This window comes from Leopardus geoffroyi, chromosome A3, assembly GCF_018350155.1.
Source record: "Leopardus geoffroyi isolate Oge1 chromosome A3, O.geoffroyi_Oge1_pat1.0, whole genome shotgun sequence".
In the NCBI taxonomy this organism is placed as follows: Eukaryota; Metazoa; Chordata; class Mammalia; order Carnivora; family Felidae; genus Leopardus; species Leopardus geoffroyi.
Window position 1 is genome coordinate 15,942,895 of NC_059336.1, and position 536,822 is coordinate 16,479,716.

Consider the following 536,822-nt stretch of genomic DNA (forward strand, 5'->3'; position numbering starts at 1 on the left):
GTTCGTTCAGTCAGTCAGTCATCCATCAGATCTTTACTGAGCACCTACTGGTGCAAACAAGCTTCCTGGGGGTAAATAGAGCTGATACTCTAGGAAAGAGGGTTGGCGACAACACAGTCACACGAAGATCATTGAAGACAAGTGTGGGACAGAAGGGAGACAGTTTCGGGAGGTGGGCGCCACCAGCTGAGGTGGCGGGGACAGGCCTCTCTGAGGAGTGACTGGGGAGGGAGCATCTAGGCAGCCAGTGCAAGTCCTTTAAGCAGAGAAGCAGTGTGGCTGGAACCAGGGGGATCGGGGAGCTGGGGGGTGGAGGGGCAGGCAGCAGAAGGAAAACAGGCGATTTCACACAGGGTCTTACAAGTCCTTATGCAGGTCTATTCGTTACAGCTGGAAAGGCTGTAAGCAGGATGCCCACACCAGTGATCTGATAGACATTTGTATGTTTTTAAATAATTTTTAAAATTTTATTTAATTTGAGATAACATGAGCCGGGGGTGGGGGGTCAGAGAGAAAGGGAGAGAGAGAATCTGAAGCTGAAATCAAGAGTCAGATGCTTAACGGACTGAGCCACCCAGGCACCCCTCTGATTAGCATTTTTAAAAAAGAGCATCCTGGGGCGCTTGGGTGGCTCAGTTGGTTGGGTGTCCGTCTTTGGCTCGGGTCATGATCTTGCGGTCTGTGAGTTCGAGCCCCGCGTCAGGCTCTGTGCTGACAGTTTAGAGCCTGGAGCCTGCTTCGGATTCTGTGTCTCCCTCTCTCTGCCCCTCCCCTGCTCAAGCTCTGTCTCTGTCTCTCTCAAAAATAAATAAACATTAAAAAAAAAAAAACAAAAAAGAAAAAGAAGTAAATAAATAAACATTAAAAAGAAAAAAAAGAGGGGCGCCTGGGTGGCACAGTCGGTTAAGCGTCCGACTTCAGCCAGGTCACGATCTCGCGGTCCGTGGGTTCGAGCCCCACGTCAGGCTCTGGGCTGATGGCTCAGAGCCTGGAACCTGTTTCCGATTCTGTGTCTCCCTCTCTCTCTGCCCCTCCCCCGTTCATGCTCTGTCTCTCTCTGTCCCAAAAATAAATAAACGTTGAAAAAAAAAAAAAGAAAAAAAAGAGCATCCTGGCTGTCCTGTGGAAAAGGGGTGGTGACTAAGAGTGGAGGCCAGTTAGGAGAGTTTCGTAGTCCCCACGCGTGGTGGGGGTTGGCCTGGACCAGGGGCAGGGCACTGGAGGTGCAGAGAAGGTGGGGGGCTGGATCTGGGATAGGGTGGTGGGCTGGAGTTGGGCGCACACAGCTATAGCCACATTTCCCAGCCTCCTTTGCACTTAGAACTGCCGCCAATGGAATGTGGGCAGAAGTGACCCCTCCCGGTGCCGCACTCCACCTCTCTTCCCCCACCTGCAGGCTGAATGCAGAGAGGCAAAGGCTTTAGGAGAGAGCACAGCCGCAGGGTGGAAGGGGACTGGGTGCCTGACCACGCAGCCCAAGGCTGCCCCACGCCAGGAGCACCTATTCTGAACTTCTGTTGCATTAAGGCCCTGAGCTGTGGGGCCAGCCTGTTACTGCAGCTGGTGTTACCCTGACGCACGGAACAGCAGCGCCTGCTGACGGGCTGGATATGGAGGGCAAGGGGGCGCTCCGGATGACCCCTGGGTCTTTCACCTGACCGGCTGGGTGCTCGGAGAGCCTTCCGTTGACCTCACTCCCTAGGAATCCACTCCTGCCGCCCAGCGCTGAGGTGAGACCCATTCATTTCACTCTGAAATGGGTGGGTCTTCGTGGAGATTCTGGGCGAGCACAGGCAGCCTCTCTTGCAGGTGTCCAGAGCATCTGCATGGCCTGGTCTCTGCTGCAGCCTTGGCATGCATCCCTTGTCCCGCCCGCCCACCCCCCCCCCCCCCGCCCCCGTCTCTACTCCAGCAGCCCCTTTGCGGTTTTTTTTGTTTGTTTCAGGCACACAGAACTTTCAGTTCCTTGCACAAACTCTTGCTTTGCTTGAAACAGTCTTCTCTCCATTACACTCAGCAGCCCACATGTATCGAATGCCTGCCAGGGGCCAGACCCCGGGTGAAGCGCTTGGCAAGTATTCATGCGTATCGTCATCACGATCTCCTACGCCGTAGGCCTGGATGGCTGATGCCCTGTTCAATCTCGGCTCCCAGCTCATTGGACATCTCCTTCCCTGACCCCTCCGCGGGCGGCCTTCTCTGTGCCGCCAGAGGCCTCGGAGTTCCTGCCGTCTTCCCTTCTTCCCAGTGCATTGGGATCCTCACATTCCATATCTATGCTCCCCCTGAGGACAGGAATCCTACCTTGGTCCCCTCTCTGTCCTCAGCACCCGGATCTGGCACAGCGCACACCTGGTGGCTGCGGACAGAGGAGCCATAGCCGCCTGTAGAAGTTAAGAGCATGCACTCTGCACCGTGACTGCCTGGGTTCATATCCCAGTTCTGCTGCTTACCAGTGTGTGGACCTGGGATGCCTCAGTCTCCCCACCCCCAGTAAAAGGGGTTTGGAAAAGCTCCTATCTCATAAGGTGCTGTGCTCGACAGAATGGCCCCCCAAAGATGCACACGTTCTTTCCCTGGCACCTGTAAATAGGTTAGGGTACGTGGTAGAGAGGAGGGGGCAGTTGCAGGTGGAATGAAGGTTGCTAATCAGCTGACCTGGAGACAGGAGGTGATCCTGGACAGTCTGGGTGAGCCGGGTGTCCTCAAAAGGGTCCCTACACGTGGACATGGGAGGCAGAAGAGGGACAACCGTTAGAAGAAATTGGCCTGACGTCGCTGGCTTTGAAGATGGAGAAAGGGGCCACAAGCCAAAGAGAGCAGGTGGCTTCTAGAATCTGGTAAAGGCAAGGAAGTTCCTCCCTAGAACCTCCGGAAGGGAATGCAGTCCTGCCAGCATCTCAGTTTCAGCGCAGTTCATCTGTGTGACCCGGGTAGCCCTCCACCCTACGGAAGTGGAAGATGGCACGTTGGTGTTGTTCGAGCCGCCACGTCTGTGACCATTTCTGGGAGCAGCAGCAGGGACAGCTTCACTGATGTGAGCATCGAAGGAGCCCATAAGCCGGAGGCACCCAGAGCAGCATCTGCCCCTGTGGACCATCTGGAAATGTTAGGCACGGCCTCGGACGTCACAAGTGAGCGAACACCCAGGCCCATAGAGACGTTGTGGCGTGTGCTCTGACTCACTTCTCTTCCTGAGGAGCCAGACCGCGGCTCAGAGACCCAGAAGCAGGATTCTGGCGCTGCAGCCTTATTTGTAGCTTTTCTATTCTTTTTTTATTTTTTATTCAAAAAAATAAAAAAAAATTTTTTTAGTGTTTATTTATTTTTGAGAGAGAGAGACAGAACATGAGCAGGGGAGGGGCAGAGAGAGGGAGACACAGAATCCCAAGCAGGCTCCAGGCTCTGAGCTGTCAGCCCAGAGCCCAATGCGGGGCTTGAACCCACGAACTACGAGATCATGACCTGAGTCGAGTGGGACGCTTAACTGCCTGAGCCACCCAGGCGCCCCTTAAATTTTTTTAAATGTTTATTTATTTTTGAGAGACAGAGTGCGAGCAGAGGAGGGGCAGAGAGAGAGGGAGACACAGAATCCGAAGCAGGCTCCAGGCTCCGAGCCGTCAGCACGGCTCGAACTCACGAACTGCGAGATCATGACCTGAGTCGAAACCAAGAATTGGATACTTAACCGACTGAGCCACCCAGGCACCCCTGTAACTTTTTTGATTCCTCCCCAGACTTCAGAGGGGCAAGACCCGGGGCCACAGTCTTGGGGGGATGGGGAAGCACCGTGGATTTACAGCCTGAGAAGGGCCTGAGAAGAACTTTCCGGGGACAATTCACGATCCCGGTCATTGACACAGCTGGAGTCAACGAGGCTTGGGTTCAAATTCCAGCTCTTCCACTTTCCCGGTGGGTGAGTGTGGGTAGAACACTTCTCTGGCCTCGCTTCTCCCATGTGAGAAATGAAAGTGATAATAACGCCCCCTTCATGGGACCGCGTTGAGGATTATAGAGGATGTTGTGTGTCACTTTCCAGGTGCCCAGTAGCAGCTCACTGCTTTTCCTCCCTTTTTACAACTGTCTGCCTGCAGATGTCAGGAATTCTTTTTCTGGAAGTGCATGTGTGTGCCAGGCACATTCTCCCACATTACTGATGGGGCCCTCCCTTTCTAGTGCAGGAAACCATGGCACAGAGAAGGTGCCCTGCTTGTCCCATCCTCACAGCCAGGCAGGGGCTGGGCCAGGACTCGAACTCGGGGCTGCGCGGTCCCCAAGGTCATGATCCTTCCAATGCACCATGGTGCTTCGTTAGGCAAGATGCCGCCAGCTTTATCACCCTCCCCCCCCCCCCGCCCCCAGCCCCTATTGCCTCTCTGGATTTCACCTTCCTCTTCTCGAAGATGAAGCTGAGGAGTACTGGCTGGCTGCCTGCCCCCACCTTCATCGTGAGGACCCTGTGACACCCAGCTGGTTTGTCAGATGTGCCCACTGAGGGTGGGTATTATTGGGGCCATGCTGGAGCTGTCTGGCCCCGCCGGGCAGGTGACTGTGCCCTGTGCTTGGCATTTTTGGTTCAGCAGCTCTATTTTAAGCCAGAGGAGGTTAGAGTTTGTGTGTGTGTGTGTGTATTTCTCAGCTTGCAAAACCGTCAGCTGAGCCGTCACCAAAAACAGCAACACTCTGAGGCACCCCCTTCAGCTGCCCCCCCACCTGCTCCCCTTCTTCCCACTCTGGGAACTTGAGGGGACCCAGTGATTTTCCTCTGTCCCTTCATGCCGGAGTCCCACGCATGGCCCCTCAGTGAGGCCACTGATCTTCTTCCAGAGCCCCAGGGTTGCCAGCTCTGAGGACAACAAGAAGGGTGATCCCAGTCCCCAGCTGGACCCTGGGTGCCTTTCAGAGCACTTCACATCCCTTATGAGTCTAGAGCTTTCTGAAAGCTTTGTGAGCCAGGCAGGCCATGCCATTCATGTCAGAGGGAAGACCCAGGATCAGGGAGAGAGAAGGGACTGTCATCCAAGGTGGCACATGGTAGGGCAGTAATCCAGAAAGAACAGGAGTTTCCAAGTGAGTCAGATCTCTGTTCCATCTTGGACAAATGACGTCACTTTTGAGCCTCAGTTTCCTCATCTGTGACATGGGAGTACCAGTAGTTCTGTACTGGTCCCAGCACATGTGAGTACCCCTTACACTCAATTAATGGTGTCTTTTCCTTTTCCACCCCAATTATTCCCCAGGCCTCCTGGGATCTCAAAGGATTGATTTTTATAGTTAGAATATAGTTCAGTAATTTTCCAGAAGCCTGGAGGGCTCAGGCATTTTTCCTGATAAGATCTCTCTTGTCTCCGTCCTTAAAGAATGGATCATTTGGGCCTCAGGGACCAGCTTCTTGGAGGTGGCAGCTGTGACCTTTCTGCAGCTGGAGGATCATTGAGGGATCTGGGCTGCAAGATGTTAAAAGCTGCCTCTCGCTAATTTAAAGAAGGTTATAGGTAGGATTTGGGGATCTTGCAGAATCTTCCAGACACTGGTTCGAGGGGCCCAGAGAGATGGAACCTACCGGAAACACCATAGCTGTACCCAGTGTGTGTTGGGGGGGAGGGCACCATTGTCCCTAGGCTGATGCAGATACTGGTCAGGGGACAAGTGGCAGCTGAGCATGACCCTGTCCCTGACTGTCGGGACCCGCCAGAGCTGCTCAAAGGACTCCTGACACGGAGCCTGCGGCCATTCGGTCGGAGCCATTGGGAGTCTGGGCTAGTGGAGATATTAAAACTTTTGTTCTGGTTATTAATTTTAAAAACCAACTGACGGGGGTGGGACACTGCCTGGCTCAGTCAGTAAAATGCTCGACTCGATGTCAGCTCAAGTCACGATCTCATGACTCGTCAGGTCGAGCCCCACATCGGGCTCTGTGCTGACAGCGCGGAGCCTGCTTGGAATTTTCTGTCTCCATCTCTCTCTGCCCCTCCCCCGCTCTTTCTCTGTCCCTCTCAAAAATAAAAATAAATAAATAAACAGTAAGAAAACTAACTGAAGGGGGAATGGAGAGTTGTGAAACCATTCTGTGTCCTTTAGTGTATGCCTGAGAATTTTCACAATAAAATGGTTTTTCATTTATTATTTTTTTTAAATGTTTATTTATGTTTGAGAGAGAGAGAGAGAGAGAGAGAGAGAGAGAGGGACCGTGAGCGGGGGAGGGGCAGAGAGAGAGGGAGACAGAATCGGAAGCGGGCTCCCGGCTCGGCTCTGAGCTGTCAGCACAGAGCCGGACGCGGGGCTGGAACTCACGGACCGTGAGATCCTGACCTGAAGTCGGCCGCTCAACCGACTGAGCCACCCAGGCGCCCCGCACAGAATTATTTTAAATGATAAACACCTAGAACATTTGCCATTCTTGAGCTGCTGATTGGCTTTTAGCGTTGTCCTCCTTACAGCAGCTACAGGATCTATCTTCTGATTTCTGACCGGGGTTTATTTCAAGCGGAACAAGGATTTGAAGACACTGTGTAGCAACTCGAGTGCAGAATCTCTCTCTCGTGGCAGGTTTTTTCTGGATCTCTTGTCATTGTTTCTTCCATGCCTAAATTGACAGTGTTTTTTAGCAACTCGTCTCTATCGAATTTTCATAAAAACAAATCTCTTCCTTTTTGCACTCGTATTTCATCAGCCTGTGGAATATCGTTACAATAACAAGTGTGGCCGGTGCAAACTGGTTTGGGAACAGGCCCAGCAGATTCTTGGCAAACGTGCCATTTGTCTTAGCTCAGGCTGCCAAAACAGAATCCCAGAGATGAGGTGGCTTAAACAGGAAACTTTTATTTCTCACGGTGACAGAGGCTGGAAGTCTGAGATCAGGGGGCCGGCGCGGCTGGTGAAAGTCCTCTTTCTGGTTTACAGATGGCCGTCTTCTTGTTTTCTCCTCGTATGGCAGAGAGCGGAGAGAGGAAGCAAGTTCTCTCCTATTTCTTCCTGTAAGGGCACTAATCCCATTCATAAGCGCTCCCCACTCTTGACCTTATCTCCCGATACTTTCATACTGAGGATTAGGATTTCAACATATGAATTTGGGGACGGGAGGTACACAGACTTTCAGCCCACAACACCATTCTGTGGGAGGCAGCAGAATGGAATGCCAGGCAGTGGCCCACTAGCTGTGAGCTTTCATTGTGCCTGGGGCAGGAGTGTCGTGTTCCAATGAAATGCAGAGCACTGGTTAACCTAGTGCGCTGATTAAACAGACATTGGTAAAGAAAGCTTCTACCTAGTGTGGAATCATCTCTGAAAGACATCTGCCCAGATGGAGACTACACTTCCCAGCCTCCTTTGCTTCCTAGCGTGACCACATGACTAGCCCGCACCAATGGAATGTGAGTGGGCGTGGTGAGTGTCATCTCTAGGTGGAGCCTTTAAGGAGCAGGTGAACTTCTCCACCCTGAGGGCAATCTAGCTGCAGAAGGCTCCCAAGGTCCCGGAGTTTGGTGGAGCCATAACCTGTAAGCTACCTGGCTCACCACATGAAGGAACTCCAGCTAGGAACGCCTACTTTGGACTATTACGTGAGTAAGAAATAAACTTCTATTGCATTAAGCGGCTGAATTTGGGGGTTTGAATGTTATAGCAACTGCCGTTACCCTAATTAATGAACTTACCTTATAGGGCTGTTGTGAGGGTTAAGTTCGATGACATACATGTAACAGACTCTTAAATGGGGCTTCTGTTGCCTCCTATTTCCACTTAAACCCACAAGGTGCTAGATACTCCCTATTTCCAGAAAGCCACGAGACACATGTCTGTAGGACCTTCTTAGGGACATCATACTAGGTTTTCTCCTACCCCATCCCCACCCTCTCAGCCTCCATAAGCAGATTAGAATTTGAGAATGATTTTCTAGAACAGGGAGAAACGACATGCCTTTTCTTCTCTGCTTTCTTGGGGAAAGAACAAAGGGGTACTCCCCTTGTCCTCATAGATCCTGCTTGTAGAGACTTGGGGTTCCTGCCAGAAGCAGTGAGTGGTTTCTGATTCTCCAACTGCTTGCACATCTGCCCGCAGAGTCTGAGCTGGAAGAAAGTGGTTCAAGAGAGATGGCAGGGCGGAGGGCATCCCGCACCCCCAGTCATTTGGCCATGCAAGGATGGGAGAGCTTCCCGTGAGCTGAGTAGGTGCTGGGCCATCTGCTCAGTATCCTGCCCAAAAGGGATGATTGTTTTGCTTTCCAGGAAAGAGGACTCTGGCAGAAAGAGGCTATGAAGTGTACTTCTGGGGACAGGGTCTCAGAGAGGTCCATGGGTCCTAGATTTCCCTGAATAAGCTACTCACATGGCCCAAGGATATCAGCCTTCGGACACTGGGCACACAGAAGGAATCCATCCCCTTGAGATGATCTCAAGCAACACCAGCTTGATTTTTGCCCCCTTTCCTGTACTGCTCCCTCCAGGCCTCATAACAGGAGAAGCTAGAACTTAGAAGGGGTGGGGGTGGGAAAGGTGTTAAAGGGACCCTCACACTGCTTTCAGTGCTGCAGAGATTAAAAGCAAGATTCTAGAGCCAGACATTCTGGGTTTGAATCCTGTGTCTATAACTTACTAGCTGTGTGGCCTCAGGCAACTTACCTCACCTCTCTGGGCCTTAGTATCTGTCAGATGCTTTTAGTATATGTGCTGCCGAAGCGAGCGCTGTAAGATGCTTTTAATAATAGTACCTATCACCTAGTGTAACAAGGTGCACCTACTTAGGCTACTTAACAGTTTGTTACATTAAATAACAATGCATTCTTGAAGTGAAGGGTCAGTCCTGACTTAGCAGAAGTGTTCAGTAGGATATGATGAGGTATCTCAGCCCGACTAAAAAGCATGGGCAAGGAGAGGTTTGATGCAATGTGTTCAAAGACAACAGCTGAAGAAAAACTAAGCCCCGCTTCTGGGTGTCTCCTCACTAAGTTCGGATTATTCAATAAACCAGTGATGCAGGTCAAATATTTCCGATCACTTGGGGACACGTTGAAACCCTCAGTACATATTAAGTATTATTGTTATTCAGACTTCTGCCAGGTCAGGGATCAAATCGTCTCTAAGCTTTATTAGTTTGGAGTGATAATAAGAATGGCTATTTGTGCGGTCTCCCACTTTTTGGTCTTCATAAACCACCAAATTTCATGAAATTATTTGTGAGTCCGAATAACACCGCCAACTCCATTTGCAAAGTGAGAACAATGGGGGAAATCCACAAGCGTTATTTATAGGCATCCTCATTTTATAAAAGAATCAATTTCATAACCCCTCAAATTAGAGAGGTCATAAGTTCAGGATAAAGGCCAGTCCTACAGATGGTATCCATTTAACTTGATGAAGTTCCACTGCGTTGCCCTTATTTTCAGTACCAGTTCACCGGCTGGTGTCTGAAGACCTCAGACATACATTATATAGAGTTTGCAAACCTCTCGAGCTATTGTCTCCTGTCCTCATGGCCGCCCTGTAAGCCTGGGATCATGGTCTGCATTTTCTCCATGAGGCTATGGAAGTCCAGAAAGGTTGGATGGCCTGTTCAGGTTCACCCAGCTGGCGCAGTAAATCAAGCCTGGCCCCAGAGTCTTGACGTTCCTGGAAAAAATTTGCCTTTTCCTCTGGGTTGCATACGTGTTGCAGGGGTCTCCGCTCTATGTGGTCACCCAAGGACACAGGCCTTTTTTTTGTGGCTCTGTCCTGCCCTAAAGCAGAGACTCTTACCCCGGAGTCGAGGGATCTATGGATGGAATTTAGGGATTTATGGACTTGAGAGGGAAAAGAATTGCATCTTTTTTTATTATTATTATTATTTTTATTTAAAAAAATTTTTTTTAACATTTTATTTATTTTTGAGACAGAGAGAGACAGAGCATGAATGGGGGAGGGGCAGAGAGAGAGGGAGACACAGAATCGGAAGCAGGCTCCAGGCTCTGAGCCATCAGCCCAGAGCCCGACGCGGGGCTCGAACTCACAGACCGCGAGATCGTGACCGGAGCTGAAGTCGGCTGCTTAACTGACTGAGCCACCCAGGTGCCCCAAGAATTGCATCTTTATTTACACTCACCTCAAGCTGACTCTTAGCACGTCCTTCGACTAGGAACATGGACAACAAAGTGGCATTAGCTGTACCTACTTGTTGCCAATAGAAGTCACAGGTATTGTCGCATCACGTTGCAGTTAATTGCAGACAATCACCACATTGAAGTGACGGTAATTAGACTCGATCTTGTTTACTGTGTTAAAATGAAGCATATATGTAACTGTCTCACTTTTTTTTTTAAATTTTAGTGACCATATTTCAGTAATTTGTTTCCTTTGTAACCCCATATATGTTATTTTATGTATTTAATATTACTAATCGGAGAAGGAGATCATAGATTTTACCAGTATAGGCTCACAACCCTCTCTTGAGCTTCCCGGGTATAGTCTGAAACCAGCCCCCACTTGCGGAGCACAGGGAGAGACCCAAGAGAGAGATGGGCCACTCCAGGTTGGTAGGTGGCAGTTTTAATAATGGCAAAGGGGGGGCGCCTGGGTGGCGCAGTCGGTTAAGCGTCCGACTTCAGCCAGGTCACGATCTCGCGGTCCGTGAGTTCGAGCCCCGCATCGGGCTCTGGGCTGATGGCTCAGAGCCTGGAGCCTGTTTCCGATTCTGTGTCTCCCTCTCTCTCTGCCCCTCCCCCGTTCATGCTCTGTCTCTCTCTGTCCCCAAAATAAATAAACGTTGAAAAAAAAATTAAAAAAAAAAATAATGGCAAAGGGAACTCCCATATGAGGCTTGTCCCAGGCAGCAGGAAGACGAATGGATCCCTGCACCTGCCCGCCAAATCTTAAGGGTTCATGAAGGGGGCCCTAACTGGGCTCAGTCACATACACTGTGCGGGTGTTTTCAACACCACATCACCATCTCACGGCTGTGTCCTTGGAGCAGGCTCTGGGAACAGGAAAGGCAAGTGGAACCCACATTCCAAGGGCAGAGGAGAGGCTGAGGAGCCTCTGAGTACTGGGTCCAGCTCAGGGGTCAATCGTTAGTCGTGTCTTTTTGATTGTGGTCCCCAACAAACAGCTATGTGAGGGGACCTAGGCTCACAGAGAACAGTTAAGAACAATGTTCTAGGGGCGCCTGGGTGGCTCAGTCAGTGAGGCTTCTGACTCTTGGTTTTGGCTCAGGTCATGATCTCATGGTTTGTGGGTTCAAGCCCCACACTGGCTCTGTGCTGACGACGCAGAGCCTGCTTGGGATTCTCTTTCTCCCCCTCTCTCTGCCCTTTCCCTGCTTGCTCTCTGTCTCTCAAAATAAATACACATGAAAAAAAAAAAAAAAAAAACCCTTGGAGCCCTCTATCGGGTCCTCTGGATGGGACCAGTGGACAAAGGCAAAGAGTGAGTGTGGAGGAATGTAAGTGGGGTGCTTATGGTTCAGATCTGAAATCCTATCCCACGGCCAGACTTCAGTCCCCTGGCCAGAAGGTGGGGTCTCTCTCTGGGTGCCCAGGAGGAAGAGAGAGACAGTTTGGAGAACAACCAGCCACCCTCTGCCCCATCGTCATAGCACTTATAAGGACTCAGATTTAAGGAGACACTGAGATGCCTGGTCTCACCAATTTCCGTGGGGGGCAGGTGCCGGCCACCAGGGGTCCCTCTTGCTCGTCTCATCTGCAGGGTCATCAGGCTGGTGTTGATGGAGGTGGTGCTGGGGGCAGCTGAGTATGCTCTTCTCAGATACTTCTGTTCTTCCAACATGCTGTCTGCTTTGTGTCCCAAGAACCCACAGTCAGTCGGGGGCTGGTGAAATTAGGACAAAATGTACATCCTTGAAAATATAATTATAGCTCCAATGTATGTAGAGCTTTAGAGTTTGCCAAGCACTTCCACCAGCCTGGACTTCTCTGGTCCTCACCACAGCCCTCAAGCAGGGAAGGGCAAAGATGACCGTGTCATTACAGTTGAAAACTGGGCTCGGAAAGGAGAATTCAATGCTCAAGGTCACGAACCGGAGGTGGAATCAGGGCTAGAACCCAAGTCTGTCACCATTCAGCAGGCATGTGGTAAATACCTACCATGTGCCAGGTCCTGTGCTGGCTTCAGGGACACAAGGATGAATCAGAAATCTACTTGGCTTCTAGGGAGCAGAGCCCAACAGAAAAGCCAAGAATAGACTGGTAATTACACTACCATATACAATTATATTTGTCAAGACTCTTTTAATTCAAGTGATAGAAACCCAACTCAGACTGGTTTAAATAGAAACGGAATTTACAGGTTCACATAACTGAAAGGTTTAGGGAGGTATAACTTCAGGCATGGCTGGACCCAGCAGCTCATACCCTATTGCCTGGCATCTGTCTCCCTTAATTACTTGGCTCTGTGTGACTTCATTTTTCAGGCAGTCTCTTCTCAGGGTGGCAGACGTAGCCTCTGGCAACTGAAAGCTTAGCCAGTGACCGTTTGGCTACTTGAGTCAAAGTGATGGTAATTGTTCGCCACTGATCCCAGTTGTTCCAGAAACATTCTTTTTTTTTTTTTTTTTTTAATGTTTATTTATTTTTGAGACAGAGAGAGACAAAGCATGAACGGGGGAGGGTCAGAGACAGGGAGACACAGAATCTGAAACAGGCTCCAGGCTCTGAGCTGTCAGCACAGAGCCCGACGCAGGGCTCGAACTCACGGACCGTGAGATCTTGACCTGGGCCGAAGTCGGCTGCTTAACCGACTGAGCCACCCAGGCGCCCCTCCAGAAACATTCTTGAGGCGTTGCATGGGATGGCTGGCCTGCCTACCTGACCTGTGTGTGCTATTCTGGATGCCGATAAGGTGGGGATGGGGTGGAGCCATAAGACTGAAGGAGCCCGAGTCTCTTAATCATTTTGTGGAGGAGACTATCACCCAGAAGCACCTGTTAGGAGTGTTATGTAACTGAGAAATAGACTTTGGGGTTTAGTTAGTAAGCAGTGATGTGGCAAGGCGGGGTCATGGTGTTGGAGTGGTGTACCCCCAGAGGCAGGTGATAAAGGGGTGCATTGTTTTTTAAAGACTTTTAAAACTCAAATAAGACTGGCTAAATTTGATCTGCTCTTTATTATCACACATGCCAGTAAATCTACACATGGTCAGTGGTAAAATAGTCCTTCCTGGGGAGCCTGGGTGGCTCAGTTGGTTGGGCAACCAACTTCAGCTCAGGTCATGATCTCACGGTTCGTGGGTTCAAGCCCCGTGTCGGGCTCTGCGCTGACAGCTCGGAGCCTGGAGCCTGCTTCGGATTCTGTGTCTCCCCCTCTCTCTGCCCCTCCCCTGCTCACGCTTTGCATCTCTCTGTCTCTCAGAAATAAATAAATGGCAAAAAAAATTATGATGAAGACCCATATGTACACCACAGTGGTTAAGGACACATTACAAATATGACTGTTGACAGGAGATTTTAAAATACATGTAGATTTCTTTGGGAGATCGAATTGAGATAGCTGAGAAATCTGAGCGAACGGCCTCGGGGGGACTTCCCATTAGGCCCCCAGACTGGCCACCTGGAGTGAGCGGTGACACAGTGTGGATGCCACGGTTCCCAAACCTTGGGCTTTGAGTGGGGTGCGAGTGGGGCACGGAGCAGGGATCAAAGAAGACAGGAGGGCAACAGGATATGAATGGGATGTCTCCAAGCCTGGGGGATGCATGAGGGTTATCAGGACCTGGAGGTCCAGTCCTTGAAGCGAGGAGAGGGTGAAAGTCAAAGTCAACCGCCGGTGCTTGGCTGCCTGCTGGCTTCAGGGCTGGGGAGAAGCTGCTGAGGCACCTCATGTTAATGTCCCCTTCTCACCAAGAGTGGATGAAAAGACCTAGCCCAGCGGTGGGATTCAGAACGCTTTTATGAAAGCCAGTGGTGAGGGGCCAGGAGGCAGTGAATAGGCCACAGGTAAGAACCAGACCAGTATGATGGGACCACTCACAACTATGTTCATTGGCCAACCTCAGGGTGTCCAAGAGGCCCGGCTCCTGCCCTTGGGGTCCCTCTGATGTTATAATTAATCAAAGCAGAAGAGGACAAAGTTCTTGAGAATCAGCTAAATCACGACCCTGTTGCTGAGGATGTGGCTGACATCCTAGACCACGCTGTAGCCACGGAAAGGCATGTGACAGTGAGGCTGCTGGAGCTGCCCCTTGAAGAGGGCACCCAACCTCTTGTTAGAGGAGCAGCCAACACGTGTGTATGTGTGCGGGAATGATCGGGAAGAGAGGGAGAAATGGGAAGACGTGGGAGTGGAAAGGGGGACTTCCCGGTACGTCACCCGAGAAGGTGAGAGTGGTGGGAGCCAGCGCACAAGGGGAAGGTTGACCTCAGGTAGACATGGCAGCTGCGACTAATGGAGAATAATCTGGGGGTCATCTAAGTGAAGACGTGGGGGAAAGAGTGCTCCTGGGGGGGGGTGGGGAGCCCAAGCCATCCAGTGTGGTGGGGCGCAGAGGAGGCGGGGAAGACAAAGCAGGACCCCGTGAGTCATGGACGGAGTCTGGACCCAAGCCAGAGGGCAGCTCTGAGCCTCGGAGGGGTTTAAGCAGAGTGACATAACCATAACTGGGCTCCAGAAGCAGCTCCCCGCTGCATAGTCTGGCCACTGGGAGGAGGGAGCTGGATTGTGGACGAGGGACTCGGAGTCGTGGAGGGGGTGGGCCAGATTAAGGTGGGCACCTCTCGCTCAGGGCGGTGCAGGGGTCCTCAGAGGCATCCGTGTAGTGTTTGGAGTCAAGAAAACTGTGGCGCTGGTGCAAACAGTAAAGGATCCCGCTTCTTCCCTGCCTTTGGGCAAGGCCCTTCCGGGTGGACACGCCCTGCCCGCCCGCCTCCCAGGGCTCCTCCCCGCCGGGCCTCTCGGCCGTTCATGCGCGCGAGTGCCGCAAGGGGGCAGCAGCACACCACCGTCCTCTCCCATTCTCCCCTGGAGCCACACTCCTGATTAACCTTACAGTTTTAATGAGGTGGACGACTTATTAAAACACAGACTTCTGGGCCCCTTCTCAAGAGTTTCTGTGAATCTGGAATGGGACCCAAGATATTTGCATTTCTAACCAGTTCCCAGATGATGCTGATGCTTCTGGTCCCGGGACCCCACTCTGAGAACTACTGAGGTTGAGTGTTGGGTGGGGATGGGGTGAGCTCTGACCCACCCAAACATGGCCACTGGGAAATCACTGCCAACCGGGCAGCCACTCCCATTTGACAACGATGGCGTATTTACTTTTCTAAGCCCCCATTAAATCCCTTTTTCAAAATGCTGAATGAAGGTATATCATTTCATTCATTCAATAAGGACCAAGCCTGGTTCTGTCCTCGGTGTTGTTCTAAGTCCTGGGGATCCAGGAAGCAAAGCAGAAAAAATAGGTCCCAGCCAGCACTTGCGGAGTCAGGCAACAAATAATAAATGTTACAAACAAGTCAGGTAGTGTGTTAAAACATGGTACACGCTACAAGAATCAGAGGGATGGAACAGGGTGGCTTAGGCAGGTTCTCTATGAAGTGTTTACTTTGTGAGTCAAACTTGAAAGAAAGTGAGGGGATTAGCCATGGGGAAACTTGGGGGAAGATTATGCCAGGCATAGGGAACAGCCAGTGCAAAGGTCCTGAGGTGGGAGAATGTCTGGCATGTTCAAGAGACAGCCAGGAGGACCATGAGGTCAGAGCAGCACGAGCAAGGGGGAGAGTAATTGAGGATGAGGGCAGACAGGTGACTGGGGCACAGTGAGGGGCGCCGTAGGTTGTGTGGAGGCCTTTAGATGTTCTCAGGTGCAGGAGCGGCGTGGTCTGGCTTGGGTTGAACAGGATCCCTCTGCACACACTGCAAGGAGCAGGGTGGAAGTCAGGAGAGCAAGAAGAGGGTGTGAGGTCATCGGGGTAGAGATGATGGTAGCCCTGGCTGGGGAGCGGTGGAGAGGACAGGGTGGTAAGAGTTTACACATACCAGCAAACCCCATACTTGTCTGTATTTCCATAACTAAATGGCCGGGTCAATGTGATCATCTACTCCTCTGCGCAGTGACTCAAATTCCCGACCTTAACTCATGTCTCTATGTCAGTCTATGATCTTTGATCGTCTTTGATCTCCAGCTGCCTCTGGCCACACTGTCCTAGGTGACCACTGCATCCTTGAACTCAAGGCATCGAGGACACCCCCTCATCTGCCACCTGTAGAGCCTCCACCACTCTCCCGGGTTTCTTTTGGTGGCCCCTCCACTCTGCCTCCCTCCAGCCCAAAGCCCAGGGCTGTATTGGGTATCTTAGTTCCCGTGCTGCTCACGTGCATCCTTCAAACCAGATCTCACGGGCAATGTCAGGCTCTGCTGATTCTCCATCTGTTCCCTCTTTCCCATGCCCACAGCTACCTGTCCAGGCCCGTGGGCCTCACCCCTGAACACTGCAGCGACTGCTCACAGGGGAGCCTGGTGGCCAGGGGCACGGGCTCTCGAGCAGGATTCTCTGGGTTTGAATCCTGGTTCTGCCCCTGTGAACTTAGGGCTGTTTCCTCAATTTGCCATCTCAGTTTCTCTGTCAGTGAAATGGGCATAATTATACTTCAAATGTTATTATGAGGGTCAAGTGAGACATTACATAGAAAATGCTTGGAGCAGAGTCTTGTATGTGGTTAGAACTCAATAAATACTAGCTCTTTTAGCATTAATTTTTAAAGTTCATTATTTTGAGAGAGAGAGAGAGAGAGAATACAAGCAGGGGAGGAACAGAGAGAGGAGAAGAGAGAGAGAGAATCCCAAGCAGGCTCCACACTGTCAGTGCAGAGCCCGATGCGGGACTCAAACTCACAAACCGTGAGATCATGACCTGAACCAAAATCAAGAGTCCGACACTTAACTGACTGAGCCACCCAGGCGCCCCGGCTCTCTTATTATTTATGCAATAAGTCTTTATTGAGTACTTATTGTATAGAGACCTCCATCTACTGGAAGATAATCGAACCCAGGAAGAAGAGTGCAGACCCCAGCAATTCCACTCTTGAATGTTGATCCAACAGAAGTGTTCATCAATATCCAGCAGAAGACACGGGCTAGAATGACACCCTATTCATAATAGCCCCCATCTGGAAACTACCCATCAGGCATAGAACGGATAGAGAAAACGTAGTATATTCGTGCAAGGGAATAATACCATAGTGATGAGAAGGAATGCACGATTGTTACCTGCAACAACATGGATATTTAACAAGTATAAATGTAACGGGGAATGGCTGGGCCCAGCACCTCCAGCTGTGGGTTTCAGTGGGGGGTAGTCTGATTTTCACCTGACCTGTGCCCGCAAAATGACCTCCTCTTCTTTACAAACAAAATTCCCAGCCTTTGCCTCATATCTTTCCCTGACTTGCCAAAGAACCGTGAAGGCAGGACAATAATAATAGCCTGTATTTCGGGTGAACACAGAGGAATTACCGCGACCTAATATGGGAACTCATCAACACAGTGACCCTTTAGGGTGGGTACTGCTCTTTATGCCCATTTTACAGATGAAAAAACTAAAGCACTAAAAGGTCAAGTCAAGAGGATGATAGCTAAAATTGTTATTTCAGGGGCGCCTGGGTGGCTCAGTCGGTTAAATGTCCGACTTCGGCTCAGGTCGTGATCTCGCGGTCCGTGAGTTCGAGCCCCGCGTCGGGCTCTCTGCTGACAGCTCAGAGCCTGGAGCCTGTTTCAGATTCTGTGTCCCCCTCTCTCTGACCCTCCCCCGTTCATGCTCTGTCTCTGTCTCAAAAATAAATAAACGTTAAAAAAAATTAAAATTGTTATTTCAGTCTCAGAATACTCAACAACCCTCTGTGTAGAGCGCTGCTGTTCAGCCCACTTTAGAGAAAAGGACCCTGAGGCACAAAGAAGTTAGGTACCCACCTAAGATCACACCAGGAAACAGCAGAGCTGGGTTGGGCCAGATGGCCAAGCCCACTCTGTGCAGCTCTGTTCACAGCTGCTTGATAGTGAGGTCACAGGTCTTGTAGCCAGATGGCCCAGGGCCCAGCACCACGATCCTAGGACAACCCGTTACTCTGGGTCTCAGTTTACCCATCTCTAAAATGGGAATATCAATAGCGCTTTCCTTTAGGGATGTCCCAAGGGCAACATGCAATTGTGGGTAAAGTGCCCTGAAGCAAGGGCCCCACATGCAGGAATCATTGGACACAGGTCTGTTGTCCTCATCCTCGATCTCACTGTTTCTAGGGATATTCTCCGAATTTTCCCCGGCAATGTGTTCAGAGTTTACCCCTGTGGAGCCTGACCCACTGAAACTCTCATCCCATAAGAGAGCATCAACTCAGCCTTGAGTCAGGTAAACTGGGCGTCCAAGCAGCTTTCTCATCTGTGAACTAGAGTTTTGTGAGGAATAAGTGGCCCAGACGCTGCCTGTGATTCTCTGTCTGGGGTTTTTGGAGGAGGTGTTACCTGAGTAAAGTGCTGGAGGCAGCTGTCCCCAGGGGCAGGTCATGTGCCTTCTGTGAGCTGGGGCCCGCCCTTCGCCTCCTCTGCAGAGTATCTCAGGGCCCTAGACTCCCAGGCTCCCTTGCCTCTCACCTTCTGGGGGAGGGGGGGACGTGACCAATGGAAGGCACTAACAGAAACCGGGGGTAGGAGAAGCAGAAGCCAGGTCTGCCTCCCCATCTCCATCGCTTTTTGCTAGGTCTGCAAGGCTGCGTGTCCTTGGGGGCTCCTGCTCCCCGCAGCCGGCCCTGCTGTGATTCCACCTTCTGCTGGTTGATCGCGGCTTCTGGGCTCTGCTCTCCCTCAAACCCTGCATCCCAACAGCTGGTGCCAAGTGAAGGAAGCCATTCACAAAACAATACCTCCTGCGTGATGCTCTTTATGTTAAGAACAGGCAGCTAGCTATCCGTCATCTAAGGTGCTGGAACTCAGAACCGTGGTTGCCTTCAGGGATGGAGGGGATGACCGGGAAGGCGCCGTAGGAAACTTCCTGAGAAGATGGAAATGTTTTGTACCTTGATGGGGGTATTGATTACACAGGCGTATACATTTGTAAAGACTCGGTAAACCATATGTTAAGACCTGTGTGTTTCACTGTGTGTAAGCCATGCCTCAATAAAATTAGCTTAATGAATAGAAATCCCTGTTTAAATACTCAGTGTTTTCTAATTTCCTGACTGGAGTGTGATGAGAACACAGTTTTCCTTTTTAAACACACAGATGTAGATCACAGAGGAGGAAAGAAAATTTATATGTAGGTTTAAAAAAAAAAAACAATAAAACATGAGACTTCAAACAATTGCACACTTGGGTGGGTTTATTTCAGGCCGTATTCCCCAGTCGCTGGGGGCAAGCCTTCATTTTCCCCCTGATTTTCTCTGGTCTTAAATGTTGCGAAGCACCAAGCTCTATATAAAGCGTCTAGCTCAGTGCCTGGCACGTTGCAGGTGTGCGCGAAAGGTTCATTTTTATTAACACGAGTTGGTTTTAACGGATCCCTTTCAGGCCTGTTTTCTGACTTTCTTCAAGACAGTGTGATTTCACCTTGTGATTTTCACAAAGGATGCAGCCTCTGCATGCTGCCCTTGGATGGGGAGCGCTTTCTCAGACAGCATAAGCTTGACCTACAAGCTCTTGCCTAGGCATGTACCTGGGACGTCTTTATGTCAACTCCAGGAAAGGGAGCAAGAGATTCAGAATATCTGTGCACCCCTCTTCACCACACCCCCGGGAAAATAGCCAGTCCAGCCCAGCACCTGCCTTGGCCTGATGATTAAGGGACAGCTGGTTGCCTTATCTGCTGGAAAGCTTGCCCATATGTGTGTTTGATAAAGGCTGTGTGGAGGCTGGTAATGGACCAGAAGACCCTGGAAACCTTGGCCAGCCCCCTAGGCTGTGAGGTAGAGGAAGGGAGACTGGGGCACGCAACCCAGCTCTATCTCAGGGTCCAGATGGACCAGACGGCTTGTGAACATTCTTGTTCTCCAGGGCCTGCATGGCGTTGCCCCAGTCAAGGGTGTGGGGAGGGCCCAGGCATGGGGCTGCCTGCTGGATTAGGGTGGACACCAAACCCCCCTTCCCAGCTCTGCTCTAAAAGGCACTGTTCCGTGGGCTGCGGCCCCTGGCAGGTGGACAGGGCCTAGTCAGGCACAGGTGGTGCTGGGTCTCCAGTCGGCAGAGGCGGTTCTGGTTGGACACCCGGGTGGCCACGCCCAGCCCGCAGGTGGTTGAGCAGGGGCCCCAAGCCGTGCTCCATTCTGGGCAGGGGATGCCAGGGGGTGGGGGAGCGACAAGGCCAGAAAACTGGGGTCCTGGGAGGGGGGAAGAAAAAGAGGTCAGCACTGCGAGGTCAGGGCTTGGCGGCTAAGTCAACCCAACTGCTAGCGGTGCCCTCTTGGTCGCGTTGCTTAACCTCTCTGGACCTCGGTGTCTTCCCATGTAAATTTTCTACTGGTCGATTGTTAGGGCTGAATAAAATAATGGAGGGGAGGTGCTTAGCACAGTACTCCTACTTGTAAGCACCTCATATGTGTGGGTTACTAGGCAGCTAGGATGGTGCCGGCTGGGACGGTCCCCCAGGAAGTGGCAGGTTTCTCATTTCTGCACCCCTCCCCCCACGGCCTCTTACAGGAAGGAGGTTGTGTGGGTAGTGGTACCATGACCCGGCCGCAAAGATGCTAAAGGTTCTGAGGCTGTGCCCGGAACAAGACGGGGGGTTCACCACTGTCTAGGTTTTCCTCCTCTGACATCCGATTCTGCTCTGATGTTTTGGTGTCCTTTCTTCTGGTCCTTTTTAACCAACTGGTTCTCAACTGGGGGTGATTTTGCTCCCCGCCCCGGGACATTTGGCAATGTCCAGAGACCTTTTGGTGGTCACACTGGGAGTGGGGGTACTGGAGTCTAGCCGGGATGCTGCTAAGCATCCTATCAGCTCCCACGAGACAGAGGATTACCCGGCCCACGTGTCACTCGTGCCAAAGTTGAGAAACCCCGCGTGATATGACTTGTGTGCGGTCTGTATGCACACGCACATGTACTCACATACCGGAGGCCAAATTGCATAGACAGTGCCCTCTCCTGCTTTTTACACATAAGATGAACTCGCTGGCATCCTGCTGTGCATTGAAGCGGATGTGCCCCCTTCCGTCATGGGGATAACTACAGCCACCACGGATGGAGCGCTATGTTCCAGGCACTGCCTGACTACTTTCCTTGTGTTTACTCGCCCAGTCTCACAACAACTCTGCGAGGTGGATGCCCTTATTCTCATTTTGGAACAGTTGGAGGCACTGAGGCCCGGAAAAATTAAGCAACTTTCTCAGAGTCCCACCGCTAGAAGTAGTGAAGCCGGGCTTAGAACCCCGGGCAGACTCCATGCTCTACTCCCAATATGGTCCATCGCCAATGGACCCATGCCTTCTTTCCAGCTGCCTTTCTCTAGAAAAATCACATTCATATGATAATCATAATAACTCAGTGATGTAGCAAGAACCAAATCTCTAAAGAGTGTATAGCATGAGGTAACTGTCTTTCCTCCACCTCTGCCCCTAAGTCCACATCCCAGAGGCAACCACCTTGCCTGATTCAGTTTTGAGTTCCTCTTTGGGTACATCCAAATAATTACATGTTAATAATAGTATATAATATTTAAATTATATAAATATATTATAATGCGTATTAGTATATTAGAATTATAATAGTAGTATGTCGTAAGAGTACTTCCGCTATGAAATGTGAGCCTTTGGCTCAAGGATCCTAGCCCTCCTTTCCCTTCTCCACTCTGCCACTAATTTTCATTTTTCATGATTTATGACTTAAAATTATATTACTTCTTGTTTTGCCAGTTTCAAAGAGGTCTTGTGACTCCCCACTCTGCTCACCTAGTCTCCTCAGCCCGCACCCCCTCCCCGGTCCTGTCAGGGAAACCTGGGCTTTGACCTGTCCAGTCTCCTGGCTCCCGAGAAGCCCCGCCCTCGCCCCGCCCCCCTCCCCGGTGGCCCTGCCCCTGGCTTTGACCAGTCCAGAGTCCTGGCTCCTGAGAAGCCCCGCCCTCGCCCCGCCCCCAGGCGGCCCTGCCCCTGGCCTGGGCCAATCCTGCACTCACCTTGGGCTGGGAGGGGCTGGGCTCCCAGCCCCCCTCCCTGGTCGCACACCCACTCAGGGCAGCACTTGCCCGGGACCTCAACCCTCCTGGGATACGGGCAGTCCCAGCTGGGCAGCCGGACGTCCTCACTGCACAGTGGCACACAGGTGAAGCCACCATCCTCACAGTGGCAGCGAACCCTGCAGTGGGGCTGGAAGGTCTCCCCATCTCGGTACACGCGGCCGTTCACCTCACAGCTCCCGTCATCCTCTCCCCCTGCAGAGGAGAAACCACACCCCCATCTGTGACCCCCAACTTTTCCCTGGGCAAGCCTGTGCCAGCCACATCCTCCACGTGGTCTCTCTGCAGAGCTGGCCCAGATCCTGCTGGGGAGCGGTGCCCTTACAGGGTCAGGACACTGGGCCAAAGGGCTCCAGCCCATCGTATGCACCCCGTCCCCACTGCCAGCCTGCCCTGGAGCCAACAGGAACACAGCGTGGCACACTGCATCCTGACACAAGGGATGGGGAGACGCTGGCCTGGTCGGAGTCCCACTCTGCTTTATTAGCTCTGGACCTTGGCCAAGCGACTTCACTTCTTGCCTCAGTTTCCTCACCTGCAAAGTGGGTTATAATGATACTTATTTCACAGGGTTGTGGTATAGACAAAATGAAATGATATATGTAATGAATCCAACATAAAAGAGATCTTCGATAGATCCTAGCTGCTCTGTTGTTACTATGAATATAAGTACTATATATTAATAATATATAACATACGTACACAATGAGGGTTTCTGCAACAAAATTTCATTGTACATCTGCTGTGTGGTAGTCGTCTCTATTAGGCCAGGGCTTAACTTGCTGGCTGTGTGACTTTGGATAAGTTACTTGACTTCTCTGAGTCCCCTTAACAATAGCATTGATGAGAACAGCTCAGTACCTTCAGTTACACGAGATAATATGTACAAAACATCTGGCACAGTGCTAGGCATATAGTAGGCGTTCAAGAAACACTCTTTGAAAAGAGCCCTCAAGATGTGGACGCTATCCCCACTTCCTCCACTGGAAAAGCACTGCTTGAGGGCTGGGGCTGGGAGTGCCTCTGCCGGCACACCCCCATCCCCCAGGCCGGCTCAGAGCATGGATGGGACACACAGACCCTGGGGGAAATGCCCTTTGCAATGCCTGGTGCAAGGCCCAGCACGTGAGAGACACTCATAAAAGAGTTCCGACTTCTTATAAATTCCAGAGATATGTAGTGTGCCCCTCCTGCGTGCCATCCACTGGGCTCCTAGACAGGACTAAGACACAGTCCTTGCCGTGAGGGATTGATGCCCAGGCAAGGGACAGATGTCACTGTCTCCAAGACAGAGTGAAGAGCCGTGGAGAGGTGCGTGTGAGCTCCCCGGGAAGTGCAGAGAGCTAGGAGGGGTCAGGAGGTTCTGGGGACGGATTTGCTGGAAGGCAGATTTTCCCAGGATTTCAGAGAGAAACCTCTAGCGAGCCTATACACACGCAGGAATTTGGGAACCACACAGATGTGGAGGGCAGTCCCTGTTCCCGCTTGCTCGCTATGGAAACTGAGCCATGATACCCGCTCACAGGGCCGCCAAGGATTGAAGGAGCCAGTGTACTTAAAGGATGTCGCCCCGAGTCTGGAACATAGCAGGTGAGTGGGAGCGGGTGATGCCTGCTCCTCTGAGAGGCACAGGCGGGCACTAGCGGTCTCCCCACTCCTTCCAGGCCGCAGCCCTTTGGCTCCAAATCCCTGGCCTTCTGGCCTGGATCATGTGGCCGCTGGTTTCCTGGAAACTGTAGGGGGCAGCTGTGCCTTAATCTGCACCCTAAGCCTGGCCGAGCCTGGGTCTCCACCAGACTCCTGATGTCACAGCCCTGGGGCCTCCTGGTCGCTGGGATGACTGGTAAACAGAGGGATTGTTTAGGAAAGTCAGCTGGAGTGGTGATAATTTTAGCAAGGTTTCCTGGCACCCCTCCTGGGTCCTACAGCTCAGGCTGGTTGGGAGTGGGAGCAATGGTCCCTGGGCAGTCACTCCCTACGCTGGGGTCTGCGTGCACCCTTGTGCGTGGTCCCAAACACATGAGGTACCTCCAAACTTACTCATGCTTGGATCCCCACCCCCGACATACACATATAGTTGCCTCTTCCGGGCCCTTCCAATACCTTCTTGTCCAGCAACCTCCCTCAAATAACTTTAGAGCCCAGGGACTCCTGGGTGGCTCAGTCAGTTAAGCAGCCGACTCTTGATTTTGGCTCAGATCATGATCTCATGGTTTGTGAGATGGATTCTCTCCCCCTTGCTCTCTGCCCTTCCCCCCTTCCATCCCCCCACCCCTCTCATGCTCTTTCTCTCTAAGTAAATAAACAAACAAACAACAAGCAAACATTAAAAAATTAAAAACAGAAACTCGAGAGCCCAGTCTTGTTATCTGGTGATTTCTACATTCTTCTTTCCCTCTGAGGGTCCCTTACAGGAGAGGGAACGACAGGGTATTTGTTTTTTGTTTGTTTGTTTGTTTGTTTGTTTACCTTTAGCCACTTGCACACTGTGTGACCATAGGCAGGTGATTTAACCTCTCTGACCCCCACTTCCTTCATCTGCAAAATAAGTTTAATAATAGGACCTTCCTCATTATTAAGGGTAAAGTGAAATCATGTGTGTAAAGGGCTTGCTCACAGGACATGCTCAATAAATGCCTGTTCCTGTGCCTCTTCCTGCTAGCTTCTCTAGAACTCTTACTATCATTCATTCATTCAATGCTTATTTATTGGGTACCTACTATGCATCAGGCACTGTTCTGGGTACTTGTGGTATAGCAATGACTAAAACAGGCAAACATCCTGCCCTCATTGGAGCTTTCGCCCTAGCAGAAATAAGCACAATAAGCAAGTAGAGTTTATGATGTCAGATGGTGATTAGAGCCAGAAAAATAATGGAGGGAAGGGTTTTAAGAGAGGGGTGTTGAAAATGGTGATCGCGGAAGGCCTCACCAAGAGGGTGATATTTGAGTAAAGATGTGAAGGAGGTATCGGAACTTGCCATGCATGTATCTGGGGGAAAGAATGCTGGCAGACAAGCAGCCAGTGCAAAGGCCCTGAGGTAGGAGCCTCCCTGGGATATTTAAGGAACAAAATAGGCCAGTGTGGCTGAAGCAGAGAATGGGAGGGAGAGAGGGGGTTCGATGCAGTCAGAGAGAAAGTAGGAGCAGGACCCTGTGGGGCCTTGTAGCCACCAGAAGGACTTTGGCTTGTATTCGGAGGTGGTAGGAAGCTCTTGGAGGCCTTGAGGCCGAGGATGGATGTGGTCTGATGTATGTATTGAAAGGGTCCTGTGGGGCGCCTGGGTGGCGCAGTCGGTTAAGCGTCCGACTTCAGCCAGGTCACGATCTCGCGGTCCGTGAGTTCGAGCCCCGCGTCGGGCTCTGGGCTGATGGCTCAGAGCCTGGAGCCTGTTTCCGATTCTGTGTCTCCCTCTCTCTCTGCCCCTCCCCTGTTCATGCTCTGTCTCTCTCTGTCCCAAAAATAAATAAACGTTGAAAAAAAAAATTAAAAAAAAAAAAAAAAAAAAAAAGAAAGGGTCCTGTGGCTGCTGTGTTGGAAACAGGCAAAAGGCAAGGATAGAAGCAGGGAGACAGTTATGCAGCCACTGCAACATCCATCATGTGATGATGGGGCTCAGACCAGGCTGGTAGCAGGGGCTGGACTGGGAACGGAAGGTTCTAGAAATATCTTGAAGACTTTGCTTGTGGGAAGTATGTGGGATGTGCAAAAATGAGAGAGGTCGAGAATGACTGTAAAGTTTGAAGCTCAAGCCACAGGAAGGGTGGGGATGCCCTCGGCTGAGTGCGGAGGCTGCACGCTTGGGGTATGAGGGATCAGAGGCTTATGATGGACACGCAGAGACTGGAGTCGGCCGTCAGAGGTCTGTCCAACAGGAACTGACAGGAGAGTTTTTGGGCAGCACATTCCCTCCAGAGCTAAGACCTAGACCCAGCCTCCGTGAGGTCTTAGCTGGCTCTGGCTCATCTGTAGGGTTCATCAGCCTCCAGATTTGGTTCATGAACACCCACTATGTTGCCTGACCAGCACTGGGAGTTGTAGGAAGAAGCAAAGACTAACTACATCTTTGACCTCCAGTTGTTTGAAGTCTGAATCAAGACAGACTAGGAAAAGCCCTTTAATAAACTTAGTGACAATAACAGCCAATGTGCACTAATCATATGCTGAGTGTCAGGCAGAAGAGTGATGGAAAGGAGGATTGTGGAGCCAGCTCCCTGAGTTCAAATCCCAGCCCAGCTCCTTATGAGCTGTGTGACCCTGGGCAAGTTGCCTAACCTCTCTGTGCCTCTTTTTGTTTTTTCCCATTTATAAAATGCGAATGACATCAGGACCAACCTCATAAGGTTGTTTTGTTTTGTTTTGTTTAGTTTTTTTTAACGTTTATTTATTTTTGAGACAGAGAGAGACAGAACATGAACGGGGGAGGGTCAGAGAGAGAGGGAGACACAGAATCAGAAACAGGCTCCAGGCTCTGAGCTGTCAGCACAGAGCCCGACGCGGGGCTCGAACTCACGGACCACGAGATCATGACCTGGGCCGAAGTCGGACGCTTAACCGACTGAGCCACCCAGGTGCCCCACGGTTGTTGTGAGATTAAATGAGATAATATTTGTGAAACCCTTAGCGCCTCGCACGCGGTAAATGCCATGCAAGTGTTCAACAAATAAAGCTTTGCCGTGTGCTTTACATGTGTCCTGGCTAACTAAAACAATGGCCTGGTGAGCTAAATGTTACTTCTCTTATTTTTCCCTTTAGCAACCATCTATCAGTTTATAAAACAAATCACTACTTTCTCAGGATTATACTCCCCTGATCATAAAAAAACATTTAACGAGGATTTAGTGTTGATAACCTTATGTCTGTTAGTCTTGTTGTTATTAGTCTTTAAGCCTTGTTTTTTTCTATAGGTGGATTCATTGTCAATGATTCATGAGCCCCTCTCTTGTTCTTATTTTCTTAAAATGACACATGCAAATAGATGAAAGAGGTAGATTGCTCTACAAGACTCATTAAAAAAAAAAAAAAGAAAAAAGAGAACACTGTCACATTTTGCTGTTTCTCTAAGGCAGCGGTCCTCGCACAGAGATGATTTTGCTCCCCCAGGGCACACGGCAATGTCTGAGACAGATTGTCATGACCTGAGTCATGCTACTGGCATCCAGTGAGTAGAGACCAGGGATGCTGCTAAAAGTCCTACCGTGTGTAGGACAGCCCCCCTACAAAGAATTATAACAATGATCTGGCCCCAAAGAGTAAAGTTGAGAAACCCTGATCTAAAGTGCCAGAAGGCACCAAGGCCTAAAATGCTGAGAGATATAACATGCTCAAGGTCACTAGTAAATGGCAGACTCAGGACTCAAACGATAGCCCAAGGCTCCCAATCCAGGAGGAAGACAGAACAAAACGTTGCTTTAGAATCTGTGTGATCTGGTCCCAAGCTGTGTAAGAGTAATCATGCCCATTACTGTTACTAAGGCTCAGTTTGCTCATCTATAAAGTGGGTCTGAAAGTCCTTACCACATAGGACCGTTGTGAGGATTATGTGGCAAGTTTCAGCACACTGCCTGAGACGTATTATGCCCTAAATAAGCAGCAATGCTTTTATTTTCCCAAAAAGGTGTGAAGGTCCCGAGAAAGGATAGTAAGTAACATCTGGTTTGAATAATCTGGGAGGACTTCCGGGGGAGGAGTGTTTGAGCTCACCTTTGACAGTGGGTTGTGATTTGGACAGGTAGGAATGGGGGGGAGGCTGCTCAGGTGGAGGGCATGGTTGGATCAAAGACAAGGTGGGGGGGGCGGGCAGAGGGAGGGCCCAGGGAACCGCAGGTCACCGGGTTTGGCTGAAATGGATGGTGCACCTGATGTAAGGAGGTAGAGAGAGAAGAGCTTCTCTTTGACTCAGGTCCCTTCAGCCTTGACCCTCCCAAATACATCCACCGTCAGTCCCGCAAACCTGCTTACAGAGGCACACGGCCCCTCGGCCACCAGGGCCCGCCCTGGGCTGGCAGATCAGGCCCTGGCTGGGGTCGCAGACGTGGAGATGGTCGCAGGGCTCCCCCAGCCGCCGTGCACATACCCGGCAACAGTTGCAGCCGTCCAGCACCAGGGGCGCCCCCGGTGGGCATCGGGGTGGCGGCCAGGGGCAGACACATGGTGTTGGGCACAGCTGGGCACATACCTGCAGAGACAGAGACGTCACTCAGCCATGGCCGTTCAAGGGGGGCAGTGAGAGATCCACACTTTGGCCCCAGGGTCACACAGACCTGGCCTTGAACCTCGTGACACTCCTCCCTAAGAGACAGTTGGCATTGTGGTCATGAGCTAGAACTTTGGACGAGAACTCCAGTCCCGACTCTGCCTCTTATTAGCTGAGTGACCTTGGGCAAGTTACTTAAGCTCTCTTAGCCTCAGTTTCCCTATCTGTAAAAAGGGGGCAATAGCAGTGTTTAGCTCAGAGGATTGTTTTGAAGAGTACATAAAGTGATGCATGTTAAACCCTGAGCAGGCAGCCAGGCATGGGGTAGGTGCTCAGTGCATTTAGCAAATGATGACCACTGTTGGGAATGACAAGGAAGGGCTGAGGCCCCGCCCTTTAGACACTATAGTAAGGCAAACGCCACAAAACAAAGGATTAAAATGACAGGGCACTGGGGCGCCTGGGTGGCTTAGTCGGTTGAGAGTCCAACTTCGGCTCAGGTCATGATCGCGCGGTTCATGAGTTCGAGCACCGTGTCTGGCTCTGTGCTGACAGCTCAGAGCCTGGAGCCTGCTTCAGATTCTGTGTCCCCCTCTCTCTCTGCCCCTCCCCTGCTCATGCTCATGCTCTGTCTCTCTCTCTCTCTCTCTCTCTGTTAAAAATAAATAAACATTAAAAAAAAATTTTTTTTAATAAAAAATAAAATAACAGGGCACTATATGTTTTCTACCACATAGATTGCAAATCTTTATCTCGACAGCTGAATAAATCAAACAGTATCATAGATGTTTTTGATTGTTGGAATAACCCAGAATATATTTCTGGATACTTATCAAATCAGCCAGGAAACTTGGGAAAATACTGAACCCCAGACCTCCCCTGGGACTTACCAAATAGAACCTCCAGAGGCAGGGCCCCGGAATCTGTATTTGTACCAGGCTTCCAGGGGCTTCTGATGCACAGCTAGGATTTTGGCACCTCTGCTCCAGTTCTAACCCCCAGCCCCTGGCCATGGAGAGATGGGGACCCTCGGCTCCGGAGAGAACAAGGGTCTTGCCAAAAGTCACAGTGTGTTAGCCACAGAGCTGGGAGCCTGCTTCCTCCTTAAGGATGCTATAGTCGGGAAAAGCCTCAGCCAGGGACCCGCCCCCCAGGTGGGTATTGACCCAAGTGTCCTGGCTGTTTCTTCCCACTCAGGACACAGAAACAACCAAACCAGAAACCGATGCCATGGTCTCCCCATATGTCCATTTGGAGGTGGGGACCAAGAGGCAGGCGTAACTCAAGATGTTCCCAGTGGCCCCCTCCGTGAGGGACCAATCTTTAGTTCAGTAGGATCCTTGGAGGACCAGAGGGTTTTACCTGGAGAATGGAAGACTTACAGTTTACAGAGATAGAACTAATAACCTCCTATCTTTGGTGTGGCCCCAAAGCAGGCAATGACCTCTTTGCCCTAATCCCCACTTTGCCCCAACCCTACCACCCTCCAGTCCTGCAAACCTGCCTTCAGTGGCCTGCAGCTCACACCCTGGCCACCAGGGGCCGCCCCAAACTGGCCAACCAGCCTTGGGTGGGAGGGAGTGTCACAGACCAGGAGGTACTCCCAGGTTCCAGGCTAGGACAGCACTGGTAACAGGTTCAAGCGTGGAGCCTCACAGGGGAGAGAGTTCCCGCCTCTGCAGGAATTCCAAGCAGCAGACTGGGTGATACCAAAGAGATTCTAGAGAAGATGGCCTAGGCTCGCTCCTCAAAGCGTGGTCTGGACCAGCAGCAGGAGCAGCGTCACCCGGAAGTCTGTTGCAGTATCTGGGGCCCCGCTTTATGAGTCTGACTCTGCCTTTTAACAAACCTAGAAATTATTCTCATGGAATTGACCCAGTGAGCAATGCAGCCGGACTCTGGGGTTCCCTTTCAAACCAGAGGGTGGGCTCCCTCGGTGAGTGGGAAGTGGGGACTCTGACCAGAACTGGCTCTCGGGTCCCTCCCACCTGAAAGCCGGGGTGCCAGGCCACAGACCGTCTGGCTTGCACCCAGGTTCCCACTTTGGCTCTCCATGAGCAAGCGTGTCCAGGGCCAGACGTGCAGGTCCTGATACGCAGGAGGGGCCGCTAATAATATCAGTGGTTATGGCTAACAGTTACCACAGGCAGCCATAATGTGTCATCTGATTTAGCCCTGCAAGGTGAGGTGCCAGCACTGTGCCCACTGTAGAAGCTCAAAACAGTGTGGCCACGTCACCAGTAAGAGGCAGAGCCAGGACCGGAATGCGGGTTCACCAGGTCGTAATTATCACACCTACCTTGGGGAGCTGTTTGCCAGCTTAGCCTCTGCCTCAGTTTACCCATTTGTTCAGGACGGTCGGCGACAGGTCAAGGGAGCACACCAAGGGGAGGCAGGCTCTCTCTGGTCTCCCTCTATCTCCATGCCCTTCCCAACCACCCCCTGCACAGACCCTTGCTGCGATCACCAAGGGGGAAGAGCCCCGGACACAGAATATTCTAGGAAGAGTTGAAATCCAAGTTCTACCACTGACTGGCTGTGTGACTTTCAACACCACGCTGCTGAACCGCTTTGTCGGGGAGGGAGCTGTTTCCTTCTCAGTAAAACAGGGTAGAGACCACCTATCTTGAAATTGTGACAGGGATAAAAGGTCACGGCTAGCTCTCGATCACCGTGACTCTGTCTGTTTCCAGGTCTCTGCCACCTGCCCTGTTCACAGGCCTGAGCCCAGGAGCCCACAGCCTGCCGGAAGGCTCGGGATTCTCGTTCTGAGGATTGTTGTAGCTTTCCGTGTTCGTGATGACCAGGTCCCTGAGCCCTGTGCAGGATGCTGCCTGGCTCCCTGGGACCAGGAAGAATGGAGGTGAGGACAGTGGGCCCAGGATGGCTTCATTTTGGTCTTTTATATAAGCCTGGGCCCAGAACCCCGGGCCCCCAGCCACCTACCTAAGCATGAGGTTCTGCTGGGCACCTTCGGGAGAACAAACAGTGGGACTGGGACGCTGGCAGAGTTCTGGGCCTTGCCCCACCGCTGCTCAGGACCCAGGAGAGCAAAACTTCTGCTGTGCTCCTCAGCGGAGCATGAAAGCCCAGTGAGATCATGGCTCGCGGTGGGGCCAATCTCCAAGGCATCGGGAACTCAGCATTTGCTGAGGGAATCACAGGGATCAGCAGCTGTGGCCTCGGTCCAGGTAGGGGAGAGGCCCAGGCAGGAGAGGCACAAGTAGAAGCGCCCCTTCCCCACCCTCCACACACTCAAGCCTTTCCTGGGCTCCACTTCCTCTATTGCTCTGATGTTTCTTTGCTGTGTGATGTTAGTCAAGTTGCTTGCCCTCTCTGAGTCCTGCTTGACTAAAAACAGGGGATAATAAATCCTTACGAGGTTGTTGGATACGTTACGCAAGGTAGACGTTTCACAGACCTTCTGAAAAAATGTCCCATAAGAGAAGATCATCATTCCACAAGGTGTCTCCCTGTCCCCTTTCAGCTAGGTCTGCAGGTCACTAGGTCACTCACTGCCAACAGCATTAACGCCCTTGCAGCGTGAACTTTTCCGATCAGTTAGACACCAACATCCTTTCAAACCCTGGCTCACAATCAGGCAAAGCAGGGTGTATGTGGCATCTCCTTATTTGTAATGAGGACGCTCACTTCAGCTTTGTAGGGCTCTGGGGACTGCTAATAGTCACGACCCTCTGCTTCTGAACACCTGCCACGTTCCAGGTGCTGCACTGAGTACTTTTGATGAATTACCATAAATGATCTTCACAAAAGCCTCATGATCATTATGCCCATTTATCCAAGGAAGCAGCTGAGGCTCGGAGAGGAGAAGGGACTTGCCTGAGATCACACAGCAGAGCTGGCCAGGGGCAACTCTCTGGGCACCAGGGAGGGAAGCCTGGCTGTGCCCAACATAGAAGACCTGCGGGAATTCCTTTAGGGGGTCCTTGGCAGTGATTTCACACCTCCCCAACACACCAAGGAAGTCAGCAGGATGTTTTGGGGCCCAGGGCCCCCTTACCTTTGAGAGGAGGCAGAGGAGGGAGAAGGCCAGAAGGTGGGTCTGTAGTGTGACTCTCATGTCACTGTGTCCCCCACGGAGCCGGCTTTCAGCCTGGGAGGCAGGACCTGTGAGTCTTTATGTTCCGGCAGCTGTGAGGTCACTGCCAGGCACACAGGCTCACACACACACACACACACACACACACACACACACACACAGATGCACACGCATGCTGGTCTCTGCATTCCTGCTCCTCTCCCCATCCTCATGCTCTCACTGATGAGCCCATTTACCTGAAGATGAGATGGCAAGGCCACCAAGAAGGTGCCTACCAGTGTGAGCGTGTGTGTGTGTGTGTGCGTGCGTGCATGCGCACGCCCGTGTGTGAAAGCCAGAGCCAATGCCAGTGCCAGGAGCCTGTGACAGGCTGGCAGGGGCCTCTCTGGCTCCTCCCAGCCCAGGAAGGGGACCTTCCTGGGCTGCTGCTCTTGCTGATGAGCCCTGGCCCGACCCCTGCCCGCCCCCCTGGGGGCTGTGGATCCAGAAAGAGCTCAGCAGATACCCCCTTTGCCGCGCCGACCCAAATCCTCCGAAGCCCCGTGGCCCGGACTCTGGGCAGTTTCAGCTGGGCCTGTGGTTTCTGGCAGGAAGATTGGCGGCCATCCAGAGGCGGGTGTGACCCAGAGCAAAACTTCCCTGGGCGGCCTGTTTGCTTTTGGCAACAAGGGGCCTCCCCAATGCCTGCTTCCCCGGGCTCCGGGAGGTGGCCCACAGTGGGTGAGCCCGTGCAGGCTGGACCTATTGTGTGCCGGTGCTTGACGGGCCTCTGCCAGATGATCTAGAAGAACCAAATCCATTTCGTTTAATTCAGCCATCTCTAAGGCCCCCTCTGTAGGAGCTGGAGACACAAGAGTGACCTTGGGACAAAGCCCAGAGTGGGTGATGACAGAGAGAAAACAGGTGGAATTTCTGGGCATACTGAGGAGGGGTCCTTGTTCAGACGGAAGGGAAGGGGTGGCTGCCTGGGGGAGGCGCCTTCACAGAGAACCACAGGAAAAGGAGGTGTGAGGAGAATGTTGCAGGCAGAGGCAAACACAGCAGGAGTGAGCGTGATAACATGCCTACTCTGGGAGCCAAAGGTGTGGCCGGAGCTGGCGGAGGTGGGGAGGGGTGTTCTACGTGGGGAGCAGGACACCAAATTCATACCGCCGGTGTCTGGGGGCATGTCCAACGATCCAGCCACCGGGGCTGCCGTACGTGGGCAAGTGCTTGGGTTGTGGCATTTGGCAAAGACAATCACTGGTGGTGTCAAGGGGGGGCTGGGGAGGGCTTTGGCCCCCATAATCTCCACCAGTACCCCAAAACTTGAAGTGAAGGCGCTGGGTTCCAGAATGGGTGGTTGGTGAGGAAGAAGGGTCAGCTGATATAGGGGTCAGACTGAGTGGATTTCCTAGGGGGAAACGCCCTCCCAGCTGCGGTCCTGGGGAAGGAGGCGATGGGGAGGGGAGATAAAGGTTGAAATGTATGACCCCGGCTCCGTCTCTGTGGGTTCTGGCTGGAGGGGGAGGGCAGGGGGTCCCTTGGCCTGCAGGGAAGGGGATGCGGTCTTTGTTTATAAATGCTTCTATTTTAGTCAGAGGCATGCCTAGGGGACTCTACACACGGAGCAGATCCTTGCTGAGCACCCCCTCCTTAGCACGACAGAATTATTTTCCATAATAATCATAAAATGAAACAAATACTTTTCATGTATGACCTAAGGTTTGCACTTACCAAACAAAAACACCACCCTCCACAGCTCACACTGTCACAGTTTTAATGTTTATTTATTTTTGAGAGAGAGAGAGAGTGACAGAATGTGGGCAGGGGAGGAGTAGAGAGAGAGGGAGACAGAACCTGAAGCGGGCTCCAGGCTCTGAGCTGTCAGCACAGAGCCCGGCGCAGGGCTCAAACTCATGGACCCTGAGATCATGACATGAGCTGAAGTCAGATGCTTAACCGACTGAGCCACCCAGGCACCTCTCACCGTTTTAAATTTTTAGCACAGACCCAAATTCCAAGGAGTCACATAGAATGAGAGAATTGAAAGACCTCTATCTCCGTCTTCACTGTCACTCAGCATCCACTGATGCTTTTCATCTACTGTCGGGGTGCAGAACTGTCACCCCCAGGGTTAGAGACAGGTGCTGCGCAAGATTCCAAACTGTCAGGCACTTCTGCTCTCGGTGAACATGTGCTCCTGGGCTCATGTACACTGGGCAACTGTCTTCCTAGACTTCTCCAAGTTCACTTCCACATAGGTTTATTAAAGGATAAGAAATTAAAATGTGCTAATTCAAAGCTTACATATGCATTATTAAAATTCAACAGCTACAGCATCAATTGTTTAGAACTTGGACCAAAAAAAAGATATTTTCAAGTCAAAGTACTTTATCATGAATTTATGATTGATGTGATTTATATTTATATACTGGCATGATTTATATTTATATACGGACTTCTCATCAATTTTATCTTTTTTTGATGTTTATTTTATTTATTTTGAGAGACAGAGAGAGCACCCAAGTGTGGGGAGGGGCAGAGAGAGGAAGAGAGAGAATCCCAGGCAGGCTCTGCCCTGTCAGCACAGAGTCCGATTTGGGGCTTGATCTCACGAACCATGAGATCGGGATCTGAGCCGAAATCACGAGTTGAACACAACCACCTGAGCCACCCAGGTGCCCCTCATCAATTTTACCTTTAAATTCTCTCAGACGATGTGCCCCTCTTATTGCCTACACCCAGGGAAGACCACTCCCATGCCCTGTCTTTGCTGAGACCACCGGTTTTAACAACAATGAAAGAAAAGGGCCCTCAGAGGGAGCCAGAACGGTGCTAAGTATTTTTTTTTTTTTTATAAAAAGTAGTGTTTCTAATCCTCACAATGTATGCCTCAGTAAGAAAGGTGAGGTTCAGAGAGGGTAAGTAACTTCTCTAAGGTTACACAGCTAGACACTAGAGCCAGGTTTTCAGTTACTGGTCCGTCTGACTCCAGAACCTTCCGTTGTGGTTTGTGTTATTTATTTTGGCTACGGCTCCTAGAGCTCTCTGTGGCATATGTTTTTTAGATCGAGGGGCAACGTGCTAGTGTGAAGTGTACATCTCGACAACTCTTTGCATGTGTGCACGCCCATGTAACCACCACCCAGAGCAAGATACATTTCCAGAAGGTTCCTCATGCTCCTTCCAGCTACTCGCTATTCTGACCTCTATCAGCATTGATTAGTTTTTCCTGGGAGGAGCGGCGTGGAACCCCTTCTCTCGCTGAGGCAAGGAGGAAGACAGGAGGATTTCCGTGTGGGGAGGAGCTGCTCATGGCAACATCGGAGGGGGAGCCTCCACAGGCAGTGGGGAGGTGAGGCCGCCGTGGAGTCCTGGGGGAGTGAAGAAGGCATGGGCCAGCGCCAGCCAGGTAGGCGACAAGAGATGAGTGGCAATCCTGCCACCCACCCCTCCCCCGGCCGGTTTGCTTGGAACTTGTTCTAATAACTGAGGCTGGCACGTGTGGACAGGGAGGGGAGGCCCTGGGGCCTGGCCAGTTCTGGAAGCACGCAGGCTGGCATCGGGGCATTTGGTGATGAAAGTGTCAGAGACGAGCCTTCCACACGCAGTTCAGAGTGTTGAAAGCCTGCGGCGGGAACCGCCACTTTGCTGACCGGGTGCGAGTGGGCTGGGCTCCAAACCGCTGAGTTTGGTGCTAGAGGGATGGGACAGTCCAGGGAACCCATGAGTCTCTTGGCTGCTGCTGTAGCCACCCCGCTAGATAAGATCCCAGAATGAGCCTGTCTCCCCTTTGCGTTACCGGAAGGAAACATAGCCTCGTAAGTCAAAAGGTCCTGGCTTCAAATCCCGGCTCCCCCATGACTCACAGTGCTGGGATTAGGGTGCACTAAGGGGTGCTCCTAGATGCCCCAAGGGAGCAAACTTTAAGGGACTCTCCCTCTCAGGTGCCCGCCTTGCACTGCGTCACCCGGAGAGTGAGCGCCTCTTGAAGAGGGAGGCCCCTGGGGCACAAAATGAGTTTATGGCAGCAACTCAGTAAATATTGGTGGCCTGACTACATAGGACAGTCCCCTATCCTAATGTGTCACTCGGGGACATTAGGCTATGCTGAGGTCACAAATCCCCAAAGCTCAGTGGCTTGACCAAACAAAGGTTTATCTTTGCTCACGAAGAGTCCGATGGAGTCAGGTAGGTCTTCTCCATCTTGGGCCCGATTGTCTGGCCCTTCCCTCCCCACGTGTGTGCTCCGAGGTCAGCAGCGCCCCGGTGCTTGTTTGAAAGGAGGAATCCCAAGCCCCGCCCAGAATCAACCTGCATTTTAATGAGACCCATAGGTGATTTGTGTGCCAATGGAATTTCTGCCTGGTGCCGGTTCAGCTGATCCGCAAATACCCAGCCCCCAGGCACCTCTCCCGGCCTCTCCTTCCACACATTCCCCGGTCTGGGCGGGAGTTCAGAGGTGTGCTCCTGGCCTGAGATCCCAGGTGCCATGATGAGCTCCTTCTCCCACCCCTTAGGACAGCTGTGGGGCTTGAACAGTTCAACACTTGGCTTCAGTCTGAGCTGGCAAGGTTCTGTGTGCAGGGACACACAGGGTCCAAAGGGGCTGGAATGCGGAGCTCTCAGCCCACGCATGTGACCGCCTCTGCACACGGCCTCGTGCAGCCGTGTGAACTGGGAGGCCTGGCAGTGAACTGGTCCTCACTTGCTGGGTGAGGGGGTTGGCACCCGGGGCTGTGCCAAGGGTGCAGCTGGTGAAGCATTGATAAGCCTGCTGGGGAGCTGGGAGGAAGTCATGATGGGACATGGAAAGGGCTTTGGAAATTGGCATGAGGGTTTATTTACAGACTTAGTCTGCCAGGGAGAAGGCACTGAACCTGGCACATGTTAGGTGCTACTTACATATTTGTTGCAAGCATGAGTGAATTGGGGGACCCAAGCTCTAATGCCAGCTCTATAGCTAGACATTCTCGGGAAAATTCTTTGCCCTTGCTTGGCCTTAGTTTCCTCATTTGTTAAATGGGACTGGGGCAAACTCCATATTTTCTAGGGCCTCTTGGCTCCAGGAATCTGTTTCTGTGTCTGGAAGCATGAGTGTCAGGTCTGATCCAGAGGGAAGCATGGAGGGAGGGACCTCAGGAATATAGAGTTCTAGAATGTCAGGAGGCAGAGGTGGTTCCTGTAGACTCACTGATGTCTGACGAGTCAGAGTTCAGGAGACCACGTTGAGTTGGAACCAGTTGCTGTTCACGAGGGACGGGGTGCCAGGACAGGTGGATTTGCTCTTTGCTAGACATCTCTTGGAGGATGCAGATAATAGGTTAGGTTATTCCCTCCCCATCAAAGAGCCCCTCCATCCTTCAGGACATTCGGTCTCCAGGGACTTACCTCTCACTGAGTCCCTACAGGTGGCATTACATGTTCATATCCATACCTAATCCATCCATCTATTTGTCCATCAGTCCAGCTGTTCATCTGTATATCCATCCATCTATCCATCTGTATATCCATCCACCCATGCATTCATTCAACAAGCACTGAATGTAGTGGGCCATGCCCTATGAGTACATAAAGAATTAAAATAAGGTCAAGGGGCGCCTGGGTGACTCACTCAGTTAAGCGTCAGCTCTTGACTTCGGCTCAGATCGTGATCTCACGGTTTGTGAGTTCAAGCCCCACATCAAGCTGTGTGCTGACAGCAGGCAAAGCCTGCTTCGGGATTCTCTCTCTCCCTCTTGCTCTCTGCCCCTCCCCCACTCATGTGCTCTGTTCTTTGTCAAAATAAATAAATTTAAAAGGAAAACTTTAATTAAGGGGTGCCTGGGTGGCTGAGTCGGCTAAGCGTCCGACTTCAGCTCAGGTTATGATCTCACGACTTGTGAGTTCGAGCCCCACGTCAAGCTCTGTGCTGACAGCACAGAGCCTGGAACCTCTTCAGATTCTGTGTCTTTCTCTTTCTCTCTCTCTCTGCCCCTCCCCCACTCACACTCTCTCTCTCAAAAATAAATAAACATTAAAAAAAATGTTTAAATAAGGTCTCTGTCCAGTGGGCTCACAGATTATAGGGGAAGAGAGAGACAAGCAGAGGTGATTAGAACACAGTAACTGGGAAGGCAATGAGAGAAGAGGACCCAGCCCAGTCTGGGAGGTGGGAGAGGTGGCTTTGGAAGTCTTACTGGAGGAGGTGACATCTGAGCCGAGTCTTGAGGCAAGAGTAGGAGTTGTCCAGGCAAAAAGTCCATTAAAATAGAGGCTGGGAGAGAACAAAGGCCTGGGAGTAGCATGAGAGCAGGAGCTGTGAGTGGCTGAGCCTGGATAAATCCTGGAGGGCTAAGTGAGGGGCAGGCCGAAATGCAGCTGGAGAGGCCTGGTCATGGAGGGCCCTGTGTCAGTTCGGGGGGACATTGTGGGTCATGGTCATGGAGGGCCCTGTGTCAGTTGGCGGGGGACGTTTGTGGCTGGGGCTGGGAAGAGGGATTGCCTTGGGAAACCCAGGGACTGTCGGGAGATGCAGAAAAGCTCTGGATCAGGCATCAGGATGCCAGCTTCCTTCCTCCTCTCTACCCCTAAGTGGCCGTAGGGCAGTCACCTGCCCTCTCTGGGCCTTAGTTCCCCTGCTGTGACATGACAAGGTGGCCCTCTGTGGCCTCTTGGGAGACTTCCAGCTCTGAGGGAGCCCTTGAGTCGCATGTGGTTAGCAAACCCAATACCCATGTGAACATCTGGCCTGGCCTGAGCCATGAGTTAATTGTTCCCAGTCCCTATGTGTGTTGGGGGTGGGGAGGGCATTTGTTAGGGGGACCCTGGTTGGGGGCCGCCCCCACAGGGCTCTCAGTCATGGGACAGGAGGATGTGCTAAGAAGGGAGTGAGTCACCAGCCAGGCATCAGTTTGGGCCCCAGGGTCCCCAGGTAGGGCGAGGGGAGCCCCACTCCTGACTCCTAGTTGCCCCAGAACCCCCTTCTGAAGACAGCAGACCCCTGTTCAGAACAAACTCCCACACAAAACTAACATTTAAAAAAAAAATTTTTTTTTTAACATGTATTTATTTTTGAGACAGAGAGAGACAGAGCATGAACAGGGGAGGGGCAGAGAGAGAGGGAGACACAGAATCTGAAACAGGCTCCAGGCTCTGAGCTGTCAGCACAGAGCCTGATGCAGGGCTCAAACTCACGGATCGTGAGATCATGACCCGAGCCGAAGTCGGACGCTCAACCGACCAAGCCACCCAGGCGCCCCAAAACTAACATTTTTAAAACCGGCCCAGGGAAGATGGTTTGGGATGAAGCAGAGGGAGGGGGCCCTCAGCTGGGGCTCCGGGCCCTCTCCCACCCACCAGCAGTCCCCAAGGCCTGACCACTATGATTTACTTCCTCTTAAAAGATGGCCTGGAAGCATCTCCCAGCTCCTACTGTCTGGGATTCAGACAATAAGATAGAAGTGATTCAGGGGGCAGGGAGAGACCCGATCACGTCCTGGCTCTGTCACTCACTGCGTGACCTTGGGTGAGTCACTTCACCTCTCTGGGCCTCAGTTTCCAAGCAGAGCTGTCATGAGAATTAAAGGGCTGGGCATAGCGGCATTCAGGAGATGACATGCTCCTTGTGACTCGTGCCCCCTCCGTCTCTGCCCCCTGCCCCACAGCCCCTCGCAGCTGCTTGCTCTGGGCGGTGAGGAGGCCGTAGCCACAGCTGAGACTTGCCCTTCCGTCTCCAAGCTGCCTGGCAGTTTCTCTCACCCCGCAGCCCTTCCGAAAGGACCAGCCACACCCTCCCTCTGGGCATAGCCCCCACTCTCAGGAACCCAAGACCTGCCTCCGTAGAGGTGATTTCACCCTCAGACACCAGATGGGCCGTCCGGGCTGCAGCAAGGGGCACCCAGACCGGCTTCCAGGAGCCCAGTGCAGCGCGTGGGACAGAGAGGCCCCCAGTGCCCCATCCAGCCGGCCCCACAGAAAACACTTCATTACTGGAAGCCCAGCCAGGCAGAGGGGCTGGAAGTGGTTGTGCTACAGGAAGCCTCACAGGGTCAGCCAAACCTCGGCCTTCGAGGCCAGCAGCAGCCCACGGACTGGCCACATGGGGCTGGCTCACTGGGGGTGTTTACGGAAACCCTGGCCCTGAGGCCGGCCCAGCTGCTGGGCTGGGATCCCCTGAGGCCCCCCAGGCCTCCAAGTGCCAGCTTGGCAGAGGACATCAAAGCTGCAGCTGAAGCCTTGTTTTCTTCATGGCCCACCTGGGGAGTGGAGAGCTGAGGACCCACCCCCCACCCCACAGAGAACAGGGGGTGATAGAGATGGGTGAGGTCTTCAGGCCGGCTCAGCTTCCTGAGCTGGGTCAGGGGACGAGGCCCTTTCTGGATACCCTGGAAAATGGCATCAACTCACAAGAAACAAGTAGCCAGTGGATTCTGGAGCTAGGCTGCCTGGGTTCAAATCCTGACATCGCCTCTCACTGGCTGTATAACTCTGGATAGTTTGCTCAATTTTTCTGTGCCTTGGTTTCCCTGTCTGTAAAATGAGGGTGATGATAATAGTACCCACTACAAGGAGACATTGATGTAATGAAATGATCTCATTCGTGTAAAATGTACCATAGAGTTGCTCTCACATACTCAGTGCCCTGTTTGCTATGGAAATCTTTTCAACTGAAATATTTGCGGGGCATCCACACCATGACTGAGGAGCTGAGGTTATGCAGATAAATCAGATTTGGTTCCTGCCCCAGGGAGCTTCAAGGTCAAGGTGAGGGTTTGGGGGGTTAGGAGGTCGGGCTGTGATGTACCTGATTACTGTAGTCACAGTCACTGGAAATGAATTGGTGAACATGTGGCTCTCCAGTGTCTCTTTGGGAGCAGGGGCCACACAATCCCAGTCACTCCTCTATCCCAGCACCCAAGGAGACCGCCACCAACTCGGGGTTTATACCTGGGGGTGGGGCGAGCAGAGGAACACCCGATGCTTTCTACACGCAGAGAGGCCATAGGCACTGAGCACAATGCTTCAAGTGCATGACATCCTTCTGATTCCCCAGCATGGAGTCGGTTGTGTCATTCTTTCTGTGTTTAGAGAAGCAAACCGAGGCTCAGAGAGGCCAGCCCGACATCTCCCAGCTGGTGAGTGGCGAAGCCAGGATTGAACCCATGCCTCAGTTCAAAGCCTGCATTTTTAACCACTAAGCTACCCATTGTCCATGTAGGTTTTTTGCCAGCAACCCTGGGAGTTCAGAGTTGTACCCGGCCCGGCTTGAGAAGATCCAGAAGGATCTTGGGGGAGGGAAGACCCTCTAGGCAGAGAGCCTCGCCTGTGGAAAGGCAAAGACGCAGAGCCAGGCCACCGTCCTAGTCTCAGCAGCACGACCTGTTTGTGGAATAGCAAAGGCTGCGGCCTGCAGGGCTGAGGTGCATGAGTGATGAGAGTGACAGGTGGCAAGACTGAGGGACGTCAGCAAACAGTCTTGAATGCCAAGAAAAGGCTTAGACTGTCCTGTGGGGTACAGAAGCCCTGAACAGTCCCGAGCAGTGTTTGTATGAGACCGGACCAATTTGTACAAATGACAAACCCCAGCGTGGCTTCCGGCGCTGAGCTATCTCCCCCAGATCGAAATTTACCTGCCCCAGATTCCACTTCATCCAAAGCAATGTATGTGTGCCTTTGGGGCGCAGGGCGTGGTCATGGAGTGGCCAGGCTTAGAGTCCTTGGAGCCCAGAAATGTGCCTTCTTCCCCAGCCCGGCCTCAGCCCCAGTCCCCTTAGTGACCTACTTTGGGGGTGGATCCCATTTTGACCACAGTGGCTGCCAGCAGCAGGAGGAGACACAAAAGGTAGCAGAGACGGGCGGGGTGGGGGTGGGGAGGTGCCCACAAGGCCCTCAGCAGCTCTCTCTTCACCCCCAGCCCACCTGGCATTCAGACAAATGGGAGTTCAGACGTTGGACCTGTCCTATACTTGGGCCGTGCCCCCCGCTGGGTACCTTGAGGTCTCCCTCATTTATAACGTAGACAATCATGAACGAGAAGAACACTGTGAGGATTGCTTGGGGTTTTGAATGTGGGGCACGGAGCATGGGGCTTGTTCAGGGTGAATGCTCCACAAATAAGAGCTCAATGTCATTACCGCCAGAGCCTGAAAGCAGAAAGCTGTCTGGTCTGGGAAGAACTCAGAAACCACCCGCTGTGGCCTGGAAATGCCCACAGGGCATCTGGGCCATCCCCCTGTCCCCAGGTGCCTGGCACCTGATTTAGCTCAGGGAGGTCAGTCTCCTCCAATTGGCATTGGGGCCCCTGCCGTGAGTCCTGTGTCTGCACCTTGTGGGGCACAGGCTGGTGAAAGGCAGAAGGAGCCATGTCTGGGCTCCATCATGCGGGCTGTGGGGTCAGACCACGTTGGCCTGCCCTGAGCTCTGGCCCTCCCATCATAGGACAAATCACTTACTGTTTCAGTGTCTCAGTTTCCTCATTTGCAAAATGGGCACATCATAGTTCCTACCTCACGGGGTCACGGTAAGGATTAGCTGGGAGGTGGCAGCTACGTGCTTAGCACAGTGCCCGGCACACTCAAAGCCCACGGTCAATATGGGCAATCCCTGTTCATGTGCCGTCAACGTGGAGCAGGAGCCATAGGCCAAGGAAAGTCATGAAATTTGTAGGGGTCAAATCCTGCGAGAAGGGGATAAATCATGAAAAGGGCGCAGTCTACACAGGTGGAAGAGATGCAGGCCACTGAGAGAGACAGGAAACGGGACCGTGGCTGGGCAAGGGCCTGGCCTACTTCTGAAAACCAGTCGGTAAGAATAACAACAACAGCCTTTCCCAAAGAGTGAGGCGTGTGCCAGGCACTGTGTTAATGTGCCCTGCACAGAATATCTCATTTCTTGCCTACGACAACCCTGGGAAGAAGGGCGGGGACCAGGGTTAGCGAGGTGACAGGGGTACATAATTTAAGGGGTACGTACTCTCTCCTGCCTGAGAGCCAGCGCCTCCTTAAATGTTGTGTCCTGGGCACCTGGTCTGCCCCGTCCTAGTCCCAGATCTGCTGTGAGTTGGGACGATAATTGTCCCCATTTGATAGATGTGCAAACCGAGGCTTCGCCAGCCTGGGCACCTGTCCAGCGTCACATGGCTGGGAAGATGCAGACCTCAGGATTCTTCGGTTTTGAAACCTGGACCTCTTTTTATGGAGCTGCCTCCCAGTCCAGGAATAAAAGGTCCCAATCCGCCTCCCCAGAAGGCCCAGCAACCGGGACAGCTGCCTAGAACCGCCCTCCTCTGGCTGGCCCAAGGCGGCCCAGAGAGCTGGCCTGCAGGGCAGAGGCCTGGAGATTCCTCCCCACATTCCTGTGGGTTAAGTCTGGGGACTCGGCCTTCCAGCATCAGCCATCACGTTCCCCAGAAGGAATCTCTACTCATAACAAACCCCAAAGGTCACTCAACTGGAAAGGAGCGTTCTGTCTCCACCCCTGGGCAAGAGAGAGGGCCCCAGCTTTTATAGAGACCACCCAGGTGCCCAGATAGGGCATGGCCTGCTTCTGGCTAGCTTGTGAACCGTCTCCCTGCCCTGGGTCTCCTCTTGGATGGTGGTGGGATGGGACAGGTGGGCAGAGAAGATGAAGGAACATCCCAGTTGAAGAAGCCTCCTAGAGGCCTCTAGTGCAGGAAATGCCTGGGTTCTAGCCTCAGCCTGCCTGAACTCTCGTTCCCCTTTCACCGCCTCCTAGCTGTGTGGCCTTGGACAAGTTATTTGACTTCTCTGTGCCTGTTTCCTCTTCCAAAAATGGAGATAATAATACCTCCTTGCATGAGGATTCAACAGCTATTTACTGAAGGCCTACCAACTTCCAGGCAGTAAATCATAAAGCAATGAATACAAGAGACAAAACCCTCTGGTTTCAAGCTTTTAAAGAGGCAGTATCATGATGAATAGTGTTTACTTTAGAAAACGCTGGTACCAAAACAAAAATGAAGCAAATAGAGTAAAATTTTAACAGTTGTTAAACCTAGGGGATGGGCAAATAGCAAATGAGTGTTCATTATATGTTTTCTATGCTTTTCTGTAGGTTTGAAGTATTTTATAGATACATAGGAAGGAGGAGAGAAAGAAAAAGAGAAAGGAGATAGAAAAAGAACGGAAGGAAGGAAGGAATCTCTCTGCCCTTTTGAAACTTACAATCAATGGGGCGCCTGGGTGGCGCAGTCGGTTAAGCGTCCGACTTCAGCCAGGTCACGATCTCGCGGTCCGTGAGTTCGAGCCCCGCGTCAGGCTCTGGGCCGATGGCTCAGAGCCTGGAGCCTGTTTCCGATTCTGTGTCTCCCTCTCTCTCTGCCCCTCCCCCATTCATGCTCTGTCTCTCTCTGTCCCAAAAGTAAATAAACATTGAAAAAAAAAAAATTAAAAAAAAAAAAAAGAAACTTACAGTCAAGTGGAGGAAATAGACAATAAACGAATAAGTAAAATATACAGTGTGTCAGTTGATGCTAGTGCTTTGGAGAAAAAGGAAGAAGCATGGGGAATGCCCAGGTGGCAGAGAGTTCCGTTTTCAAGCTGGAGGAGGCATCCCTGGGAAGGCGACGTTTGAGAGCAGATCTCAGGTCTTCTGGTTTCCAGACCTGGCTGCTGTCATGTCCATGTACCTACAACCTCCCACCTGGGGAAGCAGTCATGGTAAAAGCCCAGAATCCAAGACTCTGGGGATTATGAAATCTTAGGAGTATGGGTAGCAGGTACAAATCTCAGTTAATTCAGATGAGCAGGAAATTAATCTATCCTGAATGTTTGTTATGACATCCCACTTCACAAGTGGGCAGAAAATCAGTCTTGATCAGTTTGTTTTCTTCCCCAGCTTTTCTCTCTCACGTGCACACACGTGTGTGTGCATTTTCCCTGTGGTTGTGTCTCAGTGTGAGGGTGTCTCAGGCCCCCTTGGCTTACACAGGCCACGTGATCGTTTCATCTTTTGATACCTTCCTCGCTCTACTTTTGGATTCCTCAGAACCGTCTGGGGTCATGTTGACCCACGAAATTAAAAAAATGTTCACTCGTAGCTTTTTCTCTGGCTCCCTTCCCAGCTCTCTTATTTGGGAGGAGGTGAAGGGGGAGGGGAAAGAATGTGCATCGGTCAGGGTCAGCCAGGTCACAGTGCAGTAACAACCACCCCCAAAACCTTGTTTCTCAGGTTTTGTGTGCACTCAGGCCCCCGGCCACTGGCTTCATGTCCCCTCACTCCAGGACCCAGATGGACGGAACAGCCACCATCCCAAAGGTTGGAGAAAGCAGGGAAGCCTGCCCTTCTCTGACTCATGATGTACTCACTATGCCCCAAATCCCTTTAGGAATGGTCTTTTGGGGAGGAAGGGGGGGCTTTTGAAACCTAAAAAGTTATTCTCTGCTTTCACTGGAATATCCCTTCCCTGAGTCACAGTCCAACAGCCTGAAGTGGGGACAGAAAACGCAGGAGGGCAAAGGCACACAATCTTAGATCCCTAGATTCTGAATATTGTGCGGTCTTAGAATCTGGGAGTCTCACGATCACAGATTTTCAAACTGAAAGGTCTTCGAATCAGTATCTTTCCATGCAGGAACTGCTTCTAAAACCTTCACAGGAGAAGACTGACCACCGATCTTTCCTTGTATTCTCCCAGGACCAAGGAGCTCACCCCAAGGCAGCCTACTCCGTTATGGTTCAGCTCCTAAAGTTCTGCTTTACAAAGTGAGCCAAGCATTGCCTCTCTCAGGATTTTCTGCTTCAGGTCCTGGTTTTCCTGGCAGAGCAAGGGTACAGCCATCACTGAGACAACCTTGGAGATAGGCTGAACTGGCAGCCAGCTTTGGGGAATGAGTTCAGGAAACCCTCAACAGCCCTGGGGGCCAAGTGTCTTATTCCTCCGATGCCTGAGGGTCTACTATCATAGTCTGTGGGTCCCTGTGAGGGAGGTTGATAAATGGTAGAGAGAATAAAGGCTTGGACCCAGGCCTAGGTTCAAATGCTGACATCCTGACCCTACTTGGAGGCAACTTTCATTACCTCTGTGGTGGGAATAAATAGTAGGAATAAATAGTAAATAATAACAGCACCACCTCCTATGCAGGCCTGCTGTGCAAATCCGATGGGCTAATGTAACTAAACACCTGCCACAATGCCTGGCACATTGTAGGTGCTCAACTTGACCTGGGTTCAAATCCAGGTTCTGTCTCTCCTTATTTGTATGCTCTTAGACTTCACTTCCTTGAACTTCGGATTCCCCATCTCTTAAATGGGGTTAATATTCCTCATACCCCTCAGGGTCTGGTCAGGATTTTTAAGCTCATGTTTACTGATAATATGCTAGACTGGTTACATGAACTGGACATTTAATCCTCTACCGAGTAGGTGGAATATTTAGAAGCACCCCAATGTTAGGAATGGAGTAACTGTGGCACAGAGAGGTTCAGTGACTTACTCAAGGTCACGGGCTGCTGAGGTGATGGAGCCAAGATTTGAATCCGGGCAGTTTATCCCCACATAGACCCTACATGTGTCAGGGTCCTGGCACATAAGTAGTTGCTCATTTCGTGTTCAAACTGCTGCACCTTCCCCACCCTTTCCCCTAAAATAAGCACAACAGCCTGTGCGACGGGCCGGCTGTTTCCAGCATTCACTCCTGAGTGTCAGTCAGGAGGTTTGACTGCAAATAGTAGAATACCCTGATGCTCCTGACTTCCACAGTAGAGACCTCTGTGGTCAAGCACTCTGCAGGCTGGGTCGTTCCAGGAGTGGTTAGTTCAGAGGCTCAGTGATGTCATCCGGGACCCGTACTTCAGCGCCAGCATCTTCCACGTGTTGGCTTTAGGGCTCAGGCATGGCTCCTCATGGTCTCAACATGGCTGCCAAAGTTTCAGACATCATATCCTCATGCAACCACCTAAAGGGAAGAAGAGAGGAACGTCTCCATACACGGCTTCTTATAATCGAGGCAAGCCCTCCTCAGAACCCCCTGGCAGACTTTGTGTCTCCTCAGTGAGAACGGGGTCATATTCCCATGGAAGTCCGCTAGGGCTGACCGATAGCCATCTTTCTAGGTGCATGGCCAGGCTACAGTTCCCAGCCCCCTGTGCAGTTAGGTGTGGCCATGTGACCGAGTCTGGCCAATGGGATATGAGCAGAAATAAATGCATCGTTTTCAGGTCTGACCTATGATCCTTGCCGTCTTTCCCCATCTGCCTGCTGAATAAGGACGAGGAAGGCCAAATCACAAGCTAGGAAGGGAGGGTCTCTGTCCCTAAATGGCTGTACAGATCAAAATGTTTCTGTTAAGCTTCCCACACGGGCATGTGAGAAAGAACCAAACGTGGTGAAAAGCCACTGAAATCTTGGAGGTATTTGTTATAGCGGCTAGCATGACTTAACCCAGCCGATACACAAGCCTGTCCCTGAAAACGAGCCACGGGGACTGGAGACTCTTGAATGGCTTAGCCCCTGGGGCTGGAGAAGAGACTTCTTGAACACATTGCCCACCCCTATCCCAGAGCAAAGGCAAGGCTCTAGAGAGAAGGCTGGAGGCAGGAAAGAGAATGGGCAGTCGTTTCTGGATCTGAGCTGGATCAAGGGCCCCGAAAGGATGGGGCCTAAGAGATGCTGCCTTCCTCCCTGGCCAGTGCTGAGAGCGGCACATACAGGGAGGGGAAGGCTTCTGTAGGTAGCCAAATTTGCCTGGGCCGACCTGCTGTCACCAGCCCCTCTGTTGGCTCAGCCCTCGGGCCCACACCCCATGGATCCTCTATCCTGTGGACGGCGGAGAATCGGCGGGGAAGGGGGACTGTTGAATCACCATGCATGATAGCTCCGCTTGATGAATATGGTTTCTGAGAACAGCGTACCTGGGGACCCTTGGCAAATGGAATCTCCAGAGCCTCAGCCCTGGCGGGCTGTGCAGGGCTTACTCAGGCTGCTGCTCTCTCCTCTCCTTGGGGAGGGGATCTTGCAGGGTGGGTAAAAGGCCAGACTTTCTCATATCAGTTCCACAACCTTCTAGCCTGGCCAGCTGGACAAGTGAGCTCACCTTCCTGAACCTGAATGTTCCCATCTACAAAGTGAGGAGAGGAAGGTGAGTTCCTTCAACGTGGGTGGAGATGAAATGAAATAATCCAGAGGAAGTGTCAAGCTGAACACCATGAGCCTGGTTAGCGCTCCTTAAGTGCTGGCTGTCATTATTGCCGGGTTGAGGGGGCCCACATAGGTTCCATCGCTACCCCCTCCCCATCCTGCTTAGGTCTGACAGGGGCCGCAGCACTCCTAGAAGAGCTTTGTCCTCCCCGGAGCAGATGTGCTGGACAGAAGCCTGCCCTGACCCAGCCCTGACTCCTCCTCTTGTCCACATGCCACTAATCTGCTCCAAGCCTCAGTTTTCCCGCTTGAGCAATGGGTGAAGTCAGCCCTCCCCCACCCCCACCCCTGACCTCACAACTGTTACAGAATTCAGCCGAAGCAGTAAATCATTGCGCTTCAGTACACAGATACCACAGGCACGCTGCCCTGAGTTCGAAGCCAGCTCTGGGCTTTTCGCACTTTATGACCTGGAAAATGCCATTGAATTCAGGTTTGGGGGCTTTTGGATGGTATAACACTGGTTCCTAGCTCACTGGAGGGATGAAGGAGACCAGCACGTGAAGTACTCAGCTCTAAGCCTGGGACTTAGGAAGGGTTCAATTAATAGTAGCAAGTGTTGTTATCACGAGTGGTCTCAGGATTTTGGAAAAGTACGGAGAGGGCTGTAAGTTGAGAGGTTCTGAGGTCAATCTCCATGATACCAAAGAAGAAAGTTCCCCCTTCCCCGTGAGGCCACTTGGGCCCCCCTTCTCTCCCTGCCCCAACTGCTCTTCCAGAGCCCAGTCCCTATACCCTCTTCCTAGAGTTGGAACCACATGGTAGGCAGGGTGGTGCAGGGCTGGGAGTCTGGAGCTTTGAGTTCTAGTCTGGCTTCCACTGCTCTCTGGCTGTGTGGCCCCAGGCAAGTGTATCACCCTTTCTCGGCCTCCTTAATCATGTGAGGCAATAAGAGCTGCAGGCTCTACCCTAAGGACCAGTGATATGACATTCACTGACTGCTTCCTCACAACAGCCAGTGGCCAAGGAGAGAGGGTGTGGCTCGCTAGCAGGCTCAGGGTCAGGGTCACTGCTCTGTGTGGAATCTGGTCTCTGTTGCCCAGAACTGTGTCTCCTGATGCCTAGAATTCCACCATTAGTGACTCATGCCTTTGGGAAATCATCACCCTCAGCCCACTAAGTAACAGCAATAACAGTCTCTCGTGGCTTCTCTTTGCAGGGAGCGTTCATACGGTGCACGGTCCCACCGGGTCTCCGCACGCTACCGTGAGGTAGGCAGCGAAGCGAGGAGAGTTTGAATCGGATGCACAAAGCCATGCGCCCAAAGCGACACGGCAAGTTAGTGGTGGATCCGGAGGCCTGGAGTCTCCTGGCGTCTTGGTCAGTGCACGTATCTCCCCCGACAACTTTGCTTTATAATGCGGCTCTGGATTTTTGTGCTCCCCTACGTATAACATTATTCCCAGCAGCCAAAAGGTGGAGGTAACCCAGGTGTCCATGGGGGATGGTTGAGTGAATGAATGACAAATGTACGTGCGACGGAATATTACTCAGCCTTAATAAGGAAGGACGTTTTGACCCAGGCTACAACATGGATGAACCATGAGGACGTTCAGGTACCTGGAGTAATCAGGTGCATAGAGACAGAAAGTAGAAGCGTGGTGGCCTGGGGCTGGGGAAGGGGAAGGAGAAGTTCATGTTTGACGGAAACAGAGTTTGAACCTCACAGGACGACAAGAGCTCTGGGGGTGGATGGTGGTGATGGCAGCATAACCATGTGAATGGGCTTAATGCCACAGAGCTGTACATTTTCAAATGTTAAGGTGGCAAATTTTACGTTACATGTACTTTGTCAAAGTTTAAAAATTAGTTGCTGGTTTTTTTTTTTAATTGCTGCTTCTGAGAGGAAGATAGTAAGCCGTAACCTTTTAAAGGACGTGTAACTTTGTTTCTCATGACTTGTATCAGTCAGGATAGGCTAAGTCATACTGCTGTAACAAACAGCCCCCAAAATCTGACTTCTGAGTCAAGCACTTGCTTCCTGCACTGTACCACCTCACACACTAAATCATGTACCCCACGGAGTGCTCTTCCTTGCTGTTCTAAACATCTCCCTACTCTACCTGCACCCTAGTTCCAGGATGGGGCAATGGAATCGGTCAGATTCACCCTTGGCTGGCTATGTGGCTGTGGGTAAGCCAGTTAACTTCTCTAAGCCTCAGTTTACTCATCTGGGAAATGGGGACAACAACAGACCGTATCTTGAGGGGAGAATCAAGGGAGCATTTCACATGGCTTCAGGTATGCCGTCAGGCTGTGGGTCCATTTAAGCCTGGTGTAGAGTTTGGCACCCAGACAGGAATGGGGTAGGCTTTAGCCTCCTGCCGACGAGGCCCTCAGCTTGAACAATCCCAGGAGAAACACCTTCTTCCAGCCAACCTTGCGTCAGGGCCAGGGAATGGGTGGGATGGGAGCCAGAGGCTGCAAAGACAGTTGTCTCGAGCCTGAAATACTTTTCTCCCCAATGATCTGTTTTCAATTTCTCATTCTTCACCCCCCCCCCCCTTTTAGAACCTGCCCTGCCAAGGAACAAGCATGTTAGTGTGCGTCAGCCCCTAGCCCAGCCAGCATCCCACCCTTGGGGAATTTCTGCTTTAAATAGTGAGGCATGGGACCTTTCAATATGCCACGTGTGTTCCAGCCTCCACACCTTTGCATGTGCTGTTCTTTTTCCCTACCGTGCTTTTCCCTGTCTCCTGGGTCTATTCCGATTTTGCTCATCACCTGTCAAAGTTTGGCTGCAGGAACCTCTCCTGCCACAGCTCCTCTGATTGCTCCCCCCACCCCCACTGTTAACACATCTCCCCAGGTCTGCACACATATCTTGATTTCTTGTGTCCTCTAGTGACCTAACACTTTTGAAAGCACAGCGTCAGCCGGTTCTTTGCAAAGTCTGAGGCTTTCATGAATCGAAGAGTGCTTTCATCATCCTCATGTCAATGGGAGGCGATTGTTATTGTCATGTCCCTATTTTCCAGATGAGAAAATGGAGCTCCTGAGAGCAGAAGTGTGTGGTCGCACAAATGGGAAGTCAGGACCTCCGTATCTGAGAACAGAGGCTCTTGCTAAGCCACCCTGCTGGGCTGAGCACGGTAGGCAGGTGCCTAGAAGGGCACCAGCAGAGAGGGGGGGGGGGGGGGGGCGGGTACGGCAGAGCAGGTAACCTGCTTCCTCTTTCTGGACTTGCAGCTGGCCTACATTTCCCAGCTTCCCTTGCAAGGGAAGCAAGGTCTTTTTGAGAGACTGGTTAGGAAAGTGGGCCCAGTTCTCCATCCCTCACTGTTCCCACGCCCCTTTGCGATGTGACTTTGACCTAGCTCCTCCATTCAAAAAGTAGATTTTATTTCCCTCAAAGATGGGTTGGCCTTGGGTGTTGCTTTGGTCAATAGAATGTGGTAGAAGCAACCTCGTGCTAGTTCTGGGCAGGCCCTTAAGAGACCCTGCAGCTTCTCTCTCCCTCCCTCCCTCCTTATCTCTCTCCCTCTGTCTCCCTCTCTCTCCTCTCTCTCCCTCTCTCCCTCCCTCCCCCCCCCTCCTCTGCCAGGGCCCTGGAGAATGGGAGGGAACACGGAATGGAGTCATGTTGTCTCAGCAGCTTTTAGATAGAGACAATTCTGCTGTCACTTTCAGTCCCAAACATGGTCTCCACTCAAATTGTATCCAGTCAGGATACTCAGGGAAATTCCCAATTTGATTTGGGTTTAGACCGTCTCCCCTGCTTCTTTCCCACAGTGGGGAAGGTGGGGTGGGGGCCTTCTCCATCCCTCCTCCTCTCCCTCCCCTGCTTGTGGGGCTGGGTGGAGGTGGTAAGGGGAGAGGAAGGGTCTTAATCGAGCTGCTGCCATCCTGGCTGGCTTCCAGTGTTCTAACCAGCAGACGTTTTGTTTTGTTTTGTTTTATTTTATTATTTTTTTTTAATTTAAATCCAAGTTAGTTAAAATATAGTATGATAGTGATTTCAGGAATAGAATTTAGTGATTCGTCACTTACATATAACACCCAGTGCTCATCCCAACAAGTGTCCTCCTTAATGGCCGTCCCCCATTTAGCCCATCCCCCCCCAGCCAACACCCGGCCAGCAGCGCTCAGTTTGTTCTCTATTTGAGTCTCTTATGGCTTGTCTCCCTCTCTGTCTTTATCTTATTTTTGCTTCCCTTCCCTTATGTTCATCTGTTTTGTTTCTGAAATTCCACATATGAGTGAAATCATATGATATTTGTCTTTCTCTGACTGACTTATTTCTAGCCAGCAGACATTTTAAGCTGTCCCATGTTTCCATCATGGGACACTGTTGTGGACTTCATGAATTTGGCCATTGATGTGGGCTCCTCTTACCCTTGACCTTGGTGGATGCGCCAAGTCCCCTGCCACTCCTTGCTCAGCCCTAGGAATCCCACACCCATCTCCAGCTTCTTGGGATAGGACCCAAGATGACAGAACCCCCCTCCCCCCACCTCAGCCCCCAACTGGTCCAGAAACCCTCCTAGTCTCTAGTCCAACATATGGAGGTGCCGCCTCTGTTTGGCTGTCTCAGGCGGGGATCCCTCAGGCCTGAGCTGCACCCCCTTCCTGCACAGCACCTCACCAAGCCCCGCCCTCGCCTTAACTTTCTCTAAGTCATGAGGGGCGAAGACGGGTCCTTGCCCACTTTCTTTGTTAGTCCTTTGTGCATGGTAATCTGGTCTGGAAGGTCACTTCTATCCTATCTCTGTGTCTTCTGTTTAACAGTTTGATATCTTTTTTTTTTTTTTTTTTTTTTTTAACGTTTATTTATTTTTGGGACAGAGAGAGACAGAGCATGAATGGGGGAGGGGCAGAGAGAGAGGGAGACACAGAATCGGAAACAGGCTCCAGGCTCTGAGCCATCAGCCCAGAGCCTGACGCGGGGCTCGAACTCACGGACCGCGAGATCGTGACCTGGCTGAAGTCGGACGCTTAACCGACTGCGCCATCCAGGCGCCCCAACAGTTTGATATCTTAAACAAATGGAAACATTCCTTACACTCTGTTCTCCCCCTTGACTTTTATTACTCACAGTATCTTGAGTATTTTTCTCACCTTATAGACACCTCCCTTTTTAAAAATTTTAAAATGGTTAAATATGAATAATATCAAATTTGCAATTTTAGCCATTTTTAAAAACATTTTTTAAAAACTTATTTATTTTGAGAGAGAGAGAGAGAGAAAGCATGAGTAGAGGAGGGGCAGAGAGAGAGAGAGAGAGAGAGAGAGAGAGAGAGAGAGAATCCCAAGCAAGCTCCACACCACCAGCGTGGAGCCCGACGTGGGGCTCGAACCCATGAACCGTGAGATCATGACCTGAGCCAAAGCCTAATGTTCAACCGACTGAGCCACCCAGGCGCCCCTCAAGACCCTACTTTCAAATCTTTTGGGTATTCACCTAGACATGGGATTGCTGAGTGATATATGGTAATTCTATTTTTAATTTTTTGAGGGATTGCCATACAGTTTTCCACAGTAGATACACTGTTTTCTATTCCCACCAACAGTGCACAGTCTCCACATCCTTGCCAACGCTTCTTATTTTCATTTTTTTTTTTTAGATTCTATTTATTTTTTAAAGTCATCTCTACACCCAACATGGGGCTTGAACTCACAACCCTGAGATCAAGAGTTGCACGCTCTACTGGCTGAGATAGCCAGGAGCTTCTATTTTTGTTTTTGTTTTGTTTTGTTTGATAATAGCCATCCTAGTGAGTGTGAGCTGAGATGTTCCAGTTTTTCGCTATGATGAGAAAATGCAATGGAGAACCTTGTACTTGCTTTATTTCACACATGTGAAAAATATATCTGTAGTTTAATTCCTAAAACTAGAATCACTAGATCAAAGGGTATATGCATTTTTTTTTTTTTTTAGAACTTCTTACAGAAGCCTGACATATACACAAAACTGAGAGTTTAGCTGGTGAATTTTCACAAAGTAATCAGACTCCTGAAGCCAGTGCCAGATCAACAGGACACTGCCAGCCCCTCAGAAGCCCCTTCACAGCCCACAAAGAGGAGCCATCACCCTGACTTCTAACATCACAGGTTAGCTTTGCCTCTTTTGAACTTTGTGCAAGTGGACTCACAGCACATGTGTTGCTTTGTGCGTGAGCTCCATCCACACTGTGCGTGTGCTTGTTCATTCGTTCTTACTGTGCTGTTCCCGTGTGAATATACCAAAATCTATTTCGCCGTTCCGCTGCAGATGGGCATTTGGGCAGTTCCCAGTCTGGAGGCATTTCAAATAGTGCTGCTATGGAAATTACTAGTATAGTGCTGTCCAGTAAAATCTACTACAGGATATACTCAAGAACAGATATTTGTACAAAAACGTTCATTGCAGCATTTACAACAGGCGAAATGTAGAAACAACCCAAATGTCCATCAGCTGATGAATAGATGTGTACGTAAACACGATGGACTGTTGCTCAGCCTTAAAAAGGAGGGACACTTGGACACCGTGTGAGCCGTGAAGACGTTAGGCTAGGTGAAATGAGCCAGACTCAAAAGAACAAATACAGTAGGATTCCCTTATATGAAGGAGAGACTAGAGCAGTCAAATTTTGAGAGGCAGGGACTCGAATGGTAGTTTCCAGGGCCTGGGAAGAGGGAACGGGGAGCTGTTGTTTAATGGGACAGAGTTTCTATACAGGAAGATGAAAAAGTTCCGGATGTGGCTGGTGGTCACGGGTTTACAGCAACGTGATCATTCTTGGTGCCACTAAGCTGTACAGTTAGAAATGGCCTCGATAATGAATTTGATGTTATGTGTATTTTGCTACGAAAAAAATATGAGCCACAGATGCAAACCACCTATGTAATTTAACATTTTTCTGGCAGCCATGTTTTAAAAGTAAAAAAGAACAAGTAAAACTTGAAAAATGATTTAACTGCATCTATCAAAAATATCATTTCAACACAACATCAATATAAAAAAACTATTAAGGAATTAGTTTACTTTTTTTTTTTTCATACTGACAAAATTTGGTGTGTATTTTATACTTACAGCTCATCTCAGTCGGGACCAGCCACACTTCAAGCGCTCAGTAGCCAGGTGTGGCTGGTGGCCACCATATTGAATAATGCAAGTCTAGTACGAGTCTTTCGATTCATGTATTTTCCATGCCCTTTGGATGCATGCGGATTTGCAGTTTCAATAGCTATTACCAGATCGCCTTCCATAAGCCAAGTTTTAAACCCATCGGCAATGTATGAGGGGGCATGTTTCTCCATACCCTCACCTGCACAGCGGCCAGTTTAACAGATCACAAGTGCCGGCTTGTGGATTTAACACAGATTTCACTTATTAGGAGTGAGCGAAACCTCTTTTTCTACGTTAAAAGCCATTGTGTTTCCTTTTCTGTGAACCATGGGCTCACCTCAGCTGTTTTACACTCCCCTGCACACGTCTCCGTGCTCCTCAGGCCCCACCTGAACCTGGGACTAAGGGGGCGCCCAAGGCCAGGCATTTCAGAATCCTAGAGTAGCCTTAGCCAGGCTGTTCCCCGCAGGGAGAATCCCAGTGGCCAGAGCTCTGGGAAGCCGGGCTTATCTTCTAGGGCGTGTCTCCCTCTGCTGGCAGTGCTGAGTTTCTGCACCTGAGCTCGGACCAGCACAGGAGGCCGGGCAGATGGGGGGGGGGGGGGGGGGGGACTCGGGGGGCTGCCTCTGGAGCCTGGTGTGATCTCGCTTCTACCGCTTATTGCTGTGTGACCTGGGTAAGCAACTTCACCTCTCTGGGATCTCCAGCTCCTATCTGTAAAACGGAAACAGTTAGCCATTCCTCTGAATCTGAGGTTTCCTGGAGGAACAATCAAGTGACAGGACATTAATGGGGTGTGGCACAAAACAAGTTCTAAATACACGGTAGCTGGGGGTTGGGGTTGTTGATTTCTACTCCTGGAGGAGAGGGAAGGGGTAGCGCGGCGCCTAGTAAAGGAGGCAGAGGGACAGCTGGATGTTTATAGGTCCACCCCTGCCTCGCCAGCTCCCGTTTCCTATTCTGTGGAATGGCCGCCTCACCTCAAAACAAGAGGCTGGGACATGCCGTAAGGCCTGGGACCCTCACACCCATTAGACCCCATGCCTGACCTGGGCAGGGCCCCAACCTTCTCCCACACTGGGCTGGGCGCACCAAACTGTTGAACAAATCCAGGCTGAACGCCCACCGAGGTTTTGGTCTCTCCTAGCCTGGGCTCTCTCTCCCAGGGATGCTGTAGAAAGGAGACTGTGATGGACGGGACCCCTGTGATCCCATCACCTGAGCACCCGCTATTTGGTGGTGCTGGCTGAGGGCAGTTTAACCAGAGGCAGTCTGTGCCCCGCCCGCCGCCACCCTGCCATAGGGCTCCGTCCTCTTATCTGACATTCAGCTTCTGCTTAATTGACGATTACACCCAAATCCTTCCTCTGCTCTAAAACCTCCCATAGCGCCCCCACTGCCTGCCAAAGCGGTCCAGATTGAATGTCACTCTGACATTCAAGACCACCATGGCCCAAGTTGGCTCTGTGGAGGGTAACCCTAGACTGCCTGAGAAGTATCCATGAAAATCGCCTCCTTCCTTCAAGAGTGAACTAAATGCTACTTCATTCGTTCATTCCACTGTCATCCGTTCATTCGTTTAACAAAATGTGTCAAACGAATTATTAATGTATATTTATCACCTGTGATTATGAAAACATTCTAGACAGTGGAGTAGAGACAGTAGTCTTAACCAATTACAACTAAAGTGTCTTCATGTTGCAAAATGTATCAAATACGGAATCAGGTGAATGCACTGTAGAGCCCCTCTCCAAGGGTCTTGTGGGGGGTGTGACCCTGCCGTGTGTCCAACCACGCAGGGCTGTCACATGGCGCAGGAAGGCTTCCTTGACGATGCTCTTTCCTATGAGCACCGAGGGCTTACCTCCTGGCCCTGCCACCAACCAGCTACATGCCCCTGGTAAGTCATTTTCCCAAGTCTCAGATTATATATATCAAGTAGTAATTGATGGTCCCCACCTTGAGAGAGCTATTGTGGGAATTACATGAGATTAGGTGTCAAAGTGCCTGCACATGCTCAGCACTTGTGTGGCCACCATCATTAGCAGCAGCAGGAGCAGTTGACTTCCGCAAGGTGGGCTCCCAGGTCCCTGAGGGATCCAGAGGTTTTCATTCCTTGCCCACTAGAGGGCACCAGAAGTCACGGACTTGTCCAGTGCTATGACCCTGGCTAAGCCGGCCCCCAAGCTCCCAAGGGAGTAAGAGTGAGGGCTTTCTGGGCTCAGAAGAGAACCCCAGGACCATCTAAGAGCCTGGCAGTTATCCTGTGTCCCTAGGTCTGGCTCACAAAGACTCCCCAAACCTGAGCTTCAGTAAATGGAAAGGCAGCCCTGTCACCATGCCCAAAGCCCTACTGTCCATCTCTGGCTGCGTCCCACAGTCCGAGACAGTGTGGGCCAAAGAGCTCTGGCTTCTGAAGCTGGCTCTTCACATTTCTGTGTGACCTTTGGCAAGTGACGTGACTTCTCTGAGCCTCAGTTTTGTTTCCTATAACATGGAAATGTTGTAGGTCCCAAAGAAGGGAAAGGCCTCTATGTGCTGAGGGCTGGCCATGACAGCTCGTGTTGCTTTCCATCGAGTAAATATGCTACAGTGTAATTAGCTGTTTTCTGCTGATCACAAATGCAATGTATTGGTTAATCCGAATGCTTTTTTAAAAACTTTTTTTTAATGTTTATTTATTTTTTTGAGAGAGAGAGACAAGAGTGTGGGCAGGGGAGGGACAGAGAGAGGGAGACACAGAATCCAAAGCAGGCTCCAGGCCCCGAGCTGTCAGCACAGAGCCCGACATGGGGCTCGAACTCATGAACCACGAGATCATGACCTGAGCCAAAGCCGGATGCTTAACCGACTGAGCCATCCAGGTGCCCTAATTCCAATGCTTTTTAAAGCGTTTTACCACGAGCCAGGCCCTGTACTGGCTTGACAGGCAAAAATGAAATGACTAGTTTTGTTAGGGGCAGGGAGATTCCGAGTGATCTCCCCCACCTCAGCCCCTCTGCATTCTCCAAACTCTCTACAATGTTGACGTATTGTCTTTACAATGGTAGAAAAGAAGGAACACTGATGGCACACCTACTATGCACCAAATGTTTCACTTCATCCTTCTTCTGAGTCTGTAGGCTCCATGCAGACAGGGACCGTCTGGCTTTCTCACTGTTATTTTCTCTATGCATGGCACATGGTAGGTCCTCCATAAATATGTGTTTAGTGATCAAGAATGTTTGTGCAACGTTTACAAATAAGGAGCTCTAAGGTTCAGAGAGGTTGTGTGACTTGTCCGAGGTTACCCAGCTAGTAGGACACAGGGCCAGGGTCCTGAGGAATTTCTTGCTACTCAGTGCCTGTCCCTCACCCCCAAACCTCCTTTGCCCAGAACAGCTTATTTTGTAAAGATGTATTTATTTAGTACTCGTTAAGCAACAACCCAAGGGGTAGGCACTAGAATTTTCCCCATTTTATAGATGGGGAAACTGAGGCACCGATCAGTTAACTAACTTGCCCAGGTCATACAGCCAGTAAATGGTAGAATCAAGATTCTAATCCAGGAAGTCTGTCGCTAAAATGCTTGCCGTCGACCGCTATGTGAGGCCTCCTCTAGATGTGAATCTTCTCAACTCCTTGGGGACCTTTGGAGGACCTGGATGGTGTCTTCTTTTCTGCAGCCCCTGGAGCTCCTGGCACAGGGTTGGGCTGTATATACGGTCTCAGTTCAGGCCCTCCAGCTGGGGATTTGTCCAGCAGATGAGGCCCTCTAGTTGCTGTCCAGAAGTTAGTGGGTGGCCCTTGGTTTCTAGCACAAGGTCATTGCTGCCCTTTGAGCCTATAGCCACCTGTCCCTGCCTCACCCAGTCCTGTACACACACCTGCCAGCAGCAGACGGTGCTTTGAGGGTAAGTTGGACTTTGGGCCCTTTATCTGCACCCCTTTTCCCACTCTTAGACATGAGTCCAAAAGTGTATGGTCTCTATGCACATGCATATGTGTGTGTGCATAGCTCACACGTACACATGTGCCCATGCGCATACCTGTGGATATGAGCAGTCCTGCACGTAAGTGCCCATGTGAGTCTAGGTGTGGCATGAACGCTTCCGGGTATGTCCAAGGCTGCAGGCGTGGATCTGAGTGTGAACATGAGTTTATGGGCAGCTCTGCACATGTGTGGGTAATGTGGAAAGACAGACCACCATAGTGGAAGGGAACCCCTTGCCAGACATGTGGTAAGTGCCATAATATTAGCTACTGTATTGTTAGCCTCCCAAGTTGCGTGGAGATTCTATAAAATGGTAGCTTTGAAGGATCTGGCTCAAGGAATGTTTCTGTGGGATGCTCGGGTGGGTCAGTCAGTTAAGCATGCAACTCTTGATTTTGGCTCAGGTCATGATCTCACAGTTTGCGGGATCGAGCCCCGAGTTGTGCTCTGTGCAAACAGTGAGGAGCCTGCTTGGGATTCTCTCTCTCCCTCTCTCTCTGCCCGTACCCCACTCACTCTCTCTTTATCTCTCTCAAAAATAAATACTTTTTTTAAAAAAGAAATGGTTCTCCCATCACCCTTAAATCAATAGTTATTTCTTCTTTCCCCTAATTTTATCATTGCAAGGGCATTGTAACAATAGTCCAGGGAGTTTGGGAAATAGAGATGGGGAAGGGTGGGGAATCTATCACCGGGGCCCCCATCACCCCTACCCAGTGGTATTTGCATCTTTGCTGTTCCTTTCCCAGCCTTGTCCATCTGTCAGCTAGCTCGAGGCTTGGAACACAGCACGTTGGTCAAAACGCATTTGAATGAATTAACAAACATACGTTGTTTTCAGATATGATGACTGAACTGGGTATTTTTTCAGCCTGCTTTTGTTTACTTATCGTAAGCATTTTCCATGTGACAACCAGTCTTTATATTGAAGATAATAGAAGAAAATTAGAAACTACCCATGTCCCCAAACAAGGAAACAGTCATTTATGGAAGAGCAAGCTAAGGAGTGTTATGAATTCATCATGGACATTTTTTTTTTTTCATATAAGATTTTTTTTCCCTCTTTTTGGGACATGTTAGTGTTTCCATACTGGGAAAAGGGTGTCCCAGGATTTATCTGTCCCCGGAAACAAAGCAGATTCCATTGAAAAAGATGGAGATGTTAGCCATCAGGGAAAAGCACACCAACACCCCAATGAGATCCGGCTACACACCCACTAGAATGGCTAAAAATAAAAATAAAAAAAGACCGACAGTAACAAGTGTTGGTAAGGATGTGAAGGAATTAGAACCTTCATATACTGCCGGTGGAAATGTAAGGTGGTGTAGCTGCTTTGGAAAATAGTCTGGCAGATCCTCACAAGGTTAAAAATAGAGCTACCCTATGACCCGGCATTTCCACCCTGGGGTATATACCCAAGAGGAATGAAACGTACATCCACACGTAACTGTTCACGGCAGCATTATTCATGAGAGCCGAAAGGTGGAAACAATCCAAGTGTCCTTCAGCTCATGGATGGATCTATGAAATGTGGTCTTTCCACACAGGGGAATATTGGCCAGCAATACCAGGGAATGAAACACTGACTAAACATGGATGAACCACGAAAACATTATGCTAAGTGAAAGAAGGCTGTCACAGAAGCCTTTGCGAGGTTTCCATTTTGTATGATTCCATTTACTTGAAGGGTCCGGAATAGGCAAATACATAGAAAGTTAACTGGGGTTGCCTAGGGCTGGAGGGGGAGGGAAATCAGCAGGAGAGATGGGAAGGACTACAAATGGGTCTGGGGGATGCTGAAGAGGTTGCAAAAGTGATTGTGAGAAATATAGTCAAAAGCCATTGAATTGCACACTTTAAACGAGTTCATTGTCAGGCATGTAGATTTTATCCCCATAAAGCTGTTGTGGGTCTTTCAAAAAAGGCTGGAGACCCACGATGATGATGGAAATATACAGCACCATTTACTGAGAGCTGGACCATGGGCCAGGTACTAGTCAATGTCATTTCACTTCCAAAGTAACCCTGCTAGGTTATTTCCCCTGTTATACAGATGAGGGCACTGAGGTTCTGAGGGTTTGAGTAACTGGCCCAGAGGTCACCCAGTTCTTTAGTGGTACAGCTGTGATTTGAACCCAGATCCATGCTCAATGTGGAAATGCTTTTGCCGTTGTAGTTCTGGCTCAAGATGGTGATGTAGAAGGATCCTGAACTCTCCTCCTCCCAGACACTGGATATACTGGATATGCAGCTACTTACAGAACAATTAGCTGAATGACTCCCACACATTAGGCGAAGGAGAAAAAAACCCACATCAAAGCAGGTAGGAGAGGCTGAGACACATTCTCGCCACAAACCTCCCCCCTAGTGGGGAGACTCACAATTGGGAGGGAACGCAAAAACTCTGAGCTTCTCCCTGAGGAGTGAGGGGTTTGAACTCTGCATCTGGTACCCCAACTTTGAAGACCTGCCCCTGAAGTACCTTTATCGCCTCCTTGAGAGGAGCCGGGAGCTGGGGCACCAGGACAGCTGGACAGATAAACGTACAGCAACAGGACAGGTGGGGCCCAGGGTCGGGGGGGGGGCTCCTCCCTGCCCTTTATCTGGCCTGGGCAGCCAGAGGTCACGGTCAGGGCTTTCTATCGCTCCCTCAGGCCTTCTCCCAGCGTTTCCCTGTCCAGGACCCTTCAAGCAGACACCCAGCAAAGTGCTGTCCAAAAGCACCAGGACTGGTTTGACAAACAGAATCTGCTCCAACCTGTCCACCAGCAAGCCCTCAGGTGTTCCTATCTTTACTGTACGGAGATAATCATACATGTGCACAGAGGTGTGTGGACAGAGATGTTCATCACAGCATTGTTTCTAACAGGGGAAAACTAGAAAGAACCCAAGTGCCCAGCATGGAGGGACTGGTTACCATACAACAGAATGCAGTGGAAGAATCTGACGCAGGCCTTAGAGCTCCCGCACCCCTGCTGGCCACCCTGCTGTCCCCCACCACCCCGACACCCCCTGGTTGCATCTTACCGTCTAAGCGCACTAAACTCCTTATGGTCCCCAAATCCCCCCCGCGTTTCTGTCTTCTCAGAGGTTCCCACTTGCTGTTTCCTCTGCCCGCAATGCCACTTCGTCTTTTTTTAAGATATTTTTTAATCTATGTTTATTTTTTGAGAGAGAGACAGAAAGAGCATAAGTGGGGGGAGGGTAGATTGAGAGGGAGACTCCAGGCTCTGAGCTGTCAGCACAGAGCCCAATGCGGGGCTCGAATCCGTGAACTGTGAGATCATGACCTGAGCTGAAGTCGGATGCTTAACTGACTGAGCCACCCAGGTGCCCCTCTTAAAAAATGTTTTTTAGTGTTTTTTTATTTTTTATTTTTGAAGTATTATTCTCTGGCTCCTGGGCAGGGGGAGGGCCCCCCTGGTCCTTCCACATCAGAACATGGTCACACTCTCTGGGACTGACCAGGTAACGGTCTGCTACCCATGCTGGATGCCAAAACATGAGGCTACTATCTTTCTGGCTATTTGCAGTATCTACTCTCAGAGCAGGCATCTTTCAGTGAATTTCTTGGCAACTAGAATAAAAGCCAGACTTGTTTTCATGGCCTACAAGGCCTCACGTGTTCCAGTCAGAGCTCACTTCTTCAACTCACCTGTAATTTTTCTCACTACTCTGCTCACTGACCAAGATGGTTCTCCAACGTGCATTTCTGCCTCAGGACCTTTGCATTTGCCTATTTCCTCTACCTGGAATGAATGACCCAGTGATCAAGACCTAGTCCTTCACCTCAAGTTGCTCATAGTCTGGTGGAGGAGGCAGACACATAAACTGGCCCTACTCTGAGCCCTGTTCTACTTGACTGTCAAATGAAGGTGGCCATCTGCCAGTCCCTCTCCCCTCCCCCCCCCCTCCCTTGCAGGCCATTAGAGGGTCCTGGGCCAGAGTGGAGCCTGTTCAGCACAGCATGCAGGGCCCAGCAGGTGTGAATGGTGGTCTGGTCATTTTGTAAGGGGGCTCAGCTCCCTGACTCCCTGATGGACTGGGGGTAGGGGCAGGGGAAGAGGGAACACAATGGCAGGCTGTTTCCTATTTTGTCCTCGGCTGTACCCAGCTGGGTTCAGCAGCCCCTGCTCTGAGATCACTGCCACCAGGTGCAGCCTGGCCTTTAGCAGGGCCCAGCTGAGGCTGGGTGGGGCCTCCACAGGGTCAGGTGTCTGGTGAGCAGATCTCCCCTTCCCCAGCCAGGAGGGATTGGGGCAGGCTGCAGGGCACCTGCAGCCCTGGTGCCTTTCCTATTGTGAGTCTCTCTTTGCACAAACTTGACTCCTCTCCTCCCAGGAGGGGCCCCAGAGAGCACAGGATGCCAGAGGCCCCGAATAATCAGTTTTCAGGCACTCCCCTCTGCTCTTTTGGCCCATTCCTGGCCCCCCCTACTGCTTAAGGGAATAGAGTGTGTGTCCTTTACATAGACTCACTCTGCTGCCCTACAGAATCCTTTTATTCCTGTTTCCCTAGTGGAAAAAGACGATTGTGAACCTTTATTTGTCTAGCAGGTAACTTTCAGTAAATTAAAGCAGTATGTGAAGTCACTAGGACAGCACCCAGTAGGGTTCCTTATTCCTTTTTGATGTATGAGGAGGCTAAAGCTTTGAAAGATTGTGAACACAGGGATTCAGGGAGGAAAGAGGCCTAGAAACTCATCAGGTACCTAAGATGTGATGAGCACTTTATAATCAGGATCTAATTTCAGGGGTGCCTGGGTGGCTTAGTCAGTTGAACATACAACTCTTGATTTCGGCTCAGGTCATGATCCCAGGGTCCTGGGTTGGATCCTGACATCCATGCTTAGCGAGGAGCCTGCCCGAGATTCTCTCTCTGCCCCTCCCCCGCTTACATGTGTGTGCGTGCACTCTTTCTCAAAAAAAAAAAAGTATAGTCAGGATCTGATCTCACCTTCAGTCCTTCAAGGTCGGCACGTTAGTCTTTGTTCAGCAGGTGAGGTCACAGGCTGAGAGAGGTGAAGTGAGGTGATTGCTCAAGGAGTCCTCAGAGCCAAGTGGTGGTGGATCTCAGACTCAAAGTCAAGTTTGGCCACCTGCTAAAGCCAGTGCCCTTAATCTCGGTGTTTACTGCACGTTAGCTGCATAGTCACACTAAGAGGTAGGTCATTGGCGATTTCGCTCCAGGAAGAAAACAGAGGGTGAGAGAAACTGACAGATTGTCAGCATCCTGCAGCAGGTAAGACAGAAAGTTCTGGTTATTTGTACCCGCTCAGGATGAGAAGGAGTGGCAGGGTCTTTGAAGGTCATCTATCCCAGCCCTCTCGTTTTACAGAGGAGAAAACTGAGACCCAGAGAAGGGAAGCAACTTACCCAATGTGACACGGTTAGCAGAAGAATACTCAGGGCTCTTCCTCTCCTACCAGAGTGGTTTGAGTTCACGGGCAGGGATGGCAGCTCACCATCACCACCTTCCTTCAGCAGTAGGTCAGTCCCCAGGCTCTGCATGGCTGTCTTGCCATCTCACAGGAATCACGTTGGTCCCATTAATGGATACTATTATGCAGATTGGACTTGGTGATCTTAGATGCCTCATTAAGACACATGCAGTCAGAAGGCAGGGAGACAGGACCTTTGTCAGGCTAGGTTCCACAGAGAAACAGAACCAGTAGAAGATTGTGTGTGTGTGTGTGTGTGTGTGTGTGTGTGTGTGTATACACAGAGTGGAGGGGAAGGTGGGGAAGTTGGATTGATTTATATATTGGCTCACACAATATATGAGGCAAGTCCACCCACAATGTACTGGACAGGTCAGCAGACTAAAAACATAGACAGGATGTCCAGGTTACAGCCCTGAAACAGAATTATTCTCATCTGCACAGACTGGAAGCCCCTAATTCCAGCCATTTATTTTTTTGTTTCTTTTTTTTTAATTTTTAAAAATTATTTTAACATTTATTTGTTTTTGAGAGACAGAGAGGGACAGAGCATGAGCAGGAGAGGGGGAGAGGGAGACACAGCATTTGAAGCAGGCTCCAGGCTCTGAGCTGTCAGCACGGGACTCAAACTCACGCACCGTGAGATGATGACCTGAGCTGAAGTCAGATACTTAACCGACTGAGCCACCCAGGCGCCTCCCCTCCCATTCCAGTCATTTAATGTGGTGATCCAAAGCATGAGCTCTGAAGTCAAAGAATCTGTTTGTACCACCTGTATGGGCTCTGTAACCTAAGCTGGTTATTTAGTCTCTTTGAGCCTTGATTTCCTCCTATGTAAAATGGGCTTTATGACTACCTGTTTTCTAGGATTTGCCTTAAGGATTAGGCATAAGCAACACCCGACACAGAGCCTAGTACATAGTATGCACTCAACTCGTGTTCGCTATCATCATCATCATTGTATATGTGTGAGTGGTTAAGGAATCACTGAGATGATGGATGAGAAAGACTTTGGAAGTCAAGTCTTAGAAGGAACGTTTGAAGGAAGCCAGGTTATACTGGGCAAGAACCGAACCTGAACACTGCCCTCCGGTGTCTGCAGAGCTGTAATGAGATGGGGAAGGGGCACCTGGGTGGCTTAGTAGGTTGAGCGTCCGACTCTTGATTTTGGCTCAGGCCATGATCTTGCGGTCGTGGGATCAAGCCCCACATCGGGCTCTGCACCAACAGCACAGAGCCTGCTTGAGATTCTCTCTCTCCTTCTCTCTCTGCTCCCCACCCCCACTCATGCTCTCTCTCTCTCTCTCTTGAAATAAAAAAAGAAATGGGAAGAAGCTGGCAGTAACCAATGATTTCTGGGTCCCTAGGGAAGATGAGGACCCAAGAGGGAACTGAAGGCAGTTAGTGGTCAGCTAGACAAAAGAACTTCCCACAATCAGAGTTTTGAGTTATGATAGCATAGGATTTTAGTGAGCTTCCCATCCCAGGGGGTATGCAGAGCCAGAGTCAGTGGGAAGCTGTCAGAGAGAGGATTCCTGCACTGGTAGGAGGTTGAAGAAAGACTTATGAGGTCCTTTCTTTGGCCTTGATCTCCCTGGAGATCCCTGTTTGGCCACAGAGCCAGTGAGAGGTCAAGTCAGGGTTATGGGCAATACCCTCCTCTCCTCCTCTGCCTGTCCTCTCTGTGCTTCTATTCCTGAAACATAGCAAAGTTCCCACCCCACTACCACTGGGCCTTTGCACATGCTATATCCTCTCCATAGAATTGCATCAGATTTTGTGGGCCTGACACATATAAAGCTGGAGACTTTCTTTAAGAAAAAAACCCCAAAAATCAGACAAAAATGTGAATAGTTAGAAACAAAACCACAACAAAATTTAAAAAGTTCATAAACGCTACACAATGTCCAGAAAAACAATATAATATTTATGTTAATCACCTGATATGCTGCCATAATACCTTTATTCCTACATTTTGGTTATATACTTTTGGGGAAATCTCTTCATGTGACATTTTCTTTAGAGAGAATAAGAAGATAACTTAGTTTTCTTTAGCACAGGTGACCCAAAGTTTTTTTCCCCCATCGTTAGTAGTTTCAAAAAGTTTCCTTCAACTTCACAAGTCATTATTGGTAATGTCAAAGGTCTTAGGATTATTGTCAAATTTCAAAAAACTTCGAGATCAAGGATCATAGAGGATCTCAGGACTTGCAAGTTTCCTTGATTACCAACCTTAAAAATTATTTGCATCGATGTCACCTCTCAACCAGTTTCTTGCCCACATCCTGTTTGTGTTGGTGTAGTTTGAGTTTTATTATTTTTTATTTTCATCGATGTCAGTATTCTGTGGCAGCTTCCCCTTAGCTAGATACCCAAAATGCTACAGCAGCTCCCCCGATACCCAAAAGGAGGGGAAGTGTGACAGGGAGGAAGTTGGAGAGGGGAGAGGCAGCATTCTTAATTGCAGTGAAAACAGCTTGCTTTGGCAGACTCTACAATAGCATGTGATCCTGAGTGTGCATTGCTGGGGCCCCTCCCAGGTCACTGGAAGTCGCCTGGCAAGTGAGGGGCTCTAGAGCTTAAGCTTTGTGAGTTTCACAGTAAGCCCGAGAAATCCCCTTCCACCTCTCCGCAGCACGAGATCCCCACCATGCCCACCCCGTGAACCTCGAGCATCGCTTCTCCTAGGAGGCCTCCAGAGCCAGTTGGCTGCCCCAGGACGCTGGAGACCAAGTCTGTCTAGCTCACTGTTTGCCCTCGGTATATTTTGAGCAGTACCTGGTATACAGTAGACTCATAGGCTCAGAAGGCTGAAGTGACCTACCAGGGTCACCCAGATAGTAACTGCCAGGGCTGGGAATCCACCTGGAAGGAAGGAAAGAAGGAAGGAAGGAAGGAAGGAACGAACGGATGAAGGAGGGAAGGAGGGAGGGAGAGAAGGAAGGAAGGAAGAAAAGGAAGGAAGAGAGGAGGAAGAAGAGAGGGAGGGAAGGAAGGAAGAAAAAGCAAGAGAGAAGGAAGGAAGGAGGGAAGGAAGGAGGAGGAAGAAGAGAGGGAAGGAAGGAAGAGAGAGGCAAGGAAGGAAGGAGGGAGAGAAGGAAGAAAAGGAAGGAGGAAGAGAGGGAAGGAAGTAGGGAGGGGAGGGAGGGAGAAAGAAAAAAAGAGAAAGGAAGAGAGAGGGAAGGAAGGAGGGGAGGGAGAAAGGGAGGGAGGAAGTAACCCCAGCTTCCCAGATGAACCGCACACCTCGGACAGAGAAATACACTTCTTGCCGGATCCCTCAGAGCCCTAGCTGGCCTGCTTCCCTTCCTCGGTCCTGCACAGCTGACTGGGAACCCAGGGAGGAGGTCCTCTGAGACCCTCAACAGAAATCTCCCTCCCGGGCACCATTGTGAAGCACAGAAGAGAGTGTCGACCCGGGTTTGAATCTCCAGGCCACCCTTTAGCAGCCCTATAGACTTGAGAAAGTTGGCCTCATCGTTATGCACCTCAATGTCCTCATCTATAATATGGGTTTTTTTTTTAATATTAAAAAAAATTTTTTTAACGTTTATTTTTGAGACAGAGACATAGCATGAACAGGGGAGGGTCAGAGAGAGAGGGAGACACAGAATCCGAAGCAGGCTCCAGGCTCTGAGCTGTCAGCACAGAGCCCGACGTGGGGCTCGAACTCACGAACTGTGAGATCATGACTGAGCCGAAGTCGGACACGAGCACACGCAGGGGAGGGACAGAGAGATGGGGAGAGAGGAGCTCAGATACGGGGCTCGAACTCACATCATGACCTGAGCCAAAGTCTAATGCTTAACCGACTGAGCCACCCAGGCGCCCCCTATAAAATGGGTCTTATGGCCGCACCTTGGTGGTGTTCGACCAGCAGAAGTGCTCTGGTCCCAGAGTAAGTGGCAACATTGCCTTTGTGAAGCGAGGCCTGAGCAGAAGGCTTTTCTTCCTCCTTTGCCGTCTCAACGCTCCCCAACCCCCGGCCCAGGGGGCCTCACCCCTGGGCTTCTGACGCTGCCTTGCTGATGTCCACCAAGATGATCAACCTGCTTGTTACAGTCAAGTGACTTGGAATCCGCGTGCATCCCCCCATCCGCCTCTCGCTTTGAGGGCGAGGGCTGGCTCACCCCCGTGAGGGGTCAGGTGAGGGCCAACCTCACACCCACAGAAGTCAGAAGGCAGCTGCCCCAGGACTCTAAGCTCCTGTCATCGGGGCCAGACCTTCTCACTACACGTCCCCAGGGCCTCGCCCAGGGTCACACCCAGAAAATGTTGGTTGGGAATTAAGGTTGACACTGACACGCCGCCTGCCCCAAAACAGCCCTGACTCACTACAGTGGTCGCTGGGGACCGGCGGGGGGGTGGGAGGGGGTGGGGGGAGGGGCGGGGGTTGCATCTCCAGTGTTCTCCGCACCGTGAACAGCTGTGCTACGTGGCTCTCTTATTTCCCTACAGCCTCTAAGATAGATCCCTTTCCCCATTTCACAGAGGTGAAGGCTGAGGCTGGGGCGAAGCACTTGCCTGAACCCTCCCACACACTGAACCCTAGAGCCTGGAGGGGACATTCCCACCCGTGGACTCTGCCCAGGCCCTCCCTAGCAGTCATTAGGCCTAGAATTTCCCCCTCAGGGAGTCCTTCTTTTCGATTAAGGACTGGGCCGCTGCTAAAATGTAACACAGTGACAAATAGCTCTAATATTTAGTTTTAAAAATCCAACACTGTTTTCCACCCAGAGGTCAAAACAGCTGTGAACTCCTCAAGGGAAGGAAGGGTTTCCCGGTGGTTCTCGCGGCCTCCTTCCCTGCAGTGGGGCCTGGCGTGGAGTAGGCGTGCAGTAGATGTTTGTGGAATGAGCTGTGCGAGTGCAAAACGAGGGGGAGGCTGCCGCCTCACCGATAGACTCCTGCGGGAGGCCCCCTGGCACGGAGGCCACGGAATGAACAGCGGGGGTCCAGGGGAGGACCTGGGGAGTGGCCCTAGGCGGTGGCTGAGCCACCAGACAAAAGGAGTGGGGGGGGGGGCGGGGAGGACCCGTGGCTGGCCCACGTTGGACTGTGGTGGGACCAGGATACATGCCTTAGCTATTTTAAAGTCTTGAATGTTGGGGCTGCTTGTTATGGCAACCTATTCTGACTAATACAGCTTCTTCCGAAAAGTCGTAAATCGGGTAGCACTGGGCTCACTTTTCCACGAGGCAACGTTAAGCTGCCCCTTTCAGCCTGGCCGGGATTTTCTAGCTCACCTGATCCCTGACCTCAGTCTTCCTGATTGAGGCACACAGAAGACAAGGCACCAGTTCAAGGTCATAGTGTATTGGTGGGCAGAGCTGAACTTGGACTGAAGTCTCACGGCTCCTGGTCCAAGATTCTTTCTTAAGTTCTTTACTTGCGAGCAGAGAGAAAGTGAGAAAAAGAGGGAGACGTTCAAAGTCTAGGGCCCTTTGGGGGTAAAGGGGGAGCTAAGTGGCAAAGAGGGGAAGGGGGCACCCCATGTAGTGGAGGGTGTGAAAAGATGGGGGAACCATGACTGCTCTGATTCCAGTTTGCAGAAGGCGCAGAAATGCCCTACGGGCAAAATCAGGCGCCTTCCCCAAGGGGCTAGACCTGCGTCTGACGTGGAGGCCTGACCCCAATCCTCCCTTTCTCTCTCCCTCTTGGGAAAGAGCCCACGTCCCTGGTTGCCAAAGCTCCACTGAAAACACGCAGAAGCCAATTTTCCTTCCCAGATAATCACACCCAGAAAGAAACAATCTGCAAAATAATCCCCTGTCGAGGCAGTTGTGCCAGGAATGTGTGCGTCAGGAGGGCGCGGAGGGCACTCTGTGAAGGGTGGAGAGCCGTTGGAGGCGAGCCCTCTCCCAGTGGCTGTGCTGGGGGGCTTCGCCTGCTCCTTGAAGTCACTGTAACTCCCTAGTAACCTGCCAAGCATGCATTTCCCGGAGCGCATTTCCCAGACACGCCCCAACTAGTCGCCTCTGACACTTTTCTGCAAGTAAATCAGTGTCTTTGGTGGTGATTTTGTGGATGCCCAGGGGCTGCTGAGAGGTCGTGACTCCTTCTTTGGCTTTACCATTTCACCTCCCAGACCAGACCCAGGAACCCATGGCCGCTTTGCCAGAAGCTCAGCTTGCTTTTCCACGCTGATGACCACCACCCATGCCCCTGCTCTGGCCACCGGGGCCCAGCGGGCTCCCCAGCTCAGACCCAGGAAGGTGCTTGGGGACTTGAATTTGCATCCAGCTGCCACTTTCGCCAACAACCACCCGCCATCCGCATACTGACAGGAACAGAGAGAAATTACTACACTGAGGGTCTGGGTAGAGAAAGAAGAAAAGAGAATGTCCCTTCACAGCTGCTGGTGCAGAAAGACCCCACTAGGAAGCTTCAGGAACGAGTGGGGACCTTGGGCACAAAAGCCTGAGTTGTCCTTAAGGAGCAATTGTGTGGTAGCTACACCAGATGTCCGTTAAACAATAATACCGGCAGGGGTACCTGGGTGGCTCCGACGGTTAAGCATCTGACTCGTGATTTCAGCTCAGGTCATGATCTCACGGTTGGTGAGTTTGAGCCCGCGTTGGGCTCTGTGCTGACAGCGTGGAGCCTGCTTGGGGTCCTCTCTCTACCTCTCTCTTTGCCCCTCCTCGGCTTGTGCTCTCTCTTTCAAAAATAATAATAATAATAATAATAATAATAATATTAATATTAATAATGATAATAATAACATCAGCAAACTGTGCATGTCTACAACTCCTTTCTGAATCCAAGAAATTCTGAACAAAATAAGGTTAGTACCAAAATTCATTTGGTGCCCCAAATCTAACCTGAGCAAATGTATAAATATTCATAATTCTTTTCTGCAGAAATATTAATGTGTTTAATTATGGGATGCTAACCCAGACCCCACTGGTGTGCTACATAACATATGGTGTGTGCTTTGTCTTTTTTTAAAAAAAGATTTTATCTTATTTTGTTTTTTTAGAGAGAGAGAGTGTGAGCTGCGAAGAGGGACAGAGGGACAGAATCTTAAGCAGGTATCATGCTCAGCGCAGAGCCTGACATGGGGCTCAGTCCCATGACCGGGGGATCATGACCTGAGCCAAAATCAAGAGTTGGATGTTCAACCAACTGAGCCACTGAGGCACCCCTTTAAGGTTTTATTTTTAAGTAATCTCTACACCCAACGTGGGGCTCAAACTTACAACCCTGAGATCAAGAGTCAAACGCTTGACTGACCGAGCCAGCCAGGCGCCCCTGGTGTGTGCTTTCTAAAACCCAAAAGCTTCCAAAATCCCAAAACACACGAGGGCCCTGAGACATCAGGGTTTCAGATAAGAGACGGTGGCCTGTAAACATTCTAAGTGCTTTAGATCTATTAACTCACTTGATCCTTGCAGAAACCTACGGAGTAGACTTGTTCTGACTATGATTCCCATTTTATAGATGAGGAAACTGAGGCAGAGAGAGGTAAAGTGACTTGCTTCAGAGCTGGTGAGTGTTGGAGCTAGGGTTTGGCCCCCGCGTGCTGGTTCCAGAGCGCAGTCTCTGAGCTACTCCACCATCCGCCAGGGTAGGTGGTAACAGCAGGGATGAGCATATTCAGCCACGTGTGCAGCAAGCACACGCCCGGGAGCGCGTGTGAGGAGCAGGTCTGCAGGGCGGCCACCCATCCGGTTTGCCCTGCGACTGTCCTGTGTCCCCAGAAACTCCTCGGTCCCACCAAACTAGGGCAGTCGGTCACCCTAGTTCTTGGGGACCATGCGCCCCTTTTCTTACCAGCATCACGAGCGTCACGGTGCAGTGAGGGGGTCCCAGGGTCTGGAGGTGCGTGTTGTTCATAGAACATGGCTCCTCAACCAAAACCAGGATCTCCTGCAGGCACTTCACCAAGACACCGGGAGAAAACTCTGGAGGAAATGGTGACTGTGTCAGACTCACCGAGAGGCAATGCGTCTGTGTTCAGTCGTTTGTAAGGATAAGCGTGGCTCTACCTGGCTTTCCCCTTGAGCATTGACTTTGGACTCCCTTGTAAACACAGTGGAAATATTGCTCTGGAGGGAGATTTACTCTGATGTTCCAATTCAGAAATGACTCTCATCCCCACCTTCAAGTTTTAACTTGTTAACGTCCACACTTGACTTCACAGAAATGAGCCATATCAGAGATTTCTTTTTCCTAAGAACAAAGAAGAGGGCGGCAAGGCCGTCGCACTTGACAAGCAGGTTTGGGCTATGGAGGCGACAGAGAAGCATTCCCCGGGGTTAAGAGCGAGCGAGAACCCTGTGTGCTGAGGGCGCCCCAAGAGTGCAGGCTGGAGGCTCCTGGTTAAACATGGCAGACTGAACACATTTATTCGCCTCCAATGTTTTTGAAATTCTAATAAAATGACCTAAAAGCGTTTTTAAAAATGCACACCTCTCCACTGGGACAAAGAGACCATGTGAGGAACTCACAGCAGATGAGAACAGTCAACCAAACTCTCGAAGCTGGAAAACAGATGGTAGGCTGACTTGGGAAACCCAGAAAGTTGAACCCTGACTGTTCAGGGGAGCCATCAGGACACAAGACAACTGGAGATCAAAGGCTCAGGGATGAGAGAGACCAAGAACCTCCAAAGACCGAGGTGTAGGGCAGGACTGAAAACAGAAAGGCTGGTGGTTGTCTGTCTGGCAGACGGCGGGCTTCTAAGTCTCCTTCCCCAGCTGGCACAGGCAGGACAGGACCTCCCGCCTCACAGCAGGAGGCTCACCCACGAGAGAGCCTGGGATGCTAATCTGTGATGTTCGCCGGGGCTCAGCGCGGAGCCTGGAATATAGCAGGTCCTCGGTAAGTTGTTGCTCTCATTATTATATTCAGCTACCCTCTTTCTGTCTTATTCTCTGATTTTCTTCTCTTGGTCAGACAGGGCTGTAAAGACACCTGAGGCCTAGAAGGCAGAATCTGGCAGCCTGGCAACACCCCTCCGCCCATCCACACACCCTCCTCACACACCCAGTTCTTTGATGTGGCACAAATGGCTCATTGTCTCCTCTTCTTGAGCAGGTGGACCTCACATTTTAGCTAGCTACCTTGCCTCCCCGGCTATAAGCGTTTCTCAGTCTTCTTTTCAATTAGGTATGGCCATTTGACTATAAGAGTGGAAGTGTCATGAGGAAATCAGGAATTATCTTTAAAAGAGGAGAGCTCTTCCTTCACTCTGCTGTCTTGGGCTGCAGATGTGATGGCCAGTGCTCCAGCAGCCATGCTGGACGAGGATAAAGGCCACATGCTTGGGACGGCAGAGCAGAGAGATGGAAGGAGGCATCTGCACAGAGTTGCCATACTAGCCTGCGTTGCGCATCTTTGTACTTTTTTTTAATGTTTATTTTATTTATATTTGAGAGGGGAGGAGGGGCAGAGAGTGAGGGAGAGAGAGAATCCCAAACAGGTTCCGTGTGTGAGATCTTGACCTGAACTGAAATCAAGAATTGGATGCTTCACCAACTAAACCACCAAGCACCCCTGGACATCTTTTACAAGACAGAGAAATAAACTTCTTTCCTGTTTTGGCTACTATTAGTTTAGAATTTTCTACTGTATGCAACTGATTCCAATTCTGCCTGGTTAAATTTGAGTTGGGGCAATACCTTCCTTGTCCTCTTTCCTATTCAGAGACCAGAATCAGCAGAGACTTTGGCTGTTATGAAGTCCACAGGGCCAGGGACAAAATCTGGCCCACAGAGGTGTTCCTTAGCTCAAAGTTTTTAAGATTCAGGAGGTGTTGAACACTTTTTTTTTTTTTCTTACCAGTGTGACTTTTTTCTTTATTAAAAAAAATTTTTTTATGTTTCTTTATTTTTGTGAGAGAGAGAGAGAGAGAGATTATTTATTTATTATTTATTTAATTTATTCATGAGAGATCATGAGCAAGGGAGGGGAAGAGAGAGAGGGAGACGCAGAATCTGAAGCAGGCTCCAGGCGCTGTCTGAGCACTCTGCATAGCTGGAACTCGAGAATGGGGAGATCATGACCCGAGCGAAAGTTAGCTGCCCAACCAACTGAGCCACCCGGGCGCCCCTCTTTATTTTTTTATTAGTATTCTTAGAGCTTTACTTCTTGGCTTTAATTAAGTTTAAAATGTATTATTGAAGTGTAATTGTGACATTCTAGTAGTCTCAGGTGTACAATGTATCGATCTGACAATTCTAGGAATTAGTCTTGCTCACCATGATAAGTATAGTCACCGTCTGTCTGAACACATTTTAAACATTGGAAGTGTGGTTTCTGGATTTCCTTGAACACTCGGAGGATTCGCGTTTCGGCACAGCAGCATTTCTGTGGGGCATCTGCCGTCTCACTGCACAGTCCTTCCACTGCTCTCCCACGAGTGAGGCATGTCTGTGGACTATCCCACGAGCTAGGTCTGGGCGCGTGTGTCTTAGCCCACAGAATCCTATGAGCTAGATTTGTATATGGGTTACGCTGCGAGTTAGGTATATATGTGGGTTATCCTATGAATCAGGGATGGCTATGTGTTATCCCGTGAGCTCAGTGTGTACATGTGTTATCTCCACTCAACAGATGAGGAAGTTGAGGCCCAGAGAGGACCGGCCCTGAGTCACAGAACTGCCAAGTGGTGGAGCCAGGACTCCAGACTGTCTGCATTCCAAACTTGCTCTGCTGGTCTTTGAGTTTGCAACCCTTGACTTCCCGACCCCTTGCTGAAAGTTTCACAGAGGAAGACAAGAGAGCCGAGGAGGAAGAAATAGTTGATGACCCTTGTCACATTGAATCAAATTGATGATGCTGGTTCCCCTGCTGCCCAGGAGCAAACCATGGAGAGGATGGGTTTTTTTCTGCATATCCTCAGTGCCTGGTGCAGAGCCAACCGAGGGAACTACGTGCCAAACGAATGAGGTGACCTGCCCTCAGTCACACAGAGCCGGATGCGAACCCAGGGCTCCCGCCTGCCTACTCAGGCCTCTTCCCCCAGACCTGGCTGCTGTCCAACCTACCCTGCATCCCCTTGGATACTGGTAGAGGTCAAGAGCACAGGCTCTGAGTCTAGCATATTCACACCCAAATTCCAGCTTCATCTTTCACCACTTCGAGCCTTGATTTCTCCACCAGCAAATGGGGCTAATCATGGAACCTACATCATAGGACTGCTGGGGGTGGGGGGGGGGGGGTGGGGATCTCTAGATGAAATCCTATGCCCGTGAATAACAGCGACCAGCATAAAATAGGTGCTCAATAAATAGTAGCTACTATTGTGACACAAATTTTGCATGAGTGTGTGCAGTAGGGAGGGGTTTACCTTTGTCTTGAAATTCTTTCCTTAGGCATCATCTTGCCCTCCCTTAATCCAAGGCAACCTGAGCCTGCACAGGGCTGGGACACAAGGTCATGCTCATTAAGGGCTTCCCATATACCTCAGAAGCTCGACAACAATGACCTTAATTGCCTACTTACATCCTATCATTCCACCAACGTGTAGCAAGTGCCTGCTTTCCCCCAGGCCCTGGGTCAGGGCTGGGGATCCGGGATAAGTTGACCCTGTCCTGCCTTTATAGACTATCCACCTGGCTGGTAAGGTTAGACAAGGTCACACAATTCTCTGACACACATACAATGACAAGTCTTATGGGAAGGTCACCTTCCCAGGTGCACTGCTGGACTACATTTCCCAGCCTTCCCCACAATTCAGTATGGCCCATGAGGCAGCTGTGGGGATTGAATGTGGGCAGGAGTGATGTGTGCACTTTGGAGCCCTTACACCCCTTAGTACTCTCTTCGCCCTATGAATGGCTGGAATAAAGATGATCCCCAGGGCCACCTGAGACCCACATGTCGTAGGACCAAGTAGAGAGTTGCCACCTGCTCACAACTGTTATATAAGCAAGGACTCTATTTCTAGCCTATTTGCTGGGTATCTATAACATTCTATGTGTAACAGTAGCTAGGGTTACCCCAACTGATAATCTGCCATGAAAGCCTGGTTCTCGTCTCTTTGTAACTTTTCCCCTTCCCAACTCTAACAATCACATCGGGCTCTGTAGTACTAAGTTACCAGCTTAATTTAACTGGACATGATACTCCTGATCAGCATTGTGTCCAATTAGAATATTCTTTGTGGGGGATAAGCTTAGGAATCCCCCGCGTTTACACCAATGGGTTAACAAGGCATAAAGAAATAAAGTCATAATATGCTAGCACCCGAGTTTGGGTAAACCAGATTGGCACCCCGAGAATAGAGAGGCACAAAGGTGCAGAAATAGAGAGGTGCAAAGGCACCCCAAAATAGGGGGTGCAGAGTCCCCCAAATAGGGAGAGGCAAAGGCCTGAAATAGGAACGGCACAAAGGTGCCCAGCACACAGGTGTATGAAATAAACAAGATTAGATGTTCATGGTGGAAGCACCCCAATTCAGTACTCTGGCAGAAAAGCTGCTTTCCCAGGAGGACAGGGCCAGGGTAGATAAGTTGGTGATTTGGACAACGGACTGCCGCTGCAGGCAAAGCAGCCAAGAGTGGAGATGGCTAACAAAAGCCAAGGTGCCTGGTCAGCCCTGAGGTTATTTCCTCTATCTCATCCCCTCGGCAAAGATAAACAGGGGTGCTGCCTCACGTCCACTGTAAACAACCTTCCTCCCGACTGCCCGGCGCCCGGATTTTGTTTTATATTGACCCAGACCCCAAACACTGTATATCTTCAAAACCCCCCTCTTTCCTCACGTTCCCAAGTTAACGTTCCCAGTTTCCTTGTCTCTTTGTACACACCCATCACATTTGTAAGCCTTCCGATACTAATTAAAATGGGGCAAGGATCCTTATTCGGGGCTCTTGTCTTTTCCGGGACATCAGCCATCTCTCGCTTTAATCCTGCGTCGGCTCTTTTCCTGGCCAAAAGAGAACTTTAGACTTAGAGTCTATGACAATTCTTATTCATTAGTTCTCTGTTTTCATTCATTCATTTGTTGTTGTTGGCTGGAATTAGATCCCGAGCTAGATTTTTCTCTCTCCACCCCTCTTCCAACTCTGTAGACATTGGCCTACCCTGTATTTATGTGAAGGTCAAGACCAGACTATATCACCCAGGGTCCCGGCAGAAAGCAGGCAAACACTCAAACTGAATAATTGAGGGGAGTTTAATAAAGGAATTATATTCATTAAGAAGATGAATACATTCTGAGGATATAATGTATAACAGGATGGCTAGCGTGGATAACACTTTTGCATTACTGAAATATTGAAATGTGCTAAGAGTAAAACATAAGTGTCCTCACCAAAACAAACAAAGAGGTAAATATATGATGATGAGTGTGCTAATTAACTTGATGGTGGGGGGAGAATCTTTTCACATGTATGCTTATATCAGATCATCACATTATACACTTTTTTTTTTTTTTTTTTAATTTTTAAAGTTTATTTTGAGAAAGAGCATGCAAGCGGGGGAGGGGCCCAGAGAGGGGGACAGAGGATCCCAAGCAGGCTCGGAGCCCAACGCGAGGCTCGAACCTACAAACCGTGAGATCCTGACATGAGCCAAAGTTGGACGCTTAACTGACTGAGCCACCCAGGCGGCCCATATTGAACACTTTGAATATCTTACAATTTCATTTGTCAATCATACCTCAGTAAAGCTGGGAAAAAACAAGGGATTTACAAAGCTGTGGCTAGGCGTGGCTGTCAGGGCCCAGCCCGAGAGCCCTCAGCATCGCCTCTGCATAGCACTCATGCCGTGTAGTATCAGGGTCAGTCTCCTGCTCGTTCTCTTTCTCCTGGTGTTTTCTAGCCATGGAAACAAGCTGAGCCAGCGGGTTGGGCAAGCCCAGAGTGCCCAGGAGTGAATGTCCTCAAGTCAAAGGGCAGTTGATAGATAAACCTCCCAGCCTCCTCACTCCTGCAGGGTTAACTCTGACACATTCTCTACATGGTCTCCCAGAGTTCACTGCACAACTGAGCTCTAGGCGCCTGGTCCTGTAGCCCGTCCGCATCGGCTCCCTTCCTGTCTTCCTGCGTTTCCTGGGCCTCTTCCCAAATACACTGCCTGGCACTCAAATCTTCACCTCAGGCTCTGCTTCCAGGGAACTCGAACCCAGAGCAGAGCTTCTGGAAAGCAAGAAGGGGTGGAGCAGTAGCCTGAGGCTGGTAACTAAAGGAATCATTGCCTTTGAAGGTGGGCAGTGTGGCTTGGACCGGACCGCCTGCCAGGAGCTGTGGCCTTGGTGGAGAGACACAGCTGACCCGGTGGCTGACTGTGCAAGGGGGGAGAGAAGGACTAAACATCCTGACGTCTCCCTCCTCCCGCTTTCTGACCTCCTGCTGCTGCCCCCTATTGGCCAAACCCAAGTCAGAGGGCAAGAGCAGCTGATGGTGTTTCCGTAGTGGGGGGGCTGCCTGGCAAGGAGCAGTGCGTAAGAGCAAACACAAGCCGGGCAGCACACAGCCTGATTGCTTCTTTTTGTGTTCGACCTGCTTGAGAAGGCAGAATTTTGATAGTTCAGGATCTGCGAAAAGGCTTTTCCGGGTGTCAGAATGGCATAAACTCAGGTGCAGAGACTGGAGGGGCTGGGTGGCCAGGCACTAGCATTCCTGTTATCTCCTTCTGCTGGACCGTCTATCCCCCACGATTTAGTGGCTTCAAATAACCACCATTTTATTACATACCACAACTCTGTAGGTCAGGAGTTTGGGTTGGGGTCAGCTGGGTAATTCTTCGGTTCCACATGGCACGACCGAAGTCACAAATTCAGTTGGCGGCTGCTCTGGTCCGGGGGTCCAACACGGCTTCACTGGTGTGTTTGGTTTCTTGGTGGGAGTGGTAGAAAGGCTGGGCTCAGCTAGACTGCAGTGGCTCTACGTGGGGTCTCCAGAAGGATGGGCTCAAGGTGGCTGGACTTCATACGCAGCAACTCAGGGTTCCCAGACAGAGTGTTCAAGAGGTCCCAGTGGAAGCTGCCAGGCTTTTGATGAGCCAGGCTCAAAGTCCAGGAATGTCATTTCCATCGTGTTCTGTTGAATAAGGCCCTCCATCCAGCCCAGATACAGAAGGAAGGAAAGCCACAAAGGGAGGAACAGCAAAGAACTTGTGATCGATCGCCTTTACTCCACCAGCAAGTCGCCCAGGTTGACTAGTGTCTGGGAAACGCACCAGGAAGTCAAGGGACAGACGTGGGAGAGGGACCAGAAAGTCATGACAGGGGCTGGGGAGAGGGTAACAAGGCAGAGAATGAAGGCTCTAGAGTTGGATTCGGATTCAATTCCATCTCTGCTACTCACAATGTGCGCTAAGCAGGCTGTTCCACTGTCTGAGCCTCAGTGTCCTTATCTGTAAAATGAGGAAGTCTGTTCCCACTGCACAGCATTGCTGCGAAGATTCAACGGGATGGTGCCTATAAAGCACTTCCCAGGGTACCTGGCCCCAAGTGTGTCTCAATAAATGAGAGCCATTCTTTTTTTTTTTTTTTTTTTTTTTTAACATTTATTTATTTTTGAGACAGAGACAGAGCATGAACGGGGGAGGGTCAGAGAGAGGGAGACACAGAATCCGAAACAGGCTCCAGGCTCTGAGCTGTCAGCACAGAGCCCGATGCGGGGCTCGAACCCACGGACCGTGAGATCATGACCCGAGCCGAAGTCGGCCGCTTAACCGACTGAGCCACCCAGGCGCCCCTAAATGAGAGCCAGTCTTATCCTGAGTTACATGAGAGCCAGGAAAGGGTCTTGCAAAAAACTCTGACTCCAACCACGTATTGGAAGGGTCATTTTTGACCTACTCTCTCCCTCACTCCCACATACAACCCAACCCAAGTCCAGCTGATTTTACCCTGTAAGTGTAGCTTGAATCTGATTTTCCCCATCTCTTCCACTGTCACCACACTCTGCCTAGACCACTGCAGCAGCTCCCTTTCTAGTCCCCCAGGGATGTCCTCTGCACCCCACTGACTCCCCACCCCCCCCCCACCCCTGCCAATGTTTTCCCCTCACAGCAGCGAGCCCAGGCTTAACCTGTAACATGCATGTGCACTCAAAGCACCTGGAATCTTGTTAAAACACAGATTCCAGTTCAGCAGGGCTGGGATGGGGGCTGGAAGTGTGCATTCTAATCAGCCCCAGGGAATAGACGCCAATGATCCCCGGACCATACTTTGAGTAGCTGGAGACTATTTTTTTTTTCCCCCAAATAAAAGTTTGATCCTGTTTTGCCTCCATTTACACCCTCCACTGATTTTTCCAGTGCTCTCAGGAGCAAAGACCAATCAATCCCTCACCATGTCCCACACCCCCCCCCCCAAGTGTGATCTAGCTCTCACCTGACTAGCCCCATGCCACCCACTTCCCACCCTGTTTCCCCCTTGTATATCAATTTATTTATAACATTATGAAATGAAATAATGCTACTCAAATACTGGACCACCACCAGTAACCAGAATGTACCTGTGAACTCCTCTTCTTCCCCTTCTTTCCCATTCCCCTGAGACAACATTCTTCAGTTTGTGTTTATCTTTCCCTTTAAAAGTTTTTTCTACATGTGCATGTGCCCACACAAGCATATTTTTGGTGTTGCTTTTACCATACATTCTAAAAGTTGCATCATAGTGTACATAGTTTTTCTGCAACTTATTTCTTCATGCAGAGTGGTTTCCGAGATACGTCTAGCTTCTCTGCAGCTAGAGTCCATTCAATTTCACGGTTGTGTAACATTCTATAGTGAAAATCCCAGTTTTTGCCCACTCCGTGCGGATGGGCATTAGGGGGTGTTTCCAGGGCTGTCTGCTGTGAGGCACAGTGCTGCTGTGAACATCCTCGAAAATGCTCTCTGACTGCACGCAGGCGGGTTTCTCAAGGGTAAATGCCTAGGAGGGGATCTGCTATGCCTCCCTCCTCGCCGTTCATTCCCCAGAGCCCTGGGGTCTCACAGAGAATGTCCTCTCCACGTGGGCTGCCCTCTTCCACTCCACCCCTACTCCCCCCCCCCGCCCCCCCTAGTAAACCCAGAGAAGCCTTCGCCGACCTGCAAGCCACGGCTAGTCCCCATTAAGGCCCCCGACTGTACATTTATGTTGTGGGATTATGTGATGAGCGTGTGTCTCGCCCAGTAGAGTGCAAGCCACACGAGGTCTGTGACTCTCACCGTTCCCAGCTTCCAGGTCGGGCCTGGCACGCTGCAGGCGCCCAGGAGGTAGCTTGAATGCTGCTCGAGGGGCCAGGAGGGAGGCAGAGCCAGCCAGGCGGTTGGAGCCCGAGCCCACAGGTGGCTCCAACACTGCGTCCCGGGGCCGGAGGTTCAGGGCGGGGGGGCGCTCGGATTTGTCCCCGCCGCTCGCTAGGAAGGAATTCCAGGAAATACACTATCCCGGTCTGAGGGGCGGGGCGGGGGCTCCGGCTGGGGGGCGGGGCGGGGCTCCGGCGGGGCGGGAGGGGGCGGGGGCTCCGGCTCGGGGGCGGGGCCGGGCCGCGTTAAGAGGATCGTGGCGGGCCGCGGTCCGGGCAGGTCCCCCGGGTGAGCACCTACCGGCGGAGGGAGCATTGCTGGGGCGGACGCTTGGCACCATGACCCAGACGCCCGCCTTCGACAAGCCCAAAGTGAGCGCGGGGGGGCCTTGGGGTCCGGGGGGTCTGGCTCCTTGTCTGGCTGGAGGGCTTAAGGGCGTCCACACCCCGGGAGCAAACCCGGGCCCCTGCAGCCAGCCGCTTTCTTCCCTCAGCTCAGGCCCCCGGGGTGCCTCCGGGCAGTTTAACGAGAGACAATGAGGCAGGGAGTGTCCTGAATCCCGAGGCGCCCCCGGCTGGCCTCCGAGTTTTGCTTCTGCCCCTGACTTGTCCTCTCTGAGTCTCAGTTTCACTACCTGTTAAATGGGCCTTGTTGGCCCCGCCAGCACCGGGTAGCTGTGTGAACCTAGGCAGGGGGCTTGACCTCTCGAACCTCAGCTGCAAAATGGGGCCCAGTGTCTACACCCATAGGCACCTAAAGTGTTGCGGAAACAGCTTTATACTCCGACGCTGTGATGGGTTTGCGAGCGCTGAGGATCTCGGGTTTATGGATAGGCCAGTCGGAAGAACCGTGCCATAGAACCGAGGGAGGGGAGCAGGGCGCCCCTCTCTCCCCACGAGGGGCTAAGTGGGCTTTAGGCCTTGGGGTCATTCCAGGCCAAGCCACAGCCACTGGCCCCAAGGGATAACTCCGTGGTCCCTCCTCCCACCAGCTGTGGCGTCTTGGGAATGCCTGGGTCAGGGAGGGTCTAGGCCCACTTGGCAGGGTTTTGGAGCACTGAGATTCAGTCCACAGAGGGGAAGGGTCCAGGAGTCTGCCCAGCAGAGTGAATGGGCTAGCAGGGTTTGAGACTGCTGGGGGTGGGGGGAGGGGTCACAGGAAGGAGTGAGCTGTAATCAGACTCCACTTCCCTCTCTGAGAAATGGGTGCGAATGATGACGGCAGATACCATAAAAGACTTGGTGAGTATCCCGTGTGTGTGTGTGTGTGTGTGTGTGTGTGTGTGTGTGTGTGTGAGAGAGAGAGAGCGAGAGAGAGAGCTGGGTGAGAGCTGGAGGAGGTAAGGCCTGCCCCTCACTGCCGATGCCCCCACCACAGGGTAAATGCTCAGCTACTCTGCCACAAGTCAGTGCTGGGGAGCGCTCCTGCGGAACCCTACCCCAGCCTCCCGCCGCACCCTGTCTGGGTGCCCCCATCTTCGGTGCCTCTTTCCTTGTGAGGGCTGTTTTTTTTCCCCCTTTTCTTTTTAAAATGCTTTTGGATTCCCTCTGCCCTTGGGCGGGGGAACCACCTTACCTTGTTATGAATCCTAAGGCAGTAGACAAAGCCCCCTGACTGGAAGCGACATTGGAGCTATGGAGATGATAGGTAACACTTCTGCAGAACTTGCTGTGTGCTCCACATCTGTCCCTGCAATACTCGTAACAGCCCTGTGAGGGAGAGGTCATTGTTACCATTTTTTGGCCTCACCCAATCCTCTCTGATTCCAGCTGGTGGGTTACTTCCCCTCTCTGGGCCTCAGTTTCCACACCTGGGAAATGGGCCCCACCTGCTTGTGGGTGGTGTGGTGGTGGTGGGGGGCGGTCCAGAGTTAAAAGGGGGTGCTTGGGAGGGAAGGTAGAGTGTCCTCCTCTATGTAGGTGAAGATATGATTAAATTGTATATTGCAAGGAGGGAATGTGCCTGCGCTGGCGGGAGAAGCAAAAGGGAGCCTGTCTCAGCCACTGCCGCCGGAGCCAGCTCCCCGCCTCCCTGTGGGGGGAACAGATAATCGTGAGAACTAGAATTAGTACCTGGAGCTAATTGAGTTGTTAGGGCTCTGTGCCGGCTACCGTTCTCAACACATTACCTTTATTAATTCATTTGATTCTCTCAGCGATTCCATGAGACAGCTGGTATCATCCCATTACACAGATGAATAGAGGGAAGATTAACAAGGCGTAAGATCCACGGCACGGAGGTAGCCAAGCTGGGGTTTGAGCCCAGAGTGGGGGGCTGGCTTCAAAAATCCCATGCCCCATCCAGCTTTCCTGATACTGCCTTTGGAGATGCCTCTGAAGTAGAGGTGCCAGTGCCCAGGTGTAGGCCTGTCTGGGACAGGAGTCTTTGCTGGGCTGGTTGGCTTCTTATGCCTACCACCGGGTGAGGCCCAGGGCCCTGGCCAGCTTCAAGAAGGCAGAGAGAGGGTGTGCTTTCCAAACTTAAAATGTTAACTCGAGTCACCTGAGTGCCTCGTTAACATTCAGACGCTGAACTGGTGGGTTTGGGGTGGAACTTGAGAGGGTCCCTTCCAAGCTCTCAGGTGATGCTAATAACACTGCTAGACCACGGACCAACCTCGGTTTGAGGAGCAAGGCCTTATCTGGTCGCCTCCCTGGTCTGATAGTGTTAATCTAACAAATACTGCCTGAGTACCTATTGGGCACTGGAGGAGGTATAGGGAAGGTGGAGTGGTGGCCCTTACCAGTCTCCTTCTACACGAGGCAAGGCTGGAAAATCCTGTGGTGCTCAGGAGTTCTTCGGCATGGAGGACAATGCTGGTCACCTGCCGATTTTTGTAATAACAGCGGCTGCCGGGTACTTTTGGTGATTTACATCGCAGCGTTCTCTGGACAACTGGACGAGGTAGATATCTTCATCTGCCTTTACGTTACGGATGAAGAAACTGAGGCGTGGGGAGGGGAAGTGACTTGCCCAAGGCTACACAAAAGGAGTACCTGAAAGCTGTAGACAGGCAAGCGAGTTGGCCCAGGCCCGGAGCACACTTTCTACACTGTCCCTCCCCGATGCAGAGAACTGGGGCTAAATCTCCCACATCATTTTCTCTTAAGTAAGCTCTATGCCAGGGGCGTCTGGGTGGCTCAGTTGGTTAAGCATCGGACTCTTGGTTTCAGCTCAGGTCTTGATCTCACGGGTTTACGTTGAGCTCTGCACTGACAGTGTGGAGCCTGCTTGGGATCCTCTGTCAAAAAATAAATAAACTTAAAAAAAGTAAGCTCTATGCCCAATGTGGGGCTTGAACTCACAACTCTGAGATCAGAAGTCTCCTGCGTTACTGAGCCAGCCAGGCACCCTGCCCACAAAATTGTTCTTTCTCCTATTTGCATGCTTACTCTGTATCAGGCACCGTTCTAACTGCTTTGCCTATGTTCATCCAATGCTCACAGTAGCCCTTTAAGGTAGGTCTTCTTCATTGACATCTGAAGAAATGGCTCAGAGAGGGGAAGGAACTTTATGCAAAGTCACACAGCCAGAAAGCAGAGCTAAACTTGAACCCAGTTCTACCTAAAACTGCCTAAAATTTGCAAGGCCAACTGCCTTGCAAATTTGCCCTTACCAGTTTGCCAGGAAGGCACTTAGAATCAGAGTAACCTTGGGCTTCAGATGGACTGAGGGTGGATCCCTGCCTCACTGTTCAGCAGCTACAAGAGTTCTGGTGGACATTTCTCTGGACCTCTGCTTTCTTCTCTGTAAAATGGGTTGGTTCAAATCAAAGTCGTGGGATCTTGGGGAAATTGTGCTGAGTGGCACTTGTGAAGCCCCCGGCTGGCACGCAGCAGGCCCTTAAGTGTGTTTTCCCTCCCCCCCCAGGACTGCCGTGGGAGCCCCGGTGCCCTCTGGGAGGCCCCCTCCACCTTCAGAGTCTTTCTCATCTTTTGGACTTCCTGCCACAAAGGCCGTTGTTAGCACTTATTTGGGCTTTCAGTACTTTTTGGTTACTAGAGCCACCTGTGTTTAAAAAGCCCCTCAAAGAGCCCACCCGACCATTATAACTCAGATGGCCCTTGGGAGAGAAGGGAATGAATGAGATTAGATTTCAGGGAAGCCTTTTGTTTGACAGAGGAGGCCAGGACCAGAGAGGGTAAATGTGGTCACACAGCGAGGTGGGGGAGGCTGGCCGCAGTTCTGATTCTACGTCTAATCTTGGGGTTGGCTTGACCTGGGTGGGAAGGGGTCCTGTGAGCTGGGAAGGACTTGTCGACCTACCCAGTTGTCCTAGGAAGGTGCCCCCCTGGGGTGGGGAAGGATAGCACTGTAGCCTGGCTTCGGACAGGGGAGAAGAGGAGGCCAGGGGGTCCAAAGTGAGGTCCAAGCCTATCTGTACCCAGAGTGTTGGGGGGCAGGCTCACCCTCACCCCTTAGGGTTCTGAGCCTCCAGAGCAGCAAGGTGAGGGAAGAAACAAGCTTGGTGTCCTTGTGACCATGGAAGCAGAGGAGGGAGTTTTCCTCTCTGTACAGTGGGAATGAGATGTGTATGAGCCTACATAAAACCTAGTGCAGGCCTGGCTCTGAGCGGGGCACCCAATGCCGGCCGCTCCTGTTCGTTATCCTTGTCCGGGTTCTCAACCATTCTGTTCAGATTTTACCAGTATTGACTCAGCTCTGATCTGCAGGATGAAGGGAGCACACTGTGGCTGTTACAGCCTCTGGCTTTGACTCAAACAGCTTCCGGGGCACTCAGCCGTCTGTGGCTGAGGGCTGGTTCCTTAATCTGTGTCTGTCTCCCCACCTATGAAGTGGGGAATAGCTGTGCCGAGCTCCTAGGCTGTTGCTCCACAGGATGTGCCCCTGGCTAAAGACACGCCCTCCCATCTCTGAACCGTCTGGGGAAGCTCACGGCAGCAACTGAACGCTCTGCTCTGCTCCATCAGGCCCCCAGGAAGCAGGTGGCACAAGGAGACTGCTCGGCCCCTTCAGGTCCACGCCTCTGAGCTGCATGAGCTCAGATGGGGCTGAGCACAGAGGACTTTCTAGAGGAAGTGTGGCCGAAACAGCTTGTCAGCCCAGGGCCGCTCTGCCTCCTGGTTTTCCCCCAAAAGTCAGCTGAGAGGCCATGGTGGCCTGTGGGCACCGGCTCATTGCCAAGACCGGAGCTAGGGAGGGAGAGGGTGTCCGGCTGGTTGTGGGCACCTGTGGCTCATCCAGGTTCTGGGGGCTGGTCAAGGAGTCCTGTCTACGCTGCCCTCTCCCAGCCCAAGGGGGTAGGTCGGCCCCTCCCTTGTTTCAGGGAGAGGACACAGCGTTGCTGACCTAGAACAGAGAGCGGAGGAAACGGTCACTTGGTCACTCGACGTGTGCTGAGTGCTTTTTGCTGTGCTGGGCACTGTCCTAAACACTGAAGATCCAGCATAACGACACAGAGTCCACACTTTCAGGGAACTAATAGGGAGACAGACGTGTTAAGTAAATTTCAAAAGTCAGCAGGATGAAAACAAAACCGAATATTGTGTTGGGGGGCGCCCGGTTCGACTTGGGTGTGCTTTGAAGGCACACTGCCTGCCAGTTAGGAGCCAGAGTCCGATCTGGGAGTGCCTGGCCCAGGAGTCCATGGACCTATGTCCTTGTCCTGGCCCTGCCACGGACACCTCGGGTGAGTGAATGCACCTCCCTGGCCTCCACCTGGCTGGCTGGAGTCCCCTGAGAGCCAGACTCGGCACGTCTGCTCACGCCCCCACTGTGCCCAGCACCTGGGGGGAGCTTTAAGTTTTGGTAACTGAGGATGCTTCCTGCTCCTCTCTGGATTTCGTGCGTGCGTGCTGTGTTTTTCAGATGCTGCTTGTGAGTCGGCCTCCTGGGGAGCAAGTGCAGGGGAGTGGGGGAGGGACTCCCTTGCCTCTAGAGAGGTCAGGTGGCCGGGCACAGGTCCGGTGCGCGCTCCGGGGCGATGGTCTGGCCCGTGGGCGGGACGTGCGCTTGGAGACAGACTTGGGTTCTAACCCAGCTCTGCTGCTATCAGCCTGGGCAATGTCGGGCAGGTCACAGTTCCCTGGAGCTCAGCAAGCCCATCTGGCCTCTGTGGCACCAGGCTGATGTGTATACCTCTGTAAGGTGTACCTTGCCTGGAGGTCAGGATTAACTGAGATAAAGGACCTAATAATAGTAGGCAGCTGGTTATTGCTATTGCTGAATCACTTACTGAATCACTTATGGTAGACTCCCTGAGGCCAGGCCTGCAGGGAAAGTCTAGTAAGAGCTCAATGTGACTCAGACCTGGGTTCAAATCCTGACTCTATCACTGCCTGCCTTTGTGTCCCTGGATACTTTTTGAACTTTCACTTTCCACCTCTGTAAAATGGTAGTGAAGTTCCCGCCTTGCTGTTGTTAAGGATGAAATCAGTTAATGTGTGTGGGTGGTCCAGTACGTCGTAGATACTCAGTAAGTTAGAAGCTGTTCCTGGTTCCTGCTGTTCCTTTTTCCTGAATGGGGACAAGAGAGCAGGGTCCCCACCCCAGTCTTGGAGCTTGCACCCCATTATCCTCTGGGGCATGCTGACATCTTCGTGGGTAGTGGCTCATCGCCAGAAAGTTCCATAAGAGGCCTGCCTGAGGAGCTTGGGCTGCCTGAGGAAGGGGGTTCCTGCCTCTGCTTCTCCCCTGACAGGAGTCAAGGCAGCTTTCCGGGAAGCCCCAGGAGCGGTGGGACCTGTAGGACACAGCGGGGCAGCAGGCCCTGCTTTCTTGCCTCCTGCCTCTTTCCTCCTCCCTCCCTGCACTTCTGCCCCGGTTAGCCCGTGCATTCGCGTGGGGCACTCCCAGCCTGGTCCGTGCCGCGGCAGGTGTCTCCTGTGGGTGCTTATCTCTAGTCCTGACTCCTGGGCAGCTCTGGCTTCTGTTCTGGCTTCCCCCTCAACTCCTTTCCACACGGCAGCCAGAGGCACTTTTAGAGGTGACCTCCTATCCCAAACCCTTCCATGGATCCGGCCTTAACTGTGACCTGTCCCTGCCCTCCACCCCCTTTCTATGGCCGCCTCCTCTCCCCACTATATCGTTCTCTATATCAGGCCAGTTCCCTCCCTGCTGCCTGATCCAGATGTTTGCACCCGGGGCTCCTCTGCCTGAGCCCTTCCCTCTCCCTCCTTTCCCCTGTCCAGCTCTTCCATTTGTCCCTTCTCAGGGGGAGCCCTCGGGCCTTCTCCGCAGCCTCGTAGCCTCGTGCAAATCGTCTTCCCCATCAGCGTTTAAGCCTGCCCCAGTCACTCCCACCCTACAGACCATTCTCTGGACCCACCTCTCCCTCTACTCCTTTCTCCAGCCTTTTCTTCTCCTTCAGGAGTAAAATTCTGGAAAGAAGAATCTAAACTTTCTCTTTTTTTTTTTTTTTTTTAAACCTCTACTTGTTTCTTCCCCTATTCCAGCATGGATTCTGTCCCCCTCAGGCCTCTGGGATATTTCCTGTAGGATAGTGCTTCTCAGTGTTGGCTGTGTGTATTTAAATCTAACGATGATCCCATGTGCAGGCCCGAGGATGTGACTTCACGGACCAGGTTGGGCCTGGGTGTGGGTGACGTCCCAAAGCTTCCCAGGTGCTCTTAATGGGCACCCAGGGCCGAGAACCTCCCCTCCAGGTCCCTGTCCCCTGTGGCCTTAGCCCAAGGGACATGTTTCTGTTCTCCTATTGCTTGATGTCTGGCAGGACCTCACTGTATCAGTTTCCTGTAGCTGCTGTGTAACAAATAACCACACACAGTAATGGGAATTTCAAACAATAGAAATTTTCAGGGCACCTGGATGGCTCAATCGGTTAAGCAGCCAACTTTGGCTCAGGTCGTGATTTCACGGTTCATGGGTTCAAGCCCCCTGTCCGGCTCTGTGCTGACAGCTCAGAGCCTGGAGCTGCTTTGGATTCTGTGTCTCCCTCTCTCTCTCCCCTTTCCCCACTCCTCCCTCTCTCTCTCTCTCTCTCAAAAATGAATAAACATTAAAAAAAAAAAACACCTTTTTTTAAACAATAGACATTTTCTCCCTGTTCTGGAGGTCAGAAGGCCAACACCAAGGTGTCAGTAGGGTCACACACCCTCTGAGAGACGCATCTGTTGGCAGCTTCCGGTGGCTCTAGGCTGTCCTTGGCTTGTGACCACTCAGCTCCCATCTGCCTCAGTGGTCACACTGCTAGGAGTTTTTCTTAAAACCCTGCCTCCCTCATAAGGAGATGGGTAATTGCATTATCTAGATAATCCGGGATAAACTCCTCAGAACTTTAAACCACCTGTTTTGCCAGGTGAGGAAATCTGTATTTCTCAGGATTCAGATCTAGCCATATTTGGAGAGTTACCATTCTGCTGACCTGCTGGGCCACTCCTCCTCAAAATCTTTTTTGTTTTGTTCATTTTGAGAGAGAAGAAAGAGAATCCCAAGCAGGCTCTGCACCCTCAGCGTGAAGCCCTACTCGGGGCTTGAACCCCCGAACTGTGAGATCATAACCTGAGCCGAGATCAAGAGACGTTCGACTGACTGAGCCACCCAGGCGCCCCTCCTCCTTAAAATCTGATTGTCCCTAGGGGCGCCTGGGTAGCTCAGTCGGTTAAGTGTCCGACTTCAGCTCAGGTCATGATCTCATGGTTCGTGGGTTCAAGCCCCGCATCGGGCTCTGTGCTGACAGCTTGGAGCCTGCAGCCTGTTTTGGATTCTGCATCTCCCTCTCTCTCTGCTCCTCCCCTGCTCACACTTTGTCTCTCTGTCTCTCTGTCTCTCTCGAAAATAAATATTGAAAATTAAAAAAAAAATCTGATCGTCCCTTGCCTTCTGCACACCACACTCCTGGTTTCTCTTCTGCCTGACAGCTCTTCTCCAGGTTCAACCTCCCGTGTAAAGCCATTGGGTGCTGGTGCTCATGGAGGCTTCCTCTCTGGCCCCTTTCTTAACACCTTCTCCCTGGTGAGGTCATTCAAGGCCACGGCTTCATCATCCATATTCCTACTTGCATTGCCGGCCTCCATCTCAAAGTACTCTAGAACTTTCCTTCCTGGCTCTGTCCTTTTACATGTGGAGGGCTCAAAGGTATCCTAGCTTAACCAAGATCAAACTGACCATGTCTCTCTCCTCTTACCCCTGCCCTACCTTCCCTCTGAGCGCTGGGGTTTCTTCCTGGGCTGCGCCCAGAGCGTGGGAATCGCTACCCATACCCACCAAGGCCTAACCCGAGGCATCATCCTTGACCCCTTTTTCTGTCCCCCTGCTTTTCCATGCCCTCTTTGCCACCCTGGTTCGAGGCACCATCATCTCTCATAAACTTGACCTTCATAGCCTCCAGCTGGTTTTGCTCTGAGTATCCTCCCCCTCTAGCTGGCTTCAAACCCTGTCATAACTTCTCTGTGCTCTCAAGTTAAAACTTGACTCCCTATGGCCTGAGTGGTCCTGCAGCCCCTCCAGCCCCACCACCCCTCTCTTCTTGGAGCCGTGTTTTAGTTCTTCTCCGCACCACATGTTTTCCTATTGCCTTTGCCTGTGCTGTCCCCCTGCCTAGAATGCTCTTCCTGTTTTCCTCCTCACCCTGCCTTTGCCTCATTGGTTCCTCTCTATCTTTTGGATCTTGGCTCAAGCTCTGCTTTCTCCAGGAAGCCATTGTTGGCCTTCTAGCTGGGTAAGGTCTTTTGTTATCTCTTTTGTAGGACTGTTTATGCCTCTCAAGGACTTGTCTTGGCTTGTGAGTGTACATTTGTCACTGTGACATTTACTTCCACTTCCCTTGCTGGACTGTAAGCATCACAGGAGCGGACTCTGTCCCTTTAGCTTTGCTCTCCATTCCTAGCACCCAGCAGGGCCTCAGCAGTTTGGTGAATGCAGGACTCTTCACTGGCAGCGTTTCAGCATCTGTTACGTGCTGGCCTAGCGCACTACATGTGTGAATGTGGTTAAGCCTCACGAAGCCCCAGGAGAGAGGCATGTTAACCGCCCTATTGGACAGATGAGGACGCCAGGACACTGGAAGTGAAGTAACTTTGTCCAGGCCGCCAGAGACGGAGTGGAGGAGCCTGGATTCCAGATCTGACCACAAAGGACCCTGCCTCTCTGGCGGGATCCTCAGCACAGCCACGTGAGGGTTAAGGATAAAAAACCTCACAGGCTCAGGGAGAGGAGGGCCCCTGTCCAGGGTCACACTACTGCTTGGCAGTTCCCTGGGCTGGAAGCTTCAGTGTTCCCAATGCTGACCGTTTTTCTGTTTTTTGAGAATGCAATGAACAGTTAGCTAAGTGGGCATTGAACTTATTTTGTCAGGGAACCAACAGCTCCTCTGAGCCTGGGGGTGAGTGCCACTGGCTCCTTTGCAGGCTGGATGACTTCTGGAAAGATCTGATTACCCGGACCAAATTCTGGGAGGAGGGCTTGGCAGCTCTGTGCCTCTGAGGCCCGGGGCTGGGTTTCCTCTACAGGAAGCAGCTCAGGTGGGTGTTCCTGGGATTCCCGGGAGCCCGGTGGCTTCCTCCCCAGCCAAGGCAGCTACTTTTGTGTCCAGGTCCCCAAGTTCCAGAGAAGGGCCCAACCTGGAGTTCTCTAGATCTCCCCCTGGCCCAGGAAAAGTCACTTTCCCGCTGTCTCTGAGTACCTGGTATGCTCATCTTTTTTTTTTTTTTTTTTTTAACATTTATTGATTTTTGACAGAGAGAGACAGAGCACGAGTAGGGGAGGGGAGAGAGAGAGGGAGACACAGAATCTGAAGCAGGCTCCAGGCTCCGAGTGTCAGCACAGAGCCTGATGTGGGGCTCGAACTCACAGAGTACGAGATCATGACCTGAGCTGAAGCCCAACACTTAACGGACTGAGCCACGTAGGTGCCCCCTGGTATGCTCATCTTAACCGCTTCTGGAAGATGCCCTGGCCGAGAGCGGTGTCTGCTTCCTGTGGGCCATACACACCCACCTACACTGTCTTTTTTTTTTTTTTTTTAATGTTTATTTTTGAGAGAGAGACACACACACACACACAGAGACAGAGACAGAGTGCTAGCGGGGGAGGGACAGAGAGGGAGGGAGACACAGAAACCAAAGCAGGCTCCAGGCTCTGAGCTGTCAGCACAGAGCCCGATGGGGGAGGGGGGTGAACTCACGAAGTGTGAGATCATGACCTGAGCCAAAGTTGAACACTTGACTGAGCCACCCAACCACCCAACACTGTATGTTTTTTTTCTTTGTTTGTTTTTTGTTTTAAATCCTTAGAGTTGTTCGTGGAGAGGGAGGCAGAAATACCCTGTTTTGTAGCTGAGAAACTGGTTCTGAGAGATCAAGAGTCTTAGATGAGGTCACACAGCCAGCAAAGGGGCAGATCTGGGAGTCCAGTCTGATGGGCGGTCTCCAAAGCCTGTGTCCTTAAACTCCTGGCTTTGTGTGTCCAACATTTGTTGGGGTTTTGTGTGTGTGTGTGTGTGTGTGTGTGTGTGTGTGTGTGTAGAGAAAGATCACCAAAATGGCCAAGTATCTGGTACCCTTTCTGGAATACTGGAAGGATCTTGTGTCGCCTAATATTGATTCCTGATAATTGTGCTTAAGTGACATCTGCTTTTGCTTTTGAAGATGGGGCCTGCGTTTTGAAATCCACTGTGGATATTCACAGGTCCAGGAAGTCTGTGGTCAACACTTTTTAATACTGAATTTTGTTGAGTGAGTTGGTGGAGAGCAGACACTGCCTGGGTGGGGGCAGTGGCTGGGGCTCCATAGCTCCTATGGTACCATGGTTGGCCTCGTGTTTAAGAGCACCGGCTCTGGGATTGAACTTGGGTTACAATTCTGGTTCTGCCATTTACCAGCTGTGGTTGAGAACCAAAGCACTAGGCTGGGTTCCTGCCTCTATGGCTTGCTGTGTGGCCTTGGGCAAGTTATTTAACCTGCTTGAACCTCAGCTGTGGTTGAACCTGTCTGTGGTCTTAACTGTTAAAGAGCTAGAGATGACCATTAAACCCACCCCACAGATGAGGATTAAACAAGGTGGTGTGTGTAAAGAGTTTAGTGGGGCATATGTGGTAAGTGTCCAGTTGATGGGACTAATGGTATCATGGTCATTGTTAATGCAAACCCTCTGGAAGGTACTTCAGGCATTCATGGGTGTCTGTTCCCCTCCCCCCTTGTTTCCTCTCTCTACCCCCTTGTAGGTGGAGCTGCATATCCACCTGGATGGGGCCATCAAGCTTGAAACCATCTTATACTATGGCAAGTAAGTCCTTGGATAAGAGACCTTCCTCCCCAACATTTGGGGATATTTGGGGGCCCACAGTTCAACCCAGAGGACTCTGGAGAATTCCAGGGTTGTTCCTTCCTATATCTCCATGGAATCAAGCTGGCCCCCTGGCCGGAACAAGGTGGTCTGTGGACAAACGAAGGCCCCTCAGCTCTGAGCAGGAGACCCACAGCCCAAGTCTTCTGCTTTCTGTGCTTCTCTTTCTTCCTGCTGCCAGGTGAGCCAGGAAGAGCTTGCCCTGCCTCACACGCAGACAGGTGCACACACACGTGCGCACACACACACGAGGAGGCAGTCCCCAGGACTGAACTGGTCACTGTGTTTTGAATCCGTAGAGTCTATGGCAGGTGATGCACCCACACAGGATGCTGGGACCATTTGCTGAGCATCTCCTCGTGCTGGGCCGCTAGGCTGAGCCCTCTCCTTGAGTCAGTGAATTTAATCCTTCCACACTTGGAGGAGGGAGGGTGTTGCTATCCCCATGTCACTGAGGAGAGCCAGGGGCTCAGAGAAGTGAAGGCAGTAGCCTGAGGCCACATAACCATAAACAGAGTCTAAAACTGACCCAGGGTCATCTGATCCCCAGGGCTTTCCCTATGTGACCCTGGCCATAGCCTGCTGGGGGATGTGGACAGGAGGCCCCTCCTCTGGGGGCCATTCTTCATCTTCCAAGCGAGAATGTGCCTCCTGCCTCGGCTCACAGGCACGTGGGTGGGTTGAAGGTTCCCTAGTGCCCCCCCAGTCAGGGACACCCGCACCTCCCTCCCCACCTCAAGGGCTCATGGTGGCCCTTCTCTTGGGTCTAACACTGAACAGCAGGGACTTTAGAGGCCAGTGGGTCCGGATGCAAATGTGAGCATACCATTTCCTTGCTACAACCTTGGCCTCTTTCCAGAACTGACCTGGGAGATGGGGGCCCCTTCTGCCACCCACCCCTCCTTCCGGGGACTGTGCTCTTCAGCTGTTTGCTGGGCACTCCTTCCCTGTGGAGCTAGGAGGACTCCGCCTCTCTCGTTGCCTGGAGCAGTTCAGCTCAGACCCGAGTGTGAACACTGCTCCGTCAGCCAGAGTCCCCTGGCCTCTCCAGATGCCACCGTTCCAGAGAACTAGCGATGCTGGGGAGTCTGTCCCCCAACTCTCCGGAGCACCTCTTCCACCTCCGAGAGCTGGGGACAGAGGTCTGGCGGGAACACGCTTCTCCACCTTGTCCTACTTACACAGACCTCACTCTGCCCTAGGGAGTTGCTACTGATGTAGTTTTTGACTCCCCTACGTCATTGACCGTGTGCCGAGCGCCATAGAAGCGCTGCACCAGGGCTGACGTACTCCATCCTCACGACAGCTTGTGAGGAGGTACCACTGTTGTCCCCATTTTGCGGAGGAGGACACTGAGCCCTGGCAGGTGAGGGGACTTGTCTAGTAAGCATGGGTGTGGCCCTGAGTCCACACCCTGAACATTAACTTCTGCCAGCGGGAGGCTTAGGGGAAGCCGTGCACAGAAAACCCTTAGCTCGGGGTTAAGCACGGTGTCCATAAAGGGCACTTAATGATGGTGTTATTAATTATAAGTCGTGGCTCCGGCTGAGTGGGGTGAAGCTGCTTGGCTTATCTCGGCCTGTCCTTTGCCCATGCGGAGGGCTGGCCATTCCCCCAGGGCCCCTAATGAGGCCATTAAGGCGGGTTACTGGCACCAGGATGGGATCTCCTGGCAGGTGCTAGTTCAAGGGGTCAGAGGGCACGTGGTGGTGGATGGAACAAGGAGGCCTGAGTCCGGGACGGGGTAGAGAGAGGAGGGAGGGGAACCGCCCCTGTGGGGATGCTGGTCGGATTTGCTGTTCCCACGTCACCTTGGCATCAGGAGCAGGGGAGGGGCTTTGTGGGCCCCGGGGAAGGGGTGTCACAGGTGCCAGCTGGAACTTGAGCTCGAGGCCAGCAGGCGGGGGACCAGGGAGTCGGTCAGACGCAGCTGTGGATGCCCATAAACACACTGGAGGACTTCCTGGGTGTGGTGGGCTGAGGAAGGAAAGAAGGAGGACCCTCCCTCCCTCCCTGTCACCAAATCCAGTGGTGCCTCTTCTGCCTCTGTGATTTGGGCCTCCGTTGACCATGTTCGTGCCCGCTGCGTCCCTCCGCTCCTATGATTCTGTCCTCTCGGGTGCTTCTCCTACCTCTTTCTCCATCTCCTCGTGACCCTGTCAGCCGTTTTGCCAAAGCACGTTCTGAACGTGGGCTCGCTCTCCTCCCTTCGCCGCCCTGGCCTGAGCCACCAGCATCCCCACCTGGACTGTGGCAGTGGCCTCCTGACTGGTCTCCGGGTGGCCGCTCTGGCCTCCCCCGTCTCCTGTCCCCACAGTACTGTGGTCAGAACAACTGCCTTAAAGCAGAGTCTGACCAGCCCCCCTCCCCTGCTCAAGCCCTCCCACACTCCCAGCTTGCTTAGGGGCAAAGCCGAAGTCCACCCATGGCCCTTACAGACCTGCAAAGCTTGTGTGGCCTCTCTGACCTCTTCTGCTACTTAGTCCACACTGGATGTTTCTCAAACCTGCCAGACTTAATAAACAGAGAGGTTGAGTAACTCTCCCAGGGTCACACAGGCTTTAAGGAACCCAGTCCGTCAGGCTTTGGAACTTGCTGTCTTACGCTGGACACGTAAATAGCCTCATTGCTTCTCTGTTCCCTGCAAAGAAAGTACTGTCTGTTTTACTGACAAGGATGTGGAGGTTCCCGGATGGGACAGCTCCTACCCTGGGTGATTTGGCACCTACGGCAGGGGGATGGACTTTGACCTCCAAATCCTGAGCTCCTCTTCCTCACGGGGCCCTCTGGCCAGGCTCCCTGTGGCCGCATCACCCACCACGGCCGGAAGAGGACTGGCCAAGGCAGGGCTGACTGGGGTGTAGGGACCATCTGAGGACCAAGCTTGGTCCCGGGTGGAGCCTTTGCTGCCGAGTGGCTGTGGTGGCAGGAGGACCCGGGGCCCTAAGAGGAACTCCTTCTTGCCTCAGCGTTGGGTCCCAGACTGGAGCTTTACAGCTTGGTCTAAGCAGCTTCTGGAGGCCCAGTCCTGCATGAGATCCTGAAGAGTGTCTGTCCCGTTTGTTTCCTGCTGGGACTGCGACAGTAGCTCTTGGATCTGTTACCCGCACGGCGGCCAGAAGGAGCACTGAAACCTCTTTACGCCGCTTCCCTGCTTGAAATCCTTCAGCGATTTGCTGGTGCTTTGGGGGTAAGGCCCTAACTTAGCCCCATTGGGCTCCTTCTGCCCTCTGGCTTATCACCAACCACTGACCCCACTCTGAGCTCCAGCCTCCCTATGCCTCACCTTCCCTCCTGGCTTCTGCCGGAGCCCCTCTTGTTCCCTCTGTCTCTTTTCTAGTTCTGCTTAAGGGGCGCCTGGGTGGCTCAGTCGGTTAAGTGTCTGACTTCGTGATCTTGCTGTTCGTTAAGTTCGAGCCCCGTGTCGGGCTCTGTGCTGACAGTTCAGAGCCTGAAGCCTGCTTCCGATCCTGTGTCTGCCTCTCTCTCTCTCTCTCTCTCTCTCTCTCTCTCTCTCTCTCTTTCTCTGCCCCTCCCCCACTCATACTCTGTCTCCCTCTCTTTCTCAAAAATAAACATTAAAAAAATTTTTAATTCTGCATAACTGTCCCCTCCTCTAACCAGCCTCCTCTGACCACTCTGTCAAAAGATCTCTTGGTGGCTGATGAGGAGAGAGTCTGGAGAGGGGGGCACTAATGGGACAGACATTTAGGAAGGAAAATAAATGGGACTTGGGGACTGGCTGCTGGTGGGCAAAGCAGATGGAGTCCCAGGGGAGGCCCCCCACCGTGGGTTGGGCAGCTGGGGGGTCGGAGGGGCTGTATTTGGGGATGTGGAGCGTGGGGCAGGGAGGGGAGAGGTGGCAGGAGGTAGGTGGTCTATCTTGGTCACTGCTGTCCCATCCAGTGCCTGGCCCGCCCTAGGCCCTCAAGTGGTGGTGTGTAGAGGCAGAGATTTCTGGATTTTCAGGTGAAAACCTTGAAAGGGGAGGAGTCCATCCGGACAGGTGTGTAAAAGGGACAGTCTGAAAGCATGTCAGGAGGAAGAGCCCCGCCAGGAAGCGGTGGTCGTAGGGGCTGGAGGAAGACCGGTAGGGAAGCCGCACAGAGTGGGTCCAGCAGGGCCTATGCAAGCGTGGCCACTGCCTCTGACCACGTGAGCGCCAAAGCCTTCCTCTGCTGCCATCACCAGCTCCCAAACACAGCACTTTAAGGGTCCTGGCTCGGGGGCGAGGGACTCCGTCCCTGGGGATGACCTTCCGAGGGTGGCCTTGGGGCAGGCTGCCCGGCAACGGAAGGATCAGGGGGCCCACGCTGCCCTCTGTGCCGGGACCACACCGGGGATGCCATCTCCCCCCACGGTGTCCTGTGGGGACACGGGGCTGGGGGGAGGCGGGGGGGTGGGGGCTGGCTGCAGACTGGGGGTCACTCCTGGGCCACCGGGAGGAGAGGAGAGCCTACGTCGGGGCCTTAGGGATTTATGTGGGGAAGCATCATAGTATTTTAGTGACCGAAGTCAGTAAAGAACATAAACACTATTCAAACTTCGGTTTCTCTGGCGATTCCTTCCTTCCTTCCTTCTTTTGTTCTTGCTTTGCGGATAACCGGCTGCTCCAGCCTGATCTAGTCACCTGATTAACCGTTCGCTCCTATTTTTCGTCTCTCGTGGTACTTGCTGGAGGCGATTCGCCGCTTTATTTTCCATTCATTTTATTATATCCTTACGATGATTGGCGCCATATTCTTTTAGGTTTCTGGGAGCCCTTACCCTCTGGTTGTCCCCTTCCTGAAAAGGATGCTGTGTTTCAGGGACGTGACCTCTTCGCCTGTCCCTGAGGCTCTTCGTTGTCAGAGTTTCAGGTTTTCTTCTGTTCTCTGTGTTGTTTCCTCAGAGCCCCTTTGGTCTCCTGTTTTGTCCCCTGATGGTAGAAGCGTGTCTTGAATGTCTGGTGTTCTTAAAAGTGGGGCAACTGAGGCCCAGGGGGACCCGGGAGTCGCAGCAGAGGAGGCCAGCCCACCTGCGCACCCCGCTGCCCGCGGCTGAGAGGAGGCTCCGGTCCAGAAGGGCTATTCTGGGCGAGCCCCACACGGGGTCTGCGGGCAGAGAGGGGAGACCGCGCTGAGGTGGGTGGCCGGCCCCCCATGCCTTCCCATGAGCCTCCACCAGACACTCCCAGCTCAGTGCGCAGGACGGGCCTCTCTGATGCGCCGGCCAGATGGAGGACGGAGGGGGCAGGTCTGGCGCCTGCCCCGGGCATTGTGTTGCTGCAGTTAGTGCCCCGATAACCCCTGACCTGGCAGAAGCCCAGCTGGCTCTCCCCACTCCTGGGGCTGAGGAGGAAACTGTGGGCTTGCCCTGGCAGCTTCTCGGGTCCCAGGCACCAGGGATGTGCATGTGTGTGTGTACAGACTTTAACTCCGGTTATCCCCTCTTACGACTCCCTGGCTGGTTACAGCCTTGGGGACAGGAGCTGCTGGAAGGATTCCAGTCTGGGTTCTAAACGCCCCAGGCCTCAGTTTTCCCATCTGTTTAATGGGAGGAGTTGGGTGGAGAGATCCCCGGGTTTCCTGTTCTGGCTCCTCTGAGGGGTTGGTTGGGTCCCGCTCAGGAGCGGCCCGCTGCCCTCACGGTTCTGTTCCCAGGAAGAGGGGGATTGCCCTCCCCGCTGACACCGTAGAGGAGCTGCGGGACATCATCGGCATGGACAAGCCCACCAGCCTCCCAGATTTCCTGACCAAGTTTGACTACTACATGCCTGTCATCGCGTGAGTCACCCCCCACCCCCGCCCCAGGCTCTGGGTGACTCCCATTCCCTGTGGCCTGTGCCTCCACCTGTGGGGTGAAACCCCAGTTCTGTTTCTCATCCTTGTGTGCATTTGTGTGAATCTCTCCCTACCTTTGGGCCTTGAGTTTTTTTCCTTCTGGAACGTGGGTATAACACACTGATGTTTTTCTTCAACTTCTATGGAAAAGTGACCGGGGGTGAGGTCAGGAGCTCAGATCCTAGTGTCTGATACTGTCACCAGATAACTGTGACATGGGGAAAATGTACCCTCTCTGGGCCTCTGTTCGCTTATCTAGACAGTGGGGCTCGTGATCCCATCTACCTCCTAGGACTGGAGTTTGGAACAGACACAGCACTGTCCTCAGCAAGTCCCCTGTTACGATGAAGATACCTTCATGGACAGCCAGGCACTGGTGTTTTTGTTTTTTAATGTTTACTTAGTTTTGAGAGAGAGAGACAGAGCACGAGCAGGGGAAGGGCAGAGAGAGAAGGAGACACAGGATCCGAAACAGGCTCCAGACTCTGAGCTGTCAGCACAGAGCCCAACGCAGGGCTCGAACTCACAGACCGTGAGATCATGGCCTGAGCCGAAGTCAGACGCTTAACTGACTGAGCCACCCAGGCGCCCAAGGCACTGGTGTTTTCATGTTACCTTTCATTCCTTCCATCTTTTAATAGCAGAGTCTCTTTGATCTAGAAGAATAAGTGTGCAGCTCCCAGAACTGTACTCTTTGTGGTTGTCGACAGTCCTGCCAGGTGGACATGCTCCTTGTTCGCAGAGGAGAAATGAAGGCTCAGGAAGTATAGGAGCACGGCCAGGACCACACAGATTCTTCCCCTGATGCCACCTTGAGCTTCCTGGCACGAGGCAGAGTTTCCCAGGGCCGGTGAGAGTCAAACCTTTGCAGTCTGTGCTTCCGGAGCTCCAGAAGGGGAAGAGGCAAACGGGCTGGAGGCAGTCAGGGAAAGCTGCCTGGAGGAGGAAGTATGGTCCAAGCTTTGGGATAGATAAGGTGTGATGTTGTCCAGAGGGCTGGACCTGAGGAAAGGTTTGGAGCACGTGCCCAGTATGGGTTGTTGGAGGCCCAGTGAAGAAGGTATTGAGGCAGATGGAGGCCGTTGGCTAGATTCACCATCTGACCTACTGTAGGTTTTATTTTTTAAATTTTTTTTTTAAAGTTTTATTTATTTTGAGAGAGAGAGGAAGAGCATGAGCAGGGGAGGGGCAGAGAGGGGGGGAGAGAGAATCCCAAGCAGGCTCCACGCTCAGCCCGGAGCCGGCCATGAGATGAGCAGATATCAAGAGTCAGAGTCAGATGCTTAACTGACCGAGCCACCCAGGCGCCCCCTACTGTAGATTTTACGTTTTGCTTATTTACTTGCCTGCTTTGCTCAACCGTAGGCACTGCAGGGACGGGGATTTTGTCCACCTTGTTTGCTGTATCCCCTGGGCCTAGGACCGTGCTGGTCACGGTGGGGAATGAATGCGTTCCACAGCTGTGGGGGGTGGGGGCAATCTGGCACCCTCTTCCTGGGAGGCCAGCTCCCCTGTGGCAGGTCTGAGGTCCCAGACCCAGGCTCTGCCCCTGCCCCACAGGGAAGGCAGCAGCTGCCCCCCACCTCATCCGCAAAGGCATGGTCCCCTTTTCCTGGGAGTTGGCCTACTTCCCCAAGACACTTCCCTCACACATTCTAGTAACCATTTTCTGTTTTCACTCTTCATGGTGGAAACTTCCAGCTAGGCACAGTTCATTGTCACTTGAGTACTTAGAATGGCCCTGGCAGGTTAAATGTGCCTTGCTTCTAGAGCCAGCACTCCGCTACCAACAAAACCACTTCAAGCATCTGTCTGTTCTGCTCTAAGCACTGGCCTGGGTGAGTTTTATGATGTTTAACGTGTTTGTCCTCACGATCACGTTTGATGTGAGCGGCAGGCTGACTCACCAGAGTCCCGCAACAGGTAAGTGTGGGAGCCGGGATTCAAGTCTGGGTCGCGGGTTTTTCCCCGACCCCAGGGTACCCTCTGGATTTGTCCATTCTCTCTCACCTTAGTTTTATTGGGGTATAATTGATAAATAGAAATTATGTGCCTTTAAGGTGTTTTGATATGTATATCCATTGTGAAACGATCATTGCAGGCAAGCTAACATATCCATCACTGTGGATAGTTACCTTTTGCTTTTTTAAAAAAGTATTTTTTAAATGTTGATTTGAGAGAAAGAGAGCGTGAGTAGAGGAAGGACAGCGAGAGAGAGAGAGAGAGAGAGAGAGAGAGAGAGAGAATGAGAGAATCTAAAGCAGGCTGTGAGCTGTCAGCACAGAGCCTGACATGGGGCTTGAACCCATGAACCATGGGATCACCACCTAAGCCAAAATCAAATGCTTAACCGACTGAGCCACCCAGGCGCCTCCCTTTTTCTTTTTTCTTGCCTCTGTGTGTGTGTGTGTGTGTGTGTGAGTGTGTGATGGGAACACTTAAGCTCTACCCTTCTAGCAAATCTCCAGTATGTGATACAGTATGGTTACCTATGGTCACCATGCTGTACATTAGGTCTCCAGAACTTACTCATCTTGTGGAACTGAAATTTTGTACCTTTTGCCCAACATCTCCCAATTTCCCCTTTCCCTGCTCAACCTGCCCCTGGCAACTACTGTGGTACTTTCTGCTTTTATGAGTTGGACTGTTTTAGATTCCACATGTAAGTGAGATCATGCAGTGTTTGTCTCTCTGCGTCTGGCTTATTTCACTTAGCATAATGTCCTCCAGCTTCATCCATGTTGCAAATGGCAGAATTTCCTTAAGGCTGAATGCTATTTCAGTGTGTGTGTGTGTGTGTGTGTGTGTGTGTGTGTGTGTGTGTGTGAGAGAGAGAGAGAGAGAGAGAGAGATTTATCCATTCATCTGTCAGTGGACCTTGAGGTTGTAACAATGTCTTCACTATCGTAAATAATGCTGCAGTAAACACGGCAGTGCAGATACCTCGGTGAGATCCTGACTTCATTTCCTTTGGACAAATATCCAGAAGGGGATTGCTGGATCATATGACAGCTTAGTCTTAATTTCTCAAGGAACCTCCACACGGTTTTCCACGGTGGCTGCAAAAATTTGCGTTCCTGCCAGCAGTGCACAGGGGCCCCTCTTCTCCACATCCTCACCATCACTTGTCTCTTTGATCGTGGCCATCCTAACAAGGTGTGAGGTGTGAGGTTGTGGTTTTGATTTGCATTTCCCTGATAATTAGTGATGCTGAACACCTTTTCATAAAACCCGGCCATTTGTATGTCTTTTGAGAAATGTTTATTCAGGTATTCAGGTCCTTTGCCCGTTTTTTTTTTTTTTATTAAAAAAAATTTTTTTTTTGACGTTTATTTATTTTTGAGACAGAGACAGAGCATGAATGGGGGAGGGGCAGAGAGAGAGGGAGACACAGAATCGGAAACAGGCTCCAGGCTCTGAGCCATCAGCCCAGAGCCTGACACGGGGCTCAAACTCACGGACTGCGAGATTGTGACCTGAGCTGAAGTCGGACGCTCAACCGACTGAGCCACCCAGGCGCCCCTCTTTGCCCGTTTTTAAAATCAGATTATTGTTCCCAACCCTTCTCTTCCCTGCCCAGGGGCTCCCGGGAGGCCATCAAAAGGATCGCCTATGAGTTTGTTGAGATGAAGGCCAAGGAGGGCGTGGTGTACGTGGAGGTGCGTTACAGCCCGCACCTGCTGGCCAACTCTAAAGTGGAGCCGATCCCCTGGGACCAGACCGAGTGAGTGACCACCTGGAGGGGCCGGTCCCAGGCTATGGTGGGATGGGTCAACCTGAGACTCAGGGGCAGGCTGGTAGGAGCCCCTGACCTAACGTTGCCCCCCCTGGTCCTGTCCATGCCCTCAGAAAGTTAAGGTCCTGTCCTTAACTCTGTCACAAGAGACATTCTCAGCCCTCATCTGGGCTGGCTGGCTGGCCTGCTGGCTGATTTATTTACTTATTTACTTACTTATCTACCTTTGGAAAAAGTGTGTGTCTGTGTCTTGCCTCCTTTGTCCCGGACACAGACCCACAGTCTAGAAACATTAACCCCCTCGTCCAGTGACTTCTAGGTGTCCTGTTCTAACCCTGTGATTGAAGTGAGTGTGGCCCATTCCTGCCTCTCTGCCGGGACCCCAGGGGTCTCTAGGTGGCATTGCCCAACCCCACTGCCCCCTTCTAGCTACAACTCTGATACATGCGGACTAGTGGGAATCTGAGCAGGCGGGCTTATCAGTGCCCGGCACCCACAGGGAGGGTTGTGTCTGACCAGCACCCCCCACCCCCGCCCCACACACCTTCCAGTCTGGAAGTGCCCCAGCAAGCCGGAAGTGGGGTGTGCCAGGGCTGGGGGCCATGTCTTTCTCCCCAGAGGCGGTGGGTTCATGGGGGCTGAAGCCGCTTCAGAAGACTCTTCTCTCTCTCTCCCCTCAATGCCCCCCACATCCCAGTCCTGGGGCTGTGTCCTTTAGACCTTTGCCTCTGCCCTATCCCTACTCTTCTCCCCACACAGAGGGGATCTCACCCCCGATGAGGTGGTGGCTGTGGTGAACCAGGGCCTGCAGGAGGGAGAGCGAGACTTTGGGGTGAAGGTGCGGTCTATCCTGTGCTGCCTGCGCCACCAGCCCAGTGAGTACGCCCTCAGCCCTGCCCCGGGCCGCCCCTCTGACACCGGCCGATCCCCCAGCCTGGCCCTGGAGCCACATCCGGGCTTCCCCTGCCCCCAGCACCATGGTGTTTGTTGAGCCCCTCAGCAGGACCTTGGGGCTTCGGGCTTGGAACTCCTGGCAGCCGAGAGACACTTCTCCCCGGGGAGATCAGGCCTGACGGCCACGTGACCTGCAGGCAGCACAAATCCAAAGGAACCTGAACAATAGAAAAAAAAATCTAGGCCAGGTTCCGTGTACAGAGACTTGCACGTATTTTCTCTGATCCTTGTAGCAGCCTGTGAGGTAGGATGGCCGTTGTTTCCCCTCTGATAGTTGAGGAGACTGAAGGGCGGGGGAGCCTCTCTCTCCTCAGTCGGGAAGGCAGAAAGCCCACGCGAGAACACGGGGCCATCTGGTGCCAAAGCCTGTGACCGTTCACCTGTTTTTAAACCCTTCATGATGCCTTGATTGGTTAAGAGGATGGAGTATGTTAGCAATACGTCCAGTAGCGCTCGTGTGGGGTCTGTTCTGGGCTTCCGTGTTAAACCGGGGGGGGGGGGGGGGGGGGGTCTCCATCTCCTCATGAGCCAGGTGAGGCTTAGCTCACCCCGCCCCCTCGAGGGCAGAGGTGGGGTCAGGTGAGACACAGCCATTGGTTGTCGACCAAGCCAGGCCCCGCCCTCGGCACTTTCCACACAGGGCCTGGCCAGGGGCCGATGCGGTGGCAGCTGGAGTCCTCTCAGAGGAGAGGAAAGTGAGGCCCTGGATGGAGGGGTTGGCCAAAGGCCACGTGCTTAGGCCATGGCCAGCGGGATCAGAAGACCCGACGTGGGCCCCCTGCCTTGCCGCTGGGCTCAGGTTGGGGGACGGTGAGCGGCAGGGGGGGGGGCCTCTCCTCGGTGATGCCATCAGAGACCCGGTGGGCATCTTGCCCACAGACTGGTCCCTGGAGGTGGTGGAGCTGTGTAAGAAGTACCAGCATCAGACTGTGGTGGCCATTGACCTGGCTGGAGACGAGACCATCCAAGGGAGCAGCCTCTTCCCGGGACACGTGAAGGCCTACGAGGTGGGTCCCGCAGGAAGGTGGGGAGGGCGACACCGGGTGAGCACCAGGAGCTGGCTTCCACCCAGGAGGGAGAGGTCACACGGACTGGGGTGCGTGAGGCCTCCGCGGTCCCCTAGTGCAGCTTAGTTGGGTCTTGGGGGTGCTAGACATTGGGAATTTGGTATAAACAGAAGACTCCCCCTTGGTGTTGGGAGTACTATGTGTGAGCCTGTTTCTTTCTGTCTGTACCTTGCTATGTGAACCTGGGTGAGGCTGCCCCTTCTCTGGGCTTCTGTCGCATCTGTTGGCATGACAGAGTTAGAGCAAACATCTCGAGGCCTGACGATGCACTTCCCGTGGATGCAGCGGGGGCTTTAGAGAAGGGGCTCTGGAGTCTCCCCTCCAAGATTCAGAGCTCGGCTCCCCACCTGTTCGATCATCGTCCTGTTACTTTCCTGGGTCTGTTTCTCTCCTTGTAAAACAGGTATCATAATACTTGTGGATGTTAGGTAACATATACAAACCATTTCATACGGTGACAGACACATAATAACTGTCTAATAAAGGGCAGCTGCCACTTAGATTATGATGACACAAACAAAACTCCCGACTTCCCCATCTTGAAGCAGGCCAGCTGACTGGGCGTAGTTCAAGGCTGCCAAAACTCAGACCCAGAGTGCGGTGAAGGTCGGGCCGCTGGGGCCCCCCAGGCCGCCCGTGACTGGCTCTTGCCTTTCCAGGAGGCCGTGAGGAGCGGCATTCACCGCACTGTCCATGCAGGGGAGGTGGGCTCCTCGGAGGTGGTGAGACAGGTGAGGAGGCGGGGCTGGCGTGGGGCCCTTCTCCCGCTTCCTGCCCACCTGGCACTAGGCTCCACTTGCTTCTCTGCAGGCTGTGGACACGCTTAAGACGGAGAGGGTGGGACATGGCTACCACACGCTGGATGACGAGGCCCTTTACACCCGGCTGCGCCGTGAAAACCTACATTTCGAGGTGAGTGGCCGGGGAGCGAGGGGACCGAGGTGGAAGGCCAGGGGCCGCTGGGGCCGGGCCAGTGTGGCAGGACTGGGCAGTGGGCATCAAAGCTGCCAGGATGGAGCTCACAGGACTCGGCAGCTGGGAGGCCAGCGTGGCTGTGCGGAGAATGGTGTCAGAGCAGGGGGCTCCAGCCTGGGGTCTGGGAACAGTGTGGCCTGGGGGCACGTGTGCTAGCCATCTACCTGCTCTTCCAGGTCTGCCCCTGGTCCAGCTACCTCACAGGCGCCTGGAAGTCGGACACAGAGCATCCGGTGGTTCGGTGAGGCCCAGGCCCTGGGGCCCATTCGGTTTTGTACAGCAAAGTGAAGGGTGGGAGGGAAGTGCAGGGGCTGGGTGCTGGCCCACGCGGGGCCTCTTGATAGGAAATCTCTGTGAGGCCTTGGGGAGCAGGTGCTGCTGTCCTCACCTTACGGACGAGGAGCCCAAACCGCGGGTGTGCTATAACATGCCGAGGAAGCCCCGCTCCCGAACAGTGGACCGGGGGCCCCCTCACTCCTGTGGCCACAGCACAACGTTCCGCTGGCCTTGAGGTGGGACGGGTGCTTCCACGCTCCAGATTTGGCCTCCTAGGCATCAGGAAGAGGAGTCTTTCCAGCTCGTGCGGTCCTGGCATCTCCGGGTGTTACCCCCAAGCACCATCTTGAAGCTTTCCCATGGTGGGGGGTGGTGGGGAGTCTGGCCCATCGCAGCCTGCTTCTAACCCACCACCTAACCAGACACCTTGGCCCTTCTTCCAGCTGTCCTGTGACTGAGCCCCGGGGGTGGCATCAGGCCTCAGGAGGGCAAAGCCACCTTTCCCTGACACAGGAGAAGGCGACAAGAACTTGGGGCGACCGTGGTCAGGCCTGCATTGGTCTGTCTGCTAAGCTTAAGAAGGGAAGAAGCTCGGGCTGTGATCGGATTACAAGGGGGTCCTGAGGTCCGCTTCAGGGTGGTGGAGCGTGTGGTACCTGCTGAGCGTCCGAGCGCAGGTTCTTGGAGGCACACGGGTAACAGCCTGTGGGCTGGAGAAAGGTTCATGGAGAAGTGACAGCCTCGGGAGATGGGGGAGCAAGAGGGCCTAGGAGAGAACGCAGGATAGTGACGTTTAAGGGACAGTCTGGTACGAGGCGAGCCAAAAGTGTGCTCTCCGAGAAATCAAAAGGGTTTTAAGACCAGTCAACAGTGTACAATTGTGCTACACAAGTCAAGTGAGGTAAGAGCCAGGAAAGGCCTGGGTTTACAGAGACGGTGATCTGGGATTGTGCCAGGAACCCTTTCCACGCGGGGCTGGTTGAAGAGTTGATGCCAGTGGGATTGAGGGTGAACAGGGTGGAGTCCAGACAGCTCCCTCAGAGTGCGGGCTGTGAAGACGAAGGCTCCAGAGGGTGCTGCTTGCTGGGCCTCCCCGCTTTCCAGGCCGTTCATAGATCCCAGGCTGAGCCCTTGATTTTAGAGGTTGTGACACCCCAAATCCGTCCCGGCAGGAGTATCTCTCTGGCCCCACACGTATCCCACCCTGTGTCACATTTCTCCAAATTCCTCCTCACATCACTGTGTCCTGTAATGCCACTTCAAGAACATGGAACCTCATGGTCTCTGCTCTGGCACTTGCTGCCATGTGACGTTGGACACGTCCTTCTCCGCTCTGAGCTTAATCGATTGCCTGTGTTCATTGAAGAGGGTGGCCCATCACTAGATTGCCCAGGGCTTCCTTCCTTGCTCTCTGGTTTCATATGATCTGCCATTCTACCTGATCCTCTTCTGCCTTTGCCCAGTTCTGGGCTGGTCAGATGGGTCTGTCTTGAGTTGCTATTTACGTGGCATTACACAAGTCGCCTGAGCTCTCTGAATTTTCTTCCTTTGTACAGCGAGCAGCTCTTCCAGGTCTAAAGGTGCTGCAAGGCTCAAGGGAGGGTGAAAGCCAACGTGCGGTGACTGTTCACCACAGAGTAAAAGGAGGCTCTTCCCTCTCCCCCTCACCCCTGTATCCAGGTTCAAACGTGACCAGGCTAACTACTCACTCAACACGGATGACCCTCTCATCTTCAAGTCCACCCTGGAAACCGATTACCAAATGACCAAACAGAACATGGGCTTTACTGAAGAGGAATTCAAGAGGCTGGTGAGTGGACGTGAGGCCTGGTGGCCTTGACTCTTGGCCCTGGGGGTGTGTGAGGCCTGCAGGTCTTGGCCAGGGCCCGGAACCTCTGGAGATGAGTGACTTTGCCTCAACGGGCCAAGCCAAGCCAGACCTAGAGGTAGGTGCCCTCTATGGATATGACCTCAGGCTGGTGTGCTGACCTAGTACCAGGTTTTTTAGCCTTTGCCTGGATTGAGTGCCTGTAAAGAATCTGATAAAAACTGTCCACTCTCTCTCCAGAAACATGTGCTCAGCTATAATTCTGCACACATTTCAGGCCATCCATAGATCCCAGGCTGAGCCCTTGATTTTAGAGGTTGTGACACCCCAAATCTGTCCCGGCAGGAGTATCTCTCTGGCCCCACACGTATCCCACCCTGTGTCACATTTCTCCAAATTCCTCCTCACATCACTGTGTCCTGTAGTGCCACTTCAAGAACATGGAACCTCATGGTCTCTGCTCTGGCACTTGCTGCCATGTGACCTTGGACACGTCCTTCTCCACTCTGAGCTTAATCGATTGCCCGTGTTCACTGAAGAGGGTGGCCCATCACTAGATTGCCCAGGGCTTCCTTTCATGCTCTCTGGTGTCATATTATCCACCATTTTGGTCCTTCTAGAACATCAATGCGGCAAAGTCCAGTTTCCTCCCGGAAGATGAGAAGAGGAAGCTTCTTGATCTGCTCTATAAAGCCTATGGGATGCCATCGTTGGCTGCTGCAGGTATGTTCCTGGCTGATCTTCTGGGCTGCCGACCTGCCTTGGCTGCAGCCTGGCTTTCTGTGGGATTTCCTGCAAGAAGCACCCCCTTCCCCTCCTGGGCAGTGCCAAGAGTGTGTGGGGACTCCCTGGCCACGTGGTTTTAGGTGACGGCGCCTCTCACTGGATCAGCTTACCTTCTGTGTAATGCTGCCTTGAGGCTGGTCTCAGGGGAGAGTTTCTGAAGTGTAGTCCCAAAGGTCTTGGCAACTTGGGTTGTCACCATGGCCACCTAAAGTGAAGGGCAGGGGAGCTGAGCCTAGGTCCTAGCTCTGTTCTGCTTTCTTACTGTGTGACCTTGGCAAAGCATTCTCTTGCTCTAAGCCTCAGTCTCCCCATCTGCAGCAAGGGTTCCTCTCTGGCTCTTATATTCTGGGATTTTCTTACATCCTGGGTACTAGAAGGTACCTAACCTTTCTGTGTCTCTGACCTGGCAAGCAGGGCAGCGTCTCTGAAGACATCACAGCCACCTCTCCAAGCCCTCACCCTGTGGATGGAGCCTCCCTGACTCTGGGGCCTGGAATGACACTCCTACCTTTACTCCTTCAAGGAAGACCAGGGTTCCCATAGTCAGCTACTGCTGTTCTTGAAGCCTGTGTGCCTGTTTCTGTACACGTGAAAACTTCAGCATGCTGTATCTCTCCTCAGACTGTGGACCAGAGTCTGGTTGAATCTGAAACCTTCCTATGGGGACTCATGCTGAAAATCTGGTGCTCAATAAAGAAGCTAATGACTAGTGTTGTGCAGCGCTGTGGTCTTGGGCAGAGTGAGAACAGGAGGAGGCTGTGGGTTCCCAGACTCAGGCAGTCTGCTCAGCAGCGGGACCCTGGGACCCTGGTGGGGGCTGCAAAGGAGAAGCTAGAGCTTCTGATGCTGGGGGGGGGGGGGCAAAGAGGGAACCATAGCCTGCCTTCCCTCAAGAAGAAACCAGGCTTCTCTTGAAGAGTTATGTGCTTAAATGTTACCTCTGAGCCCCCTCTCACTGTAGGTTTTAAGGGCTGGGCCTGCCCATGGGGGTAAGCTGTGGACTGGGGTAAGCAAAAGGGACAGATGGAAGAAGATTCATCAGGCACCAGGCCAAGGAGGGTGCCAGCCTCTGTGGAATACCAGCATCTTCTCAGGTATGCCCTTCCATGGAAACCCCGGGGCAGTGACAGATCCCAACTAACTTGGGGAAACCTGGCCCACCCCTGCTTTTGCTGCTTAAAGGAGAAATAATCTTAAACCAGTCACACAAATCATCAGCATTTATTTCTTGGGTCCTAGGTGCCACTTATGTTGGTAGAAAGGGCAAAGAGTTGATCAGTTGTGAGCACAAAACCCCTTCCCTAGAAATGGATCTGTGAAGCTCCACGAGGGGACGCAGAGCTGCACAGATGGTCAGTTCCGCTTACAATGCCTTCCAAAAAAAAAAAAAAAAAAGTCAGCTCCCTTCCTCTCTGCTGAAAAGAGGTTTATAGTTTTTAAAAAGTTTAAAAGTGTTTTTTTAAAAAAAGGGATACGAAGGTCTTGACCCAGAAGGTTGGGCTTGGAGAAGGCGGGGCAGAGCTGGGCCGTGGTTGCTGCCCAGACCACCTATGGAGGCGTGTTCTTGGGGTGCTGCTCACCCAGGTGCCCGCTGAATAAATAATGCCCCGCAGCTACAGGGTCTTGAGAGTGTGCCTGGGCACGGTGAGGAGGTGGTGGGCGAGTGGAGCCTGAGGGTGCAGGGGGAGGGTTTTTCCAGGGTAGGGGCCACGGCGGCCTCCGGGGGTGCCTTTTCACTCTGGCCTGGCTTGCCTGGTACAGGGGCTCAGAGAAGGGGCTGCCAGGCCAATGCCAGGGCTCCCTGTCCAGGTGGGGACAGCAGGTCTCTCTTCCACCTTCCATGGGCAAGGTCAGACTCAAGACGAGGTGGTCCCATCGTTGCTCTCAGGCTGCTTGCTAGCTTCCTTGTCTGGGGTGCCCGCCTCTGTCTGTCCTTCTGAGGAGAGAAAAGGAGCATATACACAAACGTAAAGCACAGAAGGCCTGGAAGGATGCAGCTGAAGTCGGAACAGTGGGTGAGCCCTGGGGCGCAGGACAGGAGCTGGATTAAGGGTGGCCATGGCCGAAAATACCTTTAGCTTGGCCTCTAACAACGTTTACGAAGAAAATGCAGGCAGTGTTACTAGTATAATTAAGGTCAATGAAAGGCCAGGCTCATGGATGACTGTTACAAGCCTCAGTTGAGGATCAGGCTGTCTGTGAAGGTTCTCAAAAGGAGGGGGCAAATGTGAAGTCCCGGCATGGAATGGGTGCTCAGTGAGTGGTAGTTGTTCTCATAAGACAGAGAAGGGGCAGGGAACAGGCTAGCTCAGGGGAGTACCAGGGTGTGGCCGTTTCACTGTGCTGTGTCCTTACCAGACCAGTCCCACCTCCCAATAGGGCCTCTGTCTTTGCATCCTTAGACCAATCCCTCCACAGACCAAGGAGAACCACCCCACCCTGTCCTGAGCTCCTGAGGCTGGAGCATCCACACAGCCTGGAGATTATGATTAGAGTCATGATATAGATGGGAAAAGCAGGCTCAAAGACATGAACTGATTTGCTAGAGATAAGCAGTGGAGAGAGCCAATGTCTTTCCCACTGAATTTTTTCGGCCACAAAGCAGCACTCTCCAGGGTTTATGAAGGCTGGCTGTCCTCGGCACTGCTTCACCCCACCTGCGTAGCAGTCTGAGAAGGTGGTGGTAGCCAGTGGTGCAGCCAGAACGTGGATGTCTGGTGCCCATCCCCACCACTACCCCTATCCTGGGTGGTCCTGTAACAAAAGCTTGGGCCCAGAGGGTCCTTCTGGCCCTCCAGAAGCCTGACAGACTAGTCTGCACTTTGGGCAAATTTCCCAGGTTCTGATACCCAATTTGACCCTGAGCTTCCTGCCCTGGCCAGCAGGAACATTCTCGTTGGATTCCCTAGTAATCTCTGCTCTGTTTCCTTGCTGTGGGACCTCAGGCAATTTGTTTAAAGTGAGGACGGGGACACCTTCACCTGTGTGTGACCAAGGCGTAGGGCCAAAGGTGGTCACCTGGCACATGAATGTCTTCGCCAACACTTCCTCTGTGCCAGTCCCAGCTCTCTCTTGGGGAGAAGGTTCTCAAGCACTTTCTTCACCAATCAGTATTCTTGGGACTCCCTTGGGGTCAGTTTCAGGGCACAATTTGAAACTGGTCAGAATTTTTCATGGTCAGAAACTGCTGGGCAGTGTATTCCTTTCTTCATGTCTTGTCTCTTATCATTAGGCAAAGTAGGGAAACATCCTCCCCACATAAGGCAGGAAAGGCAAAGGCTCGTGTACGATATGCTTAGGGAGCGTTAACAAACACCAACAGGCCACAGACTTGGGAAGGCCAGCGGCTGGGCCTCCAGGACAGGCCAAGGCCATACTTCCCCTTCCGTCCAGCTGGGCATCTGTCTCCTGGGCTGTTTTAAGCAAACAGATTCTAAGCCGGGCCTGCTGGTCAGAATCTTTGTAGGCCCACTCCCTCAGTGAGTCTGGGGGACTGAGCACAGCCCCCCAGGCCTGCCTGTGGAAACGGCTCATTGCAGGGCCTACTGGAAGGTTCGTCAGCCAGGCTGGCCTACACTCCAGCATGACTGCTTCATTTCCTTGCATTGAACACTGTTCCTTCCTCAGGTCCCCTTTTCAAATGTCCGTCACCCTGGCAGGCAAATGTCCTAGACCCAGAGGACCCAGACACTTCAAGGATTCCAAATTAGAGAAAACAGGTATGAGAAGGGCCTGTGTCCATGGATGAGTGCTTACTACTACTGAGGTAGGAGACAGAAAACCGTTCACTAGAGCTGAGCATAAGGATGCAGAATCTGTGAGCAATATGCCGATATGCCACCACGTAGCACGTACGCGAGACAAAGATCCAGGTGGGAGAGGAGGGGCGCTGTGCTAAGTGGGGTTATGGAGGTGGCTGGGAGCAGAGGTGTCGCCTCTGGCTTGAGGCTGTCAGGGAAGGCTTCTCAGTAGAGCAGTCTGGGTCTCTAAGAGCAAGCAAGGCGAGGCAGGTGAGGGGAGGGCAGGAAGAACCAGCCCCAGGGAGCAGCATGTTAAGGACGATCAGGGGCTGTTGAGAAATAGATGTGCTTTCCTCTGGCTCTGAGGCAGCAGGCTGAGGTGAGCTGTGAGGAGCATGGCCACAGGAAAGGCGGAGGGGAGGTTGGGGGAGGTATGGGGTGTGCTTCCTTGGGCAGGTTGCCATTCTAACAGTGTTAACTTGCTGGTGACCTTGAGCAAGCCGCCCAGCTTCTTGGGCCTGTAGGGCCATCTGTTACAGGAGAGGGGTGAGTCCATGCGCCCACAGTCTGCTCCATACTCCATGGTCACTTCTGGCCAACAGGCACCAAGGGCTCTGGACTGAAGGCTACCTGGAGGAAAGTAAGATGGTGGCCCTCCAGGACAGCTCTGTGGGAGACCCACGGAGCCCTACAGTTGCAGTTTGCTATAGTAGGTGATGTGGTACAGACACTGCCTCTGTGGGACTCTGGGGACAGGGAGGGGAGGGCGCTACCCAGTGCAGGAGGGTCAGAGAAGGCTGTCTAGAGGAAGGTCCCAGGGCTGAAAGAAGGGTGGCCCCAGGCACTGTGGGGGTTGGCGGCTGGCTTGCTATCTCCCCCATTCATTCATGAAGCCTGTAGTTCCCAGGCACCTGCTATGTGTCAGCAGAAGAGAAGGCCCCTGCTCTCCTGAAGCTCACATTTAAACACATGAAACCTTGTCAGAGTGACGAAGGTCAGTGACTGGGCAGGTGCCTCTGAGTACAGCCTGAGCGGGGAGATGGCAACCCCAGGACTGAATGGGAAGGTTCTAGTAGAGGAAACTGACACAGAAGGCTCTGGACAGGGCAGACCTGCACCCTGACAGAAACAGACTAATGGTGGGTATGGCCGGAGGACAGAAAGTGAAGGGAGAGGGGCCCCCGGTGAGAACCCAGAGGCAGGGCAGGGTAGGGTCTGGCCCCACGGCAGGGCCTTGTGATGATGGGCTTGGCAGAGGCAGGAGGAGACAGGATGGTCTGAGTGAGTCTTGCTGTCTTGCTGGCAACTGGCCGGCAGGGAGTGGTGCAGGGAGGCTGTGGGGCTGGAGGGAAGCCAAAGGACCTGGGCTGAGTCTGGGAGAACTGACAGGCCCTGTGGATGGAGGGCAGCGAGGAAAGGGAGGAGCCCCAGGTTCCTGGCCAGAGAGTCCTCAGGGCCTGAGATGCCACCTGGGACTGATTTGGAGTGGGCGGTCTATGACTTGGAGGACAGCCCTGGAGCCCAGAAGTGTAGGAATGCTAAAGACCCGTGGGTTCTGACCTGCCCCCTCGAGTGTCAGCTCGCCCATGTCTCCAGCCAGCTTCCTCACGCTCACAGCCTCAGAGTCCCCCTGGATGTCAGGGACCGCGTTCCGACGGCCTGTCCGGTCACAGGAGATGAAGTCCGAGTAGGAGGACTCGACCTCCATCACGCCTGTCGCATCGCTCTTCAGGCCTGTGGGCAAAGGGGCAGGAGCACAAAGGTGAGGCCAGGTCCATCCTGCAGGGAAGACTCTGTTCCGGTCCCTAGCACAGATGTCTTTCGACAAAATGACAGTTTCTGCCTTAATCACTGAAAAGTATGAAGAACAAAATAAATCACCCAAAGTTTCACACCCAGAAAACCACTATCGCCAGCTGAAAGAACATCCCTTGTCTTTCCTCTAAAGTTACTGATAAATATCTAGCACTGGCTAGATGCTGCAGATGAAGCCATGAACAAGTCAGCCACAGTCCCTGCCCTCCGGGAGACTACAGCCTGCTGGGGGCCACAGCAAATTGCCTAAAACACCCGAGGAACTGTCTGGGTACTCAGGGCTTCCAGGGAGAAGGCAGGGTGCTGGAGTGACTACCAGGGTCTGACCAAGGCTGGGGATCAGGAAGTGATGTTTTCGATGAGCTCCAGGGAAGAACAGGTGTTATCTAGATAAGGAGTTGAGGGGAAGAGCACGTGTGAAGGCTCAGGGGAGGGACGGGTTTGGTGGAACGGAAGAACCAAAAGAGCCACAGACTCATGTATGCTGGGCGAGGGGCAGTGACACCAAGGATGCCGCTGAGCTGGGCAGGGGCCAGATCACCTCTGCAACCTGACGACTCAAGAGTTTTGGCCAGGTCACAAAAGCTCAGATCTGCATTTTCAAAGATGACTCTGACATCTGGGTTGAGCAGGGCCCAGAAGTGGGCAAGTTGAGGGCTCCTGCAGAAGGTCAGGTGTGAGAGGATGGTCAGTGGAGGCAGGAGGTGGTGGTGCAGATTCTAGATGTAATTTGGAGGCTAAATCAATAGGACCTGGTATCTGAATGGTGGGGAAGTGAGCTTTCTGACATGAGTAAGCAGACGAAAATGTGGTTGACTGAGATGAACAGCACAGAAGGAATATTTTGGGGCATGATGGTGGGGTGAAGGCTGAGTTCTGTTTGACCATACCAAATTGGAGAGGCCTGTGAGCCCTCAAAGGTGAGACATACAGTAGGTCAATGGAGGTACGGGGCTAGAACTCAGAAGAGGGATGGGGGTGGCATGGGGAAGAAAGACAGGAAATTAGGAGTTACTATGATTAAGAGCTCTGCTCGTTGATAATACAGCCTAGAACGAGAAGAGAACCACATACATAAAAAAGAGCCACATATATTTTTAAAAATTGGGAGATCATACCATGTATTGTATTTTATAGCCCACTCTGTAGAACACTCTAGAACATATCATTTAAGGTTCTCTCTAGGTGAGTTTTGTACATGTATACTTGGATGTACCAAGATTTGATCAGTCCTCTAGAAATGAACATGGAGGTATTTCCAATTTTCTGCCATTTACACATAGTATGTGGTCTTTATGTAAATCTGTGTCTAGCTCTAGTTATTTCCTTAGAATGCATTTCTAGAAGTAGAATTGCTGGGTTAAAAGGAAGGGTGAGATGATGTTTAAGCCACATTGTTTAGACACATTTCCAAGTTGCCTTTGTGAATAGCATAGGTATTTAGGACAATAAAAGATGAAGGGAAAAAAAACTTATAAATTCTGTACTACTCCTATTTATATTCCCACGCACAGCACTATAAGATTGTCCATTTATCTGCACCCTTGCCAACAATCAGTATTGCTACTGTATTAAATTGTTCATCTGCTAGGGGGACATGAATATCTCTCACTGAACACCTCTGAGTTTCTGAAGGCAATCAAATCATACCAGATGAACCTGTACTGATATGGCAAGGTTTCTGAGATAAACTGTTAACTGCAAAACAACACCTAACATAGAAACTAGTTTCTGTAGGGAAAGAGCAAATACAAGGAAAAAAACCACCTTATCAAGTGTGGTTCTTTGTAACTAAGGGGAACTTCTAAGACTGTATTTTTGTAATTGCAGAAGTTCTTATCAGCCCAAGTTACCGTGTGATGCTTTCCTTAGGTAACTGACATTGGCAGAAGGTGCCTGGGGTGGGCTTGGGAAGTGCCGAAGGGGAGTGTGCATGTGTGAAAGGGTGGGCTACTGGTGTGGAGGGCTGGCCCCAATGTCTCCCCACAACACCGAGCTCAGAAGAGACCACTAAAGAATACAGCAGGGGCATTCAGAATGCTCAGCTCCTCTCCAGACCTCTGTTCCCCCATCTGTAAAATAAAGGCAGGGCCGGATCCTGTCTAAGGCAATCCCCCCAAGCTCCAGCAGAGGGTGTGCTCAGGCTATTTTTTTTTTTTTTTTTTTTTTTTTGGTTGCCTTGAGAGAAAGAAGTTGCCCCAGTGCTTGGTCTTGTCAGTAAAAAAACAAAACAACACAACGAACTCTCTGAAGCCCTAGAAGTGGTTCCTTCTGCAGGTCACAGAAATTTCACTCCTGCACTCTCTTGGGAAATGGCTCAAAGCTTCAGAACAGGGGAATGGCCTGTTGCAACAACAGTAATAACACGAAAATTTATGACAATTCTAAATAATAATAAAGGTAACACTTGCCAAGTCGTTCTGTGCTTTCCCTACCTCACTTACTAAATTGCCACAATAGCCCTCTGAGGTCAGTGAGGTGAGTTCATAACCATGACTCAGAAATATCTTAGACCCAAAGCCCATCCTCCATGTTACATCCACATCCGAGGGGAAGGGACAGACCCTGGGCAGGCCACACCATCTCCCCAGGCTCTGTCTCCTTAGCTTTTCTCCAACTAGAAAAGCTCCAGGAGATTTCACCACACCAGACCCAAAGGCCTAATCTTGGCAGCTGGGCCAACATGCTCTGTGCTTCATCTTTAGATTCTCAAAGAGTATGTGCTCAATAAATATTTCTCAAGTTTGTATCTACCTGTCTATTGTCCCTCCATCTCTCTTAGCCAATTGGTGGGGATGATAAAGTGACTCCGCAGGGCTGCTGGGAAAGGCCTCAGGCTACTGTAGACTGATGTAACGTTCTTGTCCGGTACCTGTAGAATCTGATACCACTGTGGGATGGAGTTACAAGCTACATCTAAAAGGCCAGCTTCCTGATGGAATAGACACCCTGGGGCTTTGACTCCCGCCCTTGCCTGGCTGACCTTACAAGCTGCCCTGTGCAGGGAGCTGATCCTCCTGGTTTCAGGGAAGTGTGCCAAGTGCACAGCCCAATCCTAGAAAACACCAACCCAGCCAACATGCTCCGGCTGCCCCTGCCCCATCCTCGTTCCCTTGGGTAACAGGGATTCCAAAGCGATTGTAGGGTTTAGTCTGGGGAGCCCCCTGCGCCACAGCACAAGTACACAATTTCATTTTTCTTCAACACTTGAATTCTTGCTCTCTGCTGCTTACAGTCAACAGCAACGGGGAAATGAATCTTTAGAGTTGGGAACTACGTCAGAAAATGGTCATTATCAGACTGCCTATGACAGTATAAACCACCAGAACGTCTCTAGAGAGTGATTTGATAAGATGCATCAAGAAACCTCAACTTTTGGGTGCCTGGGTGGCTCAGTCGGTTAAGTGTCCGACTCTTAATTCGGCTCAGGTCATGATCTCACTGTTCGTGAGACAGAGCCTCGAGAAGGACTCTGCGCTGACAGCGCCTGCTTGGGATTCTCTCTCTCTGCCCTTCTCATGCATGCACGCTCTGTCTCTCTCAAAAATAAGTAAACTTAAAAAAAAAAAAAGAAACCAACTTTTTTTCATATCTTTGAGCAACTAAGCTCATAACTGTTCTAAGAAAAAAATCCAAGTTGTAAATGCAGATATACAAAGATGTTCATTATGGTATTTATAATAGTCAAAAACTAAGACACTAAAATGAGCTCATATATGGACAACAGAGAAATATATACAATTATACAAATGTTTAATTTATAGCCAAATGAAATACACTGCAGGCATTAAAATGTTTGTGAATATTTTTAGAAGACATGGGAAAATGCTCACAACTGTTAAATAAAAAATGATATCACATATTTAAATTACAATTAAAATTTTTGTATTTTTCATAGTGAAAACATTCACTTTATTTTTAAATTATTTCCTTTTTGAATACGTGTGCATGTAGTATAAAACTCAAAAAAAGGACATGCACCAAAAAGAATAAATTACTAGGAATATACTTATTAACCAAGGAGGTGAAAGACCTGTACTCTGAAAATTAGAAAATACTGATGAAAGTAACTGAAGATGACACAAATAGATATTTCATGATCATGAATTGGAAGAACATTGTTAAAATGTCCCAGACCACCTAAAGCCATCTACAGATTCAATGTAATCCCTGTCAAAATACCAATAGCATTTTTCACAGAACTAAAATAATACTGAATACTAAATAATACTAAAATTTATACGAACAAACAAAAGACCCCAAACAGGCAAAGCAATCTTGAGAAAGAAGAATATAGCTGGAGGTATCACAAGCCCAGATTTCAAGATAGACTACAAAGCTGTAGTATCAAAGCAGTATGGTCTTTGTACAAAAACGGATACCTAGAGCAATGGAACACAATGAAGAGCCCAGAAATAAACCCGTGCTTATACGGCCAATTAATCTATGACAAAGGAGGCAAGAATAAACAACGGGGAAAAGACAGTCTCTTCAATAAGTTGCGCTAGGAAAACTGGGCCACTTTCTTATACCATACACCAAAATAAACTCAAAATGGATTAAAGACCTAAATATGTGACATAAAACCATGAACCCCCTACAAGAAAACAGGCAGTAATCTCTTTGGCCTTGCAATATTTTTCTAAACATATCTCCTAAGGCAAGGGAAACAAAAACCAAAAATAAACTATTGGAACTATATCAAAATAAAAATTTTTGTGCACAGTGAAAGAAACCATCAACAAAATGAAAAGACAGACCTGAATGGGAGAAGGTATTTGCAAATGATATATCTGATAAGGGGGTAATATCCACAACACATAAATAACTTCTACAACTCAACACAAAAAAACACAAGTAATCCAATTAAAAATGGGCAGAGGACCTGAAACCACAGCACTGATTACATCAAAAAAACACAAGAGACAAACCCAAAATCTTTATATAGCTAAAACTTTCTTCATTGACAGTATGGTATTCTGTCGTCTCATTGTTGTAGACTGATTACTTCCCTCTTGATGGACTTTGGGTTTTGTTGTTGTTGTTGTTGTTGTTGTTGTTTGTTTTAAAGTAATCTCTACACCCAACTTGGGGCTTGAACCCACAACCCCGAGATCAAGAGTCCCACACGCCACCAACTGAGCCAGCCAGGCGCCCCTGGCTTCCATAAAAGTAGAACTGCCACATTCATTAAAGGATCTGTGATTTGGGTAGGGTAATAGACACTGCCAAATCTGCCTCCACAGAGGTTAACTCTCATTGGGCATGTATGAGGAACACTTTGTTTCAACACATTCCTATCAACACTTGTCTTTTTGTCTTTTTTTCCTCAGTCTGAAAGGTGAAACAGTAGTTGGCTGTTTTAGCTTGTACTGTTCCTGTGAGTGAAGCTGACCATCATTCCATGTCTATTTCCTTTTCTGTACACTGTTTACTTAAATCCTGTGCCCATTTTTCTATTGGATTGTAGCCCTTTTTCTTATTGATTTGCAGGAGTTCATTATACATTAAGGAAATTAATCTTTTTGCCTTAAGAGAAATTATAAGTAATTTTTACTTGTCATTTGTTCTGTGGCTTTGTTTTTGGCATTTCTTCACATGCACACATTTTTCTCTATTCATATAGTCAAACTGATCCATATTTTATTTCATAGTTTCTAGATTCTGCATCACATACAGAAATGTCTTCCCCACTCTGAGATTAGTAAAGAATTCTCCCTTGTTTATTTCTTACACATTCATGACTTTTTCACATTTAAATCTTTGCTTGATCTGGAATTTATTTACTCAAATGTATGAGTTAGAGATCTATCTTAATTATTTTTTCCACTTCTCTCAAAACCATTTGTGGAATAATCAAACTGAAGGGGATCCCAGAGCTCATCTAGACAAGCCTCTCATTAATAGCTGGGGAAACGGAGGTTCAGAAAGAAAAAAATGACTTGCCTAAAGTTCTTGCATCTAGGGGTCCTAACTCCTGGCCCAGAGCTCTTTCTCCCACACCACTCCCCCCTTTCGGGAGCCCTAGCGACACTGCAAATCTCCCAGGGGCATGCGTGGTGTAATAGATGGCATCTAGGACAAACATGCTGCCCGGAGTTCCTATTCACTAGCTCAGAGGCCTTGGACATCTCCCTTCACCTCTCTGGACTCCAGTTTCTTCCTCAGCAGTGTGGGGATAACAGTAACACCCTGCTGATCAGGGGGCTGTTGTGAGGACTGAATGAGATGGCGTGTGTTGGGTCTGATAAGTTATGTGCAATGTAAGAGGCACACAATTAATAAGTCATTAGTATGGCCTGTTTTCACTGGGTGTCTTACCAGTAAAACTGTCTTTTTGACATTTTCATTCAACTCCTTTGTTTTTACTCTCTATGTTTAATGGTGCACAGAAGGCCAAAAACTTACACTTCCTTCTTTTGTTCTTTATGGTGCTGAAGGTGGTGAAGTGAATGTTAGTTCCACACAAGTGGTGGCTCTGGCTGGCATGTATACTGATATATGAATATTTGATGAATGAGTAAATAATAGAAGATGTTCTAGATTCCAAGGCAGAAGGAGCAAAGGGTGTGCAACCCTGCAACAGAACAGTGGCCAAAGGTCTGGCTCAATCTCTGTGCCATAGGGTGACTGACTCTGACTCTCTGACTCTCTCTCTCTCTCTCTCCAACACCCCCATCTTCCTTTCTGCCCATCTGAATATAACAAAGGTTGAAATATGCTCCCTACGTCTCTTTCAGTCCTGACATTTCTCTCTCTCTCTCTCCCTCCCTCCCTTCTCTTTTTCTTTCTCCATTCATTCATTCATTCATTCATTCATTCATTGTTTACTGACCACCTTCTATATGCCGGGCACTGTGTCAGGTATGGGATATATTTTGGAGAATAAAAAGACATTTACAATTTGATAAGAGAAAAAGGCATTGAACAGGTCAATGATTTATCATCACAGATAGTGATAAGTGCATTGAAAGAAGAGAACAGGGTGCTCTGTGTGTGGATGTTTAGTTAAGGGTTATATGGTCAGCGAAGGCCTTCTTAAGCAGGTGACCTTGTGCTGAGGTCTACAGCGAAGCTGGACAGAGTGTGATCCAGGCAGAGAAAACAATCTGCATCTACAGCCGTCTAATATCTCCTCATCTCAGCTCCAGCCCTATGAGGTGCTCAAAAGTGATGCTGCTCCTCCACTCATCCTCGTTTTCAGATTTGGGAGCCGTCTTGGGGTCTGGTCACTTGTAAGGCATCTGACTCCGAATGCTTAGGATGGAAGGGAAGACTCTTGTACTCAGCTTCCCAGGCCCAGACCCTTGGTGGCCTGGGGTCAGGGGCTCTCACAGGTGCTTGCTCTGGGCACTGTCAAGCTCCCCACAGGAAACCGCCTTCTCCCTTTAGTTTTTAACACTGTCCCCAGCCCTGTAAACGGAAGAGGCCCTGGGCTCTGCCAAGAGCTACATGGTCTGTTCCAAGTCCACAGCTATTCGTCCTCATTGCTCAGGCAGATTCCAGTACAACTCCAAATTGTTTTCCAAATATACCAGAAAGGTCATTTCCTGTTTTTTTTTTTTTTTTTTTCTTTTTTAAAAAGTATTTGCAAAGACCATACAAAAAGAAAGCAGACCCTTTTGCAAAGGGCACAGAATGAGACTTGGTCCCATGGGAGAGGCCTCCTCAGAGGTGGGGAAAATGCTCTGGAAGGCTTTTCTGAGGGAAGAAAGGGCTGTGGAAACCTGATGGAAATACCAGGGCCTACTCAGCTGGCATTTCTCAGACTCAGAGGGAAGCAGCTTTTCCCTGTGACAGGCAGCCAAGACCAGAGGGAAGCAAGCAGGAAAGTCAGGGTCCCAAAGTAAGTACATTCCCAGAACCTGAGAAGGGGCAGGCAGCTCAATGTAACCATGTGAGGCCTGCACTAAGGGGGCGGACCGGCACCAAGCTCTATCTAGGTGCCTTAGGGGCACACCCAGAGGGGAGTCACTAGAGAGCAGTCTCCTGCCAGGGCAATGCCTGATGCCCACTCAAAGAGCAGCTTCCAGTGAGGTTTCATTTGGAGGCAGTTAGGCAGAGGCTTGACCTCTGCACCCAGAGGGCCAGAACCATGTAGCCCCAGAAGCAGGTGGTAGAGACACAGGCTTTGGGAGGCCACTCAGTGAGGAGGAAAGGACAGGCGGGGTGCTGAGTCACACAAAGTCCTCACTGACCTCCTGGTTGCTAGTCCCCATGGACTTTTCTCAGATCACCGTCTTCCAGGGGCGTCCCCTAACCTCTCGGGCCATGCCGCAACCTCTTCCACACAGGTGCCTCCTTTGTCAGGGACTTTTATGTTACAGGCCCCCCAGAACAAGAATCAGGATCTGGCTTGGTCCTCCTCTCTCTCCGTTGGGTCCCTGGAAGTTCTCGACCCTTTCCCTTAAGAGTGTGTGTTGACAGGGGCGCCTGGGTGGCTTAGTCGCTGGTTAAGTGTCCGACTTTGGCTCAGGTCATGATCTCAGAGTTTGTGAGTTCGAGCCCCGTGTCAGGCTCTGTGCTGACAGCTCAGAGCCCGGAGCCTGCTTCCAGTTCTGTGTCTCCTCCTCGCTCTCCCTCCCGCTCACACTCTGTCTCCCTCTTAAAAACAAACAAACATAAAAAAAATTTAAAAAAAAAAAAAAAAAAAAGTGTGTGTTGATGACTCCCTATATAGCCAGAGGCCACTCTCCAGAGTTCTAGAGTTGCCAGTCTGCCTACTTAGCATGTCCCTTGGACATCCCACTCCATTTCAAACCTCACATGTGAAGCCACAAGCCTGCCTCATCTAGCCTTCCCCAGCTCAGTGAAGACACCATCTGTCCACGCTGCTCAAGCTGGAGACCTGAAGGCATCCTGGATTCCTCCTCAGCCTCCACTCATGTATAATCTGTCACCAGGTCCCATCATTTCTACTTGGGAAGCTCAGCCTGGATCTGCCTTCCTCCCCTCTCCACGGTCACCACCTGGTCTCCATCTTTCCTCACCTGTACCCCTGGTGGAGCGTCCTCACTGCATCACGGCTCTGCCCTTGGCCCACGGTCTATTTTCTACACAAACAACTGGGGTGATGTTTGCAAATCAGACGTTGGGTCATTCCCCTGCTTCTTTCAACCTCTGATGCTTTTCCATTTCACATCTGGGAAAATCTAAACTCATGCCACCAGTCCCTAAAGTCCTGCGTTGATCTGGCCCTGCCCTCCCCTGTGACCTTTCTTCCCATTTCCACCGTCTTTTGACTCATTTACTCTTCAATTCCGCAAAGCAACTAAGTTCTTCCTGAATTCAGGGCCTTCATGAGACTGTTCTCTCTGCCTGGAATATTCTCTGTTATTCTGCTCTTTACAGAGCCTTGTACATGGATTCCTGGCTCTGTCTTTTCACATTTTCCTGCTCTAGGACCCTGACCAGAGGGCCCTGCAGGGCATGAGGCTTTCAGAGCCTCTGTGGCTCACCACTGCCGCATGTCGTGAAGGCACGGCTGAGCCACCGGGAGTCTTGTGTAGTGTGGTGGACACGGCAAGGGCTGGGGAGTCACCAGCTTCTGCCCCTATAGCTGGGCAACTCACCTGACCAATAGATTCCTCTTCTGGAAGATGGGGCTATAACAATTGCCTTGAAAGGTGGTTGTGAGGAATGATCAGAGCCAGCACTTACACAGTCCTTAGTGCATGCCAGGCTGTGTGCTAAGCACCTTACAGGCATTATGTCATTTAATTTTATAACAGCTCTGTGAAGTGGAAAGTGTTCTTAATCCTATTCTACAGAAGAGAGAGCTGAGATGCAGAGAGGTTAAGAAGCTTCCCCAAAGTTGTATACTCACTGAGTGTGGGGTAGAATTGAGCCTGTGCTATTAGGCTATAAAACACAGAAATTAAAGCACCTGCCTGGCATATAGTAAGCATCGGTTAAATGCTGTCCGTTCCCTTTTCTCCCATCAGTCTCCAACCTCACAGTAAGCATTCCTGAGGGAAGGGCAAGAAAGCAATGAAGTCCCACGAAAATATTCTACAGTGCTGGCTGAAACATATACCCACATGCACTTTTCCCACACTTGAGAAAAGTTCTATTTAGAATTTTCAGGGGCGCCTGGGTGGCTCAGACAGTTAAGTGTCCGACGTCAGCTCAGGTCATGATCTCATGGTTCATGAGCTCAAGCCCCACATCAGACTCTCTGCTGTCAGCACAGAGCCTGCTTTGGATACTTTGTGCCCCAGGCTCTCTACCCTTCCCGGACTTGTGCTCTGTCTCTAAAAAATAAACATTAAAAAAAAGTTTTCATTTGGAGGTAAAAATCTTCAGAATTTTTTCAGTGGTATTAGGTTGATTCTCTGAATTCTGCAGAGAGCTGGGGCTGGGGATTGAGACAGTGATATAAACTCTTCAATCCATGAACATCTGTGTTTCTGTGGAGGTCTCTGGAAAGAGGCAGAACAGTCCAGCTGGATTACCGCTTGGGGACCAGGAAGGCTGGGTCTCTCCGGGCCTCCTGCTGTTTACACACTATCTAAACTTGGTGAGGGCTTAGCTAAAATGGTTCCCAGAGACTGGCAGTCCCCGTCAGACCGTGCAGGGAGGGCAGGAAGGGAAAGTGTACACTTCCAAGCAGGCCGGCCAAAGGTCCAGAGGCTGAGCACCAGCTCTGCTGGGTACCCCTGGGCAAGGTTCTTCCCCCTCACACAGTGGGTGTCTCAAATGTGCAATGAAGGAGTAAGCTGGGATCTTTGTGGTGGTTTTGAAACACATCTGCAAATGCTTTGATGCTCCTCCCATCGAGAGGGGAGTCTAATTTGCATCCCTTGAATGATCTGGCCTTAGTGACTTACTCCTAACTAATGGGATGCAATAGAAGCGATGCTGTGGGACTCCCAAGACGAGGTTAGGAAAGGAGACACAGCCTCCAGCTAGCTCTCTCTTGGGCCACTTGTCTTTGGAGCTCTGAGCTGCATGTAGGGAATTTGAGGCTCCACACTTTGAGGCAGCCCAAACCAACCCAATGAAATGCCCACATGGAGAGATCCTGGGAGGGCATGGAGAGAGATGCAGCCAGCAGCCGCTGGCTATGGCAGCCTCTAGCTATTCCAGCACCATCTGACTGCAAGTGCATGAGATCCAAGCCACAAGAGCCCAGCCAAGCTGTCCCCACATTTCTGACCCACAGAAACCATGAGAGATGATAATAAATTATTACTGTTATTTTGAACCACTAAGTACTGGGGCTGCAGTGTTATTCAGCAGCGGACAGCCAGAGTGGTCTCTAACAGGTTACTGCCATACCAGCTCTCTGGAAGTCTATATGAAAGCACTCCCTAAATCTACTGTGGAGAATGAAAAGCGGCAAGATGTGATTTCTATACTATTAATTTATCCATCCATTCATTCAACAAAATTTTACTCATCACTCATTGTGCACCAGGCTTGGGACCAGATGCCATGGATACAAGAACAGTAAGACATCACTATGCCCTTGAGGGAAGTTCATGGTCTGGGTGGGGAGATGAACTCACGCATGGTCTAGGTGGGGTGACCAGTGTGGAGGGGCATACACCAGGGTTACCAGGATCACCAGGAGACGGTTTCAAGCCACGCCCCTTGCTTCCCACAGGGATTCTAGTAACACTAGGCAGGAGGATGTGGTGTGTGTCTCTACTACTGACGAGAGGGTGTCAGAGCCCCCACAGGTAAGGAGAGAGAAAAGAGTTTAGAGACCACTTCTGTATATAAACCTTTAAAAACTTTAAGAATCTTTAAAGAGCTTGGAAGGTAAGAGCTGTAATAAAAAGACATATAAGGCAGAGTGGGGGCTCAGGAAGCCGGTCGTTTATAGGCACTGATTTTAAGGAAGTTACTCCACCCTTCCTTCCTATTTATCACTCACTGGGCACTGAGGGTTCAGCAGCGAACAAAACAGACCCTCTGCCCTCATGACGCTGACATTCTAGTGGAGTGACTCACACTAACACGCAAACAGAATAAATGTCAGGTGGTGAAAGTACTAAGGAGAGAACTAAAGCGGGGCAAGAGGTGTGGGGTTTTCTACAGAGTGACAGGGAGCCTTGGATGCACAGACACCGGTGCACAGACCCAAAGGAAGGAAGGGAGGCAAATACCTGGGGAAGCTGTGCCAGGCAGAGGGAGGCGTTGCAAGAGGCGGGGCTTGCCTGGTGTCCAGAAAGATGACCAGGAGGCCACAGGGCTGGGGGACGGGGACTGGTGGGGAAAGAAGACCGGATGTGGCTGGTACCCTCTGGGGTCTGAGAGGACAAGGGTGCCTCTGAATTTTGCTCTGATTTTGATGTGACCCTTTCACAGGTGTTTCCAATTGGATACTCTAATGCTTCCCTTCCATGCCTATTTTCAGAGCCTTCTCCCTAGTGTGGGGTGAGTGGAGCCTCGGGGCAGTGAAGGGCACTACTCATCACACAACACTCACAGACATACTGTAGGCCCGAACGCAGTGCCAGCAAGGCCTGGGTCCTCTGGTCTTAAGCTGAAGGGGAAGCAAAGTTCTTGTTCCATTCTTCCTGCCTCTGGATAGAAGTAGAGATCAGGATCCACAAAACACAACATAGGTAAATACTAATTAAAGAGCCTCCCTTGTAACCTGGAAAGGCAACATGCTTACAACTCAGGGACTGTTCTTGAGGAGAGCACATAGATTCACCTGTGCTTTCGGCCCGTGGCAACAGTTTGCCCAAGATTCCCAGTCCCTGGGCTCAGTACTGCAGCCCTCCACTCCCTATATCCAGACACTGAGTCTTCACGGGACGGCCAGCCCCCTGAAGTGTCCTGCGTAACTCCTAGTGGCCCAGGACAGACACCCTTCAGCCAGAGCATCCCCTTCCCTGACCCAGCAGAAAAGATAAGAGCTCCCCGTTTTGCCATGCTGCGAGTGTTGATGTATTTGTTCACTATCTGCCTTCCCAATTGGCTCCACGAGGATAGGTACCCCGACTTTGTTTGCCAATGTATCCCCAGCACACAGCATTGTTCCTGACATACGGAAGAGGCTCAATAAATACAATCGTGCGAATGAATTAGTAAACAAACAAAATAAAACTTAAGAACCTCCATACTCTCAAGCCAGTGATTAAGATAACAATCTGAGCCCTGGCTCCTGACCAAAGAAATAACAGTGACAGTGATAAAATGAAAATGGCTACCATTTATGGGGTATATATACTGTGCATCAGGCATGGTGACACGTGCTTTCCATACACCGTCTTCGTTACTTCACAGTAGCCTAGTATAATTAGATCCCTGTTAGACATAATAGCACGTGCTGGAGCCTGGATTCTCACCCAGGACTGGCTGGCTCTGGGGCCTCAAAGGCAGCGCCTCTCTGGCTCAGAGAAGCAGAGGATGAGAGAGAACCTGAGGAAAAGGTGAGGTTAAAGGGGCTGAAGCGGCAGGAGTGGACTGCCAGGGAAAGGAAAGGGAGGCTCTCCTTTGTCTTCATTTACACTCATCTCTACCCAGTCGCCTGACCTGCTCCAGTTCTACTCTCGCCCTGACAATCACAGAACGTTCCCTTGTTCCTTTAGTTCTTCATTCAACACTTACTACATGCACACTCCTTCCAGCAATGGAGCCGGAAGTATCTCAGAGGCACTGCATTGTTTAACCCTCACAATGGAGACACCATGGCTCAGAGAGGTGGCACAAGTCACCCAAGGTCCTCCAACCAGGACTTGAATCTGTATTTCTTCATTCCCAATTCAGTGCCCATTCTTTTTTTTTTTAATTTTTAAATGTTTATTTATTTATTGAGAGAGAGGGAGACAGAGTGAGGGTGGGAGAGGGGCAGAGAGAAAGGGAGACACAGAATCCAAAGCAGGCTCCAGGCTCCGAGCTGTCGGCACAGAGCCTGATGCGGGGCTCGAACTCACAAACCGTGAGATCATGACCTGAGCTGAAGTTGGACGCTAAACCAACTGAGCCACCCAGGCGCCCTGGTGTACATTCTTGAGGCTGGTGCACTCTGGGGACGGCTTTGTCTTGAGGTGGACAGTACTGCATCTGTGTCGTCCCCCTCAGAGAACTGTTCTATCATCAAACCCCCTGGGCCTCAGTCTTCTCTCAACACAAATGGCTCTCTCCACCTGGTGACACAAGGCCACACACTGTAATGATGGGCACAAGGAGCTTTTGGAGAGTAGATTCACCGAGCACCTACCACCGCACCTGCTGCATAATGCCTAATAAATGGTCTCTAAAAGAGAGAAAGAAAGAATGAATGAATCCAGAGAGAGGTACAGTGGAGCTGCTACCATGAAACAGCTCAAGAGAGCATGCAGTTGGACGTCCTCAAAGGGCCTGACAGGATACTGTACGTGCTGTCTCCTGAATTTTACAGTGACAGGCACCCACATGAGCAGCCTTCACACCGACAACCACAGTAAAGCCGAGAGAGAAGCCACACCAGGGATTCAGATGACAGAAGAAAGATCCTGTGCTGGATTACCGCTGGTTCTGACGCCAGTGGAGAGATGTGGCCCCACGAAGCCAAGTTTTACAGTCACTTACCCAGAGGAGCCTATTTGACAGGTGATGTTGACAAGTGGAAATGATTCAGAAAATACTTGTCTCTTGCCTATGTCAACCCCAAATTCAGGCATATCAAAGACACACTTATAGCTTCTTAGCCAATAAAGTCATTTATAAAATATGTTAGAGTCAAATTTCCCTCAGGGAACAACTCACTCCAGATCACCAAGATTCCCGCACGGTTAATCTTGTAAGTATCAAAACCTCACCTGGAGACAGAAAGTAGATTAGTGGTTGCCTAGGACTGGGGAGGGGTGGGGAGTTGGGAAGGTGATGAGTAATGAAAATGCTCTAAAACTGATTATGGGGACAGATGCACAACTCTAAATACACTAAAGACCAATGAATTGTATACTTTAAATGGGTGAATTGTATGGTATGTGAATTATATCTCAATAAAGCTGTAAAAAAAAATCCTTTATCTGAATTATAATGGATAGAAATTCTTCTCATGTATTGCATTAATGCATTAATGTATTACCAGCCTTTTCTTTTTTGAGAGAGCGTGAGCAGGGGAGGGGCAGAGAGAAAGGGAGACACAGAATCTGAAGCAGGCTCCAGGCTCTGAGCTGTCAGCACAGAGCCTGACACGAGGCTCAAACTCACAAACCTCAAGATCATGACCTGAGCCAAAGTTGATGCTTAACCGACTGAGCCACCCAGGCGTCGCTATTACCAACCTTTTCTTAATGATTTAAGACCACAGCTGTGTATCTGGTGTAACACAGCAATGCTCTCACTATCACAATATACAGGGCAGCTTGCCCTACACTAAACACCCCCATTTACTTTAGCTTTTCTATCAATGCCCTTTACTTTTACCATGAAGCTTGGTGGTTAAGCTCATGTGCACGGGTCATGTATCATTTACTGGCTTATTGGCTCTGTGATCTCTGGTGAGTTACTAGATCTCTCTGTGCCTCCATTTCTCCATTTGTAAAACAGCAGTACCAGCCTCACTGAAGGAGTGTGTGCGTTAAAGAAAATGATGTAGATAAAGCATTTAGTGCTCTTCCTGGCAATCAGGAGCCAAACTGAATTCCAGCCCTCAGCACTATTCTCACCACTGTCAGTAGAGTTGCCTACAGAGCCCCTTCTGAGTTATGGACTCAGAAGCCAGAAACCCCATCCCCTACGAGTGTTCAGCACACCTGGTATGTTCAATGAGATGAAACCAGGGATGGGGGTGCAATTTCATGACTGGACTGTGGGACATCCCATGGGAAGGCTCTCAGCTTCAGTGACACTAAGTAATTTGTCCCAGTTCACCCTCAAACAGAAAAACCTAGAAGCCTGGTAAGGTCCCTCAAGATCCTGGCATCTGTGAGGCTGGTGCTCAGGGGGACACAGTGGCCTACAACACTTTAGGCTTTCTCTAGACAAATGGTTCTTAAAATTCAGAGATCTCAGATCACATTTGAGAACCTGAGGAAAGCTACGGACACTTGGCCCAGAAAAGTGTGTGTGTGTACACACACACACACACACACGCACACTGTACCTGTGAATACAGGGGAATTCTGAATCCCAGAAGCTAACTATAAACCCCTGGTTAAAAACCCCAGCTCTAGACTTCCTATAAACCCAGCGTCCTCAAGGTTTAGTGGCCCTGGAACAGAGAGGTCTTTTGCAGGCTTGCCCTCCTAAATGGGCCTCGGCCAGATAAACAGTCCTGGGGGCTGACCGGCTGCCGCATCTTAGTCACTGCAAACAGCTGCATCCAGGGGGTTCCCAGGGGCACTGAGTCAGAACAGGACACAAGCCCAGTAGCTTGGGAAGCTACTGCAGGGCAAGGCCCCGAAGGCTTGCTGATAAGCAGTTGGGGACTTCCAGCCCCAGGGCAGCTTCCAGACAGACTAGACTCTCACTCTGCCAACAGAGAAGAGGACTCGTAGGTGCTGGAGGCAGGGTAGGCCATGAGACAGAATTAAAAGGAGGTGGAACTCCCCCAAGCTCCTGGGACTACTAGGCCTTGGACAGAGAAATGAAGGCGGACAGAGAAATGAAGGCGGGAGATTCTGCTCTAACTGTAGGGAGGCGGAGCTGAGAGAGGGGTAGACATGTTGTAGGGAGGGGAGGGAGCTGAGCCACAGATCAAAGGCTGTTAAAAATGACTAACCCATGCCAGAACTGTTAAAGTATGAACACCGACCCAAAGTGGCCATACTTCCAAGTAGGCCATTCATGTTTCATGAACTGCAATTTTCTTCCGACTGGAAGGGGCCTGCACCCTCTCTCCTCATCAGACCACTGGGCTGTGCTGGTTTCTCCAGGCTGGGCTTTGCTTGCTTTTGCTCCTCTATCACAGTATTAAAATCCCCATAATGTGCTTTGGTCCTGATGAAATAGCTTTGCACAACAAACAAGAAAGTTGGCATCATGCCCAAATTTGCTGATAGCCCCTGTGTATAATTCCATCAGCTTAAATAGATGGCTGAAGAAACCCATTCTCTTTGAAGCCACTAGAAGTAAATTGTCTTTCTGATGCTATAAAGAAATGGTCTGTAAAATTAGAGTGTGATATTGTATAACTTCTGCAAAGGGCCAACCTTTGGCCATACCTTTCTTCATGGGACCAAAATTCCTTACTAATTTCACTTGAAACCTATTTCTTTTATTTGTTTGAACAGAAGTAAAGGTATTTAGATAAACACTTGGGATGCTGTAGTAGTGGTATGAGCAACGTGACTACCCACCTGTTTTAGTTTCTTTTTCCTACTTGCATCTCTTCGGATTTTCCACTGTTGACTAATCAGTGTGGAAATTCTAAGGGACAAGAAAAACAAGAATTAGAGCCAGACATACTCTAGGGTTGTAAACTAAAACAATCTTTTGGGAAGACAAGTTAAGCATGTCTAGTAACATATTCAATGTGCACACCCTTTGGGTCAAATATATAGGAATTTACAGCAAAGGTACGTTTCCATAAGTAAAAGGATGATCTGTAAAACATATTGTGCAATAGCAAAGGAAAGAAGAAACAAGTTAAATATTTGCTAATAGGAAAAAGAGTTAAATTATGATGTACTAATACCATACTAGATGGCTGCTACAAAGAATGAGAAAGATTTCATTGTACCAACATGGAAAAAAGGGCACGCTCTGTTGTTAAAAAGGAGTGTGACACTGTACAGGTCATAATTTTTAATATAAAGTATGAACATGATTGTTTATGCCTAGGAAAAAGTACAGCATTTGTACACATACACAGTTTTGTTTTGTTTTGTTTTGTTTTGTATCTACATAGAAAAAGGCCATCAGCAAACTGAACAGTGCTTCTCTCTCTGGGACTCAGAGACTAGGAGAAAGGAAGTGAAAGACTTCTACATTTTACATGAATGACTCCTATTTTGGTTGAAAACCTTTAAAAGGACGCACACAACTTTTGTAATCGTTATACATGCAGTCTATCTAGAATTCTAAAATATCAAGAGTGAGGACAAAAGATGTTTCCAGACAAAGACTGAGCAAGTTTGCCATTCAGACTCCAAGAACATTCTCCAACAGAAAGGAAACCAAGCACAGAAAGTAAGTGGGGTTTTAGAGCCAACAGTGAGCAAAACTAGCAAGTACAGTATATTGGTAAATTGAAAACACTGATTAAGTAGGAAGATAAACACAAATCTGACAATATTACACATTTGACAGTAAGAGTGTCAAGGATGGAAGAGATCAGAACTAAAACTTCGCATGGTCCTTATTCAGGACAAATACTGGAATTGACCCAATATATCTATGTTGCATACTGAAAAATTCTAAGGTAAAATGACAAAATATTGAAATAGAACACTTAAGTTTCACACTTAAGTTTAAGTCTAATTATCCAAAAACGTTAATCCTTCCCAAATTACTACATTGTCTTAATTAAGTTTCAATAAGAATACAAATAGTTTTTCTTTGAAAGTGAAATGGGTAAAATTAAAGTTCATATGGAATACTAAACACCCCAAAATTTAGCCAAGAAACAGAAAAGAAAATTATTTTTAAAAATATATAAATAGGGGATTTATCTTAGGAGATAATAAAAATTTACTTTATGAAGACATAAGAAAAAGACATGGTTATAAGAACAAATAGGTCTGTGAACTAACAGAGCAAGTTCAGAAAAGGATACAAGAAAGGAACTTATTTATCACAAAGATGGAATTTCAGGGCAAAACAGAAAAGATGGTTTATTTAATAAATGGTGCTGGCAGACCTAGAATAAAGCCTGATCCCTACCTCTTTGCTATGTATAAACATAATTCCAAAGGGATTAAAGGTTCAGGATTAAATAATTAAAACCCTAAAAGTATTGGAAGAACATTTAGGAAAATATTTATATAACTCTGAGGTGGGGATATTATTCTTTTTTAAAAAAAAATTTTTTTAACGTTTATTTATTTTTGAGACAGGGAGAGACAGCATGAACGGGGGAGGGTCAGAGAGAGGGAGACACAGCATCTGAAACAGGCTCCAGGCTCTGAGCAGTCAGCAGAGCCGACGCGGGGCTCGAACTCACAGACCGCGAGATCGTGACCTGAGCCGAAGTCGGACGCTTAACTGACTGAGCCACCCAGGCGCCCCGGTGGGGATATTACTCTTAAGCAAGGCAAGAAATCTAGACACAATGAAGTAACAAATAGAAAAATTTAATAAACAAATAATAGATTAGGAAAAATATTTGTAATACATTGCAAAAATTCATTTGCAAGAATACTTAACACATAAAGAGCTCCTGTAACTTGTTGAGAAAAAGGCAACTAATTCATAAGGAAAAAGGGTGAAGGAAATTCACAGAGGAAAATAAAATGGCCAATTAACATGAAACAATGTTCAATCTCACAAGTAGTAAAGAAAATACAAAGCAAGCACCTATAAAGACACCATTTTCTGCCATCAGCTTGGTCAAAGAATGAAACCATAAAGAGAGAGGAAGGGATAGAGGGAGGAGGAGGATGGAGAGTGGGAGGAAGAGACAGGATAGGAGGGAGAAAGGGAAAGAATACCTAATATTAAAGATTTAGGGAAATGAAAGTACTCGCACATTTATGGGAAGAATGCAAGTTACTAGAATTCTTTATAAAGTAGGATGGTATTCTCTATTAAAATGTCAAATACATAGACCCCTTGACCCAGCAATATTATTTTTGAAAATGCAACCTATAGAAATGAAAGCACCAGTATAGTCAGTGGTATTATAATAGTGTTGTATGGTGACAGATGGTGGCTACACTTGCGGTGAGCACAGCATACATAACCTACAGACTCGGCAAATCACTGTGTTGTACACCTGAAACTAATGTAACATTGTGTGTCAACTCGACTTCAGTTCAATAAGTAAAAGCACAAGTAAAAAAGGATGTATGTATATATTTAATGCAACAATATTTTTAGAGAAAACAAAACATAACCACTTGAATATCTATGAAAGAACAAATGGCTGAATACATTGTGGTACCTGTAGGTCTATAGTCCTAAAGCTATTTAAAACTTAAAAACAAATTTTTTTTTAGTGTTTTATTATTTATTTTTGAGACACACACACACACACACACACACACACACACACACACACACACACACAGAGTATGAGTGGGGGAGGGGCAGAGAGAGAGGGAGACAGAATCTGAAGCAGGCTCCAAGGCTCTCAGCTGTCAGCAAAGGGCCTGATCTGATGCGGGGCTTGAACTCACAAGCTGTGAGATCATGACCTGAGCCAAAGTCAGGTGCCCAACCAACTGAGCCATCCAGGTGCCCCTTAAAACTTTTAAAAAATGTTTATTTATTTTGAGAGAGAGAAAGAAAGCACGAGTGGGGAGAGGGGCAGAGAGAGAGGAAGAGAGAATCCCAAGCAGGTTCCGCGCTGTCAGTGCAAAGCCCATTGTGGGACTTGATTCCATGAACCTAAGATCATGACCTATGCTGAAACCAAGAGTTGGATGCTTAACCGATTGAGCCATCCAGGCGCCCCACCCCGAAGCTATTTAAAAGGGTGAATTAGATTTATACCTACCCAGGATGTATTATTTAGTGGGAAAAAGGAAGTGCAGAATAAAAGTATGATCCCATTTCTGACAAAACAAATAACCACACATCTACACAAACACTGCATCCACTTCAATAGGAGCTTGGAGCAAGGTATGGAAGTATATATACCAAAACTGATTTCAGGTATATCAAAAGGTATATATACCAAACTGATTTCAGAAGGAAGGAAATGGGAAGAAGGGGGAAAGGAGAGATTATAACTTTTTCTTTATAACATCTTCAAATTGTTTAGTTACAATGAACATATGCATTACTACTTGAGGGAAAATTAATGAAAATAAAAACAATAACAAAGAAGCATATGAGAGCAGAGAAAAACTCCGATAAGCTATGTTACACATTACCTGTTTATCTTTACATGGGATAGTTAACTGTATTTACTTTCTTTTTTGGTCAAAACAGAACATTTTAATGGCTGGAAGACAATTTTTTTTTTAAAAAGCTTCATGGAGGTAAAAAAGGGTACTTCATTTCCTAAACATTTATGCTTTTTATTCAAGAAGGAGAAAAATATGGGTGCCTGGGTGGCTCAGTTGGTTAAGCATCCGACTCTTGGTGTCAGCTCAGGTCATGATCTCACAGTCTGTGGGTTAGAGTCCCACATCAGGCTCTGTGCTGATGGTGCAGAGCCTGATTGGGATTCTCTGTCTCCCTCTCTCTGCCCCTCCCCCATGCATTCTTTCTCTCTCTTTCTCTCTCTCCCTCTCTCTCAAAATAAATAAATAAACTTTAAAAAAAATAGGAAGGGGAAAAAATATTACTTAGAAAAAAAGGAATTTTCCCCTTTTAAAATCCGAAAGAAAGCCTAAAGCTTTGGCTTGAAACTGCCCGGGGGCACCTGGGTGACTCAGTCGGTTGAGTGTCCAACTTCAGCTCAGGTCAGATCACTGTGTGATCTTCTCACAGTTCATGAGTTCAAGCCCCACATCCGGCTCTGCACTGACAAAGTGGAGCTTGCTTTGATCCTCTGTCTCCCTCCCTCTCTGCCCCTCCCCTGCCTGCTCTCTCTCTCCCTCAAAAATAAACATTTTTAAAAAGAAAGAAAGAAAGAAAGAAACTGCCCAGGTCAGGTGGTGTGTGGGCTGGTTCCGTGCTGCTGACTATTCCATGGCTCAGTGCCCTTGACTGCTGTCCTCCCCCTGAGCAAATTAAATCCACTCCTGGGAGTGTACTGGCTGCTGGGAACCAAAGCCCTGCAAATGCTGCATCTCTGCTCACAGGCTCTCCTGGGCTTCAAGCAGATGCTTTGGCTTCTGTATCAAATGGGTTCTGGAATCCAGAGAAACAAAATGGCTTGTTCTGCAAACCATTTTAATGGAAGGAGAAAGGAGAGGAAATGGTTTATCCCAGTGAATGAAATAAAAGAGAACGCTCCTGAAGGACAGCTACTATACTGGATCTGCTATTTCAGAGTTAGGTGCAAGGTACACTCTGGCCTTCCCCAGTGAAATGCTTTGCTTTTAACTTGTGTTCTTTTATTTCATTGAAATAATAATGACACCTCACATTTCTATAGCACTTCATATTTTACAAAGCACTTTAAGATGCCTTATCTTAATTTCATCTTCATAATGACCCAGGTATCAGATCAGTATCATTTTTACTTACAGGTGAATATGACCCAGAGATGTTAAGAATCTTTTTTTTTTTTTTTAATTTATTTATTTTGAGAGGAAGAGAAAGCATGAGCAGGGGGAGAGGGCAGAGAGAGAGAGAGAGAGAGAGAGAGAGAGAGAGAGAGCGAATCCCAAGAAGGCTCCACACTGTCAGTATAGAGCCCATCATGGGGCTCGATCCCACAAACTGTGATACCATGACCTGAGCTGAAACCAAGAGTCAGACGCTTAACCAACCGAGCCACCCAGGTGTCCCAAGCCAAGTTAAGAATCTTTGTAAATCACATGGCAGGTTGGTAACAAAGCTGCAATACAAATTCAGGTCTCCAAACCCCAAGTCCAGTAGGACTCCAGTAGGGAGCTCAGGTATGAAATCACAAGGAGAAAGGCAGGCAAGCCAATGAATAAAGGAAGGCTCTTGGGAATAACAGCTCTCCTTGCCTTTTAGGAAAAGAATTATAGTCCAGGAGTAATATTCTATGCCATCTCAGAGAGAAACGTTCTCATGTACTGGAATACAGCTGCTGACTATGAGAAGGAAATCCCATGCTCCTGTGTCTGCCTACCCACATCCTACCCAACCTTCAATGCTGCTAGGCCTCTAAAAGCCCAGGGCACAGGAGATGTATCTCTTTCATCTCTATGCCCTCAGGGCCCAGCCCTGAGTCTGGCACAGACTAAAAGCCTCTAAGTTTCTACCTCTAGTGGTTTCAAATCCATCTACTACCTCTTCTGTCTCCCCACTCTTACCTTCTTGTCCTACCCAACGCCAATCCTCTTTCTCCACGACTACTGCGACTGCCCCTCAATCCATTCTCCACACAGCAAACACCACCCACAAAGGCTTACATCATCAGGCCCCTGCCTAACTCTCTGAACCCTAACCTCTGCCCCCTTCTCAGTTCTCTTCCCCTCTATGCTTCAGCCATACTGGCTTCCCTTCAGTCTCTCCAACATCCCACATGCTCTCCTGCCTCGGGCCCTTGCACACATGTACCTTTCCCTATCTGGATTCTTTCCCACAACACCCTTCCTCCCCACCTCCTGCCTTAGCTCTTGGCCTAACGGACACCTCATCTCAGCACTGGCTCTTCAAGCAAACCTGCCCTGACTGCACCCCTGTTTATTCATTTCATAACACCACTACACGTCCTTGTAAGCTTCATGTGAAGAAGGACCATGCCTGTTCCATGAAACACTGTCCACCTATCACCTTGCCCAGTGCCTGGAAGATAACTAGGTGCTCAATAAATACTAACTAGCTGAACACAGGAAAAGAGTATTGAAGTGAACTGAAGGCTCGACTCAAATGCCACTGTCCCTCCTCTTTCTCAGGCTTTCCATGGCACTGTCCCTCTCTGGGGGTACACAATGACCTGTTAGAGTTATTGGAGTCTTTTTTTTCCTATCAGACTGCAAGCTTCTTAGAGGTCTCATTTACCTTGGCATTCCCCATAGCGCCTCGCATAACGCCTGACACACAGAGGGTTCTGAACAGGGGACGAATTCTTGCACACGCACGGGAAAGTACAAGGGAAGGCTGCAGTCTCCAACCACAGACAATGGTTTCTCCTACCCAGGGGAACGCAGCACATGGCATGAACACCTTTGAGATATGCAAACAGAGACTTTGCCCAGAAAATGACAAGTGAAACCTGAAAAGCAGTGGTAGTGTGTGGGTGAGCGGATGGGGGGGTGAGGACAGGACAAGCGCGTACTGTTAAAGGGGAGTTTCTTACACTGGCAGAAACTTTCTAGTGCCAAACTGGAATGTGGATAAGAGACCTAACAAAGCTCATACCTTTTGACCTGGCCAAGCCTTATTAAAAAATCAAAGATGTGAAACCACTGGGTGAGGATTTAAGTGTTTTTCTGTACTGTCTAGCTTTCCTTCCATGAATATGTTCTAATTTCATAATCTGAAAAAGGAAATGCTCTACAATAAATGTTATAAAAACAAACCAGCAAGATCCAGTGGTGATCTTAGACTGCAAAATCACCTGTCCTTATGTCTCCTTAAACTTGGGAATGAAGATTTAGGATCCTCCAAGGCGGGGACCCCTGCAGTTTGTGAGGAAGAGTTCCTGTCTTTCATCTGAAGCCTTGGACAGGAAGGTTCCAGGAGTGAAAGCTTCAGCAGCACGCAGCTCTCATTTCTCCCTAAAGCTGGCAAAGCTCTGGGGGTAATCAACCAGCTGGAGATCAGGACCCCTATCTGCCAGATGCTGGTCCACTCCAACTGTTCATCTGTCTGTCTTCCGTGACGCTCTGAGAACTTCACAAGCCACAGGCTATCTCTCCTCCAGGCCCTGTTCCTCCACCCTCATGCTTGGTCCTAGGTCTGCCCTCAGTGTAATTTACTGAATGGCAGAGACCACACCTATAAAGTACTAAACATAATGACTGACCTAAGTCCCTGGGACATAATAAGAACGCATCAGCTAACAATACCTTCATTTCTTTAGTGACCTGAAGGTCCATTATTCATTTCAGAAAAGCCAAGTTGAAGAGTAGTAATTTCTTGGAAGATTTAAAGTTAGGAAACACTGGCTTCCTCTAATAAGACAGATGCATTTTAATTTGCAATTTAGAATCACTCAGCATCAGAGCTGACGGCAGCTTCCAAAGGAACCACTCTTTGAAGAAGCAGTGCACAAAGTTTTCATAAAGCATTTCTGAAAGATTTCCAGGAGGTAGTGAGCTCAGCCTTGGGCCATGATTAATGACTTGTTTCCAAGAACTTTAGATTTTCCACGTCTGTCTCCACTTAGGAATCACTTCTGGCCCCTTGTGAAAACACTCAGCAGAGTTAATTGGGTGAACTCAGCTTCTTGTCACACTCAGAAAGTAACACCTGCCACCAGCTTCTTCCTTAAGTGGCTGGGCCAGCATCCTCTGGTCCCAGGAGAACAGCACCTGACTGGGTGATAGGAAACAGTGCTAAGGCTTTGTTGAAAGAGCCAGGATGGGCTTCAACACTGATAAGTTCAGAGATGACCTCACATCCCTCAAACAAATGCCATCCGATGACTCAGGGGGCCAGGGCCTGTGTACCTTGGCTAACATTGTTTCTGGAAACCATAAAGTAGCTAATCCCAAGCATTTTTGTGCCAACTAAGTAGGCTATGAGCTTTATCCTGTTTCATCCCCATGGTATCCCTGGAGGTAGGTATAACTGTGATCCCCCTCACTTCACAGAAGAGAAGCAGGCTCTATGAGGTCATCTAAGATGTCTCCACTAGGAGGTGGGGAGTACCTGCTCCCCTCCCCAACTTCTCACTGAACCCTAGATAGTCTGAAGTGACAAGGACTGCAGATACCAACCAGCCCAGAGGTCGAAAATACAAATGCCCACAGGGGACAAGGGGCAGGCAGGAGACTAGAGATGGTGACAGGCAAGCAAATAACACAGATGGTAAGCAACTGGGGAGCACACCTGCTAAAGGCATTAAAATTCAAACAAAAATAAAAACCTAAACCAGGTACTTTCCTTCCAGAAATATCACCTCCTCACCACCATCTTAGGAGGAAGGACCAGTTTTTAAATCAGCCAAAGTCTGGAGATCTTGGGCAGCTGGGTAGAGGCAGAGGCCCACTGCCCACGGCCATGGTGGTTCCATGGCAGCAACAGTGCACTTTCAAGGGTTGAGCTGCTGGAGGAGACTGAAGCTCTCAGATACTCCAAGGGGCTTTGAGAACTCTCCTGGTAACCATGGTCTTAATTCAAGCGACTGTTTGTTTTTGAGAGAGAGAGAGCACGTGAGTAGGGGAGAGAGGCAGAGGGACAGAGAATCTTAAGCAGGCTCCATCCATGCTCAGCACGAGCCCCAAGCAGGGCTTGATCACAAGACCCTGGAATCACGATCTGAACTGAAATCAAGAGTCAGATGCCCAAAAGACTGAGCCACGCAGGCGCCCCTCAAGCAGTTTTTAAATACTGCATCTTCTTGAGGGTTAGAGTCTCTAACAGGCTTAAAGATAAAAATCCCTTAAATTGACAATACCTGGAACCCTAGAAACTCAAAATTCAAGATTTGACATCTTCTGCTTTTCTTTGCGCTTTGGCTCTGGCCATCCTTTCCCGCAGCAGGAGAGGCCGTGTCTCGGTAAGATGAAGGTAGAAGGGCAGCAGAGAGATTTTTCCTTCCTTTTCTCCCTCTCTTGTGCCAAGCCAGGGACTAGGATGGTGGTCTCTACGTTAAAATCGAGTATGCTGTGTCTCCTCTGGAACTGTGCCAGGCTTTCTACCTGGTAATGGGGTTATGGTAACGTCCGACACAGACTCACGAGAGAGGGCACATGGTCCAGAGGAGACACGGTGAATGGAAGTTATGCCAGTAATTGGGAGCACAGTTCAGGTGAACACGAGGAAGGAGTTCAGGATAATATGGAACATACGATGGAGATCGGGGAGTAATGACACTGACCACCTCGGGTTTTGCAAAAGGGTGAGCATAACATGGGGTTGGGCACTTATGAGACGCTCGTTAGTGTTAATTCTTGTTTCTCCTCCCTCCCTATTGTGTGTGTGCCCACACGTACACCACACTGAGACTTTCTTCATCACACCTTACAAAACTATAAAAACTCAGAAGTAACTTACTGTTTACTGTGTTATGTCCTCTTTTAATTGTCCTCACAGGTGCCCGTTTTTAGCCACTCTGGGATACTGAAAACCACGGGCACTTTGCTCCTCAAGCCCTAAGGATTCTCCTCAAAAGCAAGAAAGATATGGATGGTTCACGTCAAGCTGAATTCTGAAATATAGCGACCATCTAGTTTTGTCCCTTTATTTAGGAACAAAAGAGGAAACTGGGGCCCAGAAAGTGTAGAACGCTTGCTCAGGGCCACAAAGTTTCACTGGGTGGCCCTTTGTTTCTTAAAGCCGAAGTCTTTCCCCTTTAACTTTCCCAACTGCTTCTACCTGCTGGCAGGGGAGGTGGGTTGCTCGCAGTGGCTGCAAGCCACGTACCTCAAACCAGCGCAGAAGCCTCAGCTCCGGCGCCCACTGGTGAGCCTCCTCCCTTCCCCTCTGTACATAGTGGCTCACCCGTTTTTTGTTTTTGTTTTTTAATGTTTATTTATTTGAGAGAGAGAGAGAGAGACAGAGAGACAGAGAGAGAGCAAGCGGGGAAGGGGCAGAGAGGGAGACACAGAATCAGGAGCAGGCTCCAGGCTCTGAGCTGTCAGCATAGAACCCAATGAGGGGCTCGAACTTGTGAACCGCGAGCTCATGACCTGACCTGAAGTTGGACGCTTAACTGACTGAGCCACCTCGGCGCCCCTCGCCCGGTTTAAAATCCTAAAAACAAACCCCAACAAATAAAATGCCCAAGTGCTTACTTACACTTGTTCTGTTTATTTTCTAGTCATCAACAGCAAATTTTAAAAAGGAAGCAATAAAAATACCACGAAGCTAAAGTTTTCCGACGCTTCTTTCCATCCTGGAGTCTATGAAGCTACTGCGGCATTAGGTGTATGTGATAAGCTAACTTCATGAAACCTAATCATCTAGCTTACATTTAGGATACCCATCTTATATTTGTGAGGAAAGGACTACGGGGAATTTTCACTTGCAGGGACATTTCTCTCTGGAATGTGTAAAATTGGTTGTACCACCTTCTTAATCAGAGAAAAAAAACGAAAGGTTTTTACAAACACCGATGCCTAAGGGAACACTTATTTCTTTACCTATCTTTAGGGCAAGCAGCTGCTTTTAAAGCTGTAGCCAATCTGTCAGCCTTCCTGGGGTAAAAAAGTCAAACAGCGTTTGAATGGAGCCCATCTGTGAAGCTTGAGTTCAGACTCTAGCCTCAGGCAGTTTCAGACAAAGTCATAATTTTCAGAGCAATAATATATCATAATATAAAAATAGACACTTTGTGGCCAACAGGCTATAAAGCCAGCGGAGCTCTCCAGAGGGCTCTGCCTCCAAGCTCTGCTTTCCCTTGGGGTGGGAGCGGCGGAGAATAAAGTTCTACTCACAAGAGCGAAGAGTTTCTCCAAAGTCCAGGGCTCTTCAGTCACAAGTGAGGGGAGGATTTAAGAAACCAGGATTCAAAATGCTTCCCTTCTGAGGGTTAGCAAGATTAGCAGACCAGGCCGGCAGAGCAGTCTGGATTCTTTCTTGCTCTCTCTCTCTCTCTCTCCCTCCCTCTTTCAGAGTCTCTAAATGAAATGCACTTCGAGGGTTTTAGTGGGTGTTTCCCACGTCTCTGGCCAAGTAAGTCCCCATTTGTTGTAACCCAATGCTCAGCCTGATGATGTCAACCACTCAGCTGCCTTGCTTGGTTTCCACCTCTCCGTCCACGGGGGAGATCCATTTCCTCTGGACAATGAGCTGGGGGGCGGGGGCTGTAACTGCATCCCAGGCCGTCACACTTGCCTAACATCCTTCCTTCAATTTTAAACAGTGCAGCCTTAGTGACAAAAGGCTTCCTATCCAGTCACTGGGCCAGGGATCCTGGCCTAAGTCCCTTTGCCTCATAGTCACTGATGATCGAAGGTGATCTGGTTTGCTTTGCTGTGTTTTCATTCACTTTGGTGTGTAATATGCTACCTAGGGTGGAGATCCCCACTCGACCCCACCCCCATTTCCTCCTGCTCAATTTTCTCAGTTGTTTAATTTCTCCTCCCAGTTTTCTGGGTGCATGCTGGGCACAGTGCATGTTTGTCCCTCACTTAGGGGAGAGGACACGTGCCCAAGTGTGAGGTTCGGAAGGCGCACTGGTCTGTTGCCTGGAGAACTGGCTTCTGGTCTCAATCACACTCCTAACTGAATGGCCTCGTCACCTCTCTTCCTGCACCTCAGTTTCCCCATCAATGAAGATGGCTTTGGGGCCTCCCACTTTTGAAGGTCAGTGACTGAGGAGCTTATCAACAGTCTCAACATAAAGAATTTTACTGCAAGCTGGCTGACGACATGCTTAAGGGAGGGGAGAAGCCTTGACAGGTCAGAGGCTGATGCCCGAGATGCCAGGCTCAGCCTGGCTCCTTTAGCCTCCTTTGTGGTGCAGCTGAACTGTTTCTCTGGGAGAAAACACCAAAGAATTCACTGAACAAGGCCTGGGGGACATGGGAAGAGGCAGCATACACTACTGGATAAGATAAAGAAGTATGAGAACTGTCCTTAGGGATTAATGTGGAACAGCAGGGGTTAGGAGAGAGAGTAGCAATCTCTTGCATTTGCAGAGCTCTTGAAGGGGAAGACACACGAAAGCCCTGTACTTCTGGGTACAAAGGGAAGCAGCGTGACATGTATATTGCTTATGGGCATCAGTGTGGGAGCCAGAGATGTGGATCTGAGTCCTGTGTGACTTAACTGCTCTGAACTTTTTTTTTTTTTAACTATAAAATGGAACACTAGGGCCTGCCTGTTACGGCAGTGAGAAAGAACACGTGCAAGGGAAATGAAAGCATCTGCACATACTACGAGCTGATAGACGGCAGCTCTGTTGTTGTATGTAATCTCGCCTGATTCTCATTTTAGGAGAATTAGTACCCGGGGGCTAAATTCTTAGTCTGCTTTTCCTGGGTAGGAAAAATGAAACAAAGAGAAGTGACATGCTCATGGTCATACAGCTCAAGATTAAAGGGTGAGATTTGGAAACTGAGTCTTTTAACTCCTACTTAGGCCAGCATGCATGCCATACACATGCCAAGGCTACTTCTCAGAATGGTAACTTCTCTGAACATGGCCCTTGTCTCTAAATGGGATCATCTCTACTTAGAAAAATGAGCTAACTTATTAAAACAAATAGGGAAGGGGTGGGAGGGAGGATTTTCAGCCAGGCCAGGGGAGGGGGAGGTAGTCCATCTACTGCCTAACGGAAACACGACAGGCCATTCATTAGGTAAGAGGCGGTACTACTTACTTGCTTTGCTACCAAAATACCTCGCGACCTGAAGGAGTCTGGGCTTCCGCCGCCCTTCCCCACAAAAGGCAGATCTGATCTGTCTTAAACTGACTTGGATGGGAAGATGGGATTGGAGCTCTTTTAGGAAAGAAGCTATTTATAGGTGGGGGTAAGGCTGTGGGAGTTTGTGACTTAACAAAAATTTTAATTAGTTCTCAGAAATCTTTGATGCTGTAATCAGGAAGGACTAAGCAAACAGACTATATGTCAGGAGGGAGTGTAATCTAAGGCCTTCCCAAAGCTGGTGTGGGGCTACAGTAGAAGGAAAAGCACTCCAGCCTCTTAACTCATGGAGAACAGTAGTTACCATCTCAGAGAGATCTGGGTTTTTCCTTCCTGTCCTTGGATGGTCCAGCAATGTATAACCTTGGGAAAGTCAACTTCTGTGTAAAGTGAGAATAATAACACTTACCCTACAAGGTTATTGTGTGGATTAAGTGCCTGGCACATACCACATGTTCAAAAATACTTGGAAAAAAAACTTGCAAAAATAAGCTGCGACATCCTAAAGTAAAGGCATTATTTTCTAATTCTGATTCAGTGTCACCATCCTCTACTCTGAAGATGATGTAACGGTGAATGAATAAAGTCAAGGATGTTGGGAAGCCAGAGGACCCATTATTTCTCTAGAATTCTCTAGAATTCATTCTCAGGATGAATAAGGAACAAAAGCCCACCTAGAGCTGTGTTCTCAGCAGGAACACTCAGTTTGGAGGGACTGGAGGTGGAGACTGGGACTATTGTCTGGCCAGGCCTTTATTCCAGAAGCCCAAGGGGGCATCAGAAAATGAGCTGGGCCCTGGACAGATCAGTTTACTGAAATCACTCCCAATTCTTTGAATCATGCTTTGTTATTTGAACAATAGTAAGGAGCATGTTCATAAAAACAAAGATATTGTTTTCTTCGACCACATATATTTTACTTTTTTAAATTATTTTTTTAAATTTATTTTTGAGAGAGAGAGAGCACAATGGGGGAGGGCAGAGAGAGAGGGAGACACAGAATCTGAAGCAGGCTCCAGGCTCTGAGCTGTCAGCACAGAGCCCGACGCAGGGCTTGAACTCTCACGAACCATGAGATCATGACCTGAGCCGAAGTTGGACGCTTAACCGACTAAGCCACCCAGGCGCCCCATCGACCACATACATTTTATAACACTTGCCTGGCAGACTGAATACTTGTACATCTGTGACAGAGTCCACGAAGAGAAAACAGGACAACACCAGCACGCTCATTCTGTCTTCTGACTGACAACGGCGGATTTACCGTGTGGACTGGGGCCACGCTCTGTGCCTAGCGCTCTACAGACACCACCTTATGTTACCCTGACAATTATCAGGGGCAGGAGGTATTTGGTATCCTCTCATCTTACAGCTGCGGAGACTGATGCTGCAGAGGCTGACCAACCTGTGCCAGGTTCACTGGAATACGGGCAGGAGCCTGGGCTCCTCGCCAGGGCTGCCTGGGGCCAGGCCTGTATTCTGAAGTCCCTCACTCTACTGACTCTGATAGGGTTTCCCTGCAGGAAAACTCCCAACTCTACACAGCCCGCGGTATTGGCTCCACCTGAGGAAACGCTGGCTGCTTCTGAGCGCAGAGCTGGTCTGAAGGGCTCAGGCAGCCCCTTTGCACAAAGCTGCCCTTAATTCCCACCCTTCACCCCCCAGTCTGGAAGGGGTCTCTCCCTGTGAATTTCCTTAGTACTTTATCTGTTTTTCTCTTACAAAACTTATGCTTTTCTCCTCTCTGAGACATATTTATTCCTGGGCAGATCTTATGTTGCTAGAATCTGAGTTCCTTATGGAAAAGATCTGTGTTTAATTTATGAGCATTTTGTACATATGATGAGATACTTGTTAAAATAAGAAAATCTATAAATCATAAAAACTTACAATGGATGTTTACCATACACCAGATAATATTCCAATTGCTCTATATAAATTATCTCATTTAATCCCTGTGAGGTCCTATGAAGTAGGTATTATTTCCATTTGACACATGAGGAAATTCTAGACACAGATCAATAGGTAATTTGTTGAACTGGTAACTGACTGACATCTGTTGAAAGGAGCATATGATGAATAAGTTCTGGCCATGGCTACTGACCTAGTCCAAACAGCTGCTGCAAAATGCAATTAGCTTTCACCCTATCAAAGGCAGGTTTCACGGGCACCTGAGTGGCTGAGTAGGTTAAACGTCTGACTTTGGCTCAGGTCATGATCTCATGGTTTGTGGGTTCGAGCCCCACATCGGGCTATGTGCTGACAGCTTGCTCAGAGCCTGCAGCATGCTTTGGATTCTGTGTCTCCTTCTCTCTCTGCCCCTCCCCCACTCACACTCTGTCTCTCTCTGCCTCTCAAAAATAAATAAATGTAAAAAAAAATTTTTTTTTAAAAGGCAGGTTTCAGTTGTCATGCCATTTCAAACTCTTATTCACTATGGCACACAGCTAGAAGGTCCCCATTTTCTCTAGACATTATTAAGAAGCATATTGACTGAGACAATTATAAAAAAATAGATTTGTTTTTCTTTCCAATTATAATTGCTTACTGTAAAAAAGAGGAAATATAGAAGAGCAGGAAAAAAGGGAGGAAAATCATCCATCTTCCTACCACACAGAAATAACCAGTTAACCTCCTGGCATATGGACCCAAAAAGAACCATACCTACACTCAAATAATGTTTTAAAATCAGACACTTAAGGGCACCTGGTGGCTAAGTCAATTAAGTGTCTGACTCTTGATTTCGGCTCAGTGCATGATCTCAAGGTTCGTGAGTTCAAGCCCCATGTTGGGCTCTGGGTGCTGATAGAGCAGAGCCTGCTTGGGATTCTCTCTTTCTGCCCTTCCCCTGTGCACACTCATGCTCTCTCTCTCTCTCTTTCTCTCTCTCAAAATAAATAAGTAAACTTAAAAATAAAAAATAAAATAAAATCAGACACTTAAGTCATTTGGGGGCAGAGAGAAGTCAGTCCCACAAAAGATGACAAAGAAATGTTTGTTTTTTTTTTTTATTTTGGAATATACCTGGCTGTATTCTTTATAGGGTTTGATGTTCTGAGGGTCCACCTCCTGGGCCCCCTTAGACTGCTGGTGATGCAAGCCAGTGTGCCCGATGGAGGGATGGCAAGAGAAGGGAAGCCTGATCCCAGATAGCATGCACTTAAAAAAATAGGTAGGTTCACAGGATACCTCCTGTCTCATAGGAGATTGGGCATCCTTATCCTGACCTTTGAGGGCCCCTCAGTCTAACTGCTGGTCAGGTGCCCTAAAGCAAAGTGTACCCTTCGGTGTGGTACACAGAGCTTCTGGCAGCTTCCCAGGCAGGGGTGAGGTCCATGTGGCAGACAGACAACCAGTTCCAGAGGAAACGAAGGCCTAACTCCTAAAAGGAGGCTTTTATTATTGCTTACAATTGGCAAAAAAAAGGAAAAAAAGGAAAAAAAAAAGGCATCACAGGGCATTTGAGGAAAACCAACAGCAGGACAGAAACTAAAATATAGAGAAAATGGACTCTTTTATGGGAAAGAAATTCAGACAAGTGAAAACCTTTCAAAAAATTTTCTTATGTCTTCAGAGAGATTCTGAAGATACTATCTATGTCCATAAAATAAGCTGACAACACTGGACTCTTGGAAATTAATAATATGGATATTGAAATTAACAATTCAGTAGAAAACCTGGAAAACACGAAAAGGAAATCTTTCAAAATACAGTATAGGGGGGAAAAGTTTACAGGATAAAAAAGGATTTTGATCTAGAACAACAATCCAGGAAGTTCAACATTAGACTAAATAGGAATTCCAGAGAAAGAATACAAAGAAAAGTACAATGGGAAATCATCTAAGAAATCATGAGGAAACGTTCCCAGGGCTGAAAGGAAGGCTGCATCCTTAAAAAGGAGGAGAGTCTCCCATGCCTATATGCATTCTCCTAACCTTGCAGAATCCAAAAGGAAAAAAATCCTCCACGTTTCTAGGGAGACTGTTTCAAAAGAAAAGAATCAGAATGGCATCAGACTTCTTCCGAGCAATACTGGCTGCCGGAAGACAACGGAGCAACGCTTTCAAAGGGAAAAGTTCTAAAGGAAAATGATTTGGAACCTAGAATTTATCCTCAGCGAGGCAAAATGCAGATGATTTTGATACATGGAAGGACTCAGAACAGTTTCTCTCGTGTACGGTTTTCTCACTCAACTCCTGGAGAATATCCTTCACCTAAAGGAGGGTTTAAGCTGTAAGGTAGGAGTTGGAAGCAGGGATCTAACAAGAGAGGTGGAAGGAACGTCCAGGATGAGGCTGAGGGTAGCTCAGGACTTCAGCTGACCCGCAGGCCTAGAGAGCGCCAGTCTGACTGGGGACTCCCCGACAGGTGTGCTGAAAATCGTACTGAGAGTCCACGGAAGAGCATGGGAAGACTTTGCAGTAAGAAACAAAGAGAACTGAGCATAGTAAAGACACAGCTGTTATTACATCCAGGAAAAGCCATACAGAAAGGAAAAATAACCAGAACATCACTGGCTCAGCAGTAAATATTTACGATGCCATAATGCTACAAAACACTGGATACTGACTTAACCCAAAACCTGTGATACTGGGTGAAAAAGGTAAAGGAGAAGCGTGAGGGGGGCTGCGGTGCTTATAAAAAAAGCTAAAGCCTAATGTGCCATTGGAGGAGGTCAATAGGTAACACCTAAGTTGATGAACAAAGAAAAACTAAATAAATAAAATAAAGCTGATGAACAAAGAAAAAGTTGTATGGTAGTGTGTGGTCCTTGCTTGCATCTGATTTGAATAAAAAAAATACTTAGGAGTTAATCAGAGATCTTTGCTAGTAATAAGGGATTATTAATTATTTTATATGTGATAAGGGTAGCATAGTTACATTTTTAACAAAGCAATCCTTGTTTTCTTAGAGATACATGTTGAAATTGCTACTGATGAAATGACACGATGCCTAAAATTTATTCCAAAATTATCCAGTGGCAAGGGGAAAAGTGGCTATAGGCACAGATGAAACAAGATGGGTCATGATTCTTGAAGCTGGATAATGGCTGGTACATGACCACTCATTATATTATTCTAGTATTGAATATGTTTGAAATTTTCCAAATAAGAGAATGTTTACACAGAGAGGCAGCTGTATAAGCATATTATTTGGATATATGGAAGTAACACTAGAACAAACAACTAATGGGATCCAAAATGGATGCTCTTGGAAGCAGGGCAGGAGGCAGGGGATAGAGGGGTGAGGGCAGAAGACAGCCATTTTCAGTAACAATTTATTGAAACATTATTTGTTTAATGAAACATTATTTGTTATTTCAGTAACAAGTAATGATATTGATCTTAAAAAGAATCTATGTGCATATGCCATTTTGACAAAAACAAAAATTAGTTTTATTTATTTTTTTTTTTAATTTTTTTTTTTTCAACGTTTATTTATTTTTGGAACAGAGAGAGACAGAGCATGAACGGGGGAGGGGCAGAGAGAGAGGGAGACACAGAATCGGAAACAGGCTCCAGGCTCTGAGCCATCAGCCCAGAGCCCGACGCGGGGCTCGAACTCACGGACGGTGAGATCGTGACCTGGCTGAAGTCGGACGCTTAACCGACTGCGCCACCCAGGCGCCCCAAAAATTAGTTTTAAAAAAGAAGTGGAGGGGCACCTGGGTGGCTCAGTCAGTTAAGTGTCCGACTTCAGCTCAGGTCATGATCTTGCCACTCGTGGGTTCGAGCCCTGCACTGGGCTCTGTGCTGACAGCTCAGAACCACTTTTTGGATCCTCTGTCCCCCTCTCTCTCTGTCTCAAAAATAAATACACATTAAAAATTAAAAAAAAAAAAAAGTGGAGGTAGTGTAATGTTACTTAGAGAAACAGAGGGAACCACTGGAAGAGCTAAAGGCAGAAGATGTTGCCTCGGGGGAGGGGCAAGCAGGAAACGGGTATCTTTCCAGACCTACAGATTTTTTAAAAAAATTATGTTTGTGTATTATTTTGACTTTTTAAAAATGTTATCTATTTTTTATCAGTTACTGCCATCAGCTTTTAGCTGGGCCTTTTGCTAATCTCAACATCTACAAACTGAATCTGTTTCTCTAGGCAAAGAATCCCGAATAACCAGAGTGAATGCCTCCACATTAAATATAATGATAATTATTACTGCAGTTTAATAATTATCTACCATTTGTCAGTGCTTTATATAGGTTATTTCTAATCTTTATAACACTCTTGCAAAGCAGATATCAATATTCCCATTTTACAAATGATAAGATTAAGGTTGAGAGACCTTAGCCATTTGCTTGACATTACAAAGTAGAAGGCCAGGCCTGTGAGACTCTTTCTAACTAACCTACCTCTCCTTTACGGTCCACTAGTTTGATATAGTCCAGAAAGTATTATTACATCCATTTTGTCATCCAACCCATGAAGCAGGAGAGACAGAATTACCTATACTTGACAGATGAAAGAATTAAAGCTAAGAAAAGTTAGGTAACTTGCCCCAGAATCCAGGTTCCCTGATCCTGATTCACTACTTTTCTATCATTCCTATCATCTGTTCCCCTCAACAACAAAATGTTGTTATTCATAACCTCCTCAGAGGCATCTGACATAGAGTCAGAGTAAATGAATGCAGCTGAAGCAGGAATTTTAAAAAGAGACTTATTTTTTCCAAAGGAAATATAGTAATAAACCATGGAATGTCCTCAGTTGCTCTAATGTCAGCATTTTACTTGAGTCCTCAAAGGGGTTCTTAAAATGTCAACAGCCTGTCTTCCTGGCACATGGCACGTCAGCTGCTGGCATGGGCAGCCTGCAGCGGTTCTGACAGCCAGTGCCACTCTTCTTGGCTCCAAAAGAAAGGAATGAGCCATGCATGCTTCAGCCCTGAAAAAGAAAATGTCTGTGTCTCCTACATGTACTCATCGGCCATGTGGTTCCAGGGCTTTTTATAGTTGCCAGGAGCCTTAGCTTGTTGCTACTCTAGAGCAGAGGCAAGTTTATAAAGCTGTAACGATAGGCTGGGTCAGGGTGGAAGTCAAAAGTGGGCAACTAAAGGGCGTGAATGTCTGCCTTCTGGTCATCTCAAACCCTGGGTGGCTGCTGGCTCTACCTGGCAAAGAAGCAGACTAAGAGTTGGGCACAAGTGCCATAAGCTTGGTCTGAGATGCTATTCCCTGGCTGTTCTGGCATCTGAACAATGGCCAAGCAGTAGCTAGGGGGAAGAAGCTGTTTACTCGAGTTCAAACTATTTATAGTACCAGCAATCTGCACATATTTGGATGACAAATCTCTGGGCTTCAAGTGAGTGGTGCTTTGCTCCTGGACAATTTCATCAAACACATTCCCTCCCTACGCCACCCCCGGACCCCTTCGCTCACACATTTTGCCCTCAGGATGTTTTATTTAGGTTGCTGAGTTTAAAAAGATCAAGATCATAAAAAGAAATCACATTTTAAGAACACGTAACTTGTAGTCCGTTTGCCTGTGAGCTTAAACTACATAATGTCATTTTCTTTAAGGCTTGAATCAGAGATTAAAGTCTAATACATGTGTATTCTATAAAAAATACGACCGAAATTAAAACAGTATCTGAATAAGCTCTGTAACTGAACATGTACTATATCACTGTAATGATGCTGAGCCCCACTCAAGACCTGCAAAGAGAATGTTTCTTATGACACAGTTTTAGGATGATAAAAGGTTTTACAGAACAGATCCACAAACAATATGTAATCATACACACATTCCAAACAAACCAAAGAGACACTATGCACCGCTTCTGGGGTAGCCGCAGTGGCAGTGACTGCTCACAAGACCCCTGCCCCCAGCGCATGCCACACGGAGAGGGGTGTGACTGGAACAGAAAGATGTGCAGAGCCTTCTGCGCAGTTGTAACGCACAGGTTATTATACCCTTGCCAACACATTTGTTTGGAAAGACCAGCCCCACCTCTAAAAGCTGCCTTGTTTTTATAGCAAAGGCAATGCTTGATCAGCACCTCCCCTGAGCCAGGCACTGCCTGATTCCCAAGGGGAAACGTGGTTGTTGACATGTATGCTGGTTAATGTGCTGGTGGCTTCCAGTCCTGTCACACAATGCGTGCAGGAACTGGCATAGAGAAAAAGGGCAGAGTGAGTGAGCAGAAAGGTTTATAGTAGGGGTGATGTTGGACAATTAAGGGATCCCTCCAAGGGACTAACTTGTTTTCTTATTTTTGACCCCTGCTAATGAAGCACATTAGAAGACAAACAGGAAGGTCTCCAAGATAATCTTTATATTAACCCCACTTTTTAAAATCAAAAGAAAAGTGCTGGTAAGGGTGAAGGAAAGAATCATGTTTATATGCAGAGGGAATGTAAATTATTAAAAAAATTTTTTGTTGGTCAGCTGGTAATATTTGGTCAATATATTAACAAAAGGCTTTAATGCATGTAATTTTGATACCACAATTCTACTTCTAGGAATTTAAAGAATATCCTCATTATTCAGACTTTAGCTAAAATGTCACCTCTTGAGGACTTCCCCAACCATTCAACCTAAGGTAACCACCCATCTACCTATCACATCACTTACTTTTAAATGTCTGCATGGCATGCTATTTTTCTTGCTCATTAATTTGTGTACTGTTCGTCTTCACTGCGACTCCCCACCTTCCACGCTGAAATGTTGGCTTTATATGAGCAATGACCCAGTGTGTCTAACGCACCGCTCTTCCTATGTGTTGAATACTAGTCAGGGATGTTACATGCGTCATCTCATTTAATCCTCACAAGCCATGTGAGGTTTCTGGTATTACCCCATTTTACAGATGAGCAAACTGAGGCACAGTTTAAGTCTAGCAAGTGGCCAGCAAGTGGCAGTGAAGATATGAACACTGGTATGTATGACCACGAAGCCCATGCTCTTTACCACCGCTCTCAAAATGCACCAAAAGTTTCAATGTGCACCCTTTTTGACTAAGCAATTATAGTTCTGGAAATTTATCATGTGGACATAAACAGACAAGAGCAACAGCTAGTTACGTCTTCATTTACTGTAGACTGTTTACAGAAGCAAATATTGGAAATACGTTTAGGAAAGTCATCAGTTAGCTATAAGCCTCCAGTTTACTGTTTGGTAAAGGGGGGGCCCCATCTCAGAGACACTGAAGATTTAATGAGACAAAGCACCGTACCCGGCTCATAGTCAGTGTTTTATTGTTGCTATATGCATTTAAATCTCTACAAGGATATGTATCAAAATGTTACCAGAGGCCATCTCTGGACAGGATTATGGTGGGGGAGGGGTTTCATTAATTGTGTACTTCCACACTGTTCTAATTTTTGAAAAATTCATACTGATGTCATAGTCATCAAAAATAAATATATTACTACCTTTTTAAAAAAAGAAGATTAATAAAAAGTTATAGAAACTTGGAGAAGGAAATTCAGTTTACGGCACAGTGAGGGAAACTAGTTTTGCAGATCTCAAGATAAAAATGTTCGTCCTCTTTCGTTTCTATGTAAGAACAAGATTTTCGGCGTGCTTATAGGTCCTACCCCATTTATAAAGGCCTATGTTTGCAGTGAAGTCAGGGAGATTCTTCATAAGAACAAAGACCTACAGAATTTAGTAAGATGGATTCAAGGAAGTTGAAAAGATGTTAAAATATATATACAAGAAAAAAAAAATCGTTACAGCCACATCTGCCTTCCAAAGAGAAAGGCTGTCAAATGGGAGGCCCTTTTGGCTCCTGGTCACCTTTTTGAGTTCAGCCATGCAAAAATAACAGAAATAAAAGCTGAAGGTTGCCAAGTAGCTCTACACAATAAAGAAGAACTAAATTCCAAGGGGAAATCTGTGATGAATAAAAGAAAGGGAAGGAACAGGGAGCCAGGAAGATGCCAGAGGTCTGGATTTTCTGCCATGCGACCCTTTTCTGGGGCTCCCAAATCACCAGCAAAGCTGGTAACAACACTTACAAATGCTTTTTGTGAGTGTATTCTGCGTTCCTGACAGAAACCAGGAAGGGATTGACTTTCAATTCTGAAACGGACAGGTTGAGAAAACAGAGAAAGAGGAGGCGGAGATGACCCAGAGAACAGAAGCCACACCTTCACCCCCAAGGAATCTGCAGATTCCTGGGGAAACTTTGGACTTTTACCGGGCAAGTAACAAGGAATCAAGCTGATCTTATCTAGATCTTAAAGTACTAACACATCAGGCTTACTTACATATAGTTTATTTATCAAGAGGGTCAAGCAACAAACTGATATGCGTGTGGGCACAAAAATAAATTAATGGCTCTTCCACACCACTGAAAAGCTTTTCACAATTTGTGTGGTGTTGCCAACTCATTTTAGGTCACATATTTCTTTGAGAATGTGATGAAAAGATGCTGCTCTTTGGAAAACGCATTACCTTTGGATGTATATAATTTCAAGAGGTCCGTGGAACCTGTCCGAGGCCATCTCGGGGACTCTCACTGTAGGGAAACTGCACCAGATGTAGTTTGTCGTCGACAATGGGTATCACAAGCCACCTTGCAGTTTATGCAGAAGTCAGAAAAACACTGCTGGCATTCATTCATTTATAAACATTTGTTGGAGACCTAATACACCAAATGCTGAAGGCATAAACAAATGCAACGTGATCCCTGTACTCACTGAGTTATTGTCAACTGAGGGAAGGAAAGAAAACAGACCACTACAATAGGGTGGGATAAGTCAGGCGGTGCTTCAGAGTAACCTCGATCCTCAACTTCCTTTTTGGCCCCAGGTCTAACTAACTACAAATGGAACAACAGGTGGAAATGAGTGATGAGAATATGAAGCACGAGTGGAGGAAAGCAACAAGAGGCCAAAACATTGGAGCCACTTTAAATAGCCAGCCTGCTTTTCTGTGGACTTTGATTTCCCTCTGTCTGCATAAAAACATCGCCAAAAGAACAGAGCTCTTTTCTTTAATAAACAGTAAGTAACCATGGATTTTTAAATGCCACTTCAAGAAAAAGGAATTAACAAACTAAATGATTGTTCCAAAGGACTCATCTATGCTAACAGAAGTCCACAATCTACATTGCTGGTTTGCATTGTTACATCAACAAATATTTACTGAGCTCTGAAATTAATCACGTCTGATGTTTGCATTGCACAGGAACTTTCAAGTAGATTGTCTAATTTCTTCTGCAAAACATCTTGTAAATGCTTATATTCAAGGGCACAGTGATTTGGTAATTTACAGCTTGTAAGTCTTTCAGCCAAAGTCAAAATACAGATCTACCTACCTTTCCCTAAACTCACAGGGGAAAAAAAACAATAGCAGCAGCAGAAACAGGATGGGGAGTGGAGGTAATAACAGCCTTGAGGGACAGAGCGGAGAGGCTATGTTAACGAGGCACCAGTATAAGCAGATGCACCTGAGAAAAAATCCTGGCTCCCTCTCCCATTTATGAGCTATGTGACTTCAGGCAAATCCCTTAACCTCTCTTAATTCTGCTGTCTCATCTGTAAAACGAAGAAAATAATAGCGTCTCATCTGAATGTAGAAGGAAGAAGGAAGAACAGAAGGTAGAGTGTAGTGCCGGGGTGCTGATTTCTTCATCTTTTACAGAGGAGAGTCAAGAGATACAAAGTGAGTGGATTAAGACTGCCATTTTAACTAACGTGATGGATTACATATATTAAATAATTATTAGATATAATTAATGGATTAAATATATTTAATAAATAACTTGCCTCCCCAAACACCTCAAATGATTGGTGCCACCACTCTAGCAAATATGCAAATACATGCCTGAATTAAAAGCAAGCCAGCATGGGAAGTTTTCTGAGGTCAAATAAGAAGCACAAGTCAAGTGAGAGGAGATAAGCACCAGAACTTTTCAAGACATCTGTCATTTAGGAATACGGAGCTACGTGTCAAAGTTAACACTCTAAAAACACAAATAAAGAAGACAAAATAGCTATGTGTGTGTATAGATCTTATTTACAATTTTGGAAGTAACCACAATTGCTAAAAACCATTAAAGTAAAAGCCAAGTAACTTTCAGGAGAAAGCCTGGGTGAGGAGGGAGACTTTTTTTTCTTTGTATCTTTCTGGTCTACGTGCTTATTTTTGTGTACAATTATTACTTTTCGGGGACACCTGGGTGGCTCAGTCTGTTGAGTGTCTGACTCTTGATTTTGGCTCAGGTCATGATCCCAGGGTTGTAGGATCCAGCCCTGCATTGGGCTCCATGCTGAGCGTGGAGCCTGCTTAAGATTCTAAGATTCTCTTTCTCACTCTCTGCCCTTCTCCCCTGCTCATATTCTCTCTCTCCCTCTCTCTCTCTCTCAAAAAAAAAAAATAATAATATGGGGCATATGGGTGGCTCAGTTGGTTGGACATCTGACTTTGCTCCAGGTCATGATCTTGGGGTTTGTGAGTTCAAGCTGCATATGGGGCTCACTGCTATCAGCACAGAGCCTACTTTGGATCCTCTGTCCCCTTCTCTCTGCCCCTCCCATGCCTGACTGCACTCTGTCTCTCTCAAAAATAAACAAACATCAAATAATAATAACAATATCAATAAATAAAAGGTATTACTTTTCTAATTTCTGTTAAATTGGCAAAGGAAGGAAGATTGGTGGCACTCTGCCACCACCAACCATAAAAAATAGTAATGGGATGAGTAACATAAATATGAATTTCAGAAGAAAATAAATCAGTCTTAAGATGACTGGAGTAGGGGCGCCTGGGTGGCTCAGTCGGTTGAGTGGCCGACTTCGGCTCAGGTCATGATCTCGCGCTCCGTGAGTTCGAGCCCCGCGTCGGGCTCTGTGCTGACAGCTCAGAGCCTGGAGCCCGTTTTGGATTCTGTGTCTCCCTCTCTCTGACCCTCCCCTGTTCATGCTCTGTCTCTCCCTGTCTCAAAATAAAAATAAAAAAAAAATTAAAAAACAGATGACTGGAGTAGGTATTGTTTCAAATGTACCTTATCAAAGACTTCTTTTGAATGATAACACATGGTGTTGTGGAAAAAAAGGGAAAATGTAAGTTAAGAATAGAAAGTGGTACAACGGTCTTAAAAGGCAACTTGGTAACACACACTGAAGTCCTTAAAATCCTACATGCACAGGGGGTGCATGGGAACTCTCTTTCTGTTCAATTTTGCTTGAACCTAAAACTGGCCTAAAAAATAAAGTTTACTGGGGCGCCTGGGTGGCTGTTCGTTAAGCCTCCGACTCTTGATTTCGGCTCAGGTCATGATCTCACAGTTCTTGAGTTCAAGCCCTGCACAGGGCTCCACGCTGAACGTGCAGAGCCTGCTTGGATTCTCTCTCCCTCTCTCTCTGCCCTTCCCTGCTCTCTCTCATTCTCTCAAAATAAATAAATAAACTTAAAAAATAAAGTTTACCTGATTAAAAATACATATATACAGGGATGCCTAGTGGCTCAGTTAGTTAAGTGTCCAACGTCGGCTCAGGTCAGGATCTCATGGTTCATGGGTTCGAGCCCTGAATCAGGCTCTGCGCTGACAGTGCAGTGCAGAGCCTGCTTGGGATTTTCTCTGTCTCCCTCTCTCCCTGCCCCTCCCCAAGTCATGCTTTTTCTCTCTTGCAAAATAAACTTAAACAAAGACATTAAAAAATATATATACATACACGCATATGCACACACACACACACATACACGTATATACACATACACACACACACACACACACACACACACACACACACACACACACACACATATACATGTCCTTTGACCAGGTCAACCCACTTCCTGGAGAAATCATTATGGGATGTGTGCAAAGGCTGGACTCAGGCTGCTGATTTACCAGTGTCCTGAAGACTGACAAACTGAAAAGAATCCTAAAAGTTCACAATTAGAGTGGCGAAATACATTTTGGTACATGTATAAGATGGATTATTATGCAATCACAATGTGATGCTACAAAAGACTAATGAACATGAGAAAAATAGTCTCATTTTAATGTTAAGGTGTATATAATAGGGGCTCATGTTTGCAAAAGGGAAAATAGTATTTTGTAGAAAAAAAAGAACTGGTGAATCTATTAGTAACACTACAGGTAATTTTAATTTTTTTCTTTCAGTCTGTTGGCATTTCAAATGTTTTTGGCAAAACATTCTTCTTAAAAATATAATATTCTATAAAAAGAAAACATATAAAAAGTTATTTTTTAAGTTCCTATGGACAATATATACCAAGTAAAGAAAGGGAAAATAAGAGGAGAAAAAGGAGGATCTTTTAAAAGCAAGATGGAGAAGAGAGAGAAGGGGGCAGGATCCTGTGAGAAGTGCCCTGGGAAGTCTCTGAGCTCCTCAGCCAGAGCCCTCCTTCCAAACATTTGGTGAGAAAATCATAGAGAAAGGATCCCAGAGTTTTCTTCTCATTTCCCACCCATGACTGATCACATTGCTCCTGGCAGGTTGATGGTAATTGTGCATCCAGTGGATTTTAGTACAATGAAAGATTAGATCAAGAACAAGGCTATTAGTCCATAGAACTAAAGGTAACTTCAAACTAATATGCACCAATGCCATGATTTATAATAAACAGAGACTATTTATTAAAGAGCAGCAAAGAGGCTATTGTGTCCACAGATGAAAATTCTTAGCCAGGAAAAAATTCCAGGCCTAAAGCAGAGCAGTCTTTAAAAGAGAGCAGACTTGCAAAAGATAAAAGGGATTCTTCCCTCTCCCTCGGAGAAGACTGAGGCTGTCAGCCCAGAGATAAGAAGCCTCTGTAGATACTTATGTTGAAGTTTATTAAAGTCCCAATAAGGAAAACAAAAAGAAAGATGATGTGCTTGAAGATTAATTTAAACAGCAACAAACTGGAAAGCAAACAAAAGTAGACTGGCTGCCTCTGTTAGAGGAAGTGGAGGAAGCAGACAGAAAAGCTCATTAATAATAGTGTGAATTTGAAAGAAGAAAATCAGATGAGGATAGTAACATGGGGGCTTCTCCATCATGTGGATCCCTTCACAGGAAAGCCAGGTTACTAACAGAAGACTTCAGTGTGGACTAAATATACTAAATATACTGCCTGGGCTCAAAGAAGAGAACAAAGTTACACCTGAATTGTGGTCCTATAATTCTTGGGCACCCAACTACTAACTCCATATGTGCAAATATCAACAAGGATAATCCTGATTTAATCTGGCTTAATTTACAGGAAAGACAGATCTTTCAAGCACTCGTCAGCATCCAAAAGTTTCTGGCCATATCCCAAAATTATCTCTATGTTATGGCAGAGAGTTTACTGGACTCCTAACAAGAGAATCCTCTATGAGCTGGAGACACCATCATCTGAAGGACTAAAAGGGGCACCTAACAGAGCAAAAGGCCAAAAAATAAAATAAAATAGAAATTAATTATGTAAGTAGAGCCAATGGGCTTGAAGCAATGAAGATTGGCCTGCAGCACTGAATGCTGCACTTCTTAATAAACGCCTGCACTCCAGCTAAGACTGAAAGGGCTGGAGTGTCTGAAAGGAACCTTAATGAGAACATCATATAACTCAGGGAGCTACACGAGGCCCATTATGAATGTCAGAGCACTGACTGCTGTCCCAGTCCCTCAGGACCCCATCACATAGAGTATCTCTCTGAACAAGTAACTGATAAGGAACTTGCACAGCAAGTAACTCCTGTTGCAACTGCTCAACTCTTTAGCCGTCATAGACAATGTGCAAGCAGGGGAATATAGTGTATTACAATAACACTGCATTTACCAAAACAAGTGGCAGGCCATAATTTGCTGATTCTTGCACTACATGACAGGATGCTGGTCATTGATAGCATGAAATGAAAGAGTTTTTAATGTAATCACCCACAGTCATCTGAAGTGAAGTGCGTATTGAAGGCAAAGCTATTTCAAGCTCAGTAGTTGCTGCTCTAGACCAATGAGGGGCATGAGGAACATAAAGATCATGAACTGGGCTAACTGCATCTAACTGTACTGGAGAACTTAAAGGAAATTATAAGCTCATGTTACAGGACTGTTCTGGAACAGAGTTGCTAACGTCCAATATCTAATGCCATTTGTGCTGAAGACACAAGTCAAGGAAGCAGTAGTGTTTTCCCTAAAACAATCCCCTTTAGTGTGCTTGGGCATTTCTTATGGAAACACTGTCCCTGGTTGCTTTGTTTCCAGTTGTGTAACATTCAAACCCAGATCTATCAACTTCCTGGGGACTGTGTAAACTATCTTTCTGCTTAAACCAGCTTGAGTGGATTTCATCCTTTGCTACTAAAAACTCTGATCAATAATACATGCTCCCAATAAACACCTCTACTATAGATGGGGCACCTGGGTGGCTTAGTCGGTTAAGCGTCTGACTTCGGCTCAGGTCATGATCTCACAGTTCGTGAGATGGAGCCCTACATCAGGCTCTGCACTGACAGCATGGAGCCTGCTTGGGATCCTCTCTCTCTCCTTCTTTTTCTGCCCCTCCCCCCAGCTCATGATCACTCTCTCTCTCCTCTCAAAATAAATGAATAAACATTAAAAAGCACCTCTATTATAGAACCCAGCACAGTACATTATGATTATTTGTGGTATCTGTGCCTCCCTTAGTTGATGGATAAAATATTTTACTCATCTCCACAGCCCCAACCACCCTAGCACAATGCCTGGCAAAACAAAAGGCATCTGATAAATGAATGTAGATAAATAGAAAAAAACCCACAAGAAACATGAAAACTGTGGCTTTAGAGTGATGAGACATTTCATTTTTAAATGATGTTGTAATATATTTTCCTAAGTGCCTCAAAGTTAATATCATCCACTGAAGACCAAGCAGCACAGTAGTATTTATATTAAGGACCACAAGACCTAATGAAGAAAAATGATTTCTAATTTTCTTTATTTCCATTGAGAAGTTTGAACTGAATTTCAAAGGTTTGGAAGGTTTGTGCATTTATATTGGAACAATGACAGGAATATGAAATCATGATCAAGGTGTGTTTCCTCCTGTGCTCACAATCTGCCTTATAAAGTAATACATGGATGGAGAGTTACAGAAAGTTTAAAAAAAAAAAAAAAAAAAAAAAGATCACTGGATGAGATGGGTTTGGGACCAGGCAAACACAATCAGAAAAGAAAGCCCTTGGAAACAATGATCATAAAAATAATGACTAGAACTCACTATATTTCATGCCACATCATAATTTAGAGAACTTATAAGTGAAATGAAGCTGTGCCTTTTCATGACATCAGAAAACAGCCACTTAAAATGGAACAAAAAGGAGATCAAAATTGTAACATGTCAGGTTGTGCAGTAATAGAAAGTTTTGGGAAATGAAATGGGATACTGAAAAAGGATTCAGTTTAAAACTACTTTTCCCACCTGCTGTGGGGAAGAGGGAGCGCTAACTTCAGATGCTCATTCCAATTCCTCTGAGTGAAACGAATTCCATACCCTAAAAGATATCAAGACTCTTTATCAGATCTCTCTCCCCTAGAGTCCAAATTCATCTCTCCATCTGCCTGAGAAAGGTAGGTTAATAAGCAGAGTTTTATAACTCACACAAAAAATAACTTCTGATGGATCTACAGATTTAAATGCAAAAATATCAAACCATGTAAGTACTAGAAAAATACATGGCACATTTTATAGCCTCAAAATTGGGAAGGCCTTTCCAAATATGGAATAAAACCCAGAAGTCATTTAAAAAATACTGATAAATTCTGTGTATAAATAAAAATATTCTGTGTGGCAAAAAATCATGATCAACAAAGTAAAAATCATAAGTCAAACTGGGAAAAATTATATTTCATAGCATGAATAGCCTATTCCCTTAATCTATAAAGAATTTCTAGAAACTGATAAGACAAAGACCAACAATCTAAGGGGCAAATAAGCTCAGAATATGAACAGGGAATTTACTGAAATGTAAATACATATGGCTCTGAATATATGAAAAGTATTCAACCTCAGTTGATATTCTATTTTTCATCTACCATTGGAGAGTATCAAAAAGTCTAACACACTGGTGTTCAAAAACAGGAATTCTCATCCACTGCTAATATAGTCATACACTGATATAGTATCATTTGTCAATCAATTTAAAAAGTCACACATCCTCTGCCTGGGCAAATTCACTTTTGGGAATTTATCATAAAGGCATACTTTCAAAAATATGAAATATGTATTCATTGCAGCAAAAGATTAGAAATAATCTAAATATCCATCCATGAGAGACAGGTTAAATAAATCAAGGTACTTCCAAACAGAAGCCTATGCAACCATAATCATTTAAAAAAAATTTTTTTTTAATGTTTATTTATTTTTGAGACAGAGAGACAGAGCATGAGCAGAGGAGGGTAGAGAGAGACACACAGAATCCAAAGCAGGCTCCAGGCTCTGAGCTGTCGCACAGAACCCGACACGGGACTTGAACTCATGAGCTGTGAGATCATGACCTGAGCTGAAGTCGGATACCCAATCAACTGAGCCACCCAGGCGCCCCAACCATAATCATTTAGATAGACAAAAAATGATAGCTATTTAGTGATACAAAAAATATTTCCAAAATATATATATTTTACAAAGCCGGATGCAGAACAATATGAACAGTATACTTACCTACTTTGTAATAAGGAAAGAAATAAATATGCATATTTACTTTTATATGCATGGGCTATCTCTAGGATGCATGAGAAACTGGAAATGGTGGGTCTCTCCAGGGTAGCTGAAGGATAAGGATAAAAGGAAGATTTTTCTTTTTTCATCTTAGGATCCAATCTAGAACCCCACTTGGAATCTGATTGTTTTCTTTCTTAAATCCCATCTAATCTAGAATAACGCACATGTCTTATGAAGAACCGGTTATTTCTATAGCAGCGAGTTTTCTAATATCTGCAACAAGATCTCTCTTTTTATGTGGGTGCTCTTTAATGTCTCCCAATAAAATTTCATAGTTTTCTCTATAGGGACCTGCTGTTTTTGATGCTGCTGTAGGGAGTTTTGTTTTGTTGTTGTTGTTGTTTTACTCTTTATTTTTGAGAGAGTGCAAGCAGAGGAGGAACAGAGAGAGAGAGGGAGATACAGAATCTGAAGCAGGCTCCAGGCTCTGAACTGTGAGTACAGAGCCTGACGTGGGGCTTGAACTCACGAACCGTGAGATCATGACCTGAGCCAAAGTCAGATGCTCAACTGACTGAGCCACCCAGGCACCCCAAGAGTATCTTTTAAAATTTAATTTTTCTATTTGTAGCTGGTATATAGAAATAGAACTGATTTTGAATATTAATTTTGTATCCAATAAACTTGCAAAACTGTTATTAACTTTAATAATTTATTTGTAGAATTATTTTATAATTTCTATATAAACAATCATGTCATCATGTAAATAAATCATTAATTTGTCCTTTCCAATACTTTTATTTTTCTTGCTTCAGTGCAATTGCTAGAACTTCCAACAAGCGTTGAATAGATGTAATAATAGGGCAACTCTGGTGAAAACTTCCTCAAAGTGAAAATTCACCATTATGTATGATGTTTACTGTACATGTTTTATAGTTCTCTTTACCAGATTAAGGAAGCTCCCTTCCTATTTTCCACCTATTCCTAGGGAGCTACAGTTGTTGCTGCTGTTTTAATCAGGAATGGATACTGAATTACATCACATAATCACGATTTTTTTCTTTTAATCTGTTAGCAAATTACACTAATTGAGTCTATGGTATCAAACCAACCTTGCATTCCAGGTATAAACCCAACTTGGTCATGATGTATTATCCTTTTCAGGTACTAATAGATAGGGCAGACTGTGCTTTCCAAAGATAGCCTCAACAATACTATCCCATCCTACGTGCTTTTCTTATATTGTGACTTTGGCACTCCTCTGATTGGGTGGTGGGGTCTTTGACATCTTCCCTGGAATCTGGACTCACCTCTGTAACTCCCTCAACCAAGAGAGTATGGTGGTGGTGGCATATGTGAATTTCAAGATTAGAACATAAACATGTTAAGGACTTCCAATTAACTGTCTTAGGATCCTGCACTTAGAACCCAGCTGCCATGCTATCAGGAGGCTCAAAATAATCCATGCAGACCACAAGGAGACATCCTATGTAGGTGTTAGAGATGATTAGAGGTTCTACACAACAGCCAGCTGACCGTCTACACAACAGCTAATGTCAATAGTTGGACATGCAAGTAAAAATGGCTCCAGCTGATTCCAAGCTCTCCTTTGAGTCTTCCCAGCTGGGGGCCCAAACAAAATGGAGCACAGAAATTCCTGACCCACAGAATCTCTGGTATAGAAAATGGCTCTTCTAAGGCACATGATTCTGGCTAGTTTCTTACACCACAATAGTAAGTGAAAAACTGGATTTTGCTTTGCTAATATTTAGTTTAGGATTTTCCATATCTGTGAGTAAAATAGCCTGTGAATTTTCCTCCCTCACAATATTACTGTCAAGTTTTTATTTTGTTTTGATAATCTCTTTTTGTATTTTCAGGAAGAGTTTGTGTAATATTAATTCTTTCTCTTTTAAATACTTGATATAACTTGCCAATGAAGCCATCCAGACCTGGAGCTTTCTTTGTGGGAAGGTTTTTTTAATTGCTGATTGAATTGTTATTAATAGTTACATTACTAATAAACTTATCAATTCATTAAATTTCCAAAAATTTTGGCATAAAATTATTCATTATATCTTATTACCTTACTAATGACTATATGATTCCCCCCTTTTCACTCTTGATATTGGTTATCTGTGCCTTTCCTTCTTTTCTCCCTCCCTTCCTCCCACTTTCCTTCTCTTAACCAACCTCACTAGAGTAAATACTTATTAATCTTTCCCAAGAACCAAATTTTCATTGATAGATTATGTTATATACTTGTTTTATATTTCATTAATTTCTACTCTTACTTCTTTGTCTTTATTTTCTTTAGAATTATTTTGCTGTGCTTCTTCTGACTTCCTAAAATAGATGTTTGCTTGGGGCACCTGGATGGCTCAGTCAAGTTGAGCATCCAACTCTTGATTTTTGCTTGGGTCATGATCCCAGGGTCCAACCCCACACTGGCCTCTGGGCTGAGCATGGAGCCTGCTTGGGATTCTCTTTCTCTCCTTCTACCCCTCTTCCCCACTCATGCTCTCTAAAATAAAAAAATAATAATAATAAATAGGTAAAAAATACAAAAGGGCAGATGCTCACTTTTTAGCCTGTTTTATTTCCCATTATACGCATTTTGGGCTATATACTTTTGAATCTGTGAATTCATATCTTTCAACATTTATGGGAAATATTCAGCTATTATCTCTTCAAATACTGCTTCTGTACCATTCTTGCTCTTCTCTTTCTAGGATTCCAATTAAATGTATATTAGACCTTCTCATTGGATTCTCTTAATTCTCTTACCATCTCTTCTATATTTGGCATACTTTTGTCTCTTGAGGGTTCATTCTGGATCGTTTTCTCCTAACCTATCTTCTAGTTCACTAATTCTCTCTTCAGTGATTTTAAATATACTGTGATCTTGTTTCTGATTATTATATTTTTAGTACTACAATGCCACTTTGATTCTTTTTCAAATCTGCTGTCATTTTTGACAGTGTACAATTACTTACTGATATTTCCATTCTTGGCTTCTACTTCTTTTTACATAATAAATTAGTTGTATTATAGTCCGTGTCTGAATTTCCAATATCTCATGGCTTTGAGGATGCTTCTGCTATATATTGTTTCTTCTAGTTCTTTTCATGGGTGTCTTGTTTCCTTGTGAACCTCATTTTCTTCTATGTGCTGATCATCATGTAACAAATTATTTAGAGGACTGTTTTGATATCCAGGATAACATTTTTCTTTAGAAAGGATTTTTGCTTGCTTTTGCCACTTGCCTGATGGCACTATTAGCTTAAGACCATCAAGATTAAAATTTCCCCAGAAGCTTTAGTTGCACAGCTATTTTGAGAGATGGTTTAGCTCAAGATCCCCCTCATGTCCTTAGGGGTCCCATTCAAATTGGAAAGGTGGTTTACTTGCATCCCTATCCTTGACAGGCAACAAGCTATGAATTCTGTCCTCACAGATGAGGCCACCAATAGTATAGCTTAATTACACAGATGCTTTCTCAGGATAAACAAATGCCTTCAGAACAAAAATGGCTTTGGTAGCTAGGCTTACCTCTCTTAGCCTTTACCTCTTTTAGCTAGGTTTACCTCTCCTACAATGCTTTAATATCTTCTAAACTTTTTGAAGCTTTCAGGAAAATGTTTTTATATCTTGTGCAGCTTTCTAAATTGTCATCAGCAGGGATGATTCAAATGACCTTGTCTTCCATTGCTGGAAAGTAGAATGCCCAGCACGTACCTGTCAAGAAACTTGGGAATTCTGTACCATATAATAATATTGCCTATTCAAATAAACAAATACAACAAACTTTGAAAAGATAAATAAAATGAAGAAAGGATCCAATATTGAGGAAAACAAACATGGAAAGGAAAAAAATATGGGAAGTTGATTTATTTTTTATATTTCACAGAATGTCAGCAGGTATATCTTGGGTACTGATGAACATGTTAGCCTCTTTTTTTTTTTTTAATTTTTAATGTTTATTTATTATTTTTGAGATAGAGACAGAGCATGAGCAGGGGAGGGGCAGAGAGAGAGGAAGAATCCAAAGCAGGCTCCAGGCTCTGAGCTGTCAGCACTGAGGCGATGTAGGGCTTGAACTTGTGAACTGTGACATCATGACCTGAGCTGAAGTTGGACACCCAACCAACTGAGCCACCTAGGCGCCCCAACATGTTAGCCTCTTAATGGAAAAATATAATTAGCTGATCAGAAACTTCTCTTTTTTTTTTTTTTTTTAATTTTTTTTTTTTCAACGTTTATTCATTTTTGGGACAGAGAGAGACAGAGCATGAACGGGGGAGGGGCAGAGAGAGAGGGAGACACAGAATCGGAAACAGGCTCCAGGCTCTGAGCCATCAGCCCAGAGCCTGATGCGGGGCTCGAACTCACGGACCGCGAGATCGTGACCTGGCTGAAGTCAGACGCCTAACCGACTGCGCCACCCAGGCGCCCCCAGAAACTTCTCTTAATACACTTATTGCTTGGTAAAAGTTGAAATTCTATACTCCAACCACTTGGACTTGGTTTTCCATTTGTTTTGACACTTGTGGTTTTTATGGAGTTATTTGGTGATAAATAACTTTGTATCTTATAAACGAAGAGAAAGTCAGTTTCCCCCTGTAGAATGTAAGCTAGTGCAAACTTCTCAGGATGAATTGGCAATATTCATCAAAATTTTAAATGTACATATCCTTTGATACATACAGCACAGTCTTCAACTAGGAATTAATTCCACAGATACACTTAAAACAAAATTCACAAAGACAAACTAATTTTCTTTGAATCAGTGTTTTTTGCTAGTGAAAAACTGAATATGACAACTATGAATATGTAGATATGAATATCTACCAAGAAATAGCTAGTTAAATAAATTATGGCATATTTATACAACAGAACAGTACTGAAGTGGAAATTCATCATTTTTTTAAGCTGTCCAGCATTCATCTGTCTCCTATTTGGAGGTACTCCCGCCACTTGGACTCTAAATCATAAGCCAGTGACACAAAGACAAAGGGACAGTTGGAATTTATTCCTGAGAGTTCTAGGGCAGTGATGGCAACAAACTGGCCTGGCTGCTTTAGCTAAAAGAGGCTCATTAAGCCTATTACTTCATGGTTCTCAGGCTTGCCTTGGTCCTGACCATTTTCCAAACTTTGTCCTACATCCCTCCAGTACATTCTTTGTTTTCTGCTACTCGAAGCCAAAAGGTTTGTAACTGACACAATCATGAAGTTGTTTAAAAGAATAAAATGGATCTATGTGAACACTAGTGGCAGAACAGTATGAACAATATGAACTCATTTATGTAATTTTAAAATAACCAACAGATCTAATATTTCTGCTTGGAGATATACAGTTTCTGGAAGGATTATCCAGGCAATTTATAATGGTTACTTCTAGAAATGAACCACTTATGAATTTTTATTTTAAGAAAGAGTTTATTTTAAAAAGGAAAACAAAAGCCAGAGCAGATAGACTGTTTGGAAGTTGAGATACACTGAAATCTCTAAGTGCTTATTCTTACTGAGGGCCATTCAAACCCAAAGCCCATTATCATTCCTTAGGAGATCGGTGATAAATAATTTTAAGTGGCAGGGTGACATTTACAAAGCAAGATTTAGATACATAACTTTGGCAAAAGGAGCCCCACCAGAAGGATGCATTAAAGTAAAGAGAGGCTAGAAAAAGGCAAACTGGTTAAACTGCAAGAAATATGAGCTTGGACTGGAGAGTTGGCAGTAGGAATGGAATAGAAGGAAATCGTGCAAAAGACAAGATGGTTTTATATCTCACTCAAGTACTTACTGAATGTCTACTATTGAGTGCCTAACAGAGGGCAAAAGGAATCTGAACTTTACCAAAACCAACCAAACAAATTGTATATAGTCTATTTAAGTCTCCATTCTCTTGTAAAATGGAGAGAATAAAACACCCAATTTATTAGACTGTTAAAAGGATTAAAGGAAACTATGCATATAAAACATAGTCTTCCATAAATGTTAATTACTACTAGTGCTACTATTATAAGAACAATTACAATGGAGAGGATGACAATTTAAATAGCAAAAATGATACAAAGCAATGTATCTTTCAGAAACATATCTACATTATGGAATGGAGTATTATATATTCATACTGCTGTATTAAAATACTGTGGTCCATTTAAAGACCGAAAGTTTTGTTCCTAATGACTCCTGGCTTTACAGAGGTCTCCTGAAGAAAGCTGGTTAATGTTTAAAAAGAGAAGTTCCTAGCCCCGCGGCTATGCAAAGGCTCCTCCCGAATTCTCTTGCAGTCTCAGGCAAGGAAAGTCTTGGGAATCCAAAGCAGCACCACACCTCATGTTTGCACTCTATACTCTGCCACAGTTCTTTGAGACCAAGGTATAAAGGTCTAGCCTCTTTTAAACATTTACTATTCAGTCAAGGTTGAGGAACTGACTGGTGAAATAATACAAAGAAATGAAAAGGCCAATTTCGTTAAGTAGAGATTACTCTAAATACACTGAAAATCCCAATAAAATAATTTTATATGTGACTCTAACAAGATAGGTAAGATTCACGGCCCCCTTCTGAATTTTAATGAAGTAATTAAGATAATGCAAGATACATACAACTCCTGAAATTTAGTTTGGAATTGTAAATAATCCTAGAAGACTAGAGGACAAATGAGCTTGGCCAAACTAGAGACTATTACTAGACTATCATAAAAACAATGAGTGGGGCCTTTTGAATAAGAGGGCACATTCAAAGACTTGGCAGAAAGGAAACATGCAGGAGACTGAAACCTACACTGCCACTATGAGTTCACATCCCAATTTGAGATAATTAGTAAAAACTATCTCTCAAATCTATACTCTGCTGTAAATGAAAACATGTTATTCTTGGAATCCAAATTTAGTATAGATCTTCACAAACTTAATACTATTACTAGCCAAAATGTCTAACTGATTTGTCACATATGAGGGACAAGATATTTATCAACTGAAATATATATGACAAACATTTTTTTAAACTAGGAGATTTAGCTAAATGAGGACAAAAAAATGGAAAGATTATCTTAGGCAGTAAAGGATTTAGTTGCTAACAGTAAGCAATCAGCAATAAATTTTAAAACTAGTAGAAGTCTTTAATATTCCTTCTAACTCTTGGGTTCTGTGAGATGGATTTCATCTTGTTACAAAAACATATAGGAGTGACATCAGCGAAATAGCAGAAAATGAGTGTTGTATCCCCCTTCCCTCAGACAATAATGATTTTGACAATCACCCATGGACAAGAGTATCTTTGTGGAGGTCCAGGAATCCAGTGGAAAAGTTTCAGCACATTGTTAGAGCAAAAAAACCTAAGATTGGACTCACTGAAGAGGGTAAGAGGAACAGCTCCGCTTTACGTCAATCATTCCTCCCCCACCACAGCACAGCTCAGGGCCCAGAGAGACCTTCTTGCCCCATGATTTCTCCCATGAGGAAAAGTGAGTGTTTGTGAGTGACGGCCCAGCTTCCCCAGCTGTACAAGACGCTGTCAGAGAGGTGCACTTTCTCACTCCATCCAGAAGACTGATGTTTCTACATGACTGTGGGGTAGGCAGGGACTGAGAGAACAGGAACTAGGGTTCTGGGAGGCCATCAGAGGGACACAGATCACACTACCCCTTCATGGACTCCATCAGGAAGTCTGCCCATAAGCTGCCAGCAACACCTTGCCTGAGGAGCCCCCCCCACCGGCTCCCCCGCCAACTGGCCCATGGGTACCCACAATGCCCCATGAGCCTCATCCATACCCACACCATTCCATGGCCGGCTCTAAGTTAAGTACCCTGAGGACAGTGAGTGCAAGCCTTTGCAGATGGCTAGTGAGCACATGCAAAAAGCTGGCTTGACTCTATGGAATTCAGAAAAAAATCACAAACTTGAGTATTCAGAACCACCCAAAGAAAATCAAACAAGACGCTGTCAGCACCAGGCCTGGCTTTACAGGATTGAGAGAAGGCATACATCTTCAAGAATTCCTCCCCAAGAGGGAACAACAAGAAGTGTGGAGGAGATGCATCCACAGAAAAAGTCAGAGAAAGCCTCAGAATCCCTAGTAAGGTGAACAGAAGATGTTTTTTCCCTGAGGCCAGTCAGTAAACACTAGAGGAGGTGACTGCTTCTTCAAATGTAAAGAGAACAATGTAAATCTTTAAGGAACATGAAAAATCAAGGAAACCTGACATTAGCAAAACAACACAATAATTTTCTAGTAACTGACCCCAAAGAAATGGAGATTTGTGATCTGCCCAATAAAGAATTCAAAATAGTTGTTTTAAGGCAGCTCAGTGAACTGCAAAAAAACACAGAATGATATTCAATGAAATTGGGAAAACAATACATGAACGAAATGAGAATTTTAACAAAAAGACACAAATTATAAAAAAAAAAAAACAAAAACAGAAATTCTGGAGCTGAAGAATATAACGAATGAAATACAAAATGCAATGGAAGGCATCAACAGCAGACTTAATCAAACAAAGGAAAGAAGTTGTGAAGTCAAAAGTAATTTGAAACTATGCAGTCAAATGAGAACAAAGAAAAAAAGAATGAAAGAGTGAAGAAAGCCTATGTAAATTATGAGATATCATCAAGAGGAAAAAATATATACATATTATTGGAGTCACAGAAGAAGAGGGAGAAAGGGGCAGAAAGCTTATTTGAGAAAATAATGCAAGGAGAGATTTGGATATCCAAGTTCACGAAACTCACAGGCTCCCAAAAAGGTGCAGCACAAAAGATCTTCTCCAAGATACATTCTAAAACTGTCAAAAATGAAAGACAAAGAAAGAATTTTAAAAGCAACAAGAGGAAAAAAGTTCCTCACATACAAGGGAATCTCCATAAGACTACCAGCAGATTTCTCAGCAGAAATTTTATAGGCTTGGGGTGGTGGGGTGGCTGGGTGGCTCAGTCGGTTGAGTGTCTGGCTCTTGATTTTGGCTCAGGTCATGATCTCAGTTTGTGGGATCGAGCCCTGTGTTGGGCTCCACAATGACGTGTAGAGCCTGCTTGAGATTCTCTCTCTCTCTCTCTGTCTCTCTGTCTCTCTCTCTCTCCCCTCTCTCTCGGCCCCTTCCCCCCCCCACTCATACACACATTCTCTCCCTTCCTCTCTCTTTCTCTCTCAAAAAAAAGTGTTATACCTCAAGGAAAAAGAAGAATAAAGCACGCCCAAGGTTAACAGAAGGAAGGAAATAACAAAGATCAGAGCAGAAATAAATGAAATAGAGACCAGAAAAACAAAAGATCAACAAACTAAGAGCTGTTTTTTGAAAAGATAAACAAAAGTGATAAACTTTTAGCTAGAAATCAAGAAAAAAAGAAGAATCAAATAAAATTAGAAATGAGAGAGGAGACAGTACAACTGATATCACAGAAATGCAAAGGATCATAAGAGAGTATTATCAACAACTGTACACCAATTTGAGAACACTGAAGAAATGGAAAAATTCCTAGAAACATATAACTTACCACTACTAAATCATAAAGAAATAGAAAATCTGAACAGATCAATAATGAGTAAAGAGGCTAAATCAGTAATCTAAAACCTCCCAACAAAAAAAAGCCCAGGACCTAATGGCTTTACTGGAGAATTCTAACACAAACTTTAAAGAAGAATTAATACCAATCCTTCTCAAACTCTAAAAAAAACTGAAGAGGAAGGAAGATTTTCAAATTATTTACAAGGCCAGCATATCAAAGCCATATAAGGACACTAAGAAAATTTCAGGCCAATATACCTAATGAATATATATGCAAAGATCTTCAACAAACTATCAGCAAACTGAATTCAAAAGCACAGTAAAAGATCATACACTGTGATCAAGTTGAATTTATCTGTGGGATGTCAGAATGGTTCAACAAATGCAAATCAATGTGATCCACCATATCAACAAAAAGGAAAGGTAAAAATCATACAATCATCTCAGTAGATACATAAAAATATTTGAAAAAAATCTTCCTTTCATGATAAAATCTCTCAACAAATTAAGTACAGAAGAAATGATGCCTTGGGACGCCTGGCCAGCTCAGTCAGTTAAGCATCTGACTTTGGCTCAGGTCATGATCTCACTGTTCCCAGTTCCCCAGTTCGAGCCCTGCATTGGTCTCTGTGGTGACAGCTCAGAGTGTGGAGCCTCAGATTTCGTGTCTCCCTCTCTCTCTCTGCCCCTCCCCTGCTAGTGCACGTGCTCTCTCTCTCTCTCTCTCTCTCTCTCTCAAAAATAAACATTAAAAAAAAAATTTTTTTTTAAAAAGGAAGAAATGATGCTTCAACATAATAGAGGCCATAGAAGACATGCCCAGAACTAGTGTCACACTCAACAGTGAAAATCTGAAAACTTTTTCTCTAAGATCAGGAATAAGACAAGGATACCCCATCTTGCCACTCCTATTCAACCATAGCACTGGATGTCCCAACCAGAGTAATTAGATAAGAAAAAGAAATGAGGGGCACCTAGGTGGCTCAGATGAGTTTCAGACTTCAGCGCAGGTCATGGTCTCGCAGTTCCTGAGTTCCAGCCCCACACTGGGTTTGCTGCTGTCACTGCGGAGCCTGCTTCAGATCCTCTGTCCCCTCTCTTTGCCCCTCCCCAGCTTGCACTCTCTCAAAAATAGATAAAGATGAAGAAAAACAAAAGAAAATTAAAGGTATCTAATTTGGAAAGGAGAAAGTAAAACTATCTTTGTTTGCAGACAACATGATCTTTAAACACTCTAAAGGCACCACCAAAAAATTTAGAACAAATTCAGTAAAGTTGTAGGATATAAAATATACAAAAATCAGTAGTGTTTTTATATATTAACAATGAACTATCTGCAAAAGAAATTAAGGAAACAACCCCCTTTACGATAGTGTCAAAAATAATAAAATATTTAGGAATAAATTTAAGGAAGTACAAGATCTCTACACTGAGAACTGTAAGAAATTGATGAAATTGAGAAAGACAAGTAAAAGGAAAGATATTCTGTGTTCATGGATTGGAAGAATTAACGTTATTAAAATGTCCATACTACCTAAAGTGATCTACAGATTCAATACAATCTCTATCAAAATTCCATTGGCATTTTTCATAGAAATAGAAAAATCAATCCTAAAATTCATATCAAACCACAAAAGACCCCAAATAGCCAGCATAATCTTGAGAAAGAAGAACAAAGCTGGAAGCATCACACTTCCTGATTTCAAACTATAAGAGAGAGCTATAGTATTCAAAATAGTATGGTACTTGCATGCAACCAGATACATCATCCAATGGAACAGAACAGAAAGCCCAGATATAAACTCAGGCGTATACAGTCAACTAATCTTTGATAAAGCCCCAAGAACATACAATGGGGAAAAGATAGTTTCTTTAATAAACGGTATTGGGAAAACTGGATATCTATATGCAAAATAATGAAACTTGGCCCTCTACTTTACATCACTCATGAAAATTAACTCAAAATGGATTAAAGACTTAATATAAGACCTAAAACTACAAAACTCCTAGAAGAAAACACAGGAGAAAAGACTCTTGACACTTGGCAATGACTTTTTGAATAGAATACTAAAAGCAAAAGCAAAAGAAGTGTCACTGTATCACACTAAAAAGCTTCTGCACAAGGACACTTGGGTGGCTCAGGTGGTTAAACGTTCAAGTGTTGATTTCGGCTCAGGTCATGATCTCACAGTTTGTGAGATCGAGCCCTGTATAGGGCTCTGTGCTGACAGCACAGAGCTTGCATGGGATTCTTTCTCTCCCTGTCTCTCTCTGCCCTTCCCCTGCTCACACACTCTCTCTCAAAAGATAAATAAACTTTAAAAAAGGGCAACCGGGGTGCCTGGGTGGCTCAGCCAGTTAAGCATCTGACCAGTTCAGGTCATAATCTCACAGTTGGTGGGTTTGAGCCCCATGTCGGGCTCTGTCAGGAGCCTGCTTCAGATTCTGTGTCTCCCTCTCTCTCTGCCCCTCCCCCACTCACGCTCTGTCTCTTGCTTCTCTCTCAAAAAAATAAAACAAACAGTAAAAAAATTTAAAAAAATAAAAATAAAGTACACAATGTGATGATTTAACATATACTTAGTGAATACCAAATCAGGTTAATTAACATATCCATCACCTCAAATAGTTACCTTTTTGTATGTTTACGTGTGGTAAGAATGCTTAAAGTCTTAGCCAATTTCAACACAGTATTATTAACTATAGTCATCATGCTGTTCATTGGATCACTAGAGATTAATCAGATTGTAAGCGAAGGCTTGTAGTCTCTGACCAACATCTCTCCATCTCCGGCCCCTGGTAACCACCCTTCAACTGTTTGTTTCTATTAATTCAACCTCCCTGTCCTCTAAATTCATCCATGGTGTTTCAGATGACATGCTTTGCTAAGTGATTAAACCCCGTGGGCCTGAACCACCCTGTAATCTACCCCAAACTAACAAGATGGTACCTCTGAATTTGGACATAGAAAGATGCCAGGCAGTCTGGATATGGCTATGAATTTAGGTTAAGCCCAAACTTATATAAAACCTATGGAGCTTGTCAAGCTTTAGAGAAACAAACAAAACCTGGTGGGAAACAAACTTCTTGAAAATATATTTCACATGTTATGGCAGTAAACTGTTTTTACCCACTGTATCTTACGGCTTTTTAAAAGGAAAAAAGGGAGGTAGAGGATAGACCCACATCTCTCGATAACGTTTTTATGTTTGCTTATTCTTTTTTAGTAGGAAAAAAACCATTTCCTGATTAGAAACACTGAGGATAATTAGTTCCATACATAGTATCTTTTCTTTCTCTCTTTAAGAATAACAACAACAATAGCACAGTAACACATTAAATGATTTCTGGCATCATGTCAAAAATCCAGATATTGAAATGGAACACTTAAATGCTATAAGCTTCAGTAACTCCCTAAAACCCAAAACTGTAACAATATTTTTAATATCCTACTCTTAGAAAAGGAAAATGTCCCATGTACTGTAGGGAAATATATCGATAAGGTGATTATTTTCTTCTGTCTCATCAATGGAGTTGGAGGAAACACTGCCTCTGTAGCTAGCAAGCCATGATTTCAGGAGGCTTTCTTCAAACTGCAGGTCGCCTGGGAATCTCTCCAGGAAGACCCTGAAAAACCACAGTATTCTGTGCTCTGTGTAGATAATTTGGATCCTACAAAGCACTTGGGTTTGTCCTCTGCTAAAAACATCTTAGGAAATTCAAGATCCTGGTTCATTCCCAAACTGGGTTCCCTAACCCACCTACAGACAACCACCTATCCCAGCCCTGTCCTACTGGTGCCCTCGCCACCAGGGGGTTATAAGCTAGCAATCAGCATCAAGTCTGGGCTCTGCTCAAAACCTATTTGTCTCACAGCCTTAGTATCAAGCTAAAAGTCCTTATTCCTAATGGGGTATTGGTTACAAAAGTATATGCACTTGTCATAAGCGTAAGGGTTAAATTGTAGTGTAAGGCTAACACTGTAGCTTGAAAAATAACAGCTTTGTTCTGTCTGACACTGAAGGTCAAGAGATAACAGCCTTGCTTTACTCTTGTAAATTACACCTCATACTCTTATAAATCAGGCTTCACCAATGAAGGAAACAAAAGCTCAAAGAAAAGAGCATCCGAGGCAAGGTCAAGGAGATCCACTGGTTGCATCTTAGTGGCAGAAAGTCTAAAATAATCACCTCATTCGGCAACTGTTTCTAACTCATCTGGGAACTGTTTCTCTGTTCTGTTCCCAGGTAATGATAAAACGGATGTGATCGGCTTTAAAAACTCTGTACCCCGGCTGTTCGGGGACGCACTCTTATCAAGAGTGTTGGTCCCAATCTGTCAGCCTTGCCTCTCATTGCAATAAACTTTGTTGTGACTGTCACTGGTGCCCGTAGAATTCTGTTTCAGGAGTTGTGTGGATGCAACAATAAGCACTGTCTGTAAAATTTACCTCGCTTTTTTTTTTTTTTTTAAGTTTATTTATTTATTTTGAGAGAAGAGAGAGAAAGAGAGGCGGGGCAGGGGCAGAGAGAGAGAGAAACCCAAGCAGGCTTGCACTATCAGCATGGAGTCTGATGTGGGGCCCAAACTTGAGAACTGTGATATCATGACCTGAGCCAAAATCAAGGGTCAGAAGTCCAACCAACTGAGCCACCCAGGAGTCCCTACTTTATTTTTAAACTTTTTTTTTTTTTTTAATTAATAAACTGACCCACGATGTTCTGCATGATCTGACCCTGCAGCTTCTCCAAATGTTTCTTGTGCCAAACTTCCCTCTCACTCAACTGTCCTTGGGTCACCCTGGAACTTATTTCAGTTCCTCCATGAGCAAGCTCTTTCCCACTTCAAGGCCTTCACACATTGTTGCTCCTTCTGCCTGGAGTCTCTTCAGCTATCCCTGCCCCACCTACCTCCTTTCTTCTAGTTAGCGCCTACTTCGGCCAGCCTCAGCTTGGGTACCTTTTCCTCCCTTCACCTTCATGCACAAGTGCATGCTCACACTTACAGGGCAGGGCACCTCTCTGTTCCCTTAGCATCCTCTACTTCCACCACCATAGCATTCAATACAAGTGAATGATTTGTAATCACATTAGATTGCAAGGTCCATGAGAGCAGACACCATGTCTTTATTATTCACTGTTACAGCACTAGCACCTGCCACATCACAGATGATCAACAAATATTCATTTAATGAATATCAAATGAAGGCACAAAGGTATTAGTCATCCTGATCTACAACCTTCTCTCCCCATTGTGCTGACTATAATGTGCTACCTGAATTGTATCTGTATCTCAAAACCACTGTTAGGTATCATAGCTCTGGCTCTAATTCTGCTCAGGTTTCCTATCTCAGAAATTTTCTAGTTTCAACAGAATGTGAGTTAAGGTGCGAACATGTGTTTAGTCAACTAACATGTACATTTCAGGCACTTGTCTAATCTCTCAGCCAACAGAATTGTTTGTCTGGAGGAGGTTTTATGTGAGATGTTCAGCTACATGGCATTGGTCATTGTGGCCACTCCAGGGCAGGAGGCTTTTCTGAGATGGAATTAATGACGTGACACTTTCAAGTTTTCAACTTTGGAAAATTAAAAAAAAAAAAAAGTAACCCGACTGATTTCCCTAAAAATTCTCTCCCTTGCAAGGTTGTTATGAGCGGTGGGAAGGAAAATGAGAAGGATGAGTCAGTGTGAGTCAGTGTTAAGAAAAAGGCTCTGCTTCTGGTAAACAGTTTGCTCTTTTACAGACAGGATTAGGATTACCCGACTCCCACTGCTAAAAATATACAAATAACAGGTGGTATATATTATATAAGTAGTTCCAAAACAGAGACTCAGATCACGGACTCTAAAAAGGGAACAGTTAATCAGCGATTGGCCAGACCTTCCCTAAGGGCCTGTTCCTTCTTGGAGAAGCCCCAAGACTAAGTAAGCATTTCCTTTAAGACAATTAAGATCCTATCACTCAACTGACCTAAAGAAATGGCTGAGCCTCCCTTACAAAAACTACCACTGAATGAGCACCTATTTGGTGCTAAACTGTGCCTGGCACATCATATAATTCATCCTTAAACTTGCAACAGTCCTGTAAGATGGCTGTTATTATCAGCGTTTTTTAGATAAAAACCCTGGAGCGCATGGAAGTTAAGTGATTTACTCAAGGTTGCACAGTGGTGTGTCATGATTTTAACTCAGATGTGACTTGGAAGTGCTTGTTTTCCTGTATCCCAAACTGAATTCAGAAATACATACGAATCACCATGTGCAAGGCAATGTACCAGGTGCCACAGGGAATACAAGGGAATAAGAGGCCACTCCAATTATCAAGAAAGCAAAGAAGGAAATGGGATTATCTAGGGGAGATTCATCTCTATTTCCAGAATCTTGAACAAGGCTTGCCACATACAAATTGCCCAGGGAATTATTACTGAAATACATGTGGAAGATAAGGGAAACAGGCAATGAAATATAACACAGGCAGTCTATGATTAGTGTTATGAACAAGAATGTGTTATGGGGTTTAAATTACATCCTGATATAGTGCTCTGAGGAAGATCCATGAATAAAATGGCATTTGAGATAAGCTTGACAAATGGACTTTGACAGGTAACAGTGAAAAGTAAAGAGATTGGTGAAGTCCAGGGAGCAATAAAGTTGAGATAAATCCTTCTGCATCTCTAGCAAAACAGGGAAAATAAAGCTGGAAAAGCAAACTGAGTGGGCCCTGAGTCTGCTTCAAGTCCTATTATATGGAAAAGCACAAGAATTATAGATATTTCCTAATTGATTCAGATCAATACATAAGGAGACACATTTAATGGTTAAATAAATCAAGAACTGTCATACAGCCTTGCTGGAACAAAGTGGTGGTAGTGATAGGGGGGATTTAATTGACTAAATGAATATATGTATACAAATCTAGAACGTACGTGGTCACATAACAAAAGGAACATTACAGGTAAGTTCTACCACCTTCATGACTTCCAACACGGAATCATAAACAAACACTAAATCGTTACAGTATGGGTTCTGTGAGCGTACATTTTCTTTTAATTTAACCTACAGTTCCATCATTAGCCAGTTAAGCCAATGTTCTCAGGCACAGTCACCAGAGGGCTTTCTAGAAATGGGGGAGGAGGAGAGGGCATTTTGGTTTCACAGTATTTGAAACCTACATACTCAAATGGGTATTTAGTAGGAGGGGACCCGGACATTAAATGTCCAGCAAATTATGAGGCAGTCTTATGGAAACAAAACTGACATTAATTACCCTGCCTGATTTGCAAATACCAAGACATTCATATAAGTGGAAAACCTGTTTATAATTACTTGAGCCTAGAATCTAACTTCTTTTCACACTTAACATACCTTCCCATAGTTTTAGAGGCAATATATTTTTCAAGAATGCATGGAAAAGGAAGGATGTGAATACCATTTAAAAGGAAGATGGTCTGGGGCACCTGGGTAGCTCAGTCCATTAAGCATCCAACTCTTTGATTTCAGCTCAGGTCATGATCTCGCGGTTGATGGGATCGAGCCCCACGTCAGGCTCCATGCTGACAGTGTGGAGCCTGCTTTGGATTCTCTCTCCCCCTCTCTCTCTGCTGCTCCCCTGCTCATGCTCTCTCTCAAAAATAAATAAATACTTCAAACAAACAAACAAATAAAAGGGAGATGCTGCTGCTTTGTATTCAGGGATGAATTATGTCTGTACCATACTTTTGAATAGTCCACTATAAAACTGAAAAATACACACATATAATAGAGCACATGCAGCAAAATGTTAGCATTGTTTCATCTAGGTAATTGCTACAGAGGTTCATTATACTTAAAAAAATTTTTTTTCTGTATGTTTGAAATGTTTCATAACACAAAGCTGGGGGGGGGGATCCACATGGCCCCCATTAAGTAAGAGGTGATAATAGAGGCTAAGAGCACAGACTCTAGAGCTATGTGACCTTAGGCAGGTTACTTCTCCTCCCGATGTCTCAGTTTCCCCATCTGAAACACGCAGATAATAATAGTAACTACCTCAAAGATCTCTTTTAAGGATTAAATAGGTTAATAAATGGAAGGTGCTTATAACAGAGCCTGGCACAGAGTAGGTGCTATTGAAGTCATAGCTATTATCATCATACCTCAGTGAGCAGTCACCCACCCACACACCTGCCCACCTCTCCAACCTGAGTTATTTGCACAAGCAGAAAAAGACTGGAAAGTCTTGACCAAGAGTCATTGTCGCACTATTTCCTTCCAATCAGATCCTTTCCCTTTCTTCCCCTTCTTGAACCTGCTGCAGCCAGATAGATCCTACTTAGCCTCTGCTCTGGAGTACCTTTCTTTTCTCAGATACGTCCTGACATTGTTTTTTCCCATGCCACCTGAACACCTTTCCTCCTTTCTCCTTCCTAATTCTTATTTATCCTTCAGGACGCCGGCCAAGCACCAGCTCCTCTGTGAGCCTTACCAGGCTCAGCCATCATTTGGCTGACCTCGTCTGGAGTCCTTCTCCCAGGCAACTAGTGTAAGGCTGCTCTGAAGTATCAACTACTTTTCAATTTGCAGGCGACTCTCTAAACAGATTTAAAATTTTTTGAATAAGGGCTGAACTTTTCTTTGCTATCTATTTTCTTGGGCTTCTCACAGCCCCTTGCAGCAGATGCATGAGGAAATCTTTCTCCTATGTTGGCTGCTTCATTTGCTCTCTGAAGAACTGCCCTTGTTTTTAATGCTGCCTCAGATAAAAACTGGCTTTACCCCATACAGAATATTTCAGTTGACAGTATCATCTGTGCTAACATAAAGCCGAGGGTGGTCCCCAAGAATTCCAAGCTGCACGTGCTGCACCTACAGAGGCCAGGGTACAATGAAGAACTGACTGGGTGTCACCTGGTGCCTCTTCCTGAACGTATCCAAAGCCCAGCATGAGCTGCATCTTCCTTTCCATCCCAGCACATATACATCATTCTGCCTGAACTCCTTATTGGGAGGACCAGTGTGATTAATGGGTGATAGTCTGAAAGTGACAAAAGCAGAGTCCTTTTCTTGAAGTGGTCTTCAAAAGAAATGCATACACATGGGGGCAAAGCAAGGGAAAAGAAAGCTTCATTCTAGACCCGGACTTTGGTCCCAGAACTCCCATGAGCTAAGCTGGACCATGTTGTTCATAGCGTTCCCTTGCTTAGAACCTTCCAGTGTCTCCCATTGTACTCAGAATGAGATCCACTTTCATCATCACGGTTTACAACGCCTGAGGTGACCTGGGCCCGGACTATTTCTCTAGTCTGAAACGGTACCACTCTCCCTCCTCTCACTGCCTATCCTCCAGCATCCTGGTCCTATCTGTTCTTTGAACAGGATGAACTCAGCTCGACTTCAGGGCCTTTGTGCCTGTAGCTTCAAGTCATGGTTCCACTATTTACTAGCCATGTGACCACAGTTAAGTTACTCAATCACTTCGAAACTTAGTTTCCACATCCACAAAGTTCAGTCATTCAGGAAATATTTATCAAGCGCCTACTAGGTGCATGTCCTAGGCACTGGAGATAAAGCAATGAAGAGAACAGATAAGGTTCCCATTCTCTTTAGCTCACCTTCTTCTGGACAAAAGACAACTAAGTAAACAAATAACTTCAGACATTAACAAATTCTATGAAGAAAATTAGGCAGAATAATCGGACAGGTGAATGAAAGTGGGGACAGCAGGCTATATCAGAGTGGTCAGGCAGGGATGCCTTGAGGAGGTAACATCTGAGCTAAGATCTATTATTAAGGAAACTGGGTAAAGGGTACATAGGATCTCAGTATTGTTTCTTACAACTGCATATGAATCTACAGTTATCTTAAAAAGTTAAAAAAAAAAATACCCTGGCTGCTATGTGGAGATTTTTATATATATACATAATATGTATATATACATAACACCATTTCTTAAAGCTTTAATCTGTTTTACTTAACACAGTATTTCCAAAACATTATCATTTCAACATGTAATCAGTATAAAATTATGAACAACATATCTTTGCACGAAGTCTTTGCAATCTTTTGCATGCAACACATCTCAGTTCAGATGAACCACATTTCAGGTTACATTTCAACATGTAATCAGTATAAAATTATGAACAACATATCTTTATCTTTGCACGAAGTCTTTACAATCTCTTGCATGCAACACATCTCAGTTCAGATGAACCACATTTCAGGTGCCCAGTAGTCACATGTAGCTAATGGCTACCATACTGGACAGCAACTACAGAGTTCTACCTAAAGCCTTTGATCCCGGGCATTTAACTTCGACCCTCATTTCTCTCTCTACTCACTCCATCCTGCAGTTTTATTGAGCTATAGTTGACATATAAAATTGTACTAGTTTTAGGTGTACAACCATAAATCTTACAGTGGGACAAAATAGGGAATCAGGGAGACCAGCGAGGAGGCAGCCAATGCTGTCTGACAGCTCACAGGTTACAGAGGGAGCAGGGTGTGTTTTGCTACTACAGCGGTGTAACCAAATGGACCGGGTGTGGATAGGAGGGATCAAGGAAGAGGGTTTTCAGCTTAAGCACCTGGGTATTTAAATCCTATCTACCTACCAGTGCTTCTCAGACAATTAAATGAGCTACTTAATATATGTAAAACACCCAGCACAATACTATGTGCATAGTACATGTTCAATATATGTTGAAATGAAGGGGAAAAATTGATCCTAAAGTTCTAGTACCTAAAAACTGAAGGTACACCTTATATACTGGATAAAATCTTCCAATTCCTTTGGAAGTGAACACTAGTTCCAAATTTCATTTTTCAGTGACCAATAAGGAAGACCAAAGAGTACATTTAACCCCTTTCCAACTCCCTTTTCACTCAAGGAGACGTAAACATGTATCACAGAGAAGGGGTGTCCCCATAATTATAAAAATCCAAAGTTTTTCCTGTCAGCGTCTCTACAAGCAATCTAGAAGGTTAGATTAGATTTAAATTAAAATTTAAATTAGAAGAAGGCTATCTTCTACTACAACATTGGCTGGATGACTACTAGAGATGATTTGAGTTAGATCCTTCCAAAAGAAATATCGACAAAATACACTGGAATCTCAGGAAAAACAACCAAGAAAAGAAACTGCAATAAAACATTTAAAATAGAACAGTCTATGGGAAATAAAGCTAAGAGAGATCATATGTCACTGGGGCCAAATAGTGGTATTAGGATACTGCTCATTTTGAGATAAAACTGCATTTTGTATTTATTTATTTTGTTATTTGGTGGCACAGAATGGGAGTTTAGTTTGTTTGAATGATGAAGCTTATAAAAGTATAAAATGCTATAAATCACAAATGGTAAAATGGCCAAATTTTATTAGCTAAAACAATAAAAATCAAACTTTTAAAAAGTCAAACCTAATGGCAAGTGGTAGTTTGAAATGAGAAGATCTTTCTGAGAATTTAAGTTCAGGGCACTGACTTTCTGACTGGGAATTATTTTAACTTTCATGCCCAGGAGATGTGACAGCTGATTGTCCTATCCAAACAAACACTGCAGAAATTTATTATAACCAGCAAGGATATTCTGCTTCTCTTCCCACAGTATCTATGAATTCTTATCTCAGACAGATATGTCTGTGATTTGGATGAATGTTCTGCATAATTAGAATTCTTTGCAGAACTAAGGAGAAAGCAAAGGGTTTCAAACTTAGACTTCATTGAAAAGAAAACTGATTTTTTTTTAAAGAGGAATCCTGGAGGAATTTGGGAAAGCTATTTTTAATTAGGAGTTGAGCAAAGTGTTATAAGAAAAACATAGACAAATGAAAATACTGTTTATATTTCAAAGCCGATGAAACAGATTCTGCCACAACATTTTCCCAACACTAATTCCCAGCAAACCATTCCTTAGGAAAACTATTTTTATCTCTTTACCAACTTGGTTGATAAGTATTTCATTTCCAGTGCATATATGGACAAGCTATATAAAGCAAAATTGTTTCCATGCTTTAGAAACAAGTATTTTGCAAATGGAAACAAAACTTATAGTGCTATAATGTTTATTTGCTAGGTTGACAAATGACTCTGGGGCCCATTAATATCATGAAGTCTCAGAACAAGAGTCCATACAAGGAATAGGCTTGACTCTCAAAAACTCCAGAAGCCTGGTCTCTCCAAGCCAGAACAGCACTCTAGAAAAGTGTGATTGTTAACTAATCCAAAACACACTTATATGCCTTGTTTCACTGCTTCCCATGGCATGTAAGATGCCATCATTCTTATTTTTCATACAGAGAAACTGCAGCTCAGAAAGGTTGACGTCCAAGGTCACCAAGTGCCTCGGCCACCACACTCAGCTCCCTCAAGCTATGCAATGGTGACAGTCACGGTGTGGCAGTGGCAGCACTAAGTTACACTCACCTCATGTTGGGCCCTGTTCTTTGTGCTGTTCTCGTCAACTCCCAGAACCCTGACAACAATCCTAGGTGGGAGGTAGGCAGGTTTGTCCTTGGCCATCACCTCTTCTTGCTCCACCCTGCCCATTATACATGTCTTGCGTTTTTCCCCACACAATCTAAATGGGCACCCCAGAATCCTCAGAATCCCCAGATTCTCTCTGTCCAAATCAAAATCGACTCTCAAATGTTGATAATTGCTGAAGCTAGATGATGGGTGATGGGCGGTTTCTTTATTTTACCTTTGTTTATGCTTCAAAACCACCTCACAAGGGCGCCTAGGTGGTTCAGTTGTTTGGGCATCCAACTCTTGATTTCAGCTCAGGTCATGATCTCACGGTTTGTGGGTTCAAGTGCCAGGTCGGCTCCATGCTAACAGTGCAGAGCCTGCTTGAGATTCTCTCTCTCCCTCTCTCTGCCCCTCCTCTGCTTGTACGTGTGCTCTCTCTCTCTCTCTCTCTCTCTCTCTGAAAATAAATAAACTTTAAAAATTTTTTCAAATAAAAAATAAATAAAATCGCCTTACAAACATTTAGCGTGTTTTGCTCTAACATGGAACCTGACCTATCATAAAGAGCTTAGAAGACAAGGAATTAGAAGGCATGCTATGGAAGATGGCCATGTCATAATAGAAGAAAGTGACACTGATTCATCCATTCTTTCCATGAACACAAAGTGAGGGCCCATTATGCTAGGATATATAAACGTCCAGTGAAGGACTCCAGCCCTCAACAAGTTAAGAGTTTGGTACCAGATAAAAAATGAATGCAAAAATAATTACAGAAGAGAACTATCTGTGAGAAACGCTATAAAAAGCAAAGTTCAAACAAAGTGCTATGTGAACTGGGAAAAAAAGTCACATCAGGACATCTTCCGTTACGCTGAACTCTCTGGGGCAGCTCAAACTTTGTGTATGAAACAGTAAACATTAACTTAAAATCAGTTAGTGACCCACAAGAAGAAATGGAGCTAAATCCAAAAGCAAAATTAGGGCTGGAATTCCCACGTGCCCTTTTTTATGGTAGTATAAGCATTTCCAGATTGTGAAATCTGGGCCTGTCAGTGAAAAGGGGCAGGATTCCTCTGAAGTCCTGTGATCAAAACATACTGACTGGAGAAGATTTAGCTGTAAAGAAGCTCACCAGAACACCAACTATAACACTAAAAACTGAGCAACAATGTAAATGTCCAACAATTGGGTTTGGTGATATTATTCATTTCAAATGATGCACGGTAATCCATATGTAACAATTAAAAAAATAACAGACATTCTCTCCCTGATGAGATCAGGACTAATCATGGTAAAAAATTCATTAAAAAAAACAAAAACATAAACAGCCAATTAAAGAGAGAAAGCATTAAAAATGTATGATTTGCCTAATACTTGGGGAGACCAAGGCTTTTTCTTTCAAAATAAGTTCTAGTAATTAAAGTTCCTGCATGAACCACACCCATGATGCATGTCTATGTTTTCCAGTTTTTACTGGAAAGACATGTGAAGTAGTCTGAAGGCAAAGTCCTATATTTTGATGAATTTTTTTCCTCAATCTTTTCAGAGGTCTCTTCTGTCTCTAATTTAACAAGAAGTTTATTTTTGTCCTTTACCTTTATCAGGTCTTTCAAACACATTAAACTTATTTATTTATTTATTTTAATTGGAAACACTTTGAAATTTTTTTTAATGTTTTATTTATTTTTGAGAGAGAGAGAGAGAGAGAGAGACAGAGTGCAAGCAGGGAAGGGGCAGAGAGAGAGGGAGACACAGAATCCCAAGCAGGCTCCAGGCTCTGAGCAGTCAGCACAGAGCCCGACGCGGGGCTCGAACCCACGAACTGTGAGACCATGACCTGAGCTGAAGTCGAACGCTCAACCGACTAAGCCACTCAGGCGCCCCACATTAAACTTATTTTTCACAAAACAATGTCTTTTTTTTCCCCCTTTATGTCCCCAAATCTCATTAGCCTATGTAACAGTTATTTTGTAATCACAAGATTAAGTAAAATTGGGGCGCGAACGGGCTTGGGAACAAACCCAGCTGACTCTTGGTCATCACCATCACCACCATCACTACCACCACCATCACCATCAGCAGCAGTATCGTGACAGATATGTACAATTGTTCACTCTGTGCCAGGCACTGTTCTAAGCACTCTACATACATCAAATCCTTTAACCCTCACAGTCTAGGTACTACTGGGACCATCATTTTACAAGTAAGGAAACTGGGGCACAGTGAAAGTAAGGAACTTACCTGAAGTCACACAACTAGCAAATAGTAGAGTGAGAATTCACATGAGGCAGTCTGGTTCCAAGTTGGTGACCTTAAATGTTTATTTACTTATTTTGAAAGGGAAAGAGAGAGAGAGAGTGTGCACAAGCAGGGGAGAGGCGGAAACAGGGGGAGAGAGAGAATCCCAAGCAGGCCACACGCTGTCAGCGCAGAGCCTGACGCGGGGCTCAATCCCACAGCCTGCGAGATCATGACCTCAGCCAAAATCAAGAGCCAGTCGCTCAGCAGACTGAGCCCCCCAGGTGCCCGGGTTGGTGACTTTAACCACTACACTCAAACACCCTAAACCCAAACAAGTGAGAGCTGCGCTGTGTTGGCGCTGTGGAGCAGAGCTGCCCCACACCAGTGTCTGCAATCCCATTTCTGGGCTGCTCACTACAGTAATGACCAGTCATCTGTGGCTTTTCAAGAGAGAAAATGACTTTTTAAATGACATCAACTAAAATTTAAACGGCCACATGTGGCTAGTGGCTATTGTATTGGACTGCACAGTATACAGTTGTTTACTGGCCGAGAACATTCAGAGGGCCATGGAATTAAACACTACGTTTTATAGTAAAAATGAAGAGGATCTGTTACTCTAGCATCTGTTAAGTGGAGATGAAGAAGCTTCTCCTATGTATTAACTGACATGAAAAGATACTCATGGGGTGCCAGGGTGGCTCAGTCGGGTAAGCATTGACTTTGACTCAGGTCATGATCTCACGGTTCATGAGCTCAAGCCCCACATCAGGCTATCTGTCTGCTGTCGGCACAGAGTCCACTTCAGATCCTCTGTCTCCGTCTCTCTCTGCCCCTCCCCCGCTTGTGCATGCTCTCTCTCTCTCTCTCTCTCAAAAAAACCAAAAAACAAAACAAAACAAAAAAAACATGAAAAGATACTCATGATGGTGTTAAATGGAAAATATGAACTATAACACATGTAGAATATGATTGAAAAATCATGAATACAGGGGCACCTGGCTGGCTGGCTCAGTCGGTTGAGTGTCTGACTTTGGCTCAGGTCATTATCTCTCAGTTCACGGGTTCAAGCCCTGCATTGGGCTTGCTGCTGTCAGCATGGAGTCTGTTTCGGATCCTCTGTCTCCTTCTCTCTGCCTCTCCCCTATTCATGCTCTCTCAAAATTAAAAATAGAAACTTAAAAAAAAATGATGATTAGAAAGACAGTAAATATATACCAAACTATGGTTTCCTCCAAATGGAGGGCAGTGGAGACTGTCGGTGCCTTCCGTGGTGGGTACTGCACAGTGCCAGGCCTATGGGCATTTTCTCTTCTTCCATAGCAACAGCATCCCTATATTGTTGGGAACAGCAATCTGTCCAACTAAGAGACTACATTCACCAGCATCCCTCATCTATAAGAAAGGACAGTAAGATGTAAACTGAATGTGTTGGTTGGGACTTCCAGTACTTTAAAGCACATCCTTTGTCTTCTCCTTTCCTACTTCTTCCTGCCTTGAGGAAGGACTGTTTGGTTAGAGCCAGAAGCCCAGTGGTGACCACAAGGTGACCATGAGAGTTATAGCCATGGATAAGGACGGTGAAGCAGAAAGAGAGAAAGATGTTGACTGCCTGATGGCACCGTTGAACTGCCATGCCAGCAACAGACTGCCTGCTTTGGACTTAATTTTTTTGAAAGAAAAATAATTTGTCTTATTTATTTATTTTTAAATGTCTTTTTAACATTTATTTATTTTTGAGACAGAGAGAGACACAGCATGAACGGGGGAGGGTCAGAGAGAGAGGGAGACACAGAATCCGAAACAGGCTCCAGGCTCTGAGCTGACAGCACAGAGCCCGATATGGGGCTTGAACTCACGGACCACGAGATCATGACCTGAGCTGAAGTCGGACGCTTAACCGACTGAGCCACCCAGGTGCCCCTAATTTGTCTTATTTAAAGCACTGTTATCAGCAGCCAACAGAATTCCTAGCCAACCAATCTATTCAGAGGCCATTCCTCCTCTTCAGAGAAAAACATCCTAACAGAAACACAATTCTGTTCTTGATTGGCCTAAAGATAATTTCGTCCCCCTCATAAATAACTTGTTCAAGAACCAGGCCTAAGCCAAAAGGCACTGCATTGCCTTGATGACAGCAAATGGTTCAAGAATGGGCACATGACCCAATACAGGCCAATGAGATTTTAGGATTAGTATACTGGGGGCTTCTGAGAAAATTTTTCACTTAGAAGAACAGAGGAAGAGAGAATCTTTCAATTCCTTTGGTGGGTGCTACACACGGACCTGGGGCCCAGAACCGCCACAGCTCTTTTGCTGCTGGCCTAAAGAGGAAGCCAACAACCTGGGAAGGCCACCACCAAGAGAATCTGAGGGAAAGAAGCCTGGCAATGGATTAAGTTAATGTTGAAGTCAGTCTTACCTCTGGAACAAGTACAAGTTATATGAGCCAAAAACATGCACACTCTTCAAAGAGATTATCTTAAAGGCAATGGAATAGGTGCTAACAGTTATTCAAATACTGTGAGAAAGGCAAATAAGTCAGGTCTTATTACAGACCCCAGGGGCATGCCAAGTTGGGCATCAAAATATTTCTGCACCTTTCCCTCTCCCCTGTTCATTCGCACTCTCTCTCTAAAAAAAAAAAAAAAAAAAAAAAAAATCTTTAAAAAAAAAGAAGCTTTTGTTCTTCTACAGGCTTTTGCAAAAAAAGATTACTGAATACATGTACATGTTTCAAAGGCCTCATAATAATGACAACAATTAACATTTATATGCCCAGTACTTAACTACCTGCCAGGCCTTGTGCGGAGCCCTTTAGCTCATGCAATCCTCATGAGCTAGTTATATCCATTTTACAAATGAGGAAATGCTGAAGCTTAGGAAGAAAAGCTAAGTAACTTGTGCACAAAAGTAGAAAGTGCCTGGGCCAAGATTTGAAGTCATGTCCAAAGGACTCCAATGCCTCCTCACCATGACTTTGTATTGCTTCCTTAGGATACATAAAAACACATCTAGGATTTCCCCAAGACTGCGTTATTTTAAAATATGCTATTCTCCAGGGGTGCCTGGCTGGCTCAGTTGGTAGAGCATGCGACACTTGATCTCGGAGTTGTGAGTTCAAGCCTCACACCAGGTTACTTAAAAATAAAATAAAATAAATATATATATATACTGTTTTCTTGAACCTCTGAGCATACTATATTCATCAAACTACAAGCCCCAGTTTTTTGGTCTGGAAAATATGGCCATATGGACCACGTGTAACATGCAGAGATCATCAGAACCACTGATGTTAACCCTTGTGCACACAAAAAAGCAATATAATTACATATGTTTAACTGATGTTGAACGGTAGGATGAAACCACCAACTTTTCTATTCTTTTTCAACTTTCCTTTTTCTAAAAAAATTAAGTTTATTTATTTATTTTGAGAAAGAGAGAGAGAGAGGGAGAATGAGTGGGGGATGGGCAGACAAAGAGGGAGAGAAAGAGAATCCCAAGCAGGCTCCTCTCTGACAGCGCAGAGCTCAATGCGGAACTGATCTCACAAACTGCAAGGTCATGACCTGAGCCAAAACCAAGAGTCAGATGCTTAACTGACTGAACCACCCAGGCGCCCCTTCAAGTTTCCTTTCGGGGGTAAGGAGAAGCACACAGTAGGTAGGTTTGTGGAAATAAAAGTGAGAGAACAGAAGATAACTCGTATTTACAAAGTCCCTTCTAGTGGTCAGGTTTTATAATAGTTAACTCTCAAAGGATCTCATGAGACATTTCATAGATAAAGGAAGTGACTAAAAGACTTTGCCCAAGGTTACCCTGATCTGCCTGAAACCCAAGTTCTTGTTCTTTCCACTGTGTAACTTCGCATTCCCACAAGCTCTGGCATTTCCCAAATGTTGGTTAGAACAGTGACACCGAGGTCACAGGAACCCTATGCCATTTTGTTAGCTTCTCCCTGGAAATATTATTTTAATTAAGTTTCAGTGACTTTCAACCATGATGCCTTCAGCTTTAATAGATTATCCATAAGAAAATAAACTAAGTTGAAAAGATCTAATGCCTCAGGTTTTAACTTAGAAATCACAAGGATATAGGTAGTGTGTTTCAAATAAGTGGATTTCAAATAATACACTCAGTATTTATTTTATTAGGCAGTAAAATACAGTCAGAAAACAGGAAAATATTAAGCTTTGGTACAAATATTCAAATAGAAACACAGTCTAGTCTCAAAAGTACACTCAAAAAGTACACAGAAAATCACTCAAAAAACCGCACCCAAATCTGCCTCATGTACAATTAAATTGTTTATGAAAATTTAGAAGTTATACATTTTTAAAATTTTTTCAATGCTTTTATTTTTTTGAGCAAGAGACAGAGTGTGAGCAGGGGAGGGGCAGAGACTTTTGAGAGAGAGAGGGAGACACAGAATCTGAAGCAAGCTCCAGGCTCCGAGCTGTCAGCACAGAGCCCAACGCGGTGCTTGAACTCATGAACTGCAAGATCATGACCTGAGCCGAAGTCAAACACTTAACAGACTGAGCCACCCAGGTGCCCCTAAAAGTTGTATTTTTAAACGACACATCTATGATTATCTCATTTTCTTTTTTTTTTTTTTAATTTTTTTAACGTTTATTTATTTTTGAGACAGAGAGAGACAGAGCATGAACGGGGGAGGGGCAGAGAGAGAGAGGGAGACACAGAATTGGAAGCAGGCTCCAGGCTCTGAGCCCTCAGCCCAGAGCCCGACGCAGGGCTCGAACTCACCGACCGCGAGATTGTGACCTGAGCTGAAGTCGGACGCTTAACAGACTGAGCCACCCAGGCGCCCCTGATTATCTCATTTTCCAAGCAGTTAAAATCCTCAAATAGAGAATCTTATAGCACAGAAGTAAGAAGTCTTTATTATTCCTTTGATAAAAATAAAAATTAAAAACAAGGGCTTTTAGGTATAAAACATTTTGTTCCCTTTTTCTGTTTGAAAGTTACTGATCACCTGCCTGTGTATTTCCCCAAATCCTACCATTTTCAGAGGCATCCCAACTAGGCTCTAGTTTCTCCCTAATACCTTGTAGCTATTAGTTGTCCTAAACCAAAGGAGAGTGCCATTTTTTCAGCAAGAAGGAAGTGCCAGCAGTCCACACAGAAGCAAAGGCAGTGGCTGAAAAATGAAATGGAGCAGGAGGTACAGAAGTCTTACCTATTTTACATTGTGAGACATATTTCAGAAATAATAAACACACAGATCAACAGAAGAGAATAGAGAGCCCAGAAATAAACCCACACATGTACAGTCAATTCATTTATGACAAGGAGCTAAGAATACACAATGGGGAAAGGATGGTTTCTTTAGTAAATGGTGTTGGGAAAACTGGGCAGCACATGTAGAAGAATAAAACTGGGCCACTTTGGGGCGCCTGGGTGGCGCAGTCGGTTAAGCATCCGACTTCAGCCAGGTCACGATCTCGCGGTCCGTGAGTTCGAGCCCCGCGTCGGGCTCTGGGCTGACGGCTCAGAGCCTGGAGCCTGTTTCCGATTCTGTGTCTCCCTCTCTCTCTGCCCCTCCCCTGTTCATGCTCTGTCTCTCTCTGTCCCAAAAATAAATAAACGTTGGAAAAAAAAAAACAAAACTGGGCCACTTAACACCGCACACAAGAATCAACCCAAAATGGATCAAAGACTTGAACATAAGACCTAAACCATAAAACTAGAAGAAAATATAGGCAGTAAGCTCCTTGACATCAGTCTTGGCTATGATTTTTTGAATTTGACACCAAAAGCAAAATTAAACATGTGGGACTATATCAAACTAAAAAGCTTCTTCACAGCAAAGGAAACCATCAACAAAACTAAAAGGCAACCTACAGAATAGGAAAAAACATTTGCAAATCACATATCTGATAAAGGATTTTTCGTTTTTGTTTTTGTCTTGAGAGAGAGAGAGAGAGGGTGCAACTGAGAAAGGAGCAGAGAGAGAGAGAGAGAGAATCCCATGAGGGGCAGAGAGAAGAGAGAGAAGCGGGGCTCACTCAAAGTGGGGCTCATGTTTTACCTGAAGCGGGGCTCTAGCTCACCCAGATATGGGTCTTGAACTCACGAATCAGGAGATCGTGACCTGAGCCAAAGTCAGATGCTTAACAACTGAGCCACCCAGACCCCCTTATAAAGGGTTGATATCCAAATTATACAAAAAACTCACACAACTGAATAGGAAAAAACCAAACAATCCACTTAAAAAATGTGCAGAGGATCTGAATAGACTTTTTTTTCCAAAGGAGACATACAAATGGCCAAAAGGTACATGAAAAGGTACTCAACATCACTAAACGTCAGGGAAATGCAAATCAAAACCCATGAGGTATCACCTCATGTCTGTTAGGACGGCTTTTCTCAAAATGACAACAGATAACAAATCCTAGCAAAAATGTGGAGAAAAGGAAAACCTTTACACTGTTGGTGGGAACGTAAGTTGGTAGACACTATGGGAACACTATCGAGGTGCCTCACAAAATTAAAAATAGACCTACCCTATGATCCAGCAATTCCACTTCTGGGTATTGATATGAAGGAAATGAAATCTCTATTGTGAAAAGATATTTGCACCTCCAAGTTCACTGCAGCATTATTTACAATACCCAAGACATAGAAACAACCTAAGTGTCCATTGACAGAAGAATGGATAAAGAAAATGTGGTATATATACACAATGCAATATTATCCAACTATGAAAAAGAAGGAAATCCTGCCATTTCCAACAACATGGATGGAACTTGAGGGCATAATGCTAAGTGAAATAAGTCAGAGAAAAACAAATACTATGATCTCACTTATATATGGAATCTTAAAAAAAAAAACAAAAAAACAACCATTGATAGGAGAACAGATTGGTGGTTGCCAGAGATGGGGGTGGGGATGGCAAAACAGGTAAAGGCAGTCAAAGTACAAACTTCCAGTTATAAGATAAATAAATCCTGGAAATGTAATTAATGTACAGCACAGTGACTATAGTTAACTAGATATAGTTAACAATATAAGACCAATGTCAAATGTATTGTATGTTTGAAAGTTGTGAAAAGAGTAAACCTTAAAAATTCTCATCACAAGAAAAACAAAACAAAACAAAAATTTGTAACTATGTGTGTTCATGGATATTAACTAAATTAATTAATTAATTTATTTATTTTTGAGAGAGAGATACCTGAGCCAAAATCAAAAGTCAGATGCTTAACGGACTGAGCCACTCAGGTGCCTCCTCCCTGCTTTTTTGAGGGTGGATGTTTATTAAATTTATTGTGGTAATCATTTCATAATATTACATATATCAAGTCATTTTGTTGTATACCTAAAACTAATACAATGATAAATATCGATTACATCTCAACAGTAATAAAAAAGAATCTTGTAATACAGCTTTAATCATTTCTGGAATAAGGAGAGGTTAAAAGCAGACATAAAGTGGGGCGCCTGGGTGGCTCAGTCGGTTGAGCGTCCAACTTTTTTTTATGTTTATTTATTTTTGAGAGAGAGAAAGACAGAGCATGAGCTGGAGAAGGGCAGAGAGGGAGGGAAACATAGAATCTGAAGCAGGCTCCAGGCTCTGAACTGTAAGCACAGAGCCTGACGCAGGGCTCAAACTCAGACTGTGAGATCATGACCTCAGCCGAAGTCAGAGGAGCATCCAACTCTTGATTTTGGCTCAGGTCATGATCCCAGGGCTGAGCGTGGAGCCTGCTCACAAGTCTCTCTCTCTCCCTCTATCCCTCTCCTCTGCTTGCACTCTCTTAAAAAAAAAAAAAAAAAAAGACATAAAGTAAAATACATTCATTATTTTAAAAAGAAGTAATAGATAATATTTACTGAGTGGTTCTCATAGGAAGGCTGTGCTAAGTGCTTTTACTACTTACTGTGCTCAGTGTTTTAACTATATATTTAATCCTTATAACAATTCTATGCAGTAGATCCTATTATTAAGGAACTTATTCAGCATCATACATTTATTCAGAATATTTCCAGGATTTGGTAAACCCTTAAAATTTTGCTCCCCCACTTACTGGCTGATTCTGAACAACTGACTCTCTGAATCTCAGTCTCCACAGCTTTAAAATGTTAACTATATACTATAGTCCAACATCTGCATTTTCTAATCGCTTATCACTGGTGTCACTAAATATCCCATCTTCCCATGTCCTAAACCAATTCCAATCGAAGCCTGAATAGTATTAGGGCTACCTCTGTTTTACCATCATGTGCATGGGAGGTCTGGCTGCCTTACCCCGTTCCCATGCCCCAGAAGCCAACAAACAGGCTGAGTCTGTTTCTCTACCTGTCCACTCCTGACGTCTTTCCCCTTTCCCAACCAATTCATCTTGTTGAGGTTCCAGCATGGCTTTTATTCTTTTTTTAAGGTTTTATTTTTAACTAATCTCTACACCCAACATTGGGCTCAAACTTACAACCCTGAGATCAAGAGTTGCACGCTCTACCAACTGAGCCAGCCAGGCACTCCTCCAGCCTGACTTTTAATGATACCAGTATTGAGTGGAGTCATCTACATCATCCTCAAGGGTAAAAGAGAATCAAAAACAAATCCCTGAAGAGTTCACATTTCTTCTACTTGAATACTAGAAGATTAGGTCACTGGGGTAATGCAATTTTGGTTAACTGGCAGTCACCCAAAAAAGCCTTTAAAGGAAATTCTAAAATGGATCAATATACTGTACTATTTGATAAATAGTACATTTGAACATAATTGAATCCTTGACTAAAAAAGTTGCTATATTTCAGGGGCGCCTGGATGGCTCAGTCGGTTGAGCGTCTGACTTCCACTCAGGGTCATGATCTCCCGGTCTGTGAGTTCGAGCCCTGAGTTGGGCTCTGTGCTGACAGCTCAGAGCCTGAAGCCTGCTTCCCATTCTGTTTCCCTCTCTCTCTGTCCCTCCCCTGCTCATGCTCTGTCTCTCTCTCTCTCTGTCAAAAATAAATAAACATTCAAAGACAAAATTTAAAAAGTTGCTATATTTCAGGGTGGTCATCTGAACACTGGGACAATTTGGTTTTGGCCAAGACCTCAATAAGAAATGCATTCTAGGGGTGCCTGAGTGGCTCAGTTGGTTGAGCCTCCAACTTCGGCTCAGGTCATGATCTCGTGGTTCGAGAATTTGTGCTGACAGCTCCGAACCTGGAGCCTGCTTCAGATTCTGTGTTTCCCTCTCTCTGTCCCTCTCCTACTCGCTCTCTCCCTCTCTCTCTCTCGAAAATAAATAAACATTAAAAAAAAAAAGAAAGAAATGCATTCTATATTATGGCTTCCAGATATACACAGAAAGAGCTGAAACAAAAGTTTTACAAACCAAAGCTTATTCTTCTTACATGAGATGCACTTTTTTTCCGTTATTTCTATTCTAATTTTTTATTTAAAAAAAATGCTGGAGGGGCGCCTGGGTGGCGCAGTCGGTTAAGCGTCCGACTTCAGCCAGGTCACGATCTCGCGGTCCGTGAGTTCCAGCCCCGCGTCGGGCTCTGGGCTGATGGCTCAGAGCCTGGAGCCTGTTTCCGATTCTGTGTCTCCCTCTCTCTCTGCCCCTGCCCCGTTCGTGCTCTGTCTCTCTCTGTCCCAAAAATAAATAGACGTTGAAAAAAAAAAAAAATGCTGGAACTTCTCCCCCAAATAATTCTTTAACATACTAATGTATAATAACAATGTGTAGTTTGAAAAACACTGACATAAGCAGCCTTTCCACTGTGTGGTTTTGCCAATACACAAGACCAACCTAAGAAAACAATGTTGTGAGCAACCAGTATTAGACACAGCATATGGGCTCTATTTTTTAAAAATATATGTTAAGCTGAATCATTAATTGAGAGATTTTTCTCCATCTATCACAGCAGAGAATACAGGACAAAACATTCCTTTAATATGGAGACAGTGGGATTTAACAGAGTACATGACCTGGTATTAGAAAACCTAGATTCATTTTCCAAACTCTAAAGAAATTCTAGATCTGAGCAATGATCATTAAGAGCTGCTAAAATCATTCTGTGAAAGACTAATGAGAAACTTATAATGGATGGACCATGCTAACAACATCTGAACCCCATGATCAATCTTAAAATCACATCCAGGGAGGGGCGCCTGGGTGCCTCAGTTGGCTGAGTGGTTGACTCTTGATTTCGGCTCAGGTCTTGATCCCAGGATTGTGGGATGGAGCCTTGTGTGGGGCTTTGTGCTGAGCATGGAGCCTGCTTAAGATTCATATTCTCTCTCTCTCTCTCTCTGTCTCTCTCCTGTCCCTCATTTGTGCACATGATGAGATGCATGGCACCACCTATAAAGTATAATGGCCAAAAAAATTAAGGGAAGAGAGGGACACATTAAAGGGATGCAACCAACCAAATCAAGAATGTGGTAAGTTGTATAAGACAAATGACCTACTTTTTCAACAAATAAAAGCAAGGGGAATGGGGGGGGGGGGAGAAAGAGGAGGAGATTGCTATAAATGAAAAGACTTAAGAGACAATCGACCAGATGTAATAGGTGGATCCTGTTTGGATCCCAATTTAATCAATTGTAAAAGACATTTATGAGACAGCTGAGGAAACTGAATACCAAATAAATACTAGGTGTTTTTTAGGAATTACTACTGTTTGTTTTTCAGGTATGATGATAATGGTATATGATTACAGGGAAAAGGGGGCAAGAGAGAAAAAGTCCTTATCTCTTAGATACATACTGAAGCATTTACAGATAAGATGATCCGTCGTCTAAGATATGCTTTAGAATAATCCAGAATGGAAAAAAAAGATCCAAGGTGGAGAGGGAGTAGGGGGTATAGATAGAATAAAACTGACCGTATCTTGGTAACTATTGAAGCTGGGGTATGGGTATATACCCATGGTATGGGATATATGGGGTATGGGATATAGATATTTATCATACTATTCTTTGTACTTTCGTATATGTTTAAAATTTTCCATATTAAAAAGCTATAATATAAAAAGAAAATAAAATCTAGATTCAAACTCCAGAGTTTAGTAGATATAGGACTCTGGAATACTCTTGAATACTCTGATCTTCAATTTTCTCATCTAAAAATGGGAATGATAATGATAATCCTTGCCTCACACAATTTTTAGGAGGAATGAAATGAGATCATGGATTCACATCTTTCGGAAATTCAGCCCTTATAAACTGCAAAACTCTTACATATGTTATCATAATAGTTAGTTCTCTCTCTCTCTGCGATGGTATGGAAGCAGACAGAGATTGTAGTTTTGTTGGGTTAGAAACAGGTAGGGGCGCCTGGGTGGCTCAGTCGGGTGGGCATCGGACTTCAGCTCAGGTCATGGTCTTACAATTAGTGAGTCCGAGCCCTGCGTCAGGTTCTGTGCTGACAGCTCAGAGCCCGGAGCCTGCTTCGGATTCTGTGTCTCCCTCTCTCTCTGCCCCTCCCCCACTGACACTCCATCTCTCTCTCTCTCTCAAAAATGAATAAACGTTTAAAAAAAAAAAAAGAAAAGAAAAGAAACAGGATGGGCTGAGTCTCTTAGAACTTCCCCAAATTTTTGTTTTGTAATATCTCCTTAATATGACAGTGTTTACTGTACATTGGCCCTTTTCTCCCAAAAGGAAAGTGTCAAAATTTATTAACAATAAACTGAAGTTCTCAAACTTGAGTTGTTTATATATCTTGTTTACTTCCTCAATTATTCATACTTCCCCTACTAAAGGTAGAAAGTAAATTTACAGGAGACTGTGGGGTTGAGATAAAACTGAATACAATTAGAAATCAATGTAATCTAAATAGCACTTTGTTTGAAATATTCCAGGTGCTTTTCAAGAGCAGATATGTATCTTTCAGCCCTAATACTTCATCTCAAATAAAAGGAAATTAGCAGAGGTTCAAGCCTAAGTAACACAAAGGGAAACTTGGCCCCATCTTGCTTCAGCTTGCAGAATGGGTTGAAGGGAATCAGGGTGATCATTCTATAACACAATTCTGATTAAGTCATTTCCCTTCCTTTCAATGGCTTCCCTCTGCTTTCAGGAAAAAGTCCAAATTCCTGAACAAAGGTTCAGGTGGCTCTCCAGCCTTACATCCTCCCTTTTCCCCTAGTCTAAGCCCCTCTAGGACTGATGTCCCTTGTCATCACTGGTGGGGCGAGTCTTCCACTCTCCTCTCCCTTACCTTTTAGTGGTCAAGTCCGGTTAATTCTCCTGAGGTGTCTCTCAAATCTGCCCTCTCCATTCCATTCCTGCCGCCACTGCCCGAGATCAGGCCTTTTTTTAACCTTTACTCCCCCATCTCCCCAAATAGGACATATCCTTATTGCTTTTTCTGATTATAAAACAAGTCATGCTCATAAAAAAATAAATAAATAAGGCAATAAGGAACAAAAGTCTCCCCATGATCTCCTGACATGGACATAAAAAACCTCTCTATTACACTCATATTCATAGCACCATTACTGACAATAGCCAGAAGGTGGAAGCAACCCAAGTGCCCATGTGTGGAATGGATAAACATAATATTTATACATACTATGTACACACAACGTGTACGTATACATACAATAAAATATTATTCAGGGGCACCTGGGTGGCTCAGTAGATTAAGTGTCTTACTCTTGATTTCGGCTCAGGTCATGATCTCACCCGTGGGCTCAAGCCCCAGCCCCACATTGGGCTCTGCACTGACAATGTGAGGCCTGCTGTCTCCCTCTCTCTCAGCACCTCCCTACCCCGCCATCCATGCGTATGCTCTCTCTCTCTCATAAAATAATAAACTTTTAAAAATATATATTATTCAGCCTTAAAAAGGAAGGAAATCTGACACAGGCTACAACATGGATGAGCTTTGAGGACATTATGCTAACCGAAATAAGTCAGTCACAAAAAGACAAATATTGTACAATTCCATTTATATCAAGTATCTAGAGCAGTCAAATTCATAGATACAGGAAGGAGAAGGGTGGTTGTGGGGGGGGGGGGTGCTGAGGGAAGGGGGAAAGGGGGAAAAGGGGAAATTGTTCAATAGATAAAGAGTTTCAGTTTTACAAGATGAAAGAATTCTGGAGATTTGTTGCATAACAATGTGCATATCCTTAGCACTCTGAGCTATATGCTTAAAATGTTTAAGATGGTAAATTTTATGTTATGGGTATTTTGCCATAATTAAAATAAAAAAAATTTTAAAAAGAACTACTCTTTCTAGACATTTTTCCTATAGATTTGTATGTATACACTTAAAAAAGCAAAAATAGGAACACACTGTACTGTAATGCACTTTTCACACCTAACCATATGATGCAAACATCTTTCTTATATATATAGCTCCCACCTCATTCTTTTTTTTTTTTTTTTAATATTTGTTCATTTTTGAAAGAGCATGCACAAGGGAGGGAGAGAGAGAGAAGGGGACAGAGGGTCTGAAGTGGGCTCCATGCTGACAGCAGCGAGCCCTAAGCTGGGCTGGAACTCACAAACCTCAAGACCACGACCTAAGCCAAAGTTGGATGCTCAGTGAACTGAGCTACCCAGGTGCCCCTCACCTCATTCTTTTCTAATGCTAATAGTACATATCACAGGACTGCACCATAATTTAACCAGTCTGTTTTCAACATTATAAAAACATCACAGTCAACATCTTGCATATGTTCTCAATATGTCTTACAATAGGCATCTGCTTTGTTTTTTACATGCCCGGTTTCTGGTATCAGTATCAATATTTTCCAAAGGAAAAATACCTCCTTCTTATCCAAACATCCATCCTGTACCTAGCCTCCTCCTCCTCCCCTCTAGCCACTCTTGTTCTATGAGGCCAGCCTGGGCCCATTTATTTGAAAGTTTGTTCCTAGGTATATTATTTTTCATGTTGTTATTTTCATCTCTCCTACAATTTCATTTTCTGACTATTACTGCTTGCATAAAGCTATTGCTTTTTGTCTGTTATACCTGCTTGTTCACTTAACCTTATTATACCTAATTATTTTTACTTAATTCTCTTGAATCTTCTCAGTAGGTCATCGTATCATATGTAGGTAGACAGTCATACTGTCTGCATAGTGACTAAGAGCAAAAGCTCTAGGTGGCTCAGTCCCGTTGAGCATCTGACTCTTGATTTTGGCTCTGATCATGATCCTAGGGTGGTAGGATCCAGCCCTGTGTAGGATTCTGTGCTGAGCGTGGAGCCTGCTTGAGATTCTTTCTCCCTCTCCCCTGCTCCCTTGGCTCTCTTTCAAAAAAAAAAAAAAAAAAAAAAAAGAGTAAAAGCTCTGGCCTCAGGCAGACCTGGATTCAAATCCTGTATGACCTTGGGGAAGCATTTTACCTCAATTTCCTCATCCACAGACTGGGAATCATAATAAAGGCTATCTCACAGGATTGTTCTCAAGATTACATCATTAATTGAGGCTAGTGCATGAAAAGTGCTCAACACTTACTAGTTCAATAAATGTCTAACACAGGACAATAATGAAAATATAACTCACTCCACACTATGCCTTTTATTTTTTGTTGTTGTTGAATTACACTGACATACTCCTTGTCAGCAACTGCCTTGCTTTTCACTTCTTCAAAAAAGTAGAAGCTGTCAGACTCCTCGTAAAGATCTGTGCTGTGGATGTTATCCACTCTTACCTTTTTGGGAAAGTAGTGCCATCCGCTTCCCCTTTCATCTCCTGTATTTTCTCAGCCTCTCTCCTCAGTACTTGGCTCTTTGCCATCAGCATTTAAATCTGCTCACGTCTCTCTCATGCTTAAAACTTCACCTTATTCCCCAATCGCTCTCCAGCCTTCTCTCTCTCCCCTCTCTCCCTTCACAGCCAAACTCTGTGAGCTGCCTACACTTTGTCTTTATTTTCTCACATCCCACTCTCTCCTCATCCCACTGATATATTACATTGAACCTTTGGAAGCTGCCGATATTCTAGATTCCACCCCCAACATTTCACCAAATCTGCTCAATTAGGTCCCCAGTGACCTCTATATTTATTCATCCGAAGGACACATTTTAATGTTTAACTTATCTTACTTGAAACCTAAGCAGGATTCTGCAAAATTAACCTCTCCTTTGGCTTTCATGACTGCATTCTCCTGTTTTCCTTCTACTTCTCTGGCCATTCCTTCCTAGTATAGTCTAAATGAACCCTTCTTCCAAGAGTGTACAACACAGTGGCCTCAAATGATCTAGGCCTTTCTTTCTTTCTTTTTTTCAAATCTCTCTTGATGTTTCTCTTCCAATGTTAAGTTTCCAGTTGTACTGGATTCATGTACTATACCCCATAAGTGTACCTTGGAACATGTTTGGAATGCATGCTGTGAGGGCAGGAATCTGAGTCCTTACTGCCCCCACAATGCCTAGTGCATAACAGACGCTTGATAAATATTCTTTGAATTGCCATAAATGAATGGCTGCAATGTGAAAAACAGATAAGAGGAACGAAGACCGAGAAGGAGCACAACTCCCCCCCATCTTTCTGAAACCATACCTCTGATCAAACACATGCAACATACAACACACACTTACTGCATGCTTAAAATCCTTTGATGGCTCCCCAATGCCCCCAAGCTAAAATCCAAATTCTTCAGAAGTTACAAAGGAGATACAAGGAAAGTCTTTCTGAAGCAGCACCTGCTTTTCTCTCAAACATCATCTAGCCAGACCACTTCCACTTCTTGGAATCTGTCTCTAGCCAGCCTATGAAATCCTTGCAGATGCCCAAAAAGGCTGCACTCTAGCTCTGGGGCTTTGCACATGCAGCTCTCTCTGCCTAGAACCTTGTGCGCTTCACAATGCTCATCTGGCCAATACAAAGGCAGCCTTCATGTCTCATTTTGGAAGTCATCTTCTTTGACCACCTTCCCTAGCCTCATTTCCTGAAATCTAAGTTAACTGCCTTCTCTAGGCATTCACGGTCCCCTGTATGTCCAAAACCATAGCTTGAATCACAATGCATTCCTGTTTATACGGTAAAACCGTGGAGTTCCCTGAGGACAAGACGTCTCATTCACTCCACCCGTGGCGTGGCGATCAGCCCAGGCCCCGGCACACAATACATGCTCAGTGATGGACTTCCTTGTAGTAGTAGCACTGATAAAAGCTCCAAGATATTGAGAACTTACCTGCAAGGGTTTTAAATATAAATTTAGTTTGCCTTATAAGACAGCTATTATTATGCCCATTTTGCAGATGGGAAAACTGATGTACAATGAAGTCAATCCTCTCTGGCCCCAGGAGAGTCGCACTGACACACATTTTCCGCAGTTTTGAGTTATTCCCCAACACCCAAATAAGAGGGGTTTTCTTTTTCTCAGAAACTTGCAGGTCAGGAGGAGCAATGGGCCCAAAATACAGTAAACAGCCAAAAGCGCACTCCAAGCCAGCGCCAAGTGGGGTTGCAGGGCAGGAGGGGGTGCCGCCCGGGCGCGGCGCAGGGGATTAAGGTCTGGCCCCAGCCTCCTTCCCGGGGGCCCCCCGCGCTCCAGCCCCAGGTCTGCTGCGACGAGTCGACGCCGAAGCGGCGTGTTTGGGTCGCGACTGCCCGCCCGGCCCTGCTCACCTGCAGTCCCGCCGCCTCGCTGAGCCGGGGCCGCCGCCGGCCCGCTGCGCCTCCGCCGGGCTGCTTGGCGCCCGCAGCGCGCAGCGGAGCGCGTTGCCTTGGCGACCGGAGCTGCCGAACTCCCGCGGCGGGCGCTACGGCGGCTCGGAAGGGACCGGGACGGTTCGCGTCCCCTTCCGCGGCCCCAGAGCCGCCAGAGGAGGGAAAGAGAGTGGGAGTTGGGGTCCTGAGCCGTGAGGGACCAGGGTGGGGTTTGGCAGCCTGAAACTAGGCCCCAGGAGAAAGGGAAAGGAAAGAAATGCTGAGGGAAAGGGCAACAGTAAAACGGGGGAGGGGTGGGGACTTGTACCTCGGATCCCGCCTTTGCCTCGGTTTATCTCTCTGTAACCAGATACGGGGACAGTTGGAGGAGAGAACGGGGCCATAGGCGGAAGCTTGCTAGACTGGGAATATTTAAAGACGAGAAAACTGATGTGGGAGGAGTGGCAGATGCGTTTCCCTTTAATCTCAGAAGGGGTGGTGTGGCAAAGAATGAATAAACTTGTTTCTTTGGGCTCAAGGTGAGAATTAGATCATCAGATTGCATTTTAATATGGCAAATTTAGCTTCTGATCAGCAATTATATTTCTTGAAATAACCCTGCAAATATACTGAAACATGGGCACAACGGATATTCATTGCTCCACTGTTTGTAAAAGCAAACCGGTTGACACCAGTCTAAATGTCCATCAGTAGATGCACCCATAAAATGAATTTCTACAGCAAGAATTAAGAGAGACCGAAATAAAGACGTAAATAAAGTCTAGATAAAGACCTGTCTTCAACCTCTGCTTACACCAATGGTCTCCAAACTAGTCCTGTCTTTGTATCTACTATTACTTCCAACTTACCAACCTTGCCCCAGTCTATTCTCCACACTGAAGCCAAAATGTCCTTTTTAAAATGTAAACATGATCATGTCCTTCCCCTGTTCAAAACCTTTCAACAACCTTCCCATCATATTTGGAATAAAATCCGGAATTGTTCACCATGCTCAGCTTCATCTCTCACCATTTCCCCTCTTGTTCATGCTCCAGCCACATTGGCCTTGTTTTTAAGTAAATCATGTTTTTAAACACACACACACACACACACACACACACACACACACACACACACACAGGCCCAAAAGGGTGTCGCTTAGACAGAATTCCCAAACGTGTGCTCAATATGTAGTCTAATTGCAGTTTCAACCTCCCCCAGGCATGTAGTCTTAGCCAGTCAGCCAGGAATTTTTTAATCCTCACCAAAGAGTCTGCCACCTGGTCCCTCTCCACACCCCAAAGAAGGATGAGGTAATCTGCATAAGACAACTTGCTTTTCCCCTAGAAAGTGGCTTTGTCTACGACAATCCTTTTCTTCTAATAACTTTTCTGACCCCACTCTCCTTCTGTAAAAGCTTCCATTTTGTAGAACTTCAAGGAGTGCCTCTCTACTTGCTAGAGGAGTAACACTCAATTGATGAATCACTTAAAAAAACCAACTACATCTTCAAATTTACTGGGTTGAATTTTGTTACTTAACACATGCTTCTGTTTCACGGCCTTTCCTCTTGCTATTCCATGTCGGGACCACTCTTCCTCTGCGGTTTGCTTCCTCATTTCTTTAGTATCTCTGTTCAAATGTCAGATGTTCAAAAACACCTGCCCTGACTATTTAAAATACAGACCCCCACCAACTCTTGTGTTCTCCTTGCCTGTTTTATTATTTTTCTTCCCAGCTCTTGTCAGTATCTGACATTTTCTATTTGTTTATTTAAAAATACATATATATTTTTATATTTATTTATTTTTGAGAGAGAGTGAGACAGAGCACAGGCAGGGGAGGGGCAGAGAGAGAGGGAGACACTGAATCCAAAGCAGGTTCCAGGCTCTGAGCCGTCAGCACAGAGCCCCACGCGGGGCTCGAACCCACGAACCCTGAGGTCATGACCTGAGCCGATGTCAGACACTTAACCAACTGAGCCACCCAGGCACCCCTATATTTGTTTATTACTTGTCTCTTTTTACTACAGCATAAGCTCTTTAAAAGGCAGGCATTTTGTTTTGTTCCCTGCTGTTTTCTCATCACTGGGAACTGCCTGGCACATAGTAAAAGCATGGTAAATATTTACTGAATAAATGAATAAGTTAAGTGAAAAAAGCAATATGCACCACTATGTGGTTGGAATGCTACCATGTGTAAAAAGGGAATGATAGATAATACATATAATCATGGCATATGCATCTATACACTCTGGAAAGAGATCTGGGAGGTGAGGGGGTAAGGTAATACATTTTCACTGTACTTTTATGCAGTATTTTTAAAAACCAAGTATACCCATAGTATCTTTTCGAACAATATATAAGAATGTGTGGGACTAGAATATGCCACCCCAGAACATGCCACTTTGAAATAAGAATTATTTCAAGCCGAAAACAACTGAGAAGTAGACACAGAAAAGCTCTCTGCCCTCATCCTTATGAATTTCCCTTTGTGAAGATGTTACCCCCACCCTCTCCATCAGGAAGAGCAGAAGTTAAACAGGAGATAACTCTGGACTTTTATCAAGAGAGGGATCTACATAATAAACCTTACTAAAACAATCCTTCCACTAATTTCTCCCGCTTTACCTCCCTAATAGCCTAAACTGCTTTTCATTGTGTTAGAACTTCTCTACAAATTTAAAATGTATTATCCTTTGTCAGAATGGTATACAAACCTCCAGGCCTCCCCCGCCCAATCAGTGAATCCAGAGGGTAGAGGAAAAACTTCCTCCCTTACAAGGGAAAAAACAACCTAGTTTTGACAATCAACATGTAAAGACAGGAGGGGCTGCCTTAGGGCAGCAATGAGCTCCCCAACCTAGAGGAAATGCGAGGGGTTCCTGCATGACGTGGGAAATTGGAGCAGATGATCGGCTTTCCCCATGTTTGCCACCTAGATGAGGTACACTTAATCACTAGGGTCAGAAACACTGAGAGACTGGCAAGATCCCACAGTTGGGCAGATGAGAAAATGAAAAGTCTTCAGCTGCCAGGTAGACCCGGTGTTCCTCGCTGAATGTACACAGCAGCGCTCACAGAATGTAAACAAATAGCAGACAAGGCCGCTGTGGAATCACAAATATGACAATATTCTCCTCTTCTACCACAAGTGGGTCCTGCTTCCTTCTCAATCATAACCCTGGCTCTGCTCTAATCCTCCCACCTCCTGGGTAAACCAATGAGATACCTAACCATCCAATGGCCCCTGCTTCTCAACTGTATCCAATTCAAAACTGTTCCCCACTTGCTTAAACCCTCCTTACAGGGGCGCCTGGGTGGCGCAGTCGGTTAAGCGTCCGACTTCAGCCAGGTCACGATCTCGCGGTCCGTGAGTTCGAGCCCTGCGTCGGGCTCTGGGCTGATGGCTCAGAGCCTGGAGCCTGTTTCCGATTCTGTGTCTCCCTCTCTCTCTGCCCCTCCCCCGTTCATGCTCTGTCTCTCTCTGTCCCAAAAATAAATAAACGTTGAAAAAAAAAAATTAAAAAAAAAAAAAAAACAAAAACCCTCCTTACAGATACGCAGCACAAACCCAAATCCTACAATAAGCTCTTCCCAATTCCCTCTTAGAGAGATACCTCATGTTTTCTCTGATGTGAATTCTCCTTTGCTGTACATGCTAAATAAATCTGGTATTTTTTTGAGTATAGGTATGTCCCTGAGGGGATTTGATCACGGACTTCATTACAGTCTTCGCTTTCTTTAGGCCAGTCCAGCAGTACCCGAACAGGAAGAAGTAAGGATTTAAGGGTTACCTGAAAGGTTCAGTGACCATGAGGCAACTCCACTTGGGCAGGTATTGAGTGGTAAGGGTGGGGGTCGGGTGAAGAGCTCAGGTAGGAATTAGGAAAGCTTAAGTAATTCTCCTTCCTCTGCCATCAACCTTTTCTGTGGCCTTGGGTAAACCATTTCACTTTGAGCCTTTTTCCATTTCTGTAAAAAAAACAGATTCAGATATTTCTAAGGCTTCTTCCAATCTAAATATTTTAGGATGCCAAACTCTACAGGTTCTTATATTCCCAGGTAAATGTTCCCCTACTTAGTCATTTGTATGACACTCTCCTCTCATCGTTGTTGCCATATCTGCATACCACCTGCACTGTTATATATATAAGTGAAACAGTTCCCAATTTTTTTTCTTAAAATAGACTCCCAGTTTTAACTTAAATTTACCCAGCAAAATTTACATCACTTCTTAAATGGACAACCAGCGTTGCTGAAGCGGCCTCGGCCTGTGTGGCCAACCTAGTAATCTAAACTTCAGCAAACACCCTCAGTCCCACTGATTGGCTGACTCACCTTTTTTGGTATAGAGATCATGCACTCTTTCTAGAAAGGACAGCACTTCTGCAAGTCACGAAACAGAAACCAGACCCCATTGCGGCAATCCCCAGGCACTAAGGAACCAGACCCCCTTGCACAATCTCCCAGAGCAGTGATAACGTCTCTAGCTGGCACGAGCAAGTCTGCACATAATCGAGAAATGTTGGGACCACTGCATTCCCTGTACTGATGACCTGCCCTGAATCCCTTGAAAAATCCCTGGGCCAGGCAGAAACCTCGGCGGAGTCGGCATTTGGAGAAGAGTCTGCCTTCTCCTCAGGTGGCCAGCCTCCTGAATAAAATTCATATTCCTTTCCAAGCAAAACTCACCTTTTGAGTATTGGCCTTTGGAGCCACGGGCAGCCCAACTTGGGGTTCGGGAACACGGCTTGCTACAAATGAACGGATTTCTGCAAGCACACACACTGATCCTAAAACAAAACAACGTTCCTTACCTGGAGATGGGCTTACCTTTTGGAGAGACCTGGAAAACGAAGCCTTCGCTCTGTCAAAAATGGAGGCAAGCGAATGTTAGAAACCTGTTAGGTACTAGCGGCGAACGAAATTTCCTCTTTGGTTTGAAACCGGACTTGCTCACTCTGCCTTTTTCAGCGTTACCTAATGTGTTCATGCACCCAAGACCCTCCCATTTACCCCAAGTGGTATATAGATTCCGCATTTTAAGAAACAACACTCATCTTTCCCCGATTAGCTTGGACTCATCTTTCGGTTCTCAGATTAAATACAAATTCCTCAGAACACCCTTCCAGTGTGTGTAATTTTAACGGATTAAAACACACCCCCAACCACATCATTCTCCCCTCACATAGTAAGCGTTAATAAATAAGCTTTTATTGAAAGGACATTCCCTCATACTACTCCTTCATAGTACTCATCACCGTGTGTCACGGTGCATTTATGTTCGGTGTCAGGCCATAAATTCCTGTGTGTTTTTGTACCTCAGATCTCGACACATAACGGGCTCCCTGTGAATACAAGTGAGGTGAAGGAATAAAGCCTTCACACCTCCTGCCGCTCTGGGCCGCTTTCGCCCCATCTCCCACCTCAGCGCCAGGCGGCGTTAACCCCGCCTTCTCCCTTAGCTCCAGGCCGGTTTAGCCCCGCCTCCTCCCTCACCGCCGGCCGGGTTAGCCCCGCCTCCTCCCTCAGCGACGGGTCAGGTTAGCCCCGCCTCCTCCCTCCCCTCTGGTTCGGTTTAGCCCCGCCTCCCGTATACGGCCAGGTCGATTTAGCTCCGCCTTCTCCCTCTACCAATGACAGAGGCTCTCTCGGGCAGCAGCGGCTGAGGGCGGTGGGCGGGGTCGCTCAATGACGCAACTCGCGCGTTTCCGGCCTGAGAAAACGTCGCGTTTCTGGGGAGACGCCTCGACTGGCAGTTACCACCGCGCTAGAAGCCTACCGACCGGCCGCTTCCATCACCAGGCGTCACCATGGGGGCTGTGCTGGGCGTCTTCTCCCTCGCCAGCTGGGTGAGTCCAGGGTCTGATCTCTCCGTTGGACGTGTAGTTTGGGGGAGGGAAACAGGGAGTCCCAGGCCCAGACTCTGTCGGTCCTTGGCCGGGGGTGGGTGGGCCCAGGCCCTGGGCTGCAGAGAGTATCCGGGGTCCAAATCAAAATCCGTGATTGCCCCTGGAGATTGGGATCACGTGGCTCGCCTTCCGGGTTTGTAGGGGGAACGTAGGAGGCCAGGCCGTCATTGTTTACAATTTCGATTGCCCCGCCCCCGTGAGCCTTCAGGCCTCTGGGTTCCTCTGGAGCTGGGACCTGAACCGCGGAATGACAGTTCGGGGGCGAGGGCGCTCTGCTTTTTTTCGAAGTACCTTCATAAGGTGGCGTCGTTTAATTTTGGGTGGCTTAAACGATATATTTATCCCATAGCATGGATTTGCCAGTGCTACAGAGTATGTGGCAGAGCTGGGATTTTAACCAAGGCCTGTATGCAGTTCTGGTGCAAAGGAAAGAAAGCCTGGTGGATTATTATTCAAAATTGGAAGCCATGGCGTGAACATTTTGAGACCTTGTCCAAGGCATTTATCTCTGGCTTCCTGTAACATGAGGATAATCACTCCAGCGTTCCTCACCTCGAGAGCTGCTGTGAGGATAAAGTGAATAAATTGGGTTGAATCACTTTGTAGGTTGTAAACGGCCTATTTTAAAAAGGAAATTTTAGGATCTAGGGACGAGAATATGGTGAGTTTCCTCATATACTTGACCCTGAGGATCATGATTCTTTAAAATCATTTTTTTGTTTCATAACTTCCCAGCTGATTTTGTTGATCAAGGACTCAATCTCAACTCATTATGCTACCATTTCTTAGGGACAAAGTGTATTTTCCATTTTTTTTTAAAGATTTTAAGTAATCTTTACACCTAGTAGGGCTCCATCTCACAACCCTGAGATCAAGAGTCACATGCTCCTCTGACTGAGCCAGCCTGGCGCCCTTCCATTCTTTAAGGCTGTTGACCTTAAATCGGAAGGGTGTTTAGTCATTTGCAGGTTCCTTGAGAGCAGCGGTTTTCCAATTTTTTGACCTTGACCCAAAATAAGAAATAAATTTTATGTAGTCGATTTAATATGCCCAATTAGACTCAAGTTTCATGAAATAAATTTTACCTTTACCATCTGTTGTACAATTTTTCTTTCACATTAAAACAAATCCTGGTTGAATTTTATGATCCACTAGTGGGTCAGGCTATTTGCAAAATAGATTTAGGAAGAAATATAGTTAAGAAGGTAATTAATTAAGGAGTGATTTGTAATTTGAAACAAAGATGTCTTTTTTTTTTTTTTTTTAATCCTAACAACGTGCAACACATTTTGGCTTTGTTGTAAACTTAAGATTTGAATTGATGCCATCAAAGCATTTCTCTCTATAAATTGCTTTTATATTTTATTCATCCCTTTTGTTCAACAGGAGTAGCAAGAAGTGCAGTGTTGCAGAGAATGGAATGAGGGAAGGGAAGAATAATAGGAAATAAAGTCAGAAAGGTAGCAGGGAGCCAGCCAAATCCTGTAGATAACCCATTGTTTGGTCTTGTAGGATAATTTAAGGACTTTGGCTTTTACTCTTAAAGTGACAGAGGGATCCATTATAGAAAAGAGGAATGATGGGATCTGATCTGTGTTTTAACAAGGTGGTTGTGTGGAGAACAGATGGTAGAAAAGAAAGAGGAGAGCGGGGCGCCTGGGTGGCTCGGTCGGTTAGGCGTCCGACTTCGGCTCAGGTCACGATCTCGCAGTCCGTGAGTTCAAGCCCCGCGTCTGGCTCTGTGCTGACTGCTCAGAGCCTAGAGCCTGTTTCAGATTCTGTGTCTCCCTCTCTCTCTCTGACCCTCCCGCATTCATGCTCTGTCTCTCTCTGTCTCAAAAATAAGTAAATGTTAAAAAAAAATTAAAAAAAAAAAAAAAGAAAGAGGAGAGCAATGTAAAGGAGAAAAAACGTTCTTTGCATCCTCTGTGAGGTTAGTGGTTGGGGGTCTGTGAATTAAACTGACAAAAGACAGATTAGCACAAGAAAAAAGAGCTATGTACACATGCAACACACATATACACAGGATGTTTTTCATCATTCAGTGATTAATAACTCAAAAGGGTAGTTAGAAAATATGGCTTATTATATACCTAACTTAATAGGGGAGAAGAAAAGGGCTTTTATAGGATAGGTTTCTTTAGAGAAGACAGGTGGGTTTTTAGAACAAACAGGAGATAAGGAAGTTTGTGATAATACTTGTTTGTGTAGGTGCAGAGGTCTTTTGTCTTCTTCATGGCCATAAAACTCTTGGAGAGAGAGTTTATGGCAGCTTCATATCCCAGAAGTTGCTGCTTTTAGTTAGATGAAGAAAGCTCCAAGAAGGCTTTTTCCCGTGTCTGTTGAATCTCAAATGTCTTCATCTTAAAATAACCTATACCAACTCTGGCTTCTGAATGGGTCGCTTCAGCAGTGAGACAGGAGCCATTGCAATTAATCCAGGTGAGTGATGATAGTAGTGGCTCAGACCAACATGATAGTTAAGGCTGCTAAGAAGTGGTCAGATTCTGGATATAGGGGCACCTGGGTGGCTCCATCGGTTAAGCGTCTGACCCTCAATTCAGCTCAGGTCATGATCTCACGGTTCATGAGTTCCAGTTCATGAGTTTCAGCCCTGTGTTGGGCTCTGTGCTGACAGTGCAGAGCCTGCTTGGGATATTCTCTCTCTCTCTCTCTCTCTCTCTCAAAATAAATAAATAAAAACTAAAAAAAAAAAAAAAAAAAAAAGATTCTGGATATATATTCTGAGGATAAAGCTGATGTGCTCACAGATTGGGTGATGGTTTTGGAAAAAAAAGAAGGCATCAAGGATGACTCCACGGTTTTTGGCCTGAGTAAGAGGAAGAATAGAGTTGTCATATACTGAGATAGGGAAATGATAATAACAGTAGGACAGCTTTGTTCCACAGATTGAGTACCTACTGTGTAAAGATACAGGAGACAAACAGTAGGTGGTCCCTCCTAAAGGTACTTAAAGTCTCCTGATATTTATAAACAAGTAAGTAGGTATGTTAGCTTGCTAGGGCTCGATAACAAAATACCACAAACTAGGTGGCTTAAGCAACAGAAATTTATTGTCTCTCTGTTTCTGGAGGCTAGAAGTCTGAGATTAAGGTGTCGACAGGGTTGGCGCCTTCTGAGGGTGATGAGAGAGAATCTATTCCATGCCTTTTTCCCAGCTCTGGGTGGTTTGTATCAGTCTTTGATATCCCTTGGCTTGTAGATCTCTGCCTTCGTCTTCAGTTGGTATTCTTCCCATGCTGCATGTCTGTGCTCAAATTCTCCTTTTTATGACACTAATCATGTTTAATTAGGTGCCCACTCTTCTCCAGCATAACATCATTTTAGCTAATTACATCTGCAGTGACTCTGTTTCCAAATTAGGTCACATTCTCCAGTACTGGGGATCAGGACTTCGACATACTAATTTGACACAGTTCAACCCATAACAAACAGTAGGCAGTTATTATGAGATTATCTTATGGGCCAGAAAATAAATAACTACAGAGAGTCAGGAGTGTGTGGATGCAGACAAAATAAACCTGAAGCGATTAGTGTCGTTGTTGACTGTAAAACCTCTGTTCCAGTCGCTGGCTAGCTACAGACCTCTGGGTCTTTTGGCCCAGATTATAGTTAAGAATTGGATACTGAATCTGGGTGATCAATTTCCCATGGTTGTTGTGGTAACAAATGTTAATGGCTACCATGATAATATTGAGCCCCTGCTGTGTCAGGCATTATGCTACTTGCTGGATATCCCTGATACTAGCTCATTCTTCACGCAGTAACTGGGTAGGTGGTGTTAATGCCCATTTTTACAGATGAGAAAACTGGGCTTTTAAGAAGCTTAACGTCTTGCTCCAGATCACACAAAACCATGATAAAGGCCACGCAAGGTACCATCTATAAAAAGTAAAGACTGGGACCATACTGTGAGACCAGCATCCTCTACAATTTTTTTTTTTTTTTAATGTTTATTTACTTTTGAGACAGAGAGAGTCAGAGCATGAACAGGGGAGGGTCAGAGAGAGAGAGGGAGACACAGAATCTGAAACAGGCTCCAGGCTCTGAGCTGTCAGCACAGAGCCCAACTCGGGGCTCGAACTCACAAGCCGTGAGATCATGACCTGAGCCGAAGTCGGACGCTTAATCGACTGAGCCACCCAGGCGCCCTGCAGCCTCTACAATTTACATCTCCTGCTTCTGCTGATGATTCTGACTTTAGCCTGCCCTTGTGATGTGACTTAATGTCACCTGTGAAAGCAATTCAAGCACTTTCCTAATTAAGCCTACATAAAAATGACTCAAATTCTGCCTTCCTCTGGAACGCTCACCAGAGATCCAGGTTACTTTTCTTTTTTTCAATTGAGGTAAAATTCACAGAATATAAAACTAACCATTTTAAAGTGTGTAATTTTGTGGTATTTAGTACATTCACAGTGTTGTACTGTCATCACAACTGTCTAGTGTAGAACATTTTCCTTCCCCAAAGGAGAAGCTCGATTCTCATTAAGAAGTCATTCCCCATTTCTTCACACTCCCCCCCCCCCCCCCCCCCCCCCCCCCCGCCCCATCCAGCCTCTGGAAACTAATGCTTTCCATCTCTGGATTTATTTATTCCAGATATTTCAGATAAATGAAATACAGTATGTGACCTTTAGTGTCTGGCTTCTTTCACTTAGCATGATGTTTTCTAGGTTCACCCATGTCGTACCATATATCAGTACTTCGTTCATTTTTATGACTGAGTAATATTCCATTGTGTGGATATACCACATTTTATGTATCCATTCATCAGTTGATAGACATTGGGTTGTTTCTGCCTTTTGGCAACTGTAAATAGTGCTGCTTTGAACATTCGTGTACAGGCTTTTGTTTGAATACCTGTTTCGGTTCTTTTGGGTGTCTATTTAGGACTGGAATTGCTGGGTCAAATGGTGATTCTGTAAGGACTCTCCAGGTTACTCTCGAAAGGAGCTAAATGGCTCTTGCTAACCTTATTTACGATGATTTCCATGTAATGTTGCTTTATGTTATAATACCAGATTTGGTAACTAGGTTCCTTAAATAGCAAGTGGAGTTAGGTTTTTATTTTTCTCAGTATTTAAAAAAAAAATTTTTTTAACGTTTATTCATTTTTGAGAGAGAGAGAGAGAGAGAGGAGGAGCACAAGTTGTGGGGGGGGGGGGTTGGTGATGGGAGAGAGAGGGAGACACGGAACCCAAAGCAGGCTCCAGGCTCTGAGCTGTCAGCACAGAGCCCGACGTGGGGCCTGAACTCACGAACTGTGAAATCATGACCTGAGTCGAAGTCGGATGCTCAACCGACTGAGCCACCCAGGAGCCCCTATTCTTCTCAGTATTAATATATACTGTTTTTCAATAAAGTATACTCTCTGTGTGAATATAACTAACATATACTGGGCACCTTCCATGTTTTAGGCCTGTGTTGAGTACTCATTTCATACAGCAATGTGTGGGGGAGGAAGATTCTGTTATTGAGTCTATTTTACAGAGGGAGAAATAAGCTAAGCTTATGTAACTTGCTGAGGTAGAGTGACAGAAATAATATTGACTCCAGAATCCGTGCTTTTAATCACTTCCTCCTCCCAGCTATAACTGTCTTCAGGTAAAGCTGCGAAAACCTGGCCGAACTCCTCATCTTCTGCTCTGTGACACTTACGACACGAAGAGGTCCACTGAAAGAGGTCTCACATGGCTGTGGTGTGCTTGTCGCAGGTTCCGTGCCTCTGCAGTGGTGCATCATGTCTGCTGTGTAGCTGCTGCCCCAATAGTAAGAATTCCACGGTGACCCGCCTCATCTACGCCTTCATTCTCTTCCTGGGCGCTGCTGTGTCCTGTATCATGCTGACAGAAGGGATGGAGTCTCAGCTGAAGAAGGTAAGGAGAAGTAACAGTGGCCTTAATGTGCTGGTTATTTGTATTATTTTTACAGTTGGCACAATTTTAGTTGTGATTAACGTCCCAACTTTTCACCATTGTAAAACTCAGTCAAGTTCATTGTAATTGTTGGGTTTTTAAATTACTTTTGGGTATAGTCAAGACATAGACTATGAAAGGGTTAGTCCTTTTCCAGAAATAAAGGTCGTCAGAACGAACATCTTCAGAATCTCATGTCACAACTCAGAGAACGATATTAAAAGAGTGACACGAAAACATTATCTTTCCATGTATGTTTCAGATTTAAACATTTACCTAGACTCGACCTTCACCTGTGGAAGGAGTCAGTTGCCATGAAACTTTGTGGCAAAATGGGAGATAACCTCATCAATAAGAAAAGAGCACTTCACTTTTATTTGCAAAATACAAGTTGTTTCTACTGTTTGGTGATAAGGTTGCAAGTGAATTGGAAGGCAAAAAGTGAAGTCCCACAGGACAGTCTTGCGGTTGTTGAAGCAGTCAGTTTTAGAAATCGAGGCTTTTTTGTGATGGGATAGAATCTTCGTTTAAATGTGGATATTGCCATAACATTGCAATTGCTTTTTCCAGATCCCTGGATTCTGTGAAGGGGGGTTTAAAATCAAGGTGGCTGATATAAAGGCAGATCAAGATTGCGACGTGCTGGTTGGTTATAAAGCTGTATATCGGATCAACTTTGCCTTGGCCATCTTTTTCTTTGTCTTCTCTCTGCTCATGTTAAAAGTAAAAACAAGTAAAGATCCCAGAGCAGCAGTACACAATGGGTATGTACAATTTATTTTATTATTTACTTGCTATATTATGGTGTGGATCCTCCTGTTGAGCAGTTAATGTTGCTATTCGGATGGAAGCAGTAGAGTGTATGAATCGGTGGCCCACATATATTTTTGATCTGTTTCTGACCTATTGTACATGTGAGGTTGTTTCAGTGTTATTTCCAGTTGGAGCTCTGTAGCACAGAGAGGGTAGAGGGGATGAGGAAAATCTTGTCCTTTCTTTTAATACCTTTGTTTCAGGTTCCTAGATTTTTATCAAACACCCGTGAAAACAGTTCACGCACTGTGCCAGGCACTGCACACACACAGACACATACACTTTTTATTGTTAAAAGAGAAAAATGTACCTGATACATTAAACAGTATACAGAAAAATAAACTGGATCACTGATTTACACATCTGTCGTTTTCCATTCCTGACTGCCCCCAGTTCCTCTTAGTTTCAAGTAATTCTTTTTTTTTTTTAATTTATTTATTTTGAGAGAGAGCGAGAATGCACAAATGGGGGAGGAGCAGAGAGAGAGAGAGAAACAGAGAAAATCCCAAGTAGGCCCCACACTTGTCAGCACAGAGCCCAAAGTGGGACTCGAACCCTGGACCGCAAGATCATGACCTGAGCCGAAATCAAGATTCGAATGCTTAAACCGAGCCACCCAGCCGCCCCGGTTTCAAATAATTCTTATTTGAAGACTGAAAGTTCTGTAAACTTTATATGTATCATAATCCCCTTTTTATAGATGCAGTAACTGAACTTCAGAGAGATTGGAGTGTCTGAGATTTCTGAGCCAGTGAGAGTTAGAGGTAGGATTGAAACTCAGGTCTGTCCAGCTCCAAAGCCTGATTCTTTTCACTCTGCCATACAAGGCACTCTTTAAAGATCATGAACTGAAAGCCAGCTTTGGTCCTGGCTTTGCCAGTGATGAACTGTGTGATTGTGGGCACAAGGCACTTAGGTCCTGTATTGTGAAAGAAGGATTAGACAATAACTTTTTCCTGGATCCAATAATTAGTTGCTTCATATTTAGCTAACATTGTTAGTTTAGAATGCCCCAGAATTCTAGAAAAATTCCTACCTTTAATTGCTAAATGTAGGGAAATTCTTAAGTTATGTGTTTTTCTCTTACATCTATGAATGATTTGTTCTCTGGGCTAATGTTTGTCTTTAAATTGTATGAAAGATTGAGTGAAACAGCTTCATATCAAATGGAGGGATAAGCCCAGACAATCATGTTGGAAATGCTGAGTCTTTATTTTTGCATTTCAGAAATTCACTTTTCTCAGCATAAGAGCAAAAATTAACATTTCATAAATGCACTTTTTTATATTTTAATAGGTTTTGGTTCTTCAAAATTGCTGCCATTGTTGGTATCATGGTTGGCTCTTTCTACATCCCTGGGGGCCATTTTGCCACAGGTATGCTACTAAGGGGGTTAATCATAATATACACAGACTCTACAAATGATGGAGTTTAAGCTACATTTTCATTACTGGTTTTGCAGAACTGGCAATTGAATGAAGTGGTATTCAACTATATGACTCAGTACTAATATTAAGATAGTAATTAATTGTATAAACCCAGGAGGCATTCAGCCCACTTCTCAGCTGGAACCATATTTTGCCAGTGTCTTAATATAGCTTACCTTCTCACTTGGCAGTACTAAGTTAATCAGAGAGCTTGTCAACATAGGGACCTGTAGGAACTCATATGTGCTCATATCCCTGTCTTAATCTGCTTTCTTACCATAACATCAAGTGACTTCTGTGGATTTCCACTGTGATTTTTTTTTCCCCTTGTAAAATAAAGGAAAATGCTTATTGTACCATTTGGAATGTCAGATCCCAGGCTCCCCTTGGCACAAGCTAGAACAAGTTTTAAAAGGTCTGAAACCCAACATAACACTTCTCAGAGAATGCCTTTGAGTTTGGATTTGGAATAATTTTACTGTGCTGCTGGAGACAGAATATTCTTTACCACCTCTTACTTGAATTGAAATTGTTTTAAAATGTTGGACAGTGATATTCTGAAATGTTACTCCTGTGGTTAAGAATACCTTTGTTCTTTTGCTTTGTAGCCTGGTTTGTTGTTGGCATGGTAGGGGCCTTTTTGTTCATCCTCATCCAGCTAGTGCTGTTGGTAGACTTTGCTCACTCTTTGAATGAATCATGGGTAAATCGAATGGAAGAAGGAAATCCAAGGTGTTGGTATGCTGGTAAGTATCTGAACTCACCTATAAGAGCCATACTGCATTATGCTACATTAAACACAATGTACGTTAGACACTATTAACTATAGAGAACCAACTGAGGGTTGCTGGAGGGGAGGTAGGTGGGGGAATGTGCTAAATGGAGGCGGGCATTAAGGAGAGCATTTGTGTTGAGCACTGGGTATTGTATGTAAATGATGAATCACTAAATTCTACTAGAATTACCATATATGTTGTTATCATATATTGTCATATATGTTAATAACTAGAATTTAAATAAAAACTTGAAACAAAAAAATAAATAGGATGTGCAGTAAAAATCTTCGTTGATTTAAATATATAAACTTCCAAATGAGAGCTGACTTTTTAAAAACTACAGTTTTCCAGTTGAGTCAGTTCTTTTTTTTTTTTTTTTTTTAATTTTTTAACATTTATTTATTTTTGAGAGATAGAGAGAGGCAGAGCATGAGCAGGGGAGGGAGAGAGAGAGAGAGAGAGAGAGATACAGAATCTGAAGCAGGCTCCAGGCTCCGAGCTGTTTGTTAGCACAGAGCCCGACGCAGGGCTCGAACTCAAGAACTGTGAGACCATGACCCGAGCTGAAGTTGGAGGCTTAACCGACTGAGCCACCCAGGCGCCCCAAGTCAGTTCTGAATTGTATACATTACTAGAAGGAGGAAGCACAGGTAACATAAATCATTGGCTTCTCTCAATTCATTTATTTTGAGATTTATAATGTAATTAGATGTGTTTAGATAAACAGTTGTATATAGTGATGTAGTTTTGGTTTTGATTTCCTTGTTGCCATAGACGGGATTCAGGTGGGTTATACATACAGGTCATCTGCCCACATCCCTCAGGCAGATAGAAGTGAACAGTCCTTACTGCTTTATTCAGAATATGACTCACACCCCTTGTAAAAGCTTTCTGGTAGAAAAAGGGCACTTAAAATTTCTAGGGTGGAAATAGGATATACAGCTTGTAACAATGGGGTGGGAGTTGAGTTCTCTCCTTACTAGGGGCAATGACCCAGCCATACCTCATTTAAAAAAAATAGTAGTTGTGAGATTCCCAGCTCCTGCCCCTCCACCCATTATAAAAGTAATAGCGAGGCGCCTGGGTGGCTCAGCCGGTTAAGCGTCTGACTTGGGCTCAGGTCATGATCTCACAGTTTGCAGGTTTGAGCCCCACGTCAGGCTCTGTGCTGACAGCACAGATTCTGTGTCTCCCTCTCTCTCTGCCCCTCCCCCACTCACACACTGTCTCTCTCTCAAAAATAAAATAAACACTAAAAAAATAAAAAGTAATAGCTGCTCTGTGTCAAGAACTCGGAAAACCAAAAATCACAAAAGAAAACATTCCCCCATAATCCAACTCTTCAGTAATTAATACTCACTGTTAACATACTAGTCTATGTCTTTCCAGACTTTTTTTTTTTTTAAGTTTATTTATTTATTTTGAGAGAGAGGGAGAGAGAGAATTCCAAGTGGGCTCCATGCTGTCAGTGCAGAGGCCAGCACAGGCCTCAATCTCATGAACCAGTCTCACGAATCATGAGATCATGACCTGAGTCGAGATCAAGAGTCAGACACTTAACCAACTGAACCCCTCAGGTGCCCCTCTATTTACTTCCATTTTTTATAATTCATTTGGACTCACTCAACTTTAGAAGAATTTGATAATGAGCTGAGCATTTGCCATACTTTGGAGTAACTAAAAAGTAGAGAAATCTTGCATGTTCTTATGGAAAAACATTAGGAACTATGCTAATAATTTAATATACATTATCATTTGATAGTAATATATACATCATTTAATTTTAAACATGCAAAATCCATGGAGATTATGATAAATGGAAACTAGTTTTCTCAAATAAGTCTGCTGTGAATTAAGTATAAGTTAATTGAGCTCAATGTTGCTGTAGTTGGTCTGAGCATACTGTTACTCTGTCATGTTTTCTAATTTTCAGAGTTACACAGCTAATTGTTGATTGTCCATGTGAACAGAAAGGAATATTATTTTAGGTACTTAAAAAGAGCAAATATACCACTTTCCCACAATGATGTGGTCTCACAGTGACAGGAAACAGGTTTATGTGGCCAGTAGCTGCAGAGGACAAACATCATAAAAGATGCCTGTCCATTGTTTTCTGCTAACACCATCCCTGGCATCTAGCTTACTGGACCTCAGCCAGTTTGACAGCCCAGAAGTTTTGTAGGTTCCTAAGAAAGGCTTGTAATGAACATTACTTTGCATACAGTTGGAGTTTACTCTAGCTGGAATGATCACATGTCTGGTTTTTCAACCCATGGAATCAAGTAAGGTAGTCTAGGAAGTGAATTCAGTTGCTTGGTGGATTTTTGAATTTAACATTGAGCTGCCTCTAATGCTGTCTGAAACATCAGCCTTGGGTCTTCTGTAATTTTTCTGTAAGATGTTGACCACCCTAACAATAAAATAATGTGTCTTTATTTTTATATGGAGTAGAAGACAATTGGTCTTCATTAGAAAAGTTTATTACAATCACGAGCATTCATGTTGGCTTCCCTTTTTCTAGCTTTACTCTCAGTCACAAGCATCTGTTATATCCTGTCAGTCGTGTTTGTCGGGTTATTCTATACATACTACACCAAACCGGATGGCTGCACGGAGAACAAGTTCTTCATTAGTATTAATTTGGTCCTTTGCGTTGTGGTTTCTGTTATATCCATCCACCCAAAAATTCAGGTATGGTCTTCTGCTTCGTCCTCCTGTGACAGATTTTTAATTAATGCTAAACTTTAACTGACATAATCTTTTATGTGAGTTTATGTTTAAGATTATGTACTTAAATATTTTCCCATATTATGATGAAGTCTTTATAATTATAACTTAGTAACTGTAAAGTGTGCCATTGAGTGAATAATTTCCCTGTCATTTAAAAAAAAAAAAAAACAACCCTAGGTAACCTGAAAATTTATAGCTCTTATAAAATACTTTACATTGTGAGTGATTCTTAGGAAACCTTAGCCAAGATATTAAACTAGAAAATCATTGCTTTTAGTATTTAAAAATAAAACTCAAGTGTGCAAGTTTCACCATTTAAAAACCATACTTAAAAAATTCGTAGAGTTGTAGATGAGAAATATGAAAAGAATATGAGACATCGCCTCTCCTTTCAAAAATGAAAAAGCTGAAGTTGCAGAGAGATGATGGATCACCTGGTAGCTAAACTTAGATTCTCCTACACCAAGGGACTAGTAAATCAAGCCCCTGTGGGATATACAGGAATTCCAGGACTATGACATCCGTTGAGAACCAATAGTACATGGTTCCTCTTTCTCGGGTCTTTTTCAGGCTAACTCAGACTGACAGGTTACCTTTCATCTTTCAGCTGTCAAGTAGAATCAGCAGGTTCTCAGTTAATAGTATTTCAGGGGAGCCTAGGGAAATCCACTGGGTTTTAGGAAGCCAGCCCTTGCAGTTCCTGTGGCATTGTTTTCTTTTTGATTTCACAGGAACACCAGCCTCGTTCTGGTCTCTTGCAGTCCTCTCTCATCACCCTGTACACCATGTACCTCACCTGGTCAGCCATGTCCAATGAACCTGGTAAGGGAATGTCGATAGCACATTCATTTGATGAGAAGAAAGTAGGAAATTACTCTTGGCAGGTGCAAAACTAGAGGTAGAGCAAACATTAAACAGGCGAACAAACAAAAAAGTTCACTCCAGTGTACAGTGTTCACTATGATGCAGATACTTACATTTCAAGTTTTATTCTTCATGTCTGTTCTTAGCTGTTCATAGCTGATAGCCTGAAGGACCACAGTCCTTTATACAGTCTAAGCTTTTCCCTGAACTTAGACTAAGTCAGACTAGTTAAGAGTTGGACAAGGCAACATTGTTTTGGCCCTCTGTAGCATTTTTTAATTGAATTTCACTTTGGTGTTAAAGCTCTAGAAGAAATGACTGTGAGAAATCTCCTTTGCATTGTGTCTCACTTAATAGGGTATTCTGTGGACTTGTTTTAAAGGAAAACAGTTACTGCAGACCTTGCAATGATGACTCAACTTACTGTTTTTGTACTCCTATTTAACTATGTAAAAACAAAACTAAGGAAAAATTCCTTGCGCTTAAAGCCTTTGTAAAACTAGAGACGCAAAAAGATTTGCCAGTAAACTTCAAAATCTGTAAAATGAAGATTGACATTTATGAAATTTGACAAATATTTTGTTGCATCTTTTTTTCTAAAACTAAGTCACTGATTGCAACACAAATATGTCTAAGTTTCCAGGTTCTTTTAAGTATAGCAGTCTGATGCTATACATCATGACTGAATAAATGTGTGAGCATATCCCTCAAATCGTTTCCTGGAACAAGAAGAGTTCTAAGGATAATAAATTTTCCATTTTCAGATCGTTCCTGCAACCCTGGCCTGTTCAGCATTGTTACACACATGACCGCACCAACTTTGGCTCCTGGAAATTCAACTGCTGTAGTCCCTACCTCTGGTCCGCCCTCAAAGAGTGGGCATTTTCTGGATCTAGAGAATTTTATTGGGCTGGCAGGCTTTGTTCTCTGCCTTTTGTATTCTAGGTAAGTTAAAAAGTACTTGGGACAAGATTCTTAGGACAGTTAATAATAGAGCAAAGAAGCTATTTTCTTTTCAAAAAGCAGTGTGAGGAATTAAAAACAACAATTTAACTCTTCTTTATGGGAAGCCCTTGACTCGCCTCAGTTACCCAGCCATGGATATTTCTTAAAGCCCAGTAAATTGTCTCATCAAATAATTCCTTCCAAACTGACATAGAGATACCTTCTCTTTCACTAGAGGATAAAGTCTTCATCTGACCCTAGATCAACTAGAGTAATGGCTCTGGTTGATATTTTTTTGTAAGAAAATCTTTATTTCCTGATCATTGTAAAAAAAATAAACAATTACAGAGGTGCCTGGGTGGCAGTTAAGTCAGTTAAGTGTCCGACTCTGGATCTCAGGTCATGATCTCACAGCTTGTGAGTTCGAGCCCTAAGTCGGGCTCTGCACTGTCAGCGCAGAGCCTGCCTGGGTTTCTGTCCCTCCCTCTCTCTGCCTAACCCTCTCCCTCTCCCTTTCTCCCTCACTCCAACCCCCCCACTCCCATGCGTGCACGCACACTCACTCTCTCTCTCTCAAAATAAACTTAAAAAAAAAACACAAAAAACAGAATTCTGTTACAGCTAATTTTAAAGTCTCTAGTTAATCCAAGAGCTCAGATATAACCTATTTTAGCACTTTGCACTCCTATATACGTAACATTGGAATAAGCAAATGTATAGATAAAAGGTGATTCATTTCTTACCCATTTTTGTTGGTATTTTCTGCATAATAGCATATGTTATTTTAATAATTAAAAATATGAGGTAAAAGTGGGCAAGGATATATTTATGTAAATTAACAACAAGTGAGAAAAGTATAAAGTGGAGAATGAAAGTATCCTCACTCCAAATTTACCTCTTCCATGGTTAACATTATATGGTACATAATAGTTCACTTTTCCCCTTTGCTTATACTTAAGTGTCTGTCAATCTATTTGTATCTGTAGAATTATACACAGTTTTATATATAGTTATATACATGACATCACTTGATAAATAATAACTTAAAATCAATTAGGGATGTACCATATAAATACATGTAGTATTCTCAGATATGAACGTTGTTGTTATAATTTGGACAGCTTTCCACATTTTGTGTAGATTTATCTTTTTTTTTTTTTTTTTTTTTTTTGATGCTTGCTTAAAATACGGATTGACACACTACAGCCCTTGTGCTGGCTGCCTATTCTTGCGAATAAAGTTGTATGGGAACACAGCTGTGCTCATGTGTTTGTTATATTGTCTGATCTTTTTGGTTTGTTTTGCTTTTGGCCTAACGTGTTGTGTATTGCTTTTGAGATATAATTTCCATACTATAAAATTCACCCTTTTAAATTATACTACTCAGGTTTTTAGTCTATTCACAGGATTGTGCAACCATCACCACAATCAGTTTTAGAACATTTTATTTTGCCAAAAGAAACCATGCTTATTAGCAGTCACCTTTCTATTCCCTCCCGCTCCAGTCCTTGGCAGAAATGAATCTCCTTTTGTCTCTGTAAATTTGCTTATTCCAATGTTTCGTATATATGGAATCATAAAATATGTGGTCTTTTGTGACTGTTTTTTTTTACTTAGTATAATGTCTTCAAGGTTCATCCATGTTATGACATATCAGTACTTAATTCCTTTTTATTGTTGGAAATAATACTCTGTTGTGTGCATATATACCACATTTTGTTTATCCTTTATCAGTTGATGGACGTTTTGGGGTTGTTTCCACTGTGGGACTAGCATGAATAATGCTGCTATGAATATATGTGTGCAAGTTTTTTGTGTGGATGTACACTTTAAATTTTCTAGGATACATACCTAGTTGTAGAATGGCCGGGCTGCCAAAGTATTGTCTAAAGTGGCTACATCATGTTACAGTCCCAGCAGCAATGTATGAGTCTTCCAGTTTCATCAGTTCTTAATCAAAATACTGTAATTGTCTTTTTTTTTGTTGTAGCCATTCTAGAGGATGTGAAGTGGCATTCCATTACGGTTTTGATTTGTGTTTTCCCAGTGACTAATGATATTGAGCATTCTTTTCATGTGCTTGTTAGCCATTTGTATATCCTGAAGAAATGTCTGTTTAGATCTTTTGCCTACTCTTAAATTGGGTTATTTGTCTTTTTATTGTTTTTATATATGACTTGAGTAAGGGGTCCAGCTTCATTCCGTCATGTGTGGGTATCTACTTGGCTCAGCACCCTTTGTTGAAAAGACCATTCTTTCCAACATTGAGTTGTCTTGGTATCCTTGTCAAAAATCCATTGACCATAAATGTAATGGTTTATTTCTGGACTTGTAATTCTGTTTCATCGATCTGTGTATCTATCCTTATTCTAGTACCACACAGTTTTGATTACTGTAGCTTTGTACTAAGTTCTGAAATCAGGAAGCGTGAGTCCTCCAAATTTGTTCTCTTTCAAGATTGTTTTGAATATTCTGAGTCCCTTGCATTTCTATGTAAATTTTGGGTTTAGCTTGTCAGTTTGAGATTTAAATAAGGATTGCATTGAATCTGTTCGTCAACTTGGGGAGTATTACTATCTCAACACTATTAAGGCTTCTAGTTTATAACATAGGATGTTTCATTTAAGTCTTCAGTTTCTTATCAGTGGTTTAGAGTTATTAGCATACAAGTCTTAAGCATCTTTTTTTGCATTTCTAAGTATTATAAGTTCGATTTTTTTTTAATTAAAAAAATTTTTTAATGTTTATTTTTGAGAGAGAGAGAGAGAGAGAGAGAGTGAGTGGGGGAGGGGTAGAGAGAAGAAACACAGAATCTGAAGCAGGCTCCAGGCTCTGAGCTGTCAGCACAGAGCCTGATGCAGGGCTCGAACTAACAAGCCATGAAATCATGACCTGAACTGAAGTTGGATGCTTAACCAACTGAGCTACCCAGATGCCCCATAGGGAGATTGTCTTCTTAATTTGTCTTTTAGGTTGTTCATTGTTAATGTATAGACATAGAATTGTTGTATATTGATCTTGTGTCCTGCAAGATTATTTATTGATTCTAATAGTATGTGTATTCCTTAAGGTTTTCCATGTACAAGGTCAAGTTATCTGCAAGTAGAGATCATTTTACTACTTTTCCAATCAGGATGCTTTTATCCTTTTCTTGCCTAATTACTCTGACTCGAACCTCCAGTACCACGTTGAATAGAAATGGGGACAGTAGACTACCTGTCTTGTTCCTGATCTTAGCAGGACAGCTTTTAGTCTTTCACTATTAAGCATGTCTGCTCTGGGTTTTTCATAGATGCCCTTTATCAGTTTGAGGAAGTTCTCTATTCCTAGGTTGAGTGTTTTTATCAGGAAAAGGCATTATTAGATTTTAGTCAAATGCTCTTCCTATGTCTGTTGAGATGATTGTGTGGTTCTTGTCCTTTAGTTGTATGTACTTTTTTTTTTTTTTTTAATTCAGTCATTTAACACACAGTTAGCATCTGCTGTTAGAAACGCAGAGATGACTACGGTCGTTGTTGTTGAGGAGTTCTAGGACTAGCAAGAAAGACAGGCATGGTAAGTGCTACAGCAGAGGGAAGCATAAGGAGCTGTGGGATTTTAACCCAGCCTGGTGATGAACTGATGTCAGGGAAGGCTTTCTAGAAGATGTGGCATATAGAGAACTGAAGGATAAGTAAGTTAGCTGGGAGAAAGTTTGTGGGTGGTGTATTCCAAGCATAGAAGAGGCACTTGTGAAGTCATGGAAGCAGACATTGAGAGCATAGTGAAAACTCCTAAGCAGTTAAGCCATCAAGTAGTAACTGATAAAAGTACTTTTTTTTTTTTTTAAGATTTTATTTTTAAGTGATCCCTACATTGAATGTGGGTCTTGAACTCACAACCCTGAGATCAAGAGTCGCGTGCTCTACTGAGTAAGCCAGCCAGGTGCCCCCACCCCTGCTGTCTTGTGATGACAGGTAGCCCTCCAGAAGGCCTTCAGTCCCCAATAGTAGTTCAGGAATAACCGTCATGTATATAGGCCAATGGCAGCAATTCACCTCCTAGCCCCTTCCTGATTTGTCTTCTTTTGGATCACTTTCCAGCATCCGCACTTCCAACAATAGCCAAGTAAGTAAGCTGACCTTGTCAGGAAGTGACAGCGTGATCCTCCGTGATACAACCACCAATGGTGGCAGTGATGAAGAAGATGGACAGCCTCGGCGGGCTGTGGACAATGAGAAGGAAGGAGTGCAGTACAGCTACTTCTTATTCCACTTCATGCTCTCCTTGGCTTCCTTGTACATCATGATGACCCTGACCAGTTGGCACAGGTAGGAGGCACAGACTAACCAGGTGGAAGACCACTTGGCCCCCTTGAAAATCTCCATCCATTGCTTGACCCCAGAACCCCCTTGTCTTGTCCATATCATGAAGTTGTGTTCAGTGCTCTTTTCTGAAGTGCCTTTGAGTTTTTCTCCTATTGGATTTAAAATCCAGTTGGAGTTCTTACAGTACAAATCATGGAGACCCCTTCCAGACTTGAGTTACTTGAGAGAGAAAATCATGACATAAAGCAGCCTGACCCATCTTTGTTTACTAATTTACCTCTGTATGTGGCCATATAGAGTATTCCGGTCAAAGTAATGATGTGATACAGAAGGCAAGTTTGAGGGATGCCATTTCAATGTAGACTTTTGCCAATATCTAGAATAGCTAGACGTTCCTAAAGAACTTTGCTCAGGGGATACGGTAGTCCGAGTTCTTCGTGCTAGCAAGAAGATAAAAGCTCTTTGAGAGGCAGAGTCCCCTGCTTATAAAAAAGTAATAATAGCAGCTTTCTCAAGTTCCTCCTAGAACCTTACTAGAGAGTAGTGTCAGCCTCCTCCTTGGCTTTGGCCAGGGGGCTGCTGGATACTGATAACAGGCTCCTTTACTTGACTGTCTTCTGTTTTCTTAGCCCCGATGCAAAGTTCCAGAGCATGACCAGCAAGTGGCCAGCCGTGTGGGTCAAGATCAGCTCCAGCTGGGTCTGCCTCCTCCTTTATGTCTGGACCCTTGTGGCTCCACTCGTCCTCACCAATCGTGACTTCAGCTGAGCCTCTGAGAATTCATAAAGGTCTGCTTTGCTGAAAGCCCATATCTATTTTACTTTTGCTTCAACTAAAATATTAAGTGAACAGTTTGCAAATTTGACTATATCCAGGTTTGTATCAGAGGGCAAGATAGAGTAATGCTTGATGCAGGATCTGAACTTTTCATTTATATGTATATTATGTTTATTTGTAAGGATATATCGCAAAGGGAACATTTTGCGTTTTAAAGTGAACCACAGCTGTGCTGTGAAGAGTTCTTTATTGAGACCTATAGGATCCTACAACTTTGATTTAAAATGTAAGAAAAATGTTGGATATTTGAGGCCAATCGTTAATATATTTCTATTGCAGTATCCTTAAAAAGCAAAAAACGAACACAAAAACCACCATTTCTATGACGGGTTTCCTCTGTGAAGTCTTTACTTGTGTGATGCAAACACTCTGTTCGGTCCTTAAACCCCTACTATGTGTAGCATCATAGTACTTGGGGAGGAGTGTGTGTGCGGGTCCTTCCCCAGAAGAGCAGGGTGGCTGACGTGACTACTGCTTCTACAGCTTGAGTTTGTTCAATTCGTGTTTTACACTACAGCATTGATGCTGCGCGATTATAGCTTTGCCAGAAGTGCTTTCTATAAGCGCTTTGTAGGTTTGGTTAAAATGAAGATTCACTTGGGAAAACAGTGCGACTTTAGGTCAATGTACCTATCTTGTTATATGAGTATGTAAAAGTAAATGCATGTGAATTCATTATATTTGCACTATAAAGTTATTTGATTAAAATGGAGACTTAAGCTTTGAAGGATCCCCCCCCCCCTTTTTTTACAGCTTTTATGAGTTAGCAGCCATCCTATATTTTTTAGACCTATATGGGCAGTCGGATTTATCAAGCATTGAGCAGAATGTGCCTGTCCCTTCTAAAACGTAAGGTCTGGCTAGTAAGTAAAGGCTTGAACTCATCCAAAAATTGTACTAATAATCTTCCCTGGGTAAGACACTTGCATAGATGAGAGACAAGGCAGGCAGGCACCGTCAGGAAACTTCTTCAGGAGAGGTAGCACACAAGGAGGTAGAATAGAACGGTCTGTTCCGTACCAGGCTCTGTCAGGTTCGAGGATACAACTTTACTCGTGACAGACACCAGCTCTGCCATCTTGGACTTAAAGTTTAGAGGAGGGCAAAAATGAGCTGACAGGTGTACAGCATGGTGTGATTAGTGCTGTGATTGAGGAATTGCGGAGAACCCAAAGGAGAGGTGCCTGGGGTGATGGGTGGGGGGGGGGGGTTGTCCTGGTAGGCTTCCTGGAAGAAGTGGCATCTAGGCCAGGGATTGTTAGGAGCTAGCTGAGAGAGAATTGGAGAAGTGGGCTGGCATTGCCGAGGGGTAGACAGAACTGCACGTCAAAGGCAGGGAGATGAAAACCCATTCGGTAAGGCTGGAATGGGGAGAAGAGGCAGGGATTGGGTCACGAAGGGGTTCGCAACCCACACTGAAGAGTTTGAACCTTACACTGAGAGCAGCAGGGAGCATATTCATAGTGACGTAAACAAATGGTCTTCAGTCACTGCGGCTGACACGTAGAGAAGGCATTTAGAGATGAGACCGGGGCAGGCCACGTACCATTTGAAACAGAGGAGTGAAAATGAGGATGGGGAGAAATCGACAGCTGAGCTACTCAGTAATTAAAATTTTAAAACTGGCAATTGATTAGATACAGGGAGAGGCAGATTCTGGAGTGATGCTGGTTTCAATCTTCTGAGTCCGTGGGGTTCCATTTCTATGGTGAGAGACAAGAAGAGGAACAAATTGTACCAGAAGGGTGGAGTTGGTCCCTTAAGAATGGCTAAGAACATAGGCTTGGAAGTCAGACTGTTGGGGTTTGTATCCAGCTTTGCCATTTCTGTCTGTCAAACTGGGCGGCTAATATTTATTGAGTACATACTATGCTTTATGACCTTGGGCCGGTGACTATCTGTGTGACTCTGTCTGAGCCTCAGCATTTTCCTCGTTTGAATAAAAAATAGTACCTAGTACATAAGATTGTTTAAAAGTGTAAAGTTACTCTGCAAAGTGCTCAGTGCATTGTAAACACTCGAGTGGTAGCTGCTGGTCTGGCCGTGGGCTAAAATGAGACTAGACAGCATTCACAGGTGAGAGGTGTTCAGCCACGGTCTGACGGAGGCCAGATTTAAGGTGTTCTTACAGAGTTAAACAGGTAGGACACAAAGGGCACAATCTCAGTTGGGATGGAGGTTGGGGGATGGGGTAGGGAAGCAGCACTTGCCAGGAATTGTTGGAACCACCATGTTTTAAAAGAGTGCTTTCTATCAAGGTATAGAGATAGAGTAGCAAGGGAGTTGGGGGGCAAAAAGGGGGGGTTTAGCCCTTTGCTTTGCCAGTGTATAGCAGACACCCCACTTTTCCTTAATAGCAAGGATAGCCAGATTAAGACCTTTAAAGGTCCCGAACGTCAAAAACATGACGGTGTAACATCCCCACCTTATGTAATGCAAAATAAAGCAATACTAAATTGTAAAATAAGTGTAACAGAGTCCAATAAAGTTCTTATTTTTTCTCATGATGATAACTTTGATATTAATTTGAAATAACAAATTTCCTTTGAAAATTAGGGAGCAGTATCCCTGTTTGCTTGGCTGTACTCTAAGAATAACTTGGCCTGTTGCTAGGAAACCTGGTATTACTCAAGACTCAAGTGAATTGTACACGTGAGTGCTGAATTATACATAAGCATAAATAATGTCAGCATGTTGAAGAAGCCCAGGATCATACTTGAAACAGGAGAGTATTTCGAATCATCGGATCAGACAGTAAAAGGCACGCACAGCCTGGCTCTAACCATCAAGAGAAACTGGGCTCCAGTCTGACTACCTGGTTTTGAAACCCAGCTCCGCTACTTGACTTGCTGTGTGTCCTTGGGCAAGCTGCTTAACTTCTCTGTACCTCGTTTCCCTCCCTCTGTACCTCCTTCTCTGTACCTCGCAGTACTATTACTTAATTAAGTATGCTTAAAGGTTAAATGAAGTTATCTATGTACAACACTTAACGTAATGGATGCCCAGCGCTTACTGGCACCAGGAACTGTTAGCTATCCCTGGAAGAATCTGAGCCCCCTCCAGAAAGTACAGCTGGGCCTTAAGAACTGAAACATTTGCATGTTGTCTCTACCATTGTGTGCAGTGAGCACCATTCTCTGTATATGCTGGGGTCTTCTAAGTGCGCACGATCTTCGGAGGTGGCCAGTCCCAAGTCTACAGGTGCATGGTGTTGCCACAGGGCCTCTCCCTATCTGACGTGGAGGGAGGCTCTGCCCAAGCCGCCATGTGCCATGAGTCACAAGACTTCAGAACCTCTGTCCGAGCTGTCATTGTCGCAAAAGGACTCCACGCATAACCTACGGGGATTTTTTTATTGTTTCAGACCCAGTCATGCATACTAAAGTTACATGTTTTCACCACTTTGACTTAGAAAATGCACTAGAAAAATAAACTTTTTGGTCAGAACAAACACTGAAGTAGATGAATCCACCACCACGTGTCCATACACTCAAAGCTAAACTGAATTTCAGTTTGAAGTGAGGAATGTGACCAGCGGCCGAAACGGTGCCCCAGTCTGGTCAGAAAATTAGCCCACCTTCCGGCCCTGTCGGAGTGGTGTCAGAGAGAGGTTGCGGGTATTCCACTGCCATGAGCTGTAAGTGAATCCACAAGAATCCCCAATGGCAGCTGAGTTTCTGCCCAGCTAAACATGCTGGCCAGGGAGACCAAAGGAAAAGCAGCCATCAAATGGTAAATTCATCACTAGCATCTCCATCCGTGAGCCACACCGGGCCTTCCTGTGGAACAAGATCTGTTAAGGAGGAATGTTGGATCTGATGATGCCTGTTACTTGGCCTGTCAAGCAAACCATTGCTGAGTCGGGAGAATAGGAAGGAATTTACTTTGGATTTATGGATTTATGAAATTAACAGATCCCCATACTGAGAGGCATCACCAGAACTGACAACTTTCCCGAACAGCTGAGAGGTTTCTGTTTGGTGTCTCCACATATCTCATGCCACAGAACAGCCACACTTACACCATGACCTTGGTTAACACTTCACTTCCTAAATGGAAGAGGGGGCTTCAAGAGAAAACCTTAAAAGCTGAACACTTTAAAATGAAGTATTCTAATAATGCCACAACAGTACTACAGCTTTTGCCTCCCCAAATGAAAAAGTAATCTCATGACTGACCTTGAGAATCCCGTGGCATTTAAAGAAACTGCCCACCCAGGGAGAATTCAGAAAGGCTCAGTATCTTACAGGAGTTCAGGGACAATACCTCTTGCTGTCCTCTCTCTCTGGCAGAAATGTAGTATCTTAACAAGCCGAAGTGTTTGTAAACCTCTAAGGACATGTGGCTCCTTGTAAAAGCAAGATGAAGTCTGGGGACGCTAAAGCCACTTCTGCCAAAAGCAAATAAACTCCAGGGAAGCCAGAGGTGTGCACAGTTGTTTCTGTAGCTTTCTTCCAGCCTCCCCCGTGAAGGCAGAATAGGATTCCAGGAAGAGATACAATTTTCCAGATTCTGTATAAGAAGAGGAAGAAGACCCCCATCTTACCTAAGTTTACAGAGTCATTTGGCATTGACAGCTTCAGATGTCGATTCATTCAGACCTACGTTTCCTATAAAGTAACCCAGATTGGCAGGGGAGGACGGGGGAGGCAGGAAAGGCCTCCAAAAGGCAGAGTACAATGTCCCTGTAGCAGTAAAGCCAACTGATGCCGAAAACAGAGGGTTCAGAGCTGAGTGTAGATCCTTTTTATCATGTGATTCAGGGGTGTTCAGTGGCTCATCCAAGGCCACGGTAACATAAAGCCATTACTCGGGTCTCCTGATACACCATTCCTTTCCCTTTTCTATACCACAGTGCCCTGAATTTAGGGAAAAGTTACTTTTCAGGTGTTGGTGAAATGGGCCAGAATTTTTCCCTGAAGGAGGACACTCCCAGGTCTCCGGATGCTCCCTCATTTGGCCCATCAGTGTACCCCCACTACCGAGTCAGGCTCACTGGGTGCTCCCTTGGTTGTTCCCTCACCCTGCTAGGGAAACTCTACACAAATGCCTGGCAAAGCCACACAGAAACTGCCTTGATTTTCACCCAAGCAGTCCCAGTTTCACAGCTTGGTTCAAACCTCCTGAGGTGTCAAAGCTGTTTGATCTCTCTTTGAAGCTGCAGAAGGCAGACAGATCTTAGCTCTGACTCCTTTCAGAAGCTGAATGCAATAGCTCCTTGGTCCAACTGGAGAGGCCTCGGAAACGGGCAGCATCCCGGTCTCTGACATACTTGTCCAGGTGAGCTTAAATACATATAAACTTCTGTAGTCAAATAGACACGGGCAAAACTGGCCAGGAATGCAATGCAGAGTTTAAACTTTGGAAACCTGGTGGGGCCAAATGGTTCATTTGTCCTTCATTGTAGCTTGCTGTTGGTTTTGTTTTTTAAACTCTTTCCTCTTTGAGATGTGAGAAAGCCTCTAACCAATTCCCACCTCCAAGCAGTTGGGTTCTGAACCATCTACTTTAGTCATCCTACTTGTGCTATTTTGATCTTTTCAGCAATGCTGGTCACACTGTCATCAGCAGATGGAACCGGAGGCTGCCAGGGGTATGCACTTGGGTATTTCCAGCTCTGCCAGGTCCCATGAGGATTCATGGTTAGTATCTATGGTGAAAGGATCTTTCTCTGGAATTGGCACTAATGAGGTGAATAATTTCCACCACCAACTTCTCCAGACATTTTAAACAGTACTATACAGATGAAGAGCTTATTAACAATAGACTGGCCTTTGCATTTCAGAGTACCATTCTCTACCTAACTGAGCTGTCCCCCTTGCCTGGTGGTCTAGTAAATGCATGGAGAAGGTACTTATACAACACATAGTACTCATCACTTTTTAACGCCATGACTTTCAAGGAATGAATACAAAAGAAAATAGGTCAAAAGCCACCAAATGAACCACTTAATTTGATGCGTGGGCTAAGGCTAAATTTTTGACAGAAAAGGTCTAAAGTGCTGAAACGCAGAACTAACATTCAGTCTCGCTGGATAAGTTCTGTCCACCCACACCAGAGGCAGAGACTCAAGACGGTCTGCGAGGGTGGGGGCCCCAGAAGTGATCCAGCAATAACCTGCCCTTGCAATCATTTCCAGAGACCAAAATTTAAGAATCCCACTCAAGTCATTTAACCATTCCCTGCTGCTAGGTTTACAAGGTACCACCAGAGCCTCAGGGATAGAAGGAATTCATACAAACCCTGGTCATCTCACCTGCCCTTTTCAAGTTTAATCCTCCCTACAAGAAGGAAGTTCGTTATTACCAGGTCCCAAGAATATACATACTAGTTTCCTTAAAGGCAGGGCCAGATGGTGACATACGCCTCTTGGAGAGGCCCAGATGTACCACAAAACAAGATCCAACCACTTGCATCTAGAGGCAAGAAAACCAATTTTTCTAGGCAGAAAGCCTACATCTAACATTCAGTAACTAAACCAAATCCCAGAACGTCATGCCAAAGCCCTAGGCATCATTTCATCCAGCCTCATTTTACAGATGAGAAAGGTGAGGCCCACAGAGGCCCAGGTCTTGTCTACAGTCACACATCTGGGGCTGGAGCCCTGGTCTCTTAATTCTTGGGCCAGAATTCTTTTAGCTACTCAGGCCTCACATCCAGTGTTTCCGGTTGAGTAAAATCATATACCTCTAGGATCCTGTATGATTCTATTGAGAACCAGGGCTAAGGCTTTATGGGTTTGGGAAAACTTCAGTTTCTATTGCAAGAGTCAACCAGTGAATCCCAGAGGTGCTTTGAAGTCTCGCTCCCAAATCTGATCATGAAGTGCTGCTTATGTCCTGATGCTCCCACAATTGAGTTAAGGTGCTTTCCAAACCCAGTGATGGCAGCTGGGGTCTGGACCTCAAACTAGAAATTTCACGATGAGCAACAGAGGTCTTTAGTTAGGGTTCATGCGAAAGACAAATTCCCAAAGTCTCACGTGTGGCCACCTGGTAGGCTTGGCCAAGTTATTTCATAGGCGTGTTGCCACTGGCCAGTCAGGTTGTTTTCTCCTGAATGTGGGACCAAAGTGACTTTGGTCCTGGTTTTTCTTGTTCCGACATCTGTAAGAACCAGATACAGCTTCCAGATTAATGGTTGCAAACCGAGATTCCAAACATTTGGGAATCACTGAGGACATTTTCCATGTCTTCCGTGGATTAATTCAAGTAACCAAGGGCTTACCCCGTGGCTCACCCTCAGAGCCCCACAGGATGCAAATCAATGACAAGGAGCAAGACTGACTCCGTGGCACCTCAAATTCTCCTTGTGCCTCCCCAAAGCAAAAGGAAAGGATTTAAAGATGGTGGCACTCACAGAAGACTGGCTAATAGCAGGAGTATAGCTGTGACTTCACGGCCCGCAGGGAATCATCACACTGCGCGTCTGAGCTCAGCCCCTCGGGCGGCAGGGCCTGGCCCAGGATGCTGTCACAGACGGGAACAGGTTGGCAGAACTCTCTCACAAAGTCCTCCTCCGAGGCCAGCAGCACCGCATTCCAGGCGGTGGTGTCCAGCTCCCCAGCCGTGCCCCCATACTCCTTGGGGAGAATGCTTCTTGGAAGGTTTGTGTGGAGAGAGTTCAGGTCAGACCCGTGGAGGAAAAACTAAAGGGGGGATGAGATGGAAACACACGTGTCCTCAGGTTAATCAGGATCGGTGGCCTGCAGGATAGGTAGGCGCTCAAACATCTGCTGACCTTATAAAGGAACAGTTGACGGCAACTTCGCCCTTCCAGTTCCTCAAAAAGCCCGAGGACCCTTAATTCCCTTCCTTATAACCCACGCACTGTTGGCCGGCCCTTCAAAATATATCCGGGATTCGACCCCTTTGGAACCATGCCGCTAGGGCTTCTCCCCTGGGTTCCCACGATAGCTTCTGACCTGGTCTTCCTACTCACAGCCTGTCCTACAATCTCAGCTCTTCTCGGTGCTGGACGGTGCCGCTCCTCTTTGTACAACCTGCCAACGCTCCCACCTCACGCCCACAGGGCCTGGCATAGTCTTGCCCTTGCTGCTCCTCTGTCTCCCTCCTCCCTCCGTGGATGTGCTCCCACCTCAGGGCAGTGCCACTGCTGATTCTCTTATCTTCATGCTCACTCCCTCAAGTCTTTGCTCAAGGCCAGCTTCTCAGCGATGCCACCTCTAACCACCCTGTTGAAGGCTACAACCCCTTGTCCCCGTTCTGTACTATCCCGTTTCTCTGCTGAATTTTTCTCCATAGCACTTACCACATTTTAATACTAGGTAATACACATCCGCTGTCCGTGTCTCTCTCTAGAATGCAAGCTTCCCAGGGGGCAGAGATTTTGGTCTATATTGCTCATCTAGAACATACTTGTACATAGTAGTTAAGTGATACATATTTTTGAATGAGTGAATGAGCATATGAAGGATGAAATGAACAGGATAATGGACCACAGATACGGTCATTTCATAGATATAAAAGGCCTCTTCCAAAGGCTGCTTTGGCAGCCTGGGGTGCCTGGGTGGCTCAGTTGGTTAAGCATCTGACTTTGGCTCAGGTCATGATTTCACAGTTCGTGAGTTCGAGCCCCGTGTCGGGCTCTGTGCTGACAGATTGGAACCCACTTTGGATTCTGTGTCTCCCTCCCTCTCTGCCCCTCTCCCGCTCGTGCTCTGTGTCTCAAAAATGAATACACATTTAAAAAAATTTTTTAAATAGAATAAAAAAAAAAAAAAAGGTTCCAAACAGTATCTCCAGGTACTAAGCAGGGATGCTACTAAATTAGCAATCCTCAAGCCAAACTGTGCATCAGAATTACCTTAAGTAGAGTTTAAAAACACAGACTCTTGGGCTTCACCCCTAAACTGGAGTTAAAATCTTCAGGAAAAAGGTCCCGGAATCTGGATTTTATTATTACTATTATTTAAAATTTTATTTTTAAGTAATCTCTACACTCGACATGGGGCTGGAACTCCTAACCCCAAGATTCAAGAGTTGCATGTTCTACTGACTGAGCCAGCGAGGTGCCCCCTTGTCTGGATTTTAAATTCCTTCCCCTGCAACCCTGAGATTCTATCTCTATGTGTTTCCTCTTTGAAAAAGAGTACATGGGGCGCTTGCATGGCTCAGTTGGTTAGGCGTCCGACTTCGGCTCAGGTCATGATCTCACAGCTCATGATTTCGAGCCCCGTGTCGGCCTCTGTGCTGACAGCTCGGAGCCTGGAGCCTGCTTCGGATTCTGTGTCTCCTCCTCTCTCTGCCCCTCCCCCACTTGTGCTGTGTCTCTGTCTCTCAAAAATGAGTAAATGTAAAAAAAAAAAAAAGATTTTTTTTTTTAAATAAAAAAAAGAAAAAGAGTACAAAATTCAAGACCATCTTTGGAGGGACCATAATATTCGTAGGCCTGGGGAAGAAGGAGGAAAATACGAACCACATTTAATTGCAGTCCTCAGAGAGGCTGAGGGAGAAGACGTGGCTCTTCTAGGTCAGAACCATCTATCCTTTGTTAAATAACAGGTAAGCTACAACTCATAAATCTCATAAACCTTGAATTATTCCACAAACTTGATATAGCAAGACAACAAATCAGGTAAATGGGAGGCCTTAAAAATAGCGTTTTTAAAGCCCAAGGAGCTGTAGTAAGAAATCGCCATAACTTTTCAACTATCTGCCTGATACTACGCTTTTCCATGCCCTCTTGCACACAAAATACAATGTTGGTTCGCAGTGCCCAGGCCAGGATATTAAAGAGTCTAAATGACTACAGAGCAGAGAAGCTCTTACGATACCAATCCCACTCTGCTCTCTCCACTGCCAAATATTCTGATTAATTTTATCTTCTTCTCACAGAAAGGACTGTTCATTTAGTTTATCTGTAACTCTGTACTTCCCAAATTAATCACTCCAGGGCAAAAATAATAAACTAAAAGAAGTTTATCAATGTCACCAATAAAGGAGCAAAAACAAAAAAAAAAAATCAAAGTATTAAGTTAACAGAATCATCACTTACTCTGTTTGCTATTTTCTCCTTCAGAAATGGTTTTATGATGGCAAAAATGCCTTTAAATATTCGAGGTTCATTCACTACATGGACTGCTTTTATCCGAATGGGGAAGCCATCCTGTGAGGGAAGGGAAGGAGGTGTTAGAACAGGTCGGGTGCCAGCAGACTGTTTCCACAGCCTGCCTTTCTCATTTAAGTCTTCTTCATTAGGCCCCCAAATTGGTTTGGTGTGATTCTCAGGGCCTCATCAAAGATGGCCCACGTGGGGGCTAACCAGGAAGACAAGCCTCAGAGAAAGAGTCTCTCTTGGGACCTAGACTTAGGCAAATAAGTGCAGGGCTGCTCCTCTTGTAGGGGTGGAGGGGGGGCGAGAGGGGGCATAAAAAGGCCAGAGCCTGTGGATCAATGTAGCAAACATCAGACCTTCAGGATCAGTGTCGCCCAAAGAGTATCTCTCAGGAAAAAAGGTTCCACAGTAGGTAAGTTTGAGAATAGCAGATCACAGAGGCACACAGTTTCCTTAACTGTGACACTGTTCACGTGCAAATGTTTACAGTCACATTCACAAGAAAGGGACATGCTACACCGCACCTCCCAAACTTATTTAACCCTGGGACTTTTTTTCCCCCAGATTACCTTCCAAGACTAGAAAATATGATCCAAACTCATTATGCTGATACTTGAATCTACACAGTAGATCAAAAGAAGAGTGGGAGCTAAGGAAAGCCAGAGTATTAGCTCATCGCCAGAATTCACATTTCTGATAACGACCGAATGTAACACTGATGTCGAAATAATCAGCCTGGTAACAGTAGGGGCTTACACACATTGTGGGATTCGGAGAGGAAACTGTTATATGTCTGGTGCCCCACAGCTCACGAGAGACTGCACCCACAAGCTAGTCGGGGGGAATGAGGAGCCAAAACTGTTACAGCTGGGAGACTCAGGCCAGGCTACGCCTGTGAGGGCTTGGGGTCCCCATCCATCTAAAAGGAAAAGTAATTCGTGCTTGCTTAGGCAGCACGTATACTAAAAAGGAACACAAATTCTTGCCTTGTCTATCTCAGAGGACTCCCTGTAGGACTGAATGAGATAATGACTATAAAAGCACATTGCAAACTGTTGAACACTGTGCACATATGGGAGGAACTTTCCGGTTCCCGGCACTTGTGTTCTGAAATACAGAACATGCGAAATGTGAAAGCATCTGTCCAAAACAGTCCAACAGGCTCCCCGGCCCTAGGTCCCACAGGGCAGAACAGGCTCTAGCAGTCAGACGGAAACACAGATTCTCAGTTTCATTTGTTCGAAGTGCTCCTCTGTCTTCTGGAGCAAAGAACCCCCCAAAAAACGTGCAGAAAGCATTTCTCTGGTTGTTTGGGCTCTTGCCCTAAAGCTGATCTTGCCCAGACTGAAGGCACCTCAGAAACTACAGGAGAACCTGACGAGAGTGTGTGGTAAATAGGGCACCTACATTTCTTCCCATAATGCTTTTGCATCTTTCAGGTCATTGAAGAAGTGGGGTTTGTGTAGCACGTGGGCTCTGTGGTAAACGGACAGGCCCTGGGGAAAGCCAAAACCATCATGGAGCAGGCACACAACAGACAAGGGCCATACCTGAAGGATGCCAATCACCTTTTTGGCTATAAAAGGGCCAAAGTGAGATGCTTTTGATAAGCTCACTCCTTTGTAGTCTGCAAGAATTACAATTCCATTCACCTGGGTTTCTTCAGACTGAATGAGTTTTTCTAATGTCAAGTATATGGCTCGGATGTTTTCGGTAATTGGATAGTTGCTCGGTATCCATCTGTCTGAGGTCATAAGAAACAGACAGAATGTTACAGAGATGAATACAAACAGGTAACCCACAGGCTAAGATTGATCTCCTTGGTAGAACTCTTGCTTAAAGATGGAAAGATATTCTACTGGCCTGACTCTCTTTAGGTTAGTAAATGGGACGCCTTAAGCAACAGCTGATGTTCTTAATTCCAAATACAGCAGCACATTGTGAAGTGGAAATGCCATTGGGTGCTGCGGTTAAAAGCATCAGCTCTGAAGTCAGACACACCCAGGGGTTTGCAACTAACTAGCTGTGTGACCCTGGGTGAGTTACTTCCTCATTCTGAGCCCACATCTCCTCAGCAGAATGGGATAATAACACTAACCTTAATGGACATCTGTGCCTTCTGCCAACAGATGTGTCCCCAGGTTTTTATAGCACCACCCTGAGCTACCTCTTTCCATGCTAGCCGGGCAGTTTGGGTAAAACTGACCTGACTCCTGACTGCAGAGGTGGGCTTGGTCAATGCGGGTCTCACCTCCTCGTAGCCACAGCATGTGATCCAAGCCAGATCAAACAGAGCCAAAGGGACTCAATTCCGGGACCTCGGCCCTTTGGAAAGAAAAGATCTCTCTTCCCTCCGGTAGTGGTGAGGCCAGGAGCCAGAGACTCAGGGGCCCCATGAGGCAAGAGCTGGCCTTACACTGAAGCCTGTACCAAGGGAGGCAGAGATAGAGACAGCTTTCCAGTGCTGTGGTTTGAGCAAAGTCCCCTTTCTGGATGCCTCTTTAATATTCCCTATATAAGGAGTCCTTTGTTTCTCTGGGAAGAAGATGGAAATGACAACTTTTGACTATTAACCACTATTCTCAAGAAAATCCCACCGAGACCGGTGTGTCCTTTTCTTAGGAAGATAAATCTCCACGTGACTGTCACCACCAAGGGGATATGAAATATGCGCAACATTCCTACGGAAAAAGTCTTTATCCAAAAACTGTGCCAGCTTGCTGTTTAATGTTGCTGCCAATTAGAGCTGCTTCTACATAACTGGATGTCATCCTTTTCAGTCACATATGTCCCAAAAGAGCTTATAAAAAGGCAAAGCTAATAGCCAGTTGACAACAAAACCTCCTGTGTACGCCTCCTCCTAAAAAGTTGCATTGGTGGGAAGGGTCTAGCTCTGCTCTAGACACATCGGGAAAATCCACCTCGCAAGCAAAGGGTTGAAACCACACAAGCAAAGAGGTGAAGTCGGTGTGCTAATCTGTTTTGTAATATCCTTATGAGTTGAGTACAGAGGAGTAGCAGAAAAAAAAAAATTAAAAAAAACCCACAGCTGACTGGTTCCTAGGGCTCCCGGTGCCCTAAAATCTCCACTGCATTGCTTATTTTAAAATAAAATAAAAAATTAAGGTAAACAATCCCAGTTTTGGCAAGTGTCTAAAATAGCAGATAAATCAGTTAACACTGTGCCTGGGACACACTAAGGGCTCAAGAGGATGGTTTAATCTCCAAAGAGGGTTTGGTAAACGACCAAAGCACCTGGTGACATGGAACTTCAAGGCAGAGGAAGGCACAGGAAGGTCTCTATTCCCCTTCAGGCTTCCCTTTAAGAGGAGTGTTACAAGATGTCCTGATTAATCCCACGAAGTGCTAAGATGGAAAACTGAATCTAAAGTCCATGGATGGCTTAACAAAGTAGAGGAAAGGAGGGGGTGGGAGGAGGCACAGGGTGGACAGACTGGACTGCCCACCCCCACTGATGTCTACCTCACCTACTCACAAAGAGGGATGGGGCGGGGGGCTCCTGGCAGCCCTGCTTTGTACCCTGTGACCGGGGCAGTCTTCTCAGCCCACCAGACTGCCATCGCTAGAAACCGGGACTGTGTGTGGAGCGATACCAGATCTCATCATGTGCACAGAGGAAGCAAAAGCCACTCTACAGAATGAAGGGTGAAGAAGATATGCACAGGACAGCAGGAACGTGTGGCCCAGAGAGATGCACAGACTGACAGACACAGGCAGGACAGGGAGAATGGCTGGCTTAGTTCACGATGGGGGAATGAACTGGATCCTGGTTCTGGGGTGCTGGGCCCAGTGAGAGCTACACCTTCAGCTCGCTGGTTCCTCGGGATGCTCATGTCTTTCTAGACTAACTCCTCCCTTTTTTTTTTTTTTTCCTAAGCCAGTTTGAGTAGTTCTTTGTCATTTGTAATCAGAAGAGCTTTGGCTGTAACAGGGAGAAACTAAACAGGAAAATATAAGGGAGAGAGGGCGCCAGACACACAACATCGCAAACGGCCGGGATGCACGCGCCCGAAGAGTCTAGGGCGATACCTGGGCGGATGCAGAGGATATGGCAGCCGCGGGGGTCGGTGTGGGGCAGCACGGTGAGGAAGCCGGAAGCGAGGACATCCTTTACGGCCGAGGGCTTCAGGTTATTGAAGACTTCGGGCCAGCTTCGCCGGCAGCTGTGGTAGTTGACCAGGAGCTGCAGGGCCCGGTCGTAATCAAACTTGCGGGCTCGGAGGAAGCGCAGCAGGAAGGCGTCGTCCAGGGACGTGCTCAGGTTCGGACACTCCTTCCGCACCATGTCACGGAGGGCCTGCACGTCTCGAAGTCTCCATTCTGGCTTCTCCTGCAGCTCTTCTCTGGCTTTGGTGACCAGTTCTTCTGTCAGTGAGCACACATAGCCCGGGGGCTCGGGAGGTGGCGGCGGCGGCAGCTCATTCTCCGAGAGTGAGGCCGCGGAGGGGCTGGTCCTCGGAGAGTCGCTTTCTTCGGACATTAGCTACCAGGATCCCTGCCAAGACACCAACCCCAAAGCCAAGTTAACAGAGCCCGGCGCTGCTCGTTTCAGGGCAGCACGATGTGGGGGGGGGGGGGGGGGGGGGACAGGCACACTTTTGTCAGAGCAGTGGTTCTCAACTGGGGCAAGGAACTGATCTGAACCACGTGCCCAGGTCCAACCCCAGACTGAACGAAGCCCACATTTCCACGGAGGCCCCCGGGCAGCTACAGCAGGGCATGGACACTCCTCACCAAACACCATGGCCTTGCTGACAGATGTAGGGACGGTTGCTCAGTCTACTCGTAATTGAGGAAATGTGAACCAAAAGTCTGAAACTGGTGAAAATACTTGATATTTTTGCTGATATGCTTGCTGTTGGTCAGAGAATAAACTGGCATAGCCTCTTCGGAGGGCAGCTTGTCGATACGGACCCCAATTTAAAACCACACACCTGTTGCCCAGCATCCCGTTTCTAGGACATATACTTGCATGTGTGTGCAAAACAGACACCCAAGGATGATCACTTCAAGTGCTAATTATAATGGGAAAAGATAGGAAACACTGCATACCAGTTGGAGACTGGTTAAATAATATTATAAGAATGGGATACTATTCACTCATAAAAAGGAATTAAGCAGGCCTTTATAAATGACACACTACAGAAAAGAAAGCAAGATGCAGAATAATGTGTATAATCTCATTTATATTTTAAAAATGTATTCATATATACTTGTGAATGCACCTAAAATTTCTGGAAGGAAATACAAGAAAACTGTTATCAATGGTTCTGTCTAGGGAGCAGTACTGGACAGCTGGACATTTAAAGAGGAGAGAGACTTATTACTGTCCCATTTGACTTTTCTACCATATACACGTAGGACTTATCCTGATGGCTGTGAAACCATGCTGATGGACTCTCCCGCTGGGATGGAGCATAACTGATGAATGACCCCAGCTGCCAGCCCTCTGGATCCACCATCCAGGTAGATGCCACACTTTCCACAGACTGTCCCCAGCCAGTGACTGAGTGAAACACGGGCCTCCTCTAACAGGCAACTTTGCCTTGAAGACTCCTGATCAGCCTGGCCGAAACTTCTGTGAGACTGCAGTCCATGACCTCCTACCCAAACCTCCCTCTCAGGGGGTAGATTAGGATCATTGTCTGAAGGCTCTCCCTGACTTCTCCAGTTCCCCTCCCTTTTATGCTTCACAGGCACTGCCTCCAATTCATTTCTTGCCTGTCTCACCTCATCCTGGTGTCTGCTTCTTGGAAGATCTGAACTAATACATTTATTGAATAAAAAACAAAAACAAAACAGCTGTTTTTAGATATTCCAGGAATAAGGTGGTAGCAGCCGCCCAGTTCCAAAGCCCAAGCTCTTGTCCACAGACTGCCACCGATCCCTGACTCCCAAGCTCAACCAGGAAAGCAAGGACCATCTCAGGGGTCTCTTCATGTGGGCGGTGACCAGGTAACTCCCCCTAAATGTTAGATCTGCCCGCTCTGTCCCTTGCATTCTAACCTTCAGCCCCACCCAGCTGCTTTCACTCCCTTCCAAAGCTGGGTTTTCTTGTCTTGTTCACATCCTGTTTTCTGTGATCAGCATGCTCTTCCTCCAGTTCTTCACCTAATACTCATTCATCCTTAAGTCCCACTTAAATGCCACTTCATTCACTCAACAAATATTGAGTACTTCCTATGTACCAGGCTCTCCTCCGGGCACTGGAGATACACTAGTGAACAAGCAAAAAAAAAAAAAAAAAAAAAAAAAGTGCCTTTGTTGAACTTAGATTCTAGCGGGAGAGGCAGACTATAAGTGAAATAAACTGTGTAATCTACCAGACAAAAGTGTTATGATGAGAAGTAAAGCAGGGAAGGGGCTTGGAGGTACCTGGGAATTGGGGCTGCAATTTTAAATAGGATGGTCAGAGAAGTCCTCACCCAAATGACATTTGAGCAAAACGAAGCAGATGAGGGAACAAGCCATGTAGGTATCTGGAGAATAAGGGCAAAGCCACAGGCAGGAACACACGTGGCTTTTGCGAAGAACAGACAGCAGGCCAGTCTGGCTAGAGCCAAACGAGCCAGGTGGAGAATATTAGCAGATGAATTTATAGAGGTACTAAGGGCCCCATAGGTACAGGGCTTTGAGGGCCAGTAAGAACTTTGACTGTTACTGAGTTTGGTGGAGGCTATCTGAGTGGAGTGACGCGATCTGATTTATATTTTAAAGGATCACCTGGCTGTCTCCCAAATGGATTGTAAGGGGATAAGGACAGAAGCAAAGAAAGAGACCATTCAGAGGCTACAGAAGTAACCCAGGGAAGAGACGATGGTGCTTGAAGCAGGAAGACTTCTTCAACTCCAGGCCAGGGTAGGAGCCTCCCCACCAGCTCCTTAGCATAGCATTCTCCCTCTGTTGTAACCGTGGGCAATTTGTGGGCAGCATCCATTATCTGTCTTGTTCATCACCCTAAACCCAGTACCTAACAAAGTGTCAGACACATAATCTGCGCTCCATAAATATTTGCTGAATGAGTGGAATCGGCTTGGCGGAGGAATGCTAAGTGAGGAATGAAACAACATTCCTGGTTCACAGGACCCACCCTGGGCTGTTTCCATGGAGTCACCAACAGATGCCTGTAATCTCAATCCAGTGCTTACCTGGGAGACAGACTGTAGTGTCCATAGGCTATAGGCCTAGCCTGGCACATGACGGTGCTCTGTAAATATTAGTGGACGATATGAGGTCAAGTGATGTGCTGGAGGGTACACACCTAGTGAGGCAGAGCAGGGATGCGTCTAGCCCCACGCTGGGCTCTACCTCCCCCTGGAGCTTCCTGTTTAATCTCCAGGGCCTCGGTAGTGTCAAACTCAGAGCAGGACTCAGTCAGTCTCCAGAATGAACTGATGGATGGGCGTATGGATGGGTGCAAACACCATTTGTTACGGTGAAGCATGGAATCTTCCTCACCTGGAACCCATCGCCTTCCTACCCACCCCACCAAGAAGAGGCCAGGAAGCCATCGCTTCTGGAGCCCCAGAGACCCCACGTCCCGTCGACAACCTTCTGAGGCCCCCCACTTCCGGCTGTCACCCCTTCCCCAGGTGTCCCATTTCCTGGGGTCTCTCTCCTCGGGTCCCTTCACTTCCGGTTTTCCCTCCCTCTCAGGGGTCCCTCTCCCCGACCCCCATGACACACGGGCGGTCTCGCGGGCACTCACCGGCCCGGCTACGGGGCGGAGCGCGGGTCAATCGGCGGCGGGAGCCTCGTCCGGCAGCGCACACAGAACCGACCCGCACTCCCTTCCCGGCCGGCCCGGCCCCTCGCGCCGGAAGTGACGTACGCGGGGCGTGGGAAGGCGAGGCACCGCCCGTGAGTGCGCATGTGCATCGTCCCGCCGCAGTGCCGGCCCTCTGTCCCCACCTAGCGGCCAAGTCTGTGCTCTGGAGGACTCAGGCCTGCGGAGAAGCTAGTTGGCAGGGTCAGGGAGCCTGAGCCGCTTTGGGTGTACAGACGGGGTCAGGGAGGCCCAAAGAAAGAAGGAAGGAAGCTGCCATTTCTGAAAACATACCTACATGTAGCTGGTGTTTTACATCCATTGTCTTATTATCCTATTTATGGAATCCCCGTATTTCATGGAGGGGGAATTGGCAATTGGTGAAGTAAAGGGCTTCCAACCCAGACCTCTTAGACTAGCATGCCAGGATTCTTGCTTCAGGACTGGCTGCTGCAAAGGGGGAGATGCCAGCCTAGAGGACATCGGTCTGAAGTTGAGTTACCTCAGGCCTCAGTTTCCTCATCTGTAACATGATTCTTGCTTTGAAATCCCTATTGAGTATTGTTTGTTTCCTGCTTTGGGACTCATAAAGCCCTTCAGAAAGTGGTAGCTTGAAAAAGGCTTTGCTGCCCCATCCCCGTTCATTAAAACCGCCAGCACCATCACCCCCCCTCCCCCCCCCCCCCTCCCGCAACCACCACCACCACCAACATATATTTTATGCAACTACAGCTTTGAAACAAAGATCCTGGGTCACTCTTTCAAGCGGGAAAAGACACAAAACCATTACTAGAGAGAAATTCTGTGGCCTGGGAGAACTGAGAGCCCAAATGTGTGTACAAGAGATGATCTTATACAATCTCTTCCTTCCTCCAACCCAGGGGCAAGAGGAGCTCTAGGGAGATAGGAACTGATCCACGAGGGCCACAAAAGCATGGCAGTTTCTGCCAGATCCCAGATTCTTAGGGAAAGTGGGGGAGCCTGGGAATCATAAGTTTTGACTCTTGCTCTGGCTCCACCACTTCTAGGATAAAATACAAAACTTTCAGTTAAATTTGAATTTCCAATAAGCAACAATTTCTTTTTAAGTGTAAGTATGTCTTGTACAACATTTGGGATATACTTAGACGAAAAAATTTATTACCTATCAGAACTTCAAATTTAACTGGACACCCTGATTTTTTTGTGTTTGGTTTATTTTTCTCCCTCCATCTATATATTGGTTTCCTGTTGCTGTTACAACAAATTGCTACAAATATAGTGGCTTGAAACGACACAAATTTATTCGATTACAGTTCTGCAGGTCGGAAGTCTAAAATCAAAGTGGTGACAGGGATGCATTCTCTCTGGGGACTTTAGCAGGGAATCCATTTCTTTGCCTCTTTAGCTTCTAGAGGCTACTTGCATTCCATAGCTCATAGCTCATTCCTGAAATCACTTCAACTCCTTACTTTTTGTTGGCACATCTCTACTGACTCTGATCCTCATGCACCCCTCTTTGAAATTTTTAAAAATATTTCTTGTGGTAAGAACACTTAACATGAGATCTATACTTTTAACAATTTTTAAAGTGTACAATACATTATTGTTGAGTACAGATACAATGTGTCCTGCCTCCCTCTTATAAAGACTCCTGTGATTACATTGGGCCCACCCAGATAATCTAGGATTATCTCCCATCTCAAGGTCATTAACTTAATCACATCTTCAATGTTCTTTTTGTCACATAGGTAAGATATTAACAGGTTCCAGAGAATAGGACAATAATATCTTTGGGGTGCCATTATCCAGCCTACCACCATCTGGCAACCCTGTTCCCATCTATATGACTGTAGCCAAGTCACTCAAATTTCCAAAGCCTCTGGTTCCTCATGAGCAAAAAGTGTATTAAATAAGATCATAAGAGGAAACACCTTGCCCCTTGCCAGGCATACAGTGTTTTTACAAATGACAGCTCTGGTGGCAAAGGGCGAGGGATGATCCTATCCAAACCATGCTGTCCTAGGGGTGGTGGCTCAGTGGGTTAAGCGTCGGACTCTTGATCTTGGCTCAGGTCATGATCTCACAGTTCGTGAGTTCGAGCCCCACAAGAAGCTCTGTGCTGACAGCACGGAGCCTGCTTGAGATTGTGTCTCTCCCTCTTTGCCCCTCCCCCACTCAGTCTGTTTCTCTCTCTCTCTCTCTCTCTCTCTCTCTCTCTCCAATAAATACACTCAAACCATGCTGTCCTAGTCATTGGGATAAACCCTTTCACTCAGATCCCGGACCCATTGGTGGTACCATCCAGGTTGCAATCCCAGATACTGCCAGCAGGAGGAGAAGAATATTGTTCTAGAACCTGGTCTCAAGGGCAGGGGGAGGGTGGGACAAGATTCAGAGATGCCCCAGAAGTCCCTGCCCCATCCTTCAATTGAGGGCCATTACTTTTGGTTCCTCTTGGTGTTACATATCATGGAACCAAGTTATCTCAGGATTAGAAGAGTCTCAGATAATTAACAAAAAGAGAGTTTTCATATTTTGAGGGATTATATACACCAGGCACTCTACTAAATAGTTTGCTTGTACAATTTCAATTATGCCTTACTACAACCCTGTGAACAGCAAGCTAGGATTTTCCTCTGTCCAGATGAGGAAACATCTTTCCATTTCCCCTGTACAGAAAGGGAAAGTCACTTGTCTAGGGGCTCAAGATAGTCAATGAAAGAGCTGGTTTGGGGCCCAAGTCTGTATGACAGCACAGCCCCCAATTTTACTTTGCCTAACAGGTTACTTTGCCTGTTTGTTCTTACAGGCTGGGAAGCAGACTCAGAGAAGAAGAAGAAATTGCCCATGTTTATATGATGAATCCATGGTTGAGCTGAGATTTGAACTTCTGTCTTTGACTTTTCTGCACTGGACACTCAGAAGTAACACACACTGAACAACCTTCCAAAAGATCCATTTGCTCATGGGTAAAATGGGGGGCAGGTGGTTCCCATTGTCCAGAGGGTCCTTAGAAGGATTCAGTAGAATGGCATGTGCAGAGTTCTGGTACATTGGATCATGACATGTCTGTTAACTGGTGATGACCACCCCACTCGAGAGCAGAAAGATCACCAGAGGGAGGGCAGCTTGCTCTGCATTTTGGTTTGGAGGGCTGCAAACATCCTGCCCTCCAAGCTTCATCCAGTCTCCGGAGAAAGAAATCTGGGCATTGGGTATGTGCTAAAGGTGGCCAGAAATGCCTGAGCTGTCACTGTTTTCAGAGCATGTGATTTCTGAGCTCAGACAATCTCCTAGAACCAGTTTTAATATTGATTGTAAGCCATAAACCATCGAGGCTACCAAATGGACTTAGAAACCAACCTGATGATAGTACAATTTCAGCTGCAACAAAGCTAATAATTGCAATTGATTGAAATGCATCAAACACGTTCCAATAAGTTCATATGCTATTCAGCCAACACACTAACTGATCGTCTTCTGAGGATAGCATGGAAACAAATTATATTCTTGGAAACTATGTAAATAAAAGAAAAGAGTCAAGTATTTGTCCCACCTTTCCAATTTGGAACTGTACCACTGAGTGACCAAATAATAGATTAAGAAAACCATTTTCTTATAAAACTACTACAATTGATGCAGGAAGGCAAAATAATACAATGTTGCTATTTTGCCAGCTGCCATGAATTAATGTATGTAGCTGTTGTACCCAGTAGCAGGTAATATCAAAAAAGAGCAAACTCCAGCCACGTATGTATGTGCTTCTTGATAAAAGAAGGACTACCTATAATCACACCAGAGGGATGGAAACTGGGTCTGACTCAGCTGCTAATATACAAGTAATGCAGAGGTCAAAGGGCCATGTGGAACTGTATACTGTGAGGATATGAGAGACAAAATCCAGACTTTGAGGAACTCTATGGGTCAAGCAGCATAACGGATAAATTTCAAGGAAAAGAAAGAGATATAAGGGGAATCTATGGCTTAAAACACATGCTTAGTTTCTTCTAATGGGCGAAACTGAACTACAGTATCTTAGGGATGCACACTCAAATGATTAAGCAAGGAAATAATTACTCTAAAAGTCAGGCTACTAATTACTTTTTGTGGGGGGAGGGCTATGATTGAGATGGGGTACATGGAGGGGCTCCTGGGGTCACTGGCAAAGTTTTATTTCTTAACGTGGGTGTTGGTTATGAGGGCGTTTGCCCCTGAAATAATCACTAAGCTACAAATTTAATTTGTATGATTTTCCGCATCTGTGATTTGTTTCATAACATAAAGTTTTTATTTTTTTATTTTTTTTTTCCAACGTTTATTTATTTTTGGGACAGAGAGAGACAGAGCATGAATGGGGGAGGGGCAGAGAGAGAGGGAGACACAGAATCGGAAACAGGCTCCAGGCTCTGAGCCATCAGCCCAGAGCCCGATGCGGGGCTCGAACTCACGGACCGCGAGATCGTGACCTGGCTGAAGTTGGACGCTTAACCGACTGCGCCACCCAGGCGCCCCAACATAAAGTTTTTAAAAGATGAAAACAGAACTACCTACCTCACTGTGTGTGTGTGTGTGTGTGTGTCCGTATACACATGTCTGAATATATGCATATGGCCTGGTACATAGTAGGTACTCAATGAATATGAGTTCTCTTCCCTGTTAATCCTGTCAAACAGTCTTACTGGTGTGATTTCAGCACCATTACCAACATGTCTGACTCATCAAAAGTAGTTAATGCTTATTAAGTGATTATTATATTCCAGGCACTGTTCCCAGTACATCTCATCTAACTGCATCCTTGTAACCCTATTATTTTTATTCCCATTTTACAGAGAAGAAACGCAGACTCAGAGAAGTCACCTGTGGTCATGCAGAAGGTGGTGCGGTGCAGCAGCCTCGTTTTGAACCCAGGAACTCTGCCTCCATAGTCCATGCTTCCCACCCCCCCACCCCGCCAACCCCGCATATATAACGTACTGGTCCAGCGTCCCTGTTTGCCCGAATAACTTCCCCCATCAAGTGCTTGCCAGTGTGTGCCACCCCCTGACACTCATTACCTGAATCTCACAACAACCCTGGTAGGCAAAGGTACTTGTTGGTTTGCATTTGACAGGTGGGAAAATTGGACTCAGGCAAAGGAAGTTGCCCAGAGTAAATGGTAGTTGGCGGGGGGGTGAGGGGGGGCATAAATTGTGGATGGGGAGGGTTCATACTCTTTGGCCCTTGGGATTCTAAAGAACAAAATGTTCCATACTCTTCAACAGATGCTCATCTGATGGATCTGACCCAGTCTGAGGTCATGGGTTGCCCAACCAGCCGTCCAGAGCCTGACTTGGCTTGGGAAGTGTCCAGACCAGGGCTGGGAGAAGTCAAGGGCTTGGCAAGCACCAGGCATGCCCGACCCCAACCACGAGGTCACGCGAAGCTTGTGACCCATAGGCCTGGCATGCCTCAAGGAGACAGAGACTTCTGTTACTCTGTGTGCAAGGCTTTTTGCTCACAAATCTTGGAATCAGGGCCCAAAATAGGGCTGGCCACCTCTCTGAGCTTGAGATAAAGACATGCGTGCAGCTGGCTGTGCAGATTTCCCACAAGAGGTGAGAGCCCAGCTGTGTTTTTCTGGTCACACATTGATTTTTAAATCTGAGTCAGCATGACTGCTTGGAGGTACGGGCAGTCCTATCTGTTCCCAGGGGGCCCCAGATCCCAGCTGGGCTGAAGCATTTCCAAAACACGGCCTGGAATGGTAGGGGACCAGCAAGAGTGGAGACTCCATATCCCCTGCCCCACAAGTACCAGCTTAAGAGTCTACCCGGTCCACCCTCCACTGTATTATTAACGTCCAGCAGTACTGAGTCCTTACCAAATGCCAGGCACTGTGCTATGCACTTTATATATATTCACTCCACCAACCTTGTGGAGATGCTATCACATAGGGGCTCTTATGAGTACCATTGGACAGGTGGGAAAACTGAGGCCAAGAGAGGAAAATCACTTGTCAGCAGTCACCCAGAGACGGAGTTGGAGGTCTGTGACTGTGAGATCCTAGAGAGTCAGTTCTGTCAACACTATAAATTTTTTTTTATGTTTTTACTTTTGAGAGAGAGAGAGAGAGAGAGAGAGAGAGAGAGAGAGAGCATGAGCAGGGGAGGGGCAGAGAAAGGGAGAGAGAATCCACAGGCTCCAGACTCTGAGCCATCAGCACAGAGCCCGATGCAGGGCTCGAACCCACGAACCATGAGATCATGGCCTGAGCCGAAGTCAGAATCTTAACAGATTGAGCTACCCAGGTGCCCCTAATACTGGCAACACTATAAATTAACTATGTCACTCAGTCCCCATAACAACACTGTGGGTAGGTATTGTCACCTTCATGAAGATAGGAGAAAACAGAGGCCCAGGGAGGTGGATGTAACTTGTACACTGTAGCTCAAATGCTCTGTTGTGACAGCCATCGATAACTTTTCAAGAGCACAGTCCAAAGCCCACAACTGCTAAATTTGGCCATGACCACTTAAAACCCTGATATGTATTATTGCCCCGACATCCACCCATGGTTCTCCTGTGGCAGGGAGAGAGGACAACGACCCTTTGGTGGCCATCTTCTTAGAAGAGTGGAATTGAGTGATGGGGGCTCTTGAGGGAGGTACAATTTGAAGAGCTTAATATGTGGCCCCTGTGTGGGGACCCAGGGGTCTGATGTGGGCAGGGACATCTAGAGGTTGGGAGAAATGGGCTGCCCAGCTGCACTGGTGAAGGAGCTGGAGAGTGTGGAGGTGCTGAGGTCAGCCCACGCTCCCAGGTTCTCCAAGTATTCCTCATGGACCAGCACGAGTACAGGGTCAGCTTGGGTCCTGTCTCCTAGGGCCTTGTGGAAGCACAGAGAAGTGGTAGCACCAAAAAGCTAGGGTTGGATGTCAGGTTCCTAGGGCTGAGAAAGGAGTTGCTAGGGACCCCTAGGAAGAGAGGTGCATCCATCAAGGTCAAGGGTGAGAAGGGGCTGTAGCATTGGGCCATCCCCATGAGCCCACAACAGCATCCCATGACAGAAAAGGGGCAGCTTAAAATGTCTCTTAGAACCAGAGAGCTCAAAGCCAGCCAAGATGGTGGCAGGTCAAGTGAGACCCATCCTCTCCCCTCACCTTCTCTCCCCAGCCCCCTCAGCCCCACCTGTGGGGAAGGGGATGAGAAAGAGAGGAGCCACCTTCCCCGCCTTCCCCCCCACTGTGGGTAGACTGCCAGCCCAAAGAAGGGCCAACCTGGCTGAGGGGAGAAGCTTTAACCCCAAATCAAGCTGGGAGTTTTGATTCGTAGCTTTACTGGACATTCTAATTTCTAAATCACTACTGTGTTTGTGACCTAAAGTGATTATAGAATTGTCTGTGTCTTTTTTTTTTTTTTAATATTTTTTTTTTCAACGTTTATTTATTTTTGGGACAGAGAGAGACAGAGCATGAACGGGGGAGGGGCAGAGAGAGAGGGAGACACAGAATCGGAAACAGGCTCCAGGCTCTGAGCCATCAGCCCAGAGCCTGACGCGGGGCTCGAACTCACGGACCGCGAGATCGTGACCTGGCTGAAGTCGGACGCTTAACCGACTGCACCACCCAGGCGCCCCATAGAATTGTCTGTGTCTTGAGAATGAGCAGAAAAGTAACGGGGGATGAATTGTCACCTAGTGGCAAAGAAAATGTCACTTCACTGAATTAATCTTAAAAGGGATATTGGGAGACAAAAATAAAGGTGTGTTTTGATTATGTCACAGGTCGGGTTTGTTCAACATGCTGCTTACAGCAAGGTGGACAATTCTCCAAAACAAGCCTGGAAGTGAATGTTCCCGAATGCTCTGGAGTTTGGCTCATTAGAAGTGTGTGGGTACCTCTGGGAACCTCTGGAGCCCTTCCTTTATGGGGCCAGCACACCCATCCTCCTAGATGCTTCAGTTGTTGGTGTCTAATGCCTTACTGTGTCTCTTCCTGAGCACTATGACCTCAGAAGTCACCTCACCCGAGAGGTTACCCTCCTCACCCACAGAGTGGTTCACAGCCAACGGACAGACGTCCAGACGTACAACAGGCCAGCCCCCTCACAGGACTTTATGGGAGAGCACAACTTTGCTCGGTTCCTTCCTATCCTGCGTTCCTCCTTCTCTTACAGTTTCCCCCATTAATAAATCACATGTACTTGGGGTGTCTGAGTGGCTCAGTCGGTTAAGTGTCCGACTTAGCTCAGGTCATGATCTTGCTGCTTGTGAACTGTGCCAACAGCTCAGAGCCTGGAGCCTGCTTCAGATTCTGTGTCTCCTTCTCTCTCTGCCCCTCCCCTGCTCATGCTCTGTCTCTCTCTCTCTCTCAAAAATAAACAAACATTAAAAAAATTAAAAAAAAAAAATCACACACACTCAGTCCCTGCCTCAGACTCTGTTTCCAGAGAACCTGGCTAAAGACGGCCCTGAGCCTCAGGAGGAACTTTTGTGACTGGGCCATTTTGCTGGTCAGGTATGCCATTAGCAATTCTTCTAGCCCCCAAAGCAGACTGACCGAGGTTCAAATCCCAGCACAGTCACTTAAGTGCTGTGCGACCTTGGCCAGCGACTGGTTACCACACCTCAGTTTTGTCATATGTAAAGTTAGAAAAAGAAAAAAACAACCACTCACCTTGAGGCTTTATAAGGCTCAGCCATGCACAGCACCAGCATAGTGCCCGGAACCTTCCCTGCTGTTCTAGTTTTTCCTCTGGGCTGGGAGCATGGACTCCATACAAAGGAGGCAGCTTTTACCACCCAGTTTGAAGGTGTGTCCTGGGGTAAGGCCCCAGACCATGGGATGGCTGGGGGCCAACTCATAAAATGGCCAGCTTTTAGGAAACACGGACGGTCTGCTAGTCCCTGTGCTGTGTTGCCTATGTGCCAGCTTCACTGCCTTTCAACGCTGTTACGATTCCCTCCATTTTACAGATGAAGAAACTGGGCTCCAGAAAGGCTGAGGGGCCACCAGTGGGGTCTGCAGGTTGAGAAACACTAGGGCATCTGGCTAGAATGGCTAAGATGGAGAAGACTCCCCCTGGCAACTGAGACTCTTTACGCTGCTGGTGGGGACACAGGACAGCACAGCTACTTTGGAGAATGGTTTGCAGCGGCTTCTGAAGAAGTTAAACATACACGTACATGACTCAGCAGTGACACTCCCTGGCACTTGCCCTCCGGTTACAAGAGCATCTGTCACTCAGAGACGTGCACCTGAGTGTTCTTAGCAGCTTTATCTGTAATGGCCCAAAACTGGGGAAAACAGTGTTCTTCCCCGGGAAAATGTGGTAAACGAACTGATATGCATATAATAAGTAAAAAGAGCAATGAAGAGGAACAAACTATGGATGTGTGTAACAACCTGGGTGAATCTCAAAATAATGATGCCCAATGAAGGAAGCCAGATGAAAAGAGTACACGTTGTATGATTCCATTTCTATAAAATTGCAGAAAATTTAAAGTGATCTAGAGTGAAAAGAAAGTACTCCATGGTTACCATGGTGGCATGGGGATGGGAGTGGGGTGTGTGTGGTTAGGAGGAGATGGCTTACACAGGGGCCCCGGAAAACTTTCGGGGTGATGGAGATATTCATCATCTTGATTGTGGTGGTAGGTTCATGGGTATGTATATATGTCAAAATTCATCAAATCATGCAATTTTTCAATCTTTATTTTGAGGGGGAGGGAGGGCAGAAAGAGAGGGAGAGAGAAAGGGAGAGAAAGAACCCAGAGAGAATCCCAAGCAGGCTCTGCACTGTCAGCCCGGAGCCCATCGTGGGGCTCGAACCCACGAATCGTGGGATCATGACCTGAGCCAAAATCAAAAGTCAGATGCTTAACCGACTAAGCCGCCTAGGTGGCCCAAATCATGCAGTTTAAATAGGAGTTGTTTATTGTACATCAATGATACCTCAATATTGTGTGTGTGTGTGTGTGTGTGTGTTTCTTTTTTTTTTTTTTTTTTTAATTTTTTTTTCAACGTTTATTCATTTTTGGGACAGAGAGAGACAGAGCATGAACGGGGGAGGGGCAGAGAGAGAGGGAGACACAGAATCGGAAACAGGCTCCAGGCTCTGAGCCATCAGCCCAGAGCCTGATGCGGGGCTCGAACTCACGGACCGCGAGATCGTGACCTGGCTGAAGTCGGACGCCTAACCAACTGCGCCACCCAGGCGCCCCTGTGTGTGTGTTTCAACTAGAGAGTGGCACAATTAGTATGTGAAGCCATGTGTGTCTGATGTGAAACCACTCAAGAGCTGGGAGTTATTAAAAGCCCTCCTTTCTTGGCTGGAGACATAGAGTCAGTCGAAATGATATCACCTCCAGGAAGCCTTCCATCCCCTCCATGGTGATCTAGGGCTTTTCAGAAATTGCCTCTCCCCTGGCCTCGGTCTACACTGCCTTTCTGCCTTCTGGATTTGTCAGTGGCTCCTTTCTCCACTCTGGGACCTTCCCTTGTGTTCTCCCCCATATTGTCCTTACCATATGCTGGTGGAGAGCCCAGCACCAGAATCAGACCCACCTGGGTTTGAATCCCAGCTCTGCCGTTTACACCAGTTGTCTGACCTTGGATGGTTCCTTTACTTCTTTGAGCTTCAGATTCCTCATCTGAATAATACTAGAAGCTACCTCCAGATTGCCTCTAGGATCAAATGAAAGATAGTTCGTGTTAAACAATTAGCGTAGGGCCTGGTGTGTAATAAAGCACTCAATAAATGTTAACTATTATTGATCTTTACCTGGGCAGTGGCTGCTGACTAAGTTTCTCAGCCTTTGAATCAAGTACTTACCGCCACAGCTATATTTATTGACATGGAAAGATGCCCAAGGCATACTCTTAAGAGGAAAAAAGGCTACAAACAATCTGTGCCTCACAGGTCATTTTAAGGATTAAAAGGGGGGAAATGGACATATATCTCTTTCCTTGCATGGTATCTGGCACATAGGAAGCACCCACTGAAAGCACCCACGTGGAAGCAGCCGTGATTGTTGACATGAAAGCTTGTGTAGCCTGTCCAATGCTGCTTTCAAATATGATCATGTGAGTTCCTGGGAACAAGATGTTTGCAATTGTGCTCGGACAGTGAAATATAGGGCCCTGTGCGTCCCCTTCTGCCTGTCTTCTCACAAACTTCAGGGGACTACCGTGGGCAGGGCTAGAGTTGGACTTGGGAGTCTTGGTCTGATGTGAATTTGGGTACTTTCTTCTGCTTTCCGGAGCAAAAGCAAAGCACTGCCCTTCAGAATTGAGACTCCAAACTTGGGTAAAGGGTATTCTTTGCAGTAACTGAGGTGCTATGACAAAATGTAGACACTTGAGGGCACTCCAATCAATTTGCAATAGAGAAAATCACAAAAGGGGATGATAATAACATGAATGTTGTCACTTTTAACAGTGGCTTCCATTCATTGAGTTCTTAATATGAGCTCCTAAAACGTGCTAAGATATTATCTCATTTTATCCTTTTGAGCACCCCATCAGATACTCTTACTAAAGATTGTTTAAATAGGGTGTACTGCTCTTTAAAATTTTTAAACCTTTTTTTTTTAAGCAGTCACAATTCACAAAACTTGTAAAATGTACAAATATTAAGTATACAGCTTGGTGAATTGTTACAAGTGTGTATACACAGGTAACCTCCCTTCCAGATCAAGATATACAGCGCTTTTTTTAAAAGCTTTTTTGTTTTAAGTTTATTTATTTATTTTGAAAGAGAGCATGAGCAGGAGAGGGGCAGAGAGAGAAATTGTGGGATCACGACCTGAGCCGAAATCAAGAGCAGGACACTCAACCAACTGAGCCACCCAGGTGCCTTGATACATAACTTTTCTTACAACCTTTCTACTTACTCCGCCCCTGGCAACTGCTATCCTAACTTCTATCACCATTTATTCCTTTTGCTTGCTTTTGAACTTCGTATAAGTGGAATCACACATATATAATATTTAGAGTTGCCACGTTCCAGAATGCCAATTAAGTTGGAATTTCCCCTGGGAAATATTTATGCTAAAAAAAATTAATTGTTTACCTGGAATGAAAATTCACCTGAATATCTTGTATTTTATCTGGCAACTCTAGTATTTTTCGCAGCTGGCTCCTTTCGACGTACTTGTACGATTCCCTCACGTTGTTGTAGTTACTGGTAATTTACTTTTTCATTACTGTGTAGTATTTCCCCTCTACGAATATACCTCCGTATATTTACTCTTTCTACTGCTGCTGGGGGAGGAAGGGTCACTCTTAGAAAGGCACTATAGGGGCACCTGGGTGACTCAGTCGTTTAAGCATCCAACTCTTGGTTTTGGCTCTCGTCATGATCTCATGGTTCATGAATTTGAGCCCTGCATCGGGCTCCGTGCTGACAGCATGGAGCCTGCTTGGGATTCTCTCTCTCCCTCTCTCTCTGCCCATCCCCTGCTTGCTCTCTCTCTTTCTCAAAATAAATAAATAAACTTAAAAAGTTTTAATAAAATAATAATAATAATAAAGAAAGGCACTATAGAAGTGTTCAGCAGGTACACTCTGCAGGTGCATCAGAGGCCTCGGGGATTTGAATTCCAGCTCCACCTCTTCTATTCATGAGACCTTAGCCAAGTGACAATCTCCCTGAGCCTCCGCTAGTTTGACTTTAATATGGGCTAATCACAGTACCTCAAAGAGTGTTGTAAGGTTTAACGGGGGTATTACCACTTGGAGATATGAGCCACTTAGAACAGGGCCCAGCACACAGTTGGTGCTCAATAAATGCCGCCAGTGTCATTGTACCCATTAGACCCAGGAGAAAACTGAAGTTCAGAGGTGTAGAGGCTTGAGTCTTTACACCTACCCAGTAAGTAACAGAGCCCTTTCGTCACTGATATCGGCTACATTCGAGTCCTTTATTCATTCAACAATTTTCGTTGAGTATCTACTGTGCACCTGGCACTGTTTTAGACCTTGAAGTCACACAGGGAACAAAACAGCCATAGCCCCTGCCCTTATGAAATGCTCATTCGAGGAGAGCTAACATTGCTGTTTGCCTGCAAGGTGCTTTGCCTGTGCTTATTAGTTAAATGAAATACTGTCTGAAAAGCACCTAACACGGAGCCCCACACGCATTACCGTTCCAGAAACAGCAGCTATTTGCCAGATTGGAGCAGTCTCTGTGGCAACGCTGTGTGATGGCTATCAGCCGTCCCGTTTTACAGATGAGAAAACTGATGTTTTGGAGATTAAGGCGCTGACCCAAGGTGACAGTACTGGCAGAACGGGAATTCAAAGTCATGTCCTCCTGACTCCAAACCCTTTTGAATTTCTCAGTGCTTCTCAGTCTTGAGTTCTGCCTCTGGAGTCTAAATGTTAGAGGCCAGTGCCAACTTTGCGACCCCGGTTGAGTGCCTTGCTGTCCGTGAGGCCTGGTTTCAATGCCTTAGGATTGCCCTAGGGATCTGCAGAAAGCTCTTAGGGCAGACGCAGGCAGAAAATAAACAGCCTCTAGAGGGCGCAGTGTGGATCCGCAGCGAGGAGGGGGCTCCAGAGTGAGTGAGCTGCTCAGCCCTTAAAACCTTACTTTCAGAAACGAGCTTGCAGACGTGGAAAGCTGCCTACAATATCTTGTTGGGTCTATTTAAAAATCAGGCTTTAAAACCGCAAGCAGGTGTAGTGCGCGTATGCGGAGCATTTTCTGAGAAGGATCACTTAGCAATTGCGCTGTATCGGTGCCCTTTCTAGTAGTTTCCTCAGTTAGTGCTCCTCACAGCCCTGGGTGCCAGGTGCTGCCGCTGGACACTTTTGCGGGTTAGAGAAACCGAGGCAGAGGAGAGTTGACAGCTAGCTTGCGACGTGTTGGCTTCAGAGGTTGTGCTCTTGAGCGCTCAGCTCTGCTTCCTCTGCTTCCCTGCCCGGGCTGCTAGGATAGGAAGGGGCTGCTGGGAGTTTTCTGCCTATGACCCCACTCATGACCCCGGCTCCTATCACCCCAGCCTCTAAAAGACTGGGCCCACAAGGCCATAAATTCCTGCTATCGTTAGTCAGTATCTCTATAGCTCAGGCTGTTTGCCAGGAACCCTACAATTATTTTTATCACTTACTAGTCCTATAATTATTTGTTATCACTTTTTTCTCCCAGCAGCCCTAAAGGTAGGGCTAGTTGTACTGTCTTCTGGTTTGGAGTTAGGGGAACCCACGTCCTGGAAGGTTTCTGGCGTTGCCCCAAGCTCCAGAGAGGGTCAGTGTTTAAACTCACAGCCCCTCCGTGTCCAGACTGGAACTTTGTGTGAGGCCAGAGGCTGTGGGAGAATTGCGAGGTGGAAACTGGGAACCACTGGGAGCCAGGGAAAGGCCTTAGGCTTGGCTACTGCCAAGCTGGATGGCCTAGGGCAAGTTGCTCAATCTCTCTGTGCTTCAGTTTCTTCATTAGTCAAATGAGGAAATGATAATAGTACCCATCTCTTACGTTAGTACATACACATGCTCAATCACTGTGAGGTTTTATTTGACCTTGAGTTGGGACCTGAATTCTAAACCCAGACCCTTGCCTACTGGATGACTTGGTTAAGTCTCTTACCCTTGCTGAGTCTCAGATTCCTGATCTGTAAAATGGGTATTTTGCCTGCCTTACACCCTGGCCTTCTCATCTCCAGTCCCATCAGCCCAGCCTTCTTGAAGCCCTCCGACTGCCAGCCGTTCCCCTTGCTTGGGGCTAAGCCCAAGCCTCCCACCCCCAGCTCTGTCAGGTTAAATCTCCATTACTGTCGCAGGCATCCTTCCTTCCCTCCCAGCCTCCCTTCTTTTGGTCACTTATTCAATAAATATTTATTGAGCACCTACTATGGGCCAGGACTATAGTGGATAGCAGGTAAGACAAGGTAAAGTCCATGTTCTCATGAAGGGGAAATAGACAATAAACTAAAAAGAGATTAAAAACGGAACAAAACAAAACAAACAAAAAAGCCAAGGCAATTAGTACTTCATAAGGGAAAATTCTAGCAGGGAAGATTGTTTTCCAGAAAAGCCTCTCCAAGGAGACACTTGGATTTGAACTAACAATTTATTTGAACAGGCACATGGTACAAAATTCAGGCGGTACACAACACCCAGCCAAAGAGGCTCCTATGTTGCCAGTTGCTTGGGGGTGGGTGACATTTGTGGCAACATTTGAATCACGAGAAACAGTAGCCGTTTGAAGATGGGGGAGAAGAGGAATCCAGGCAGAGGGAAGGGCAAGTGCAAAGGCCCTGAGGCAGGATCCGCATGCCTGGAGGGAGGCAGAGAGGAAAGCCAAGGTGATCAGGGCCCACACAGGGCTGGTGGGGAGGAGATGTGTCACTCTGTGCGGCGTGGGTATAATTCTCGAGTTGGGGGTAGGGTAGAGGTGAGGCCTTCTGATTTGTTCTTTATAAAAAAAACACTGTGGGGAATGGATTTAGGGGTCCGAGTGGAGCAGGGAGAGCAGCAAGGTGGCGACTGCAGAGTTGGGGATGGTGAAGACCAGGCCAGGGTGCCCAAGTGGGGTCGTGAGAAGGGGCGGGTTTGGGTGGTTTGGGGGGCAGGGCGGAGACCAGCAAGGGTCTCCGGCCCGCGCTCTCACGACTGTTGCCACTGTTGGTAGCTCCGTCTTTGTGATTATTGGATGAACGTTACACCCTGTAACCTGGCACAGAGTGGGCACTTGGACATGTTTGCTGAAGGGATGACGAAAGATGAAAAGGCCCTTTGTAAACGGAGACACGCCCTTGGAGAAATGGCTGCGGTGACTCCTGCGTGCTCCCTCCCGGGCCACCCATCCCCGTAGGTGAATCACCCCTGAAGCCATCCTGCCTTGGGGAGCCTGCTTGTGAGAGGCAGCATTTTATTTAAAAAAAAAATTTTTTTTTTTCAACGTTTATTCATTTTTGGGACAGAGAGAGACAGAGCATGAACGGGGGAGGGGCAGAGAGAGAGGGAGACACAGAATCGGAAACAGGCTCCAGGCTCTGAGCCATCAGCCCAGAGCCTGATGCGGGGCTCGAACTCACGGACTGGAGATCATGACCTGGCTGAAGTCGGACGCCTAACCGACTGCGCCACCCAGGCGCCCCAAGAGGCAGCATTTTAGAACCTTAAGCTTCCCATGAAAGCCTGCTATGTAAAATGTGTACAAAGTTATTTTTATAACTTCAAACACCTGAGAACTTGGGTAAACCAGACGAACGAAACAGACATGATTCTCAGCACAGATATACAAAGCAATCATTGAGAAAAACAAAGGTGTCTTATTAAACCCCTTAATTTCAAGACAGGGCACACCTGACAGTTGCTTTATTTGCGTTTATCCATCAAAGAGCCAGCAGACGCCTCCTGCAGGGAAGCCAGCCTCCCAAATCCAACTCTTCCAGCATTTGGTTTCCTTCATATCAAAACGCAATCCTCCTCCATCCAGACAAGTGTTTCCAAATGGTAACAATCTGTGTGCATGTGTGCTTTGAAATTCTTATGTCGTTTAAAAAATACACGTTTTTAAGGTGCACAAAGCCCACGTTAGCTCAATAATCATCACAAAGAGAGCACCATCACCAACCACCTTGTCACTGGCGCCCAGATGAAGGACTAGAACCCGGCCAGCCCCCTAGAAGCCCCGCTTGTGCTTTCAGCTGCTCACTACCCTTGACAAGAGTAACCACAGTCCTGACTCCTAGCAGCCTCCATGAATTTGCTCTGTTGTTGAAGTTTATAGAAATTGGAATGTACAGGAGCGCCTGGGTGGCTCAGTCGGTTAAGCGTCCGACTTCGGCTCAGGTCATGATCCCGCGGTTCATGAGTTCGAGCCCTGCGTCGGGCTCCGTGCTGACAGCTCAGAGCCTGGAGCCTGCTTCGGATTCTTTCTCTTCCTCTCTCCCTGCCCCTCCCCCCCCAAATAAATAAACATTAAACATTTTTTTAATGTTTATTTTTGAGAGAGAGAGAGAGCATGCGAGCAGGGGAGGGACAGAGAGAGAGGGAGACACAGAATCCGAAGCAGGCTCCAGGCTCTGAGCTGTCAGCACAGAGCCCGATGTGGGGCTCGAACTCACAAGCTGTGAGATCATGACCTGAGCCGAAGTCGGACGCTTAACCGACTGAGCCACCCAGGTGCCCCAACATTACACATTTTTTAATTAAAAGAAAAAAAAAAGGAATTGGAATGTACAGGGGTGTTCGTTTGTGTCTGAATTATGTTTGTGTGAGATTCATCCATATTTTTTATGGCTAGGGCTCATTCATTCTCATTGCTGTATTCTGTCCCATTGTATGAATATGCCATAATTTCAAATAGTGACTTTTTTTTAACAGCACATGGGGCATAGTGGGCAGGGAACTGGGTTTGACCCATAGATAAGTTTTGTTTCATGTATCTAGTGCTTTTGTTTTGTTTTCACTAAATTTGTTGCTGTGAACGGTGGATGTCCGGCTTCTCTTGGAAGGTCTGCCATTACTGGGCCCTCAGTTTCACGTGCCCAGAGTTGAGGGATGGCTGCTCCCAGTCACTGTGTGCATTCCATTCCCATTTTGCCACAGTCCCCACCACCCCCTTTTGCACTACACCCAGGCCCACCTCACTCACCAACATAGCCCAGCTGGTCCTGTAAATATTCGAGTCTTCCACTCCAGCTGTAATTCAGCAGAGGTGGCTTGTTATTGTGAGGTCCACACAATAAGTGGATCTGGCAGCCGAAGTTAGAATATAAGTTGTCTCCACTGGGTTGAACTTTGGAATTCACATCTGAGTGCTCAAAAAATTTATTGCCATTATTACCATTTCAAAAAAATGTTTTAAATGTATATTTCCATCCTCCTCCTCATCGTTACTACTATTGCCATTATCTCATCTCGAAAGCTCTTTTAAAATATAGTCATATGTGTAATAGAGGTCATGGTTAAATATGGGTGCTCTGGGCCCAGACAACCTGGAATCAAATCATGGCTCTATTATTCAGGAGCTGTGTGACCTCAGGCAATTATAGAACCTCTCTGTGCCACTGGGCAAAGAGGGATGCTAATAATATTTCTCTCACTGGGTTCTTATGAAGAGTAGATGAGATAATTCTTATAAGGTCATTAGGAAAGCACCGAGCACATAATAAGTATTCAATATAAGTTAGTTATTTATTATTTTAATTTTTTAAGTTTATTTATTTTGAGAGAGAGAGACAGAGAGAGTGAGCAGGGGAGGGGCAGAGAGAGAAGGGGAGAGAATTCCAAGCAGATTCCACACTGTCAGCATGGAGCCCAATGAAAGGCTTGGTTGGGCTCACGAACTGTGAGATCATGACCTGAGCTGACACTAAGAGTTGGACGCTCAACCAACTAAGCCACCCAGGCGCCCCTATAGATTTGATTTTGAAAATAGTATTAGGGTCACATGTCATGGAACCCCTAAAGCATCCCTTATGATACAGTTTCTGCAAAGCACCAATCTTACCTGTATTTTGCCCATCTTATAGATGCCCAGAGGTGTAAAGGAGCCCCCTCTTAGTGGCGCTCCTCCCCAGCCCCCAACTTGAAGCCTCTCCTCCATCATTTCCTCCAGATAGCTGATAGATACTGGGTTTTTTTTGTGTGTGTGCTCACCAGGCACTAAGTAACACACTGAGCGCTTTCCATTAATTTTATTCTGGCAGTCATTTTAGGAGGTGGGTTCTACTGTGATACCCACTTAAGAGATAAGATACTTTCTTGCCTTCTTGCTTTCTATCCTGCCCACCCACCCATGTCTCCGGGCCTATCATTCATTCATTATTCATTCATTCTGTATATGTTTGCCTAACTGTAGTTTCCTTGGAACTTCTGTTACAGAGAAAACCACCCAGGTTTCCTGGGTCCTGTTTAGTCATTGAGTCTAGTCCCTTGTCTTCTGTAGCCTGTTTTAAGACATTGTTGAAGGATTATTTGATTCAATCAGCAAATGTCTCTTACCGCTGGGGCTATGTGACACAGAGACCCTGCCCTCAAGGACTCGAGTCTGGTGAGGGACCCAGCTGACCAGGTTCTCTCCCCCACGGTACAGGAGGTAGCTTGAAGACAAAGCTTGGGTCTCTTCATCTCTTTGCCATTAAGAGCAAGCCAACATCAGGCATGTAAATGAGTAGATCACAGTGTAGGGAGGGCAGCGGGTGTCCAGACCCCCCAGCCATAAACTCTTAGGCTCCAAGCAGGGAGCAGTTGGCATCTCAAAGGTGTAAATCAGGTTTCTCAACTTCGCGCCATTAATTGGAGCTAAACAATTCTCTGCTGTGGGGGCCGTCCTGTGCACTGTAGGATGTTCAGCACCATCCCTGATCTCCACCCACTAGATGCCAAGAATGCTACCTCCATACTAGCAATGACAACCAAAAGTGTCTCCAGACATTGCCAACTGTCCCCTTAGGGGCAACGTTATTACAGGTAGAGAAGCACCGGCTTTACTGAAGCAAATTTAATGAAGGATGTATTTACAGAGGCGTGAACAGGCTGAGGGAAACTTTAAGGAATATGGAGGCACCCAGGGACTAGAAACAGTGGGGAGCTGTTATCGCCCCAAGGCTTGAAGGAACAAGAGAGGGAACAGTGTTAGCACTCCCAGAGACGGCTGGAACTGTAGAAGCCAGACCAAGACAAGAGTGGGGACCTTGGAGAAATGCAGTCCCTGTTAAGATTAAGGCAAAACAGGGGCGAGATGGGGAGCGTAAACACCCCCACTTCTTTCTCCTCCTGCCCTTTAATCTAATACTGAGTCCGCCCTTTGATGGGATCCAGGGACCCAGTGGGAAGCCAGGAGGCATGGGTGCCTGTTGGGACACAGAGCAGGGCAGTTGAGGACATGTGGAGGTGATGCGCAAATGGAAAATAACCATCGCGGGGACATGGCAACAGGCCCCAGACACTGGGCAGCTGAGTTCAGTCTTGTTACTGGCATAGGAGTTCTCCAGGTGGAGCAAACCGGGAAAGGGTATTTCAGCCAGAGGGAACAGCATGTACAAAGGCATGGAGTTACAAAAGAGCCTGGCTCGCTTAATTGTTTATTTAATTATGATTGTTTGTTTGATTGATTGACTCTGACCTACGAGCACCGGATGAAAATAAAACATTCAAAATGGTACAAAAGGGCATAAAATGAAAAGTAGGTCTTCCTCCCCCCCACCCCCTGACCCCACCTACCCAGCTCACCTTCCCAGAGGCCACCTTTCTCTGAGGTCTCTTATCACCTTCTAGAATTAGTAATGCAAATGCTAGCTGGTAACTGTATATGACGCGTGTCACTTAAATTTCTAACTTGACTTAATTTCACTGATGTTTGTGGAACCCCTACTGTGGATAAAGAAATGGACGGAGAGTTCTGGTTTTGGAGTCTAAGCTCAACCCTTCACTAAACCTTGTGTGGTTTCCCATTTCCTCCTCCAGGCAAGGAGTGAGTCTCCAAGGGTCCGGCCAGCAACGTGGGGTTTTCCTACAGTTGTGTTGTTCAACTGTGTTTTATGGATTAAACTGAATTGAAGCTGAACCACTGGCCAGAAACACATTGTAAGACGGGAGCACACGTAAGCCTTGGGTGTGGTTCCAGAGACTACATATTGTTGTTTTGGGGAGACAAATGAGGTTTCTGTCTCCAAAGGCCTGCTCTTGTTTGAGTCAACAGAACAGTCAGGAAGAAGGGAACACTATAGTATGGCCTCGAGGGTGGGCTGGGTTGGGAGCAAGTTAGGGAGTACTTGGCCTGGCTCAGACCGGCCCAGGGAAGACCAGGTCCTTCTTGGCTACCCCTGGCTGGTGTCTGCAGCCCTTGGGAGAGTTTGGAACCAGGAGGAGGAGCTTGGAGGGCCAGCAAGCTACAGATATGGGGAGTCCCACAGCCCACCGGTACACCTGTCAGTGCCTGGAAGCAAATAACCAAATCCAGGAACCAGACGCCCAGCCAGAAGCAGGGAAGCAGGAGCAGCTAGGAGCAAATGAAAACAAAGCTCTTCCTTGCCCCTTTTCTTCAATTCTGATCTCTCTTGTGCTCTCAAGACCCAGTTCTTTCCTGACAATGCCTATATGTTAAGCGCTTAGGGCAAACACACCTACCAGGGACCAAACGCCTACTTCATGCAGGTGCTGACCACACACCAGCTCTCACTCCCCTGGCTGCTCTTCGAGGAAGGTGTTGATGATCCCCTGCTTTGCAAACAGGGGAAACAGGCTCAGAAAGGAGGGATGCAGGGCAGTGTGAGGTCGGGGATTGTAAATGTATAGTGATATCAACAAGCAATTTGTGACAAAGAATTACGAAGTGTCGAGCACAAGATCTGAGAATCAGAGAGTCATCAAGTCCCGGAGTTCCACACTCACAGGTTACCACTATAATCCACACCCCCCGTCCTTTCAACACACTGCAGATAAAACATCTCTCGCTGGCCCTCTCCCATCTGTTTAGGCCTCTTCTTCTCTCACCTGGGGTCTCGGTCCAGCCTTCTCTCTGATCTCTCCTCTTTCCAAACTTGCACGCAGCAGCTGAGCCACCTTTCCAAACTGTAAGCACACTGTGCCACTCTTCCCTTTAAAACCCTTCACTAGCTTCCCTTTGCCCTCAGGATAAAGTTCAAACTTCTTGACATGGTTTACTAGGTCCTCTGTCACCCGGCCATAGTCTCTTGCGACTCCGCTCCTCTCCAGCACCCCTCCACCAACTCTATACCGACCTCATCTTACCAGATATGCCACTCTCTCTCCCTTTTCCTAACCCCTGGACCTTTGCACTTGCTGTTCCCTCCACTTGGACCACAGCGTGCACCAGTGCCCCCTTCTCTGGTTGGGATTTTCCCTCTCTCTTCCGGTCTCCTCTGGGAAGCCACTTCTGCTCATGCCCCTCTCAAAGAGGCTGAGTTGTGCCTCCTTCTCCACTTCCAGCCCCTCCCCACCCCGGTTCCTGTGCCTACCCACACGGGGGCTCACTATGTATCACATATGCCCATGTGCTTACCTGTGTCCCCATCAGCCACATGAGCTACAGGAAGGCAGAAACAGGGGTCATCTTTTCTCTCCTGAACCTGTAGCTCCTGGGAGTGTGCCTGCAGAGAAGAGTTGCTGAACAAAGATATGTATTGTTAAATAAATCATAATATGTTAGAATCACAGAATCCCCAAATTTGAGAATCACGGATTTGGTGAGGCAAAAACCTGAAATCTCAGAATCGCGTGATCATCAATGATTAATCATCAAACATGAACCGAGACTCCCTGAAGCAAGATCGCAACGCTGGAAGAATCCTTGTACAGGCAACTCGTCCAAGGACTGTTAGTGGATTAGGAAAGCCCTGCTTGTGCTCTTCTGTATATTTAATTTCTATTTTTCCATATGTGTATATACTATTACATTGATGTCTTTCACATGTTGATTTTTATAATGTGTCCCTCTATCATATGTATTAAGCACCCAACTTATTTATTAGCCAATATTTATTGTGTATACAATGTACAGGTACTGTGCTGGCAATTGTATTTTATCTATGGCTGCGTAACAAATTATCCTGATTTAAACCAATAACAATTTATTATGTCACAGTTTTTATGTGGTAGGACTTCAGGAGTGGCTAGCTGGATAGTTTGGCTTAGGGTCTTTCATGAGGTTGCAGTCAGAAGGTCCATCAAGGCCATGGTCACCCGAAAGCTTCACTGTGGCTGGAAGATCCACTGCCAAGAGGGCTCATCCACGTTGTTAGCGGGGCGCCTCAGCTCCTCCCCATGTGGACCCGCTTGAGTGTCCTTACAACATGGTTGCTGGCTTTCTCAGAGCAAGTGATCCAAGATGGCAAAATGGAAGTCACAATGCTTTTTTTAACCTGGCCTTGAAAATCACACTCCTTCACTCCCACAGTATCCTAGTGATTACACAAGGTAGCCCTATTCAATTTGGGAGAAGACCTCACAATATGTGACTACCAGGAAGTGGGGCTCATTGGAGGCCATCTTGGAGGCTGGTTACCATGGTGGTGTAGTGACAAAGTCCATGCTCTTAGAGTTAACAGTCTAGGGGGAAGGGTAGAAGAAGACAATAAGTCAATATACAAATAAATAGATACTTTCATGTAGTTGTAAGCATGAAGGAAATCACACAAGACAATAAATTAAAGTAGGGGTCAGCAAACAATGGTCATTGGCCAAATCTAGCCTGCTGCCTGCTTTTGTAAATAAAGTTTTATTGGAACGCAGTCACTCCCATTCACTTATGTATTGTTTATGGCTGCTTTCACACTATAACGGATTTAAGCAGTTGCAACAGAGACCATATAGAGTCTTCTATATTTAGCTAAGTTGGTCGGGGAAGGCCTCTTCAAAAGGTGACATTTGAACAGAGACTCGAATCATTAGAAGGGAGCAGCCAGGGGAAGAGCTGGGGAAAGAGTGAGTGTTCTAGAAAAAAAGGAACGTCAGGGTAAAGCCTGTGAAATGAGAACAGGTTTGGTGTGTTGAGGAGCAGGGAGGAGGCGAAGGGGGCTGGAGTCAAGTGAGGGGCAGAGTGGTAGGAGATGACTTTGGAGGGGTGGTCAGGAGCCACGTTATATAGGGCCTGAGGGCCCCAGTAAAGGGTTTGAATTTTGTTCTAGGGATGGTGGGAAGCCACTGGAGGGTATTAAGGGGGAGAGGTCGGATCTGGTAGGGATGGAAGAGGTGCCTGGTGTAGTTTGGCTCCCTCCTCTGAGCAAGACAGTGCTTCTGCCGCCCCTCTACGCACAGCGATCCCAGAACTTGTTGGTATTTTTTTTTTTTCTTTAAGCAATTTTTTTTTTTTTTTAACGTTTATTTTTGAGACAGAGAGAGACAGAGCATGAACAGGGGAGGGGCAGAGAGAGAGGGAGACACAGAACTGGAAGCAGGCTCCAGGCTCTGAGCCATCAGCCCAGAACCCGACGCGGGGCTCGAACTCACGGACCGCGAGATCGTGACCTGAGCTGAAGTCGGACGCTTAACCGACTGAGCCACCCAGGCGCCCCAGAACTTGTTGGTATTAAAGAGACCTAGGTAAAGACATTTTACGTTATTTTGCTATGTGTTCAGAACTCGGAAATCCTTCTTGTCATAATTGTCCTTTCTTTTGACCCACTTTGAGAGCCTTGCTCTCCCATCTCTGCCTGACTTTTCTGGATCTAGGAGATCTGAGAGGCTGGTAAGAATACTGGATTTTGAGCCCTGGATTCCAGACTCTTTCCTGACATTGACTTGTGTGTGACCTTGAGAGAGTCAGGCAACCTCTCTGGGCCTTCGTTTCCTCATCTGTAAAATGAGGCAAGAGTCCAGTCTTCTTGGAGCAAGACCAGGGGATTAAAAGTGGGGTTGTGTTGGGCACACACACCACAGTCCTAGAGAGAGCCCGAAGGTTGGGGTCACGGGCTTGGTCAGGCTGAGGTTGCTGAGACAGACTTGGGTATCAGGAAGAGCACATAGTCTGTTGTCAAAGAGAATCCTGGCTCCACCACTTATTTGCCCTGTGCTCTGTGTCCTTGGTTTTCCCATCTGTGAAATGGGTAGAATCTAACCTAAGATGCTTCTGTTGCAAAAGACACTGGCATTCGGCATACCACTAAGAAGGAAAACACACTGACCATTAAATTGTGACATAACGCTTTCTTATGACTTAGGATTTTTTTTATTTTATAATGAATAAAGAGCTCAGGGACTTACTCGATTGTTTTACAAATCACATGTCACCCTTGTGTGTAAATGCAAAGGAAGATATAAGTGAGATACATGAGTTAGAGAACTCCTAAAGCTTCCTCACAGTCAGCATCCAACTCATCTAGATAACTTTGCCCCTTGAAATCTTCCTTGTCCATAGGTTTTCACACAGTGTTACCCTCCATACCATGAAAAGCTTGTATCACACATTTCTTGAAAGAACGTCCCACTGCGGACTCTAGGATCTTCTTCGAACTGCTTGCTCCTACTCTGCAAGCTGGAGGCTGGTGCTTTCTTGCTCTTATCAGAAGGTGCCAACGGAAGGTTTTCGGGAAACGACCAGGACTCAGCTCCCTTCCTCAAAGATCCTCAAATTGTTTGTGATGAAATATACAGGGTGTGTAGCTGTCCAGCCAGGCCACTGGAAGTAACGACCAGAACCAACCAGGTCATGAGTGCCACCCGCCTCACCAACAGTGATTGCAGGATGCCATTGACTTGCAGACACATCCTAATTTCAGGGAAAAAAGGTGCTTCCTAGAAATATATCACAATAACTGCAACCTCCTGGGGTTTATGCGGGGATAAAACATGGTAAGTGTGTGACGAGTCTTGACCACAGGCCCCATGTGCCCAGCTCGGTAGTGGCTGTCCCTAGGCATTGCTCAACTGTCCCAGGACATCGCCCTCACAGGGCTGTGCAGGTTTATGGCAACAATCACTGCCCCTGCCAGACATGATCTCAAGCCATAAAGGCTTTTACAGTTTCACTCTCCCCCTGAGATAAGCCCGGGAGCCCTTCCCAAGGCCGGGGAGCAATTTCAGAGCCACGGGGGGAGGGGCTGGGCGTTGCACAAGTCGGGAAATGGAACAAGTTTTATGGCCCCGACTTCTCTAAAAAATACCGTGTTCTCATATCCTCAGCCTGAACCTGGTGGTCATGCCTCCAGCACCTGGAGCACAGTGATATTTATTTGTTCATTCATTCATTCATTCAACAAACAGGGAACTGATTGCAGGGTACCCCAGTGTGGATCTCATTTTGCCACTATTACATGCTCTGTATGGACCCAGGGCAAGTCACTTCCTCTCGTCTGTACAACAAGGACAGTCGATTTAAGCTGCCTCCCGGCCTCAATGAGGTGGTTCCACCAGACAATGAACTTGTCAGTGCACTTAGCACGCAGTAGGCCTGCAACCAACATTGCGTGAATCCCTCTCCTTCACCATGGATGGTGGAGTGGTCCAGAGGGAAATCCTCCCCTGCATCGCTGCTGGCTACACTCCCTCTTCAAATGAGTTCCAACAACAAGGGGTTGTTTTTCTTCCATTTTTTATATAAGGTATAATTTCCATATTCTAAAACTGAACTCTCTCTCATGTATCGTTCGGCAAGTTTTGCCGAGTGTGTGCAGCCATGTAACCGCCACCAGAGTCGAGAAATAGAACTTTTCATTACCCGATCCCCTCCCTCTATGTCCCGTCCTATTCATTGAACCCTCCACCCCAGCCCTTACGCCTAGCAACCACAGTACCTGACTCTAGAATTTTGTCTCTTCCAGAATATCATATAGATGGGATTCTATTGTGTGTAGACTTTGGGGCCTGACTTCTTACACTCAGAATGATGCATTTGAGATCCAGTTTGCTCGGATCACCCGTTTGCTCCTTTTTCTTACTGAGCGATATTCCCACTTGGCTTTTAAATTACATCTATGCTTACGACGTGGACTTCTCGCCAGCCCAACTTTGCCCTGAACTCTAGGTTTTTATATCCAATGATTCCTTGGATGTGTCATTGGCATCTCAAACAAAACATCTCCAACAGAACTCTGTTTTCTAACCCAGATCTACAGCCTCCCACACCTATAGTTCCCTAAATCTATAGCTCCCTAAATCTATAGTTCTCCAAATCTACAGCCCCCCAATTCTAGGGGTCCCTAAATCTGCAGTCCCAAATATATAGTCCCCCCAATTCTACAGCTCCCCCAAATCGATAGCCCCAAATCTACACCTTCCTAAATCTACAGTTCCCCCAAATCTACAGCCTCCCAAATGTATAGCCCCCCAAATCTATAGCTGTCCTCAATTCTGCAGCTCCCCAAATTTATAGTTCCCCCAAACCTATAGCTCCTCAACTCGATAGCTCCCCAAATCTGCAGCCCCCCAGTCTTCCTCATTTCAATGATCAGGACCACCAGTACCACAGCTTATCTTATTTTCTTCACACATCCCACCCATTAGCAAGCTCTTGGTGGTGCCACTTCCCCGAATTCCAATCTGGCCACGTCTCCCCACCACCACCTGTATTCATCCTCAGTGCCGCATGACACATTATTCCAGACTTAGTGGCTTGAAACAGCACTCATTTATTATCTCGGTGTCCAGTCATAAGTCTGGGCACAACATATGGCACAGTTCTCTGCCCAAGGTCTCACACAGCCCAAGTCAAGATTGCGTTCCCACCTGGGCTGAGCTGCGTTCCTACCGGAAGGCTGTGGGGAAGGATCCCCTTCCAGGCTCATTCAGGTTGTTGCCTGAATTCAGTTCTTCATGGTTGTAGGATTGAGGTCACCGTTTCCCTGCTGGCTGACAGCTGGGGGTTACTCCATACTTCTAGAATGTGCCTGCATTCCTTGCTATGGGGCCCCCTCCATCTTCAAAGCCGGCGTGGAGAATCTCCCCCACCTCAAATCCCTCTCACGCCTCTCGTTTCATTTTCCAGAAAGAGCGCAGCTCCTTTTAAGGGCTCAGCAGTTTAGGGCAGGCCCACCAAGGATAGTCTCCCTATCACAAAGTCAGCTGGTTTGGGACCTCCATCACATCTGCAAAATCCCTTCACAGCAGTGCCCAGATTAGTGTCTGATTGAATAATTGAGACATAGTGTGTATAGACCAGGGGGCAAGGGGCTTGAGGTCACCTTAGACTCCTCCCTACACCTTGTCTAGTCTAGGCTGCGTCCTCTTTCCCCCGGACCACGGCACACAGCCCCTCTGGGCTTTTCTGCTTCCGCTCTTGTTCCATATTGTCTGTTTTTTTACACAACAGAGAGTGACCTTTTGAGAACACAGTCAGGAGGCCTGGGTGGCTCAGTCTGTTAAGCGTCCGACCCTTGATTTCGGCTCAGGTCATGACCTTGTTGTCTGTGAGATCGAGCCCTGGGTTGGGCTCAGTGCTGACAGCGTGGAGCCTGCTTGGGATTCTCTCTCTCTCCCTCTCTCTATGCCCCTCCCTGCTCATTCTCTCTCTCTCTCTCAAAATAAATAAATAAGCTTAAAAAGAAAACAGAACACAGTTGTATTGCATCACCTTCCTATTAAAAAACTTCTAAGAGTTTCCCATTTTGATAAAATCCAAGATCTTTCTCGTGGCCTAGAAGGCCCCACCTGGTCCTGCCCCCCACCTCTCAGATGTCATCTCCTGCTCCTCTCCCTGACCTTTTTGTTCATCCTCCAGTATGCTCTGCTTCTTCCCACCCGGGCTTTTATCCCTGCCGTACCTACCCACCTTACCCCCCTCCCCTCCCAAGCTCTGCGTCCTGCAGACACAGTCCTCCAGACCTCGAGTACAGACTCACCTCTCAGGGAGGCCTTCCCTCACCCCCCAGTCTGATGTTATCTCATTCCCAGTCCTTTCAAATTACCGTTTTGTTATTTTTTTTTTAATTTTTTTTTTAAGTTTATTTATTTTCGACAGAGAGAGAGGCAGAGAATGAACAGGGGAGAGGCAGAGAGAGATGGAGACACAGACTCAGAAGCAGGCTCCAGGCTCTGAGTTGTCCGCACAGAGCCTGACGCGGGGCTCGAACTCACAAACTGCGGGATCATGACCTGAGCTGAAGTCAGATGCTCAACCAACTGAGCCACCCAGGCGCCCCAACTGTTTTGTTATTTTTATTTTATACTGATACTTTCATATTACCTGGTTTTACTTTTTTAAAAATTTTATTTCAGAGAGAGAGAGAGAGAGAGAGTGCACTAGCAGGGGAGAGGGGCATAAGGAGAGAGAATCTTAAGCAGGTTCCACGCTCCACATGGAGCCCAACACGGGGCTCGTTTCCACAACCCTGGGATCACGACCTAAGCTGAAGAGTCGGACACCCAAATGACTGAGCCACCCAGACACCCCTACCTTGTTTTACTTTGAAAGGACTTAGCTGTCTGTTTCACAGTTGACATGTGACTATTTGAAATCACCTTCATTTATTTATTCGCTCCAACGCCGTCTGCTGCTCCCCCTAGAACGCTAACCCCACGGAGTCGGGGACTGTGTCCTCTCACCTGTGCACAGCACATAGTAGGCACCCACAAAATGTGTGTTGAGTGAGTGAAGGAGTGACGTGCAGTTTTTGGATTGGTTCCCTCCTCTCCATCTCTGCTGCCACCATCTGTCACCTGGTCCCACCTATGAGTGTTTTCACTGGTCTCCTCGCCTACAGTCTTCCAGTCTGTCCTCCATGAAGCTACCAGAATGATCCTTTGAAAATACAGATCTGGGGGGCGCCTGGGTGGCGCAGTCGGTTAAGCGTCCGACTTCAGCCAGGTCACGATCTCGCGGTCTGTGAGTTCGAGCCCCGCGTCGGGCTCTGGGCTGATGGCTCAGAGCCTGGAGCCTGTTTCCGATTCTGTGTCTCCCTCTCTCTCTGCCCCTCCCCCGTTCATGCTCTGTCTCTCTCTGTCTCAAAAATAAATAAACGTTAAAAAAAAAAAAAAAGAAAAAAAAGAAAATACAGATCTGGGGCGCCTGGGTGGCTCAGTCGGTTGAGCGTCCGACTTCGGCTCAGGTCATGGTCTCACAGTCTGTGAGTTCGAGCCCCACGTTGGGCTCTGTGCTGACAGCTCAGAGCCTGGAGCCTGCTTCCGATTCTGTGTCTCCCTCTCTCTCTGCCCCTCCCCCACTCATGCTCTGTCTCTGTCTCTGTCAAAAATAAAAATAAACATTAAAAAAAATTAAAAATACAGATCTGGGGGCACCTGGGTGGCTCAGTGAGTGAAGCGTCTGACTTCGGCTCAGGTGGTGATCTCACAGCTTGTGGGCTCGAGCCCCGCATTGGGCTCTCTGCTGTCAGCGCAGAGCCAGCTTCGCTTCAGATCCTCTGTCCCTCTCTCTCTGCCCCTCCCCCACTCTCTCACAAATAAACAATTTAAAAAAGTACAGATCTGGCCACAGCCTTGCCCTGAGCCACAATCTCCAGTGGCTTCCCATTTCCGCAGAAGAAATTCCAGTTGCCCAGGGTTTGAGGTCGCCCCCACCTGGCACGGATGAGCCACATAGCATCACACAGTGGCATGCTGAGTGATTTTAGGGTTATAGTGACAACATTAAGTGACACTGTCCCCAAAGCCTGTGTCTTTACAGGTCTTACTTCCTTCTGAAACCTTTTTGGAGAAAGTCTCCATTGGACAGCACATGACTTTAACATCTCCCTAAATACTCGTCCGTTTCCTGTTCGAAGGAAAAACGAGCAGAGCTTCCCCTGGGTAATCCTCTCCTGTTGCACTTTAGGGCAATTGCTTTCTTTTCACTCTTCCTTTGCAACCACCTCCTACTTATGGCAAGTGATTCTGGTTTCTCACTTGTGTCAGTGATCTGGGTAAAGAGAATGTTTACCAATTGATTTAAATACAAATATTCAGCGAGGGAATGTACGGGGTACTCGGGTACAGGGAAGCTCAAGGTGGCACGTGCAGTGACTGGGGGTTAGGAAACGGGTCCCTGTCCTTCTTCCCACCCACGGGTGCACTTCCTGCTGCTTGCCCCAACTTACTGTTCTGCTCTCTCTCCTCGATCTCGAATGCACTTCTGTCTTTTCTCCACCTTCCTAGCCCCTGAATCTTTCTCCTACAAGAGCACACCATCCCTTTCCCAGACCACAGCAATCCCTCCCTCAAACTACCATCTCACTGCCTGTCGCCCTCACTCCCTTGGTTCAAGGATGCTTTGGCACAAGGCTTTGCCCATTGACTATTTCTGTGCCCACCATGCAGTGACTGAGTTATCAATGTCCTCTTCGATTTCATCACAGTGGCCCCTGGAGTCAGACAACCAGCAGTTTGAATCTCCACTGTCATATCAGTTATGGACCTTGGGCAAGTCCCTTCCTCATTTGTGAAACAGAATAACAAAGTGCTCAATTCAGGGGGTTATTGTGAGGATTAAATTATGTCCAGCAAAGCCTGGAAAAGAGGAAGAAGTCAAATGTTGCCCTTGGACTCAGGATTTGGGTTTCAGTTTCACTATCATCAAATAGCTCCTTGGGATACTGGGATTCTGGTCCCTTGGATCACGTCTTGGGAGTTTACATAAGACACCCTGATGCAAGAAATGTAGACCAAAGGTGATCTGGGTTCTGTGAAAGAGGAAGTAGGGCATCCCCACCAATCTGGGACGATGGGTCATTCACACAGCGTGGAACTCCCTTTGGATCCTCATGCAGCCTATCATCTTGCACTTCTCACCCCCACTCTGAGCAATGGGGTGCCATTTGGAATAATGGGATAAAAAGCTTTTAGTATCATGGCTTTGGAAGCAACCTTTGTAGGAGGAGCCAGTTCCCAACTCTCTGTGAAGCCACATGGATTCAAGTTCTGTCTCAGCTGCTCACTAGCTGTGTGCCTTAGGCCTTAGGACAACTTCCTTGGCCTCTCCGAATCTTGGTTTCAGGAACTCTATACTGGAGATTATGGGATTTTCTGTTTGTCACCCAAGCTGATGTTTTGCAACTGAAATGGAAATCAAACGTGAAGCTCTGGCCGCCCACGCTGAGATTTGTGATTAACTGGGGCAAAGGGCTGATTAGGTGGAGGAACCAAGGCCAGAGGAATTTATGGCAGCCCAGGGTTTATGGTTTTGATATGGATTTATTAAGCACACTCTAGGACCGCAGTAGCCTCTCCTCTGGCCTCCAACCCCCACTCCATGCTGGCAGCGGCATGGACAAGGCTTCTGTTACAACGTTATGGAAAACATTTCCTGGAGCTCAGGAGTGGAGGGAAGGGACAGGGGAAGGCAGGAGTGGCCCCATGGATCTGCAGGCAACTAATGGGTGCTCTTGAGGCCGGAGAACTTAATGATTAGCTTCTTGTTCGAAAGGGTCTGGGTACAGAGTTCTCACTGAACCCCTGGTGGGTGGGCACCTCATACCCAGCAGCTCGTACAATTACTATGGTCTCATTCAATTTAATCCTGACAACACTCCTGAAGGGAGCTGTCATTCCCATTTGACAGATGAGTCTCAGAAAAGAGGGGTGACCTGACCAATGTTACATTGATCTGTGACTCCCAGCCCAGAACCGTTGACACCCTTCTTTGGGAAGCTGACGGGGTCACCCTCTTCCACCCTCATCCTCGAGCATCCCCATGCCTGGGCATCCACAGTCCAGCCACCCCGCATGCTCTACTCCCATCCCTGAATGCCCTGATGTGCTGGTGATGTGTAGCAACTGGCTCCCCAGGGGTAAAGCCTTGATTTGTAGCTCTTGCAGTTCTTGTGGTGTAAACGTCACGTTGCCAAACATGGAGTTGGAAGGAGAAGCTAACAATTGGCTCTCCAGCACACCCCCGACTGCATATGAGGTTGTGGTGTGTGGTGGCCAAGGTGTGAGACCACCTGCCTGGTTTATCAGGGGAAGGACCAAGGTGGCTACAGACCTGGCTAGAAATTCTTGAGTGTGTCCTTACCTTTATTCTCTTTTTAAACAACTCAGCTTGGGGCGCCTGGGTGGCGCAGTCGGTTAAGCGTCCGACTTCAGCCAGGTCACGATCTCGCGCTCTGTGAGTTCGAGCCCCGCGTCGGGCTCTGGGCTGATGGCTCAGAGCCTGGAGCCTGTTTCCGATTCTGCCCCTCCCCCGTTCATGCTCTGTCTCTCTCTGTCTCAAAAATAAATAAACGTTGAAAAAAAATAAAATAAAATAAACAACTCAACTTTACGAAATCTCCCCGTGCCTTCTTATCCCCTGTTGCTGGCAGTAGGCCCAGGTCCCTGGAAATGACCCAGATTAGGGCTCCATCTTGGACCCTCTTGCCATTTTTCCAGATCTTTCCCTCTCTCCCCTCTCTCCCCGCTCAGCCCTCCCCTCTCCAAGAGGGAGATTTGACTTTCATTCTCCCCACACAGTAAGCACTTGGAATCAAGGCATCTGAGTTGGATTCCTACTTCTACCTCTCAAGGGAAATCACTTCCCCTGAGCCTCAGTTTTCTCGTCTATAAAGGGGGTTGGGGATAATAATGTCCAACTTGCTTACCTTTTTTTTCTTTTATTTAATTCTAGTTAGTTACCAGACAGTGCAATATTGGTTTCAGGAGTAGAATTCAGTGATTCATCACTTACATAAAATACCCAAGGCTCATCATGACAAGTGCCCTCCTTAGTACCCATCACCAATCTAGCCCATCCCCCACCCACCTCCCTCCATCAACCCATGTTCTCTATCATTAAGAGACTCTTGTGGTTTGTTTCCTTCTCTTCCCTCCTTCCCATGTGCTCATCTGTTCTGTTTCTCAAATTCCACATATGAGTGAAATCATATGGTATTTATCTTTCTCTGATTGACAAATTTTGCTTAGCGTAATGCCTTCTAGCTCCATCCACGTCATTGCAAATGGCAAGATTTCATTCTTTTTGATGGCTGAGTAATATTCCATTTAATGGAATATGTAATGAGATCTTACCATTTGCAATGACATATATGTGTATGTCATATGTATGTTATGTGTTATATACATGTTATATGACACATATAACATATATGTCATATAACGTGTGTGTGTGTGTGTGTGTGTGTGTGTGTGTGTGTATCTCACATCTTCTTTATCCATTCATTGGTTGTTGGACATTTAGGCTCTCTCCATAGTTTGGCTATTGTTAATAATGCTAACTTGCTTATCTCTTGATGTGAGATTAATAATCAATAATGTAAAAAAAAGCACTAATATATATAAAAACATTTTGCATATCATAAAGAACTCTGACTGTTCTCATCCTTATTTCTAACACCCGAAAAGGTAGAAAGGACACCCATCCAAGGACTTAGAAAACATATGCGCCATTTATTTTGCTTTATAAACTTTTGTTAAAACACACAAGAGTAAGAAATGTTTTTTTGCTTCTCTGCCCCGTTGGGCGGCAGAGTGACAGGGGCTCAGGTGTCAGCACAGGGGCTGGTGGCATTCACACCCACAGGAAGCAGCCCGCTTCCACTATTGCTTGATGTGAATTTCACAATTCATCCCAATCAGGGCAAATCACAGAACAATTTGGCAAAAGCAATTGGCTTGGTCATCACAAAAATCTAGGAGCGTCCATTTCCCACCCTCTCCTCTGTCTACTCTGCGGGGAGTCATGCAGATTCTGGAAGCTTCTGAGAGCTGCCTGGAGAAGAGGCTGTCTCAGGGGAGGAACTGCAGGGTCCATGCTTGCCCTCCCAACCCTTGTTTATTTAGTCCTTCAGATTTCATTGTTTAGGACCAGAACTCAAGTGGCAGAGAGAGAAGAAGAGGGAGGGGGGGGGGGGACAGAGAGAGAGAGAGAGAGGAGAGAGAGAGAGAGAGGGATTTTCCAATGCCATGTCCTCAGAATAAGAAAAGCAAACTGCTCTTTGTTTTGTGCTTCCCACGTTACAGTAAAATTATCTAAATGGAATGGATTTCTCCTGCTGGCAGGGTTAATTGGGGCTAAGGACTGAACCCCTGACCCAGAAGATTTTGCTACTATTAAAAGCCACTGTTACTCCAACTCCATCCTGTGGAAAACTCTTAACTCGATTCACTCCTATGACAGAGGCCCGAGCGACTTTGGGGGGCAGAGGAGCAAAGAGTGGGAATGACCGCAATGACAGAATAGTTCTGGCTTCCTCACCTTGTCCCAGATGAGTCTGAGCTCCCTGGCTGGAATTTCTGGGGACCCAGAGAGGGGCTTGGGAAGACTTGAGAGCTCTGAGTAGGGAGCAGTCTCTCTGGCACCAGGGACTTGGCTTGGTGGCTTGGGTAGGCTGCTCCTGGGACCACTGGAGATGTAGAGGTTTCCCTTGGACATATTGCCCTTGAACCCCTCATGCCTCTTTCACAAAAAGGAGCCATCACCAATGGTGGAATCTGGGGGCACTGGAGTCCTGTCCCCCCATCCACTCAGAAGGGTCAGCCTGGGGTGGGGGTAGGTAGCCAGCCTAACTGTTCACTCTCCTACCTGAGCACAGCGCCAGCCACAGGACCCATCTCTTTCATTCCCACTGGCTTAGTGGCATTTTGCAGAATTTTCCCAAAGCCTCCAAAATTCCACATGACATGCTGACTGTTCCATCTTGGGGCTTAATGTTTCTCAAACGTGCTCAAACCCAGGCCTTCTCATCCCTCCCTTGAACTACCCCCAAACCATCCTGCTCCCAGATGGCCAGGCCATATTGTGGTCCATCTCCCAAGAGCCAGACCCCTGACACCCGCCCTGGACTTGGGGAGTGAGGAGAGAAAAGGAGTCCAACAATTATAAGTTCTCCTTTTCATCAGCAAACAGGATGCTGGACCCTGATTAGATATTAGTGTAGCTCCAAGCCAATCTTAGTCCTGGGCATTAGTGGGGCCCCTGGGAAGAATAAGACTTTGGCTTCTGAGGCTGGCGACAGGGGCAGGAAGCCCCTCAAACTGGATCGTAGGGGAGGACAGAAGGGCCCTTTTAGTCACCGTGGTCAAGAGCTCCTGTTCTGATCCAGGAAGATACAGGATCAAATCCTGACTCAGCCATTTACTAACTGTGGGTTCCAGAAAAGTCACTTAACTACTTAGATCTCAATTTCATCTTCGGTAACAATGAAAGAGACGACGCATGTGCTGCACTTAACACAGCGCCAGGAATGAGGCAGAGTCTGAGACGGGCCCTGGGGGGGGCAATTCCTCCCTGACACCCTTCTGAGCCGCGTGCACCCATCCATCTTCACTGCCGTCTCCAGGTGTCTTCCCTCTCACCTGCATTACATGCATCACCAGCCCCCATCTGGCCTGCCTGCTCCCTCCCGATCCGCCGCACATCCTCCCAGCCAGTCATGGCCGAGGAGCCCACGTCTCAGTGCCTCAGTCTGGGGTTCAAGGCCCCCAGGCTTCTCCAGACAGCTCAGTCTTTTCATGGCCTTCCCCCCACGCCCTTCTTCTGACCTGAGTCCTCGCCCAGACTGTTTGCCCTACTTTGGAATGCTGTGTCTCACCTGCTCCACTAGCTGAAATCCAGCCCTTCCTTAAAGGCCTAATGCAGTCTGCCCCTTTCTTGGTGCTTCCTCCGACCACCCTAGTCCCTCCAAGTTCCTGTTGCAGTTGCCCACCTTGGATTGTCCTCTCGGTGTTGACAGCCTGTAGGGAGCATCACCCCCGTACCCACCCAAGTCCCAAAGAAGGGAAGAGCCATGGGTTACAGGTGGAATGGTGTCTTCCTTCTCAACAGTCTCCTACACTGTGCCTCGCCCAGCTAGTGCTTTAGAAATGCTCCTGGGATGACCGGGTGGTTGTCTGCAAGTCTTCTTCAGCCTCTGGAGAGGTGGCTGTGGAGAAATTAGCATGGCTGAGGTGGGTGACGGTGGCAAGTGGAGAGGAGCGTTGCAGGCAGGGGCAGCAAGACAGGGAGGGATCAGAGACCCCGATCTGACCCAGCCTTGAAGGGTTTTGTGTCTGGGCACTAGGACAGTACTTGGAGAGAAGTACCAGTCTGAGGGGAAAGGGAGCTAGCTATGTCCAAGCAAGGTCCCATGTCATCTCCAGAGAGTTGTCCTTTGGGGGTGAAGAAGTTGGGGTTAGGTATGATGAAGGGGAAGGCAGTGGCTTTGGCAAGAGAAGAGCTGTCCAAGGCAACAGAGGATTTTCCAGCTGGGGTCTCCCCAAGTCAAAGCCCCATCATCCAGAGCAGGGGGTGGAGGGTAGCAATGGGATGTGGCCCGCAGCCCAAGTTCTTGGGCCCTTCGCCCTTTCCATTGCTGCCCTGAGACTGGCCTTGTTGTCACGGCTTCCTTCACTGTGGACAAGTGACCACCGGGGCTCTCTGAGGGGGCTGGGGGGCCGGCAGAGCCCCCGACCCCCAGCGGCTTGCTAGATGACTTCCTGCTTGGTGATGGTCGGCTGGGGGATGGCGGAGGGGGGCTTGACAATCGTGGCGATCGCTCCTGGCAGGAGCTTGTAGGGCTCAGACGCTGAGCCACCTGGTGGTGAGGGCTGTGGAGTCTCAGGGGTGGCTGGAAGGACAGAGAGACAGACAGGGGCTGCTGAGAATTCCAGCCCTTTAGGGAATAAATGAAGACTCCTGAGTAGGTTCTTCCCCCACTCTGAGACATAGTTCCCTCTTCTATAAAATGAGAGAATTAAACTAGATAATCTCTAAGGTCTCTTAAAATTCAAACCTGAGTTCCAGATCACGAAGTCTAAGTATGGTGAGTCTGGGAGGCTGCAGATGGGCCAGGTGTGGTCAGAGCCTTTTGCCTAGGTCCTACCAACACCCATCTCCTCCACCATTTAACATGGAGATCTGGGCTGCTTCTCCCAGACCAGGGCCCAAGTCTGACTTTGTTTGAGGACAATGGGACATGTGACAGTAATATCCTTTCTTGGAGAGAAGGGATAACAGTTGATGAGACCCAAGGGTCTGGCCAACTGGCTCAAAAAAATACTATTTCTTTGATATTTAGGTAGATGGATAATGGAAACTAATTGGCCTCACAGCATCACACATTTGGAAGTTAACTTTGACCATGACCCACTTGGCCAACTTTATTCAATGGACAACTTTCCCAAAGAACAATCTCAATGAAATGCAATCTCATTTTAGCGGACGACCTCCTTATCACAATGATAATCTTACTTTTTGAAGAACTTTGTCCAGTGACAAACTCACACTTCTGAGATTTCACCTCAGAATGAAATATATGTATATATGGCCCCCAGTGGACATCCCCACCCAAGGAGTAGTCTCATCCAATTGTATAATGGCTAGTCTTACCTACTGGGCAGTCTTACAAAGAACAATTTTACCTGATGGGCAACATCACCTAATGGAATTCTTGCCCCAACGGACATATTCATCCAATGGATCCCTCATCCCAAGGACAGCTTCATTCAATAAAGGCTATTAATTACCTTGCTGAGTAAAGGACCTCACTGAAAAAAACAGCCTTAAAAAAAGGCCAGTCTCACTCCTCACTCCTTACCCTGGAGCACAGAGAACTGCTGTATCCCAGTTCCCATCTTCTAGACCCATCCTTCTCCTGGCTCCCCCCTTGGGCCCCCAACCCCATCCCTTGCTGGGTAGAGCTCAAGTTGCCCACCTGCCTGCCCCCTGGGTCGGGGCCACTCACACATCTGTCCATTGCTGAGGTGAGAGGGCATTGTGTTGGCAACAATGACGTTCGTGCCCATGTGTTCCTGCATCAGGTGAGGGTGCAGGGGATGATGGGCATGAGGTGCATCACTGGAGGACCCTGCAGGTAAAGAGGGGACTCAATCAGGATGGAGAGTCTGAGATAAAGACCGTGGTCCTTGAGGTACATCTTCAGGTGTGGCCAATAAACCTGTTCATTCAATACTGACACTGCCTGTTGGCTACCTATTTCTGGATTAGTAAGCTGGGGCTTACCACTCCTATCCATAGGTTTCATGAGGGTACTGAGAAGACCCAAAAAACCAAGAGAACAGAAGTTGAAAGAAAGAAGGAGCGTGTAAGGAAGCTGTGAGATCAAAATATTATAATGAATAGTGTATTGATTGACTATTAATATAAGAGATTTAACCAATGGCCCTCAAATCTCCTTGGCATGCAAGTCCTTCAAGAATTTGGTGCCAACTCACCTTTAGCCTTGTCCCCTCGATAGCCTCTGCTTCAGCCAAACCTACTTATGGCACCTGAGTGTTCCCTGTACTTCCCTATTTCTATGCTTTTGCTCTTATAATACCATATAAGGTATAGGCTGGTTTGGTAATGGCTGTGGTCACAGGTGTGACAATGGTGGGATTTTAGGGCTTGCAAGAGACCTCTAAAGTATACTGTTTCCATGATAGCTATCAATTATTGAGCATCTAATATGTGCCAGGTACTGTTTCACAGCACTTTTCATGTTTAAAATAATTTAACCCTCATCACAGTCCTATAAGGTGGATATCATTATCATTTTTGTCCCATTCTACAACCAGATGAGATTACAGGGCCCAGAGATGAGATTACAGGGCCCTGTTATCTCCCAACAGAGCACAAGCTCCATCTTGATCCTATTTTTTTTTTTAAAGATTTTATTTTTAAGTGATCTCTACACCCAACATGGGGCTCAAGATCACAACTCCAAGATCAAGAGTCATAGGCTCTGCCGACCGAGTCGGTCAGGCGCCCCCGTCCTGACCCGGATCTCGATGACACTCGATCCATAATTCACAGGGTCAAAGTGAAAATGAAATGAGTTATCATCTGACAGTAGTTCTCAACTGGGGGAAATCTGGGGCCCTCAGGGGACATTTGATAATATCTGAAGATGTTTTTGGCTGTGCTGCTGAGGAGTGCTACTGGCATCTCATGGGTAGCGAGGCCAGGGATGTGGCCGAACAGGGTACACGACAGCCCCCACAAAAAAGAATGATCCAGTCCCAAATATAAGCCCAGGTGGCCCTTGGCCAAGCCATCACTAGTAACCACATCACTTTCGAAATCCTGAGTTCAAGCACCCTCACTCAGATCCTGCTTCCTAGCCTCCCAGCCCACTTCATCTTGTACCATCACTGCAAAAACTCTTCAACCCGGCTAAATCTGTCAATTCACTGATGCCCACTTTTCAGTATCTATCACCATGGCCCCTAACTGCTGGAGCACCATGAAGCTGTCTTCCCTCCAGAGCTTTGCACTTGTGCTTGAGCAACAGACTCAATCAAACATGCAACTTCTTCCTGATAATTCCCCTTGGATATCTACAGTCATCTCCAGCTTCGTTGAAGTCTAAACAGTCTCTTGGCTCGTCTCTCACTGCTGCTACCATCCCAGCCTCAACCTGCTTTTCCCCTGGCTTCCTCATCTCAGTAAGTTATTCCATGAGCGTCCCTGTCACTCAAAGCAAACATGTGGGTTTAATCTTTGTTTCTTCCCTTCCCTTGCTTCCCACATCGGGTCAATCAGCAAATCCTGTGCGTTCTTCCAGTCATGCCTTCGTCTCAGCTTTCACTGTCCTACTCCGGCCTGGAGACAAGTAACGGTTAGGGGTCTCCTGCCTCCACTGTGCCACCCCGGGAATTTACTTTCTACCTAGCAACCAGAGTAGTTTGCTAAAAAGAGTAGTCTGACGTTCAATCTTCTGCAATGAAAATGAAATCCAAATTTCTGACCGTGACCTACAAGACTGCATGTTGCCGATTTGGTGTCTGCCCATATCAGTTTTCATCTCATGACCTTATCCTTCTTTCTCAAACACATGAACCTCTCCTGCCTCAGGGCTTTTGCATGAGTTACTTCCGCCGGGAATGCTTTTCTTTTGGCTTTTAAATGTTCTATTTCCTTTCATCCATTGGGTTTTAGCTTAAAAGTCCCACTTCAGAGAAGTCTGTCTCTGTTGGACAACCTACCAAAATAGACCCCTTTCCAGTTACACTCTATCATATTACCTGCTTATTTCAAAATCTCTAGTTATCCTTTGGTTATTGTCAGTTTCCATGAGCCCTTATGCACACACGCGCGCACACACATACACACACACACACACACACGCACTCACACGCAACCTCCAGAAGGGCAGAGCTCTTGTTCTCTGCTGAATCTCCAGCACTTACAACCGTGACTGGCACACACTAGGTTCCCAGTGCCTGAATAAATGGACCATTGGTCCCATTTTTCTGATGAGGAAACTGAGGCTTAGGTAGGTTAAGGGATCTGGCCAAGGCCACAGAGGGAGGAGGTGACGGAGCTGAGAGGTGGGGCCTAGGTATGAAGCTTATCGTTTGCCAGGGGGCCCGCCCACCTCTCAGCCCCTCCTGGGCCTGGCACGGACCTCCCAGCAGCATCTCCTGCAGCAAGTTGTCGATCTTGGCCATGCCGAAGAGCTTGATGAACTGGATCTGCTCGATCATCTGCCAGGTGATGCTCTGCAGGGTGGGCAGCAGTAGCAACAGCTCGCCGAAGCGGCCACGCGAGTCGTACTGGCGGTCGTTGATGTAGTCCTCCAGGCTCACCTGCACCTGGGAGCGCAGCCGCTTGATCTTGCCCGGGTCGCTCAGCCCCTTGGCGTCTGCAACGGGGAGGGCACAGGTGAGGGAGGGCAGGGGGGCCCAGTCGGAGCCTCTGGGGAGCCGGGATCCAGCTCTCCCCTGACTCCTGGGGCCCTGAGAGCAGGTCTTGAGGCCCAAGGTCACTTAGGGAGTCCTCAGCCGTGCTAGGATTTGGGGTCCTCAGGAACCAGGGTACACTAGCACATCTGTAGCTTCCTGGACGCAGGCAGAAAAGCATTTCTGTCACATTTCCTGAGATGCAGAACGAGGAGATGGGGGTGGGGGGTGGGAGGAGTAGGACTTCAAGAACTTACCCACGAGGGCACCAAGCAACCTCCTCATTACACATGGGGAAATGAGGCAGAGAGCAGGGAAAGGACTTGGCCCAGGTCATACATCCAATTGTTGGTAGATCCATGATGGGGACTTGGGGCTCCTGATCAGCATTGAGGTCCCACTGACCAGACCTCAGCTCATGCTGCTCCCGCTGCCTTAGAAGAGTCTCCCTGTTTCCCTGCTCCCTTGCCTGTGTCATCCTGGGGTCTCAGCTTAGGTTCCATCTCCTCCAGGAAGCCTTCTCCATTCCACCCTCCCAAGCCTGCTTTATGAGTGTCCATCATATCCCAGATTTCTGTGGCTTTTCCGTTGCTAGTGGCCACATGGGATGTAACTGTCTCTTCCACCAGACTATGAGCTCTGGGTGGGCAGGCATGTCTTGTTTGTTGTTTTAAATTTTTTTAATGCTTATTTATTTTTGAGAGAGAGAGAGAGAGAGAGTGTGTGTGTGTGTGTGTGTGTGTGTGTGTGTGTGTCTAAGGCAGGGGACGGACAGAGAACAAGGGAGACAGAGGTCTGAAGCAGGCTCTGCATTGACAGCACAGAGCCCAATGTGGGGCTTGAACTCACAAACCGTGAGATCATAACCTGAGCAGAAGTCAGACACTTAACTGACTGAGCCACCCAGGAGCCCCTTGTTTGTCATTTTAAACCCACTACCTAGTACCATGCATGGTCAATATTTGTTGAATAGGTAACTCGATGAAGGGATGGGTAGATGGATGGAAGGATGAAGGAATGAAAACAAAATCAATGGATAAATTCTAGATCCTTAACCTAGAAGGGGATTCAAATGGTTGTCCAAGAGTTAAATTCAACTTTTATGGAGGTAATGCATTTATCACCTCTTTAATGCAAAAGTAAGTTGCAGATAGAGAATTTCACTCACATTTCCATTCCAGGGCTCACTCCACTGAGCCATATTTGTGCATTCCTTCATTCAGTCAACAAACATTTATGGAGCATCACCTACATGCCAGGCCCTTTACTAGGTCACCTGCCCCTCCAAGCCAGGTTGCTAACCCTGACTCAGCATCAATAATCCCATCTTATTGAGCAATTACTACCTGTCCAGCTCTGTGCTGAGCACTGCAGAGGATAAGCCTGGGCCAGGTGCTCAAGGAAACTAGAACCAGAAGTCTTACCCTTCAAGAAATGGGGAAGAGTGTGCAGTAGGTAAGAATATAGGTTTGAGTGCTAGATAGTCTCAAGTTCAAATCCAAGCTCTGCCATCTCCTGGTTGTGTAACTTTGGGCAAATTAGCCAATCTCCCTGTGCCTCAGTTTCCTTATCTGCAAAATGGAGATAATAACAATTCCTACCTCAGAGGTACCGTGTTGCAAGCAAGAAGTGGCATAATCCACATCAAGTCTTTAGAATGGTGCCCTAGTGAGCATTCCAGAAACTGTGGTCATCTTCCTCTTCGTTACCGTTATTACCGGAGGTGATCTCCATGTTGGTGGGGTCTAGCACTAAGGGCAGTGGGCAATGCCTGGGCACATGGTGGGTCCCCTCTAACATGTAAGGAGGTAAGTTAGCAAGCAAGCCTTTGAAGTCCAGGCATCTTGATATGGTAAAATGAAACCGGGCTTTGCACAAAGACATAACTATAAGGACATTCTGTAAAAATGCAGGTGGAAAGTCAGTAGATGGGATGGGGGAGAGGAGAGCCAACAACATTGTAAAGATAATCAGCAGACACCAAACTAGCCCTGAAAATATAGGAAGAAGATGGGAGAGAGAAGACGAAATGGCGAAAGAGAACAGTGAGATCCTCCACGAGTGTAGGAGGGCAACTGCGATCGGAAACAGCTACATCAAGAAGGAGAAGGCTTAGCATTTTATTTAGAGCCAGAAGAAACAGTTAAAAGAATCAGAAATGGTGCCCCCTGGGAAGGAGGCTTTAGCAGGGAATGTGGAGTGGGGGGACTGTTTGAATTTAAATGTGTGCAGATATTATTTTGGTAAAAACGTTTCAGGGAAAGAGAAAAGATGAAAGGAAAGAAAAGAAGGAAGGGAGGAGGGTAGGGAGAGGAGGAAGGGAGGAGGGGACAGAAGGGAAAGGAGAAAAAGGACAGAACCAAGCCCCTGGAGCCCATGTGCCTTGTCAAGGCACATCAGCTCTCTGAACCTGGTTTTCCTCGTCTGGGAAACAGCGAATGCAAACAGCCTCTCCCAGTTGTTGTCCTGCAGAGGGAGGCTGTGAATGTAGGGCACACCACAGGAGAAGTGTGACAGAGGGTCTGGAGCATCGGGGGCGGGAGGGAGGGGCGGACTGTACCTGGGTCAAAGAAGATGATGGCTTTGAGGCAGGCATACTCATTGTCATCTATCTGCAGCTCCTGGAAGGGCAGCACCAGCTCGTCGAGGATGCGCACAGACACCCGGCTCATCTCTGCCAGCTCCGGGCAGTGCCGAGGGACGATGTAGTCATTGCCTGGGTGGGTTGGGAAGGAAAGGGGATCAGGACACCCCCTTGGGTGTACCCTTCTCCCCAGCTTTGCGTAGGCCCTGTCCTTTGCAGCTGCAATGCAACTGGTGCCCATGGGAGAAGGCCCCATGGGGATTATCATGCCCATTTCACAGATGAAGAAACGGAGGCCCAGATGAGAGGAATGAGTTGCTTGAAGTCATCGGACTGGGCCTGGAGCCTGGCTTTCTAGGAGCCTTTCACATCACCCGTGCTCCATTCTCTGACATGACCCGTAAGAGTAGTGACATTCGAGGGCCACTTAGGAGGCAACAACACATCAAGGTTAAGGGCCCAGATTCTAGAACTAGACTGCCTGGGGTTGAAATCCAGTTCCACCACTAACTAACCATATATATTTGGATAAATTACTTTCTGCGCTTCAGTTTTTTTCATCTGCAAAATGGGGATAAATAACAAAGCCTACCTCCTAGGGTCGTTGTATTAAAGGAGTAGTGTTTGTAAAGAGTTAAGACTAGGATCTGGCCCATAGTGTGATCTATACGAGCATCTAAAATAATAAATAAACATGCCATGGGAGCAGACGTGACATAGGCCAAGGTTTGTGCCATTCCTGGCTGCGTCTTGCCCCTGCTCCAGAAAGCACATCAGAGTGCAAGGGCAATTCCAGGGATAACCCCTACTGTGCTCTAACTTTAACCTTGGAGGCCTTCCTTGCCTGGTGTCCACACTTCTTGCATCTGAGTAGAGGATCCAGATGGGAACACTGGGAAAAGTCTATTCCTTTTTTTTTTTTTTTTTTTTTAATGTTTACTTATTTATTTTGAGAGAGAGAGAGAGAGAACGAGAGTAAGCAAGCAGGGGAGGGGCAGAAAGGGAGGAAGAGAGAGAATCCCAAGCAAGGCTCCACACTGTCAGTGCAGAGCCTGACATGGGGCTCAATCTCACAAACCTTGAGATCATGACCTGAGCCAAGATCAAGAGTCAAACGCTTAACCGACTGAGCCACCCAGGTGCCCTGGGAAGAGGCTACTCTTGATCTTTCTCCCTTGCCCCTGCATGCCACCTTGGAAGTCTCCTGTGCCCGGGTGCATTCCATACTGGGCATGCCCTCCGCAGAGCCCTGGCTGGGGCAGGCAGCCTGCTTACCTAGAAGCAGAACGTCCTTGAACACCATGGACCGCTTGGTGGCTCCAAGCAGCAGGTGCTCACCGGCGTGGGCTCTGAGCAGGGCCACCTGGAAGAGAAAAGGGATGGTGTCTGGCCGTGGTACTCCTGAAAAGCTGTCTGCACCCCCTGGAAAGTTGCTCCTAGCTGTCTGCACCCCCTGGAAAGTTGCTCCTAGCCAACTCAGTGACCCTGGGAAAGCTGGCTTAATGCTTCCCTTGCCTTTACCTGCCTGAACTACAATAAAAGGGCTTCAGAAAGCTGTCGCCTTCCTCCCACAACGGAGAAAACCTGGAAAAGGTTCAACAGGAACCTGGAAGGGAAAAGAACATGCACTCGGAGCTAGGAGGCCAGATGCTAACTTTATCTTTGAACTGCTGTGGCCTTGGGCAAGCTGCCTCTTCCCTCTGGGCCTTGTTCCTGTGCCTGATGAAACTTAACAACATTCTGGGTGCTTTTGTTTTTGTTTTTGCAGCAGAGTTTCATTAGACTCTCAAGAGGGTCTATGAGCCAGGAAGTTCTAAAACCGTAGGTCCCAAACTCCTACCCGTGGACCAGCTACGGAAGATTATGAAGAGTATTTTGTAAAATGCAGATTCTTAGGCTCTACTCCCAGAGATTCTGAGTCTGTATAAGTGGGCCCAAGGATCTGTATTTAACAAGCTCCCCAGTGATTCTGATGTGCAATTGTGTTTGGGAAATCCCTACTCTGGAAGATCTCCAGGGTACCTGCTCACTTGACATTGTAAGATTCTAGGATTCTGAGAGTGAGTTCCAAGCATTTGGACATGGGTGTTGGTTCCCAAAGCAAAGGCGTGAGCACTGGTCCTTGGCAGGGGATGGGCTTGACATATTCCTTCCCTGCAGAGAAGACAAAGCAGCTTTGGAAGACTGAAGTCCGAGGCAGGGGCCCGGCCAGGAGGACACTGTCAGTCCTTTCCGAACCATCTGCTTTGGTGTTTGTGTCAGGCCCAGAGGATGGGAAAAACGGCAACTGGTGAAAATAGTCACAGGCTGGTCACCTCAACGATCTTGTCTGCAAGGTTGGATTGGGGAATTTTGGAGACTTTTTTAGCAGGCTAAACTAGGACGCAAAAATGTTTTGATTGTTCCTTCTCTCATTTATCAAATGTAGAGTGCCTACCAAGCGACAGACACTTCTTAGGAAGGAAGGACAAGACAGATGGAGGGAGGTGAGAGTCACTTGATAAAGAGATATGGGACAAGAGGGGCTACACTGGGGGTGGGGAGGGCAGAGAAATTCTCTCTAAGGGCAGAGAAATTGTCTAGGGCATGGAAGGCAGCTGGCACACAATAAACTGTCAATAAATATTTATTTGAAAGAAGAAAGGAAGGAATGGGTGAAGGGATGAATGAATGAATGAATGAATGAGCAAACTAGTTAACTTCCTTTCCAGATCCAGCCCCTCCTGGGCAGCCACCAGCTCTTCTTCATCTATTCTCCCATGGTCACACCTTATGAGGGTGACAAGAAAAGAGGAGAATGGTAAAGAGGCCTGCAGGTGAGTCCACATTCTACGACCAGGACAAAAGAGGCCAAGGATGCTTATTATCAAGCACCTCCCATTCTCGAGGTGCTGTGGAGGGCTTTCGCCACCGACCCCAGTGACTCTCAAACCGAGGGGGCAAGAGACCTGCAGTCAGATCCCAGCCCTGTGGCTGCCTTGCTCTGCGACCTGGGGCAGACCGCTTTCCCTCTCTAGACCTTAGCCCCTGTATTCAATGCTACCCAGCCCCCTGGGTTTCAATGGATTGGTGCCCAAAACAAATGAAGAAGCAAACAAACTTGGAAAGTGGCTCCTGGAGCAATGTTGACAGATTTGGGGTGTCCTTTGGAGGACAGTGTCCCCCAACTCTCCCATGTGTGCCCCAACTATCTTGGGCAAGATGGGCTCCTTATACACCATGAACGGGGAGCTGGGAGCCCTCCTGACATGGCAGCTATTCTGGGGGTGGGCAGGCAGGGGGTGCGGGGATGTTAATGATTGTCCTGCGTTGCTGGCCACCCATCACTGCTCTCTAAGAATGCTCTGAGCCCCAGCCAGGGAGGTTTGGGTGGGAAATTGAGGTTAACAATTGCTCAGCTTGGGGGTATCTTATTGCCCTGCTGAGCCCCTGGGAAGGAGCAGAAGGGATTAAACATTAATATAGACTCTCCAGCAGAGGAGACCAGGGCCAGCACATAAGGAACAGGGGTAAAGGCAGGGACAACTCGGCCAAGATCCCTGGCCTGTTATCCTTCCCAAAGTGGGGAGGGATCTATGGGACAGAGCATCCGATCCAGGTCCCAGTGTGAAGGTGAGGACCAGCCACACCAGTATTTCCACAGTGTGTCGACCCTAGCATACAAATAGGTGCTCCAGGAGAGTCTGGGGGTCAGGGGAGTTTGAGAAGCCCTGGGTTTCACAAAGTTCAGTTTCACAAAGTTCAGTTCACAAAGTTCACTTCTCAGAAACTTTAATAGACTAACATACATTGCCAATGTTTTGTGCAAATGTGCACACTAGAGAAGCACATGCACCAGGAGCTGAGGTCTGGGGCGCTGTCCACTGGTGCCCCTGAGCTCCCTCCCAGCTGAGAAGGTGACCCAGTCCAGCAACCCTTTCCCAGAAAGTGTCTGCAGAGGCCTAGGGGGTGCCTAGTCAGGAGCCATCATTTGCAATATCTCTGAAACTCACCTGTCCTCAGAAATGTACCCGTGCCTCCCTGGGACCTTTTCGGTATTCCAAAGAATGTACATGGGAAATAAAATGCTGAGTGAAACCATCTTGGTGGGATACAAGAAAGTGACACTTAGGGAGGCCAGCTGCGGCCTGGGCACAATGGAGGTGCTCCGTTACATGATCATTTCAAATAGTGATGTCTTTAATTTTTTATGAAGCAGATATTGTAATTCCCACTTTACAGATAAGAAAACTGAGGCTCAGAGAGAGGAAGCAATTTGCCCAAGATCACACAAAGCACCAGTCTTAGAGCCAGGGCTCAAGCTGAAATCTCCTGACCCCTGGCTCTGGGGCCCTGTCAACATGTCCCCAGGAGACCTGTCTCATGCAGGAGAGCAGTGGCTAGAAGCCTGGACTTTGGAGCTTGCCTGCCAAAGCACACTTGCATGCACAGTGTTCTAATCCCAGCTGTGCTGGGTACTAGCTGTGTGACCTTGAGCAGGTTACTTAAGCTCTCTGTGCCCAGTTTCATCACCTATAAGATGGGGATGATAATAGTACCTATCTCATAGGGCTGTTGGATGGATTAAATGAGTTAATATTTGTATAGTGATTTAAACAGCTCGAGACACACACGAGCACCATGTGTGTTTTGTTGAATAAAATCAAACCAGTCCAAGGCTATATCCCAGGTGGGCCAGCAGGATCTACCTGCCCAATGCCCCCACTGCCCACAGACCATGTCTCCTCTCACCTGGTCATCCAGAGGGAGCTCGCAGAAAGCAGGAATGTACTTGGCCCACTCAACGAGCACCAGCAACTGCTCCTTCATGGACTCACACACATCTGCGATGCTGGCGATCTTTTTCGCCCGAATGTCTCCATTGATCCCGGAGACGGGGGAGGTGATCTGGGGGAAGAGAAGGAAAATGCTGAGGATGGCCAAGCCCTCCTACAGTCTCTGTCCTCTGCACAGAGCGCCCTCCCCCCAGATAGTTTCCAGGTCTGCAAAAGGGGAGATGGACTACAGATGCCTTCTAGGCTCCGGAGGAAGCTCAGAGGCAGGTGGAGAGCAGAAAGGATGCTGAAGAAGTCAGCTATGAGGGAGGAGGGCTTCCCCCGGGCCTTCACCTGCTGCGCAATTCCCAATGTCAGCTTCTTAGAACCCCAAGGAGACTCTCGGCCCTACAGGAGAAGCAGGGCAAAAATCATCATCCTCATCTGATGGGTAAAGAAACCAGTCCAGAGAGGTGCTGTGACTTGCCCAAGGTCACAGAGCAGGGGAGGAGCTGAGCCCCAGTTTGCTAATCTGTCTGCTTGTGCACTAATCTGTTCTCTTAGGGCTCAGGTGATCTCAGGCCCTCATGACAGTAAACTCTGCTTGGCCTGCAGAACACATGCATGCAAAGGGTCGGACTAGAAAGTGCCACAGTGTGCCAGACCCGAGTTTGAGTTCTGCCTTTGCTACTAAACTGGCTGTGTGACACTGGACTCGGTTTCCTTTCTGTGATATCCCAGGACCCTTCTAGCTGTTGCTTCAGGACCTGGCTGGAGAGGATAGGGGTGGAGGTGAGACCCCTCCTTGGTGTGGGGGATCCCCAGGTGGGTAGAGGGTCGTCCCAGTACCTGCTGGGACAGGACCTCGGCCTGCAACAATGCATTGATGGAGGGCAGGCTGCTGTCCTCGTAGCTTGATCGGCGAGTGCTGATCCGGTCCCGCTCATTTTGCACAGCTGGGAGGAGGAGAGAGCGATGAGAGGGAGGCCAGGGATGGGGTGGAGGGGAGGGTGGTCCCCTGACTGCTGAGGAGCGGGTGAGGCGTGAGGGGAGAGAGCTCGACCCAGCAGGAGATACTGCAGGGCTGAACTGGAGTAAAGGAAACACGGTTGGAGGTGGGAATAGGAGGGAGCGTCCAGGGGGCAGAGCCCGGCTCAGCGTGTGGGAATGAGGAGAGATGCATTCCAACCCAGCACGTGGGAGAAACTTCGAAGCACCAGAACTGCCCCCAACACAATGGGGTGCTGAGGGAGTGATCCACCCGTCCCTGGACGGATGCAACACAGTGATGCCTTGGAGAGGGTTTAAGATGGGTCTTGAGTATTGAAGAGGGGATCTGTCTAGATGACAGATGTTTAAGCTCTGTTTTGGAGAAGGGTCCCTTTTTTCCCAGATGAAAGTGGGTAAAATAAGCAAAAATTGTCTCTGGGTGACACAGAGATGGCCCAGGGGTTCCTGAACACGGAGACGGAAGGCCTGGAAAAGGGGATCTGGAGGCCCCCACCTGCCTGGCACGTGCTCCAGGCTAACCTCAGAGACAGCAAGAAGCAGCCCTGGGCCCCTCCTGTCCCACCGGTGCACTCTCCTCCAGGAACTCAGAGATCTGGGCCTCCACCTACGGGGGCCCCCACACCTCCCTGCACATCCCCATCCGTGTCAGTCCTGGCCTAAGATTTAAGACGGACCTTCTGTTGCCCTGGCCATCCCCTAGAGTCCAAGAGGCCTCACTGTGGAACGAGGCTTTGCTGAAGCTGGCAGGAGGGAGCACGAGGCAGCCGGAGACCTGGGTGGCTGTCTGGAATTTGCCACTTACTCTGTGTGCTGGTAGAAATCAAGTCCTCTCTTGGGGCCTCGGTTTCCCCATCTATAAACTTTTTCCCTCCCAGACCCACTCCTCTTCAGTCTTGCTCACGTCAGGAATAGGCTAGTTTATTCTTCCTCTCCCAGCCTGGGAGTCCTCTCTTTATTTCACAGGCCGCCTCTGCTCACGCCCACGTGCTGTCCAGAATCCCCACAGAGTCCACGCAAGCTCCCCCCCCCCCCCCGCCCCCTGCTCCGGTCTGGACCCTGCTATGTCTTCCCTCGAGCAGCTCAGGCTCTCCTCCCTGGTCTCTTTGCTTTTGGCCTCGCCTTGACCGTCTGGGCACCTCGCAGAAGACGAGGGGATCCGCTAACACTGAACTCAGTCACAATCCCCCACTGCTCAAAACCAGTGACTCCCCAGCCCACGCGGAGTGAAGCCACAACCCCTACCGTGGCCCCTCTTCTCGGATCCCACTCCACCCGCTCTCGCTCAGCACCTCTGCCAAGGATTCTGACCCCACCCCCCAGCTTAGCCTCTTGACTTCTCGCCTGGTTCCGTGCCAACGTCACCTTCCCAGAGACACCCTCTCTGACCACCCTGCCCGACGTGGCATCCCTCCCTCATGCTCTGCCCTTTATTTACACTGCTTCACTTTTCTTTGGGGCCCTTATTGTAGAATCCTTTGTTCATTCTTTACTCTCTGTCCCTCGATGGGAAGGAAAGCTCCAGAACGCTAGCACTATGGTCCTGTTCGCTGCCGTAGCCCCAGGGACTAGAACGCAGCTTGGCACACAGTGGGTGCTCAGTACGTGTTTGTCAGGTGAATGCAACAGGTTCTGGTTCCCAGTTGGGCCCGATGCCCTCTCTCTGCGGGACCCCCACATTGCAGCCATCCAGCTTCCTCTCGATTTCACACAGTCTTGAAGTCGGAGAATGAAAATCAAAGAGTCTGAACGGAGCCCCGGAGTGGGTGGGGTATGACCGAAGTCCCAGGGAAGAAATCTCTCCTGCGACCCACCTCCCGGGAGAGGACCGGCTCCCGGGACTGCTCCCCTGCACACGTGGTGGCCCTGCCCGCCGCCGACACCCCTCCCATGGCTGCCAGCGCCCGCACCCACCAGGGCGCCGAGTGGAGGCGGGCCCAATAAAAGGGCCGCTGTCAGCAGCTGCGGATTGGGCTCCTCAAGGTTAGCCGGTGTTATCAGTGCCCAGCGAGAGCTCAGTCACGGAATGATGTTTTCCAAATGTTTGCTCAGTATTAGCAGGGTCGGGGACCTAATGTAACTTCTATTGAATATTAACCGACCCAGCCAGAGGCAGAGAAGAGGATGAGCCTGTCTTCCCAGAGAACCCCTGGACGGGGCCCATGGGGGGCTGGGCTGGGGTTCTGAGGAAAGACCCATCAGACCGCCCCGGCCCACCACCAACCTGTACCTGCTGCACCCACCCTTGGCCCAGCTTCCCGAGTGGGCTTCCGTCCAGGAGCTGGGCATTCGTCCTGGGTCTGCCAGTCAAGACCCAGGTAGGTGTTGTCTCAGGTTATAGGAGAGAATTCAAGACCTGCTGTTGGGCCCACCGACCCCCAGCTTTCTCCCCAGAGTCTTCGTCCCTTCAAGGGAACCCACTTCTGGCCACCATGGAATATCCTCTGGCCAAGACTCACAGGCCTGTGGGATTTGGAGCCCTTCCCTGTGGTCAAGAGGAAGTTTCAGGAACCTAGACCAGAGAAGATGCCTCCAGGCTGAGCCTCCCAATGTCCATCCAGGGAGCTTGGTGTCTGCCCAGCTCAGGGGAGCCCAAGTTCTAGTCCTGACCCCACCCAATCATGTCACCTGTCTGGCTTGAATTTCCCCACCTGTAAAGTAGGGAGGGGGTAGATTTGACGCCCTTGCATACGCCCGGCCGGTCCGTAAATCCTGTGTTTGCAGCAAATGCTTTCCTGTCATCAGGGACCACTTTTGGGTTTCAATTCCTGAATCCTAAGGCCATCAAAGAAGAGAAATGAAAACTTGTCCCAAGTCTCTGGATCACAGAGGCTTCCACTGAGAATCTCTCTTGGCTTTGAGGACTTCCCAGCAGGCTGACGAGGGGCGTTGGGACTACCAGACTTGGGTAGACCTGGTAATCCTCTTTCTTCCCAGAGCTTGACGGTGACAGCAACTGACTACTTTTCTGCCCTGGCCTAGTCTCGAAGCAACCAAGCTACTGCATGCATCGTGATGTTCCGGTTGACCAAGGTGTACAAATAAGCATCAACATCTACAGGCTGACACTCACCTGCCATCAGCCAATCTTCCCATCCTCCTGGCATAAAGCTGCCTTCCCTGAGCCATGAAGCACTGGCTATTTTCAAGGTTACGCCAAGGCAGAACAGCCTGGAACTCCCCTTCCCCTTCCAGGAGCCAGGACACGGGTCTGCTGTCTCCTTGGCAGCTCAAGGGGAGGACCAGGGAACAAACACACATGTCCCCATGGGGAGTGGTACATCAGTGAGTGTGTAGCTGGACTCACAGAGCTGGAAGGCACCATTATCACCTTCCTCACTTTATGGATGGGAAAACCAGAGTCCAGAAGGAATGTCCCTGAAGTGACACCCATGCCAACGCCTCTGGAGGTTTAGCAAGAGACACATATGAAGACTGAACACGTGCAGGCACCAGGCCACATACGGCCCAGGAAGGCTGTCGATCCTTCTGCTGCCTGCCTGTCACAAGGCCTGAAGCTTTACCATGAGATATCCACGCTCTCAAACTTGAAACCTTAGGCTGTTGGGGAGTAAAACCACCGGCTGTGAGAACCATAGACCACGAGGCCCCTAGACTGCAGTTCTCAGGCTTGTCCTTGCCTCCAGCCACTCATCCACATGCCACAGTCCTGCCTCTCACACTCCTCATTCCACAATGTGGTACCCAACTCGGAGGAGAGAGACTCGACCTCACTGAGAACTGGGTAGGGGGAGGTGGGGGGTGTCGACCTTTGAAAAAGGCCCTCTCCATCTGAGAGTCCCCGACCCCTCCCAGATCTGGGAGCTACCATGGTGGAGTTGGCAACAGGAGGGGACCTTGGGGACCACCCACTGCTTCATAGGGGTCAGCAGGCCCAACTCCCTAACAGGACTCATGAGCAAGTCCCCTCAGGGGTGGCATGCAGACATACGTCCTAGGGAGGGGTCAGGGAGAACAGGGGCTCCGAAGCAGAGACGGGGAGGGGTGCCCTCCCTTCGCTTGGGCGAAGTCGGCTTGGGCAGGCTGGTCCCAGCTTCCTGCCCTGGGGTGCGGTGTGTCGGGGGGTGTCATACAGGACCGGACGGGGGGCTGGGTGTGCCACACGGCTGCAGGCTAGGGGTGAAGGTCTGGTGCCCGAGCTGGGGGAGGGGAGTGGAGGGGAGAAGGAGATGAAGAAGTTAAAGGATTTTTGCTTCCTGAGCCCAGGCTGCCAACATTTTAAATGTTCCTGAGGTCTGGAGGTCATAAAGGAAGCAGCGTTGAGGGACCACGAGACAGCACTGAACTCTAGTCTGGAGCACTGGGTGCAAACCTCGGATCTTGCACTGACAAGCTGTGTGGCCTTAGGCAAGTTGCTGAACCACTCTGGGCCTCGGTTCCCTCCTCCAGGAAGAGGGGGAATGACAATTCCCCGACAACCTAGGGTGCCACGTCATCACTCGTGGAAAAGCCCAGCCCAGTGACTGGCATCTGCTGGTGGCAGGAGGCCTGGAAAGACCTTAATAAACGTGCTCTGGTCTTCCCCTCTGCCTCCACCCAGGTCAAGTCTGACACCTCGTTCCCATTCCCTAAAACATGAAAACTTTGGGCCACCTGATACTCAACACTGAAAACTAAGGAACGGGTGCACCTGTCCCTGGGACCGGAAGCTCAGGAAGAAAGCCCCCACCTCCCACCCCACGCTGTCCACATTTGCTGAGTCTGCATGGTGGATACGTGGACGTGTGTAATGTCATTCTCTGCTCTCTTCCTGTCGAAATAGTATATTAAGAGAAAACGCCCAAATGGGCTTCCCGTGGCGGTGAGGCAGGTACAGGTGGTGACGGCTGGGAACCTGAGCGCCCCAGAGTGCGAGTTTATCTCTTCCAATCTTTCTCAAGACCAAGCCCAGCCCCTCCCTGTGGTCAGATTGCCAGGCCCTCCCTCCTCTCAGCCATTAGCCATTCACCCTGGAGCCTGTCGCCGAGTCATAAAGTGTGGCCGCAGTTGTAAATGACTGTCCAGGACTGCGGGTGTGGGTGGGGCGGTGGGGTGGGAGGGGGAGGGCCGAGGCTCACCTTCCTTCTTCATGCCAGCCCGGAAGCACTTCTTGAGCCTGCAGTAGCGGCACTGGTTCCTCTTGTCTTTGTCCACCACGCACTGCCGACTAAATCTGAAGAGGGCTTGGATGGTTGGATGGAGAAGGGACGGCCCTCCCATCCCAGGACTGAACTAGAACCCTGGCCACCTGTAGACTCCCAGCCTCCTCGCCTCCATCACAGGAGCTATGTGAACCACGAGAAAGGCCCTATGGACTCTCTGAGAATCCAACCCTGATCGGCTGAACGTGGGGAAACTGAGGCTCAGAGAGGTGGCCTGTAGCCCAGGATCGCTCGACCTGGGGGTAGAACTGAGTTTGGAAACTCTAGCCCCTTGAATACCAGGGCACTGCTATCACAGAATGTGATAGAGCCCACAGCAGGCTCCTGGTTATGGTTCAGAGTCAATACTTGGTTCACATAAGTGACTCTCTGGAGGGGACATAAACAGAGGCAGTGCCCCACAGGGGTTATGGGTGGAGCCCTCAGTATCATCCTGGGCTCTGCCATTCATTCAAGCTGGATGACCTTGGACAAATTCCTGGCCCTCTCCAAGCCACAGCTTCCTCATCTATAAAATGGGAAGAATAATAGTCACCATGTCAGAGGGGTGTTGACAGGTAGAAATAAGATAATATGTGGACAGGGCTTGGCACAGCGTCAGCACATGGCAAATACTCATAACCGAATGCCATTATTTTATTATTGTTGTTTCTCACCATGGGAGATGCGTTTGAAGGCAGGATCCTGAGGAAGGCTTTGGGAAGCCCTTGGGGTATATGGAAAAGCCTGGGGCCAATCCCCTATTTGCCCCAGGAAAAGCATCGGGTTGAGGAATGGGCCCCATCCTCTGAGGCTTCACAGTGGGCTTGATCCCAAGCCTCATGGATCCTCATTTGCTAAATAAGAAAAGTAACAATGGGCTTGCAGGGCCAGTTAAATACAGGCAAAGATTCAGTTTGTCTGGCATATAGTAAGTGCTCAGTAAAGGGCAGCTGGTAGCTTTATGCTCAGTAAATGAGGTTCCTAGAATGGATGTTCCCATTTGGATCCCCAAAGCCTAAGAAACCAGAAGAAGCTTTAAGTCCTCAGAAGGAGGTTGTTTCTGGGACCTAGTCCGGGAGTAGACAAACTGGGGAATATCATTAGCTCAAGTGGACCCACTTTCCAGCTAGAGAAATCAAGGCTCCAAACAGGGGCTCCTCACCTGCAGGAGTACATGTGGTTCTTTCTCACACTCCTCCGGAAGAAGCCCTTGCAACCGTCACAGCTGGAGGCACCGTAGTGTTTCCCTGTGGCCCGGTCCCCACAGATGGCGCACAGGGCGCTGACACCCAGGCTGTTGGGTGTGTTGAGGTTGGCACCTTCTGATGGGGACGTGTCTGCACCAGAGGAGACAAGAGTGAGAGCTCAGGAGGGACAGAAATTCACGTCCCAGAGGCCCTGCACCCCTGGTGGTTTAGATTCAGAAACCAATATGAGCATCGTGGGGATCTCCCCCTGGGGCTTCAGCCTCATTCAGACCGAGGTTCCCACTCCCCCAATGACCTTGGGCAAGTCCCTTGGCATGTGGAATGCCCGTTTTGCATCATTACTTAGGGATGGTTGTGACACTGACTTCACAGAGTCCTTTGTGAGGACCTGTTTCTCCCCAAGGTGGAGAGAGCTGGGCCCAGCTTTCTCTGGGAAGTAATGAAAATCTGGCCACCCGCTCCGATGCATCTGACCCTTACAGACCGTGACTGACGGGGCCGAGGGGGCTGTAGAAGGGACAAACACACCGTAGCATCTACTCAGGCCCTGCTCAGGTCCTGTCCCTCATTTCTCAATGTACCCACACGCCTTGCGAACTGTCCCGGGGAACAGGAAGACACGCACCAAACAGTGGCCCATTTGTCCTGCTGGGAGGGTCGTGGCAAGGATCTGGGTACCTCTAGAATATGTCCTGTCCCAGAGGCAAAATCTACTGCATCTCTATAAATCTGAGAAGGGGGATACGAGGCAAGTGGCAAAGATGGGGATGGGGTGCTTGGAGTCCTGGGTGCTACTGCTGATGCTGCTGCTAACTCACCTGTGACTTTGGACAAATTCCTTTCCCTCGCTTCAAGTCGTACTGGGCCTCAGTTTCCCTAACTGTAAAAGGTGGTGGTTCGACTGGTCTGGTTGTTTCCAATTTTTTTGTGTGTTAATTTCAGTAGCTGAAGCATATTTTTGTAAGCAAATCTTCCACCTCTCGGAGAAGATACTAAATGCCATGGGCCATCTCCCCAGAAAAACGCGTGCATATGTACACCACACAGTCAGGCATAGAAACCTTGAATCTGACCTTGAGTTCTCAGGGCACACCCCACTGAGAACCGGAGAGGGGTGTCGCGCTGCAGTCAAGAGCACGCGCTCTGTAGCCCTCCTGCCAAGCTTCAGTCTCAGTTTGCCCACTTCTTAGCCATGTGTCGTCGGCTAAGACTCCTGCGAGGATTCAGTGAATCAGTGTATGTGACGTGCTTGGTACATAAAAAGCACTGTATCAGCATTTGTGAAATAAAATCTTTCCTGCAAAATCAAACTCCTGGAGCAGGTGTTGTCCAACCTCCGGGCATAAAAGGACACCACTGCATCTTTGCTGTCGCCTGGCTGAACATCTCCTAGATCCCTGAGGGTGCCCGGGGGCGCAGCCCCCTCCACTTGGTGAATTATTCCCGGAGATGGGGATAATTGTTAAGCCGTGTCGGTGCCCTTTCTCCCTCAGCCTCACCTCCCCCAACCCCTGGGGAGATATGACCCCCACAACTCCTGGCCATTTCGGTGGAGGCTGGGGGCAGGGCTTCCTACATCCTGGGCGGAAGGGGCTGAGTGCCACCTGGCGTATCACTTCGCTCCTGGGTTCAGCTGATAGCCCCATTCTCCAAGCGAGCACACCAAGGCTCAGAAAGGACAAGTGACTTGCCCAGGGTCATCACACTGTTGTTAAATAGAGGACGCAGATTTATACCCCGGGGGGTGCTGGACGACTCTGGCCAGTGCTGCTGTTGTTGGGGTGCCTGCTGAGGCCTCTGATAAACAAAGACCCTGCTGCTGCTGCTGCTGCTGCTGCTTCTGAATCTGGGGTGGGGGACGGTTGGGGATCTCTCCATGGAGCCCTGGAGGCACCAGCCCAGGATGTATTTAAAATGGGAACCCAACACTCAGACCCCTTCAAATGTCATAAGGAAACACAGCCCTTTCTTACAGATGCCGAACGTTCTTGAGAAGACCCATGTGGGGCCGGGATCAGTTACCAGTGCTAAGCGCCGGGTGCCTTGTCTTATTTAATCCTCTGGTTACCTCTGAGAGGCAGGCGCCATTATTTATTCCCATTTGACAGATGAGGAAACAGAAGCTCATAGAAGAAAATGGTTTGCAGAGCTCACATAGTTGGGAAGGATCAATGCTAGTATCTGAGCCCAGATTCTTCTGGCTCCTGAGCTGGAGGCTGTTCTGTCTGGGGGACACCCAGTGGTGGCCTCTGCCTCAAGTGCACAGGATTCCTGGGAGGTGTAGGCTCTGAAGGGGTGATGGGGCTGGCCCCAGGGAGTAGTCTGGGGCTGGGAAGTGGCCTGGAGTGTGACAGCACACAATGTCCCTGCAGGGTCACACGACACTCTGCCTAGTGCAGAAGCTTCTTGTTTACCATTTCCTGTGTGTTGTCTCCTCAATTCCCTTATGCGGACACTCCTAAAAGGAGGCTGGCCAGCAGACCTGAGGTGATTAAGCCCATTTTACAGAAGATAGAGAGGCCAGAAAGGGGATATGATATGCCCAAGGTCACACAGTGAGTGAATGGCAGGGGCAGATGAGCAGCTGGTGAGGCCGACCATGGGCAGGGCAGTCACATCTTTCTGGCTGAGCCAAAGTGACCACACGCGTTACAGACCTCTGCTGAAGCCGCACAGCCATGGAAGGAAGGCAGGTGGCAGGCTGACCTCAGCCACCTGCCAGCCACCTCTCCTCTGAGGCTGGCCTAGGGCCCTTCCCCTCTAGAAGCTTCCTGGCTTCCAGGCCTCCTCCCTTCCCCTACCTCCTTGCGGAGGAGACCCTCCCACCTGATTCAGATGTGCTCTTGGTGATATGGGAGCGGATATACAAACCTGAGGAGAAACACACTCAGACAAAAAGATCTGCTCAGAGAGAAACAGACATGTGGCTGATGTGAATCTCCTTTGGCAAACGGCAATATCAAAACCCTGCATATCATGTCTGCATAATCATGTTTACCAGAGAGTACGGACACTCAGTACAGGGATGTGCACCGAGCACCTGTAGACAGGTGGGTACAAACAGGGCCACAAGACAGAACGTGCATACAGGACACGCATCCAGAAAGCACAGGGCACACGAACAGACCCACATCCGCGGCACATGTACATACATTCACTGCTGCCTATGTACATAAGCGAGACAAACACATGTGCCCCTAGAGACATCAACAGACACAGACACACTCGATGACCAAATACAAGTGGAAATCGACATGGAACAGGCATGCACGGGCACAAATACGCCAATGAATTCCCGAAGGAATGTGTCTGCCAACACGGTACACCCCCACCCAACACACTTACACAGAAACTGGTGCATGCACACCAAGAGGAAGTCATGAGCACACACACAGCACTCACTGCTGATTGGCATCTCACTGAGCAAAACTTCCCTTAAGAACTCCTTTTTTTCCTAAGCGGGGCGTTCACCCCAGGAAAGTCCCAAAGACACCCGGTTGTGTCTCCATCCAGCATCTTCAGGGACAGAAGACACCTTTCCATGTCTCGGGACCTAAGCCCAAAGGGTTCGTGAAGGGGCCTAGTTGGGCCCAACTACTGGAGCCAGATGCCAACGGGGAGCTCACAGTCGTGTCCTCACTCTCCAGTGACGCTCTGAGCAGACCCAGTTTTGAGGTAACAGGGACCAGAAGGTCCAGGCGGGAATCCTGGGGCCTACTTTCACTGGGGACTTGCCTGCTCAGGCCTCCCGCACCCAGAATGCCCCTGGTCACTGTACCCGGGCACATTTTTTTCACCTGGCGACACCCATACTGGCCTATAGGCCCAACCTGCCATTTTCTGTCATTCTCCCCCCGGCCCAGCATCGAGTGCCACAGACACGCTCCGGTATCTGGGCATACCCGCCCCCAGTGGCACGCCTGGGTACACCTATCCCCACCTACCATTGCCCATCGTCAACACCTGCACATTCTCGAATTCCAGGGTGGTGTAGGCTGGGTCCAGCGCGGCACTATAGTCGGCCATGTCCATGTCGACAAGGGTTTTGGAGAGGCGCATCCTCCCCTTCCACACCTCAGCCGCTTGCCCTGCCCAGGATGCCCACCCCGAAGGCTCCGGGCAGAGCCCCGGCCCCCGCCCTCCGCCCTCCCACCGCCTCCTCCCAGGGGCCCCCTCTGCCTTCCTGCGTTTCAAACCGTCCTCTGGGAGGATCTGCTGGGAGTCTTGGCCTAGCCCCTGCGAAGGGGTGGAGGCTCTGCCGGGGAGGGGTGGGGGTTAATGGTTAATCGGCTCCCCCACTGGAGGAGAGGCTGGGCGGGGCTGCAGGGATTTGTCTGTTTGTTGGCTCCCAGTGGACACCAGGGTGCTGTTACAACAGCTGGGGCCCTAACTCCCCGATATTCAGGTATGGATTTCTGTAAAACGGGCACGCTAACTCACCGGCACTCATTTGACCCCTGACTCAGCCATGCCCCCAAGTCACTGTCACCCCGAGTCCGGCATTCTAACTGATATGCTCAGACACTGGCAGCCCACCTCCAAGATGCCCTAATTCAGTAACCTCCCAAATCAGTGACTTCTGCCTTCAATGCTCTTGAGATGGAGCTGCCTTGTGGCACATGAATTAAAAACCTAAATCCCAGGGCCCAGACACCAGTCTTCTAGATTCTTCTCCTGGGAACTCCCTTCCAGTTTCCCATCTCCCTGGGGAGCAGCATGGATTCACCCCTGGTTCCCCACCCTGCTCTCCATGACCCCACTATGGCCACCACCAGTCCCCATAGCACCAGCTGCTCAGGTCAGACGTCACCTCCTCCTGGTTCCTTCCCCCGCCTCCCTAGACAGCCAGAGACGAGGCTTGCAGCTCCACAGACCTGGATTACACTCAGGCGCCTACCCCCTACTAATCGGGACTTTGGGTAAATGATTCTCCTCTTGGGGCCTCAGTTTCCTCCTCCGTAAAAGGCATAATCGACCTCAAAGGGTGGCTTGAGTATTAAATGAGATGGTATCAGGCAACCATAAGGCAGCACCCAGCAAGTGCCCATCCCGTCTTCCCCGCCCCATCCCTTTCCTATCTCCCTCTTCTCTCCACCCATCGCCTCCCCCAGAAGGGCCGTCTGTGAGCCAATCACCCAAGCAGTTAGGTCCCTGTGCTTGGTTTCATGCTCTGCCGTTGCCAAAATTCTTAACGATTTCCGAACAAGGGGCCCTGCAAATTCTGCAGCTGGTCCTACCAACCTTCCGCAGGCGTTCACCCTTTTCTTGTCTCTCCCTCCAGCCCCAAGGCCCTCTCCTCGGGCCCTGTCAAGAGCTCCCCACCTAGCCGGGGAGGTGAGGTCACAATGAAGGAGGTAGAAAGTGCAGGCGAGGGCAGAAGGGCCTAGATTTGGGAGTCTGGGAGCCTGTCCTCTCTGCCAGCCGAAGCACCAGTGGGTGAATTAACGATAGCCGAGTAGGGAGGGGCGCGGAGGTGAGGTAGTGACAGAGTGAATCAATGAACGAGTGGGTGAATTAGGAAAGGGTGAATCAGTGAGTACATACGTGGGGGAGTTTATGTGCGGGTAAATCAGTGGGAGAGGTGGTGTGTGAGGACATGCAGAGGCACCCCCCTCATATTCTTCCAGTTAGAAGCCTTTTCTGTGCCCTGTGTAGGCTAGTTCTGCCCCCCTCCAAGGTCTCCCCAGGCCTGAGATGACTGGGGCTGTGGGGGGAAGCCATGGTTCTAGAGGAGAAGAGAGGCTGGATTTGGTGTCAGGAGACCTCCGTTTAGGAGCTATCTCTGTCACTGTTCGGATGACTTTGTCCAAATCACATCTCTCTTGGGGCCCCATTTTCCATCTGTAAAATGGGGAGATCTTGGCCCATTTGTCCGTTGGTCAAGACCCCCCAGAGAGGGAGGAAGAGAGAGCTCCCCTTCCCCCAATCTGCACTTTGACATTTGTTAAGGGCCAAAGGAGACTTCAGCCACTGGCAGATTCCTCCCGTGCCTACCCGAGGATGTCTGATCCTGGCTCCAGTAGCCGGTACAGAGTTCAGCTGGGCAGGAGACCGGATTGAGGGATAAACACAGAGGAGAAGTAGGGAAAGCTCTGGGAGGGGCCCCCCAGGGCTGAGCCCAGGTCCTACCACCTGTCTGGCACCTGCGATGGGCCACACACAGCTACTCCCCTCACAAGCCAGCAATACGTGGCCTGCACAAACAGCAATTTGTCAGTTCTAAGAGGCACACTTCCCCATTACCAAAATGGGGCGTGATTATCGGCACATCGGAGTTTAACGGGTAGCGAAAATAGCAAATTTTCAACCTCTATAGATGACACCCTAGATTGAACTAAATAAGGTCTATGATCAACTGGGGTGAGCCATGTCAGGTCACGTGCATGACCCGGCACACATAAGAACCACCAGACGGACAGTCTGTACATGACAAGCTACTAAGTTCGCAGACCGTGACACGAGCACTTTACCAAACGCACAACACACATGACCCACTGCTTCTGAGTCACAGTCCAGAAACCTGTTTCATACCCTGCCCATGTCCCACTCTTGAACTCTAACTACTCACACACGAGCTTTTCCAATCTATTACGTACGTGGTTCCTTTTGCTCTTAGCCAACCCCAAGCAATGGCTTCTAGATACATGTCCCCCATATAAACAACACTCCACCTGTGAGATCAACTGGCTCTGTGATCTCAAGCGAGTTATTATTTTGGAGCCTCAGTTTCTCCTTCCGCAAAATGGGCCTACTGTGTAGTTTGTTGTGAAGATCAAATAAAAAGATAAAATAAGCCACAGGCCTTGGAGTCAGACAGAGCTAGGTCAAAATCCGGGCACTGCCAACTTCCCAAACTATGATATCAGGTCCTACCCCACCCGGCCTTAGTTTTGGCCTCAGATAAATGGGTTGATGCCTTCTTCACAGGAACGCTGTAGGCTATGCCACGTGTAGGCATCTGGCATAACAGAGGCAATTATCGTCACTGGCGATTGACTCCTTGACACCCTAGCCACACAATCGGTCGTAATCAGGACCCTGCTCGGGAGAGCTCCCAGGGATACAAAGGCTGGCCTCGGTGCCGTCAACTCAGCAGCCATTCTTTCCCTCTGCCCTGCCCCTTGGGTTGTCTGACCCCACTCCACATGAGGTGGCTCCCAGCAGATAACAGAGGCCCTCAGAGCTCACCAAGAGAGCCAGCTCCTTCATGTGGCAGATAGTGAAACAGAGGCCTCTAGGAGGGAAGGAGAGCTCTAGAAGGGAAGAGGGGCTCCTTTGGGGCAGCTAGAGTGGGGGAGGGGTTGCCTCACACCCAGCTGTGGGCAGGGCACTCAAGCCTCTGGTGTGGACTGTGGTTAAGAGCTGCTACTCTGGACCACTTCATTTTTCTTTTAAACTATAATAATGGCTAACGTTTCTGGAGAGATTCTGTGCTAGGCCTGGAGCTAAGAATCATCTGCTCCCCTCAGTTTATCTGTTCTGCTTTACAGATGACAAAACTAAGGCTCAGAGACGGGAAGTGACTTGCCTAAGGCCACAAAGGAGGGGCTGTCATTTGAGCCCAAATCTGACTGCAGAGTTTAAGGGCTTCACCCCATACCTCTGCCTCCTTCCGGGAGTCCCAGAAAGGACGACAGAATTCTGGAGCCCTGGAGCCTGGACTCTGTCATGTTCCTGCCGGGAGCTCAGGGGTCTGAGGAGCCAAGGAGCCTGTCCCTAGGCACGTGCAAATCCAGAGGCATCGTCCAGACGCTGGCCACCCCAGGCCACCTGGCATCTTAGCTCCCCCTGGGTACTAACTACCCTACTATCTCCTGTCTCTCCTCGCCCCGCCCCACCACCCCGGGGAACTGGGACTTATCAAGACAAAGAACAAAAGTCGTGGGGGAAAGAAGCCAAGAGCCATCTCCACTCTGGGGTAGGGCCCTCCAGTTTCTCCCCTTTGAAATTTCAAATTCCAGTTTGTGGACAAAGTCCTAACTTTCTCACAATATAGGTCCCCAACCACTGACCAAACTCCAGTCCAGGCAGCCAGCAGGCCCGGGGCTGGTCCGGCCTTGCTGTCTTTCCCCTGGCAGTTCTCAAGTCCAGGGGGAGGGGTCCTGGGCCAACTGGGGTCTGCCAGGCCATCCCCGCAGCCCTACTCCACCCCACCCCACAGGGACCCCTGCCTCCCATCTGAGAGGACAGCTCTCTTCCCGGAGCTGGGATCTGACGCTTGCTGGTGCCAACAGCAGATACCAGGTAGGCCCCCTCCCTGTTCTGGGCACCTTCTCTCCCCCCTGAATTCCTAAAGCACGGCCCATACAACCCTCCTCACCCTGAAACCCTCCTCACCCTGGATAAGGCCACATTGGCCTAATCCAATCATGACCTCGCAAAACTTCAAGACTGGAAAGGGTGTCTCAGCCAACCCATCCATTTGGTGGATGGAGACACTGAGGTCCCCAGGGTAGTAGCAGCTGGCTGTAGGCTGCACCACAGACCTTAGGGCCCTCACTGAGCCCCAGAGGGTGGAAGAAACATGCTCAAAGCCACACAGTGGTGGGGAGGGGGAGCTTTGCCTTAACAAGAACACCGCAAGCTCTGTGAGGACACCGGTGCTTCATCACAGCCCTCAAGGGCCCTGGAAACACCTCCTGGGGACTGTGGATGGTGGAGCGTTCGTTCCCTCAATCACTGATGGCCACTGGGTTGCTACGGGAGTACTTCCGAGAGGAAGATGAGGGAACTCAGGGCTGAAGGCCAGCGGATTTGGAAGGAAACCTTCGTGTGGTTAACTGATAACTGGCCCCATCCTTGGGCCTCCAGAAGCCTCCTTCCTCCCTCTTCTCAGCACGATTAAGACGAAATTACCTGCCTGCTAATCATTGCTGAGCCTGTTGATTTTGCCTTAAAAAATTAACTGGGCATGAGTTTGTGGTTTGCCTCACCCCTAACCCTGAAAAGGCCTGGGTGGGCAGGAGGCCACTCGGGTTATGCAAGAGGCTGCTGGCCTCCCCACGCACATCCAGCGCCTCCTCTCCTGCTCTCCAAAGACTAGGTTTTGCTCAAGAGTCAACAGTCTGCTTGTTCCCTCTGCTCTGGGTCCTGAGCAAATTTGCTCTTTTACCAAAGAGAGATAAAGGCAGCTGGGGGGGGGGGGGGGCTTTACAAACAGGGATGCAGGGCGGCAGCTTTGAGCATGGGATTCTAGAATCCTGCAGTGTCAGAGGCTGGAGAGTGTGGGCCAGAGCCCTTCAAATGGGATCTGAGGTTCCTAGGAGCCAAGGGAGGGTACGCACAGGCCCGCTTCACCCAGGGCCTGCCTCTTAGATGCTCTCCCCTTAATACATCCTTTGAAAGGTAGAGGCAGAGCCGGTGACGGGAACCTGAAAGATGCTGGGCCAACCTCAGGATATCCCTTCCCTCCATGTGCAGATGGTGGAGGGATGGGGGGTCATCCAGGGACAGGAGGTCGCCCCCCGTGTCCTAGGTCTCCAGCTAGCCTGAGGAAGACAGGGGCTCTCTCTGGACTCGGTGATGTGTTCTAGACATCAGGGAACAAGATGCACTGAAAATGCCCTGCTTTGCCGATCACCCCCCGCCCACGGCTGGCTCGAGCAGAGAGGTGCCTAGAGCCACTTCTGGAGAATTCACCTGGCCCCGAGTCCTGTGGACCCTCTGAGGAACAGCCTCATGAGCAGCAAACAAGGCCTCCAAGTTATGGCCCGCCTTGGCCGCGTCTTCAGTGTCAGACCACAGAGCAAGACGCAGGGCCCTTCCCTGACTCTGCTCCTCTCTTGAATCTGGTTCCTCGCCCGCGATTGGGAATAACAATACCTAACTCATAGGCTCGCTATGAGGACGAAACGGAGCACAGATGACCATGGCTGATGCTAAGGAAGCTGTTTTGCAGGCTTTACACGTGTTACCACGTTAACCCTCACAACCAATCTGTGAGGTAGGCAGTATTTTTATCACCATCTCGCAGACCTGAGGCACAGAGGTTTGAGTCATATGCCCAAACTCACACAGTGTGTGAGAAGCAAGAGCTGGGATTCCAGCCTGAGCGGTCTGGCTCTCCAGAGTCTGTGCTCTGAACCCCGAGGCCACACCGCCCATCCAGGGCCCACCCGCGGTGCCCAATGCAAGTTGGCGAGTATGACGTTAAAATAAGCTCCCTCCTGAGGCGCGTGCGGGCTCTGTGCATGGTCTGTGCGGGCTGGAGAAGGCCTGAGATGGAAGGCCGGTCTCTGGGCTGGAGTGGTCAGGGATGGATTCCTGGAGGAGGTGGCGTCCTGGGCAGAAGGGACACCCAGAAGTGGAGAACATGGCGAGTGATGACGGAAGGACATGGAAGCCTCTCTGGCCAGAGAGCAGGGCATTGTGGGAGATGCCGACTACAAGGCTCAGGAGGTAGGGTAGAGCCTGTGGTCTGGAGAATGATCAGGAAGCAAGCCAGGAGGACTTGGGTCTGTGTAGGCGGGGCCTCTCTGAGGGCTGCCTCCTGCCAGGTGGCTTGTGACTTCTGGGCTGAGGCTGTTGTTGTTCTGTTTATGTCCTTCCCTCCCCGCCCCCCCCCCCCGATTATGTTCCTGACTTTATCTGCAGAAGTGACCTTCGGAGTTAGATGGGGCCTGCCCAGCCCCTGTGGGGCCTGAAGGATGATAGCAAGCCCCTGCCTGGCCCAGGCCCTGGTCATGGTGTAAGGGGTGAACCCATATCCCAGAAACCACCCTAGGTCTCCCTGCACCCTTGTACTGAAGGGCCCCACATATTTGCCTGAAAGTCACTGAGATGTACCTTTTGGGAGTCCTGAGATGCAGGCGAGGAATCAGTTGTACAGGTGGCTCACTGCACGAAGCTTCTCTGTGCAAGGAAGTGAGTCAGTGTAGAAATCTAGTCCTTGTTCCACTTACCAAACCAAGTGCCTATGGAAATTTGTCTGCCCAGAGGAGAGCACATCTTATTTATTTTCAAAAAGGCTCCATGAGAGCCCTGCCTCAGCTCAGCTTCCAGCCACTGACCTTGGGCAAGGTCATTTTCCTCCCTGGACTCGGTTTCCTATTTGAAAAGTTGTCTAGCATAAAGCAGCGATTCAGCCCTGACAGTGAATTAGAATCACTTGGGACCTTTAAAAGAATATTGATGCCCAGGACCCATCACAGACCAATGATCAAATCTTGGGATTGGGGTGAGTGGGTGCTAGGCATCAGTATTTTTTAAAGTTCCTAAGTGATTCTAGGGGCGCCTGGGTGGCTCAGTCAGTTAAGCGTCCAACTTCGGCTCAGGTCATGATCTCGCAGTTCATGAGTTCGAGCCCTGTATTGGGCTCTGTGTTGACAGCTTGGAGGCTGGGGCCTGCTTCGGATTCTGTGTCTCCCTCTCTCTCTGCACACCTCCCCCCCCCCCACCCCACCCCTGCCTCGCTTGTTCTCTGTCTCTGTCTCTGTCTCTTTCTGTCTCTATCTCAAAAATAAATACACATTAAAAAAATTAAAAAAAAAAAAAAGAGAGAGAGGCCTAGTGGTGCATCCATGGTCTGCAACTCACTAGTTGCAACTTCAGTGAGGCTCAGTTTCCTCATCTGTAAAATGGGAACGATGATAGCTTCCTGGTAGTCAGAATGCCTACTCAGTGAGATGATATTCAGATAGCACCTGGCACTATGGCTAGCATGTAGAGACCACCTCATTCTTGGTACCAGTGACCATTATTTTGCAGTTGGCAAACGAGATTGGCTTGAAATAAAGGGCCTTTCCAGGTCAAAGTCAGAGACTCAAAGGCAGGCTTTCTCTGTGACTTGTGTCAAGTCCTAGCACTTTGGTCTCAGTCTTGGCTATACTCCTGTTATATTGTTGAGGTATGTGTGATTGTCATTGCTACGTGATATTTTACCAATTTGTTAAAATTTTATTTAAAATTTTTTTCTTAATGTTTCTTTATTTTGAGAGACAAAGAAAGAAGAGCAAGTAGGGGAGAGGCAGAGAGGGCGAGAGAGAATTCCAAGCCGACTCTGCACTGTCAGCGAAGAGGCCCGAACTCACAAACCATGAGATCATGACCCGAGCCCAAATCAAGAGTTGGACGCTTAACCAACTAAGCCACCCAGGTGCCCCATGTTAAAATTTTGTAATTAATTTTTGAATCAGTACTTCATTCACATGGTTCAAAAATCAAGGGGCGCCTGGGTGGCTCAGTCAGTTAAGCATCTGACTTTGGTTGAGGTCATGATCTCACGGTTCATGAGTTCAAGCCCCGCGTCGGGCTCTGCGCTGACAGCTCGGAGCCTGGAGCCTGCTTCAGATTCTGTGTCTCCCTCTCTCTCTGCCCCTCCTCTGCTCATGCTCTGTCTCTCTCTCAAAAATTAACATTAAAAATTTTTTAAATGAGAACAATAAAAAAACTTTGAGAAGTCTTGGTCCCCTTCTCCCCACTGCCCACCAGTCCACTCCTTGTCCTCACCACAGGCAACCACTCCTCTCACTTCTTTACGCCTCTTCCTGGTTTGCTCCACGCATACCAGATCGGGAGTTATCACCCTGTCCCTCCACTGCTCTGTACTTCGAGTTGATGATTTAATGGCACAGCTGCAGCCGCTGAGAGCAAGGCTTGGAGGAAGGAAGGGTTATTGCCCCCGCCTCACAGAGGAGGAAAGTGAGGCTCACCTTGCTGGGTCAATAGTGTTTTGAGCTGTCTCTACCTGGTTCCAGAGCCGTGTTTGTCCCCAGGCCCCAGTGTGGCCTTCCAGAAAACCTGACCCTGTGAGCTTTGGAGACTGACCTAAATCTCTCTGCTGCTGGCCTGGCAGGAGGTGGGGTGGGGATGGGCTGGTAGGGCCCCCACGGCACCTGGACCCTGAAGACACAGAGAGGCTGAAGCGGGGAACAAAAAATGTCCACAGTCATCCAGATGGTGACTCAGCCAGGGGATGTCCCCTGGATGGGACAGTTAGGGCCTGGTGGCCATGTCCTCCGGTGGAGTGGAGCCTACCCGGAAGTCTCTGCCAGCCTCAGGGAGACAGGAAGGGTCAGGAGGAGGAGAGGGAGGGAGGGAAGGGGAGGATGGCCAATGGGACAGCCCCGGGGGAAGAAGACTAGGGGGCCCCCTTTGTGGAGGTCAGGGAGGAGCATTTGGACTTCAAGCAGAGGGGACAATGCCATCTTAATCACTGCCTTCTGCTCAGGCGACCCACCGGCTCTAGTTCACTAACTCACTGACTTTGGGCAGTCACTTTCCTTCTCTGTGCCTCAATTCCCCAAACTGCAAAATGAAGGAGATTAGGTAGCTGGTCTTTAGCTAAAAGACTCTGTAACGCTCCCCTCACCTTGTTGAGGGAATCTGGATCTGCCTTGATCAGAATGGCATCCGCCTATCAAAGACCCTGGGCCTTCCTGGGTTGGGGGCCAGGGGTCCAAGGCCTCTGCACTGCTCCAAAATCTGGACTTCTCCCCTGAGTCGTGTGTCTCTCTTCCGCCACCCCGTCCTCCTCTCCAGGTAGATGTGGAGTCCGGACCATACCTGGGAGGTGCTGGGGGAAGCCCTGGCCCCAGTCTGACATCCTCCTCCTGGTGTTATGGGATCCCGCACAGTGAGCAACCTCTTCATCCTGGGGGAGCCCCTGCTGCCACCCTGGCACCCAAGACCCTGTGAGGGCTGCGGGGCAGTGCTAATCTCTTAATACTGGTCACAATGAGATTTCAGGGATGGTAGGAGGTGGTCTCCATAGAAACCGTGGACCCGCCCAGGACCCATGCAAGGAATTAGCCACAGGGCTCAGCAAGGGGGTCCTGGAGACCCAACCCAAACAGGAACAGGAAGTACAGCATCCTGGACTCCTGGGTCCTGCCTCCGCCCTCCCGTGGTTTCTCAGACGGCTGGTGACAAACTGTACCCCTTGTACTGCCTCAGTGTTCTCCTGTGAACCTGGACGGAGCCACATTCACAGGGACAGCCGTGTTACCTTTCTGAGCCTCAGTTTCTTCATCCTCCAATTGGGGTTCCAAACCCTAACCCAGGGGCTTTTTGAGAACAGTGCAGGCTTCAGAGTCTGTCAGACATGAGTCTGAAGCTCAGCTTTTGCCACTCATTTGGCAGGCCAAGCATTTCACTTCTCTCACTTTGCTCATCAATACAATGGGCACAGCGATACCAACCTAGCATCACTGTTGTAGCTGACTGCTGGGTACAGATACTCAGTGGACGAGCCTCCTCCTCTGCTCTCTCTGATTGCCCCACCCACACTGCACATCTGTCCCCCACCCCTAGCCACTCGCCTCTTTCAAATCCCACAGCCTCCGCCTTGGCTCTGGCCTTTGCACCTGCCAGGCCTTCTGCCCAAAGCTGCTGTCACACCTTTCTATTCTCCCCTTCCCCCTCCAAGCTCCATCTTGGACTCCTCCTCTGGGCAGCCCTCCTGGTTCCTCCTTTGTGCTCACCCGGCCCCCAACACTTTACACCATCACAGTGTAGTCAAATGGTGGTTGCTGCTTGCGTCTCTGCCTCCTCCATTGGACTGTGTCCCATTTACTGTTAAATTCCCAGGACCCAGCTGGAACTTAACATAATGGGGTGGATGGACAAATGAGTGAATGAATGAAGGACTCTATCCATCCAATCATTTAACCTTTATTCAGCATTTTCCACGTGCACCACTGCAGGTGTGGGATACAGCTGTGAAGGCAAGAGGCAAGATTCCTCCCCCACAGACTTGCAGGGTGCCCAGGTACATTTAATATAAACATCGAATAATGTTTTAATATAAATACGTACCAAATAACGCAGGAAGCATACTTACACTTAAAAAATAAGTTGTTGTTTATCTCAAATTCCAATGTAACTGGGCATTCTTTGGCATGTCTGGCCCTCCCTATTCCCTCTCTCACAGAGCTTACATTTTGACGGGGAGGTGTGATGCAGAGACAGTAAGCAAGCAAATAAATGTTTCAAAAGAGAATGTCAGGGGCGTTTAGGTGGTTCAGTTGGTTTAGCTTCCAACTTTGGCTCAGCGCAGAGCCCACATCTGAAAGTCTGTACCCCACCCCCTCGCCCAAGGCCTCTCCGCTCCTCCCCCACTCGCACGTGCATTCTCTCAAAAATTTTTAAAAAAAATTGAAAGAGAATTTCAAATACTGACGAAGTGCAATGGCAAGACGAAACTGCAGGTTGTGCTAGCGCCTGGGGATGACAGGGGGTGTCTTTGGAGAGGGTGATCTCCCTAGTGGCCCTGACCTGCGTGGCACAGTTCTAAATCCCAAAGAGATGCTCCTTTCGTAAAGTCCTTTAAGGATTTTAAAGGGCTTGGTGGAGGCTATTCAACTTGAGAGAAGGACTCCGAGGCGGGCAGAGGGCGCCTTGGAGGGAGGGGAGCTGCCCTGTCTCCTTTGACAGACTCCACAATTTTGCGTTTTGGATCTGGGCCTTCACAAACCTTCACCAACTCTCTGCCCCACCCCTCGGTCAGCCAATGTCCTCTGCGGGGCTGGGAGCCAGAGGAAGGGGCCAAAGGGGCTGTGCAGAGAAGCGTGGCCACCCGGGCCAGAACTGGGAGTTCTAACTCCGTCCCCCACACCCCCACCCCAGTCCCGCGGTTGCCTGAGGGCACAGGGCAGAATCAGCTGTCGCTGCAGAACCGGAGGGCTTCGGGGAGGAAGCGGCTCAGTTACGCCGAAGAGCCTCGCTTTGCGCATCCCGGGCTCCCCCTAGTGGCCAATGCTGGATTGGCGCTGAGAAACTTTCAAATAACCGCACAGGTTTAACCAATCACAGCGGAAGTAGCATTACAATCCCACCAATCACAGGCCAAGACGGACTAATCTCTCCAAACCCAGAGGGAAGGCAGCTCGACCGGTTCACCAGTCACCGCTGTCTGGGTTTAGTCACCGAGCAAGCTAACATCCCCGCATTGACACACCAGCCCTTGGCCACTGCACCAATCAGAAAGCAAGATTTTAAAACTTGCTCCCCAAGGCTGGTCTGGCGCTGCCCTTACATCATCTATGAAATTTATATTCCCGACACTTGTCCCACGTGCCCGCGCCGTTGAGTAGGGTCCCAGACCTCGTGCTGGCTCCACTGATAGTGTGCATTTGTATTCAGGGGCATTTATGTATTTTCACATTTAAAGATAGTAATAGCATTAAATATCATCCCCCCCCCCCCCCCCATTATAGAAATTAATGTATGGGTCTGGGGAGAGTGGAGAAGGTAGGACCTTGGGAGTAGACACACCAGAACTGGAGTTAAGTTACTAGGTTAGTGAAGGACAATTCACTCCCCCTTCCTCATTCTTTGAAAGAGAACAATAGTAATCACACCTGCATTGTCATAGTCCATCACCCCACACCCTGGGAGTCACTATCTTTGTGTTCCTCTCTCCCAAATCATCAGAAAATCCAGTGCTTGCCACCTTTAACAGTAACTCAGATTTTCACCATCTTTCCACCTGCACCACAGTCAACCTCGTCCACATCAGTATCATCTGCGAAAGTCTCTTCACTTTTCTCCCTACCACGCACTCTTGCGGGGGGGGGGGGTATGATTCTTTACACATAGACTGCATCAGGCCCCCCCATACTGAAACTTTAATGGCGTCCTACGCATTTATAATTAAACTCATAAAATTCAAAACTCCCGTGGACCTTGTGTATCTATCCCTGCATCCCCAGCCTCCATTTCATTCCATTCTCCCTAGTCCCGTGGCTGCAGCCACGCCAGCCTTTTGTGTTTCTGGCTCAGCGCCTTTGCACATTCTTTTTTTCTTTGCCCGGAAAATGGTTCCTTGGGTTCCTCTCCTTTCTGATTACCCTTCTCTGGGTATCTTTTCAAAGCAGTGACAAATCCTATCTCAGCCGAAGCCCAAACTGCTGTGTCCAGCTTCAGGGAACAAACAAACCTGACCACAGAGTTCAGCCGCAACTGTATGAAGTAACAACACCCTGCAACCAAAAGGCATCCCGAGTTGCTGCCGGGGAGCAGCACTGGCTTAACAGAATGGTGCGGTCAGACGGTCTTATGCCTTGGCAGACCAGAGTCCTTCTCTGAGAACAGGTGCTGAAGGCTCCTTGGTGGGGCTGGTCATCGTGGTCAGAGACAGACTCAGTCTCCTTTCCTAGACCCACCTTTCAGATTGCTTTACTCACTATCTGCCGGCTGTTCTCAACTGTTCCTCCTCTCTCGTTTCAGGCGCATGACCGGATTACTCTTTCTTGCTTCCTTTGAAGTTAGACCGTGACCATGTGACTTGTTCTGGCCAATGAAATGAGAGCAGAAACAACTCGTGCGTCACACCCTGGCAAAAGCTTGAAGGGCCCGCGCTGGGGCTGTTTCAGAAGCACGTACGGATATGGAGTCAAATGGGTGGGGAGTGCACCCCACCAGCCCCTGACGGACAAGTACTGTAAGTGAGCCATCGGCTCAGCTGTGTAAGCCACTGGGACTTAGGGCCTTTTTGTCATTACAGCACAGCCTCACCTAACTTGACTGCACAGGATCTTTCCAAAGGTCACTGATTTTCCTCTGGCCCTTATGGTTTTTGTTGTATTTGGAAACCTCCCATACTAATACTAAACATTTTTCTTACATCGACACACTTATTTTTATTTAGATTTATTTTAGAAGGAAATGTTATTACTACCAAGTGAAACACCAGTATCTTAAGTAGAAAGCAATGGGAAAATAAATGGAATGATATAAACTATTATAACATATCCTGAATTAAATAATACTGTTGCGGGTGAAAGCCTCTGAGCCCTTAGTCTGTTCTTTATATGTTAAAAAAAAAAAAAAAAAAAAAAAAGGAGGTCTCTAAGTGCGTGTCAGTCTTTTTGGGCCCAAAAAACTGGCTGAGCCTGTCAGATGTTTGGAAGCGTCTGTATAGAGGCTGAGAGCCCAAATTCTGGAGCCTGACTTTCTGGGCTTGAATTCTGGTTCTGCCACGGACTGGCTGTGTGATCTTTGGTGAGTTACTTAATTGCTCTGTGACTATTTTCTAATTGGCAAAACAGGGATGATAATGATATGTACTCATTAGGAGGCTGTGGGGATTTATCATGCTAATTACAGACAGGACTTAGAACTGTTTCTGGCAGGCAGTGAGTTCTGCACAGGTGTGAGCCATAAAGTAATGGCAGGATCAAGATCCACATGAATTTGGAGAAATGTTTTTTTTTTTTTTTAGAGAGCCTGCATGAGCAGGGGAGGGGAAGAGAGAGAAGGAGACACAGAGTCCGAAGCAGGCTCTGTGCTGTACAGAGCCAGACATGGGACTCGAACTCACAAACTGTGAGATCATGACCTGAGCCGAAATCAAGAGTCAGACACTTAACTGACTGAGCCACCACGTGACCCTGGAGAAATGTTTGAACTCAATGAAGAGGAATGAGAAATCCTCCATACTGGTTAAAAATAAACCACCTGGACAGTGTGCTGGAGAGAGCTGCCTTAGTGGCAGGTGACGTGACTAAGTTCTAGAGGTTTTATTTGGTAGCAGCTGCACACACCTCTAACCTGATTTTGTGTGACATCAGGAAAGATGTAGTGCTCAGGTCAAAGGAGCTAAGACATCCTCTGCGTTCTACCCTTAAGGGACCATGCATATGACACCAAAAGCAAAGAAAACAAAAATAAACAGGTGGGACGACATGAAACCAAAAAAGCTTCTGTACAAAAAGAGAAACCATCAACAACATGAGAAGGCACCTGATGGAACAGGAGAAAATGTTTGCAAAGTCTATATCTGATAAGGAATTAATATCCAAAATATATAAAGAATTCCTGTGTCATAGGGTGGGACAGGATGCGAAAACCATGTCCTTTGAAGACTAAAGAACCAAAGGAGTTCCGGGCTGGCTGTTGGGGATGAGGAGAGGGGCAATGTAGCAGAACGGTCAAGGCCACTGCCTTCCATATATCAATGCTACTATTTACATAACTGACCTTGTGAAAATTATAAGCTCTTCAAGCCTTATTTGCTTCATCTGCAAAATAGGAATCAATAATAGGACTTGTTAATCAATTGCTTTGTGGAGCAAATGTGATAAACCTTATAACCTGGCAGATAGTTGCCTATCATGTAGTTGTGTTACTTAAGTCAAAGTACTTTATGTTGGAAAAGATGCTTCTCTCTTCTCATAGCCCCAGAAAACAAACCGGGACCAACAGACGAATGCTACAAGGAGAAAGGTTTGTGTCCAGAATTAGGATTTTTCTTTTTTTTTTTTTCTTTTTTTTTTTTAAATTTTTTTTTTTCAACGTTTATTTATTTTTGGGACAGAGAGAGACAGAGCATGAACGGGGGAGGGGCAGAGAGAGAGGGAGACACAGAATCGGAAACAGGCTCCAGGCTCTGGGCCATCATCCCAGAGCCCGACGCGGGGCTCGAACTCACGGACCGCGAGATCGTGACCTGGCTGAAGTCGGACGCTTAACCGACTGCGCCACCCAGGCGCCCCCAGAATTAGGATTTTTCTACCAGATACAATAGTTTTAGCAGGAGAAAAGCTGCTTTATTAAATAGTGAGCGTCTTGTCATTGGAAGCATCAAGCCCAAGCTAATTGACTACCTGTCAGGAAGTGCATCTATCCTGGATATTGGGAAGTACTACCTACCCTGGAAAGGATCCCAGTAATCAGTCAAAGGTTGAATCAAAGTAGCATCTCTCAGGTGCAGAAGTCTTAACTAAAATTCAATCAAAACCAAACTCATGTTGGGAAACTGGGTCTCCCCATGCAATGAATGAAACTGGACTCCTAGCTTACACCATATATAAAAATTAACACAGAATTGATTAAGACCTCAACATAAGAGCTGAAATTATAAAACTCTTAGAAGAAAACATAGGAGAAAATATTCACAACACTGGATCTAGCAGTGATTTCTTGGGATACGACACCAAAAGCACAGGAAACAAAAGAAAAAATCGATTGACTGGACTACATTGAAATTAAAAACTTTTGTGCACCAAAGAACATTATGAATGAGTGAGAGAGTAATCCGTGGAATGGGAGAAGATCGTTGTAAATCACATAGCCGGTAAGGGGTTCATATCCAGAGTATATAAATTCCTGCAACTCAACAACAATAACAAAACCAGATTTTAAGATGGGCAAAGGATGTGAATAGACATTTCTTCAGAGAAAATATACGAATGACCAAGAAGCACATGAAAAGATGCTCCATATCACTAATCATGAGTGAAATGCTAATCAGTGCAAAACCACAATGAGATACCACTTCATACCTGTTAGAATGGATAGGATAAAAAACAACAAAACAGATCATAACAAGCATTGGTAGGTATATGGAGAAATCAGAACCCTTTCAAACTGCCGGTGGGAATATAAAATAATGCAGCTACTATAGAGAGCAGTCTGGCAATTCCTTAAAAAAAATTGAAACTAGAATTACCATATGATTCAACAATTTCACTTCTGGGTATATACCCAAAGGCATGGAAAGCATGGTCTGGAAGAGATGTTTGACACTCATTTCATAGCCAGCGTTATTCACAACAGCCAAAAGGTAGAAGCAACCCAACCATCAAGTGACAGATAAACAGGAAAACAGGAAAAATCACATGTGATATATACATATAATGGAATATTATTCAGCTTTTTTTTTTAAGTTTATGTATTTATTTTGAGAGAGAGAGCAGGGAGGGGCAGAGAGAGAGAGAATCCCAAGAAGGCTTGAGAAAGTTATTTTGAGAGGGGAGGGGCAGAGAGAGAGAGAGGGAGGGAGAGAGAGAAGTGGGGCTCACCTGAAGTGGGGCTTGAGCTCGCCCAATGTTAGACACAAACTCATGAACTGTGAGATTGTGACCTGAGCCCAAGTCAGATGCTTAAGGACTGAGCCACCCAGGCACCCTGGGGACTTTTTTAAAATTAAACTTTTAATTTTCGTATAAATGTGGATTCACTCACCTGGGTTTTAAAAATATTTTTTTTTAATGTGGCTACTAGAGGTAGAAAAGCGGAACAACATACAGAGCCTAGGAACAGGTCTACATATATTTGAAAATGAGAGACAAAAGGAAATTGCATTGCATGTCAATGGAGAAAGGATGTCCTGGTCAAAAATGGTTCAGGGCCAATTGGTTCTCCGTATGAAGGAAAATAGAATGGCATCTATTTCGTACCGCACATAAAAATCGGTTCCTATGGGGGCCCCTGGGTGGCTCAGTCGGTCAAGCGTCTGACTCTTGATTTCAGCTCAGGTCACAATCTCACGGTTCATGAGTTCAAGTCCCCTGTGGGGCTCTGCGCGACAGTGCAGAGCCTGCTTGGGATTCTCTCTCTCTCCCTCTCTCTCTGTGCCTCCCTTGCTTGTGCATGCATGTGCGTTTTCTCTCTCTCTCTCTCTCAAAAATAAATAAACTTTAAAAAATCAATTTCTATGAATAAACACCTAAATATGAAAAACAAAACTTTAAAACTTGAAGAAAACAGTACGTATGATATCTTTACAATCACAGGGCACTGCGGGATTTTATGGACAAGATACAATAAGCACAAGCCATAAAGGAAAAGATTAGTAAATTTAACAACCTGATTTATAATTTAACCAGAACGTAACTGCCATGTAACTGTAAACTTGTGTACAACAAAAGAGGCTCTAAAGGAAGTGAAAAGACAAGCTGGATCTAATCAAAGATATTCTTGGCTAATAGAACTGAAAAAGGATTTGGATCAGGAAGGAATAGTTCCTGGGGCGCCTGGCTGGCTCAGTCTGTAAAGCACGTCAGTCTCGGGGTTGTGAGTTTGAGCCTCTCCTTGGGCATATAGATTACTTAAAAATAAAATCTTAAAAAAAAAAAGAAGTAGAAGAAATAGTTCCTTCAAATGATAAGAAAAGGTAAATAATGTAACAGAAAAACGGGCAAAGGATGTGAACAAGTACCCTGACGGTTCAAAGTCAAAGGGCAAAAGAGCCTTTCCCTCTAGTAGTAGGGGAAATACAAATTCTTATTTCACATCCATCATCTTTCGGAGTGCTCCTGAGACGCTGCTGACTGACGTGGCAGTTGGGGGGCAAGACGGAGCGACTTACCAATGTCTCATCACAGTGGACATGTCCACTGCCTGAGCTCCAGAAATTCCACTCCTACGTGTTATCCTAGAGAAGCTCGCAGCCACAGGTATAAGGATGTTCTTTGTGGCCCTGTTTAAGATAGTGAGAAACTGGAAACAACTCCACTGTCAAAAACCAGAATAAGTACACTTGGGACATTCAGACACGGCACTTTCAATGAGTGACCTCTAGTCCTGCTTGTATCTGCATGGGAAGATCCAAATAGCTCCTGTATGAGTGAACAAAAGGAGGTTGCTCAGGGACACGTATAACATGCCGTTTGAATACGTTTTTCAGATATAAATAACATTATCCATTGTTTACATAGCCACATGTAGTAGAAACATAAAAACATGCCTGGTAATGATAAACGGCAAAAGTTGACCGCGGTCACCTCCGAGAGGGGTGGCAGGGGGATGGGATTGGGGAGAGGTACAAGGGGGCTTCAACGCTAAGTATAATGTCTCACTTTTCATGAAAAAAAATGAATCCAGTGAAACAATGGTCATGCAGTAAGATTTCACAAAACTGAGTGATGGGTACATCGATGTTCACAATGCTGTTCTCTGTACTTCCCTGTGTGTTTGTAATATTTCCTACTTCACAAGAGAAAAGGAAAGGTATTAGGAAAAATTAACTTTCTACACGTCAGCAACAGACAATTCAAATGTAATTTTTGGAACTTTTTTTTTTTTTTAGATGTTTACTTATTTTTGAGAGAGAGAGAGAGAGACAGAGTGTGAGCAGGGAAGGGGCAGAGAGAGAGGGAGACAGGATCTGAAGCAGGCTCCAGGCTCTGAGTTGTCAGCACAGAGCCCGATGCGGGGTTCGAACTCATGGACAGCGAGATCATGACCTGAGCTGACAGACGCTTAACCAACTGAGCTGCCCAGGTGCCCCTCAGATGTAATTTTTAAAAATCACACTATTTAAAATATCTGAAAAAAGTATTATTTTTTTTAATCTAGGCATGTATCTAAGCTGTAGCATTTCTCTGCTTGGGGAGCAGGGAGAGCTTTACTGGATGTTAATGTTCAAGGGGCTCTGATGAACCACGTGGGCACAATGGAGGTGTCTGTTGAAGACACACTGTCATACGTTAAAGGCTCTGAGAAGTGTTCTGTACTGAAATGTGCACAGCTCTCTTCAATCCAGCGTTTTTCAGACATTTAACAATAGAATCTTTCTTGTCTGAGTGGCCTTGGGAAAGTCGGCCCTAGTGACCTCCGCGGTCTAGTTTTGCCTGTGCCACTAACTTGCGATAGACTTTTGGCCAAATCACCTTTCCTCCTGGAGCTTTGGTTTAAGATATTAAATGGGTGTGTGAAGATGAGACTCTTAAGATTTCTTACCTGTTTCCAGATCTAATGCCCCCTGTGGGAGCCCCGTGTTAGGGTGACATTTCCACTTAATTTTAGCCCTCCTCTCTCTGTTAACAAATTTATTATTTTTTAAGCAGGTTCGTGGAAGGAGAATTATGAAAATGCACCAAGGCAAAATAAAAAATGATTAAAATTATCCCATATTGCCACTACGGGCCCTTTTTCAAAGGTATGATGAAAGCAAGCATTTATGGAACACTTCTGTGCAAAAGCACTGTGCTAGGGTAGGTCTGTTCTTATCCTCATTTCACAGATGAGCAGACTGAGGGGCAGAGAGGTACTGTCACCTGTCTAAGGCATGTGGCTTCCATGGCTCTAACCCAAGTCTTCCTGACTCTGCAGCACAAGTTCTCACCCACTACCAGACAAGGTCGCCCCATCGGAAGGGGGTCTTCATGACCTGCCAAGATTCCTTTTTCTTCCTGCTTCCTGAGTCCTTCAGGGTTCTCTCATCTCCCCAGGGGAGCTGTGGACATTATCTCTTCCAAAAACAAAGTCTGTGCCTTCCCTATAGAAGGACCTGTGTCCCTCCCCCAAACCCAGTCTACCTTATCTCTGGAAAAACTATGACTTGCCCTAGAGAAGGGGGAAAAATAAACCCCTCCCCACCCCAGCTCCACCCCCAAAATCACTGGATTTGGGGTAAATTCAGCAGGCTGGAGACGGAAGAATGGATGTGTAATGAAGTTTCAAATTGACTATTGTTTTATGTGAATGTCTGATAAAGAAAACACAATGGCCGCCAGATGGGGGCTGGGAGGTGAGATTTCCCAGGTGGAGAATTCTAGAAGACAGGCCTGGAGTTCTGGAGCCAGGGTCCTCCAGACAGGCAGGCAACAAGGGTGGGGACACCAGAGATAAATGTAGGCAGGGGAGAAGAGCCAGCCAGGGACACCAGCCCAAGTGGTTTGGCTAGGACTGGTCTAGTCAGCATGGGACATGGAGGCGGGATGAGTTAGCAGTGAACTCGGCCACTCCTATGGCATCCAAAGGGCTAGAACAACACTGTTCAACGGAAATACAATGGAAGCCACGTATGTCATTTTAAATGTTTCAATAGCCACATTAAAAAATGGTACATCTATAAAACAGGAGATTGTTCTCAGAAATAATGAGCTTTTCCTTGGTCTCAGCAATCAGGGGTATCAAACTCAATTGCCCTCAGTGATATATGGTACATAAGCATATTTCACACTTTGCTGTAGGAAAAACAGTGCAGCAAACAATGTTTTATGTTCACTAGTATAACTTCAGTGTGGGGACATTAAGGAATGGTGGGGACTGCAGCAAGTTAGAGAAAGCACACCCGGTTGAAATTGTTTCAGTGGACTTTTGCCTCGAGGCTATGGGAAATCAGTGTTGCCAGAACTTCCCATTTTTTGAAAGGGGCAGGAAGTTGGGATTTCTAAAGGTTAGCAGTCAATTCAAATTGTATCAAAAAAATCCAAACTGGGTGGGCTGGATCTCACCCTCTGATCTCCCATGAAACCCTCCACCATGTTTTACAGAGAAGGAAACTGAGGTTCAGAGTGGTTAAGTATTTTCCCATCTCCTAACAGAGAACTAACTGTCTCTTCCGGTCATTTCTACTACCTCTGCTAATAACCAGCTTTGACTTTTTTCACTATTCTTTTTGAGAATTTACTAGGTGCTGGGTTCTGTGCTGAACATATGATACCATGAAGGAGGTACTATTTATGATGCCAGATTTAAAGTTTATTTTGAGGGAGGTGAGGAGGGACAGAAAGAGAAAGAGAATCCCAAGCAGGCTCCGTGCTGTCAGTGCAGAGCCTGACGCGGGGCTTGCACTCATGAAACCGTGAGATCGTGAGCTGAGCTGAAACCGAGAGTCAGACACTTAACTGACTGAGTCAACCAGATGCCCCATGATGCCAGACTTAGACAGGGGAAACCAAGGTTCAGAAAAGTGGAATAAATTGCCTGAGATCACGCTGTGGGGCTTGACCCTGCATCTATTTTGATTACAAGAGTCTAGATGCTCCCTCTGGCTATGCCTCTCCCACCCTACAGCACAGGAAACTCAGAGAGCAAGGAGCCTGGGGATTTTCACGCGGGGCTCCTCCAAAGGGCCTGGAGCGACAGTTCGGCCAGCTTTCTGCACCTCCACGCTTACTGTAAGTGCCTCCGTGGTATCCTTCCTGGGAATTGGCTTCCGGGTAAGATTTTGTTTGAAGAGACAATGCCACTGCCATTTTATTTGTTTGTTTAAATTTGGAAACCCTGAACCTGCCCTGGTCCCTTGGTTTACAGAGGAGGAAACTGAGACCCAGAGATGGCAAGTGCCTGAGGTCCCTCTGCAAGTCAGGGCCAGAGCAGGGACCAGAATTGGGGCCTGGAGGCCCAGCCTGGGAAGCTGCCCGCTGGGTGTGCCAGGGCCTCCCTCCAGCTCCTCCGGGCTCTGCCCAGGGAAGGGCCAACTGTTCTCTGTCTCACCACAGACTCCGCCCTTCCTCATGCCTGTTTGGATAACTTTTCGACCTGTTCCTTCACAAGCTCTCCCCAAGGTGTGGCTGCCTCTGCTGCTTGTCCCAGGGAATCCTGGGGCCTTGGCCGTGTGGCGGCTCAGGCTTGGCTGGGCCCTCAGCAGACAGTTGTCAAACAGTGGCTGTCTGAGCAGAGGGAGGCCTGTTTACCCAGGGCAGAACCCGGGCAGAGGCTGCAGCTTCCTCCCCATCCCGCTGGCCCATCCAGCCCCTCAGCATACTAACTCAGCTGTCCCTGTCTGAATTTGCTCATTCTACAAATATTTATGGAGCACCTACTGTGTGCCAAGCACTGTTCTACATGCTGAGGATTTAGCAAGCAACAAGACACCAGATTCCCTGCTCTCATGGAACTTACATTGTAGTGGAGGAGACAGATGATAAACAGATCAATGAATGCACAATTCCAGAGCTGTAGGAGATAACAGGATTGATAGTGATGGGTGGAGGTGGGGCAGTCTTGGATTTGGGTGGTTCAGGAAGGCTGCTCTAAGTGGAAAACTTTTCAGCTAAGACCCAGACTATGAGAAAAAATCCATTATGGGAAGATCCAGGGAAAGGATGTTCCAGGCAGAGGGAACAGCAAGTACAAAGGCCCTGGGGCAGGAATATGCTTGACCTTATTGAAGGACAGTTAAAAGGCCACCGTGGCTGAACTAGAGTGAGAAAAAGGGACAAAGACAGGAGAGACCAAAAGAGGGACAGCCAAGAATCAGACTGCATGGGGCCTCTTAGGTTAGGGAAAAGAACTTGGGAGACAGAAAGGTGCTGAAAGGTGTTCAGCAGGGATTTTAAACATGAACCTTAACTCTGCTTTTCCTTCTGGGGCTTTCTGCCCCAGGGCTCTTGTTTCCACGTACACTTGAAGGTGTTTGAAATAGTGTTTAATTATTCTTTTTTCCATTTTAATTTTTTTTTCAAAATTTTAATCAAAGCTGTATAGATGCACAGTTGAAAAAAATAAAATACTCTTACCAAGCTAATAATCAGTAATAGTACTTGTCCACCGGCTCTTTCCTGAACCTGATTCCCACCATCCAGAGGCAGCTATTTTAGGTAGTTTTCCTCTATGTTTCTACATATCTTGGTTATACTACTACTTCTCAGTTTTTCAGTCTTGTGTGTAATGTGTTAACTTGCTAATAGGAAAGATCCTATAGAACTATTTCCCAATTTGGAGATAAGCTTATATTCATCATTTTAATAACAACGTGGCTATTATTCACAGCTGATGTCATCTGTATATGAACCAAGAGCTTTTCCTGCACGGTCTCAGTTAATCTTCACAATAACCCTGTAAGATACGTGTTGGTCAACATAACAATACTTGCACTTTATATATGACATTGGTTGTACCTGCAGAGCTATCCTGAGAGGTAAGCAGAACTGGCATAATTAACCCATTTTTCACAAGAACACACGCAGCTCAAAGTGATACAGTTCTGCCCATCACAGTGGGGGTGCAGTGGTTAACATAAAAGTCATCTTCCAGCCAAGATGGAAGGAGCTGGGGTTCCTGTGTGAAGGACGTCATACATTTGGGTGTGTTTGTTACACCAGCCAGCATCGCTCTTACTAACGCAATGCCTGGATTTGAATCCTAGCTCTGCCTCTTTAAGTCTGTGTGGCTTGGGGTAAGTTACCTTTCTGAGCCTTTGTTACCTCTTCTGAGAAATGGGTATGATGGCAGTACCTACCTACCTCAATAGGCAGTTGTAAGAATTAAAGGAAGTGATTTTTACATGTTGTTTAGAATGGTGCCTGGTCCATAGTAAGTCCTATAGAAATTATCAAATAAATCAGAGGTAGAATATGAATGAGCCAGGACCCATTTCTGGGGCCATGTGATGCAAGTTCAGTATCTGACCCCAAAGTCCTAGGCATTTGTATTTCTCTTTGCAATCTTTACCACATCTACCTGTTACCTGTACTTCATTTACCTGTAATTATTTACTTGATCTTTTCTTTCTTTTGATGAGTATCTTAATTTTTAAAAGTGTATTTTATATTAATGCTTTAATATAAATGCTAGTTATAATATAAACGCTAGTTATAAAATTTTCTAACACACAGTAATATAAATTCAACAAGATTTTAAAATGTTTGTCCATGTACTACCTAAAATCAGCCCCTGTGCCCTGTGGATACACCTAAGGAAAAGTACACTGTTTTTAAGTCTATAAAGAACCTTTGGGAACATTCTGTCCAGTGGCATTTAAACCATTTTGACCATGACCCTCTATCCAGGGTGGTAGTCAAAACAAGGACTCTGAAGCCTGACTACCTGGGTTGGAAACTCAGCATCGCCTCTTAATGCCTGTGTCACTTTCACTGAGTGACTGGACCTCTCTGTGCCTCCATTTCCTCATCTGTAAAATGGGAATGACATTAATAGCATCTACTTCACAGGGTCATTGTGAAGAGCAGGAGTTAATATGTGTAAAGCCCTAGGAAGTGCTTTATAAAAGTTTGTTATTATCACAACCTTACACACACATCCATAAACATATATAAATGAAACAAAGTGTTCACACATGGAAAATTTACTCTTGCTACAGGAGATATAGTAGGATGTTTTCTATTATATTTTACTTCATTTTTTAAAATGTGGCCATCTTTGTGAAATTTCACTAATCTGTTTGTGATTAATAATTCATGTTCTTTTCTGTAGGAAACGCTATACTTCAAGGAAAATTTTTGTTTGTTTATGTAATCTCTACACCCAACATGGGGCTCAAATTCACAACCTTGAGATCAAGAGTCGCATACACCCCTGAGTGAGCTAGCTGGGTGCCCCTAAAAATACTTTTTAAAATAGTACATTTTTATTAAAAGAAAAGGCAAGAAATGAAAGTGAAAGAATGAGCTCATTATGTGAACAGCAAATGTGCTGAAACTATTTTGTCCAGCATAGTGAGGGGACATTAACAGACTTGGGATCCCTAATAGCTTGGACACGCTGATCTATAATTTCTAATGAAGGCTGTTGAATTAAACTCTAGGAATAATGTATCTGCTTAAAATAAAAAAATATCTGCTTCAAAGTCTTTAAAAAAATTACATATTAAAGCAAGAGTCAGTAAACTAAAACCTCTTGGTCAAATCTGGCCCACTGCCTATTTTTGTAAATAAAGTTTTATTGGAACACAGCCACATTCATTCATTTACATGTTGCCTATGGCTACTTACATGCAGCCAGGGTCCTATAACAGCAGAGCTGAGTACTTGCCACAGTTCCTGACCTGTGAAGCCCCAAACATTTCCCATCTGGCCTTTTACAGAAAAAGTTGGCCGATTCCTGTATTAAAGTTCCAATTCAAAGCCCTGAAGCTTAAATTAAATCTTATTCTATTTCTATCTTGTTCTATTCTGTTCATAACTCTGGCAAACTTTAACAGTTATATTTCCCCCAACATTGTACTTTGAAAAATGTCAAACCCACTAAAGATTGAAAGAATAGTACAGTGAACACGGACATACCCTTCACTAAGATTCACCAATTGGTAGGTAGCATTCTGTCACATTTGCTTCATCACTATCTGTGTATCCACGTATTTTTTATTGAAATATTTGATGTTAAAAATTGTATATTCACATTTGCGATATATATATGACTGTGTGTGTGTGTACATGCATGTGTGTGCATGTATGTGTGTGTGCACGTGTGTGTGTGTGTGTGTGTGTGCATGACCCCAAGCCAGAGGTGGCCAGCTGTGTAGCAATAAATTCATGTTCCCCCTTCCATAGTTTATAGAGCTATTCCTGGAAAACAGCTGGCCTACTAGGGACCACACAACCCAGATTCCTCTGCGTTTGGCCAAAGTCATGTGACTAATTCTGGCCAATGGAATGTGAGCAAAAATGATAAATGTCATTCTGAGGGTCACTTCTGGGATCCCTGGATGATTGTGTGACAGAGGCAAATAAACTTCTAACGTACGTTTCGGGTTTGTTACATCAGCTAGTGCTGCCCTGAATAATAAACCCAATAAGCTGCACAAGCCATTAATGGGTCAGGATCGCAGCTTGAAACACACTGGTTCTCTGGCTTTCCAAAAATTTATGAACCATAAATTTTCCTTTCATCGCATGTTTCATTCAAAGTCAACATGGAGTTTCTCTGGTTGAACCAGAGGTTATGGGTGGGGGAGGCTAGGAGCCTGGTTCATTTGAACACCCACATTGGCCTCAAAAGTGAACCCTGAGACATCCTTCTGGACTCCTAGGGCTCCAGTGAATAATGTATGATGATCCCTGAATAAGGAACATGCCTCCTTTTCTCAGAAGAGGAGGCAGAGACCCAACAGAAGGACTTGAGTGGGATCACAAAAAGCTGGTTGGGGCCAGAGCCATTTCCCATGTCTGTGGCAAGGACAGGTCTGTGCCCACCATTTCCACGCCTCCCATCTGCTCCCACAGGCCTACGTGCATGATCTGAGCCCCCAAGAGCATACCCCCCTGACAGGCTCCAGAGGGTATCTGAAGGCTTGGAACTAAGCTTCATTCTGACTCTCCACCCAGACAATTACATCCTGGAATGACCAGTTACGTATCCCTCATTCATTTCAGTTTGTCTCACAGCAGCTAAAAGATGCCTAACACAGTAAGCATTCCGTCCCTTTCACGTAGTGGGTATATACTCTGCAGATATTATGATAATAATTAAAATTTATATAGCACTTTCTATGAGCCAGACACTCCCCACGTTCCACATATAAACCTGTGATTCTCATAGCAACCCTAGTAGGTTGAGGGTCTGACTCTTGATTTTGGCTCAGGTCATGATCCCAGGGTCATGGGATCAAGTCCCACATCAAGCTCTGTCTGAGAGTGGATCCTGCTTGAGATTCTCTCTCTCTCTCTCTCTCTCTCTCTCTCTCTCTTTCTCTCTCTCTCTCTCTCTCTCTCTCTCTTTCTCTCTCTCTCTCTCTCTTTCTCTCTCTCTCTCTCTCTCTCTTTCTCCCCTGCCTCCCAACTCACGGTCTCTCTCTAAAAAGTAAAGTTAGTGGCGCCTGGGTGGCTCAGTCGGTTAAGCATCTCACTTCGGCTCAGGTCATGATTTCGCGGTTTGTGAGTTCGAGCCCCGCGCTGGGCTCTGTGCTGACAGCTCAGAGCCTGGAACCTGCCTCAGATTCTGTGTCTCCCTCTCTCTGCTCCTCCCCTGCTCACGCTCTCTCTCTGTCTCTCAATAATAAATAAATAAATGTTAAAAAAATTTTTTTAAGTTAAAAAAAATGAATACGTAGATGTAAAAAAATAAATAAAAGGAAGAAAGCACTTCAAGTAACCAGAGTCCAGCCTGTTACATAGGAAGGGCTTAAATGGGGACAGATTTCTTTCTTCTTCCCAGGCCCACCCTCATGCAAGAGGAGTGTGAGTCAAAAAGAAAGGGAAGGCATAGTTCCTGCACATAAGCATCTCAGAATCTTTCATGAAACAATCAGAGAAGTCCCAGAATACTTTCAGAGAAGAATGGACTGAGCTGCAGTCAAGTGCAAGTGAAATCTGTAAAGATTAGGCCAGGCTCTAGGCCTTTGCATATGGTGTCCCCTCCCCTCTCTTCTCCTGGTTGATTCCTACTCAGCCTCTGGGTTTTAGCTTAGATATCAGTCCACTCCTCCAGGGTCAGGAGGTCCCTGATCTCTTGCCCTCCTCCTAAGTTCCTTTGTGTCCCCATCATGCCCTATCCATCCATATCCTGGCACTCTGTTTTCATTGTGGCTGGGCTGTCTGTCTTCCCCACCCGACTGGGTGCTCTCCAAGATCTGAAGCCACGTTTTATTCTCCTCCATTCCCCCAGTGCCTAACAGAATGTTTTGTTTTCCATAGGTCCTCAGTAGAGGTTTGTTGAAAAAGTGAATAAGTGAACAGTGACAGTGAATGCAGGAGCCTCCTGTGTAAAGACAGGACCCATTCTGGGTACCCATATCCTCCCTTTAAAAAATGGCACAAAATAAGACAATGGTTTTCTATGCTGGATCCCAAATCACGTAAGGACTTAATAAAAAATTAAAGATTCTTGGAACTCATCCCAGGAGATCCTGATTCACCAGGTCTGGGGTGGGGCCCCAAAATATGTCATTGATAAGGAGGTTTTCTATATGCAGTCAGGTTTGTGAACCAGTGAACCATAGAGGCTGAAATTAAATTGAGGTGAAATGGGAAAAGATGTGGAGAGGTGAGAAAAGGGAAAACGATGGGGGAGACTCTACATAGGGAAACAGCCGTGCCTGACATCTGACACAGTCCTACAGTTGGCCAGCCTCTGGCATCCTACCCAACTTTGGGCCCATCAGCCCTTCAAGGAAATGAAGCATCTTCTAGTTTATGATACTTTTCTCCTTCCTTACCTCATCGAATCCTTACAACAACCAACTTTATTTGATGGTGGAAGAAATTCAGAATCAGATGGCGAAGCAAAGTGTCAACCACTTATACGGTTTTCAGTGGGAGTGCCATTTAATCAAACTGCCCCCGACAACAGCCTCTGATCTGGCCTGAGGCTCATGTCATTGGCCTAATTGAGGTTTGTGGACCAGTGGCCAAAGCACCCAGTCTCCTTACTTGTTCTGTCCTCAGCACTTGCAGATTCTGCTAGCCCAGCCCAGCCCAGCCCAGCCCAGCCCAGCCTATATCATCCATCCAAACACCAATCCATCTGTGCCTCCACCCACACACCCAGCTAACCAATTGCTTATTCATCCACTTATCACATTCATCTACATATCTCTCCACCGTCCCATCCATCTACTTACTCATTTATCCATCATCCACCATACCCACCCATCCACTCACCCACCCAGACATCCATTCATTCATCCATCCATTTTCTGATTCATTCATTCATTCATTCATTCATTTATTCATTCAATAAACCTCCCTCAAAGTCAATATAGGTCCAGGTCCTAGAGTATCCTAGAATAAAACAACAAAGATCATACAAATACAGACCTTGCCCTCAAGGAGATTTGAAATGCTTACAAAAATGACAAACTACCAAAGGACCAAGATAGATAATTAAGGGAAGCTAAGGGGAACTTGTGAAAAGAAAAAGCATAGGAAAGGGTAAGAAAAGAATGAAGCCAGAAGTCTGGGTAGCATACAGATAAGCACACAATTGCATCTTCTCCTCATAATTGCTAAGGACAGCTCCAGATTTGCCTCTGAGCTAGACCCTGGCACCCGAAGCAAATAACCACAGCAGAAAAGCCACAGGGATATTCAGTTGTGGCAGACATCATGCAGAAGCTATCCCTGCTTCCTTATACCACAGTAGTGTTATATGTGTCCAGAGCACATCGAGAAACATCTGGAGACATATTTGGTTGGCACAGCTGATGGGGGAAGAATGCTCCTGGCATCTGATAAGTCAAAGTCTGGAAAGCTGCTAAATATCCTACAACGCACAGGACAACTGCCACAATAAAGAATCATTTGAGCCAAAATGTCAATAGTGCTGAAGTTGAGAGACCCTCTTATGAGAGAACCCCGATTTTGTTTGGAACAGTATCGTGCTAGACCTCAAGAAAACAGTATCGTTGGTCGAAGCCAGTCTTGGCTTTCCCATTTCTTTCCACTAAACCCTTGAATTCCCAGCTTTCCTTGAACCAGGGAAGTCTGCTGGGAGGTTTCTGGGGAAATTTTGCTTTTTGATCAAAGAAACAAGTACTTCAAGGAATATCCCCTCCAGCTTCAGGTGCTTGAGGGCAGACGTGATGCCCCGCACCATGCCAGCCACGTTGGGTCTGCACGGTGAGCATGGAGAGAGACAGGAAGGTAGAGCATGGGTCTGGCTGACATTGTTGACCGTTGTCATACGGTTGTTTCTTTAAATGATTTTTTTTTTAATTTTTTTTTTCAATGTTTATTTATTTTGGGGACAGAGAGAGACAGAGCATGAACGGGGGAGGGGCAGAGAGAGAGGGAGACACAGAATCGGAAACAGGTTCCAGGCTCTGGGCCATCAGCCCAGAGCCTGACGCGGGGCTCGAACTCACGACCGCGAGATCGTGACCTGGCTGAAGTCGGACGCTTAACCGACTGCGCCACCCAGGCGCCCCATACGGTTGTTTCTTAAAACCTCCCTCAGTTCATGCATTCAACAGATGCTTACTGAGCATTTATTCTGTGCCAGTTGCTGTGTGAGATGTGCAAGGCTCGCAGAGTTTATAGTCGAGTGGGGGATACAGAGGCCACAACGCACACCAGTGCTGTCTGATCAGAGTCATGATGAGAGCTACAAACCAGAAGCCAGTGTGCCATGAGTGTGTTGCAAGTCCAGGGGAAGGTCAAGTTCACCCAGCATCACCCCACCAAAGATCAGCTCCCTAAAGACTGTCCTCCTGGGGTTCAAAGATGTGAGACGGCAGCTGATATTTAGTGCATGGTTGCCTGGTGTCAGGCACGACGCTGAGCACTTGTGTATTAACTCACGTGTGTTAACTCACGTTATCCTCTCCACAGCCTTGCCTGCCATTGCCCCTCCTGAGGCTCTGCTGTGGACCTCGTCCCTTCCCCTACAGCTTACCTCTGCAGTTGCAGCCTTTGGTGGGGGGTTAGTATTATCCTGATTACAGAGCCTAGGAAAAGGGGTTCTCCTCAAAACACTCATTTCTTTTTTCAGAAGGTGCATTTTCCCTAGAGCTTCCTAGTTCATTCAACATGTGGGGCTCAGAGAGGGATAGGCCACACAGCTTTAAAAAATAAAGGAGGGGGCAGATCCAGGATGCTAACCCAGATTTACTTTATCTCGAAAGCAAGGTCTTTTAGCCACCATCACACACACACACACACACACACACACACACACACACACAAATGCCCAGCTGTCCCAGGACAGCAATGTTCTTTTGTTGATGCTTGCTACAAATCTGGCCATAGGAGCTCTCCTTTCTCTGCCCAGCCCAGATCTGTAGCTTAGTCAAGAGAGTCACAAATGGACTGAAGTCAGATGATTTTTTTTTTTTTTTTTTTTAAAAACAATCCTGAGCTCTAGTTTTCTCTTCTATCCTTGGAGATAACAATATTATTATCTGGAACAGCTGTTGTAGGAATTAAAGTAATAGGCATAGAACGTCCATCCATCCAACCATCTATCCATCCAACCATCCAACAAATGTGTGTTGAACACTTGCTTTGTGGTGAGCCCTGCGTACAGGTCGGGATGAAGGGGCATGAGGCCACCCTACAAAGTACATAGACCTGGAATACAGTGAGAGGCTGTCAGGTTATATTATTATAGTACCCCCCTGGGAGAAATGTGGGGGGGGCCTTCTGTTCATCCCTAGCCTTGGCTTGTGGCCTGGGGCCCTCCTTCCACAGCAGCTGACTATCTGGTCCCTATGCAAGACACAGTCTTGTTCTGGCTACAGGGTCAACCAAGTCTTATAATTGTGTTTCAACCTTGGATGGAGCACCTAAGACATGCCTAGCCCTTCAACTATGCTATCTCCTCTCACTGCACCACCCTCTGTGAGATAGGTCCATTTTCCAGGTGAGGAAATAGATTCAGAGAGGGGAAGTAACTTGCCCAAGGTCATACAGCTGGTATGGGGATGGATCCCAGGCTATTTTGGGTTCCTGAGCCTCTGCTCCTTCCACTATAGCACAAACTTCTGTTTGGTGGTGGGTTGAAGAAAGATCCCAGTGGACCAGTCAGGAGACCAGTCCTTGATTCCTTGAGGCCATCTGTCCTCAGCTAATGACAATATTAAACAATATTTGTTGAGTCCTTATCATGTGCCTGGTGCCTAGGGCTTACACCCTTGGTCTCCTTTAGTCCTCTGTGAGGGCCTGTAAGACATCCTATCTCCACTTCAAACAGAAGGCAACTGAGGCACAGAAATGTTGAATAATTTGTCTAAAGTCACAGAACTAGAGCCTGGATTCCAGAGGCCAAACACTATGTGTGTTTGTGTGATTTAAATCTCTTAACAAAACGCACCTAGTTTTTAAAAATCCAAAATGTGCAAGAAAAGGTTAAAAAAAAAATTTATTGAACCTCCCTCCTCAGAAACACAACTCTGTTACCAGTCTCTTCCTGTCTGTCTACTGGCTTTCTATGCAAATACAAACGTGTGTGTACATATACATGCGAATATCCGTTCTGTTATCAGAAATGTAAAATGCTACACACAGTGCTTCAGTTTGTTTTTTTCACTAAGTGTAACCTGGAGGTCCTTCCCTATCTGCAAACAGATCTACATTTTTGCTCCTTCAACAATGGGCTAGCATTCCTTGCTAAAGATGCATCACGCTGTGTTTACCCATCCTCTACGTTTGCTGCGTTACCTCCAGTATGGAGTCACCCCAGCCACAGAGCCCAAGCTTTCACCTTTCAGTGACACGTTCTTCCCTGGCCTTGCACCTAAGTTTCATACATCTAGCAAGAGACCATTCTTTTCCGACGCCCCACGCCCCACGCTGTGTTGCTCGACTTGGCTTCCCTTTGGTGAATTATCCAGAGCTCATCAGAGCGGCCTGCCCCGCCCTCCCCCGGGGTCCCATCCCTCCTAGACCCTGAGCCAGCTCTGTGCTAGGCCCAGCAAGGCTCCGGTCGGCTTCCACTCGTCCCTGGCAAATGGGTTGGTATTTCCAGCCCCGCCCTCTGTGGAATTTTGGAAAGACCCTTGGGACACGTGCCCAGGAAAGCAGTCTCTCTTGGCCAAGGCGAAAGGAGCAAGCCCCTGCGGGGGGGCTCCTACGGCCCCTCCCAGCCCTTCCCAGACCAAATCTGCCATGCCTCTGGGACGTTAGCGAAGCAAGCCACATGCATCCCCTGAGGTTCCTGCCATTCTGGAGGAGGCCCTAGAGAGTCGTTGCGTTCCTCGGAAACACATAATGGGGCGTCCCATGGCCTCCCAAACTTGACCACGGTCCTGCCCTGTCCAGTCCTCCCCCCACCCGACCCTTGGTCCCACTCACCATAGGGACTCTCCACTGGAGCCCCGAGGGGCGCGTTCACACTGACCATGGCCGAGCCCACCCAGCCAGAGACGCGGGGGCATGGAGGAGCCGGGCCCCACACACAGCGGCAGCAGGGCCACCGGGAGCCAGTCCACCAGGAAGGCAGTGAGTACAGCCAGCTGCCACCGCCTGGTTATCTTATTGATTCTTCTAATCACCCAAGGTGGGTGGATATGTTAAAGAGTAACCAGTCACTTAGGGAACCTGCGGCTGAGGACTGTCACTGTTACCATGGCAATGGCAACCTGGCCAGATCTGAGGTCCACTTGGGCCCCAGTCCTGCTCTCTGGGGTTGGGGGGCACCTGGAGCCAGATGTAGGGGACATCAGCCCCTCACCCCAACTTGAGGTAAGGGACTGGCCAGGAGGCGATGAGGAGGTGAGAGTCCAACCTGGGTTGGGTTTTATGGCTCCTCATAATGGGTGTGGCATTGTGGCAGGAGGGAGGGGTAGCAGAGAAAAGGAGGGGAGTGGAGGGCTGTATTATTGAGCACCTACTGGATGCTGGGAGTAGCACACAGGTATTGCCACATTTAAATTAAGCCTCTGTGAGGACACTTGAGCCACAGAGAGACGTGGCCTGCCTGTAATCTCACAGCTGGTGACAGAGGAGTTGAGTTAGCATTACAAACCACAGTCTCCCCTTCATCGAATATATATTTACTGAGCACCCACTGTATACCAGGTCCTGTGCTAGACTCCAGGGATACAGAAACAAGCAAAGCAGGCATCAGCCCTGCACCCATGGAACTTGTGGACGACTGGGGGAGATGGGCATTCATCAGACAATATTAAAGATTATTCAAAGATATTATGACACAGGCCTGATTACAAACTGGTGAGTGTGATGAGGGACGGAGAAACACAAACCAAATGGCAGACTCTGCCCACCCCCTCTCCTGCTCCACTGGTCTCCTTCTTACTCAAAAGGCAACTACTGCTGAAATCTGCATTCTGTTCTCTGACGGCAGAGCCCTCCTGCATCTCAGCTCTCTTGCATGCACACCTGCTCCCTGGCTTCTTTTGGAGCAGTCCCTTTTCTTTTGTCCCAGCACTGTGCCCAGTGGCTTGATTTGGGATTCTGAAATCACCAGCTTCGACAGACCCCTCCATGCCACCCCGAGCTTCTATACTGTTTCCCTTCTCCTGGCTTGTCTAGTCTCTACCTCTATTTCCAATCTTTTTTTTTTTTTTTTTAATGTTTATTTATTTTTGAGAGACAGCAAGTGGGGGTGGGGTGCGGTGAGGGGGGACAGAGAATCCGAAGCGGATTCTCTCTGCGGTCAGCGCAGAGCCAGCCCGACATGGGGCTGGAACTCACAAACCGCGAGATCATGACCTGAGCTGAAATCGAGAGTCAGATGCTTAACTGAGTGAGCCACCCAGGCGCCCCTCTGTTTCCAATCTTTTCACTCCTCGCAACTTTTCCTTTCTCATCCTCAGCAGGACCAGACTACCTCTGCACAGAGAAGAAGCCTTAAACCTGGACATGCCCAAACGCCTCACCCAAATTCACCTGCACCTCCTTCACCCAGATCCACCTGGTCTGCACCTGCCTCTTCCCCCTGCTCAGGAACCCCCCGTGAGCCCATGGGGTTTCTCCTACATATTTGACCTCTCCCTCTTTAGACTTTTAAAATCAACTTTCTGTCGAAAGTATAATTTACATATAATCAAATGCACTCTTTTTAGGTACACAGTTTCATGAGCTTCGATAAGTGTATGAACCCATACAGAACATTTCCACGACCCCCCAAAACTTCTCTTTGTTCCCCTGCTGTTAATCCTCCAGCACCTCCCTCTCCACGCAACACTGACCTGCTTTCTGTCACTCTACATTAGATTTGTCTTTTCTAGAATATCATAGAAATAGAATCAGACAGCATTTACTCTTTTGTGTCTGGCTTCCTTTGCTCAGAATGTTGGTGAGATTCACCCACATTCAGGTCCCCTGGTACTACCTCGTATTCCACTGAATAGATACTCTGTAACTGGTTCACCCAGTCACAGGCATTGAAGTTGTTGCCAGTCTGGGGCTATTGTGAATTACACAGCTACGTATGGTCATGAACAAGCCTACGTGAAGGCATATGTTTTCATTCCCTTGGTTAAATTTCCAGGAAAGGAATTGCTGGTTGATCAGGTAGGTGTATGTTTAATTTATAAGAACCTCTCAAACTCTCAAACTCACCGAAGTGCTCAGACTTTTGTATGAATACCATTTTGTATTCCTGCCAGTGGGGTAAGAGAGCTCCTGTTTGCTCTATACACTTATCGCTGTTTATTGTTGTTAGTCTTTTTAACTTTAACCATGTGAGATGATCTTTGCTTTTGCTTTCACTTGTTTTAAACTAGTTTTTTTTTTTTTTAATGAAAAAAGTAATACGTTCGCGTATTAAAAATGAAAATTGTGCAGGGGCGCCTGGGTGGCTCAGTCTGTTGAGCGTCCAACTTCGGCTCAGGTCATGATCTCGCGGTTCGTGGGTTCAAGCCCCACACTGGGCTCTGCGCTGACAGCTCTGAGCCTGGAGCCTGCTTCCAGTTCTGTTTCCCTCTCTCTCTGCCCCTCCCCTGCTCACACTCTGTCTGTCTCTTAAAAATAAATCAACATTAAAAGAAATATAAAAGAAAAAGAAAATTGTGCAAACAGCATATGATGAACAATAAGCCCATCTCCTATAATACAAATTCTTGTTTCTATTTCCGGAAATTAAACATATACACACGTACACACTGCTGTGGACTGAATTGTATCCTCCCCAATTCCTATGTTGAAGCCCTAACCTCCCAATGTGATTGTATTTGAAGATAAGACCTTTAGGAAGTAAGTAAGGTTAAATGAGGTCATAAGGGTGGGGTCTTGCTTTGATAGGATAAGTGTTCTTCCAAGACTGTGGGAGGACACAGTGAGAAGGTGGCTATCTGCAAGCCAGAAAGACCGTTTTCCCCAGAACCCAACTATTCTGGCTCCTGGATCTCGGATTTCCTGTCTCCAGAACCATGAGAAAATAGTTTTCTGTTGTTTAAGCCACCTGACCTATGGTATTTTGTTATGGTAGCCCAAGCTGACTAATGCATAGACACAAATGTAAATGCATAAAATGCACAGGAACGTGTTAAACACACTCTTAATGCCACTTGCTCCTTTCCCCGCTTGGTATCTAAGGGCTGTGTCCGTCCTGGCATAAATACCTCATTCACTTGAGTATTGATCCAGTTGTGTGAATGTCCTATAATTGATTCGACTAGTGTCCTCTTGCTAGACATTTAGGATGTTTCCAGGCTTTTGTCACTACAAACAGTGAATGTCTTCCTGCACGGGTCTTGAGCCGCATGTGGGGAGTATATCTCTAGGAAATTTCTAGAAGCAGAATCCTATCAATATTGAAATATGCTATAATATCTCTTTTATTAAAAAAATAAAAAAGGCTTCCAGGGCACCTGGGTGACTCAGTCGGTTAAGCGTCTGACTTTGGCTTAGGTCATGATGTCACGATTTGTGAGTTCAGGCCCCACATGGGGTCTGTGCTGACAGCTCAGAGCCTGGAAGCCTGCTTTGGATTCTGTGTCTCCCTCTCTTTCTGCCCCTCCCCTGCTCGTGCTCTGTCTCTCTCTGTCTCTCAAAAAATAAAATGTTAAAAAAAATTTTGTTTAATAAATAAATAAATAAATAATCCTCCCTTAATAACTTCCTTCCCATCTCTGCCACTATATCACCTCTCTCCTCCCTTCACTGCTGAACTTCAAAATAGTTGCCTATACCAGGGCTCTCTTTTTTTCCCATCTCCTGTGGCACAGCCCACTTCAGTCTGGTTTCTGTTCCAACTGCCCCCTACACACACACACACACACACACACACACACACACAGTCTTCCTTGGTGGAAGAGATGATTTCTTACTGAAGCATTCAAAGGACATTTTACTGCATTTGACAGTTGACTCCTCTTCCGTTAGCATCCACACTACTATAGTTTTCTGGATTCCTTCCTTCTTGACTGTCTCTTGACATTTCATGCTTCTCGACCTGTCTTTGAATACTAAAGTTACTTGGAGCTTAATTCTAGATTTACTTCTTGTTTTTCATTCTGTTATCTCTCCTCCCATAATCATATCCATTACCATGGCCTCAAGGCCAACTGTATACTCATGACTCCCAATTATGTATCTTCAACCTAAATTTCTCCTCTGGAGGCCAGATTCATATATCCAACTGGCCTCATCTATCTCCTAGATATCTCCACTGGTATGTTTCACAATCTCAAATATGATATGCCCCTATCATTACACTCCTGGTCTTCACTTCCATCGAAACTCCTTCCCCTAAATTCCCCGTCTTGATAAAATGGCACCCTTCTCTACTCCACTTTCTTCACACCCGCACCCAACCACTACAAAATCCCCCTGCATTCCACTTAAACATCTCACAAAGGCATCCACTTCTCCCTGTCTCCAGTGCCATCATCTTGGTAGGAGTCATCCTCATTTCTCACCTGGATGACTGAAATAGCCTTTCACCCCGATCCCAGGATCCATTCTGACCCTGTCAAGTCTATTCCCCTTGAATGCAGCCAGAATTATCTTTTCAAATGCAAATGACATGTCCTCCCACTGTTAGAATCTTGTGGTGCCTCCCCCTTGTCCTTGAGTGAAGCTCCAAGATTGTGCCTGACTTGGCCCCTGCCTCTCTTCCCAAGATCAGTTCACTCTCTTTCCCTCTCACCCAGCGGCGTCTTTTAGAACCTGACAAAGCCCTGTGCTCTCTCCCCTAGCTTCCTGCCCCCTTGTCCTTAATGGGAGCCTGTAATTCCCTGTTCTTCTCCCAGATGGCACTTACTTCCATTACAATAAAGTATTAGTATTCATCTTCTGTTTAATGCCTCCTTGTCACACTGGAATTACAAGCTCTAGGAGCCTGGGAACATTATAGATCTCAGGGGTCAATAAACATTTTCTATAAAGGACCAGAGAGTAAATATTTTGAGTTTTAGATATGTGGTCTCTTGCAACTACTCCTGTCTGCCGTGGGAGCATGAAATCAGCCATAGACAGTATAAAAACAAATGAGCTTGGTTGTGTTCTAATAAAACTTTATTCATAAAAACAGGCAGTGGGCCGGATATGGCTTGTGAGCCATAGTTTGTCCACCTCGATCTGTATATTAGTGACCACTGTGCTCAGAGCTGACACTTTTATAGTACTTACTATATACCAAACACTGTTCTAAGTGCTGTCCATATATTCATTCATTTAATGTTTTGAAGGACCTCATGAGGCAGATACTATTAGTGTCCCCATTTACAGATGAGACGGGCACTGAGAGCTCACAATAACCTACCCAAGCACACTTAGCCCTGAAGTTAAATTTGAACCTAGGCAATCCGGCTCCAGAGTCTATGCTCTTAACACTCTCAGCTGGTGAATGAGCAACCAAATGAGGTTGGGGTATGAAAATCTTCAAAAAGCAAAATACTACAGAGGTTTCAATGTTCTTGCAGATTTCTTGCAGGAGAAAGTGGGAAGCACTGTTGCCCTTCAGTGGGAACAGCAAAGTAACAAACCAGGATGCTATGGCAACTCCTCTCAGCCTGAGCCCTCACCCTGGGTCTGCAGGGTCCAGGGCTTGGCTAGCATCAGCAAGCCCAACCTACTCATTTCTTGGTCAACGTGGGCTCTGCTCAAGGGCAGTTTCATGAGAGGGAAGCCCGGAGGTCACCTGGAATTCCCGCCCCTACAATGTCACTTTTTGCTTAATCGTCCCTACCTTTGTCCAGTCTCTGAGTTTCTCCCTTCTTAGCTGAGAAGCAGAGAGCAAATGGGTTAAGACATTGGGGTTTTGAGTCACATAGAACATATTTAAATCCAGCTTCTTTAGCCTCAGTTTTTATGTCTGTAAAGGGCAGATGGGAACAGCGCTTATCACTTAAGATAGCTGTGATAATTCAATGAGATCGAGGGTGTACTAAACAGTTCATAGATGCCAGTGATTGTCCTTGCCATTCTTCTGGTACTTGGGACACAGGAAGGCAAAGTCAAAACAACACAGGCTTTGAGAGCAGATGAAGCTGAATTCAAATCCTACGTCTGCTCCCTACTAGCTATATAACCTTGTGCATACCTTTTAATTCAGGGGATCTCATGGCACTTAAATTTCCAGAACATTTTGGGAAATTGGCATAGGGTGGCAAGCCTTTTCCCCCCAACATAAGGACGTTAATAATTTTTTTAAGTTTATTTATTTCTTTGACAGAGACAGACACAGCACGAATGGGGGAGGGGCACAGAGAGAGAGAGAGAGAGAGAGAGAGAGAGAGAGAGAATCCCAAGCAGGCTTCACACTGTCAGCACAAAGCCCAATGCGGGACTCGAACTCATGAACCGTGAGATCATGACCTGAGCTGAAACCAAGAGTCGGGTACTTAACTGACTGAGCCACCCAGGTGCCCCAATATTTTTTTTTTTAAACTAACATTTATCATCACCACTGTTTTACAAATGAAAATACTCCATCCAAAAAAAAAAAAAAAAAAGTAGGAAGGATATAATCTGCGAATAATAAACTCACAACAGTGTACTTGTTTCCCTTCACCTGTTTCCCGCATTTGGAAATGGGCACTCATCCTAAGCCTCACTTTTCCCACCAGTAAAATGGAACAGTAATACATACACTTGCACTTGCATTCGTCGTGCCTGGCACAAAACAGGGGCTGAGGGGCCGTTAGCCCCCTCTCCTGGTCTTCCTCTGGAGCTGGTTTTGCCCTCACTCCATCTCCCCCTCCTCAATTCCCTTCCTTCCTTTTTTGACCCCTTCTGAGACCTAAGAGAAGGAGGAACCAGAAAGAGCCACCACATCAGATCTCAAAGGACTTTACTGGGGGTCCGGGACAGAGGGTGGAGAGGTGTTGGCATGCACAGGTCGTGGCCTAGGTGGGAATGACCAGTGGGAAGAAAACTCACTCCATTCAGCACGATGTAAGGAGTCTAGGGAAAGGGGCTGTTTTTTCCATCCAGGTCTTTGAATGGAGTGTTCTCTGGTCAGGCAGGGAGTGGTCCCCAGCTGGAGGGCAAGGTCTGTGGGGGAGATTTTACTATCTCTGGAAACAAAAGGACTTTTGTGTGTTATGATATTTGGGTGGAGTGGGGCGGGGAGAGGGGAAATGGTTTATGGGAATGAGAATGAGGCTCTATGGGATGTGGGGGAGAGAGAGAGAGAGATAGACAGACCAACATGTGGAGTGGTAGAGAAAAAGACAGGCTCAGAAGACAATTCTCTCAGGCGGCATGGGCTGAGCTTTGGTTTTGCACTCCATCTGGGCACTCAGAGAGGAGTCAGACAGCCTGTAGGGCATGTCAGGACCTGAGCTCCCAGCTGGGTGCCCTTGCAGACAAAGTGTGAAGCCATCAGTAGGTCACACCCTCCTCTGAGTCTCAGTGTATCCATCTGTAAAAGGGGAGCTTGACAGGTGGCTCCAGTAACACACAATGGGAGTGAACCACAAGTCCTCAAAGTTTGGCTGTTATTGAGTGGATGAAAGTGGGTTTCAGGCTAAAGATCGTTTCAGAAATACCCTTCACTGGATGGCCAAAGACCTGTGGATCTGGGACCTGAGAGTTGGCCAGGCAGCCCCATCTAGCCCTGGCTCTCTGAGCACTGAGTCAATGAAAGACATGGGCCTCTTTCCCAGAAGTTGGAGGGAAGAAAGCTGTAAGAAAGAAAGAGAGAAGAAAGAAAGAAAGAAAGAAAGAAAGAAAGAAAGAAAGAAAGAAAGGAAGGAAGGAAGGAAGGAAGAAAGAAAAGGTTGTTTTCTTCAGGCATATGCTGGACATTTTGGGAATGGAAGGAGTCAGGAGGGAAAATTCAGATCAGTGGAGTGAGCCCAATTATGTCCTTTAAAAAAACAATTATTCTTTGACCTGGTCTTTGGGAAGTGATCCTCTGGAGGAGGCCAGAGGCGCCGCCAGGGCCCGGGGGAAATTTAGAACCACAGAAGCTTATTGGATTTGAGTCCAGAGAAACACATGTTGCTACTGCAGGTGCCTTGGTAACTTGGGGGACAGGCAGAACACGGCCGCCCCATCTTGTATGGTGCCTCGCCGATCCAGTTGCCCCTGGAAGAGAAAAGGTCCCAAGGAGATGGGGACAGAGAGTTATGTGAGCAACGTTCACACAGGTTTCCAAATCCCAGCACCGCCACTGACTGGCTATGCGACCTTGGGCAAGTCACGTCTGTACGCCTTGGTCTCTTCATCTGTAAAACCAAGAGAAGACTCCTCTCTCTCACTGGGATGCAGCAAAGATCAAATAAGGGAGCCCTGTGTGCATGCACCCAACACCATGCCTGGCAAATAAGCGACTCTTCAGTAAGTGTTGGGTTTCTTATTTCCTCCACCCCACCTCCCATCCCTGACTCAGGCAGCTCTGAGTTCTGGTCCGGGATTCTGCCCAGCTGGTAACAGAATAAACCACCTCATTTCTTCTGAATAAAATAAAGAAATGAGGGGCACCCGGGTGGCTCAGTCGGTTGAGTGTCTGACTCTTGATTTTGGGTCAGGTCAGGATTTCACCATGGTGAGATCAAGCCCTGCGTCAGGCTCTGCACTGACAGTGCCTGCATGAGATTTCTCTCTCTCTCTCTCTCTCTCTGCCCCTCCCCGCCCCTCCTTCTCTCTCAAAATGAATGAATGAATGAATGAATGAATGAATGAATAAATAAAATGGTATCTGCAAAAATGATGTGTGAACACTTTATGACCTTCAAAAGGGCTATGCAAATAGAAGCTAGAATAATCAGATGATGAGTATAATTCAATCATGGGGGCACATGACCTTGAAGCCTCATCATGGCCACTGCTGTCCGTTTCTTCAACAGCCGGATCCCAAATCCATCCTACCTGCTCCTGAATTAGTCCTTTCAAGAGACCATGATGGCCTTTTGGAGGAAGTGGGATAGGGAGTTGATTGTTCAGTGTTTACAGAATTTCTCTTTGGGATGATGAAAAAGTTTGGAAAGCAGATAATGGTTATGGTTGCACAGCATTGTGAATGTAACTAATGCCACTGAGCTGTATGCTTAAAAATGATAAATGGTAAATGGCAAATCTTATGTTACACATATTTTTAAAAAATTAATAATGTAACAATATACCAAGAATCATTGAATTGTACACCTCAAATGGGTGAGTTGTATGGTATGTGAATTGTATCTCAATAAAGCTGTTAAAAACAAACAAACCACTTTCATCACTTTCTCCTGCTCAAAAACTTTTAGTGGCTTCCCATTGCCTGTGCAGGGGTCGACAATTTTTTTTTAATGTTTATTTATTTATTTTGAGAAAGAGAGAGAGAGAATGCGCGCGTGTGGGCATGCATGAGCCGGGAAGCAGCAGAGGGAGAGAGAATCCCAAGCAGGCTCCGCATTGTCAGTGCAGAGCTCCATGTGGGGCTTGATCTCATGACTGTGAGATCATGACCTGAGCTGAAATCAAGAGTCAAACACTTAACCAACTGACCCACCCAGATGCCCCAGGGTTGGCAATTTTTTTCATGTAAAGGGCCAGATAGTAAATATGTTAGGGTTTGTGGGCCATATATCTCTACTGCATTGAAACCAGCCCTGGATAATATGTAAATAAATGGTGTGGCTGTGTTTCAATAAAACTTTATTTACAAAAACTAGCAGCATGCAAGATTTTGGCCATGAGCCATAGTTGGCTGACCCCCAGCTCACAGAAGCACATGTGCAGCTTTTGGGCAGGTGTTCCAGACTGCTCCAACAGATCCAACTTACGTACCCGCTCTTCCCCATCCCAGCCCACAGATTTTTCTTTTTCTCCCTCCTCTTCTCAAGGCCTAAAATCATTCCCTAGCTCTTGTTCATGACTGCCTCATCATCTCACCACTGTAAGTTAACTTTGCCTTATTTTCTCACACTTCATATGAATACTCATTGTGGGCAGAAAGGATACCTTTTATCTCCAAAAGTGATTGTTGAACGACTGTAAATAAAGTCAGCCAAAGTGCTTAGAAAAGTATGCATTTCTGGTTTTATATGGAGTTCACTCACTTATTCATTCAACAAACACTTCAGGAGCAGCTATAGGGCACCAAGACTTGTGCCAGATGCTGTGAGTCCATAGTTTTCAAAAGGTGCTTCTGGAAGTTTGGGGGCGGTGGGGGGGGGGGGGGACACCTAGGGGTGATGGAACAAAAGTCATTCTTTTTTTTTTTAATTTAATTTAACCACTGGGGAAAAAGTTCTGCTTTTAAAAAAGGGGGTTGAAATCATTGTAGTAAAAGGATATAGAAATGAATTAGGTCTATTTCGAAGAGTTTATAACCTAGTTATAATCGTGGCCACCATTTACTCAGCATGTACTGTGGGCAACTATGTGCTGTGATGCTCTGTGAGGTAAGTAGGATTAGTCCTATTTTATTTAGGGGCAGAGAGAGAGAGAGACAGGGAGACAGAGGATTCAGAGCAGACTCCGCGACGAGAGTGGAGAGCCCAACGCGGGGCTCAAACTCATGCGATGCGAGACCATGACCTGAGCCGAAGTCAGGCTCTTAATCAACTGAGCTACCCAATTGCCCCCAGGATTAGCCCTCTTTTGAAAGAGGGGAGTGAGGCCTGTAGAGATGAAATGCCTTATCCAAAGTCCTCATGTACACATAGTAGAACTGGACATTAAACCCAGATGCGGTTGCAGCAGTAAGCATCAACATATATTCTGACATTATCATGAGCCCGGGGCTGTTACCTGGGCCAAATCATTTACTTCTCTCAGTAATAACGAGGAGGTACTATTTTATTCTCATTTTGCAAGTGGAGAAACAGGCATGGAGAAGTGAAGTTAAATCACAAATTTGAACCCTGACAGTCTTGACTCCAGATAATAAAAATCTTAACAATTATGCTGTTAATGCTGCAAAAGTTTGATGTATCAGCAAATTGGAACAGCCCCTTAAGCCATTTGTAACGAATTTTGCTTTGTGTTTTTGTGTCTGATAAAGCTGGGCTGATACTTTGTTAATAGATGTCACCATTAACAGGTAAAGGGCTTGAGAATTTGTGTTCAGGCTACCAATGACTTCCAGAATATCAGAATAATGTAGGAGACAGAACATAGGACTTGAGGAGCACCTGGGTAGCCCAGTTGGTGGGCTTCCGACTTGATTTCGGCTCAGGTCGTAATATCATGTTGTGTGAGTTTGAGCCCTGCTTTGGGCTCCGTGCTGGCGGCATGGAGCCTGCTTGGGATTCTGTCTCCCTCTCTCTCTGCAGCTTGTTCTCTCACTCTCTCTCTCTCTCAAAAATAAACTGAAAAACAAAAAAGAACATAGGACTTGAAATCAAGACTTGTGTTTCAAACAGCTTTGCTACCTCCTGGCTTTGTGATTTTTGTAAGTTACTTAACCTCCCTGATCCTCAATGTCTTACTCTTTTAAAACAGGAAAAAAGTTTCCCAGTATCACTCCCATTTTTCCTTCCTTCTTTCTCTTTCATCTCTTCAATGAGATAACGAGGTGAAAATATTTTGTAAATGGCTAAGGACTACTTGAGAGTAAAAGGTGATTATCAGCATGTGATTTTGAAATTCTAAATATTATGTTTACTTAGAATTTGTTCTTCTTTTTATTTATTTATTTATTTAGTTAGTTAGTTAGTTAGTTAATGTTTACTTAGTTTTTTGTTTTTTAAAATTTTTTTTTTGTTTCAAAGTTTATTTATTTTTGGGACAGAGAGAGACAGAGCATGAACGGGGGAGGGTCAGAGAGAGAGGGAGACACAGAATCGGAAACAGGCTCCAGGCTCTGAGCCATCAGCCCAGAGCCTGACGTGGGGCTCGAACTCACGGACCGCGAGATCGTGACCTGGCTGAAGTCGGACGCTTAACCGACTGCGCCACCCAGGCGCCACTTTTTTTTTTTTTTTTAATTTTTTTTTTTTTTTTTTTTTAGTTTTTTGAAAGAGAGAGAGACAGAGCATGAGCCGGGGAGGGCAGAGAGGGAAGGAGACACAGAATTGGAACCAGGCTTCAGGCTCCGAGCTGTGAGCACAGAGCCTGACTCAGGGCTCAAACTCACAAGCCATGAGATCAGGACCTGAGCCAAAGTCAGATGCTTAACCAACTGAGCCACCCAGGTGCCCCTGTTCTTGTTTTTATACGAGAGTCTGCAATGTTGGCAAATTTGTATAGTGTAAGTCGGCTGTAACTTCCATTCCTCTTTCTCCATGTTTCCAAGAGGCTTACATACGAAGGCCACTCGTGACCTCCCTCCCACCAAGCTTGATTGGAGAGTCTGGAGGAAGGAACTGAGTGTGCTCGTTCTAGCCTTCTTCTCTTTCCCTTGGGATCTGCCTGGCTGCAAGGAGCGTGTGTTCTCGGTTGCTCTGTTCCTGTGACGAGCTTGGAGGGGCCAGCAATGCACTTACTGGAAGAGGACTGCGGTTGTCAGGTGTCCCCAGTCAGTCGATGTGCAGGTCCAATTTGAGAGTGAGCTATTTGAAGCCTGCTTGCCTGGCACATCTCAACCACTTTCTCTGCTACTGACTTCATCAGCGCGGCTGCCTATCCACCTGACTTGGTCCTCTGTCTCCCAATCACTTTTGCAATTTGGGTAAAGAAAAAGAATTATCAATTGACTCTAAAACTACCAAGTTGTATGGTATTGAGGTTTCTTTGAATTCTGCCCATTCCACCTTCAGGGTCCACCCCTGTGCCCCACGGCCCCCTGCCTGGGGGCTGCACTTACTTAATGGCGTAGTTGCAGACCAGGTACACTGCCTGACGCCAGGTGTTGCCCCAGACATTGATGCTGCCACAGGTGTGGAGGGCACAGCCCAGCCGATTGGAGGATGCCCACACCATCTGAGGAAGGACAATGACAGGGGAGGCTTAGAGAAGAACTCAGGGGGGCCCAGGCCCCTTGGCACGGGGAGGCTCCTGGCTGTGGTTTAGGGTGTGGGCATTATGTGAGGTCTTTCTGGGGAAGCCATCTGCCTCCTGTTCCTGGAGACACATTGTGCTATAATGTTTCTCAAGGTTTTTGTTTTTTTACTACAACCAACAGTAAGGAATGAATTTCCAATTGTTAGTGCACAAAATACACACACACACACACACACACACACACACACACACAGCTGGAACACAAGTTTTGTGAACCCATATTTAATATTTTCATGTGTGACATATGCTAATATTTTCTATACTGTTCTATTAATTTTATTTCTTTCTTTGTTTCCTAGTGACTACCGCTTGAAAATCATTATTGTGTTAGAGTTAAAACACAAACTTTAGAGTTAAACAGTCTTGGATCAGAATCTCGATATCACTAGTGTGTGGCTTTGACCAAGTCATTTAACCACTCCACACCTCAGTTTCTTTGGTAAAGTGAAGGCAATAATGTCCTCTGGGATATCAGGGAGGACATTGTCTAGGCCTCATATTTCCTAGAGGGTCTCCAATGTAGAGTTTTGACATTAATTCCAAATGAGTCACAAAGAGTTAGACAGACTGAAAGAAAATATTGGTCCTGGGGCACCTGGGTGGCTCAGTCAGTTGAACGTCTAACTCGTGATTCCAGCTCAGGGCATGACCCCAGGGTTGTGGGATCAAGCCCCGAGTCAGGCTCCACACTAAGTGTGGAGCCTGCTTAAGATTCTTTCTCTCTCTCCCTCTGCCCTTCTCCCCCACTCATGCATACTCTCTCTCCCTCTCTTTCTCTCTCTCTCTCAAAAAGAAAAGAAAAGAAAAAAGAAGACAAAGAAAATATTGGTCCTGTGATGGGAATTTTCGGTCCCATTTCCTACATTATATGGCATTATATTTTTATGTGTAACAAGTGGTAACATATTCAATATTAGCACTCAAAATATACTACAATTTTGTCATTTTATTTTACCACTTTTTTAAGATAGTGGGGTTCTTAGAATATACTAGAAAGTGTTTGGACCTATTGAATTCAAAAGCATTCTTGAACTCGTCAGACCACACATCTCCATTTTGGGGGTCAAACAATCTGGTCGGGCCCATGCAAGACACTCAATGCAAGATGCAATTAGCTGAGTTCAACATACACACAACCTTCCAGGAATATGCTTATTGTGTGAGAGGAAGTCCATAGGGCCTCTGTTCTATTTATTTTTTTCATGTTTATTTATTTATTTTTGAGAGAGAGAGAATACAAGCAGGCAAGGAGTAGAGAGAGAGGGAGGCAGAATCTGTCAGCACAGAGCCCAAGTTGTCAGCACAGAGCCCAACACAGGGGCTCGAACTCACGAACCCAGAGATCATGACCTGAGCTGAAGTCAGACGCTTAACCACCTGAGCCACCCAGGCACCCCCTCTGGTCTATTTCTAATTTCTGTCCCACCACATTCTTCTTCTTCTAGGCTCCCAGGATTTGTTCTCCCTTGGCCCTTCCTCCCAACAAAGGGGTACCTGGGTATAGTGGGAGCAGACAGGGCCGCTGCAGCGCCAGGGGCAATGTGGGCGACAGTCCCTGGGGGCCGGAAACGAGTAATGCCGCTTCTCCTCAGACCAAGACTTGACGAGGTCCACCACCGAGCGGTACCTGGGGAGCCAGAGCAGATGCAAGGCACACTGGCTGGGGAATGGAGGAGCTACCCTGCCGCCACCACCGTGCTCCGTGACCTCATCGAGTGACCGAGAGGACGAAGGGAAAAAGGTCACTCACCGGCCAGAATGGATGGACAGGTTCTGGCCCACGTGTCTCATCAGCTGTGAGGGCCCGTGGGCCCAGATGCACTGGGTGGCCCAGGCCTCGGCAGACCTGGCCAGCCGCTCGTCCCAGACCTGGGGAAAGAAAGGCCATGAACTTCCCTGGGGCCGGGGCACCGGCGTGGGCGGGGAGGAGGGGGAACCGCTATCCTAGCGGTGTCCTGAGATGGGCATTGTCCTGGTCCTGTTTCTCCTCCATTTGCTTGGAACCCTGCACCAAATCCACTGGACAAATCAGAAAACTAAGAGTCCAAGAAGGCCTATGACGTCAAGGTCAACAGCAAGTCCACACCAGAGCCAAGATCCACCCTGACCTCCCACTCCTCATCTGGTACCCACCCCCACTCCCGCCACTGGACTTCAGGCTGGGGGCTCTCGGCTCTGAGCGGGCTCTGTGGTGTTTGTGCGGGAGTTCCTAGCAGTCCCTGGAAGTGACTGAGCCCAGGGTGATGGGGAGGGAACTGGTTTATTATTTTATTTATTGTATTTTTAAAATGTGTTTATTTTAACATTAAGCATTTTGAGTTCAAAAGGTTTTTTTTTTTCCTGAATAGTGAAAACACGCACAAATTTAATATGTGAGATGCCTAAAGGAGGAAAAGTAGAAAGTTTCTCATTTTTTTAAAAAAAAGTTTTTTTAACGTTTATTTATTTTTGAGACAGAGAGAGACAGAGCATGAACGGGGGAGGGTCAGAGAGAGAGGGAGACACAGAATCGGAAGCAGGCTCCAGGCTCTGAGCCATCAGCCCAGAGCCTGACACGGGGCTTGAACTCACGGACTGCGAGATCGTGACCTGAGTTGAAGTCGAACGCTTAACTGACTGAGCCACCCAGGTGCCCGGAAAGTTTCTCATCTTAATCCTCGACTTCCTCCCCCAGCTGTCCTGCCCCATAGAGGCATCCTCTTCCAGAAACACTCTATTCCTGTACAAGTATATATACATGAATATACATGCACACATATAATTATATAAGTATATGTAAAATATATGATTATATATAATACATATAATTATATAAGTATGTATATAATTATATAAGTGTATATAAATATATAAGTGTATATAATGTATATAAGTGTATCTAATATAAAAGTTATACATTTTGTTGACAAATGGCAACTAACCAGACCTTCTATCAGGTTCCTGGCTGCTTTTGCTCAACCAAACAGGTTATCTTAGTGGCTATTCCACATCAACACATAAAGAATAACCCCCTCCTCCCTCCCAACAGCTTCATAATTTTCCAATGTGTGACTGCTGCAAGTTTTATAACTTGAAAAAGGACCACTTTTTTGAAAAATACCAGTTTCCTTCCACTCTGACTTCCTAGGATTCTCTGAGATACTATTCATTCATTCATCATATTTGTTCACTCAGCAAATACTGAACAATATTTCTAGGCACCCAGAATCGACAGTCTAGCAAGGAAATGAGACATTAAACAATCATTACGATCCCGGTGGGTGTGAGCATGTGAAACAGGCAACGGGAACTTTTGGGGAGGCTGTGGGAGAGAAAGGATTCCTTGGGCAAAGGATGCTTAGTCAGATGCCTGTCCTGCGGGCAGAAGGCAGCTAGTGAAGAAGCCACAGGGATAGCAAGAGAGGGGTCCAAACATGTTTCCAGGGTTGTCCAACTGGGGCTCTTAGGGAATGCAGAGGAATGTTTCCTTCATGCACCAAAGGAGTAAAATGAGGGAAAGAGCATGCTAACATCAAACCCACATTCATTGACCCTGCTGGGGTCCATGGTGAGCTGTTTCACTCTCTCTGTTCCACCACGCATGCAACAATTAAACACTCGTTGGGATGAGTGCCTTACACACACGCTGGTGCACAATAAATGTGTCATTGTTTGAAAAATGGAGGACCTTCCGTGTGCCAGCCCCTGTGCTAATAAATGAATGAGTCAGTCAATGAACAAATAAATGACTCCCCCACCTCTAGCTGCTTGCCGTTCTGGTTCCTATCCCCGCCCTTCCCCAACACCTTATGCCTACTTGACATTGTATTACCCATTTGTTATGTTGTGGATGTTTGTTTTCTATCATCCCCATGAGGGAAGACACCTTTTCCATCCTGTTCTCAGCATCTCCATGAGGCTTAGCGTACTGCCTACCTCTGAGCAGCGGTTACTACCTAAGTGAATGGACACATTGCAAAAGCATAGGGATTTGCAGGCTGTTGAGAAGCACATGTTTGTCTTGGAGCGGGGAGACTGGCCATCTCTTTCTGTAAAGAAATCTGTGGGTGGGCTAGAAGCCTATCTCTCCAGGCTGGTTTGAGACAAAGGTCCTGGGGGAGGGACTGTGATAAAGAGAAAGGTCCCCTCCTCCACTCTGAGAGTCTGGCTTCTGTGGGGCTGGGGTGACAGCCGCTGGTTCTGCCTCCTTAAGGGAATATCTCTCAGCTTCTTCAGCCGCTCAGCTGTCAGTTTTCTTCAGCTTGAGACCCCAGGTACCAGTCCCCGCTGCTCCAAACTCTCCCCCCACAGGCCTGCTGAGTACAGTCTGTGAGTGTCCATCAGACCCCTACCGCAAAGAGACAATAGCATGGACCGCTCCAGCCACCCACCCCCTGCAGACCCCAGCAGGGAGCCAAAATCCTTGGGCAAGGTATTGTGTTGGTTAAGACCACAACCTTTCGCAGCAGGCTGACCTGGGTTAGAATCCCAACCAGATGACCTTTGGCAAATCTCTGCCTCTCGGTTTCTTTATTTGGATAAAGGAGACTGCAATCTCCACGTCGAAGGCAGAGGAGAACCCTCAGGGTTATGTGTAGGTGAGGTGCAGGCACACAGTGGATGCCCCATAAACAGCAGTCTGCTGACCCCACTTCCCAAGACAACCTGTGTGCATGGCCTTAGTGTCCTCATCTATCAAATGGGGAGAGGAATTCCTGCCTTTCCCACAAGACCCAGACACCGAGATACTGGCTAGTGGGGCCAGGCTGGCAAGTGGTCCAGCCCTTCCGGAACACACTGAGTTGACTGACATTTGCTGGAAAGGGCACAGGGGAAGGCACGGGAACTCACCATATACTCCATGTTGGCCGCAGGTGGGTGCACACTGGCCCGGATGTGGTTGTGATAATCCAATAAGGCACTCATGTCCCGGGCAGAGATGTGGCGCTTCCGCCGGTACCGGGGCACCCCCAGGCCACTCAGGGGCCACATGGCTGTGCCCTCGGTCCGGGCCAGTGCCAGGGTGGCATTGGGCATCAAGGCGTTCACTGCCTGGCCTGCCCAGAAGAGCAGGCCTGCCAGGCCCACGGTGCTGGGCAGCAGGGGCATAGCTGGCTGGAAGGGTCACGCGTCACCTCGTGCAGTCAGCGCCGGCTGCCTGGAGGGGGTGGGCATGAGGGCACCAAACCCTGAGCGTTCTCCAGCACTGCCACCCCGAGGGTGCTAACTAACCCCTGGGAACTTGGCAAAGATCTCCTGACTCAGCTCTAGTCCTGATGCCCCCACACCCTGTCCTTCCCACCCCAGTGGACTCAGTGGATCGGGCGATGGAGGGACATGCCCGGACAGCAGCTAATCCTGATCAGGCCGTGCGACACAGATGGAGCTGGCATCACAGCCCGGGTCCCATCCCACGAGCCCAGGAGACAGACACCTGTCCTCTCCAGCCCGGACACCCTCTTCACCAATCCTGCTCCCAGTGGGCTCCATCGATGCCCTCAGAGGGCAGGGCCAACCTTCCCCGGGGCATACTGCCAGGCCCTGTCATCCCTGAATTGCTGTGTTTTGGGGGTTGAGAGTGAGACACAGGAAGAATCGGGTGGCAGAGGAGATGGAGGAGGACGAGGCAGAGAAAAAGAGAAGCAGAGAGGAAGAAAAACGAGAAGAGACCCAAGAGTCGTCTGAAAAAAAGATACAGAGAACAGGGATGAAGGAAATTGGAAGGTGGAAAGATAAGGAGAGAATGGGAGAGAGTGACAGGGGGAAAAGAGAAAGAGCTTGGGAGAGACAGAAGCAGAGGGAGAAATTCTGACAGGGGAAAGAAGAACAGAGAAGACAAGGGAGAAAACAGTTAAAGAGAAGACAGCCAGAGAGAGGCATGCGTGCGGGCGACCATGCAGCAGGCTTCCCAGGGGCGCGTACCCAGGCCGGGCAGCCCAGGCGGGTTGCAGCGGGCGTCGAGGAGGCAGGGACCTCTGCAGACACCCTGGCCCGCCTGGCAGCGCGGCGACTTTAACGGTCCCCTGGGAGCTGATGGCATCTGACGTCCCGGCCCCACAGCCCCCTCCCCTTCCAGCCAGGCCAGGCTTGGACCGAGGCTCCGCCTGCCCGTTTGTGGGCTTTCCTCTCCCGCCCTCTGGCGCCTCTGCTCTTCCTGCTTCCACCTGGGGTGTGCAGGGCTGGGCTGAGCTGCTGGTTGGGGTAGGGATGTGACAATGGCAGGGACTCCAGGAGGAAATAGCACCCCTACCTTGGAAACCCCACAGACAGAGGCTTTTCTCTGCCTTCCAGACCCCAACATTAAGGCCACCTTGCTTTGGGAGAGTATTCTTTGACTGTTTTCCCTACGAAGCCGTCCAGCCTCAGAGTAGGCAATTAACTTGGTCCCATCTAATGAGCACCTACTATATGCCAGGCCTGGGCTGAGTGCTTTACACACACAAGTTCAGCCAACCCTCAGAAGCAGATACTATAGCTCCCCATTTAACAGGTGAAGAAACTGAGCCCAAGAGATGAAGGGACGAGCCCAAAGCCAAGCCAGCCGTCTGCAATAGAGACAGGATTCAAATCCAAGTCTGACCCCAGAGCCCTGTTAGTATGTAAAAAGGATGCCATTTTCTGGGATTCTTTGTTTGTTTCTAAGGATGCTATTTTTTTTTAAACCAAACCAACATCGAAGCCCAGAGAAAGAGCCCAGGAGGATGTTCACTAGCATGCCTCTCGAACGGAGCACCATGCAACCTAATGAATTAAGCGATGGATCTGGGTTCAAATCCCCATTATTTCGCTCACTAACTGGGTGTCCTTGAGCAAGTTACTCAGTCATTCTGTGCCTCGTCTGTAAAATGGGAGTAATAACGGTACCTACCTTCTAGCACTGTTGTGAAGATAAAACAGATTAACTTTGTGGAGCGCTCAGAACTATGCCGGTACACAGCGTGTGCTCTGTGCGTGTGCGTGTGTGTATGTGTGTGCGTGCACATATGCGTGTGTGTGTGTGCTTGCACAGACACATGCACCAGCATGCAGATGTCTATACAGGCATGTGCACGTGTGTGTTGTCAAAGCCCCTTTGGTCTCTGAGTTGCTGTATTTCTAGGTTAAGACAGGAGTTTAATTTCTCCTCTCTGATTACTTGTATTCTTCACAAATAACAAGCAATACTTTTGTAATGGAGACGGTAAACTTACAGGAAGGAGGTTCTATAAAAACACCCAAAGTCGAAGCATTTGTAAGCCTTCAGCCTCCTCTTCCAGTGACCTCTGAGAATCCCCAGAACTCAGTGTCGGGGTCCCCAGCTGAGCCAGGTGGCAATGGAGCGCTGGGGGCTGGGGTTCTCCCCAGACACATGGCATTCCCGCCCTTGGCAGCCACCCAGCCTCAGCCTCCCGGCCCAGACCATGCCTGCTGCCAAAGCACACATCTTCCTGCCGGAGTGGCTGACTGCTGGACGCTGGGGGAGGTGGGGCAGGCCGAGGCAGTGAGGGCTGGGGGTGCTGGCCCTGTCCGGGACAGGCTTTCACCACTGTGCCAGAAAGACAAGGGGGCTGGGCTCCAATCTAGCCCCATCTCTGCCTCCAGAGTGCTGTGTGTCCTGAGGTAAGGTCCTATCCTTCTCTGGGCCTCAGATGTCCCATGAAAAAAGCTGGACTGAGGGTTTACCCGCCTATGGCAGGCTGGGACCCACGGCACCCAGGGGGAACTCTGCAGCCCAGGGTAGGCACACGCGAACAGCCTTGGCCCTTACAGACCCAGGAGCGCCAACGATTATGCCCCCCTCTGTCAGCACGCTCAACGGACCTTCTTCTATGGCTTGCACACGAGTGGAGCTTCACATCCACGGTTCACTGGTTTTCACAGCAGCCTTTGAGGCAGTAACCCCACCCATGGCACAGCTGGGGAGACTGAGGCACACAGAGCCTCAGGGACTTGTCCTAGGGCCGGGAGCTTATTTGTGTGGTAATGGGGACTCTGCAGTGAACATCCTCACACGTTTACAGAATGCACATGCCTCCCCTGGGCACACACCACACGCACCTGCATGTACACACTCCCGCAAGCGCATCCGCCTCCTACGAACCACAGAGACAGCTCAATTCCCCATCCCCTTAGATCCTTTCTACTGTGCCCCCTCGGGTGCCCTTGCATAAATATACAGGAACTCACCCTTTACACATTAAATCCTGTGAAAACATCTAAGCCATCCATACTTGCTCCTATCTCAGTGCTCGGCACTATTTTAAGCACTTACTTGGATGAGCTCATTGAATCTTCAGAAAAACTCTATCAGGTAGGTACTAATATTGTCATCATATCCACTTTTATATGCACATGGCAGCTAAGTCACAAAGAGGTGAGTCACTTGCCTGGGGTCACACATCCAGTGGATGGCAGAGATGGGTCAGGTGCCCAGGCAGGCTGGCCACTCTGCCTCCGCACAGAGACACAGACAGACAGCTCCACATACAAAAGCATCATCTCCTACCACACACATTCACACATCCACAGAAACCCAGAAAATTGCACCGGGCAAACACACAGCAACACCCCCAGGCCACTCCACCAGGTGGGAACGTCTCTGCTGTCCTCCTGGTCTGAACCTGTTCCCGCGCCCCCTTCAGCAGGTTTTCAGTAGATCAAAACGGTAGGGGTGGGGCAGGAAATAACCAGGGATGGCCCAGATTAACGTCCTGGGACGGGATCTCATTTTAGGGTAAGAACACCTTCTCACCTCTGGATTTTACCAGCTGGATTCAGCTACTACGTCACCCTCCTCCCTGTCGGAATTCTCTCTAGGCTTGGGCAAGCAAAGGGAAATTCTTCCAGAGAGTAGTCGTATTTGAGGTAGTGGGGCTCAGTGGCTACCAGCACGGCTCTGGATCTACACACCCAGGTTCGTGGCTTACCATCTGTGCGACGGTGGGCAAGTTACTTAACCTTTCTGTGCCCCAATTTCCTCATCTATAAAATGGGGCTGCCTCACAGCACTGTTGTGAGGATAAAATGAGTTAGCACATCTGAAGACACTTGACACAGAGTAAGCGGTCAATATACGGTAGCCCTAAGAGCAGCTAACAACAATAGCAACAACCATCAACCGTGATTAGCACATACTAGGTGCTGGGCACTAAATGCTTTAGGGGCCTGATCTTATCTAAGCCCGGCTCCAGTTTCCTGGGTGAGGTATCAGAATCCCCATTCTATAGACTAGGAAGTGAAAACTCAGAAAGGTCAAGTAATTTGCCCAAGTTCACACAGCTAGTGCCAGTGGAAACTGGATTCCAGAGCCAGGTCTCTGATCCCTCACCCTGTAAAGTTGCTTTTGAGTAGACTGCAGGACAGAAGTCTGGTGTTCGAGGAAGGAGGCTGAGAGCTTCTAGGTCCCTCATTTGCCAGTTGAGGAAAGAGGTTCAGAGAGGTTAAGTGACTTGTCTAAGTCACACGGCAACTGGCAGACTCGGGACTGGAACCCAGATCCACATCACTCCAAATCCAAGGAGGAGAGGGAGGAAGCTAGAAGGAGGGCAATGCATGTGAAAAATAATAGCGATGATCCAGACTCTTCAAAACTTTTCAGGTCAAATGCTCCAGATTCTTCCAAAAGATAAATTAAGAAAATGCAAGGGACAAGGGAGGACTCAGTAGAGATTTAAAAGACACACATTTTTTAATATGGACAAGGCTAACCTATAGTCTTTAGGGATGTGTACTTGGGCAATAAAACTATAAAGAAACACAAAGAAATACTGTCAAAGTCAGACTGTGATCAGGCTGGGACATTTGAGGGGTTCCTATTTCTTGGTCTGACTGGTGGTTACAAGTGGTTTGCTTTATTGGGTTCCCTCTCTGTTTTGTGTGACTTTCTGTATTCGTTTTATTTTACAATAAAACAGGCTTTTAAAAACATAACAGCAGGAGTCATTTATACAATGACATCCTCCATCTGTTACCACCTTAACCATGCATGAGGATTTTAATCTCCTTTTAATAGTTAGAGGATGCGAGGCTCAAAGAGGGAGGCAACTTGCCCACAGTCACACAGCAAATAAGTCTGGGAGCTGGGACTCGACCCCTGTGGCATGGTTTGTCTCTGCAGCACAGCGGTGGTTCGGCTGCCGGTGGTAGTTCCTGGCCCAGCAAGGAGAATCAGAAAGGCCTCATGACAGATGCAGAGAAACTCACGCCTTAGAAAATAAATCACACTCAGAAGCACCTCTGGGCTCCCAGGTCGGCCTCCTGCTCTCTCTGCAGCCCGATAGCCGTGTCACCTCCTTGGCAGGTTACCCAAGAGGGGGCAGGATGGTCTAGCAGTGGGTAAGGAGCAGAGCTGTGGTTTCAGACACGTGACCTGGCTCTGAGCCCTTTCTAAACCTTAGTCTCCTCATCTATAAAATGGGAACAATAAATAGACACTACCTTATTTGGCTATTAGGAGAAATTCAGCATGAAACGTGTTGGCACACAAGCCAAAGTTTGTTCAACGTTAGCCGTTAACCTCCCCAAACAGAAACACGGTGTGATTCCATTGACACACTGCGCAAAAGCAAGTAACACTAATGGAAGATAACAGAAGTCGGAACAGAGGCTACGCTGAGGGGTACTGACCGAGGGGGGCAGGAGGGGGCTCCCACTGAGGGGCTGCACCTGTCTTTTATTTTGATCCAAGTGGTGGATCCAAGGGTGTGTGTATATAAAACTTCATCTAGTTGTATACTTGAGATTTCAGCACTTAAAATTAAGTTATGCTTTAATTTTAAAAGTTAGACTTATATATGGTTAAAAAAGTCTTTGTTTAACGTAAAAGAGTTCTTTCAACAAGTATAACATGAAAGTCCTACGTAAGAAAAAACACATACCAACAGAAATATCCCATTCTTGTCTCCCCAACAACACATCCGTTCTCCCCCATACACCCAACCTAAATCCCCAGCAGTCTACACACATAACCAAAGACCCCAATATCAACACAGACAGAAGTCACCATCCAACAGAGCAGACACATCTGCAAACTCCCACTCAACCCCATAGCACATCCATATTCAAATACAGATGCTTTTCACTCCGGGCCCATGGAAACACACCCTCTGTGCAAACACACAAACAGACACACACAAACACGCCAAACCCGTAGACCAAACTGATTCAGTGAGTAGATTCGTGAGTCAGACTCCACCACTTCCTCACCATAGGACCTGAGGCAAGTCATGTAATTCCTCTGCGCCTCAGTTTCCTCATCCGCAAAATGGGCCCAATAAGATCTTCTCTCATGAAATAAAAGACAATAAAAAGGAAGACAATGGGGGGCGCCTGGGTGGCGCAGTCGGTTAAGCGTCCGACTTCAGCCAGGTCACGATCTCGCGGTCCGTGAGTTCGAGCCCCGCGTCGGGCTCTGGGCTGATGGCTCAGAGCCTGGAGCCTGTTTCCGATTCTGTGTCTCCCTCTCTCTCTGCCCCTCCCCCGTTCATGCTCTGTCTCTCTCTGTCCCAAAAAAAATAAATAAACGTTGAAAAAAAAAAAAAAATTTAAAAAAAAAAAAAAAGGAAGACAATGGGCAAATAAGCGCTTTGACGGAAGGAGCTGTGTGTTTTGTGTCTCTATCTTCAGTGACGCGCATCACGCCATTATTAGTGAACTTGAGTATGTTGTCCGTTCTCACCAAATTACACTTTAGATTCAAAAGGATCTTTTTTTTTTTAAGGACATGATTTTAATAGGCTTTACGTAGTTATTTTATGCAATTTATGTAGCTTTTTAAAAAAAGTTTACTTATTTATTTTTGAGAGACAGAAAGCATAAGTGGGGAAGGGGCAGAGAAAGAGAATCCCAAGCAGGCCTCGCGCTGTCAGCCCAGAGCCCCGAATCCTGAGATCATGACCTGAGCTGAAATCAAGAGTCAGGCACTTAACTAACTGAACCACCCAGGCACCCCTAGTTTCAGGACGCACTTAACCAAAATTCCAAGTTATTTTGGAGGAAGTTGGCAAGCTGATTCTAAGCTTTGTATAGAAGAGTCACGGCCTAAGAGTTTTCAAGACATTCTACCAGTTGAAACGTGAGTAACAGGTGATGATTAAGGAGAAGCAGAGACATGAGTTGGGGGTGAAGCTGGGACACAGGGTCGGGACAGGGACACCAGTACAAGCACTGGACGGGCTTGGGCAAAGGCTCTGAAGCAGGCAGGAATTTGGTGGGTGTGAAGAACTAAAAAAAAAAGGCAGGTTAGGGAAGACTCTCGGGGTAAGAGTGTGTAAGGGGTTAGTTGAGAGATGGGAGCCCATCTTACAGGTTGGAGACCTTGGAGGCCATGCCAGCCCCGGGGCGGGCGATGACCTGAGGGCCTCCTTTTCTGCTTTGCCCTGTGCCCAGTCCTGCCGGTGGGGGTTGGGGAGTGTGAGGGGGGCAGGGAGAGCAGACCAGGGCGTAGCCCTTTAGGGAAAGGGGGCACCTCACCCTAGTCCAGAGCAGGGGAGGGGCAGAGAGAGAGAGCACTGGCACCAGGGAGCCCCTCACCGCCTGGGTAAGGGTGTCAGAGAGGACTTTCCCCTCCAAAAGAGATGGGGGAAGCTGGAAGAAGGGGCTGGCCAGGGGCGATCCAGCTGGGGGAGGGGGCGCCCAGTGATCCTGAGCCCTGGCGCGCTGTCCCTGCCTGAGGCCGCGGCTGGGGGGCCGGCGGCTAGAGGACTGGGGAATCCTCCTCCGGGTCCAGCCTGGACAGCTGCATGGCCAGGTGTGGTCGCGGAATTTGCTGTGTCGCAGGCCGCTGCAGCTGGAGCGGAAAAGCCTCTGTGTCAGCTCCCCCTCCAACCCCCCGCCTGGCCACCACCACCGAGGCGCCCCACATTCCTGCTCCGGGCGCGGAGCTCGAGCCCCGCGGCCACATCCCGGCTCCGTCTCCGGACCCTAAGAATTCAGCAGGGCGGGGGAGGGAAGGGACCAGGGGGAGACTCTGTGGCCTGAAAACTGAGTCAGACTTCTCATCTGTTCAGTGAGGACAGTGACACTTTGCTGTGCCTGTCTGACAAGTTACTATGAGCAAAGATGAGCGTCTTTATTTCAGGGGTGACCATCTCTTGTGTGCCTACTGTATGCACACCTAGTACAATAAGGTTTCACTTATTTATCCCCGCAACAAGGCTGGCACTCCAGCGTTGTCGTTTTTCAGATGAAGAAACAGAGATAAATGACTTGTCCTAGGACACATAGGTAATAAATCCTGAGTCTAGACTTGACCCTATGTCTGCCTGGCTGTGTTCTTAACCAACATACCACATGGCTGCTAAATCTTCCCAACTGCGCCAGCAGTAAGCTTTGCAGAGTGCTGTGACCCTGTGAGTCGTCTTTTCTTTGGCGGGCCGGTGAGGTCAGAGTGACAACCCCCAGACCTAGGGGACAGTGGTGGCTACTGGTTAAGCGCTTCACCCTATGAGGCATACTTTACCCTGGTCTGAATCCCAGCTCTGATGGCCTGCTGGCTGTGTGACCTTGGCTAAGTTTCTTGGCCTCTCTGTGACTCAGTCTTTGCAGAATGAAGTAATAACAGCCAAATACAGTAAAGCATTTAGTGCCAGACACTTAGTTAAGTTTCAAGAAAACGGGTTCTTCTTAGAACCTAAGTATTTTATTCCCAGTTTGGTGTTCCTTTTTGAAATGTATACCTTCACAAATTGTGAGATATAACATAGGCACTAGATTTATAAAATACAAATATACAGTTTATTCCATTTTTATTTTTAAAAAAAATTTTTTTAATGTTTATTTATTCTTTTTTTTTTTTTTTTTTAATTTTTTTTTTTTTCAACGTTTTATTCATTCTTGGGACAGAGAGAGACAGAGCATGAACGGGGGAGGGGCAGAGAGAGAGGGAGACACAGAATCAGAAACAGGCTCCAGGCTCTGAGCCATCAGCCCAGAGCCCGACGCGGGGCTCGAACTCACGGACCGTGAGATCGTGACCTGGCTGAAGTCGGACGCCCAACCGACTGCGCCACCCAGGCGCCCCAATGTTTATTTATTCTTGAGAGACAGAGCGTGAGTGGGGGAAGGACAGGGAGAGAGGGAGACACAGAATCTGAAACAGGCTCCAGGCTCCTAACTGTCAGCACAGAGCCCGATGAGGGACTTGAACTCACAAACCATGAGATCATGACCTGAGCCGAAGTCGGCGCTTAACCTATCGAGCCACCCAAGGACCCCTAATCCATTTTTAAAAGTGAACATCTGACAACCCCCAGGTAAAGAACTAGAAAACTGCCCATACTCTCTGTGATCCCAGCGCCCTCCCTTCATCCTATAGGTAACTGCTCAACAACACTGGGATACTTGGTTCCTTTCTTTTCTTTCTAGTTTTACCAACATTCTTTCAGAACCCCAAACCTCAGCCCTGTGGCCACCTGAGACAGGAGGGTCTGGGGTCTGCAGGAGTCTGTGGTCAGTGGAGGGAGTGGGGGTGCTGGGGGTGGGGTAGGTCCCAGGCAGCTCCTCGCACTGCTGTGCCTGTGGCCCGTAGATGAGCAAAGCCAGATCCCTGTCCTCCTGCAAAGCCCTTCTGACTCTGTGCCCACATGATGAGCAGTCGGGGGTTGTGTGCGTTGGGGGCACAGCCAGAGGACACAATCCCCTCCGAGTTAGCAGTCTGGCCTCTGGCAGACACAGGCTTTGCTCAGCTGCCTCACCCCAGGGAGTGGCTGGTTGTCCCCTCCGGCCAGAAAGAGGTGGCCAGAGGTTAGGAATGGGGGAGGCATTGCAGAGGAGAGTTCAGAAGGAAGGAATTGGTCCTGGCTGGCCAGGAGCTGTGGACAGAGCCAGCTGCCCACTGGGAGAATTACCCGGCTGCCTACCCCCTCCCCCAACCCAGAGTGAATTATTTCCCACACATCAGCCAACTAAAGGGCACCTGCTGGTCGCTCTTCCTGGAACGATCACTTCCCACTGTTCTTCTGGACAACAGGGGTCGAACCCCATCAGGGGTTCTTCTTCAGATGTCCACCTAGATGGAAATCATCTCCTTCAAGAACTCTTCCCTGACCCTTCCCTGGCCCTATGTGGTCTTTTCCTCAGTGGCCTCGAGCATCCTCTACTTAATCCATTGTCATTCTGCTGCAGCTTTGTTCAGACTTTATGGACCAGAAAATCTCTTTCCTGGTGATTTATAATCTTTTTGATCTTAAGATAAATAATAATAATTTTATAACTATTATTCTCTGTCATCTCTCCTCAGTTTGTAAAAAAGCGATTTAAGTTTAAAATAACTTCCTTTACATAAGCATATTAATAAGGATTCATTAATTTGTTTAACAACAAAAAGAGTGCTTAGGAGGTGCCAGCCATGGTTCTAGACACTTGGGGTGCATCAGTGAACAAAAAAGGCAATGTTCCCTGCTCTCTGGAATTGACATTCAAGTAGGGGAGACAGAAATTTTAACAAATGAATAAGTAAATTACAAAGTGTATTTTTTAAAGTCTATTTATTTATTTTGCAAAAGAGAGAGGGGAAGAGAGAAGGAGAGAGAGAATCCCAAGCAGGTTTTGCGATGACAGCGCGACTCGAGATCCTGACTTGGGGCTCAATCCCACAAGAGTTCATAACCAGAGCCCAGGTTAAGAGTCAGGCTCTTAACCAACTGAGCCAATCAGGTGCCCCTAAAGTGTATTTTTTTTAAAGGATCCTTAATGATACTCCTAATTCATAAAGGCCTTCTAGTCTTTGCCATTTAATCAAGCGATTCAGACCAATATACTTTAAAACAGACCAAGATCATTGTCAAAATAAAGATCTCTTTTCCAATGAAAACAAACATCAGATTTTTTTTTTTTTATTCTATTCGGGCAGAATGTAATCTCCTTGTAAATCAGTGGCACTACAGTATAATGTTATAAAGAAGAAAAATTCTTTATGAAAAGGCAGCACAAACATATTTCCTTTTAAAAAATTTTTTTTGAAGTTTATTTTTGAGAGAGAGAGAGAGACAGAGTGTGAGCAGTGGAGGGGCAGAGACAGAGAGGGAGACACAGAATCCGAAGCAGGTCCCAGGCTCTGAGCTCTCAGCACAGAGCCCAATGCCGGGCTCAAACCCACGAACTGCGAGATCATGACTTGAGCCAAGGTCGGATGCTTAACTGACTGAGCCACCCAGGTGCCCCCTATATTTCCTTTTATTTAATCTTGAGCTTATATATATATGTGTGTGTATATATATGTATATATGTGTATATATGTGTGTATATATATATATGTATATATATGCCTGCCCAAGCTGGCTACAGCATAATGAATGGTAACGCCTGATGATTTCCACGCAACCATTCCACACTTAGTGATTCTGCTTCCAACTAGAACAAACTGTGTTTTCAAAGGGTGATAAATATTTGGTTATCAAGGAAACTCACCTATTCAACACACTGGAAGTGCTAACATCTAACCCAATGCTTGGTTCACTAGTAACTTAATAAGTGTTGCTTGGCTGAGTAAATGAATGATGATCACCTTCACTGGATTTTAAGTTCCTTGAGGTCAGAGACCACTAGATTTTAAGTAGTTGCTGACTAGATCAAGAAGGAATGAAAACTGGCAATTAGGTGGTACCATGGAAGCAGCAGGAAGGGAAGAACTCTGGAAACTGTGGCCTTCTATCACCCTCTGGTGGGGAAGGGCGGGGCATTGTCCTCAGTGCCTTAAAATCTTCTGTGTTTTTCAAACTATAGATCCCCACCTATTAGTGAGTTGTAAAATAATTCAGGGGGCATGACCAGCATTTCTAAAAATTGAATTTATGACTAAACAGAAAATATGAGAGCGCCTCACACCCAGCAGAGGCAAATTCTGTCATGAACTGTCATGAAGCTGTATTTATAGCTATGTCTATTTATCTGTTAGCATGTATATTCATTCATATGTTACATACTATTTTTGTGTGTTTACTGGATTACAACCAGTGATTTGTTGATAAATGTTTAACAACTAGCTCTCTAAGAAAATGTATAAGCATATATATACATAGGTTTTTCATAAAGTTTTCTCAACATACAGAATGTGTAGCACATAATTTACAAATAATAAAATATGCAAGTATTCTTCACTGTAAATTTCATATAGTGGATTGATTCTCACAGAACACTTTCATTGCTTTTTGCTGGACTCTTGTATCTGTAGACAATTTATAGTTTCAGTTCAACCATACTTGACAAATGGAGTTGTATCTCAATCTACACAATCAACAAACCAAATAAAGCCCTGATTTGTAGTAACTGGTGAAAAGACTCCCACCACGGATGGTTTTGAGCTACCAGTGTGATGTCACTGAACATGCAGTTGGGAAAATTGCGCAGTAACATGCCATACAGATACAACAGATACAAGTAACCCCAAGAGCATAGATAATAAGCACAGGTAATTAGAATACGTAAGGATAGGTAATTAGGAACAAATGGGTTTTGAATATTAACGTTGAGTTTCATTGTTAGTTTAGATAATGTAATTTTTAATAATGGCCATGTTTAACAATCATCTTGCCAAAGTCCTGAAAATGTATCAATCTGCTGTCACAGGCCTGTATAGTTGGCTCCAGGACACCACTGAGTTCACAACATAAACATATATTTCTTAATATGGGTTGAGGTAGAAAGAAAGAAAGAAAGAAAGAAAGAAAGAAAGAGGGAGAGGGAGAAAGAAACGGAGGGAAGGAAGGAAGGAAGGAAGGAAGGAAGGAAGGAAGGAAGGAAGGAAAACTGCTCTAAAGACGTATAATTTTTCAAGTCTGGGTTTAACCTAGTCTGCAAAATTCTCCAGGGATAAAACTACATAGTCTTAAATGGAACAAACCCATATGCTTTGTACAGAAATACAAATCCTGAAAGTTTCAGGAGGTACATTTTTGAAAGTTCATTTGGGTGATGTCTAGAGTTTCTGTTCACGCAGAGCTCTTTCACCTTTTCTTGGAGTGAGGGATCAGCATCTGGATTTTCACTGATGGAACCGCTTTAATAATATCCAATTACCTCCCTGTTCTTGACCATTATGCAGTTTGCATTGCAAAGTAACAATGATTGAGCATCTGGCAACCTTCAGGAGATAGAGATGGTTTCAGATACTATTTACAAGCTGCCTTCACAAATGGCATCTTTCTAGCTGCGTACTTCCCATTCCTGACCATGAAAAGCCAAGCTGGTGTGATCACCATTATACATATATATTTTTTAAGAATGTAACTTTTTGAAGGCCCAGAGATATCTTGTTACAGAAGAACCCCAATTAGATAAATGTGATTTTCAGATATGAAGGTCATCTTGAGATGGTTCTAAGGAATTAATACTGTTGTTCTCACTAGTTTATTAATTCTCTGCATGAGAGGTTTTTTTAAATTTTGTTTTTATTTTTTGAGAGAGAGAGAGACAGAGACAGGGAGAGAGAGAGACTCCGGAACAGGCTCCACACTGTCAGCACAGAGCCAGATGTGGGGCCCAATCTCAAGACCATGAGTTATGACCTGAGCCAAAATCAAGAATCAGACACTTAACCAACTGAGCCACCCAGGCGCCCTTCTGCATGAGGGATTTTAAATGTCAGTCCATTATAGGCATAGATCAGGTCAGTGCTTCCCAAGTTTGGGGCATGAGAATATTTTAGACAGCTGGTGATAATGAATATTTCAATATAAATGTTTATTTGTGATAAATACAATTGGCACACATAATCCATAATCTCAAGGATATTTTTGCTCGGGAAGCTCTTCGGGAGGTATTTAAGTTTGAAATGTGTGTTGTCGAAAGAAAAACTTTAAATAAATATTAGTATTGGTGGTATGTGGACATAGCAAAAGCAGCTAAGGTAGCCGTAATGGCCTAAATGGTGATCCTCAAAAAGATGTGTCTTAACCCCTGGTACCTGGGAATGTGACCTTATTTGGAATGGGATCCTTGCAGATATAATCAAGGGTCTCAAGATGAGATTATCCCAGATTTACGGTGGACCCGAAATCCAAGGACTATTACCCTGGTTAGAGACAGAAGGAGAAAGACACACAGAGGGGAGAAGGCTGCGTGCGGATGGAGGCAGAGACCGGAGTTACACAGCTACAAGCCAAGCAACGCCCAGGATTGCAGGCAGTCACCGGAAGCAGGGAGAGAGGCCTGGACAGGAGTCTCCCTCAGAGCCTCCGGAAGGAACCATCCTTGCCAACATCTTGGCACTTCCGGCTTCCAGAACTGTGAGAAAATAAATTTCTGTTGCTCTAAGCTAAGCAGTTTGTAGTAATTTGTTACAGCGGTCCGAGGAAACTGATACAGCGGCAAAAAAACAAAAAAAACAAAAAAACAACAACAAAAAAACAAAGACAAAAACAAAAAAAGCCACAAGTTTGAGAAACACTGAATTGGGCACCCAGCCATGATGGGGGTGAGAGGATTTAGCTCTGTGATAAACTGAGCAACTGAGTCACCAACACTCTCATCTGACCTTAACCCCCAGAGTCCAGCATTTTCACTCAATACACTAGTTGTTTAAAAAGTTTCTAGAAATCCAGGAACTTAACATTTGAATTGAATAATTATTTTCCGCACTTCTTTCCTAATGAAATGAAATCTCATGTCCCTATACCTGGATCACCGTAATGACCTCGGGGTCATAAACTAACTCTTGGGAAGGGTTGAGCTCCTCTTGGCTCCCCATTTACGGATGAGAAAACTAAGGCGCAGATGGACGAGGTGTCTCCAAGCTTCCAAAAGAGACTAAACGATGCTGTGACCACTGCTCCAATCCCTACAATACTGCACTTAACTCTTTCCGGTGTCCAGCAAATACTCCCGGAGCGCTTTTTCCCAGACTCAGAGAAGACTCCGAGGCTGCCACCTGGCGGCGGGACTGGGAGAAGTGAGAGAAGGACCGCGGCGTTCCGCAGCGGACGCCCTGCAGAGGCCGTCAGTGGCCAGGAGGGGGAGCGCGAGCGCCCCGCGAGGGGTGGGGCTCACGGGAGGCGCGCATGCGCCCAAGAGGAGGCACGGCGCCTTCCCGAGCGAAGGGCAAGACGGTAGCCGGGAGGACACCGGGAGGCGGACGGTGGCCGACGAGGTCGGGCATGGAGCATCTGGAGTGCTGCGCGAGGTTCCTCCGGGGGACGCTGGTGCGAGCGGCGGTGCGGCGCTACCTGCCCTGGGCGCTGGCGGCCTCCATGCTGGCGGGCTCCCTCCTCAAGGAGCTCTCCCCGCTGCCCGAGAGCTACCTCAGCAACAAGCGCAACGTCCTCAACGTGTGAGTGCGTCCCGGGGCCTCCCCTGTCCCCGCCATAGCCGACCCGCCGTCGCCTCGTCCAGAGAGCCGGGGCTTAGCTGCCCTGATGGACGAGTCAGCGGAAGGGGAGGCCTTCCCCGTCGTGACAGGTGCATCTGCACGCGTGTCGCGACCGAGGGATCCCCCGAATAGCTAGTGTCACTGGCAGTTGGCGTTTGCACGCCCAGACGAGCCAGCCTGCGTTGACTGGGCAGGGAGTGACTTGCAGGGCTAGTGCGTGTCTGTGTGCGCCTGTCGGGGTGTGGGGTGGGATGGGGCGTTGAATTAGCCTCTGTCGCTGCGCCCCCACCTCCCCGTGGAGTCCGGAGTCAGCCCTGGACCTGCTTGGGAGATGCCACCTCTCTCCTGCCTGCCTGTATCAGACCCCACGCTAAGTCCCCCCTGTCCCAGCTTGTGACAGAATCCCGTCACCACCTGTGAAAGACCTGCCTTCCCCTGCTGACCCTGCAACCTTTGCGAGCCTTGCCCCGGCCTCTGACCCAACTCCCGCTCCAAGACAGTCCCCGAGGAGTGGAACCCTCCAGCCTCTGACCTTTCCCCTGGATCTCCTGGGACCTTCTCAGCCACTCAGAGTTCATGGCAGTGGCCCAGGAAAGTAAGCCCAGTGGGGCTCTTTGAGACATCTCCTTAACTCCACCCACTCACGCCTTTTTGTTTGTTTAACGACTGGATTTTAAGTTTATTGCACAAAAACACTGTTGCGGTCTTAAAGGGAAACTCTGGAAGATAAGACTTGGCCCTTGAAGTGAACTTCGATTCTCCTTTAGAATTACAGTATCAGCAGTATCTCCCAAAAGTCAACCTAACTTTCGTTACCTGCATAAAACCCCGGTTACTCTCCGCAGCAGTTTTGTCAAATGCCTGACAGATCTTGGCTCTGGCAAGATCCTTGCATATCAGTCCCAGGGAAGAAGTGAGTGTCAGGCTCTTGGGTGGTGTGTGAGAAGCCTTTGGAACCCGGGAGAAAGTCATCCTGTCCTTGGCCCCCCTTCCTTCCTCACGCCTCCATGGAGGCTGGGCTAAGAATAGATGGATGATGAGTGTGGTTGTTAGCCCCAAGTCTCTTGAGTGTGTGTTTCCTGTGGCCGGTCCCCAGGTCAGCCACCTTTGATGAGCAAGGGGGGACAGGCAGGCAGCTGCCACCTTATCTGGCCTGGGTGAGCTGGGAGCCAAGCAGCCTGGCAGACGAGTCCCTGTTGTGTGTGGGTAACCATAGGTTCTGATGTTTGGTTCCAAGCCTCTGTGCTAATTGAAGGGAACCAGTGAATCATTGGCTCTGGGAGGGATTTCAAAACTCACTTGGCCTCCTCAGCTCTGTCTTTACAGCTGGGGAAACTGAGGCCTGGAGAAGTGTAGTAACAAGTTGAGTCGGAGTCAGGATTTGAACCTGATCTTCTGACTTGAACTCAGGCTCTGTTCTGAGATCATTTCTGCCATGTAGGAAAGAGCCACAGTGTGGGGGAGAAAAGACATGGGCTTTGGGGCTGGCCAGACCTTGGTTTACTCTGGGTTTGCTGGAGGTTTGATTGTGACCCTGGACAGGTTATTGAACTTTTCTGAGCCTCGCATTCTTTATAAAACGGGGCAAGTGAGACTTTCTTCCCAGGGTAAGTGGGAGTGTTCTTTGTGTTCACTTTCCCAGAGCCTGGATCACAGACTAAGATCCCAGGCCCTGGATTTGAATCCCAGCTGCACCACTTATGACCTCTGCTTTGGGCACAATACATGTGTACCTCAGTTTTCTGATCTGTAAAATGGGGATAGTAACGGTAGCCAGCTCCTAGAGTTGTTTAAAGATTACATTTAAAGAACTTAGTAAGTGAAGTAGCTATCAGTAGCTGTTATCAACTTTTCTTATTTCCCCTCCCTTGAGAGTCTGGAGACCTGAGGCATGACATTGTTTCCTCTCCACCATGTCCCCTCTCTTCACTTCCACTTTCCTCCTCTGCCAGGTATTTTGTCAAACTGGCCTGGGCCTGGACCTTCTGTCTCCTCCTGCCTTTCATTGCCCTCACCAACTACCACCTGACAGGCAAGGCCGGCCTGGTCCTGCGGCGGCTGAGCACCCTGCTTGTGGGCACGGCCATCTGGTATGTCTGCACAGCTCTCTTCTCCAACATCGAACACTACACGGGCAGCTGCTACCAGTCGCCGGCCCTGGAGGGGGTCAGAAAGGAGCACCAGAGTAAGAAGCAGTGCCACGGGGAAGGAGGCTTTTGGCACGGCTTTGACATCTCAGGCCACTCCTTCCTGCTGACCTTCTGCGCCCTCATGATTGTGGAGGAGATGGCTGTGCTGCATGAGGTGAAGACGGACCGAAGCCACTGCCTCCACACCGCCATCACCACCCTGGTGGTGGCCCTGGGCTTCCTCACCTTCATCTGGGTGTGGATGTTTCTGTGCACGGCCGTTTACTTCCACGACTTGTCCCAGAAACTGTTTGGCACCCTGTTCGGTTTGCTGGGCTGGTACGGGACCTATGGGTTTTGGTATCTGAAACCCTTTTCCCCAGGACTTCCTCCCCAGAGCTCTAGTTTGAATTTGAAGCAAGACAGTTACAAGGAATAAAAGAGAAACAAAAGGGGTGATAGATAGCAGGGCAATGGCTAATGTATTTTTCATGATTTTTCTTGGCTACTTGACTAAAGTATCAGTCCTCCTTCAGCGAGGGAGCTCACCAGGCGGTTTTGGTGAGTGGTGGTGGAGTCTGGGGAGGGACTTGAATCCCCACACTTCTTGGCCATGTCATCTTGGGTCACAAACACCACCCTTCCCAGTCGGGCACTTTTTGTCCCTGGCAAGACTTGACCTTAATCTGGAATGTCCCTTTTGTCCCTAGAGGGCAGAGCTAAGGCTCAGAGAGATGACAGAATCAGGAAGGCCTCCACTGTGTGGCTGGAGGGGAGGCCAGGGCCTCAGCACCCTTCTCTGCTACTGTCATTCTCTCCCTTATTCTAGTCATCTTGTATTTTAATGGCTGACTTAACGCTGTTATTTAATAATATTGCCCTCTGGTCAGCTTTGCGTAAGCATTTATTTCCAGCAGGGTTCTTTATAAAATAACCACCTGCCTGAAGATACTCTCTGGTGGTGGTATGTGTTTATCCTCAGAATGTTCTATATCACAACTGGCTTGTGATTACCTACCAAAACAGTTCAACTGGAGTGCCTCTGTGGCTGAGTATTGGATGATTTTTGTGTAACGAACATTGCCAGTTTTCTGTCTGTGTTGCCCAGTTTTACTGGCTTTTGGAGCAATAAGGTTACCTTTTTTCCCTACTATTTTGAGCAAATGCTTTATTGTTTTCAATAACAACTATGGCATTTGTTCTGTGTTGACAAAACTCCTGATGATAACCCACAACCTCAATGCTGCACTTTGGCACGTGTGTGGATAGCTTTGAGGGTTTTCTTAGAACACTAATTTACTTTTTATAAACTAGACTCCTGGATTATGGTATTAAACTCCCCCTCGCTTCATGGGGCTGTTTTCTCTATTAAGAATAAAACCTGAAAGCAGACATTTTAATACTAACTTGATGAAATTTAAGCTGAGTCAGAGTAACTTTGCAAAATGCATACTTGCACTGAAACTTTCCTGACCACGCATCAGTGGTGTAAACTGAACGGTGTCCTTCAGACTCAGCTGATAAGTACATTGACCAGTCTGCTGTGGCCCAAGGAATTTTTACATTTTGGACAAGATTATGATAAATTGGAGGTGAAGGAAAACATCTTCCATTGTCTCTGATGGCAGGAAGCCTACTGTTTGCAAAAATGTCCCTGTTAAATGTAGGCACGACTTTGGCCCTACCCTCCACCAGACCCAAACTGGGCCTGCTCAGCTGGCCTTGAAATCGGTCTTTCCTTTCCCCTTTGCACACTTCTCAGTGTCCAACCTGTCCTTCTGTGGCCTGTCACCTTCACCCGCAAAGGTACGTTTACAGCTCTGTGATAAGACACTCCCCCGCCACCCGTCATCTCCACAGGTTGCAGGCTGTCTATTTACTGTCTCCTTAGGCCTTTTGTACCCAGCCCTTCGCATTTTGGATAATCATCCTGGAAGCTTCCTTGATGCTCCTTCTCTCCCTCAAAGCTAAGCCTGACAAGCACTACACTTAACTGCCTTAACTCAAGCTTACGTGTTAGGAGCTTGAGGCCTGAAAAACCTTCAGGGTAAATTGTATTTCTTATAAAGATGTATTTAAAATATATATTTGGTATCCCACCAGGCTGCATGTTAATTCGTATCGATCAAAATGTGAGGTATGTACGTTGTACCGAAAGGTGGCAGAAATGCTGGCTCTGAGATTTCGGAGGTGTCACCCGTGGTGCTTTGGGACGTTGGGAGCGTTGGCAAGATATGACGGGCCCCATGAGATTTTTTTTGCCCTTTGGAGTTTTCGTCTGTAAACGGGGAGGTAGAGTAGACGGGGTGGGGGGGGGGGCTTGTTGAAGGGGTTGAAGTCTCTCCTGAGTTTCATGTTCAGCACCAAAAGGCAACAGACACAAGGTGACTCTATGTGTCTATTTGTCACACTTAAATACCCAGACGTTTCCCCCTGGCAGATCTGATTCAGGCTCAGCATTAAAATTAACTCTGTGGAAAGTGTCAGTTACCGACCCTTGTGTACTGAGCAGTCTTCTATCACTTCCTGTTCAGTCTTAGCACCCTCGCCTTTTCCTTGGGAACGTGCTCCCTACCCCTCTGTGAGGCAGCGTGGTTTGGTGAAAGAGTTTGGGCTTAGGAAAATGCGAGATGTGGGTTCAAATATTGGCACCACCACTGAGAGGTGTCTGACCACAGGCAAGCTTCGTGTCCACACCTGGACAATGGAGATGATACGTTAGGATTACGGGAAATGATGTATGTAAAACACCCAGCACATGCGCTTAGCGGACCAAAATCCCTCATCTCCTTTTTCCTCACCTAAAGCCTTTAGAACTTTTTGGCTCCTTAGAGGAGGCAGGGAAACTAACATCTACTTTTGAGTACCATTTGGTGTCTGGGTCTCCTGTTGAAATAGTCTTGTATCATCTTTTGAAAAGTGTCCGTTGTCCCCAGGTGCTGAGCAAGAGGCTTTGAAGGGCATCTGTGATCCCAGAATACCACCATGCTTGTTTGGCGTCTCCACGCTGAGGTTCATTCACTGACACCTCATTTTCCATGTGCATCTGTCGTAGTCTGAGTACCAGATTGTATTTAGAGTTTGGCTCCTGCCACTGTTACATACACACAGATCGTGTGTGTAAACAAGCAAATTAAGTAAACTGGAGATAATGAAATCCCACGTTCCGTGTTTCATGTGTTCCTTTCTAAAGCCCTTAAGAAAGTCCAGAACCAGGAGAGCGCAGCCTACTTTATGAAAATGGTATAGTTCTTACTTGAGCTAGTCGTTAGATACAGGGTGTTTCATGACTATGGTTACTCTTTTTTTTTTTTTTTGTTTTCCTCCTCAATTCTATAACCAAGTATATGTTCAGTCATATTATTTCTTTTTTTGGTTTTGTTTTCCAGTCATACATTTCTTAGCTTGATTTACTCCTTCCCTTTGTGTCATAGCTATGTCTGAGAGGCCTGAGGTCTGAATCAACCAGATTTGGGAGTTTTCTGGGCAGAAGGAGAGGAGTTGAGCCTCATGGGAGTAACACTGACGAGCGGGTACAAAGTCCACTCCAATGAGGTCTGCTGTGAGAGTGCCCTGTGCCCTGGAGGCCTAGACCTCTTAGTGCCTTCCTACTCATTTGTCAGCCTCACCTGGTTGGCATCTCCAGGTAGTGTCTGTTGAAAGCTCCAGAAAGCTCTACGGCTGTAGGATTAAAAGCTCCTTAGACTGGGGCGCCTGGGTGGCGCAGTCGGTTAAGCGTCCGACTTCAGCCAGGTCACGATCTCGCGGTCCGGGAGTTCAAGCCCCGCGTCGGGCTCTGGGCTGATGGCTCAGAGCCTGGAGCCTGTTTCCGATTCTGTGTCTCCCTCTCTCTCTGCCCCTCCCCCATTCATGCTCTGTCTCTCTCTGTCCCAAAAATAAATAAACGTTGAAAAAAAAAAATTTTAAAAAAGAGGGGCGCCTGGGTGGCGCAGTCGGTTGAGCGTCCGACTTCAGCCAGGTCACGATCTCGCGGTCCGGGAGTTCGAGCCCCGCGTCGGGCTCTGGGGCTGATGGCTCAGAGCCTGGAGCCTGTTTCCGATTCTGTGTCTCCCTCTCTCTCTGCCCCTCCCCCGTTCATGCTCTGTCTCTCTCTGTCCCAAAAATAAATAAATGTTGAAAAAAAAAAAAAAAAAAAGCTCCTTAGACTGCTGTACTTCCCTCTGCAGATTTCGTCAGCAGCACCGAGCTTCCTGAGTTCGTACTGTGAGCCAGGAGCTGATGGTCAGCATAAACTCCCTCCCCGCTGGAGTTTGTGGTCCAAAGTCTGTCCGCTCAGAGCTTCAGGCAGGTGCTGGGGTTGCAGAGAACTTGATACATCTGTGCATTAGAGGAATTTTCAGTCTTGTGGACGAGACACAAAAGGAATCAACAACCACCATCAAGTGTTTTTTTTTTTAATGTTTATTTATTTTTGACAGAGAGAGAGAGAGCAGGGGAGGAGCAGAGAGAGAGGGAGACACAGAATCTGAAGCAGGCTCCAGGCTGTGAGCTGTCAGCACGGAGCCCAGTGGCCGGTTGTGGGGCTTGAACTCAACGAACCGCGAGACCATGACCTGAGCCGAAGTCGGACGCTTAACAGGCTAAGCCACTCCGGTGCCCCTGAAATGTTCTGAGTGCTGGGGCAAGGTCAGGGCCTGGGAACATAGAGCAGGGGACAATCAGATGCCCTGGGAAATTAGAAAATATTTTCACAGAACATAACCACTCTTTTGGGTCTTGAAGGTGGGGAGGAATTCAGGCAGTTAGAGAAGGGAATCCAAGCAAGTGAGAACAGGACGCACAAAGGCACAAAGATATGCTACAGTGACTTTTATCCAGACATCCCTTCTCAAGGAACATAACATTCCCCCCATTTGCCAGAGCAACGGAGCATGAAGAAAGGCATGAAGGACTGCAGGGGTGATGGATGTGCCCTGCTATAACATGGAGAGCCCGCAGCTAGAGGTGAGGATACCTGGCTTTGAGCTGGATTCTGCCACTGCCGATTCTGCTTTCCTGTGTGACTCTGGATTCGTCAGTCACCATCCCTGGCCGTCAATTCCTTACCTGATAAAAGAGGGGGGTGGGCTGAGTAGTCTCACCAACGCATCTGCTCTATTCCCTTTCTCTGTTCTGCTTCCCAAGCTGGTTATGATCCTATTTTAGGAAACAACGTGAAAAGAAACTCCTACTCAGAGCTGAGGTGGCAGCTGGTTTTCTAGTGAGTGATGGAGAAGCCCACCTCTGGGTGCTCTTTGTCACCCCCCGCTTTTCTGTGCATCCATAGCCTAACGTAGTTCAGACCTGATTTGTATGCATTCATCCGGACTTATTGGACATGGGGAGCTGAGCCTCATTCCCAGAGGGATGAACTCCAGAGGCCTTACCAAAAGAAGTCTCTAAACTCAAGCCATTTTTGACAGATCACTTTTGACCAGGGAAGGGGTAGGTTCTGTTCAGAGAAACCCTGTGCAGTGTAGTCACCTTCAGAAATTGTCCCCAAAGCCCCTAATACAGTCGCTGAGTTTTGAAAGTTGAACACACAGCACAGAAAATAGGTGCCCTCCTTCCCTGGGGAGAGGGGAGGTAGTAGATTGGTACCACGTGTTTAGAAGGTAACCTAGTAGTGTCCAAACTTAAAATGTGCGGACCCAGCAACCTCTGTCTCGGGCCGTGGGCTGTGGAAAGGGGTGTAGAAGCGGGCAAACGAGCATAAAGACCTCATTGCGGCAACTTGTAACAGCGAGAAGTTGTCACGATCTGTTGTCTAACCAAATTACGGTAACTGTATCAAAAATAACAGTGCAGGGGTGCCTGGGTGGCGCAGTCGGTTGGGCGTCCGACTTCATCCAGGTCACGATCTCGCGGTCCGTGAGTTCGAGCCCCGTGTCAGGCTCTGGGCTGATGGCTCAGAGCCTGGAGGCTGTTTCCAATTCTGTGTGTCTCTCTCTCTCTGACCCTCCCCCGTTCATGCTCTGTCTCTCTCTGTCCCAAAAATAAATAAACGTTGAAAAAAAAAAATAACAGTGCAGTCACTACAAAGAATCAGTGATGTATCAGCATGGAATCTGGAGGCAGGCAGACTCGGATTTGCACTGCCTGGAACTTACAGCTGTGTGTCCTCTCTCGTCATTCTCTCCGAGCCTCTCCTCCTGGGAGTGTAAGGTCGGGATGATGGTGGCTTCCCTCACCCAACATTCGGGGCTTCAGTGTTCAAGGCACACTGAGGGAACCAGGCACTGTGCGAGGTCCAGTGTTAATTCAAAGAGACACGGTGCCTTTGGGGGGATTCGTCCAGCTGGGTGCAGGCAGTGAATTGAGCAACTCCCAAGCTGTGCTGAGATTCTAAAGCACAGTGTGCCCCCAGCCTACTCTGACCTTGTCACAGCCCAGGCAGAAATGGTTTGTATAAAGCGCTTAGAAAAGCAAAAGAGGGAGGAGATTAACGTGGACTCCAGCCAGACTGCCTGGGTTCAAATCCTGTCTCTGCCACACACACTCTGGCTTTGTGACCTTGAGCGAGTTCCTTAATCTTCTGGCCTCGGTTTCCTCATCTGTACAATGGGGATGATATAAGTACCTAGCTCATAGGGTTGTCATGAGGATTAAATGAATAGATACCTGTAAAGTGTATCTTAAGTGGATTAGAACAGGACCTAGTGTATTGGAAGTACCATACACATGTCTTCAAGGGCACAGTAAGTCTAACGTGCCATCATTACCATAACTTACTTTAAAATCAGAAGAAAGGAACCCCATACATGTCAGCACTTTAATTTTGATCAACTCAGAAGTAATTAAAATGGACAGGTAATGAATGTAGAAGGCCATGTCCCAGTGACCTAGCGTGGGAATGGGGCCTCTGAGAGTCTGCGGTCTGCTTTCAGGGCTCACGGAGGGATGAGGGAAAGCAAGAGAGGTGTTATCCAGAAGAGCCGAAAGGAAAGGCCATCTGTTTATCCGTGGGGATCTGGGGGCAAGGAAAAGTAGGTCTCCCTGTTTGAGGTGCTGTCCACTCACAGGCAAGCTAAAAGCTGGCTGACCCGGCTTTCCAGGCTGCTTATTTTGGGGAACTGGGCTGGGTGCCTTATCATGGAGCCTGCCTTCCCTCGGTCTTCTCTGCCAGGGCGTGGCTGAGGTGTCTGAGTGCTTAGGAGATAAGCAGGTGGAGAAGCCTGGGAGCCACCCCTCACAAGCATCTTAATTTCTGGAGCAGTGTTGTTCAGGTCCTGCCCAAACAAGCTGCTGCCACCCACTGCCCCACCCCACCCCCACCCTTCCATCCCTTTTTGACTTCTGCTCCAATTGCCTGAGGATTCTGTGTCTGCTCTGTGTCTGCCAGATACTCCCCTGCTCCTGGGGACTAATGCAGGGGTGAATGGCGACTCTCATCTGGAGTTAGTAGAAGCTTTGGATTAGAGCAAGCAGACTGCATTCAAATCCTGCCTGTCCACTCCTGCCTGTCCACGGCTGTGTGACCTTAGGCAAGTCACTTAGCCTCTCTGGGCTTATGAAATGGGGATAGGACTTTTTTTCTACCTCACTAGTCTTTGGGTGGCTTAATGAATATCATGGATGGGAAAATATTTTATAAGTTTTAAAATGTCAGGCACCCACGAGGGCTGCTTATTACTGAAGAGATTCACCTTTGTCTAGTGAAGCTAGAGCTAGAGCTAAAGCTAGAGCTTTGTCTTTCTCAGAAGCCTGGGCCCTGTAACCCCTGCATGGCCCCAGGAACCCTAAAATGAGCTGGTGCCATCAATATAATTTTTAAAATGCAACATTGAATTAAATTAGTAACAACTAGCATTTGTTCTAATTTTTTAAATCTGGTGCCTGACGTTTTTATTGTATTATCTCAACCTAGGCCATAGAGAAAACAGGAAGGTCTTTGGCTTCTAACACAGTTGGTTTCATATCCCAGCTCTGCCACTGTATTAGTCAACTATTGCTGTAATAATGCTTTGTAACAAACCTCCCCCAGCGTGATGGCTTATGACCACAGATGCTCACAGGTAACTGCAACTCACTGACGTGGGCGGGTCTTAACTAGTGAGCTCTGCTCCAGGCCACAGCTGGGCTCAGGTCTGTTCTACTTTCATTCTGGGGTCCAGACTAAAAGGGCAGCAACTACGTGGGGCATGTTCTTCTTGTGATGATCCCCGGGGCACGAAAGCCTAAGACAAATTGAACAGTACATGCAAGCCGCTGCTTGTGTCACATCCTTCCATTAACATTCCACTGGCTCAAGGTGGTCATATGGGTAAGCCTGGCATCTGCAGGAAAGGAAATAAAGAAAACTCCACCCACAGTGGGACATGCTACAAAATTATATGGCAAAAGCTGTGGATATATAATCCTGTTAGGAAATCCAGCAACCCAATCTACCCCTTGTGCCTTGGGTGCTTAACTCTCTAAGCCTCTGTTTCTTCATCAGTGAAACATAAAAGTCTATGTTTTGCAGAGTCAGAAATAATGTATGTGAATTTCCTAGGGCATAGTTAGTATTCAATGGATGGCAGCTATTATTATTATCAACTCCATTTTAGAAATGAGAAAACTGAGGCCTCTAGGCAGTGTGGTCTTAGATTGCGAGGGAAAGATGAAACAGGTCTTTGGAGATATGTTGAAGTGACCTGGACAAGTATTCTGTGGCTTTGGGAGTAAAAGCTGTGAGCTGAAGAAAATATGGCCTTATTGTCCTCCCCGCTACAGATCTGTGAATGATGGAGAGACATTTTGCAACAGTGTAAACTTTGGGGATGCCCATTACCACGGTCTGGGTGGTGGTGGTGACTGAACTCTGATAGCCCCACATCCTCCTCCTCTCTGCTTCCCTCCATGGCACCTCACAGAAGGCTCGGCAACTGATGGATTCTGAGCAAATGTTTGCATATTGATTCTTCTTGTCCTCCACCCTAGGTTCTCTCCGTGACATACCAAGAGACAGAATGGGACCAGGGAAAAGACTCTTGGCTTTAGCTCACTCATGGTGGGATCCTGACCAAACCAGAAACCAGCCCATCTAGGGCCTCAGTTTCCCCATATGCAGAACAGGTGGGCGGACGTTCATGGTGTCTTCCAGCCTGGACTTTGAGTCTATGATTTTCTCTAACCACCTGCCTGTGCCTCATCTCATTCAGTTATTCCTTGTGTGAGAGTCTGCTAGCTGTGCACCAAGATCTGTTCTCTCCTTCCTTAGCAATGCTGCGCAACCGCAGACATTTTCCAGTCTCCTGTGCAGCTGGGCAAGGCCGTGTGATTAAATTCTTACCTATGCAATGTGAGTGGAAGTGATGTGACCCTCTTTCAAGTGTAGGCCTTAAAATACTGGACACACACTCTTCCAGCCTCTCTTTCCCTTCTGATCAGATAAAACCTGGGCCTCGCGTGCCCTGTGAATGAGGACAATGCACAGGAGGAAGGTGAGGAAACAGCATGGAAGGGGTCTGGGTCCCTGAACAAAGACAGGAGACAGACTCCAGGCCAGTTTATACCACTCCCCTCATTAATGGGACAAAACTGAATTTCCACTCTCCTAAGTCTTGATGTTTTTTTTTTTTCCCTCTTGTTAAAAATTGCTTGGGGGGCGCCTGGGTGGCTCAGGTGGTTAAGCGTCTGACTTCGGCTCAGGTCATGATCTCATAGTTCATAATTCAAGCCCTGCATCGGGCTCTGTGCTGACAGCTCAGAGCCTGGAGCCTGCTTTGGATTCTGTGTCTTCCTCTCTCTCTGCCCCTCCCCCGCTTACATGCTGTCTCTCTCTCTCTCTCTCAAGAAAAAAATAAATAATAAACATTAAAAAATTTTTTGTAATAAAAAACCAAACGAAACAAAACAACAACAAAAAACTCACTTGGTCAGTGTAACAATTCTGCCTTCCCTGCCTGCTGTACTCCATCTCCTTTATTCCCACTTCTCCAGGCCTGGCTTCCTTGCTCTCCAGGCAGATGCCCTGGGAGATGCCCTAATGTGTTAGGTGTTTGGTGGAGACACAGCTCAGTTGGGCATCAGCCTCTCTGCCAGCTCTTCTAACAGCTGAAGACCCTGTCTCCAAGCTGAGATTGACTGCTTCTCAGTCTTTGCTGTGGGCAGTCACCTTACAGTCTCAGCAGGACCAGACAGACCTCCACCTCTTCCTGCTGGTCAGTCACTGCCTTCCCCCATCCCAGGCTAAGCCTCCACTCATCACCAGAGGCAAAGTCATGTGTTAAGGCCATCCCAACATTTCTACCTCTCCAACTAGGTAGAAGAGCTATTTGGGTAGACCAGGGAAAGTTCCTGGAACTCCCCACGCCCCCACACACTAGACTAGTTACAACACTGGAAAATGGGTGGGTCTGGAGAAGGGTCATGTTTCATCATGAACTCCTTCAGGTGGTGACTCAAACTGCCGTTTTTTCAGATGTGGCTTTACTAAAGAAAATCAACACAGTGTCTAGCACTTTTAATGCAGCATCCGGTCTGGAAACTGTTGTTCTCTATACCATTTGGTGAGGACCACCAAAAGCCATTTGCTGTTATTGGGCAGAGCAGTAGTTTCTTACTGTGGGGCTATGTCAGCTTTTTTGTTCTCTGTTGTAATCTCATGTATAGAGACCTTGATTACCTTGATGTCCCCATAATAAGACACTGACCCACCACGTTGATGACATCATGTTGTTCCCAGTGAAAAGGAAATGGCAAGTGCACCAGATGCTTTAGGAAGACCCACACATGCCAGAGGGTGGTATATAAACCTCAGGAACATTCAGGAACCTGTAGCCTTGTTAAAATTTCTAGGGACCCGGGGGTTAGGAAATGTCAGGGTATGCCTTCCAAGTGAAGAAGTTGCTATGCCTGCCACTAAGATAGAAGCACTGTAATTGGTGGCCCTGTTTGGATTTGAGAGGCAACGTACACCCATTTGTGTGTGTTGCTCCAAACCATTTACAGGGTAACCCATAAGACTTCTGGTTTTGGGTGGATCCCAAAGTAGATGCAGGCTGCAGTTCAGATGCTCTGAATGACCCAGCAGATCCAATGGTGTTGAAATTGTCTGTGGTTTAGACATGGTGGGTGGAGCCTCCAGCCAGCCCTAATAAGAAACTCTCAGCACATACCCCCACGCTCTTGGAACAAAGTCCTGTCCTCTTCTGCATAGAACAACTGTCCTTTTGAAAATTCGTTTCTGGCCTGCTACTGGGCCCTGGAAGAGACTGAACACCTGACCATGAGACACCAAATGACTAAGCAACCTGAGCTGCCTGTGGTGAACCGGATGCCATCTGATTGATCAAGCCATAAGGCTGGGTATGTAGAGCAGCATTCTATCAATTGGAAGTGAAACAGCTCAGAGGATATCAACTATTCCTGCCACATCACCACCTCTTCCTCATCCAACACCTAAGGCCTTGTGACGAACTCACTCTGATCAAATGATGGAGGAAGAAAAATCTCAATCCTGGTACCAGCTGGAAGTGGGTGGTCGCAGCACCATGGGGAATGCCCTCAAAGACATTGGAGAAGGAGAATCCTCACTGTGAACAGGACTTCAAGCAGTAACTGTGGTTGTCCACTATATCTAGATGGAGACAGAAGTCCAGAAAGACGGATCTACACATATTTATGGAATGGATGATTTGGCTGGATGATCAAGAGCATGGAGAGAGCAAGAATGAAGGATTGGTAACAAGGATATCTGTGAAAGAAAGAATGTGGGCGAATCTGTAACAATGGGCACAGAAAGAGAATATTTGTATCTCCCCCAAAAGTACTCATTGTAGAGGAGCGTGTTAACAAACATTTGGACAAAATGACTTGTTTTGTAGATACAAGTCATTCCCTTCCCCCAGCCACCCTAGTGCTTGCTCAATGGGCTCACATACAAAATGGCCATGGTGATCGAGCTAGAGGTTCTAGGTGGACACAACAACACGGACTCCCTCTCAGCAAGACTGATCTAGGTAATACCAGCATCAAGTACCCAACATGCACAGAATTCCTGATATGGAGCCATTCCCTGTAGGAACTAGCCACCTAGTGGCAAACTGGTCACATTGACCCCTTCCATCATGGAGAGAGCAGCGAGCAGCAATTTATATATCCTATATATGGATTTGCCTTCTTTGACCACGACATCCACGGACACCTTGGCTCCAGTCCTGGTATTCCATACAATATTGCTTCTGACCAAGGGGTTGATATCACTGCAAAAGAAATGCAACAGCGTAATTATACCTGTGGAACTTTCTGGTCTTACCATGTGCTCTATTATCTAGAAGCAGCTATGCTTATAGAACATTGAAATGGCCTATTAAAGACTCCATTACAGCACCAGCCAGGAGACACTGCAATGTTGAGGTGATGTCCTACAGGATGCAGTATAAACTTTGTATGGCCCACAGTGCTGTCCCTTCCCCATACAGAAAACATAGGTTCAGCAGTGCTGAGGTGGGAATGGGAGACTAGCTCTCACTATTGCACATAATAGCCCATTCACAAAAATGTTGCTATCCATTCCTGAATCTTTGGACTTTTATGGTTTAAAGATTATAATTCCCAAGGAAGGAATGCTTCTGTTGGGGAATACGTCAATGGTTCAACTAAATTAGTAGAAGCTGAGATTATAATTTGGCCATTTTGATCTCCTACCATTGAAACTACACGCAAAAAGTTTACAGACTAGGGTGATTGGTCCTGGTCATCGAGGGTAAATGGGGTTGCTGCTGCAATGGTGGCATGGAAAACTATGTATAGGAAGTAGAGGATTCCCTGGGGTGTCCCATGGTATTTCCATGGCCAATAGTAAAAGATTAATGGACGACCACAGCAACTCAAGACCACCAAAGCCTCAGTCAGATGAAATACCCCAACCATGAGGTGCTGGTCCTCAGACAAAGAGAATATGGGATAGCTAGTGGAAAAAAGAGAAATTATAAGTATCAACAATGGCCTAGGGATCAATAACAGACATGAGGACTCTGGCAGCTATGCGGATTTTCTTCCTCGCTTGTTATGTGTGTGTTTACATTGTATACAAGGAATGCTAGTGATGGATAAATTAACATTTTAATATGTAGATTACAGTATACTGAGGAGTGCCTGTGCCCTCCAGAAGTAGAATCCGATATCATCCAGAGTGATGTTACTGATGAGGCTTTGTGAGTCTCATTTTGGAGAGAAGGTGCAAGCAGACCAGTCAACCTCATCGGGATTAGTCATGATGTCATTGTTCTTAAGTGGAGTTTAATTATGTGGAGAGTCTGTGTAGATGTTTGAGTAGCCTAAGGGGTGGACAGTGCCAGATGGTGACTATTATGTCCCGTGCTTGTCCTATCAGGGCCCTGGCTATTTTTTTCTTTTCATCACAAAAAAAAAAAAAATGGGCAAATTCTTATACATTTTTGCAAAATCAATAAACTATGCTTTATGTTCTATAAGTTATATCCCTGGTTTAATGTTCTTCAGACATTTTAACTCATTTTCCCCTCTGGGAATGTGACCTGGGTATACCCCGGTCTATGTCCAGGTTAACACAAGCAGATGGTTGTGAACATGCTCTGTAAACTGAGAAGCCCTGTGTCCAAGTGAGGTGGGTTTATGCCAAGCTTAGGACATTGCAAAGTCCACCCAGAAGCCATCCCCACAACCAGCAACTTGAGACCCGGACTTTATTCTGCTTGCTCTTGCGAACCGCTGAATCTGAACCTCGAGTCTCTGCCTCTCTGCCCCAAACTTTGGAAAGGAGAGATGGATGGACAACACAGGTCTAGAAATGAAAAGCAACTGCTCCTCCTGAATGCTTTATTGGGGGCTTTCAGTGGTTTCTAAGCATGAGCGGCAGTGACACCCAGACCTTCTCCCAACATGCAAAAGGCACAGGAAAGTGAGACACGACCAGGGAGGGCAGCAGGGATGCAGAGACACCACACTCCCCTGCTCCATGTGGCACGGTGGGGCACAGGGGAAGCCCCACATGTGATGGGGAAGGTGGGCAGTAAAGGAGGTGGCTTTGGCAGAGGCAGAGGGAAGGACCTGAGTCCATCCACCTCCAGACCCACCCCTGCACGCAGGCCAGGACTGACCTTCTGAGAGAAGGTCAACATGGCTTTCGCTGCAAGTCCACCTCCCATGGTGGGAAGTCAACCCCCAGCGGGAAGAGGTGATGGGTGGGTGCTCTTCCAGGGACTTCTGGTAAAGCAAACACATTGGCCAAATCAGGAGGGGACGAGAGGGCGTGCTCATGGTGTCGGTCCCAGGCATGGCCTGGTGGTTGGGTGCCACTGTCTTGGCTTGTGCCAGTGCTGTCTCAGTCCACGTGCAGGAGAAGAGTGGAGCCCCTTGGGGTCTTCAGGAGCCTCCCCAGGGTCCGCGGTCTCCAGCCCCAGCCCCAGCCGGAGGCACCACTTGGAAGAGTCAAGTGTTGATGTTGGCTTTGTCCTGTGGAAGAGTTCCCTGGGCAAGAGGGAAGGGGAGGCGAGGGGATCAGGCCCTCTGAGCCCCCAGCACCTCCCAGAATCTGGGCCCTGGTGGATCAAACAGCCTGGGACTCACCTCAGATCCTAACCAGTCCCCACAGTTCCATCTTGAGACCTTGAATCAAAAGAAAAGGCATTCGTGTTTTCTGTTCTCTCTCTCTTTCACACTCACGCTCACTCTTTCTCTCCTTTAGTAGAGCCGTGGCCTCAACTCACGGCATTGGCAACGTCTACTTCTAAACTATGGAATGTTTTCACATTGACGATAGAATTACTCCAAACGGGGTGGGGAGTGGCTGTCCAAGTGTTCATGAGACAGTGCGTTACTGAGAGCTTGCTGGGAATCACACAGTACAGAGACACCGACAGGCACCGAGCCCGGGCCTGGCTCTAGATGTATTTTTTCTTGAGGTACCAGTAGGCAAAGTAGCCCATCCCCCCCAGGGAACCCATGAGGAAGGACGCCCCAAAGAAAGATGGGGGTTTCCGCTTGACCAGCCGGAACGCGTTGGGGATGACGGCCGACAGCAGGGTGGTGTGGATGTCTCCGAGGACTTTCCGGAAGGCCAAGCGCCTCTGGACCCTCTCAAAGAAGGATTGCAGGTTGGGCCGGCTCCCATCTTCCCAGTATTTCTTGGACAGTCCCAGGAACTTGAGACGGTGCAGGGTGGCTCCCAGGAGGACATCGGCAAGGGTGAAGGCACAGCCACAGAGCCACAGCTCACATTTCTGCCCTGGGGGGAAGGGAGAGGAGATGGGGGTGGACAGGTCAGCTTCGTGCCATCAAGCTGATGGGACTTCTCTCCCTTGGACTCCTCCAGCCTCTGCCTGCCCGCCACAGCACTGCCCCGAGGTCACTCACTTCCATACAGCTTTCATGATGTTTACCTTATGCTTATACTACCTCTATTACTAGTTTTTCTTTGAACCAACTGACTTTTTAAGTGCAAATATATGTATTTAAACTCTAGCCTCCTATGTCTAACTTCCCATTTTACAGCTCCACTTGGATGTCCACTATGCATTTCAAGCTCGGTATGTCCAAAATAGAATTCCTGATAGTCACTTCCAAACCCACCACAGTCTTCCCCATGTCAGCAGCCACATGCCTACCCTGTCAGTTGCTCAGGCCACAGCCCCATGCCACATCGAGTCCTCTTTCTTTCATTCCTTGTGTACAGTATGTCAACAATTCCCATCGGCTTCTCTTCAAAATACATCCAGAGTGTGATGTTACCTCCATTGTTACCATCCTAGTCCAAACAAACATTCTCTCCTACCTGGGTTATCATCATGTCCTCTTACAAGGTCTTCTTGATTCTGCCCTGGACTTCCTAGAGTGTGTTCTCAACATAGCAGCTGGAGGGACTGAAAATGGGCATGGCTTGCCGGGGGGACCCAGTGGATAAGTGGATGATTCATGAGAAGTCAAGATTAGAGAAGTGGATGCAGATAAACTAGTGAAAAGGCTTAAAAACCAGGCACAGGAATTTGGACATTGACACAGTCAGTGGGGAGAATGGCGGGGTTTTGAACAAAGGTGATGTAGGAGACCAGAGGAGCTGCCTGTCCACCTCCGGGCCTTTGCCCCTGCTGTGTCTCATGCCTGGAGACTCCCCTCTGCCTCCTCTCTGCCTCCACTTCCTGTGAGGTCTGCTGTCCTAGGAAGCTTGCTTCTGCATCTTTGAGCAGGTGTCCCTTTCAGCTCAGAAATTTCCTGAATCTGATGCCCTCCACCATCAAAGCCTGATCCCTTCCATCCCTTTCACTCTGTATCTTCTTGTTCATTCATTTATTCATTAATCCAACAAATGTTTATGTATGTGCTGGACATGAAGACCTGACCTGACATGACACAGGACAAGACAGTGTCTTGAGGGGTTGATGGTTTCATGGAACGAGGAGGTAAAGTGTAATGAAGGCCCTAATAATCTGAAGTTTGTTCTTGAACAACATAACCTTCAAGATGCCCGTTGGATAGCCAAAGGGAGATGATGAGTCGGCAGTTAGAGGTACATATACCTAGTTCAGGTGTACATAATCAGCATGGAGGTGGGGGGACATCAGCGAGAAAGTGAGTGCAGACAGATCTGAGAATAGGACCAAGGACTGAGCTTGGGGGTTTTAAGATTTAGATATTGGGCAGCAAGGAGAAACCAGCAGAGGAGCATAAACAGGAGCACCTGGGAGGTGGGAGATGAACCAGGAGACTGTTATCCTGGAAGTCAAGGTTAGGAAGTGTCCCAAGGAGAAGGGAGTGCCCGGCTGTGTTCAAACGCTGCAGAGAGGTCAAGTAGGAGGCTGAGAACTGTGGTGGCATTTGGTGACTGGTGACCATGACAAGAGTAGATGCTGATGCTGAAAGCCTGGTTGGAAGGAGTTCAAGAGAGAAATGGAGGAGAGGAACTGGAGACGGTGAGCGAAGATCACTCTTTCAGGGAGTTTCGCTGTAATGGGAAGGATATGCCAATATGAGAGATAGGTCCAGAGTGTCTTTGCAAGTTGGGAGAGGAAACCCAGGATGTTGATGGGAATGATCTAGCAGAGAGGGGATGACACTACAAAAGACAGTGGAGGGAATTACTGACGTGAGTCCTTGAACGGGATGGCTAGTATTCACGGGGAAGAGTTACTAGTCGAAGGACAGTTCACTCTTGGGAATACGAGGGAGTGTGCGGTACTACGTTTCATCAAATCTAAGTTGCTGTCAAACGTAAGACATCCACCCTGGAGAGAACAATGGTGCCAATTAAACTTTGTGAGAAACACTGCAATTTCAGAGATGCTGAGATGTGACATAAGAGAGGTGCACCTTCGAGCTGCTAAAACATGGTGTGTGTATGGGCACTGATGCTGGTTGGGGAGAGGTTGTGGGGTCAGAGATCTGAGGGTCTCCTCCTAAAGCTTCCATTTTCTCAGTGATATAGAAACAGTCAGTGAGGGGAGGGGTGGAGGCAGTGGTTAGAAGGTTGAGGAGGAAGAAGAAAATATTATTAAGTAGTCACCTGGGGAGGGGGACAGGGGTGGCCCAGGGCAGCCGGAGAGCCATCTAAGGCTAGTGGTCTTGAATCCAAAGTGAGACCAGCCTGCATGCACGTGTATTTCTCTAGCCACATTTGGGTTCACAGGTGCCGGTGCTGACTAGGTCAAGAGTCGGGTGTAACCATGTTTGAGGTTTTGCAAAGTATGATAAAGCAAGAGAAGGGCACGGAAGCCGACGGTGCAGGCCAAGGAGTGCTCTTGCTGGTGGACAAGGGAGTTACCGCTAGGTCCGGAGCAGGGTGAGATCAGGATGGGGGCGAGGGGCAGTGAAAGGAGGCAGGACCAAGGGGCCTGTAGACCCCAGTGACAGACTGGAGGAGACAGGTTTGAGAACAGGACCAAGGACTGAGCGCTGGGGCACTCCAAGGTTCTCCAGTGAACGAGGAGAAACTGGCAAAGGCACATGAGAAGGAACAGCCTGTGAGGTGGGAGACGGACCAGAGCACGTGCTGTAATTTCCTTAATCCTCATGACAACCCTATCAAGTAGGGATTATTATCCCCACTTTACACATGAGGCAACCGAGGCACAGAGAGGATAAGTAACTTGGTCAAAGCCACACAGCTAGTACACGGCAGAGCAGAGCCTGGATTTGAACCGAGCCCATCTGGTTGCAGAGTCTGTGCTTACAACCACTACATAACACTGCTTCTTTCCGTGTGTGGATGAAAAAGCGCGTATGCATGTATCTCCACATACACTCGGGCCCCTGGGTGGCTCAGTCAGTCAAGCATCCTACTCTTGGTTTCAGCTCAACCAAGATCGTACCATGATCGTATGCTTTGTGAGACTGAATCCCGAGTTGGGCTCTGTGCCGACGGTGCACAGCCTGCTTGGGATTCTCTCTCTCTCTGCCCCTCCCCTACTCACACTCTCTCTCTCTCTCTCTCTCTCCCTCAAAATAAATAAATAAACTCTAAAAAGAGAAACAAAGAGGTGTATTCTTTGTTGGGTCTGTGTGCAGATCTATGTGTCTGTTGGCCTATGTGTTTGCCTGCTCAAGTCCCCGCAGCTGACTGTGTGTGCACACGTGGATATCCGCACACCTGGGCATCTGTGTCCGTGTGGTGTGGAATCCCCGCATGTATACGTGAAGTGCCTGCCCACATCCACTTGGCTGTTGGCCTGCAGACAGATGCTCATGAGCATGTATGTGCACGTCGCTAAGTGTGGCCATGCCTGTGTTTACGTCTGTGGGCAAATTCAGATAGCCATGACCACCACGTATGTAGACATCTGGTATGTCACCAGAGGGCCGGACCCATTCGGTTCCCCCTCCCCTCCAGCTATGCGTTCCCTTCGGAAAGCCCCCAGCCCTGGACAAACTCTGTCTTGTGCCTTCTCCGAGTCTGCCAGCTGAGTGTGCTGGAGACAGTGACACTGACCGGCTATGCCTCAGATTCATAACCACAAAGCCCAAGACAGCACTCAGCCATGCCTGGGCCTCTGATAGTTCTGGAGTAGGCTGGCTTTCCCACACCCTGCAAAGACAACCACACTCCTCTCCTCACACTCTGTCCCCAGTCCTCACTCAGCTGATGATGCCACCGCGTGCTTCGTTCAGAAAACAGGAGCCTTCGTGGTGCCTGGGTGGGTCAGTCAGTTAAGCGTCCAACTTCAGCTCAGGTCATGACCTCACAGTTCATGAGTTCGAGCCCCGTGTTGTGCTCACTGCTATCAGCTCAGAGCCTGGAGCCTGCTTTGGATTCTGTGTCTCCCTCTCTCTGCCCCTCCCCTGCTCACACTCTGTCTCTCTCTCTCTCTCTCTCAAAAATAAATAAACATTAAAAAAATTAAAAGAAAATAGGAACCTTCAGCCAGAAAAGCCTTCACTCCAACCAGGAAACCTACAAAGCCAGTCACCTACATGCACACTACCTTGGGCCACCCCGCGGTGGAGGGCGCCAGCCACCTCCTCTTGTGGCCAGGTCCTCTGTGGGTCTCTGCCCCCCACCCCCCGTCCAAGGCCACACATCTTCCCTTTGCCTTCCAGACCTACTCTCCTCCCTTCTCCGCGAGGCTCTGTGCCACAGGAGAATGACTTGATGGAAAAACTGGTGGGGCTCCACGCCCTCTGGCTCCAGACACTGTGGAGCAGAGGCAGGAGATGGGAGGGTGGGCGAGAATGAGGTCAGAGTCTTGCTTCCCTCAGTGTCCTCTCTGTGCATCGCCACGGACTGGGTGTGTCCACAGGCTGAAGGTCACAGCTCCTGCCAGGGGGTCCCCCTCTCCACACAGCCTCTCTGTCCAGGTTCCTGAAGCTGCTCCCACGCCTCACGACCTCGCGACCTCAGGCCCAGGGCACTGCATTTGTCCCTGTGCTCTTCCTGCATCCTGCCCACATATTTGTAAATAGTCCTTTGATTAAGTGCTTTTCACCTTTACCTGATTCGAGGTGCCCTGTTTCCTATGGGGCCCCTGCCTTGAAGCAGGTCCCTAGTGTCCCCTCCTGGACTGGGTGCCATCCATCCTGCAGCACTGATTTCTCCCTCCCACTGGGTTACTTCTACCAGCTTGAAAATATGCTCTTGGATGTCCTATCTTAAATTTTTTTTTAATGTTTATTTATTTTTGACAGAGAGAGAGAGAGAGAGCATGAGCTGGGGAGGGGCAGAGAGAGAGGGAGACACAGAATCCGAAGCAGGCTCCAGGCTCCGAGCTGTTAGCACAGAGCCGGACACGGGGCTCGAACTCACAGACCGCGAGATCATGACCTGAGCCAAAGTCGGACGCTCAACCGACTGAGCCACCCAGGTGCCCCTTGGATCACCTATCTTAAAAAACATTCCTCTAGGGGCGCCTGGGTGGTGCAGTCGGTTAGGCGTCCGACTTCAGCCAGGTCACGATCTCGCGGTCCGTGAGTTCGAGCCCCGCGTCGGGCTCTGGGCTGATGGCTCAGAGCCTGGAGCCTGTTTCCGATTCTGTGTCTCCCTCTCTCTCTGCCCCTCCCCCGTTCATGCTCTGTCTCTCTCTGTCCCAAAAATAAATAAACGTTGAAAAAAAAAAACAAAAAAAACCAAAAAAAACCATTCCTCTCTTCACCCCGCATCCTTCTTCAGGCACCATCCCATCTCTCTACTCCCACAGCTAAACGTCGCAAAAGAGGTGTCTTCATTCTTCACCTCGTGTTTACTCTTTAGCCTTCAGCCCCCACATTCCAACTAAACTGCCCTTGGCAAGGTCACAGCCAACAGCCATGAGACAAAATTCATGGCTTGACACTGTTCTTTCCTTAAAGCACAATCCTTTCTGGGTTCCATTCACACAAGGGTCCTACATCACTGGCTCCTCTCTCTGTTGGCTTTGCTGGCTCCTCTGCCTCTACCCTCTCCTCGATGTGGGGGGATCTCAGGGCAGGTGTGGTAGTCTTAAAAATATGCTCACAAAGGGCACCTGGGTGGCTGGGTCGGTTGGGCATCCAACTCTTGATTTCAGCTTGGGACATGGTCTCGCGGTTCATGGGTTCAAGCGCCTGGTCTGGAGCCTGCTTGGGATTCTCTCTCTGTCCCTCCCCTGCTTGCGTGCAAATGCTCACTCTCAAAAATAAGCACGTGAACTTTAAAAAAAGTATACGCTCACGAACTACTCAATACTTCTCCGATGGAACCCAATTTCCCTCCCCTTGAATATGGACTGTATTTTGTGACTTGCTTCTAGTGAATAGAATGTGACAGAAGTGACAGTAACTTCCAACAGTAGGTCATAAAAGGCATTGTGGCTGCTTCTCTCTCTTTCTGCGTTCACCCGTTCAGGGGAAAGCGATCAGCCATGTTGTAAGGAATCTCAAACAGCCCCACTGAAGCTTAGGTAATGAGGAACTGAGGCCTCCTGCCAATGGCCAGCGGGGAACTGAGACCTTTAGTTAAGAACCATGTGAACGAGGGGCTCCTGGTCTGACTTGGGCTCAGGTTCTGATCTCACGGTTCATGAGTTCGAGCCCCACATTGGCCTCGCTGCTGTCAGTATGGAGTCTGCTTTGGATCCTCTGTCCCCCTTCTCTCTGCCCCTCCCCTCGCTCTCGCACTCTCTCTCTCTCTAAAGTAAATAAACATTAAAAAAAAAGAACCACGTGACTGAGCCATCTGGGAAGTGGAGTCTCCAGCTCAAATGACTGCAGCCCCAGCCAAGCTTGAGTGCAACCTGCATCATGCAACCATAAATTAGAACCAGCATCTATCCTGCTCCAGAATTCCTGAGCCACAGAAAATGTGTGATGTAAAACATGTGGGTTTTGTTCCTGTTTCAGCCCCTAATTCAGGGGAAATTTGCTGTGCAGCAAAAGGACACATCAGCCCTTGACTCCTCTGTTTTGTCTCTCTCCACTGTCTCCCTGGATGAATTGCCCAGTTCTATGGCTTTAAATACCACATATATGCTGGAGTCTCACCAATCTCTCTTCAGATTCCGACCTCTCCATCACAAGGCAGACTAGAATACCAATGCCTATGTGACACCCCCTCTTGGGTGTCTGAAAGGCATCTTGAACTCACTGTGCCTCAAATTGAACACTCAGCCTCCTTTGCCCGTATCAGGAAATGGCACCACTCAGTAGCTCAGACCAAAACCCAGTACTCATCCTTTTCCTTACTCTTCCCACCTCACTCGACCATTCAGCAAGTTCCAGTTCATTCTGTCTCCAACATGCCTCTCAAGTCCATCCACGCCTCCCAATCACCCCTGCCACTTCCTCAGTCCAGGCCAATATCATCCCTCCCGGACTGCTGTGACAACCTTCCATCAGTCTCCCTTGAAATCCATTCTCACAGCAACCAGAGTGCCCTTAAAGTCAGAACACCTCACCATTGGTGGATTGCAACAATGGCCACCAATTTCCTCCATCCTGTGTGCATGTGGCTTTGCTGCTTCTGCCAACAAGAGGCAGAGTCTTCACCCCTTTAATCAAGACTTGCTCTAGCCAACGGGGTTCTAGTAAATTCCACACAAATAGAAGCTGGAAAAGGGTTTATGTGCTGAGCCTTTGCTCCCTCGCTGCTCAGAAATGGCTTTGACCACCACCATACGAATGAGCCTGGGTTAGCCTCTGGGCGATGAGCAACATGTAGCCCACTTACTCCCATTGGCCCTGCCAACAGCGAGCCAGCCACCAGACATGCCAGGGAGGTCACTGACTGCCAGCTGGCCACAAATACCTGAGTGATACCACCACCAGCATGTGGGACAGAGACAAGCGATCCCAGCTGAGCCCAGCCCAAACTGCCAAAGCACAAATCATGAACAAATAAAAGGTTCTTTTAAGTCACTCAGATTTAGAGTTTATTCGTTATGCAGCAAAAGCTAACTGATACAATCCCTTTCTCAAAACCCTCCAAGGATTCCCCATTGGATGGATTTGTATATATTATAAAATCTAAATTCTAAATATGAATAAAAAATAAATATGGGTACATTCTAAATTCTAAATACAGGTCCATTATCCTGCATCTCTCTGGCTCTCTCCAACCTCACTCATGCCACTCTCCCCATTACTCAGCACACAGTAGCCAAGTACTGGAGAGCTCCCAGCTCTCCCCCCCCCCCGCCCCCGCCCACTGCAATGGTATCCCCTCAGTGTGGGACACACCTGTCCTGGTTCTTCACAAGGCTGGCCCCTCCATATCCTTCAAATCTTATTTGAAATGTCACCTCTTCAGAGAAGCTTTATCAGATTTTCCCTGCTCTTTTCATTATCAATCTTAACACTTACCACTGTGTACAATTCTGTTTTTACTGATGGGAATATTTGATTAATGTCTTTCTTCTCCATACGACTGTAAACTCCATGAGAGCAAGAACAATATCTTGGTTTTTTCTTGCATTTTTATCCCCAGGACCTGGCACACAGTAGGTGTCCAAGAAATATTACAATAAATGAATGAAAAGAATGGTAATGGTAATTATTTTTGAAACTGCTATTTCTAGAACATTTTACTTTTAGCCAGGTAATGTGGAGAGTGACCAATACTCATTATCTTTATGAACCCTCACAACCTCCCTGTGAGTTGGATTCTATTATTACCCACATTTTGTAGAAGAGCTCAGAGAAGTGAAGTGAATTCCATAAGGTCACAGAACTAGGAGACAGCTGATCAAGAACCCACATCAGTGTCATCTGGCTCCATGCTAGGGGTCTTAGCTGTGACATTATAATACCTCCCAACCCTGGGCTCTGCCTCACGAGGGGACAAGTGGAGGGCATGAGTGATCCCCCCAGGGAAGTTTGGGGATGCCCCAGTGGGTGAATGAGTGAGAGACCATGTGGGCCCAGCTACTTCCTGGACCTTTGCTGCCTCCCCCAGCCATGGAGGGACACAGGACTGTCCAACATCCCCATCTGGAACAGCCCCAGTCATCTTGCCATGGAGCAGTACAATGTTGCCTCCTCTTGGAAGAGCTCATGACGAACACAGAGACTGAGGTCAGGAGGCTTCCAATCTAGGGATCACGTGAGCATCCAAAGCTGTTCTCCAGGACTATCAACCCTGCTCTCCATCTAGGCCACACTCTGTGTCTCCCTTGATCATATCAGCAGCTAATATTTGTGGACATTTCCATACTGTGTGTCAGGCCAGGTGTTTATTCCCTTTCATGTACTTTCTCATTGAGCCGCACAACAGCCCTGTGAATAGGCTTTCATTTTATCACAGAAGAAGTGGCAGAGCTCGAGCTTAAAAACTGAGACTCTGGGAGCCAGGGTTTAAATCTAGGCTCCCCCATTTCTATCTGTGTGACCTTGGGAAGGTTACTGAACCTCTCTGTGCCTTAGTTTCTTCATCGTAGTTACTCATATTATCTCCTAAAGTTGCTATGGGGATTAAACTATGTGAAACAGAATAGTACTTGACACACGGTAAGTGTTGTTAAAGATGAAAGCAGTATGGGTTGAACGGTGTCCTTCCACAATTCATATGTTGAAGCTCTAATCCCCAGTATCTCAGAATGTGACTATATTTGGAGAAAGGGCCTTTAAAGAGGTAAGTTAAAATGAGGCCATCAGGGCGGCCCTAACCAATCCGAGGTGTCCTTGTAAGAACAGGACATCTTGACACACAGACACCAGGGGTGTGTACACAGAAGAAAGCCTCTGTAAGCCCAAGAGAGGCCTCAGAAGGATCAAACCTGCCAGCCCCTTGAACTTAGACTTCCAGACTCCACAACTGTGAGAAAATAGATCTCTGTGGTTTAACTCATCCAGTCTATGGGATTTTGTTATGGCAGCCAAACAAATTAACCCATGAATATATAAGATGTGCCTGAGAATTAAGGTCGACCAATGAGAGAATGGCAGAGCTAGAATTCTGTCTGACCCCAAAGGCAGTCTTAGAAACACCATGCCTTCTGGCCTCTGAGCACTCTTCTGTAAGGGCTCCCTTAAGCACCTTCCCTGACAGGAAGGAGAAAGTCCCTTCTTGAGATGTGTATATTAGTCTCATTACTAGCCTTGCCATGCTTTTTTCTACAGAGGATTTAGGGCCCTGACTTTAGAACTCATGGCAATGTCCCTATTCAGGACTCTAGGTATCTATGTGTACCTTGTGCTTGCCTCAGTTACGAGATGCTGGAAGAGCACTGGACCTGTTAAGAGGGAACATGTTCTTGCCCTAACCATGCCATTTATGAGCGGTGTGATGTTGAGCACGTCCACGTATCTCTCTGAGCCTCATTTTTCTCAAATGGAGAATGTGCATGCCATTAGCTGTTATATGTTTAAACTAGCATGTTCCAGGCAATGTGCAAAGTGCATTTACTTTTTATAAGAGTCCAACAAGATGGCGTTAAGTTGTGTTCTTACCATCCCATTCTACAGATGAAGAAACTGAGGCTCCAATAGGGAAAACAACTTGTCCAAGTCACACAGTACAGGCGGCAAAGCTGGAACTCTAACTTAAACCTGCCTGACTCTAAACCAATCTCTCTCTTTTTTTCTTTTTAAGATTTTATTTTAAGTAATCTCTACACCTAATGTGGGGCTCGAACCCTGAGTTAAGAGTTGCATGCTCTACCGACTGAGCCAGCCAAACGCTCCTAAACCCCACAGTGTGGGGCACTGTGCCCCACAGTTTTCCCATTTAGATGGGGTGTGCATGTGAAGCTGTGAGTGTAGCACTCCATGTTGCATAGGCTCCATAAATTAGCACAGCTGAGGAGACAAGACTAACAGGTCGCCTAAAACAGAGCAAGACGAGAAGGTCTGGAATCAAATTTGAAGAAGAGAAGTAGCAAAGACAGCACATAAAAGGAGAAAGTAGCAGAGTGGCATGGAGACTGTACTCCTGGCTGCAAGAGCTGCAGGAGCAAAGTTGTGGAGATGGGAAAGAGGCTGCACACTTAGGGTCCAGAGAGCCACTTAAACAGAAAGATCAAGGTCAGAAAGAGCCATAATGCATCCTTGAGCAGGGGAAAGCAAGATGATGTGGTGGGTCATGTTGATCACCAACTACCACCAGCATTATCATCTTCATCAATCTTTGTTAAGCATCTACTGTGTGCTAAGCATTAACCTAAACATTCTTCGTGTATTATTTCATGTAACATTTCAACACTTTTGGTAGGTCTTCTTATTATCCCTATTATACAGATGAGAAACTGAGGTCCAGGGAGGTGAAGTACCTGACCCATGATCACTTAACTACCAAGTGGTCAAGCTAGGACTTAAACCTAAGTGTATCTGACTCCATGGCCCGTGATTCTAATGACCTGGGAGGTCCTCTGACATCTTTGGGATAAAGGGGCTGGAAATAAACAGGGTCAGGTGGACTGGATGGGCTCCAGCACCCACCTACCCCAGACAGAGCTGGCACCCACCCTCATTCTCCAGCTTCCTCTTCTCCAACTCCGCCTCTATCTGGTCCAGCACCATGGCCAGCTCCCCGAGGATCTTCTTCAAGTAGCTCACATCATCGTGCTCCAGGATCTTGGCCTGGGGACAGGACAGGCAGGAGCCAGAGGAGTTGAGTTGGCTTCCATTGAGCCTGGGTGACCAGGGATTGAAGGAGCTTGACCCAGACGCTCTCTGGCAAACCCAGCCTCCAAACATCCCCTTCAGTGTAGAGGGTGCCCCATGGTTACGAAGCACCCGCATCTGGTGCTCAGTGCCCCTTGAGCTCAGCTGTCCTGGCCAGACCTCTTTCACAGGACCGACACTCTCATATACCAACTTCTGTAAGGGTTCATTGATAGGAGCTCATTGCTTCCCCTTCTCCTGAGAATTACTCTCAGCCAAAGAAAAGCTGCCTGGAGATACAGGCCCCTCAAGCCCCCGCCAGGCAATATGTAACCACTGACTGACAGATACAGAAGTATAAAAGGCTTGCCCCTTGCTTTGGGGTGGATCAACTTTGTGGTGCCACTCATGCTGCAGAGGTGAACTTGGCCCCTCCCTCTTTCCTATCCCTCCCACCCTTACAGGGTTCTCCTCAGAACACTCCCTCAATGTCACTCTTATCCAAGAACCTCCATCCAATGCTCTGCTCTTAGGGACACAACCTAAGACATGAGGAGACCAAGGCTCCAGGGGGACAGTGGCTTGCCCAAGGTCAAGTAGCCAGTAAATGACAAGAGGAGACAGAATTGGAAAAACAAGCCAGTGTTGTTTTCATTTCATGTCATCAGCTGATCCTCTACTCTGAACCAGCCTTGTGCCTTTGTTCTTTTCCATGGGAAAGATAGTGGGGAGTGGAACTGAGCAGGTCTGGAAGCACTCACCATGAGCTTCTTCTGTTTGGAAAGGTAGGGCTCAGAGAGCTGGGGCTCCTCTTCATGGTCCAATTTCATGAGGTCTGTGGTGGCATTGGCTAAATGTCCTGGGGAGAGAATAAGGAAGGTCCCATCTTTCTGATAGCCAGTGCCACCCCCAGCCCTTCTTCCACAAACTTGTGAGTAGGTTCCATTCAAACGTTGGTCTGAAAAGTAACAATATGGACAGCCAACACTTGGTAGGCACAACAGGCTGGAACCCGGGGATGGATGATATGCCATCCTGCCCTAGGCTCAGGCTAGTGGGAGAGACAGACACACAAAGAAATCTCTAGGATACAGCACCATCAATCTGCAATGAAGGGTGAACAGAATGCTGTGGTATAGAGGGCCACCTGCCTGGGGCACAAGGCATCAAGAAACACCACTGAGGAGGGGACTACTTGGGAATGAGTGAGAGCTTGCCAGAAATGGATAGGTTATAAACCTGGACAGACTCATGCTTCAGTGCATGCCACCCCCTACTCTTTCTCGTGGTTAAGGAAATGGGTTCGGAGAGGCTAAATATCCCACACTAGTAAACGATAAGCAGGATAAGATCCTAGGGTCTGTTCTGTGATTGGGGTGGGGTTTCTCCAGAATTCTTGGCCAATGAGTCTGGGGTGTGGTGAGTCAGGTGGAGAGTGGTGCCCCAGTCCTGCCTGGTCCTTTCCCTTGGGCCCCAACTCCACTTAGCCATCTCTTAGGCTCCTTGAACCTCACCCAACAGACCTCACCATCTTCCCTGCTCCCCCTGCTCCTGGCCTGCATTCTCTCCTAACTGCAGCACCCCTCCCCCACACCAAGTTAAGCCAGATGCCTGGGGGTTGCCTTCAATTCCTCCTTCACCTCCTCCCTGAACAAAATCAGTCCCAGGTCCTATTGATTCCTCCTTCTTATTCTTTCCTATACTTAACATCTCCTTTCAACCCTCTGACTCCCTTAGTTCAGACTGGATGATTCTGACCTGGCCCCAGGCACTGGCATTCTCTCCACTCTGTGCCCTTCTTCCCACTCACACTGAAGAGGTCTTCCTCAAACACACACTTGTCCATGCCATTCCCTGCTTAAAACCCACTCTGGCTCCTCACTGACCTCGGATAACCTCCAAACTCTTCAACGTGCCTTAAAAGACCAGCAGGATCCCTCTCCTCTCTTCTCACCAACTCCACCTTTCACTGAGGAAGCATTTCATCCACCCAAATGCTGGGCCTGAATGTGCCAGACCATTCCAAACCTCAGGGCCTCTGCTCACACTGCTTCTACCTTCTGGAATAGCTTTCTCCTGTATTCCTGAAAATCCCCTTCTAGATCCAGCACAAGATCACCTCCTCCAAAAATCCCATCCTGATCCTTTGAGAGGTCTGGCCATTCAATGCCTTTGTCCTTCAGTGTCCATGGTGCAGATTTCTGCCAAAAAATGCAAATATAGTAATCAGAGATGCCATTGCGCCAATCTGTTCACATTCCAATCTGTGCGAAAAGTGCCCCCTGGTCTTGTGCAGTTCACACCCTGTAATGCTATCCACAGAGATTCTGATGTACTTCTCTCTGAATGTATATGTCTCCCACTGGAATTTGAGTTTCTGGATACCAGTGGCTATGTCAGATTCACCTGTTTCCTTAAAACACAGTACAGGCCTGGCACAGAACAAGAGTTTAGTGAGTGTTGAATGAATGAATAGAATAGAATAGAATAGAATAGAATAGAATAGAATGAATAAAATGAGTGAGTGAATGAGTGACTGCAGGTGTTCAGCTACTGCCCTCTGACGTCTCACCATCTACCACCCTATCTCCTGGCCTGATACAAAAACCAGTAAATACGCTCCCAGACCTTCCAGCTTTGGGGCTATATTAAATCTCATTGATATTTTATGAACGTGAAGGTCAAGTATAGCATTTTCTCTCTTGCCAGTCATCCAGGGCTGTACACGTGGCTCTCTTTAGACTCTAGAAGGGCAACCCAAGCCAAGGAAAGACCTTGGACTGATTGGAGGGGTCACTGCAGGATGACTGCTACATTCTGTTTGATCCCTCTCCTCTCCCAGCTGGGCTGGGGCCCTGAGTTCTTGTCTCTTCTCAAAGGAAGGAGCAGGGTAGGCCTTCTCTGGACCCCTCACTGCTTTCTAGGCTCCTTTAAATGACTCAGGGTGGAATGAGGAAGTGCCTCCAGCCCCCAGAAGCATTTAGGGACTGCCTCCATCCAGTCCTGGCCACCGTCATTGCTCACCTAGATGACAGCCAGGACCTCCTAACTCATTGAGGGAACTTTGTAAAATGCACATCAAATCATGTCACTGTCCATCCCTGTCTCTCCACTGCTCTTTGGGCAAAATTCCAATTCTGTCAGGCCTACTCCCCAGACTCACAGCATGGCCACTCATACCTGCCTCGGACTACACTTCATCCACATTGAACTTCCTTCAGTTCCCTGAGCACACTACACCCTCTCCTCCCCCTCAACCTGAAAGGGTTCTCCCTCCCCTTCTACCTCCTGGTCATCCTTGGATGTTGCTGCATTTCAGAAGCCCTCCAGGCCCCCAGAGGCTGGAATGGGCATCTTCCCATAGCCTCCATGCTTCCTTTACCATAACACTGATTGGTTTTGGTTAAAAAATTTTTAACCAATTAGTTTTTGAACAGGTTATACATGTATACTTGTTTAAAACTTCAAATATTAGGGGCGCCTGGGTGGCTCAGTCGGTTGAGCATCCGACTTCCGCTCAGTTCATGGTTTGAGTCCGAGCCCTGCGTCAGGCTCTGTGCTGACAGCTCAGAGGCCTGCTTTGGATTCTGTGTCTCCCTCTCTCTCTGCCCCTCCCTCACTCATTCTCTGTCGCTCTCTCTCTCTCTCTCTGTCAAAAATAAACATTAAAAAAATTTAAAAATTCAAATATTAAAGAATGTGCAGTGAAAAGTAAATCTCTCCCCCCTCAGTCTGTGGTCTCTTAGTTCTGCTTCCTGAAAGCAAACCCTATTGGCAGCTTCTCGTGTATCTTTGTGTTTGCAAGCACCTGGGTATCCATTTAACGCCCTTTTAAATATAGTAATGATAGCACACTAGACGCATTTGTTTTGCCTTCCCTTTATTCTTACTTCGTAACATATCTTAGGGAGGATCCCTTATACTCATTTTTTAAAACAGCTGTACAGTATTCTATTGTGGGAATACTAGAATTTTTTTGCCTAGTTCCCAACTCATGCACTGCTGAGTTATTTCCAACTCCTTGCTATTACCACCTATGCTGCAATGGTGATTCTTGGTGCACAAATCCAAGTGTAACTGCAGGATAATCTCCATGGTGTGGGCCTTTTTGTGTTTGATATAGGGTGCCAGACTGTCCTCCTGAGAAGTTGTTCAAATGTGTTTAGTCCCACACTGCAATTACCTGGCCACTTGTCTTTCTGCTTATCTGTGATGGAACTGTGACCCTTGGATGGTAGAAGCTGTGTCTGTCCCCATCGGTCCCCAGACCCCTGCCCAGTGCCTGGGTCGTAGGAGACCTCATAAGTGTTGACTGAATGGAGACAAGATGATACTGATAGATTCCAGGTCTTATTCAAGGGTACTCTAAAGGGACAATATCAAGTTCCACAACCTGCCCCTTCCCACTTTAAACAACAGCTCACTCCTTTGAGAGGAAGTGACCATTAACTAAGTACCTAGTATCTACTTAGAATCATCACACTTCATCTGTCTATAGGATCCCATGGTGTCTACACAGGGCCTGGACCAAAGTCTGTAAATAACTGTTGATGGATAATCTGATTTAATCTAACCCCCATTGACCAGGTGCTAGAAACAAAAAGATGAACCAGGCTATGGGCATGTCCAGACTAGCAGCTAGGACAGGACATGGGTGATGCTTCAATCAGAAACAAGAGACCTCACAGGGGTCTTGCATATCTGGGCAGCCTTCCTTGGTGACACCAACCCTGAAGTCACTCATTGCCCTGGATCACCAGCTATAGTCCTGACCTCCTTGGGCCCTGACCCCAGGTGTCTGGGGCTGGGACTCCTCCAGTACAAATGTGCTCCAGCTCTCCATGGACAAGACAAGCCTCTGGGAGGGCAGACAGCCCACAGCCTCTGTACGGGATGGCAGGACAAGAGGAGGGGCAGGAGAGGGGAATGAGACGGCCAGAGAGGGAGAGACATTTTGGTTTGAAAGCAGGTAAATGAGATGGACGGCCAGGGAGAGTGGTGGAGAGAAGGCAAGCAGGAGGGAGGAAGGGAGAGAGCCAGAGGATGGAGCACGAGACACCCAGAGCGAGGGCCAGAGAGATGAACAGAGACAGAGAGAAAGGGGGTGGAGACAGAGGCAGGGACGGGAAGAGGGAGACCAGGAAGGATAAGAGGAAGAGGGGGAGTTACAGACACACAGTGGGGAGAAGATGTGGAGGAGCGGAAGGACTCCCGTTGAGGGGTCACCCATGGCACTCACTGCGGATCTCAGCCGTGGCGTACTTGGGGATCATGGAGTCCGTGGTGAGCTCGGGGTGTAGGATGCAGCCGTGCGTGTAGGCGTCCATGGGCAGCGCGTCCAGTAGCTCCCGGTACTGCAGGACCCTCGCGTGCTGTGGGCTGCCCGCCTCAGGCATCAGGGCCACCACGTGCTCTGTGGGGCACAGCCGGGGATGGGCTGGGGGGCAATGAGTCCTGCCCCGGCCCCCTGCCCCTCTCATTCAGACAGACCTGGCTCTGGCACCCTGTCCTTCAACCCCGGTGTGCTGGAACCCCAATCGTCATGGCCCAGGGGCCACCCCTTTCCCCAGGCTCTTGCGATAAAGTTTCCCCCCAGTTGACAAGGGGATCCTGGTGGTCTTGCCTGCCTACCTCACCTCCCTGGAGTCCTGCCAAGCTGTCTGCTGAGGAGCTGCCCGATGGGAGTCTAGGCCCAGTGTTGGCAGGCTTCAAGAGAAGCCAGAAACCTGGATGTTTAAAACTGAACTCTCCTTAATTCTTAATTGTTGGCAACTAATTCGTATTCTTTCTCCACAGTGCATGTCTGGGCCCTGGACCCCTCTCGGCTGTGGTTTGCAGCACCTGCTATAGGCAGTGGGCTTCTGAACCTGAAGAAGGCTGGAGGGCAGGAGAGGACATAGGGTCCTGTGGTGTTCCAGGGTATCTGGGCCCTGCTCACATCTGCAGTGTTCCGGGGTACGTGGGGCCAGGTCTATGGGGTTCCTGGGGAGTCCATGGCCCTAACTATGCTTATAGGGATTCAGAGGGCTGGGCCCTGCCTGTGCCCTGGCATCCCCAGAAGACCTGAGCCCCTCCTGGTGACTAGGATGGTCTGGGTCCAGCTCCTGCCCGGGGGCTCGGAGGGCCTGTGGCCATGCTTCTGACTCCAGAGCTCCTGGGGACGGAGGTTGTAGCCCCCTTGCTCTTAGGGCCATGTCTGGGCCAGCCCTTTCCCTGGAGTCCTGGGGATAGGGTTTGTAGCATCCCAAGGATCATGGCCATACCTGTGGCCCTGTGGTCCCTGGGGGCGGTGGGCATCTGAGCCCTGTCTGCCATCCCACTGTTCCTTTTGGGGGAGACTGGGCCTTGTCCACAGTCCCAGTGAGCTTCCTCAGGCTCCCCAAGGTTCTGCGGGGTCCCTGGGGTCTGTGGCTGAGCCCCTGGTGGGTGTGGCGGCCGTACCTCCTGTGAAGGTCCGCTCCACGTAGTCGATGATCTGGTCATAGTCACTGATGATGTTGTCCCGGTGGATAATGACGGGCACCTCCTCCCCCAGGTTGAGCCGCATGAACCACGGCTCCTTGTGCTCACTCTGCGGCAGGCTCACGTCCCTCTCCTCACACGCCAGGCCCTTCTCGGCAATCACCAGCCGCACCTGCAGGCGCCAGGGTCAGAGCGGGGAAGGCGGGCGGACGCACGGGGGACACTCTGCCCAGGTGGGGTGGGGCATGTGGGAAGGGAGGTCAGAGGTCACACACAGGAGGGGGCACTGTTGCTTCCTGCTCATTCTTTGGGCAGGTGGACTCTCCCAGGGCCCTGGCGCCTCTTGGTGGGAGGAACACAGCCCTATCTGGGGCCGAGGGGCAGGGCTCCCTCATAGTTATGGGACTGGGTTTCACAGCTGGACATACCTGGGATAGGATTCCTGGCTCTGCTGTGTGTGTTTGGGCAGATTCCTTAAACTTCCTGAGCCTCAGTTTCCTCATTTGCAAAACGGAAGTATTAAAAGTACCACCCCAGTGTCTGGCACATAGATGGCACTCAAGTCATGGTTTCACTATTATGACTGGACACTCACCCTGGCCTCCAGGGGTACATCTGGCCAGGAAATTCATAGGAATTCTTATCATCAACATGATCGAGCAATATTTCTCACATTATTTAGGAAACAAAGCAAGGTGGAAAATAATTTGCCAACATCAGCTGAGCCTTTTATTGCCCCCAGACACTTTCCCATCTGGTTGTTGTTCACAACAGCTTCCCAAAAGAGGGTAGAACAGAGGCTATCTCCCTGTTTTTCTTGATGAGAAAACCAAAGCCCAGAGAGGGCAAGTAACTTACCCAAAGTCACACAGCAATTTAGCAGTAGACCTGAAACCGGAAACAGTGGGTCCTGACTCCTGCGGGCACCTTCAGGGAGTCCTGGGCCTGCCCCCTCCTTAGTCTTTCCCTATGTCTCTAGGGGGTCCCAGATGAATATTTGAGCTGGTAGAAGTTAATGGAGAGCCTTGAGGCTGCGGCCTGCTCCTGACCCAGCCCAACATTTCTGAGTTGGAAGATAATTAGAGATCACCTGGTCCAACTGTCCCCTGCTTGTGGACTGAGACTCAGAAAGATGACTTTTGTCCACATTCCCTAGCAAAAAGATGGCAAGAGACTCTACCAAAGGCTCCAGGGCAGGGGGAAGGGAGGGCATCCCTGAGCCTAGCAAAAGTGGTTCTCCTTGAGCATCAGTGTCCCCACACACACTCGGTTGGTAGCTCTTGGGACTGGATGTCCGCAGCCTCCCTCCCAGATGCCAGGAGTTAAGCACTCAGAAGGGTCAGCGTGGTGTCATAGTCGGACCTTGGACTCGGTGCCAGACTGTCAGTTCAAATCCCAGCTCTGGCACCTACTTGCTGGGTGACTTGGCTTTACATCTGTGTGCCTCAGTTTCCTCATTTGTCCAATGAGAGTCCCACTAGCAGTTCCCGCAGAGGGCTGCCATGAGGATTAGATACATTAGTCCCTACAGAACAGTGCCTGGCACCCCATAGGCATATTGTGTCTTAGCTACTTGCATGAGATCAGGTTCTGGAAGCTGACAGATCTAGACTTGAAGCCTGGCTCTGCTGCTTATTTGCTGTGTGATCTTGGACGAATTACTTGACTTCTCTAATCTTAGGTTCTATGAGATGAGGAATGTAATCCACTCCTTCAAGCTTGACATGAGGTTGAGATGGGATCATATGGATAAAGTCCCAGCACGGGAGGTTAATACATGGATTCTACCATCATTATTACACACACACACACACACACACACACACACACACACTCACCATCATGATTGGTGTCCTAGAGTACTTCATGCCCAACCCTCACAGCTAACATGAACACCTCTTTCCATGTGGGGAGGAAGAAGTAATTAGCCCCTGAACTCCCAATGTTCATTCACAGATTCGTTTGCTCCATTAGCCAAAAGCAGGTCCTACAGATGGGGCTGGGAGGTCCTCACCGTGGCTCTGCCACAGCAATGCTATTATGTGACCTTAGAGTGTCACTGCCCCTTCCCGAGCCTCCTTTTAATCATGAGTAGAATGAGGGCTGGACTCCACATTGGAGGAGCACCTTGCTGCCAGCTGACGCTACATTCGGACCACGCAGGAGACAGTGGGAGGAATGGCTGATTCTAAGAGAGGCGGAGGAGTTGTGGCAGAGAGAGAGCACCGGGGGTGGCATCTGTTGGGTCTGGGTGTGTGAGTGTATACGTGCGTGAGCCTGAATGTGAGTAGCAACTGCACGAGCGTGCAAGCGTGTGTGTGTGTGTGTGTGTGTGTGTGCATGTGTTCATGAGTGTGGGTGTGTATGGATGAGTGTCTGAGTATTAAAGCATTGTGAGTGCGTGTGCATTAGTGTGGATATGAGTGTGCATATGCACGTGTGAGTGTGTGTCCTTGTGTGTATGTGTAGGTGAGTGTGCATGTGTATGTTCTCCTGCCTGAGCCCAGGAGGGGCCCCAGAGCCATCAAGGCTGGAGTTTGGCTGGAGCGGAACTGCCCATTCCCTTCCTCCGGCCCATCCTGGCATCCTTGGCCCTGAACCATCGCACTCTGCCCAGCCATCCAGCCTCCAGGCCAAGCTGGGACCGCTGAATGGATGGAAACAGAAACCAAACCAGGCCTCTGTCCTTGACAGGTCCGGACATTTGGCCTTGCATCCTGGCAGGGCACCTGCTCCCAGGGACCACTCCCAGGTCCTGCCCTGGAACTCTAGTGAGGGTGCCAGATGGGGCTAGTGCCTGGGGAGGGGACTATCTTTAGAGATGTAACAGTTTTGCTTGGAGCTGCCTCAGGGTCAGGCCGGCAGGCGGCCAAGGAGACTTTCTCCTTTAGCGGAGCTGCAGGCCAGAACCATGTGCCATCCTGCGGGGGAGGGGAGTGTGGGAGGAAGGCAGGTCCAGGGGAAGGGCATGCAGTCACCAAGGCCATCTGCCTCTCTGCACCCTGGAGGCTGGACCAGCCTTGGTGGTCACCACTCAGTGTGACCAGACATCAGCCACCCCTGGGCAAACCATCTTCTCCGCGGGTGCATGGAATTAGCTCACTGGTGCTTCAGAGTCGGGACTGGCCCTCCTCACCAGGCGATTGCAATGGGCTGGCTTGGAGTCTGTGCCCAACCATTTAGTTGTTGTATGACTTTGTAAAAGACACTTAAGAGTCTCTGAGCTTCAGTGTATCTATCTCAAACATCCTTTTTTTTTTTTTTTTTAATTAATAAAAGGTGAAGGACTTAATAAAGGTGAAGGAGGGGTCCACACAGGGATCTGAGGAAAAAGAGTTCCAGGCAGAGGGAACAGTCAGCACAAAAGTCCTGAGGCAGGAGCGTGTCTGGCATGTTTGAAACACAATGAGGAGGCCAGTGTGGCTGGAACAGGGTGGGCGGGGAGATGAGAGGGGATGAGGCCCTGCACAGGGCATTTTAATCAAGACCCCAGATTCCGTGAATAAATTCCGTGGCTCCTTGAACTAAGATGGGGAAATCACATGTTTACTTTCAGTAATCTCATACTGACAGTTATCATTTTCTTCAATTATGAGTGTAGGCGACAAAGCATGGTAGTGTTCGCAGTGCCTGAAATATTGTCACCACAAGGCATCAGATACTTTCATCACTTCACATTGCTACGGTTACACTCATCACGACTTCGACACTACAGTGATCAGTCCTGCCACCAGGTAAGGTTATAGAATGGGTTAATCCAGAAACATATATTATTACATAATGAATTTGTTTTAAAAGGATGTCAACAGCTATACTTCGATTGGCTTCCCTTCTAGTAATGTTATGTATTTTACTTTATTTCATTAAAAGCATTATTCTGAGAAAGGTTCACAGGCTCCCCTCTATTGATGAAGAGGTCTTCTGTGACCCAAGGAAGGTTAGGATCCTGAGGTAGAGCCTGAGGCCATGACGAGGATTTTGGCTCTTTCCTGGAGGCACCTGGCGAGCCACTGCAGGCTTCTGGGAAGAATGGGGAGGTCTGCAGTTGCCACCTGTGAGCCTCTAGGGGTGGGGGTGGGGCAAATTGTCAAGGGCAGCGTGGACAGGGCTAGGAGCCAGTGCCCAAGAGCTTGAAAGGCAAGGCCCGGGTAGGAGGTAGAGATCACCCTCCATTCTCACTTCCTCCTGCCATGTCTGAGAGGGGCCTCTGGAAGACTTGCTCAGTCTTGGGTGTCAGGACTGTCTTCTGATAGGACCCTGACCTGGGCCTCTCACTCCTGGGGGCAGAAGGCTGGACCAGGTTCTCCCCAAAGGTACCTCCAAGAAAAGGGCAGACCCTGAGAGGATGGAATAAGGAAAACTTGAACAAGCTTGTTGCAGGAAGCCAAGGACGGCTCTCAGAGGCTCACCTTGGTGGAAATCACAACAATATAGCTAACTCCCAAAAAGGGCTTTCTCTGTACCAGGCACTACTCTAAGACATTCATGTGTATTAATTAATTTAATCCTCACAAAAAGCCTAATGAGGTAGGTACTAGTATCACGCCCGTTTTATAAAAGAGGAAATAGCCACAGAGACAGCGCTAAGTTGTCCCAAGTCACACAGCCAGTAAATAGCAATCTTGGTTTTTGAAAAACTGCCTGGTGTGAGGACAGAAAGATGCTCAAAGGGATGGGGACACACAGAGACAGGGTAATTCTTCCCTCCTGGGGAGGGAGAAATTCAAGTTGTATCAACATGTAGTCCATTTTCATGTGGAAGAAACTGAGGACCAAAGAGGATCAGGAACTACCTGAGGCCACAAGCTAGTGAATGAGAATGCCAGCACTGGATGCTGGTGTCTTGACTCTTGCCCCTTCCAGTCTCACCCTTCTGCCCCCTCCCCACCCCCAAGCCAAGGAGAAGGTGGCTGGGGGGCCAGAAACAGCCTCAGAAGCAAGCTAACATCTACACTTTGCATTTAGAACCCCCTTTGAACCCTGTGGCCTCAAATGATCACTTATGATGGTGCCTGAAAGTTCACTGTTAGCGTGTCATTTTTAAGGCATTGTGCGAAGTGTGTGACCATGCACGATCTCAGTCTTCACAGCCCTCTGAGGTAGGAACCGTTCCTCCTGAACACAGGAGGAAGCGGAGACTTACAGAAGTGAAGACACGTGCACAGTCACGCAGTGGGAAGTGGCACAGTCAGGATTTGCTCTCCTGTCTAGTAAATGTAAGTGCGCTTACTGGGCACTTTCTGTGTGCCAGGTGCTGCTCTAGGTGACTTAATGGATACATTTGCTGAATCCTCACAACAGCCCTATCCTGGAGGTGCTGTTATTATTCTCAATTTACAGACGTGATGCCTGAGGCATGAGAGGCTGAGCAACCTACCCAGAATTACTCAGTTGGTCAGTGGCAGAGTTGAGACTGAACCCTGGGCTGTCTGGCCCCAGAGTTTGGGCTCTGGCTCCCCTCACTGTCCTGCTGCCCTCTAGCTCTGGAATAGTCCCCAGATGTCCCATGGAGCCACCACCATTCTTGGGGGTAGGCTATTTTCTGCTATTCATGTACCACTAAGGACAGGCTTCTCAGATGCTCCACAAAGGGGAACTGCTCCCCGAATGCAGGCAGGGCCCTTTGGGGATGAAAGGAAGGAAACTCACCTGCTAAACTCCTACTATGTGCCAGACACTTAACATATGTCCATGTCCTCTCAAACCCTCAGGAATTCTGCAGGGTTGGATGCAAAAGTCCCTTTTGCCAGATGAGGATATTGAGGCACAGAGGGGTTAAGTGACTTGTCCAAGGTCAAACAGCCAGTAAGCACTCAAGATGAGAATGGAATCCAAGACCATCTGACTGCAGAGCCCATGCCTTTTCCACCAGGATACACTGTCTCTAGAACCCACCACAGGCCCCTAGGCAATGGAAAGCCCATGGACGGGGAGGCAGGAGGATTCCCAGGCTGGCCTGGTCACAAATGAGGTTGCAGTGAGCAGTCCCATGCCTGAATAAGGGGCTACCTGAGCCCTGAGTGCAGGCTGAATAGGAAATCTTCCATGGGGGCAAGGGGAGGAGCAGGAAGCTCCCTTTGGGAATGGTAATGGAAGGTACCATCCCTCTGTCCCCTGTCCAGTCCCAATCACTGGGGTCTGGATCCTGAGGTTCTGGATAGGAAGGTATTCTGAAATCTGGACGTCAGTCGGATACATCTCCAAACTCCCAGCAACTTGCACGGAGCCTGGCATGCAGTAGGTGCTCAGCAGGCATTTGTAAAATTTACGGATGAGTCCCAGAGTGGCCCTGGTTAACTTGACCCCTCCTTCACCAGCACTGTGGTGATATCACACCTATAATTATCAGAAACTTGACCCTGTGCCAGGCACTGCCATCAGCACTTCTTTTGTGTCACCTTATTTCACCCTCAAAATAGCCCTCTGAGAAAGGTACTGCCATTAGCTCCATTTTACAGATTATAAAACTGAGGCTTTGGAGTGGCAAGGCGACCTGTCTAAAGTTTTACAATGAATTACTGGGGAGGATGGCTCTTCCACTGGAGACTGTTTGGCCTCAGTCTATACTGTAAACTGGAGCTACTCAAAGGGGGATCAGTGGACCAGCTTTATCAGCATCACTGGTAGCTGGCTGGACATATGCAGCATCTTGAGCCCCACTCTAGACTTGCTGAATCAGAACATCTGGGGTGGGACCCAGCAGTCTGTGTTTTAACCAGGACCATGCAGTGATTCCAATGTATGCTCAAGTTTGAGTACTGCCAGTCTAGAACATGAAGTTATACTGCCTTTTCAACAACTCTCTCAGCAACTCTGAGAAGGGCTGGGAATTAGAAGTAGCTGCTATTATTATAATTATTGTTATCTCATTTTCCAGATGATGAACGGAGCCTGGACCAAGACTCAAACCCAAGTCTTTTGGCTCCAAGGCCCTTTCTCCTTACGGAACCTGTTTCTCTATCTGGAAAATGAATGAATGGAACAAAAGGATCTCCCAGGGAGAAGAGGAATCCCAGGGTCTGACAATGGGTGCCACTTGGAACCCAGCAGCACACGTTGTTGGGCCCTGGCCATGGTGCTGAATTCGTGCCCCACTGACGGACAGCCGCCTAGGGTGGGAGATTGCGCCCCTAGAGGCGCCCCTGTCACAGGCGCTGTGCCTGGCCCTCGCCCCCAGGAAGCGGGAACCCTGATACTCAGCATCAGGCTGGATTCCCAACTGCGACCCAGCTCAACTGGGTCTGCGAAGGCGCTGAGGGGCCCTCTCTGTCTTTAAGAGCAAAACAGATTTTAGGGGCCGAACTGAGCTTGCCTCAGGAGATGGGTTAACTCCTTTCTCAGCTCAAGATAAGTGGGGGTGCGGGAGAGGACCAGGGACAGACCCTTCAAGCCCCAGCCAGAGGAAGGCTCCCAGCTGGGCAGAAGCTGTGATCTGGAGGGCCTGTCGTATCCAGGACAGCAGCGTGGAGGGAGGCCCACAACCGGGCTACCGGGGCTGGAGGCTGGATCCCAGGAAGCGCTCCTCCTCCCTTCCCGCAGCAGCCGCCCCCTCCAACAGGCCGCCTTCCCAGCAGTGCCCATTCCCTTCCCCTTGCCTTTGTCTCTCTTCTCAGCCCTCCAACAGACCAGGTCTTTCTGGGAGGGAAAGAGGCAGAATGGATGTTCCCAGAATTGGGGACGGTGCTCCTGGGGCCCAAGACAGCGCCAGTCACCTCCCTGGAGAGCGGCCCAGCATCCTCCATCCTCCGGGTCCCCGAACCCCCACATCCCACCCTCCAGCCTCTCACCGGTCCTCGGACCCCTTCCTCCTCCTGAATCCCCTCCCCCAAGCCTCCTCGCTACTGGGTGCATCCGGCTCCCCTGCTCCCTTGGGCTCTACCTTCTGAGAGCTGAAGGACTGGGTCCAGTGGTACAGAACCAGGCTCTCCTTGGGCCAATGGGCGGGGCTGGCCGCCTCGGGCGCGTCGGGGGCCTCCACCGGCTTGGCCGCATCGCTCTCCAGCGCCGAGATGGGCCACCAGCTGCAGTTGGTGGGGGTCAGGTTGTTGGGGGTCGCCATGACAGCCCGGAATCAGAGGGAGGAAAGAAGGAGGCTCCGCGGCGGCGGCTCTCTCTCGCCCAGCATCACATGGCCTCGCCGAGCCTGCCCCTCTGCTTCGCTCCCTCCCTCCCCTCTCCGTGAATGTCATTACTCGCTGGGCAAGTGGGGGAGGGGCGCGGGGGATCCCGGGATCTCCTTCCCTCCTCCTCCCCTAGGGACGCCCCTGGCCCCTGCTAGAAAAGCTACCAGTCCCCTCCGTCAGGCTCCGTGGAAGGGGTGGAGGAGCCACAGGAGAATGGGCCATGTCCCCCAAATAGCTCATATCTGGCCAGCCACCTGCCAAGACTCCACCATTGTTAACGCATTCTGACTCTCAGTCTTCCAAGAGGCAAATACCTCTTAGGACACCTGGTGTTATAGAGACCCATTCCTTGTATAAATCAGTGTCTGGAAATAGCTTTTCTCTCTTTGGAGCTGTTGTTTCCTAGCATTTCTCCTGAAGGATCTCTAAGGGCAGAGGGGAACAAACTATGATATATAGAGCAAATGCTTACATAGCACTTGCCGTGTGCCCAGGCTTTACAACCATCAACTCACTGAGTCCTCACAATAATCCCATGAGTCTCATTTTACAGAAGAGGAAACTGAGGCACAGAGAAGCTAAGTGACCTTGCCCAAGGTCCCCTAACTAGTAAGCGGTGGAGCCGAGATTCGAACCCAGCCTGCCTGGCTCCAGAATATATGCTCTTAGTGATAAGGTCATGATACTACAATAATGATATAAACAACAGCACAGTAAGCTTTTTATCAACCCAAGCACTTTATACGCATCATCTCATTCATCTGCACAATAATCATTTTTACTAGAGGAGGAAGGTGCTCAGAAATGTCAAGTCATTGGTCCAAGGTCACATCTTCACCCAGGAGACTGAGGCACAACTACAGGAGCCCAAGAAAGCCTGTAATGCCCTGCTGTCACTTAGTTTATGCTTAATATTCATGGGAGTTTCATATAAAATTCCCTAATACACCCGTGCTTCCCTTGATATAAATATTGTTTTAATTTATTTACCATTGAACAAATAGATGCACCAGGGAGATAGGCTTCTCAATTTGCCCTCCCTCCCTCATGTGATGCTACCAAGCAAGGACTCCTTAGCACATCATCCTTTCAGATTGATGAGCATGGCTCTTGAGGAATCAGTGTCCTTCCTTCTACCAGACAACAAAAGTTCTGTGGTCCATGGGTTTCTCTTTTTTGCTTTGGCTGCCAGGAGGCTTGGAGCTACATTTTCTATATTAACTCCCAGTTGCCACATTAGCCTCCCTGGTTCGGCAACTTCTTTGTCACCCTTTCAGGAAATTTTTATTCCTTCTTTTTCCTCCAAGTATATTGTTGCTCATGATTTGGTTTTACAAAGAAGGATATGGTGTGTCTTGAGGGAAAATTCAAATGTCTGAATTCAGGGAAGTAAGACCTTAGATATTCCATCAAGGTGAAAAATCTGGTCCCTGTAGAGGCTGCTTTTAGGCAACAGACTAGAGCAATGGAATGTAGAGCGAGGCAAAAGGGTCACAAAAAGAGTGACCACCGAGCTGATGCAAACAGGTTCATTAAACAAGCCACCGTGAAACAGCCATAGGCCCTAAGAGACCAATTGCAACCAGGCACAGTTCCTAAGGTTACCCAAAAAGGACAATTGCATACATCCCCATAACTCTTTTACTCCACCCTATAACTTTAGCCCCTCGCCACCACCTCTCAGCAGTCTCCCCTTTGCTGTCTCACAAGTGCTGCCTTGCAGTGTATTAAATAAACTTTTATCTCTTTTGTTCTGCCTTGGGTGAATTCTTATACCACCAGAGCCATGAGCCCCCACCCTACTGGGATGCCCCACAGTCCCTATCTGGGTCTTCAACCTGAATGCATACAGGTGTCCATGCCACAGCAGTTACACCTCAAATGTGTATTCCTTCGCTCAACAAATATTCATTGTGCACCCATTGTGTGCTAGTCACTTCAGTGGTATCAGAAATACAGTGAAAAATAAGACAGACACTGACCTGCTCTTTGCATTTTTCACTTAGCAACATATCTGGAAAGAGTTTCCTATCAACACAGATCCAGCCCATACTAACAGTCTGCATTGTATGAACGCGCCATAATAAATGTAACAACTCCTATGCCACATGTGCTGTTTCTAATCTTTTGTTATAAAGACAATGTTGCAGGGACACCTGGGTGGTTCAGTCAGTTAAGCCTCTGACTCTTGGTTTCAGCTCAGGTCTGACTTTAGGGTCTAGAGTTCAAGCCCTGAGTTGGCCTCTGCGCTGGGGGTAAAGCCAACTTACAAAACACACACACATAAAAACCACACACACAAAAAACAATGCTGCAGTAAAAATCCTTATTCATACGGATTTGTGCACATGTTTGAGTATAATTTCTACGACAAATTCCGATAAGTGGAATTGCTAGACCAAAGAATTTGTCTCTTAGGGCGCCTGGGTGGCTCAGTTGGTTAAGTGTCTGACTTCGGCTCGGGTCATGATCTCGCGGTCTGTGGGTTCGAGTCCCATGTTGGGCTCTGTGCTGACAGCTCAGAGCCTGGAGCCTGCTTCGAATTCTGTGTCGCCCTCTCTCTCTGCCCCTTCCCCTCTCATGCTCTGTCTCTCTGTCAAAAATAAATAAACATTAAAAAAAAACAATAAAAAATTAAAAAAAAAAAAAGAATTTGCCTCTGTCAAAGTTCCCTCGGAAGAGGCTATTCCATATTACACTCCCCACTAAGAATCCACAAAAGGGCCATTTCCCTGTACTTTTCCAACCCAGCGTACTGTTAAACTTTTTTGTTTCTTTTTGAATCTCTGGGTAAAAAATGGTGTATCATGGTTTTTATTTGCTTTTCCTTTTTGAGTTTTTATTATAAAAAATTTTCAAACAGGGGCGCCTGGGTGGCGCAGTCGGTTAAGCGTCCGACTTCAGCCAGGTCACGATCTCGCGGTCCGTGAGTTCGAGCCCCGCGTCAGGCTCTGGGCTGATGGCTCAGAGCCTGGAGCCTGTTTCCGATTCTGTGTCTCCCTCTCTCTCTGCCCCTCCCCCGTTCATGCTCTGTCTCTCTCTGTCCCCCAAAAAATAAATAAACGTTGAAAAAAAATTAAAATAAAAAAAAATGTTCAAACATATGACATAGCAAACAAGACAGCTCAATGAATACCCATATATCCATCACCTGAATATAATCATTGGTTAAAGCTTGCCATGTTTGTTTAATTAAGGGAGGAGGGTTTGAAGTATTTTGAAACAAATTATAGGCATCATGATACTTCATTGGTGAAATACTTCAGTATTACATAATTTATATCTAGCATAGGTCATTTTCTCACATAAACAACACATTTTTCACATTAAAAAAATTCACAATAAGGCCCTGATATCTAGTTCATACTCATGGACCAGAATGATCTTCATAGTTTGTTTGAACCAGGATCCAGTCAAGGACCATGCCATGGATTCTGTCGTTACTTCTCAAGTCTCTTTTTGAAGAATGGTTCTTGTTTCTTTTTATTTTTTTTTCCCCACGGTGTTAACTCACAGAGAGACTAGGCCAGGTGTCCTGTAGAATGTTCCACTTGGGGGTCTGATTGGTCACTGTTCTGCCCTTTAACTTGTCATACTCTCCCTTGTATTTCCTATAAACTAGTACTTGGGTCTAAAGGGAAGACTAGATTCGGGTGAAGCATTTTGGGGGCAAACATTTAATCATTCCTTCGTGGGTGGTGCCAGGTGCTTCATTTTGCCTTGTGTCAGGAGCTCCATGATGTCTTGTTGTCCCGCTATTAATGATGCCAAGTTGGATTTGAGGTGGTAACCACCCCTCTCCATGTTTAAATGCCCGTTTTGCCTCTTCTCATCAGGACCTTATGGGTATCCGGTTTCTCCTCCATTGATGGTCCTTGGCTGAATCAGTTATCAGAGGCTGTAAAAATATTTTCAACTTTGCCCTTCTTTCTTTGAGTTTCATTAAGTCATAAGTGAAGTTGACCATCTTTTCAAATGTTTCCCATCCATTTTAACTTGTCCCAGTGAATTGTCTGTGTTTCTGTGGGGACCCGGGCAATTATACCACAATGTGATGAGTGCTGTGCTAAGGTAAGGACTGGGGCTGTGGTAGAGTCAGGGAGGGACATCTGCTTGTCCCACTTGCCAAGAAAAGCTCTCAGGAGCCATGGCTCTCAGTATGGGTTTCTGTGAAGCAGATCCTGAGACAAGAATGCAAGGACAAGCAGTTAATTTGGGAGAAGGAAACCCTGGGAGGGCAATGGCAGGATGACACAGACAAGAAAGGCGGCCTTGGAAGGTATATGTTCAAGCAAGTTAGCACCATGGGCGCCTGGAACTTAATCCCGCAGCGAAATTCTGAGGCTGGTGTAAAGCCCCTCCCGAGGAGGAAGAGAGCCAGGGTATTTACGCACTGAGTCCTGCCAGTCCGTTGTTAGAAGGCTGTTCCTTGCAGGGCGTGTTAATTCCCCAGCACTTCAGGCCTGCCCCGCAGTCGGCAGAGTGGGTTCCCGTGTCTACAAAAAGCCCTCAGACCATAAATGTGGGTGCTGCCACCTGGGGGTCAGCTGGTGTGCACAGAAATGGTGAAAGTACGGGACACAGGTAGGTCACTATCAGCATCTACTCAGGACGTCTAAGTAGAGAATTTAAGAATGAGGAGGAATTAGCCAGATACAAGAAGATGGGGAAAGGGATGCGTGTTCCAGGCAAAGAGAAGAGCAGGGACAAAGCCCAGAGGTGAGAGAGAGGGTAGGGTGTTCCAGGGACCCGTGGCTGTTCATCTGGCTGGAGACAGGGGTCACAGTTGAGGCTCAGTAGTCATGCCAGGCCTGGTAAGCCACATTTAGGAGTTATCACATCATGCTAAGGGCACTGGGGTGTCACTGGAGAGTTTGAATCAGGAAAATAACATTCAGTTTGGGTGCCAGGAATCTGAAAAACCCTGAAATACATATACTGACAGTCCAGTGTATGAATTCACACTGGAGACTAGCTGTTCCTTGTCAGTGATGGGATTGCTTCTGCCCTTCTTCCGTGAGAACTAGGGATGGACTCAGGCATCAAGGGGTTGCCATTGAATGTGAACTCAGTGCACAGCGAGATGGAGAGCCTGACGGAACTTTTTCACTTGGGTCTACCACTGGTATTATAATATGTATGTTATTATAGTAACAGCTTTGAGGGTTTTCCATATGCCAGACACTGTGCTAAGCACTTTTTAGTCATTATCTCAGTTGAGGTGGTATCGTTACTATCTTGATAACACAGATGGGGACATTGATGCTTAGGTGAATGAAGTTATTAGCCCAGGTCAAGAGCTAACATCCAAGTCCATAGAAAATGGAGTTCTAAGGGGCGCCTGGGTGGCGCAGTCGGTTAAGCGTCCGACTTCAGCCAGGTCACGATCTCGCGGTCCGTGAGTTTGAGCCCCGCGTCAGGCTCTGGGCTGATGGCTCGGAGCCTGGAGCCTGTTTCCGATTCTGTGTCTCCCTCTCTCTCTGCCCCTCCCCCGTTCATGCTCTGTCTCTCTCTGTCCCGAAAATAAATAAACGTTGAAAAAAAAATTAAAAAAAAAGAAAATGGAGTTCTAAGTGTCCACACAATAGGGGATTAGATAACTTAGAGTATGTTCATACCATGGAATAATTTATATCTACCAAATGAGGAAGGTTACAACTTAAAGGTTACAATTAAAAACAGGTTACAATTATATAAGCTACTCTAAAAACTCTATTTAGTTTAGCTTACTATAATATTTAAAACACAAAAAGAAGAAAAAGCAGGTTGCCATAAAATACATACAATTAAATTTTAAAGTATATAAATTATAGAAGGATATTCAGTAAAAGTGGTTTACATCACAGTGAGTGGAGATGGGCAAGAGGAGATCATGCGTGCTTCTTTTTTTCTTTGTTGGATCTTCCAGTCTTCCTTCTATTATGGACTGAATTGTCCCCCCACAAAATCCCCATGTAACTGTATTTGGTGATGAAGGGGCTTATTAAGGCTAAAGGAGGTCAGAGGGGTAGGGCCCCAATCCTTTACAAGAGCAAGAGATACCAGGGATCACAATCTCCTCAAGCAAGCACCAAGGGAAGGCCCTGTGAGGACATGGTGAGAAGGGGGCTGTCTATAAGCCAGAAGAGAGGTAGAATCCAACTCTACAGGGACCTTGATCTTGGACTCCAGCTTCCAGAACTGTGAGAAAGTACACTTCTATTGTTTAAGCCACCCTAATTGGTGGCAGCCCGAGCAGACTAATACAGCTACAATAGAAGTACTTTATTTATATCTTTCAAAAATAATTTGAAGTTGGTTTTGTTTTTTTTGTTTTGTTTTGTTTTGTTTCTAAAGATACTGCTTGATTTCTCCCTCACTCCCGGGGGCAAGCCAGGCCTGGGAAAGGAGAAGGAATTAACATGGTCTAAGTGTCCTTTCACCGGACACTTTACAGAAATCCTATGAGAAGAGTTCTAATGTCCACACCTGACAGATGGGATCACAGAGGTTCAGGAAACACGAACTGCCTGACCCCAGTCACCATCTAGGATGAAGCAGAGCTGGGGTCAGGATGCAGGTCTGTCTGATCTATCCCCAGATATACCTGAGCCTCCACACACCACTGCCTCCATATATAGCAGATGCTGAAAGGGCCCTGGCTATGGGCGGGGTGGGGTGGGATGGGGGTGGAGCACATCCTTTCAGCCTGTAAAGATCCCTCAGGAGATTTTGCTTCCAAGTTTTGGGCAGGATGAATGGTTTTCCTGGGAGTTAGAAGTCACCTGAAGAAATGTGCTGTGAAAAATCCCAACAGTGGGGGGCGCCTGGGTGGCTCAGTCGGTTAAGCATCGACTCTTGATTTTGGCTCAGGTCATGATCTCACGGTTCATGGGATCAAGCCCTGAGTTGGGCCCTGGGCTGACAGTGCCGAGCCTACTTGGGATTCGCTCTCCACCCCTCCCCCACTCAAGCGCACATGATCTCTCTGCCTCTCTCTCAAAATAAATACACAGATTTTTTTCTTAAAAAAAAATCCTAACAGTGAATGCATCTAATATCTGCATCTGTTACATCAGGGCCTGCTGACTCAGGAAGCTACCAGGGTCCCAGTAATGCCCTAAGGGTGTGGCGGAGACATGGCGGGCTGGGAGGGCACATGCTCCACCTGGTGCACAGCTGCTCCTTGTTCCAGCCAATTACTCCCACGGTGGATTGCAACATGGCTGCCAGCTATCCCAGGTTTTCAGGAACCTGGAGATCCAGATGATCACACGAAATCTCTCCTTTTAAAATGTGTTGAGAAAAAAACAAAAACAAAAACACTCGCTGGCACAGAAATAACAAAACATATTTGTGGGTTAGATCAAGCCCTCGCATTGTCAGTTTGCAGCCTCTGCATGAGATCATTTTTGCCACAATCCTAGGGGCAGTATGTTAGTTAACAAAGCACTAGCTACTCTAAGAGATAGATTGCCAAATCACAGTGACTTTACACACTAGTTTATTTTTCACTCACATGAGGTCCAATTAGCAGCAAGTTAGGAGAAGGGCAGAGAGTTCTGTTAACCCTCCCATGTGGCTTCCAAGATCACCCAGGCATTGCTATCCAGTGGGCATTTAATATCCAATGGGCAGACAGTGGAGAGAGAGAGCAGAGGACATTGTGGGAGGTTTTTATGGGTAGCAGCCCTCCTCACTTATGCCCTTGTTCCATTGGCCAGAACTCAGTCATGTGGCTGCCTCACCTAAATGTAAAGGGGAGCTGGGAAATGTAGTCTCTGTGACAGCCTGTGACAGCCAGTTTTCAACACAAACTGTCCTATAGACTGCGTATGTAGACCTCTGGGGTAGTTATCCATCTCTGCCCCATGCAATTACCATCACCTCCATTCTATAGATGAGGAAATGAGCCTGTGACCTGTGAGAAGTCTCGAACCAGGAGCACGGTCTTTCTGACTCTGATCCAGGGATCTTTCCTCTACCCCAGTGTTTCCCAAAGTTGCCATTTCATAAGTCATCCATGGCACTTGTTAAACACTCAAGTCCCTGAATGTTCAGGGGAGCATGTGGTAACCTGTATCTGTATCAGGAATCCCAGAATATTCTTCCCTCAGACTCCACACCAGGGGCTTTGCCTCAGAATCATCTAGGGAACTTTGTGGAATGCTCATCTCTTGGCTCTAACCCCTAGAAATTCTGATTCAGTGGGTCTGCAGGGAGGTGACCTGACACTGACATTTTATTATTCTCCCAGGTGATGTGCAGCTAGGGCTGGGAACCTCTGCTCCCACAACAAATTAGGCCGGTCAGGTTTTCAAACTAAAGCAGCAAGAGACAGAGACAGAGACAGAGAGAGAGGGAGAGAGGGAGAGAGAGAGAGAGGGAGAGAGAGAGAGAAAGACAAGTGAGTCTCTACCCTGAGAATCAACATTTTAAAAACTCTTCACATGATTCTAATGTGCAGTCTAGGTTGAGACATTGTCAATAAATGGACCAGAAGACTGAATCAGTCAATTTGGGGTAGGCCAAACTTTCTGTATTTTTAAAGCTCTTCCAGGGTGTTATGATACCACTGCCCTAGGGCTCTGCTTCTCAAAGTATCCCCTGAAGTATCAGCATACCTCTGGGAGCTTGGAAAAAATGCAGAATCTCAGGTTCTATGCCAGACCTGCTGAATTAAATCCCCAGGAGATTAGTACACACATTAGTGTGGGAGGCACTGTTCCAGGCACACAGGCTCTTTTTTGGGAGGACAGCCAATTAGGTCCTCCAATCAGGGCTGGCTCATCTTCTCTCTGTCCCCATCCACCCTCCTGAAGCTGCAGGAAGTTTTCTAGTGTCACTAGCATAATCTGTCCTCAAAGGTCTGGGCCTTGCTGCCCCCATGCCGTGACCATCTGTTCATGGATACTTTGTTTAGTCTGGGCATGCGCATGGTTTGATGAATCAACAGGGGACTTGCAGGCCTATTCTGCCAGGGAAGGACATCACAGATGCTGGGATTGGGGGCAGACCATGGGATTGGGTGCCTCCCCCGAAGATCTAAAAGCTCTTTAGACCTGCAGGTTGGAGATAAAGGCAGACTTGTTTTGTGAGGTTCTGGGACCAATCAGAGGAGCCTACCGGGAGGGAGGATGTAGTTCAATAGAGGGAAAAGTTTCAAACGAGTAGAGTTCAAATCCAGGGTAGTAAACTTCCTGTTCTCTGAAGAGGACAAATAAATGTTGAATGGCCTCCATTCAGGGGCACCTGGAGGGAACCTCTGGATTGGATGTGAGCTGGAAGGAGAACTCTCCTCAAAGCTGAAACCTGAAACACGCAGGCCCTCAGAGGCTGGGAGGCTGGGTCAGGAAGAGCTTGGGGAACAAAATGATTCAGGGTTTTACTGTGCCAATCATGCATGAAGGTAGTTTGCTTAAACACAAATGACGGTTTCTGCATGAAATAATTTCCGTGTCGGTCTCCACCAGTTTGAAAGCTGTGAGGTCAGTGGCTGGGCTGCCTGTAGAGTCCACAGCACCTGGCACAGATACAGCAGCACCTGTCCAGTAAGTATGTGTTAACTTAAACGTAAATGGCTTAAAGTGAGCATTGATCTATTTGTCTCTTATTGGTAATTTCTGTGCACTGTGGGACAATTTGGCATCCTTTTGTGCCCTTTAAAACACCTTTGTCAGGTGTTCAAATTGTCCATTTTTTCTGCTTCCTTTCTCATTAAGTGCTAATTCTTTTTCATACAGCTTGGACGTGCATGGCATTCTTTGTAATGGCAAAAAAACTCAAATATCCTAAATGGACCACAAAAGGGGGTTGTTGAATCACTCAGGGGCTCTCTTCCCACAAAGCCCATCCAAACAATCCAAGTTAAGAACCTCTTATCTGGAAGGATCCCAGAAAGATGCCAACAGCATGATCTCCAGGGCAATGTTCTCTATGAACTACTTTGTGCTTGGCCATATCTTGGTTTTTTGTTTTGTTTTGTTCTGTTTTGTTTTTTCTGTTCTGAACATCTATTACTTTTGAATGAGAAAAACCAACCAGCAGATATTGGACTGGTTTTAAACTCTATTTTAGATCTCTCCTTTATTTTAGCCAGCTTTATCTAGTTGGCAATGTTATTATTTGAGAAAATTGCACATTGAAATACAGAGTGAATGCTTCCAATAACCACTTAACAAGGAAGCTGAGGCCCTTAGAGAAAAACAGTTATCTGTCCCAGGGTACATGAGATAAGAGCAGAACTCAGCCCCTGATTTGCAGATGGGTGTTCTTTCTCATAGATCACTCCCCTCCCTTCCCATGTTGAACCTCTAAATGTTTTCTCTCATGAAGATAGCAATGCAGGGGTGTCCCAGGCATTCTTGGCCTCACAGGTTGGATGCTTCATTTCACTGACATGACTTGTGTGGCTTTCAGAGTAGAGACAGCCATCAGACCAGGCAGCCTCCGCATATGCCTTTGCTTACTGGATAACCATAACAGGTTGCAGATCAAAGGCACAGAACTTCTGGCAGAAGTCCTGGACCTGGCACTAGGCCAGGAGCGATCTTCCCACTTTGAAAGTCTGCTATTGGGTGATCTTCAAAGGCTGCAGGCAAGTCTGTGCCATTTCTGCCACGTGGGACACTTTCTTGGGAGTATCCGGGATTATTGAGAGGTTGTCCATGCACACTTCCTCCAGGATGGCTCCGGCTTCTCTGAGCTAAGTGAAAGGTGTAGGCACTTCTCCAGGAGTCCTTGACATGCTGAGCAGCAGTTAGGACTGGGCTCCACTCCTTTTCCATTTGATAGGACCCAGCAGAGGGAAGGTGAAAGCATTCATGCTGCATCAGAACCTATGCCAGCAGCTTCAGGCTCTGCAGAAGCACCACGGGCTTGGCTCAGCTGTGACAGGCTGGACAATTCACAGGGTGAATGGATCTCAGGTTTCACAGCTGAGAAATAAGCATGAGGATTTTTTATTGTTGTTGTTTTTTTCTCCTGGCATTTGGGCAGATGAGTCCATGGTGGGTATTCTAGGTGTCCTGAAGTCAGCTGCAGAATACATTTCATTTTGGGGCCCTGGTCTGTGATAAAGAATATCTCTGGGCTAATATAATTCTTGGACTTGGCTCCTGGGTCTGGGTATTCACGGGGAGAAGGTGCCTTGGAAGTGCAGTAGAGAAATTCTGAAGGCCAGAGGATGTGAGCATTGACAAGTTCTCAAGGCCTACACTGAGGGATTCTTTCTACACCTTCTCAGGGAAAGACAAACAGGCACTTACATGACTCTTTTTTTTTTTTTAATGTTTATTGATAAAGAGAGAGCATGAGGGAGAAGGGAAGGGGCAGAGAGAGAGGGATAGAGAGAATCCCAAGCAGGCTCTGCACATCAGCGCAGAGCCTGACACGGGGCTCGAACTCGCAAACCGTGAGATCATGACCTGAACTGAAATCAAGAGTTGGACATTTAACCAACTGAGCCACCCAGGTGCTCCTACATGACAAAATATTAAGGACAGATTGCATAGTAATAATCAAAGAGGTGTTGCTTAAAAAATCTTCGGTGGCTTTACTAGAAAATTACAAAATTAATACACATTCGTCATAACAAATTCAAATAATATATAACATAAGCAGTAAATATAACTCCATTCTCTTTAAGAGGTACAAAACAAAATAAGGTATCATTTTTTCAAACTATCAGAAATAGCCAGCTTAAAAAACTGGTAATATCCAGCACTGGCACAGGTGTAGGCCAGGGTATTTTAACCTCAGCACTACTGACACAATTCTTTGCAGCGGGAGCTGTCCTGTTTATCCTTGGATGCCTCAGTCCCCTAGACACCAGTAGCATCCAGCACTACCTCCCTGGCTGTGACAACAAAGAATGCCTCCAATGCCTGTCAAATGTCCCCTGAAGGGGTACAAAATCACCCTCTCCCCCCACAGAACCACTGAAGACAAAAGGACACCCCAAACACCACTGGTGGGAGTGAAATCTGGCAGTTTAACATACCTATCAGGTATTAAAATGTGTATCACAAGGATAACCCTTCAAAATATATTTACAGGGGCACAAACTTGTCCATCAAGCACTCATGGTAACAATGGTTAATGGCACTAATGGTTAATACAGTACTATTGGTAATATTTTAAAAATTAGCAATGATCTAAATAACATTGGTAGGAAATTGGTTAAATATCTATCTATCCATCTATCTATCTGTCTACAAAATGCCCAGACATACAACTGAATTAGGCAGCTCTGATATAGAGGTCTTCAAGATAAAATTGTTATAGGGGAAAAAAGCAAGGTGCAGAACAGTGTAGAGAACATTTTTTTTTTAATTTAAAGAACAAAATTGTATGAATGAGTGTGTGTGTGTATGTATATGTGTATATATGTATATATATGTGTGTATATATATACATATATATGTATATATGTAAAGATATGCATAAAAATATGTATGGATACATGGTTTTAAAGCCTGGAAGGAGGTGCACTAAACCACAAACTGTGGCTATCTCTCTGCAGAGCAGGATGTGGGGGTGAGGGGCCTGGGTGGGGGGGATGGTGAGGGAGTACCTGGGGTTTTCTATTTCTACTTTAAATATCTCATAATCAGAGCACCTGGGTGGCTCAGTCCGTTAAGTTGGATTTTGGCTCAGGCCATGATCTCATGGTTCGTGGGTTTGAGCCCCACGTTGGGCTCTGTGCTGACAGCTCAAAGCCTGGAGCCTGCTTCGGTTTCTGTGTCTCCCTCTCTTTCTGCCCCTCTTCCCCCCGCCCCGCCCATCTCAAAAATTAAGTGAAACATTAAAAAAAAGTTTTTTTTTAATCTCATAATCACTTGCATCGTTTTACAAGGACATTATAAAATAACGAAGGTAAAAATAAGAAGTCGAAAAGGAAAAAAGGAGAGAAAGAAAGGAACCCTCATTGGAGTCCCACCTGCCCTCACCTGGAGTAAGTAAACCTGGCTTAAAGGACTCCTCATGCCCTGCACTTTGAAGATCCCACAGCAGCATCATAGGCACCACGGCACCAGATCATCAAAGCAATTCTTCTAGTTGGCAGAGGAGTAGTTATTTTCATCCTGAAAATGGGGAAACTGAAGCTCAGGGAGTGCAGTATTTGCCCAAGGGTCCATACCAGGGAGCAGTCCCAGAGACTCCAAAGTCACAGGCGCAGGTCTGGCCACAGGCTCTCACAACCATGGGCCCAACAAGTCTGCCCTGTCCCAGTACTCCTACTTGTGGCCCCTTCAATCCACTCCAGCAGAGCTCATATTCCTGCCCCCAAGGGCATTTTCCTCCTTCTGGCTCTCCTTTGCTGGTCAGTTTTTAGGAAGAGGCCGGTTTGAGATCTGTCCCTGTCACTCACCAGTTCAACTAGTGGCTTCACTTCTCTGGGCCTCATCTGTAAAACGGAGATAAATGTACCTAACTCCCAGAATGGTTTTGAGACTCAAAGCAATCACATTTGCGAATGCATTTTGTAAAATATAAAGCTCTTAAAGATATTAGTTGATTTATTTTTTAATGTTTATTTTTGAGAGAAAGAGTGCAAGAGGGGGAGGGGCAGAGAGAGAGGGAGACACGGAATCCAAAGCAGACTCCAGGCTCTGAGCTGTCAGCACAGAGCTCAACGTGGGGCTCAAACCCATGAACCGTGAGATCATGACCTGAACCGAAGTTGGACACAACCGACTCAGCCACCCAGGCACCCCCAGTTGATTTTATTTTAGCAAAATAAAACTCTAGCTCTCTTCCCATGGGGTTGGTTAGAATGAACACTGCTGGGGTGACTGCAAGGGAGAAGGCATTGAATGGAAACTGGAATCTGAAACACCGTACAATGATTTGCAATATATTGCAATGTGCTGAGAAGGCCATACGGAGTTCAGAAAATGGGTTAGTCCACCTAAGCTAGTACCTTACCTGAGCCAGGTTCTCACAGAACCTTTTACAGGGCTCTGGGACCTGTGCTGTCACCAGGGATAGATGCCAAAATGCTAAACATCTTAGGGCAGAGGAACAAGGAAACAAGTGAAGAGTATTGCCAGCACCATGGATTGTATTTCTACTCACAGGAAAATGGACTGGGCAGTAAGCAAGTTAATAGTCCATCCAGGATTTATGGGAGTATTCAGTTAATTTATGAACATTATGTATATATATTTTTAATGTTTATTTATTCATGAGAGAGAGAGAGAGAGAGAGACAAAGCATGAGCGGGGGAGGGGCAAAGCAAGAGAGGGACACAGAATCAGAAGCAGGCTCCAGGCTCTGAGCTGTCAGCACAGAGCCCGATGCGGGGCTCGAACTCACGGACCGCGAGATCATGACCTGAGCCGAAGTCAGACGCTTAAGCTTAACTTACTGAGCCACCCAGGTACCCCAATTTATTAACATTATAAAAAGTAAGGTATGCAGAAGCACATGGGGCAAAATTCCATTTCCTACCATCCCAGTGAAATGCGGCAAAGCCTTGTGAAGAATATGGCAGCAACAATGGGCAGACTTAAAGGAGCTCATCTCATGCTGGAGGGAGTGTAGTGAGGGGGGCCCTGAGTGTGTGAGTGGTTGATAACCTTGCCTTTATGTAATTTCTAAGCACATTACTGGAGACTTTAGACAGCCCATACCTTCTTCAGGTGTAAAATCCTATTCTAAGAAAATAATCAGGCTTATGGTCAGATGTAGATACAGACACAAACGCAAACATTTTTATATGTACATACACACATAAACAAGGATTTTCAGATCAGAGTTCTTTATTATAGCAAACATACACACACCAACTGTCCAAACATAGAGGAATGGTCAACTACAGAGGAAATTATGAATGTATTTAAGTGATGGAACATTATACAGTCATGTAAGTCATGTTTCTGGGGAATATATGTGACCTGGAAAATGCTTACAATAGATAATGAAAAGAAGCAGAATATTAAACTGTATATACAGTTTACCAGCAATTAAAATATATACATTTAAAATAATAGTAATATTAATAATAGCAGCAACGAGGTACTATGAGTCAGGCAGTGTCCTAGCCCATTATTCACTCAACTCTCTCCAAGCCTTCTAAAGTGGGTACTATCATTATCCCCATTTTTCAGAAAAGTACATGGAAGCACAGGGGCTTGGGCAGCATGTCCAGGGCCACACACAGGGGTGGGGGTGGTGAAGCCAGAGCGTGAACAGAGCTGGTCCGGCTCTTAGGCACTCTGCAGCCCCATGACAAAAATGCTCATAGTGGTCGTCCCCAAGTGCTGGGGCTGAAGGACATACAATTTTCTTCTTTATATTTTCCAAATTTTCTATAGAGGTACATTTTTCTTTTGTGAAAATTATGCTTTATTAAAAAATAATATATAAATACATTAAAAATACTTCCAAAGTACAAAGGGTATTAAATAACTTAGGAGCCAGATGGATGGGAGGTGGTGAATCAGATCCAATTTGATCCAGTACAGTGGGAAAGGATCACGAAAGGCCAGAAGACTAGGCTCAGCGGGAAAGATAACCTGTTAGATTCTGAACACATCTCGTTTCACTAGGCATTGTGGAACATCCATGTAGAGACAACCAGCAGGACACGGGACACAGAAGTGTGGTGAGGGGTGCAGGGGCCAAGGGCAGGTTGCCCCAAGATGGCCATTTTGACATGAAGATTATTGTGAGCTGAAGGCAACAGAGACCCTGTGAGCTCAAGAGAAACTTTTGCCCCTCCCTTTAACTATACAAAAAAATCTAAATTGGGGATCTTTCCCAGAATATGGGTTATTAGCAGAGATAAACTTTATCTGAGTGACCCATCTGCATGGCAGGACAAACATCTAATTACCAACATCTACTTTTTTTTTTTATCACTCTGGGAAACACGTTCCTTTCTTCTGAAGTCCCAGGCTCCTGCTCCCTTCTCCTTAGTTCAGAATGACATATGTATTTATTCTGGCTGTCTGTGTAGATTCCCTGTACATATACTCTCTGTTGCCTGCCCCTGATCCCTTTCTTTGGGTAACAACAACCCATCTTTTCCTTTGGAGAAGCACCCTACCTGTTCTCTGTAGTGCTGGTGAGATTGGCAATCAAAGTGCCTGGCTATCCAAGAAGTGGGCACATCTATCAAGCTAAAGGAGAACTTTTCTTGAGGTCAAAACATGTACTTCTGTTGCAGGTAATTCACGATTCCTAGTAAGCCTGCAGTGCCCCCAGCCATTTAGTGAATGGCCTTCGCTGCTTGGGAAGCCATTGCTTGGTTTTGAGTCTGAAATTCCATTTTCTTGAGTCCATAGTGAGATAAGAGTTTTAAAATCTGGCTTTTGTGGGGAGGAAAAAGGGTTTTTTAATTTCCAAACTCTTTATAGATCAAGAGCACAAACTGAGGGTGAGAGGATAGACTTTCTAGAAGTCACAGTGTGGAGGTGACACACTAAGATTAAAGAGAAGTTCCCATAAAAGTCCTTCTAGGCTTGCTCAGGAGAAAGAGGAGGACAAGAATCAGATACAAGTGTTCTGGTCCGCCTTTCTCTAAGGCCAGATCCCTTGCATGGGGCTTAGAAGCATCTAGACAGGCTTGGAGGACACTGGTGCCCCATTCTCTGAGCACAGCCGAGGGGCAAACACGGGGCTGCTCAGAGAAGACCCACGCTGGTCGGTCGTGGCACCAGGTTGGCACCCAGGCTACACAAGTAGCCCCAGGAGAGGATGTGGTGGACAAGAGCAGTTCTCCCTTGCCCTTCACCAGTGTGCCATGTGAGTGACTTGGAAGTGCACACCTGTCCCAGTGCCGTGCAGAGCAGACGAGGAAAGGTCAGGAGGCAAGTTGTGAGAACTGCGGCACACGAGGACCTCATGACTACAAACACTAGCACTTTCCATAATTTTGCTCAGAAACAAAATCAGGCCAGCCCCATCTTGGTGGGCCCCACCAGAATCCATAATGCCTAGGGACAAGTCTAGGGCAGCCACATGGCAGCGGAGACCATCAAAGGGGAGGGAACGCATCTGAACCACAAAGCTCATCTGCTGCCCCCTTCTCCTGCCCAGATGCCACTCTGTGTGTGTGTGTGTGGGGGGGGGGGGGGGACGGAAGGAGAAGAGGAAGGGAAGAAAACTCTAAAATACTGCATATTTGTGCAAAACTGTGTATGAACCAGAAGGGAGGAAAGCCCCCCAGGACTGGGGGAGGATGGAAGTCTGAGCAAGGTGACACTGCATGAAACACGAAGTTGTGTGGTTTCGCACCCAAGGAGCAGCAGGCAAAATGTGATGCTGCTAAGGGGCCAAACGAGGAACCCGACTACTATACAGGGGGACACAGAAGAATGAAAAACGTGTGGGACCAAATCACTCTGCGCACGATGCCCCAGAGAGGCTGCCTGTGAACTCCTGGCACCTGGAGAAGCTCTGGTCTCCAGTCTGAGAAAGCCTGGTTGTTCAGCACTCCCTTTTGCAGAGTGAGCTTTCTGGTAGCCTCTCCAAGAGAGTCACAGCGTCATCCCAGGATGACAAGGATGTGAGATGGGAAGGGTGGCAGGGCGAGGCCCTTGAGGACCAGCAGCTGGACAGAGGAAGAGTAGCTAAGAGCATGGCCCTGGGTGCAGGGCCACACAAGCTAGAAGGGAAGTGGAGTTAAGAGGGAGGTCATGACTAGTGTCAGACAATGTTCAGAACTCAAGCAACATTAAAAACTGAGAAAGAGACACTAGTTTCGGCAAGAAGAAAGTTACTCATGACCTTGGCAAGAAGTGTTTCAGTAGGGATGGAAGTCGGGCTGCAGTGGGCTGAAGAGAGAGAGAACTGAAGAAGTAGGGATACTGACTATGGTTCTAAGGGGGAGAATAGGACAGGAGCCTTAGGGGGGGATCTGAGTAGTAGGGGGCTTTGTGGGCTTGGGTTTTGTGGGTTTTTTCCCATTGATTTTGTTTTTTAAAGGATGGGGGAAGACACGGTATGTGTTTGCATATATGGAAAAATGGAGTGAGTCTCCTGAGGACGGGGGCAAGATGGGAAGCAAAGTGGTGTCAGAGTAGGGACCGGTCTTAGAGAAAAGGGGAAGGCATGGCTCTAGAGACGGGCCCAGACAGAAACAGACCTCATATCCAAAGCTTCTCAGGACACAGGTGCACCTTTCTAGTGAAACCTTTTCTTTTTCCCGCAGGCAGAACTAGATGTTCATGAAAGTATAAGCAGAGAATGAAGAAATATTTTGACAAATTATAGCTATGCATCAATGCCTGAGAGGGAAGATTGGTTAAGAGACCATGCAGGGCAAGGAAAGAATTCTTGGAGCCAGGAAACCATAATCCAACAGTTCAAATGTAGAATAAGTTGAAGACTTATCAAGACTTAAGTTAAAAAACTCAACCTGCCATTGCCTAGTCAATTGGCAGATGCGGTAAAGTATGAACGCCTAAATAAATGCTTAACTCAACAGCCTTGGAGCAGGGGCTCTTTACATTTTTGGTTGTTATTTTGCCTAAGTAATACATTGCCAGGATCCCAAACTCAGAACACAAGGTCCAGGCTGTCTCCACCCCAACCCAGGTCTCCACAGGGCTGCCCCAAGATCTCTCAAGTTCAGTGTGACTAAAGGGAGCTCCTCATGGGGCGCCTGGGTGGCGCAGTCGGTTAAGCGTCCGACTTCAGCCAGGTCACGATCTCGCGGTCCGTGAGTTCGAGCCCCGCGTCGGGCTCTGGGCTGATGGCTCAGAGCCTGGAGCCTGTTTCCGATTCTGTGTCTCCCTCTCTCTCTGCCCCTCCCCCGTTCATGCTCTGTCTCTCTCTGTCCCAAAAATAAATAAAAAAACGTTGGAAAAAAAAAAAAAGGGAGCTCCTCATGTAGAGGCATCTCACTCCAGTCAGGTGGTGAGAGTAGACTTTAGCCAGACTGCCTGGGTTCAAATTCTAGCTCAGCACGTACTAACTTTGTGACCTCAGGCAAGTTACTGTACTTTGCTTTCAGTTTCCTCATCTGGAAAATGAAGATGATAAAGGTAATCTCATAAGATTGTTGGGAGGATCAGACGGGGTTTGCAGACTGTAAAAGTACTAGCTTTTATTATTATCCTCCAGCTAAATATCGTTTTTCATCTGTTCCCCGTCAAATGGATTCAGTAGGATTATATTAGAAATAGGCAATAATACCCATTCAGTGGCTCAATCCAAAAAGCAGCTTTTCATTGTCCACTTTTGCTCACATTTAATCTCTCACCAAAGCCTAATGTATACAACTTTCAATCTGCTAACATGCTCTCCATTCTTATAGCCACCTGCTCTTTAGATCACTGCCAACTCAGGATGGGATCACTGTGACATTCAGACTGAAACCAGAGTAATCATTCTAAAATAAAGTGGTCCTTTCTCTTCTCTTCCATAGTCTCCACGATTCTGAAAATAAACCCTTTGACATGGCCTCTAAGATGAAGACCCTTGGTTATGGGTCTGCTTTCGATCTGCACATTAAACCCCTTATGCCCAAAACTAAATTCACCCATTCCCCAAGCTTACTGACTTCATGGATCTCCCTCCCTGGTGAATGGTGCCACCTACTGGCCACTCATTCACTCAGGCCAGACGGCTCTCTGACCAGCATACCCAGCCAAGTGCGCTAATTTTAAATGCCAGGGCTCCTTAGATGCTTCTCCCCGCTTTAGCCATTGTTCCAGTTCTGGCCTTCATTTACATTATTTCAAATGTCTTCAAACTGGCCTTACATCCCCCTCCTTCCTCATCTGCTTTCTAAGAGGCTGCCAGAGTAATATATATGGCTCATTGGCACATCACTTCTTTGCTTAAGGACAAAATGCAAGCTATTTAACACGATTCTCTCCTGGAGTTGGCTTGGATGCTCTCCGTTCTCACCCAGTCCCTTCTCACATTTGAGGTCAATGCCTGCCTTTCAGAACCCAGTTTAGACAGAACTTCCTCCAGGAAGCCTGGAGACATCCCTCTGCACCTCCAGACCAAGCTAGGCAACCCTTCTGGGTGCCCACGCAGCACCCTGTGCCTCTGCTTACACACAGCACCCTATGCCTCTGCTTATACACAGCACTGGGCAAACAGCAGGCAGTCACTAAAGTCTGTGAAAGAAGAGTGGGGACAGAGGACAAACAAGGAAACGTAACACACTGCAGTCCCACAGCGGAGACCAGGATGCAGCTCTCTTTCCCAGACTTCCAAAATGACACCACATATTTACTACCCACTACCAAGTTGCTTTGGTAACAGAAATATTTCATAACAGCATGATGGGGGAGATTAAAAATATTTAAATAGTTTCTGGCACATAGTGAGCAGTCAATGATTTCACTTGACCAGTAATTACTGCATGCCAACTCTGTGCCAGGCAAGAGTTTGGGCCCTGAGAATACACTGTATTTTCATCAACTCTAAGACACCGTCATTTTAAACCCTCACTATCTTTTGTAGGTATAATTAAGAAAAAAACCAAATGCTATCAGGTCACAACTGTCAATTATAAGATACATCCAGATTTTTAGAGTGCTAAACTGTGGGAAAGATCATCTTAGATTCGATGACAAAAGTAGTGATAAACAAAAGAGACAAAGTCTCTGTTCTCAGGTCCCTTCTATTGTAGTGAGGGGAGTGGTAATGAATATATATCGTCAGGAGGTGTTAGGTGCTATAATGAAAAATAAAGCCAGCTGAAGGGATACAAATGAAGAGGCATTCTGGGGTAGCCAAGAAAGTCCTGCTGGGGAACTAATATGAGCAGACTTGAACGAAGAGAAAAGTTATGGGTAAACCACGTTCCAAGCAGAGGGAGCATCAAATACAAAACACTTAAGAGGGAAATGTGCCTGGTGAGTTCAAGGACAGGCAAGTCAAGTGTAGCTGGCACAGTCCCAGACCCTGGGCAGCCAATTTCCTCAAGCCCAGTGTATTTTCTAGGTGAAGGTAAGTATGCCTGATCTACTTAGGGTGTATAAAGGGGAGATGGGTTGAGGCTAAGAAAAGTGGTGTAACTCAGTGATCAGTAAGTTGGGTGTACAGTCAGGTGGCCTAGATTTGAATCACAATTCTACCACTTACAAGCTGTGTAACCTTGGACAAATTATCTAACTGCTCTGATCGTTAAGTTTCCTCAGCTGTAAAATGCGGAAACAAATAGCAACTGCTTTGCAAATTGATTATGAAGTTGAAATGAAACAGTCCTTGTAAATCAGAATACATATGATCATTATCATCACCATCATCTACTCCAAAGCCATCTTAAACATTACATCAAGGTAAGGAACAAATAAACTTATTTGAGCTTTAAAATGTTTAAGACCAGGGTGCCTGGGTGGCTCAGTCGGTTGAACGTCCGACTTCAGCTCAGGTCATGACCTCACGGTTCGTGGGTTTGAGCCCCGCATTGGGCTCTGTTCTGACAGCTCAGAGCCTGGAGCCTGTTTCAGATTCTGTGTCTCCCTCTCTCTCTGCCCCTGCCCCACTTGTGCTCTCTCTGCCTCTAAAATAAATAAACATTAAAAAAATTAAAAAAATAGGGGCGCCTGGGTGGCACAGTCGGTTAAGCGTCCGACTTCAGCCAGGTCACGATCTCGCGGTCCATGAGTTCGAGCCCCGCGTCAGGCTCTGGGCTGATGGCTCAGAGCCTGGAGCCTGTTTCCGATTCTGTGTCTCCCTCTCTCTCTGCCCCTCCCCCGTTCATGCTCTGTCTCTCTCTGTCCCAAAAATAAATAAACGTTGAAAAAAAAAATTAAAAAAATAAAATAAAATGTTTAAGACCCTGATTCCAGATTACCAACTGGTAGGATGGCAGCCACATTGTTGAGAAAATAATTTTTTTTAAGGTTTTGAACTTGCCTTCTCCAAAGTCATTTATTTATTTATTTATTTATTTATTTATTTATTTATTTGAGAGGAAGTGCATGCACACGCAGGGATAGGCAGAGAGAGAAAAAGAGAGGGTGGGGGAGAATCTTAAGCAGGCTATCATGACCATGAGATCATGACCTGAGCCAAAATCAAGAGTTGGATGCTTAGCAGACTGAGCCATCCAGGCACCCCCAAAGTTATTTTTTAGAATTGAAAGCTATCTTCCTATGTAGACAGATTGTTTTTGCAGTATAATTTGATGAAATTAAGTCTCCTCTATTCAATCAGTTAGAAGATACATGAAATAAGAAGTATTGCTAAAGGAATTTTATAGCTGCTATATAGCTTTCTGATTGACATTGCTATGTGCATTACGTTAATACCAAGTCAACTTCTTAAATACATATAAAGTCTGCAAATAAGCCCAGAGGTTTCTCCATGGCTAGAAAGACCCTGTGTTGCTAAAACAGGAGGCATATCTGGCTTTTTGTTTCCTCAATCACATGTTTCGTAGCTTCTCTCATTCGGTCATGAGGTACCACACAATGAGTCAGGCCTGTATGTAATGACTTGAGATCTCAGGCCATAGCAAGTGGTGTGAGTTAACAGACTTTGGTATTCCCAAGAGGCTCTCACCTTCCAAATACTCCCTGAGTAATGAGCCACATTCTCAGAAAGCATCTGACTTTATGATGGAGCTATGCTTACATGAAGCACTTAAACCTTTTTTGGTTGTTAGTATTCAATGCCATAATGGATGGAACTAAGGTAGAAGGAAGAATTCACCAAAATTGTATTTAGCACATACTAACCTCAGGAATTGTGTTTGGCTTTGGAGATTCATTACTGACCTAGACACAATTCTTGTCCTCAAGTATGATAGCTTAATACCACATATTTAGCCTTGATGCAACTCACCTCACAACTTCTGAGAAAAAAATGCACCACATTTCCCTCTCCTTTCTTCTTTCCTAAGAGATGTTGAAAAAGGGGCAGAAGTATACAGACAGGCTTTTGAGACATATTAAATCCTGACTCAGTTACTTCTAGCACTGGGTGACAGGACAAGGGGAGCTAGAACAAGTGATCTGAGTCCCAGGCATCCTCATCTGTAAGATGGATAAAATCCCAGGAATATTAAATGAGAGAACATGCACATAGCTGCTGCATGGTAGAGGGGAGCCATTATTATCAGCATCATTAGACCTGATGTTGGAACTTTACAGTTAGCAAGTTTTTTCATCCCCTGTCAATTATTAAACCTTTGGTGTGAACAAGGAGAATTTAAAATGTTATACCCAAGGCCCACTACACACTTTATGCTCAACAACCTTGTACAATGACCTGTCGATTCAATTCCTAGACGTGGATCAGGCATTCCAAAGTCTGGCCGTGGTTAAGCTGGACAGACTGAACTAGTTCTCACAGCCTCTCTAGTTAGGTGACTATACCTAAGGATCAGTGGGTGGGGGTGGAAGGGTCCCATTTTGGTTCAGGTAACAACCCTCACCCTAGTGCTGGGCCACAACCAATTCTAACCAATTCTAGCCAATTCTATACAGGAAAGCGATATTTTCCACAAAGCCCAGGGAAATACAGACGTGGAACCGTGCCATGGCGAGTGATGAGAGAGGCACAGCTGCTTCAGTGGAACCAGTCCGGGTGGTGGGGGGGGGGGTTGGCGGGGGGTAGTTGCAACTGTTGCACACATCACCCCTTCTCTGCCTTTCATTTGAGCAACTGTCAGAGTCATACAAATGGAAAGATCCCTGAAAAATCACTTACTTGGGTGAATGCCCTATAAACCTTTTTGCAAAATTTAGTGTCTGTGTGCGTGTGTGTATGTGTGCATTTCTCCGTCGAGTTCTCAGTAGATTTTTAAAGGAGTCCATGTCTGAAAAAGAGGGAGAGAAAGAGGGAGGGGAGGGGGGGGGGAGAGAGAGAGGCAGACAGAGAGAGAGAGAGATTCGCTGATATATAGTCTAACTTCCTCCTCACTTAACAGTTGGAGAAACCGAGGCCCAGCCAGGTAAAAGCAGATGTCTCAAGTCAAACAACAGGGGCACGAGAGCCATTCCAATTCCAGCCTCACATCCATAGCCCTGGCCGTGTCTGACACCTCCCCTCATCTCTGCAGGCCTTGAAAGATGTCCAGGACACGAGGGCTATCGTCCGAGCTCTGGAGATGTCGCAGGCGGTCCGGTTCCTTAGCACCAAGGAGACTCAGGCCAAGAGCTCAGCGGGGCTCCGGTGCCGCGAAGATTCCCCACCCTGGTTCAGGCACCGGAATTTCCGTTGCCTTCGTGACTCCAAGGCGAGCACCAAGCGCAGGGAGACCCCGGGAAGTGAGGCTGCTGGGCGACAGCGAAGAACAGCGCCTACTCACTCACCTGACAGAGGAGGAAGCGGGCACGCCCCAAACGCGGTCCCCAGCGAATCCTCCTAGGACCGAGGAATCAGAGAAGAGAATAACAGGAAATGACGTCAGATGCACGTGCTTCCGAGAGGGGCGGGTGCGAGGTGTTTGAGAGGCTAGGCCGCCGCCTCGCGCTTGCGCAGCCACCGCCTACCGCGCTGCCAAGTCACTAGGCTAGGTGGAGCATGAACCGGAGGCGGAGCGTGTGCCTGAGTGACGCAGGCGCAGTGCGATCCCGGAGGCGCGGGCTGCCCCCTCCGCGGGTTTGGATCCGGGTCAGTCAGGCGCAGCGATCGGGGAGAGACGATCTGAACCGACGGGAGTGGATCCCCGGAGTGCCCCAGCTGCGAGGAGGTGAGTACCTGGAGGTGATCGGGAGGGGCCGCGGCACCCCGTTTCGCCCTGGCCGCCCGGCCTGGCCGCTGGCGGCTTCCTCTGGGCCCGCCCGCCTGTCGTCGCGTCGTCCCCCGGCGCTGACTGCCTGGGCCCGGCCGGGCCTGGGCCTCTCCGCGCCCCCTTGGCCGCCGCGGCCTGGCCCGGCTCGAGCTCCGCTGTCTCTCCCCTTCCCGCGCCCCCGTGGGCCCCGCAGCGTCCCGCCCCTCCGCTCGCTCCCGTCCGGCAGTAGCTTCCCCTTTTCGCCTTCCTTGGCCGCCCTTTGCCCCTTCCCGCCCTTTCTTGCTTGTTTCTGAGACCCAGCCTCGTTGGCTGCCTCTTCGGCTCAGCTCCCGCCTCCTCCTGCATCCCTTGCGCCTCGGCGCCACTCCAGCCTCCCATCCTGGCTCGGGGAGTATCCAGCAGGGGCACCTTTCCAGCTGGAGATCCCGAGCGGACATAGCTTGGGCCTTCGCTCCCCACTTCCCGAGCCTCCCCTCCACCCCAGTTCTGACCTTTCCCCAGATCGCGTTTAATCGCGACCGACCCAGTTTCGGGGCGGAGGGTAGGGAGACAAAATTAACTTCGTGCTTTGACTCTAGCACCGAGAGTGTAGGGGGTGGTGAGAGAGTGGGTAGAGAGAGATGTGTGTTTTGATCTGGGGGCCAATTGTTTCTACCAAGACTTGTTTGCGTCTTAGGGAGTTGCCGTACAGGGTTTTATTTCCCGCACTCCACTCTTACCCGGAGGCTGGGAAAGTTTCTAAATCTTTAACATTGTGATGACACGCTTACGCGGGGATCCTTTATTGATCGATCTCAGGTCTTTTCAGGGTCCTGGATGTTTGGACCTAGGCTTGAGGTTCAAAGAGGTCTTGGTTAAAACTACAAGATGTAAAGATTGTGACACATGCTATTCGTTGAAAGTCAGAGAAAACCAGGAATTTGCCCTTTTGATGGAGGAACTTAGAAAATTTTTATTTGTCATTTTTGAAAGGTTTGGGAAAATCCGAGGCAAAGTTAAATTGCCCCTTGTGATTTAACTTAAAACAATACAAAGTAACTTCTAATAGGCCTTTGATCTCTTTGGGGATTGTTCCGTTTTCAAGAAGTCAGCGCAGTGAAAACGGCAAGAATGTCTTCACAAATTTAATATTAATGAAAAAAGGCCAAACCAATTTTAAGTGTCCCGGCGTTAGTTTTGAGTGAATGGGAAGCTAGGAATACAGAGGAGCATTATGAGCCTTTTGTAATTACAAACATGCTCTGATTTAGCTCTTAAGATCATGTCTAAGACTCACTTTTGCTCTGGGTTAATATAACTTAGGGAAAAGATGCCTAGTCAGAATATTGGAAATAGCTTAGAGCTTCTTTCCTAAAATTTTAGTCTATAGCCAATTTTTATTTTGATTTTCAAATAATCTTTTAGTGTGTCGACAAGAATGTTAACTAAGTTTGTATTAACATGTAGAGGTCACCTGCAGTGCAATTAAGTTAGCACTATATAATTAAAAATTATATAGCTGGGTGCAGAGCTTTTTAGCACAATGTTAGGGCAGGAATGAGAGTCCAGTCCTTACAGGAATGGCGTTCACAGCCCTGTTATGTGTCAGGTTATCCTTCTGTTTTAACATCTAGTCTGGTGTTAAAGCACATGGTGGGAATTCTGTAAATATTTGTGGACAGAATACATTTCTGCCTGTGGAATTCAGCAGTGTATATTTAGATGTGATGTGTACTGATTTCCAGAGAGTCCTAGAAGAGGTTTTGTGTGGGGTCTTAGGAGATGGGGAGACTGTCTCAGATTGTTTGATTCTGTCAGGGCCAATAGTCTGAGCATTGACTGACTGGTCATAAAATAATTGAGGAAAACTATAAGCCAAACTTTAATTTAGTTCTGCCAGCAGGAAGAATTTGTTTACAATCTACAGTAGCACTCTTTTAGGTTCTGTGGAGCTTCAAAAATATTGGGATCTGTGATCTTTGCTCACCTCCCTCCCCAGATATGTAGGATATTATTGCGTATTTGGGGGAGGATCCTGCTCTAAATCCAAAAGAATTAGAAACCAGTGAAATAGGGAATTGATAATGTTTCCTCAAGTTCATATACTGATTAAATAAATCAGCCAAATATGTGGGGAGTGTGTTTAAATTTTTTGACTTAAGAAGTTACAGTAAAAGCTAGCTGAATTCTTTGGAGACTTTTCAATGTATGCCAGAGAGATCTGCCTAAAATACTTTCTTCTACATGTAAGTAAATTAAAAAGTGAAATGAAAGGAATAGTCTTAATTTCTTGCTTCTTTATTCTACCACTGGCACTACATGATTACATTATAGCAAACATATTATGACACCCTGACCTTTGGAATATTAGAGGTCTCACAATAACCTCAAACTCACTCCTGAGAAATGAGCAGATAAGGAATCAGAGAAGTTACAAGGGTCCACAGAGAGGCACTGCTCCTTCTGAGAGCACCTTAGGGAGGTTGGGGGGTGGGGGGAGGTTTGATGGGGTTAGCAGGTTAGAAATAAGGAAGAGGTAAAGTTAATCCTTTAATTCACAAATCCGCCATCTTTTTTTTGTTTTACCTTTTTTTTCTTTTTGATTTTTTGTGTTATGTTCATAGATACTAATTTGTTTATTTTTTTCAGATTTGATATTAGCTAATTTATTGTCTTGAGTGAAAAAGTCAGGAAACTAGATTTTGAAGGATTTATTAACAGACTTCTCTGTTGTGTCTCTTATTGCTTTGGTTGGGCCCTGTTCCCCTTTTCTTTCTTTAAATATAAAAATCAAGGTGGAAGAATGGAAAATTCTCGCTAATTAAACTGGTTGATTAAGTGGAGGTCATTTAATGGTGCCTCTACAGAAAAATAATTTATATACATATATATGTGTGTGTATATGTGTATATATGTGTGTGTATATATATATAGATCAGAAAAATAACATACATATAAATATATTTATATGTATACATGCATATACATATAAATATACATATAAATTTATACGTATTATTTTTATTATAATTATATATATATAAATTATTATTTTTATTATATATATTTATTTCCCACCTTTATCTTTTGGCTAACTTTGTTCTATTTATCTTTTTGAGTTGCAAGCATAGTTCATTTATTTTCTCTTTCTTGTGTAATAATTAAAATGCTTCAAAGCTAATAAAAATGAAGGGATCAGCCTTATTGGTAGAGTCTGGAATAATCAGTAATCATTGAAACATCTTTGTAATGCTGCTTTCACAATGGTAACATCTTGATATCTGAATATGGATACTTAAATGAATGTGAATATTGATGTCTGGGTCAGTATTGCTTTAGAGAAATGCTATTGTGTGTCATGAAGTTACACTTAACGGGATATACTTAGGGTTGGACTACACAAATACTCAGTTTCATCTTAAAGAATCGGAAGTGCTATACAGGTTGAGGTTTTCACTTTTACCGTATTTCTGATGCAAAGGACATTTTGTTTGTGGGTTTCTAGACCTCTACAACCAGATTTTTTGCTTTCCTGTTAAAAAGTGTACTTAAACAGATTTCAGGTGATGTAGTTTCCAAAACTGTGTAATAGAATATTGGCATCAAGTATTTTTGGACAGTTTAAATTCTATGATAATAATTGAGTAAGATACAGAATTGTTGAATCACTGTGTTGTACACCTGAAACTGTTAATATAACGTGTCAACTACAATAAAAAAATCTGTTCTAATAAATATATGCTTCTGTATCATTTCATTTTTCTTTTCTTAACAAATAAAACCTACAGTCCCCTGTTGTCTACACTGAAACTTTTCCTTTTAGAAATAGAAATTTGCTTTTTCCCCCCCAACAAGCAGTAATAGTATCAGGAATATAGACTTTAACAAAAGGTATACTTTTGAACCTGCCTGTTTTCATCTTGCTCATTTTATTTTTATTTTATTTTTTAGTATTAACAGCAACATCCATAGTAGCGTAAAAACTTTCACAATGAAATCTGAAGCCAAGGATGGAGAGGAGGAGAGTCTACAGACTGCTTTCAAGAAATTAAGAGTGGATGCCTCAGGGTAATTAAATATGTAATATATTATTTGGGGATTGTTTACTAGATTTAAATAGCCTTTTCCTCTGAAGAAGATCTTGTTTTCTTCTGAAATTTCTCATTATTCATAGAAGATAAAAACATTAATGGTGTGACATTCTACCAAATTAATTTTGCACAACATTATTTTACTTATACAAGAAACTTTTTTTTTTTTTTTTTAAAGAAACCCTTAATGTTAAATTTTGAAAAAATAGCAGCTCATTTGTACTCCAAGTTGGGTGTTTTGGTTTCCCTTAGCTTTGAGGAGGGTTCCCCACCTCTGTCTTTCATCAAAATTATCAAGCAGTGTCCCATCGGGAATTTCCTCATACGTCTCTAGGGAATCACCATATTTTTTTCCTAAAAGTGAATTGGCTCGATAGAAATCTGCAGACATTCTTGATTTCATGGGCTCTGATTGCTGAGCCTATCACTATGGAAACCTCTATTCATTAGGGTTCTGTCACTGAGATCAATAATCTCGGACCCTTTGGCCAAACTAATTAGAGCACCTGCAGACCAGCTGCTGTCTGAATGTTAATATTTCACTCTTTGCAAAATGTTCTGTGCTGGACTCTTTTCATCCCCATTCTTCACCCCAGGCCAGAAAAAAACCCTCAAATCTTTGATAGATAAGGAATATTTCTTTTCACAATGGAAAATAAACACTGGAAGCTGAGAGTAGAACACTTCCCAACAAGTAATAATCACTGAGATTTATCACTCACCTACTGTGCCCTAGACACTGGTTTAAGCATCTGTACACGTTACTTAATCCTCACTACTGACTTAGAAGATGGGTTCTGCTCTTATTCCAGGTTACTGATGAGCTATAGATGATAGGTCACTTGCCAAAGGTCACTTTGGTGAGAAGTGGTAGAGTCAGGATTTGAACCCAGACAGTTTGTCTCCAGAACCAGTGCTTTTAACTCTTCCTTTATATGCTGCTTTGAAGACAACATGAAGAGTTGTATACAGTACTTGGCACACAGTAAAAATGAATAGTTGCTGTTAGAGCTGTTTGCTTACTGCTAATACTATTTGTTTTGGGTTTGGCCTGCCAAGTGAGAAGATTTGTGCTAATGGATTTGCACAAGAACTGCTAAAGGTGCTCACATTTGCTTCCCTGACACTTCAAATAAATCTCTTTCTCCACCCAGTAGCTTTTCCGATATGGTCATCTGCCATTAAAATTGAACAGTACCTTTTAAGTCATTTTGGGAAACAAAAAGCAGAGAAACATGGAGTTCGAGATTATGGTCACGTTCCTTTGTGATATCTGGTATAGGAATAATGCTGGTAATGTACGCACACACATATACTTATAAATCCCTTAATGTATCAATTCATATGAGTTACTCTTTATACACAGATTTCTTTCCTGGTGTTTTAGGAAGTTAGAACATAAAATTAAGCTATTTCATTACCCCTAAAAATTACCTGGGACATGGAACATTTAAAAACAAAAACAAAAACAAAAACCTTTGAAGATATCTCTCTTCAAGCCTGTGGTCAAATATTATATCTTTGTAGTGTGTGATCTGCCTGGAGTAAAATTACAGAAAGGGAAGGAGCAATGGAGAACATTTGAGAAAATCAAATAAGAGTAGAAGGGGTGAGTCATTACCATGACTAAGCAGAATAGGAGTTGTGTAATGTATCATATGTTTCTAGTTGTTTCATTTTGTTGCTGATTTACAAATGGGACATCTGAGGTCCTGACTCATAAACTAACCAAGCCTTGCCAGGAATTTAGCACTATCCTGTTCAACAGGTTTTGATTCCCAATGGTATTTGTTTTATCAGGACAAATTTCTATATATATATTATAAAACAACATAATCTTTTTTATCTGATTATAAAATAATGCATTCTATTATAAAAATTCACAAAAACAAAAAGGAAGTAAAAATCACAGTTTATATTAATGCCGTTAACATTTAGACCATCAGTATGTAATATCATACAGTATATTTACATAGTTGAGATCATAATACACGTATAGTTGTTTATCTACGCTATTTTCTCTTAATGTTATTAGCGTTCTCCTGTCATTAGAAGTTCTTTGTACACCTAATTTTTTAAAATTCCTAATATTCCATTGAATAGATGTGTCATCACTTATATAATGTAGTATTTTCTATTTTCTACTGGGAATTTAAGTTATTCCTAGTTACTTTTTATTTTAGATTATTTCAGTGAACATCTTTTTACTTTAGTAGATTAACATTTCCTTCTAAAGGATTTTTATTACTACCACAGCATGTGTAGCAGGAGCCCAGTGTGTATGTGTGTGTGTGTGCATTGAAAAGGTCTGGAAGGGTTTATACCAAAATATTAATGTTTATAATCTCTGGGTTGTGAGATTATAGGTATTATTTTCTTTCAAATTTTTTCATCTTCTTTACTGGGAACCCATATTACTTGTGTAGTTTTAAACTGCAAAGATTGAACTGTCAGTAATATTTCAAGTTTATTGGTTGTAAAAAATACTCATTTTTAAGTTAGTCCCCTGAAGGTTTTGCCCCTCAGCTTAGTTTTCCTGGCTCTGATTGGCCTCTACCTACAATAAGTGGTCAGTGTCATGAGCATTCTCTGTGGACATAAGGCCTTATCTACCCCAGATAAACAGCCTAAAAGTCTGTTTATATCCTGTTGCTAGTCATACTTAGGAATTACTATTTGGTTTGTGATTTTGCAACTGTGGGCTTTTAGGCATCCCCTAAATTTGGTTTTAGAGGAAAATTTGCTATAAAAGCAGCACTTTTTTGAGAAACCCAAATGAGAAGGAAGAAAGGTATTAATACAAGTTGTGTTTAAGTTGATGACAGCAGTAAGTTCTCCTCCTTTCGGTTTTTTGTAAGCGGTAAACTTTGTCCTCTTCTTCAGGTCCATAGCATCTCTGTCTGTTGGAGAAGGCACAAATGCCAGAGCATCGGTCAGAACAGCAGCAGATGATGCCAAACCGAAAACCACATGTGCATCGAAAGACAGTTGGCATGGGTGAGAGCGTCTTACTGCAGATGGCGTTTGTCCCAAATCCTTTATTTTATTTTTTTCCTAAGTTTAATGTTTGTTTATTTTTGAGAGAGAGAGACAGAGACAGAGACAGAGTGTGACCTGGGGAGGGGAAGAGAGACAGAGGGAGACCCAGAATCCGAAGCAGGCTCCAGGCTCCAGGCTCCAAACTGCACAGAGTCCAACACCGAGCTCAGACTCACCAACCACGAGATCATGACCTGAGCCAGTCAGATGCTTAACCGACTGGGCCATTCAGGCACCCCGATCCCAAATACTTTAAATTAGTATTGGACTTTCTTCCTTGAATATCCAGAAAAGAGTATGTTAGATACAGAACCCAAGACCCAGTGATTAGAGAAGAGCTGTTCTTAATGGAGAATTTGCTGAGACTTGCTATATGGCTTGGTCCATAGTCAGTTTTTTTAAATGTCCTATGTGTATTTGAGTAGAATGGGTCTTCTGTCATCGTTCTTGGGTTTTCTTTATGTCCATTAAATCAAGCTTTTAAATGTATTTGAACCTTTTTCCAGTAATTTTTTTCAATAGTTTTTTTTCAGTCTATCAGTAATTGAGACATATATGTTGAAATCTTCCCCATGGGAGTGAATTTGTCTATTTTCCCCTTCAATTCTGTATTTTTGCTTTATGTATCTTGAAGCTGTTTTGTTAGGTTTTTACAGTGTAGGTTCATACCAGCTTTGAATGTTTTCTTTCCTGATGAATTGAGATTTTTAATTATATAGTGACATTCTTAATTCCTCCTAATGGCTTTTGTTTAAAGTCTATTTTGTCCAGAATTAATATAGTTAATCCAGTCATATTTTGGTTGGCATTTGCCTGTTGCATCTTTTTTTAATCTTTTATTTTCAACCACTATGTGTTTTAAAATTTTAGATGTGTGTGTTTCATATACATATGGCTTATTTTGTTTTGTTTTATTCAATCTGATAATCTTTTTAACTGCTCAGTTCAGTGCATTTATTTATTTTGATTGTTGATAAATTTAGACTTGTTTCTGCCATTTTACTTTATGCTGTTTGTCCTGCTCTCTGTTTTTGTGTTTGTTTGTTAGTTTTTTACTCTTCCTATACCTTCCCTCTTCTCACCTTTTAAAAAATTGTTTGAAATGGGTGTGTTTTTTTCCCCCTCTACCACTTTTCCTTCTACTGGCTTACAAATTATATGCTGTGTTTCTATTCTTTTGGTAATTCGCCTTGAAATTCCACCATACATGCTTAACAAAGACAAAAGTTATTACAGTGACCCTTGAACAGCATGGGGGTTGGGGTACCAATCTCTCTGCAGGTCAAAAATCCATGTATCACTTCTGACTCCCTCAGACTTTACTAATAGCCCACTGTTGACCCAAAGCCTTACGGATAACGTAAACAGTCAACTAACACATATTTTGGATGTTTTATATATTATATAGTGCATTCTTAAAGTAAGCTAGAGAAAACAAAATGTTACTAAGAAAATCATGAGGAATAAAAAATACATTTACAAGTACTGTAAAAAATCCATGTATAAGTGAGTCCATGGAATTCAAACCTGTCTTATTCAAGGGTCCAACTGTATTTTATTTTATTTTATTTTATTTTATTTTATTTTATTTTATTTTTAAAAAAAATTTTTTTTTTTTCAACGTTTATTTATTTTTGGGACAGAGAGAGACAGAGCATGAATGGGGGAGGGGCAGTGAGAGAGGGAGACACAGAATCGGAAACAGGCTCCAGGCTCTGAGCCATCAGCCCAGAGCCTGACGCGGGGCTCGAACTCACGGACCGCGAGATCGTGACCTGGCTGAAGTCGGACGCTTAACCGACTGCGCCACCCAGGCGCCCCTGGGTCCAACTGTATTTTAATCCTCCTCCTGGTAATCTTTTCACTTTGACCTCCTGATGTCCATGTGTAGTTTCCCAATATTTTAGTTTTCTTGCTTCTTTTTAATCTCACAAATTAGGTTTTATTATTTAAATAAGCAGTGTTTGCTTAGTTTTATCTCATTTACAGTTTCTTTGCTCACCATTCTTGCAACTCAGACCTTCCATACAGGGTGCCTTTCTTTTGAAGTATTTCCTTCAGAAATTCCTTTAGCAAAGGTCTGTTAGTAAATAGGGCCTCTTATAGAACTACCCAAAGAACAAATTTGAATGGTGTCCCCCTCACCCTTCTTCCCTGTTGTATAACATCAAGTTCTATTGGTAAATATACCTTGCTTTGATTTATCTGAAAATATCTTTTTTTCATGCTTGTTCTTGAAAGACACACCTGATTTGCTGAAGCTGTAGTTCTGAGTTATTTTTTCTTAGCACTGGAAGATATTCATTGTTGATGTTGAAAAGTCTACTTTCAGTCTTACTGTTGTTCTTTCTGGAAATAATCTGTCTAGTCTCTGGCTGCTTTTAAAATGTTACAGTTTTGGAGAGTCTACAGATTTGTTACAGTGTGTCTAAATGTGGATTGCTCTTTATTTGTCCTGTTTCAGGGTGCTGCCTGTATCTGTAGATCTCTTCTTTCATCAATTCAGAAAATTTCTCAGTCATTATCTCTTCAAAAATCACTTGTCTCCCATGCTTTGTATTCTTACCTTCAGAGACTCCAGACTTCTTGTTCTATCTTACGTGTCTCTCTCTTTTTTTAATTTTTTTTTAATTTTTAACGTTTTTTATTTATTTTTGAGACAGAGAGAGACAGAGCATGAACGGGGGAGGGGCAGGGAGAGAGGGAGACACAGAATCCGAAGCAGGCTCCAGGCTCTGAGCCATCAGCCCAGAGCCTGACGCGGGGCTCGAACTCACGGACCGCGAGATCGTGACCTGAGCTGAAGTCGGACGCCCAACCGACTGAGCCACCCAGGCGCCCCTCTCTCTCTTTTTTTTAATATATAATTTATTGTCAAGTTAGCTAACATACAGTGTATATACAGTGTACTTTTGGTTTTGGGGGTAGATTCCCATGATTCATCACTTACATACAACACCCAGTGCTCATCCCAAAAGTGCTCTCTTCAGTGCCTGTCACCCATTCCTCCCTCCTGTCCCCCCATCAACCCTCAGTTTGTTCTTTGTATTTAAGAGTCTCTTATGGTTTGCCTCTCTCTTTGTTTGTAACTGTTTTTCCCCTCTCCCTTCCCCCATGGTCTTCTGTTAAGTTTCTCAAGTTCCACATATGAGTGAAAACATGATCTGTGTCCTTTCCTGACTGACTTCACTTAGCATCATACCCTCTAGTTCCATCCACGTTGTTGCAAATGGCAGGATTTCATTCTTTCTCATTGCCAACTTGTATTCCATTGTACACATAAACCACATCTTCTTTATCTGTTCATCAGTTGATGGACATTTGGGCTCTTTCCACGATTTGGCTATTGTTGAGAGCGCTGCTATAAACAAGGGGTACATGTGCCCGTATGAATCAGCACTCCTGTATCCTTTGGATAAATTCCTAGTAGTGCTGTTGCTGGGTTGTGCTATTTTTAATTTTTTGAGGAACCTCCACACTGTTTTCTAGAGCGGCTGCACCAGTTTGCATTCCCAACAACAGTGCAAGAGGGTTCCGGTTTCTCCACATCCTCGCCAGCATCTATAGTTTCCTAAGTTGTTCATTTTAGTCACTCCGACCGGTGTGAAGTGGTCTCTCATTGTGGTTTTGATGTGTATTTCCTTGATGATGAGTGATGTTGAGCATCTTTTCATGTGTCTGTTGGCCATCTGGATGTCTTCTTTGGAAAAGTGTCTTATGCCCATTTCTTCACTGGATTATTTGTTTTTTGGGTGTTGCGTTTGGTCAGTTCTTTATAGATTTTGGATACTAACCCTTTATCCAATATGTCATTTGTAAATATTTTCTCCCATTCTGTCGGATGCCTTTTAGTTTTGTTGATTGTTTCCTTTGCAGTGCAGAAGCTTTATATTTTGATGAGGTCCCAATAGTTCTCTCTTTTTTTTTAAAGTTTATTTATTTATTTTGAGAGAGGCAGAGATAGCGCAAGTGGGGGAGGGGCAGAGAGAGGGGGAGACAGAGAGAATCCCAAGCAGGCCCTGCATTGCCAACACAGAGCCTGATGTGGGTGGAGCTTGAACTCACAAATAGCGAGATCATGACCTGAACCTAAACCAAGAGTCGGATGCTTAAATGACTGAGCCACCCAGGCACCCCTTACATATCTCTTTAACTTCTTTTACATTTTTCCAAGTCTTCAAGCCTCTACTACCTCTCATGTCAGGGGTAGGCAAACTTTTTTTGTAAAGCACCAGATAGTAAATATTTCAGGTTTTGGAGGCCAAGAGGTGAGATCTAAGGATACTACGTAGGTACTTATATAAGCGAGAAAATTCCTGCCCTGCCCCATTTGCCTGATGCACACTGTCCTGGCTGGTGGACATACTTTGTGTTCAGTTGCTTAGTGTCCGCGTGAAATGAGTAGCCTGGCAATACCGGAGTCAGTTTTATCCTGTGCCCCAGTGGTACCCGGATTCCAGCATGCCCCTCTTTCCTCCAGAGAGCCCAGCACAAGCCAGACTGGAACTGAGATTGCACCTCTCAGGGCCCAGCAGTTACTGACAGCAGAGCCCCAGCATGTAGCTGGCAGCCAGCGTGGGACCAGGCAGTGGTGTGACACATCTCCTGGCCGGGAAGGCAGGCACAGGGAGCAGAGGACAGGGTGGACTGTGTCCCTGCCCAGTCTCCGTGGCTCACAGTGCGAGTCCGCTGGGGGCCAGATTTGACCCGCAGACCACAGTTGGTTCAGTCCTGTTACGAATAATTCAGATTTATCTTCCAGTTCGCTGTTTCTTTCCTTAGCTCTATGTATTCTGCTGCTTGGCCCATCCAGTTAGTTTAATTTCAAATACAGTTTTTTTATTTCTTAAAGTTCTTTTTGGTTCTGTTGTCAGTTTTGCTTGGTGGTTTTGAGTCTCTCTCTCTCTCTTTTTCTTTTTTTTTTTTTTTTTGCCTTTGCTCAGTTCTCTTATTTAAATATTTTATTAAAAGTTATATAGAATGTCTGATAATTCCCACTATCTGAAAACTTGAGGGAGTCTAAATCTGTTTGTCAGCTGTTACTAGTGATAGAAATGAATCCTGGGTCACCTGGGTGGCTCAGTTTGTTGAGCGTCAGATTCTTGATTTCCACTCAGGTCATGATCCCAGGGACATGGGACTGAGCCCCGTGTCAGGCTCTATGCTGAGCATGGAGCCGGCTTGGGATCCTCTCTCCCTCTCTCTTTCTCTCTTAAAAGAAAAATAAAGGGGCGTCTGGGTGGCTCAGCCTGTTAAGCATTCGACTTTGGCCCAGGTCATGATCTCACGGTTTGTGAGTTCGAGCCCCGCGTCGGGCTCTGTGCTGACCGCTCAGAGCCTGGAGCCTGTTTCAGATTCTGTGTCTCCCTCTCTCTCTGCTCCTTCCCTGCTCATGCTCTATCTCTCTCTGTCTCAAAAATAAATAAAAACATTAAAAAAAAAAAATGAATCCTAAATCTGCTGCTCGGTTTGGTAGTCATGACACAGTGGCCATTTGCACCATCAGCCTCACACAGTGGTCCGGAAGCTGCTATGTTCACGGCATAGAGCACAACAATTGGACTTTACAGCATCTAGTGGTTTGGTGCAGGGTGCTTTCCCAGACCCAGTGGCCAAAGGTTCCCAGGCCGAGGATTGGGACAGGGCAGGTGTTCTGCACCCAGTGTTTGGCCCAAGAAATGCAGTTAAAAACTACCCTTTACCTCTCCTATTTCTGTAGCTTGCTAATAGGGAGATGTTGAAGTTTTTGAGATGCCGACTTAGGCAGCTTGAAGATGGAGGTAAGCACGTCTCTTTGGGGGAAACTTATGACCCTAGACTCCAGAGGAGAGGAGGTAAATTTCCAGCTACCGCAAAGAATCTGTTTAGGGGAGCTGTGTATCCCAACATCTTGTGCGTTGTTTTCCTCTTAGGTCTTCAAGGAAGTCTTCACGAGGAGCAGCGAGGACCCAGCGCCGTCGACGTTCTAAGTCTCCTGTCCTTCATCCTCCAAAGTTTATACATTGCAGTACAATAGCTTCTGCTTCCAGCAGCCAGCTCAAGCACAAAAGCCAGACTGACTCCCCTGATAGCAGCAGTGGGCTGGGAATTTCCACCCCTAAAGAGTTCAATGCAGGAGAATGCTCTACTTCTCTCGATACTAATCATACAGGGGCAGTTGCTGAGCCTTTGAGAACTTCGGTTCCCAGGCTCCCATCAGAGAGTAAGAAGGAAGACTCCTCTGATGCTACCCAAGTCTCCCAAGCAAGTCTCAAGGCCAATGATCTCTCTGACTTTCAATCCGTTTCCAAGCTAAACCAGGGCAAGCCATGTGCATGCTTAGGCAAGGAGTGCCAGTGTAAGAGATGGCAGGACATGGAAGTTTATTCCTTTTCAGGCCTGCAGAGTGTCCCTCCCTTGGCCCCAGAACGAAGATCCATGCTTGAGGACTACTCTCAGTCGCTCCACACCAGAACTCTGTCTGGCTCCCCCCGCTCCTGTTCTGAGCAAGCTCGAGTCTATGTGGATGATGTGACCATTGAGGACTTGTCAGGCTACATGGAATATTACTTGTATATTCCCAAGAAAATGTCCCACATGGCAGAAATGATGTACACCTGATAGCAAGAAGCTCATTAATATGCTTTAAACCAATGAAGGGTTGTCAGAGAGATTTAGTTAATGGCAGACCTTGCGGCCACGTTGTGTGAGAAGACGTCTCCTTCTGCTCACTGTGCTTGCAATAAAAACTTTTCTTGGCACCTCAGTTCATCTTCATTCTTTAAACTTACTCCCTGCGTTCTTACATATGCACCAAGGCGAGCAGATCAAAGGAAAACCCCTCTCATTTAGAAAAGTTTCTGGGAGTTGAAGAAACCATAATTGCTTGACTGGTAGCAGTGGTTATATGGTAAAGGCCTTTGTAAAGCAGTGCATTTTTCAGATCTGTTTAAGATTTTTTAGCCAAGGAAAATGAAACGTTTCGTAACGGGACCGAACATTCGTCATGCTGTAGTCGCCAGCCCAGAATCTTAGAATTTATATGACTGGTTTAAACCATCTCTAAGTTAACACAAGTTGATTGTGTCTTTCAAGGTTTGTTAATGTTATTGTTAAGCCAGAGACCTAAGGTTTAGATTCAATGTGAATAAACTAGCTGGCCTGCCCTGTATTGTTTGAGAGAATCATTAACCATCACCAAAACACCCCTGCTGGCGCTTGGCTCCTGGAGGCTGTGTTACCTTCGTGTTCCTCAGGTAGGCAGCAGCAGGGAGTGGGCTGCTTCAGTGGAAGGAGGGGGTGTAACGTTTGAAACTAGCATGCATCTTCTCCAGCTCTGGCATTTTAACACGTGAGGCATGTTTCAGTCAGTTGTAATGTGGATCTCATACCTCAGTTTCAAATCTTCCGGATGGATATGATCTCTTCGCACTGCCCTCCTCCCTGGCAGCAACCCTGAAACTATTTTGTTCGTGCTATATATCCTGTATTTCTGGTTGGCCATCCCAAGATTCCTTCCGAAATTTGGTTTAAAAAAAACAATCCTGAGTTTCAGCTGGAGGATGAATCCCACTTTTTCAGGTGGCTTCCAAGTGGGTTTTACATATACCAGATAACGTATATATATATGTTTTGATTTTTTTTAACGCCTTTTTTTTTTTTTTTTTTTTTTTTTTTTTTTTGAGAGAGAGCAGGGGAGGGGCAGAGAGAGAGGGAGACAGAATCTAAAGCAGGCTCTAGGCTCTGAGCTATCAGCACAGAGCCAGATGCAGGGCTCAAACTCAGGCATGGGAGATCATGACCTGAGCCGAAGTCAGACGCTCAACTGACTGAGCCACCCAGGTGCCCCCCACGTAACTTAACATTTTAATTCAAACCATCCTAAGTATTCCCATCAGATTTAGTGAGACTCTGTCCAGCCATTTTAACATCACATTAACAGAAAGTTTGTTTCATTTTTATGTAGATTACAAAACAAGTTTTCTTCTTTACTAAAATATCCCACTGACTGGCATTGGTTCAAGAATGTGAGGTCTGGGTTTCACACATATGTGATTGGTACTTGTGTGAGGTGGGAAGGGTATTGCCTGGAAAAGCCCTGAACATAAGTAGTGGGAGATCTCTGCTCGTTCCTAGTTTAGCATGAGTTTAGTGACATCTGAAGGCTGTGGTTCAAGCAAGGGAGCACGATACCTTGCCATCATAGCCCTGGAAGCGGAGAGATTTCTTAATAATGATAAGCCGAAAGAATGCTGTTCCACATCCGTAAGGCAGCAGCTGTGAAACCTTTGGGTCTCATGACTCATTTACAAATTAAGGATGCCAAAGAGATTTTGTTCATGTGGGTTATACTTAAAAATATTTACCATGTCAGAAATTCAAACTAAGAAATTAAAAAAAAAAATAATGTATTACTCGATTTAGAAGTAGTGGTTTTATTACACGTTAACATTTTTAGTTGAAAAATTAACAAAATAGAAGAGTGGCAGTGTTTTACATTTTTGCAAATTTCTTTCATGTTTGGCTTAACAGAAGACAGCTAGTCTCCTATCTGCTTCTGCATTCAGCCTCTTGTGAACATTGCATGTTGTGTGACCTCTAAAAAATTCTGTACTACACTTTTGGGGGAATGGGCATGAAAAAGGCGGTTAACATGTTAATATGAAAGTAGTTTTGATCTCACAGACCTCCTGAAAGAGTAGATCCCTAGACCATACTTTGAGAACCACTAATTGAGGCCATAATAGTTTCTACTGTAAAGGTGTCTACCACCCACCCCCTCCCCTCCACAATCTGTGTCTTGCTTTACCTTCTGTACTGGCGAGAGTGGAGCAAATCGGGCTTCGCGTGTTACTTGAATAAAGATGGTTCCTCATCTTTAAGTCTCAAGTCCTTTTTAGTCCGCTTTTCAATCAGGTGACCTGGTTGTTTACTTAATTCTGTATGCTAACAGAACAGTCACCAGGGAACGAAGAAAGATGCACCTTCCTTTCACAGTTGTCATGAGGAGTGGTGTCAGGACGAAGTTCCAGTGGCTGAGTAACCTGTTAAAGAAATCCAAACTTGGACGAAGGCTAAGCATTCCAGATTCATGGGAATCAATTTTAAGTATTTACATCTCGGTCAAAATCTTCTCAAAATATGAATCTTGAGGCTAAAAATTACTCTGCTTAGACCCAGTTGGGCCAGCTTTCACATGAAGTGTCTCACATTGGAACACTTGACCTTCTGCAAGTGCAGTTTACTGAAGCAATCTTTCTTGAATGCACCCAGATCGTGGATTGAGGAATTTTACTCTAATGTTTTCAAAAGTAGCATCCTGACCATGTGCCTTTAATAATAGAACATTCATTCATCCCATTTATTCAGCAAATATTCCTAGAGTGCCTACAGCATCAGGCACGTGATACTAAATGCTGGGAATTGAACAGTAAGCAGAACTACACCCTTGCCCTCAGTGGAGAGAGGAGGATTCCGAGATCATAAGGGCTTGGGGAGGGGGCAGGGTTGTTCTTTTATTTGGGTGGTCAGAGAAGCTCCTGTGATGAGGTGGGTGACATTTGAGCTGAGACCTGAAGAAAGTGAGGGAGTGAGCCTCGTGGATATTTGGGGGAAGGGCACTCCTGACGAACAGCAAAGATGACAAGGAGGCTTGAGGCAGGCAAAGTCACAGAAGCATGGGGCAGGGGCATATCACAGAGGGCCTTGCAGGCCATTTTAAAGGCTGTGACTCCTGAACGAGGTGAGGAGCCACTGGGTGGTTTGGAGGAGAGATGAGGAGAGGCGAGAGGAGTTTGGAGGAGAGGTATCAGACTGGCCTTTATAGAGGGCACTGGCTGCTCTGTGTGGACCCAGGGGAGCAGGGCAAGAGGAGGCAAGGAGGCAGGAGGCTACTGCAGTAAATCAGGCAATGGCTTTCGGTGGCTTGGACACTTGGCAGTGCAGAGGAAAAGGTGTATTCTGGAAGTATGGTGGAGGCAGAGCTGAGGGGATTTGTCAGTGGATTGGGTACAGGGTGTGAGAGAAAGATTGGAATTAAGGACTCTAAAGGATTTCAGAAGCTGGGAGTTGGCTCGAGGAGCAGATACGGGAGAGGTCGGGAGTCTGATTTTGCTCCTGTCTTCCGAGGTGCTTATGAGACACCCTGTGGCCATGTTGAGTTGGTGGTGGACCTACGACTAGAGATCAGCAGAGAGGCAGGCATAGGCTGGAGACACAAATTTAGGAGTCGTTAGCCTATGGACATTTAAAGCTCAGACTGGAGGAGACCGCCTAGGAAGTGAACGTAGATTTAGAACCAGACAGAGGACCAAGCTCTGGGACATCCCCACGGTAGAGAAGTCGGCAGAATGAAAAGGAACTAGCCAGAGACTAAGTAGGAGCAGCCAGTGAGGCAGGAGCAGAACAGAGAGAGCAGGCCTATCAGCCAGGTGAAAAAGCATTTAAGAAGAGAGTTGTAAGCTGCCAAGTGGTGCAGAGAAGGAAAGGTGAGCACCTACAATGTGCAGGCGCTGGGCAGACACGGATGGGCCAGAGTGCCGGGCACTTAGTACGGGGTTCGTGCTTTTTTTTTTTTTTTTTTTTTTTGAAATGAAGCTAATCCTTCAAACAACTTACTTTGGAGGAAGAGCCCGAATGTGCGAAGGCACCTAACCCAACCAGGAACCTTGTCTGGGGAGGCGGGGCTTCTGCAGCTGAGAAGTACTCCAGTGGATTTCTGGGTGCAGACCCTTTCTCTCTCTTCTGGATTTTCGGGTCCCTCCCCTCCAGGCTCTCTAGGAAGCAGTCCCACCTGCGAAGTGAGAAGGAAACAGGAAGCGAATGATTACCCTCTCTGATCAAAGAACAGAACCACGGAGCACGGAAAGACCTGAGGAAAAGCAAGAATGGGACAGCTACCTTTAAAAGCAGTTTAGAATTCATTCCAAGTTTAGTAAATTCCCTTCTGTCTGAGGAACTCGGTTTTCCTGATGACAATCTGTTGACAGACACGGATGGCCTCAAGAGGTCGCCCTTTCCCTGAAATGCATTTGGCTTAAAGGGAGGGGCAAAAACGTGAGAAGTTCAACACTAATCACCTAAGGCCAATACCAAACTGGGCAAAAAATTTCCTTAAACTTTTAAGAAATCAAAGTGTCCCTTTACCAATAACATGGTTTATCAGTTTAAAAAGTGACAAACCACAGGACAAGGTTGAGTAAACATGGACTGTGTAGAGTAAGGAATGCCTCAGTGTCAAGGGGTTTGGTATTTAGGCAGTGACTCTCTTACTTCATTGGTGACTATCTTATTAAGCATTCTATTTGAAGAGCAACTTATGTGAGGATAATTTTTAATTATAGCTAACGTTTATTAGGTGTTAGTGTGTTCTATGCCTTTTTAGATACCAACCTACATAATCCTCACCCAACCAAAGAAGGAAGATACTGTTATCCTGAATACTAATAATCCTTTGAGACAGGTACTTTTACAGTTGAAGGGTTTGTGGCTTAGGGAAATTAACAATTGGTCCAAGGTCACACCTTGTGAGGGGCAGAATTGGGATTTGAACACAAATCCACAACTACCTACCATATACTTATCCAGTACCTATAGGGTACTGGATTCATGAATGTGTAAATGCTATTAAGAGTTTCTTAATTTAAAAACATACAGTGATTCTTTTTTGTTGTTGTTTATTTATTTATTTTGAGAGCGAGAGCACACATGCATGTGGGGAAGGGGCAGGGAGAGAGGAGAATGAGAATCCCAAGCAGGCTCCACACCATCAGCAACGGAGCCTGATGAAGAGCTTGAACTCACAAACCGTGAGATCATGACCTGAGCTGAAGTCAGATGCTTAACCAACTGAGCCACCCAGGTACCTCCATACAGTGGTTCTTAACCAGAAATGAGTCAGATCCGTCTGAGAAGTTTTATTTTTTTTTAATTTAATGTTTATTTTTGAGAGAGAGCCCAAGCAGGGGAGGGGCAGAGAGAGAGAGAGAGAGAGAGAGAGAGAGAGAGAGAGAGAGAGAATCTAACGCAGGCTCCAGGTTCTGAGCTGTCAAGCACAGAGACCGACGTGGGGCTCAAACTCAAAAAAGGCAAGATCATGACCTGAGCCGAAGTTGGACGCTTAACTGACTGATAAGGGTTTATCTGAGGAGTTTTAAAAAGAATAAACTACCTGAGGTTTTTCCCGGAACAATCTATCATTGATTTGGGGTTGGGGAAGAGGGCTCTGGAATCTGTTTATGTTTTTAAGTTCAACAGGAGTTGAATTTAAATCTTAAGTGTACCCACCCTTGGTAGGGAACCACCATAGGGAGCTGCACGGATGAACAGTGGCTAAATTTATCAGGTGGAACAGCACAGTAGGACACAGCAGCCCCCCAGTCTTAGAACAGGATTATGGTGATTTGCCTAGTGTTTAACTACAAAGAGTAGTAACTTGGGCAATTCAAACCCCTCTAACTTCCACTTTGAGCGGTTCTCCCCTCTCCCCTTGAGAGCAGAGTTGGGAAGAAACGTGTGATTCTCCAGTGACCTTGGTGATAAGTGGCAAAAGCAGAGCTCTCTGGGGCCGGCAGCGAGGCATTCTTAAAATTTGTCAGTCAAATCCATTCACTGGCTGGATGGTGAGTCAAACACCTAGACGATGCAGTCTTTATCCACTGCTACTTGCTGCCCGTCAGCTTGGCAGCTTCCGGTGTTGGTGAGCTCAGAGGCTGGGTGTTTCTGCCTGGGGGTGAAACGTGGGCCCAGATGGGGCTCTTTAACAGCGAAGGAACCAGTAAGAACTGGAGTCAGCTGGGATGAAGGGAGACATCATGTTCTGTCCATTTCTGAAACAAGGACAAATCTTCCACAGTGACTTCAAGTGGCCTGAGTCATCGTGGGATTTGGAGTATGTCAGATAAGTTTGAAGTCAGATAATAGTCCAGTAGTTCTCAAATGCCTTCTGGGCTTCCTTTTTAAGTGATTTCTATCCTCCCCCTCTCCATATCTCTACATCTCCCCACCCCCACCCCCCGCCCACTTCCTGTTCTTGGTGTCTCCTACCTTTCCCAGAATTACTCTATACTCCTGTTAACCCTGGGCTCAGTTGGGATTTCCAATCATTAATCCTGGCCACAGCTTCATGTCATGGAGATTTATTTGTCCCTTTCACTGGAGTTTGGTGGGAACCTGAGTGCTAGGAATCCACGCAGGCCCTTTGCTCCTGACTCTGCCCCAAGAGCTTTCTGAAGTCTGGCCTCACAGGCCCTGAGGACACCAGAGAAAGAAAGCTTGGAAAGGGGATATTTTTAAAAAATCATGATCTTTGACTACTGCTAAGACAACCTCATTCCAAATAACCAGCAACCCTGTGTCTCAGAGATAAAGACAGGCTCCTCGCCCCTCAGAGAAGACAGAAAGGGAGCCATCGGTGCCTTTTCTGGGCTCTTTGCAAGGTGTTCCCAGGGGTGCAGAGGGGGACTGGGGGTTGTGCGTGAGCCCTGGACTCAGATTTGCTCTATCTTCCAGAATCTGTTTCCAGAACCTCACTTCTCTTCCCGAGTTTCCTCCTCTGCTTTCAAAAGCATATGTGAACCATGCCCGTTCCTTTCTCTTTAGGTCACCAGATTCCTTTATGGGGCTGGCAGCGTGGATAGCCCCGGGTCCTGTTAGGGCATGTGAGCAGTGGTGGGGCTGAGATTTGCCAATCGCTCTGCTCTGGGGGATTTTAAGTGTTCCAGGACTGGGTGTTCCTCTAGTCCTCCTTTCCCCTCCCTTCCCCGATCCCTCTGCCTGTTCTCTTTCTGCAGACTCTGGCCAGCCGGGGACGCTGGAGGTGGAAGGGAGCTCATAACCAGGGGAAGAAAAGCCACCAAACTGTCCCAGCTGCCTACACTTAGTTCTCTGCTGCCCTTCCTTGCCCCTCCAGCCTCTCAGCTGGGTCTGGAGCACTAGCCCAATTTGAAACACCCCTCCCGCTTCGAAGGAGGCTGGGCTGGCCAGGGGGTTATTTTGGGAGCAGCCTCAGAGATCCAATGGCCTTGTTAGGGCAACACTGACCTTTCCGTCCCAGGAGGAGGGCAGGATTGGAGAGGGGCGGGGCAGCGGCTGGGAGATGGACAGCCCCGCACACCCACTGGGTGGAGAAGGGGCCAGCCGGCTGCAGGAATTCAGCCTCGGGCTGGGGGCTGTCACCAAGGAGGAATTTCTCCACTTTGAAACAGACTGGGGACCCCTCCACCCCACCCCTTTCACTGTGCTTCTTAAAGGGATCACACCGTTTTTCCTTTGACTCCAGGGAAGCCAGACTTGGGACGCTCTATGGAGACTTTGAATCTTGCCCTCCTGCTTCCTTCCCAACTGGCAGCCTTCCTCTGGCTGGTTGAGTGGGGGCCTCCCAGGCATGGCACTGACCAGCCGACCCAGTGCTGATTTGGCTCCTGGGCTCATTCAGTCTCTGGTGGCATCTTGCTTTCCCCCTCCTGGGGCACAGTGGTGAGTCAGGGGCGTCCAGCCCTGAGTGTGCTTGGAGAGTGTCGCTGGCACCCCACCCCCCCCATCACCCTCTCTCCCCCACGCTGGAGGACGGTGAGGTTGTCAGGAGCTACGATGAGATGAGTGGGGGCCGCTTTGACTTTGATGATGGCGGGGCGTACTGTGGGGGCTGGGAGGGGGGAAAGGCCCATGGACATGGACTGTGCACGGGCCCCAAGGGCCAGGGCGAATACTCGGGCTCCTGGAACTTTGGTTTCGAAGTGGCGGGCGTCTACACCTGGCCCAGTGGGAACACCTTCGAGGGATACTGGAGCCAGGGCAAACGGCATGGGCTGGGCATAGAGACCAAGGGACGCTGGCTCTACAAGGGCGAGTGGACACACGGCTTCAAGGGACGCTACGGAACTCGACAGAGCAGCAGCAGCGGTGCCAAGTATGAGGGCACTTGGAACAATGGCCTGCAGGATGGCTACGGCACGGAGACCTATGCAGATGGAGGTGAGCCCAGCCTGGGGCCCCACAGAGGGGGCCGATGAGTGAGGGAGACTGGTGGAGGGTGGGAAGAAGGAGGGGCGATATGACACAGAATCAGAGGAGCCAGGACGCTATTTGCTGTGTGGCACCGGGCAAGCTGCCCTACCTCTCTCAGAATCCATTTCCTTGTCAGTAAAGGTGGGGCCAATGACAGGGCCATTGAGAGGGCTGGCAGCAGTGTTTAGGACAAGACCTGCTGTATAAATACACACTCAACACACATTCAGTAAAACCTAACTACTACTGTTTGCATGCTAGGCTTACAAACAGCCATGGAATATACTCTAGCTTGTGCTCTAGAAGAATTTGGGTCTAATCTCAACTTTGCCATGAAAGTTATTTTCAAGCAATAGATCATGAAGTGTTCATTCATTCACCCATCCATCTACCCACTTATCCATCCATCCACCCACCCACCCACCCATCTAATCATCCACCCACACATTCATTCATCCATCTATCCATCCTTTCATCTAGTGCATATTTCTGTGGCACCTCCTATTTGCCAGGTATTATGAAAAGAGTTAGATATAAAGAGGAATAAGACACAGCCCAAGGCTTCAAAGACTGGCTTTAAACAAGCCATTATACATGAGTAGGTACAGAGTGCTGTGGCAGAGAAGTTAGATTTGAGGAGGTCAGGGGCTGCTTTAGAAGAGGTGACATCTGAGCTGGATCTTGTTGGGAAAATTGCTTTAGAGAGGGTGTGAGAGCAGGAGAGAACGAGTAAGAAGCTCAAAAGCATGAGCGTGCCCGGTGGGTTAAGGGAATGGAGAGGAATTTTCTGTGACAAATAGCCGTGGGGAGTGGCAGAGAAGACATCATCACATCATCCACTGGGTACAACTGCATGTATCACTTAGTTGAGCCTCAGTTTCCTCATCCACAAAATCGGTTTTAGAATGTCAGCACTGCTCAAAATGTGGTCAGTAGACAGTATCAGCATCATCTATCCACCAATTCAAAATTCAAAATCAAGGGCCCCAACTAGGCCTTCGGAATCCAAATCCAAATCTTGAGGGTGGGCCTAGGCATTTGCTTTAACAAGCTCGCCTGGAAATTTTCATATACATTAAAATTTAAGAAGCAATGCTTTAGATCAGGTGCTTGCAAATGACAGCGGGCCAAACTGGCCAGCTGCCTGTGTTTGTACAGCTTGTGAGCTAAGGGTGGAATATTTGAAAAAAATCAAAAGAAGAACACTACTTTGTGACATGTGGAAATTGTATGAAAGTCCCTACATAATATCCTTTTGGCCCACAAAGCCAATACTATTTACTATTCAACTGTTTACAGGAGAATTGGCTGGCTCTTGCTTTAAATGGTCATTTAGTTTCCCCCCAGCTCAGGATAATTCTATGAAGTCTCCATAACTTGCCCCATTGGGAAGAGGACCTAACACAGATACCTCAGAACTATATATTTTGGCATCTGTCAGATGCATGCATAGTTATATTATATCACTATGACAGAGGGTGAGCAGTGGACAGTCCCAGAGTGGGTTTGGGGAGGGGCAGGAAGGGGCATGAGCCATCCCAGAGCAGAGGTTGTACTCAAGCTGAGGCTGGTGGGCATATACAGAGGGGCCTCACGTACAGGATGGGCTCCTGACTGGGCTGCCCATTGGTGAGCCCGTGGTGAGGACCCACCCTCAAATGCATCTGCATGTTAATGAGGTTGTGTCCCTGGAGTTTCTGTGGGTGCAGTGGCAGCTACACAGCACTGGCTGGAATTGGACAGCGCTGAGGACAATTTCTGGCTCCACGCTTCCTAATTTGGTGACCATCAGCCGTTTGCTGAATGTCTGCAATTCGGTGCAATTCAATTCACTGGATGTTTATGCTGGACACTGCGCTGAGCGCTGGGGACAAGTAGAGAGCAGGCCTCAGCTTCTCTGGCTACAACAGGGAGATGATCCTTGAGTGCTTGCTGGGTGTCAGATACCCATGCAGAGTGGTGCACAGGGTGCCAAATATTCCTTCCCTAAGGTGTCTTAAAGGGGGAAACCTATTCATTCATTCAATCATTCTTTCATTCACGCAACCAATATTATGGGGCACCAACCAGGTGTCAGGCTCCATCCTACGGCAAGTTCCAGGAGCCAGGGCAGTGGGCAAGCAAAGTTATGAAACAAATAGCAGAGAAGGAAGAGGGTGACTTTTTGGATGGTGTAGCCTGGGAAGCAAGATGGGAGGACTAGGGAGAGAGTAACGACTTCCAGGCAGAAGGAATGATGGTCACAAAGCCCCTGAGGCAAGACTGGACTTGGCATGCTTGAGGAACAGCAAGAGTGCCAGGGTGGCAGGAGTAGAGTGGAGGGGGACAGGCAGGGGTTGACGTTGGAGCTGAAGGTGTGAGCCAGATCACGTAGGCATTGCAGGGCCCAGGGCTTGATTCTGGGTGTGCACAGGAGCTCTTCAGGCTAGGTAACTGGAAGGCCTGTTCCTCTGGTTTGTCAGAGGCCCAGACTCTTCTTCCGAATGAGACAGTCCCACATCCAGCGGCCCTGGAAACCTCAGATCTCTCCCAAGCCACACACGAGGTGCAACTCTCCAAAATTAGATGTGGCCACTGCTTCGGAAAATCTCCTTAATCAACCTGTCATCAGTTCCCCGAGGGTTTGTTAAGGACCTGCCCTTTGCCCCATCCTGGGTAGTGCTGAAGAGAATGTGGACAAATAAGATCCTGTGATTAGAAACGGCTGGGAGTCAGGCAGCCCTGGGTTATTACTGTGGCTCTATCCTATTATTTAATCTCTTGGAGCCTTAGTTTCCTCACCAATAAAATGGACTATGCTAATCTCTCATAAGATTTCTCATGAGATAAACAGGTACTCAATAAATGGTAGTTGCTATAATTACTATTCACTTTCATTAACTCATTCAATAAATATGCATTGAGTGATTATTATGAAGCTAGCTCTATACTATACTGGTGGTGGGAGGGAGGAGTATAGACATGAACAGGATGGGCAAGGTCCCTATCTTCCAGAGAATCTAATAAGAAATTGTACTATAGTGTGTTAGGTACTAGGCAGGAAAGTACTGGGAACTAAGGGAGGAAGAAGTGGGCAACTAATCAGACTGAGGCATTCAGGAAGGCTTCCTGGAGTAAGTGGCAAGCCGGGCTCTGAATTATGGAGTGAGCCAGGTGACAAGGGTGGGAGATGAGTGCCCCAGGTGGAGAGAACAGTGCACGCAGGTCAGGAGGTCCAGAACTTACTGCCATCCAGGAAATAAAGCTGAAAGTTGCATCTCATCCCCAGTTTTCAGAAGGACTGATCAAAGGGACAATATGTTCCATTTCCTCCAGTCCCCACCTTGCCTTGCGGTCAAATGTCGCAGGTGACTGCGTCCTCTAAACTAAAGGAGGGGCACCTGGGTAGCTCAGTCGGCTAAGTGTCAGACTCTTGATTTCAGCTCAGGTCATGATATCATGGTTCATGAGTTCGAGCCCCACATTGGGCCCTGCACTGAGCATGGAGCCTGCTTGAGATTCTCTCTCTCCCTCTCTCTCTCTCTCTCTGCCTCTCCCCCGGTCGCTTGCTCTCTCTCTCAAAATAAACAAAATAAGCATTCAGAAAATTTATAAAAATAAATAAACCAAAGGAAACAGCAGTTTTCCAAACTGGAGGTATTGACCCATTAATAGGCAGTAAAATCAACTTAGTGGGTCATGACCTGCATTTTTAGAAATGAAAGAACAGAACAGAAAAATCAGAGTGTTTCACAGAGGATAAGAAAGCATTGTTTCCTGAAACATTTGTTCAGCTGAAGATGCTGAAGATATATGTACATATATAATGTGTGTGTGTGTGTGTGTGTATAAAAACTTCTGTGTTTACATGCATCGTGTATTTCTTACATGATGTGTGTATAAATGTATTTCCTACTGCAGGTCATGGTCAAAAACATTTGAAAATCACTATTCTAAAGTGACTTGACGTGGAACCCTCATCCAAGCCTCTCCATTCCCACGTCCACAGACTCTCCCTCTCCTCCAAGCCTGACACTTCAGCTGGGGGTTAATTAAGCTCTCCAGCAACCCCCCCCCCTCCCCCGGGGCAGGAGAAGATGGAAGGAAAGGTGCCCCCTGGGGTCCCAAACCCTGCTATAAACCTCCTGGCACCCCTCCCCTGCCTACAGCCCTCTTCCTGCCCTGGCCATATATAGCAAAACTAAAAATAGCTGCTGACTTAAAGCTCCAAAGCAAGCATACACCCAGGCCTTAAGTAGTAATGCTCCTTTGACAGCCTAGCTGTCTCCACCCCAGGGACCCACAGACTCCAGGACTGGAAGGGCCATTGGCGATCTTTGCTTTCCTAGGTTCTTGATCTGGGGCCCGTGCCTTGGCCTCAAAGGCCCATCAGGGTGCAGGCAATATGTGTGCATATGCATATGGGTTATCTGTGTTTTTCCTCAGAGAGCCCTCAGATTCTTAAAGTAATCTGGTGCTCCAATAAGTTCTAGAACTACTTACTTATCTAGTTAGTAATCCCCTCCCCCAAATGTGCAGTGGAAAAACCAGGCCCAAGGCTGACTTTGTTCATAAAGCCAATAGTAATAATAATAGTTAATATGTTTGGTGTGCTTACTATGTGCCAGGTGCTGTTCTTGGCATGGAACACGCTATGTTATTTAAACTTTCACAACAACCTCGTGGGGAAGTACTGTTATCACCCCGATTTTACAGATGAGGAAACAGAGACAGATGATTTAAGCACTGTATTCTTACTCATGGTCCTCTAGCTAGTAAGAGGCAGACATAGAATCGGATGGTAGTAAGTGATAATTAAATATTTCACAGTATAACTATTTTTAATAAACAATAAACAACTATACAAAATAAGACTGGCTACATCATGGGTGAGACCTAGTGCAAAATGAAAACGCAAGACCCCTTCTTCAATATCATTAAGAATTTCAACACAGTGACAGCCAAGAATTAAACCAAGTGCAGGGCCTTCTAAGTGCAGAGCCTGGAGCTATGACACAGGGGGTATGCTCATGAAGCAGGCCTTGACAATGGCCATATCTGCATGAGCCACTTACTGTGTCTTTACTCTGTGCCAGGCTCTGTGCTAAGAATCTTACACATTTTATACTATTCAGGCTTCTTTTTTTTTTAATTTTTTTTTTTAACGTTTATTTATTTTTGAGACAGAGAGAGACAGAGCATGAACGGGGGAGGGGCAGAGAGAGAGGGAGACACAGAATCAGAAGCAGGCTCCAGGCTCTGAGCCATCAGCCCAGAGCCCGATGCGGGGCTCGAACCCACGGACCGCAAGATCGTGACCTGAGCTAAAGTCGGACGCTCAACCGACTGAGCCACCCAGGCGCCCCTATTCAGGCTTCTTAATACTCTCATTGACTACCCTAGCGGTGTTTACATCTTTATGACTACAACCCGCTATAAGTTAGGTATTTCACATTGTAATTCTAGACATACACACACAAATGTAAAACTGAAATATATCACTGAAAAATATTTCCCTTCCTATATGCAGTACTTGCTATTGTCTCTTTTATTCCATCCTGTTGACAGAATTAAACTCTGCCCTGATAGAGTACAGCACTTAAAACAGAATTTAACATGTGGGTTAGTGCTATTATTATTATTATTATTATTATTATTACATGTTTAGCTATGACAACTGGGTCAAAAACCCAAGCTTCTACTCTCTGGATCCAATTTTCTTTCTCTTGCCTAAAGCTGATGGCTTAAGCTCATTTTAGCCCAATTGACTCTGAACATGGGAGCAAAATGGATTTGCCAGGATCTGGGTCTGAGCAATACCTAGTGTCCCATTATCTGGGCCTGGGATATGTGTTCCTTGAAGCAACTTCATTCATTCATTCATTCATTCATTCATTCATTCATTCGTTATCCACAGGAATATCTTTTTTATTGATCTGTTTGTCTACCTTTATGCCAATATCACGTTGCCTTTGTTACTGGAGCTTTACAGTAAATTTTATTTTATTTTATTTTATTACAGTAAATTTTATTTTTTAAGTTTATTTTGAGAGAGAAAAAAAGAGAGAGAGCACAAGGGGTGGGGGACAGAGAGAGGGAGAGAGAGAGAATCCCAAACAGGCTCTGCACTGTCAGCTCAGAGTCTGATGAGGAGCTCGAACTCATGAACCATGAGATCATGACCTGAGCCGAAATATTAAATTCAGAGTAAATATTAAAATCAGAGTAAATCTTCCAACTTTGCTCTTTTTGCTTATGGCTGGGTTCTTCTAGGTCATTTCCGGTTCTATATACATTATCAAATCAGCTTGTTCATTTCTAGTAAAAAGACTGATAGGCATTAAAGTGATTAAAATTGCCTTAGACCTAGGGCGCCTGGGGGGGCTTGGTAGGTTAAGTGTTCGACACTTGATTTCGGCTCAGGTCATGATCTCGTGGTTCATGAGTTTGAGCCCTGTATCAGGCTCTGCATGCTGGCAGTGCAGAGCCTGCTTGGAATTCTCTCTCTCTCTCCCTTTCTCTGCCTCTTCCCTGCTCACTCCCTCTCTCTCAAAAACAAACAAAAACTTAAAAGAAATGCCTTAGACCTATACATCAACTTACAGAGAATGGATAATGTAACAGTAGTGACACTTCCAATCCATGGACATGGTAGAAGTCCCTATTTATTTAAGTCTTTAATTTCACTTAGCAATGTTTTGGAGTTTTCAGTGTTTTGCACACTTTTTTTCATTGAATAAAATTACAAGCTTTTTAAACGATATTGTAAATGGAATTTTAAATTTCATTTTTCCAATTGTTCATTGCTAGGTTATAGAAATGCAATTATTTTTGTCATTGACTTTGAATCAATTAATTTACCCTGCTAAATTAATTTTTTAGTTCCAGTGGGATTTTTTTTGTTCTTTTTCAGATTTAAAAGGAACATCTTTTAGTTTAAAATTTTTCGATTGCTATTAAAAATCAAGTGTGGAAGTCCTAAGAGGGGCACGTGGGACTTAGCATGTGGGGCTTGCAGTAGCCAGATCTGGGTTCAAATGCCCGCTGTGCCACTTCTTTCTTTAAAAAAATTTTTTTTAATTTAATTCAATTTTTTATTTTTAATTTATTTGAGAGAGAGAGAGAGAGCAGGGGAGAGGCTGAGACAGAGAGGGAGACATAGAATCCAAAGCAGGCTCCAGGCTCCTAGCTGTCAGCACAGAGCCCAATGCGAGGCTCAAACTCACAAACTACGTGATCATGACCTGAGCTGAAGTTGGTCCCTCAACCAACCGAGCCACCCAGGTGCTCCCCTGCTGTGCCACTTCCTAAATCTTTGACCGTGGGCACTCTGAGCTTCCATTTCCTTTTTTCCCTTAGGGATATCACATTCCCTTCAAAACATGGCTGAAACAATGGAATGAGATAACACATAAAAAGCACTTAGCATAATGCCTGGCACATAGAAAGTGCTGAAACTATTCTCCTTTCTTGCATTCCCTTCACCATCTAGAGGGTGAACTAATTCAGGATGGTCTGAACCACAGCTGTTTTGGGGAGACTGTTTCAGCACAGAAACTAGCTTTTGACTTGGGAGCAGTTAATAAGCTAAGACTTTGATTCAATTAGTTCTGCCTTGAGTCCTGCCAGTGTTGATGGAACTCCTGCCAGGCACGATTCCATTTCGAATGTAGAATCAGCATAATTTAACCTCATCTTGAAAATCTCATGTCCCAGTTCACAGCCAGGGGGCCAGTGTGACAGCCGGCTGAGCTGCTGTCATGGCAGCTTCTTGGCTTTATCTGGGACCCCAGGAGAGCCGAGCGGACCCTCAGGGAGACAGGGAAGTGGACACAATTAGTCTTTCTTCTCTGCAGCTTTGCTTTCTGTGATGTGTGTGTCCAATTGGCCAAGTCTCTGCACACATGCTCCTGTCCAAGGCCAGGCCCTTGGGATTCACGGGGCTTGCTTGTTTCCAGAGCCTGCTAATTCCATGTCCCCAACAGCTGTTCCCTGGACCAGCCCTTGCTGCCACACCCTTGTGAGGAATGTTGAGCCTCATTTTCTGAGGGCCCTGGTTGAGGTTGGGGTGCAGGCTGAATGGGGGGATGGTGTTGCTTCCTGCCCTAGACCAGAGGGCTACCCTTGTTCTCTTCTACCCCTTCTGGAGCTAGAGCCACAGAGTAGATGAACAGTTAGGTCTGGTCACGAATGAAGCATCCAGGACCCCTACTCGTTCCTCTATAACTGAGAGTTGACTGGCCCAGACCCACCTGGAAAAATCTATAGAATTATCCAGGGGCTGTGGGAAGGCCAGAACCCCTTCTCCCCAGGCAAGTAGTGAGCACCGTGAGCCTGGAAGTATCCAAGCCTATGCTGTTGACCATCATCTGGGCAATGTAGAGTGGGGGTCACACACCGAGGCCTGAGGGCTGCACGCAGCCTGCAGGAAATGCTCTATTTGGCATGCACAGTGACGATGGGTTTTTAAAAATTTTTTTTAATGTTTATTTATTTTTTGAGTCAAAGAGAGAGACAGAGAGACAGAGCACGAGTGGGGGAGGGGCAGAGAGAGAGGGAGACACAGAATCCGAAGCAGGCTCCAGGCTCTGAGCTGTCAGCACAGAGCGCGACTCAGGGCTGAAACCCACAGACAGTAAGATCATGACCTGAGTCGAAGTCAAACGCTCATCTGACTAAGCCACCCAGGTGCCCCTGCACACATGATGTTTTTAGGACTTTTATTTTTAATTAAATTTGAATCCTTTATGGGTACCATCTTAGTAAAGTGATCAAATTTCACATCACCGATGACAGGACGATCTTACAACATAGGCCCTTGATGGGATGTACAGAGGAGGGCACAGCATCACCTATATATACACCATTCCTGCCAGGAAGGTGTGGAGAGGAGGCAGTTTATGCAGGGCCTTGTAGGCCATCATAAGAATCTGGCTTTTACTATGAGAAAAATGAGGCCTATAAGAGTGACATGGTCAGATCTTGTTTACAGGGATTCCTTTGGCTACTCTGTTGAGAGACAGGGGAGAGGAGGTGGTGCAGAAAGGTAGAAGCAGGGAAACAAATCAGTGAGCTTACTGACAGGTGAGAATACAAGCTTGGGCCACCATCTGACGGCGGCAGAGGTGGAGAGGTGGCTGAATTCTGGATCTACTATGAAGGTAGCATCAAAAGACTTTGCTGATAGATTGGATGGGGGCAGTGAGAGAAAGAGGAGTCCAGGATGGCTCCAAGGCTTTGGCCTAAGCCTCGGAAAGATGGCATTGCCCTGACCTGAGATTGGCCAAGAGTTCGAAGAGGGAAGGTCAGGAGCTCAGTGTTGGACGTCGTGGGTGAGAGATGCCTGTTGCACATGCCACCTGGGCATGAGGGTTGTGGGCAGGCCTAAGCATAGAAAGGGGGCCTGAAATGGGGCGCCTGGGTGGCTCAGTCAGTTAAGCCTCCAACTTTGGCTCAGGTCGTGATCTCACAGTTTGTGAGTTTGAGCCCTGCATTGGGCTCTGTGCTGACAGCTTTGAGCCTGGAGCCTGCTTCAGATTCTCTATCTCCCTCTCTCTCTTCCCCTTCCCCACTTGTTCTTTCTCTCTCTCTCTCTCTCTGTCTCTCTCTCTCTCAAATATAAACAAACATTAAAAAAAATTTAGAAAAAGGGGCCTGAATGACCATGGGGGGCCTCCTTTGAACCCAGACTCTCTCCCTTTGATATCTTTTTGCCTCCCCTACACCCAATTATTTCTGGTTTCCCAGGCCCTCAGGGTTACTGAGCCGACTCAGAGCCTGGCAAACGCACTTTCACCCAGGTGACTGGTGCGCAGGGCTGGCAGCACCCAGGTGATGTTGCCTGGTTAATTCCCTGCTTCTTGTGTGAGCTGTGGGGTGTCATCCAGGGTAGCAGCCTCTGAATGTGGGGATGGTGGAGCCCTGCAGGCCACGGGGACTTGTCCTACACCCGCTGTAACCTGACTCTGCTCCCAGGAGCTGGTCACAAATGCTGCCAGCTTCTCTGCTTTGGGTTGCCTTTCGGTGATCCCGGGAAACCAGGGACAGTGGAGCTCTGATGGGCGGCAGCACTTGGGAGCCGTGGGAAGGGAGTTTGGTGCCACCTTGCAGGCAAGCCAGAGAACAAGGCCTTGGGATTGTTATGGGAAAAAAGAAATGCAGTCTAAACGCTCACACAAAAGGACTGCTACACTAACTCAAGAGACCCATGCCATGAAGTACTAAAACCATTAAAAAGACAAAGGCAGACCCACCTATACTAAGACGTTTTAAGGAAACAAGAACCATTTGACAAATATTTATTGAGTGCTTACTATGTGCTAGGCAGTGTTTTCAGTGATGGGGCTAATGGTAGAGTGGGGGAACAGCTAAACATTTAGTCTATTTGTTATATGTATATCCTTGTAAATGAGCAGAAAAGGCCTCTTAGGACCTAGATTGTTAACAGTGATTACCCTTCTCACCCTGGGGAAATAGTACACAAGTTGTTGTTGTTTTTTTTTTTTTTTTTTAATTTTAAATACTCCTGTATTGTTTGAATTTTGTGCAGTGAGCATATATGATTTTTATAATTTTGTTCCAAGTTATTTTGAGAGAGAGAAAGTTGGGGAGGGAGAGAGAGAGAGAGAGAGAGAGAGTATCCGAAGCTGACAATGCAGAGCCCAATGTGGGGCTTGAACTCACCAACTGTGAGATCATGACCTAAGCTGACGTTGGATGCTTAACTGACTGAGCCACTCAGGCACCCCAACTTTTATATTTTTAAAGAGTCTCCTGCCCACCAACACATATACAACACTTACATATACAAATAAAAAGCCTTCAGGGTGAGGTGCCAAAAAACAAAAAAACAAAAAGAAAAAAGAAAAGAAAAGAAACTGTCAGGGTACAAAAAAGGTTTGGAGGCTCTAAGCAAAGTTCCCCAGAATCTAGGCTCAGATCTCAAAAGATCCCCCTTTGTTCCTCTCCATTCTGGGGTATTCAGCAGTTCAAAGCGAGGCGGGATTGAAAGAGCTGGCAAGGCAGTAGATCTATTCTTTAATCTCAGATGAACTACGGCCGGGCTGTGTGGCCTTAGGCAGGTCCCTCCACCTCTCTGTGTGCAAGCTTCCTCCTCTGTAAAATGAGGGGGCTGAACCACACTTACTCCCAAGGGTAAGTCACTTTTTTCTTATATGCAACACCAGCTAATTGACTATAGCTACCTGCAGATGTGATAAGGGGTCCTATGCTCAGCCATATCAGGATCATGATTGATTAGCAATTACTGTTGTGGACACACTGTGGGTAAGAGATGGACCATATGACAGATTACTTGTTGCCTTAAACTAGGTGGTCTCGAAGGGCCACTTATTCTCGGGATTGAGATAGTCTCACCTTGAAGTTGAGGTTGTCAGTGAACATGCTGCACATTTGTAGGTATCAGGAACATACCAGACTGTATTACATATGGGGTGCTGGCACCAGCTGCTACCATCTCATGAGAGCCCATTACTAAATTTCCAGGAATTTTGCAAGCTGGCTGTTCAACTGTTGGTAGCCTGTCTGGCCGCGGTGGGTATACTTACAAGATGGAAATTGGCTAGCACTACAAAATCAGGGTTGTTTGTTTATTTTTCCAAAGAGCTGTTCTACCAGCACACCATTGAACATTGTGCTAATATGACATGCCCTTTTTTCCTTCTCACCCAGATGAAGGGTAACCAAGCAGCCTGCTTTGCCTGGGAACTGTCCTGGTTTTAGTACTGAAACTCCTAATCTTGGGAAATCCCTCAGTCTCGGGCAAACTGGGATGACTGGTTACCTTGCAACCCTTTCCCATGAGGTGAAGGGAGCCAACATTTGTTGATGAGAGTCTGAGACCTCTGCTAGAGAACCCATGTAAATACTCCAGCAGTAGATGCTGCAGGACACCCTCAGATACCCCCCAGGGGCAGAGTCCTCCTTCCCCTTGCTGCCAGGAGCACTGGTCGCTGATGGCTCACAGCCAGGCACTGTTGTCTGTCAGAAGGAGCTGCCTAGCTCAGTGGGCAACCCAGAGCTAATGACTGCTTGATACAGGAGTCCAAAGACCCAGCCTCTTTGGACAACTCTGAAGGGCCATACTAGCTCCAGAGATCCCCATGGGATCACTACAAGCCTTGGCTTGTTCAACTTGAAGAAGTTCAACTTCTTCTGCAGTTGAATCCAGAAGATTCCTTCCTTCCTTCCTTACAGATGCTCATCCCAAGACTATTCCCCCAAAATCACTCACATGCTATCTTGGCTTCCTAGGGACCCAAGACTATCCTTGAGGCACTCAGAAACCACTGCAGGGTTTTAGGCGGGGTCACTGATCAGATCTACATCTTATTAAGATGACGACTCTGGCAGCAGCAAAGGGTGGACTGCAGCATCAGGGGAGGCGGGAGATCAGGGGAGATGCTGTTGTAGTTAACCAGGAGGCACTGGTGCAGCCTGGACTAGATGGATGGGGTGAAGATAAAGAGAAGTGGGGGAAATTAAAGAAATATTCAGAGTCAGGTCCGTGTGTTTCCAAAGCCCAAACAATTTCCATTATTCTGCTGCCCCCAAAGATGTCTCAGGCCTGGCTTGCTTTCTCAGGGACACTGGGTCCATGGTATTTATCAAGGTGGGTTAGAGTTGAGCTGGGATGGTTCCCCTATATTTAGGAGCATCTATATAGGTATCTGTGGCATAAGGGCATGCTTGTTCACTGCTGTGCATTCCTGGTTTACATGGCTCAATTTTGGTGCACCTGGACAAGAGCCACTGACTTCTGGACTCTCGGTTGCTCAGTCCCCTGCCTGCCATTCTCCATCTTAAACAATGTCTGAGATCTGCTGATGACACTTCCATAGTCCTGTCCAAAGATCTTGTGCTGACATCTGACACTATGGGAAAGGATTTGAGGAAGGACCAAGAATGGCTATTAGACCAAATAGACAAGATATAGATGAGATAGCTGTATAAGAGGTAAGAAGTGATAAATGTCTCAAGCAATGAGAGTATAGAGGAAAAAAGATACTCCAGGAAGGTTTTGTGGAGGAGATGACTTTGAAGCTGGGCTTTGGTGGATTTGGGAAGACAAAACTAGGAGGGTGAATTGGGACCAGGTCATGAAGACAATGGACTGTCAGATCAGGACTTCCATAGGCAGCGGGGACCACAGGAGAGGAGTTAGCCCTGATTCTTCTCTCTCTATCTCTGTTCGGTCCTCCAGGGACACTGGTGTTCAGACCTCAGACAGTTTTCTGGAAATAGGCAGGTGTCACTGGCCAGAGGGGGTGATGTTCTCAGTGTCCATTCTGTATTTGGAGGCAGAATCCCTGGTCTGGACCACATGTCTCTTCTCTGGGTCAAAGTGGGTTCTGGATCTCCTAGACTTCCCTTGGGTTTCTGAAATGGTCCACTCCCTTCAGAGCTGAGGTCTGGATGAAGGATTGCAAACCTTTAGTTCATAAGGGATGTTCTCAGATTCCTAGAGGCGTAGAGGAGAAAGCACTGGTCAGGACACCTGGCTGTGACCACCAACAGCTGCTGTACTTGAAGCAAGTAATTTAAATTCTTACTTTCGATTGTTCCAACTATAAAATCACAATGATGGCACCTATACCTGTTAAGGTATTTTTTTGTCTGTGGGAAACAGAAAACCCTAACTCCCAAGTGAATTAAATAAGCATTTTCTATAGAAATATAATGTGGGCTACAGATGCAATTTAAAATTTTCTAGTAGCCACACGTAAAAAGGTGAAATTAATTTTAATAATATATTTTATTTAGGGGCACCTGGATGGCTCAGTTGGTTAAGCGTCTGCCTCTTGATCTCAGCTTGATTTCAGGGTCTGAACTTGAGCCCTGTGTTGGGCTCCATGTTGGGTGTGGAGCCTCCTTAAAAAAAATATATATTTTATTTGACCCATTGACCAAAATACCATCTCTACATGTAATCAATATATAATTATTAGTGATGTATTTTACTTTTTTTTGGTGCTAATTCTTTGCAATCTGGTGCTCAATAACCACCTGTGTCTCCTGGCTGCCATGTTGGACAGCACAGACTTAAACAATAAGGATATTTATAATCTCACATAAAGAAGAATCCAGAGGTAAGAGAGTCTCAGGATTGGTTAACTTGGAGGCTCAACAATGTCAACAAGGACCCAGGGTCCTGCCATGTTCCGCTCTGCATCCATATAGTGTCAACTCTATTCTCAGTGGCTTCATGGTACTAGGTTGGCTGCCACAGCTCCAGGGGTCACCTCCACATGCAGCAATACCCAGCAGCATAAGAGTATATGCCTGCATGTTTCTCCTTATAAGAACCAGGAACTCTTTCCTGCCTCCCTGGCCCGCCCCCCAGCAAACTCTCCCTCCGGTCTCAATGCTGGATTTCATCAAATGCTCACATCGAATCCAATCATTGGCAAGGTAAGTAGACATGAAGTCTGGCTGAGAGCAATCAGGATTTACCCCTGGATAAGGAACCTTTCTCTGAGGCCCAGGAAGGAGGTCTGGGCCCTTGAACAGAACGAGGTTCCATCAGCAAAGGAGAAATCCGCTATTGGGTAACCACTGGGATCTGCATGACACCTGCCAGGTACAGCATGTCACAGGTTTGACAGAAGGAACGGAGCCAACTGGTTAACGAGAGGCTAGTGTAGAGTTTTGCAGCTCTTACTCAAGTTGCATATTTGAGCCATCAGAGGTGCTTTAAAAAACTCCAGTGTCCACGTCGGTTAAGTCATAATCTCTCCCCCAAAGGGTGGATCTTGTACTATAAATATGGTTTCCAGAAACTACTCTCTCATGTGTGTCTAGAGGGTGTGGAGGCAGGTCTCACTGATGAAGAGACCCCCCCCCCCAATTTTCTTCCTCCCAAGGACAGAAACTTTAAGGCTTCCTGGGTCAGAGATGTGGCCAAAGCAGCCAAGCCTGGGCATCCCAGCGCATAAGCCTGCTTTCTTACAAGCAAGCAGACGTAGGTGGAAAATTGGAGCTGGGCTCGTTCTCTCCCTCTGAGTTCTTTCTGTCCTCCCCGGCTCCTTTTCAACTCTCCAGTTAATCCTTTCTGGGCGAGCTTTTCTGAGCAAAGATTCTAGCCTGCCCAAACTAGCCTTTATTGAGCACTTACTGTGTACTAGCTACCTCACATATGGTTCATTTATTCCTTGGTCTGCCAATCCTCCCTCACCACCTAAGGCCTGGACCATTATCACTCTGCATCACTGGTGTGGCTGCCTAACATTTATTTCTGTGGTGGTTGCTTAAATCTAGTCTATCCTTGGCGCTCAACTCTATGCCTCTTGAGGGTGGAGATCATGTCTATTTATCACTGTGTCCCCAGTATCTAACACCAAGAATTCCAGGTCCATAGCAAATACTCGTTAAGTTCAAACAAGTGAATGAACAATGATCTAAAGTATGTATCATTATCTCCATTTTAAGAAGGACAAGCTGAGGCTCAGCAGGCTTAAATAGTTCGACATGTTTTAGAACTATTTGGCATCAGAGTCAAGGTTGAAACCCAGCTTATTCTGTACTAAACCAGAAGGGCAACTGCAGGGAGAAGATGATATTCAGGTTTTATTAACTTTAGGAGCCTGGTCTGAGGGACAGAACTGTATTTACCAGCCTTTTACATGTACCCCAATAATTTCCAGGGTTTGGGCTGCTAAATCTAGACCTGACCACATTGGCAGCCACTGCCAGTCACTATTGAGTACTTACCATGTGCTGAGTCATGAAGGAAAAAAGAAAATGTGATTCCTGCCCCTGGAAGAATGGAAGGGTATCACTGCAGAGAAGATACAGATTCATCAGACGTTTACTGTAGGCTTCCTTGGGCCTGGGAATTGTGCTAGATGCTGGGATCATAGCAGGAATAAGCTGGATATGGCTCCCTCCCTCTTGGAAGCCAAAGTCCAGTGGGAAAGGCTTATGGTGGACAAATGACCTTAACAGTTATTTAATTGCAATTGGGAAAAGTGCCAAGAAGAACAGGGAGACATGACATCATATGGCAGTACTCAGGGGGCAGGGTTCAAGAAACCCTCCTGGATGAAGTCATATTTAAGCTGAAACTTGAAATATCAAAAGAAGTTGGCCAGGGGAAGAGAGAAGGGAAGAGCATGCTGAGAAGAGGTGGAGGGGGACGGGAGCATGTGCAAAGGTCCTGAGGTGGAAAGGTAAATGTGACTGGAGAGGGGGTCAGAGGCTGATAATCCTGCCTCTTACCCTGAGGGCAGTGAGAATCCCTGTAGAGTCTACAAGGCCAAGTGAGGGGCCAGCCCAAAGGTGATCAGGAAGCACTTCCTTCCATAGAAAGCTCATCTTAGCCAGATGGCTGTGGGCAGGGTCCTCCTTTTCCCTCTCTTCAGATGCAGATGCTGCGTTCTTCCAGTCCCCAGGGAGAGCTGTCCTGTCTTAGAGAGAGTCAGGCTGGGGATGGCCCCAGCACTTGGCTTTTCCCCCTTCCCAGGGCCCCGTCACTCCCAGTCTCCCCTGGGTGTCTGTGCCTCTTGCCACTTGCTTGTAAGTTTCCTAATATAGCCTGGCCGTTTCCTCCCCAGCTGGTGGCCAAGAGCAATCTCAGTTTCTCTTGGGCTTAAAGGGACCATGTCAGCCCATCTCACGCCAACTTTAAGCTAAAGGTAGATTGGTTGATTTAATTTCACTAACGTGTCCAACCCAGAGATTAGATGTCTTCTGTCTTTCTCCCAGTTCACCATCTTCTCTGCTCCATTCTTGTTCACTTTCTCCTCTCACATATTTGTTTTTCTTCTTTCTTCTGAGCACAGTAAGGAGCACAGCTGGACATGGATGGGAGTTTTGGTATATTTATTAGCTTTGTCACCTTGGGTGAGTCTTATAGGAACCATTAAATACCTCTCTGGGAGTGAGCTGTGCAGATTTCTGGAGGAAGACTGTTTCAGGCAGAGTGAGCAGCAAACAGAAAGGCCCCGAAGCAGGGGCATGGCTCATGGAACGGGAGGAACAATAAGGAGGACTCTGTGGCCAGAGTGGAGTGAGGGAAAGGAGGAATGGAGGGATGTGAGGACAGAGGAGCGATGGGGATGAGATCAGGTTAGGTCTGTGGATCACTAAGGACTTCAGCTTTTCCTCTGAATGAGAAGAGGCAGAACAGTGTCGTGATTTTTGACTTTATTACATTTGGACAGAATCCCTGTGATTAGTGAGCTAGGAATGGACAGAGGCGCACGGACAGAGAGAGACCAGCGTGGCAGCCATTATGAAAATCCAGGACGAGAGACAACAGTGGCTCAGGCTACCGCCTAGTAGCAGGGGGGTGTGAGAAGTGGCCGGATTTCAGAGTCACTTGGAAAGGAGAGTTGACAGGATTTTCCAATGGCTATTTGCAGAATGCTGTGCTGGAGTGGTTTTTTTCTTAAAAATTTATTTACAAATTAGATTATTTGTTACATCAAGGTATAATTTCCAGGCAGAGAATTCATTTTAAGTGCACGGTCTTGACAAATGTATACACCTGTGTAACCACCAGTACAATCAAGGTGTAGAACATTTCCATCAGTTCGGAAAGTTCCCTTGTACCCCTCTGTGGTAGATCCCTCCTACCTGCAGCCCTGGTAACCACAGATCTGCTTTCTGTCACTATACTTTAGTTTTTTTTTCCAGGCTTTTATGTAGTTGGAATCGCACAGTTTGTATTCTTTCATCTCTGGCTTTATTCACTTAGCATGTTTTTGAGACCCATCCGTGTTGGATATGCCAGCAGTCTATTCCTTTTTAACGCTGACCAGTATTCCACTGTGTGGCTGACCACCGTCCATCCATTTACCAGTTGATGGACATTTGGGTTGTTTCCATTTTTTTTAAAAAATTTTAATTTATTTATTTTTGAGAGAGAGAGATACAGAACACAAGCAGGGGTAGGGCAGAGAGAGACAGGGAGACACAGAATCCAAAGCAGGCTCCAGGCTCTGAGCTGTTAGCAGAGAGCCCAATGCAGGGTTCAAACCCACGAACCATGAAATCATGACCTGAGCTGAAGTCGGACGCTTAACCAACTGAGCCACCCAGGAACCCGGGGTTGTTTCCTTTTTTGTTGTTGTTTCCTTTTTAATCTTCCCCAAACCCTAGAAGGTGGGTATTATTTTTCCATTTTCCAGATAAGCAAACTGAAAATCTGAAGAAGTAACTTGTCCAAGGTTCTCCAGATTAGATATTTGAGATCACTTTGTCTCTGACTGCAAGTTTCTGTCTGTCCCCTTGCCTCCCATATAATGTGACCACATGTGAATGAGCTTAGAAAGGGGAACACATTAGTTTGAACTCTCCACTTTCTCATCCCCTGGACCACGTTCTCTTTGCTCTGCTTTCTGCACCTGCCACACAAACCCATTTTCCCACTTCCTCAGCTTGAGTCAGACCTTGGGTTCATACCCCAGTTCTGCTCCTTCCTTACTAGGTGACTTTGGGCAAGTCACACAACCTCTCTGAATCATCCACCTGTGAAATGGAGATCATATTTGCATCTTCTTCTATGAGTTCATGTCCAGTGATATCTCCTTTCTCTCTCTCCACTTCCCTTTGGCCCTTTTATAGCTCATATTCCATGGTCATTGGCTTTCCATGGCTGGTCACTGACAGGAGGAGAGCTCTGATGTCCCTCTCACTGCTGGCTGTGTGCCTGCCTGTAGAGAGGCTGCAAACAAATTAAGCCAGACTTTCTGGTGGTGAGGCCCAGAAACTGGTATTTTTTAGAGCTTCTGAAGGGCAGCCAGGATAGAGAACTGGGGGCTCAGAGTGTGAACTTCGGGCATCAGATAGACTTGGGTTTGGATTCTGCCTCCTGGGTCAAGTCACTTAACCTCTCAGACCACCAACTTCCTCTCCTGTAAATGAGCATCGTCAAGGGACCCACCTGATAGGAACTTTGAGATGTTTAAATGAGCCCTCGGCACTGTACATGACTCTTAATGCAGTCTCTTCATGCAGAAAGTGATGGGGGCGGGGTGGGAGTAGGGGCCCAAGGTGGAATAGCCTGGGCTGGGAGGGACCAGATAGTATAGAGTCATAGGGACATGCTGTCCTTCCCCTGCAGAGTCACAATGCAGGTCCTTCTAGAATTCCAGTGTCTCAGAGTTAGGCCAAACTTTAGAGAGTTTCATATCTAACATGTCATTGACAGGGCAATCGAGGCCTTAAGAAGGGAAGAGAGTTGCCCAAGGTCACACAGTGAGATGGAGTTTCTGGGGAGGTTCAGCCAATCAATCAGCAAATATTTACAGAGCACCCCTATGTGCCAGGTCCTATTGTAGATGCTGGGGCTACATCAGAGACCAAAACAGGAAAGATCCCTGCCCTCATGGATTTCCATTCTAGTGAGGAAAGAAAAGCAATAAATGCAACAATTAAGTCATATGATATGTTAGAAGAGGATACATACTATAGAAAACAGTAGATAAGGGTGCTTGTGCTCAAGCAGATGGCAATTTTAAATAGGGTGGTCAGGATAGGCCTCACTGAGCAGAGACATGAAGCGTATCTGGAGGGAAGGAGTTCCAAGCAGAGATACCGGCCAGGGCAAAGGCCCAAATGGGAGCATGCCTGTTGGGTTGAGCTTAGGAATCCCTTACCTGGCCAGCCGTTTCAGTTCCCTAGACATCCTGGGCATTTGCTGGAAAGAAGGCCATTTGGGGCCTTTTTTCGTTAACCAGGGTAAAGTATCAGCTCATGTTAAAACAAAGGCTCTGAATTTCCCCCCTCAACTCCGTGAACACTATGGCAGATACTGTCCTGCATGCTGAAGGCATAAAGATGAAGGCAGGGAGCTGGCTTTCGGCAGGCTACTCACATAGGCTCTTGTTCCCAGGAGCTCACGTGCTCACACCGATGGGCACGCAAGGCCTGCACTGATGATACCTCCTTGTACATGCCATTATCCTGTACACACACGGTCTTACATGGTCTCAGTTTCCCTGCTGCCCACAACCTCATACACTCAGCCTCAAGTGCCACATGTTCTTCTGTGCTTTAACACTCAGACAGCCTTGCATACTTAGAACATCTCACATCCCCATGATGTCACCTCCACAGGATCTTGGGCACTTAGCCCACCTTGCACGCTACGATGACTACGCGCATGCATTTAACCTCACACATAGATAGATGTACCTGCTCCCACAGCTCCGCACGCTTTGAACCTCTACTGGTTTTGCACCCTCACTCAATTTTGCCTTTCCTTTCATACGCAAGACCTCAAATACTCGCATGACCTTACGTTACATCTCATTACATCACACTCATGTGATCTCGGTCACCCTCTGCGCACACACTGCCTCACACACTCATTATCTGACAGCCTTCCAGGACCCTGCACACTCCCACAAATGCAAATATTCACACTACGACACAAACTCACTGTCTTGCCCACTCATGCTCTTGCACAATCTGTGCACTCGTTCAAATTCACACTCACCGAACCTCATCTGCTCGGGCAACTTCGCACTTTAAAACTGACTCACCCCGCCTGGCACACTCGTGACCTTGCTGTGCTCCTACCAACAGAAATATTCACACCATCCCGCAGACTCCTTTTGGCCACTCACTCGTTTAACCGCACGCACTCCGGGTCCTTGCCCGCTCACGCAGCGTCACACGCTGACGCCCACTCGCGCGACCTCACTGTGGCCGCCGGGAATAGTCCCGCCACTGCGCTGCGCAGAGGGCGGTCGCATTTCTGTCCTCGCACCCTCACCGACCACGCGCCCCCTCCCCCCCGCGTCGCCCGCCCTCCCACCCGCGCGCTCGTCGCCCCGTCCCGCCTCGCCCCGCGCCCGCAGGGCCCTCCCAGCCGCCCACTGACGCGACCTCTCCTCGCCCGCAGGGACCTACCAGGGCCAGTTCACCAACGGCATGCGCCACGGCTACGGCGTGCGCCAGAGCGTGCCCTACGGGATGGCCGTGGTGGTGCGCTCGCCGCTGCGCACGTCGCTCTCGTCCCTGCGCAGCGAGCACAGCAACGGCACGGTGGCCCCGGACTCGCCCGCGTCGCCCGCCCCCGACGGCCCGACGCCGCCCCCGGCCGCCATCCCGCGCGGCGGCTTCGCGCTCAGCCTGCTGGCCAACGCCGAGGCGGCGCGGGCGCCCAAGGGCGGCGGCCTCTTCCAGCGGGGCGCGCTGCTGGGCCGGCTGAGGCGCGCGGAGTCGCGCACGTCGCTGGGCAGCCAGCGCAGCCGCGTCAGCTTCCTCAAGAGCGACCTCAGCTCCGGCGCCAGCGACGCCGCGTCCACCGCCAGCCTGGGCGAGGGCGCCGAGGGCGCGGAGGGCGCCGACGAGGCCGCGCCCTTCGAGGCCGACATCGACGCCACCACCACCGAGACCTACATGGGCGAGTGGAAGAACGACAAGCGCTCGGGCTTCGGCGTGAGCGAGCGCTCCAGCGGCCTCCGCTACGAGGGCGAGTGGCTGGACAACCTGCGCCACGGCTACGGCTGCACCACGCTGCCCGACGGCCACCGCGAGGAGGGCAAGTACCGCCACAACGTGCTGGTCAAGGGCACCAAGCGCCGCGTGCTGCCGCTCAAGAGCAGCAAGGTCCGCCAGAAGGTGGAGCACAGCGTGGAGGGCGCCCAGCGCGCCGCCGCCATCGCGCGCCAGAAGGCCGAGATCGCCGCCTCCAGGTAGGCCCCCGGGGGCTGGGCGCAGGCGGGGTGGGCCCCCGCCGGGGAAGGGGGTCCCGGAGGCAGGGCGACCCTGGAGGCCCGATCTCCAAGGCTGTTCTGCTTCTTTCACCGTCAGGGCTTCTCCCCGACCTTTAGAGAGTTAACTGGAGGTGCTTCTGGTCCCCTGTCCATCCACCCATTCATCCAACCCTCCATTCAGTAACCCTTTCGTTCATCCAGCCTTTCTGAGAGCCACCTGGACGACCATCTCTTCACCCAACCACCCACTCCACTTTCTGATTACACATTCAATCCCCAGACACCCGTCCAGCCACCCAGTCATCCATTCATTCACCCAGCCCCTTCATTCACCTAACTTCTCCACTACCCGCCTGAACGACTCCTCCATTAGGCCAACCACCTCCAGTCACTCAGCCTCTCTAACATCTACCTGGACAACCACCCACCCACCCAACCACTTCCTCCTCCACCCCCACCCACCCATCCAACTTTCTGTCCTTTTACCCACCCAACCCTCTAATCATCCACCTGTCCACCCAACCGCCTAGACACCCGCCCATTCAACCACCCATCCACCCCTTATTCACCAGCCACCCATGTTCACTCACCTACTACTTCTATCCGCCAAGCCACCATCTTTTGATTGATTTATTATTATTATTATTATTATTATTATTATTATTTTAATTTACATCCAAGTTAGCATGCAGTACAATAATGATTTCAGGAATCGAATCCAGTGATTCATCCCCTATGTATAACACCCAGTGCTCATCCCAACAGATGTCTTCCTTAGTGCCCCTTACCCATTTAGCCCATCCCCCCGCCCACAACCCCTCCAGCAACCCTCAGTTTGTTCTCTGTACTTAAGAGTCTCTTAATGTATGAGTCTCTGTACTTAAGAGTCTCTTAATGCTTCCCTTCCCTTATGTTCATCGGTTTTGTATTTTAAGTTCCTCATATGAGTGAAGTCATCTGATATTTGTCCTTCTCTGACTAATTTCACTTAACATAATACCCTCTAGTTTCATCCATGTAGTTGCAAATGGCAAGATTTCATTTTTTTGATCTCTGAGTAATATTCCAGTGTGTGTGTGTGTGTGTGTGTGTGTGTGTGTGTGTGTGTGTGTATACACCACATCTTTATCCATTCATCCATCAATGGACATTTGGGCTTGTTCCATACTTTGGCTATTGTTGGTAGTGCTGCTATAAATGTTGGAGTGCATGTGCCCCTTCAAAACAGCACACCTGTATGCCTTGGATAAATACCTAGTAGTGCAATCGCTGGGTCTTAGGGTAGTTCTATTTTTAATTTTTTGAGGAAGCTCCACACTGTTTTCCAGAGTGGCGGCACCAGTTTGCATTCCCACCAGCAGTGCCAACAGGTTCCTCTTTCTCCGCATCCTCGCCAACATCTGTTGTTGCCTGAGTTGTTCATGTGAGCCATTCTGACAGGTGTGAGATGGTATCTCATTGTGGGTTTGATTTGTATTTATTTCCCTGATGATGAGTGATGTTGAGCATTTTTTCCTGTGTCTGTTAGCCATCTGGAGGTCTTCTTTGGAAAAGTGTCTATTCATGTCTTTTTCCCATTTCTTCACTGGGTTATTTGTTTTTTGGGTGTTGAGTTTGATAAGTTCTTTATAGATTTTGGATACTAACCCTTTATCTGATATGTCATTTGCAGATATCTTCTCCCATTCTGTTGGTTGCCTTTTGGGTTCGCTGACTGTTTCCTTTGCTGTCAGAAGCTTTTTATTTTGATGAGGTCCCAATAGTTCATTTTTGCTTTTGTCTTCCTTGCCTCCGGAGATGTATTGGGTAAGAAGTTGCTGCGGCTGGCAGAGTCAAAGAGGGTTTGCCAACTTTCTCCTCTAGGATTTCTCTAGCAATCCTCTAGGATTCCTGTCTTACGTTTAGGTCTTTCATCCGTTTTGGGTTTCTTTTTATGTATAGTGTAAGAAAGTGGTCCAGGTTCATTTTTCTGCATGCCACTGTCCAGTTTTCCCAGCACCATTTGCTGAAGAGACTGTCTGTATTCCGCAGGATATTCTCCCGCTTTGTCAAAGATTAGTTTGCCAGACGTTTGTGGGTCCATTTCTGCACCAAGCCACCCATGTTAACATCCATCCATGCATTCATTCACCTAGGCACCTCCGTTCACCAAATCTCCTCCATTTATCCAACCACCCCCATCACCCAGCCATGCTTCCATCCACTGAAACAACGTCCAGTCCCACCCACCTACCCAGTCACGCAAGCACCCATCTATCATCCATCTATCCGACCCCCTCCAGTGTCCAACTGTAACTTCCACTCACTCAGCTGCTATCACCCATCCATCTACCAGCCCTGTGTCCAGGCACCTTCCTATCCATTCAGCAACCACCCTTTCATTCACGTTCAGATCCCTCCATGTCTTCTCATTGTACTTCGGAAAAGGCTCTAATGTTGTCTTCAAACATTTATAGCTCTTGCTGTGCACATGGCACTATTTTAGTAGTTTATAAATATTGACTCATTTCATTTCCTTAAGGACTTTATAAGATGGGTACTATTTTTATTTACATTTTACAGATCGGCTAAATGAGGCTTAGAGAGATAAAGTGACTTGTTCCAAATCACCCAGGTAGTGAGTGGCCCTTCATAAATCTGGTTCCTACGCTTCTATTTAGCCCCCTTCCCTTCCCTTTGCTTTCCTTCCCTTCCCTTTCCTTCTTTCTTTTGAGAGAGAGAGAAAGCGTGTGAGCGGGGGAGGGGCAGAGAGAGGGAGACAGAGGATCAGAAGCAGGCTCCTCTCGCTGTCAGCGCAGAGCCAGACCGTGGGGCTCGGACCCACGAACCACAAGATCATGACCTGAACTGAAATCAGGAGTCGGACGCTTAACCGACTGAGCCACCGAGGCGCCCCATCTTGTTGCCCATCTAATTCCTACTCCTCCTTCAGGTCAAGCCTGACTCCCTTAGAGGGCTGATGAAACCCAGTCCCTGTCACTTAACTGCATGGACGTTTTCTTAGAACATCTTGCAGTTGCAGCTATATGCTGCTCATGGGATTTGTTTTTAGCCTACCACTTATAAAAGGGCTCCTTATGGGCCGGTCACTGTTCTGAGACCTTTACTTAACTGAGACCTTATATTAACTCACTTAATCTTTGTAACATCTCAAAAAGGTAGGTACTGTTATTATTGCCGTCACACAAATGTGGAGTGAGCTGCAGGGACATCAGCGGGTGTGACAGGACAGTGGTGAAAAACATTCGTCTGTCCTGGTGCCCATGACAATCCTGCTGGTGGCTCTAAATGGCCTGGGCTGGAGGCTGTGGCTCTTTGGTCTTCAGGGTTAAGCCAACCTAAGACCAAATCCCGGATCTGTCCTCTGTCAGCTGAGACCTGGGTGGATCAGTTTGCCTGTCCCAGCTTGAGTTTCCCCACCTGTGGTACCGCTATTTCTTTGTTGTATGTTCTCGGCCAAGTCCGTTTTCTTCTTCAACCTCCATTGTATCATCTTGAAAAATAAGGTTAGTCTGAGGGTTAACAAAGACAGTGCAGGTCCTGTGGTTTACAGTCCTGTCACGGGGCGAGTTCTCCTGGGAGCCGAATTTGAAGTGGAGATCAGGGTACAGCAAGTTTATGGGGAGGACTCAGGATCAACATTTGTGGGAAAGGGAAGGAAGCTGGATTGGGCAGGAGACGCTGAGCTGCAGTGCAGTCCCTACAAAGGCCTCAGCCAACTACGAGGGGTACGCTGCTGTGGAGATGACCTTCAGAGCTGTCCCTAATTGAGGTGAGGTCGCTGGATCTTTACACCCTCTGCATTGGGTGCAGCTACCTTCCAGAAAGGGGTGTGAGGGGCACCTGGGTGGCTCAGGTGGTTAAGCATCCACCTTTGGCTCAGGTCATGACCTCACAGTTTGTGGGTTCAAGCCCCTCATCGGGCTCTTTGCTGACAGCTCAGAGCCTGGAGCCCGCTTCGGATTCTGTGTGTGTGTGTCTCTCTCTCTGCCTCTCCCCCACTCACACTCTGTCTCTCTCTCTCTCAAAAATAAACAAACATTAAAAAAAGAAAAAAAGAAAGAAAGGGGTGTGAGCTGGGGCTGGACGGTTCTGTTCAGCCAAGGGCAATCCCTGGACAGGGCTGACAGCTGGTATCACTCTGAGTGGCCGAGGGGAGGAGGAGAGGAGAAATAAGTCCTTCAGTCCCGAAGGGGAAACTGGGTGGCGCATCACAGTATCTGCTACAGTGTGGGACACCCAGCAAGGGCTCAGTAAGCATTACTAGTCAGTCGTCATTTAGTGAATCCATTATACAGATGTGGAAACTGAGGCCCAGGAAGGAACATAATATGCCGGAGACCGCCTGGCAAGCAAATGAGAGAACGAAGGCTTCAGCCCCGACGTTTCTGATTCTAAAAAGCTTTAAACAACACGTCTTGCTATCTCTGAACTTTGTGAACTTTAAATTGCTGTGAATGTGTGAGCAGTTAGTAGCATTAAGACAGAAAGATGGTATTTTTAAATCTTCAGAAAAGTACCCATACTCTCTGCCCAGTTTCCCCTAGTGTTAAGTTCTTACATTATCACGATACATTGGTCAAAGCCAACACTGGTACCTTACTATTTATTAAACTCTAGACTTCGTTTGAATTGTACTGGTTTTTCCACTGTTGTCCGTTTCCTGTTCCTGGGTTCCATCCGGTGTCCAGCATTGCCATTGTTGTGTCTCTTCAGTCTTCTCTGGTCTGGGACAGTTTTTCAGCCTTCGTTTGTTTTTTACGACCTTGACAGTTTTGAGAACTACCAGCCGGGTGTTTTGTAGAATGTCCCTTGGTTTGATGTTTGTCTCATCGTTAGACGGAGGTTATGGGTTTCGGGGAAGAAGAATATAGAGGTGAGGTGTCCTTATCACATCATATCAGGACACATGGTCTCAACATGACTTGTCACAGATGATGTTAACCTTGATCACCTGGTGTCTGCCAGGTTTCTCTGCTGTCAAATTACCATTTCCCCCTTCCCATACTCTGTTCTTTGGAATGCAGACACTAGGTTCAGTCCACACCTCAGAGGGAGAAAGTTCTGGAATGAAGCTCCAGAGGGAGGAGTATCAACATACATTAGCTGGAATTCTTCTGGAAGGAAGATCTGTCCCTTCCTCCAAAGGGAACATTTTAAATTATTACGCCAAGTGTGTATTGTTATGGCAGGCATAAACCAGCACTGTCCTGGGCCACCCTGAGATGTGGCAGAGCTCACAATAGGTAAGAGCTTGGACTCTTGATTTGGGAGATCATGAGTTAGAGTTCTTGCTCCTCTACTGCAGAGCTGTGTGACTTTGCCCAGATTGCTTCGCCACTCTGAACCCCGGATCTTCTTCCCTCCTAGAGTTGTTTTGAGCAGTAGATGAGCTAATGCCTAGAAAACGTCTGGTGCAGAGAAGCCAGGAGCCAAAGCAGTCATGGTCATCATCTAACATGTTTGGTTTGGAAGGTGAGGAAATGGAAGCTGGGGAAGAAGGAGGGGTTTCCCCTGAGCTCTTCCCTGCTGGGGGCAAAATCTCGCCGTCTCTGCCCCCCTTGCTTTCCCTGACCTCCTTGTCCTTTCTGCCAAGTCCTGTGCCCTTGAATGTGACGAGCTCCATTGGAGCTGCCAAGCCCAGAACTGGGAACTGAGTCTTGGGAGTGAGAAGGTAGTATTTGGCTTCTTCTACAAGGTCTGCCAGGAGGGGAGCGCAGGGAAGATTTGGATTCCTTGTGGGTCTAGGGAACACATTCTGTATGCCTATGGGGCTGTTGCCATGTGGGGGCAGCTCCCTGGCTCCGTTTTAAGCTCAGACTGAATTTCCAATTAAGGGAATCTTTGGGTTAGGAGGGAAAGCAGGGTTGTCTCCCTCACAGGGGTTTTGGTGAGTAATCGAGCTTCAGAGCAACAGGGAGCATCCCCAGCGGCCACCAGACTCCTTGGTCCAGGCAGACCTGGGTTTTCTCTCTGTTGTGGCCTCAAGTTCCTGGTCCTGGGCTTCCATGGATCTTGTCAGCTCAGATTCTAGGATTGGGGTAGCTTTTCCAGGGGGAAGAGAGAAAGTGGAGAAAGCATGTCCCCCTAAAATGGGCTATGGACTGAAAAATATTCTAGACCTGCAGTCACCAATAGGGTAGTCTCTCAGTGGCTGCTGAGCTCTTGAAATGGGGCCGATCTGAACAGAGATGTGCTGTTAAGGGAGAAATGCACTTACTGGGTTTTGGAGACTTAGCAAGAAAAAAAGTATAAAATAATTTTATATTGATTTTTCATATTGATTGCATGTTGAAATGGTTCTTTAGATATATTGGGCTGGGTAGAATGTATCATTATATTATTATTAAGTTAATAATGTTAGTAACATAATTACTAAATTAATTTCATCTGTGTCATTTTACTTTTTTGAATGTGGCTGTTAGAAAATTTAAAAATTACATATGTGATTCACATTGTATTTTTATTGGACAGTTTTGCTCTAGACCCATCCAGGGTTCCAGGAGATAGTCCAACCCCTTCCCTGACCAGATGGGAGAGTCACAGTAAGAAAGGGACAAAGAAATACCTGTGGCCACTAAGTGGTCGAGGGGGAAGTAGCCTCAGGTCTTCTGATTTTGTGGCTAAAAACTAAAAAAAAAATTTTTTTTTAATGTTTACTTATTTTTGAGAGAGAAAGAGACAGAGGGTGAGTGGGGGAGGGGCAGAGACAGAGACAGAGACAGAGACAGAATCCAATGCAGTCTCCAGGCTCTGAGCTGTCAGCACAGAGCCTGACATGGGGCTTGAACCCATGAACAGTGAGATCAGGACTTGAGCCGAAGTCGGGTACTTAACCGACTGAGCCTCCCAGGAGCCACTAAAAATTCTTTTTGTAATGCCTTTTAAGGTTATAGATCCTGGTGGAGGGAAGCTGGATGTTTGGGGAGTGCCTGAATGTTTCTGGTTGTCATGCCAACTCTGTGATGATAAATGGCTGCCTTCCATAAGGAGCACAGGGAGTGAGGGGTTAAGAGTGCTGCTTTGGTCTTGTGTTTTGCTTGCTTTATCTTATCTTATCTCCGGACTTCAGTTCTCTCATCTCTAAAAGGAAAATAATGATACTACCTTAAGTCAGAGACTGCACGTGAACCACTCAGCACAGGACTGGAAGAGGAGGAGCCCAGTAAATGTTAGCTGCTTGGTCATCGTAGTATTCTTGTTCTCGTTCCTGCTCTTGTGTCCCTAGGGCAGAGCCAGGGGCTGGCCCTGCAGGAGTTCTCAGCTGCCGCAGGGTGTGAGGTTTGGAACACCTCAGGTTTTGTGCAGGATGGCATCAGTGTGGCCCTGAGGACAGGACCTGCTGAGTGGGCCTGTCTTCTGCTCCTCTGCTCCCCGCCCCCACATCTCCTCCCTGGACTGGCCCTGGAAGTTCCCCAGTTGAGTGTAAGGTTAGACCTGGTTTGCAGGTTCCTGGGAGGTGATATGTTGGGTGAGCAGGAGCATGTGTATTATGGTGGCTAAGAGTTCGGACTGTGATGTTGAATGGACCCAGGTTTGAATCTGGGTTCAGCTTCCTATAAGCAGTGTGACCCTAGGCAAATTACCTCACCTCTCTGAAACTCACATTCCTCTTCAGTCAAGTGAGAATTAAATTGAATCCTTCTTCAAAGTGTTGTTGAAGAGAATAAAAAAAAAAAAAGTAGCCCACATAAAGGGCCTATGTGTTGAAGGCGTGCAAGGTAGTATCAGCTTTACTGTGAATCATGCATCATTCTGTACTAATCTAAGCGTCTTCCCTGAGAATGAAATTGCCCCGAGGGAAAGCCCCATCTTCTGTCACAGTCCTTACAACTGTGTTTCCCAAACTTGCCCCTTGTGCATGCCACCATCCCAATTCTTGGTACATCCCATCCCCTTTCTACTTACTTTCTTAATATGTTTCTTTAAATCAACTTACTTAAAAGTACTTATATATGTTTATTGAAAAGGAAGACTTTCTAATCACTGTTGAAAATGGAAAACCAATATCATGTTCTGAAACAGAGGTCAAACTGTTACTACCAAAGGTGCTTAAACCGGAAGTCTGCTCTCTTTTTGTTAAAGAACGACATTGGCAAGAGATTGACAGGTATGAAAGACCTATATGCGCCTGGCCAAAGTTTGTCCTAGACCAACAAGACACATGGGTCTGGCCCTGTTTCTGGCTGGGGCTTTGCACCTGCCAACCCTCATTTCCAGAACCACCAGGGTATGCAGACCCAGGGGGAAGAGGGCCTGGCCTTGGCCCAGGTCTAAGGGAGGATGTTGGCAATTTGTTTATTTCATTTTTATTTGACAAACATCCATGTAGTCCTTATTTCTGAGAGCCAGGCAGGATCCTAAGTACCTTATGTGTGTTAACTTAGTTGATCCGCAAAACAACCCTATGAAGAAGGTACTATTTTACCACTTTACAGATGAGGAAACTGAGGCACAGACAGGTTAAGTATCTTAAATATAGTCATTCAGCTGAGTAGTGGCAGAACTGGGAACTGACACCCCAGAACCAGAAGACCTGGTTCTAGAATGCTCTTAACTATTATCTGACCTTTGGCAGGTTTTCTTTCACATACTGATTAGCACTTACTCTTTGCCAGGTTTGTGCTGGGGCACAGGGCACCCAGTGGACCAGTGTGGTCAGCATCCTCTGGGGACTCATAGCTTAGTGGCAAAGACAGGGCTTCAGCACAGCCCATGGTGGGTTGGAGGGAGGTCCAAGGAAAGAACTGCCCCGGGGGTGGTCTGGGAAAGCTCCTGGCAGGTGGTGGGTGACTCTGGCTGGGAGTTTGCCGGATGGAGAAGAGGGGGAGAAAGGTCGCTTCAGGTAGAGGCACGGAGGTGGGAACGTGTGTGGTGTATTTTGGGAGCAGTGAGTCATGGGGAGCTGGAGCAGGCGGGGAATAGACTGGAGATAAGGCTGGGAAGGCAGCCGAGGGCCAGGGTAGGACGGGCTATGAATGCCAGCTTGAGGAGTGTCAGACGTGCGGTGTGCGGGCACTGCTCTAGGTGCCCAGCTGAATTCACTCATCTCATGCTAATGGTGGCACATGGAGATTTCTTTAACATGCTTCAAGTCACACAGCTAGTAAGTGCTGGGGCGGAGATTCTGGCCCCAGCGTCTGCATCGTCCTTCACCATGCTACCATTTCACATACAGCGAACTTCTCTCTCCTTTTTCTTTTTTCCTTTTCTTTTTTTTACATTGCTCAGAACAACATACTTGTTAAGATTAAATGATATTCAGGATAATAAAAGATAAAAAAGGAATCAAACCCCTCTCCTACTTCTGTCTCAGCCACACCTCCGGCGTGACCATTGTTAAGCGTTCACTTACAGCCCTCTTCCTCTTACCTATTCTGAGTTTGTTGTTTTCTTTCGCAACGAGGATTACCTCTATAATGGTCTTTAGCTTGCTTTTTTGGCTTCATGTGTTTTGAGGGTTTTTTTTTTTTTTCTATCTTCTACACATAAATCTTCCCTGTTCTTAACAGTTGCTTACTATTCCGTAGTTTGGAAATACCATGATTTATTTAACCAGATCTCTCTTGAGGGACATTGAAACCATTTCACGCTTTCACACTGACAAAAAAGGCTGTAGTGAACCTGCTTGGACACATACTTTTGCTCACAGAAGAGTAGGCTGGCGAAAGGGATGGCTTAGCCCGTTCCCTTATTCCATCAGGGACATTCGACCGTCCTTGGAATGCATGGGAAATATGATGCCAGATAACCCGGGTCTTTGCAAGGAACTGAACTCTTGACGTTCACTGTCAAAATGTGAATATGATGGTCTCTCTCCTCCAGTACTCAAGGATTTACACAAACAAGCAGAAATCCAAACCATTCCTGTCTAGTGTCCCCCCACCATATCTGTTCAATAGATATTTAAGAATAATTGTTGGATTGTTAGCCTGCTGGCATGCCCCCCACGTCTCTGCCTGTCCTTGCTTGCACAGATCTGCACTTAGGGGTTACAGTCCCAGAAGCAGAATTGCCAATTCAAAAAGAATGTGCATTTTTATTATTACCAGAGCCCCGGTTAACCTCCTAAGGGGTTGCACCACATTTATACCCTCCCCCCACCACCAGTAGTGCCCAGGAGGGCGGTTTTCCTCAAACTCTCACCAACACCATGTATCATCAGTCTTTTGCATCCTTGCCAAATTATTTGAGCACAATCAGGTGTTCCATAAACCCAGTGACCACCATCAACTACCCATGCTCGTAGAGGCAAAAGTTAGCCCTTAGCTTGCCTCTTGAGGTTCCTCCTTGGCCTGGGGTTCCATTGAGGGGGATTAAACTCCCTGCAGAAGGTCTTGAGGATGTTGGAAAGGCCCCTGACACTCGACTCCTGCCCTCCATCACATCCCTCCTTGGAGAATTGCCAGTGGACAAAATCCCTTTGCTCCCAGAGACTGAAGACCGGGGTGAATGGAATGTCCTGAGTTGTCAGAGCTGGACTCCTGTGACATACAAGAGGCAGCTGTGACTCCAAGGCCGGCCTCTGAGCTGAGTGGTCTGGGGAGACAGAAGACCTTACTTGGGCCCCTGGCAGCAAGAAGATGTTCAAACTATGAGGCAGTGTACTTGGGGAAGCCAGACCTTCTAAGCTTGGAGAATGGGAAACCAGAGAAAAGACCCAGTGAGCTCCTATCACTCCTCAGAAAAAGCCTGTCAGAACTGGACTTTAGGGAGAACACAGCCCAATGTGCCCATGTCACAGACGGGGAAACTAAGGTCTGGAAAGGGATAGGCACCCAACCAGGGGCATGCAGTGAACCAGGGGCAGAGGAAAGAGAGATAGAGAGGCATGGCTGGAGGGCTCTGGTGAAATCTCAGTTGACTTCTGGGTCACATTTAACAAATCAACTAGGAAGAGGACAGGGCTCTGGAAGGTGGAAAGGCATGGTTTTCTCTCCCCTACCCTTAGCCCTTATAAACTAGGCTTGCAGTCCCGTTCCAGAACCTTTCCAGCTTGATTTTTTAGCCTCAATAGCAGAGTCAGAAAACAGGCCCAACAGCCTGCACGTTCAGGAGAAGAATGCTGCTTTCTTTCAATGCAAGTGTTTCCCCACATCCTGTGAAAGGTCTGACCACACGAAGCCAGTGCTTGGCCCCTGACTCTGGCACTTGAGTGGAGCTCCAGCAGCACAGGGGATGCAGAGGGAAGGCAGTGGCTCAAGGGCTCAGCTCAGGGATGGGCTGCCTGGGTTCTAGTCCTGGACACTGGCTGGCCGCATGGGCTAGTGACTCCCCTGTACCTCCGTTTCTCTAAGATGGGATCCTGAGAGAACCTGCCTCATGGGCATATGAGAAGTCAGTGCTTGGCACAGATCAGTGCCCTGTTCCTACCACTGTGTGCCAAGCTCTGTGCTGATGCCCTTTATACACACCATCTCATTTAGTTCTCACAGTGAGGTGCTGTTTATATGTAATAAATAACCCATTGTGTAGGCCAGGAAACTAGCCCAAAGGCCTAAAGTAACTGACACAACCAGTCTTTGAATTCTCAGATCCGGACTCTGCCCGCTTAAGCACAGGTGAGAGAGGAAGTCCTTCAGCTTTAAATCATTATCCTGCCCATCTGACATTCGGTGCCTGGACCTTGGCACCTGGCTGGCCTTTTGTATGGCAGAGCAGTTGAGGGGATAGGCTGGGAAGATGGGGAAATTGAGGTTCGAATCCCACATTGTTACATGACTGTGTGTCCTTGGTCCTCTCTGAGCGTCTAGAGAGGTATGTTCCCACCTGTAGAGTGGGGACAGTGTCAGCCTTGCCTCCTAGGTCATGGTGGGGACTAAATGAGGGGGTGTGCTTAGAGGGTTTGTATGGTCTTGGTGCTCAGCAGGTGCTTGGTGAGTAGAGGCCATGGCCAGTTTTATCATCAGAAACTCAGGCAAGCGGAACATGGAGAGGCCAGCAGGCTCTTCCTCCAAGCTCATCTGTCCCCAAGTGCAAGCCCTTTTGCTCCCCTGGGTTTCCAAAGCCCAGTCCAACTTCCACTTGACTTCCTAAGTCCACACCAGTGAGTCCCTGCCATTGGGAGAGGAGTTAAAAATAAAGCCCAATCTTCAAATCCTTCAAGTAAACACCTAGCTCTCTAAAAATAGTGCCTTTGCAACTGGTCTCCAGAGCCAGGCTGGCCTTGAGGGATAGAACTTGGCAGACCTGGTTCTCACAGTCAGGCAGGCACGGGCCAAGCCTCTATACCACCCCACCTTGCCACCAAGCCTCTGGTCCCAAGGGGGATCCACGTGTCTCCAGCCCCTTTTGCCTGTCTCCACTGCCACCAGCCCGGTGCTGGCCACCAGCCCCTCTCGCTGCAGAACTGTAAGGGCCCCTCAGCAGCTCTTCACTCCTCTTGTTGCCCTGTACTCTTCTCTGCACAACAGTTGGAGTGAGCTTTTGTAAATGTAAGCCTGAGCATGCCACTCTGGTAAGCAAAACTTTCCTGGGGCCCTTAGTTTGGGTTCCCCCAAAAGCAGAGCCTGAGGCAGGGATTTGGGTACAGGTAGTTGATTTGAGAGGTGATGCAGGAAGAAGGTAAGAGGGGTAAGCGGGTAGAGTAGAGACAGGGAAGAAGGAAAAGCCAGTCTAAGGGTATATTGCTGAGGCATTACTACAGGCCACAGGGAATGGATGGGCTGGGACCTTAGTACAGAACACCCCCCAGATTGTCACCTGAAGGATGGAGGGTGGGTGGACAAAGCATGGCCCACCCACTCCAGCCCCCCATTCCCTGAAGATTTCCCCTGGGGGTATAAATCCTGGTCTACTTCCTGGTGTGCTTGCACTTGGGGTGGGGTTGAAGGGGCCTCCTGCAGCATAAGAGCAGACTCTGGGCAGAAAGCAGAAAGCTGTGCTTGGGTGAGACACCAGCAGTGCCAGGGGAATGTGTGTAACTTCCCTCCACAGCAGCAGGTGAAATTAGGAGAACACTGAGGAGATATGATATGGGCATCAGGGATGTCTGCTTCTGGCAGAAATTGCAGATTTCTTTCTTTGGCCCATAAGCCCCTTCCTGTCTGGCTCCAGCTGACCCCACCAGCCCCATCTCACATGCTCTCCCTGTCACCCAGCCTCAGCCACAGTTCCTCCAAAGGGTTCTTCTCTTTTCTGCCTCTGGTCCTTTGCATATACTGTTCATGTTGCCTGAAATGGCCCTTACTCTTTAGCTTGCTAACAACACCTTCTCATTCATCAGGCCTCACTCAGCTCGAATGTTGCTTCCTCTGAGCTCTCTTCTGGTTCGGCTTCCCTGTGTTATGTGCCCCTGCTTCAACTGCAGCCCTCCTGCCATTGTCTGTATCCATCCTGTGTTCTCTGCTAGGTTGTATACTCCTTGAGGGTAGGGGTCCTGCCTGCCGTGTTCACTGCCCGGTACCAGCACCTGTCATGGCACCCAGCACGTAGTGGGTCTCAGGAGGTGTTGCTGACTAAGGTTAGGTCCCAAACATCTCATGATGGGAAGCACCCTCCATTTGACTCATTAAACTCATTTAAGCCTTCAGATACATTCAACAAATGTTTATTGAGCACCTGTTATGTGTCAGGTAGTGTTCTAGGCTCTTGGGGAAGAAAAGCTAAAGATCCTGGCCTTCATGGAGTTGAAATTCTAGTTGAGCAGACAGAAGAAGTAAATTATAGAGCATGGGGTAGGGGGTGAGCCGCCTTGTTACATAAGTGGTCAGGGCAGGCCTCGTTGAGAAAGTGACACAAAGGAGTTGAAAGAATCAGCTGGTGGGATGTCTGGGGGAAGAGCAGCCCAGCCACATGCGGGCAGAGCCAGGAGGAAGCTCCAAGGTGTGCATGCGCCTGGTGTCCTCTGGGAACAGCAAGGAGACCAGCATGGCTGATGTGGAGTGGGAGAGGAGATCAATAGCAGAAGAGGCCAGAGAGAGTGTGGGGCTGGTCACTATATCAGCATGGGAGCCACTGGCCACGTGTGGCAGTTTAAGTTTATGTTAGTTGAAATGAAATAAATCGAAAGCTCCATTCTTAGGTTGCATTGGGCATGTGTCAAGCCCTGGTAGCTACTGCGTTGGACAGCACAGACAGAGTCCATTTCCCCCATTGAAAGCCCTATTGGACAGTGCCTTGGTGGGGCCTGCAACCTTGCCCGTCCATAGCTGGATGCACATCCGGGGTCCTCTCCTCACCTCCCAAAGTGGGTATGATTAAAGCATGCAAACGCAGACAATGTCAGAATGCCTTTCCCAGCATCCTTGCCAGGTGGACCTTCAGTCACTGCTTCTGTATCTCCAGGCAGAGGAGACACCCCTCCTGAGAAGGTCCAGGCCAACCTTGGAGAGCTTTGACTTGGGTTTGCTAAAACCAGAAGAATGTTTTGCCTCTCTGTACCTTCTGAGCATCAGACCCAGTTCTGCCCTTGGGGCCTGTATCAGTTAGAACAGTACTCAGCCGCCGGTGTCAGAACCTGCCTTTAGTGTCTTAGCGTCTGGGCTGACCTTCTTCCATAAGATCAGAGAGGCCATACAAGGCTGTCGCGGCAGCCCCGTGATGCCCACAGTGACCTGCCTCCAGCTGTCTTCCCCTCCTGCTCTCCTGAGCGTGTGTCTTGTGCCCTCGTCCTCAGAGATGGCCACCACACCCCCTGGCTTCACCTCTGCATTCCAGGGCAGAGGTCACAAGGCAACAACTCCTCTTCATGGGTAAGTGAACCCCACCCCAGGGACTGACATCTCATTCTCCAGAACGGATTGCATAGCCTTCACTGCATGTAAGGAGTCTGGGAAAATGAGTATTTTTAGCCAGACATGTTTCCTAAACAAGATTAGCCTTCTGTTAGTGGGGACCATGGAGAAAATGGATATTTGGTGAGCAGCTGGCAATGTCTGCCCTTGACCCACATCCCTGCAGAGATTTAAAAACTGTCTTAACTGCCCCATGTTCCCTTTCGTTGGCCTCTGCTCTCAGGTCTCCTCACTGACTCCATTTTCTAGGTGGAGAAACAGAGGCACAGACATACATCATCTGGTGTCCGAGCACAGGTTTGGGGGCCAGACAGACAACGCTGGCTCCTTGGGCTGTGGAATGTGGAGGAAAGTAGTTTACTACTTACTGCTAAGGGTGTTGTGAGGCCCAAACAAGGTAACCCAAGAACTAGCCACAGTGCCTGACACACAGCAGTCATGCTGTAGAGGCAGTTGTTGTCTTTATTATTGTACTTGTTACCGCTCTTACTTCAGTGAGTCCTTCTGGTGGTGTTGAACGAGGAACCAGGGAGCCCGGACCAGGGGAGCTCTCGGCTGGGGTCGCCATGGTGTTCCCATAATGCCAGCAGTCACTCCAGGGAGAGCCTCTCTCTGTACATCTCGAGAAGGGATGTGGGGTGGGGCCACAGAGGAGGAGGGGCTTCAGTGGGATCCATGTCCACAGCCACCTTTGGCCAAGCCACGTCCTGTGTGAGGGCTGTCACGTTACTACTGAGCGCCATTCCCATCAGCCCTGGCTCGGGCAACCCTGTCTGGGAAGGGGGTGTTACCCCAAGGTCGTGGAAGCCCGCTGCCTAAACTGTACCCCGTAGGACTTGCAGCCTTGCTAGAAGCCTGGCTAGGGGTGGGGGCCCTTCAGCTCTGACCCACCTGGGAGAGGCCATAGAAGGGGATTTGTCGGAGGCTAACCTGGGACAGCCCCGCTGAGCTCCAGGCCTGAACAGCCCTTCCCTAATCACCCCAACTGGGGTGGGTACAGAGACAACCATCGTGTAGCAGAAAAGCCACCCTGGAGCCTGAATTACTTCTTCCCTTATTTTTTCTTAAATAGGTCACATGTTCCTTTGGTTCAGAACCCCACAGTTACACAAATGTAGAGGGGCACCTGGGCGGCTCACTCGGTTAAGCATTCAGCTCTTAGTTTGGGCTCGGGTCATGATCTCACGGTCGTGGGATGGAGTCCTGAGTCAGGCTCCGAGCTGGCAGCGTGGAACGGGCTTGGGATTCCCTCTCTCTGCCCCTCCCCCACACTTGCATTCGCTCACTTGTACCTGCTCTCTTTCTTTCAAGATACATAAACTAAAACAAATTTTTTTTTTTAAATGTTGAGTCCATCTCCTCTCCCTGTCCTCCTCGTGAGGACACCTCCACATCCCATGGGCAGCGACTGTTTGCAGTTTCTTTTCTTTCCTTCCAGTTACTTTGTGCATCCCACTATGAAGGTGGGACCCAGGAAATGGACCATGGCTGTCCTCCAAAATGGCGGTTTCATACAGTTCCACCTAACGTGGAAATGCACACTTGGATTCCTATTTCCCTCTTTCTTACACAAAAGATAGCATATCCTGCATACTGTCCTGAACTTTGCTTTCTTCTCTGTGCGTGAATTGGAGATCTTTCCCTAGCTTCCAAAATAAAGACCTTGATCAGTTTAACACCTGCATCGTATTCCATTGTATGGCTGGGTCACTATTTAATCAGGCCCCTCATGCTTGAACATGATCATCTGGGTAGCTTCCGGAATTTTGCTATGTTAAATAAAGCTGGACACTCACCATTTCACCCATGGGTCAGTGTATCTCTGGGATAAGTTCCCCAAAGGGCAGTGACTGGATCAAAGGCTCTCTGTAGTGGTTGTCCCATTTTATCTTCCCATCCGCATTAAATGAGGGCGAGAAGGCCTCTGCCACTGATGTCCTGAATGACCTTGGGCAGGTCCCTGCCCTCTGTGGGTCTGTTTCCTGGAGCACTGAGCTCTCCTTTACTTGTCCTTGGGAAAAATAGCCGACCCAGATTCGTCTCCTTGCTTGGCCTTTCCCATGCCCCAGCCACATGCAGCTATTGTTGCCACAGCTTCTTTGGGAAATGATTTCAGCCCCAGCCAAGGCCACGGCGGCCCAATGAGGTCAGCATGGAAGAGCAGGCAGAGGGACCAGCATGGTCAAAGGCACAGAGGTGTGGCAGCATGGAGTGAGGCAGGGTTTCCCAAATGCCAATCACTGATGGACCTTCCTAAGCCGTGCCGTAACCACGTGCCTTCTGGTTATTATTTCCTTGCTATTTTAAAAATGTTTTTAACTTTCTTAAACCTACATTTATTTTTATAAAAGAACTTTTTACATCACCATAAATAGAAATCCAGTGTTAGATAAAAAGTTAGCAAAAAAAGAAAAAGAAAAAAAAGGCGCGTGCACACACACAAGAAGAGAGAAATACAATGGAGCAAAGCATCATTAAACCATCCCTCTGTTGCTCACTGAAAGCTCATATCAAGGCTGCTTGCTACAGTGCACTCTCTCTGCTAAAAAATGAAAGGTAAGAGACTCATTAAAGACATACAAGCATCAAAGGAGTCTTTCTCATTGATGAAATCAGGACATTTGAATTTGAATTTTATTTTTTTATTTTTGAGAAAGAGAGAGAGAGCGCAAGCAGGGAAGGGGCTGAAGACACACAGTTGAAAGCAGGCTCCAGGTTCTGAGCTGTCAGCACAGAGCCCAATACAGGGCTCAAACTCATGAACCGTGAGATCATGACCTGAGCTGAAGTTGGACGCTCAACTGACTGAGCCACCCAGGTGCCCCTGAAATTTGAATGTTAAAGAATGGTATTACCTGATGAATGTCCTGGTACCACCTATCATTTTTGGTCCTACCCGTGGTAAGCATTCCACACTTTATAGACATCGGCCTGAAGAGACAGATTTCTCCTCTCCCTCCTCCCGGATCCTCAGAGAGAAAGAGAGAGGGAAAGTCGATCTTGAAGGGCCTGTGGTCCAGGGACCAGACTGTGGAATTCTGGCTGAGAAGCGCCCGAGCTTAGACAGGCTTGCACACAGTAGGCACTCAATGCTTGTCAGTGACTGACTTCTCAGTGAGCCTGAGGGGCTCTTATGAAAGGATGGGCGTTCAGACGAACAGGTACCGTCCTGAATCTTGTGCAGAGAGGACATGGCTTACTCTTGCTCTGTCCTCCTGTGGCAAATGGTTTACCTCACAGCTGAGTCTTGCTGGGAGAGCACTGGAAGAGGAGCCACACAGAGTGGATAGGAGGAGCACAGGGCCAGCCTCATCTCCTGCCATCTCTTCATTCGTTTGTAGGATGCAAACACGCACACAGGTGAACAGATCAAGCCCAAATTTGTTTCCTGCTCATATAAAATCCAAAACTGGTGCCCTCATTGGTGGGCAGCGCTCTTTCAATTGATTCAGGTGCCCGGACTCCTCCATCTGTGGCCCCGCCATCTTCTACACTTGGCTTCCAGGGTTGACCTGCTCTTCTGCATCAAGCCAGTGAAAAGGGAGAACACCCGGAAAGATGCAATTGGGTGGTTTTTATTGGCCAGGCCAGGAAGCAGGGCTTGTCATGTCCTCTCACATTCCATTGGCCAGAATCCAGTCACAGGACCACACCTTCTGCAAGGGAGGCTGGGAAACAGCCTAAGCGTGTGCCCAGGAAGAAGAAGAAACCGGCTCGATGAACTGCAAACTGGCCTCAGCTTAGCGAACATGGCACTCAAGGTCCTTTATCATCTGCCTCTGTCCTATATTTTCATTCACTCATGACATTGACATTATCAGGCTGAACTTTTCTCTGAACTTTTCTCTGTGTGTGTGTGTGTGTGTGTGTGTATGTGTTTAGTTTATTTATTTACTGGGGCGGGGAGGGCAGAGAGATGGGGAGAGAGAGAATACCAAGCAGGTTCTGCACTGTCAGCACAGAGCCCAATGCAGGGGTCGATCTCACGAAGCGTGAGACCATTGCCTGAGCCTAAATCAAGAGTCAGATGCTTAACGGACTGAGCCACCCAGGCCACCCTGTGTGTCTCTTAGTTTTAACACCTCATGTGCCTTGGCTTTCACAGTTCCCTCTATTTAGAACAGCCTTTCCTCACTTCTTCCCTGTCTTCTCTGACTGACCAGCTTACAGGGGTGTGGAGAGCATGACCACAGCCCCAGCACTCTCCCACCTCCTTCCTAAAGCCGATTGTAGGTTTTCTTTTCTTTTTTTTTTTTTTTTTTAATTTTTTTTTCAACGTTTATTTATTTTTGGGACAGAGAGAGACAGAGCATGAACGGGGGAGGGGCAGAGAGAGAGGGAGACACAGAATCAGAAACAGGCTCCAGGCTCTGAGCCATCAGCCCAGAGCCCGATGCGGGGCTCGAACTCACGGACCGCGAGATCGTGACCTGGCTGAAGTCGGACGCTTAACCGACTGCGCCACCCAGGCGCCCCGTAGGTTTTCTTTTATGCACTGACGCCACTCCCCGAATTGTCCTGTGATAGATAGGGGATCTATAGTCAGAGATGGCAAACCTCAAGAGCTCTGGCTAGAAAGCTGGGAACCTGTTTCTCAAAGTCGTGGGAACTGTCCCAGGAGGAGGAGGAGGAACACAAGGGTCTGAAAGTGTGGAGACAGTTAACTGTTTTATAGTTCATGTCTGTTCCGAGGAGTCGTGTGCTCAGGAAGTAGCTCTTGGAGGGGCGGGTGGCCAGGGGAGGTGGGAGCCTGTTTCCTGGAGGCCGCCGATCTCCGTGGTGTAAATACTGCCACCGTGGCCCATTTCACGCTCCCGAAGTGCAGAGTTGGGAAGACAGGTGACAAGATGGGCTGTCTTGAGCAAGAGCTTGGACGAGCAGTTCCCGTACGTGGCTCGCCCAGGGCTCAATTCCTCCATCGGCTCTCGGCGCCTGAACATTATCGAAACTGGATTGTTTTCCTGTCGATCTGCTCTATGCGTCTGTCAGCTTCTTATGGCCAGGACGGTGCCCTTTGTGTCCCCCGTTGCACTGTTGGATGCCCGCACGCACGTAGAAGGCACCCAAGAGATACTTACCGAGGGTGGGCAGGAAGAGGGATGGAACAAGGTGGGGCTGAGGAGCCCAGTGAGGGGGGCTGTTATGCTCTGTGACTTGTTGGCCGTGTGAGCTCAGGCGGATCCCTCCCCCTCTGTTTCCATCCTCTGTTCCAGCCAGGCAGGCCTATCACTGCACAGTAATGGTGATGGTAATGTGTCTTCATTCAACAAAGTTCTATTCAGCACCTATTCTGGGCCCGACTCTGTTCTAGGTGCCAGGGATTCTGCAATGAACTAAACATAAAAATCCCTTCCTCGCAGAGCTTACGTCCTATGTTTGCAACATGCCACAAACTGAGTGGGCTTTCACAGGCACTGTCTCATTCAGCTTCCAGAAACCTCGCAGGGCTCCATTTTCCTGCTACAGGAAGTGAGGTGAAATAGAGTCACGTGAGGAGCCGGAAGTCAGTCAGGGCATGAAGGACGAGGATAGGATTTAGACCCCGGCATCTGGTCCCAGGACCTGGTTCTTAGCCATCACATGCCCTTCCCTACCCACAGGGCCCTTTCCTGCCCACCTCTCTGCCTTTGCCCAGGCAGACCCGCATGCCCTCCCTGGCAAGCCTTGTCCACATTGGATCCCTTCCTGTGAACATATCCTTCAGGCCACCTGCAACCTGACTCCTCCCTGATGGCGTCTTTTCTGTGTCTCTGGCCTTGTCTCCAAATCCTTCCTTGTTATCCGGCCAACCGTGGTTGGCCACTAGGAATGGAATCCTTTGCTTCTTTACTCCCTTGAGACACCTCTTTCTCCTCCCCCTTCACCCCACGACCTCAGGGCCCAGGCATGGACCCCACATGAAGAGTCTAATAAACATCTCTATTAACGCACGGAAATCCTTGACTTTTCCCTTGGACTCTGAGCAAAGTTGCAGCTTTAAATGTCTTCAGGTCTTCCTTGTGTGGGTTATCTATTCTTCCCGAACAGTCTGAATATCAGATCTGTTAGACAAAAGCTCAACAGCCCTTATGTACACCTTCCTTGTGCTGGGTCTGTCCAGTGCTGCAGAGCTTACAGAGTGACAGGCACAGTCTCCTGTCTCCAGCCTCAGTTGGCACCTTAGTGTGGTCAAGGCTGAGATTACCACACGGCTTCAGGTGCCCGGGACGGTCCTGACTCATGCTAGGTGTAATTATTAGCAGCCTCCCCTTCACCCTCAGCTTCCCTGGTTTGGATAAGCTCTCCAGTCACCCTAAACAAAGCCTCTGACTGCTCTAAGCACATTGCACATTCCAGTGCATGTGACCCTCCCAGCCCTATGAGGTTGGTTCTGTTATTCGCCCCTTTCAAAGAAGGGGAAACCAAGGGACAGAGTGATAAAAGTAACTTGCTCAGGTCACACAGCTTGGAAGAAGCAGAGCTAGGTTTTGAACCCAGATCAGCTGGGGCCAGAGTGTTCTCGCTCAACCACTATCTGAGCATGAACTTTTCTTTTCTTTTTTCTTCTCTTCTCTTTTCTTTTCCTTTCTTTTCTTTTTTATTTTTTCCTTTCCTTTCCTTTAACTTTCCTTTCCTTTCCTTTTCTCTTTTTTCTTTTCTTTTCTTTTTTGAGAGAGAGAGAGAGGATGCAAGTGATCAAGGAGCAGGGTGGGGGGGGAGAGAGAGAGAGAGAATCCCTCGAGGGCAGAGAGAGAGAGAGAGGTGGGGCTCATGCTCACCCAAAGTGTGGCTTGTGAGCTCAGATTTTCTAAGAGGTCTTTGTTGATCCTGTGCTCAAGCCCAGATGTGTTCCCCCTCCTCCACCCCACACACTTATCTTAGTCAGGACTCTGCTGTGACACAGTTTTGTGACAGGAGGACAGCAATGGAGCCAGATTCTCCTCTGGAGTCTGGCACAGTGCCTGAGCCAAATAAAATCTCTGGAAATGCTTTTTGAACCAAGGGATGCGATTCTGTAGGACGGGGCTGGGTTTGGCCCCTCTCTGTGTTTTTTTCCTCCTCATCCTTGTGGTGACAGAGATGCCAGCCCCCAGGAACAGTTGTCGCTGCCTGGAATTCCTTCCCAAGGCTCCTTATCAGTTTTCACAGCAGCCTGGAGTAGGATGAGGGGGGTGTTGGGGACATTCAGGACTGCTCTGGAAAAAGCTGGAATGCCAGAGCCCAAGCCCCACCTGGGGAGGGGCCGGAGGTGGGGGAGGGTGCTGGGCAGGGAGGCCTCAGCTGTCACATTCCTCAGGCTCACAGAAAGCTCTCCTGGGCGCCTTGTCCTTATTTGGGCAGGAGATGTCTGCTGACTCTGGCCTGTGGGATGCCATGACTGGCTGGCTCACCAGGCAGGTTGGGGGCGGCGGGGGTGGGGGCGTGGGGCGTGCAGAGCACTCCTGGAACCAGATCAGTGGGCTCTTGGACCAGCAATCCCAATGGAAAGTTCAACCCTTGGGGAGAAAAATCACTCTCTAAGTAATAATTACAAAAATAGCAGCTACCATTCTGGGGACCTATGGTGCACAGAGCACTGAGTGAAGCCAGTCTGTAAGCTCGAGGGGGTAAATGTCTCCTACTCATGGCTATACTCCCAGATCTATCCCAGGACCTGGCACACAGTTGGGGCTTAGTAAATACTTGTCACGATGGAGTGAATATACACTTCACATGCCACAGTTCACTTGATCCTCACAGTAATTCTAGTGGTGGCTAATTATCAACCCGTTTTACAGGTGGTAAGGCTGAGATTTACAGAGGTTTTGTGATTTGGCAAAGGTCATGAAACTTGGAACAGGGGGTGCTGGGGTTTGAAGCCAAGGTCTCTGATCCCAACACTAACTAATGTTCCCACCTTCTTATATTGGTGGTAGCCACACTGGAATTCCTGGCTTTCCCCCTTTATTGGCTGTGGGGGTTGGATCCATTACATAACCTCATCACCCTGAGTTTTCTCACCAGTGAAATGGGAATCGATAGTGATATCTACCTTGGAGAATATCTAAGGCTTCAATGGAGTAACGCATTTAGCATCGTGCTCAGCACACAGTAGGGGCTTAACATGTGTTGTCTGTTAGTAATGTGGTGATGGCTCTCAGGATTCAGCATCCTTCTCACTGGATGTGACCCAGGCAGCAGAGTGGACAAAAGATGGGGCCATCTCCCAGCAGGCTCTGTCCCCTCCTGGAGCACAGTGATAATCATGGCCCTGTAGAGAGAGCCATTCCTAGCCTGTCTGAAGCCTTTCAGATTCCCAGAGCAAGAGACTGGAAGGGGTGTGGGTTTTACCCTGGTGTGCAATCTGGTGTGCAATCATGCTCTTATGTCAGCTCGATTGCCCGAGGTTTCCACGAACACCTACTGTGTACCGAGGTCTGGGCTGGTGCCCAGAAGCAGGGCCTGCTGCCGTCCCTCAAGGAGCCTGTGGCCACACTGTGGAACAGCAGCAGAGTGGAGTGTCGGAGAAACACAGGTTCTGGAGCCAGACTGTCAGGATGCCCATCCCTGGCTGGCTGTGTGCCCCTGAGCCAGTTACTGAAATTGCCCAGAGTCCTGCTTTCTCATCTGCACACCGAGGGTGATAATCGTATTTCCCATCCAGTTGTTTGTGTTTAGTGATGTAATGTGTCTAAGCACCTAGACCGGAGCCTGTCACATAGTAAGTGACCCTTCTAACATGTCTGAAACAGAGCTAACCATCAGCATGATTAATTTTCAAATATTGAAAATGATCAGGGGCACCTGGGTGGCTCAGTCAGCTAAGCGTCCTTGATTTTGGCTCAGGTCATGGTCTTGCGGTTTGTGGGTTTGAGCCCCGCGGCAGACTCTGTGCTGACAATGGAGCCTGCTTGGGATTTTCCTCTCTCCCTCTCTCTGCCCCTCCCCTACAGGTGCACTCTCTTTCTCTCTCTCAAAATAAATAAACATTTAAAAAATAATGATCACACAGGTCTCTCTGGGTCTCCGTTACTCCATCTTATAACTGTGTTATTAAATGAGAAGAGATGTGTGAGTCTCACAGTCCAATATGTAATGCATATAACACATTTACCTAACAAATATTTACTGAGCACCTGTTACGTACCTGCTACTGCTTTGGTGGAAACACAGCAGTGAGGCTCCTGCCCCTTTTGGGGGCTCACAGACCGAGTGGAGGAAGAGAAAGTGACCTTGCTGCTAAGTGCAGGGGACTGCAAGAACAGAGAGCTGGCAGTCAGAGTAAGCTTTCCTGAGAGAGCGTTCCGAAGGATGAATAGGAGTTTGCCAGATGACGAGATGAAGGAGGGAACAAGTGTTCCCAGGAATGGGAGCAGCCTGTGTAAAATCCCCAGAAGTGAAAATAGTAGAGCACATGTGGGGACCTGGAAATTTCTGGCTGTCTGGAGGGCTGGTTTAAATGAAGACCAGAGAGGTTGGCAGGGGCTAGGTCATGAAATCATATGCATAGCATAATAATGCATTTCTACATCATCCTCCAGTCTCTGGGAAAGGCACTGAGGGGGCTTCGGCAGAGGGTCAAGATCATGTTTACTGGGGGTAGACTCTGGGGAACGCTTCCTGAACCAGATGGGGCATAAGAAGGAAAACTTACATCCAGGGTTAGCATCCAGCTGAACACTCCTGTAACATCATACCTGTTGTTAACATTTTGTAATATTCTGATTTGTGTCAGTTTGCAGCCATCAGCTCCCCTGAGCCCCCTAAGTGCTCTCCGCCTCCCATTACCGTCCTGTACACCTGGCCTCTTGCCCAGGATATTGACTTCCCCAGACCCAGCAACTAAATGGTTAACCACCTGGCACACCACTCTCATTGGTTGGTGCCCACCCCCCATAGCACTTGCTCAATATTTTTAATATCCCTCTGCTGTATACATCTTAGTCGAGTTCCAGTTCTAAGAAAACATTGTAGAACATCGGATAGAGCAGGACCAGATCGGGAAACTTGGATCTTAGCCCAGTCCTTGTCCTCTTCCTGCTGGGTAAGCAGGTGAGACGGGGCCATCCTACACTGGCTGACACAGGCTTGGGAATCAGGCCAACCTGGGGTCTAGAGCGCTTCCTGGCTATGTGGCTCTCCCTGTTTATTTAGTGGACATAATAATACTATCCCTTAGAGTTGTTTTCAGGAATAAATTATATCATTTAAAAATCCTAGCAGTCATAGATGTTAGGTTTTTTAAATTTTATTTATCTATCTATCTATCTATCTTGCAATAGGAATACTATATGCACATTCAAAAGATCTAAAAGGGCTGTATCAGTCAGAGTCCTGGCAGGAAGGGATATTTTCAAAGAGTTCAGCTGCAGACAGTTTCATGAAGCTACTGGATTTCCCCCCACCTTTATTGAGCTATAATTGACATATAACACTGTATACAAGGTGTTGATTTGACTCACTTATATATTGCAAAATGATTATCACCCTAGCATTAGCTAACACCTCCATTGTGTCACATAACATTTAAGACCTACTCCCTTAGCAATTCTCAAACATATAATACGCTACTGCTAACTGTAATCACCATGCTCTATATCGGGTCCCCAGAACTTATTCATCTTATAACTGGATGTTTATACCAGGTAGGCAGGAAATTAACCAGGATATTGAGGTACCCGGGACCAGCAATGATGGGAAGCCATTAGTTCCCTGGGTCTGACAGAGCCAGGGGAGGAAATGGTGTTACATTAGAGCCGATGGGTGCAAGCTGTGGAGGAGAGAACCCCCCTGAAGAGGAACAGGGAGCCGATCCCTCTCCTTCCTCCAGCTCTCGGCTGGTGCCCCCATCAGCTAAACCCAGCTGGAAGCCAGAGAACAAGGGCGCTGTGAATGCAGACCGTGGAGGAGGGTCACCCAGGGTGCAGAGCAGGGTGGAGAATGATGTGTGAGCTGAGGGGGGGGAGAGATGAGGCAAAAGGAAAGTCCCCAGCTTAAATGAGTGTGTGTGTGTGTGTGTGTGTGCGCTCATGCATGTGTATCTTCCTCCCTTCCACCTCCCCCCCACCCTCAGCCATCTAGTTCCCATCCCAGTAAGCAGCCTTTATGACCAATTTTTTATCTATCCTTCCAGAAATATTCCACATATAGAAGAGCAAACTCACTTGTTTGTTTACACAAGCGTTGCATACAATATATGTTAATTTACACCTTGCTCCATAACTTGACCTATCAGGATTCACTCTGTTTTAAAGATCTATCTCATTCTTAGTACTGGCTGCATAAAGTCCTTCAAGTGGCTGTACCAGAGCGTAGTTAACCAGGTCCCTACTGCTAGCTTTGGGTTTGTTTCCAGTCCTTTGCTGTTACAAACCATGTTGCCATAAATGCCTTTGCAATATGTCATTTCCAGCGTATCTGTTGGCCAGATTCCCAGAAGAGGAATCACTGGCACTGAAAAGAGGTAGATGCCAAATTTCTAAAGGAAAAAGCTGAGAGTTTGAAAGCTAAATACGAATATACAGAAACACAGAAAATTGTTTAAGTGTAAAATCTGTAGTAGTGCACTCCTTTAGTGCACCCTCTGTGCGAGCCACTGCTGTGTATATTCTAATTTTCGTAGCAACCCTAGGAGGTAGTAAGGGGTCTTAGCACCCAGTTTCAACATGTGGGGGGGGGGGTGTGGTTCCCCCCCACGGCACCAAGCAGTTCACCGACACTAGCTGGGGCTCTGGGAATTCAGCTCAATTCTGACATTATCTACCGGGAGAAAGCATCAGAGCCTACAAGTCAGGGGTTCAGTCCTCCGAGATGGCATCCCCCCATGCCATTTGCAAGTCCAGGGTGTCACTGGGCTCCTGACTGACCAGCTGTAGGTAGGAGGTTCCAATGACCCCTTCTTTGAGTTCAATTAATTTGCTAGAGCGGCTCACAGAACTCAGAGAAACAATTTATTTCTAGATTACTAGTTTCTAAGAGCTGTGCAGGGCTTCTGTGCCCTAAGTGTGCCACTCTTCCTGTACCTTCACATATTCACCAACCCAGAAACTCTCTGAACACCATCCTTTTAGGTTTCTATGGAGGCTTCATTACATAGGCACAATTGATTAAATCATTGGCCGTTGGTGATTGGTTCAACTTCCAGCGCCTCTTCCTTCCCCTGAAATCACTGGGTAGGACTGAGAGTTCCAACCCTCCATTCTTGGTTGGTGCCCCTGGTAACCAGCCTCCATCATTAGGTGCTTTCCAAAAGTCACCTCCTTATCATAAACGCAGGTGTGGTGGGAAGGGGCTTGTTATGAATATCAAGACACCTGTTTCGTTTTTATGACTCTGAAGTGATTTCGGGAACTGGAGACAAGAGACTGAATATTGTAACAAAAGGTTCTCCCATTGCTCTTATCACTCAGGAAATTCCAAGAGTTTTGGAAACCATGAGACAGGAACCATGAATGAAGATCACATATATATGAGAAATATATTTTGGTCATCTGAGTGACCCTCAAGTTGACCCTTAAATAACAGGTGTTTGACCTGCACGGGTCCCCTGATACACGGGTTTTTTTCAAGAGATAAAGTACAGTAGTGGGAATGTATTTTCTCTTCTTTATGGTTTTCAATAACATTTCCTTTTCTCTAGCTTAGTTGATTGAAAGAATACAGTATATAGTGCAAATAACATACAAAATATGTGCTAATCAACTGCTTATATTGTCAGTAAAGCTTCTGATCAATATAGGCTATTAGTAGTTGAGTTTCTGGGGAGTCAGAAGTGATACTTGGATTTTTGACTGTATGGAGGTTGATGCACCTAACCCCTGCCTTGTTCAAGGGTCAGCTGTATTTCTTATAAATCACAATATCATGATAGACATAGTCTTTTTTTTTTTTAATTTTTTAAATGTTTTTATTTATTTTTGAGAGAGAGAGAGAGAGAGTGTGTGTGAGCGGGGGAGGGGCAGAGAGAGGGAGACGCAGAATCCAAAGCAGGCTCCAGACTCTAAGCTGTCCGCACAGAGCCCGATTGCAGGGCTCGAACTCACGAACCACGAGATCATGACCTGAGCCGAAGCTGGACGCTTAACTGAATATTCCCGTGGGCCTTTGGACTGAAGGCCTCAGTTTCTCACTCCTGTTGGCCAGAGGCCGCCCTCAGTTCCTTGCCACTGGATGTCCCCGTCAATGCCAGCAAGAGAAGCTGCTAGCAAGAGAGAAGTCACTGTCTTCTAGAAACGAATCACCTTTCCCAAGTTTTTTTATTTAGGAGCCTAAGTCCAGCCCATGCACGAGGGGAGGGGATTAGACAAGGTTGTGAGTGCCAGGGGCCCTCTGAGAAATCTGCCTGCCACACTCATTGTTCTGAAGAAGAGATGGATGCACAGAGAAGTTAAGCAATTTTTCCAGGCCACACAGCCTCATGTGTGAGTCAGGTTCAATCCCAGGCAGTGTGATTGCAGGTTCCACACTCTCAAGCGCTGTGCCCCAAAACTGAATCATTACTGTGTTCATGGCCCTGTTAAAAGCTGGGTTGTGCACAGGGAGCTCAGTGGATTCATGGTGCTGCAGCTTTAATATTACTGCTTTTATAATTTATAAAATTGGCTTTCAAATCTGGTATAAACATTTTAAAAAGGAAGTTTCTCTGTGCTGCTCCAAAGGTCTATCTGCCAGCCCATGCAGAAGAGGCCACCCTGGCGGCAGCCAGGTTCCAGATTGGACTGCAGGACCCAGTTTTATCTGGGGGAGGGGTGCAAGACCCAGGTCCCTTCCCTGTCATTTCACTAGTTACCAAAGTGCAGCTACACCTCAGCCATACATAATCAGCCAGCAGTCCCCAGGCCCCGATGGACTAGCCTTTCTCTGGGGAAGTAGGGTTCTCACCGCCAGTAACTGCTGGCCCTGGGCCCTCTCGGAGGGGCACAGGGACTCAGGGCCTCACACTGCCCCTGGGGAAGAGGCTGGGTGGTGGCCGCTGTGCCCTCCTGGAACGTGGGCTTGAACGGAGGCAGCACAGCGGACACGTGGGCCAGCAAAGGCTCTGGTGCCAGATGGCCCTGGACGCAGTTCCAGCTGGCCCTGGCACTTCCAGCTACGAGCCTCAGGCAAATGACTTCCTGAGCCTGCGTTTCTTCCCCGCCTGCCCCCCCCCCCCCCAAAGTGAGTTGTCTTTGAGGATGACAGGAGATCACACAAGTTGTTTTAGTTTCCTGTTGCTGCCATAACAGATTTCCACAGATTTGGGGCCTTAAAACAACACAGATTTATTCATTTACACTTCTGGAGGTCGAAGTCTGAAATCCGTCTCACCACACTACAGCCAAGGTCAGCACAGCTAATTCCTTCTCGAGGCTCCAGGGGAGAATCCAATTCCTTGGCTTTTCAGCTTCTAGTGGCTGTCCCATTCCTCACCTCATGGCCCCTCCATTTTCACATCACACCGCTCCAGTCTCTGCTTTTTTTTTTTTTTTAAGGTTATTTATTTATTTTGAGAGAGAGAGAGAGAGCAGAAGGGGCAGAGAGAGGGAGAGAAGGAATGGGGCTCGAACCCGTGAACCGGGAGATCATGACCTGAGCCGAAATCAAGACTCAGATGCTTAACTGGCTGAGCCACCCAGGCACCTCTCTTTTTTTTCATGTCCATTCTCTGCTGCTGTCATCACCTCGCCTTCTCTCCTGCCATCCCACCTCCCTCTGCCTCCTCTTATAAGGACACTCGTGATCACCTTTAGGGCCTCCCTGGATAATCCAGGATAATCCCCACATCTCAAGATCCTTAATCACATCTGCAAAGCTCCTTTTGCCATATAAGGTCACATTCACAGGTTCCAGGGATTAGGACTGGGATATCCTTGGGCCATTATTTAGCTGACCACATAGGTCAAATGTCTGGCACATAGCACTCAGTAAACAGCAACTCTTACTACTTTGCCTCTGCCTTCTAGGCTGGGGGCGGGGGTCACACACACCTGCCGGCATGCGGACGGAGGAGGCCTTCTTTCAGCAGGGGAGAAGGGTCGCTATAAAACGTGATCTAGGGGACCCTGGGTGGCTCCGTGGGTCGAGCATCTCTTGGTTTCTGCTCAGGTCATGATCTCACAGCTCGTGGGTTCGAGCCTCCATCGGGCTCCGCCCTGATGTGTGGAGGAACCTGGTTGGGATTCTCTCTCGCTCTGCCCCTCCCCGGCTTGTGCTATCTTTCTTTCTCACAAAATAAATAAATTAAAAAAAAAAAACAACATAACGTGATCTGGAAGACCTCACGTCCACGGCCTGGGGATTCCAGGCTGGGTTTCCAAGGCGGGGGTATTCTCTGGGGCCCTGAGGAGGTGGCAGGTGTAGCTGCCCACTTCACCTGCAACAAAATCACTTTATGGAAAAGTTTCAAAGTCTTGCATAGAGCCTCCGCTTCAAAATGCTTTGTTACATTAATTCACTCTATAATCCCAACAACCCAATGAAGTGAGGGCTATTCATGGCCCCATTTTATGGATGGAAAAACCAAAGCACAGAAAATTTAGTAAGTCATCCACAGTCCTACAACTGTGCTCCTACCCACCTCAAAATACCAAAACGTTGATGGCATTTTTTTCTTTTAAAAAAAAAAAAACCTGTTGATTTTCAGAACTTTTCTACAATGAAGTCATGTCGTTTTATACCCTTTAAAATTTTTTTTAAATCTTTATTTGAGAAAGAGAGAGAGAGAGAGAGCAAGGGAGGGGCAGAGAGAGAGGGAGACACAGAATCTGAAACAGGCTCCAGGCTCTGAGATGTCAGCACAGAGTCCAACGCGAGGCTCGAACTCACGAACCATGAGATCATGACCTGAGTCAAAGTCGGAGGCTTAACCGCCTGAGCCACCCAGGCACCCCTGTACCTTTTATTTTTTTTATATAATATAAAAGTAACAAAAGACAAAGTATGAACACGTAACACGGCGGATGGGCTTTCTCCTACTCTGTTGACTTCTGTTTGCTCTGCTATCAGGACTTTTCAGTCTTGTCGGTCTCTCCTACCAGACTTGATTTCCTTTCCTTCTGGCTCAACACTCATTTTAATAGCAATGAGCAAGTGAGTTAGGCTCTCTGTGACTCCGTTTTCTCATTTGTACAATGGTGGTAGTACCTAACTCAACAGGCGGCATGAACCCTTAGGTCATTTCCCATTTTTCTTATTAGAAGCAATGCGTATGTATAGATCTATACATCAGCACGAAAACTGGGAAACTCTTAGAAGAAAATACAGGAGTAAGCCTTTGTGACCATAAGTTAGACAAAGCCTTCTTGGATCTGACACCAAAAGCACACGCAACAAAAGAAAAAACAAAAACAAAACAGATACACTGGACTGCATTAAACTTAAAGACCTTTATGCTGCAGAGGATGATATCAGGAAAGTGGAAAGACGAGCCGCAGGATGGAAAAATATTTGCAATACATGACTGGCACCATATCTGATAAGGGACTATATCTAGACTATATAAGGACCTTTAACTACTCAATAATAAAATAGACAAAAACCCAATTTAAAAAAGACAAAGGATCCGAAGAGACATTTCTCCTGAGAAGATCCACAAATGGCCGCGAAGCCCGTGAGTAGATGCTCAACGTCACTAGCCATCAGGAAAATGCAGGTGGACATTTCCCCAATGGCTAATGATGCCTCCACCACCATCACCACTGTCACCACCACCTCACAAACCACTAGTATGAATAAAATTTAAAAGATGGGTGTAGTAACAAGTGTTAGCGAAGATGTGGAGAAATGGGAGCCCTCCTATGTTCCGGGGAGGATGTAAAATGGTGCAGCCACTGTGGAACCAGCCTGACGGTTCCTCAGCCAGAACGTGGACTTAACACATGACCCAGAAACTCTGCTCCTCGGTGGGCACCCATGACACATGAAAACCTACAGACACACAAAAACTGGTATGCCAATGTCCATACCGGCATTATTCACAGCAGGCAGATGTGGAAACAACCTGAATGTCCATCAGCTAAAGAACAGGTAAACTCAATACAGTTGTTGCACACGGTAAAATAACATTTGTTGGTAGAAAGGACTGAGGTATGGGGGCGCCTGGGTGGCTCAGTCAGTTGAGCGTCCAACTCTTGATTGCGGCTAAAGTCATGATTCCGGGGTTGTGGGATCAAGCCCTGTGTTGGGCTCTGTGCTAAGTGTGGAGCCTGCTTGGGATTCTCTCTCTCTCTCTCTCTCTCTCTCTCTGTGTCCCTGCACCACTCACATATGCTCTCTCTCTCTCTCAAAATAAAAATAAAATTAAAAAGAAGAAAGGATTAAAGTATGGACACAGGTACAGAATGGGTGAATCTTGGAACAGTGTTCAGAGGACATATCCTTCCACAAGAATGCATATTTACATCCCAATTTATTGGCAGTCCATAGAATTCTGGAAGAGAAATGCTGGGAAGCATTGTTATAATAGTTACAAAAACCATGATAATGAAAGCTAGTGTTTGTTAAATGCTCCGTCTATGCTCATTTCAGACTCTCAGTAATTTTGTGAAGTATTATTATCCCCATTTCACAGTTGAGGAAACTGAGACCAGTGAGCAAAGGTCAGATACCTCTAGTGTGATGGTGCTATTATTCAGACTGGAGCTTCTGCCCTTAACCCCTCTGGTGAGGGGGGCTTCCCGGAGGGACTTCGCCCCATTTGCCAAATGAAGTCCTGGGGCTGGGGTAGAGAGGGGAGGAAGTTCCCTCCTCTGTCAAGACTCGCTGACCGTGCCCCTGCCTACATCCTTGGGGGCTTCCTTCCAGGCAGCTCTCTGGATGGTGTTTGGACACCCCAGCTGTGGTTCCTCTCTGTGATTACTCTGACCATGATTGTTCTGGAGGAAGTGGCCACGGCCAGCCAAAGCTGTGGGCGAGGGGCTATTTTGGGAGAGGGCAGGGCAGTGGCATCTGAAGCATCCCCCGCCACAGGAAGACACTTGGCAGCATTGTCCCTGCCGGCCACTTCTGTGGCCTCCAGAGAGGCTGGCAGAGGTTTGAGCTGGAGACTCATTATCTGCCTCTGTCCTCAGGCATACCAGAAGTTTTTTGTTCTGAAGATTTTTCAACGTTTATTTATTTTTGGGACAGAGAGAGACAGAGCATGAACGGGGGAGGGGCAGAGAGAGAGGGAGACACAGAATCGGAAGCAGGCTCCAGGCTCTGAGCCATCAGCCCAGAGCCCGACGCGGGGCTCGAACTCACGGACCGCGAGATCGTGACCTGGCTGAAGTCGGACGCTTAACCGACTGCGCCACCCAGGCGCCCCTGTTCTGAAGATTTTTTTTTTTCATTTTAAAAACGAAAAAAGTTTTAATTTTTTTTTAAACAACTCAGCGGCACGTGGTACATCCAGGATTTTTAGGCTTCTCCAAAAAAGTATGCTTATTTATTTTATTAACAAGCACTGTATGGACTTCCTGCGTCCGGGTCACTGCTCTAAGGGCCAGATGACCGTTCATTTACTTCTTACACCATTTCTGCCTGGTAGTTGCTGTTATTATCCCCATTTTACAGATGAGGAGACCGGGGTTCAGGGAGCTCAGACTTGCCAAAGATTGGTTGCAAGGGGGCAGTGCTAGGACCCCTCACCCAAGCTACCTAGCTGGAGTTTCTCTCTTCTTAGCGGCTCTCCCCAGCAGTTTAGAGGCTTTGCTCTGCATCTCTCTTCATCCATTGGTCTGCAGGGCTGTTGCGTGGTTGGCTTGGCATGGCTGCGTTAGGCTCAGGTGGCTGCTGGGTCCTATTGATCCCCATCTCTGGGCCCAGCACATGGAGGACCTGGCCCACAGTTACTGGCAAGTGGCAGGGTCAGCCGGGGGGGGGGGGGGGGGGGAAGCTTGGTGTAATGGGTAAGAGCTCGGGCTGATTGACTTTCTAGCTGTGTGACCTTGAGAAAGTGACTCCACCTCTCTGAGGTCATTTGTGTAAAGCGGCCATAGCACAGAGCTGGGCACAAGGGAGTCAACAAATAACAGATGTTAATAGTGTTAAAAGTAGTCGTAGAAGAGACAGTTGTTGAGTGAATGCATTAAAACAGGGGTCAGTAAACCTTTTCTGTAAAAGAGCAGATGGTAAATATTTTTGGCCTTGCAGGTCACACGGTCCCTGTGGCAACTGCTTAACTCTAGACAATGTGTCAACACATGGGTGTGGCTGGGTTCCAATAAAACATTATATGGACACTGAACTCTGAATTTCATGTAATTTTCATGTGTCAGAAAATATCACTCTTGTTTTGTTTTGTTTTTTCAACCATTCAAAAATATACAAACAGAGTCTCTGTTCACGAGCAGCACTGGCTGGCCCGCTGCTGCAGTTTGCCGACCCCCCTGCACTAGAACGTGAGCTCTGCAAGGGGTTTTTAGATGCTTGGTTTGCTCTTAGATCCACAGTACCCAGAATGGCGCCTAGCACTCAGTAGGCACTCCCGAAAGTTATATTAAGTGAATGAATCAATATATAGAAGTGGGTTTTGAGCTGGCCCTTTAAGATTGGGAGGGTGGACAGAGGGGAAGGAGCCTTCCAGGTGGGGGAACAGCCTGAACAAAGGCACAGAGTTGGGGATAATTCCAGCAGGTATCCCCGTTGGTCCATGAAGCCATCGATGCCTGGTGGAGACGACCGGGCAGCAAAGCTGACTTGTAGCCAGCAGTTAGGGAGCTAGGAGTGAGGAGAAGGAGCTGGGGTGCAGGGGATGCTCTCAGAAACACTTCTGTTGGGTTATCGCCCTGCCCCTGTCCCAGAACCACCAGCCTTATTTTTAACCCCGCTGACGAAAGATAATCCCAATGAAATCAAGAAGAGTGACTGATCCCTGCCCCTCCCCCTGCCCCAGTTTCTGCTGGTTCCCTTTCCCGTAGGTCAGAGCCATCCTTGGAGACCCTCCCCTAGCAGTCTCAGCCCAGACACAGTGAGTGGTCACAGGAGAAGAAACAGGTCCAGCATTTCCTTAGCAGGACCTGAACCCAGAGAAGGAATCCTGGTGCTTAAGGAGAAGCACCCAAGCAAGGCTCCCGGAGAGTTGAGCAGGCTGGGAGCTGCCCAGCATAGAGCTGGTTTCTCTGTCTGTTTACCAGCACATGCTTCTTAGACTTGAGTGAGCAGTGGAAGCCTCTGGAGCACTTCTAAAACACAGGTTCCTGGGCTCCTCACCCTGAAGTTCTGACTCAGTAGGTCTGGGATGGAGCCCGCGAACCTGCATTTCTGATGAGCTCCCAGGTGATGAGGGGCCAGGAGGCTGATGGGCCACACTGTGAGTGGCCCTGACCTACAAGAGCCTCTGGGCAACAGCAGGCTCCCCGCCCTCACCCTGTGAGCTGCCAGGGCTGCGCTGAGACGGCAGCTGGTGATACGCTCATCAGGACGGCCTCAGCGGAGGATCTGGAGAGGCTGGAAGGCTGTGCTAAGTGCCTTGGGCTTTATTTTGAGCGTGGTAGGAAGCCTTGCAAAGATTTTAAGCAAGAGTTGAGGCCTCTGGACGTCTGGATTAAGCCAGCCCACGATGCCACTGTGATCAGTTGTAGGGAGCACACGGGGGCTTTGAGGAGCAGTGACACAAGGAGGGAGAGGCTGTGGATGCTGGAGCTTTCGCAGGACTAGGAGAGGGGACTTGGTGAGTGATGGCCGTGGCTGCCGCAAGGAGCCGAGGAGGAGGGCGTGGGAGAACACGGGAGTGCCTGGCTTGAAGGGTGGCAGCCATTCCTGAGACCAGAGACCAAGGGGGTCAGCCGGCCAGACTGATGGACATGGGAAAGAGCAGCGAGCTTCCTGTGAACACAGCAGCCCTCGCTGCCTTGGGCCGTGTGGCCGCCCCTTTCTCAACCCCCGTCTGGCTGCTCTGGGGGGTGTCCACGGTTGATCTCCCCAGATCTTCTGGGGCTCTATGTGCAGGCTGCCTGTCTGGCCTTAGGAGGAGCCCTGCAGCACAGCTTCCCAGGGCACCAAGGAAACAAGCAAGCACCATCCAGCTTGCGTTACCAAAAAAGGACATTTTCTCTGTTTGAAGGTTTGCCCAGCACTTTCCCTCCTCCCCCGACCTGGGGTTTCAGGTTGCCAGGGAAGTGTTTCTGGAAAGTTTAGGAGTTTGAGTCACATGCATTCGTGCGCAGGCAAATATGAACCTGGGATATGCATGTACCACACTCACTTTTGATGTCGTAAACCTCATCTCCCTCCTTCTTCTCCTTCATCACCTCCTCCTCCACCATCACCTCCACCACCACCATCACCACCATTACTGCCACCTCCACTCAGTCACATCGTGGCCTAAACGCTTTCATATGTTGCCTCTTAAATCATGAGTTTTCACAGCAACTCCAAGAGGGGGAAATTATTATCTCCATTGTACAAATGAAGAAACTGAGGCACAGAGAGGCAGAGCAACTCACCCAAGGTCCTAGAGTCACGGTGGGATCAGGACTAGGGTGAAGTGATCAAGGTCGTGCAAAGTGCAGGGTCTGATCCAGTCTTTATCTAAATTTTGTTCACAACTTGTTCATCAAGGATTTTTTGGCATTATTTTTGACTTTTAAAATATTGCTTTAAAACATTGTTTTCTCTTGCTTGCTGAGTTTTTGGCATCCTCCTAAGTTTCAGCCCCAGCCTTGGCAGCATCCGAACTGGAATCCAAAGCTCTGCTCTCGACCGTTCCCTGTGCTGCCCCTCCACGCATACCTGTGCACATGCGTGAGTTCATTTAAGTGTTCATTTTCTTTAAAGTAAACTCTATGCCCAATGTGAGGCTCGAACTCACAACCCCATCAAGGGTCATAGGCTCTACTGACCAAGTCAGCCAGACATCCCATATTTAGGTATTCTTTTGTCAGTAAAGAATTTTTTTTTTAATTTTTAAAAAATGTTTATTTGTTGTTGTGAGACAGAGACAGAGCGTGAGCAGGGGAAGGGCAGAGAGAAAGGGAGACACAGAATCTGAAGCAGGTTCCAGGCTCTGAGCTGTCAGCACAGAGCCCGATGCGGGGCTTGAGCTCACAAACTGCGAGATCATGACCTGAGCCAAAGTCGGACGTTTAACCGACCGAGCCACCCAGGCGCCCCTGTCAGTATAAACACTATTGTGGCAAGGTGGCAAGGGCAGGGCTTGGAAATCACAGGGTTCTGGGTTTGAACTCCACTGTTCCCCACTGGGTGAGCAGACAGCCTGAACTTAAAGGCACAGACCACGGATCCCAGAATGTCTCGGTTCAAAATCTTGCTCTGTCACTTCCTGGCTGTATAAGTTTGCCTTAGTTCCTTAAAACCTTGTGCCCTGGATTTCTCCTCAGTAAAGAGGGATGGTGGTATTAATATCTGCTACCCAGTGTTATTGGGGGATCAAATGAGTTGGTTTCTACAAAGCCCGTGGCATGTGGTAAATGCTTTGTAAGTATTAACTATTATTTTGCATCCTTGAGAAGATACCTCTCTGAGCCTCAGTTTCCCCATGTGTAAAGTGCAAACAGTAAAAACTACCTCCCAGACATTTTGAGGATTGAAGGGGATAACGTAGGTAAAGGGCCTGTCCTCCCTTATTCCAGGCCCAATTCTATATACTGGAGATTGAGATGCAAAGACACACATCAGCTCCCTGAGGTGTGTCTCATCAGCAGATGTGGACACTCATTTGTTTAGTTCTCCAAAGCACTGAGCTCTTCCTCTTTCTCAGGGCCTTTGCACATGCTCTTTCTTCTTTCTGCCTTGTTGTGCCCACCTCTCCTGTTATGGGTCTAATTTATGTTTTTCTTCATCTCAGTAAATGTCACATTCTCAAAGAAACCTTCCCTGGTCCCACATCTGTCACCGATCTATTTGTCTTCCTGCTCTAGAATTTTTTTTTTTTTTTTTTTTTTTTTTGTATATGTGCTGTACCTTTTCTATATTTTCATGGCACTTCCTTCGTGGCACTTCTCACAACAGCAGTTAAGTTCTTTTTATTTAACTGCATTGTATTAAATACGTTTTGTCGTTTTGTTTACCTCCTTCCTGCCTCACTTGGCTGTGAGGGCAGGGACAGGGCTGGTCTTATCCTCAGGTCTCTGTCCTCAGTGCCCCAGGGTGGCAGGTGTTCCAGAGTAGTGCTCGAGCACGAGCGCTGGGCCTTATTGCCTGGGTTCAAATTCCTAGCTCCTGCACTTAATGACCCTGAGACCCAGGGCAAATTATTTAACCTGTCTGTGCCTCAGTTTTCTTTTCTGTAAAATAGGGAAAATAATAACAGCACCAGCTCCCTAAGGCATCATGATGATTACATAAGATAATCTTGATAATTCCTTCAGAACTGTGTCTGGCCCACAATGGAGTTGTTATTTTAGTAGGTGCTTCTGGCTAGACTAACAGCTGAAAGGAACATCTCCCAGATCTCAGGTGTTAACACAATAAACATTTAAGGCTTCTTTAAATGTTCCACACTGAATGTTTAAATGTAATGGCTAAATGTTCCACATTCCAGTGTGGGACTGTGGGAAGGGAACTTCGCATTATCTATAATCATCTCTGGACCTCGGTTCCTTCCACTGTGTCTCTTAACATGGGGTTCACAGCGGGTTCTGTGGATGGAATTCAGGGAGTCTGTGAACCTGGATGCTGTCTTAGGTGAGATTCCCTAGAAGCAGAATCTGAGGTGGGGATTCTTGAGCAGATTATTTTTTTTAAGCGTTTATTTATTTTGAGAGAGAGAGCGTGTGTGCATACGCGAGCCGGGGAGGGGCACAGGGAGAGGGAAAAAGAGAATCCCAAGCACGCTCTGTGCTGTCAGCACCGAGCCCGACATGGGGCTCCATCTCAAGAACTGTGAGATATGATCTGAACCGAGATCAAGAGTTGGATGCTTCACCAACTGAGTCACCCAGGTGCCCCATGAGCAGATGATTTTTTGAGGGGATGCTTTCAGGAGAGGGGAGGGTGACAGAGACAGAGTAGGGTAGGGAACCCAACAAGGATGTAATCTTACCTGCAGTCCCGCCTCAGCCTGACCCCACGGCAGGGGGTGGGAGAGTGTTCTGTGGCTACCACAGAGTTGGTTCCTCCTGGGTCAAGAGGGGCCTGGTGGGTGTCATCAGTCATTAGTTGTGAGCCGCTTGGTTGGAGTGGGTGGCGATTTGACCTCCGGAGCAATGTGGCTTCTGTTGGGTGCAATTTTCTAGGACAGTAATGAGCCATTAGCAGCCTATACAGGAGCTAAGGGTGGGTACCTTTGCCCAGCGAAGGGATCTGGGCAGAGCGCCAAAAGTTTCTACAACAGAGAGGAAAATTATCTTATTTTTACTAACTTCTAACTGAAATTTAGCATTTGCTTCAAATTATGGAGGTAGGCAAAAAACCATAGTAGTACTAGAAATATCTGTGACTTGGGGCACCTGGGTGGCTTAGTCGGTTAAGCATCCGACTTTGGCTTAGGTCGTGATCTCGTGGTCCATGAGTGTGAGTTCCGTGTTGGGCTCTGTGCTGACAGCTCGGAGCCTGGAGCCTCCTTCCGATTCTGTGTCTCCCTCTCTCTCTGCCCCTCCTCCTCTTGCACTCTCTCTGTCTCAAAAATAAAAATAAAACATGAAGAAATATATGTGACTTTGTCACTGGTATAAATCACATATACTTTCACATTACATTATTGTTGCAGATATCTTCTTTTAAGAAGGGATTTTATTTTTTTTAAGTAATTTCTGCTCCCAGTGTGGGGCTTGAACTCACAACCCAGAGATCAAGAGTCACATGCTCCACTGACTGAGCCAGTGCCCCTACTGCAGATATCTTTGAAATACCCTTTATGCTAATCTATACTTTAAAATGAGTGTAGTTAATACGCTTGCTAGATATTTTGTTCAATATGTTAATGAGGAAGGACCCAGAGATTATATTACAAGTTTGTTCCTTTAAGTATTTCGGTAACAGTGTGTCAGTATAATTGCATCCCTTTGTAATGCTATGTATTCTATGCATTTTAAAACATTATTCTGAGGAGGAGTCCATAAGTATCACCAGATGCCAAAGGGGTCTGGGACCCAAAAGAAGTTAAGTTCACTGTTCTGGAGTGTTGGCTTTTCCTCCATCCAACCAGCACCAGGGCAAAAGGAGAGGATGTAGATTGCAGAAGAAGTTTTCATGGGCCCAGCCTGGAAACAGCGTATGTCATGTCTTCCCACAGTGCGTTGGCCAGAACTCAGTTGCCTGACCACACTGACCGCAAGAGACATGTGGCCTACCTGTGTGCTCAGAAAGAAGAGGGAATGGTCTAGGGAGTGCACAGCAGTCTGGGCCACAGGGTTCAATACATATTCATTGACAGCCCGAGTGAATGAATGCTCTGGCCAGCCTATCTTTTGTGGGCAGAGGCCTGGTTTTCTGGAGGGATTCTGAGTCTCTACCATGTTGTCTCCGTAGGACAAGCCACGCCAAGGCCAAAGCTGAGGCAGCGGAACAGGCCGCCGTGGCTGCCAACCAGGAGTCCAGCATTGCCCGCACTTTGGCCAGGGAGCTGGCTCCAGACTTCTACCAGCCAGGTAGGGCCACCCAGGGAGGGGACGGGCAGGACAGGGTGAGGGAGGCCCCAGGGTTGGACCATTTTTCTTTTTGTTTGTTTGCTGGAAAGCTGAGATACCCAGGTGGGTTCACAAATGTCTGTGAGTCCAAGAACGGGGTATTGTGAAAGCATGGGATAGAGTGACACCAGGGGACCCATGCTGAGGTCGTGGTGGGGAATCAGAGGCTCCCAGCTGCACATCGGCCCCACTCCTGGCTGCCTCCTCTCTCTGCTGCAGGCAGGGCAGTTGAGCTGATGAAGCGTGGTGAAGGGAGAGGTCTCTGTGGAGGAGGAGGCATTAAGCCCTCCCACTCTTGCGCATCACTTTCAGTTTAATCGAGTGCTGCCCGTGTGTCAGGCACTGTGCTGGGCTCTGGGGTACAAAGCCGGGATCCAGAATCTAGAGGAGCATTGAATCCTGAAGACAGCATATCAGGCGTGAGGCATGTATTCACGTCCTGACTCCACTGCTAACCAGCTCAGAGACCTTGTTCAATTCCTTCACCTCTGTAAACCTGTTTTCTGATCTGTAAAATGGGAGTAAGAATAATACTTTTTGGGCAGCAGATTAAATGCATGTCAGGTGAAGAGCACACGGCCTAGTCCATGGCAAGCTCTCAATAACTGTTGGTGTTGGCTGTCGTCTCCCTTTCACGATTAAATTCCACACAGCGTACGTTCTGTGTGGTTGGAACGGGGGCTCTGGGAGCTCATAGGGAGTGCATAACCCAGGGAGTTACATCTCCAGGCGGGGCGATGTTAGAGAAGGCTGCCCTTGGATCAGTGGGTCTCAAACGTGTCACAGAACACCGGGCCCACTCCGAGGTTTTGATTCGGTAGGTCTGGAATAGAGCCCATGAATGTGATTTTCTAACAAGGATTGGGAAGTGCCAGTGCTGCTGGTTTGGGGCCACTCGTTGAGAATCACTGCACCGTGTAGTGCTATGTGGGACCGGCACATCAAGAGGAAGGGACTGTGGGTGCAAAGGCACAGAAACGGAAAGGAGTGGCAGGCGAGGAAGCTAGATGGTAAAACAAGCAGCAGAGGTGGTGGGAAATGCGGCTGTGGAGTAAGGATTCTGCAGCCCCTGACTCAGATACAGACTTGGCGCCTGGGTAGAGCAGTGGGAGCCCAGGGGGTGGGCGACCGTTCTCCGCATTGAAGGGCTTTATGGCAAGTGGCACGATTAAACTTGTATTTTCTGAATGTTATTCTGGCTGTAGCAAGGAGACCACTGGGGACTGGCTGGGGGACCTTGGACTTGTAAGTTGGCTCCCGTCACAGCGCTCCCCCTGCTGGTCCCAGGAAGAACGACACCTCCCAGCCCCAATTTCGCCTGTGCCAGGTCCTGAGCTTTGCATTTTACATGCATTTTTCAATTAAACCTTGCATTAGTATTTGTGAAATAGGTATGATCAGGCCATTTTTCAGATAAGGGAGTGGAAAGAAACCAGTGCCACAGTTAAGAACATAAACTCTGGAGCTATTCGGACTGGATCTGGGCCTGCCTCTGCCTTTTGTCAGCCTGGTGACTTGGGGCAAGCGATGCCACCTCTCCGAGCCTCCCTTTCTTTCATCTGTAAAAATGAGGCTAATAGCACGGAGCTCATAGCGTTGTTAAAACACCTCAACAAGCTACTGTTTGGAAATTGCTTGGCACAGTGCTGGGCACAGGCCAGGTGGTAGGAAGCTGCTGGCTGAGTAAATAAAGGAGGCTGGGGTTAAATGGCTTGCCCAGGGTCATCATTATTGGGACCGGGGTTCCAGGCCAGCCTCGCCGGTTGTTCCCGGCAGGTCCGGAGTATCAGAAGCGTCGGCTGCTGCAGGAGATCCTGGAGAACTCGGAGAGCCTGCTCGAGCCCCCGGAGCGGGGCCCAGGAGCCGCAGGCCCCCAGCAGCGGACCCGCGAGAGCCCGCAGCTGCACGAGCACGAGCCCCCCGGGCCCGAGGGCGGCCCCCCGTCGCCGGCCGGGACGCCCCCGCAGCCCAAGCGGCCCCGTCCGGGGGCCACCAAGGACCGCCCGGCGAGCCCGGGCGCCTGGAACGGGGAGCCGGGCGCCGAGGGCGCGGGCCGCCGCAGCCCCGCGCGGCCGGCCACCGATCACATGGCCATCGAGGCGCTGCAGCCGCCGCCCGCGCCGTCGCGCGAGCCCGAGGTGGCGCTGTACCGGGGCTACCACAGCTACGCCGTGCGCACCGCGCCGCCTGCGCCGCCGCCCTTCGAGGACGAGCCCGAGCCGGAGACCTCCGGGCCGGACTCGGCGCCGCCGTCGCCGGCCGCCGCCCCAGTGCGGGCCCCCGAGCCCGCGCCCAACTCCCCCGCCAAGCTGGAGCCCAAGCCCATCGTCCCCAAAGCCGAGCCCAAGGCCAAGGCCCGCAAGACCGAGGCCCGAGGGCTGACCAAGGCGGGGGCCAAGAAGAAGGCTCGGAAGGAGGCGGCGCAGGCAGCGGAGGCCGAGGTGGAGGTGGAGGAGGTGAGTGAAGCTTGTGGCAGAAGGAGGTGTCCCACGTCGGGTCCCCCAGGGTGGCTGGGCTCCAGGAGGGATTCCAGTGAGGATGATTTGAGGGTGGGAAGGGTGAGCGCACAGAATAGGGCAGGGAAATCCCCAGCAGGGATGTGGGCTTAGTCAAGTGTAGCCTGATCCCTGGAGGCATGGGGAAGGTAACTTTCACTGCAGAGTCCCGCACCTTGGGGCAGGGGACAGGCCTTTCCCTCTGGTCCCTCTGGTCAGAGGCAGTGCTTTGGGGAAGGGGGTGCTGGGAGCCCTAGGCAGCTGGGGATGGGCAGGGAGTGAGTGCATCTGCGGGACCAGGGCTATCTGAGCTGAGCACCAGCAGCATCTGCTACAGGGTGTAGCAGGGAGGGCTTCCTGGCAGTGGAGGAAGGGCCCAATAGGGCTTATTAAAAGGGGCTGGGAGCTGCAAACTCAGGGACCAGAATGAAGCTAGGTCTGTGGGACCCATGGATGCGGCCCAGGGGGGATTCGCAGAAAGGAAGGCGTGTTCCTGGCTTCCAGTTCCAGTGCTGCCCACTGTTGTGCTTTGCAACCTGGACCCTAAATGGTTTGGTTAATCATTTCCCAGAATCCTTCCAGCCCTGATGGTCTGCTGTCCAGTTGCCCGACACAGCAGTGAGCAAAATGCGGGGTGCTCAGAGGAGGGTTCTTCCGGAAGTTCCTGTTCCTCTGTCCAGCTTTGTAGGGACTTGGGCAGGGGGTGTTTCAGAGGCCATGGGAACTCAGGCAGCTTCTCTCCACTGCTCCCAGGTCCCCAACACTGTCCTCATCTGCATGGTGATCCTGCTTAACATCGGCCTGGCCATCCTCTTCGTTCACCTCCTGACCTGACCCTTGTCTAACAGGTGTGTCTACCAGGGGGTGGGAGCCTGTGGAGAGCTCTCGGCACCAGGGTGATGGAGGAGGGAAGTTGCCTACTGGGCATCTGTCCTGCGGCTCATTGAGGCCCATCCCCCAACAGAGGCAGGGACCTAGAGTGTGGATTTGATAGATGGTGCCTTCCTCAATACAACACACACACACACACACACACACACACACACCTCGTTGTCTCAACACGTGCAGAGCACCTGCTCCCTGTCAGGTGAGCACTGGGGGTTTCACTCACTCGCTTGTTCATTAATGTATCACCATTTACTGGGCCACTTCTCTGCTGGGATTTAGAGATCCAGGAGGGACACACTCCTGCCCTAAGAAACAGGGTGAAGATGAAAGTAAACCCTTAACTTACAGGCACAAGTCAGACATCCGGATGTCAGGCAAAACAGTTCTTGACTCTCTCCCCAGACCCTCACAGTCTCACAGAGCTTGCCTGGCATGGGCAGGCCCCCTTCTCTCTGCCCTCCCTTTCTCTCTTGCCCGCTTCAGTCTGTAATCCCTCCGCCCCCAGCCTCCCCATCCCCCAGTCCTCCTTTCTAGAAACACTCCCCCCCCCCCCCCCACTGCTGTCAGTTGTTTCCCCACGATGGAGCTGGGAGGGCTTGGTAAGGTCCTGGGAAAAGGAGGTTGGCTGGGCTGGCCTGACGGAAAGTGGCCCTCATGAGTCTCAGGGTGAAGTACTCACACCACAAATAAAATCTTTGCCTGCTGGGACCAGCCTTTACACCATAAAGCCTGTGCTTGGTGATGCTAACAGAGTTTCTGCCTCTTGCCCTGCTCCCAACCAAAGACCCCCTCCCTTGATCCTAGCTTAGTGTGGGCTGGAGGTTCCTACTCCGTCCCAGGAGAGGAGGAGAAGAAAATCCCTGTCCAGTCACCCTGCAAATAGCCGGTGACGACATTAGCCTGGTAGGTGCTGCCCTGGGGGGTGAGTGCTGAGCTCTGCAGGGGCCTCATTTTACAGGGGATCTGGGAATGATGGCTGCAGGGACTGACAGCTTGTGACCTGAAGGGTGGAAGGCAGTAAGGAGGAGGAGGGCAGGGAAGAGCGTACCAGGCAAGTTAGCACTTCCTCCCTCCCTCCCTCTCTCGCCTGACCCTCTTGCTGTCTCTCTGCAGAGGAGTTCCTGCTGAGGATGTGAGGACCCGTCTTTCTGCGCTGCCAGGCAAGGTGGCCAAGGAGGACTGGACTCTGGACCTGGAGCCCCGGGATCCAGCTCACGTGCACACCACGTACATTTTGGAGGCCTCCCGTGGCGCCTATGCTGGGTGCCAATGGTGCCCAGAGGAACAGAATGTGCTGGGGATCCTCCAGGAGCTCCGTGCCTGTGGCAGGGGAGGCCTCGAAGGAGGAGCCCCGGTCTCTCGAGCGCTCCTGTCCCTCGTCCTCATCCATTCCCTCGCCTTGCTGCCAGGGTCCCCCTTCCCTGAGCTTTCGTGTGTTCCGGGAGAAATCACTGAACCAGGACAGTAATATAACTCCCAGCCCCTCTCCTTCCACCCCTCCCCTGCTTTGTTTTAACTTGCAGCAGATCCCTGTGGTGGGCGAGCCAGAGAGCCGCCCACAGAGCAGAGGCCCTGCCTTCCATGGTCTCCACGAAGCACCCACTCCGTCCCTTGCTTACAGATGTTCTGGATGACAACAGAGGAAACATGCTCGGTTCGAGAACCCCGGGATACGGTGCTCCTGCCTCCTCCCACCGGTCCAGCTAGCTTCCCTGCTGGACCCGTAGAGGATGGGGGGACGCAAGGCACTGGAGCCTTTAGCCGGGAGGCCGCTGACCAGGTGGCCCCGGGGTGGGGGTGGGAAGTGGGCACAGGGGCAGTTAGGATGGCCCCTGTTCTCTGGCATGCCTGAGCCTGAGGCTGGCATTGCGTTCAGGCTTCCAGTGTGCTCAGAGTGCTAAGGCTCACCCTCCAGGAGCCCCGGGGCTGCCACGATAAAGCTAGCAGGGTGCCCTGTGAATTGGTGTGCCGCTTCCTTCACCAGGGCCCATCGCCAGCTCAGGGGAGAGTGGGCATGGAAGCCCTTGGAAGCCCAGGCAGGTTGCCCGGGGCGGACTCTGGGGCAGGTGCCGGAGACAGGCTTTCCCGGGGAGAGGAGAGCAAGTCTGGGGGCCCCGGTGGGTGCGGTCTGTTCGATACTAAGCCCCTTGGCTTGCTTGGCAGAAGACGGTATTTGCATGTAGCTCATTACAGATGTTCTGAGCCACCCCAGGCCTCTGCTCCCTTGTGCTTGGGGGGCCGGGTGCAAGCCGAGGGCTCGCGGGGCCCCCTGCACCTGGGAGGACAGAGGGAAAGGCTTCTAGGCCCCTCCAAACCCAGGGAGGATTGTGGCAGTGGCGTCCAAGCAGAACTGCCTCGGCCGCTCCACAGCCTTTGTGTCTGTGGACTTGGGGCTTTGGTGCCGTGGTCGAACCTCGAGTTTGCTTCTGATGAGAGGTCGGCTGTGCCTCTCCCCCTCAGTACTTGGGAAGCTTCCTCCATCCCCACACTGGCTGTTTTGAGGGCTCCTGACGTTGCCCGGTGTGGTTGGAATCTGGGACTGCATTTCTCTGGAGGGGAGCCCGCAGATACCCCCGTCCTCAGCCGGCCCGAGGCTCTGCATCTGTGTGTGGGCTTTTCTGGACTCCAAAGAGATGATGGCTGGGCTGGGGGTGCTGCTAGGGCCGGCGGGCCCCGGGCCTCAGCTCTGAGACCACGGCCCGGGTTTTGGTCTGGCCCAGGGCTGGGGGCAAGCCTGCAGGCACCAGAGCTCCCAGGCCTACTTTTAGAGCTGGTGTTTGGGGTGACGGTTCAGGATGCTGCGGTCTGTGGAATAATAAACCTGCATCTGCTCGTGGGCTGCGGTGGGGCTGCGGTGTCTGCTTGTGGGCCCTGGTTGAGGGACTGGCCAAAGGGGGCAAGAGAGGCTGGGGGTCCTGTCTCTCTCTCTCACACACACAGTTTCTCTAAAACCTCTTGAGGGGCAGCCAAAGGGCTTCAGTTCTGGTGGGGCAGATCAAAGACCTTCTAGGACAAACCCTGAATTTCTAAAGCAGACTTCCAGAACCTTCCCTGAGCAGCGTATGGTAGAAGAAAGAGCCTGAACTCTGAGGTTAGGTTTTCCTGGCCTGTAGTCCTGCTCAGCCCCTTGTCTTCTGTGACCCACAGTTTCCTCATCTATAAAGCAGGGGAAATAATAGTAGCTGTGTCCAACTGCAGTGAGGATTCCGCAAAATGTCGACGCTTATGTAGTAAAGCCCAGCCAAGAGAGAAGTGGAGAGATGGAGACATGGGTCATCATGGCTGCACACCACAGTACTGCCCAAGCCCTCTCAAAAGCCCTCTTGCATTTTGATGGAGGACCCCAGGAGTCCCAAAGGGGTGGGGATGTGTGGGGGTGTGTGTGTGTAGGACGTGGGAGCGAGGGGTAGGGGCAGAGGGATGACTGCATTAGAATCGCCTTGGATGGTTTGAAAAGAAGGCTCATCGGGGGTGGGAAAGGGGAAAAAAAGAAGATAAAGAAGGCTCCTTCCTGAGCCCCCATTGGAGTCTCCCAGTCAGGGACGGTTGGTCAGAGTCTGGCGCCCCCTGGTGGCTCAGGTGCCGCACACAGACCGTCCCAGTCCTGGCCAGCCGCAGCTCCGGGAAGTGCCTCCCACGTCCAGCATTCATTTAAGGTGTCTTGTGCCAAAGAGGAACTTGAAACCACCCTGTGGGCGTTGCCAGGGCCTATGATCACTGACCACTACCTCAGGGTCTTGGCAGGAATCTTCCAGGGCGGTAGGAAAGGATGCTCGGGGAGCAAGCAGAGGCCCCTCTGGGTATCTGGGCAGAAGGAACTTCAGTTTGCTGGAAAACAAGCCCAGGAAGGAGGCGTGAGCAGGGCTGGTGTGGGGGGTGGCTGGGCCAGAGGGAAATGCAGCCCAAGCCCAGGCCTGGCCTCGGGTCCTCCACCTCCTGGGGATGGCTCGACAGCTGGAGGGCAGGCCTCCCACTCTAGGAAGGCCTCCCTTAGCGGGCCCCTCATCCTCTTCTGGTCTCTAGGAAGGAAGGAAGTCGCCTGTGGGGGGCAGAAAAGCAAGTGGGGTGAAAGGTGTGTGTGTGGAGTGGGGGTCTCTCTAGAGATCATGACAACACAACACGTCCCTCACCCCCAGTCTCCCCCGAGCCCCTCTTGTCTGGGAGGAAAGTGGCTGGTGCACCGTCATCCTCATCTGGGCATTTGCAAGTTACAGAGGAACTGTCACTGTAAAAAAGTCTGGACAGAGCAATGCGTTATCCAAAGTTATCAAAAGAATACTTGGCTCCAGTGAGATTTCAGGTATCCATAGGGGGCGTCTCTTTTTGGTCAGGGACTCAGAGTCACCCATCAGCTCCACCCAATAAGAAAAGTAAATAACAAAGGGGCATCCACCTTCTCCTTCCCACAAGATGGAAGGATGTTGGCAGTGTGGGGCCGGTGGTGTTCTGAGCACTAGGCTCATGCTGCCGTCGTGCTGGCATCGCAGCAGGATCATGGCCAGCACTTACTAGGGGATATTCATATCCCTTGCATGGCGGACGGTATTATTAAGTTGTTAGGGCCGCTCCATGGGATTCTAGTTGCTGGAGGTAGAGACACGGAGGGTGAGAGTGCAGGTGAATGCCCGTCACCTACTTGCACACAGCAGAACTGGACGCAAACCCGTTGTCTCACCCTAAAGCTTAACTGGGCCCCTAACCGTTTTCTTCGGCCTGTTCCACTGCACTGCAGTTATCGATGTTGACCACCTAGGGGCGCCACGGCCCCACACATGAGTGGTGTCACAGATGCGCTCTTGAGAAGGCAGGCTGCTTTTACACAAAATTCATCACCATTGCTATCCTCCGACTTAACCACAGTAATAACAGCTACTATAAATTAAGCACTTACTATGTGCCAGGCCCTGCACTAAGCACTTTACATACATTAATTCATATTTTCCTCACACCAGCTCTGTGATTTGAAACACCACTGTGCTTTGCAACTACGAGGCTAAGGTTCAAAACCAGGTCTGTCTTCAAGGCCCATCTCTTCACCGTCTCCTTGTAGGAGGCGCGAACTGCCCGGAGGCTGCACTGGGCTGGCAAGCTCGTTGTGCTTTGGCCAGCGAGGTGTCCTCAGACACCCTGAGTTTGAATGCTTTTTGGCAGGGCACCTTCCATTCGGCCGCGCCCTGGCCTGCTATCCTGTCTCAGTCCTTTGTTTATGTTACCTGCCCGACTCTGAGGTCATTTGCATTTGCACCTCCGTTGGTGCTCATAACATTTCATGGACTGGAATCAGATCTGGTTTGGGGAGGCACCCGGGAGAGATGACAAGAGGTTGTGGCCCAGTGTCATGCCAGGGATGTGGGAGGCAGTCCTGTCCTTCAGCGCTCTCCCCTGACAGGCGAGGAAGCGTTCTCTGAGTCATTCCAGCACGCGAGGCACCATCAGATGCGTGGGTCTCCTGGGACGGGCGATGGTGAGCTGGAGGCGGACAAGGCACATTTGGACTTCGCAGCCTTCTCCCAGTGGAGTGATCTGGCTGTTTTATGCGCCCGGGCGGAATCCTTCCCAGTTTGTGTCCTTACAGTTCCCTTTTGCCTGGCCCTTGAACCGGTGAGTGGACTTAACCCTCACTGTGGGATTTCTAATCAGTACCAACCACTCTGTCTGTTCTGGCTGACCTGTGTCTCCCCTGTAACTCCTATGTCGAAGCCCTCAGCCCCGGTACCTAACAAGGTCACCATCTTTAGAGAGGAGGCCTTTAAAGAGGTGATTAAGGCAAAATGAGGCCATTAGGGTGGGCCCTCATCCAATTGGACTGGTGTCCCTATAAGAAGAGGAAATCTGGTCACACGGGGGGATGCTAAGGGCTCTTGTGCACAGAGGAAAGACCAGGTGAGGACACGAGATAAGGCAGCCATCTGCGAGCCAAAGAGAGGAGCCTCGGAAGAAACCAAGCCCGCCAGCACTTTGATCTTGGACTTCCAGGCTCCACTGTGAGAAAATAAATGTCTGTTGTGTAAGCCACCCAGTCTGTGGTGTTTCATTATGGCGCCCCTAGCAAACTGGTCCTCTGTCTTCATGGAAGGTGGGCCGGCCGGGGGCTTAGACAAGGGCTGGCTGAGCTGGGGATGTGAGTCTGGCCAAGGGCCAGCCTGAGAGAGGAAGATGAGGGAGCATGACCCCGTCCTCCCAGCCCCCACCCCACGAGACACTTCCGGGGCACAATTACCTGAAGTGCTTTGTCCCCCACGTCCTCCTCCCATTAGTGATGGGCGCTACCGTTTCTTCATGGACAAGAGCGCCAGGAAGCCGAGTTCCTGCCTTCTGATTACAAAAATTCGGTCTGTGAGACCGAAGTTGGAGGCGAGATGCCGTATCTAGCTCGCTGCAGGTTGGAAGGGCCCGCTCGGGGCCGGCACAGCAAAGACCCTCAAAACGTGCACCATTGTGCCGTCTCGAGATGTAGAGACAGAAAATCTGAAAGCTACCAGGGAAGGGGGAACATGAAGTGACAAAGAGCGGAGGAGAAGCGGATGACAGCAGTCTCCCCAGCAGCAGAGCTGGAGACCAGGAGGCCATGAAGCAGTGCTTCGGGTCGCAGAGAAAGTTAGACACCTTCACCGAGTCAAACCATGGGCCGGGGGTGCAGGGAGAATGAAAATGATGGCGGAACTGCACCTTTATTCTCCATCTGCCCTTTCTGAGAAAGCCAGGGGCAGATGCGCCCCGCCACCACGGAGAAGCGACGCCAGAGAGAGGGCTCGATGGAACCCAGAAAGGAGAGGACGCTCTGGTGGGCGAGAACAGAGGGGTTTGCGAATCACAAGCACAGAAAGGAAGCTTCAGGGCGAGGCCACCTCCAGAAAGAGGACGGACTGGCACCAGCATCCGAGCACAGGCAGAGTGAGTCACAGGGCCGTGAGGTCCCAGAGGCTCGTGTGGCAGAGACTGGGAAAGTGACCACTCGAGAAATGAGAAGCAAAAGCAGAAAATTATTCAAGGAAAAAATACGATTCAGGTACACGGCTTGGTCCAGCAGTGAGCGTTAGCTTACGTGACGGCACCTCGGAAGCAGGGGACGCTGACCCACAGTTAATACTGCAGGACGCGGGAAGGGGCAGGTGGCACACAGACAGCGGGCAGCCGAGCCGTAGTCTGCAGGGGTGCCCTCCGCCCCGCCTCCCTCCTCACCACCGCGTGCCACTTCTGAGTGACTGCCCTTCTGCCTCTGGTGGCTTTGGGGTTATTCATTTGGGGAGGTTTAGGGAGCAGAGCTGTGTAATAACGGAGGTGCTGGGCAGGTGTTTTAAAGCCCTGAACCTATAACTGTGTGCCAGATTTGTTGCATGTGAACTCTTCCAAATTTTCAAGAACATTTCATTCCCACATTAACTTATGCATGGATATGTATGTGCCGTGCGTGAGGATGTGCAGTTGTGTGGTTTGTGCGTGTGATTTTGGCTCAGGTCGTGATCCCAGTGTTGTGGGATAGAGCCCCATGACGAGCTCCATGCTAAGCATGGAGGCTGCTTGGGATTCTCTCTCTCTCTCCCCCTCTGCTCTTCACCCCCTCAGGCTCTCTGCCCCCTTTAAAAAAAAAAAAAAAAAATATATATATATATATATATATATATATATATGCACTTGTGTGTCCACCAGGTGGGTGAAAGGAAGATATTTGTATGCATGTGCACGGTGGGTTTGTGTGTATGAACGTAGTGTGCATATGTGTGATGTACGTGTGCACATGCTCATGTGTGTGGTGATGTTGCATGATATGCATGCACACGTAGCATACACGTGTGCATGGGCATCGTGTGCGTGTGGTATGTGATGTGTCTGGTGTGCACGTCCACGTGCTATGCATTATGTACCGTGAATGCGTGTGATGTGTGTGCATGTGCACATGCGTGCTCGTAGGGTGCAGGCGTGTGTAATGTGCCCCCGTGTGAGTTTGATGTGTGTGCATGCATTTGTGTTTTGGGCACAGTGCACACGTGTGTCCTCTCCTACATGCACACCAACTACACATACACACACCGCATGCACGTCGCATCTTGTACTCACAAGCACACCGCACAGACGTGCACCCCGCAGACCTACAGGTGCGCAGCACAAGCCTGCAGATACACACCACACGTGCACACCTCGCCACCCTACACACAACCCACACACGGGCACGTTACCCTCGCTCACACCACCTCCGCACGCACAGCACCCTCAGCGACCCCCACCGTACAGGGAGCCCGGTTGGCCCAGACCCCGGCAGGTGAGAACATGCACTGCGCCTGAGGTTCACCTTCAACCTGAGGACAGTCGCCCCTGTTCCTGCCTCTGAGATCCCCACGCAGCTCTGTGGACTCAGCCTCAGCTTCTTCCAGAGAGAATTCTTTGGGATTCACAATCACAGAGAATCACAATCACAGAGCCACGGCCTCTGGGGGTCCTGAATCAGGAAAGCACGGCACTCTAGAACCACATGTCAGTGCTCTGGCTCAGTCCCGGTCACTGGATGGGGCGCAGCCCACATATCGCCTCCCCCAGGAAGACGCTGCGGACCCTGGCTAGCCTGGGGGCCCCTCTTCTGCCTTCTCCCGGCCCCGTTTCGTACTCGTTACATAGTATTGTGA

The 536,822-nt window shown here is 47.7% G+C and overlaps 11 protein-coding genes and 6 long non-coding RNA genes across 51 annotated transcripts; 9 read left to right on the forward strand and 8 right to left on the reverse strand.

The window, feature by feature from the left end:
* Positions 1–19,272: 19,272 nt before the first annotated feature.
* Positions 19,273–32,987, reverse strand: CCN5 (cellular communication network factor 5). Of its 2 annotated transcripts, none has more exons than XM_045444484.1 (5): positions 32,630–32,987; positions 32,355–32,469; positions 28,099–28,315; positions 22,078–22,332; positions 19,273–20,284 (listed from the first exon to the last, which is right to left on the reverse strand). In XM_045444484.1, exons 2-5 carry the CDS (start codon positions 32,412–32,414, stop codon positions 20,064–20,066), a joined length of 753 nt encoding a protein of 250 aa, XP_045300440.1. In that variant the 5' UTR covers positions 32,415–32,469; positions 32,630–32,987; the 3' UTR covers positions 19,273–20,063. The 2 variants fall into 2 exon arrangements, with proteins under 2 accessions (XP_045300440.1, XP_045300439.1); XM_045444483.1 differs by having other exon boundaries at positions 32,355–32,447; positions 32,630–32,985.
* Positions 32,988–35,129: 2,142 nt separating this feature from the next.
* LOC123580158 lies at positions 35,130–76,235 on the forward strand. Of its 3 annotated transcripts, XR_006703152.1 has the most exons (5): positions 35,130–35,730; positions 49,672–49,832; positions 54,391–54,563; positions 61,711–61,857; positions 75,535–76,235. It is a non-coding gene; the product is annotated as an uncharacterized LOC123580158 (long non-coding RNA). The 3 variants fall into 3 exon arrangements; XR_006703151.1 differs by lacking the exon at positions 75,535–76,235 and having other exon boundaries at positions 49,672–51,604; positions 61,711–62,717; XR_006703150.1 differs by lacking the exon at positions 75,535–76,235 and having other exon boundaries at positions 61,711–62,717.
* LOC123580160 lies at positions 73,300–79,763 on the reverse strand. The gene is made up of 2 exons (XR_006703153.1): positions 79,623–79,763; positions 73,300–73,779 (listed from the first exon to the last, which is right to left on the reverse strand). It is a non-coding gene; the product is annotated as an uncharacterized LOC123580160 (long non-coding RNA).
* Positions 79,764–82,396: 2,633 nt separating this feature from the next.
* Positions 82,397–110,587, forward strand: ADA (adenosine deaminase). Of its 4 annotated transcripts, none has more exons than XM_045444485.1 (12): positions 82,397–82,541; positions 94,313–94,374; positions 100,077–100,199; positions 103,837–103,980; positions 104,752–104,867; positions 105,826–105,953; positions 106,673–106,744; positions 106,824–106,925; positions 107,165–107,229; positions 108,945–109,074; positions 109,713–109,815; positions 110,293–110,587. In XM_045444485.1, exons 1-12 carry the CDS (start codon positions 82,509–82,511, stop codon positions 110,304–110,306), a joined length of 1,092 nt encoding a protein of 363 aa, XP_045300441.1. In that variant the 5' UTR covers positions 82,397–82,508; the 3' UTR covers positions 110,307–110,587. The 4 variants fall into 4 exon arrangements, with proteins under 4 accessions (XP_045300441.1, XP_045300444.1, XP_045300442.1 ...); XM_045444486.1 differs by lacking the exon at positions 82,397–82,541 and adding an exon at positions 83,370–83,411; XM_045444488.1 differs by lacking the exon at positions 94,313–94,374 and having other exon boundaries at positions 82,458–82,541.
* Positions 110,588–111,080: 493 nt separating this feature from the next.
* PKIG (cAMP-dependent protein kinase inhibitor gamma) lies at positions 111,081–210,304 on the reverse strand. 5 transcript variants are annotated; one of them, XM_045444491.1, is made up of 6 exons: positions 210,235–210,304; positions 209,747–209,780; positions 208,708–208,885; positions 132,680–132,749; positions 115,179–115,352; positions 111,081–111,814 (listed from the first exon to the last, which is right to left on the reverse strand). In XM_045444491.1, the coding sequence occupies exons 5-6, from the start codon at positions 115,324–115,326 to the stop codon at positions 111,735–111,737; spliced, it is 228 nt and encodes a 75-aa protein (XP_045300447.1). In that variant the 5' UTR covers positions 115,327–115,352; positions 132,680–132,749; positions 208,708–208,885; positions 209,747–209,780; positions 210,235–210,304; the 3' UTR covers positions 111,081–111,734. The 5 variants fall into 5 exon arrangements, with proteins under 5 accessions (XP_045300447.1, XP_045300446.1, XP_045300449.1 ...); XM_045444490.1 differs by lacking the exons at positions 208,708–208,885; positions 209,747–209,780; positions 210,235–210,304 and adding an exon at positions 204,891–205,004; XM_045444493.1 differs by lacking the exons at positions 208,708–208,885; positions 209,747–209,780; positions 210,235–210,304 and adding an exon at positions 200,519–200,581.
* A 294-nt stretch (positions 210,305–210,598) lies between these two features.
* On the forward strand, positions 210,599–231,970 carry SERINC3 (serine incorporator 3). The gene is made up of 10 exons (XM_045444494.1): positions 210,599–210,765; positions 216,564–216,725; positions 217,335–217,528; positions 218,874–218,953; positions 219,613–219,750; positions 222,302–222,471; positions 223,242–223,332; positions 224,139–224,319; positions 228,402–228,629; positions 229,256–231,970. The coding sequence occupies exons 1-10, from the start codon at positions 210,727–210,729 to the stop codon at positions 229,392–229,394; spliced, it is 1,422 nt and encodes a 473-aa protein (XP_045300450.1). The 5' UTR covers positions 210,599–210,726; the 3' UTR covers positions 229,395–231,970.
* Positions 231,971–232,802: 832 nt separating this feature from the next.
* On the reverse strand, positions 232,803–268,846 carry TTPAL (alpha tocopherol transfer protein like). 11 transcript variants are annotated; one of them, XM_045444500.1, is made up of 7 exons: positions 268,737–268,836; positions 264,892–265,050; positions 257,853–257,972; positions 243,591–244,056; positions 241,091–241,284; positions 239,481–239,591; positions 232,803–237,111 (listed from the first exon to the last, which is right to left on the reverse strand). In XM_045444500.1, the coding sequence occupies exons 4-7, from the start codon at positions 244,039–244,041 to the stop codon at positions 236,833–236,835; spliced, it is 1,035 nt and encodes a 344-aa protein (XP_045300456.1). In that variant the 5' UTR covers positions 244,042–244,056; positions 257,853–257,972; positions 264,892–265,050; positions 268,737–268,836; the 3' UTR covers positions 232,803–236,832. The 11 variants fall into 11 exon arrangements, with proteins under 11 accessions (XP_045300456.1, XP_045300458.1, XP_045300459.1 ...); XM_045444502.1 differs by having other exon boundaries at positions 264,892–264,938; positions 268,737–268,783; XM_045444503.1 differs by lacking the exon at positions 257,853–257,972.
* Positions 268,847–280,989: 12,143 nt separating this feature from the next.
* Positions 280,990–339,895, reverse strand: HNF4A (hepatocyte nuclear factor 4 alpha). Of its 8 annotated transcripts, none has more exons than XM_045444509.1 (10): positions 339,780–339,895; positions 302,874–303,048; positions 301,646–301,740; positions 296,409–296,515; positions 295,537–295,692; positions 292,081–292,168; positions 290,782–290,937; positions 287,918–288,184; positions 285,254–285,406; positions 280,990–284,212 (listed from the first exon to the last, which is right to left on the reverse strand). In XM_045444509.1, exons 1-10 carry the CDS (start codon positions 339,826–339,828, stop codon positions 284,025–284,027), a joined length of 1,434 nt encoding a protein of 477 aa, XP_045300465.1. In that variant the 5' UTR covers positions 339,829–339,895; the 3' UTR covers positions 280,990–284,024. The 8 variants fall into 8 exon arrangements, with proteins under 8 accessions (XP_045300465.1, XP_045300468.1, XP_045300462.1 ...); XM_045444512.1 differs by lacking the exon at positions 339,780–339,895 and adding an exon at positions 316,423–316,528; XM_045444506.1 differs by lacking the exon at positions 339,780–339,895 and adding an exon at positions 306,864–307,113.
* Positions 289,510–297,351, forward strand: LOC123580169. Its single transcript, XR_006703155.1, has 3 exons — positions 289,510–289,694; positions 296,688–296,692; positions 297,341–297,351. It is a non-coding gene; the product is annotated as an uncharacterized LOC123580169 (long non-coding RNA).
* On the forward strand, positions 310,217–320,602 carry LOC123580168. Its single transcript, XR_006703154.1, has 2 exons — positions 310,217–311,163; positions 320,086–320,602. It is a non-coding gene; the product is annotated as an uncharacterized LOC123580168 (long non-coding RNA).
* Positions 325,889–332,461, forward strand: LOC123580170. The gene is made up of 2 exons (XR_006703156.1): positions 325,889–326,293; positions 326,365–332,461. It is a non-coding gene; the product is annotated as an uncharacterized LOC123580170 (long non-coding RNA).
* A 7,716-nt stretch (positions 339,896–347,611) lies between the features above and the next one.
* On the reverse strand, positions 347,612–358,802 carry R3HDML (R3H domain containing like). Of its 2 annotated transcripts, none has more exons than XM_045444515.1 (6): positions 358,671–358,802; positions 357,600–357,902; positions 354,520–354,638; positions 354,264–354,396; positions 352,573–352,688; positions 347,612–347,927 (listed from the first exon to the last, which is right to left on the reverse strand). In XM_045444515.1, the coding sequence occupies exons 2-6, from the start codon at positions 357,855–357,857 to the stop codon at positions 347,795–347,797; spliced, it is 759 nt and encodes a 252-aa protein (XP_045300471.1). In that variant the 5' UTR covers positions 357,858–357,902; positions 358,671–358,802; the 3' UTR covers positions 347,612–347,794. The 2 variants fall into 2 exon arrangements, with proteins under 2 accessions (XP_045300471.1, XP_045300470.1); XM_045444514.1 differs by having other exon boundaries at positions 357,600–357,906; positions 358,671–358,801.
* Positions 358,803–372,715: 13,913 nt separating this feature from the next.
* Positions 372,716–378,320, forward strand: FITM2 (fat storage inducing transmembrane protein 2). Its single transcript, XM_045444516.1, has 2 exons — positions 372,716–372,990; positions 374,982–378,320. Exons 1-2 carry the CDS (start codon positions 372,722–372,724, stop codon positions 375,595–375,597), a joined length of 885 nt encoding a protein of 294 aa, XP_045300472.1. The 5' UTR covers positions 372,716–372,721; the 3' UTR covers positions 375,598–378,320.
* A 10,609-nt stretch (positions 378,321–388,929) lies between these two features.
* Positions 388,930–440,499, reverse strand: GDAP1L1 (ganglioside induced differentiation associated protein 1 like 1). Of its 5 annotated transcripts, none has more exons than XM_045444520.1 (8): positions 440,398–440,499; positions 429,115–429,249; positions 415,942–416,083; positions 408,042–408,234; positions 406,840–407,013; positions 402,362–402,459; positions 401,462–401,576; positions 388,930–390,351 (listed from the first exon to the last, which is right to left on the reverse strand). In XM_045444520.1, exons 4-8 carry the CDS (start codon positions 408,145–408,147, stop codon positions 390,008–390,010), a joined length of 837 nt encoding a protein of 278 aa, XP_045300476.1. In that variant the 5' UTR covers positions 408,148–408,234; positions 415,942–416,083; positions 429,115–429,249; positions 440,398–440,499; the 3' UTR covers positions 388,930–390,007. The 5 variants fall into 5 exon arrangements, 4 of the variants coding, with proteins under 4 accessions (XP_045300476.1, XP_045300477.1, XP_045300475.1 ...); XM_045444521.1 differs by having other exon boundaries at positions 408,042–408,287; XR_006703157.1 differs by lacking the exons at positions 429,115–429,249; positions 440,398–440,499 and having other exon boundaries at positions 388,930–389,594; positions 389,694–390,351; positions 415,942–416,253.
* Positions 440,500–440,645: 146 nt separating this feature from the next.
* On the forward strand, positions 440,646–454,673 carry OSER1 (oxidative stress responsive serine rich 1). Its single transcript, XM_045444522.1, has 4 exons — positions 440,646–440,777; positions 444,750–444,866; positions 447,773–447,886; positions 453,841–454,673. The coding sequence occupies exons 2-4, from the start codon at positions 444,790–444,792 to the stop codon at positions 454,526–454,528; spliced, it is 879 nt and encodes a 292-aa protein (XP_045300478.1). The 5' UTR covers positions 440,646–440,777; positions 444,750–444,789; the 3' UTR covers positions 454,529–454,673.
* Positions 454,674–461,706: 7,033 nt separating this feature from the next.
* Positions 461,707–531,038, forward strand: JPH2 (junctophilin 2). Its single transcript, XM_045444517.1, has 6 exons — positions 461,707–462,880; positions 483,762–484,557; positions 524,661–524,779; positions 526,595–527,274; positions 528,067–528,161; positions 529,315–531,038. Exons 1-5 carry the CDS (start codon positions 462,502–462,504, stop codon positions 528,145–528,147), a joined length of 2,055 nt encoding a protein of 684 aa, XP_045300473.1. The 5' UTR covers positions 461,707–462,501; the 3' UTR covers positions 528,148–528,161; positions 529,315–531,038.
* LOC123580177 lies at positions 475,836–482,071 on the reverse strand. 3 transcript variants are annotated; one of them, XR_006703158.1, is made up of 3 exons: positions 481,797–482,071; positions 478,622–478,688; positions 475,836–476,372 (listed from the first exon to the last, which is right to left on the reverse strand). It is a non-coding gene; the product is annotated as an uncharacterized LOC123580177 (long non-coding RNA). The 3 variants fall into 3 exon arrangements; XR_006703160.1 differs by lacking the exon at positions 481,797–482,071 and adding an exon at positions 479,129–480,404; XR_006703159.1 differs by lacking the exon at positions 478,622–478,688.
* Positions 531,039–536,822: the final 5,784 nt, after the last annotated feature.

What these genes read in the sequence shown, in the direction of transcription:
- HNF4A (XM_045444506.1), bottom strand. Translation starts at nt 306,978, where the DNA reads ATGCGCCTCTCCAAAACCCTTGTCGACATGGACATGGCCGACTATAGT. An exon ending in AACCACATGTACTCCTGCAG is followed by an intron (nt 301,741 to 302,873) that starts GTGAGGAGCCCC and finishes AGCCCTCTTCAG; the next exon opens with ATTTAGTCGGCAGTGCGTGG. An exon ending in CATCATCTTCTTTGACCCAG is followed by an intron (nt 288,185 to 290,781) that starts GTACAGTCCGCC and finishes TCCCCGTTGCAG; the next exon opens with ACGCCAAGGGGCTGAGCGAC.
- GDAP1L1 (XM_045444518.1), bottom strand. Translation starts at nt 416,121, where the DNA reads ATGGCGACCCCCAACAACCTGACCCCCACCAACTGCAGCTGGTGGCCC. An exon ending in CCAAACAGAAGAAGCTCATG is followed by an intron (nt 401,577 to 402,361) that starts GTGAGTGCTTCC and finishes TCCTGTCCCCAG; the next exon opens with GCCAAGATCCTGGAGCACGA. An exon ending in GAGGAAGCTGGAGAATGAGG is followed by an intron (nt 390,352 to 401,461) that starts GTGGGTGCCAGC and finishes CCTTCCCCCCAG; the next exon opens with GGCAGAAATGTGAGCTGTGG.
- OSER1 (XM_045444522.1), top strand. Translation starts at nt 444,790, where the DNA reads ATGAAATCTGAAGCCAAGGATGGAGAGGAGGAGAGTCTACAGACTGCT. An exon ending in TTAAGAGTGGATGCCTCAGG is followed by an intron (nt 444,867 to 447,772) that starts GTAATTAAATAT and finishes CCTCTTCTTCAG; the next exon opens with GTCCATAGCATCTCTGTCTG. An exon ending in TCGAAAGACAGTTGGCATGG is followed by an intron (nt 447,887 to 453,840) that starts GTGAGAGCGTCT and finishes TTTTCCTCTTAG; the next exon opens with GTCTTCAAGGAAGTCTTCAC.
- ADA (XM_045444485.1), top strand. Translation starts at nt 82,509, where the DNA reads ATGACCCAGACGCCCGCCTTCGACAAGCCCAAA. An exon ending in CCGCCTTCGACAAGCCCAAA is followed by an intron (nt 82,542 to 94,312) that starts GTGAGCGCGGGG and finishes ACCCCCTTGTAG; the next exon opens with GTGGAGCTGCATATCCACCT. An exon ending in AAGAGGAATTCAAGAGGCTG is followed by an intron (nt 109,075 to 109,712) that starts GTGAGTGGACGT and finishes TGGTCCTTCTAG; the next exon opens with AACATCAATGCGGCAAAGTC.
- PKIG (XM_045444491.1), bottom strand. Translation starts at nt 115,326, where the DNA reads ATGGAGGTCGAGTCCTCCTACTCGGACTTCATCTCCTGTGACCGGACA. An exon ending in GCTGACACTCGAGGGGGCAG is followed by an intron (nt 111,815 to 115,178) that starts GTCAGAACCCAC and finishes TTCTCTCCTCAG; the next exon opens with AAGGACAGACAGAGGCGGGC.
- TTPAL (XM_045444499.1), bottom strand. Translation starts at nt 244,041, where the DNA reads ATGTCCGAAGAAAGCGACTCTCCGAGGACCAGCCCCTCCGCGGCCTCA. An exon ending in TATCCTCTGCATCCGCCCAG is followed by an intron (nt 241,285 to 243,590) that starts GTATCGCCCTAG and finishes TTATGACCTCAG; the next exon opens with ACAGATGGATACCGAGCAAC. An exon ending in AGGTGATTGGCATCCTTCAG is followed by an intron (nt 239,592 to 241,090) that starts GTATGGCCCTTG and finishes CTTCCCTCACAG; the next exon opens with GATGGCTTCCCCATTCGGAT.
- SERINC3 (XM_045444494.1), top strand. Translation starts at nt 210,727, where the DNA reads ATGGGGGCTGTGCTGGGCGTCTTCTCCCTCGCCAGCTGG. An exon ending in TCTTCTCCCTCGCCAGCTGG is followed by an intron (nt 210,766 to 216,563) that starts GTGAGTCCAGGG and finishes TGCTTGTCGCAG; the next exon opens with GTTCCGTGCCTCTGCAGTGG. An exon ending in AGAGCAGCAGTACACAATGG is followed by an intron (nt 217,529 to 218,873) that starts GTATGTACAATT and finishes ATATTTTAATAG; the next exon opens with GTTTTGGTTCTTCAAAATTG.
- JPH2 (XM_045444517.1), top strand. Translation starts at nt 462,502, where the DNA reads ATGAGTGGGGGCCGCTTTGACTTTGATGATGGCGGGGCGTACTGTGGG. An exon ending in GGAGACCTATGCAGATGGAG is followed by an intron (nt 462,881 to 483,761) that starts GTGAGCCCAGCC and finishes CCTCGCCCGCAG; the next exon opens with GGACCTACCAGGGCCAGTTC. An exon ending in GCCGAGATCGCCGCCTCCAG is followed by an intron (nt 484,558 to 524,660) that starts GTAGGCCCCCGG and finishes TTGTCTCCGTAG; the next exon opens with GACAAGCCACGCCAAGGCCA.
- R3HDML (XM_045444515.1), bottom strand. Translation starts at nt 357,857, where the DNA reads ATGCCCCTGCTGCCCAGCACCGTGGGCCTGGCAGGCCTGCTCTTCTGG. An exon ending in CTGTCCATCCATTCTGGCCG is followed by an intron (nt 354,397 to 354,519) that starts GTGAGTGACCTT and finishes CTGGCTCCCCAG; the next exon opens with GTACCGCTCGGTGGTGGACC. An exon ending in TCTGCTCCCACTATACCCAG is followed by an intron (nt 352,689 to 354,263) that starts GTACCCCTTTGT and finishes GTCCTTCCTCAG; the next exon opens with ATGGTGTGGGCATCCTCCAA.
- FITM2 (XM_045444516.1), top strand. Translation starts at nt 372,722, where the DNA reads ATGCGCCCAAGAGGAGGCACGGCGCCTTCCCGAGCGAAGGGCAAGACG. An exon ending in AAGCGCAACGTCCTCAACGT is followed by an intron (nt 372,991 to 374,981) that starts GTGAGTGCGTCC and finishes CTCCTCTGCCAG; the next exon opens with GTATTTTGTCAAACTGGCCT.
- CCN5 (XM_045444484.1), bottom strand. Translation starts at nt 32,414, where the DNA reads ATGAGAGTCACACTACAGACCCACCTTCTGGCCTTCTCCCTCCTCTGC. An exon ending in CCGAGGGGCCGTGTGCCTCT is followed by an intron (nt 22,333 to 28,098) that starts GTAAGCAGGTTT and finishes TCTCCTCTGCAG; the next exon opens with GGGGAGAGGATGACGGGAGC. An exon ending in CCAGCCCCTCCCAGCCCAAG is followed by an intron (nt 20,285 to 22,077) that starts GTGAGTGCAGGA and finishes CCCCCCTCCCAG; the next exon opens with GACCCCAGTTTTCTGGCCTT.